Genomic DNA, 576,716 nt, shown 5'->3' with positions numbered 1-576,716 from the left:
GCCGGAGGTCTTGCGTTGGATTCGGGGAACGATGGCGAGGGAGAGGTTGGCAGAGCGGAGTTGGCGGGAGGGGACGTAGAAGTTGAGTCTGTTGTTCAGGTAGGCGGGTCCGGTGTCGTGTAGTGCTTTGTGCGCGTGGGTGAGAAGTTTAAAGGTGATCCTCTTGTCCACGGGGAGCCAGCGGAGGTCCTTCAGGTGGTGGGAGATGTGGCATCGGCGGGGTATGTCGAGGATCAGGCGGGCGGGTGCGTTCTGGATGCGTTGGAGTCGTTGGATGTCTTTTGCTGGGATGCCTGTGTAGAGTGCGTTGCCGTAGTCGAGTCTGCTACTGACGAGGGCTTGGGTCACAGTTTTTCTGGTTTCCGTCGGGATCCACTTGTAGATTCTACGGAGCATGCGGAGGGTGTTGAAGCATGAGGAGGAGACTGCGTTGACCTGTTTGGACATGGTGAGAGCGGAGTCGAGGATGAAGCCGAGGTTGCGTGCGTGGTTGGCTGGAGTGGGTGGGGGTCCCAGCGCGGTGGGCCACCAGGAGTCATCCCAGGCAGAGGGGGAGCGTCCGAGGATGAGGACTTCTGTTTTATCGGAGTTTAATTTCAGGCGGCTGTTTCTCATCCATTCGGCGATGGATTTCAGTCCCTCGTGGAGGTTGGCTTTGGCGGTGTGTGGGTCTTTAGTAAGGGAGAGGATGAGCTGGGTGTTGTCGGCGTAGGAGAGGATGCTGAGGTTGTGCTGACGGGCCAGTTGTGCGCGGGGTGCCATGTAGACGTTGAACAGCGTCGGGCTTAGCGAGGAGCCTTGGGGGACGCCGCAGATGAGGTTGGTGGCTTCGGAGCGGAAGGGTGAGAGCCGGACTCTCTGGGTTCTGCCGGAGAGAAAAGAGGAGATCCAGTTGAGGGCTTTGTCTTGAATTCCGGCTTCGTGGACACGAGTTAGTAGGGTGCGGTGACAGACCGTATCGAAGGAGGCAGATAGGTCTAGGAGGATGAGGGCTGAAGTTTTGCCGATGTCCATTTGTTGTCTGATGTCGTCTGTGGTGGCGAGGAGTGCGGTCTCGGTGCTGTGATTGCGTCTGAATCCGGATTGGGAGGGGTCCAGGATGGAGTTGTCTTCGAGGTAGTGGGTGAGCTGTGCGTTGACGATCTTCTCGATGACCTTCGCTGGGAAGGGGAGGAGGGAGATCGGGCGGAAGTTTTTGAGATCGTTGAGGTCAGCCTTGGTTTTTTTGAGGAGGGCTTGGATATCGGCGTGCTTCCAGCTGTCCGGAAAGGTTGCGGTGTCGAAGGATAGGTTGATGATCTTACGAAGTTGGGGGGCGATGGTGGAGTCGGCTTTGTTGTAGACGTGGTGTGGGCAGGGGTCTGAGGGGGATCCTGAGTGGATGGAGTTCATGGTCTTTCGGGTTTCGGCGTCATCTACGTGGGTCCAGTTTGTGAGGTGGTCGGCGTGGGAGGAGTTGTTGGGGTGGGGTCTGGCGGAGGAGTGGTGTTGAGGCTGTCGTGGATGGCGGCGATTTTCTGGTAGAAAAAGGTGGAGAGTGCGTCGCAGAGTTTCTGGGATGGTGGGACGTCGTTGATGTTGGCGTTGGGGTGGGAGAGCTCCTTCACGGTGCATAAGAGTTCCTTGCTGTCGTGTGCGTTGTTGTTTAGGCGTTCAGTGAAGTGGGAGCGTTTGGTGAGTCGGATAAGTTGGTGGTGCTTGCGGGTGGCTTCCTTGTGGGTTGCTAGGCTGTCGGGTGTGCGCTCGAGAAGCCATTTTTTCTTGAGTTTCTGGCAGGTGCGTTTGCAGGTGATCAGTTTGTCTGTGAACCAGGCTGCTTTTTTCTTTTTTTGGTTGACGGTTGGCCTCTTGAGTGGTGCGAGGGTGTTGGCGCAGTTGAGGATCCACTGTTGGAGGTTTATGGCGGCGGAGTCTGGGTCGGTGGGGTCGGGCGGTGGGTTCTTGGAGAGGGTGCTGGTTAGTTGGTCTTCGGTGACTTTTCACCAGCGGCGGTGTGGCGGTAGTGGGGGGCGGTGGTGTTCGGTGTTTTCTTGAATGTGAAGTGGACGCAGTGGTGGTCGGTCCAGTGGAGTTCGGTGGTGTGGCTGAATGAGATGTGGTTGCTTGCAGTGAAGAGTGGGTCTAGGGTGTGACCGGCGATGTGGGTGGGTGTGTTGACCAGTTGTCTGAGTCCGAGGTTGGAGAGGTTGGTGGTCAGTGATGCAGTGTTGGCGTCGTTGTTGTTCTCCAGGTGGAAGTTGAGGTCTCCAAGGAGGATGTAGTCCGTTGAGGCGAGGGCGTGGGTGCTTGCGAGGTCGGAGATGGTGTCACTGAAGGGGGATCTTGGTCCTGGAGGTCGGTATATGAGGGTTCCTCTGAGGGTAGTGTTGGGGTCCGTGTGGATCTGGAAGTGAAGGTGTTCCGCTGTCTTGAGGGTGTCGTCCATGTGGGTGTGGATCTTGAGGGTGGATTTGTGGACGATGGCTATTCCTCCTCCGATTCCGTTGGTGCGATCTCTTCTGGTGATCTTGTAGCCATCAGGGATGGCGATGGCGATGTCTGGGGCCGAGGAGTCGTTCCACCAGGTTTCGGTCAGGAAGGCTACGTCTGGGGCGGTGGAGTCGAGCAGGTCCCAGAGCTCGATGGCGTGCTTTCGTGCAGAGCGTGTGTTGAGGAGGATGCAGTGCAGGTGTTTGGTGTTGGTTGTTGCAGGCTTCGTTGTTCTGTTGCAGGTGAAGTTGCAGGTGCGGCAGGAGAAAGGTCCTTTGGTGTGCTTCGGAGTGGCCTGGAAGCAGGCTGTGGAGGAGCCAGGGTTAAGGGCGAGGAGGTCGCTGCACGAGTAGCGAAGGCTGGTGGTGCGGGGGCGTGTGGACAAGGGGGGGTGGCGATGGGCGCGTTCCAGGCGCGGACGGGCGCAACAATGTAATTAATCCATAAAACCAAAAAATGAGACTGAAATGAGACTAAAGGCATTCTGCTCTGACAATATCGTTCAAGTTTAGTTATTTAAAATGTTCTCTTCGTCATACATAAAACATATAATATTCAGGGTGAAAGACACAATTTGAAATTATTAATGCAACAACACTGTCGCAACCCACATGATCAAGAAAGCAATCATTGAATAAATCTAAACATAGGATCACTGGGATGTGTAAAAGCCTCCTAACCACGTGTTTACAAATCCTTAGTCCTGTTAGAGTTCCTTTTTGCTCCAACAATGATACAGACCGATAAACAAAATACTACTGTGAATGATATTAGAGAGGAGGAATCATCAACATTCCGGTCTCTTATGGTCACAGGGTCTACAAGAACATCATCAGGACACAGTGTTGATATGCCCAACCCAGGACAGTCCTTGAATAATCTTGTAGGTGTGCCAAATAGATATTTTTCACCTACAATTTGACCACCAAACATAGGTAGATTAATGATTTCTCCTGCAGGGTAAATTAATTTTTCACAAACAAACATCCGCCTTGAACATGTCGGAATCACATCAAGAGACGTAATCCTCTTGATGTGATTCCGGATTCTGGATTTGGTTCCTCCTCACTTGCCCAGTGCCTCATATTTTTGAAACTGTATTTTCATGCTCTCAGGTTGCCCGGATTCAAATAAGTCCATAAGAAAGCTGTTTATATGTCTGTCACCCGAGGGGTGTTGGACACCTGCAAAGGGTTAGGAGTAGGCATAAAGGCTCGTAGGGACTGATCATCTCCTTGCAGTTCTGAGATGGTGCTGCATGGCAGCAGACCTGCAAGCACTTTCTCTGTGTAGTGACAGTTTGCATTACAAACTGCTTCTCGAACATAGAAGGTGTTTGGGCTCACAAACAACTTATTTCATGTTTGGGGAAGACCTCCATTCCCTTTCATCACTGTAGCATCACAAATAGTTTGCAATAACTTATTACAAGTGGCTGAGTACATCCTGTTCATTTTAGGGTGGTGTCTGGTGATCCAATAATGAAAGTGGACATACATATCTGGAACCATCAGTTTTGCAAACAATTTAACTACAATGGCTCTTCAATTCCGTTCATAGCCTCTAAAATTGTAACTGCCCAGGAATAACTCTTGCTATTAAAAAGCATTAAGGGTTTCACTTGATGTAAAAATAATCATATGCATCACCCTGCAAACCTTTACTCCAACTAAATTTACAATTGTCGTTTAGAGAAAGTGTATCTTAAGCTGAGAATTGATGTCATTGAGCTATTACACTGTGGTCCAGATTTACTAGACTCTCATGCAGGGCAGCAGCCCAAAAGCCTGTGCTGCACTATGTGAGAAGGAGAGAGCAGGAGAGCACCATATTTACAAAAATATGGCACTCTCCTCCCCTCTCCCTAGTGCCAGTGCAGAAATCTCCTGCTGTGTGCCCCACACACACCTTTGCACCACAGTGCAAGTGTGTGTGCGCCAAGATTTTTACTGTATTATCCTTCCAGTACAAAATATTATGTGTAGAGACACTTTAAAACGTTTCCTACATTGTGTGTGTTCTGCACAGTGCAGCATGCATGCAAAGTCAGAAAAGAAAGGAGTAATAAAAATGTTTAATGCCTGCTTTCACTTGGCAATAACGTTTGGCGCAAAACCCTGTCTACTATTGTTTGTAGATAGGGTTTTGCGTCAAAAGGCATGGATGACTGCATGAAAACGCACAGGTACCACCCACTTAACAACCCCTTGGTGTTAACTAATGTGAAAAAGTGCTTTGCACTGCATTACAAGGTTTGCACTGGAAAGTACATAGGCAAAAAATATTTTGAGTTGATTTGCATCACTTTTGTACCACAAAACACAGTGTAACATCTTAGTACAAATACCACTGTGTTTACAAATGTGCCTGCTTCCCAATTAATGTACATTATTGGACGACACTGGGGTTATAGCAATCGTGATTGTCAATTACTTTATCAAAACGCTACATACAGACATTCCCAAGAAGAATAGCTTAAATACTGTTAACTGAGTTTGTCTGGCTGTTACTACCATGTGCCTGCCCTCACAGCTGTTTATGCCATATGAGTTATCAAACTCAGCACACTTCAAATTGTCGATGGGTTTGTTTTGCTGACTACTGAAACATTTTACACTGATAAGAATTCTTACCGACGCTCACCAACACACACAAGAGCTTTACAGCACAGATGGTACCAAGGACAGCACAACTCAATTATTTGTCTCTTTTCCTTATGTGGACTCCTCCTGACATCATACCTCCAGCTGTATTTATGTGCTCTCAATGGCAATGGAAAGGCAAAATAGCCACATAAATTCCTTCACATTATCCTCGTTGGTAGCTGTTCGTAAGGGTCCTTATAGGATTATAGGGTGGAATAGCTCCTTCGAAATGAGAAAAGTCTGAATTAGGGTCTCCTGAAACTATGAAGCGAATGTTAAGCGCAATAAAATGGCTCAGAGACACAACATCGTGCACTACTGGGAAACACACGTAGGTAAACAGAACAGCCATTCACCTTAAATTACAGATCCCTCAACAGCTATGCAATTTCCTATCAGGCGGAAAGAAAGCACACTTTGTTTGTCCTTCAGGCAGATAGGAGAAAAGAAAGAAGTACACGGGAGCAGAGTAATCAGATGAAACACAAACAAGAACACCCACGGCAATTCAGTTGAACAAAATAAATGACGGACCCCCTAGCAACATGTTTGGAATCTTTTTAAACGCTACAATTTGAACAATTACTGCTACCTTTTAGCCTAAATCTTATCCTATACGGTACTAATTTTGTATCGGGGCTTCTTTTACAAGACCTGTTCTTCCTATCTTTTCTGGAAAGTTCTCCTGGAACCTCACAAGTGCAGACCTGCCAAAGAGAAACTACACATCTGAGAATGACTTGATGGACCTTTACTTTTTTTTAGTAAAAAGAGAACCGCGCAAACAAGCCTGTCTAGGTATTATTCCACAAATTGTTTGTAATTTAGCAAAAATGCAATAGTACAACCTGGACCCCTGGCTAGACACAACGTATACTGTTAGCCCTCACTAAACGATAATGATTATTGGCACACATCTAAAAATAAGTACACTACGGCAATGAAGTTAAAGAACAATTTGGTGAGGTTTAACGATGTTCACAATCGTATAATAAGTGGTGTAATCAAAATATTACAATTAATAAGCTGTGGAATTAAGAAGCGCCATCTTTCTGCCAAAGTCGAGCTTTTATGATCTCAAAAAAGTTCAACGCAGGCGGCATAGTGTGATTTAACAAACAATTCATTAACGACTGCATTTCAGTGGCAATTCATCTACAGTGTTCCTTGTAAATGACAGAAGTAGGATAGTGTGTCAGAGTTATGAAAAGTGCATTTATTGCAACCAGGGAGACAATCCTTTCTCCTAGATGTAGCCTGCTGTTGTTGGCCATCCAAAATTCGAATTTCTTGCTACTTGGTGGGGAGGTGGGGATCTAAAAGCAAGCTCCAGCTCAGTGGCTCCTTGCTCAGGGTCTGACAGATCTGACGATATTGTGATACAGAAATGGGCCAAAGCACATAGGCACAAAGCTCTTACATCAGGCAACAAATGTCTCTATCAGTCTCAGAAGCTGACAAGCCAACCTGTTGCTGGAGTAGCACAAACATAGTAGAATAAGAATTAAGAAAATATGTTTCTATGAAGGGTGTAATATCCAGGTGAAAGTCGACATTATTCTCACCTGAACTTGAAGTGGTAGTTTTTCTAGGCAGCTCTGCCTTCCCTCAGTCAACTGTCAAATCATCTGGACGTCAAGTCTGTCAGGAAACCCCTATTGGTAAAGGATAACAGGGAGTGAGAGACATAGATAACTTTCAGCATTAGACACCTAAGGAGCTTCAGAAGTCTTGGTCTCCCAATCACAAATGTGGAATCCAGAAATCCAGAAGGACTCGGAGAAAAAGAGAGCAAGGCTGAGTACAGTAATTACAGGCATTCTTATGGAAGCAACAATTATCAATAAATATCCAGGTATTACTTGCAAATGTATAAAATGTTGCTGTAACAAGACCCACACCTATCTCGAATCTATCTGCAAGAACACGAGGAAGGTAATGGTAGACCCAGTTGAATGACACATTGGATCAGGGGAAGAACCAACATTTCCAGCACTGAAGCCAAAGAGCCAGAACCTGAAAGGAAAGTAAATAGATTTACTAACTGCAGCAATGCCTAAGGAGCAAAACAAAACAAAAAGAATTGGGATGCAAATTTGGCTGCACATTTTATGCAGCAATGGAAAACCCACCAACTGTGGTTGTCAGGCACTAAATACGACTGGGTTGAGTCTTCTTAACCTGTCTCTGCATCTCCCATCTTAGAAGCTTTCCTACATCTAACTGCTTTCCGTCTCCTGCCCCAGAAATACCTTAGTTTAACTCATTGTGACCTAATCCAATACAAAATGTCAGCCTCTTTTTTTCAATTGCCTCCATGACTGTCTTCTGTTCAGTTTCGAGACATATCCCCCCATTGAACTACCTATTTCCTTAACACTCATAAGGGTACCTTTCCGCAAGGGTGACAGATCTTTGGACACCTGACAGGAAGAAACAATTTATTTGCCAAAATTCAGACAATTGGCCAATGGCTCATTTATACTCAGAGTTAGTACATCTGCTCATGCAACTAGTCTAGTCAAGCAGGTTGATGCAGAATTCCTGTAAGCACATGGGTTATGAGCTCAGGAGGATATGAGTCCTTCCCAAATAATAAGTCCAAAAATCTTTTCAGGTCCAACCCACATATTCCATAAAGAGCCACTGATAGCTGCAGCTCAGAGCAGAAAGGCTCAGATTAAAGAAAAGTGTTTAAAGTAGTAATCAGTACCAAAACAGTTAAGAAAAACAAAAAACACAACACAATACAAAATGCTGACCAGAACATAGGCTCAATTTCATGCTAAACATAATGGAATAGAGGTAGGAAACACAACATAGGTTGTCCCAGTCAAAGATTTTACCTTCTGAATATAGGTGTAATTTAGAGTTGTGCCTGAGGGGGGTTACTCTGTCACTAATGTGATGGATAATCCATCTGCCATATTACGGTCCCATATTAGCCTATGTAGATCTTAATATGCAGATGGGATATCCGTCACATATGTGACAGAGTAACCCATCTGCTAAACTCTAAATCTGGCCCTTAGTCTCTGAAATGAAATTTGAAATCCTGTAAGGGGGTAAGATTGGAGGCTGTATAAGGCAAAGTCCTTCTAATGTCTCGTCGATATTGGACAGTAAATGCTGAAGCTGCTGATTATGATGAGGAAAGTTGAGAATGGGAAAATTCTAATTTTGTGATTGCCAAAGTCCTTTTGTGGAGATAATATTTTTCATGTTTTCTCCCAGGTAAGATTTCTACCTTTCAACTTAGGGTCTGATTAGGAGTTTGGCAGATGGGTTACTCTATCACAAACAAGATGGATGTAGTTTCCTTTCTTATTACAAATGCATTATTCTCTATGGCACATTGTAATAAGGTGGGCAGGATATCTGTTTTATTAATGAGAGAGTAATCCATCAGCCAGAATCAAAATTAGGCCCATTATCTGTTTTTGGAGCCTGAAATCCTCCAACAAGCCAAACTTGCAATTGAAATCCGATGAAGTCCTTTTGAAATTGGGCACCGTTGCCACAAACTTCCTCTGAAGCTGCAGAGATCTTGGAAGTCCCAAGGTTTTCTAAGTCCCAACCTTTTCGATTTTCTAGAGCAATTCTTTCTTCTTGGTATCTGGTAATGCTCCTAGGACCTCATGGGCAGCACAGTTTAGCAGGGATCACTCCAGTAGAAGCCATTAGCATTGTCATGAACAGTTGCTACTGGTCAGCAGGTCACCTCTGGAAAAAGTACTTTTATAGATCATTGTGCCACTTTCGCAACACAGGAGGTCAGTTTAGTGACCATTGGGGTCCACTTCTCAGTCCTTGGATCATGTAGTAGCAGATCTCCACACAAGTAACAGACAGCAGGTCCAGTCCTCTTCAGTTGCTCCACAGGTCCAGATGTGTTCTGATGCACTCAGGGTGAGGGGTTACGTTTGTTGGATTCACTAGCCAGTGGGAGGTGACTTCTACCCAATGAGAAATAAAGTTCCCAATGGCAAATATGTTCACTTATGCAGCATATCCTGTTCCCTTACTGTAAACGTGCCCACAATGCATTCTATTAAAGCAGAACTCTTCTGCCCATGGAGGTGGCTGGTGTTCCAGTCAGGGATATGCCCAGGGAAATAGGCAATCCCCTTCTCCTCAATAACATCAAACTACATCTGGGACCACATCCTTTCCCACTGAAAGGTACCAGGCTGGTTGCACTGCACACTGGGAACAAGGGCTTCTCTTCCTTGGGTCTTTCTTTATACTTTACTATGAAATACTCTAGTCCCTTTAAGCCAATTAAGTTCCTTAACCCTCTCCAACTGCCCTTTCTGGGCAAAGATAGGTCACATACCTCACCCTTCAAAGTACCTAAGTCATTGTGCCTGCTCTAAGCTGTTTTAACTTCTCATTAAGGGGAAAGCACTGACCTGGGCAGCCGGCAGCCTAATGTATATTAGCCTGCTAGAGATCAAGCAGGCAAAGTCAAAAATTTAAAAGTTACTTTTCCTATACATTTATCACAAATCAAATTTCACAATTGAACTGGGTTTTTAATAAACAATAAAACAGTAGATGAATGATGTCTAAAGCTTATCCCAAATCAGATTCAGCAAAAATAGAGTTCTAATTGCAGCTACAGCCATCGACAGAGAGACAAATAGCTTTTGGGGCTGTAGGGTCATGCCAACATGAATTTTTGCATGTTCCACTTTCACATACTAGAAGACCCAATCTTGTGAGCTTCAAGGCCTAGGGCTGCTTCTTGTAAAAAAGGTTTATCTTGAGGAGGGTTAAATCTGCAGATGTTAGGTTAAGCAAGTAGGCCTAAAGCCACGTTTTCCTTGTCAGACTAGTGGATTTTACAGTAGCTGCTGCAGCCCACAGGTGACATTTCATTTTTCATGCCGTTTGTCGATGTTCCTGCACCATATACTATGGCTTTTCAGTGAAGGTAATTGGGGCTTAGGCAATTATAACAAATATTTGTGGTCAGAACACATCGATGGGGACTGGACAGTGGTGACCCAGTGTACAATGGTAGAAAAACAATACCAATAAGTAACACATTGGGTTCATCATGAAAAAATGGGTATTTTCTAATAATTTCCCTCCTCAGAGAACCTTCTGTTAAACTCCTTTTTCCAGGGTGAATTACAAAGGGTAGTGGTTTCATGCAAATGGCACACTACACTTTCTAAGGTGAATCTTGGTCTGGAAATCAAGCATATTCCTTCCAAACTACTATGGAAGCAAAACATCCGCAGCGGAAGTAGTGAGGAAATGGGTGAGCATCCATTACTTTTCTTACAATGGCAATTCTTACAAAAATAAATATTAGTGAATAACTACTGATAAGGTCACCTGTAGACAGTGACATTTCCGGTCTGACATTTACTGTGCGTACTCATTTTCTGATAACGTAGATTATTATTATTGCAAACAAATATGCTGCTGATGTTATTTAACATCCCAAAGACGAAAAACGATAAATACCACCCCAAACTCTCTTCTATTAGGCATCTGGTACAGCTCTGGCACCCCAAAAACTGCTACAGCTAAGGCTTATGTCGAGGGGGTTTGGATGCACTACACTTTTGAGGTAGTTACACTCGAATTATAACTAATTAGCATTCATTTTTATGTTTCTACCTTTTACTCTCTGCAATTTTTAGAAAGTGAGAAAACAATTTATTTCACAATTTTACTAGAAATACCACGGCAGTAGTTACCAAAGCAAGGTAAAGTTGAGTAACTTCAAAACGATTTATTTTACATAAGTAAAGCCCAATGTGCATCCTGTACCTATAGCTGCTTGTCAAATACACCGTTTTTTTGTTTGTGGAATGGCAGTCAATGCATCGAACATCTGCACTAGATGCCAGATGATTGTTTTGGTGTGCCCCGCTACATGTCTAATACCTTGTACAGGCCCAAGATAGGTTAAAATGTTTCCATGAAAGGGAACTTTAAGAGGAAATAAATATGACGGTAAAGTAGAACTGTCTTTGGAAGCTTTGGAAGATTGGGAGGCATATAGCAAACTCAGCAACCAGTTAGACCTCCAGCAAGAGCCGGATCACAATCACCACACTGTTAAAACCGTATGCAGACAAATAGTCTGATTACTCCGGCACAGATTGTTGTGCCGCATTCATTCAATGCAATTCTTCATCCATCTAGTTGCATCGTTTGCATTCCACAGACATCAAAGGTGCGGAACAAGGTACACTTTCATTGCTATTGGAAATGACGTAAGTTCAAATTTTAAAGGTAATATGGTGGTTTCACACACACGATTGGGCTACTCAGCAGTTTTTGACACTGCTCAGGGTGCATACTCGTCTACAGGGTGGATCAAATGGACTTTCAATGAAAGTTTGTTTACAAGATTATCTTTTTTGTGGGGTAAATTAAGATTGCCTACCTTCCATGAAAGTCATATTAACAAATACCATTTCTGTAGGTGTTTCACTGGGCTTCACGATAGCATTTCTGCTGTAAAGTGATTGCAGACAAATCATCCTAAATCTAGAGAAAAGCTTTGACATTATATTTTAAGACTGCCTAACTGCAACTGAAAACTAGAAGCACCACAGCCACCTCACACTCACTGCCACCAAACGTGAAACCTTAAATCTGGGGAAATGTCTCTGTAGAAATCTATACATTTGCTTCACAAGCCAGAGAAAACGCCAATGCCTGTCAGCATTGTTGGGAACCTAAGAGTTAATTTGACGTCCGTTTTCTAAAAAGGGCAGCTCACAAAAACTAATTTGTCAAATATTCTCTCCACAACTGACACTTTGAAGATAAAATGGATTTTTAGAGCTTGCAGGCAATACACTTGAATATTACAGTCTTGACTATGCCAGTGGGTTGTATATTGGGGCATCTGATAATCTCTTTCATATCTCCATTGGATACATAAAGATAAAAAAAAGCTGAAGCAGCATTCAAGACCCTACTATCAATTCACTCTACTTTTTTAAAGTTCTTCTCTTGCTTTCAATTACTAGACATGTCTGGAATCTTTCTTTTCATGTTCTGTGCTATCGTCAATATAGACATTTTCTTCATGTGGAACAAAGGTCACATGTACCAACATAAATGGACCTGCACATCAGAGATCATGCTTCATGTTCATATCTGTAAATATTGCAAATCCTATTTACAAAACGATAGAGCCTTCAGAACAGCCAATAAAACATGTTACTTTCTCCACTCTAATAAAAAGGTTAATCTAGACCCCAGTCTAGTGTAAGTATCTTTGTGATATGAATAAGGTCTTAAACTAGCTTCAGCTTCCTCTGTCAGATCACTATTGAAACATAACATTGTATTCTAGCCAGTTCTATCTGCTGGCATGCACCTCAAACACCAATACTGGGTTCATCATTGTTTAAACACCAGACCTCAAAGAATCATGTTTAACAGTCACTTTGAACAGTCTCCAAACTCTTCAGGCCAGTGAAGAACATAAACAACATACTAAGGGGCAGATTTATGAAAAGTGACACATCACCTAGTGTAGCACCACTTTTCTTGCCCCCTTTAGTGCCCCCCTAATGCCAACAGGTGTGTGCTGTATTTAAAATATGGCGCACCATGGCGGTAGTCAGAGGGACTAGCATCATATTCTTTTTCGCTAGTCTGGCATAAAAAATAATGACACTAATTCTGCAAAGCACCCAGAGTCCCATTGAGCACAATGAGAGCCTCTTTTTAACAACTGCTCTTAGCAGGTGTTAAAAAATGCCAACAAAAATTATGCAAAGAAATCTCTTTGTGCCATTTTATCACGCTAATGTGGCATTGGAGTGGCGCTAGGCCCACATAAATCTGGGCCTAAGTTCTTACATGAGGAACATATGAGGCCAAGGACACCTTCACCACAAAATACTGATGAAACTAGAAGTATCCAAAATGTCATTCATCCCTTTCAATCAAGGACACATCTCTCTTCTTCATTCTTCTTATCCATTCAAAATGAAGTAAACCAATTCCTGTCATGATTCAGAATGTTGAGTAGAATATGTTCCAGAGGCCGGTACTTAGCCTGTTTAGGAATCCAAATTGTTACTTCTCTATAGCAGACCTACTTCACTTTTCAATACATTAGATTCAACGTAGACCACAGATGCCTCTGGAAAAAAACAACATTTTATTCTACTACCTTCTGGACACAACTTAAATCAAATTAGAGTTTTGGATGCAGCATATTGCGGTCAAAAAAATTGTACGCCATGTACGCCTGGCAATGTATAAGTCCAAAAGTGCTTATATGGAGACCTGGAGTTGAAGCATTAACAGACCCTCCCTTAGGGTCAGATGATGCATGTCTGGTCTAATAAATTGACAATAATTGGAAAACACATACCTTTAGATTCCTTGAATGGGATGCAAAAAAGGCAGTTATAAGGGATGCCTTCCTCAGAAAATTACTTGGTGTAACTATGTACTAACAGATAGACATAGACAAAATCAAACAAGGGATAACAACCCTACAGGGTGACATAGCATAAAGGTCAGACCTGGAATTAAACTATGGGTGAAAAAACAACAGCAGAGAGAGGACTGGTTACATTCATAAATACATTTGTTAGGCAAACTTTTTAGAGGGAAGGGAAAAGGACAAGAAGAATTTTGCCCTGACTCTTTAATGAGAACCAAAGAGACATCCCGTTCTGCACTCCAGGATTATACTGGAAAACTGTCCCAATCCCAAACCAGAATTATCAAAATATTCTATGATTATTTACTGTGGCTATAAAGACTATAATGAATACCCACAAGCTATGCATATATAGTAATCTAAAGTACAACTGCTACACTCACTACTGATCGTTAAGAAAGTTTAGACTCTCCCCTCTCTAGGGATGAATTGGTTGAAACCGTAAAAGACATGAAAAGAGGGGAGACCCCAGGCATACTTGGGCTTCCAACATAATTTTACATGGAATATTCACAGACCATGATGGAAAGGTTCCTTTGGGTATGTAATGAGGCAATGGACAGGGGAATTGTACCTGGCACTGTGCGAGAAGCATGATTTCAAAACTGAAAAATAATGCAAGAGACCATAGATTATATATACCCCTATTGATGATGAAGGCGACCCCAGAAACGCTTAAGTGGACAATAGCAAGAAGAATGCTAAGGTAATCCACTCCGCTCCCAGGATCTAGGATCAGTCAGGGTTTAGCCTCAAATGCAGCACCATAAATACCCTGTGCATACTGGCACATGTGCAATATTTGTTGTAGCTGCTTTAGATGTTGAGAAAGCATTTGACATAAAGGGGTTGGGAGTTTCTCTGTAAGGCATTGGAAGAGTACATTTCTCCCCTCTACATAATGCAATGAATTGATCTCAATTTATTACAGTCATGAGCCCAAAATACAGCTGGAAAATGTATGTCAAACAGATGGACATTTTGAGTGGGGTACCTGGAAAGGTTGCCCAGTATCACCAATACTCTTTGCACTAACAGTAGAACCTCAGGCACAAATATGTAGGGAGACATTAAGAGATTTAAGAATCACTACAGAAGATACCTTGCATGTGATTTTACAATATGAAGACAAAACATTGCTATAGCTAAAGGAACCTGTGTCAGTGCTGGAAGCACCATAAATGCTAAATACATTTGAAATATCATCAGGTTTGCATACAAGTTGTAATAAGTCCAACTTATTTCTGCTGTGGTGATGTGCACACAATGCAGGTAAAAACTACCTAATTCTGGGAATAAAAAAGAGTGGTGCCGATCAGGGATATCTAGGAATAATAGTGACCCATAAACTAAAAAGAAGTATAAACAAAAAAGTAAATGGAGTTTGTAATGTGATTGCCCCTCTCTATGATAGACAGAGTTGCATGAACAAAAATGATTATTTGCCTAGATGTTTGTATGCATTTCAGGGAGTACTCATGTTTCTGTCAGAATAATCAGTGGCTTATTAGTATATTTTCAACACTACTTTGGGCAGGCTAGAGTCCTAGAATTAAGCATAGTACTCTACAGCTGCCAAATGGGAGTAATGAGGTCTTAGACATGGAGGAATACTATTTGGCTTTCCTGTTGCAGCATTTACCACAACGGTAGGCCGTAACAGAAAAGAGAGAAAAAAGGCTGCTGTGGAAAGACATGGTAATGCTGAACAGCAATATATGACCCTCTCAATACCCCCAATCTAGAGTGCTCCACACTTGCTTGTGCTAATATCAGGGGTCTGGGACTGGCTCACTGGGTGGGTGATATGAGAAAGCATGTTTTCTGAGCAAGCCCCATTACTGGACCTCTTAGATTTCAGGCAATTGCTCCCAGGAATCAAAACTATAAGGTCTCTCATGCTATACCTGCAGCAAATGGGAGATATATATGAAGGTGAACAGCTGTGTAAGTTTGATGAGGCAAGAACACATCTTGACATTCACATATGTCCCATGTGCAACATTGAACGAACAAACTTTACTTATATGAGCTGCACATCTGCTGCACTGGCTTGAGGGATCATATTGAAACAACTTAAACACCTGGTGAGTCTTATTTATGCTCAGACCTTAAACAATGTATGCTGGGAGGACATCAAACCTATTAAGGACTAATAAGCAGTAATACATTCGTAGCCCTTTGGTTGATTTTATCATGTAGGCCAATAGTAATTCATTGGAAGTGGGTGGAGAACGGGCTAAATACTCTTTCTGGAAAAAACTACTTCCTTAAATGGACAATCACTGAAAAACTGACTGAAAGTTTATGTGCCGAACTAAACACAAGAGATGATATAGTAACATGGAGACAAGTGACTGATTCTGTGAGCTCACAAGACGAAATGGAACAAGTAAACTAAAACAGAAAAAGGATAAATAGATAACTATTTGATTATATAATCAACAATAGAAACTGCTAGAGAATGACTATCAAGTGTATCTATAATGAGGAAAGAACCCTGCCTTTGATAGGAATTAATAATACAATTCTAAATATAAGTATTATTGAAAATGTAAACAGAATGTAGTGTGTGCACACTGCAAGTGGATGTGAAATGTAAAAGCTAAATCACAAGTATTCAAAAACAATCATATTGGCTAACAAAAATATCTGAAATGCTCAACTCTATCTGCAGTAAAAACCTCGAGGGAATTAAATATTGGTTGTTCACACACATTCATAACCCCCAAAACAGCTAGAGTCAACTCCAAACCAGCCTCCAGGGATTATCCGTATCTAAGGTCCAGTGGTTCTTCAAGATCAGACAGTCAAACTCCATCTCTAATTGCAGTGTTGTCAATCAACTAACTAACAACAGGCAGAATCAACTATGTTGACTCAGCACCTGGCAAATTTCAAGCAATTTCTTCAGATGTCTATTGAAGGTGAGATAGAGTCCCTGCAGTATTTGGCATCCTGGGCTTATGTTGCACATCCACTGTATTTGCATCACCTGTTTGCCATCTCGCAGTTCTTCCTGCTCCACCAGTGGATGGCTCTTTACCACAGAACCTCTGCAGATTGTCAGACTGGGAAATGTAATGTGTACATCCTGACACCATACAAAAACTATTACTGCTTAAAGCCAGTTGAGTCCTACTGCATCAGCGTCTTAAGACTTTCTCTAACCTACTTTCTCGACAACCAAGCACGGACTGGATCACCACTCATTAATTCAGTGCACTAATTGGAAGTTCTCCGGTACTGATGTGATTCATATTGCGAATCTTGGGACAAAGCTCTCAATTTCATCAATAACAAATGTCATCAGAAGAAATGATTGGTTCTTTAGCTACTGCTTTAACCTAGCATTATATCTTGGCTCAATCCTCATATCTGTGGACATGACTTGTGACTCTCAAACTGGAACTGAAACCCACTAAACACCATCTGTATTCCCCAAATGGTCTGATGCTACCATTTTGCAACAGACAGACCCAACTCTTGACAATTAGTAAAACCATTACTTTCTCAGGCAACCTAAATGCTACTGCACTTGCAGACCACAACATCCTGCCCTCACAATACTAACTCTGGCCATAACAGTGTTTCACCCACCTACAGCCCTTCATCCACTATCAATGGACTTTTCAATACACTATGGAAAACCCACAAATTGAATAACGGAGATGTAGGCTTTATATCTTAGCCTCATTGAATAGCTGGCATCAAGAGCAATTGTTCCAAATGTTAAACCGCTCCTGCTCAAATGTGCTTGAGTGGTGCTACACAGGTGGCTTAGGACAGCAGCATGTCAAGTTATACATCATATGAATCCATAACGTTCGTTGACTTATCCTGTGGTACTCAAGCGAATATCACTGAAATACTCTTATATTTTAAGAGTTACTGTTTCTTTGTACTCAACTTTGACCTGTACCACATCAGGCGACATCATTGTTTATCAAGATAAGTGCCTCAATAAACGTCTTGTAATAGAAAGCTTGACCAAAACAAGTCACCCTGCCTGCACACATTTCCAACGAAGCCTGTGTGCTACAGTGCAGCCTGCAATATAATAAAGATGGTCGAACAATTCAGGAACACACAAGTTGCAGCAGATGATAATAGCAAAAGTTTCTTCCTGTTTTCTTAACAATTCTTTTAAAGACATGCTAACAAACAAAGTAGTTCCTTGGCACTTTAAGAAATGAGATTGAGATTAAGCTAGGAAAATATGTGAATGTTGGAGTGAGAAAAAGCTAGTCTTTTTATGAAATGAGAGAAATTTTCTGAATAGAAGGACGGACAGAGTTCTAAAGAGTATGAGTGGAACATAGATGCAGGAGCGGCTCGCGGTGCTTTGTACCTGCATCGTCGCAGCCACCGCTGCTGCAACCATCACCGCACCACTCCTCTGCCGCAGGCTGCATGCACAGGCTCTCAGCCTGCCCTGCGGCCAATCCTGATGCTGCTCAGAGCAGCATTAGGATTGGCTGTGAGCACCCAGGCAGGGTGCTCCCAGGTAGACTGGGAGCCTGGGCCTGCACTCTCCAGCCCGGCAACACAGTGCTGGGCTGGAGAGAGCACAGTGTGCATGTGTGTTTGGCGGGCCAAAGACGGCTGGCTGAACATACATGCACAGTGAGGAGGAGTGCTGTGCACTACCACTCAGTGCTCGTCACAGCCCGTGGCCGTCCCCTTTGACTTTAAATCGATAATAAACATAGTTTATTATTATTTTGTGGTAAAAGGTTTCAGGCTGCTGCTGCTGGCGGGGGGCGACGCTCCTCCACCGTAGCGGAAGAGCCGGTACTGCATAGATGGGACCTCACTCACCCTCCATCGACAGTAACAAGAAACCCTAAGTTGTTCTATAACATGGAATGGAGAGAGAAGCAGTCACAGCATCGTCCATATTGTAACTGTCCAAAAGCACTTAAGCTGCATTGCCACATGGGTTTCCACAAGATCAGAGGGATGGGTCAATTCTTCACAGAAGAGAAATGCCATTCTTGTTTAAAAGATGTTATTACAGTGGCTTTCTCAGTCAGAAATATTCTGTCTTCACTGATGCAATGTTTCTGACTATCCACTACTTTGATGGATACGATTTCCATTAGCCTGGTCCTAGTTTGAAATGAATAGTCTAGTTTACTTCAATATTGTAACAATTTTCTTACTCATGTCGTTTTCATTTTACTTTAAGTTGCTTTGTCATTTGATTATTATCCAATAAATTAATTAATTGAACTCCATTGTTTGGTGGATTTATTTTACATCACTCCTCTAACATGTCTTTGAGGATGGCATTGTTGTTCAGGCCAAATTACCAAAGGTCAATCAAGATTATACTTAGTCAGATCATGCACAGTTCATATTAGGATTAATGATGTTTTTCCAGTGGGCACATTGTATTGCTAAGTGATTGCAGATCAGGTAACTAGACATACCCCAAGCTACAGTATTTTCCCTTATTTTCCTTTCTTTCTGCTTTCCCCATCTCAGAATGGAGAATAACACACTATTACCAAGATGGACCATTTTAAGCATCAAAACTCAAATGCATATTGTTGGAAAGTGGATTATTGGTTATGGCAGGTAAGAACCTACACTTAACAATAGGTCACAAACACACACTAGGCCCAGTCAGGGTCTCATAAATGTATCCCAGCTCAATCCTTGGTAGCTTGGCAACAAGCAGTTAGGCTTAACTTACAGGTGTGTAAAGCATTTAAAAATCACAACACAGTAAATAAGTGAAACACAAAATACAATAAAAATCCAACACCAATTTATCAAAATGGATAATATTTTTGTGTTTAACCCTTTGGGTGCCATGGACGAGCTGGTCTTGCCCTCGGCGACGGTCGCCGTGCTCCAAGGATGAGACCAGCTTGTCCTGCACCCGGCCCACTGGGGAGCGCTAGCGCTCCCACCATGGGCCACCCACCCACACCCCTCCGGTCAGGGGTGTCAGGGGCAGGGGAAGCACTTCCCCTGCCACCCGACCCCACCCTCGGTGATCTCATGATGTTGGCGTGCTCACAGTGTGCCAAGCACACTGACATCATCAGATGCTGCAGGGGACGTACTGGAAGTCATTTGCTTCCAGCGCAGCAAGCGGAGAGGATGCACATAGGTAAGTCCTTCTCCTGGAGTTTTTTGTTGGGGGGGAAACAGACACAGGCTGAAAGGACAGAGTTTTTCCTTTCCTCCTGTGCCTGTTTTGAATGGATTCCTGTTCCATGATCACGGGTGAGGCCCATGATCTTGGAGCAAGAATCCATCCACTAGACACAAGGAGATATTTTTAACTTATTTTGGGAAGCAACTCCTTAGGCAAGGGTCGCTCTCTGCAGGCAATAATCGATCCGTGTTTCGGCACCCCGCTGGGGGCTAGATCGGACATTTTTTCAGCCGATCTGCCTCCCAGGGGAGTGGACATCTACTAGGACCAGGGATTCATAAACATATATGTTTAGGGCAGCGACCCCTTGGGCAAGGGTCGCTGCCCTGGGGGCAATATATTTTGCTATGTTTTGGCCCCCAGGGACTATATCGGCCATTTTTTCAGCCAATCTAGCCCCTAGGGGGTTGAAACCCACTAGGCACCAGGGATTGTTGTGTGTGTGTGTGTGTGAGTGCGTGTTTTTTGTTTGTTTGGGGAGACCCCTTGGGCAAGAGTCGCCCCCTCCAAAAGGGGGCACATGACTATTGGCCATTTCTGCCTTCCTTGGGTGCAGATCAGCCTATTATTTTTATGGCCATCTGCCCCAAGAGGGGCAGAAACCACAAAGGCACCGTTTTTTTTTTTAGTTAGTTTTGTTGTGCGGGGGCGACTCCTTCGGCAAAGGTCACTCCCCAAAGGGGGCACACAAATGTTAGTCATTTCTGCCCCCCTTGGGGGCAGATCGGGCTATTTTATTTTTGGCCCATCTGCCCCAAAGGGGGCAGAATCGACTAAGGTGCCAGGGATTGTTTTTGTTTCTGTTTTTTTGTTTGTGGGGGGCAATCGCTTGGCCATGGTTTGCCCCCCCAAAGGGGACACATGACTGTTCGCCATTTTTGTCCCCCTTGTAGGCAAACCGGCCCATCTGCCCGTAAGAGGGGCAGAAGCCACAAAGATGCCAAGGTTGTTTTCTTTGTTTTTTTGTGTGGGGGTGGCTCCTTGGGCAAGGTTCGTCCCCAAAGGGGGCACATAACTGTTGGCCATTTCTGCCCCCCTTGGGGGCAGATAAGCCTATTTTTTTTAGGCTCATCTGCCCCGAGGGGGACAGAAACCACTAGACACCTGGGAAAAAATGTCAAATATGTGGTGGCAGGGTGTTTGTCACCTGGCGAAGTATTTGCATTTGTGATTATAACGGTTTATATCTCCTTTTTGTTCTAGTTCAAAGCTTTTGCTTCAGTTCCTATGACTCCTTGAGGTTTTGGCAGTGGTTGACCTGCAGTTTACGTAGTTGCATGTTTTGGGTAAGCAAAAACAATTTACTCCAAATGAGTTTTGTTGCCATGCATGAATGACATTTTTGTAAATGGTGTACTAAATGCTTGATTGTTTGTAAAATTGTCCTTAGATTTGTGCATGATGATATTTGTGTTGTCTTATGTGTAATTTTCTCTTCTTTTTCCTTTTTAGTGGGATTTCATTGGTGATTGCTGTGTCTGTGCAGAGTAGTTGCTGGTGAGTCTAGCTTTTTCAGGCAAGTGAGTGGTATCGTTTTTTTAGTACAAATTCTTTGGGATAAGGCTACACTTTATGTATTACTTATTTTGCACAGTGCTGGTTGTTGGTGGCGCACTTGTCAAGTTACATTTTGTAGGAAGGATCATAGCTAGCCGCAGGGTGACTGCTCAGCAGGTTGTTGGTATGCTTTTTGAGTCATCTTCTGAGCATGATTATGAGACTGACTCTGCATCTGAGGCAGAGGAGGAAGTTCTAGATTCTGGCAGTGATATATCTGTCAGAGAGGAATCATCTAATGATGAAGCCAGTCTGAGTGCAGATTAAGTGCCTGTTGTAGAGGAAGACTCTGATGTGCCAATCGTGCGGCAGCATTGCGCTGAAAGGCTTCCCATTGGAAGACCTGACCTCTGGGTTGCCCCAAACATGGAGCAGCCAGAGTTGTCTGTCTTTTCTAGTCTCCCAGGGTGTAGAGTGAATACAGAAAACCTTTTGCCTATCAATTTCTTTCAGTTGTTTATGGATGATGTATTTTGGAAGAGCTTGTTGAGCAGACTAATTTGTATGCTGAGCAGTACTTGAGGGACAACAGTGCTAGACTTAGGCCACACTCTAGAGCTACCCAGTGGATTCCCACAAATCTGGAAGAGTTGAAAAAGTTCTTGGGGTTTAACTTTTTTGATGGGATTGATAAGGAAGCCGTCCCTGTCTTCATATTGGTTTATGACTTCCTTGATGGCGACAGCTATATTTCCTGCAACCATGAGTCATAATCGGTATATGCTTCTTCTTCAGATGCTGCATTTTGTAGATCATGCTTTAGCCTTGCCACGAGATCACCCTGATTCTGACCGTCTTTTTAAGATTAGGCCTGTCCTTGATCATTTTGTAGATCGGTTTCTAGAGGTCTATGTTCCAGGGAAAGAAATAGCCATGGACAAGTCTTTGGTCCTGTTTTTAGGCAGTACATTCCTAGCAAGAGGGTACGGTATGGAATTATTATGTATATGCAGTCTGAAAGTAGTACAGGGTATGTTTATAATTTCTTGGTCTACACTGGTAGGGATTCCACCCACTTTTGGAGTTAGTGAGAAAATTGAGTGGGACCTTGGTAGACGACTGTTTAACCCCTTCGCTGCCAGGCCCTTTCCCCCTCAGGTGCCAGGCCTTTTTTGGGCTATTTGGGGCAGGGCGCGCTTAGGCCCTCATAACTTTTTGTCCACATAAGCTACCCACGCCAAATGTGCGTGCTTTTTTTCCAATGTCCTAGGGATTCTGGAGGTACCCAGACTTTGTGGGTTCCCCTGAGGGAGTCCAAGAAATTAGCCAAAATACAGTAAAAATTTTGTTTTTTACAAACAAATTGGAAAAAAGGGCTGCAGAAGAAGGCTTTTCCCTGAAATTAGCATGCAGTGCTAAAATCACCACCTTCCCAGCTTTCAGGAACAGGCAGACTTCAATCAGAAAACCCAATTTTTCAACACAATTTTGGCATTTTACTAGGACATACCCCATATTTACGATTTTTTGTGCTTTCAGCCTCCTTCCAGTCAGTGACAGTAATGGGTGTGAAACCAATGCTGGATCCCAAAAACCTAAACATTTCTGAAAAGTAGACAAAATTCTGAATTCAGCAATGGGTAATTTATTTCTGTAGCTCCTACAAGGGGTTCCTACAGAAAATAACAACTGAAATAAAAAATATTGAAATTGAGGTGAAAAAACAGCCATTTTTCTCTACGTTTTACTCTGTAACTTTTTCCTGCAATGTCAGATTTTTGAAAGCAATATACCGTTACGTCTGTTCGACTCTTTTGGTTGCGGGATATATAAGGCTTGTAGGTTCATCAAGAACCCTAGGTACCCAGAGCCAATACATGAGCTGCACCTTGCAGTGGGTTTTCACTCTATACCGGGTATACAGCAATTCATTTGCTGAAATATAAAGAGTTAAAAATAGGTATCAAGAAAACCTTTGTATTTCCAAAATGAGCACAAGATAAGGTGTTGAGGACCAGTGGTTATTTGCACATCTATGAATTCTGGGGTGCCCATACTAGCTTGTGAATTACAGGGCAGTTCTCAAATAGACGTCTTTTTTACACACTGTCTTATATTTGGAAGGAAAAAATGTAGAGAAAGACAAGGGGCAATAACACTTGTTTTGGTATTCTATGTTCCCCCAAGTCTCCCGATAAATATGGTACCTCACTTGTGTGGGTAGGCCTTGTGCCCGCAACAGGAAATGCTCCAAAACATAAAGTTGACATATCACATTTTCTCAAAGAAAACAGAGGTGTTTCTTGCAAAGTGCCTACCTGTGGATTTTGGCCTCTAGCTCAGCTGCCACCTAGAGAAACCTACGAAACCTGTGCATTTTTGAAAACTAGAGACCTAGGGGAATCCAAGATGGGGTGACTTGTGGGGCTTTCACCAGGTTCTGTTACCCAGAATCCTTTGCAAACCTCAAAATGTGGCTGAAAAAACACTTTTTCCTCACATTTCGGTGACAGAAAGTTCTCGAATCTGAGAGGAGCCACAAATTTCCTTCCACCCAGCGTTCCCCCAAGTCTCCCGATAACAATGGTACCTCACTTGTGTGGGTAGGCCTAGTGCCCGCAACAGGAAATGCCCCAAAACACAAAGTGGACACATCATATTTTCTCAAAGAAAACAGAGGTGTTTTTTGCAAAGTGCCTACCTGTGGATTTTGGCCTCTAGCTCAGCCAGCACCTAGGGAAACCTACCAAACCTGTGCATTTTTAAAAACCAGAGACCTAGGGGAATCCAAGACGGGGTGACTTGTCGGGCGCTCACCAGGTTCTGTTACTCAGAATCCTTTGCAAACCTCAAAATGTGGCTAAAAAAACACTTTTTCCTCACATTTCGGTGACTGAAAGTTCTAGATTCTGACAGGAGCCACACATTTCCTTCCACCCAGCGTTCCCCCAAGCCTTCTGATAAAAATTGTACCTCACTTGTGTGGGTAGGCCTAGTGACCAAGACAGGAAATGCCCCAAAACACAACGTGGACACATCACATTTTCTCAAAGAAAACAGAGGTGCTTTTTGCAAAGTGCCTACCTGTGGATTTTGGCCTCTTGCTCAGCCGCCACCTAGGGAAACCTACCAAACCTGTGCATTTTTTTAAACTAGAGACCTAGGGGAATCCAAGATGGGGTGACTTGTCGGGCTCTCCCCAGGTTCTGTTACCCAGAATCCTTTGCAAACCTCAAAATGTGACTAAAAAACACTTTTTCCTCACATTTCGGTGACAGAAAGTTTTGGAATCTGAGAGGAGCCACAAATTTCCTTCCACCCAGCGTTCCCCCAAGTCTCCCGATAAAAATGGTACCTCACTTGTATGGGTGGGCCAAGTGTTTGTGACAGGGAAGAGACAAAAATACGTTGAAATTGAGGGGGAACCAAAGTGGGTCCAAAAGGGCAGTTTGAAAAAAAAAAAAATTTAGGCTGACAAGTGCAGCAGAATTTTTATCGGTATAGATGAGACAATCCTAGGTGGTAGGAATTTTGTGGATTCATGCAGATTCCGGAAGGTTCCATCACAAAAATGTCGGAAAAATTTGTGCTTTCCAGCAAAGTTGAAGGTTTGCAAGGCATTTTGGGTAAGGAAATGGTGCGGGGTGCATGTGAAGCACACCACCCTGGGGTCAACTAGATGTTTAGTTTTCAGATGTGTCTAGGTCTTGTGGATTTTTCTACATGACAGCTTCCCAAAGTAAAAAGAAATGCAGCCCTCACCATTCCAAGAGGGACGATTTTGAGAGTTATCAAGCTCTCATGGCCCAAATGTGAAATAAAAACCCAAAATAATCAAATGTCCTCTTGCTTGCCATGGGATAAGATGTTTTCATGTGCTGGGGAGAGCTGAATGACTGTTAGCCCCTTAAGTTCGGTGGGGACACAACCAGATCCATACTGGTAGGTAGCCACCACCCCACTATTTTCTTTTATTGTTTTTATTCCCTGGCATCTAGTAGACTTTCTGTCCCCCGGGGTGTGGATCGGGGGTAATTGCCCAATCTGCCCACTGGTGGGCAGAACAACTTTGGCCCCATTTATTTGGGTTGGAGGAATGGCCATACCCCCAACCTCTTATTTTGAAAAAAAAATCTGCCCTAGTCTCTGGTGGCCTGTCTGCCCCCCTTGGGGGCAGATGGGCCTTTAAAATATAGGCCAATCTGCCCCCAAGGGGGGGAGTTATGGCCAACAGTAAGGTGCCCCCATGGGGAGCAACCCTTGCCCAAGGGGCTGCCCCCCAAAACAAAACACACACATACACACACACCAATCCATGGTGTCTAGAGGTGTCTGCCTCCTTTGGGGGCAGAAATGGCCTAATAATAATTTGCCTCCCTCCCCCCGGAGTGACCCTTGCCCAAGGGGTCACTCCCCAAACATAAAAAAATAAAAATAAAGAAAAAATAAATTATCCCTGGTGTCTAGTGGTTTTCTGCCGCCCCTGGGGGCAGATTGGTCTAATAATCTTAGGCTGATCTGCCCCCAGGGTGGGCAGAAATGTCCTAAAAATCATTTGCCCCCCCTGGGGAGCGGCCCTTGCCCAAGGGGCGCGTCTCCTTATGTGCAAGCACAAAAAAAAAAAAAAATCCATGGTGTGTAATGGTTTCTGCCCCCCTGGGGGCAGATCGCAGGGCCGATCTGCCCTCAGGGCGGGCAGAAATGGCCTAATTATAATTTGTCTCCCCCAGGAGTGACCCTTGCCCAAGGGGTCGCTCCCCAAACATAAAAAAATAAAAATAAACAAAAAATATATATCTCTGGTGTCTAGTGGTTTTCTGCCCACCCTGGGGGAGATTGGCCTAATAATTTTAGGCTGATCCTCCCCCAGAGGGAGCAGAAATGGCCTAAAAGTAATTTGCCCCCCTGGGGAGTGGCCCTTGCCCAAGGGGCCACTCCCCTTATGCACAAGTACAAAAAAAAAAATCCCAGATGTCGAGTGGTTTCTGCCTCCCCGGGGGCAGACATGGCCTAATAATAATTGACCCCCCCCCCCCCCGGAGCGACTCTTGTCCGAGGGGTCGCTCCCCCAAACAAAACAAAAATAAAAAATGGTCCCTGTGTCTAGTGGATTTCTGGCCCATGCCCCCCCGGGGGGCAGATCGGCCTATAATTTTAGGCCGATCAGCCCCCAGGGGAGGCAGAAATGGCCTACAAATAATTTGGTCCCCGAGGAGCGGTACTTGCCCAAGCGGCCGCTCCCCTTATTTCAAATAAAAACAAATATTCCCTGATGTCTAGTGGCATTTCTGCATCGCGATCGGGCAGCAGAAATGCTCAGAGAGACAAAAGCCTTTCTTCTCCTTTCATGCCTCTCTGCCCCCTCCACGTGATTGGAGGAGAAATGCTTTTGCATTTCTCCTTCGATCGGGCGCTGGAAGCTGAGCTTCCAGCCCCGGGGGGAAGGCCTCTGATGAGGTCAGCGTGTGAAAGCGCGCTTATGTCATCAGATGCCACCGCGGGGTCACGGGGGCAGGGGTGGAAGGGGAAGCGATTCCCCTTCCATCTCTGCCCAGGTGAGGGGGGTGCTCGGCCATCGGGGTGAGTGCTAGCGCTCCCCCCGGGGGCCCATAGCCGGGTGAGGTGGTCTAGTCCTCGGCACCAAGGACGAGACCACCTCGTCCGGGGCACAGAAGCAGTTAACAAAGGTCACCATTTTTTCCTAGATAACTTCTACACTGGAGTGCAATTGTTCAGGGAATGGTTCAGAGTGGACATTGTTGCTTGTGGTACAATCCACTCAGACCGGAAAGGCTATCTAAGGGAGCTTGTCTATAAAAAACCTGAGAGGGGACAGTGCAGTGTCCTGCGTAATGATGAGCTGCTAGCTCTGAAATTTGCAGACAAGAACGATGTGTACATGCTGACTACCATCCATGATGAGTGCACTTCCCCTGTGACTGTTTGTGGTCAGGTTGCTAAAATGTGCAAACCTGTGTGCAACATGGGTGGTGTAGACAGAGTTGGTCAGAGGTTGGAACCTTACACTGCTGATCATAAGGCTTACGTTTGGTATAAAACGTCAGCTGTACATCTCTTCCATTTAGCAAATTTTATTGTGCTCAAGGATTGTTCCCCTGAGTCAAAGATAACATTTGTTAAATTTCAGGAGTCATTGATAGCCTTGTTTTGGGAGAACAGGCAGGAGTTCCTAGAGTAGTAGTGGTGGATAAGGTTACTAGATTGAAAGATCGCCACTTTCCTCATCACATTCCTCGCACTCCCAAAAAAGACTTTCCCTAAGAAATGCAGAGTCTGTGCCAAAAGAGGTATCCGGAGGGAGACTCGCATGTACTGCCCTGATTGTCTTTCTAAGCCTGGGCTGTGTGTGGCCGGCTGTTTCAGAAGTTATAACACCCAAAAGAATTATTGGAAACTACTGTGAGTGTAACCTGCCTGTTCTGTGTTGTTATATATGTTTTGTTTAGTTTCACGGTTGGCATTATTGTCCTGTATTAAGTTGGAGCTTTTGTGTTTGTAGTTTTGAACTTACTTAAGATTAGTCAGTGTTGTCTTTTTTGTTAAGATAAAAGTTGTGGCGGTGTGCGTGAGTGGAGCTTGGCTGGCGGTGTGCTTGGAGTAGAGTGTGGCTGGCGGTGTGCGTGGAGAGGCCCGTGGCTGGCGGTGTGCATGAATTGGCACTTGGCTTGCGGTGTGGAGTGGAGCGTGGCATCCGGTGTAAATAGTGACTTGCTGCTGGACACAACAACACACTGCTAGCCAAATGCTAGTCCAAAAACTCCATCAGCTAGTGTGATTGCTGTGTCAGGCATGAGGGCATATGACAGGATGGGCCTTTGAATGGCACTGTCTGTTGATGTGAGTGTTGTAATGTGCTGGGCCCGCAGCCGGCGGCGTGAATGGTCTTGTGCGTGTCACGTATGAAAGGTGTGTGAATGGACTGTAAAGGGGATGGAGCCTTGACGTGGCTTACCAGCTCACGAGTTGTGAGTCGTTGGTTCATTTTTTCAGCCTTTGAGTTATTAATAGTGCATTTCATTTTTGTGAGATCTCTTGTTAATAAAATTTGATCTATTGAACCATCACTCACCCTCGTCCCAAATCCAACCAGTATGTGTGGTAAAATAAAAAATAAAAATAAATCTGCTCTGCTGTAATCAGGCGTTGAAGCACACCTGAGACATGCTAGGTGTTTAGGCTTGACCCCAATGATGAAGCATGCCACCAATTATGTTGGTGGGTGAGGGGTCTTTTTAGCATAACCCTAGTGTGTTTTTTTCCGCAATTTAAGCGGCTGGTACATCACAGAAGTAAGAGTCTTGGTAGTTGTGCTTCCTTCTTCTCTAGGGAAAAAGTACCAACTCTAGATGAGTTCGAAAACTGCACTCCCAGTGGAGTCCAGGGAGCTGTGGCTTGCGTGGATCCTCCAACATTTTCTTCCCCAGAATCCCTTGCAAACTTCAAATTTAGCTAAAAAATCATATTTTCCTCACATTTCTGTGTGGGAACACCGCACCAGGACAAATTTCCTACCACCCAAAGTTCTCCTCAGTCTGCCATTTAAACGGTACCTCACTTGTGAGGGTGGCCCAGGTGTCTGCAACAGGGAAGGGCCAAAAACGTTGAGGAGATAGCACAGTGAGTTGATAAGCAATAATCTTTTTTTTTATACATTTTTAGGCTGACTCGGCTTTGGGGACCCACCCAAGTGAGTTATCATTTTACTTGTGGGAAGAATGGAGAACACTCAGTGGTAGGAAATGTGTGCCAGGGTAGTGATCCTACAAAGAAAAGTGAGGAAAATGTGTTTTTTTAGCTAAATTTGAGGTTTGCTGAGGATTCTGGGTAAGAAAACACTGACGTATCAACGCAAGTCACACCTCTCTGGACTTCCTTGGGTGTCTAGTTTTTAGAAATGTTTGGGTTTAGTAGGTTCCCTTAGATGGCAGCTGAGCCCAGGAGCAAAAACGCAGGTGCCCCCCCCTTGCAAAAACTGGTAGTTTTGTGATAATTTTGATGTGTCCACATTGTGTTTTGGGGCATTTCCAGTCACAGCACTAGGCCTACCATCATGAGTGAGGTACCATTTTCATCGAGAGAATTGAGGGAATGCTGTGTGGAAGCAAGTTTGTGGCCCTCCTCATATTTTAGAACTGTCCATCACCGAAATGTGAGGAAAAAGTGTTCTATTGCCAAGTTTTGAGGTTTGCATAGGGTTCTGGGTGCCAGAACCTGATGGGAACCCCACAAGTCACCCAATTCTGGATTCCCCTAGGTGTCTAGTTTTTATAAATGCACAGGTTTGCTTGGTTTCCCTTGATTGCGGCTGAGCTAGAGGCCAAAATCCACAGTTAGGCACTTTCCAAAAAACACATCAGATTTCAATGTAAAAAGGTGATGTGTTCATGTTTTGGAGAGTTTCCTTCCACAGGCACTAGGCCCACCCACACAAGCGAGGTACCATTTTTATAGGGAGACTTGGGGGAACACAGAATAGAAGAACAAGCGTTATTGCCCATTATTTTTCTCTAAATTGTGTAAAAAAGATGTGTATTTGAGAAATGCCCTGTAATTCACATGCTATTATGAGGACCCCAAATTCAGAGATGTGCAAATAGCCACTGCTTCTTAACACCTTATCTTGTGCATATTTTGGGAATACAAAGGTTTCCTTGATACCTATTTTTGACTCTTTACATTTTACCAAATGAATTGCCGTATACCCGGTATACAATTACAAGTTGCAGCTCATTTATTGGCTCTGGGTACCTTGGGTTCCTGATAAACCCACAAGCCCCATATATCTCCGCAATCAGAAGAGTCCAGCAGACGTAACAGTATATGGCTTTTGGAAATTTGACTTATCAGGAAAAAGTTACAGAGTAAAACGTGGACAGAAATGGCTGTATTTTTTACCTCTATTTCAATATATTTTATTTCAGCTGTTATTTTCTGTAGAAAAACCTGGCAGGATCTTCACAAATAACCCCATGCTGAATTCATAATTTTGTCTGCTTTCCAGAAATGTTTAGTTGTCTGGCATCCACCATTGATTTCATACCCCTTTCTGTCACTAACTGGAAGAAGGCTGACAGCACAAAAAATAGTAAAAATGGGGTATGTCCCAGTAAAATTCCAAAATTGTGTTAAAAAATATGGTTTTATGATTCAAGTCTGTCTGTTCCTAAAAGCTGGTAAGATGGTGATTTTAGCACCACAAACCCTTTGTTAATGCCATTTGCAGGGAAAAAAGACATGCTTTTCTTCTGCAGCCCTTTTTTCCCATTTTTCAAAAAAAAAGTTTTAGCTGTATTTTGGCTAATTTCTTGGTCTCCTCCAGGGGAACCCACAAACTCTTTAAAATCCCTAGGATGTTAAAAAAAAGGAGGCAAATGTGGGGTGGATAGCTTGTGTGAACAAAAAGTTATGAGGGCATAAGTGCCAACTACCCCAAATAGCCCAAAAAAGGCTTGGCACTTGAGGGGAAAAGGCCTGGCAGCGAAAGGGTTTAAAATGACACTAAAAAACAAAAATCCAATAAAGGGAATAGGAGATCTGAATTTTTAAAGATTAAGGTGGTCATTACAACCCTGCCGGACGGTGTTAAAGGTGCGGTAATACCGCAAACAGGCCGGCAGACAAAAAAAGGGAATTATGACCCTGGCGGAAACCGCCAACAAAGACAGCCACTTTAACACACCACCCGCCACGGCGGTACAGACAAGCAGCGCGGCGGTTACCGCCAACAGATAGGCGGCAGACAATGTACTGCCCACACTATTACAACCTGCCAATCTGCCACCTTTTCCGGGGCGGATTCACCGTGGATAAAAACACGGCGGAAACAGTTACTGCAATGGGAAAACGCTCACCTTAGCACATCCCACGAGGAAGGAGGACACCGTGGAGCCGGAATTACAAATCCTACCTGCCCTTGTTTTTCTTCTCCTTTACGACCAACAGCTACGTAGGCGCAGAAGATACCGGTGAGTACTGCATCTACGACACGGGGAGGGTGGAGGCAAAAGTCAGGGGGACACCCACCAAACACCCCCACCCCCACCCTTGCATTATACAACATACACACCAATGCAGTCACAAAAATCACAGTAACAACCCACAATCCCCCCGGAAGAATGCAAAGACAATACGAAATTCGGCCAAACATTGTAATGTGCCAATATACATGTCATACAAAAATATACAGATAAATATCTCAAAATCACTCTTATTTACACATACAATCCGAGAAGTAGTGCAGATATGTACACAACAATGTCCGTGCACCAACAGTCCAAAAAAGCATGGGCGAGGCCCACAATAGATACCTGACCGAAATCGGAGAGAACACTGCCGGGGCATCAGATAGAAACACTGCAGGCACCTCAGGGGGAAGGGAAGGGGGGGCACCTCAGCCAGATGAATGCGAAGCCAGATCCACGACGGGGCTCCATGCCCATTGATGTATCCTGGGGAGTGCAAAGCCACAGTATCTCAAGTCTCTACAGTGGGTGGGTTGCCCACTGTGCCATCCTGGGGAGTGCAAAGCCACAGTCTCTCAAGTCTCTACAGTGGGTGGCTTGCCCACTGTTCAATCCTGGGGAGTGCAAAGCCACAGTCTCTCAAGTCTCTACAGTGGGTGGCTTGCCCACTGTTCAATCCTGGGGAGTGCAAAGCCACAGTCTCTCAAGTCTCTACAGTGGGTGGCTTGCCCACTGTTCAATCCTGGGGAGTGCAAAGCCACAGTCTCTCAAGTAGATGCAGGACTCCACTGGTTCTGGAGGGGGACTGGTGCCCAGACTGGATGAGTCTCCCCGTGAATGTACCTGTCCTGTGACTGTCCCAGCTGCACATGGGATAAGGATGCCTGATGTGGCGGTCCATTCAGTCCTACACGGTGCATGCCCTGTTCAGCGGTGCTTTGCCATGGCGGTCTTTACCCTGTTCAGCGGTGCTTGCCTTTTTTCTGTCTGACCTGTTCAGCGGTGCTTTGCCATGGCGATTCTGATACGGACATTGGTGTGTGGCATGACGATCTCTACACTGGGCATTGGTGTGTGGCATGACGATCTCTACACTGGGCATTGGTGTGTGGCATGACGTTCCATCATTGCCCAGAGGGGCTGTGGCATCCTGGCCCCTCATGGGCTGTGACTCCGGCGGTGGTTTCTGGACCAGTGACGATACTTGTACCCTCCTGGGCTGTGACTCCGGCGGTGGTCTCCTGACCAGTGACGATACTTGTGCCCTCCTGGGCTGTGACTCCGGCTGTGGTCTCCTGACCAGTGACGATACTTGTGCCCTCCTGGGCTGTGATTCCGGCGGTGGTCTCCTGACCAGTGACGATACTTGTGCCCTCCTGGGCTGTGACTCCGGCGGTGGTCTCTGGACCAGTGACGATACTTGTGCCCTCCTGGGCTGTGACTCTGGCGGCGGTCTCTGGACCAGTGACGACGGTGCTGGCGGTTGTGTCTGGACCGCCGGTAATAATGGCGCACTTCTCCGCCGTGACACTCACAACAGGCTGGGCAGAGTTCCTCTGGACCTTCCCCACCTTTGTTGGAGTTACAGCTGACTCACCAATCCCCTTCGATCCCATGTCACTTGTTGTCCCACCAGGAGTCTTAAGACGGTCCCGTCGTCCACTCTCCAATCTTAGAGCCTTTACAGGGGGTGGGCTGCCAGTGCCTTGGCTCCGGGTCCTACTGCCTGCCCTGGTGGCCGGTGCACTCCAAAAACCTGGAACACGCACCACTGGTACTGGAGGCTTTTTGGCTGAGGCACTACAACGGGACTGATGAATTGGGGGGGGCAAAAAGGTCAATTTGACATAGGGACAGTTTCTGATGAACACTGGGATGGGTAGCTGGAGGGGGTCTGGGAGTGGAGGAGGAGGAGGTGGTTGTAGGAGGTGTCACTTTAAGTGTTTTGGGTGCAGGTGCAGGTACTGGAGGCTGTCGTGAGGTGGATGGATGATGAGTGAGTGATTGCCGGCGTTTGTGTACTTTGGGAGGGGGCGTCACAGAAACACTGGGAGAGGACACAGGGGACGTGTAAATGGCAGTGGAGGTGGAGAGTGCAGGTGAGCGGCTTGTGGTGCTGGGTGTCCTGGTGCGAGTCCTAGTGCCTGTAGATGTGGTGCATGCAGGTGTGTGTGTAGACGAGACTGGGAGGGAGGAGGGAGACGAAGAGGAGGGGGACACAGTGGAGACAGTGGATGTTGCTGTGTCTGTATGTGGGTGAGGCTTGCATGAGTGCCTGTGGTGTGTGTGGTGCCTATGTTTGCTTGAGCTACTTCTGTGTGCTGACTTGTGTGCATGCTGGTCTGTAGGTGTGCTTGGGATGGGCTGGGGTACAGGAGATTGGGTCTGGGTGGAGGAAGTTGGAGGGGGGAGGCTAGACACAGGGACAATGGCTGCCATCAGTGCTGAGGCCAGAGATTGCAAGGTTCGCTGAAGGACAGCCTGACCAGAATGAATGCCCTCCAGGAATGCATTACCGTGTTGCAACTCCCTTTCTACACCCTGGATGGCATTCACAATGGTAGACTGCCCAACAGTGAGTTACCTGAGGAGGTCAATGGCCTCCTCACTGAGGGCAGCAGAGGTGACTGGGGCAGGGCCTGAGGTGCCTGGGGCGAAGGTGATGCCCACCCTCCTGGGTGAGCGGGCACGGGGCGAAGGCTGAGGGGCTGCTGGGAGGGCGGTGCTGGTAGGGGAGGTGGCGGCTGTACCTGTAGAAGTGGGGCGCACAGATGGTGCCGCCACCACAGGGGAGCTCCCATCGGCGGGTGAGTCCGTGTCGCTGGTTGGTGATCCGGTGGCCGACGTGAAGCTCCCCTCGCCCTCCGTCCCACTGGTGCATTCAGAGTCTGTGGTGTGGCCCTCCATGGCCATGTGGGATGCAGCTCCCTCGTGCTCCGGTGCCACTGTACCTCCGCCTGATGATGCTGATGTACAAAAGGACAGGTAGAGCAGGAAAAGGTGGGGAGGCAGAACAAAGAGAGTTTTAGTGCATGGCATGCCGCTACCGTTGGCGTACAAGACAGACACAGCAGCCCCCTGTCTTACGCCGTGCTCCTGACCTCTGCACATGCAATTTCTGGGAAATGGCCTACATGGCAATGGTGGACATCTGCGCACATGGATGCCACAGGGGCAACTATGCCTCAACTTGGCACTCTGCTGAGGTGGGGTTGAGTGCCACATGGCCTACATTACGGAGGGGCCTTGCCCACCTAAGTCGCCCTGGCCTAGGGACACCCACAGCCCACCTCCCCCACCCAGACCCCTCCACTGCACGCAAAGTCCGCAGAATGAGGTTGTACTCACCCCCTTGTGTCTGCAGTGATGTCCTCAAGCGCCCATCAAACTCCAGGTAGGCCACCGCCAGGATCCGGAACATCAGGGGGGTCATGGTGCGACGGGCACCCCTCCCACATTGGGAGGCCATCCCCAGCTGAGCCTCCGCCGTCTTCTTGCTGCAGCGGCGAATGTCCTCCCATCTCTTACGGCAGTGGGTGCCCCGTCTCTGGTGGGCCCCCAGGGTCAGGACCTCCTTGGCGATGGCACGCCAAATGTCCCTCTTCTGGTGGGCGCTGACCTACATGACATGCACAAGGGAAGAGGAACAGTCATTACCAACTGCACCGTCAATGTGAGTGGCCCCCTCCCTACTCTGGCCATGTGGCCCATTCATTCCCATGCATTAATGTTCCCTGAACTCTGCCCCCTTCCCTCTTCCATCCAGCCCTCTCCACCCAGGCCTAGCCCATACAACGTGCTCCCTGTGTACTAACCTGTTGGTCTGGAGGACCGTAGAGTAGCATGTACTGGGGGAGGACCCCATCCACAAGTTTCTCCAACTCCTGTGCAGTGAAGGCAGGGGCCCTTTCCCCAGACGCAGCAGCCATCGTCGCTTCTAGACCGAGGTCACAGCAGCACTAGCAGTGTAGGTCCTCTCCTGTCGAAGGTCAGGTATCTAGTGATTGAACAGATAGAAAATGGCGGTGACGTCCGTGGCCGTGACGTCCGCGGCGGGGCGCATCATCACCGCCGGCGCACCTGTTTATTGGCTCCTGGGACCCATAGGGTCCAATGTTAACCAATGCAGCATTGCGCCGCGGTCTATGACCGCCTACCGCGACGGTGTGCAACGCCAGCTCAGTTACCCCACAATCCCATTGTCCCAGTTTAGAGGTCAGGCAGCCGCCATTTCAGGGGCCCACATGGCTTCATTTACTACTGCGTCACACATAGCTAGGCCTATACTCAACACACATACAGGAAGGGTTTATTGTCTGGTGTAGTCTTGTGTGTAACTGTGGGTACATACCTGGAGGAATAGTGACTGGTTCTTCGCTGTTGTCCTTCGTAGGCACCGTCAGCTGGGACATATGAGAAGATGGCGGAATCCTCCGGTGTACTGACCGCTGGTGGACCTGTTGACAATGGAAGAAAGACATGTCATCGTCACCTACAGGTTTGACCGTGCCACAATCCAGGAACTATGTACCCAGTTGGAGTCAAACCTGATGTCACCAATCCGCCATCCGACTGGAATCCCCCCTGACGTGCAGGTGCTGTCAGTGCTCCATTTCCTTGCAAGTGGGTCTTTTCAGACAACAGTGGCCATGGCATCAGGGATGTCCCAGCCTATGTTTTCCAACATGCTGTCCAGAGTGTTGGCTGCCCTGCTGAAACACGTAAGGAGATACATCATATTCCCTCAGATGGAGTATTTGCCTACAGTGAAAGGTGACTTCTATGCCCTTGGACATATCCCCAACGTCATAGGTGCCATTGATGGGACCCATGTAGCTCCGGTCCCCCCCCCACAGAAGTGAAGAGGTGTACAGGAACAGGAAGAATTATCATTCGATGAATGTCCAGATGGTCTGTTTGGCAGACAAGTACATCTAGCAGGTAAATGCAATGTTCCCTGGCTCAGTGCATGACGCCTACATCCTGCGGAATAGCAGCATCCCTGATATGATGGGTCAACTCCAGAGGCACCGTGTATGGCTATTGGGGGACTCTGGTTACCCCAACCTGTCCTGGCTATTGACCCCAGTGAGGAATCCCTGGACCAGGGCAGAGGAACGGTACAATGAGGCCCATGGGGCGGAGTAGGAGGGTTATCGAACGCACCTTCGGCCTTCTTAAGGCCAGGTTCAGGTGCCTCCATATGACAGGTGGATCCCGATTCTACTCACCGAAGAAGGTGTGCGACATCATCGTCGCCTGCTCCATGCTCCATAATTTGGCATTGCGACACCAGGTGCCTTTTCTGCAGGAGGATGATCCAGATGACGGTGTTGTGGCTGCTGTGGAGCCTGTGGAGCCTGTGGACAGTGATGAGGATGAAGCTGAGGAAGAAGAAAACGACAACAGGGATTCAGTCATACAGCAATATTTCCAGTGACACACAGGTGAGAAAATTTTCAGGTTTAACATTACATTAACTTTCACACGTCTACCTCTATCCTGTACCTACATTTCACTCACTATTTGTTAATTGAGTTGTACCCTTCCATTTCAGTTTCACAAGTGTGGTAACCTACGTGTCAACTGCTTGCATCCTTGAAGGGCTTGTGATGTGTGACGTTGGTATGTTAGCCTTACAATGGGTAACCCATAATGACACTGTCATTGATAATACAAAGTTCCAAATAATAGACTGACTCCAGAATGTTTTGTGTTTCAAGGGTGTTTATTTAAGTGCTCAAAAAAGTGAAGGGGGGTTGTAAACTGGGGATGGGTGATGGTGGAGGAATGTCCATGGCAGAGTCCAGTCTATTAGTCTCACAGGTGCACTGCCCATCTGGGCATTGGAAGTGGAGCTGGGGCAGTTCAAGTATGGACAGGGTGACAAAGTGGGACAGTGGGGGGACAATCAGGGTGGTCTCATTTCCTGGCGGGGGTCTTGCCATCTTGCTCTGTCCTGTTCCTGGATCTCAGGGCCCGCTTGCGTGGTGGTTGTCCGTCTGCAGGGGGTGATGTGCTGGTGTGGTAGTCCTGTGGCGGGACGTCCTGTCCACTAGCGCCGGTGGAGGTGGTGGGCAGTTCGTCGTCCTGGCTAGTGTCAGGAGCCCCTTGGAGTGCCACGGTGTCCCTCAAAGTCTTTTGAATGTCCGTCAGCACCCCTACGATGGTGCCCAGGGTGGAGCCAATGGTCCTGAGCTCCTCCCTGAACCCCAAATACTGCTCCTCCTGCAGACGCAGGGTCTCCTGCAACTTGTCCAGTACCGTCGCCATCGTCTCCTGGGAGTGGTGGTATGCTCCCATGATGGAGGAGAGGGCCTCGTGGAGAGTTGGTTCCCTTGGCCTGTCCTCCCTCTGTCGCACAGCAGCCCTCCCAGTTCCCCGGGGTTCGTGTGCCTCCGTCCCCTGGACCGGGTGCCCACTACCACTGCCCCCAGGTCCCTGTTGTTGTTTGGGTGGTGGGTTACCCTGGGTGCCCTGTAGTGGTGAACACACCGCTGATTGACCTGTCCTGGGTAGGGAGGTTTGGGCCCGCTGGGTGGGTGCTGTGCTGGTGTTACCAGAGGGTGGCAGCTCGGTGTTGGGCTGTGGCTGGGCAAGGGGAACCGACTGTCCTGAGGACCACGATGGTCGGGGCTGGTCATCAAGATCCAGTGGGGCAGAGCTGCTGTCGTCACTGTGGGCCTCTTCTGGGGGTGGAGTGGTGTTGTCTGGACCCTCTGGTGTGGTGAAGTTCCTTCGGGTTCCTGCAGGGGTATAGGAACATGATTATTGCATGTGTGTGTTTCATGGTGTGCAATGGGTGGGTGTTTGTGTACCCCAGTGCAAGCATTCCTGTGTGGGGGCTTGTGTGATGATGGTTGGGGGGGTGTTCTGGTTATGTGCAGTGAGCATGCTTTGGTGAGGGGTGACCATGCTTAGTTGTGTCATGCAGGGCTTGGTGTTGGGATGGGTGGATTAGTGAGGATTTGGGGTGATAGGGGAGGGTGTGAGGGTGTGTGATAGCACGCAGGTAGGGTGGGGGATGTGATAGTTGAGATTTGACTTACCAGTGTCCCATCCTCCACCGACTCCTCCGAGGCCCTCAGGATGCATAATGGTCAAGACTTGCTCCTCCCATGTTGTTAGTTGTGGGGGAGGAGGTGGGGGTCCGCCGCCAGTCCGCTGTACCACGATGTTGTGCCTGGAGACCGTGGAACGCACCTTCCTCTGTAGGTCGTTCCACCTCTTCCTGATGTCCTCCCTATTTCTTGGGTGCTGCCCCACGGCGTTCACCCTGTCGACTATTCTGCGCCATAACTCCATCTTCCTGGCTATTGATGTGTGCTGTACCTGTGAGCCAAATAGCTGTGGCTCTACTCGTACGATTTCCTCCACCATGACCCTGAGCTCCTCCTCGGAGAAGCGGGGGTGTCCTTGGCGTGACATGGGGTGGTGTGTGTGATGTGTGGGGTGGTGTATATGTTGATGAGTGTGGTGAGTGTAGTGGTGTGTGGTGTTTTGTGTGTGGATGTTGTGTGGGTGATGGTGTTGTGTGCCTCTGTGTGATGGGGTTGTCAATAGCTGTGCTCTCTCTCTGGCCTTCTCTCAGAATTTGTGGTTGTAGGGGTTTGTGGGTGCTGTGGGTGTGTATTTTATATTGTGTTGGGTGTGTGGGAGTGGTGTGTGTTTGTGTATCAGGTGTGTTTATTTGGAATTGTCCAATGTGGCGGTGTTTTGGAGATGTGTGTGTATTTTAAGCGTGGCAGTGTGTACCGCCAATGGAATACCGCGGTTGAATGACCGCCGCGTGGATTCGTGAGTCGTAATTGCATGGGCGTGTTTCTGTTGGCGTGGAGGTGGAGGATTTGTTTCTGCATGTTTATCGCTGACCTTTGTTGTGGCGGAGTTGTGTGGGTGTCTGAATTTCGGCGGATTCCGTGATGTGTGTCATAATAGCTGTGGCGGTCTACCGCGGCCGCGGCGGTGTATTGGCGGTCTTCTGCACGGCGGTAAGCGCCTTATACCGCCAATGTTGTAATGACCCCCTAAATGTTTTTAGTGCACAGAAACTGAAAGTGTCAATCTGGACATCTGGTCGCAATCAAAAAGCTCGGCAACAGTGAGCGGGAGGCCTGGGTCAAAGGTTTACATTCTGACTTAACCTTTTTCTTGAATATATTCTGGACCAGGATGATGTCACAAGTCGAATCCAACCTCCCTGGAGCCCTCCTCGGATATGGATCACAGTAGACCTTGGTCAAGGATTCTACGTTCGTTCTTAGGCGATTTTTCATGACGGAAATCTTCATCTGGTACCAACTTGAAATTGAAGCCAACCTCTCTGAAGCCCTTCTCGGATCCACTGCATGGAAAGCCTCGGTCAACTTTTTACATTCGGACTTAGAAACCCTCTGCAGCAAGCCGATTTCGACTCAACATCGTCGGATTGCCTTTCCAAGAGCCCCCGGTGAAATTCTGGAAGTCTGGGGCTTCAGAGCATTTCAGTGGGTCACGGTCGATGTAATCTGGTGTGACTCACGATGTCGGTTCAGTCCACTTATGGAGTATTTTTCCAAAGTTGCTCCAAATTTCTGGATCTTCTTCCAGAAGGTCTTTGAATGCCCTTTAGGAGTCCCTAGCTCACCCAGTGCTTAATTTGTAAATAAAAAGGCGCCGGTGCCCACTGCCATCCTCAAACACCCGGCTGCTGCAATTAAATGTGTGAACACGGAATCCTCAGGCAGCGTAATCCTTACGCCATCTCGGGCCTCTTCAATCCATATAAAGCCACTCCCTGTCCCTTTAGCTCACTCCTGCTGCTTCCTGCTTTCTCTGTTTGTGACGCTTTTTCGTTTTTCCCTTAATCCGTCTTTCCCATATGTGTCTTTTTCTCGCAGCAAATGCTTGAGGCAGAAGAATAAGCGCCAGCCCTCAAAAATAAGTGTTGGTGCTGAGCACTGGAAATAACAAGCACAAATTAAGCACTGAGCTCACCCCAAGTTTCCAGAAGCTCTGAGTTGCTCCTTGAGGGTTAGGACTCCAACTTCCAGAATGCACCTGGGTCGAATCCCAAAATGACCACGGTCACCGGTCAGTTTCATCCGGACTTGATTCAAAGGATTCTGGTCAGCTATTATCTACCTGTTGCAAATAGGGAGTCCATTCTTGAAGCAGTAGAAGACAGACAAAGTCCTTTTAGTGGTGAAGCTCAAGTGTGCAGCTGGTGCAGTCCTTCAGAGTGCAAGGTCCAGGTGCAGTTCAGGGGTCCAGCAGGGCAGTCCTTCTTCTTCTTATCTTGTTACTTGTAGGGATCTGAGGTAGGGTGCAGCTCTGCCAGATTTATCCTTCATCCTGAGTGTGCAAAATAGGGGAGGCCTTTGTCCAATCACGTGCCAGCCACCACCCTCTTGAGTGACCACTTCCTCGGAAGTGTGGTAAACATCCATTTCAGGGAGCAACATTCTCCAAAAATCCTATATGGCCCTTGAAACACCCCTTTCTAGCCCTTTTCTAATCTAATCAGGGGGCACCTGGCTGTCTGGTTTTGCAGGAAACGGGGGAGGTACACTTGCTGGCCCAAATGTCCATCCATCCTTTGAAGTACAGTTTGTCTGCTCTCCCCATCATCCTGTTTCACCATCTGCTGAGGCCGTTCTCCTCCCCAGGCACTTTCTTTGTGTTCAGCCCAGGCCAATTCACACCTCATCAAGGCAGCCTGACCAGGCTGCCAGAGGCTGGCCAATCAGAGAAGGGCACTACATAGCTGAAACTGGTAACTTTTACAAAGAGTTCTAAAACTCTTTCTAGGTTCAAGTTACATTAAATTCAACAGTGGCAAGTTGTTGGATTTATTATATCTTTTAATTTGGTACTAAACATGCCACATTTAGCTTCTTCCTATGGAAAATAAGACTTTATTATTTTGTATTAAAGTCTCCCCATGTTAGCCTACGGAGCCCATTCACTACAATGTGGGAAAACAAATGTAGCTATTTTCCCCTCACCAGGGCATATACAATATATTTTATAAGGTCCCTGCTTATAGTTACACTGCACCCAACCCTGGGGGTACCTAGGGCACACCTTAGAGGTGACATATGTAAAAATAAGGTAGCTTAAGACTTTGGAAGTACTTTTAATTCCAAAGTCGAATTTGGGGTTAGCTTTAACTTAGAAGCAGCCAGCAAGGCACGCCTACCTTTAAAATGACACGAGGCATCTCAAGAATGCACCTATGCGTGTATTACCTATGGTGGGGCCCCTAAGCGTACATGCACTACCATATATTAGGGACTTATAGTAAATTCACATAGCCAATTATAAGCAGCCTAATTTGCATAATCATTTTAATCAGAGCACGGGCACTGGAAATGTTCAGCAGTGCCCAGGGCAGCACCAGAGTCAGAAAAACACCAGCATAAGTTCAAAATGGGGGCAAAAATGTAGGGAGCTTCTGCAACCAGCCCAGTTTTCCCACACATATGATAATTATTTTTCCCAAGTTTGTGTAATATTTCCACAGCTGCTGTAATCCCAATTTTAGGCACACTCTGTTGCACCCAGAGGGGATTAGCATTGCACTCATCTTGAGTGCCTATGACTTCTCTATTCGGTGCCCACCAGCAGCATACCCTATAGCAAGCTACTCTCAATGGTTCTGGCTGAAAACAACTTGTGTTATACTTGCCACAAATGGCCTGCTTCAAATTGCTATTGATTTTATTAGGTGTTGAAATACAAATGTGTAGCACTGTAGAAAACAAGGGCACAGCAAAAAATTGTGACCAGAAGCACATACATATCAAAACAAACTCAATATTATTGATGACATTCTAGATTATGGACTATAATCTTTAGCTGTTTAAGGGCCTAAAATCAGATGGGTCATAAGGTAGACAAGGACTATCCAGAAGAACATGTCCCACAGTACAAAGAATACAAGCTGGCCGATGCAGACTGATCTCCCGCTAGTCATTTATCTCTCCCTCTAGTGGAATGAAATACCTTCATATAACATTATGAATTGTGCTTGTTTGTCTTCAAAATTACAATTTATCAATTTTAAGTAACTATAACTCGAGCCCTAAGGTAACTATAACTCGTGCCCTTGCCATGCATAGTTTTTTATCAATATTTTTATTGCAAATGTTGCAGTGATAATATCAAATATGCCATACAAGATTTCATCAATTATAATTAGCTGTCCATGGTGAAGGCGCAAGTTAAAGTTACCTTAGGGCGCAAGTTATAGTTACTTAAAAGAACTCTAACTATAACTGCTGAATTTCTATGGTTTTGTACGAGTAAATTCAGAACCTAACTATAATGTTCCTGTAACCTTTGTGTTTTCAGTGTATTTCTATGTTTTTTCTTGTAAAGCAATTGTAATTACTATATGTGCTCTCTAGTTGTACCAATTCAAGGCTGTTATATGTTTAAGGCCAAAGCCAAAAAGGTCCTCTTGACATCCAAAATCTCGTGACACCTAACAACCCACTTCACACTTTTAGGTCCTCGAACCTTCCTCCCTTCACTGTACCTAGGTTTCGTCTGGCTCAGATGAGAAGATGCACAGTTGCAGTACTGTTCCCAAACCTATGGAATTCCCTCCCCAAATCTCTTAAGGACTGCGCCTCTATGCTGGATTTTCACAAATACTTGAAGACATGGTTATTCTGAATTGACAACTTCGCTGTAAGTTATGCTTAGTGCCAGAAAACCCTCTGTGGGTAGCTGTGCATTTTACAAGATTATAAATAAATAAAAATAAAAAAATGCTCACAACTGTAGGTGCTTTCTCGGGCTGACTATTAAAGAAGTCATGCATACTTCTCTGTCCTGTCACTAAGATAGTGGTAGTAGTAATATCAGTGAGTTAGTGTTTTCTTTTTATGTAGCTAGTACAGTCCCTAGAAATCTCCCAGTGTTGGGATGTGATGTGTACTATGCATCTATGCATTGAAGACTGACCGAGTTTACCCAACAAAGGGGCTTGCGATTCAGCAAAGATCCTTCATTGCAATGCATTAGTAGTTCCAAATGTAGTTTAGGAAATTAGGAATAGATCAACTCCAATTTAGGAATATAGGCAATCTGATTTAGAAAAGTACACTGTCAATATGTTACTGCGTTTGTCTGTCAAAACACTTTCTAGGAGATTAACTGTAATCAAATTTTGTTATCTTCTTTATTTCTTACAGCAGCACCCAAAGGCAAGAAGAAGAGGGCCTTGGAGGGTCAGGTCAAGGCTGCCACTACCAGTGCCACGGCAGGGGGAAGTACCACAGCTACCACCAGTGCCACAGCTGTGGCTGGTGGCTCTGCCGGCCACACTAAATTCCAGTTAATATTATTTATTTCTCTAACTTTTATCTCTCCCCATTTAGAATAATGTTCCTTGTTTCTCTTATATTTTGACTGTTTTTTCAAATCTTCCTTGTTCTATTTATTATTTGGTAATTCTTGTTATCCCCTGCATGATCTTGTTTCTGTAGCTGACTTGCTTCTGTCTGTAATAATCTGTAGCTTTCTTCTGCTTGGTTATAAAGCTTTCCCTCTTCCCTACCTTATAAATCCTGTGGACTGGTACTATATGAGTAATAGGATAGATTAGACAGTCTGCAGTGAAGATTGCAGAGTTTGCAGACTCAAGCAATCGATTGCACGCTTGTTTGCTGAGAGGACTTTCTTTGTCTTGCTCATGCTCAAACAGTAAAATGACAAGAGAATGGCCATGGGAATGGTGACCCACTCCCCCAATGTTGTGTTGTATGTATTATTCCGTATCCCAACAGGTTTGATGTCAGTGCAGCATGGAAGGAAAGTAGTATGAGGACAACTTTGTATTTGCCAACCAAAACATATGTCCTCCATTGACCAATGTATTCTACCCCTTCATTATGTTTCAAATGACTCACAGTCATCATTATATCTCTGCCCCTCCATTACAAAACATTTTAGTTGGCTTGACTACCTGTTTCTTCTTAAATTGTCAACCAACAAAATACCCAAAGTGATATGTTCGATAGATGAGAAATTATTACAAACCGCACTGTAGTGACGTACTGTTGTTGTATTTTGTTACAAAATAGATAAAAAGGGGAGTTCGTATCAAGGCATCTAAAATGTGTAATGTTTTTTCTAGCTGCACAGACTACCAGTGCGGGGCCAGAGCCATTGACCCAGACAATGCCACAGTTGAAGAGTGAGTCCCTGCAGCTGCAGGGACGGGTGGTGGTAAGTCATATTGCTTGATTATTGACAATTACTAGTATACCCACTGTATTTGGCAGATCTCACTATCATCATTCATGACCTCATTGGGCCATGACCTAACTGCAGCATGGTTCAATTCATCACTACAGTGTTAGCTGTACAATGTGTGTCTGCTTCAGTTAATGCAGCTTTTACAAAGGTTTCAATAAATTGCAAACTGATACCAAAACAAGGTGCCTTCCGATCCCCTCCCAGTGCCCATTCAGTCACCTCCTAGCACTTCACTTCTCTTTATTCTTTCTTAAGTTCTTCCCCAGCCTACCAAAAAAAGCTAAATATATTATTGCCATGCTATTATTGGCATGTGCTACACTTTTCTGGATAAGTGATTCATATATTTAATGGCTTCCATAATGGGCTTATATCTGATCAAATTTTTCCCTTTTGACATTCATCAACTACAGTGACAGATTAAGCCAAAGTTTAGGCACATGATGATGAGCGGAGACACCCTACTATAGCAAAAGCTCTACCTACCCTACCTAATCTTTCTAAATTTCCCTGAAGTAGATAAAGTTACGTTTTCTTCCTTACTTCGAAGCAAATGTATTTGTTGGAGATAATTTGTGTTGGTGGGTGAGGCCATGAAGTGAAGTGGGATTATGTGCCTGATTTCTTGTTTTTCAGATGGAATACTCTGTGACAAACATGTCAAATAAAATCCTTTCCCTGTACTGCAGTGCACCATTTTTCCAGGGTCTCCGTATGGCAGACAGGATATCAGCATGTTATACCTGACGTGTGTGACATAGTATTATTATTCATCTGCCTCTTTGGAGTCAGGATAAAATGGAAAGGCATTTGGAGAAGAGCAGGGCCATTGGAATTAAAGTAAGATAATTGCCCATAACAGCCGCCCCAGCTGTAGACAGCAGAGAGTGGCATAGAAGTACCCAATGTGCTAGCTCGCATGCCTCCATTTATTTAGCACAACAAAAATACTTGTACTCCATAGATGCTGATGCCTTGCTCATTAATAAAAATAATTTATTTTTATTTTGTACTTTTCCCCACAAAGTGCCTGTTTAGTTTATTAGGAAATCCTTTAAAAGAGAAATAAATCACTTTATTTTTTAATCTGGTGTTTTCCTGCCTTAATTCCTTACAGCTAGTCAGTACTTTTATGGATGGCATGTGTGGTAAAGTAGTCTTCGACTCTTCTAATCACATCAAATTCCAATGACCCTAGGGGGGCAGCGATGTACTGCTACTGTGTCACTATATAATTTTAAACAAGTGTTTACACAGAAAATTGCTTACAATTTGTCTTTTTTAATTTTTAATTTTTTGATTTGTTACTACTGCTGGGCCACCACCGTCACTGAAATGACAGGAGATATCAGCCCTGGTGCAGCACAGAGGTTGGAGGCAACCTGGGCATTGCCAGTGCCGCCAGGAGGTGGCAGCTGCCCACACTACCATTGCTGTCCCCCTTCCACTCAGACCGCCTGTTCCAACGCCACGTGCTGCCTGAGTTGGTTCAGTTGGCCCATCATATGGCATGCCTTGATGCCCAGCATGCAGAACTGTGGACCTACCTCGAAGACACCCTCCTCTAAGCCCTTTTTTATTTTTTGTTTTGGTGGGAGCGAATTCTGTTGTGGGTGGAGAGGGTGGGAATTGGGAAGGCCAATTACTTTTGGACTTTGTTTTGGACTTTTCATTAGACATTTGCTTTTGGAAATTGGTTAGGGCGATATTGTTTGAGGAGAGTGGTGGGCCTTTTGTGGGTGGTGGGGGTGGGTTTACTTTTGTTGTTGTTAAGTAAAGGGAAACATTTCTATCATCAAAATAAAATGTAATTTCCAATCAGGATAAAAACATCCAGATGTAACTCTTTGCTTTATGTGCAACTGTTCTAAGGAAGACACCTGTGGCGCTCAGGGATGTGGATGGGAAAATGGAATAGTCCTTAAACAAAATGAAGGCTGGAGTGCGCCTATGACAGGCAAGGGGGAAATTGAATAATCCTTAAAAAATGAATGATGCTGGTGGGTGTGAACCTACTACAGCAGGCAAGGGGCACAGGGGAAATGAAAAAATACTTGAACAAAATAATATTGCTGTGAAGCTGTGCATCTATGGCGGTCAGGGGATGAATGGAATAAAAATGCAAAAACATTATTAAAGAAATTAAAAACATTACAGGTAAAAAAATTACAATTACAATTAAAATAAAAAATAATAAATAAACAAAATAAATTGCTAATGTACTACAGGAGAAAGCCATTGGAAGGCAAGGAGGTGCTGGAGAAAAAAATGGCCACCAGCCACATTGTCAACCAACAACAACAGTAAGCAAGGAACCGTGCAGAACAAAGAACACATGCAGCATAAGGCAAAGCACGCTAGCTGGCTATACAAAATGGCCTTCAGACATATGGTCAGAAAAACAACAGCAAGCAAAGAGACACGGAGAACAATGAGCACATGCAGGCCTATGGCAAAAGCACACTGACTGGCTGCACAAAATGGCCACCGGCCACATGGTCAAGCAACAACAGCAAGCAAGGAGGCACAGCTACAGCAAAGAACACATGCAGTCCTATGGCAAAAGCACACTGGCTGCCTGCACACAAAGCCACGAGCCATATGGTCAACCAACAAGCAAGGAGGGATGGAAAACAAAAGACAAATTTAGGCCTATGGACACTGATTACACAAAATGACCCCTGTCCACATGGCAAGGAGAACAAAGACAAATGGAGGCCTACGACAAATACACTCACACACAAACACTGGCCAGACAAAGGAGGTATTTTGGCACTGAAGAAAACACTACCGTTAATTAAGCAATGCTAAGAACTAAAATTAACTGAGACATAAACATTTTACAACAACAAACATCCACTCAAATATTACCCCACCTATATGCATTTTGCAGAAAAAAACATGAATTACAATAAATAAAAAAACGATTATAATTTAATCTAATGCCATTCCTGCCTTAAATTATTATGTTTTCCATTACAACCACATATACCACAGAAACAGCTCTTTCGTGCACTAATGACTAGTGCTGAGCCTACTGGCTGGATGGGGAATTGGCAGAGTAGGCCACATAGTAAAATAAATAAATATTGCAAATGTAATAAACAAGGAGAACATATACTGAACTGTGTACTATTTTCCTTCACAAAATAGGAACAATGAAATGGAAAAAACATAACTAGACTCCTACTGAAACTCCATGCCACCTACCACTATCAAATTTAAAACTAAAATAAAAGTACTAAGAAATACTGGTACATTCTCTATCAAACAAACAACAGCACCCTTATACAATATTTTTTTAACTTACTTGTGATATGACAAAAACTAATGGACATATATACATTGAATTGGCATAGGGCAGCACCACAAGTCATTTTGCTGTGCTGGCCTATGCCAATTAGAAGGGGCAGGAATGCACTGTATTTACAAAATACAGTATATTCTTATCCTTTCAGACAGAAATAGTGCACAATTTGGTGCCTACCGCCAACGTAGGCACCCATGCAACATGATGCAAGGGTGTCTGCATTGTTGGCAGGAGTGTTTTGTGCAGGAAGAGATAACTTCCTGCACAAAAACAATCCCTGGAGGATTTTTCCTCTTTCTATGTTCTATGTGTGCTTCAGAAAATAAAGAATGAAGAGGAGAAATCAAGATATTTCACCTTGTTACGCCTCGCCTGGGGTGGTGTACAGTTTTGACGCATTCCCATGGTTTACAGATCCTTGTACATCTGGGAATGAATCAAAACCTATCCGTGTTGTGTGGGAAAAACCATGGCAATGCGTATGGAACACCACCCTGACACAGTGTAAGGCAACACAGCGACTTGTGCTGCATTGCCCTACACCATATTTATGAGGCCATGAAAAGCCACCCAAAGTGACTTTGCGTGGCCTTGCAGATATGCGTCTGCAATCTGCGACACTGGATCATCATAAAAAGTGATGCATCAGCACCAGATGGGGCTTGCAAAGAAGCCCCAAAGTCCTTAAATCCAATGGCATATACGCAGCAGACAAAGAGAGTGATCCTTCCATCTCAAAACTCAACTGAAAAGTGACCAGGAGATGGACAAAGCACTGGGAGGAGCCTGTGGGACAGGAACAAGAAGTAGGAGTCTCTGGGGTAGTATTCATTCAAAAATGTATTTTTAAGCACATTTACCTGCTTTGCGAGTAAAAATTCCCCTTGAGGTGCAGCTGCGGTTGCTCAGGGTCACTTGTGCTCACCAGTGGTACGCAAAAGGCACCGGAAGAAGGCACTATCACTGCAGGAACCCACACTAGCAGCCGTGAAACCTTGCACGTGCTCACAAGTGGCCGAAAAGCATTGTGGCACTCACCAGCGTGCACCTAAATAAGTCTCTTGCACCCTAATGGTGCATAAAAAATATGCTGCATCATGCGGCATAATTAGTCTTTTCTTGCTGTATAATTTACTCAATACTGCCACATACCTTGCCCCTCCCCTGCCTCATAATTCCAGTGACAGGTCATAGTTAGAATCATGTTTCCAAAGGAAATGCATTTTTTTGTTGCTAATAACATTAGAGACGTTTCTGTGAAATTTTCCAAAAAAGTGCAACTTTTAGACTAGTTTACATATGGAAAATTTCAAGATGATCCGTCAAGTGGGAGGCCAAAGCAAAAGGGGGTCTCAAAACATGGTTTCCCCATTCATTTTCCCATAGTAACTTAAAACACAGCTGCAGCCTAAACCGCTGAATGGATTTACACCACATTTGGCAGAAAGCTCTATCCATGTCCAGACAGAGATCTTTCTGTGTCTTGGTGTACATCTCTTCAGGAGGTATTAAGCAACTAATGCTCAAAACCTTTGTGTACATAGAGACACAGAGGCTCTGTGGATCCTGGCAGATCTCAAGCTGAGATCTGATTGGCTGCAGTACCTCAACCAGGAAGGGCGCAAGACATAGTTGCCTCAGGGAACAAGCTGTAGTCACTTTAGATAACTATAACTGGTGAATTCAAGTAGTTTTAAGATTTTTAAATGTTCTGTAGCGCTTGAGTCTTTCAGGGTAGTACAACAGAGTAGTCCATGGCCTACTCAGGGGTATAGGCCAGTAATCACCATTGCTTGGCATGCTATAATATCACACAATAAATGATTGTCTAGTCAGTACTTTTTCTTCAGATAAATAACTACATTTATTACACACACTACTAAATACTATACAAGAACTTACAAATGTGTACTTTGGTAGATGGGAAATACCATATATGACATTGTATAGTCACGTTTGACCCCTTAAAAGGGTCACACAAACGTATCAAGTGAGTCTATTGCCTTTGTCAAGGTTCAAGAACAACAATCAGCATTGTGTACCTCACTGTAATTATCAAAAATAATACTTCAGCATCAATGCACTCATTATGGATGACAAAACATATATACTATGAGCAGTAATCATTGACATCATTATGGGAACCAATAAAGCATTTGATATTATTATGGTGAACCAATAAAGCATTTGAGATCATTATGGTGAACCAATAAAACATTTAAAATGACTACAACCTTGGGTTTGTGTAATTTGTATACATTCTTAGCCATTGAACTACACTTATGAAAGCAGTCTATTGAGGGCACTGCATTATAATGACATTGTATTACAGCCATACCCTTGGACCCAGAGAATGCTTCAATACATGTACTGCCTTTAATCACCTTTAGGCCTTTCGGGTCATAATGCTGGCAACCATATATGTAGCCCCTAGAAGATGCAGCACTCCCAGCTGTAGCACAAAAGTTAAGCCTTGGGAGAGCTTGAGAATGCAATGAAAATCCAGGGGTGGTGAGTGTTTTGAATTCCCCCAACGTAGGGTGGGGACTCCTCAAAGTTGTCCTGGAGAAAGGCTGCACCTTCCTGAACTCATTTGTGGTGACCCTATAATCCTAGAGCCGCCATAAGGTGAGAAATAGCCAAAACTGTAGTCAAAAAGATGCAGCTTTGCACTCCTCTGAGAGTGCAGTGAATAACATAATATTGGCTCTTCCATTGAGTCAGGACAGCGTGATGCTTTTTCTTTTGTTTTTGACTTGTGACCTCATGCCAAGTTTTTTTATGTCTGGGTGCCTGGTCCTACCCAGGCACCCCAAGTGCATAATCTCCAATTTGGGGGGGCAGCTTGGAAAGCCCACAACAGCTGTCCCAATGGCTCCTTGCACCAGCAGCACTACAGTGTGCTGTCATGGGAGTCAGCATCAGTTTTCTGGGTGGCCTGCTCCTGCGGGCAGGTATGTCGCTGGCCTTACTTGATATCAGGGCAAAGGGATGGGGTCCTGGGCCCCGTTCTGCTTCTCATGAAGGAGCGTGATGGTGCCCCCTTACCATCCTTGTTTGTTGTCCTGCCTCGAGAGGCATCGGGATGGGGTTCTCGCCCCTAAGGTAGAAATACTCCCAATAGAATGGGCTCCCCACTCAAAAGAGGAAATTGGAGAGTGGGCCCCATGCACGCACCCTTCCAGCGGTGCTTTATTTTATATTTGCTCTGCTCCATCCCCCAAACCCTGGCCCTTCCCACAGGAATTTACTAGACCTGCTGCAGAGCCCCACTCACTCAGTGGCAGAAAAGGTCAAAGGGTGCAAAACTTCAAAATGCCATAACTATGGCCTTAGTAGGCTGACGTGGACGATCCTGGGTTAATTTACTGTTGGTGGTAAGCTCTAGCCACCAGGGGAAGTTGCAGCAACCCTTCTCATCTCCAAAGTGGTGCAGTCCACAAAAGAACTGGTCCACCCAGTTCCCTGTGATCCTCTTGATCTTTTTTCTTGGACACAGAAAAGTCCAGGGCCTTCTCCCAGCTAGTCCTCAGAAGTGGAAAGGGGGCCAGCCTCTTGGGGAGACCCACTGGTCCTGGGGTTAACTCTGCAGGGATGCGCATGGAGGAGGCGCAAGTTATAGCTACCTTAGGGCACAAGTTATAACTACTTGAAATAACTCTAACAGGTGAATTTCTATGGTTTAGTAGGTTTAAAAAGTGAGCCTAACTATAACATCCCTGTGGATTGTTTTCTCACTTTGCCCACTACTCCACTGCTACTAAGGATGTCACCCTTGAGTGTCATCCTGAAATCATCATGTTTTCATTCTATGCTAATGAAGCACCATTCTGAAGCCATCATGGGATAATACTAGAGCAATAACAGTTCCATACCAAAGTCCTCATTACATTATCTTGGCAGAATACAGTCTCATCCTGAAGTTCTCATGGTATCATCCGGGAGTAATAAAGCCATCATGTTATCATCCTCGATCTACACAATTCCTCCCTGAAGTCGTCATGAGCTCAACCGACAGTAGTGAAAGATCATCACGTTTTCCTTTGGAATAATCAGATTAGAAAATAACTGACCCGGGGCAATATGGTGTCGGCGTAGTGAGGCCCATTAGCCACACCCACCGGAAACCAAGCGCCACGGCGACGGCAGTCAGCGCGAAGAGGAAATTGACCGCGGAGACGCCGCACGGTCACAGCACCGGCCGTTGCACCGGCCGCTCTTGGCCGAGCTCGTATTGAGCCGCTACCGCCCTTTCCTGCACGGCCGGCAGCTGCCTCACTAGGCTTTGGGATTCAGAAGCGGATTTTGCGGGATCGCGAGGCACGACAGCTACCGCGGCTGGAGGACAGCGGCCCAACCACAACAAGGACCCCCTCCCCCTCGCAGCAAAAGAGTGGTAACTTTGGGGTAAGGGGGAGGAGGAGGCTTCATAATCAACTATTAATAACTGCGAAGGAAAAAAAAAAAAAAAGAAAAACTTTGTTTGCTTGGCACAAGGACGCTATCCTGATTTAGCGAACTGTAGCCCTTGTGGCTGTATAGGAAGCAACGAAATAAGATTTACTCTGACTTCTTATCCGGGAATTAAGAAGTTGAGGGACCTGGGGCTAAAATGCAGGCATCATATCCAGATTAAAACCCCTCGAAATGAAAAGAGGGTCTTAATGGCTTTTTGAAAAGGCGAGATTGGCAGTAGCAGCAGAGGCGTTTAGCAGATGGTGGCCGCATTATTTGAAGTGGTTTAATCCAGATGAAGGGCGAGTATCATTGAACTCTATAGCCGGCCAGGACCAATAATGACTAAAGTGAAGTAGCAACATGATATGACTTGCTTACTGCTAATGGGGGAAAGCACAGACCGTTTTTTGCAGTGTGTCTATACATGACTTTTGTACTACGTCTGGATACCTTAGAAGTCTGCGTTAAGCCGCAGTAACTATAAAGCTAGCTAGCTACAGCCGCATGGATTGACGCTCTACACACTATGTTCCGCAGTAATAACTGCGCAAAACAGATGTAATCATAAAGAGGATTCCCCTTAGGATATCAATATTTCCTGATAATTCTCCGCGCATCTTACATGAGTTTGGGCTGTCATTTTTGTTAACATAAAAATAGAAGGTGCGGTAGGAAGAGAGAGGAGAAACAATTCGGAACAGGGGGTAGAAAAAGATTCTTGCTTCCTAGGAAGGAAGGTGTAGTATCCTAGGAAGCGTCAAATGCTCGTAGCCACATACAGAAATGCACTATGGCATATGCCTACTCCTGCACGGTCATTAAGGAGCGTGATTAAGCAAACAATAATAGAGGTATTTGTGGCAGCAGTGGGCATAACGAGAGCCATTAGATCATTATCTCAGGCCATTATAATAAATATGGCACCTAAAGCTAATCGGCATCTGGGAGATAAAAACGAAGGTGTCAAGACTGTGCGCTCTGGCAGAGGAAAAGGAGAACCACTGGGCTCTAATAAACGTCTAGCGTCTACAACCGGAAAAGCGGTTGGGGAGAATGCCTCTATCCTAGGACAGATGATAGACGCAAAGATGAGTACTAAGGCAAGTGATAGTACTACCCCCCTGCTGGAGGACAAAGTGAAAGGTAAAAATCAATCTACTATAACTGCCTTTCTGGCTGGAGGGATGCAAAGAACCTCTGTTGTTATGGCAACCTCTTTCTCTGAAACTGACTGTCTAGTAAAAGGATCCTCTTCATTAGACTCAAGTACTAGAAACCCAGACTACGGTGATAATCCTACAGCAAACATGTCAGAAAATCAAGATATCAGTCGGGAAGCAACTATAAAAGTGCTCAGTCTTTGCGAAAATGGGCAGTCACAAACCCAACAGGTGGAGCAATGTGAACAGGCGGACCTTCAAAATAAGGGGAAACCTGGCGGCCTATTAGGGCACACAGCAGAGGAGAATGAACCTGCCAATCCTCCCGGCAGTCCTAAGATAAGGGATCAAATTATGGGGGGGGGGGGAACTCTCCAACTAAACGACTGGGGCAGAGAAAGTAGTGATAAGTTTTATTCCTTGACAGAGGAGTCCGACCTTGGTAGCGCTGATTGTAGTTTTAGTGAAACTGACGAGAGCGAGATATCTGAAACAGGCAACAAATCTGCAAGTGGGGAGTGCACAGTACGTAAGGCTCGCCAAAGGAAATCTGTTAAATCACGCTCTGGTTTACAAGAGGGCTCTGAAAGTATGGCATCTAGGAATGGTAGGTCCTTAAGGTGGGACTATACAGGGATTAACTTGGCTGACACTTCTACAGGTGGCAACCAAAGCTCCGCTAAAGATAAAAATGGAAGTGATCCGGGACCTGCAGCCGGAGAGATATGTGCCACTGGTAGAAACTATGAAATAGGCACCGATGTGGGGATCCTGCAGTCAATTTATAGCTCAATCAAAGAGCTTCAAACGGAGACGCGGATCGATAGCCATCGGGCAAGGGTTGCCACAAAGAGACTGCAAGGATCAGTCCGCAAGGTAGCTAAATCTTGCAAGGAAATCGAAGCGAAGCTATGCTCCATGGAAGATCGGATAGTGGCAGTCGAGGATGATATGGACACTCTTAAAGAACAGAATGCCACCCGAGATGGACAGCTAACGGATGTGATGTGGAAGCTAGAAGATTTGGAAAACAGACAAAGAAGGAACAATCTTCGCTTTCTGGGTATACCAGAAGGACTAGAAGGGGACAATATGCAGACATACATGGTTACTCTTCTGCGCGGGTCTTTTCCAGAATTAGGGAATCGGGACTGGGACAATGAGGTACAGAGGGCTCACAGGTTCCCGCTAAATACACGGGAGGGTAGTCAACGGGCAGACGCTAAATACCCAAGAGCGGTCCTGGTATATCTAGGGAGCTATCTGGTACGTCAAGAAATTGCTGATAAAACCCCTCCCAGAAATCCGCGTACTTATAATGGGGTTACATTTTTTACCCGCCCAGACTTCTGCCATGCTACAGTTGAGCGGAGATGGCGGCTGCGGCAGCTTATCAAGCCATTTTTTGAGAAAGGAGGTGAGGCCTATCTGCTGGCCCCCGCTAGGCTAAAAACCATAATGAGTGGGAAAATAAGAGTTTTTACGTCAGAAATCAAAGCAAAAGAATATCTGACGGGGGTAAGTGTATAGAGTATAAAGGGGGAGGGAAATAGGGAAGACATAGGCGCTTGGGGTACCGGTGGGCTGGGACAGGCTGACATACGCACGACATCAACATTCAGGCCATTAGGGGTCTGATTGCTCTACAGAATGGGGGGCCAGTGTCAGTGGGGGGGGGTGGCAGGGGTGGTGTAGGGGGCGACTGGCCTGGGGGGAGGGCAAAGGAGAGGGGAAAGGGAAGGGGATGGGGAAAGGGAAAGTAAGAAGGGTGGAGGGAGGATCCATAATGGTAAAACTGGGGAAAAATGTGGAAAGGGAACAGTTAATGGAGACGAGAGATATCGGGGAAAGAAATGGAAAAGGAAGGAAAGGAAACCTAAGGGATGGTGTAGCTAGATATGGAAATTTGAGTGACCCCAAAAAAAAGAGATCCGAAAGTATAAAAAAAAAAAGGGGGTATGGCTAGATTCAGAATTGCATCAATTAATATATGTGGTCTGAACGATCCTCATAAAAGAAGGAGAGTTGCTGAAGAATTGAAAACCTTTAAGGCAGATATTTACTGCCTGCAAGAAACGCACATAGAATATAAAAACTCCGGGATTTTTGGCTCACTGGGCCTAAAGGCAATTGTTTGGTCCAAACAAGAAGCTAAAACTAAAGGAGTGGCGATTTTAGACCGGACCAACAAATTACAATTTACTCGGCAAAAGGCTGATGCTGGTGGAAGATGGGCAATCTTAGAATGTAGATATGGACATAGCAGCTTCACTTTATGTTCCATATATGGGGCGGTCACGGACGATCCGATTGTAATTGATACCTTAGCCATTGAGCTCACAGGATGGGTACCTCCCTATATCATATGTGGTGATTTTAACTTTAATGGCTCGTGGGAGGGATTACAGGATGTGTTAGCACTCACAACTAAAAAGTATCAAGGGCGCAAACCTCGGGTGTATAAGGCCATGGGTGCTCTGCAACAAGAATTAGGGCTAGTGGATGCTTGGGTGAAGCTGCGCAAACCTGATCCCGGTTATACCTATTACTCGGCTCCGCATAAGAAATTAGCACGTCTTGACTATTTTTTAATCTCCCCGGTTTTCTTAAAGCAGGCTAGGATCGAATTATATCCCCGGATGGTTTCAGATCATAACCCTATAGTGCTAGATTTGGAGTTGGAGGGGCTAGAATTAAAGAGTAGTAGATGGACCTTTGAAAGGGGTCTTTTAAAAAATCCAGAATACCGTGAACATATGACCAAATGGATAACCGAATTTTTGGGGTTCAATAGGGGATCCGCTTCAGTAGAAATGGTTTGGGATACTCTGAAAGCTGGTATTCGTGGAGAAACATTAAGCTTTAGTATTAATAGGCAAAAGGAGGTTCAAGGGAGAATAATAGAGTTTCAATTAAAGTTGCAGTGTGCAGAGAGACAGCTAGCCATGGCTATAGAAGCTGGAGCAGATATAACGAAAGTACAGGAAGAGGTTGCCATAATCAAAGCAGCAGCAAATGAGACTACAGCTCAAAAAATAGCGGAGAAATATTTAGCGCAGCGGGCACAAAGGCTTGAGTTTGGGGAAAAAGCCGGGCGGCTATTAGCGGCTCGGGCAGTACAGAAAACAGCAGCTGGGGTAATCAGGGAGATCATAGATCGACAAGGACAGCTAATATCAGAGGTGGATAAAATAAGAAAGGTGTTTCATGGGTATTATCAGGAACTATATGATGATACAGTGGCTTATTCGGATGAAGAAGCCTTAGAGTTTTTGTATCCTATCACGACAGGAAAACTAGATAAGAGCGACCAGCTATTCCTTGGAGAACAGATAGACATTACAGCAATAGAAATGGCAATCAACAATCTGCTCACAGGGAAGGCTACTGGCCCTTATGCTATCCCCTTAGAATTTTATAAAGTTTTTAAGTCACCTTTGCTTCCGGTAATGTTGGAGCTGTATGTTCAGGTACAAAAAGGAGGGAAAATCCCCCCGTCTTGGGACCTAGCTAACATAGTCATATTCCAGAAGAAGGGCAAATCCCCATTAAATCCTGCCTCATATCGCCCGATCACATTAATAAATAGTGATGCCAAGATATATTCAAAGATCTTGGCCGCCCGATTGTCATTGGTGATCAAAAGCTGGTTTCTCCGTGGCAGCACGGGTTTATTCCAGGGAGAGACACGACTAATCATATTCAGAGAGTCTTAGCACTCTTTGACTCCACGGAAGCTGTTAAAGAACCTATGGCGGCTATCTTTCTGGATGCAGAGAAAGCTTTTGATCGGGTAAAGTGGAAGTACTTGTGGTTTGTAATGGAACAGCTTGGGCTAGGGAGGCAATTCATTATAGCAATTAGGGCCTTATACAGATCCCCAGCGGCGAAAATACAACTAATGGGAGGACAATCTGAGACTATATTGATTAGGAGAGGAACCAGGCAGGGGTGCCCCTGCTCTCCTCTTTGCTCTGTATATAGACCCTTTGCTGAGACAATTGGAAGCGAATAATAAGATACCACCAATTCACAGGCAGGGATGGGATACCAAAGTTCTAGCATACGCAGATGATATAGCCATACTAACCCCATCCCCTGATTCAGCACTAAAAGAAATAGAAGTGGTGGCGAAAAAATTTGGTCGGTTTTCTGGATATTCGTTAAATGGAGCCAAGACACAACTGTTGGCTAATCAATATACAAATATTAAAGATACACGGAGGGTGGATCATGCAGTATACCTAGGTATTAATATCACACCGAATATAGATAAAGTAGTAAATTTAAATATAGATCCTATACTTGCTAAATTTAGAGAAGATGCACGTAGATGGGATAATCTACATTTAACTATTGTAGGACGATGCAATATGATAAAGATGATTTTCCTTCCGAAGCTGTTGTATTTATTTCGCACTATCCCATTGTATTTCTCCAATCTAAAATTTAAAGAGATTGACAGAATGATCATGAGGTTTATATGGGCATATGTAAAGTGCAGGAGAGCGAGTAAATATATGTCTCTTCCACGGGAAAGGGGTGGATGGTCCTTACCGAATATAAAATTGTATCAATTGGCAGCAGCCTTTCAATACATGCGTCCACTATTCGGATTTGATATGGAAGGTACTACAATTGTTGACAGCCCCAACATATCTGAGCTGCAGATAGGAGAAGCTGCCAAAGGGTGTCTAGTAACATACCATGAGCCTGGATATTACAAAAAAACTAGGTATAAAGTGTTAGAAGCCGCTCACAAGTGGTGGCGATTTTGGTGTAAAAAAAAAGGACTAGGTAGATATAATTATTATACTATGATCAAGAAGAATCCACTACTCCCAGAAATATTTCACGATAAATATATGGCGAAGTGGTGTACATTAGGTGTAACTCGGTTAGGAAATTTTTTTGATAACTCGGGGGTCAAGACATTTCGAGACCTACAGGAACAGTATGGGCTACAGAAAAGGGATTTGTTCAAATACTTACAGATAAGGGATTTTTTAGGGAAAAAAACAGGGGGGGCTCAGGGATTCAAAAGTATCCAATTGCTGGACGACATGTTGGCAAAACCCAGCTTAGCCATTAGGTCAACCTACCCTATCTTTTTAGTAGAACAAGCTGACGATTTAGAAAAACACAAGGAGAGGTGGAGTAAGAAAATGGCAGAGGGTAGTAGCAATTTCCTGAGTTCATTGGAGTTGGGATGCACTACTTTATTATCATCTTCCCTACAAGCGCAGCATTATAAGACTATATTTGATCTGTATTATTCACCAGCCCATCTTGTCAAATGGGGATGTACGACAGGAACAAGCTGTCCGAGATGTGGGATGTACGGAACAGATATTATCCATATGATGGCTACCTGTGGGGAATTAAAAGCTTTAAGGGAAGGGATCCAATCTGTTTTGAAGGAAGTAGTGGGCTATGATATAGACCTTACACCTGAAATTATGGTCTTTGGGACAGATGGCGAAATCGCTGGACCTTGTAGGGCATTTATATTCATAGCCATGGCGGTGGCTCGAATTTGTATAGCATCGGCATGGCTGGATCCACGACCCCCGTCCTGGCAACAATGGTTGGCTAGGTTGCTTTCCTCTTACTACTTGGAAAAATCATTGTATGAACGGAAGGGGAGACAGGCCAGGAGGAAGGGGAAGACAATATGGGGTCTGTTTCAGGCCTGGGTACAGGCCCATACCGGCTGGGGTCACCCATCTTCGAATTAAGGGGTACCATTCCCAAGTTAGTATTTGTGGGGTGGTTAGGCTCTGTATTTGATATGAATGATTGAATTTGGTGATGGTTTTTTCCCCTTTTTTTTTTTTTTTTTTTTTATTATTCTCTACCTTATCTTTTATCCCCCTTTTTCGTTTATCTTTTCTCGTTACCCCCATAGATTATCTTACTGTAAGTTTTCAGTTTATAATGATTTAAAGATGTTTATGTAATATGTTTTCTTCCACCAATAAAAAAAATAAATAAAAAAAAAGGAATAATCAGATTAATACTGTACACTAATAAATGATCATTACATTAAAGCTATTTAAACACCACCCTAGAATAGTTTTTATAATAACTCTAGAGCCATTCAATTTAAATACTTCGTCCTTTACACATACTTCAGAATTTGTTAGGATGATTTCACCAGTTAGTTACAGTGCCTTGAGGCGCTATGGCAGCACCTTGAGACCCTGTGGGTGATTAGCTGCGCTTTACAAATACTTGATTGAATAATTGACTACAGTAATGGCCCAATTGATTCCAACAAGTGACTTCAGAATGACGCCGGGAATTTTTTCCTTTTTAACTTGGGAATTTTCCTACAGTATCAAGGTATCGAGACAGGCATCTCCCTATTCTGTGTTTGGTCCCAGATAAGAGCATCCTCTCCACACCATGACAGTGTACGAGGTCTAGCCAGGAACAAAGGCCCATATTTTTACTTTTTTAGCACTGCATTTGCATCATTTTTTTATTCAAAAGTGGCGCAAACTTACAAAATACAATTATATTTTGTAAGCTAGCGCCTCTTCTGCATCAAAGAATGACGCAAATGCGGCACTAAAAAAGTATAAATATGGGTCAGAGTGAGCCTGGACAGTGGCTGCCGGGCACGTTTCTTGTCTTTCAAATCAATTTCTATCCAATTACCACAGGACCAGACAGCAGAGCAGTGATATTTGTGAAGTGGACGCATTCCCGCACATCAGCTTTTGGGAATAGGTAACAGGTATTTCCCCTTTAAATCACACTTTGTAATTTTTCGAAGTAGAAATAAGGAAAAATAAAAGCTTTTTTTTTTTTTAAATCGAGACTCTCTTAACGAAATTGGAATTGTCGGCATACATGAATGTCCGAGAATGCACTGTCTCTCTCTGGAGGGACTGAAAAGCAAGTTACCCTGCTCCCATGCCACCTACCTATAGAGGCACACATGTAACAGCAGACGTACACATCCTTTGTCGTTTCCTTAGGTGCATGAAACGCTACATGACTTCAATAGAATATACACGCAGACTTTGACAATGTCCCTAGCAATGTGTAATATGGACTATCTTGTGCTGGGAGCTGGTCCATTAGCTCCACCCTCTGCATCTAACACAATTCTCCCTGATTCCTCACTCATAGAATCACTGGCCTTGTCTGTCCATCCATAAATTCTCGGCTTCCCTAAGGAGAAACTTGTAATTGTGCAACTCTACATTCACACAATCATTTATCTTTCTCCTTTGGTTAACTTTTGTGAGCGGTATTTTTGAACCACCCGCATTCCAGGATGTGGTGGAGGTCGCCTTCTGCTCTCTCCGAAGAAAAAGGCAAAAAGGTCTGTGAGGTGATGACTTCTCAATCACCCTTGGAGAAAACAAAAACAAGAGGACAGTGGCGGCTGTTTACTGACAGACTCCACTGCCACGAAATGAATCCAACCCACAGATTTCAGCGTTTAGACACAATCGAAAAGAGTTTTGTTCCCCCACTCATACCTACTTGGTTGCCTGTGGCCTTCTTTAACTTTGGAAAGCTTAAAGGGCTACTCACGTGGAATAGAAGAAGAGAGACACCCCACCCCCTTCCAAGCCTCAGATATGATTGATTGACTGAGTACAATTCTTCATCCATTCCACTTACGAAATTGTGAAACACTGGAAAACGGGACCATGCTTAGCATAGACGAGATCGGCACCAAAATAACTAGCTTTTAACCCATACATCTACATTGCAGGAAGGAGTGCATTTCATCTGTTCTAATAGACTACGAATGGAAATCGGAACATTTTCCTGTAACTTGGACCACAGCAGTGTATCTCGGCCACAGTGGGCTCAAAAAGCGCTGCATTCAGACCTTGGAAACTGAAGAGGAGGTTCCCAGCGCTTGGTTCTCTTGGTGGCCGAGTGGAGGCCTGGTCCCAGGGAAACTCTCCCTCCTCCAATGACTGTCACTACCTTCCTGCTCCAGTGCCGAAATCTATCCATTATTGCTCATCTTCCCACTCCCTAAAAGTGTCTGTGAGCCTCTGACTGTGGCTCTTGCAGCTTTGCTTGATAATTTCACTGCAGAGTTTCTGAGGAAGCCAAAGGATTTTGGGCCATATTTATGGCCACGTTACACAATGTAGCGCAGAGCAGCAAGTCACCCTGCTGTATTGCACTGCTTTACAGGGAAAGGGCAGGAATGCACTGTATTTAAGGCACTACGATGTGTTCCCGTCCTTTCCTCTGCGCTTGTGCCGAATGGGCTGGATAACGCCAATGCAAGCACCCTTACACCATGATGCAAGGGAGCCTGCACTGTATGCAGGATTGTTTTTGTACAGGAGGAGCTCCTTCCTGCACAAAAGCAATCTCTCAAGGCTGGCAAGAAACAGAAGAAAAACAAGGAGAAATAAGGATATTTCTCCTTGTTACGCCTCACCTGCGAGGCGTAGGTTTTTGGCGCATTTCCAGGTTTACCTGTTCTTGTAGGCCTTGTGTGGCTTCATAAACTCATTTTTAATTATTGTTTCTCTCTTACACCACGTTGTGCGGTGCAAGAGTGATGCAAAGGCGCATATAAACACGCCCCTTTGTGTACAGGTATGGCGGTGGCCTTAAGACTGTCCTGGTCTTACCATTGGCACAAAATAAGCGATGTGATACCTACTCTTGAGTTTCCGGCACCCACAAGACAAACTGAACAGTCCATTGGGCAAAAATAAGTGACTCTAGAACTGGCAACCATCTGCACAAATTAAGTACTGCTTTTCAGTTTTCATTGTTACTATATTGTTTGATAACTACACAATTCACTCTATTTGTACCCAGTTTTATTACACATAAACCTTTTGTCCTCATAGCAATATAATCATCATTATACTTTTACTGAACTCTAAAAGCGAAGAGTAGTCACCAACTTTCATAAGGGTAGCAACTTTGCTTGATGTTCTGATGCTTTTCAGTTTCACTGTGCACATTGTCATTATCCTTTCCTTGACCTCATTATGAAGTGCAATTGTACCTCCTCAATATGTTCAGCTTCAATTCAAGTAAAGGCAAATTAGTGTTCAGGCTGTTCTTAGTAAGTGAATATCAGACTCGTTGTTATTTTTACCTATATGCTCACAAACTAAACTAACCGTTTTAAATTATCTCCTTAAGACTAATTGTTTTTCTGAGTTCTTTAGTAGTTCTTAAGTGTATTTTTTTAGTAAAAGATGTGTAGGCATTATCACCTCCTATTCCTATAGCTTGCCGGATTTCTTAAATTAAAAAAACGCTTGCTACCACAATTTAGACTATGTATAGCACAGTTAACAGTGTACACTATTGGTGAGAGGCGATACACTCTAAAATGTTCTGCTATTTGAATTCATATGTGGCTTTTCATTTTATTGTGCATAAGAAATAAACGAAGAAGACTTGTCCAGCATCTAACATTCACAGACATTCCTTTTTCACTTCTGGAGTGCGAAAATGACACACACTTAAATCACCACTAAAATAAAAAACAGCATTTTAATGAATGAATATGAAAGCACCATTATCACTTTTTTTAATAAAATGCATTAATTACGCTCTGTGTTAAAGGGGTCTGTCTGTGTTCATCCATAATAATGTTACATATGAACTAGTATTTTGATTCAGGTTAAAATCGCACGTTTAGATGAGATGGAGGGGGTCAAATTGCTAAAGAAATTGCATCACGGGATTAGGGAGGAATAGATGTAAACTTTAGGTCTCGATTTATATATGCTACATTGTAAAATTTTGGGATTACAGTAATGTACACAGTTTCTCAAGAACGGTTTCACAGTTCTTTAATAATTCGTGCATTAGGATTAGTGGACTGTGCGTGTGGAGGTGCAACAAATAACATAAATGACTTGGTGGTGAAGCTAGTAAAACAGGAAAACAAGATAAGAAAGATTTCCACCCATTGTAAAACCTAAATTAGTTAATGGTGCTGTCATCATATAGTCCTGGTCCCTTGATAAACCTCCGTGAAAAAATTGTTGTCCAGAGATTTTCATTTTCAGTTTGTGTATTTGTGTCATAAAAAAAATAATTTAGGTTGGTTAGACATTGTTAAACTGGGCCGATTTTTTCTGGATGACATTTAAAAAAATGGTGGATGAGTTGCAGTGATGATGTAATATTTCAGGAACCATGGGGCCTATGTACTTAATTTTAGTGTCAAAACATAGGTTTTGGGCGGTCAAGTAGTCTTATAGAAACAGAAAATAACTCCTCAGAGCACCCCTTCCACCATTTTCCAAAACAGCAGCTCTATCATGATGTGTTTTAGCCATCCTATTGGTAATATATTTTCATATTGTTTTAGTTTCAGGTTTTTGATTAATTGGTAAACATTGGCGAAGCAGGTGGTAGCAGATAACCTTTACCTTCTGACAGAACACTGCTAACTACAAACTCTGAGGACTCCTTAAACCAGGAAAAATTTGTCATTTGCAAAACATAATGTGAAAAAAGTAAACATCAGCTGCAGCTGAACAGAAGAGAGTTTGAGAGATGCTGCAGAAATATGGCAAGACGAAGTTCACAAAAGATCGAAACTGATGGGCGAAAAGGAGCAAATATTTTATCAGGTGCTAGAAGTTGTATACAATGGAAAAAAGCAACACAAAAGGATGATGGATGGAGTGCTGAACAATGCAAACACTCACCCCCAGCCACAAACCTGAGTTTAATCCATTGTTCTTTTGCTCACCATGCCACTCCAGTTTTGACACAGCCATGTGCAAATCAGTCTTAACCCTGTTCCTCCTGGGAACAGTCCAGCCCGAACTGCCAAGCCAGGTCCTCCCTGGACCAGAAACAAGTATCCAGGGACTGGTTCAGGGTATCATCCTTCATCAGCCAGACTAGCTTGAATCCAGTGGCACAGTGAGCAAGGGACCCACGTCTGGGCATACCCTTCCCACATAGAGCAACTTTAGCAAAACAAAAGGATGATGGACGGAGTGATGAACAATACAAACACTCACCCCCAGTCACAGATATGGGTTTAATCAATCGTTCTTTTGCTCACCATGCCATCCCAGTTTGGACCCAGACATATGCAAATCAGTCTTGACTCTGTTCTTCATGGGAACAGTCCAGCCCAAACTGCCAAGCCAGGTCCTCCCTGGACCGGAAACAAGCATCCTGGGACCGGTTTCGGGGTATCACCCTTCATCAGCCAGGCTACCTTGAATCCAGTGGCACAGTGAGCAAGGGACCCACGTCTGGGCATACCCTTCCAACATAGGGCAACTTTAGCAACACAAAAAGATGACGGGCTGAGTGCTGAAGAATGCAAACACTCACCCCCAGTCACAGATCTGGGTTTAATCAATCGTTCTTTTGCTCACTTAACCACCCCAGTTTGGACCCAGCCATATGCAAATCAGTCTTGACCCTGTTTCTCATGGGAACAGTCCAGCCCGAACTGCCAAGCCAGGTCCCCCCTGGACCGGAAAAAAGCATCCTGGGACCGGTTTCAGGGTATCACCTTTCATCAGCCAGGCTAGCTTGAACACAGTGGCACTGTGAGTAAGGAACTCACGTCTGGGAATACCCTTCCCACATAGGGCAACTTTAGCAACACAAAAGGATGATGGACGGAGTGCTGAATAATGCAAACACTCACCCTCAGGCACAGATATGGGTTTAATCAATCGTTCTTTTGCTCACCATGCCACCCCAGTTTGGACCCAGCCATATGCAAATCAGTCTTAACCCTGTTCCTCATGGGAACAGTCCAGCCCGAACTGCCAAGCCAGGTCCTCCCTGGACTGGAAACAAGCATCCTGGGACTGGTTTCAGAATATCATCCTTCATCAGCAGGCTAGCGTGAATCCAATGGCACAGTGAGCAAGGGACCCACGTCTGGGCATACCCTTCCCACATAGGGCAACTTTAGCAACACAAAAGGATGATGGACGGAGTACTGAACAATGCAAACACTCACCCCCAGTCACAGATCTGGGTTTAATCCATCGTTCTTTTGCTCACCATGCCACCCCAGTTTGAACCCAGCTATATGCAAATCAGTCTTGACCCTGATCCTCATGGGAACAGTCCAGCCCGAACTGCCAAGCCAGGTCCTCCGTGGACCGGAAACAAGCATCCTGGGACCGGTTTCAGGGTATCACCCTTGATCAGTCAGGCTAGCTTTAATCCAGTGGCACAGTGAGCAAGGGACCACGTCTGGGCATACCCTTCCCACATAGGGCAACTTTAGCAACAAAAAAGAATGACGGGCGGAGTGCTGAACAATGCAAACACTCACCCCCAGTCACAGATCTAGGTTTAATCAATAGTTCTTTTGCTCACCATGTCACCCCAGTTTGGACCCAGCCATATGCAAATCAGTCTTGGCCCTGTTCCTCATGGGAACGGTCCAGCCCAAACTGCCACGCCAGGTCCTCCCTGGACAGGAAACAAGCATCCTGGGCCCGGTTTCAGGGTATCACCCTTCATCAGCCAGGCTAGCTTGAATTCACTGGCACAGTGAGCAAGAGACCCACGACAGGGCATACCCTTTCCAAATAGGGCAACTTTAGCAACACAAAAGGATGATGGACGGAGTGCTGAACAATGCAAACATTCACCCCCAGTCACAGAAATGGGTTTAATCTATCGTTCTTTAGCTCACCTCACCACTCCAGTTTGGACCCAGCCATATGCAAATCAGTCTTGACCCTGTTTCTCATGGGAACAGTCCAGCCCAAACTGCCAAGCCAGGTCCTCCCTGGACTGGAAACAAGCATCCTGGGACCAGTTTCAGGGTATCACCCTTTATCAGCCAGGCTAGCTTGAATCCAGTGGCACAGTGAGCAAGGGACCCACGACTGGGCATACACTTTCCACATAGGGCAACTTTAGCAACACAAATGGATGAGGGACGGAGTGCTGAACAATGCAAATATTCACCCCCAGTCACAGATCTGGGTTTAATCTATCGTTCTTTAGCTCACCACGCCACCCCAGTTTGGACCCAGCCATATGCAAATTAGTCTTGACCCTGTTCCTCATGGGAACAGTCCAGCTCGAACTGGCAAGTCAGGTCCTCCCTGAACTGGAAACAAGCATCCTGGGACTGGTTTCAGGGTATCACCCTTCATTAGCCAGGCTAGCTTGAATCCAGTGGCACAGTGAGCAAGGGACCCATGTCTGGGAATACCCTTCCCATATAGGGCAACTTTAGCAACACAAAAGAATGGTGGACGGAGTGCTGAACGATGGAAATACTCACCCCCAGTCACAGATCTGGGTTTAATCCATCGCTCTTTTGCTCACCATGCCACCCCAGTTTGGACCCAGCCATATGCAAATCAGTCTTGACCCTGTTCCTCATTGGAACGGTTCAGTCCAAACTGCCAAGCCAGGTCCTCCCTGGACAGGAAACAAGCATCCTGGGCCCGGTTTCAGGGTATCACCCTTCATCAGCCAGGCTAGCTTGAATCCACTGGCACAGTGAGCAAGAGACCCACGACAGGGCATACCCTTTCCAAATAGGGCAACTTTAGCAACACAAAAGGATGATGGACGGAGTGCTGAACAATGCAAACATTCACCCCCAGTCACAGAAATGGGTTTAATCTATTGTTCTTTAGCTCACCTCACCACCCCAGTTTGGACCCAGCCATATGCAAATCAGTCTTGGCCCTGTTTCTCATGGGAACAGTCCAGCCCAAACTGCCAAGCCAGGTCCTCCCTGGACTGGAACCAAGCATCCTGGGACCAGTTTCAGGGTATCACCCTTTATCAGCCAGGCTAGCTTGAATCCAGTGGCACAGTGAGCAAGGGACCCACGACTGGGCATACACTTTCCACATAGGGCAACTTTAGCAACACAAATGGATGATGGACGGAGTGCTGAACAATGCAAATATTCACCCCCAGTCACAGATCTGGGTTTAATCTATCGTTCTTTAGCTCACCACGCCACCCCAGTTTGGACCCAGCCATATGCAAATTAGTCTTGACCCTGTTCCTCATAGGAACAGTCCAGCTCGAACTGCCAAGCCAGGTCCTCCCTGAACTGGAAACAAGCATCCTGGGACCGGTTTCAGGGTATCACCCTTCATTAGTCAGGCTAGCTTGAATCCAGTGGCACAGTGAGCAAGGGACCCATGTCTTGGAATACCCTTCCCATATAGGGCAACTTTAGCAACACAAAAGAATGGTGGACGGAGTGCTGAACAATGCAAATACTCACCCCCAGTCACAGATCTGGGTTTAATCCATCGCTCTTTTGCTCACCATGCCACCCCAGTTTGGACCCAGCCATATGCAAATCAGTCTTGACCCTGTTCCTCATGGGAACAGTCCAGTCCAAACTGCCACGCCAGGTCCTCCCTGGACAGGAAACAAGCATCCTGGGCCCGGTTTCAGGGTATCACCCTTCATCAGCCAGGCTAGCTTGAATCCACTGGCACAGTGAGCAAGAGACCCACGACAGGGCATACCCTTTCCAAATAGGGCAACTTTAGCAACACAAAAGGATGATGGACGGAGTGCTGAACAATGCAAACATTCACCCCCAGTCACAGAAATGGGTTTAATCTATTGTTCTTTAGCTCACCTCACCACCCCAGTTTGGACCCAGCCATATGCAAATCAGTCTTGACCCTGTTTCTCATGGGAACAGTCCAGCCCAAACTGCCAAGCCAGGTCCTCCCTGGACTGGAAACAAGCATCCTGGGACCAGTTTCAGGGTATCACCCTTTATCAGCCAGGCTAGCTTGAATCCAGTGGCACAGTGAGCAAGGGACCCACGACTGGGCATACACTTTCCACATAGGGCAACTTTAGCAACACAAATGGATGATGGACGGAGTGCTGAACAATGCAAATATTCACCCCCAGTCACAGATCTGGGTTTAATCTATCGTTCTTTAGCTCACCACCCCACCCCAGTTTGGACCCAGCCATATGCAAATTAGTCTTGACCCTGTTCCTCATGGGGACAGTCCAGCTCGAACTGCCAAGCCAGGTCCTCCCTGAACTGGAAACAAGCATCCTGGGACCGGTTTCAGGGTATCACCCTTCATTAGCCAGGCTAGCTTGAATCCAGTGGCACAGTGAGCAAGGGACCCATGTCTGGGAATACCCTTCCCATATAGGGCAACTTTAGCAACACAAAAGAATGGTGGACGGAGTGCTGAACAATGCAAATACTCATCCCCAGTCACAGATCTGGGTTTAATCCATCATTCGTTTGCTCAACATGCCACCCTAGTTTGGACTAAGCAATATGCAAATCAGTCTTGACCCTGTTCTTCATGGGAACAGTCCAGCCCAAACAGCCAAGCCAGGTCCTCCCTGGACTGGAAACAAGCATCCTGGGACCGGTTTCAGGGTATCACACTTCATCAGCCAGGCTACCTTGAATCCAGTGGCACAGTGAGCAAGGCACCTACGTCTGGGCATACCCTTCCCACATAGGGCAACTTTAGCAACACAAAAGGATGATGGACAAAGTGCTGAACAATGCAAACATTCACCTTCAGTCACAGATCTGGGTTTCAATCTATTATTCTTTAGCTCACCATGCCACCCCAGTTTGGACCCAGCCATATGCAAATCCGTCTTGACCCTGTTCCTCATGGGAACAGTCCAGCCCAAACTGTCAAGCCAGTTCCTCCCTGGACCGGAAACAAGCATCCTGGGACTGGTTTCAGGGTATCACCCTTCATCAGCCTGGCTACCTTGAATCCAGTGGCACAGTGAGCAAGGGAACCACGTCTGGGCCTACCCTTCCAACAGGGGGCAACTTTAGCAACACAAAAGGATGATGGACGGGGTGCTGAACAATGCAAACTCTCACCCCCAGTCACAGATCTCAGTTTAATCAGTCGTTCTTTTGCTCACCATGCCACCCCAGTTTGGACCCACCTATATGCAAATCAGTCTTGACCCTGTTCCTCATGGGAACAGTCCACCCTGAACTGCCAAGCCAGGTCCTCACTGGACCGGAAACAAGCAACCTGAGACCAGTTTCAGAGTATCATCCTTCATCAGCCAGGATAGCTTCAATCCAGTGACACAGTGAGCAAGGGACCCACGTCTGGGCATACCCTTCCCACATAGGGCAACTTTAGGAGCACAAAAGGATGATGGACAGAGTACTGAACAATGCAAACACTCACCCACAGTCACAGATCTGGGTTTAATCCATCGATCTTTTGCTCACCATGCCACCCCAATTTCGACCCAGCCATATGCACATCAGTCTTGATCCTGTTCCTCATGGGAGCAGTCCAGCCCGAACTGCCAAGCCAGGTCCTCCCTGGACCGGATACAAGCATCCTGGGACCGGTTTCAGGGTATCATCCTTCATCAGCCAGGCTAGCTTGAATGGCGGTCCGATCTTGCCGCCCGCCAAGGTCGTAATGAGGGCCTATAACTCTGACAATCCTTGACTTATGAATATTGCAACAAATCTAAGTAGCACAATAATAACATCAGTGTCATTGGACAGTACAATTACTTGATTAGAACCATTTCGAACAGCCCACTCAACATGTGACACAACACGAAGGTCAGCTTCCTCCAATTTGCCGTTAAGTTCTTGAGCAATATGGCCGGACCTTTTGAATACATCTCTGCAGGCACCAACTCCTCATTGACAATCATCCCACTTGCAAGAATTGTAAATTCAATGTTCAGTGAAGCATCAGCAATGTTTTGGCAAGATAACATCTCCAAGTTCATCTTGTTCGATGCTAATGACCAGATTTCATCAAGCTGCACAAGTATGAGTGTCAAATTGTTGATGGAGGCAAGGTCAGTTGTTCCACTTGTAAACATTTGTCTAATTCTCTCACGTTCCTTACAGATAGATAACTGTCAAAGATAATGTGCATTTCTTGCAAGGTGCACACTGAGTTTGATATCTGTAGAACAGTCTGAACAACCTCTCCGACGTTTTGCATGGATGAAATCTTGACCATTCGCAATTGTAACAAATAGTCCACAACATCCGCAGTTTTCAATGAGGGTTCATTTTCAAATTGAAATTTTTAAGATGAAAGTTTTTTGAGCTCTTGTAAGAGTTTGTGCTTCACTGGTTTGGTTGCAGCATCTCCATCGAACAATACATTTCTTGGAAGAAGATCATGTGGCAGAATGTCCTTGAGAAATTCACCCCTTTTTTCTGCTACATCCACCTCTCCATGTGCTTTCAAAAGTTGTTTTTTTGTAACCTTTTTTGTAGTGGTCGGGTGGACAAAATACTTACTATGGCAATGAAAGCATGGAAGTTTAGCTTTAGTGATTATGTCAAAGAGCTTTTTCTCTTTCAGTACAAATCTCTCCTGCTTCAGTTCTGCGTATAGTTTTGTTCCATGTTCCAGGACATCTCGTAGACGTATTTATATCGTAATCCACATATTGTTTTGTCACGAACTTGTGTAGGCACACAGGCTCATTCATTGCAAAGGGGTTTCCTTGCTGCTGCATGAAATGAAGAAAGCTGTCAACATGTTAATTAAAATAGTCCCTTCTCTTTCCCACAAATTTGTGGTGAGGAACAGTTTCACGAGGGTCCATTAATTTTGAATTTGTCATCTCTCTGAAAATGTTGCATATAGAGAGGACTTCATGGTAAACTAACTGAATTTGTGCAACATATTCACCTTTACGTGTTTGCATGTCTGACCAACAATTCCTTTGGAGCTTTTCTGTGATCTCTGGATCGTCTGTTCCAGTTTTATATGGTACCACAGCATTGAACCTTCCCTATTTGTCTTTCACCACAAAATGTCTTTGGATACATTTTCTGTAGAGGTATAGTTTTTCCACTTATAGCTTCTTCACTCTTTTCAAATACCAGGACCCTTCGCAGGTAGTTTTTGCAATCAAATTTGTGAAACACAGTTATCAGTGACTCATCAGACTCCACATGTAGCTCCTAATCACCTTCTCTATCAGCATGTGCCAAGCTTTTCACTAGAGCTATCATTTGTAAAATATTTTCCCAGTACTTGCAAAGTTTAGATTTTTCTTCACATTCTTTGACAAAATCTATGAAAAAAGTTTTTGGGTTTTCTGTATTGAACATTGCCTGACATCGCATTATGTCTTTTGAATGAAGTGCACCATGTGCCTTTTTCACTACTGAGATAAGACATCCAAAACCTAATTTGTCATTCTTGTTTCAGAAAGCATTCAAAAGCAATATTTCTATAATGTCAGATATGATGAGCATACCTTGAAACAAACAAACATAATGTGTTCTTCTCAATACTGACCAGGCAGTTTGGTTATCAAAGATCTCAGCCCCAATTAGTGCATCTTTTATGCCACATTCACTGAGATAACTTACTGCACACTGCAACACAACTTTCTCATGTGGAAAATGCCCATCATTGTATAAATATCATCAAATTCTACTGGATTGCTCATGAAGATGTCAGCTACAATACAGAAAACAATTTCATCGCAGAAAATCGGCCGGATAGGCTGGTCTTCAAGCTGAGCACGCACATTTTGGAATTTTTTTAGAACTATGTATACTGTTCCATAGTTTGTGACTGGAGATGGTATTACTGGTAAACACCCAACCTTCTTCAGTGGGACGGTATTCTGGGAGATCAGAGTATGAATTCCAGCCCACAAGGAACTTGCTTTTCTTCACCCTTCAGTCCACACCGACTAACCAATATGATAAATTCAGTTAAATCAGCTTTGCGGACTGTAGCATCAGGTAAAAGAAGATCCATATCCATGGCCACTTTATCCCTTTCTGGGAGACTGGGCTATGTTGATGGATTGTAGTGATTTTGTACACCTTGGCAAAGCAGTTATGTTATAAGTTTGTAGCTTCATTTCTTTATGCCTACAGCTGACACAGCTTGTTTTCCAGCTGATAACTTCATTGGTACAGTCTTGATAAAGCACCATGGCAATATCATGTGTGCTGGATGTTCTACACAAAGAAGAACTGCCTTCAAAATCTAAATTATAAAGAGCAGCAATTATAAATCCTTTCCTAGTAAAGTGACTTGGAAGTGGTGTGGTGTCTGATTTACAAGATTTTACACCATGAGCTGCTAACAAGTTCCTGCTCCGTACTATGTGATTATAACTTGTTGATACACCAATCCTCTTCATTGAAGTGATTAGCTCTCTACTTTTGAACTTGTCATAGATTGCCTGGGCAGTCATCATGTGTAGTGAAGTTTTCGTTCTGCTGTGATGTAATTCATAATACATGGTTTGGAAAAGACAGTACATTTCCACAGCATAAGCGTGCCAGTTCATGGGATTGTCTTCCACTTCTTCACTTATATCTTTAATGCCAACATCCATGTTGACGGCCTCTGTTCCGAGCTCAAGAACTTTAGGTTGTAACAGTTTTGCTCTGCTGATATTAAACTATGATGTAAAACATCTTAAGGAAACATTAGGCATTCTTGTTGACTCCCATGATTTGCGGAGCTCTGTGGCATCACAAAATTTGTCATTAAGTCCAGAATTTAAATTTTTCAGGACATTTCTTAAAATAGTTCCTGCTGATTTTACTGCATCCTGTAATCCTATTTTGGCAGCAAGAACTTTAGGAGTCAAATTAGCTGAGAACACCATAAGTGGCTCATTCTTTTTGTTAGACTGACAAAAAGGAATTCTGGGGGTGATTCTGAGCTTGGCGGGCGGCGGGAGCCGCCCGCCAAGCGGGAACCGCCAGAAGACCGTACCGCGGTCAAAAGACCGTGGCGGTCATTCTGGGTTTCCCACTGGGCTGGCGGGCGACCGCCAAAAGGCCGCCCGCCAGCCCAGCGGGAAACACCCTTCCACGAGGAAGCCGGCTCCGGAGTGGAAGGGGTGCGACGGGTGCAGTAGCACCCGTCGCGAATTTCAGTGTCTGCTAAGCAGACACTGAAATTCTAAGTGGGGCCCTCTTACGGGGGCCCCTGCAGTGCCCATGCCTTTGGCATGGGCACTGCAGGGGCCCCCAGGGGCTCCACGACACCCCATACCGCCATCCTGTTCCTGGCGGCCGAAACTGTCAGGAACAGGATGGCGGTATGGGGGTCGGAATCCCCATGGCGGCGCAGCAAGCTGTGCCGCCATGGAGGATTCCCCTGGGCAACGGAAAGCCGGCGGGAGACCGCCGACTTTCCGTTTCTGGCCGCGGCTGTACCGCCGCGGTCAGAATGCCCAAAGGAGCACCGCCAGCATGTTGGCGGTGCTCCCGCGGACCACGGCCCTGGCGGTTTTTACCGCCAGGGTCAGAATGACCGCCTCTGTCATTACACATTCTCACCAGAACAATCTTAATTTCATTATTATGGATCAATACAGTTTCATCAATGTTGACCATTGTTTCTCTGATATCACTGAGTGTGAACCCTTAGCCTGCACTCAAGAGTGGCTTCAAAACTTAATTTGCTTTTTCAAAGAGTGCAAACTTAACTGAAGGCTGTCAGTTACTTTGCTGATGGGAGCTAATTGTACGTTCATATTTCAGAATGTATGCATGCATGTAGTTTGGATGGGCATCTGTTGCAAATACATTCACCTCACTGTTTAGAAACTACCTGCAGATAAAAACATGTTTGCCCTTTGAGACTCACGTACTCTCTACTTTGTTATTTTGTTAGTCCCTTTCGCCCTAGTTTAGGCGAAACCACAGATAACACATTGAAGGTCCTCTGCTGTCTGATCAGTTGTTGGAGGTGGACGAGGGGTAGCCATTGATCTTCTAAGTGGATGGGCATTGGGTTTGATTATCATCGCTTTCTCAGAAGGCTTGGTTTCTGCTATTTTATGATGATTTTTTTCCAGGCTTTTTTCCATTGTAACATCACAAAACAAAATAAAATGATGGACGGAGTGTTGAAACTTTCAAACACTCACCCTGAATTACAGATCTGGGTTTAATCCATCCTTATTATGCTCACCACGTCACCCCAGTTTGGACCCAGCCATATGCAAATCAGTCTTGACCTTGTTCCCCATGGGATCAGTCCAGCCCAAGCTGCTAGGGCCATTTTGGATCGCCATTTGGAGATCCCCGCTGGGCCGGTGGGCGGAAACCTAGTTTGCCTCCGCCGGCCCAGCGGGGATCTCGGCTGCAACACAGGAGGCGGCTCCAAATGGAGCCGGCGGTGTTGCGGCCGTGTGACGGGTGCAGTTCCGGCCGTGTGACGGGTGCAGTTGCACCCGTCGTGCTTTTCACTGTCTGCATAGCAGCGCTGCCCTGGCGGATTACTACCGCTGTGGTCAAAATCCCCTCTGAAGCCTGTTGGCGGTGCTTCAGCCAAAACAGCCCTGGTGGTCTTGTACCGCCAGGGTTGTAATGAGGGCCATAGATACATATAAGAAAAGATACATAACCCCACTTTGTATTCTGTACAAGAAACTTGACCCAGAGATGCCCAGTGTTTTTATCAAGGCTCATATTCTTATGGGTGATGACAATATGAGCAAAACTGGAACAAAGCTTTTGGCTTTAACCGCTGAACCTGTGAAGTTTCTAAAAGTATTTGCTGAGAAAGAAGAAAAATTTGACTTTAAATACTTTAATGTACATTTAAATCATTATAAAAGTTTTAGTACATTAATTTAAATGAAAATTAAATAGTGAAATAATTAAATTGTAGTTATGTAAGTTTAAACAACAAAAGATCTCTTGTACTGTAATATGTTTCTTTTTATTTATTTTTTAATTAAATTCATTACATGCTATGTACATAGAATTAATTTAAATTGTTGCTATTTTTTTACATTTTTAAAAGTTTAATTTGATTGTAATGATGCAATAAGTCCATGTTCACATTATATGAATATATAATATATATTTTTAAATTATATATGTGTGTGTTTTATCAATAAAAGTTGAAATCATTTCATTAATTTAACATAAATGCTTATGGGATGATATTACTAGTCCTTGAGTGCAATAATTTGTATGGCAGTGTGTTGCAGTACCTATAAGTAGCCATGTGCGTTGAACTTATTCCAAAGCTTAGTACTACTGTTTTGTGCTTTTTCTTGGGTGTAATAACTTTAGAAGTGCAATTTGTTAACAACAATTTGTTTACTCTTTTATGAGCATTTTGTTTGTAATGGCACGTCCCTCTCCAAACACCTCCTTTTAGGTAAAACATAAACCTATGTGTGCATCTATCTATCTATCTATCTATCTATCTATCTATCTATCTATCTATCTATCTATCTATCTATCTTACCTAGTGGTGGTCGACACTACATAGTTATAGTTAGAACATTTTTACCATAGGCAGAGCTTTTTTTTTTTTGCCAATAACTGTGGCACTGCTTGAGGAATCTTCACAAATGTTTTAAAACTTATACTTAATTCAATTCTGCTACTTTCTATGAAGTTTCAGGGTGATCTGTTAAGCGGGGGCCAAAAAAAAGGTGGGGTCCCAAAACACTTTTTCAAAATTTTGAACATGACAAAAAAAAGGGGGTTAAAAAAAAGTGCATTTCCCATAGAAGCTTTGAATATGACTACAGCCTGAAACACAGGAAGGAATTACAAGAGATTTGGCAGAAAGGTAGCTTTCAGTACACAGATTACGCTTTTTATTATTTGGTGTAAATCCGTTCAGTAGCTTAGGAGCAATTAAAGGAAAACCAAATTTATATATCTAGAGGCGCGAAGGCTCTGTAAATCCTTCTGATCTCGTGCTGAGATCTGATTGGCTGCCAACACTTTAACCAGGAAGTGTTGGCAGCCATCTTTTGACTCGCCTTCAGCCAAGTCCCAGAAACAAGATAAAAAATTAGAAATGGGCCAGGGTAGGGTCTCTCCAACTCCTTAGCTCGGAGGGACCCCATACAGGGCAAAACGCACGTTAACAAAAAGATCTTGGCACAAATCTGTGACGGGGTCACAGATTCACAGCAACAAATGTTTTAAAAAACATGTGCGTTCTCCCACTCTTCTTTTAGTAAAGCTCCCGGATGGGCCAGGTCCCGAGGTATGGAGGCCATACGCCCCCATCGTGTGCCCGAGGGACCACTACCTCCCCGGGTAAAAATGTTTAATTATAGTAGGGGGTGTCTTGTGGATCTCCCCGGAGCTAACAATCATTTATATGCAGGGGGCCATATGGCCCTCTGCAGCCCCAGGGACACCATCTCCCCTGGGCAATTGTACCAAAATAAGGGGGGCCATGATAATGAATAGGGTCTGTTACTGACCCCTGGGGAACCCCCCCTTGTGGAGCCAATAATGGCCCTGGGAACTGCAACCCCCAAGGCCAGCTCCTGCTATGTCCTGGGGTGCCAACCCATAAGCATGCACATAAGCAGATAGTTGTTTCCTGCAACACCACCAGATGATGTGTCAGGACCTCTCAAACTTCACTCAACTCATCTCACATTACTAATTTGCAACTACACATTTTACAACCATCATTGCTCTGGATAGTTAGTGTGTCATGATGCCACACCAATGGAAGCTGAGTGGTATACAAGTAGCAGATAGCATAACACAACACAACATAATATTCTATTAATGTGCACTGTCTTATGTCAGGTTGTTTTACGTTTAACAATTTTCTTTAAATTAACTTTTTTGTTGGTGATATGGTTTTGAGAGTCCCTAATCCATTTCTCCATTAGGATGATAGTTGTTTATTTTAAAGCATCATTTAGAATTGATAGGACTGAAACATACGAGCCACTGGTAATGCTTTTGTGAGCATTCCATTATTTATTTACAGGTTTTACCAATATGCTTGCTGCATATCTATCCATATAAACAATTCAAATATTTTAGAAACTTAAGTAGTAATCGGAGGGGCAAATTCTCATGATGAAGAAACCCTTCTGAATAAGCTATCCTTGAGCATTGTCTACAATAATGGTTTCAAAATACTCTCACTGGAGGGATAACTCCTCAAAGATTATATATGGGGTTGTAAGTGATGCAGGGCAACTGTATTTTATGTATTTTTTAAAATAGAAATCCCACATTGTCAAGGTATGTTGCCACAAAGTACAGCAATTTATCAGCTAATTTAATATTTACATTTTTATTGCATGTGTTTTGTAATGAATTCTGCGACCCTTGCAGTAGTCCTTTTTATCTAGATACAAGATTTGGACAGTTCAGTTCCTGGGGTTTGAAATATGTGTATCTTCCAATTACTCTAGGATATACACTATCCGCTCTAGTTTCTTAATACACATTCCTGTTCCCATAGCAACTTTCAGGAAGCAGAGTGTCCAGTTCAAACTTTGAATTTGTAAGGCTGTTATTAAACCAAACTGATGATCTGCAGAGATACTCAGATCTCTTCATTCTCATTAGGCATTAACAGAGTAGGTGAATGTGTTTCTGAGTGCAAACAAGATCAGATATAATGGGCTCTTAGTGGTGAATGTGACATTCTGAAACCAAACATCCTGCTGAGCATGACAGCAACACAAAAATTCCACAAGCCTTGATTTTCAAAGAAATATTATGCAAAGAAAGTGAATTATTAATTAGGCAGATGTAAGTCCACCACAAGTAATTAAGGGCCAGATGTAGCATTTTCCGATTTTGAGAATCGGAAATTGCGAGTCAGTGCGACTCGCAATTTCCGATTCGCAAAATCGGATGCAGTACGGTGTCTCAGACACCGACTGCGAGTCGCTATGGGGTCGCAAAGACCCACCTCATTAATATTAATGAGGTGGGTCGCATTTTGCCACCCCATAGTGAGTCCCTGCACTCACAGGGATGGTGGCCTGCTGAAGTCAGCAGACCTCCATGTCTGTGACTGCTTTTTAAATAAAGCAGTTTTTAAATTTTATTTTGCAGCCCGTTTTCCTTAAAGGAAAACGAGTTGCAAAATAAAAAAAATAACAAAACCATTTGGTTTCGGTTTTTCAGAGTAGGCAGTGGTGCATTGGACCACTGCCTGCTCTGAAAGACCCTTTTTGGCAACATTCACAAAGGGGAAGGGGTCCCATGGGGACCCCTTCCCTTTTGCGAATGGATTACCACCAGTGTGACACTGGTGGTAACTGCGAATTGCTTTGCGACCGCATTCGCGGTCACAAAGCAATTTAGCATAGTGATGCGAGTCGCAAATAGGAAGGGGACACCCCTTCCTATTTGCGAGTCGCATTCACAAATTGCGAGTCGGTACCAACTCGCAAATTGTGAATGAGCATCCCAAACGGCATTTTGCATGGCGCAAACTGCGATTTTCGCAGTTTGCACCGTGCTAAATTTTTGCTGCTTCTGGCCCTAAGTCACTAACCTGTTACATCCAGTCAAAGGTTTTAGTAATTTAAATCTGAGCACAACTCCTTGTAGCTATGTCACAGAGCAGACAGGACTTACAGAAAAAGTGCAATTCTTTTAAAAGTTCCAAAACAGTTACAAAGTCACAAATAAAGCACAATGAAAATCTCAGTCTAGTTTAGAAAAATAGAATAGAACTTAATATACAAAATGATAAGAAAAAATCAAAGTCAAAACAGGGAACTGGAGAGATGAATTCTAGATTTAAGGGAAATAGTCCAGACAGCATTAAAAGCGCCATGATAATCTATGGTTGAATTAGACCATGTCCTGAGTGCAAATTTAGACTGACACCAGCTAGGTTTGTCTTGGTCAAATATTTTACTGTGGTACTTAGTCTTTGAAATGGAAGTCAAAATGCTTCTGTGGGGGAAGATTGCTAGTTGTGTTCAAGGAAGTGTCCTCAAAATTGTATAGCCATTGGTCTAGGGCCTGCTGAAACTGTTGCTCGGAGAGGGGAAATTCAAATTTTGCACCTAGGGATGTCCTCTGGACAGCCATAGCCTTTTGGCATCTTTGCCCAGTCAAGATTCCAATGTTCAGCTTTAGGGCCTGGGTTAGACTTTGATGGATGGGATACTCCGTTACCAATGTGAATAAGTAGCCTTTTTAGCACTTGAATCTTCGCATTGCAAATCTCAGGACAGTAGAAGGTTTACTCAGGGAGGTGATGTGGTAAGAAACACAGAGGGCTATTCAATAGTACTAACAACTATTCTTCAGAAACCGTGGTGGGGTGACCTATGCATCTGCTACCCCTAACATTTCCTTACATAGGACTCCACCATATGCACACCTAGGTTTATATTTTAGTTGTAAATGTAGGAGGGACAGGGAAAGTCGTTTGGAAATGGGGAATGCTTATACCCAAAAGGAGGGGTAAGAAGGAGTTTGGGGAGGACTAATGAATTCAACCACCCAGCCACAGAAGACTACACAACAACTACATTTCCAAATTTACTGCAGTCAAAACAGCACCCAAACCACTTGTAAATGTACTCCATCTAAGCCTTTGAGTAAGTCCATCACCACCTATAGGTACTGCAACACATTCCCATAGACAATTATATCACCAATAGGTAATCATACTTAGGATCATGTTTCAAGAGGAAAATCATTTTATTTTATTTTATACCTTTTGGTACCATTTGATGAATCACCACAAACCTTTCTACACTCCAGATCCTTCCTGGAAAGTTTTAGGGTGATCAGTCAAGTGCAGGCTGAAAAAAGAGGTGGTCCAATAAAAGTGTTTTTCATATTCATTCAAATTGAACAGCGAAACCACAAAAACTGCTCAATGGAATTACATCACATTTGGCAGAATGATCCAGAAAGTGTGCTTTTTGTAGTTTGCTGTTAATCCCTTCAGTTGTTATTGAAAATTAAAGCTCTAAATTTCTGGATATGTCACGCGTGGAGGATCCATGATGCCCACAGATCTTGAGATAAGTTCTGATTGGCTGCCGCCACATCAACAACAATGTCATGGCAGCCAGTTTAGGACTCTGTTGCTCTGGTCCTAGGATGCTTGTTTCCGGTCCCGGGAGGACCTAGCTTGGCAGTTCGGGCTGGACTGTTCCCATGAGGAACAGGGTCAAGACTGATTTGCATATGACTGGGATCAACCTGGGGTAGCGTGGTGAGCAAAAAAATGATGGATTAAAACCAGATCTTTGTGACTGGGGGTGAATGTTTGATTTGCTCTGCATTCCATCCATCATCTGTTCTTTTCCCATTTGGGAGCCTAGTCATCCAGTTTACAAAACAAAATCGCAAAAATTGAATAATAAATTAGGGGAAGGAGACACTCATTTATTATTCACTGCTCTATTGAAGGTGCACACCTTCATTCCCTAAGGTTTTTATATAAATATTTTGTATTCCTAGTGCTGCCCCTAGAGGGGTCAGTGGCACCACCAATGTTATTTTACATTGTGGGGGGCTGTAAGGAGTGCAGCCATCCCCAGCAACATTGAATAAAACATACACAAGGTGTCTCCTGGGTTGTGAATTCATGTCACCAGAAGAGCTTGCAATATTTTTTTAAAGCAGACCTTTTTAGCATTATGTGCTCTTTAGGTGAAGTACAGAGCCCCTTGTGGTTGTTGTATGACTGCACTTTATAGCTTCAAAAATGTTAAAAGAAGACTCAACACCCGTTTATTAGTTTTTTAATGAAAAATGCTCCATTAAAATGACTTTGAGACAATCAATATTATTAAACTGTGCAATGTGTAAGTTTATGAAATATACATTTGATTATAGTTATTTATGACTTCTTGACAAACCTAATAGGTCTGTTTTAGATATGTTGCTGTTCTGACCCTCTGATAAAGCCAGTATGCATGCCACTTTTTTTTATTTGATCTTTTGACCAAGCTAGTAGGTCTGCCTTTCTTAAAATGGCAACCTTTTTCTTACATGACATAGTCAGGTGTGCGTGGCAGTGGGTGTTTGGTCCTGCCAGGCACTGTGGGGGTGGTTGGGTGCCAAGGGCCATGCCTTGCACTCAACCCTACACCACGGATGGCAATCAGTATCTTACTTTATATTTAATAAAGCATATAAATTCACTGCAAAAAATAAAAAGGAAGTTAGAATTAGGTTACAGATAGGAATTGTAATAACATTGCTTTAGATTAAAACCTTTGACATTTACTGGAAAAAATTGTTAAAGGTACATTATATTTAGGTGAAAATGTAATTTAACACATATTTTTGTAATGAACCAAAACCACTAAGATTCATCAGTTATAGTTATTTCATGAAACTATACCTTGGCCCTAAAGTAACTATAACTGGCACCCTCGAAATGCACTTCTAGTTACGTGACATATCACTCATGAGATCAATGGTAACATTAACGTAACACCTGAAATTACGTAACTGAAAACCACACTCAGCATGCAATGGTTGAGCTACAGTTACTTTAGGTAGATATCTACTGCTGTGCTACTCCTGCACAACTCCCACAGGAAAAAACCCATCAAAAACAAGTGTACAGATTTGCTAGCCCCACAGGCCTCCTGTTGGACACCAGTACGACTTAGAATTGTGATTGACATCTTCAAAATGAATAAAAATGTTGCAGCCGCCACTACAGAGTTCCTGAAAAATAAAATGAAAAAATTTAATGGGGGCTGGGTAGGGAAACACACACCCTTACCCTTGTGGGGATGGGTCCAAGAGAGACCCTTCCTGGGTACAAAAATAACAAAAATACATTTTGTCACAGTCCTGTGGAACTCCTGTGGAAGTAAGCTCAGTCCTCCATGTGATCCGAAGGGTCTCCATCTGGAAGAAAAAATAATAATAAATACAATGACCTGGGTAAGGGTCTTTGGGCCATTGGCTGCTGGAGACCAGTGAGTTACTTGCCGGGGTTGGACAAAAGCCTAGCCACAGATCAGGCCCCATTGTCCCCCCTGCTCTTCATGGCCAAAGGCCATCTGCGACAAGGGACTGGCAACCCACGTGAGTTGGCTGCAGATTTATCATAACGAGATATTTGTTTACATAAAAAAATAGATATTCACTAAAAAAACAAAGGTTAAAGAGGAGCTAAACATCGGTAAAAAAAAGTAAGATATAAACTTATGTTTAAAAATAAAACTTAGATATGAATTGCAAAAAATCATTAGTGTTTCAAATTCAAAGCTGTACTGAAATTCGTCAGCTCTACGTAAACGACATAAGTATATCTTGAACTTCTATGATGCACTGCTTATGAACTCACAATTTACCTCACTGGTGACGTCAGAAATCTACATTGTTGAAAGTTATACTTATGTAAGTTATACTGATATGGTCAATTCCAATGCATCTTTGAATTTAACACATTAGTGCAGGTTTTCTCATCCTTAAAACATCACAAAATTGGCTAACACCTAATCGGCAGATGTACTTTTCCTATAAAGCCATAAGACATGGTGTCCAATATATACCATTGCCATAAAAAGTTAAATGTAAGGGTGGGTGGAACTCATGGATTTGAACTCTGTGGAATTTGGTGGAGTTATGTAAAAAGTCTGCAACATTCGGTGGAGTTCCGTCCACCAATATTGTCCTGATAAAGCTCCTCAGTGAACTACAGAAAGGCATTTTGGATGTTTATTAAAGATTTGAAGACTTCATATGTTCATAGTTTGCGGCAAGGTTGAAGTTCATAAACAGGCCATTAATGTCTTGTAGGAATGTATGTTTTCGCCAACCTGTATTAACAACACCTCGTTCCTGCCACTACAGTGTTACCAATAGTGACAGGTCAAGGCTTCACTCCCCGTGGACCGAAATAGCGTATTTTACACACTGGGCAGAACCCTGTTGCCTGTAGCATATTATTAACAGAGAAACTGGGGGGTTGTAGAAGATGGGGAAGCTGGAGGGTTATAGGAACTGCTCCTTCCTCTCACACACACATCCATTTTTATCTGAACATAATGGTGCATGTGCACTTGTTTTTTGTGGAGATGATGCAGACGTTAAAGCGCAACCTGACAGCAAACCAATATTTTCAGTGGAGTACACAAAAGTTTAGCTCTAACCATGGCTACCCAACATAGACAGTGGACCATACAAACAATTCATTTTAGCTGTGGGCTGCACCAGAGGTGGTAGTGAATTGTGCACTCGATAAACGGTGGCACTCTAGTAAGGCTTGCCAGAGCTCAGCGAATGAGTTCCCTTGCCTTTCTCGCCTTTCCTGTGTATTTGGTGCCCTTGTTGCACTAGCCCTGGGTTCAGCATCGTGTCCCCAACCCTTCCCTGGACTCTTGCCCCACTCACTTTCAGTGTAAACTCTTCCGCTGCCTGTGCATACTGGGTAATCTATCCTTTAAGGGCTCTAAACATGCAATACCATCAGAACAGACAGAGGGCACGTGTTTTAAACTAGCCATACATTTCTATGATTGGTAAACAACACGCTGTTATGTTTTTATTAACTAGTGCAGCGCACTCCCAGAAACCAAGCGCGCAAACATCCACATGTAACCAAAATGCTCATTTTTTTACACACACCCTCCACACTTCTCTCTCCTGCGCCCTTGACATGCAGTGGCAGGAACACGTACAGATGTGTGTGTTTTATACTGTTTGGCTGTACGCTGAACTTACTGAAATGTCACTCAGTGCATTCTAGAAGAGCGTACTGCACTTTGCACCTCCCTTCCTACCAAACTTGTAAATTAGAACAGTTTTTGAGAGTCAAATGACTTTCATGTCTGTGTCCTCCTGTCACGGTTTTCATTTATAGAAATGTGGTCATCCTAACCACAATCTCTATTTCCCAGACACACCTTCCTTCTCTCTCACACCCCATCATGACCACAAAGTTCTCTTACCTTACGACTGCATTCCTGAGCCTGATTGCATCTTCTGACACCTCTGCAAATGCCTCCTTTGAGCCACTGCCATTCCCCCACTCCTGCCATCCCACCTCCCATCCTGGCCCGTACCACGTCCCAGGACACATAATGGAGCCTGCAGCTGCCTGCAGAGCAGCCGTGCATAGCAGTCATGCCAAAGGCAAGCCCGTCTGCTCCCATCCGTGCCTGTACCGGGCCCAGCGCCAGGACTTCTGGGCCTCTCAACCCGCCCCTGCTACACCACCAAGGAGCTCCAGATTTGAACATCAGACATCCAATCAATAGCTGCCTCACACCCTCCCCACGCACAAACAAAAGGACCTTCAGCTGCCTACACTACCGTTTCTCCTGCAATGCTGTCCACCTGCCCACACTAATGCTCACACTGCACCCACACAGAAGACTGCAAACAACCAAGCACCACTCCAGAGCACCCTGCTAAATGCCCTATCCTGATGCAAACCCACCCATGACCGGGACGTCGTCTTCATCACTGAAACATGGCTAACACCCTCAAATCCCGACATCGCCACGGCCTCCCCTAATGGATACAAGATGATACACCAAGACTGCACCAACAATCATGGTGAGGGAATCACCATCATCTTCAAGAAACCATCCAAAGCACCATTATCGATAACGACCCCACGCCCCACATTGAGCACCTCAACATCTGACTCCAGAAGATTGCCAACACCACAATGTGAGGCACCCTCACATACAGACCATCGGGACCACTCCCAGCCTTCTGAAATGCCATTGCCAACTTCATCACCCCCCTTGCCATCCACTACATCCTACTCAGCAATCTCAATTTCCACTTGAACAATCCCAGTGGCACCAACTCTACTTCCCTCTTAGAGAACCTCAGCAACATTGGCCTCACAAAGCCAGACTCACACTGGACGCCATCTTCACTTCTAGCGACAGAATCAATTTCACCCATGTGACTCAACTCACCTGGACCGATCATGTCATTATCCACTTTACCATCTCCAATTCTCAGCACACTTACTCCAAGCCCCTCAGCACCCCGAACTGCAGATGAAGCAAGGTAACTGAGACACTATGGGCACAGGCCCTAGGCATCACTCAACCCGAGCCCATGGGAGACCTCAGCCAGGCAGTCCAAAACGTCAGCACCTGGCTCACCAAATCTGCCGACAGAGTAACCCTGCTGAAACCAGCTAAAACCAGCTAAAACCAACAACACCTACAAAACAGCAAGATGGTACACTCTAGAGCTCAGAAACTCCAAACACGATTGTGACCGACCCGAGAAACAATGGCGCATGACCAAAGCCCCCTCTGACAGAGCCTCCTACAAGGCAGCCCTCAACAACTACCACCACCACATCACAGTAGCAAAAAGAGCAGCAATCATTGCCCTCATCGACTCCATAGCCAACCACACAAAATAACTCGTCAGAATCATCAAGGAATTATCTAACCAGATAGCTACAGAGACCACCTTCTACCCATCCCAGGAACTCTGTGGCACCCTCTCAGACTACCTCCACAGCAAGATCACCACCATATGCAACAATTTCAACCCCTAACCCTCCACCTCCAGCCTAGACAGCATGTCTCAAGCAGCAAACACTAGCCGCACAATAACCTCCCTGTCCCTGATTACCACACAGACCGCCGCAGCCATCATGTCACCCATCCACTCAGGGGCACCCACCGACTCTTGCACCCACTGGCTTTTCAACCTCAAAGCCAACACTATCAGCACAGAACTAACGCCTCAACACCTCCATCTTACCTGCAACCTTCTTGTATGAATGGAAGCACCCAGAGGTCAGACTTCTCCTAAAAAAAACCTCTGCCGACCCCAGTGACCTCAAATACTACAGACCAATCTCCCTGCTCCCCTTCCTGGCCAAAGTGCTTGAGAAAGCAATCAACCAACAGCTCACCAACTACTTTGAACGAAACCACCTTCTTGATACCTCACAATCAGGATTCTGAGCTAAACACAGCACAGAGACTGCACTGATCGCTGCCATGGATTACATAAGGACCATCTTTGAGTGGGTAGATTTGGCAGCTGTGATCCTTCTGGACCTCTCCGAAGCCTTTGATGCAGTCTCCCACTGCACTCTGCTCAACAGGCTGCACAACATAGGCATTCAACAAAACATCCTTAAGTGGGTCGCTTCTTTCCTCTCAGGCCGCACTCAGAAAACCCGCCTTCCTCCCTTCACCTGTACAACCAAGAACATCTCCTGCGTCATACCCGGAGTATCAGCCCCCAGCCCAACCCTGCTCAACAGCTACATGACCCCCCCCCACAGACATTGTCAGATCCTAAGGACTCAATATAGTCTCATATGTTGATGACACTCAACTAATCCTCTCACACAGCAATGACCCGCACAACGCCAAAGTCAACTTCCGCAATGCCATGACCAATGTAGCAACATGGATGAAAAACAGCTGCCTCAAACTAAAGACCAAAAAAATTGAAATCCTGATCTTCAGGAAGAACACCCCTGTATGGGACCACAGCTGATGATCAGCAGAATTGGATCAACACCCTATCCATCAGACCATGCATGAAGCGTCAGCATCATCCGTGACTGCCAACTATCCATGAATCGACAAGTAAGCTCAGTCACCTCCTCCTACTTCTATGTCCTCCGTATCCTCCACTGAATCGAACAGATCCCTACAGGCACCAGAAAACAGTCATGCATGCCCTGGTCACTAGCCACCTCAACTATAGCAATGCTCTCTACATCAGAGTGTCCTCTCAGCTACTTAAAAGATTCCAGACTCTACAGAACACTGCAGCCAGGGTCATCCTCAACCTCCCCAAATGCTCAAGCATCACCCCAAACCTCAGGAACCTCAACTGGCTCCCTGTCCAGAAGAGATGCCAATTCAAAATCCTCACAATCACATACAAGGCTCTCTACAACCTACAGCCATCCTACATCAACCACCGACTGGGTTTGTGCATCCCAGTAAGACAACTACGCTCTGCCTTGCTAAACCTTGCACAAACCCCCCACATCCATCACAGCCACAGTGGAGGCCTTTCCTTCTCCTAAACAGCAGCCAAGTCCTGGAACAGCCTCCTCGCTAGCAGACAAAACAAGACTCAAGAGGCACCTTTTTGACAAAGACACAGCACCCTCAGCTCCCAGATACCGTTAGGGGTGACAGTGCTGCGCTTAACAAATGCTATGATTGATTGATTGATTATTGAGAAACCAGTGGTACTGCCTTAAGGCACTCATGACATGATCTGAAATCCTTGACAGCAATGAATGTATCACTGATTTATTGCCATGCAAAATCTTCTGTAGTGACTGTCAAAGGCAAGTATATTCTATCTTGTCATCTCCTGGTCTGAGAGCAGAGTCCACGCTTCTTTCTTTTAGTTGCTTCTGAGTATGTAAAGGCACTAAACCTCCTACAAGCTCTGCCTGTTTGCCCGTCCCCTTCCACATTAGTGGTAATCAACGGTTTTCCTGCCATTTTTCAAGCAGATGGACAGTGTGTTGTCTTTACCATTCGACATTGAAAAACAATCTGAAATCCTTAATAGAGGTGAATGAATTGTTGATTTATTGGAGTACAATGCCTTCTGTAGTGACTTATGAGATGAATGGGTTCTTTCTTGTCGTCTCCTGGTTTAAGACCAGATTCCATGGTTCTCCTTTTTAATTGCAGCTGATTATACAAAGGGGCCAAATCACCTTCAAGCAATGCCTGTTTGGCCCTGCCCCTTCCACAGTAGTAGTGAGTAACTGTGTGGGCTCCAAGTAGGTTGGCCACAGGTCCTGGTCACAGGCCAGCCCCTGATGCCACCTCCCCGCTGTTCATGGCCAAGGGCCATGCGCTGTGTGGGATTAGCTGTCTGTGGGGAATTTGCTGCAGGACCTGACTGCAGGTCAGGCCCTCAGGACAAAACATTTGCTTTACGTGTGGTGATAAAATATTACTTTACATTAAATTCATTGAAAACAAATGAAGGTTAAAGTAATAGTATAGTTTGGTGTGGTAAAAGATCTGTTTTGATTTTTTTTTTTTTATAATTCAATGAAAAAAACAAAGGTTAAAGTAACGTTATAGTTAGATAAATTTGTAAGTGACAACATTAACATTTTAAACTAAAAAAGTCACAGAAATTCACCAGTTATAGTTAGCATCACTGACTATAAACTGCGCTCCCGTTATGCAGTGCTTATGACAGCACATATTACAACACTGAAGACATGTTCTATGCATCATTTATGGCTTCACTGGTGACATCTCAAATTGCTTCAAGGATGATATAAATATAACTACCCAGAGGTGCCACCAGATATATATTGTGGTTGGGTCTACGTTTCCATGGGGAATGTCTTTTTTTGTTTGCTAATAACGTTGGTGCCATTTGACAAACCTTCATAAAACTTTCTTTTTTGATTAGCTTGATCAATAAAGTGTTTTTGTGATTTGGTGTAACTAAATTTAGTAGTTTATGAGAATGAAGTTTCCAAAATATATTTATATCTGGATGGTTGGGTTTGACGGACTCTTGCGGGAGTCCCTCTACCACAACTTCAAAAAATAGAGTGTTCTGATTAGCCTAAGGGGCCTTTTTTTCCCTTGGGCTACCACACTCCTTCAGGAACAAGAGCTCAGATCGGCTGGTTTCAACATGAAAGAAAATGTTGATGCTGACATTACAGTAACATGGGGATTTAGTCCCCTCTCCTGGAAGTAAAATATAGATATCTCATAGCAGGCGTTAAAATGGGGCACACCATTTATAATGGGTCCCTATGTACTATTCAGGGTTAGCTTAAAAACTTTGGTGCTAACCCTGAAAGGTACATCAATAGCATTAAAAATGCTGCGTACACACTGGTGGCGGTATTATTAGGCCATATGCCTAAAGTGGTACAAGAAAAGTGGCGCTGCCCCTAAGTCTTTCTGAGTGCAATCAAGACCTACAAGACAAGCTGCATGCTGCGTGCTGCACATGACAGAAGGCTGTGTGCTGCAGGAGGTAGGGTGCTTGTAAAGGGTTAGGCATAGGTTGTGTGGCCAGGTCTTGTGTCCAAGCCTATGCTATACATGGCCGAAAGTCATGCACTACTGGGGATAGGGAACTCACAGGGGGGTTGGACAACTGCCAAACCCTGTCCCCAACCATACACTATGTAGCACGGTGGGGTCATGCTTGGCCACGAGGGTTGAACTCAGAGTCTGGCCGCATGCTTCATGTATCGTAATAAAATATTACTTTATGTTAAAAAAAAACGCATGAAAAACAGTGAAAAAAAGCAAAGGTCAGAGTGATGCTTTAGTTAGGAATAGTATTTATATCTAACTTTACATTTAAAAAACCTTAGTAATTAATTGAAAAAAACAAAGGTAAAGGAACTTTACAGTTAGGTGAAAATTTCTGTGACAACATAATGTTTTAAACTAAAACAAAATGGTGAACTGCACCAGTTATGGTCATCTCAAGTAACTATAACTGATGCCCAAAAGTAACCATAATTTGTGCCTCAAAGTAACTATAGATCCTGCCCCCACCCTGGACAGTGTTGTCATTAATGATGTCTGTTTAGTTGTCATCAGTAATTCTATCAATGATGTCACTGAACACGTCATGAGTGTTGCAAGATGTAAATTCATAAGCAGGGCATGGCAAGGTGGTGAGTTGTAGCTGCTTTTGGGCATGAGTTTAAAATGATACAACACTGACATTTCTGCGTGCCATCACTTGTCATTCAGAACAATGGCTACAGCGCATCGTGTTTTGGCCCCTATTTAATTTATTGTGCATATACATTTTCTGAACCCCTTTTTGATCAGTTCTGTACAGTAGTGGGTAATAGGTTAAACCTTCTGTTAAGTGATCGACTCTGTATTATTAGCCCATACGCCTAAAGGGTTAAAAACTCTGGTCAACGCATTTGAAACTTTCTTGACTTAAAGGCTAACTTTACGAAATCCTATGTGCTCCTCCAACAATACCAAATCGTGCACACTGTTTCAGTGCTTAATTTATAACTAAAAATGTGCCGTTGCCCAAAGCTCTGTTGTGAAACACGAGGCTGCTGCAATTCTGTGCGAGCACAGAATACCGATGCAGTGTAATCCTAAAGCCATCTCGGGCTTGTTTAATCCAATTACAGCCACTCCCTGCCCCTTCAGCTCACTCTTGCAGCTTTCCGCTTTCTCCCTTTGTGACGCTTTTTCGTATGCCTCTTCTTCTGTCTTTCCCATATGTGTATGTTGCTCTCAGTAAATGCATGATTCAGAAAAATACGTACAGCACCTCAAAAGTAAGTGCCTGTGTCCCCCACTGAAAACCACTGGCTCAAATTAAGCACTGCTATCTGCTGAGGGCAACGTATTAGCAAAAGTGGAACAATTCCACTATCTTGAGGTTATATCTGATGATGCCAATTCATGGCCTCCATGTATGGTGGTTAGACAACTAAAGTTCTCACATTGAGTAGATGCAATGTTTAACGTTTCTTACGAAGTTGGTGGTAGATCTGTTGAACCATTATTGTAAATGTACAATATGCAACATATTCCGACACTAACTGATGATGCAGGGACTTGGGGTTACACAAGTGCTGCTTGTTTGCAGGTTGAGGAGAAACGCTTCTTTCTGCGTTTCCTCTGTCGCCCAGTGCCCTTTTTAGGTCAAGCGTTAGCGTTCCGCCTGCTGTATACTTTTAAGGTTACTATCGAGTGAGTTCCAGCATTTTCATTTGTTAGTTGCAGTGCCCTTCAAAAATCCTTGCCTGCTAGTGGTCAGTTCTGCCTCTTTGTCCTGCCTTTTTTCACTTTGGGAGCAGCACTAAGTACTGTGTAATTACGTAATGTCCTGTTTATCTCTTCTGTAAGAGACTTTTTTTTGGCATTTGCCTGTTTCACCTCAACAGTGTGGGTGCTTGTTCAGTCCCTCCTCCCCACCAGCTCCCTCTGCAAACATAATAAAAACAGAGTTTTTTTTTTTTCCAGGGCCAGCTCACTCTCACTCTCTTCCTAATTTACAACGCTAAGAGCTCTAACTCGAGCAAACACGACACCATTGCATTCCAAATGCTTGTTATTTTGTGCCCTCACAGCAGAGCATTTTTTCCAACAGGAACTGTAAACACTGCTCCTCCTTCCCGCCCCCCCACACACCACGTTCCCACTACCACCCTTGCCCCTGCGCTTTAACCATTTTCTTAGTAAGCGCTCATATTTCTCAGCTGGTCTCGCATTTGCTGGAGTTAGAGCTATTAGCTCTGTAAACTCCTAACCGGACTTTTCTTGCCACACAAATGAAAAAAAACAATACAGCACGATCGCTCTATGTAAACCCCAGCGCGATCACGCTGTTTTTTTTTTCTTTTCATTTGTGTGGAAAGAAAAGTCCAGTTGGGAGTTTACAATGCTAATAGCTCTAACTCGTGCAAATGCGAGACCCATTGCATTGAAAATGCTTGTTTATTTTTGTGATGAGGAACTGGGGCTTAAATAAGCTTAAAATACCATCAAATCAGCTCCCTTGTTGCCTTGGGTCTCCATTTGGAGAAATGCACGTATTTTTTTAATAACACTGTTACCATTCACCTTCTGAAATGTTAGAATATACCTTAGTTGTCTTATCTAAGCAAATCAGCAAAAAAAACTTGAGAGTCTCCAATTATTTTTAAATGCGCCTTCTTTAACCCCTTCTGTGCCATGGACGTAATGGTTACGTCCTACGGCACAGTGCTCATGTGCCGAGGACGTAACCATTACGTCCTGGGCACTGAGCTCAGAGGGAGCACTAGCTCTCCCTCTGTGGGCTTCCCTCCCACCACCCCAAGGCAGGGATGATAGGGGAAGCCCTTCCACTTCCACCCCGACCCCCCCTGACCCCCCCAGTGACGTCTGATGACATCAGCGCGCAGATAGAGGCCACTTCCCAAATGCAAAGCATTTCTCTTCCAATCATGTGATGGGGACCTGAGAGGCTTCAAAGGGACGGAAAGGAATTTCTTTCCCTTTGAAGTCTCTCAGAGCATTTCAAAAGCCAGATCGTAAAGCGATCCGGCTTTTGAAATGCCCACTAGACACCATGGATTTATTTAGGTAGGGAAATTGGCATAAGCGGAGCGACCCCTTGGGCAAGGGTCGCTCCCCAGGGGGACAATTTTTTTCAAGGCCTTTTCTGCCCCCTGGGGGCAGATCGGCCTATTGTTGTTAGGCTGATCTGCGTCCGGGGGGCAGAAACCACTAGGCGGCAGGATAATTTTGTTTTGTACCGATTTCATGCAAGGGGAGCAACCCCTTAGACAAGGGTCGCTCCGGGGGGGGGGGCACATTTATTTTAGGCCATTTCTGCCCCCCCCGGGGGCAGATTGGCCTATTGTTATTAGGCCCATCTGTCCCCGGAGGGGCAAAAATCACAGATGCCAGGGATCATTTTTTTTTCTTTTTGGTGTTTTTTTTGTTTTTTTAGAGTTGGGGAGCGATCCCTTAAGCGAGGGTCGCTCCCTAGGGGGCAAATTATATTTAGGCCATTTCTGTCCCCCTTGGGGGCAGATCGGCCATTTTTTGTTAGGCCAGTGTGCCCCCAAGGGGGGCAGAAACCACTAGACACCGGGGATTTTTTAATGGTGAATTCATGGAAGGAGAGTGACCCCTTAGGCAACGGTCGCTCCCTAGGGGGCAAATTAAATTTAGGCCATTTCTTCCCCCCTTTGGGGCAGATTGGCCAATTTTTGTTAGGCCAATCTGCCCCCCTTCACTAGGCACCGGGGATCTTTTTTTTGCGCCAATTTCACACAAGGGGAGCAACCCCTTAGACAAGGGTCGCTCCCTGGGGGGGCAAATTTATGTTAGGCCATTTCTGCCTCCCGGGGGCAGATCGGCCTATTGTCATTAGGCCAATCTGTCCCCGGGGGGCAGAAACCACTAGACACCAGGGATCTTTTTTTTGGAGGGTATTTTTTTCGTTTTTTAGAGTTGGGGAGCGACCCCTTAGACAAGGGTCGCTCCCTAGGGGGCAAATTATATTTAGGCCATTTCGGCCCCCCTTGGGGGCAGATCGGCCAATATTTGTTAGGCCAATCTGCCCCCAACGGGGGCAGAGACCACTAGGCACCGGGGATCTTTTTTTTGCGCCAATATCATGCAAGGGGAGCGACCCCTTAGACAAGGGTCGCTCCCCGGGGGGAATTTATTTTAGGCCATTTCTGCCCACCGGGGGCAGATCGACCTATTGTTATTAGGCCAATCTGTCCCCGGGGGGGCAGAAACCACTAGACGCCGGGGATCATTTTTTTTGGGGGGGTGTTTTTTTAGAGTTGGAGAGCGACCCCTTAGGCAAGGGTTGCTCCCTAGTAGGCAAATTATATTTAGGCCATTTCTGTCCCCCTTGGGGGCAGATCGGACGATTTCTGTTAGGCCAGTCTGCCCCTGAGGGGGCAGAAACCACTAGGCACCAGGGATCTTTTTTTTTGAGCCAATTTCACCCAAGGGGAGCGACCCCTTAGACAAGGGTCGCTCCCCGGGGGGAGCTATTTTATTTTAGGCCATTTCTGCCCCTGGGGCCAAACTGGCTTATTGTTATTAGGCCGATCTGCCCCACGGGGGGGACAAACAAAAAGGCACCAGGAATCATTTTTTTGTTTGTTTTTTTTTGTTTTTTTAGGGCTGGGGAGTGACCCCTTAGGCAAAGGTCACTCCCTAGGGGGCAAATTATATTTAGGCCATTTCTGCCCCCTTGGGAGCAGATTGGCCTAACAAAAAGCGGGGACCACTAGGCACCGGGGATGTTTTCTTTGCATCGATTTCACTCAAGGGGAGCGACCCCTTAGACAAGGGTCGCTCCCCGGGTGGGAATTTATTTTAGGCCATTTCTGCCTCCCCTGGGGGCAGATCAGCCTATTGTTATTAGGCCGATCTGCCCCCAGGGGGGCAGAAACCACTAGGTGCCAGGGGTCATTTTTTTTTTTTTTTTTTAGTTTTTTTAGATGTGGGGAGCAACCCCTTAGGCAAGGGTCGCTCCCCTGGGGGGGCAAATTTATTTTTGGCAATTCTGCTCCGCTTGGGGGCAGATTGGCATATTTCCATTAGGCCGATCTGCTCCCGGGGGGGGGGAGAAACCACTTAGGCATCAGGGATTGGTGTGTGTGTGTGTATTCTTTATGGGGCAGCCCCTTGGGTAAGGTTTTACATTTGGGCCATGAGAGCTTGGCTAACTCTCAAAATCGTCCCACTTGGAATGGTGAGGGCTGCACTTTATTGACTTTGGGACGCTGCCATGTAGAAAAATCCACAAGACCTAGACACATCTGAAAACTAATCGTCTGGGTGATTCCAGGGTGGTGTATTTCACATGCAACCCGCACCATTTTCATACCCACAATGCCCTGCAAACCTCCAACTTTGCTGGAAATCACACATTTTACCCACGTTTTTGTGATGGAACCTTCCGGAATCTGCAGGAATCCACAAAATTCCTACCACCCAGCATTGTCTCATCTATACCGATAAAAATTCTGCTGCACTTGTCAGCCTAAAAAAGGTTTTTTGCAAACTGCCCTTTTGAACTCCCTTTGATTCTCCCTCAATATCAACATCTTCCCTTTCACAAGCACTTGGCCCACCTACTCAAATGAGGTATCATTTTTACCGGGAGACTGAGGGGAAAGTTGGATGGTATGAAATGTGTCCCAGTGCGGTGATCCCACACAGAAATTTTGAAAATTTCGATTTTTTATCTAAATTTGAGCTTTACTAAGGATTCTGGATAAGAAAACATTGGGGGATCCATGCAAGTCACATCTCCCTGGAATCCCTTGGGTGTCTAGGGTTTGGTAGGTTTCCCTAGATGGCTGCTGAGCCCAGGACCAAAAACGCAGGTGCCCCCTGCAAAAACAGGTCGTTTTTTTAAAAATAATTTTGATGATTCCAGATAGTGTTTTGGGGCATTTTCTTTCGCGGGCAGTAGGCCTACCCACAAAAGTGAGGTACCATTTTTATCAGGAGTCTTGGGGGAATGCTGGACGGAAGGAAATTTATGGCTCCTCTCTGATTCCAGAACTTTCTGTCACCGAAATGAGAGGAAAAAGTGTTTTTGGGCCAAATATTGGGGTTTGTAAAGGATTCTGGGTAGCAGAACCTGGTCAGAGTCCTACAAGTCACCCCAGCTTGGATTCCACTAGGTGTCTAGTTTTCAAAACTGCGCAGGTTTGCTAGGTTTCTCTGGGTGCCGGCTGAGCTAGAGACCAAAATCCACAGCTAGGCACTTTGCAAAAAACAGCTCTGTTTTCTTTGTGAAAATGTGATGTGTCCACGTTGTGTTTTGGGGCATTTCCTGTTGCGAGCGCTAGGCTTATCCCCACAAGTGAGGTACCATTTTTATAGGGAGACATGGGGGAATGCTGGGTGGAAGGAAATGTGAGGCTCCTCTCTGATTGCAGAACTTTCTGTCACCGAAATGAGAGAAAAAAGTGTTTTTTTGGCAAAATATTTAGGCTTGCAAAGGATTCTGGGTAACAGAACCTGGTCAGAGCCCCACAAGTCACCCCATCTTGGATTCCCTTAGATGACTAGTTTTCAAAACTGCACAGGTTTGCTAGGTTTCCCTTGGTGCCGGCTGAGTTAGAGGGCAAAATCCACAGCTAGGCACTTTGCAAAAAGCAGCTCTGTTTTCTTTGTGAAAATGTGATGTGTCCACGTTGTGTTTTGGGGCAGTTCCTGTTGTGGGCGCTAGGTCTATCCATGCAAGTAAGGTACCATTTTTATCGGGAGACATGGGGGTAGACCGAATAGCAAAACAAGTGTTATTGCCCCTTGTTTTTCTCTACATTTTTCCTTCCAAATGTAAGACAGTGTGTAAAAAAGACGTCTATTTGAGAAATGCCCTGTAATTCACATGCTAGTATGGGTGCCCCGAGATTCAGAGATGTGCAAATAACCACTGCTTCTCAACACCTTATATTGTGGCCATTTTGGAAGTACAAAGGTTTTCTTGATACCTACTTTTCACTTTTTATATTTCAGAAAATTAATTGCTGTATCCCCTGTATAGAATGAAAACCCATTGCAAGGTGCAGCTCATTTATTAGCTCTGGGTACCTAGGGTTCTTGATGAACCTACAAGCCCTATATATCCCCACAACCAGAGGAGTCCAGCTGAGGTAACGGTATATTGATTTTAAAAATCTGACATCGTGGGAAAAAGTTACAGAGTAAAACGTGGAGAAAAATGGCTGCTTTTTTCACCTCAATTTCAATATTTTTTTATTTCAGCTGTTATTTTCTGTAGGAAACACTTGTAGGATCTACACAAATGACCCCTTGCTGATTCAGAATTTTGTCTATGTTTCAGAAATGTTTTGCTTTCTGGGATCCAGCATTGGTTTCTCACCCATTTTGGTCACTAACTGGAAGGAGGCTGAAAGCACAAAAAATAGTAAAAATGGGGTATGTCCCAGTAAAATGCCAAAATTGTGTTTAAAAATGGGGTTTTATAGTTCAAGTATGCCTGTTCCTGAAATCTGGGAAGATGGTGATCTTACCACCACAAACCCTTTGTTGGTGCCATTTTCAGGGAAAAAACCACAAGCCTTCTTCTGCAGCTCTTTTTTCCTATTTCTTTGAAAAAAACGAATTTGTCACTGTATTTTGACTAATTTCTTGGTCTCCTTCAGGGGAACCCACAAGGTCTGGGTACCTCTAGAGTCCCGAGGTTGTTGGAAAAAAAGGATGCAAATTTGGCTTGGGTAGTTTATGTGAACAAAAAGTTATGAGGGCCTAGGCGCGAACTGCCCCAAATAGCCAAAAAAAAGGCTTGGCACAGTTGGGGAAAAGGCCTGGCAGCGAAGGGGTTAAGCAAAGTGGATAAAGCTGGATTCAAAAATCTTTTATGGACAGAAGACTGTTTTGAGCGAGAAATAGAACTTAAAAAACCTTCTGCTTCGACTCATTCCAAACAACCTTGCACATCGAACTCTGGATTTTGTTTTATAGAGAGAGGTCTCTTGTTGCGATTTGGACTCAGGACTACACATTATTTATTGTCCTTTCCATGAGATCAATATTGTACTGTTACACTGTGTGTTCTCTCCTTGGTGATTAATTTGTGTACCAACATTTGATTTTCGTCGCTGCAGAATTGCAATGTATTTTGTACAAATGTTGTCCAATTTTGAACCCTGCATTGCGGATGCGGCCTTTTTAAAAATGCCTGTCTAAAATGGTAATACTATAAAGTTTTATTATTTCTGTATGTATTTGCTGGATTGTAACTTTATGATTATATATTAGAATGTTCAGATATCAGACTTTAAGCAATTCCACACTATCTGACACTGCTACATACTGAAAATGTATGAATGTAGAATATTAGGACTAGGTACTGCTGATGAGCAGATGTCTGTCATTATCATCAATAGATTTATATGTGGGAAATTTGACCATCAGAATATTTGGAAGAGAAGCCAACATCTTGATGTAGGCTCTAGCTAACCGTTATGGAATCTTTTGACGTTCTATCTTGTGATGCAAGTTCAAAAGTATTCCCTTTGGTTCAAGACCTCTGTGAGTCTTTTCAGTGCCCGACTTTGGCATTGGTTTGTTGTTTTGGAAAGATGGAGAAAACAAAAGTGATGGGTGGATTGCTTGAATTAACCAAGACCACTGGTGAGTACTCTCAGCTGCATTCCAATCAATTTTTTGCCTCCAATGCCACTTCAGAGACACACCATCCTAATGTAAAACAGCAGCGGTCCTGCTCCAATAGGAACAGTCCAGCCAAAACGTCTAGTCTGGATGCCCTCTGAACAGGAACTGAAGTAACCTCAGGTTAGGTTTGGCCTTCTTGGACCTCATTAGTAGTGTGCAGTTTGCATCCCATGGCAGTATGAGCACGGGCCCTTCACCTGGGTATAGTGGTCCCACGTTAGGCACTGCTTTGAGCAAAACAAAAAAAGAATGGTCGGATTTCTTGAATTGATCTCAGCCACTAATAATTGATTTGTCTTTCCAAACCCATCTATGAGATACTGTGCTGTTGCAAAAAGGAAACATATCCTATACGACGGAACATTTAAACCAAATCAGATTTTTTTTACGCCAGACTGTGATTTGCATGCCAACAAAACAGCCAATAACTTGCAGGTGCAGTACGTTTATCTCCCCACTTAAATAATTGTACAAATTAAACATTCTCAAGCGTAATGCCAAGTATAAAGCTAATGAGAGGCTAAGGTCTTGCATCACTGTTATGTTGATATAAGTGTGTTTACAACACGCAGAAGCATGCACCAGCCACTGCCCATCGGCTTGTAGAGCTTGGATTGTTAGAAGGATGGGTGTAAGGCACGGTGTGAGGTAGGGAGACAACAGGCTCCGTCTCCCCCACTTTCAAATGACCCTTTGAAAAACATCTTCAATCTCCCATATCAACGACTTAATTAGAGGGCAAAAGTGCTGAAACTTCTGACAAAAGTGCTGGTGTAGATTCAAAAACTCTTTGATCAGGCAAGCTGCCAGATAAATAATGTTTAGCTCTTCACAAGGAGTCTTGAATGACAGGAGAGTGGGCATGAAGTGGGACATGAGGGTGGAGACCCACTAGGGAGAGAAGACCCTCCTAAGCGTTGCTGTTCTTCTAAAGTCAAATGTCCCTGTGAAACACATTCTCATCCCTCTGTATGAACCAGTAAATGTCATAGTTAAAGTGTTTATTCTTCTTTCAGCGCTGCTGCCGATTCACAAACTCAACAATTAGTGATCTTCACAAACAAACTTTACATACATTTATCAGTTCACCTCATAATTTGATTAATGTATGCACTGCACCCTATCTATTCATGTAGTCACTGTTTAATTCATTCCAACATTAGCACATATTGGTTGATAGGCATGTAAACCGCTGAAGTGTCATGCAGGGCTAACCTTTACCATGTGCAAGCTGGGCATACTCTCAGTGCATAGATCTTTATAGGGGCACGTGAGCTACCTGCAGTAGTCCTTTCACCAGTTCTTGGTTTTTCTTTTATGTGTAGCTGGGTGTGCATACATGCTTGCATGTCTGTGTACATTAGTGCCTTTAAATATTTTGTCATGTGTACATCTATAGGGTCATGTTTTTCCGTAGGCGTCTCTGTGTGTTTCATTTTGTTAGAGCACATGTAGTATACAAAAGTAGAACATCCCGTGTTTGCTTATGTTTCTTACAATGATATTGGGGCAAATGCTTTCACACCTGTACACATTTTACATTAGTGAAGGCACACAAAGTCATTTAGGTATCTATTTCTACCATACAGTGGAATCAGAGCGTTGTCTATCTTTCCTACTAATCTACATGTGTATTCTAGGTTACCTGCAATGCTGTATTATGCCTACAGAGGCGAATAGCTGGGATTGTTTAACTATATGTTTTGTATTAACATAAAATATTAGGACTGTGGAGCCACTGATGTGTATAACTGGATTCAAATGCAATAACTCACTGCTACGATGTAGCAACAGTTAACAACAGCTGTAAGCCACTGTTGCTATGTTATAAAGGAATTTAGTTACAAGACCGGAGGCTAACATTATACAGGAAACTTTTACTGCTGCCTCAACATGCAGCTATTTAAAGAACAATACTGCATCTTAAAGTATTAGAATGTCCAGTCAATATAAATATCCAGTGCACACAGTCATCATCCTCCGTTTACAGGCTGTTCCATTCCAGATAAGTTTTTTTCTGATAGTGTTATGCTTCTTGTTTTTTATATGACTATTGCTATTATCATGTTTCTAGCTCTTTATTATTGAAAGGAAATGTCCTTCCAATTTATGGTTGTATCTTGTAAGTATGGGTATCTGTCAACTGTTTCTTCTCTTTAGAAAAGACTGTTTGATGAAGAAATTTCACTTTGCTTTAAATACTCCCCTTCCCCGCTTGTCTTTCTCTCAGACCAATCGGCCCCTTGCTGATAATCAGACCATCTTGTTTCTCAGGAAAGGCCTTCTACTTCAAGCAGGATTCCCTTTCCTTCAAGCGGGGCCTCCCGTTTTGTTCGTGCGTGCTTCGTCCCTCAGCGTTGCACCAGCTTCAGGCAGCGCACAGCAGCGGTGCTCTTTACTGTGGGGGCAGAGGGTGCGATTTCAGAAGCGGTGGTTCAGTGACCACATGCCTACTAGCAAAGTGAGAAGAGGACTAGGAGTCCTCCATCAAAATTGGTACGTGTTGCCTGGCAATGTTGTGTCACGGAGAGCATGTTGACAGGCAAATTTACTGCCGTTTGAATCAGGCTTCAGAAAGTGTGCTCGAGTAGGGCGTCGCTAGGCAACTATATATGTAGTGTGGATACTTTGTAACGGCAAACAGGTGTTTCTCATCTGGTTGAGTTTAGTCTTTTCAAAAGCTTGCCTTTTTTATTCAATCAGAGCCTTTTACTGGTCTCTGAGTTCTCTCTAGTGGCCTATTTAAGGTACTATGGCATAAACCGGGTAGAGATCCTGACTATCCTTTGGTCTGACTGAGATATAATTCAATAAGTATTGACTGATTTATATGATTCAATTAGAACTGATTGAATTTCTGATATTACCTAGCAAAACATTTCAGTTATTCTTGCTCTTAGGGGTACAATGTTGCCTTTTTTTCTCAAACCTCTCTGTTACACTATAATGGAGTCTACCAAACCTCAGGTTCATCCCATGGTTGATGTGGTGGGAGATTCATTTAAGAAAATTTTGGAGGAGGAACTTAGGTCCTCAATGAGAGAGGCGGAGGACACCGCCCTACCAAAGACAATAAGGGATACTCTCTGGTAGGAAAATTATTTTTTCTTAATTGAGGGGCACTCCCCTTCTACCTCGGATGCCTGAAAAAGGGGTAAGGTTTCCAAAAAGAGCATGCATATTGAGAAGGTGCATAAACCTCGTCTACTATCCTGGTAGCCTGTGCACTACATTAGAGAATAGTGCTCATTGCAGCATAAGCAGAAGAGGCCTCCTTGATGGGGCACAGAGAAAGGTTTCCCATGACGGCATGCTTAGAAAGAGTGACGTTGATAACACAAAGGAGCCGCAGGAAAATCTGAATGCCTCGGTAGAAGAGGAATCACTGGAAATTATGATATAGAGTGGGACAAATATGTCTTTGCCCCATAGGAAAGGTCTGATCTTTTGGAGAACTTAGATGATGATTTGGAACAAGCACCTACCTCTGCTGACTTGAAGGACCCCTTTGTGAGGCACATGTTTAATTCTACCATGTTAAAACATCTGCCAAGTGTGGAATGATGGCCCATGGACCACGTAACCAAATTCTCAAAAGCTATGGGTCAGAAAGTCTTTGGACAAGGTTACCTATAATTTGTTGCAGGCTGGGTGCTTTAGGCTATCTATTGGTGACAAGACCTGTCCTACTCCCAACCTAGACCCTGAGCTTCTAATCTTTTTGTTTAAGTTTGGCAAGGAGCACAGGAAAGGGATTCAGAGGTGCCTGAAACAATGTCAGGACAAGGTCCTTGATATGGTGGGTCCTTTGTCTCGCATACTCAATATGACCGAAGAGGCCAGGAGCAAACATATCAGGGTCAATGTCGACCTGTTGAGAAGTTGGGCACAATGTGCCATTCATATGCTGGGAAACGCCAATGCAAACCTGATTGCAGGGAGGAGAAAAGCAGTCCTAATGGGGATGAACTTCATGTTGGCCTATTTGTCCACCAGAGAGGACATGGAAGCTTCAAAGGTTATACTGTTTGGGGAGAGCTTTGTCATGTCCCTTGGAAAATATGTTTCAACCTTTACTGCCCCAGCAAGTCTCAAAGAGAAAAGTCTTCCGCTCAAGGGCTGTTTTGAATGGGCTGACAGGAGGGGACTGGCTGTCAGCTGCGGTTCCCTCGGGTCCCAATGTGGTAGCCAGAATGCAAGAAGCTACTGCAGTTACAGTAGGGGTTACTGTCTCAACACAAGATTCTACCCTCGGAGAGGGAAGAATTCAAGATCCCATGGGGGAAGATCAAGATCTTAGGGCACCACATCTAAAGGTGAGCGCTATTTGTTCTTCGCATGTAAGAGTTGGGGAAAGGTTGAGATTCTTCATCTACAATTGGGAGAGAATAACAGGAAATGGTTGGGTTTTAGAAACTGTGGCTAGTTTCAGAATAGAATACTGGGAAACACTAGTAAAAGTCAACTAGCCAAAGGAATTGTCATTAGATACTGAGGAAAAGGATCTGATAGACAAAGAGGTGGCCCAGATGTTAGAGAAAGGGGCTTTAATTTGAGGTATAGGTTCAGAGGCGATCAAGTGTTTTGTGAGTACAGTTTTCCTAGTAAAAAAGACAAAAGTTGGTGAGGTTAGACCTAGAGCATGCATACTTCACAATACCTATGATGAAAGACAGTCAGAGATACTTGTGCTTCAGATGGAAGGTGACCTCTACCAGTTCCTCTGTTTCCCTTTCAATCTGTCCTCAGCTCAGTGGCGTTTCACCAGGGTGATAGCCCCAGTGATGGCCTTTCTCAGAGAAAGATATGTCCAGTTAGTAATGAACTTGGATGATATGTTAATCATTTTCCACGACAGGTTAGAGTTTCTGGAAACACTTGTCTTGGACAATCAAACTTCTGGAGAGTTTTGGTTTTATAGTAAATGCAGAAACATCAGTTGTGGTCCCCACCTAGAAGCTAGAATTCCTGGTACTTCAGGTGGATACTCTTATATCCCAATGGATTCTTCCACAGAAGAAAGTGACAAAGATAAGAGCAGTTTTGCCAAAGGATGAAATCATCTTAATGGACCTTGCAAGAGTTTTGGGACTACTTCATTCTCCATTCAGGCCATCTCTCCAGTTACTTTACATTAGAGGAACCTTCAGAGACTGAAAGCTTTGGGTCTGAGGAAAGGCTTGTGGAATGGGGACTCTCTTGTCCTGTCAGTGGATGTTTGTGAGGATCTGGAATGTTGGTTGAAAACTTTAGAGGTTTGGAATTGCAGGGCCATCTTTGGCAATGTTCAAGATCTGGTGCTGGAAACAGATGCTAGCCATTTGGGCTGGGGAGCATGTTTGAACAGCTTAGAAACAGGTGGAAGATGTTGGCAGGCCTGATTTGCCTTGATGATCTTCAAAGATTAATTGACAAACACAGTGACACTCATTTGATAATTTTACAACAGTATCACATATAAAGTACTTGGGCGGATCAAGATAAAAGCCTCTGACTGACCTGGTGAAAAAAAATCTGTATTTTTCTTCGGAATCACAAGATTCTGCTGAGAGCTGAATATATTCTGGGCCTTCGAAATGTAAGGGTGGATTGAAATTCCAGGTACTTCCATTACTTCAGCAATTGGAAATTGAATCAAGAGGTTTCGGGTCTGATACAGAAGATATGGAGTCCTGTTCAAGTAGACTTCTTTCTGAGCAGGCTGCCTTACCAGGTACCCAGGCATTACAGTTTGAGGCCAGATCCGGTGGCAACAGTGGTAGATGCTTTTTGGCAGGATTGGAGAAAAGAGGTAGGCCATACCTTCCCCCCGTCTCCATGACCCAGAGAGTGTTGATAAAATTAAAGTCGGAATTTACAGCATATTCTGGTGACTCCCTTTTGAAAGTCACAAGTTTGGTTCCCAGCAGTGATTGAACTTAGAGTATCTATATCCTAGCTGGTTCCGGTGTCTTTGAGTCTTCTGATTGATTCAGAGGGAGGAGAGCACCCATTGGTATTCGAAGGGAAAAATACCTTTCTTGTTTGGGAGATTACAAAGATACTAGTAGATATTCAGGCCTTTCAGGAAAGGCTAAAGATCTATTGGATGAATGTTGGGCCCGGGACCTAGGAACAGATACAAAGGTGAATGAAGGGTGCACGATTAATGAGACCTCCAAGAGCACATTGTGAGTCTTTATGGAATATCAGTTTAATTTTCAAGCTATTTACTTCATGGCCAGGTAATACCTACCTCTCTCTTAGACAAAACTCCCTGAAGCTAGCTACTTTGCTTTTCTTGATTTCCTTTAGAAGGGTTTCTCATGTTAAAGCTCTGGAAATTTCTAAGAGATTCTATTCACTTAAGGGGTAAACTTTCACATTTGGGAAAAGACAAAAACTATGGGCCTGATTTAGATCTTGATGGTCTTACTGCCAAGCTGCGGTGGACCTGAAAAGACCATCAAGTCAACGGTGTTCTGCCCGCCATATTTAGATGTATTGTGGCTGAGTGAAAGACAGTCATGATGGAGTGTACTCCGTCACACCAGCTGCATCTGGCAGCCAATGCAGCGGACTCCAGTGCTGACGAATACACCACTGGCACCATCTTAATGGCGGGATCCCACAGAGCATATTTAGATAATACATATGTGCTGGCAGTGTATCACTGGAGGGCCCATGACAGTGGGAGACTTTTGCGAAACACGTTCAGTGTAGTAGTATGGCTGTGGCCATTTGTTTGGTGCTAGCAGCCCACACCTATTGTATATTGGACAATGGTGAACACCTGCTCAGTACAATATAAAGCACACTTCTTATCAGCCCATGATGCTTTGCCATCACACTGCAGCAGACCATTTGGATGCACGAATTGCCGCACAAGAACTCATTTCTATCTCTTTGTTTCTCTCCCCCTGTGTTGTGTGATAATATTACCTTTTTGGATTATCCTTCATCTTTTTGGGCACTCGTTTTTTCAGAATTATTCACTATGGCACGGGGGTGAAATCCACATTTTACAGAGGGATAGTTGTCTTCATAGTGGATGAAATCATTCGAGTAGATCCACAATTGTTTGGAGCACAAGTACAAATACAACCATATCTATGAAAAGGCAAATGTGGTCCAGAAAGTAGACAGAGTGAATGCTGCACCTGACAACCTGCACATACAAAGACGATTAGGGAGTATTGGAATGGCCTGCGTGGGAGAGTTAGTTCCCTGGCCTATAGGGGTCACACGAAGTCCCAGAGGACTGGTGGTGGTTCTCCTATCCTACCACTACAACTCCTGGGAGGAAAAGGTCTTGTAGATCCTAAATCTCAAAGGCCTCACAGGAACACCTGGTGGAGTGGAGAGCGGTAAGTTTCACTTAGAAAAGTCTCAGCAATCACAAATGTAGTTAAGCCCTTATATTAGATGTTTAGAATGATCCAAACCCCTTATCAAAACAGATATACCTAAACCTGACTCCACAGAATCTCTTGTTTTGTACCAATTACTAGGAAAATTGTTATATCTCTCATTTTAACAATGTGCAATATGTGTAATCAGAATGTGTGTTGGTCCCCATGGATCATCTCTTGCATTTACCTAGTCTCTTGTTCTCTATCAATTTATGTTGAAGTTCTCCAAAAAAACTGCTCTCAAACTCCAACCATTTGCACAGAAAGGTACACTGCTTGTAAGTGGTATTTTCACCTATTCACATTGTTGGACCTGGCCTTTTTACAGGGTCATCCCCAAACTTTTTGCCTCCTTCCTCCTATTTTTTCTGGCCTGTTGTTGTTGGCTTTTGAACTCTGGGCACTTTACCACTGCTAACCAGTGCTAAAGTGCATATGCTCTCTGTGTAAATTGTACTGTTGATTGGTTTATCCATGATTGGCTATTTGATTTACTTGTAAGACCCAAGTAGAGTGCACTATATGTGCCTAGGGCTTGTAGATTAAATGCTACTAGTGGGCCTGCAGCACTGGTTGTGCCCCCACTTAAGTAGCCCCTTAACCTTGTCTCAGGGCTGCCATTGCAAGGCCTGTGTGTGCAGTTTCACTGCCACTTCGACTTGGCATTTAAAAGTACTTGCCAAGCCTGAAACTCCCCTTTTTCTACATATAAGTCACCCCTAATGTGTGCCCTAGGTAACCCCTAGAGGAGGGTGCTGTGTGGGTAAAATGCAGGACATGTACCTGTGTAGTTTATTTGTCCTGGTAGTGTAAACCTCCTAAATTCGTGTTTACACCATTGTGAGGCCTGCTCCCTTCATAGGCTAACATTGGGGCTGCCCTCATACCTTGTTGAAGTGGTGTTAGAAATTGGGTTTTTGGTTGGCAGTCAGGTTACCCTCTGTCCAAGCAAGAACCCTCACTCTAGTCAGGGTAAGTCACACACAATCCAAATTATCCTGTGCCCACCCTCTGATAGCTTGGCACGAACAGTCAGGCTTAACTTAGAAGGCAATGTGTAAAGTATTTGTGCAATAAATCATACAATAACACCAAATAGCACCACAAAAATACACCACACAGTGTTTAGAAAAATATAGAATATTTATCTGGATATTTGTAGATCAACACAATAAAAGATGCAATAAGAATTTGTAGAAGTATCACTGAAAAATGATATAAAGTGTCTTAAGTCTTTAAAAAGCAAACAAAGGGGGTCATTCTGACCCTGGCGGCCGGTGGCCGCCAGGGCCACCGACCACGGGAGCACCGCCAACAGGCTGGCGGTGCTCCCACGAGCATTCTGACCGCGGCGGTTCAGCCGCGGTCAGAAGCGGAAAGTCGGCGGTCTCCCGCCGACTTCCCGCTGCTCGGGGGAATCCTCCATGGCGGCAGAGCGCGCTCCGCCGCCATGGGGATTCTAACACCCCCTACTGCCATCCTGTTCCTGGCGGGTCTCCCGCCAGGAACAGGATGGTGGTAGGGGGTGCCGCGGGGCCCCTGGGGGCCCCTGCAGTGCCCATGCCAATGGCTTGGGCACTGCAGGGGCCCCCGTAAGAGGGCCCCACTGTGTATTTCAGTGTCTGCAATGTAGACACTGAAATACGCGACGGGTGCAAACTGCACCCGTCGCACCCCTGCAACTACGCCGGCTCAATTCTGAGCCGGCGTCCTCATTGCAGGGGCATTTCCTCTGGGCCGGCGGGCGCTCTTTTGGAGAGCGCCCGCCGGCCCAGAGGAAATGTCTGAATGGCCGCCACGGTCTTTTGACCGCGGTGCGGTCATTTGGCGGCGGTACCTTGGCGGTAACTTGGCGGTACCTTGGCGGACGGCCTCCGCCGTCCGCCAAGGTCATAATCACCCCCAAAGTCTCTTTCAAGCACAAAGTACCTGGTTTGGAGTGGAAAATCTCCGTAGAGGGCCGCAGAGGAGGAGATGTGTGGAAAAATGGTGTGTGCGTTATTTTTCACGCGGGGAGAAAAATGGTGTGTGCGTCGGTTTCGCCCCTTCACACACGGACTTGCGCAGTTGTTTTTCACTCGGGGAAGACGTGCGTTGTTTTCCGGCACGCGGGCCTACTCCTTCTATGGTTCGTGGGATTACCAGATGTCCCAGGGTCTGTGCGTGGATTCCTCGGCTTGTTATCCGGCTGCGCGTCATTCTGGGAGACTGTGCGTGGAATTTTCTTTCTCACGGCAGGCGTCGCGTCGATTTCCTTTCTGGAAGCCGGGCAGCGTTGTCCATGCGAGGCCGTGCATCGAAGTTCCAGTCGCCCCGTAGGGGTCGTGTCGGGCAGCGTCGGCGTGCAGCGATTTTCTCACTGCGGAGCAAGCTGTGCGTCGAATTTTTCAGCGCACGAGGAGTCCAAATGAAAAAGAGAAGTCTTTTTGGTCCTGAGACTTCAGGGAACAGGAGGCAAGCTCTATCCAAGCCCTTGGAGAGCACTTTGGCAGCCAGACAAGAGTTCAGCAAGGCAGCAGGCCAACAGTAAGGCAGCAGTCCTTTGTAGAAAGCAGACAGGTGAGTCCTTTGAGCAGCCAGGCAGTTCATCTTGGCAGGATGCAGGTTCTGGTTCAGGTTTCTTCTCCAGACAGTGTCTGAGGTGGTAGGGCAGAGGCCCTGTTTCATACCCAAATGTGCCTTTGAAGTGGGGGAGACTTCAAAGAGTGGTTTAGAAGTGCACCAGGTCCCCTTTCAGTTCAATCCTGTCTGCCAGGGTCCCAGTAGGGGGTGTGGCAGTCCTTTGTGTCAGAGCAGGCCCTCCACCCTCCCAGCCCAGGAAGACCCATTCAAAATTCAGATGTATGCAAGTGAGGCTGAGTACCCTGTGTTTGGGGTGTGTCTGAGTGAATGTGCAAGGAGCTGTCAACTAAACCTAGCCAGATTTAAGTGCAGAGAAATGCTCACTTTCTAAAAGTGGCATTTCTAAAATAGTAATAGTAAATCCAACTTCATCAGTCAGCAGGATTTTGTATTACCATTCTGGCCATACTAAATATGACCTTCCTACTCCCTTCAGATCAGCAGCTGCCACTTCAACAATGTATGAGGACAGCCCCAATGTTAGCCTATGAAGGGAGCAGGCCTCACAGTAGTGTAAAAACAAATTTAGGAGTTTTACACTACCAGGACATGTAAACTACACAGGTACATGTCCTGCCTTTTACCCACACAGCACCCTGCTCTAGGGGTTACCTAGGGCACATATTAGAGGTGACTTATGTGTAGAAAAAGGGGAGCTTTAGGCTTGGCAAGTACTTTTAAATGCCAAGTCGAAGTGGCAGTGAAACTGCACACACAGGCCTTGCCCTGGCAGGCCTGGGACAAGGTAAAGGGGCTACTTGAGTGGGTGGCACAACCAGTGCTGCAGGCCGGCTAGTAGCATTTAATCTACAGGCCCTAGGCACATACAGTGCACATTACTAGGGACTTATAAGTATATTAAATAGTCCAATTGGGCATGATCCAAAGTTGCCATGTTTAAAGGGAGAGAGCATATGCACTTTAGCACTTGTTAGCAGTGGTAAAGTGCGCAGAGTCTAAAAGCCAGCAAAACAGAGTCCATAAAGTGGAGGGAGGCAGCCAAAAAGTTAGGGGTGACCACCCTAAGGCATGTCAGGTCTAACACGTAGTAGGGGGAGGAGCTAAAATGGCATCCGGGACGGTCGCTTGAACTGAGCGCTCCGTCCCGGGCTTCACCTAAACCATCCTGAAAGGCGCCCCTCGGGGCCTCGCGGCCGCGCTCGAGGCGGGGGTCAGCCCGGGACGGTCCAGCGCTCTCGCTGGGGGCCGGGCTCGGGCCCGTCAGGAGTTCGGAGCCGGAGACCGGCCAGGAAGGACTCGCCCTGAGCAAGGCGATCGGGTGGAGTCGCTACGGCGGCTCTACCCGCGCCTTCATTTTGCGCGGCCGGCTCCGCCCTGCTTCTGGAGCGATCGCGGGTGCCGTAGCACCGCGGTCGCGTTTATTGACTTCGGGCCGACCGGGCCCGGTACATTGCTGGCCGGGACCCGGGGGCGGCGCCTTGATCCCTCGCGGCGGTCGGCCGGCGCGGGGTGGGAGCAGGAGCTGTGGGATCAGGGCAACAGGTCATTGAGGCGGCATTTAAGGAATCCCTGCGGCGTCCCAGGAGGGGCTCATCTCGTTGGGCAGTAAGGGCACTCCTGCCCTGGATTAATAAAAAAAAAAAAAAAAATTTTTAAAAAGAGAAAAAAGAAAAAACGCAACGGCTGGAGGACTGCAGGGAAGTGAAGGAGCACATCTACAGGACAGTGTATTGCGGTAAGGGGGGGTGAGCTGGACGGGGTAGCTTCATCTACGTGGCCGGGTCATTATTGAACCTCTGGGCACTCCCTCCCCCCCCGAATTGTCGGCCCCACAACAGTCCTGTGCCCCTTATATTGGAGGCAAGCAGCGCCGGAGGGCTTATGCCCAGTGTGTGCCGCAGACCTTTGCAGACTCTGCCTAAGTAACTCGCACGGCGCCGTCGGCCGGTGCACGCCTGGGCCCCACGGACTGTACATGAACAGCAAGCATCTAACTCGCCGGCGCAGTGGCTGCCCGTGGTCCCGGGCATCGGCTCCCCTTGTCGAGCTTACCGGGTTGCGCTGCCCTGTGTGGCTCGGCGGAGGTGGCGTCTACCACTGACCACGCCGCCACAGACACCGCTCATGCAATGACAGAAATATCTCTTTCTCGCTCCTGTCGGATACTCTCACACTCCCAGCGCCAACGCTCACACCATATCGGGGACACAAATCAAAAGGCTAAGTAGTTAATCGAAGCGCCCAACAGTGTGAAACAATTGCACGCAAGGTAATCCAGGGACAGCCAAAATGGCCGGCAGAGCCAAGTCAGCTAAGAACCAGGACTGTAGCACCCATGGATCAACACCTATAGACCAGCAGCCGAGCCCGTCCCTACAGTCACTGGAAAACACCCTCATATTGCACTCTGCTCAGTTTGAGAAAGTATTACAGGCGATTATGGACACTAAATCATCGCTAGAACACAGAATTGACGCAGTTACACAATACTTAAATCTCCTGCGCGTAGACCATCGTAATTTAGCTGAGCGAGTGAAAACAACTGAGGACGAAATATCCGAATTAACCCCAATGGCCCAAGGTAACCAAAAACAGATTCAGCGCATGGATGCGGAACTGAAAGTGCTCTGGAGGAGATCGGAAGAAATGGAGAGCAGGGCGCGCCGCAATAACGTACGATTTTTGGGTTTCCCAGAAAGCATGCGGCAAACAGAATCGGAAATCCCCCTGGAGCAGTGGCTAATCAAGAATGTGTTAAATGGGGCTCCATCCAAGTTCTTCTCCGTGGAAAGGGCATATAGAATTCCGGGCAGACCCCCGGCTCCTGGTCAGCCAGCCAGACCGCTGATCGCCAGATTCCTGAATCATAGAGACCGGGATGCAATACTTCAACAATTTCGCAATAAAGGCCCTTTCAAGTACGAAGACTCGACTATTAACGCATACCCAGACTACACTCAGGAGGTGCAGAACCAACGCAACTCCTACGTTAAAATCAAACAACGCTTGCGAGAACACAACATAAAATATGCCTTGCTCTTCCCGGCGAAACTACGGGTAGTGACGGAGGACCGCATCCATATATTCACCAATCCTGAAGATGCTTGGACATCGCTGCATGCCAAGGGCCTAGCTCGCCCGCGGGAAGAGGCGGAAGTGGATGAGGAATGGCAAACTTCTGCTTCAAGGAAGCGATCCAAGAGACGCGCTAGGGGCCAGCCCAATGACTGGCAGGCGGCAGAAGGAAGAGCAAGAGTGCTGAAAGAGACGCCTCTACACATGCAAAGCAACCTTGCAACTGTCAGGACACCTCCAGAGCAGGGCTCGGAATCGGACACGGCCAGTTCCACATCTACATTAACCGGAGAGCTGGACGGGCCAAGGGTCACCCCCAGGTCCGCAGACGAACTTTAAGTCGCATATGCCTACTCCGCTGGCCTAGGGCCTGATTTTGACCCTGGCGGACGGCTGAATGACCACGGTCAAAAGACCGCGGCGGCCATTTAGACATTTCCTCTGGGCCGGCGGGCGCTCTCCAAAAGAGCGCCCGCCGGCCCAGAGGAAATGCCCCTGCAACGAGGACGCCGGCTCAGAATTGAGCCGGCGGAGTTGCAGGGGTGCGACGGGTGCAGTTGCACCCGTCGCGTATTTCAGTGTCTGCTTAGCAGACACTGAAATACTTTGCGGGGCCCTCTTACGGGGGCCCCTGCCGTGCCCATGCCCAGGGGCCCCGCGGCACCCCCTACCGCCATCCTGTTCCTGGCGGGCGAACCGCCAGGAACAGGATGGCGGTAGGGGGTGTCAGAATCCCCCATGGCGGCGCAGCAAGCTGCGCCGCCATGGGGGATTCTAAGGGCAGCGGTAAACCGGCGGGAAACCGCCGGTTTGCCTCTTCTGACCGCGGCCGAACCGCCGCGGTCAGAATGCCCTGCGGGGCACCGCCGGCCTGTCGGCGGTGCTCCCGCCGACCCTGGCCCCGGCGGTCTTAGACCGCCGGGGTCAGAATGACCCCCTAAGTCTGCAGAAAGATGTGTGCCCCTTGTAAGAGCCACATCTGGAAGTTATGAGAATCCCAATATGCAAATCCAACCGGATATGGGTTAGTTTATGTGTGTTTAGGTTTAGTAGTGTTACGCTAGTTGTAGGTAGCATTGGGGTTCTAGCGTGGGGAGTTGGGGATTGTAGTTTAGCAGTAATGCATGTATCGGAATCACTCAAAACACAAAATAAACAGCTGCACTTGCTATATCTAATAAATAGCAGCTGTAGAAGGGTAGTGGCCAGGTGGGCCAACACCAAAGTCCAGATCTTAAGCGCAAAGACTTATCCCCTAAACTACGTAGGATGCCTCCCGGGATTAACAATAAAAACCAGTATATCATAGTGACATGGAATGTTAGGGGACTGGGGGCACTGAGCAAGCGGACCAGAGTATATGCACGGCTAAAGCGACTAGGAGTGCACATTGCCATATTACAAGAGACACATATGCTAGAAGGGGACTTACGCGACTTGCGCACAAAATGGGGAGGCCTACTGATAGGCACAACGTACTCGGCCTATGCCAGAGGGGTGCTGGTCTGGATAGCGGCGGGAGTCCCATTCTTATTAACAGCACATAAAATAGACCAAGGCGGAAGGTACATAGTAGTGGAGGGCAGACTAGATGGCAGGCAAATAGCAGTGGTTGGCATATACGCTCCAAACAGTGGTACTACGGGATTTCTCAGCACCCTCACTCCAACATTATTGTCTCACCCCATGGCCCTGGCCCTCTGGGGCGGTGACTTCAACAGCACACCATCTACAATATTGGATAGATCCCGTACCCAAGCGAGCACACCAGTAAATAGGAAACCCACAGGCCCCCTACAAGACTGGGCAAGCGTAATGAGTCTACACGACATATGGCGACTAGGTCACCCAAAGCAAAGGGAATACTCATTCTACTCAGCACCACACAACACCCACACTAGAATAGATATAATATGGGGCACCCGAGATATAGGGACACTGGTCAGCGAGTCGGAATATTTAGCAAAAACTCTGTCAGATCACGCACCACTGAGAATAACACTGAACTGGGGTAGATCACGTCAGGCGATTCCCACCTGGCGGTTCCAAGCGGAAGCACTTCAGGACCAGGCATTCGCCGAAACATTGAAAGAATCTATAAGCCAATATTGGGATATTAATGCCATGTCTGCAACAACGCGTGCGACAGAGTGGGACGCCCATAAAGTGGTAGTACGCGGAGTATGCATATCCTCCACGTGGGGAGTGAGACACTCCTTGCAGGCGGAGATCGGCAAACTAGAGAAGGAACTCAGAGCAGCAGAAATAGCGGTAGCACTAGGAGAAATCCCTCATGCTGTCCTAAAAGAGAGGCGCTCAAAATATAAAGACGCCGATAGCAAACTCCGTTGTCATGACTATAACTATCACTTAATGAGGCTGCAAACAGAAGGGGACAGATCAAGCAGATTGTTAGCTTGGCTGCTCCGCGAGGACAGACAGCAATCTCCAATAGGGGCCATACGTGTGGGTGCTCAAGCTATGGCCACCACGCAGGCAGAGATAAACGAGGCATTTAGGAAATACTATTCAAACCTATACACCAAACGCACCTCATGCACTACTTCACAACTTGAGGCCTTTCTCGCTGACTCCCTAATGCCGCAATTATCACAAATAGACAGAGAAAAAATAGAAGCCCCCATGACAATGGATGAAATAGAATTAGCCCTTGCACAGCTGCCTAGAAATAAAGCGCCTGGCGCAGATGGCCTCCCGTCGGAATATTACAAAGCCCATCTAGCTTGCCTGAAACCTCATCTTTTAAGGGTGTTTGCAGAGGCGTGGACTAATGAATGCCTGCCCGCATCCCAAAGAGAAGCTATGATAGTGGTACTCCCTAAAAAAGACCGTGATCCCACTGATGTCAAATCCTATAGACCACTATCACTTCTAAATGTAGACTGTAAAATACTAGGCAAAATACTAGCCAACAGATTAGCCCCCCTCATGCACTCACTGATACATACAGACCAAAATGGCTTCATTCCGAGGCGCAACACTTTTCTAAATATTCGCAGACTACTGGGCATAATGGGGGATACTCCCTGTGACAAACAAGAGGAAATAGTGCTTTCATTAGATATCGAAAAAGCCTTCGATACGCTCGAGTGGGATTACCTCTTGGCTACAATGGCCCGCATGGGATTTGGTCCCAACTATATCCGCTGTGTCCGGACATTGTACTCCAGCCCAAGCGCAAGGGTGAAGACGGGTGGGGTGATTTCCGACAGCTTTTCGATTTTCCGGGGTACGAGGCAGGGCTGCCCCTTATCCCCGCTACTGTTTGCTATGGCAATGGAACCTCTAGCGTCAAGAGTACGCCTTATGGAACACGAATACGGAATAACCAGGAACGGGCTCTATCACACGATCTCGCTATACGCAGACGATGCCTTAATATATATCCGAAATGGCCGTGCACTCGTTCCCTCTGTGATATCCTTACTGGCTGAGTTTGGAGACCTGTCAGGCCTAGTGGTAAATTGGGAAAAGTCATGCGCGTTTCCTCTGGCAGGGCGGTCACCCACGAATCAGGATGCTCCTCAGATAGGGCGTTTAAAGTTGTGCCCGGAAACGTTCAAATACCTCGGGATAAACATATACCACAACACAGAAGACTTGAGAGATGGAAACCTGGGGAGGGCGTTGACCTCCATAAAAGGCTCACTGCAGTTCTGGAACAAACTCCCGCTCTCGCCGCCTGGCAAGGTGGCGATCGCAAACATGTTGATCCTACCCAGACTCCTATACTATTTTGCGGCCCTACCGATAACCGTTCCCAAAAGCTTTTTCCGAAACTTAAACACAGCGCTGTTGCAGCTCATTTGGGGAGGAGGCAGAGCACGTGTGGCCCTAGCCACGCTACAACGGCCGGTAGACGCGGGCGGGCTGGGAGCCCCCAACTTCGAACGTTATTATGCAGCTGCACAGCTGCAATGGGTCCAAAACTGGATCCACAGGCCAGCGCAGGCAGAATCTACAGGCTTGGAGTCCTGGCTGAAGGGGACCCCCTTGATAGGATGGCTGACATCTAAACACCCTAAGTCGGAACACGTCAGCCCACTGCTCGCGGTGGCACACACGTGCTGGGCTAAATACGTGCAAAGTGGAGCGGACACGCTCCCCTATTCCCCACACATACCATTGGACTACCTAATGGGGGGGATTACAGCTGCAATGCGGGCGCCTCGGGCATGGATGGAGGTGGGAATACAGACATTGGGCGACTGCTTTGAGGATGGCAAGCTTATGTTGTTTGAGGCTCTTCAGGCCCTCACGGAGATAGGCCCCGGCCAGTTCCTGACATACCACGCCATATGCCACGCAATAAAAAAGATGTGGGGGGAAGGCACCTCGGAACCAGCGGTCTCCCCCGTGATACACCATCTTTTACAATATAATGACCAAGTAAAAATAGTATCCAATCTGTACAAAATCCTAAACAAATCTCCTGAGCCACAAGCGGAGAAAGCCCGGGAGAGATGGAACGCTGTACTTCCCGCCCCAATCCTACAGGCGGACTGGCCAAAAGCCTTGTATCACGCCCGGGGCGTCTCAAGAAATCCAAGATTCAGGTACACTCAATTTAATTACACGCACCAAACATACTTATCCCCAGCCAGGTTAAAGCGAATGTTCCCTGGCTCTGAGCCAGTATGCCCCAGATGCAAAGCAGCGTCAGCATCCTTCTACCACATGGTATGGGACTGCCCCAACATACAAACAGCCTGGTTGGAGGTGGTACAGGAGATCTCCGAGTTAACGGGGCTTGTGCTGATAGCAGACCCAGGGTCTTGTTTACTGGGATTAAGGGAGAGACCTAAAAAACAAAAACACTTGTACAAATTCGTTGACCTTGCCTGTTTAATGTATAAGAGATTGATAGCGATGCATTGGAAAGCCTCCAGTGCTCCTGATCGTAAATCTTGGTACATCCTAATACTGCGGTGGGCCCGCACTGAATACCAGGTACTAAAGAAACTGACGCGCGAGGGGCGGTATCACACAGGTTGTTCCACCTGGGACACCCTGGTATCTAAACTTGAAGCCAAAAACGACGATATGCCCCCATGAATCAGTGAATACACACCTGCAACACACACAATAGAAATCTCCCCACGTCTCCCATAATAGAGGCGCAGCCCGCAGGGTAGTCAGCCACAACGGCTCCAATATCTCCCTCCCCCCCTTCCCCCTGTATTCATGCCCCATCAGCTCTCTAATGTAAGATCACCAACAATGCACAGGGCGTGGTATCACTCTTGGGGCCTCCCACGCCCACTAGCCTAAACTGGGCCCCTGGCAGAAGGCAAAATAAATTATACTGTAGGATTGGTAGGATTCCGAGATGTATTCAATGGGGGGGGGGTTTGTGGTTGTTGTTAAACGGTTAAACACTGTATAATGCTTTAAGTGATCCTGCTATTGATAATCGTAGTTTGTATTGCATACTTGAAACATAAAACCCATAAAAATATTTAAAAATAAATAGGTCTAGCTGCTGATCTGAAAGGAGTAGGAAGGTCATATTTAGTATGGCCAGAATAGTAATACAAAATCCTGCTGATTGGTGAAGTTGGATTTAATATTACTATTCTAGAAATGCCACTTTTAGAAAGTGAGCATTTCTTTGCACTTAAATCTTTTTGTGCCTTACAATCCACGTCTGGCTGGGTTTAGTTGACAGCTCCTTCTGCATTCACTCAGACACACCCCAAACACAGGTACTCAGCCTCACTTGCATACATCTGCATTTTGAATGGGTCTTCCTGGGCTGGGAGGGTGGAGGGCCTGCTTTCACACAAAGAACTGCCACACCCCCTACTGGGACCCTGGCAGACAGGATTGAACTGAAAGAGGACCTGGTGCACTCCTAGGCCCCTCTTTGAAGTCTCCCCCACTTCAAAGGCACATTTGGGTATAAAACAGGGCCTCTGTCCTACCACCTCAGACACTTGCTGGAGAAGAAACCTGAACCAGAACCTGTAGAAGAAGAAGAACTGCCTGGCTGCTCAAAGGACTCACCTGACTGCTTTCTACAAATGACTGCTGCCTTGCTGTTGGCCTGCTGCCTTGCTGAACTCTTGTCTTCTGCAAAAGTGCTCTCCAAGGGTTTGGATAGAGCTTGCCTCCTGTTCCCTGAAGTCTCAGGACCAAAAAGACTTCTTTCTTTCAACTGGACTCCTTGTCCGCCGAAAAATTAGCCGCACAGCTTGCTCCGTGGTGAAAAATTCACTGCACGCCGATCCGGAAAGATGCCGCTCGACCCGCAAGGAAAAGATCGTAGCGATGCCTGCGGTGCAACCGGAACTTCGACCCACGGCCCGCCTGGACAACGCTGCCCGACTTCCAGAGAGGAAATTGACGCGACGCTTACCGTGAGGGAGACGCACAGCCCACCGGAACGACGCGCAGCCGGACAACAAGCCCAGGAATCCACGCACAAACCCCGGGACATCTGGGAATCCCGCGAACCACAGGGGAGACCGGCCCGCGCGCCGGAAAACGACGCACGTCTTCCCCGAGTGAAAAATAACGACGCAAGTCCGTGTGTGAAGGGGCGAAACTGACGCACACACCATTTTTCTTCCCGGAAAACGACGCACATCTCCCTGCGTGGAAAATAACGACGCAAGTCCGGGTGTGAAGGGGCGAAACCGACGCACACACCATTTTTCCACGCATCTCCTCCTCTGCGGCCCTCTGCGGAGATTTTCCACTCCAAACCAGGTACTTTGTGCTTGAAAAAGACTTTGTTTGCTTTTTAAAGATTTAAGACACTTCATATCACTTTTCAGTGATATCTCTAAAATCTCACATGGCATCTTTTATCGTTTTGACCTGCAAATATCCTGATAAATATTATATATTTTTCTAAACGCTGTGTGGTGTATTTTTGTGGTGCTATATTGTGTTATTGTATGATTTATTGCACAAATACTTTACACATTGCCTTCCAAGTTAAGCCTGACTGCTCAGTGCCAAGCTACCAGAGGGTGGGCACAGGATAATTTGGATTGTGTGTGACTTACCCTGACTAGAGTGAGGGTTCTTGCTTGGACAGGGGGTAACCTGACTGCCAACCAAAAACCCCATTTCTAACACACATCATATACACATGTTTGTACATGTTGTAAATGTGTGTTCATCTCCACTATTGTTATTGAAATAAATATGTGTAACCCACTGTTTAACAACTATTGTCTATGGTATCAACAGATTCTTACAACTACTATGATGCCCTGTTGTTGTATCTGCAAAACAATAGTGCATTGTAATGTTGCTCTACCTTCCTTTTCTTCCATATGTGCACACATCTGAAAAACATGCTTTTGACAGTCAACATGTCATTCTATGGATGAAAATGTCAGTTGTTGTGTAGCCCAAGAATGTTGTCACCTTTTCATAGCTATATTGAAGTGAGGTAAATGCTCACATAAGTCATAGGCTGTTGAATCCAAGATTAACTACCATTTGATGTGGCATGCTGAATAGAAGTAGTATATACACTCAATTTACTTTGCACTGTCCATATGATGACCAATGACAGTTTTATTATTAAGTTGAACCACAGTTTGTCTAATGTTTTGTAGCCTGCTAGGCCTTAGAATGGTCAGGTATTCCAAATTACTCACCACTGTGTTGGGTGGAATGTCTGGTACATGTAGTGTACAAATAATGAAATAACATTTTGTATTTCAGGGCATGTCTACAACATCATCACTGAAGTTTGCATCTGTGTAAATCTCCCTGCATGTGTAAAGCAATGACAATCACACAAAGGCCTAATCTTTCTATCAGTCTGATCTTACTTGTTTAGGTGGCTATGATCAGGAGCAGCCTGGCCCATCTGGTCTGTCCGGCCAGACAGCTCCAGCGAGTTGCACTTGGCCCACACCTACAGGTCCCACTCTATCTGCAACAACACTTCAGCTAATGGATACCTCCACTTACGTTTGCTTTTTGATATCTACCACCACATGTGCAGGGCTTTTCCCATACAATCTGCACTCGTCAATGATCCTTCTACACCTAGACTAAGTACACCACTGTCAGCCGCAGACAGGAAGGCCCTGCCACAGGAGGAGCCTGTTTCTCCTACCCCAGTCCCTGCACTTGTGCCCTCCCTCCTCCCCGGAGGGGGCCTTCATACGGACCACCAGGGAGGATGGTAAGTCCCTCACTATCACCTCCAAGAGACACAATTCCTAATTTCCTCCGGTTGGTGTGCACCATTTACTCTGTGGACTACTTCAAGAACAAATGTAACTTTTTGAGGACTTTGGACTCCAATCTGTTTTTGATTACAATACTTTCATCCACCACAATAGACTTTTATTTTTAGTTAATTTTGCTCATTATTTGAAACACCTTTCTATTACATTGTGTTATGCAAAAAAAATGATTTGGACATAAACTGTAAGACGGTTTTAGCATTTATTGTGGCATTTCATTTTTCATGTATGTCTTCCACCATCATTTTGTCAAATTTTTTGAACATCCTTTGAACTATTATTTACAAAGGAAAAATAGAAATGACAAAGAGGTAATGCGTTACCCATTTGTTTTCAAACAAAACAAATCAAAATCATAATGTAGTGGTAACATATGTATGTAGGTAACAAGTCTTAGATGAAATCAGAACTGAGTTTCACAAACCATGCATAACCTCAAAAGGCTGTGCCATTCAGGGGTGGGAGCTCCACAACCTTGACACCATGACAAAAGGGAATATTGCATGGGATCAAAATACACAAACTATCATTGAGGCTTGACATCAGTTGGAGCTATACATCTTGCCCCCACAATAGGAATCCTACACCAATAACTTCAATACTCTACATCATGGCAAGAACACAATTTGAGGCCACATGACCATTACAGAACACTATGACAGTATCTGGTGCAATGTTACAACCATCATTCAGTGGTGTGCTAAAATGCTAAAAAAGTTCTAGCAACTATGAGGAGACACATCAACAGGTACCTTCAGTGAACACAAATGGAAGATTTAGTCAACGGAAGGAAGAACCGTATGCTATGGCTTGACATACACATGTGGTTTGAGCAAGTTAAGTGGCATATATTGCCTTGATTGTACCATAACATGGAAAACAGGTCTGATACAATCTACTGAACTTCCATTCAATCATAATGCAAGTTGTCTCTGTACAAAGTCTGTCCATCACAAGTGGGTGTCTGTCCCAGGATCAACACATGTTCACTGTGTACTTTCCAACAGCAACATATCAATGCAAATGCAAACTTTGAAATATCAAAATGAAGATGACATGGAAAGCACCCTGAAACAAAAGAACCAGAGATAAAAAATGATTTCACATATTAATTTTGACTCAAATGACAAGATAGGAGGATGCACATACTTAACAGAAGCAAAGTTAATCTATGTCAATAACCACAATAGTCAATGTAGGGAAACTCTAATCCACTAACATCTTCCTGAATGTTCCTGAACTGACCATTCCTATCAAATTACCATTGCTGACTGAAATGTACCCTATGACATTGGAGGTTACAATATGTATAGGTAAACTTACACTCAGGTGAAGAAGTGATCAATAACATCTTGACGTAGGTCAATTCCTTCTTCTTGATCACTGTCATCTTCATTGGGCATTTCAACATCCTCACCCAGTGGCTCTTTGCGGTCTCCCTCCTCTGTGATTATAGGGATGTTCCATCGCAGGGCAATGTTGTAGACCATGCAGCAGGCAACCATGATTTGGAACACTTTATTGGCTGATTAGAGGAAGGCTCTAATGGTCTTGTTCAGGTTCCTAAGCCCAAAGGCCCGCTCCCCTGGCCTCTGTGTTTTTTCGAGCTGAAGCGGACCTCCCTTGGAGATGTTGGATTCCTCAGTGGCATTAACAATCATGGTCCGTTATGATAAGCTGAGCCTCCTACATGGAAGCAACATATCAATAGATTAATGTCAAATCAAGCCACTGTACCTTCCTAAACTTGGATTCAAGCAGAATATCCTCAAGTCATATTGTACTTATCAATGAGCCAGGCCCTCTCCAGTCCAGGGTGTGACATCTGCAGGGTATGGTGCTGTTCCATTATACAAATGAATCATGTGTTGACCCAGGAAACTGGGCACACACTTGAGATTTATAAATCTGGTAAGCAGACAACTTTCACATTGATGGAATGGAAGTTCTTCTACTTGATGTAGAGCTGTTTACTTGGTGTTTGGTGGCACCAAGGCAATATGTGTGCCATCTTTTGCTCCTACCACATGTAGTAGTTCAACCAAAGCATAAAATGATTCCTTCATGGTGGCCAAATCCTTTTGTTGTGGGAACTGGCTGTAGCTGTAGATGTGTCCCATCAATGCAGCAAGGACTTCTTGTAGCTCATCACTGAACGTCGGTTGGGATATGCCCCAGATACTGCCACAGTGTATTGAAAAGAGCCCGTGGCCACAAGATGAAGTACTGCCATGAGTTTCACTATTGGTTTTATTGCTGTTACATTCCTATTGTGAGGCAGGAGATCAGGCTCCAGCTGCTGACACAAATCCAGGATACTTGGTCTATTTGGTCGAAAAAAAAATTATATCATCCCTTTCCTCTATGGTGGCATGGTCTGGAAATGGCTGGAACACCTAAGACTGTCGTCTCCTACCCATGCCTTGGTTCAAATGTCTGCATGTATGGAAAAGAAAGTATCTTACTTTAAGTATCAAACTTTGATGATCAACACACATTTTAAGTCTTGGTAACATTAGGAATGTCATTGTGTGATACATGTACACACATTGTTATCAAATGTTTTGAACTTCAAACCTCATTTTTTTATTTTCATTTTTTTTAAATATGTGCAAATAATACATTTGAAATGTATTAAATGCACTTTAATATTTTTTTCAAATTCTTTAGATACCATCAACAGAGTTATTACGTCCCCTGCGACACTAGTAATATCAAAAACAGTCATGATTAACTTTTTGTCATATTTTGCCAAAAACATTGTTGTTCATATCTAAAATTCATATATACACTAGCCTCCATTCTGGTGACTCACTACCAATTAAAAAATTACCCGGCTTTGCAACCTAAAATGGTGGCTGACTGACCTTGCCATCGGGACATTGGTTAGCCAACATGTGTCAGTGAAAGTTGACCTTGTAGTAGCTGGAACACTCCACAACCAACCCTGACACAGGCTAACATGTATAACGACTATGCAGAAAGTCAATGGCTGTCTCTGTCTCCAACACAGATCGCGTCCGCAATGTACTTATAGGCAGTGTATTGAAATAAAAGCTCACTTGCCTCCTAACTCTGCAGCCAACAAGACCTACCTTGTTTTTGCTACTGTTACTCACCTCTGGGAGCTAGGATGCTGGGCAAAGCCAGTGACAGGGCACCTACCTTCAGCATGGAAGAGCTGGATCTCCTTGCCAGGGAGATCCTGTCCCTTTACAGCCAGCTCTATGGGACCCCTGCGGAAGAGGTACAGGTCTGATTGGGAAATGTTTGACTACGTAACAGGTTCCTTTATTGTACACAGGCTAAATTGTCCCTTTTTGTTCATGGGTGAAGTGTTGTGATTGGAGTGTAGTGAACTGAATGATTTTGCTAGGAACAGAATTTTGTTTGCCACTGTTAGAAATGTCTGTGCATGGAAATGTAAAGTCACCTAAAAGGATAAGCTGTGATATATGTGAATGTAACTCACAATTCCAGTTTCATCAGACAAACTGCAGGCCCCTTACTATCAATGGCCAGTGGACAATGTACCAGTAGTATGAGTGACAACATACAGCCAATGTCAAATGCATAGTGATGTTAATTGGAAAAAATATTTTAAAGTAATGGAGTTGTCTGATGCTGTATTGTCAAGTGGGATTACAGGCCATATTGTAGAATATGATGCTCTATATGGTTTAAACATGTCATGGTCCCACATACGGGGACAGTTAAATTCCTGTACTGCAAGTTGCAATGCCACAGGCTCTCAATCATCCATACAAGTTTGTCCGATTACTATACACACTTGTTCATACATTCCCCCAAATCCCTGTTCTTGCTGACACATAGATGCCCTTAGTCACTGTATGTGATGCAAACCATGGGTTCTCACTCTTAGGAGTTTAGGCATGAAGCCAATCTAGCTGTGCATGGGGTTATGTGCACGGATTGTTCAGCTTGTTTAGCCTTTAGAAGCTCACAATGATTGTGAGTAATCAGGAGAGGGTCCCACAACAGAAAATGTTTCATATGCCTTGCTAGATAATGTTTTGGGCCAGGATTGGTAACATGAAGAGTTAGAGTGTTGAGGGTGCTCAATCAAGTCTTTCCTAGGAACGTCTAAATGTTTAAGGAAAAGATGAATTTACTCTTTGGCGAGTGCATAAGAGTGATGCATCATAATTGTGTCACAGCACTACAAACAAACCAAATCACTCAAAACTTCTTTTCTTGTTCTTCTCTATCATCCATATAGGTCAACGCCCATCAAAAAAAGGAAATCTGGAATGCCATCACTAAGAACGTGCGGACCCTGGGGTCCATAGGTGGAGCGGTATGTATTTCTGGAAGAGGTGAGAGGACCGCCGATGGTCATCGTGTAAGTCCGTAGAAGGCCAGCTCGGTCAGGTCTCCCAGTGATCCAAGTGGGTGAGCTGCACTCTAACCCCCTAATGGCCTGCATTCATGCGTTGGTCTACCCGGAGCATGGTGGGCAGTTGAGTGCCCAATAGGAACATCAAGGAGATAAGTTATAGTTTGTAATTATTTTTGTTGTTTAACCTTTTTAATTTCCAGCAGTGTTGCATGGCATCAACATGACAGTTGCCACACATCCAACGCACATGAGGATTTCTGGAAGCGTAAGTTAATCAGCCAGTGTTTGATGCTGTGTCTGGTGTGTTGCTTGTGTTGAAGGTTGCCACTAGATTCCTCATCACAAACAAAGTTCTCTTTTGAGCATAGACATAGCTGCATGTGAGCAAAGGGGTACTTGTATTTCCTCTATGTCATTAGGGACAGTTGGACCAAACATGCCCCATTTTAATTTAAGGTCAGGTGAGATACTCAGTCACAAATATGAGAAGGTAATGGATGCCCTATTACTGGTGACATTGCAAACTGTGCACTTAAGATGCAGTTGATGTTTCAGACTTGACATTGGTAAGTTCGTGCTATGACAATATGACAAAAAGCATCTGCTCCAAAAAGACTGGAAATGTGTACAGTGGCATCAATTCTTATTTGGGACATGCTTGACACCTGTTTGCACAGCAAAGTTCTAGTCAGTTCATGTGGGCAGTAGGAGGTTGGTATGATGCCTTAGCCCTTCACAAATGAGCATATAATCTAGTCTGTGATGAACAATGTTATATTGTTTGCCAAACTGCACTGATTGCAAAAGACAGGAATGTGCCTACATTTGTGAGAGAGTTACACATCCCTCAAAAACATTTTGGTGTCTTTATTTCTGTCCAGATTTTTTTCTAAACAGCAATTTTGAAGAGAAATGTGATACTGAAAGGGACATTTGCAGATGAAAGGTTACATAACAGAGATGTTGTAGTCTCCCATCTTCAGAAGTTAATTTCCAGCCCAACACATGGCTCTTTTGGAAATTTGAATGTATTTGAGCTCGTATACTACAGTGGGTTAGAAACATCTCAAGGTCTATGGGCCAGTTGTTTCAAACTTTTTTTATTCGCAATCTGTGCGAATCGCAAAAAACATCCGTTTACGAATGCAAAAATGGCCCCTGCGATGCATGAAAGGCATTCACAGTGTGAAAATACAGAATCGCAAAAAATTTGCATTTTTGCAAGTATGACATGGTTTTGCATGTTGCAATCTGCGTATTGCAAATAGGGACATGAAATACCGAATTGCTATTTGCGAGACGCAAACTGCGACACAGTTTAGCGAATCGCAGATAGTGATCTGCAAAATCCTGGTGCAATTTGCGATACGCAGATTGCGACACGCAAAACCATGTCGCAATGTGATGCATCAAAAAAACTGCAAATTTGCTAAAATTTGCAGAATGGCCTTTTGCACATGCAATTTACCACAAATTGAAATCAGGTGGTAACCAGTGCAACCTATATAAAGAGGCCCAGAATGACTCAGCCGCTTTCCCACAATGGCTGCATTCTACATGATGGCAAGGAGAATGAGGATCTTGGCAGGTTTGAGGAGAGGACACAAGCACATTTTCAGAATTTTTAACCAGACAGAGGAGGAAATCAATGAGAAGTACAGGTTAAGCTTCACCATTATACTTTACCTGATAGCAGATCTACAACCCATACTGCAGAGCACCACACACAGGACCAATAGTATACCCACCCATGTGCAGGTATTATGCTCCCTTCACCTATTAGCCTCAGGGAGCTATCAATGGGTCATAGCAGCAGCTGGAGGGGTCTCACAGAGTGCTCTCTCACACTTCTTCAATGCATTTCTCAATGCCATGCTGAGCAAAATACAAGAGCACATAAGATTCCCCAACACCCCACAGGAATTGCAAAAAACTAAAATCAATTTTTATCAGATTGCACAATTCCTACATGTCATAGGTGCCATCGATGGGACACATGTAGCTATCTGTCCACCATCAGCCACAGAGTATGTTTATCGCAACCGTAAAATCCATCATTCCATGAGCATACAGGTGATTAGCAATGCCTCTAACATAATAACTGATCTTGTGGCCAGATACCCAGGTAGCACACATGACTCTTACATATTTCGCCACAGCGGGGTTCACACAAGACTGGTAGCTGGGGAGTTTGATGAAGGATATCTACTGGGTAATGTAATAGATGACTATGTTGCTTTGAAATTATAGTGACTGCAGATTCCAAAAGTGCTAATTTTACCCTCTGTTCATTCCAGGAGACAGTGCTTGCGCAGTGTGCACCTATATATTGACGCCCCACCTGAACCCTGCAACGCCTGAAGAGAGAAAGTACAATTCTGCACACAGGGCAACCCACAGTCTGGTGGAGCGGATCTTCGGACTTCTGAAGAGCCGCTTCAGGTGCATCCATAAAAGGGGAGGTGCACTACAGTACAGCCCAGAGATGACCTGCAAAATTGTGGCCACATGTGCAATGTTCCACAACATTGAAACGAAAAGGGGCATACCAGTTAAACCAATAGAGCCTGATTCAGATGAAGATGGTGATCCCTTACCACCCCATCACCCAGTAGACAGGACCAGTGCAGCAGAGGGCAGGCAAAGACATGCTGATATCACGCAAAACCATTTCTAATGTAAGTAATGACAACACCACTTCAATTTTATGTATTTCTGTAGTTAGCAACTTTATTACCTTGACTTCAGGTAATGTATGTGTCAATAGGACATAGCCATGAACCATATGCTACCATGTGCAAATAACAGTGTCACACCATTAGAATCATAGTAGAACTGTACAGCTACATGTTACGGTTGTCCCCTGTAGGCCTTAACATTACTTTCTATGTCCACTCACTCCACTTGAGTGCTCAGTGGACTCATTGGCACCTCTAGTAGCAGGTTAACTGGCAGTACTGTGTCTGGTACTGCAACACCTAGGATCCATTACAGGAGCAGTAAGACTGCTGAGGCTAGAGAACTCCTCACTATCCGTACCACCAAGTTTGCTGTTTGTAGCACTGCTTACTGTCTGCATTGCATCCAGGATATTGGTTATTTGCACTAATCCCTGTGCAACGTACCGACTGTAGTGTGCCATCTCCACCTGTATGCCCACAGCACGTCGTGAAATCAAGGCAGTGGAGCTAGCAAGCCGATTGACTGATCTGCAGAACCCATCAAACCTTCCAATAAATTGGTGATGGGGCCTACGGTGGCTGACACGCTCCTGCCGAATCTCAGTGCAGAGGTCCCTAATGACATTTGTCAAGTCCTTTCTGGTTTTGGCTGCTGTTTGCTGTCACTCATTCAGAGACTTCAACTGCTTGTTCATTGCACCCATGTTCTGATTGATTGACACCAACTGCCTGTGCATTGACCTCAAGTATTGCAGGCGCTGAACTTTCAGCATGGAAGCTTCAAGGCCGCCAAAGATTGATGGGCCTTCTCCTTCCTCTGTGCACTGTCTGCCTGCATTGTGACACCTGCTGAGGGGAGTTGACTGACGCTGGGGCAGGGACTGATGTGTTCCTGTGGATATATCCTCTGGGGATGGTGTCGGACTTTATCCGCCATCTCATCTGAGTCCAGGTTGTACTCTGGGAGAGTCAACACCCTTGCCCTTCATCTGGTTGGTGAAATACTGAAAGACTCACTTTTGTCGGAGTCGGACTGTGGCTGTGTTTCAACATCCCCCACATTTCCACCTTCTGCTGCAGCAGGGCCCAGGACATGTGCAACAACAATGTGCAGCATGTCATTGATGTATATATCACAATAAGTTGCACAATAGTAAATATTGTACTCTGACATCGTATCAATGTGACTTGTGTGTGTTGTTTCTCTATGTGGCTGTACACCAAGTTAATTTTAAAGTGGTTAATTTACCTTAGGATTGTGGACTATCACTCCCATGAGGCATTTCTGCATTGTATGTAAGATGTGGCATGGACTACTTATCATGCAGCATCAATCTAATAGCGAATTTCTAGGGTGCATTTATACATGCACATATGGAGAAACACATCATTGCTGGCCTTACCTTTGGTGGTGCTGGGGGTCCCTGAGGTGTCCGGGTGGGTGGTCCTCCTCCGGTGCTCCTTGCCTCCTTTAGTCTGCTGGCTACCCTTTCTTTGGCACGGGAACGCAGATCATACCATTTATTGCATATCTCCTCCACAGAGTACTGCGCAACACCCACTGCACAGATTTGTGTCTGGATTTCCAACCACAGTTTACTTTTCTCACTTTCACATACCTGTAGTGAGTTCTTCCCATACAGTTTGTCATGGTTCCTGACAACCTCCTCAGTGAGCACCTCCAATTCCTGCTCACTGAATTTGAGCTTGCGCTTTCTGTCTCATTTGTCCTTCACCTTCCCACCATTGGCCATGTTGCATTTTGGTCCTGGAAGGCCCACAAAGCTGTGTCTCCCTCCCTGCTCCTGTGGGTGTGGCTCCTTGTAACAGAATGGGATGTCTTACTTCCTGGTTGTGATGTAAACAGGCTGTTCCGGTTTGCCGTTTTCACAATTTGTGATCTTCAAATAGCAAATAGCAATTGATTTGCGATTCGGTATTTGCTAATCGCAAATTGCGTTTACAAATTTTAAGAAATCGCAATTACCGACACGCAATTTTGATACATCCCATTTTGCATTTCTAAAATAGCAATTTCTTAAAATTCGCTGTTTAAGAAATGCAAACCGGGAACTTGATGCATCTGGCCCTATGTGTTTGCTCATGTTGTTGAAGCCTTTTGTCATGGAGAGAAGTTACCCTCAAACTGTTGTATGTGTCTTTTCTTCATCATCTGGGCAAGGCGAAGGTGACAGCAGGCATGTCTTCAGGGAGGAAGCTGGCAGTTGTTGCTCGGGTATGGACACCACAGACACTGAGGGACTCAGTGGCACAGAGGGTGAGCAGACTGGCACAGAGGCCACAAGTGACTCTACATCTTCTTTGGAGGCCTCCAAAGAAGATCAGTTCCTAGTGGTAGTGAACCCTAGAGTGACTGTTACACCTGCCACTCACATTCTAATCTCCACCCTACCTCTTGCTTCCTCCCCAGTTGGCCATAGCCACCTCCTTAAAAGGGTTGGCACTTCCCCCCGCCCAGGTATCTCAGGCTTTGCTCAATCAGGAGGCTGTAGATCTTTTAAGGACTATCACAATAGTCCAGACCACAGTACTGAATGCCATCCAGGGGCTGTCCAGACAGAACACCCAGATGCTTACTTACCTGGATGACATTCACAGTGCCCTGGCTAGCCTACAGCAGTCATTCCAGGATCTAGCCTCTTCACTGGGCACAGACTCCCACCCACACCCAGACCTCATGCCCAGACTCCCACTCCTTCCCCATCCAAAATCCCTCCACCTAATCCTATCCCAAGTACTCTCAAACATTTGCATGTGCCTACTATAATGACCTGAAGCAGCACATGCTCACATATTATACCAAGAAACACAGACACACACATGCAGACACCACACAACCCACCACCACCACCACAAGCATACCAACAGTCACCACACCCACCACAATACAAACCACATACCCACCAACAGCGCACCTGCAGATACCACACTCACCACAAAACAGACTTCCACACTCACCACCAGCACACCAGCGTACACCACACCCACCACTACACCAACACACACATACTACCAGCACATCCACAGTCAGCACACCCACCATGACAGACACATACACCAGTACACCCACAGACACTACAACAACACACTGCCTCAACAACTGACACATCCACACACACATACTGAACACAATCAATCAATCAATCAAAGAGACTTATATAGCGCGCTACTCACCTGTGAGGGTCTCAAGGTGCTGGGGGGTGGGGGGAGAGGGGACGGGAGATCATTGTTCGAAAAGCCAGGTTTTAAGGCTCTTCCTGAAGAGTAGGAGGTCCTGGGTCCACACACACCCGCCCAACAGACACTCAGTAAGAAACAAAAAGCAAAACATATAGCACATACACGAAACTCTCAGGCACCCACACCTTCAACAGACACAGCACATCAGACACTTCACTCCCTCTACCTCCCAACCCAAACTTCCTGCAACCACCCTACTTATTTTCCCAAGGAAGACTTACATTTTTCTCTGGCCTTCACCCCTTCCACATCCTAACCCACCCCTCCCAAATGTAAATCCACCCCTCCCAAACATCTTTCCACCTCTTTCACACCCCAACCCATACCTTCCACATCCCAACCCACCTGTTCAAAATAACATCCCCCCTCCTAAACCCAAATCCACCCCTCCCAAATCCACCCCTACCATAACCCACACCTCCCAACCCCAAACCCCCCTCCCAAACCCAAGGACCTCTTCCAGTAAAATTGTTGAGGTACCTGCACTCTGCCCCGGAGACATCTCTTCCAGAGGTTTATTCTGGCAGTGGATTTAGGAGGTAAGTGATGGTCCTGAAAGCCATTGTGGCCCGCATGGGCTAACACCTCATTGTTTTTCTTCTGAAGGACTTTTCAAAATTATTATTGAGAGACGTGTCTCATCCATATGTAAAGAGGTTTATTTTGAAACTACCTTTGCCCTAGCCTTATTTTTTTATTGCTGCTAATTGGTTGTTGATGATGCTATTTCTGCTAATCTGTGGGCCGTGCACTTACTCTCATTTGTGACACTGACAAACACTGGTTTTGATATTTTAGTTGTTTTTTTAAACGCATACAATAGTGTTGTACATTAGCGATGGACATATCAATTTTGGTGCAAGCATTCCACATGTTACTGGGTACTCATACCAAAATTATATGTGTTCCTGATATTGTGACTGGAGAAGGCATATGTGTTTATGTTGGCATGCTGTGTCAATAATATGCATGTATATATAACACAGGGACCCAGCCACTTTGGGGTTAAATGTCATCTACTCTTTGTAAACAATTGCATACACCAAGGGGACGTGTGACCCTCATAGATCTCTGACATGTTTGAAGTTTAGAGGTAAGATTGGCTGTACATTCTGTTTACAACCCCTTGTAGCATTTTGTATTTCAATTGCTACAGTATCATGAAATTAAGTAGTTCCTTTAGGAATACTATTTATGTTTTGATATGTTAGTTAGACAAACATCTTGCACACCCCTGTAGGGGCACCTCTTTATGTTGGATTGCTGTGACGGATGGTACCATGAAGGCAGTCAGTGTCAAATTGGTGCGTTCTACAGATATTTGTATACAGTAGTAGAGCTGTTCAGTGAGCTCTACAAAGCTGACACTGTGGCCTGTGGTACAGTTCATTGTACGAGCAAAGAATTCCCACAGGAGCTTGTTTGCAAGACGCTCCAGAAATCTCAGAGTACTTTGCTGCATTTCAATGAACTGCTCCAAGTCAAGTTCTTGGATAGGCATGATGTATATGTGCTCACTACAATTTATGATGTGAGCATTTCCCCCATCATGGTTTGGGGTCGATGACTGAAGTCCACAAGCCCACCTGTATACCTGATTACAATAAGTACATGGGTGGAGTGGTCAAGAATGACCAGTTTCTTGAACCATATAATGTGTGTCATAAAACTAGAAAGTGGTACAAGAAACTGTTTACCCAGAGGATCCAGATGGCAACATAAATGCGTGTGTTATTTATCATCAGACAACCACAGGAAGACTCGTGACTTTCCTTGACTCCAGTTGTCTGCAATTGAAAGCCTCACTTCTGTCACAGAAGCAGCAGCCTCCACCTCATATGTTCTGAAGGATGTGGCAAGGCTGCTGGAGCGACACTTTGCTGATCGCATTCCTAAAACACTTAAAAAGGATCGTCCATATCATTGCTGTAAAGTAAGCTCAAACCTTTAAAAGTGGCAGGAGAGTCGGTATTACTGTCCCAGGCACCCATCTCAGCCAGGCCTCTGTGTCCCTACTTGCTTTACGTTGTATCATACTACATCAAAGTTCTGGGAAATCGACTGTTGTTGGGTAAACCTTTCAGTGACTGTGTGTAGATACCAAACACCCATGGGACAATGTTTCTTTAAGGAAGCAGCCACAGAATTTTACTTCATCAACTTCAGGAAACCATGGACCTCCTTTTTGCCTGCTCGACACCTAGATCCACCGTCAGAACGTGGCAGGTGTTCTGATCTATTACCATGCATTATAGTCCCCACACTGCACTTATTAGTGCACAGAATGTATGCCACATTGTCATGGAGTAACCTGCATGGCAAAATGTTAAAGGCAAGACTGAATTTTGAAATGCTTGTTAGGGAACTTATGTATGCCACACTAGGACTACCATGATTGCCAATGAGAACCAAAGTAAGTGTAATAAGTCAAACAAATGTCCTGTTGGACATATTCCCCAACATTTCTACTTGTTTGAAAGTATACAAACTCAATTTACAGTTTCATTTTCAAAGCAAAAGTAGGAGTGTTGGTGAATGAGTCCCACAGGATATTTGGTTAACCTTTTACTTTAGAGAACTTAGGATGTATTCACTGGCATGTCTGCCTTAGTTTTAACAGTAGATATCCTTGCTCAGTATGAGGAATAGGACTCCCATGGCATACTTGGACACCTGCACCTTGCATCCACAAACTGGAAGGGGTTAGATTTAGCACAGTAAGTGCACTAATGGCACATTAAAGACATGTTTTCTTGAGCTTCAAGTAGCTAATGGTGGAAGGCATTAGTATAGGTTTACTTGGCAGCTATACAGTAGTAGTCAGGACTCTGATGAGGCAGAGACATGAACGGTAAGGAAAGCTTATGGTAAGTGTGCTTTTACAGGGACATTCCACAGGTAGAAGGCAGAGTGTAAAAGTATTACACATGCACATCACCTACACCTATGGATTCAATACCATTGGTGCCACCCCAGCACTGAAGGAAATTGACACATATAGGTCAGTGTTTGACCTGCTTGTCATGTTTGTCCTCCATCAGAACTTAGTAGTTGTTAGTAGATGTTCAATTTGCTGTATGATAACTGCATAACCGTCACAGAACTGCACATAATGTTGGCTGGGACATATGCTACATTCTCACAGACTACACTGTGTGGCAAACACTACCCTAATTCACAGTCTATACCCTTCTCTTTACGGAACATCGCAAAAATTCCCCAGCATGTCTACCTAAGTTTCAAAGATGGATATGCTTGCTCAGTTCGAGGAATAGGCCTCCCAAGGCATACTCAGACACCTGCAACTTGCATCCACAAACTGGAAGGAGTTGAATTTAGCAGAGTGAGTGCACTAAAGGTGCATGAAAAACATGTCTTCCTGAGCCTTAAGTGGCTGTCATCGAAGTCATTAGTAAAGGTTCCTTATGTATGCCTTCGGTAATGTTCAGGAAGAAGGATTTGGTTACTTGACAGGTGGTAAAATGTAGTCAAACTTATTCCGTCCTGTGGCGTATGAATGTGATAGGCCCTTGTTTGGCAGCAGTAAGTTAATGTGAGTGCAGTGGTTGGTTGGACTGGGCCCATAGCCGGCGGTATGAAAGTGTTGTTTATTGTGCATGAATGGTGTGTGGATGGACCACAAAGAAGTTGGTGCCTTGGAGTGGCTTTATGACTCACTTTCAGAAGGCTTGGGGCCAGATGTATCATCTAACCCTTTTACGATTCAGTAATGGCGATTTTTAAGAAATCACTATTTCTGACTCGCAAAATGGTATGTATCGTATTTGCCATTTGGTAATAGCGATTTCTTAAAAATCACAAATGCTATTACCAAATCACAAATTGCGATACAGAACCCATTTGCACCTATGGGCCTGTAGGCCCATATTTGCGAATTCTTTGCATTTCCCAAATTGCGAATTCCTAAATGGAATTCACAATTTAGGAAATGCAAAACCCCTCTGCTGCACCGCAAAAAAATATTTTTGGACATGTAAGGCACACACATGCCAAAGAGGCGTGTGTGCTTTACATGTCAATTTTAAAAATGCATTTTTAATGCATCTTTAAAATTTGCACATGGTTACCACCAAGTTTTACTTGGTGGTAATTGCGATTCCTTAATGCCCAATTCGCATTAAGGAAAAGCTTCATACATGTGCTTAAGAAATCGCAAATAAGGGTTCCTTATTTGTGATTTCTTATTTAGAGAATCGCAATTTGCGATTCTGTAAATGGGCTCGCAATTTTAAGGTATCATTATTTTAGCGATTCCTTAAAATTGCATTGCCAATGCATTTCATACATACTGAAAGGCAATTTTGCAGTCGCAAACGGGCATTCGCACCGTTTGCGAATGCAAAAAGGCTTGATACATGTGGCCCTTGGCATCATTATTCAGATACTTTGATAAGTATTCATGCTTTGAAACCATCATTTATGGAGGTGCTAAAACCAATCAGTGTGAGTGGTGGATTAACTTTAACATACTAGTACCAGGAGAGACCAAGGGTGTAGGACTTGCGTGGCTCTCACCAATTTTCCTTTGCCCAGAATCTCCTTGAAATCACAAACTTTGCTAAAAAAAACATTTGCCTTGTATTTCAATGAGAAGAAGTCCTGGAATCTGCAGGCAGCCACAAATGTTCTACTACCCAGTGTTCAACTAAGTCTCCAGAGAAAAAAGTTGCCTTAATTGTGTGGGTGGGCAAGTGACCATGACAGGGAAGTGCCCAAAATGGAATGTGGAGACATCAAAATCACCTACCACAAAAAAGCCTGGTTATGTAAGACAGTCAGCTGTGTATTTGGTCCTGGGCTCGGCGGCCATATGGAGAAACCTACTAAACCCAGACTTTTCTGAAAACTAGACGTGAGGCAGTCCACAGAAGTGTGGCATGTTTGAATTCAACAAAGTTTTCTTACCCATAATACACTGCAAAGGTGAAACATTGATCAAAAACACTATTTTTCCTTGCTTTTTTGTCACATAAACTACAGGAATTTGCAGGGATCCACAAAATTCCTGCCAGCCAATGTTTCCCCACTTATGTGCCTGTGCCTATTGCCTGCGTCAGAATGGATCACTACAGGGTTAACAGTAGCTCTCATGCAAGGACTACCATTGACCCTTGTGTCATCCATTCCTGTCACGGGCACTAGGCCAACCCACACAAGTGAGGTACTATTTTTATCAAGAGACTTGGGAGAATACTGGATGGAAGGAAGTTTGTGGTTCCCCTTAGATCCCTGAACTTTGCAGCACCGAAATGTGAGGGAAAAGTGTTTTTTAGCTAAATGTTCACTTTTTCAAAGGATTCTGGGAGACAGAACCAGTGAAACCCCCACAAATTACCACATCCTGGATTCCCCTAGGTGCTTAGTTTTAAAAAACGCACAGGTTTGGTAGGTTTCCATGGGTGCCAGCTGAGCTAGATGGCAAATCCACAGCTAGGCACTTTGCAGAAAAAAAGTGAGTTTTCAGTTGAAAAATGTGATGTGCCCATGTTGCGTTTCGGGACGTTTCCTGTTGCAGGCACTAGGCCTATCCACACAAATGAGGTACCATTTTTACCAAAAGACTTGCAAGAACACAGAATAGAAGAATAAGTGCTATTGCGAACTGTCTTTCTCTACATTTTTGCCTTCCAAATGTAAGACATTGTGTAAGAAAGAAGTCCTTTTGAGAAATGCCCTGTAATTCAAATGCAAGTATAGGGACTTCTGAATTCAGAGATTTGCAAATAACCACTGTTTTGAAACTCCTTATCTTGTGCCTATTTCAGAAATACACAGGTTTCCTTGATACCTATTTTTCACTCTTTATATTTTAGCAAATTAATTGCTGTATAACCAGGATACAATGAAAACCCATTGCAAGGTGCAGCCCATTTATTGGCTCTGAGTATCTTGGGTTCTTGATGAACCTACAAGACTTATATATCCCCACAACCATGTGGGTCCAGCAAACATAACAGTACATTGATTTCAAAAATCTATCATAGATGGAAAAACTTACAAAAGAAAATATAGTCAGAAAGGGCTGTTTTTTCAACTCAATTTTGATATTTTCTTATTTCAACGGTTACTTTCTGTAGGAAAATCTTGGAGGATCTACACAAATGACCCTTTGCTGAATTCAGAATTTTGTCAACTTTTCAGACATATTTAGCTGTCTGGTATTCACCATTGGTTTCACACCCATTTCTGTCACTCGCTGGAAGGAGGCGGGAAGCATAACAATAGTAAAAATGTGGTATGTCCCAGTAAAATGCCAAAACTGTGTTGAAAATGTACGTTTTCTGATTCAAGTCTGCCTGTTCCTGAAAGCTGGGAAGATGGTAATTTTAGCACCGCAAACCCTTTGTTGATGCCATTTGCAGGGAAAAAATAATATGCTTACTTCTGCAGCACTTTGTTCCCATTTCACCCCCCGCCCCCAAAAAAAGCTGTATTTTGGCTAATTTCTTTGTCCCCTCCAGGGGAACCCACAAACTCTGGAGACCTTTACAATCCCCAGAATGTTGGACAAAAAGGGACCCAAATTTGGCGTGGTTAGCTTATGTGCACAAAACGTTATGGAGGCCTAAGCACAAACTACCCCAAATAGCCAAAAAGGGGCTCAGCACTGGAGGAAAAAGGCTCAGCAGCTAAGAGGTAAATGAAATCAAGATTCTCTCTGCATGTTAATACGAGAATTACCATTCTAGGCTTCCCTGGTTGGGCTCTTTAAGGGCCTCTCAGATCAGCCCTAGAAACCAGGGAACACAGCTTCTGGAGGAGAGGGCACAGAGAATGGAGGAGGTGAGTGGTAGCAGGCCAGGTATTTTTTACACTTTGCACAAGACAGAGATGATATGTTATGTATGGATCCCCTATTACTACTCTGCCCCTTCGTAGTAGTTAAAAGTAGTTGATTTTGGGAGCCATACATAATAACATTTATAGATGGGTAAAAAGTGCTATTTTGGGGCGTTTTTCACAGAGGGGTTCCTAGTGACATCCAAGACAGCTCGATCTTTATCATTGTCTTTTTGATGTCACTTAGAATACCTTGGTGAAGAATATCCCTGTAATTCACTGTTATTCATCTGTAATGCTATATATCTTCCTATAAAGCAAATAACATCAAAGTGAAGTGTGTTCCCTAACTCAGGACCTCATTTTGTTGCTGCAAATACGTATACACAAATACACACACATCATGTGTACAGACACACACACACCATATGGACACACACCAACACACACACCATCACGCACCCTAACTCTGTGTATGGTGATGGGCTGTATGTCTGTCATTATAATGAATAATTATTTAATTTAAAATGCATGCCTATAAATATGCACTTTTATGTAGGTATTTAAATTCAGGCATACATTTTGGACAGTGTCAGCTAGCAATATCTTTGGAATAATAAGCGAACCTCATCCAGTGTGCACAATCAAAACAGAAAATGGCAGTATTTGAAAGGGGCATCCAAACAAAACCACACATGCTGAGGATGCTTTTCTCCGGTGATAATGTTCTAACAAAAACAAGAACACCATGATCATTAATCACTGGCGGTGACACATGCAGAGCAGCTGTGAATGTCAAGCCGACAATTTGCCTTTGATGGCGCACAGTACTGTAAATTCTGAGGAATGAGCTGGGCACATTCCGCTTTTATTAATGCAGGAAGAGGGCCAATGATTATTCATTGTACAAGTCGTTCATGATGACATATGGTGCAAATTGATAGTTGCTAAGCAGACGCTCTTTTCAGTGTCTTAGGAGGGACAAGTGGTGATTGGAATGCTGAGGCTGTATTTATGAGGCCCACAAAGAAAAACCTTGTTTGCCAGGAAGTTTATTTAATGTTACCTTTGCAAGAATGTGTCACCTGCTAAACAGCTTTAATTGAAACAAGAAACAGTAATAGAAAGCTTAAATCATTCAGCAGGAATATTTTCTAAAATGAACACAAATGCAACTGATAAGGGTATGCATGGAAATAAATGTCATAGGCACAGAGTAGAATTAAATCTTCCTCGAGGTTGCAGGGTCTTTTGGCTCTTAATATACTGTCTTTACTAAGTTGTATCAAAAGGCATTCAAAAGAAATAATGAAATACATATTTGACATAATAACAACATCTGCTGTGATAACGAAAATATACAGCAAATCAGGCAGAGGATAGGGTCATTTTGCTCCGAGATGCCCATTGGTTTCAAGATACAAAAGCCAGAACTGATAGAGGAGTAAATACATACAGTAATGCATATAGCCTATGCAGAATAAGTCCAGTTAAAGTTGTTTTTAATACTTTAAATGTAAAATTGAGACTGTCTAGCAGGGAAAATGAAGGCCCATATTTCTACTTTTTAGCGCCGCTTTTGTGTCGTTATTTCATGCAAAATCTTTTTTCGCCGATTTTGCGTCAAAAAACGACGCAATAGCGGCGCTAAAAAAGTATAAATATGGGCCTAAGTAAGTAGAAATAATCACGCAGGAACTGAACACTGGTTCTGGTGTTTATTTCCTTCAGCAGATGTACACAGTCAACCCAGGCTTCTCCCAGTCAGCACCCAACTGTGTCCCTCACCAACATTCCTAGAATCCTCCTAACATAGAGGGAACAGGGAAAACAAGAAATGGCCTCAAGGGCCACTAGTACTTCAATAACCGTTACTCACACAGTTATCATAATGAAATATTACAGAAAAGCTCATGAGTTTCTTTTTCTTACTCAATAATTTTGCAATAGCATTGCTTCCATACTAAGGAAACTCCAGTCTTCCCGACACTTTTACTGACAATTCTTTATATGCCGATTTTTGACGAACAGCATCACTGAAAGACTTAAATAATTTAAGAAGCAAATGTCATAAATTGCTGAATATGTCATCTGAGGAGCACACCGACTGAGGACGATGGAACAGTGAGTTGAACGTTTACCAGTGGCAACTGCTCTCACAGGTAGATTCCGAGATGGAATCCAGTTCCGCTTTCCTTTCTCCCGAGGCTGGTAAAGAGGGTTCCACATACTTTTACAATACAGCAAAAGTGCTGATAAATAATTATGACTTACTAACTTAATTGTCACATTGTTTATTTGAAGAAAAATAATCTTTCGGAATCACTGTTGTGTTTTCTCAAACTATGTTGTGTTCTCAAAATAAAGTATGACTATTTGACAATTAACTTACAAATGGTTATTGGTTTAAAAAATAGTACAAGTGGACATGCGTCCAAAACATTTTAATTGAAATAGAAAAATATATCTAAGTCTTTTAATAGGTTAACATCAAAAGTTATTTATAAAGAAAACATGAACATATGAATGTTATTCTATTTCATGAATAACGGCTCTGATTTAGAGTTTGGCTAGCAAGGTCCTCCATCACAAATGTTAAGGAGTATCCTGTTCGCCAACCACTTAATCCACCAGCCATATTTATAGTTGGGTTTACCATCATCTTTTCATCAGCAGTGTCCCCGCCGACTCCTTCCCAGGGGGCTGTCTGAAGAGTAGGGGCATCACAGCACTGAGACTGTATTTTTGTTTCTGTATGTCACAGCCAAGAAAAACCTGGCAGCAATTAACTGAATTTTTTTTTTAATTGACCACATACCCAGTGCAAAAAACCTCTGGGTGTGTGCATGGTCATTAGTTATTTGATAAAAAAAAAAACAAAAAAAAACATTTTTGAGCATGTTTTTGAAAACAAAATGTTTAGTGAGCTGCCTTCACTACTTACTGTTGGTCACCATCCACCTAACTGTTGTTACCTTCAGAGGAACTGACTCTAAAGGGACAGAGCTCACCGCTGGGCTGAGTGTGGTCTCCATATATATGGTTAACGTCTGCCTAGCAGAGTAGTGGGTGTAATGTCCTCCGCCATCCTGAAGGACAGAGTAAAGACCACCATACAATAGATCAGGCCCAAAGTGTTTTGTAAAAGGCTTGAACTCCTACTGACATCATTAAATCAACACTTTGAAAGTTGAATATGTATTTTGTTAGACTTTGGCCACCTATTCAGATTCATGATTAAGGGTGACATTTCAGAAAATGTTAAATCGTCATAACGAGTCCAACACTTTTTACAAGTGGGAAATATGAATAATATTTGGATAACCATTAAGTACGTCTTAATTAGCCAAGATCAGTGTATGCTGAGGGATCATGTGACTCTGCATATACTATTATTCAGTATTTATTCATGGCCTCTTTTGAATGTTAAAGGTCTCCACGGTGGTGAAGATGTGGCACATAGAGGTGGCGAGTTCATTATCAATATAGAACAAACCTGCAGCAATGTAAGGAAGAGTTTTCAGTCAGGTGGCCTCAAGTAATGAGAGCTCTTTGAGCGCTAGTGTGGCATGGAGTGTGGGCACTGGCATGTCATGACCAGAGCACTTGTGGTCAATGACACTAGATGAAGTGCACAGAGGTGATTGGGCCTCAGCTCTAGGTGCCTCTTTAGCGGGCTGCCCATGTTGCCTTTATAGGTAATCGAGATATGGAGTGTGCCAGCTTCATGCTCCCTCCGCATTCAGATGTTCCATTGGTAATGGGCCACCACTCAGAGCGCTGTGTCACTGACACATATTGGCCTCATACCTGCAAAGACAATGTATAAACCTGTGTTTATTAGTAAACTTGTTACAAATAACGTGCTATCGTACCACATTTATTTTGTTACTCTTGCATTTCAAAATCTTTCAATAAAGCTTTGCATACACAAACCCATTCTTCACTACTATGTCACCGCAACTTAAGGTCTATCAACTCTTTCTATGGCTCCGACAGCAAATCAGGTAACTATCTTTACGAAGTGGTTATTAGTATTTGTTTTTTAATGGTTACTAAAACCTCCAAATATAAAAAATAAATATGTCCATCTTGAAACCCCCTGCTGAGAAAAGAAATGTTTTTGCTCAAGTTTGTTTGCAAGGTATAAATAAAGACATGCCCCCAATATCTTTGAAAACTAATTTTCATTATTTAAGATTAGCACCTAATCTATGCCTCTCTGAACTACATGGCTTGCTCTATCCGACCCTGAGAAAGAGTGACTAGTGCAAAGACTGAAGTCATAGGGAAAGCCTAAGGCCCTGCCAGGGCTAGAACACAAAACTTGCCAGGCCCTATATATGCAGCTAACAAAAGCTTAGCTGACTACACAATTTTTATGAAAGGGGTGTCTTGGCACTGAAAGAATTTGAACATCTGAGCAGTAATTCATGCACATTTGGGTGGTGAGTGCATAAGAATTAACACAACTCATCCCGCAGCCTGTATAAAGGACGGCACCTATGCATAAGTGAAGGGCAATCAGTCACAAATGTAGACTTGCATTATAAAGAATCTGTGCACTCTTTGAATGCACATATTCCTCTATCAGCATCCACTTAAGTATTTGTTACTGGTAAGTCATTCTACTTTAGCAGCTAACATATCATGTCTGACCCTCGGTGGTTATATACAAAGCTGACAGCTACATTGTTTGTGTGCTGCCAACAGCAAAATCCTAAAACAAGCAACTTCTACGGTATTACAAGGTACATCAAGGTGTAGATGTTGAAATCCAAATGATAACTGCAGCACATCCAGGTTCGATAACTGGCCAGATGTACAAAGCCATTTTGTGATCGCAAAACATGTGATTCACAAAATCAGGATTTGTCATCCCAACTTGTTTTTTGGTATGTATTAAACAGTTTTGGCAAGTTCAAAGAGCCTTTTTGACTCGCGAAATAGGGATAAAGGGCCAGATGTAGCAAGCAGTTTGCATGTCGCAAACTGCGAAAAACGCAGTTTTCGCCATGCAAACGGCCTCCCGCAATGCTCATTCCCAAATTGGGAGTCGGTACCGACTCGCAATTTGGGAATGCGACTCACAAATAGGAAGGGGTGTTCCCTTCCTATTTGCGACTCGCATCGCAATTCAGACTTGCTTTGTGACCGCGAATGCGGTCGCAAAGCAACTCGCAGTTACCACCAGTGTCACACTGGTGGTAACTCATTCGCAAAAGGGAAGGGGTCCCCATGGGACCCCTTCCCCTTTGTGAATCTCGAAAAAAATATTTTTTCAGAGCAGTCAGTGGTCCTATGGACCACTGCCTACTCTGGAAAAACGAAACCAAATGGTTTCGGTATTTTTTTCATTTTGCAACTCGTTTTCCTTTAAGGAAAACGGGCTGCAAAATGAAAAAAAAACTGCTTTATTTAAAAAGCAGTCACAGACATGGAGGTCTGCTGACTTCAGCAGGCCACCTTCCCTGTGAGTGCAGGGACTCGCTATGGGGTCGCAAAAAGCGACCCACCTCATTAATATTAATGAGGTTGGTCTTTGCGACCCCATAGCGAGTCGCAGAAGGTGTCTGAGACACCATTCTGCATATGCTTTTGCGAGTCTGAAATTGCGAGTCGCACCGACTCGCAATTTCAGACTCGCAAAAGCATATCTTGCTACATCTGGCCCTAAGTGACCTGTCAATTACGATGGGTCGTGAAAGGGACAACGTTGGAGGTTGTCTCTACCCGCCATGCTTGTAATGTACTGAATATTACAAATGTAAAGAGATTACACCGAAAGATTCAGCAGTGAAAAAGCTCGTATTGGAACATTGAAACAATAGGGCACACAATAGTACTGGCAAAAAGGTGTTAGACAAGTGAATACTTGTCACAGAAGCATTTGGAGTGGATTAGTTTGTCACAAATCTGTCAGAAAGAGAGCTCGGGCACACTGGACGGGTGAAGAAGGGATTTAAATGAGAGTGGTCCAAGTGAATATACGGAGAGAAAGGTACGAACAGAGTGAAAGGGGGCCATTGAAATAGAAGGAAAGCTTAATATTAGAAAAAGACTACCAACGAATTACAAAATAGTAGTTGTAAAACGTAAATAATTTCGACTTTTGTAGACTGTCCATGTTTTTTCATCTGATAACTTCTCTTTGCAACAAACGTTTCATTGCAAAGCAGACCTTGGATTTAGTACTGCAAGTATATGATATTTGAACTGGCTTATGTTGTGCTTTCATTCTTTAAAATGGACTGCCACACAGGATTTAGGGCCAGATGTAGCAAAAATGCAATTTGCGACTTGCAAATTGCGAGTCCCTACGACTCGCAATTTGCAAGTCGCAAATTGCTATGCAGTACGGTGTCTCAGACACCGACTGCAACTCGCAATGGGGTCGCAATGACCCACCTCATGAATATTCATGAGGTGGGTCGCAAATTGCGGCCCCATTGCGAGTATAGGCACTCGCTAACATGGAGGCCTGCTGACGTCAGCAGGCCTCCATGTTAGCGACCTGCTGTTCAATAAAGCAGGTTTTTTTTTTTTTAAGTGTAGCCCGTTTTCCCTAAGGGAAAACGAGCTGCACTACAAAAAAAAAACGAAACCTTTAGTTTCGGATTTTTCAGGGCAGGCAGTGGTCCCTTGGACCACTCCCTGCCCTGAAAAAATAATATGGGGTCCAGTCACAAAGGGGAAGGGGTCCCATGGGGACCCCTTCCCGTTTGCGAGTGGGTTACCATCCACTTCAAGTGGATGGTAACTGCGACTCCATTTGCGACCGCGTACGCGGTCGCAAATGGAGTTGCATACCACTCCGACTCGCAAATAGGAAGGGAACACCCCTTCCTATTTGCGAGTCGCAAATGCATATTGCGAGTCGGTAACGACTCGCAATATGCATTTGTGAATTGCAAACCCACGTTTGCGAGTCGCAAACGGCGATTTTCGTCGTTTGCGACTCGCAAAAGGGTTGCTACATCTGGCCCTTACTGTTTCTAGATTTGATATTGCGTTTGTGTTCAGCGAGCCTGATTTTCCTTTTGAGTTCAGTATTTCAAACGTATTGTAACCCAGGTAAGCATTTCAGTCCGTACTTGGTTTCCCAATGAGTTTGCCACTTTTTGTGAGTGTGTGGTATATTCTCATTTGCATGTTATTGCAATGAAGACAATTAAGGCAAGGATGGGTGCCTTTCAGTTTATCATTCTCATATTTTCTTTTCACAGTGCTATTAGTTGCTACCATCTCCTGTCTGTTCGTGGAAACGTTGTTAAGCAAAAAGTGATTTGTCAGAAAATATCCTCTTGTTATAAGATTCTAGTCTTAGCCTTTCCAAGTGACTGTAGACAATTTTTTAAATTATTTTCTGACCTTAGACTTTTAGATACAAAAACAATGCTCTGGACGTCTTGGATTTCTTGGAGTTAATAGATAGTTCTCACTTTTTTTGTGTTAGCTGGTTTATTGGCTTTGTTTAAAGCTTTCTAACAGTATCCTCGTTTGCATCTTTTGCAGGATATTACTTTTTCTGTTGAGGTTTTATTCTTTTCAGTCTTAAGATGGGTGAATGAAAGATGTTTCTGTTGGGTAGTTTTCAGGACAAACTTGGTTTGAGTTCATTGTTGGTGATTTCTATCTGTACATACAAAAGACAGTATTCTTTGATTGATCACACAGTGACTTACATTTTTTTGTTAGTTTTTCTGATTAAGATCTGGAATTTTTAGTTCAAAGTTTTCTTTTTTTTCTTTACTAAGTATAAAGATATCATCTATGTACCTAATGTATGTGATGAGTCTGTAGTGCCATTCATGAGTTTTGTAAATTAATTTCTCTTCACATTTGCTCATAAAAATATTTTCGCAGCTCACAGTCCATGGGCTCCTGCCTGATCAGCACAATGATATTCTCCTAAGTGGCCCCTTCTAGTGTACGGGTTGACATCGTGCTACTGCACAAGGCTATTCCTCTCACCCCACTGCAGTCTTTACCATGGTGTTCCTTCCTTACATAGGGAGCTGCTGCTATCCTACTGTACAAGGTCATGCCCCTTACCATGTGGTTGTCTGTGCCATTGCAGCCTTTTCTGCCATACAGGGTCAATGACTCACTGCTGGGCATGGGTTCTGGCCTGATCGGTGTAGCACAACTTCCTGGTGGCCCTCTCCTAGCATAGGGGGGTTGCCAAATCTGTCCTGCACAACAGAAACACCTGATCAGTGAAACAGACATTTCATTACACCTTGTACAGTGAGTCTACTCAACAGGGCTCCCCACTCTACCTCGCTATCTCCGAAACGTCCCTCTCCTTCACAGGATGCACAAGCATGCAGGTACTAGTGCTCCAGTCTCCAGGGCAGCTGGACATGGATTTCTTGAGTGATTTACCCTAACCCTTCAGGGAGACTAGCAGACCTCGCCCCTCAGCCCTGGTCATGGGCAGAAATCTTGAAGAGCTTCCTCTCCTCTTACCTCATCTGGCAGCTTGGGAAATGACAATTTTTGGGGTCTCAACTTCCTCTTCTTCTAGTCAATTTCCTGACACCATATGTGATTTAGGATCTGTGTCTTGACCTTTTATGTTGGGGTTCTCCTTCTTTTGAAGAGCAGTCTCCCACAGCAGTAGTATCTCCACAGTTGATAGTCCCACAACACAAGCCATGGGAGTGACTTAAATTCACACTTGGATGCCAGACACAGTTAAAAAGGTGTTCCCAGTGCCTCCAGCCATACTACCTATGATTCTGTTATCACCCCCATCTCCTTCCTGAGATGTACACCCCCCCTTCCTTGTTAGCCCTCCCTGAATGAAAGAGCAAAATTTGAAGCATACAGGGTGGCCTCACTCACCCCTCCCAAATGTGTGTCCCATTCAGCTTACTGGGATGCAGAAATACACACATTTGCCTGGGTGGATTTCTCTATCTCCTCTCAATGTTTCACCATACAGGCCTGGATGTCCAAAAATGTAACCTACTGTCCTCCATTTATTGTACCATCCACAGGCACACATACATTCTGATCTTGACTCACAAAGGGAAATGTACACTTTTGTAAAGGTTTACAATCATTTGCAATTCGCACATGTATTTTACTAGTAGAATTTTTACGACTGTCGAATCTCCATCCATAAAAAGATAGGAAAATCCTATCTTTTTTATGTGTGAAGAATCCGCAGTCAAAAAGATACTACTAGTAAAATACCTTTGTGGAAAGCAAACTATAGTAAACTTACACAACTTACAGAAAGGTGTTAGTTTCCCTATGTGACTCATGCCCATAGTTCATGTATACAGCATACATGCACTGCACAGCACTGTACCCTCCATGTTCTATACATTTATAGGCACACATCCATCCAACACTTGCATTCAACATGCATGCACTACCCAGCAGTGTATTCTTTATGTATTGGACTACTGATATGCACACATTTATCCAGCATGTGCATTTAGCATGCTCACACTGCACCCTTCTTGTTTTGTAGCTCTCATTAGCACACATACATACAGCATATGCATGTAATACATGCAAGCACTGCACACTTCCTGTATTGTACCTCTCATAGACACACATATATACATCAGATGCATTTAACATGCACAAACTTCATCCTTCATGTATTGTACAACTCCCAGGTACACACACGTTCGGCACATGTGTTTGTCCTGCATGCACTGCACTACATCCTTCAGTTACTGTACCACTCATAGGCACATGTACATCCAGCACATGCATTCACTATGCATGCACTGCTCAGTATCACATTATCCCTGTATTGTACCCTTACCAGGCACAGATACACCCAACACAGATACCCCACCTCCGCACCATGCAGGACTTCACTAATCTGAGTTAAGGACACATTCGATGAACTTTAAAAGTGAGTGAGCCTGTAGGCTTCACACCAATGACAGGTTTAAAAAAGGATGTGTTAACTCCTACGTATCGCTACACAGTATGCTGCCTCCATGCTCTCATGCTGCGTAACTCCTGGTGAAAACAATAGCCTTCTACCACTATGAGTGTAGCACTTTCTGGTACCCCTCCTGGTCTAACAAGACCACAATCCATGAGACAGGTCTATGATGTAATACACACACATAATCTTTGTTTGCATATCATTAAAAAAAATCAACATTAGGGATCCGGACATCAGTACAGTTGGGCATTCAGGGCAGGACTTTTCACCTGTTACCATGCAGAGGACTCTTGCATTTCAACATATTCCTAGGGGTTAGTCTTGCTTGTGGAAACAAAGCCTAAGGCCCTTATTACAAACCTGGCGGTCTTATGACCGCCAGGTTCGCTGTGACGGTCGGACCACCCCTAATGCAGCTGTCCAAGTGCCATATTACAACTGCGTCACTTGTGCTGCGGTCAGACTGCCAACACCACCATAATTGGTCATCTGCCAAAATCGTAATGAGGTCCCGTATCCCTTGTATTTATAGTTAGGCCATATGGCTCATATACTTGTTCACAGCACTATTATAGATGAATAGAGAAATAGGAATTTGTGAACATTTGTCATGTGGGGTGGCTATTGCACCCATTGAAATTGAGCTGCAGCAGTGATTTATATTTTCAGGTATTGGCAGGTACTCATTATGTGCGCTGTATTAATCTGACAAGGAGGGTGTCATCACTTCTCAGCAAAGGTCCATTTCTCATAATGGGAGAGTACCTGCACTTTTCAGCAGCAGATATTTTCTCTGTGATGACCAGTACCTGCACTTTTTGTCTGAACTTCGAGCATTGAGTTTCAGGTTGAACTGTATGGATACCATTCAAAGCACACATCTGAGTCATTGAGGCACAGGGACCTGTTGGTCTCGGTTGGAATGGAATAGGCCATATTTGGGGTGGAGATATGTCTCACTTTCGGAATTGTCATGGAACACGTCAACTGGCTAGGTAGGTGTTTTTGTTCTGAATTCACATGAATATATCAGATCCTCCTGCATTTCCAGCCAGGTTAATGTGGTGACTGGTGGTTGTTGAGACTGTGAATAAATACATTGCTCAGTTTCACTCTAGATAGGACCTCATTTTAACCAGCAGTCTTTCCAAGCACATATATCAGATTGACCCCTTCAATCAAACAATCAATCAAATACATTTCTTAAGCGCACTACTCACCAGGTAGGGTCTCAAAGCGCTGGGGGGTGGGGTTACTGCTCGAAAAGCCATGTTTTCAGTTGCATTCTGAAGGTTAGGAGGTCCTGGATCATGCGTAGGTTGGTGGGGACAGAATTCCAGGTTTTGGTGGCGAGGTGGGAGAAGGATCTGCCGCCGGAGGTGGTGCATTGGATGCGGGGGACTGTAGCGAGGCCGAAGTTGGCGGAGCGGAGCTGCCGAGTTGGTTTGTGGAAGTTGATTCATTCGTTGAGGTAGGCCGGTCCGGTGTCGTGGAGGGCTTTGTGAGCGTGGACAAGGATTTTTAAAATGATCCTTTTGTTGATGGGCAGCCACTGTAGAGATCTGAGGTGGGCGGAGACGTGTTCGTGCAGCTGCATTCTGGATGCACTGGAGTTTTCTCTGAAGCTTGGCTGTAGTCCCAGCGTAGAGGGCATTGCCATAGTCCAGTCTGCTGCTTATGAGGGCATGAGAGACCGTTCTTCTTTTTTCTAATGGAATCCATTTGAAAGTCTTGCGTAGCATGTGAAGGGTGTTGAAGCAGGAGGATGATATGGCGTTGATTTGCTGAGTCATGGAGAGAGATGAGTCCAGTATGATGCAGAGATTGCGTGTGTGGGTGGTGGGTGTTGGGGGTGGTCCAAGGGTGGTGGGCCACCAACAGTCATTCCTTGCTGTCTTGTTGGGACCGAAGATGATCATCTCGTTTTTTTCTGAGTTCAATTTGAGGTGGCTTGCTGTCATCCAGTTAGCGATGGCGAGGAGTCCGGCATGTAGGTTATTCTTGGCGGTAGATGGGTTCCTCGTGAGAGAGATGATGAGCTGGGTGACCCCTTGTGATAATTATTCAGATTATTTGCCATGCTGTACCACAATCAGAGCATGAAATGTATTTCCTTGATTTATACAATCTTTCTCATAACCGAGAGGCAGTCTCTGTCCCCACAACGTGGTAGTGAAATAATTTAAAACTTTATGTTTTATTAAATATTCTCTTTATTTGAATTTGCTACTTACATAGAACAAGAAACAGCCATATGGAGGCAACGATAAATATTGCACGCAAATCAAGGGACTTTTATGACTTTTCAAAAACTCTTGTCCTCATCAAGTTAACTATCCATGTATTTCTAGAAGTAATGATTCTGCACAAATATTCAGAAATGTTTTGGGATAATGTACAGATATCTGCATTATTATGATAACTTGAGTCACTTAGAGGTTTAGTGAATAAAAGAGTCACTTTATAATGTCACAGGACTCCGAGTTCCGTAACAGTTGTAACTGGAATAACTGAGCTTTTGCATGACTCTATAGATCTCCCAAGCTACTCTAGGGCAAGCTTGAGTAACTTAGCCATTTTCTGTTTTGCTTTCCATTACAGACCTGCATTTTCTATTTTACTATTTGAAATACACATTGCTTAATGCAGTGAAAAAAAATAACTGCATTCGCTGCTATTGCCCGACGTAGGGAAAACTGAAAGCCGACTAGCTAAAGACAAGGCTTAAGGCTAGGCACTGTAGAGGGAATAAAAAAATATAGCACAACTTTAAATATGTGACCTATTTGATGTTCTTTCCCCACTGAATAATTCTTCATGGGAAGGCGTAAGCACTGGGGAAGAGGATCTCGATCTGCGAATGCAATTTTTTTGTTTTTCACTCTTTTTTCATTGGATAAAGCCCTCCCCCTAGCGTATATTGACACAAAATTTGGAGGTGATCTTTTTATATTTGTGTCTTAGACTTGTTCTAGCCCTCTGATGGAGTGAATCTCAGACCATTTGAAGTGTGATAGCGGGTCGAATTGCTAAATAAGATGTATTAATAAAGATTATTAATGAGTGTTCATGTATTCTGAACAATGGGTTTGTGTACAAAATATAATAAAGTAGAAAAATAATGCACACATTTGAAAATGTGATTATGATGATTGGCCACCAGTGTTCACAAAGTGTACTTATTAATAGTCTAATGCTGTGAAATGTTGAATATATGTTTGATTAATGTTGTTATATGTCATATTAAAGGTTATGCATTATGTCCTAGCTTTATTAATTGTAGGCCTTAACTTAGCGAAGGTCTTGGCCTACTTGCCAGGCCATATCTCCAAGCTATATTTCTTAACGTTTAATAAATGGCTGTCCTAGCGAGTTAAACTGTGAGTTTCCATTTGCATTGTTTAATTGTGCTCATAACTGAAAGTTTCTCATGAGAACCAACTGCTAGAAAATGCTGTTCTTGTTAATGTAACATTATGTGTGTAATGTGTGTGAGACTGACTTTCTCAAGAGGAGAACAGTGGGGATACTGACTGGAGTAGAAGCTACAACTATATTGTTACCTGACTAGCCAAATGATGAGGGCATTGCAGGACAACCAATCAGTGACATGTGAACGGAGTAATGGTAGATTTGGAGTTTCCGTTTTATTCAACAAAGTGTGAACATGCGAATAATTGACCAATGGGAATTTGTGAAACAGTTTTAGTAGTTTTAATTTAACGGGACTGCACTGGGAAGAAAGCAGCATTTTTAGCATGTAGCGCAGCATTCTGCATTTTGCATTTTGCATTTTCTCGTTAAGCATTTGCCATACCGTCTGTCATTGCCCATTTTCTTGCTGACCGAAACGTCAACATTTCCTGACAAGAGACGTGTTTAACTTTACTGCTTAAAGACTTTGCCTTTTCTGAACTTTGATGCTGAATACTGATGCCTTGCTGATCGACTGATGTCCTGAGGATGAAGACTGACTCTGCTTGCTGATCCACATTGAGGATAGGTATTATGAATTAGACTATTGAATATTATTCATATTTGCTTTTCCTTTCTAGGTACCATCTGCACTGTTTTGATAGAGCCATAGTTAGATGTTTTTTCCAAATTGATGTTGCTAAATAGTTTTGCATGAAGCCCAACATGCTGATTCTAATCTGGTGTTAGTTAAGGATCCTCACTAACGAAATTATGCTAAAAGGGAAAAATTCTTGATGTATTTCCCTGCTGTACTCAATGTATGTAATCACTCTGACTCAGTAGACTTTGCTATTCATTTGCACCGTAACTTTAGAATGTGTTTTAGTTCAAGCTTTGATTAGATTACGTTTCTTCCGCCGCTTTGGACAGCCAGTAGTGTTTCTGTATGTGTTTCATTTGATTTTGAGATTGATCTACATGACCTTAGCATTGTTAATATAGGGAAATAAATATTCTAACTTTTACTAAAAGGTGTGGTTAATCATGACTTAAAGGTCATGGTGAGTGATAATTACTGACTCTATTGATTATTACTGTTGTTGATTGCTGATGATCATTGACTATTGTGTATTGGTTATTGATTATGTACTGGAGCTATGGTAAGAACATCTTAATTATGAGCCAAAAGGTTCGTCGACCTATTCACGTCCCCTTGCAAGTTTACTTATGAAGGTCAGGTGCATTAACAGAATCGAAATACGAAAGTGCCCAAGAATCTACAAATTGGTGGACATTTGGCATACTTCCAAAGCTATCCCTCCATTGTGTGGAAGCTTCTTCTGTGATTTCTCAGTATTTGTGGTAGAGAAATATGCATTTGTCATTGTATGAAAGCCAGGATTATTTGCAAGTATTCATGGGTCAAGCCAATGAAGGCAATTAAAGCATTTTCTGCCAAAAAAGTACATTAATGGCTGAAAATGCCTTCCGAAATCGGAGTATTTTTTTAAGCCCCGCTATCTTGCTTCATGTAGATTTACATGAGGCAGACAGCAGCATTTGTGTTTGGTACCTCTGTCCTGGTTGGTTTGCAGGCAACTTCTGCCACTGTTCAATTCTGACTTCAAAAAGAGCTTTTTAAAAGCAAGTATCTGAACTCTTTGCTTGGAACATTTCATGCTCCAACTACTCATAAAATAAATTATTGTCAATCTCCAGGACTTCCTAGGAAATCCATTAAGCAACTTATCAATGCCAAAAAGGGTCATAAATAAGAAGGTGTGCACATAGCATTAGTGAGCAAAGTAAATGTTTTGGCTCAACAAAGTATAATAAATTCAACGTTTTTGGGGGAATGTGTCACTATTATCATAGAAGGACCAACCAAACCTTATTCTATAAAATCGATTTATGATTTACTTCGTACATTGCTTATACATCCATATTAAACTCTGTTTATATGCTACCTTTGTTGCATTGGATGTGTATGTAAATGCTGGGACACATACCTAATTCCAGGAAAGCCAGGCTATATAGTCAAGGACGTCATTTAGGGGTTGCAGCTGAGTCCCTTAGCTTGCCCCTTGCGTCCCCTAACACTGCCTTTGTGACCCCTACCCTCAGAGGTGGCAAAATCAGCATCAGGCACACAGGGGCAGCTCCAAGTTCCTTGTCTTTTGTCAATTTATTCTTACACTAATCGTGAACAATCTTTAATTATTCACAATTCGAATATTAAAGAATAAATTACAATTCTCTGGCACACACCCTCTCCCCCCATTACCCCCCATACTAACTCTCTTTCCATCCATCAGTTCTATCGCTATCACTCGCTGTGTTCTCACTATTAGATCTCTTTATCTCCACCTTCATCCATCCTTCCCACTCTCTTTTTCTCTCATTCTCAAGGCTTCCATGTGCCGTTTGCATTTGATCATGGGATTCTGGGGAAAGTGGTGGGGGCACGAGGAGCAGCCCTGGGCTTCAATGTCAGCCTTCAATGTCTCCAGCCCACCAGGGAAAAGGCTGATGAGATAAAAGTTCTGTCTGTACATTGTCTGCACCTAGCGTGGGAAGAATTTGGTGGTCTTGAGGGACCTGTCCGTGGGTTGGTGGTTCCAAACTAGTCTGATGTCAAAATTGTGAGGCTATCAAAAACCACCCAAAAAAACCTCTGCATAAGTGACGTAAAAATCTTTACATTGACACAGTTAGTCCCAGATTGAAGAAAAGTGGCCTTTCATTACATGAAATGGCACCTTTATTGCGCCCCATTGTGCCCCCCCAACGCCACCATTGTGCACCGTAATAAAGATACAGTGCACCATGGCACACGCTAGGATCAATAGCATCATCATTTCTGACGCTTTTGTGGTAATTGCAGGATTGGCACCAAAACTGTTTGCACTAATCCTGCAAAGTACATAGAGGCCCATCATAAACAATGGTGTGCCTCAATTTAATGCCTGCTCTGAGTAGGTGCTAGAAATAACGCAAAAAGTGATTCAATGGAATCTCATAAATTCCACTGCGCCATTTTTCTGGGCCTGCTAACGGAAGATCACCCCCATTACATACATTATGACTGGCGCAGGCATAATGTGGCACAAGTGTTTACAAAGTAGTGCAATGCTTGAAAACTGTAATGGTGGTGCACCCCTTGTTAGAACTTATCAATTCACATATAAAGAAAGTCCAGTTCTCTATTTATATGGATACAACAAATCTCTTTATTTTCTTCCATTCGGGTTGCCTTGCTCCACTTTGTAATTTTGGCATTGCGATTTTGCCAACTTAACGCTGCATTCGCATTTAAAAAAATGACGCTAATGTGGCACTAGGTGGTGTTAGGCCCTTCTTAAATTTGGGACTAGGTGTATTGGTATACACTTATTGCCTTTGTTTAACTACCATGTAGTTTTATAAAAGAAATTCCAATGTTTTCTTTTTTTCTTTTTTTTTGTTTTAAAATTATATCACTTCTGGTTTGCAGAGGAATCTTGGGTGGCTGTCGGGTTTACAAAACAGAGAACGAAAGTATTTTGAGCATAAAAGTTTTGGACTGTTCTCTTGCAACGTACTTCAGTATTTCACTGACAAAATCTTAATAACAGTAATTTAAAAAAATGATATAGCTTCAAAAGTGAGCAATAGAAAATGCAAGAGGGGACAAAGATAAGATTACATTCTAGAATGTGGCAGTAAGATATAGGGTGGATCGCAGAAAGAGGTCTGTATCAGGTTGTAGGTGCAGTATTACCCATGTCTTCTGAAAATCAGATTGAAAACGTCTGCTAATATTGCCTTTAATCAACTGAAGCTGTTCTGGTTTATATTACAGGATAGACGGCCATTCTAGTGTAGCATTACCATGATGCCTTTTTACTAAAAAGGAAGACATTTGCTCACCATAACTCATCAGTTACATTCTTTTTGTGGCCTAGTCTTCAGACTTTTTTGTTGCTTTGAGGACATTGTTGCACTGCATTTTGATCATGGAGTTAGAAAAATCGTGATTCTTTTTCGGTTGTTAGGAATCATTGGGGTTTTATAATTTCCTCAAGTATATACTTTCTTTCTCATCGAATTTAATGAGTGAGGTGTCTAAGTAAGAGCATATGCCAAGCATACAACTTGTTTTGCCTCACCAGAGTGGATATTTATGAAATTAATTTGGCCCTCGTTTTCTTTCTGGGCTTTTAAAAACATTGAATCATCTTTGTCCTTCAAAGTAGTATTTTTGAAAAAGTCTGTTTTGAGGGATTTTAGACACTGAAGGACCTTATTGAATGTAATGTTTCATACTATTGACATTTAGAGTAACTATTCTTAGACCTGACATGGTGATCTATTGTAGGTGGTTTTTGCACTCCTTAATTATGTGTATCGGTAGAAAGTCATGATTGCTGTATGGATACAGAAATGCCTAACTGTTGTCAGAGACCAACTGCTCCAACATATATGTGTTTTGTCTATGACTAATGAAACATACAATGCAGAAACTTCTCAAAACCACAACTGATTACTGCATCTTCCATCTCCACACTATATTGCAATGTTATATTGTGTGTTAGTGTGATTAATTGGGAATGCATTTTGTCTGTTAAAGATGTGAACTCCATCCCTGCATTGACATCTTCTCCTCTCTACGCCAATATCAAACAAATGGATCCTAAACTGGATGGTAAAATTAACTTAAATATGCAGATTTCATGAGTAAAAGGAGTGGGTGGATGACATATTGTTGAATTTTCCTCACAAAACGACAAGTATCAGAAGAATAATTAAATGATTATATCCAATTGTTGTTTGTCACTTATGTCTGTGACATATGGTATTAGAACCTATTATATATATGTTCCTTTCTAAGCATAGTCTTACTTCTTGGTGTCCTGCACTGTAATGTCTCAGAAATTCCTTAAAACCTTTGTGGCCTGCACTGTCTTGTGTGGTGCTGAGCATTGTTGTTGGTTTCAGTGGGCCAAATAGTTTTCTTTTCTGTATTGCATCCATTGTTATGTCATGTTATCTTATGTTGACCTAATCACTTGTAGGGGGAAATCAGGCATTTGAGCAGGTGTGTAGGTTTGTAGTGCCCACTGAATTATTTAAGTCCCAGGTCTTCAGCCTCTTCAGAAACTCTAGAAGTGAGGAGGAAGCTCTGATGTGTTGAGTGAGGTTGTTCCATGCTTGGGGTGCGATGTAGGAGAATGAGCAACTTCATGCTCTGCTTTTCTGAATGCCAGGTTGTGTGAGTGTGAAGTATTTCGTAGCTGTCTGGCAGGCTGGTGAAAGTGTATCTGACTTTTCAGGTGTGCTGGTCTATTTGTGTGGTCAGTATTCATATCTCTGATGGCCCCCAGGTGGAGGCTTATGGCGAGTTGGTCATGCAGTTGACGACGTTGGTTCTGCTGGTGATTGTCTCTGGGAGAGGATGAGTTTGTGTCATTGGTGTGAGAGAAGATAGTGATGTCTTGGGATCTGATGAAGTCAGTGAATGGTGTCATGTTGACATTTAACAGGGTGGGGCTGAGGGATGATCCTGGGGGACCCCGCAGACATGGTTTTTGCTCTCTGACATGAAGGGGGGGTGCAATCTGATCCTTTACGTTCTTCCTGAGAGAAAAGAGCAGATCCAGTTGAGTGTGGATCTTTGTATGCCAATCGTGTGGAGTCTTCTGATAAGAGTACTGTGGGAGAGAGTGCTGAAAGCTTCATAGAGGATGATGAGGGATGCTGTTTCTCCTTGGTCCAGGGCGGGCTGAATGTCATTCGTACCTTCGATGAATGCTCTTTTGGTGCTGTGGTTCTTTCTGAATCCTGATTAGATATTGTGCAGCTGGTGGTGCACCTCAGATTGGGTACAGAGTTGCTTGTTGATGCCCTTCTCTATCACTTTAGCCAAGCAGGAGGACAGGGAGATGGGGCAGACATTGTTCAGTTGGTTTGAGTCCACTGATAGTTTCTTGAGGAGGGTGTTGACTTCTGCATGGTTCTAGTCATCAGGGAACATAGTGGATGTGATGGAGGTGTTGATGATGTGGGTGAGAGCGGTGATGATTGGTGGTGTCTCAAGGTTACGGATGTGATGGGGGCATAGATCCATTGGGACCCTGGGTGGATGGTCTGTCCACATGATTGTTGCTATGTCATCTCTGGTGATGGTTGTCCATTCCGACACATGGCTGTCTCAGTTGGTGATGGGAAGGCCAGCGATGAGTTTGTTAGGGTCTATTGGTGTGCTAAGTTGCTGTAGATGCTTGCAATTAAGCTGTGGAAGACGTTTCATAGGTCGTTGCAGAGTTCTTGGGAGGGGTGATGTTGTTGATGGAGGCTGAGAGTGTGGTGAAGTCCTTGACTATTAAGAAGATCTTCTTGCAGCTGCTGGAGCTTCCATCAATGCACTCAGATAGCACCCTTTCCTTGGTGTCTCTTAGCTGCTGGTGGTTCCATCTGGGTGTAGTCTTGTAGGTCGTTCTGTCAGTAGTTTCACGGCTGGCTGCCCACTTTCTCTGCCTTGGTGCCTTGAAGGTCCTCTGTGTACCAGATGGCAAGCTCATTGGATCTTCTTTGTTTGTTAGATTTGATTATATTAATCATGCAAATGTTGGCTTGAATTAACAAAACATTCAACAACACAGCTGAACCCAAAGTTGCTGTGCCACTCTGTGAAAGCAAGAGGGTGTAGGTAAGTGCCACATCAACAAAGATATGGCACTATCTCGTGCTCCTCCAATGTTGGCACACAATTAGGCTGCAAAGTGCCACTCAGACACCTTGGCATCACTGTGCAAAGTGCCTGCTTGAGTCTAGCAGATATTTTGTACTGGAAGGGTGCCTTTTTATTACAAAATACTATGCCTACAAACTTTAAACTTTTTCCACTTCAGAGGTGTGCTGTACAGTGCAGCACACAGAAACTGGGAAAAGCTGGGATAAATAAAAACATTTATTCTTTTTAATTCCTTTTTTTAAGTGATGTAAATTTTTGACACAAAACCCTGTCTACTGTTAATAATATTTAGGGTTTTACCTCTAAAACCATGGGTGATTGAGTGGCAACACCCATGTACCACCCATAGAATGCCCCCTTTGACACAAAGTAATTGAAAGCAATGCTTTGCATTACTTTCAGGCAAATACATTAAAAAAAAAAACATTTTGGACAGGTTTGTGTTTCTTTTTGTGATGCAAACTCAGCTCAAAATATTTGTAAATCTGGGAAGCTATCTTTTAATTGTCTCTCTTAAAAAGCTTTCTGCTGTAAAATGTGTTGTGCCCTTCAATATCTCTGGTGCCGATGCCTAGAAGATCCATATAATATTTTTTTTGTGCATTTTGGCAACTCTGCAAGCAAACCCTGAGTGATCTTAATCCTTCCAAACATCAGCAACAGGTTTGCTTGGGCTAGACTTTTGTGCTTTATGTTTCTCTCACTATAGGAATGAATTTTGGGTAAGAATTTTAGAACTATCAATTTTAGCCTAATAAAATTTGGGATTCAGTGCTGAAATGTGTAGACTTCTTTCATTGTTGCCAAATGTGGCACCCCTTCTATTCAAGTCCTCCTGGTGATATTAGTCTCTGCTAAATCGTAGACTCTTTTATCAAGTAAATAATGTATGATTTTCTAGATATATATTTTTTGCAATGCATCATCAATTTATGCTGAAAGCTATGTTATTTTGTATCTCACACCTCTAAGCATTTCATGTAAGCTTCTGTGTCATTTTGAATACCACCCTGCGGCAGTCTTGTAGGAGTAATTTCTTTTAGCATAGTACTTATTTCTCAATGCTGCTGTTCTGGCTGCATGGAGTCTGTTGTAATAGCTGTAATTTTCTAATTCTCCATAAAATATATATTGCATTTTATTTCAGAGCCTATATGTTATGAAGCGGAGATGTGAGTTATACACAGAAGCTTTTATTTGGTTACCAACCCAAAGCAGCACATCTTGACAGCTCCACCAACCGCCGCAGAATGCCCATACTCTCAGACCTCCAGGTTCTCTGTGCTGGAACACAAGTGCAGACCAGGTTCCAGGCTCATAGGCATTCTCAGCACGACACAACACTATACCCCATTAATTATGATTGAACCTTCAATGAAAGTGAACATTTGATGCTTTTTTGGTAGGGGAATCTCTTTTGCCTCATGGATGTCTCAGTTGTATTAACTATTGAGTTTCTACAAAACAGGCTCTGTGCAGCAGAGAGAGACAGCAAAAAATTCCAGTTGTGAATTTTGTTTGGATAAATAATTTAGAAGTCTATTCAAGCCCTTTCCCTCAGAGTCCTTAATATTACGTGATATTTAGAGCTGTATTTATGTTGCTGACTGTAAACTGTATCTGAAATTGATATTTTTATAGAAATAAATCACTTCATTTTATTTGAATGGAATATCATAATAGATGTTGCTACCTACTTTCAACTATGCATTACTGTGTAACCTCCTTTTCCAACTTGCATCTCTCGCTTTCAGTGATATTGTAAAAGATACACTTGCTGATATCCACCTTGGCTCTAATGGAATATTTGTCATGTTTATCCTGCACAATATCACAATCCTGCACAATATCAGGTATGTATCTTTGCAGAGTGCATCTGTTGGACCTGTCCCTTTTTGTGGGTTCATCCCCAGACTTTTTGCCTCCTTCCTCTTATTTTTTCTGGCCTCTTGTGTTGGCTGTAAGACTGTGAGCACTTTATCACTGCTAATCAGTGCTAAAGTGCAGGTGCTCTCCCCTCTAAAGCTGGCATGATTGGCTTATACCTAATTGGCACCTTTTTTTTTTACCTGTAAGTCCCTTGCACAGTGTTATCTCTATGCCCAGGGCCTGTAAATGAAATGCTACTAGTGGGCCTGCAGCGCTGCTTGCGCCACCCACTGAAGTCATGTTTCAAACCTTTCTCAGGCCTGCCATCACAGGGCCTGCATGTGCAGTTTTCTGCCACAGGGACCTGGCATCTAAATTTAGTTGATAGGCCCAGAACTCCACTTTTACTACATATAAGTCACCCTAGGGTAGGCCCCAGCTAGCCCTATGGGCAGGGTGCTATATATGTAGAATGGAGGATATGTGCTTGGCTGCGTGGCCTGTCCTGTTAGTGGCAAACAGCCTATTTGGTTTCTCACTGCTGTGAGAGATGCCTTGCTCATAGGATGACATCGCAAATGCCCTGCCTTATGACTAGGGGGTATTGTCTGATTTATGAGGGGTGGCGTAGGCATGTTTGGCATGGTTGTAATGGTAGTGAGAAATGCTGCTTACTGGTGTAGGTGGATTTTTTATTACCATTATAGAAATGCCACTTCTAGAAAGTGAGCATTTCTCTGTGCTTATGACTCTGGTGTTTTGCAGCTTATCTCCAATCCACATCTGGGCATAGTGACTACTGGGCTTTGTGCGTACTTTTCAGACAGCCTGTACACAGGGAGGGTGGAGGTGTCACAGAGGTGCATCTATATATTGAATGGGCTACCTGGGCTGAGAGAAGGGGAAACGGGGCATCCGTAAAGGCTGTGCCTAGGCCTCATGCAAAGGACTTGTTTACCCCCAACTGATGTTTGGAGCCTGTGCTGAAGGAGAGAGGGGACACTCCTGGAACCAGTTGTAACTGGTTGGAACCTCCTCTCCCCCTCTTTGTTAAACCTTATGCAAAACTGACTATAAGTACAGGGAATCTTCCCCATGAAAAGGAGACACCTTACACTTTTTAACATGCTTGTAACTGGACACAGAATGCTGCTGGTGGGACTCACCAGAAACTGCGTTGGACTGCTGCTGCTGTGCAGACCTGTGACCTGCTGGGTCACTTGGAGGAATGGCCACTCTCTGCATCCCCTTTGCGCTGGCCTGTTGCTGGGTCCTGCCACCATGTGCTCCACTTTTGTGTCCCCAGGGGCTGGATGCTGTGGCCCCTGACCCCTGCACTTGCCTGCATAGCGCCTGGAGAAGTGCTTCCTTTTTATGGATACAACACCCTGAGACCGCCTTCCTTTAGTTGCTGAAGCACCTAGAGAGCACCTGTGTTTGCATGTAAATCGCACCTTGAGAGCGCCGTGACCCAGGCATTCCTCGTGTTGAAGCGTATCGGAAGTGTGCTGTGTCTTCGTTGTGTCTATGCCCCCGGGGCACAAGAAGAACTGAAGCCTGGAGTGAGCGCACTCCTAGCGGTCCCCTAGGACAAAGCACGCTGCAGGAAGCACCCCTGGGACACCAGCCAGTCCCATCTTTCTCCAAGATCACTGCCGCGGTCTGGGACTACCGGGACAATCGTGCACCAGATCGAGTGCAGGTGAGTGTGTCAGAGCAGCCCAGGAGAGAGGGAGGCCTCATTGGAGGTCCCTCCCTACTCTCTGAGCCACTCCAGGGTCGGCAGCATGGGTTGTGTGCATTCAGGGGGAAGTTGCAGGGTCCCCTGAGGCGCGAGAGGCTGTCAGTGCTTCCCTTCTCTCACTGGGTGGTCGGAAGACCTTATCAGAGGTCCCGCCCGGTGGAGAGAGTGAGTGCAGTGCCCCCAGGAAGCAGGGGACACCCGAGTAGTAGGACACTGTGGAGACTGGAGTAAGTCCCTCTTTCCCCGGTCGCTGCCAAAGGAGCATGAAGCTCAAATTGTTGCATAGTGCTTTTCCTGGGTCCTCCTGTCCCCACAAGGGCCGATCATGGTTCCATGGTTTCCCGGGGTCCATTGACTCCCCAGATTGGGCAGTAGGCCCCAGGAGAGGCCCCTACAAAGGAACAGAGTAATGCACACCACCCCCCACCCCTGCACCCCTGCACCATTAGGCAGCAGATTGTTTGGCACCAAGGAGCACTGGGGCCCCCTTACCCTCGCTTTTACTCGAGGTGCATTTGTGAAGTGGCAACATGTGTTTGCTAATGTTCCTGGTATGGACATTAGGTTGCTTCCTTGATACATATGATATGTCTTAAGAATGATTTGCCATGTGCTCTCCTCTGCACCATATATTATCTGATGTGTTTTCTAATGTACCTGTTTTGGGCATTTATGCTAATATGTTCTTATGGCTGGCTATGTGTTCCTGATGTTACCAGTATGGGGATTTATGAGGATCTTGCGATATGTGCATTATTGTAGTAATAGTTTTCCTGTTTATGTTGCAGAATAATTAGTAACCTGTGCGTTATATGTGACCTGTGCTGATTTTTGCAGAGTAACTGTACTGTGGGATGTTCTGACAACTGCTAGAGTAGTAGGGTACTACTGACTTGTTGTTTTCGGTCTAATAATGTTGAGGACAATGCAGTTTATTTTTATATAACTTGGTGTTGTGTTTCCTTTGTGGTGGGGCTAGTGTGTCACATGTGTTATGTGTGTTGTACAAACGCTTTCCACATTGCCTCTGGGATAGGCCTGACTGCTCGTGCCAAGCTACCAAGGGGATGAGCAAGGGTTTTCTTGGGTGTGTAGCTCCCTCGCCCTGACTAGTGTGGGTGGGTTCTGCCTATCTTAGGTGCAAACCCTATCCAACCAGAATCCCCATTTCAAACAGAATCTAATATTTGCTTTTGTGGACCCGCTTATATTAATAAATCAAAATTAATTATGTTTAAATCAACTTTAAGTAGTGTCATACTAATCACACTTTTCTCCTAAAGTTTTAATTATACATGTTTACAGCTTTACTGTACTCATTGAAGATGCATGAAATGCTAGATGATTTCTTAAAAACAATATATTCCACTATAGAAGAAGCATGTTTTTGCACTGCACTCACAATCATTTGCGATTGCCACACACTGGTATATTATGAGTTTGTCACACCCACACATACCACCCAAGGCTTCCAGATTTGTCACATCTAAGTGCCCATGTAATACCTTTTAATGAGGAACTTCACTGTGTAGCTTCCCATTTATGAAGAAAGATGTGTCTGAAATTTTATTTATGTTTTCAAAAAGCTTCATTAGTAGAATATAGGGAACATCATAACAATACATAATTGGAACATTAAGGGAATTTGTAAGTATGATGAGCATTATATAAATGTAACAGTTGCAAAGAAACAGATCAGCCAAACAAAATTGCATGTAAAGCAATAATCAATTGAACATAAACTACAAGCAAAGTATCAGAAAAATGAACACATGAAATGTTGTTAAAACAGAGAATTCAATATTGATCAGGGAGGTTTGAAAGTGTGATATGGCAAATATTGAGAAGTGTAAGATGTAGCTTTAGTAGTGTTTAAAAAAGTAGTAAGGGATAACCAAAGTATTTAACTTCTGTGGGTTAAAAAATGTGCTCTTTATAATGTCTATCCAGCTTGTGGTGATGACATACTGCATACCACCAGGCTTTGTAAAATATATTAGCTGTGCATTTCCAGTAAATAGTACTGTGCTGAAAAGCAATGGTGAATGAAAGTTTCAGCAATTTAATAGTACAGAAATCTGATTTCCAATCTTCATTGGGGCTACCAAGAAAAAGAGTGATAAAGGAGTAAGGGGTGAAAACACAAAAAATGCAATTCATTTGTTTCCAAACCTTGACCAAGAAAGGCAAGGTGTTAGGGCATAAACACATATTTGATTTAGGTCACTTACCGGAGATGAGCATGACCAACATTTGAGGTCATTTATACAAGCATAATGAGGCAGAGATTGTGGAATAAGGTAAAGTATGTGATAATTGCAAAATAGTGTCTTAGATACTGTGTGAATTTTAAGCCAAAGTTTGTCCCAAAAGGAGAAGGAGCATTTGTGACGGTAATCCACCTCCTAAAAGGATTCCAGAAAGAGTGTAGGTCTTAGGGGTGCAGCAGAAACCAGCAATAAGAAGAAAGCCTTAGGACTACAAGAGAAAATCTGAAGTAGAAAATGAGTATGGGGAATCTAAGGAGAGATGTCAGGTCAATTTTGTAGAATGTCTAAGAAAAATGTCAAAATAATAGAGAATCTAGATTTAAAGAAGGTGGAACAATTACATATTACTTGAAATTGTGGAAAGAGAACAGATTATCATTGTCAAATAGATCACTGTTTAATGTCTTTTTGTTTCCATGTGTTGCAGAATAAAGGCCTGTTATTGTGTTAGACCAACTTGTTGTAGTATATGGGTAATTGGTGAAAGGAGATATGATGTAATGCAATTTAATGAAGTACTAGGGGGTTGGGAGGGGAACACTCAACACAAATGTTGGAAGATTGGAGAAGAAGAACATGGAGGGTGAGAGGATTAGGCAAGATATTCCTGAAAAGAAAAAGGAGAAATAATAGATTGGTCTGCCGATAACCAAAGTAGTGTAAAGTGGATGAGCCTTGCAATAACCAAAGAGGGGATTGATGAAGGGGAAATGACTTATGATATTGTTGTAAGTCAGGGAAATTCACAATTCCGTTACTTTTAAGGCATCTAAGTTTAGAAAGAAAGATACAATATTTCATAAGTTTCCATATTCCATGAGAAATGAGACAAAAGTGAGTTGATTTTCTTAAAATATATGAAACGATTATTAACTGGAATCAGTGCTAACATATAATGAATAATGGGTGAGATAATCATTTTAATGGACTCTATATGGCCCTACCAAGATAAGAAAAGAGGCCTCAGTTTGGAACAACGAAAGTCAATTTTAGAAAGAAGGCCTGTAAGAGTGATTGAAATAGAAGAAGAGATAGAGTTGATGAACCAAAGTCCTAAATATTTTATTTTAGTAGTAGCCCAGGCAAATCAAGAAGAGCTGAAACGGTGTTTATTATAGTATTTTCAGTTTTATCAAAGTTCACTTTATAATCAGAGATGTGAGGGAAGGAAGAGACATCCTTTCAGGATCATAAATGAAAAAGAGATTACCACTGGCATATGCAGCTAATTTTAAATGGTCAAAAACACACTAAAAACTGGAGATCAGCAAATTTTGACAAACTTTTAAAAGAACCATTGCCAAGATAAATAAAATAGATGATGGGGTCAACCTTCTCGGACACCTCTTTGAAGTGTGAAATATGAAGAGGGTAAACCATTCACCATAACTGAATCCTTTTAAGAATTATACAGTGTGGATATGTAGGAGAGAAGTTTATGTCCATAGCCACAGCATTCTAAAACTCTTTTCTGCATCTATAGTAATGGCAGCCAGAGGGGAGTGAAGGGTAGAGGCTTTAGTTAAGGCATTAATTAATAGTCTAGTATTATCAGAGCCTTGTGTCCCTTTAATAAAACTAACTTGCTTTGGTCAGATCAATTTGGGTAGAATGAATTCTAATCGCAGAGCAAAGAGTTTAGCAGATATCTTATAATCCACATTAACTGCGGAGATAGGGTGCTCATTTTCACATAAAGTGGGATCTTTACCTTCTTTTGGGGTAAGGCAGATAAATGCATCTAAAAGGGTGCCTTTAGGACTGTTGGGTTATAAGGAAGAACGTAAAACAATTTAGGGAGTAAGGTGGAGGCAAATTTGGAATACAATTCTACAATGAAACCATCAGGCCCGGGAGTTTTGCTTTTCTTTAAGAGATGAAGAGCAGAGAATATGTCAGATAGGGTGATATAATATTATTCTTGACAGGATAAATTAGGAGGAGAAATGGAAGGTGTGTGAATAGTTTGAAGATAAGAATCAGTATTATAATCAGTAGGTTGGTTTGCTGGGCTATAAAGAGAGTAATAAAAATATGTGAATGTATGTAAAATATCATTGGCTTTAGAGATCTGAGAACCTGAGCTGGAATGTAAAGTTTACACTTTTGAACAATCTATTCTTATTTTGAGATAATTGGTGAGAAGTTTACCTGATTTGTCATGACCACCATTATAGCAAGTGCAGCTCTTAAGTAGATATGTAGAAGTGTTTCAGAGGAAATGCTATTAAAGTGAAGTTTGGCTGCCACCAAATCATGTAAGGCATTTAGGCCCTCATTACAACCCTGGCGGTAAATCCTGCTTACCGCCGTGCTGACGTCCGTCAAGATACCGTGGCTGCGGCGCAAATCCTCTACAGGTATTACGACCCACAGCTCGTAATCCGCCACAATACAGACACCCACACAAGTCCGCCACACCAAAGGTCAGTGATAAACTGGCGATAGGAAAACCTAAACCTTCACACCAACAGATCTACGCCCACACTATCACGACCCATGAATCAACGTGGCGGTCATTCAACCGTGGTAATCCATTGGCGGTACACACCGCCGCGCTCATAATACACACACATTTACAATACACAATCACATTGGACAATTCAAAATACACACACCTCACACACATACACATACTACACACACATAACCACAACACTATAAAACACGCACCCACATTACCCACAATTCACATTGGACAATTCAAAATACACACACCTGATACACATACACACACCACACACACATACCCATAACACTATAAAACACACACCCACATTACCCACAACCCCTTACAACGATTTTTGTAAGAAGCAGAGGGAGAGAAAGAATAGCAAACACAAGCCCAGCATCCACAGGCACACAACACCATCACTTATACAACAACCACGCACCTCATACAACACACACCAACACAACACATCACACAGCACAACAAACAGCACCTCACACATCACCCACACCACATCATGGCACCTCAAAGACACCCCAGGTTTTCTGAGGAGAAGCTCAGGGTCATGGTGGAGGAAATCATCCAGGTAGAGCCACAGCTATTCGGATCACAGGTGCAGCAGACATCCATTGCAAGGAAGATGGAGCTATGGCGGAGAATTGGCAACAGGGTCAACGCAGTGGGAAAGCATTCAAGAGCACGGGATGACATCAAGAAGAGGTGGAAAGACCAATGGGGGAAGGTGCGTTCTGTGGTATCTAGACACCAGGTAGCAGTACAGAGGACTGGTGGTGAACCCACACTTCCTCCCCGATAACTAACAACATGGGAGGAGCAAGTCTTGGCGATCATGCATCCTGAGGGCCTCACAGGAATAGCAGGAGGACTGGACTCTGGTAAGGCAAATCTTTACTACTATATCCCACCCCACCCTACCTGCATGCTATTACAAACTCTTAGCCCAACCCTCACACCCATCACCCCAACACCCCACAGATACCCCAATATCACAATCCACACATCCCATTACCAAGCCCGGCGTGTTACACAAATGCATGGAACCCCATCACCAAAGCATGTCCAGTACAGATACTCACCCAGGCCCCAAAATTAACAAACACACAAGGCCAAAGACAATAAGGCAAGCACAGGAGTAGAGGGAAACTCACACATTGGACAAGATGGCACACACAGATACAATAACTATGCATTTACCCCCCAACAGGACCCCTACCCAACGTCACCAGACAGGAGGTACCAGACATACCCAGTCCCCCCAGAGAAGAGGCCCACAGTGACGACAGCAGCTCTGCACGCCTGGATAAAGATGACCAGCCCGGCCCATCAGGGACCTCTGGACAGACAGTTCCCCTGCCACTGTCACAAACAACCACTGAACCTGCCCCCCCAGGAAACACCACCACAGCACCCACCCAGCTGGCCCATCCTTCTGTACCCAGGACACGTCGATCAGCAGTGTTTCCACCACTACAGGGACCCCAGGTGAACCCACCAACCCAAGACAACCAGGGACCTGTGGTCAGTGGCAGTGGGCACATGGCTCAGGGGACAGAGGCACAGGATAACAGGGAAGCTGGGAGGACTTCTGTGCAACAGGGGGAGGAGAGGCCCAGGGAACCCACTCTCCACGAGGTACTCTCCAACATCATGGGAGCATACCATCATTCCCAGGAGACCATGGGCACAGTACTGGCCAAGTTTCAGGAGACCCAGTAGCTGCAGGAGGAACACTACCTGGGGATCAGGGAGGACTTGAAGTCCATTAACAACACCCTGGTCAACATTGCAGGGGTGCTGGCAGACATGGCCACCACAAAGAAGGACACAGTGGCACACAAACGGGCCCCTGACACTAGCCTGAATAATGAACAGCCCTCCACCTCCACCGGCGCTAGTGGACAGGAGGTCCCGCCACAGGACCAACAGGCCACCAGCACCCCACCCACTGCAGAAGGAGAACCACCATGCAAACGGTCCCTGAGATCCAGGAACAAGACAGAGAACATTGCCAAGACCCCCGCCAGGAAATAAGACTCTCCTGATTGTCACCCTTCTGTCCCACTCTATTACTCTGTCCACCTTGAACTGCCATTACTCCACTTCCTATGCCCCCTTGGTCAATGCACCTGTTATGCCAATAGACTGGCCTCCACCATGGACATTCTTTCACCATCACCCCAACCCATTTGACAGCCCCCTCCACTTATTAGCACAGAAATAAACACCCTTGAATCACAAATCAATCTGGAGTCAGTCTATACTTTCACAAATGTGTAATTGCAACCCATCTAAAAAATAGCAATGTCAATGTTCATTTCCACATACCAATGTTAGACAGTTGTTGGGCAGCAGTAAACATAGCAGAAGGCAGAAAGTGGTACACAGATCTGTAAAATGGAAAGCCAAAGTGAACTGTCAGGGTCATTACACAGAGGTAAAAAGGCAGAATCATGCAATGTCCTAAAGTAGTATGATATGAGAGGAGCAGTGCCAGTCTCTTATCTGTGTCTCACTGGAAGTATTGCATGATGATGTTGTTTCAGTTGTCTATATCTTCTTCATCTGCTTCCTCTTCTTCACTGTCCACAGGCTCCACAGCTGCCACAAGACCAATATCAGGCCCATCCTTCTGCAGCAAAGGCACCTGGCGTCGCAAAGCCAGGTTGTGCAACATACAGCATGCCATGATTATGTGGCACACCTTCTTCGGTGAGTAGTATAGGGAGCCACCTGTCAGATGGAGGAAGCGGAACCTGGCCTTCAGGAGGCAGAAAGTAAGCTAAATTACCCTCCTAGTTTGCCCATGTGCCTCATTGTAGCGTTCCTCTGCCCTTGTCCTGGGATTCCTTACTGGGGTCTGTAGCCATGACAAGTTGGGATAACCAGAGTCACCTGAAAATATCGAAGGACAACTGTGAGACATACACCAACCCTTAGGGACTCTACCATACCCAGACACCTACGTAAACTGTGTTGGGACCTTGGGCTCACCTATTAGCCACAGCCAGTGCCTCTGGAGTTGGCCCATCACATAAGGGATGCTGCTATTCCTCAAAATGTAAGCGTCATTCACAGAGCCAGGATACTTGGCATACACATGGGAAATGTACTGGTCTGCCAAACACACCATCTGCACATTCATAGATTGGTAGCTTTTACCGTTTCTGTCCACCTGTTCATTCCTGCGGGGGGGGGGGGACAAATGCCACATGTGTACCATCAATTGCCCCAATGATGTTGGGGATATGTCCCAGGGCATAGAAGTCACCTTTCACTGTGGGAAAATCCTCCACCTGGGGGAAAACAATGTAGCTGCGCATGTGTTTCAGCAGGGCAGACAACACTCTGGACAACACGTTAAAGTACATTGGCTGTTACATCCCTGATGCCATGGCCACTGTTGTTTGAAAGGACCCACTGGCCAGGAAATGGAGTACTGACAGGACCGGCAGTAGAGTGGGCATTCCTGTGGGATGGCAGATAGCTGACATCAGGTCTGGCTCCAATTGGGCACACAGTTCATGGATTGTGGCACGATCAAGTCTGTAGGTGATAATGATGTGTCTGTCTTCCATTGTCGACAGATCCACCAGGGGTATGTATACCGGAGGATGGCGCCATCTCATCATTTGCCCCAGCAGACGTGCTCTATGGAGGAGAAGGGGGAGCAGAGGGTCATACACCATATAGCTTGCACAAGGATGTTTTGAACAAACGTGATGTAATCAGTGTTTTGCGCTGTATGTCTGTATTCCTGCTCAAAAGTGCTGTGACACAGTTAGTTGCCCTGCCATGTGGCCCCCTAAAATGGCGGCTGCCTGACCTGTAAGGAGGGACAAGGAGAAATGAGTTAACTGTGCTGGTGTTGTGCAGCGTCGTGGTAGGCGGACGAAGACTGCAGTGCAATTTAGCATTGGTTATCATTGGGCCCTATGGGTTCCAGCAGCCAATGACGATGTACGCTGGTGGTGACGGTACGCACTGCTGCAGACATGACCGCCATTTTCTATCTGTTCACTCACTTTCTACCTGACCTTCAACAGGAGAGGACCCACACGGCAAGTGCTACTGTGACCTGAGTCTGTAAGCGACAATGGCTACAGTGTCTGGGGAAAGAGCCACTGCCTTCATGCAGAGGAGTTGGAGAAACTGGTGGATTTGATCCTCCTCCAGTACACGCAACTCTACGGTCCATCAGAGAAACACGTGAGTATACTGTGAGCATTATGGATGTAACATGAATGTATGGAGGGGCGTCAATGGAAGATAGAGGTGGGGGGTGGGCAGAGGCCAGCATGTGAGGATGGTCAGCGTATGTGTTTGTGGGCCAGGGTGGGAGTTTGTGGCCAATGAGTAAGAATAACCAGACAGGTGAGTAAAATCCATTCTTACTTTACTTTTCCTCTAGGTCAGCGCCCACCAGAAGAAGGGTATTTGGCGTGCCATCGCTGAGGAAGTGCGGACCCTGGGGGTCTACCATAGACGGAGCACCCACTGCTGCAAAAGATGGGAGGACCTGCGCTGCTGGAGCAAGAAAATGGCAGAGGCCCAGCTGAGGATTACCTCCAACTTGGAAGGGGTGCCCGTCGCACCATGACCCCCCTGATGTACCGGATCCTGGCAGTGGCATATCCGGAGTTGGATGGGCACTTGAGGGCATCACAGCAGCCACAAGGGGGTGAGTACAGTCTCATGTAGCTGACTCTCCGCGCTTTAGGAGGTGTCTGGGTGTGAGAAGTGGGCTGTGGGTTCCCCTAGGCCAGGGCAAACGTGCCAGGGCAGATCCTTTGTTAGGCAGGCTCAGTGCCAGTCCAAACCCAAAAGTGGTAGTGGCCCTCTTCACCTAGTCAGGCTCCTGTGGGCTCCAGGTGTGCATCAAATGGATCTAGGCACAGTCCCCCATGGGAATGTGATTTTCCCCTGAACTGTTGGCCGAGTGCATAGGGCTGCTCCCTGTGTGTTGTCTCTGCCAACGGTGTTGTTGTTGCAGGCATTGACCATGTGTCTCCTCTGGCGGAGGAGCTGTGGCACCGGAGCAGGAGGGAGCTGCAACCCACATGGCCCTGGAGGGTGAATGTACGGAGTCTGAAGGCACCAGTGGGACGGAGGGCGAGGGGAGCTCCATGAGGAGACACCAGCGCTAGCGACTCCTCCTCTGATGGAAGCTCTCTTGGGGTGGCGGGCGCCTCTGTGCCCACCGCATCAACAAGTACAGCTGCCACCCCCTTTCCAGCACTGCCCTCCCAGCAGCCCCTCATCGAGTTTCTTGTGCCCGCTCACCCAGGAGGGTGGGCATCTCCTTCGCCCCAGCACCTCAGGCCCTGCCCAAGTCAGCCCTGCTGCCCTCAGTGAGGTGGCTATTGACCTCCTGAGATCCCTCATCGTTGGGCAATCAACCATTTTGAATGCCATCCAGGGTGTCGCAGCCCAACAGAGAGCGTTTCAGGCTCGGGCCTCAGCACTGATGGCAGCCATTGTCCCTGTGTCCAGCCTCCCCCCTCCAACTTCCACTACCCAGACCCAATCCCCTGTACCTCAGCCTATCCCAAGCACACCATCAGACCAGCATGCACATTCATCAACACACAAGTGTGTACATGGCAAACATAAGCACCACACATCCCACAGGCACTCACACAAGCACCATCCCCATGCAGACACACCAACATTCACTGCCTCCACTGTGTCCCCCTCCTCCACGTCCTCCTCCTCCCTCCCAGTCTCGTCTCCACTCACACCTGCATGCACTACATCCTCAGCCACTACCTCCATCACCACCACCCCCATCCCCACACACCGCTCATGTGCAATCACCACCCCCACTACCATGCACACATCCCCTGTGTCCTCTCCCTGTGTGTGTGTGTGTGTGTGTCTGTGAGCCCTCCTCCCAAAGTACACAAAAGCCGACACACACACACTCAACAGCCATCCACCTCACAACAGCCTCCAGCCCACCCATGCACCCTCATCCAAACTCAGCAGACGTACACCTCCTACAACCACTACATCTTCCTCCACCCCCAAACCCCCTCTATCGTCCAGTCCCAGTGTGTCTAAAAAGCTTTTCCTGGTTAACATTGACCTCTTCCCTACACCTCCCCACCGTCCTTTCCCTAGGGCCAGGATGTCCAGATCGCAGCCCAGCAACTCAGCCACGAAATCCTCGAGCACTCTGGTCCCCGCAAGTCCAGTAACATCGCGGGCTGCACCCATCAGGGCTGCCAGTGTGCCACCTAGTGAGGCCAAGGATCACCCTATTCCGCCACCTGCCAAGGTGAAGAAGGGGACAACATGCCATAGGGAAAAGCCGCACCAACCACCCAGCAAGGCCGCCTCCAAGACAAAAGAGGACAGTGCCAAGGTCCCAGCAGCGACCTCCGAGGTGGCGAAGGGACACAAGGCTAAAGGGAAGTCAGCTCAGGGCACAGAGCCTCCAGGTGAGGGACTGGTGACACCCTTTCTGCAAGATAGAACAGCAACCTGTGCGGCAGTGGCCCCAGCCGCAACCACCGCCACCTGCACCGCCACCTGCATGCCCACCTGCACGTCTGCTACCTCTGCTACGGTCCCCAGCATTATCCCCAGTTGGCAGCCATCAGAGGCTGCAGGAGATGTCCTAGTGTCTCTCTCCACAGGTGCTGACACATGCACCCCCGCCAGCATTGCCACCGCTGACACCGCTGCAACCACCGCCACCTGCTCCGCGACATGCTCAGACAGTGCCACCACAGCCGACATGACCATCGTTGGGTGTCGAGAGGTGAGTGGTTTCCTTTCTGTGTACTTTTTCCGCAGTGCTTTTAATGGCATTGGTACCGCCCTGGAAAAGCTGGCGGATTGGTGTCATGTAAACCAGTGGGCAGTACTTTGTCTTCTGCCTGTCTGTTGACGGTTACCGCCACGGTGTTTGTTTCTACCGCCGTGGCGGTCGGAGTGTTAATGTGGCTGTCTGTGTTGGTGGTTTCCGCCATGGTCATGATTCCCTTTTTTTTACCGCCGACCTGTTGGCGGTATTACTGCCGCTTTAACACCACCCGCCAGGGTTTTAATGAGGGCCTTAGTGCTTTGGAAGAGTAATTTTGCAGTTCCTGCTGTTTAATAGAAGCCAGTAATTGAGTATGCTTACTCTGCTTACTTAAGGATTCCGATTTTCTTAGAAATGTAATCGATAATGAAGGCCTCTGAAGTAGCCTCAAATTTGTCCCACATCAATTGTGGTGAGAGAAGAGGGTCTTCATGAATTGCTAAGAATTCAAAAGAGTATGCAAGGAAAGGAGAGAAATGGGTTATTATTAAATCGCCATCTATAAGGTGGTTTATGAGGGGCCAGCAAGTCAAGGTCAACTATCAAAGGGGCAAGATCTGAAATTACTATTGGAGCAATTTCTGCATGAGCAGATGTTGAGAAAGGTGTTTCCCAAGAATATAGGGGCAGATTTAGGAAAAGTGGTGCTGCACCTAGTAAGAGGCTATATTGAAGTCCATAGGGGATAACATCAACAGTGGAGAGTAAGTCAAAGGACAGTGCTAGACTGCAATAAGCCCTGACACAACTGCAAGCACAGGACCAAGGAGAAACTGGCCAGCAACATGAAGACCTTAGATCCAGGAGGAGCTGATATCCTTGGAGGAGCACATGGAATCTGTCATCCCAACCCAGTTGATGGTAGGAGTGGAAGGATATGATAGTGCAGCCAATGAAGACCAACAAGGCCACAAGGTAAGTGGCAACAAGGGACAATATCACTAAATATGTCAAGTTCCTCAGTGCAGCATGCTATGTTTCTGCACTGCACTGCACAGAGTGTAAGGGGAAGGGATAGAAATTACCATATGTCCAGTCACACATCATAGAAATGTGACTTATTTATGTTGCACAGCCCAGTATAACATCGGTGTCCAGTACTACAAGTCCCACAATACCAAACAAAAGATCTGAACTGGTAAAACACAACACAGCGGGACACCGGAACCCTGACCACCCCGATTGGATACCTTGCACCATGAGGCTAGTGGGTTACTCTTGGGGCCATGCATCTAAATCTGGACTGCAGAGCAATAGAATAGAATGTGGATGTCGGAGGATCACTTCTCCACCTGAGAGGGGAGTCAGGTGATGGGCATGTGAAGTAACATCACATAGGACCATGTGCAGAGCCAAGTCCAGAGGAGCATAATTACAACAATAGTGGGGGAAATTGCTGAAATTCAGAGCATTTTAAAAAGTCGTGCACTCCTGAACCTTACCTCAGTGCTGGTGCCCTTATAGCTGCCTAGCTCTTTGCAGGGACACTTGCAACATAATGTAAGGGTGCCTGTATTACTTGCAGGTTTGTCTATGTGCAGGAAGGCACACCTTCCTGTACAGTAACAATCCATGGAGGCATTTACCTTTTCCCATCTGTGCAGCAGAATGCAGCATACATGGAAAGGAGAAAAAAGAATGAGAAATTAAGTTATTTCTCTTTGCTATGCCTGCTTTGGGGAGGCATATGATTTTTACGCATTTCAGATTTACCCACCTTGTAAATCTGGGAATGAGTGAAAACCCATGGAGGTTGCATTGGAAAACCCACCACAACATCCATGGAATGCCCCCTGATGCAGACTACTCCATAGCTATGAGGCCATTTAAAAGCATGCATATAGCCTTTGTATGGCCCCACAGATATGGGTCTGGTGGTGCGTGGGGCTAGCAAATATGCCCCTTAGTTCCTAGCATTAAACTACATTTCACACAACTGCACTGATGAGTAGGATGTAAGCACACATGTGTAACCTACCATAGTATCTAACAACCGAAATCCTGGAAAGTAAAAAGGTGAAGCAACTGTTTCATAAAATAGTAAGGTTTGTGTTTTGTCAAACAATGGGTAGTGTGTGAGACAGGTTGTCCCCTGTTAGTGCTGTTTAATGTAGGTGTGGCTGAGCACATTGAACTGTCACTGTGCTTTAATGGGGGCACATTGCACAGCAAGGAGGTCAGAGGTAGAGTGTGTACTGCACGGTAGCCTGAGCTATACACATGGACTGATGAGTTACATACCTGTTGCAGCTGGGAACCGATGCCATAGACGAGGATATTGGTGTACTGCACCCTACATGCGATGAGCACCAGGAGAAAGATGTGGCATGTGTCAGGAGGGAGATGGAAGAAGAAATCTCATACCTGGCTACATACATTTACACAGATACCACACCCATGGTAAATAATACACTTATACATTCCTGCAGTTTAGCAGGTTGCTAGCTGTATAGAGTAATGTGGATGCATGACCAATTTGAACCATGGTAACATGAATGCATAATGTGTATGCCAGAGAGCACAACAATGCAGATTGTTATTATGTAGTGTTTATGAGGCTAACAGCAGGATCACATTGTATATATTAACAAACCCTGTTCACTTTCACAGGAGCTGTGGCCTGAGTAGTGGCCTTAGGGAATGCTTGGCACACTGGTGACTTGGGACAATGTTGGTGCAATGTGTACAGTAGTGCTGTAAATACATGAACAAAATATTAGGCATAGCCATCATGAAAAGAAGTGTCAATCTCCAAGTTTGATCTGTACCTTAGCTCAACATATTTGCAGTGGAAGGGCAGGCCAGGAAGCTATGTAACTATGTGGCAATGTGTAGTAGTGAACAATGCACAGATACTACCATTTGAAAGGTAACTACAATGCCATTTCCCTTCAATACATACATGCCACATATGTCAGCCAAATAACTACTGCAAACATCTACCATTGATCAACATTGACATATCCATTTGACAGCAGAGAGAGAAACAACTGACATTGTGCCCCACATGAATGAAGAAATATTTCAGCGAATTCTGGACTACATTACCTCACATTCTCCAGGAAAGGGATGGGCTGACAGCATCATCGGGTCTCCGGAGGAACCCCCTACAATCCAAACTACCCCATCAGTAAGACCTAGGCCAGCTCTGAGGATTGCAGGTTGTATTTCAACACCAAGCAGTAGATTTCTAGTGACAGATGTTGGTTTAGGTGCAGGTGAGGATGGAGACAATTGCGGTCACCCTAGAGGGAGTCCGCAGGTGCTTCAGTACCAATAATGACACCTCTGATGCAATTATAGGCACCCACACTCCAGTCCACTGACTGGAACAGTCCCTGGTTGGCATTGCTGGTGTCATGAAGCAGAGTTAAAAAACAGCCCTTCCAATGTAACACCAGTGTAGTTGCCACCCAGCTGGGAGCTATATGCACCATCTGTCAGTCCATGGAATGGACTCCACTGTGACATTGTTGCTATGCTGACAAACCAGCTGGCCCTTCTCAGCATTGTGCTACCTTCCTTGTTGGCATAGGCAAATGTTGCTGGGGACAGGGGTGCCACGTCTTCCGCCCCTGATGTGTGGGCGCCTCAGATGCCTCCTGCTCAAACACAGCCACCCAAAGGGGAGGCCCGCCACACATCAGGGGAGGAAAAGGTGGATTTCTCCACTTTCAGGTAAAGAACTTCACAGTAACCTTTGTCCGTGGCCCTTAGCCAGTTTCCCAGTGAACCTGTGTTGACTAAAGTGCCATCATCCTTGTCATCCGGTACTGTCTACTTTGTGTTTGCCCACCTGTTGCTCTTATACATTTGTGGACTGTCTCTGTGGCCTGCCTCTTCTAATGGCAATTTGGATCTCCTCTGTACTGGAATACTCCTCCACATGTCTTATTACTCCCCTGTGGACCTCGTCTGGACATCCTTTACCAACATAAACTACACCTATACACAAACTACCTAAACGTTGAAACCTAAAAAATATACATTTTTTGTACTTTTTATTTCTTGTGTGTTTTGTTTTTTGTAGAAACATTCTAAACATCAACCCACACCCACTTAATACCCTACCCTCCCGTATCCCAACCTAACAAAACAAATCGCTTTTAAATTGTTACAGTTACCTACAATAAACTAACCGCTCCCAGTGCTACTACCTGTCCTAACCTATGCTGTAAAACCAATATATAACAAACAGGAAAAGGGCAGAAAGTCTAAGGGAGTCTAGCCAGCAATCCGATCCAGCGACTGTTGAAAAGTGTTCACCAAATTCATTAGACTGGCTATCTGTGGTTCCATGCCAGCCACATATTCTATGGCTAATAACCTATGTGAAATGAGCAATGTCTAACAAGTACATGTATTATGCCTCAGTCTTGAGTAACTCACATGACAAATACACAATTTGCAGCATAGACTGGCTCTGTGCCAGGTAGTTGAAACACAGATGGAGGGTGGCTAGCTTCCTCCAATAAAACTGGCCTGTTGGACACTTCTCCAATATAGATTATTGGAAATACCTGGTACCCTATTACATAGTTCATGTAATGAAATTGAAGGAATACCATGTGGCCCTTTACATATCCTAGTGTCTGTCCATACATGTCAGTTCATAATGTTACTTTGAGGCATATAAACTCCAATCATATCCATGTGAAGAGTGTGTGCATGAATGCTGTAGTTCTCATATGTATGAGTATCTTGTGCTGTACCTAACAGGTTTTGCAAAAAATAAATCAAGGGTGACAGTTTTTTTTTTGGGTGAGAGACAGTATGGATAAGGCCATCACTAGGTGGACTGTGTAATGGGCTATATTCTGACAACAGAGTGCAGACATGCATGTGCTACTTTACACATTGGCCTTTTTCGTCAGAAAATGCTAAAAAGGAATGATCACCCATTTCACATGTGACTGATATACAGCACTCTGAAGGATGCTCACACAAGTTTATTGGATTCCAAACTTTGGCCAGACGCCTACCTACAAGTACATGTATGGATCCTAAAACATTTTGCTATTTGAATGACGTGCATGCCTGCACATGCCTTGAATCCTTCACACTGTACCAATTATGGTAGCGATGGAAAACATATTCTGCATGTATGGGCATTGTATGATATGAAGAGACAAAAGGAGAACTATTACATTTGAAAAGATGCTTACTGTGTATTGTTTCCCATAAAAATGTATTGTTGACTTTTAGTAATGTTGTGTGGGATATGTATTAACCCCCATACTCAACTGTGTCCTGCACAGATTTTGACTTGGGCAAATGTACCTGTGTCTTGAAAATCTCATCCTATCTCATGAATTTTTTCTGTCACCTAATTTGGGAAAAATTGTGTTACTTTCTGTTCATGTTATGGGTGAGAGACATTTAAACTTATCTCTTGGTCTTGGAGCTGGTGATGGTTAGGGCTGGGCTAGCTCATGGAGTTCTACTCTGTGAAATTCTGCTGAGTTAGCTAATAAATTTGTGAAATTCCGCAGAGTTCCACCTGCGGCAGAAAGCCGCCTGCTTTACCACCCGTTCTCCATACGTTCACTGTAGAATGCACCCGTTCTCGGAAGTGCTAAGCAGGATCAGGCGGCCCGACTCTGCTAAGCACTTCCAATATCTGGTGCATTCAGGCTAGTGTGGTATGCCGTAGGCAGTGAAAGCTGGTGTTTCAGTCCTCTTGTGCTGACACAGTCCCCTGGCCTGGAGCATGCTGCTCTCAACCACACCTGCACGCTTCCCTTCACCAACTGCTCTCCTTTACAAACTTGCTACGGAGGGCTAAGCACACCGCCTGTCTTACACCAGCCTTGCAATCGCTTCCTCTGCACTTACAAACAGCCTCAGATCGCCCTTTCTTTACAGCTGAGCACTAGCAGCAGCAAACAAGTTCACCACCAGCAGCCTGGTATTTTGTCAGTGTCTAGCCCTGCTTGCTACTGGACTCTAATGCACTCTCTCAGGCCATATACCTCTATATGGTGGGAGATGCTGGACTACTAATCTGCAGCTGATGTTCCCCAGGTCTCCAGTGCCCCCTGCTGGCCTCAGAACCATACTGCATAGCACCACTTCCTTTCTCAGGGACTCTGGGGAGATAGGTTCTTTCCAGGTAGAGCTCTGACTGTAAGTTCCATTTTGCCATAGGCATAGGCAAATACTTTACATGCCCAGTGCCGGACCGCATGTGCACATAGAAGAGAAAGCAAAACAAGGGTCTTACCCAAATTCAGGGTCTCCATTGCAAGTGGCCTGGCTCTCTGCCCCCTGCTCTCTACCTACTGAGGACAGTGAAAGGAGGAAGGCCTTGATCCAGAGCTGGTGCCGCCCCTCAAGAGCAGCTTCCTGCAGCTCAATGCTGCTGACCGGCAGAAAGCTAAGACTTATCTAGGGGTCTCCTTGCCTGTCGTAGGGCAAATGTCTTCATTTTGAGCCCAGTTTAAAGTTTCAGTGTGGCCCTGTTATGGGCCACACAGCACAAGTGCAGACTGTGCTTGCGCTGTGTGGCCCATAACTGTGCTACAGCGCACACGCAAGCAGGTGAGCTTCACTCTGCTGCCAGGATAGAAGAGTTTTGGCCGAACTCCATCCTCCCAGCAGAGTACTGAGTCCCAAAAACTCTGTTAACACCGCCAGCAAAGAAGAGCTCACCGCCCACCTCTAGTGATGGTGCATGTGCCATAAGCCTCCACACGATAGCTAACCAAACATTACCACAGCAGATTCTTAGCCATCCATCCTGTGTGCCTGCATGCTTTGCCAATATATGCACATTGAGATTTGTCCCTATCCATAGCACATGCAACTTTGCCCTACTTCCTTTCTGATTTAACAAGTAATGAACGTTGTTTTCATGTGAATGATGAAACCCTTACACATCTCAAAGCAACTAATATCAGAGATCACACCCAATACTTACAGAGCACAGTAAACATTCAGATGACGCTCACTGGTAGCATTGGGATCCCTGAAGATGTCCACCTCAGCATTTGGGTATGTGCTGGTCTACTTACAAGACAAAAACATGGTACATTTCTCTGGGAAGTTTGAACAGGTACACTGTGCATATGAAAAACAGCACATTGAGTTCACAAATGTCTATTATTGTGTTCATGTTGGATAAGTAGCTGAAGGTAAAGTTGACATGGCTTAGTCATGAAAATATGTATGCCATGTTTCAGTGTTTATGAATAATATCAGATGCATCACGTTTCAGGTGCAGAGAGTACAGACAAAGTACCCAACAATCGTTCCTTGCTACATGGTGCTAGAGTACCTGGCTTTAATGGATATGTGAACAGAATAAATTGACAGACCACACTCTGCATGGTATTAATTTTGGTGGGGCTCCCTCAAATCAATATGTGTTCTGAACAATGCTGCACATGTTCAGATAGTAACCATGCTTGTTTTTTTTCTTCACTTATGGCCAGATGTATCAAAAGATTTTGCATTCGCAAACAGTAGAAATGAGTACATTTCACTGTTTGGGAATGCAACATAGCCTTTCACAATGTATGAAAGGCATTGCAGTCCTATTTTAGGGACACTAAGCCCCATATTTATTCTTTTTGACGCAAACCAGCGAGGGCGCTGGTTTGCGTAAAAATATTTACCGCCGGTTTACGCCATTCCTACGTGCCAGATGGCCGCCTCATTTAAGGATTGACATTTGCCGGTGCTGTGGGCTGGTCAAAGTAAAAAAAAAATGACTCAAACCAGGCAGTGCTGGCGTAGGGAAAAATGGGGGTGGTGAGTCAATAAATGGTGCAAGTCAGGTTAGAGTAAAAAATCATGGCTCAAACCAGACTTTCGACATTTTTTGATGCACAACCCCCATTGAAATGACTCCTGTCTTAGCAAAGACAGGAGTCATGCCCCCTTGCCCAATGGCCATGCCCAGGGGACTTTTCTGTCCCCTGGGCATGACAATTGGGCACAGTGGTATGTAGGGGGGCCCAAGTTAGGTCCCCCATGCCAATTTTAAAAAAATAGTACTTACCTCTACTTACCTGGATGAGCCCCCCATCCATGGGTGTCCTCCAGGGGTGGGCAAGGGTGGCAGGGGGCGTACCTGGGATCAGGGAAGGGTACCTCTGACTTGCTTCCATGATCAGAGACCATGGAAGTGAGCCCACAGGCCCCTTAACACCTGCCCTCACCCAGGTGCTAAAAAACAGCACACATCAGGCTGTGCACCGTTTTTTAAGGCCCGCCCCCTCCTACGCATCAAAATGACGCAGGAGTATAAATAAGGCGCACAGGCCTTAAAGTCATTTTTTGGCTGGGAACGCCTACCATGCATGTCATAATCGCAAGGCGGTTTCCCGCATCCAGAAAATGACGCACACAGAGGAATTTTGACATTCACGGGGTCGGGAGTCATAGAATGAATATGGTCTTAGGTTTGCACCAAATGTGCGTCAAAATGTTTGACACACATTCGGCGCAAACAGAGTATAAATATGCCCCTACATTTTTGGGTGAATCCCTAAAATTGAGACTCCAAATGGGGAATCACAATTTGTGATTCTGTAAATGGAACATCACAAATAGGGAATTTCTATTTGCAATGCTCTATGCACATGTAACAAGCATTTCCTAAATGCGAACTGGGCATTTAGGAAATGCTATTGCCATCAACATTAAGTTGATGGTAATCATGTGCAATTTTTAAAAATGCATTAAAAATGCAAGGGCATGTGTGCGCTTTACAGGTGCACAATAGTTTTTGGGGTGCATTGGCAGGGACCTTAGGCCCCTGGCACCCTTGGTTTTCTCTAGGGTATGGTAACCCTGGCTCACCCTATCCACTGTTGTGATCATATTGAGCAGATAGTGGACCAAGAGTCTAAACAGGCCCCTAAAATCCCTCTCTGAAAGATTCTTTGCTTTGTCCATATCCAACATATCCCTAGCAAAGCTAAACACCCTTGCCTACAACTAAACTTAAACTCACCCTTCCACCTATGTCTAAAACTACAAAAATAGACGAACACCGAACAATACAGTGGACAAAACAATGCAAAATGCAAACACAATACACAAAGAACACTTTGGCACACAACAGGGACAGCTTAGACACCAACAAGACCGAACAAATTGCTAGCAACCAACTGAGTACATACCAAACACCTCCACCAGCCAGACCAGACTAAAAGACTGTAAGTGAAAGTGAAAGTAACTTCACATTTCCTGGTTTGCAGCACAAGAGAGTAATTGCATCATTTCCTGGGTGGATGTGACACATTTACTACAAATGGGTCATTTTTCTGACACATTGCTGGAGAACTACCAATGCATGCTTTACACACAACACATGCCAATGCAAAATGCTGTCTTTTTTATGCATTGGCATGGATGTGTGGCTTCTGAGCAACACCCTGGGTGCAAGGGCTCACACACAAGGATAATGCATATGTTTGATTAATGCAACTAGCCTTTTGTGAGTGGTACAATGTAGGGAATTGTTCAATGTCTGTGCGTACTCCCAGGGCTTAGCTGTCATGGTCAAATTTTCTTGGCTGACATGCTTGAAGACTTGGGAAGTGTGTCATGTGTGTGTTTGTTAACAGCGCTCTTATGTGTGACTCATTCCAATATTGGTGTGGACATTAGGTCATGCAATATATTAGTGTGAAATACACAGACATATTGTGAATTGCTGAGACCTTGACATTATGTCTATGTCTTACAGTTTGTATAGTGCTTGGCTGGATATACATAGCTGCGTAGTAGTTTTTTTTTATCACACAGATATTGCAGTGCTATACAAATGTTATACACATTGTAAGACATGATTATACTCAAACTTGAAGAACATATCAGCTGTCTGCATTCCTGCCATAGGATGTGTTACAGACGCAATACTGATTCAGCCAGTCTACAGTTTATGCGGCATCCAGGCCACAGATTAACTGTCTAATGTGGCTAAGCCTTTAGAACACATGCTAAAATGTGTGAGACATCATTCACTAGATGGAAATACCCAACAACCACCATATAATGTTGTGGTGCACACACATCTGCTGACTGGGCTTGGTGTCTTGATCAATATGTGTGGTGCTTGGTGTCTTGATCAACACCACTGCAGAAAAGTGTTTGCCTAAAATGTTAGCCTATATTGTCATAATGACAAGGCCCGCTTGAGTATTCAAAACAAGTGTGATGACTACCAAGTAGGAATACGCTTACTATTACCCTGCATCACATTATTTGGTAACAGAGACAGGCTTATGTGAACTTGGGATGTGGGTAAGCATTCACACCAGAAGGTCATATGTGCATTTACTGACAGATTACACCACTCTAAACCTAGTGTGAGTGCATGTTACCTTGACAGGAATTACATTGCATGTGGTTATACCTTGACATAAATTTTTTTTTTTTACTTTTTGATTTTCTTTGTGTCCTGTTTTCATTAGCACACATAGATGGGGCAGTAGGAGTGACAGTATTGTTTGTTTCAGAGTAAGACACACCAACACAGACACATCCATTTCTGCATGGAATAGTTGCATTCTTGCCTACTGGGACAAGTGTGCCAGCATTAGGCCCAGGTAGCCAAGCCACCAACGGCACAGCTAGGGACTCAACATTTACATGTGTTCTGCTAGTTACCACTCTGATTTTCTACATGCCTGCAAACAATGATATATCATACAGTGGCTTTTTGGGTTGCACTGTGTACCCATGCACCTCATATGGGCCTCTGTTGACAACTGTCGAACTATGAGGTCACTATACTGGTCTCTACGTGTGTAAGGCAGTAAAAATGTCTAGATGTACAACATACAGACAGTCACTGTACACTGTTTACATTTACACTCCCTTTGGATTGTGGTAGGATGTCTGGTGGTCAGTACACTGTAGCAGCAAACATTCTCACAAAATGAGCACAATGTTCCACAATAGTACCTTTGTTTGGTGTGTGTCTTCCCCAAGCACATGCATTTGATACTCGTTGTTGATATGTACACATATTTTGATCCACATGATGTTGTTCTGCTGTGATTGTGACACCTAGTTACATACCTTTGTGATGGGCCAAAAATAATAGGTGAGATGTAAGTGTCTTGATGTGGACAGTGACTGTGGACTGAAATTGCGTACCCAAAGTGTTCAGTCATTTCTTCACATTTATGAACACACTTTGTAAACCAAAAAAATATTTATGATCATCAAGCTACTGCAAGCTGCACTGAAAAAGTTCTGAACAGTTTGGTTTCTTTCCTGGGTTCCGGCGATTGAGGCTATATTTTTCCCTCTGTCCTCATCATGATCCTCATTTTTGTTCGGTGCTTCCTGGTCCTCATGGCCCATGTCCCATGTGACATTTGACCACACATATATGTTGTGCAATATACAGCCCACTAAGATCATTTTAGCAGACAATGGGATGGAGGTTTAGTATTCCCAACCGGACATGTCCAGGAAGCAGAATAAAGACTTCGGTATCCCAAAAGGCCACTCCGCGATCCCCCTGGTCTTGGCCAGTGCATTGTTGTATGTGCACTCTGCCTTTCTATGGAGATGTGCAAATGGGGCCATGTCTTACGGCTGCAGACCATATCCTTGGTTAGCTGAAAATCAAAAGAAAGAAAGGTCACTCAAAGATCATGTTGATCAGTCAACCCACATTCAAGACCTGTCTGTTATGTATACTGATACACATTTCTACTTGTTTTGGACACTATTTGATACACTTAGATTAACACTTTTAATTCCACATGTCTGTTCCTGTTCTCTGTGTCATATCGAAACATGTGCAAGACCTGCTATCTTTTGACAGTACCACAATCCGACAATCACACTTGGCCAGGAGCTAAGTGTGATAGGTGTTTTGTAGGTCCACTGACACCGTAAGTGACAATATGTTGCTCACAAAATGGGGATTTTTGTCATCCCAAGGTAGGCTGTACCAGTATTAACCAGTTTTACACTCAGACATACATTTGTCACTTTGGAACCACTGATTTTGTTGCTGCACTACCTGCCAATGACTGAGCCTTTGAATCATTCAGTTCCTTTAGTGAGTGATATCTGGTCAGTATATGTGGTGCATTCAACACATTTTCCCTGGATAGTTGTATGATTTCTTGTCAGCCTTCAGCAGCTGCTTTTCATCAGTCAATATGTCATGGTACACTGGAATTGACATTACATTTAAAGATTTCTCTTAGTCCCAATTGAGACCAGCCAGAATTTTTTTTTAAACCATTTCACTGCCTTAGGACCTCTAGCATTAGCAATGGGTAGCTTACTTTCATATATATGTCACAGGTGGTTGCCCACCACTCAGCCACCTTTGGATGGAGAGAGAATATCAATGACCTAGCTATACAGAACCTAGTCAAGATACTAATAAACAACATCAAGGAGCTAGAACTGGTATTATACATAGATTTGTACCCTGACGTGATCGTTCTAGCAGATAGCTCAAAGTTCCTACCTGAGCGATCTATTACAAACTGAACCACACCTGCCCAAAGTTCACATAGTGCAGGGCACTCTACAAACATATGTACTATAATAGCTGCCTGACAGCCACACTTTTGCCATTGAGTTTTATTTGAACAATGGTTCGTACAGTGCTTAATTTGTAAATAAAAACATGCCGTTGCCCAAAACCCTCCTCTTAAACATCTGGCTGCTGCAATTAAATGTGCAAACACGAAATACTGAAACAGCGTAATCCTGAAGCCATCTCGGGCCTCTTCAATCCATTTAAAGTCACTCCCTGACCTTTCTGGTCACCCTCAGAGCTTTCTTCTTTCTCCCATTGTGATGTTTTTTCATTTTTCTCTTCCTCCGTCTTTCCCATATGTGTCTTTTGCTTGCAGTAAATGCTTGAAGGAGAAAAATAAGTGTCGGCCCTCAAAAATAAGTGCTTCCGCTCCTCACCGGAAACAACAAGCACAAATTAAGGATAAAACTGGCAGACCTGCACCCACACCTCAGATCCCCTCCAGAATTCAACAAGAAAGGAACTAAAGAAGAAGAAGGACTGCCCTGCTGGACCCCTGGCCTGCACCTGGACCCTGCACTCAGAAGGACTGCACCAGCTGCACACTTGGGCTTCACCACAAGAAGGACTTTGCCTGGCTTCAACTGGTTCAAGGAGGGACTCCCTGTTTGCTACAGGTGAAAAATTGCTAAACCAGAGTCCCCTGCACCAACTCCTGAAGAAAGCGACCAGCTGACCACTGTCCAGTGGCCAAAAAGGAGTTTGCGCCAGGTACATTCTGGGAGTTGAAGTCCGCACCCCCCAAGGACCATCACAGAACTTCTGGACCCTTGGGGTGAGCTGTGGACCCCAAAAGAACCTTAAAAGAACATCTGGGTGAAGCCCCAGAAGTTTGGAAAAGATTTGAGAATTTTTGGAAAAAAGCTCCAGAGAGGGACTGACCCGCCGCGGAAGTCCTAGCCGGCTTGCCTCAACCGCGACCCGGCCTGACTTCGTGGTTCGTCCCGGTAAAGAAAAACATCCAAAAAAGAGACTAAGTCCGAACGTAAAAAGTTGACCGGGACCTCCCAGCCATCGTGTCCAAGAAGGGCTCCATGGACGTCGGATCAAGATCCAGGTTTACCCCGGTTGAAGGATTTTCATCTCGAAAAAACGACTAAGTCCGAAGGTAAAAGTCTCGACCGAGGAAACCCACATCGCGTATCCGGACAAGGGCTCCAGGAGGTCGGATTCAACTGGCAGGTTCGTCCCGATGAAGAAAAACTTCAAAATAAAGACTAAGTCAGAAGGTAACTTTTTAACCGAGGCCTCCCGCAACCTGTAGCCGAGCAGGGCTCCATCGCGGTCGGCCTGAAAGTTTGACTTTGCCCCGGTCGAGGTGCAACCAGATGACCCGATTGGCGCTTTTTGTTTCTAAGCGCTAGAAAAGTAATAATTCTTTAAAAATTCATATCTCCGGTTCCCCTGAACCGATTTTAATCGTTTTTGTGTCATTTTAAAGATAAAAATATAAACTACTTTTATAAATTGGTTTTGGATTTTTAAACTGTTTCCTGTGTTTTATTTAATTACTGTTTTGTGATATTTGAATGCTTTACACTTTGTCTCCTAAGTTAAGCCTTGACGCTCGTTGCCAAGCTACCAAGGGTTGAGCTGGGATTAATTTACTGAGACCTAACTGTACCTACGTGGAGGTTAGTGGCTTGTTGCTATGTGTAGGTACCTACCTGCCCTTACCAATAACCCATTTTCCAACACCGCCCAGCAGGCAGGTTACATATGCATCCAGCAAAGGTTGTCCAGAAATATAATTTAAAATTGGATCGCTGGAGCCACCCCTAGTTTGTACAACAGTTTCAGAAGTCAAATAGCCCGCTTTGCTGCCTATACCCCTACATCAAACTATATCAAACTGTCAATGACACTCTCAAGATGCCTAAAAAAAAGAATCCTGACCTAAAATTGGGATGGTTTGAAATACGTACAGACATTTTGGGAGAATATTAATTTTGATGATATTACAGCAGCCTATTATGCTGGTAGAAGGACAAATCCTAAGACATAATTTGGCAGTGACTGTGTGCAGTAAAGGTTCATAGTTCAGTTTAAAAATATTATCAACCGACTGCTGATCCTGACTCTCAAATCAGTAGAAGTTGGGACCACCATGGAATTGCATCCTCTGCTTGAAATTAAGCAGTACTTACATTTTAGACAGGTTTAGTAGTGTTACAAATCTATTGGCCTCGTCTGTTGCATGATTGATAGCTGACAATGGATCAGTTGAGAAAACGGCAACATCATCAGCATAGGCAATGATTTTATGCTTGAAGCCATATCCTTTGATTTAAGAAGAGGGACTTCAGGTAGAGCTCAATGTACGGAGCAAACAAGGGGGAGGAGTGGGCACCCCTGTCGAGTGTCTCTTAATATCTTATATGGTGGAAAGCACCTCTCACAATAAACTGGTTTAACTATAGGGCTCTGTAAAAGGATTGTATCAACCTAATGAATAGGCCCTCAAAACCAAGGACCCCTATTGTTACCCATAGGCATTCCCACACAACCTGGTCAAAAGCCTTCTCGGCATCTAATAGGTTGATGCCGATCCTTATGCCTATCCTCTCAGCAACATCAAACATTGCAACTGCTGAGTTAGTATGACTAGTAGTGTCTCTTCTCTGGACGAAACCATGCAGTTGAGGTGAGACCAAATTCTGCATTGGCTGAGCCAGCCAAATAATATCTTGCAAATATCTTTGTGACCGAGTTGATTAAGGAGATAGGTTGATAGGAACCCCTATCTTCCAGTGGTTTGTCTTTCTTCAGAAAGAGAGTAATGTTGGTATAATTCTATGTGGTGCGCTATGTCTCCTCCATATCTATATGCCCAAGCAGTTTCATGAATTCCAACACCATAATAACCATCTATGTTTAAAATTTCAGCGGGATAGTGTGCTCTCTGGTAGCTTTCCCAGATAGCATGGCCTTAATGGCATTGTCTAATTCAAACTCTAATATATCTCTTGGCAAGGGTATTACCCGAGAATCGTCTAGGTGGAGCAGCCTACAACCCTGTAAGTATTCCACCAGCTTGGACCAAATGAATGATTTGAAATGGCTATAAAGTTACTGATTAAAAAGTGTAAACTTCTCTGCAATGGCTTGGGCTAATATGCAAGCACTCAACCAACAGTCTTGCCACATTCATTCTACAGTACTTTATTGTTATGGTAGCTAGTTGCCACCTTTTCACTGAACCCTTTTTCTAGAAGACATTGGTTCTTAATTAACTCAGCATGCTCCCCCGGGTCTCCAACCGAAACCACCCAGGCATGCCAATGTTTTTATTCTCATACCTACGGACACAGATGATTTATGCCCTCCTGCATTGCTCTGGTCTTATTAGGAATAAATTGCAGTATGACCCATGTATATATATGCTTATATAGCATCCCAGGCCACCTGTTGTGGGACTTTTATGCCCTTATGAACTTCTTTAGTAGCCCTGACACATAACTTCGACAGTCTGGATTTACAAGAATGTGATGGGTGAACATAAAGTGGCAGCTTTCCCTTGAGCCTGCAGGTACCCTGAGAATAAGAAGAACTGGATTATGGTTAGAAGTCACCCTAGGGCAGACTTCCATTTCAGTACCTTGAATCACCTGTTTCCTTCTAAAATCATATCTATCCTTGAATATTGTTTGTGGGGGAGAGTAAAAGGTGTACCCTGGGCTTAAAGGATGTAGAGCCCTCCACCGCACATCGATCAGACTATGTAAGCGGGCAACTTCCATAAAGGATGCTATTGTTTAAGCCATATGACAGAGTGCGTGATGATTAGTACAGTCAGTCCCTTAACCAATCATACAGTCAAAGTTGCCCATCAAAATCCTCCACCCACTCTAATTGTTCCAAACAGAGAGATCTAAACTCCCCGGGTCATTAGAGTGTGGACCATGCACTACACAGATGACATACTTTCGGCCATGTACTAAAGTCTGGGCAATCGCCCACCTTTCCCTTATATCAGCTGATGTTTTAAGTACCTAACTCACTACATACCTGGCTGACCATTATAGCAACCCCCCAAATAGAGACAGATTGTGGAATACTTTTAAGAGTATTGTAACCCAGATGTTTCAACAGTGAGAGGTCCCTATATGCTAAGTGAGCATTTTGTGGTTTATACAACATTATCTCTTCTCACACTAATTGCTGCTTGACAGGGAGGGTGATTCAGACCAGCCACATTCCAACACATAAATCTTAACCCATCCATTGTCCTAAATTAGTGCAGCCACACCAAAAAAATCACCTTCTGGATACTGACAAAAAGCAAAACTAACTGTGATCATTGTGACTCTTTTTACCCCTATAACCGCCATTCCCCCCAAACATAGCACCAACCAGCAAGCAGCTTTTGAACAGCATGCCCCAAACCCTGAGACCCCATCCCACCTGTGTCCACAGAAGGGAATCATTCCTCCCCTAAACTGTCAGGTGTAATGACAACACTATGAGATCTCTTATTCGGGACCCCCGCCCACCTCTTCCCACCTCCTGCCCCCTCATACCCATGTAAGGAAAAGAATAATAGGAAAATGAAAAAAGAGAGAGGGGAAACATTAGTATAACCAAGCAGAAACCAGACATATATCAAACAGTCATCAGAGTCTCAACAGTAACATCATTCATACCATCATTATTTCAGATCAAGTGTGCAAGGATGATCTCTTCCATTGACTTAGAATATGTGCTGCGTCTGACTCAGAGAAGCAGAATTGACCTGGCTGGTTCCTGAAGGAATACCCATGTCCTAGCAGCTTTTAAAGGATCAATAATTTGTTGCAGATTCCACTGGTGGTCCTTAGTATGTTTATGTAAGTCACATCAGACAAACATAGCCACTGAGTCAACAGTGACCTGTGCTATAGGTAGGGCTTGAAGGGAAACTGTCAGACTCAGCAGAAAGTTGCCCACATACAAAAAAAACAGCCAAGGATATATTAAATTAGTGTTAGCATAGTTCCCGGTTGTTTTCAGGTGATGTACAAGTTGAATTTGGAAATCAATTTCCTAGTCGGCCAGGTTCAGAAATTACTTTTCAAATAGTCTGATGATAAAGTGTTGTGGGTTGTCCCCTTCTCTTCCTTCAGGCTCCCCAAAGACCCTCAAAATATTTTGGCGCTGGTGGTTCTCCAGGTCTTTGATCATAGATTGGACCAGCGTCAAGTGACTTTCCTGACTCCTAATACTCCTAACTACAGCTGTTCCCACTTCCTGAACCACCATCACCTACTGTTGAAGCTCAGCAACTTCTGTGGTAAGTTTTGTTACCTTCCCAGCCACTCCCAACATGGACAGCTGCAGTGCTTGATTATCTGCTCTGACCTGGGCATAATGCTGCAGCTCCTCTGAGCGCTGGATCTACATAAGCTGTAGTATTTCAGCCAGTGGTGGCTCTGGTGCTGCTGCCAGCACAGGGCTATTAGCGGATGCCCCGGGCATAGAGTGCCCTTATAAATTACAGCCAGAGGAATCCTGAATTTGTCCCTGATTCGGACTCCTATCAACCATGAAAGTAGTACTAGTATGGGGGTGCTGATGTCCACATGGTCACAGTGGGAACTAGTTGAGTCTCTGCCTTCCTTGAAGGCAGTTCCGTGGGGCATGTAATGGATGGCAGTGAAGCCTAGGTTTTTATTCCCCCTTAGGAGTAGCCCAGTTCTGCAAACCCTTAGAAATATTTTTGGTGCCTGCGGGGGACGAGTTATAGTGCATAGTGTTGCCTTTGATACTCCTACTCTTCTTCACACTCTTCTTCATGTTGCCTCTGTCTTTCTGAGCTGGCAGCTTGCACCATCCCCCCTGTGACCCTTTTGTTGGAGAGAGTGTCCCACTGGACATGTCTCTAGGTTTCTGAGCTCCAGCCTGAGCCACTTCTTCATTTACCATATTGTTGTCAAACTCTGGCTTGTTTCTCCCATGGTGACACAATGGCGGCTCAGCCTGCTGATTCCCAATTCTACCTGAGCGATCTCAACAGGACTAGCACAGAGACGCCCCGGGGGAAAGGGAATTGGATGAGCGAGAGAGAGATGGTGGTCCATCACTGGCACTCAGATGGTATGCGCTGGGGTGCTCTACAAGGTGATTGGAATTAGCTGGGAACATCCTGTAAGAAGAGCGAGTGGTTATCAACTCTACTGGTGCTGCAGATACCTACTGCTGGATTGATGAGTATTTATGTCAGTGCCTTTGGAATCCCACTTCCCGTGTTTGGTGCTCCCCCTCTATCTAAATGTTCTTTGGAAACTCGTTAGGTAGGATCCTGCAACAGAAGACAATGTTACCTAACTAAATCTGCCTAGTGCTTATCCCAAACGCCTTCCCCTGTGTTCCAACACCTACCTACTGTGTTGGTGAGGAGAGGTCCTTTTGGCGTTCTACTTATGTGATTGGCTAGTTCGACAAGCTTGACAAGGTTAGCTTGACAAGAACTCATGTGACCAACATATTACAACTACATAATACAGCATTAGTATCAACCCCAACAATATTGGGAGTTTGGTGTTAACAGTACACCAGCATTAGGTTATGAAGGTAAGCACTGTTAAAAAGTTAAACACTGTTAGAGACTCAGGGGGTCATTATGAGTTTGATGGATGGAAAAGGCCGTCCACCAAACACCCGCGGTCAGGTTGCCACCAGTGTGGATGCCTTCCCGAGGGCTCCTTTACGAGTTCCCCGCTGGCCAAGTGGGGAGCAGCCTACAACATTGATGCCGGCTCATGATTGAGCCGCCGGAAATGCTGCAGTGCATAGAGTATGGCTGCAACCATCGCGCTGTGAACAGCATGACAGGATGGCCATGTGGGCTCCCTACACCCCTTCTCCACCAGCCTTTCCATGGTGGTGCTACTTCCATGAAAAAGTTGGCACAGAGGGGTGTTGTAATCCCCAGGGCGGCACTGCTTGCAGCGCTGCCCTGACATATTAGGACAGCCAGCACCGCCAGTCCCTCCTGCGGAGGCAAACTGGCAGTGCTAGCGGTCGGACCATGGCGCAACCACCACGGTCATAATGTGGTGGTCAGACCACTGCCAAAGCGATCTGACCACTACTTTGGCTGTGGTCAGACCGCCACCAGAACCCTGGCGCGCAATGACCCCCTCAGTATTAAAGCATACCAACAACCCAGTGATGTTAAATAAGCTTAACCATGCACATATATAAATCATGAATCAGAGGGGTTAATAAGCCTTCATAATGTTCCTTATTTCATATGTCACACTCTGCACCACAAGCATTATTAACAAAATGTGCTATCACTAAATGCACTTTGAACTCAAGGAATTAGGCCAACTGCATCACTAGTTATAGTCATCATAAAGGGTTTACTGGAGGACAATTTTAGGCTAGGTACAGCTATGAAATATGAGCAACAATATATGACGTGCACAAGAATAATGTGGGCAATGCAAAGGCACTGTTTGCAAGGAACTTTTCCAGAGCAATCAAGATTGACAACCAAACAGGTGAGTATTAAAAGTTTGTCTATGCATGTGTGGTGCCTTACCACTTTTACAAGTGTTGTCTTTATTGTTGTCTTTTCCAGGGAGTGGTGACATGGGAACTAGAAGGAGAAATGAAGAATTTAACTACCACCACCGTTCAAGACAGCACTGGAAGTTTCAGGAACTCAGGAGCTCGGGAGACTTAGATGAGCTGCTGAACTCAGAAGATTCTCCTGATAGCGAGCAGTGAATTCAAGAATGGTCGTGGCTTAAATAGCTAACCTTGCCTGCTAAGACAATGCAAGAGCAGCCAGGCTTCCCCAGCCTATTCAAAAACAAGCAAAGACAAGGCCCAGCAATGAACAGAAGCTGGGCATCCTGAAATAACCTAAAGAGGCATAATATAAGCATTGGGTTAAACAAGAAGGTCACAAATAAAAATATTGGGCAGACAGTAATGACCCCATGAAGCATTGGGAAACGTACATACAATCAGTGGGGGGGCATCACTGTGTGTGTACTAGTTTATTTAATGGTTAAGCCTCCGCAGGCCCACAAGCTTGAGAACTGCACACACTCACTGCTGTGTTCTGAATCCACTGCCTGTTTAGCTATTATATTAGGAAAAACCAAGACAGTCATAAGGTACCCCACATACTCTCTCTCCACCTCGCCAGCCCCATACTCATTGTGCCCAGCCCTATTATAATTAGGTCCTACGTTAGTCTTGTTGATATCTGTGAGGGGCTCTGGCACCAAACCCTCCACTTGCCTGCTTCACTAACCAGAGTGCAGATGTTACAGAAGGAACAGCACATGTATGAGACACCTCTACAATATTACCTTGCTTTACAGTCAGGAATTCGTCTGCAACATTGTTGCTGAGTGCCATCGCAAGCCAAGTGGGAAAATTGTCCCCTGCACAGACTGCTACTAGTGGCGTAATACCCAGTGGTTCTCTGTCCACTTCCAGTCAGTCCTTACCCACACCTGGAACAGGTTTGCTGCCATTTCTGACATGAGGAACTTAATTATCTGGTGGCCAACACAGAAAACAGGGCCCTTAAGAGCTGTCAATTGAGGCTAGCTACATTGTACGGGACATGTCCCACACATCTCCTTAGGCCGATGCGGAAGCTTATCGGGACACCACCCTCCATGGAGTACACCTGGCCAAGTCGGTACCATGCAGCAAGTGTGAGCTGCAAGTATCCCAACAGCCTTAAGATGCTGAAAACAACCATAGGGAGATGAGACCACCTTGTAGCCCGGGCGAAGAAGCTGGCCTGGCACATCAAAGTTCCCTGTGTGTGTGTGCCCCGCCCATATGCCAACATCGATTGCTCAAGGTGGGTAGCAAGCAGCGGTGATATAGGCAGTCAGACGCTAGAAGAGAGAATGCCCACAGTGGCAGCATCAACACACCATCTTTCTTTCCCGTAATTTATATCTGTCTACCACAGACCTGTACACAATACATTGGTCTTCACACAAATGTGTTGTATTGTAAATTTATGTAAATTATGTGGCTAGTTGCAATGGTTATGTCATCACTGCTGTATCAAAGTAGTGTTGAGATTGGTATCAAGAGTATACTGTGGTGCCTTGTCCAGGTTGCAGTACAATCTATGTTGATGATTGTTGAATGCCGTACTTGACTATGTTGTTTTAATGTTTGTGACTTGCATATTACCTATTTACTATGGGGTTTCTTTGGTCAATTTACCACGAGAACGTTGTACCCACACATTGTTTGCTTCTGTCATGGTGGACCTGTGCCTGAGTGTATGTCTATGTGTGTACTGTCAGTATGGTTGAGAGATATGTTGTTTTTGGACTGTTAATGTCACTTTGTAAACCTTTATAGACATTTACCCATGTCTGGGGCCTAAACTGACATTGGATGGCACTATGACATTTTAAAAAATTATTATTCCTGACACTTTGAAAAACAAACATGTATACTAGCATTTTTCACACACTACTGATTCACAAAATATGCTTTTCACACTAACCTGAAAATTAGTCTTAACTGACAGAGAGAATAGGTACGTCAATGAAGAGACAAGTATCACTCACGTCTCTTTTGTGCTGGTGGAGAAAAGGTCTATTTTGACATGGTAGCCCCCCACATTTTGCTTGGAAAAGATGTGGTTTAAAACTGTCAGTGCCCTGGGCCCCTGCTAAACAGATTCCTCAGGCCAGATCTCTTTCCCCTAAACTGTACTATGTTTTTCACGTAAGCCACCTTTTTAAGTCTCTAGAAAATGGTAACACCCTGGTACCTAGGCATGAGTACTGAAAAGGGAACCCCAGAGCTACAGCACCAGTTGCGCAACTCTGAGAGGCCCCACACCAGCATCATGCAGACTGCCATTGCAAGTGCAAGACAAGATGTATTTAAACTTTACAAACTCAACATGTGTAGGAGGCTGGACTGGCTTGTAGTGAGTACCTAGGGGTACTTGCACCTTGCACCAGGCCCAGTTATCCCTTATTAGTGTATAGGGTGTCTAGCAGCATAGGCTGATAGATAATGGTAGCTTAGCAGAGCAGCTTAGGCTGAACTAGGAGACGAGTGAAGCTCCTACAGTACCACTAGTGTCATATGCACAATATCATAAGAAAACACAATGCACAGATATACTAAAAATAAAGGTACTTTATTTTTATGACAATATGCCAAAGTATCTCAGAGTGTACCCTCAGTATGAGGATAGCAAATATACACAAGATATATGTACACAATACCAAAATATGCAGTAATAGTATTAGAAAACAGTGCAAACAATGTATAGTTACAATAGGATGCAATGGGGACACATAGGGATAGGGGCAACACAACCCATATACTCCAAAAGTGGAATGCGAACCACGAATGGACCCCAAACCTATGTGACCTTGTAGAGGGTCGCTGGGACTATTAGAAAATAGTAAGGGTTAGAAAAATAGCCCACCCCAAGAACCTGAAAAGTGAGTGCAAAGTGCACTAAAGTTCCCCAAAGGACATAGAAGTCGTGATAGGGGAATTCTGTAGGAAAGAAACAAACCAACAATGCAACAACGATGGATTTCCAGTCGAGGGTACCTGTGGAACAAGGGGACCAAGTCCAAAAGTCACAAGCAAGTCGGAGATGGGCAGATGCCCAGGAAATGCCAGCTGTGGGAACAAAGAAGCTGCTACTGGACAGTAGAAGCTTAGGTTTCTGCAGTAACGACAAGGGCTAGAGACTTCCCCTTTGGAGGACGGATCCCTCACGCTGTGGAGAGTTGTGCAGAAGTATTTTCCCGCCAAAAGACCGCCAACAAGCCTTGCTAGCTGCAAATTGTGCGGTTAGTGTTTTTGGATGCTGCTGTGGCCCAGGAGGGACCAGGATGTCGCCAATTGCGTCTGGGGACAGAGGGGGTGTCAAGCAAGACAAGGAGCCCTCTCAGCAGCAGTCAGCACTTGCAGAAGTGCCAGAAACAGGCACTACGAGGATGCTTCGCTACTATGTTGCAGTTTTGCAGGCTTCCAGCACGGTCAGCAGTCGATTCCTTGGCAGAAGGTGAAGAGAGAGATGCAGAGGAACTCGGATGAGCTCTTGCATTCGTTATCTAAGGAATCCCAAGAGACAGAGACCCTAAATAGCCAGAAAAGAGGGTTTGGCTACCTAGGAGAGAGGATAGGCTAGCAACACCTGAAGGAGCCTATCAGAAGGAGTCTCTGACGTCACCTGATGGCACTGGCCACTCAGAGCAGTCCAGTGTGCCAGCAGCACCTCTGTTTCCAAGATGGCAAAGGTCTGGAGCACACTGGAGGAGCTCTGGGCACCTCCCAGGGGAGGTGCAGGTCAGTGGAGTGGTCACTCCCCTTTCCTTTGTCCAGTTTCGCGCCAGAGCAGGGCTGAGGGGTCCCTGAACCGGTGTAGACTGGCTTATGCAGAAATGGGCACCATGTGTCCCCATGAAAGCATTTCCAGAGGCTGGGGGAGGCTACTCCTCCCCTGCCTTCACTCCATTTTCCAAAGGGAGAGGGTGTAACACCCTCTCTCTGAGGAAGTCCTTTGTTCTGCCTTCCTGGGCCAAGCCTGGCTGGACCCCAGGAGGGCAGAAACCTGTCTGAGGGGTTGGCAGCAGCAGCAGCTGCAGTGAAACCCCTGAAAAGGCAGTTTGGCAGTACCCGGGTCTGAGCTACAGACCTGTGGGATCATGGGATTGTGCCAACTATGCCAGGATGGCATAGAGGGGGCAATTCCATGATCATAGACATGTTACATGGCCATATTCGGAGTTACCATTGTGAAGCTACATATAGGTAGTGACCTATGTGTAGTGCATGCGTGTAATGGTGTCCCCGCACTCACAAAGTCCGGGGAATTGGCCCTGAACAATGTGGGGGCACCTTGGCTAGTGCCAGGGTACCCACACACTAAGTAACTTAGCACCCAACCTTTACCAGGTAAAGGTTAGACATATAGGTGACTTATAAGTTACTTAAGTGCAGTGTAAAATGGCTGTGAAATAACGTGGACGTTATTTCACTCAGGCTGCAGTGGCAGGCCTGTGTAAGAATTGTCAGAGCTCCCTATGGGTGGCAAAAGAAATGCTGCAGCCCATAAGGATCTCCTGGAACCCCAATACCCTGGGTACCTCTGTACCATATACTAGGGAATTATAAGGGTGTTCCAGTATGCCAATGTAAATTGGTAAAATTGGTCACTAGCCTGTTAGTGACAATTTGTAAATAGAGAGCATAACCACTGAGGTTCTGGTTAGCAGAGCCTCAGTGAGACAGTTAGGCATCACACAGGGAACACATACCTATAGGTCACAAAGTTATGAGAACTGGGGTCCTGACTAGCAGGGTCCCAGTGACACATAACAAACATACTGAAACATAGGGTTTTCACTATGAGCACTGGGCCCTGGCAAGCAGGATACCAGTGAGACAGTGAAAACACCCTGACATACACTCACAAACAGGCCAAAAGTGGGGGTAACAAGGCTAGAAAGAGGCAACTTTCTCACAACATGGCACTCACCAAGAGTGCCATGCCTACTAACACTGCATGCAATATAAGTAAGTCACCCCTCTGGCAGGCCTTGCAGCCCCAAGTGAGGGTGCACTATAATGTATGGGATGGTATTTGCGTGCATGAGCAAATATACCCCTACTGCGTCTTTGCAAAGCCTTAAAAAATAGTAAGTGTACAGGGAAGGCATAACAAATACATGTGCTGGACACTGGACAGCTCAGGTTCCCCAGCGACATGATGGCTTCTCTGAATACTGGGTTGTTTGCTATCAAATAACCCAGAATAATAAACCCACACTGATGCCAATGTTGGATTTGGCCAGGTTGCGGACTGGCCTTAGCCAGCGTGCCACCACTAGACAGAAGTCTGAAGTCCTGGGGAGAAAGCCTCTGCTCTCAGGAGCCAAAACACACAGCCTTTCCTGGGTGGAGGTGTTACACCTCCTCCCCCCAAGTAGGCACCCTACACCAGTGCTCAGCTTTAAAGGCTTTACCTCCTTTGAAATCTGACCTCTGTTGCTAGCAGCAGATGGCTGCCCAACTATTTTCCCCCACTTTGAGCAAGAAAACTGTTGAGAAAACCTAGCCAGACTGAGAGGCATGGCCACCCCAGCCTGCAGCACCCCTCAGGTGTGGCAGGCAAGGTGACAATTCCATTTCATTTTCTTCCATCTTGGATAGAGGAAAATAGCCAATCAGGGTCAGGGATGTGACCCCTTTCCACAGGAAGTGGTCACTTAGTGGGTGTAGCCACCATAAGGTAGGTGTCCCATTGGCCACTACCAGGTACGTCCCTGAACACCCACTAAAGGCAGTATTTAGTGGGCATCCCTAGACCCACAGATCAGATTTGATGGACACAAGAAAATCAGGAACAAAGAAAACCTAAGGCATATGAACTGATGTCTTGTTGCAAGAAGAAAAAGGGACCAAACCCTGCCTGCTGCTGCTAGGACTCAACAATCGCTGCAGAGGTGTCGCCTGGAAACCTGAAGGTCTCTAAAATCCCTCAGAGCCCCTCCAGCCTTCTGAAAATTGCCAAGAACCTCCCTCAGAGTGAAAGTATCACACTCCTGCAACCTTCAAGCAAAAAAACAGTGAAGTCTAGTTCATTGACCAGCTGCTGACCAATGGACCAGACCAAGCAGCCTGACCAAATTCCATCCAACAGACACGAAGGACAAAGCCTACCAGTGTGCAGAATTTGGTGGCACTGCATCTTTCAGGGCCCTAAAAGTACCACTGCCCAGGGAACTGGACCCCCAGCGTTTGACACCAAGAAGAAAAGTCAACTCCACACTGTCAAAGCCTAGAAGCAAGCACCAGACAAGGGATTTCAGGTCAATCTTACAATGGCTGGTGCGATGGCTAAATGGGCTAAATGTAGCGGAGACAACATTGGACAGCAAAGCTGGGCAAGGGGAGAAACTCATAGTATGAATGCTCAGGGGGAAACCAGCACAGCCCAGACCAAAAAAAATTAGTATCCACAGCTCTAGCAGCATGGTGTAAAGCCCTTTGGAGAAAAGATACAGCTAATCCCTATGCGCCTGCGCTACCCCCCCTGGCACTCCCAAGAGACGCAGCTGGGCCCGCCATCACCTCCAGACAACTCAAATACTGGACAGAGGCAGGGATCACTACATTGGGCAACTGCTATCAAGGAGGGATCCTGATCCCCTTCGAGGACCTAACGGACCAAAAGGGCCTGCCGGTCGGCCAATTCCTGACTTATGAGGCAGTGGCACGGGCCTCGAGGGCACTCTGGGGAGACGGTAGCGATGAACCACCCACTGCGTCAGCCTGCCAGACTGTGCTGGTTGTGGGTGAAGGTTCGCACCTGGTCATCTAGATATATAAGGATCTAAATGGGATGATTGAGAGACCACTAGATGGACTGCAACTCAAACGGGATGCCGATATAGACAGAACCATGACAGATGCTGAATGGCATAAGATTCTAACCTATATAAGATTTCACGTAATACTCGTCTGAAGTTTATACAATATAACTATGTTCACAGGACCTGTCTCACCCGCGCAGAATTAACTGGATCTATCAGGTGGGGGGGAGCATGCCCCGATGTCAGTTGGCTGATGTGGGTCTTCACCACATGACCTGGGACTGTCCAACGCTAAGGCCCTACTGGAAAAAGGTGATTGCCCATCTCAACACAGTTTTACATAGACAACTAGATGATGGGCCAGTGGTGTGCCTGTTGGGCCTTTTTGACAAGCCCTTAGCTAAAAAAGTGGGGAATAGATTTGCAGACTTGGCATTAGTACTTGCGTGTAGGAGAGTGGCAATGGCCTGGAAAAGCAAGTGTGGATCCCGGCTGGACACATGGGTGGTGGATGTTACTCACTGGGCAAGGGCCGAGGAGAGATTATTGTGGAGAGAAGAGATGAGGGGACTGAGGCGCCAACCGATTGTCCCTTTGCGGGTGGAAGTAGTGGACGCATGGGAGACGCTAGACGTCACTGAGGATGATGGCACGGGTGGTGGCCTGACTCTAAATGGCTCGGGGATGACTGAGAACTAGCACTGACCGGACCACTGTCGGTCTGCGCTCTGAGTGGGATCTCCCTCTCGATCCGCCCCTTCATGTCTCTCCCAACCCTGCTCGCCCCCCCTCATCCAGACCTCTGGGGATCAGGGGCCGACATGGACAACCGCACACCACACACATGACTTTTGAAACTCTGGGCAAGTTACTGGGTTAACTAAGTATAATATTTGGTTTCTTTCTATTTTGTTTTTGGCTTAACCATGCAGGGAGGACAGGCATGCATGCTAGTGATGTTGATCGGAGTGATTACCATCTCCCTATTTTGCAAATGTGCAACTGAGAACTTGAGAAAACTTAAGACTTTGCCAATTTGATTTTGTATGCCAAGGTACCGATAAGATATTGGATACTCTGTGATTGTGCCTCTGCAAAGTATGTCATGGATACCCACAGGCTGTATAACAATGTGATATAGTACCCTGAGTATTCAGTTCTGGCAAAATGAACAAACAGATTTGTACTATTTGAAATTACAATAAACAAAATCCTAAAAAAAAGAGGACACTTGTGAAAGCATTGCCTGATATTATATGCATTTTTTTTCTCCATTTATTCCTAGGGTGCGCAATTACACACAAAAAGCATATATTTTCCAAGCTTTTGAAAATCATAACAAAATAATTACTGACCATATATTGTTGATCTTGTTCTTAAAAACATTGAAAAAATCTTAAGTATTTTTCTAACTTGGCCTTGGGTTATTTATTGATAGTGTTAGTACAAGAACTGCTCAGCACAACTCCAAGATAAGCCTAACTTCTTTCCCACAGAACCACAAAAACAGGGCATTTGGTGATCTGCTTTTTACCTCTGGATACCAAATTGGGGTTCCCAGGACTCTCTGCACTGTGCATATCTTTTTTGTACACTATATATAGAGCCAGCCTCCGACACTTGGTATAGAACTCATAGTGGCTTTTCTGCCTACAACATGTTTTATTTTACAACTGTTACACATTTCAGATGATGTGGTCTCAATTATTCACAGAGATTGAAATGTAACAGTAGTAGTCACTTGTGTTCAGTAGCTACTGCCATTGATAAAGTAGTGAGTGCATTTCAATTTGGAACATCATTGTCTATACTTTGCAGTGCACTGTGCAGCTATGTGAACAGGTGACATGGGGCCAGATAAATAGAAATTGGACACTGTACAGTACAGCAAGCAAATTATCAGTGCATCACTGACAAAGGACAGTGTAGGACATATTTGACACCAGACAGCACAGTCTTGAGTTTTCAAGCAGCACGGGCACACAATGGGCTCTGTAGCACCACAACAGCCATATTTGCGATATGGGGATTAAGTGGCTGCATTTCATTTGAGATTTACTTTGTGCCTAGGGGGCCAACTTCATGCACTACAAGAATGATTGGAGGCAATATTGTCTATGCCTGTGTGCCACAGACTGCACCACACATAGGTGGCTAGTGTGTGTTGAAAGACTTAAGTATTTTTGCAGTTGGACACATGAACTGGGGAGGGCACTTGATGTGACAGATTTCACAATTTATTTGGCGTGGGGTTCTTGACATGCCTCATGAACCATGGGAGTTACATGTGCACACATAGACAATAACCATGGAAGCCCTTCCTAGCACACAGTGATACAACACAGCATTTTTGCTACTGTTGCATTGCTCAGGTTCCTCCCACTACTGATAGGCACACACAGGGTCATGGTTACTAAGAATTGGTGTAGGACAGCACCACAAGCCTTTCTGCTACACTGCCATATGCCAGTTTCAAAGGCAGAAATTCACCATATTTACAAGATATGGTGCATTTCTTTTCTCAACCCCCTGTACTGGGGCACAAATTGCTGCCTAGCTCCAGTGTACGCACCCTTGCACCATGGTGCAAGGGTTTCTGTGTTGTTGGCAGGATTGTTTTTATGCTGGTAGGGACAACGTCCCGGAAAAAATCAATACAGAGGGGCATTTTCTGTTTTCTATGTGTGCTGCACAATGCAGCACACACAGAAAGAAAAAGCAATGAGGAGAAATGAAGATATTTCTCCTAGTTGCACCTGCATGGGGGGGGCAGTTCTGACATAGTCTAAGGTTTACAGATTCTTGTAAACCTGGAAATGCATCCAAACCCATGGGTGTTGCCTGGATACTCCACCACAACACCCATGGTACACCTCCCTGTTGCAATGTAAGGCGACACAGCAACTTGTGCAGCATTGCTTTACACCAAATGTACAAGGCCATTAAAAGACATGAAAAATGGCTTTGAAATGGCCTTGCAGATAAAGGTCTTCTCTATGAGTAGCAAGTGTGTCCCAAAAAGTGAGAGAGACCGGTGGGGCATGGAACTTGTAAATATGCCCCACAGTGGCTTGCAGGTTTGCATTGCACATGTGCCATGAAGGATGGTTCCAGTATGAGGCACACCCCTCCAACATATGCACTATCCCAGGTAGGAAACACAGAGATGGCTATTTTGTCATACATTATTTACTGTTCTTAGGTAAGTCATATACTTCAGACATACATAACAACCAGTAGGTTGTTCCATTCTGGAAGCGCTAATTGATGATGGAATGCTTGAAGATGTAAACATCATCTGCACTCCCAGGGTACTTGGCCATCGCATTGATGAGCATTCCCAGATGACCCACTATTGCCTGCACCTTTATTGAAAAGGTGTGCCTCATACTGGGGTACAGGTGTGATGTTGCAGGGGGGGTACCAGTTGCATATGTGTGCAATCCATTGCCTCCATTTCATGTGGGAAGTTAGCTATGGCATAAACTTCTTGCTTGGTGTCCAGTTATTGCTGCTGTGCCTTGGGAAACATGAGGCACTGTGGTTTCAAGCTGATTATGGCATCCAGGATGGTGAGTAAGAAGGCTAAAAATGATGGCTGTGAGATTCCTGTCACTATGGCTGTGCAAATCTGGAATGACCTAGATGCCAGCATGCAGAGGACTGCCATCAGCTTGACCTTTGGAGGGGTGTTGGTGCACCTCTGTGATGTTAGCTGCAGCCTTGGTGCAATCTGGTTCAGAAGTTGTACAATAGACTCCCTCCGGAGCCTGTAATAGGTGATGACCTCCTCCTGCCTGAGGTCAATGAGGGTAGTCCTTTGGCAGTATATGCGCTCCCTTCTCCTGAGCTGCCTCCGTGGTGGTATTGGAGGAGGAGGTGGCAGTCTTCCTGATGCTCTTAGCTGAAGTATTAGCATCTCCATGTCGTAGTTGAGCTTGTGACAGTGCTTTGGGTGAGTCCTGATTATATACCAGTTCCAATTGATAATTTCTTATGCGTGGGTTTTCAATGCATATGAATTGCGATGCATTTCAGGCTCTGCATGCACTTGCTGACAATGCGTCACTTTTTACTGAACTCGTAAATATCCCACTGTCGCTTTTACATTGGATTTTATGAAAGAACACCTACCTAGCACCTACCTAGCATATATTTCAACTTGCTTGACTCAGCTGGTTGAGGTGCAGATAAATTCCGACACAATCCTCCTAAAAGTGACGCATTGGACTAGATGTGTTACCTTGTAAATGTGGAGTATTGGCTGCACCACTGAAGCATCAAAACAAAATTTGCAACGGCAATGCAAGCTCTTTGTAAATATCCCCCCCCCCAGAGTCTACTAATGACCTACTGGAGATGATGGAACATAATTATTTGTGCATTTCATGAGGGACGAATTTAACTGGGGATTGTCAATCTGAAAAAGGATCAATAATTTGATTAGTTATCAGCTAAAAGAACAAAATCACCATGAAATTGAAGACACTTTTTTTTAATATCAGGCCAAAACCAATAGTTGTTCTGCATAGGACCACTGATATTAAATACAGTTAAAAGAATTGTATTAACAAGGAGCTTAGTAACAATATATTTACCCTAGTTATCCATTTCTTGTGAAAGAACAAAAAATATCAACATGCTTATTACAAAGAATTATAACACCAGTTTTCTTTGTTATAGTGAGGGAGACAAGCACAATAGTCACCCATGACCTCTTCAGTTTATGTGCTTCTAAATCGGTGAGGTGAGTTTCTTGGGAGTATATTTCACTAGATGGAAGATAATTCTCTTTCGCTTTATACAAATATCTAAACCATTATTATTCACACATTAAAGCATTTAAATACAAAAACACGGAACCACAATAAATATTTAGATGGGGTGGATATGAAAAGAAAGGGAAAGAGAAAGTGAAAGTGAAAAAACAAGGAGGGAGTATGTAAGGACATATAAGTGCAACAGAAGACAGTACAAGCCATAAATATGGCAACTGAGGAGAGTAGTTGTTTGGGATGATAAATGAGAACTGGGGTGGTGACACCACATCACAAGTACAGTCAGGAGGGAACACGAATGGCACACCACCATGAACAACAGGATGGTGACAATAGGGCAATAAACATTCTGTGACAAGAAAAATATTAAATTAAAGACAAAGACAAAAAGGTGAAAAAAAATATAAAGGTATAATACAAGGTATGAGGAAACAATATATAAAATCAACACACATATGGCAGCAACATCTAGAAGTGACTGAAAATTCCATGGAAGTGGGTACGTGATTCTGAAGAAAGTGCTTGAATTTCACTGGATCTGCAAAGGTAAATGAATTATCCTTATATGTAACCTTGAAAGTACAAGAATAAAGCATACCAAAATTAGCTCCCATACTCCTCAAGCTTGACTGAAGAGAGAGAAATGTTTTCAGTCTATCAATAGTAGCTTTGGCAACATCTTGTATAAGAAATAACTCATGAACAGACCAAATAAGCTGTTTAATAGTTTCGCTAGCTCGTACGACTTTGAGAAGATTCATGCATACCAAGAAAAGGATGATCATTTCTCTAGGTTCGGATGAAGGCGATAGTTTACGTCTACGTCAATGAGCATACTGTATGTTGAGTTTGGAAAAAAGGGGGGATGTCTAAAATTTGTGGCAAGAAAGCAGTGAAGAAAGAAACCAGGTTGTTACACTCAACCACCCTGGGAAGACCGTTAATACAAAAGATGATGCACATGTTTCTATTTTCAAGGTCTTCAGCATGTTACTTAAGGTAGTAATTTATGGCTGCATGCCAGTAATATTAGAAGCCTCATTATACAGGTCACTAATCCTTTGTTCTGCTTCCTTAAGTCTAGATTACATGGAGGACCATTTTGCATCCAACTTCTATATCCTGACGTTAGTTTCTCGTACAGATAGGCTTAAAGCACGTGTTTCTTCTAGCTGAATTTTCATAGATACGGAAGAGGATAATTTGTCAGGTGAGGGAGGGTCATGTTTAAGGCGCTCGGTAGACCTTGTCTGTTTGCCATTTGAGTGAGCTTCAGGAGAGGTAATAGGCATATTGTCTGATGATGTAGAAGTTGCCATTGTTTAATGGTTTGCTTTGAAAGGCAGCCGAAAGGAGGGATAATGTGTGGCTTTGTAGTGAATTTAAATTTCCTCAGTCTTACCTTCCAAAAGGGAAGAACACAGTACAAGAAGAAAGTGCACTAAACTTATATTCCTAATATAGGTCCTCATTATGACACTGGTGGTAAATCCCACTTTCCGTCACGCTGACTGCCGCCAACTTACCACCACGGCGGCAGATATCCGTTCACCGTATTATGACACACACACACCAATCCGTCACTATTCAGCCACACACACAAATTCACCACCACAAAGGTCAGTGATAACCTGGCGGTATCAAAACCTGCACTGTTACGCCAACAGAACAACACCCACCACATTATGACCCACGAATCACCACTGCAGACTTTCAATGGCAATAAACCATTGGCAGTACATACCGCTGTGCTCAAAATGGACACACACAAACAAAACAACACCACATTGGACAATTCAAACAACACACACCTGACACCCATACACACACCACACCCACACACCCACACAACTATAAAACACACACCCACATTACCCACAACCCTTTACCATTACAAACAATTGCCAGCAGAGAGACATCAAAACCACAGACACAACCAGAGCCACATACTACACACACCTATACACCACTCACGCACCCCACATCACACACCCCAACACTTTACCCAACACACCATCACCTACACACCTCACACAACAACCATGGCACCACAAAGACACCCCCCCCCCTTCACAAAGGAAGAGCTAAGAGTCATGGTGGGGGAAATTATCAGGGTAGAGCCACAGTTCTTTGGAGCACAGATGCAGCAGATATCGATAGCTAGGAAGATGGAGCTATGGTGGAGAATCGTGGACAGTGTCAACGCCGTAGGATAGCACCCAAGAACTAGGGATGATATCAGGAAGAGGTGGAACAACCTACGGGGGAAGGTACCTTCCATTGCAGCAAGACATCTGGTCGCTGTAAAGAGGACTGGCGGTGGACCCTCACCTCTTCCCCCACATCTAACAGCATGGGAGGAGCATGTCTTGGCAATCCTGCATCCTGAGGGCCTGGCCGGAGTACGAGGAGTACTGGACTCTCATAAGTCAACTTTCAACAATTATCATCCCCCTACCTGCATGCCATCACATATCCTCACTCTGACTCTCAACACTTCACCACCTCCCACACACACCCCACCATCACATCTCACCTACCCCAAAGCCAAGCACTGTATGCTCTACTAATGCATGGCCACCACTCACAGCCCTGCCTGGACACTTATCTCTAAAGCATGCACACCAAAGAGAACTAACATTTCCACCATACACCAACAAACACAAGTGAAAGCTGCCATGGCAAATCCTACCAAAGAGGGCAAGCCACGGATGCACAATATGTCAGACACAGAAACCATAACACATCATTTACATCCCCACAGGTGTCCCAAACAATGCCAGCAGTAAGGAGGTGCTAGCAATATCCAGTCCCCGAACTGAAGAGGCCCACAGTGATGATAGCACTTCTTATCTTCAGAATCTGGATGATTCCTGTCCCATCAGGGACCTCTGGACAGCCGGTTACCCAGGCCCAGTCACACACCACCACAGAGCCTCCCCTATCAGGAAACACCACCACAGCACCCACCCAGCGTATCCACACCTCTGTCCCCAGAACACGTCAATAAGCAGTGTGTCCACCTCTACAGGGACCACAGGGCACACTTCGTACCCAAGACAACCAGGGACCTGGGGTCAGTGTCAGTGGGCACAAGGTTCAGGGGACAGAGGCACAGGCCAACAGGGAAACTGGAAGGAGTGCTGTGCACCAGGGGGAGGACAGGCCCAGGGAACCGACTCTCCGGGAGGCACTTGCAGAGATCCTGGGAGCCTATCAACATTCCCAGGACACGATGGACCGGATCCTGGACAACTGCAGGAGAACATGCAAAGGCAGGAGGGACAGTACCAGGGGACCAGGGAGGACTTGTAGTCCATCAACAACACCCTGATCTCCATAGCAGGGGTGCTGGCAGACATGGCCAACATTATGAGGGAGGCAGTCACACAACAGGGGGACCCTGCCACTAGCCAGACATCTGAACAGCCTTCCATCTCCGCTGCTGCTAGTGGCCAGGAGGCCCCACCACAGGACTCACAGGCCACCAGCACCCCTCCCCCTGCAGAAGGAGAACCACCCCACAAATGTTCCCTGTGATCCAGACAGAAGCCAGAGACACTTGTCAAGACCCCGGCCAAAAAAAATTAGACTCTCCTGATTGTTTCTTGTGACCCACTCTGTCACCCTGTCCTCTCTGAACTACCATTGCTCCCCTTCCTATGTCCCCTTGGACAATGCACCTGTGCTACAAACAGACTGGAACAATACCCTGGACTTTCTCCATAATCACCCCAACCCCTTGCCCCTCTATTTCTTAGTACTTCAGTAAACATCCTTGAAAAAAAAAGAAGTCTAGATTATGTCATATTATCAATTATGTGTTCATTGAAACAGGTACAAACATTGCAATTCAACTGTACTGAAAATGAGCATAGATTAATGACCTGTAGCTGGCTGCAGTGATCACACCAGGAGTGTGTGTGAGGTCACCAACATCTGCAAAATGAATTGCCAGAGTGAACAGTAAGTGGGCATAGAAGTGGGAAATATCAGCATGCCAGTGCCACACAAATTCAAACAAAGGTAATTGAAATGTGTGTCATTGGAAGTATTGTCTGATCACTGATGTTGTGTTATCCTCATCCTCATCCTCCACCTCCTCATCCCCACTGTCCACAGGGTCCACTGCTGGCACACAGGCATCTCCAGCCTCCTCCTTCTACAGAAAATGCACATAGTGTCTCAGGGCCAGGTTGTGCAGCATGCCACTACCATCTGGCAGACCTTCTTCAATGAGTAGCACAGGGATCCACCTGTTAGATGGAGGCACCGGAACCTGGCCTTCAGGATGCCAAAGGTTTTTTCAATTATCCTTTTGGTTCGCCGATGTGCCTCTTTATAACGTTCTTCTGCCCTTGACCTGCCATTCCTCACAGGGGTCAGCAGCCATGGTAGGTTTGGGTAACCAGAGTCATCTGCAATTATTGCGGGACAACATTTAGCCACACACTATCCTATATGGCCCACACCATACCCATACACCAACATATGGGTGGGAAGCAGGGCTCATCTATTAGCCACACCCTGTGTCTCTGTAGCTGGCCCATCACATTTGGAATGCTGCTATTCCGTTGGACAAAGGCATCATGCACTGACCCAGGATACTTAGCATTGATGTGGGAGATGTTCTGGCCACAAGGCACACCATCTGTACATTCACAGAGTGGAAACTCTACCGATTTCTGAACACCTGTTCATTCTGAAGGGGGGACGAATGCAATATGTGTTCTATTAATCGCCCCAATTATGTTGGGGTTATGTCCCATTGCATAGAAGTCAGCCTTCACTGTGGCTAAATCTTTGACCTGGGGAAATACAATGTAGCTGCACATGTGTTTAATAAGGGCAGACAACACTCTTGTCAGCACTATAGAGAATATTGGATGTGACATTCCTGCTGCCAAGCCCACTGTCACTTGGAAAGAACCAGTTGCCAGCACTTTCACAAGAGGGGGGGATCCCAGTGGGGTGACGGATAGCAGATATCAGGTCAGGCTCCAACTGGGCACACAGCTCTGATTGTGGCCCTGTCCAGTCTATAGGTGAGGATAATGTGCCTGTCCTCTAGTGTTGCCAAGTCCACCAGGGGTCTGTACACGGCGGCATGTCTCCATCTCCTAGACATCCGCAGTGGAAGCAATCTATAGGGCAAAAGAGTGAGGACCCAGTCACAAACTAAACGATGGAGCTACAATAGAACTTTGCATACTCTTGACTTGTATTGGGTAAGTGTGATTTGTCCATTATGTCCTAATGTCACCAGTGACGCAACAATTTTCAAGGGCCTGCCCCCCCTGAAATGGCTTCAGCTTGTCCTGTGTGGAGGGACAGTTGGAAGTGAGGTAATTCCGCTTATGGTGTGCACAGTTGTGGGAGGGGGTCGGGAACCACCGTGCGATACCTCATTGGTTGACATTGGGCCCTATGGGGTACAGTGGCCAATGGTGAGGTACGCCGGTGGTGACTGTATTTACCGCCGCAGACGTGACTGCCATTTTCTAACTGATCCCTCACTTGCTACCTGATCATCCACAGGAGAGGGCCTACAATGCATGTGCTGCTGTGACCTGTGTCTGGAACCTACCATGACCCATGTGACTGTGGAAAGGGCCCCAGCCTTTACTTCGGAGGAGTTGGAGAGACTGGGGCATGGGGTCCTACCCCAGTACGGACTGCTGTATGGGCCTCCAGACCAACAGATGACTACACTGTGGGCATGATGCATGTGGCATGAATGCATGGAGTGGTGTATGCGTAGGCCTCGTGTAAGGGGGTGTGTGAATATCCTCTTAGCGGCATATAGGTTGTGTGCTGAGCCATGTGCGTGTAAATGGCGATGTGAAGGGGAATGGTGTGTCATAATTGTAACAGGCAGGACTGTTTGCTTGTGTGTATTGCCTCTGCTGGTCAGCACCCATCAAAAGAAGGGTATTTAGCGGGCCGTCGCCAAGGAGGTGTGGACCCTGGGGGTCTATGGCAGGCAGAGCACCCACTGTCGCAAACGGTGGGAGGACCTGGAACTCTGGGCATGGAAGACGGCTGAGGCCCAGCTGGGGATGGCCTCCCAACGAGGAAGGGGTGCCCGTCGAACCCTGACCCCCTTGATGGCCAGCATACTGGCAGTGTCCTATCCTGAGCTGGATGGGCACTTGAGGGCATCACAGCAGCCACACGGGGGTGAGTACAGAGCCCATCATTACAGCGTACGGCTGGTGGGGTGGTATCTGGGTTGGGGATGTGGGTTTGTGGGTGCCCCTTGGCCAGGCCTGACATTGCAGCATAGGTCCCCTGGTGGCGAGTGTTCAGAAGGGCAAATCTTGCTACCTAGCTCATAGGCACCTACTACTGGTCAGGGCTACATGGGTCCCAGGTGTGGTGCAGTTGGTGGTGTGTGCCCCTACCCATGCGTTGGCTGCTAACTATTTCTCTGGTAGTGCTATGGCATATTGCGTAGAACTGTTCCCTGTGTGTGAGTGTGCGTGTACGCCAACGGTGGTGTTGATGCACCCATTGACCAAGTGTACCCTTTGTCTCTTCCCCCCCTTTTTGTTTTGTCATCCTGCTCTTATGTGCATTAGCATCATCTGGCGGAGGAGCAGAGGCACCGGCGACAGAGGGAGCTGCATCCCACAGGACCCAGGTGTCAGAGTCCACTGACGCTGAGGGCAGCAGTCTGATGGAGGGCGATGGGAGCATCACGGCATAGACTGGAGGGGACAGTTCAGACACAGATACCTCCTCCGATGGAAGCTTCCTGGTGGTGGCAGGCACTTCTGTGACCACCCCAGCTACAGGTACCACCGCCACCCCCTGTACCACCACTGCCCTCCCAGCATCCCCTCAGCGAGTTGCCCATGCCAGTGCCCACTCACCCAGGAGGGTGGGCATCTTCTTCTCCCCATGCAACTCAGGCCCTGCCCCAGTTAGCCCTGCTGCCCTGAGTGAGGAGGCTATTGACCTCCTGAGATCCATCTCTGTAGGGCAGTCAACCATTGCGAATGCCATCCAGGGGCTAGCTGCCCAGCTGCAACAGACTAATGCATTCCAGGAGAGAATTCACACTGGATTGGCAGCCCAACAGAGATCAATCCATGCTCTGGCCTCCTCTCTGATGGCAGCCATTGTCCCTGTTTCTACCCTCCCCCCTCCAACTTCCTCTTCCCAGTCCCATTCTCCTCAACCCCAACCCATCACAAGCACACAAGCAGATGAGCATGCACACAAGACAACACTCTGGAGTGGTACAGGCAAACACAAGCACCACACTTCATCCCACAGTGACTCACAGAAACATCATCCAGATGCAGACACAGCAGCATCCACTAATTCCACTGTCTCCCTCCCCTCCTCCTCCACCTCCCCCTCAGTTATGTCCACACTCACACCTGCATGCACCACATCATCATCCACTACCAGCATCACCGCCACACCAAGCAGAACACACACCTCACTGGCAGACACCCCCACAACAGCCATGCACACATCCCCTGTGTCCTCTCCCACTGTGTCTGTCCCCCCTCCTAAGGTACACAAATGCAAGCACTCAGACACCCAACAGCCATCCACCTCACACCAGCATACAGCCCATGCACCTTCACCCAAAAGCAGCAGACAGACACCTCCAACACTCCCTCTTCCTCCACTTCCATTCCTTCTCCCTCTTCCCACCCCAATGTCCCTAAAAAACTGTTCCTATCCACCAATGACCTCTTTCCTACCCCCTCCCGTCCTGCACGTATGGGCAGAGTAGAAAGAACCCAGCCAAGCACCTCAGCCACCCAGTCCACAGGCACAGTCGTCACCACACCCACTGGTGGTTTAAAAGGATCCAGACCACATGTCCTAAAGGTGAAGAAGCCTGCACAAGGCAGCCTCAAGGGAAAGGAGCCTTCCCCAGCAGTCAAGAAGGGAAAGGAGCCTTCCCCAGCTGCCAGGAAGAGCAAGGAGCCTGCCCCAGCAGGCAAGAAGGGAAAGGAGCCTGCCCCAGCTGCCAGGAAGACCAAGGGGCCTGGGCAGGAACTGTGACAGAGGCCCCACCACCAACCATGGTTGTGCAGCCACCCCAGGTTGCAGAAGATGGGCATGAGCCTCCCCCCCAGCACCACCACCACCTCCACTGAGGAGCCATCCGAGGTTGCAGGGGATGGGCAGGAGCTTCTCCCCCCAACAGCACCACCACCTCCACTGAGCAGCCGTCCGACGTTGCAGGGGATAGGCAGGAGCCTGCCCCCCCACTAGCAGCACCACCACCCGTGAGCAGCCATCACCGCCAGCAGACGGCAAGTAATCCTGCCTCCATGGGCTGCTGTGCGGCCTGCCTCCTGCAAATCCTGTAGGTATGACAGCCACCTGAGAGACTGTGACTTTGCGCTCCCCAGGATCAAGAGCACAGGGCATGATGCCCGCTCCAGAACCAGTGAGTAAGACACCCAGATGCCCAACACTCTCCAGGATCAAGAGCACAGGGCACGAGCCCCCCCCCAGAACCAGTGGGTAAGACACCCACATGCCCAACACTCCCCAGGATCAAGAGCACAGGGCACGTGGCCCCCTCCAGAACCATTGGGCACGACACCCACTCCAGAGACTGTGGCCTTGCACTCCCCAGGACCAAGCACAGGGCATGTTGTCCCCTCCAGAGCACGTGGGCCACTCACCCACTTGAGAGACTGTGGCCTTGCTCTTCCCAGGACCAAGCACAGGGCATGTTGCCCCCTCCAGAGCAAGTGGGCAACTCACCCACTGGAGAGACTGTGGCCTTCTACTCCTCAGGACCAGGCACAGGCCATGTTGCCCCCTCCAGGAACCAGTGGTCTTGTTCCATCTCCCGGCTGAGGTGCCCCCGTCCCCCTGAGGTGCCTGCCTATTTACCAGTTGGTGCCCCTGCAGTGCTCTCTCCGTGTTAATGCAGGTGACATGTGTGGCCTTGGACTTTGGCCTGTGCCCATGTGGCCTATGAACATTGTGAACTTGGCTGTGTCCGTTTTTGTGTACGTATGTATATATCTATTTTTCATGCTGTGTTGATCTCTTTACATTCACTTTTTCAAAATTGTTTTGTCCTTGCATTATTCATCCGAGTTACCGGGTCAAATTGTTTATCATCCGACAGAAACATATTGAGAATATCTCAAAAGAAAGAGAAGAGAAGCTCTGCCACATGGCCAACTGGGGGTAGAAATGGCACTGTTGAGATGAACTCAAGATGGTCACTGCTATCCTAAGGAGAAGCACGGGTGGCCAGAAGCCAACTATTCTCCCTAGAGTGCAGTGGTAAGCTGTATCCAAAACTGCACTTCAGACCACCTATGACATTGCATCAATTTCCTGGTGGTAGGGAGCAGACTTGCAGTGAAGTGGGAGTCCGAAAATGTTGTGAGCGACTTGGATCTCCCTCAACATGCAACCATCCACCTTGGTGTCATAGCCACACCCCAACACTATTTTATTTTGATAGCAGTAATTTTTATTTTTTGTTTGATGGTGCTTTCTATGAGGAGAGACTAGGGTGACTTGCTTCTAAGTAAACAGCCAAAAATCCCACAGGAAATGAACAGGACCATTCCACCACGAGCCCTACAGTGCTAGATTGTCATATTTTGGGTTTTTGTGGGTTTTTATGAACCATGACCTCACATGCACTGCAACCTTCCTAACCTTCTTCCCTAAGTTCGTAATAAGCAAATATTCTATGCCTTTGCTCTTGTACTCACCATGTTCATTTGTATCAGTCGTGGCAAGTATTTTATGACTCCGACTGCAACCATCCTGTAATTTGGCTGGTGGATTAAGGAGGATTAGTGGTATTTCTGAAATGTTAAAATAAAATTCCACTTCCATACTTAACATTGCTTGGTTGACATTGATATTTGGCAGTATTTGAACAGATCTATTGTGTTGTAATTTAGAAGAGAATCATCTGTGTATGGCCTTATCAATGGAGTCATTTAGGGTTCTCTGGGTTTTTCTAAAATGGTGGATCAGTTTCCTCCATAGTAAAAGCCCATTGGCAAGAAAGGACATTTTAGGTTTTGTGAAATTAGTCCTTTTGTCATTACTCTTTTGGGTCTTTCTGTTTCCTTTCGTGGGAACCGTCAGTTGTAAGCTTGTCAATGTGTTACTGGAAATAATGTATTTTCAGTGACTGTCATAGATCTTGCATCAATATGTGTATCTTCATTTGCTGTGGTGTGCCTTTCTTCAGGTAAATGCTGATGGTATACTAAATCTTAGCAGATCTCCTTGTGTTCTGATCAGTGGCATGTGAAAACTATTGCTTTTCATGCTTGTGTCTGTTACCTATTTATTTGAAAGTTTTAATAATTGGCTGGTCATTAATTTGGCGTGTATGTTGCATGCAACAGAGGTAAAGGTTTCTAGCATGTTTTGATTATGTGTCATATTTGATATGATGCACTCTATAGCAGTTTCAAATTAGAAACAGGTTGTGTGGTGGCCTGAGCCGCATGGTTTCAACATTGACGTGATTTCATTATGAATATCACCGTACTTTGTAGCAGGTGCAGGGTCACTACAAAGCATCTTGGTAAATTCCGAGTGATTTTGATTGGATTCACATCTATGTTCCTTCTTCTTGAATTGATAGATTCATTTCACAGTGTGGAGTTTTGCTTTTTAGTATTTGATTCTCCATATCTTGTCCCAGCATATTTTAATATATGGGTGGAAGTGGACATTTCCAGGCATCATTGACATGTTGCTCATTCCTACTGACAATCTTGTGTCGAAAATATTATGGTCAGGTGTGAGTATGAAGAAGGCAGGTGTATTACTATTGTGGTTTGGATCTGTAGTGTGTTCTTTTATAGGATTGGGTGTGTAAATTTAACTGCAGTTTCTCGATGGAATAGTGGAATAGAAAAATTAGTATATTACTGCTACTGATGGACTGTCTCCTTCCATTTTGACTGACAGTGTGCAGTAATGATACTTCTTGGATTGCTTGTTCCCTGTACTATTGTGTATGCTAACTCCAAGTAGTGCTAGCATTCACTGGCAGACTATACATGGCAGGACTGCCATCCATTGTCTTGTGAGCATTAACTTGGTAAAAGGATAGTTAGGTTGGTTCCACATATTATGGTGGTCATTATAACCCTGACGGACGGTGTTAAAGTGACGGTAAGACCGCCAACAAGCCGGCGGTAAAAATATTGGAAGTACGACCATGGTGGAAATCGCCAACAAAGACAGCCACTTTAACACTCCGACCGCCACGGCGGTACAAACAAACAGCGCAGCGGTTACTGCCAACAGACAGGCGGGAGACAATGTACCGCCCACACTATTATGACAGGCCAATCCGCCACCTTTTCCGGGGCGGATTCACTGCGGATAAAAACACGGCGGAAACAGGAACTTCGAAGGGAAAATGCGCACCTCTACACACCCCACGAGGAACGAGGACACCATGGAACCGGAACTCCAAATTCTACCTGCGATAGTCTTCCTGCTCCTCTACCAGGAGCACGAACGCCGGCGGCGAAGACCACGGTGAGTACTGCACCTACGACACAGGGGAGGTGGGAGGGAAAATAGAGTGACACACACACGCAACACCCCCCCACCCTCACCCACTACAACACACACACTAATACATGTTGATACATTACAGTTACACCCCCCCAAGCCCCCCGGAAGAATGGAAAGACAAAAGGAAATGATTGTAACAATTGTAATCCATTAACATCCAGTACTCCAAAATATATATACACTATAAACAAATATATACACCAATAATAGAAGTCCAGGTATTGCACCATTTATAGTCCGTGGACCTCTGGGCCCAAAATACATGGGCGAGGCCCACACTCGATAGCCGATCAAAACAGAGAGAACACTGCAGGGGCATCAGATAGAAATACAACAGGCACCTCAGGGGGAAGGGAAGGGGGTGCACCTCAGCCGGATGAGTGCACAACGCCAGATCCATGAGGGGGCTCAATGCCCACTGTTCAATCCTGGGGAGTGCAAAGCCACAGTCTCTCAAGTCTCTACAGTGGGTATGTTGCCCACTGTTCAATCCTGGGGAATGCAAAGCCACAGTCTCTCAAGTCTCTGCAGTGGGTGGGTTGCCCACTGTTCAATCCTGGGGAGTGCTAAGCCACAGTCTCTCAAGTCTCTACAGTGGGTGGCTTGCCCACTGTTCAATCCTGGGGAGTGCAAAGCCACAGTCTCTCAAGTGGATAACAGTCTCCACTGGTTCTGGAGGGGGACTGGAGCCCAGAGTGCTTCATCCTGTGAAGGACAGAGGTAGTGGATGGATCTCTCCACTGGTTCTGGAGGGGGACTGGTGCCCAGAGTGCTTCATCCTGTGAAGGACAGAGGTAGTGGATGGATCTCTCCACTGGTTCTGGAGGGGGACTGGTGCCCAGAGTGCATCACTCACCCCGTGAAGTACCCAGTTGCGTCAGTGCCCCTGACGCTCATGGGCTAGCGGTGCTTGAGTTGGCGGTGCCCTGTTCAGCAGTGCTTGAGTTGGAGGTGCCCGGCCCAGCGGTGCTTGAGTTGGCGGTGCCCGGCCCAGCGGTGCTTGAGTTGGTGGTGCCCTGTTCAGCGGTGCTTGAGTTGGCGGTGCCCTGTTCAGCGGTGCTTGAGTTGGCGGTGCCCGGCCCAGCGGTGCTTGAGTTGGCGGTGCCCTGTTCAGCGGTGATTGAGTTGGCGGTGCCCAGCCTAGCGGTGCTTGAGTTGGCGGTGCCCTGTTCAGCGGTGCTTGAGTTGGCGGTGCCCTGTTCAGCAGTGCTTGAGTTGGCGGTGCTCTGTTCAGTGGTGCTTGAACTGGCGGTGTCCGGCCCAGCGGTGCTTGAGTTGGCGGTGCCCTGTTCAGCGATGCTTGAGTTGGCGGTGCCCTGTTCAGCGGTGCTTGAGTTGGCGGTGTCCTGTTCAGCGGTGCTTGAGTTGGCGGTGCCTGGCCCAGCGGTGCTTGAGTTGGCGGTGCCCTGTTCAGCGGTGCTTGAGTTTGTGGTCCTTCATGGCCCAGCGGGGCTTGTGCTGGCGGTCCTTCATGGCCCAGCGGGGCTTGTGCTGGCGGTCCTTCATGGATCAGCGAGGCTGGGGCTGGCGGGGCCCTCCTGGGCAGCTGAGCTGGGGATGGCGGGGCCCTCCTGGACAGCGGGGATGATGGCGGTCTTCTCCGCCTTGCAGCTCTTCCCAGACTTGCCGGGTTTCTTGTGGCCCTTCCCCACCTTGGGAGGTGTCACAGCTGACTCCACACTCCCACCGGGACCCCTGGGAGCCGCTTTGGTGGCTGGTGTCTTCCCCCTCTCCCGCCGGGCACTGGCCAACTTCTGATGCTTCACAGGTGGGGGACTGGCTGTGCTGTGGCTCCGTGCCACACTGGCTGTCCTTGTGGCCGGTGCACTCCACATACCCGTGACTACAGGCACCACTGGTCCCGGAGATGTTGTGGCTGAGGTGCTAGTTCCAGACCTATGAGATGGACGGGGTGAAGGAGGTGTTGGAAAAAGGTCAAGGCTGGACATGAAATATTTTTTGGAAAGACTGGGACAAGTAGCTGGAGGGGGGTTGGGAGTGGAGGAAGAGGTAGTGGTAGTAGGAGGTGTACGTTTGGTGACTTTGGGTGCAGGTGCATGCACTGGAGGCTGTCGTGAGGTGGATGGCTGTTGGGTGGGTGTGTGGCTCCGTTTGTGTATCTTGGGAGGGGGCGCCACATACACACTGGAAGAGGACACAGGGGACGTGTGAATGGTAGTGGGGGTGGTGAGTGCACGTGTGCGGGGTGTGCTGGTGGGTGTGCTGGTGAGGGACGTAGTGGCTGTAGAGGTAGTGCATGCAGGTGTGAGTGTAGATGAGACTGGGAGGGAGGAGGGAGACGATGAGGAGGGGGACACAGTGGAGGCAGTGGATGTTGGTGTGTCTGCATGTGTGTGTTGCTTGGGTGAGTGCCTGTGGGATGTGTGGTGCTTATGTTTGCCTGAGCTTCCCTTTTGTGTTGACGTGTGTGCATGCTGGTCTGTAGGTGTGCTTGGGATAGGCAGAGGTACAGGGGATTGGGTCTGGGTGGAGGAAGTTGGAGGGGGTAGGCTAGAGACGGGGACAATGGCTGCCATCAGATCTGAGGCCAGAGTTTGAAAAGCTCGGTGAAGGGCCCCCTGACCAGAATGAATGCCCTCCAGGAATGCATTAGTTTGTTGCAACTGCCTTTCTACACCCTGGATGGCATTCAAAATGGTAGACTGCCCAACAGTGAGGGACCTGAGGAGGTCAATGGCCTCCTCACTGAGGGCAGCAGGGGTGACTGTGGCAGGGCCTGAGGTGCCAGGGGCGAAGGTGATGCCCATCCTCCTGGGTGAGCGGGCCCGGTGCGAAGGCAGAGGGGCTGCTGGGAGGGCGGTGCTGGTAGGGGGGGTGGCTGCTGTACCTGTAGATGCGGGGGGCACAGATGTTGCCGCCACCACAAGGGAGCTCCCATCAGAGGATGTGTCCGTGTCGCTGGTGTCAGCTCCTGTCCCCGCCGTGAAGCTCCCCTCGCCCTCCGTCCCACTGGTGAATTCCAAGTCCGTAGTCTCGCCCTCCAGGGCCATTATGTGATGCAGCTCCGTCATGCTTCATTGCCACTGCTCCTCCGCCTGATGATGCTAATGCACACAAGAACAGGGAGACCACAAAAAGGGGGGGGGAACGACAGAAGAAAGACATGTTGAGTGCATGGATTACCGCTACCATTGGCGGACAAGACAGACACAGAAGCCCCCTGCACTACGCCGCGCTCTTGGGCTCCACTGTTCAATTTCTGGGAAATGGCCTACAAGGCTGTGGATGACATCTGCACACATAGATGACACTGGGGTATGAATATCTGTACTTGGCACTCTACAGAGGTGGGCTGGAGTGCCACATGGCCTGCCTTACGGAGGGGCCTTGCCTACGGAACTAGCCCTGGCCTAGGGAAACCCACAGCCCTCCTCCCCCACCCAGACAACTCCACTGCGCGCAAAGTCAGCAGAATGAGAGTGTACTCACCCCCTTGTGTCTGCTGTGATGCCCTCAAGCGCCCATCCAACTCCGGGTAGGCCACCAATAGGATCCTGAACATCAGGGAGGTCATGGTGCGACGGGCACCCCTCCCACGTTGGGAGGCCATCCCCAGCTGAGCCTCCGCCGTCTTCTTGCTCCAGCAGCGAATGTCCTCCCATCTTTTCTGGCAGTGGGTGCTCCGTCTGTGGTAGACCCCCAGCGTCCGGACGTCCTTGGCGATGGCACGCCAAATATCTTTCTTCTGGTGGGCGTTGACCTACATGAAATGTACAGGGGAAGAAAATAAGTCATTACCAACTGCACCGTCAAAGTGATTGGCCACCATCCCTACCCTTGCCATGTGGCACATGCATTCACCGCCTTTCATGCACGCAGCACTCTGCCCCCTTCCTTCTTACATCCAGCCCTCTCCACACAGGCATAGCCCATACAACATGCTCCCTGTGTACTTACCTGTTTGTCTGGAGGACCGTAGTGTAGCGTGTACTGGGGGAGAACCCCATTCACGAGCTTCTCCAACTCCTCCGATGTGAAGGCAGGAGCCCTTTCCCCAGACACTCGAGCCATTGTCTCTTCCAGACCGAGGTCACAGCAGCACTTGCAGTGTAGGTCCTCTCCTGTCGAAGGTCAGGTATTGAGTGATTGAACAGATAGAAAATTTCGGTCACGTCCGCGGCGGTGCGTACCGTCACCGCCGGCGTACATCGTCATTGGCTCCTGGGACCCATAGGGTCCAATGTTAACCAATGCAGCATTGCGCCGCGGTCTTCGACCGCCTACCGCGATGGTGTACAACGCCAGCGCAGTTACCTCACATCCCATTGTCCCACTTTACAGGTCAGGCAGCCGCCATTTCAGGGGCCCACATGGTTTCATTTTCAACTGCGTCACACATACCTAGGCATAGTCTCAACCCACATACAGGCCACCTTTTGTGTATGATTGGTGTTCTGGGAAAACTGTGGTTATGTACCTCTGAGTTGTTTGACTCTGTGCTTGCTGTTGTCCTTCATAGACACTGTCTGCTGGGACATGTGAGGAGATGGCGGCATCCTCCGGTGTACCGACCGTTGGTGGACCTGTCGACAATGGAGGAGCGACATTTGATAATCACCTACAGGCTTGACCGTGCCACAATCCAGGAACTGTGTACCCAATTGGAGCCATACCTGATGTCAGCAATCTGCCATCCCACAGGAATCCCCCCTCAAGTGCAGGTGCTGTCGGTGCTCCATTTCCTTGCAAGTGGCTCTTTTCAAACAACTGTGGCCATGGCATCAGGGATGTCCCAGCCTATGTTTTCCAATGTATTGTCCAAAGTGTTGTCTGCCCTTCTGAACACACATGCGGAGCTACATCGTTTTCCCTCAGGTGGAGGATTTGCCTACAGTGAAAGATGATTTCTATGCCCAGGGACATATCCCCAACATCATAGGTGCCATTGATGGGACCCATGCGGCTTTGCCCCCCCCCCCACAGGACTGAACAGGTATACAGAAACCGGAAGAGTTATCATTCTATGAATGAACAGATGGTATGTTTGGCAGACCAGTACATCTCCCATGTGAATGCCATGTTCCCTGGCTCAGTGCTTGACGCCTACATCCTGTGGAATAGCAGCATCCCTTATGTGATGGGTCAACTCCAGAGGCACCGTGTGTGGCTATTAAGTGAGCACCTGGAAGCAAGTCAGTGGGAATGGTTGTCTGGGTCTGGGGTTATCCCTCCATGTTAGTGTGTGTCTAACAGTTGCCCCTCAACATTTGCAGGTGACTCTGGTTTCCCCAACCTGTCATGGCTACTGACCCCAGTGAGGAATCCCAGGACCAGGGCAGAGGAACGCTACAATGAGGCCCATGGGCGAACTAGGAGGATGATCGAGCGGACCTTCGGCCTCCTGAAGGCCAGGTTCAGGTGGCTCCATATGATAGGTGGATCCCTATTCTACTCACCAAAGAAGGTGTGCCATATCATCGTGGCCTGCTGTATGCTTCACAACTTGGCTTTGCGATGCTAGGTGCCTTTTCTGCAGGAGGATGGTCCAGATGGCGGTGTTGTGGTAGCTGTGGAGCCTGTGGACAGTGATGAGGAGGAAGCAGAGGAAGAAGACATGCAGAACAGGGACTCAGTGATCCAGAAATATTTCCAGTGAAACACAGGTAAGAATACAATCCTGCCTACTACATGTACTTTTATACTACTACCTCTCTCCTGTCTATCGTTTTCACCCAGTGTATGGTCACTGAGTTGTCACTTTTCCTTACGGTTTCACAGATGTGGGTCCCACTGTGTGACATCTGCTTAGATTCCTCATGGACTAGAGCTGTGTGACATAGGTATGTTGACATTACTATTTAAAAAACATGTTGTCACTGTAATTGCTAATACACTATTTTGAAATCACAGACAGACTTTAGATAATTTTGTGCTTTAGGTGTGTTTATTTAAATGCAAAATATTGGAGGGGGTAGTGAAATGGTGAGGGTGGAGGAGTGTCCATGGCAGAGTCCAGTCTATTAGTCTCACAGGTGCATTGCCCATATGGGCATAGGAAGTGGAGCTGGGGCAGTTTAATTATGGACAGGGTGACAAAGTGGGACAGTAGGATGACAATCATGGTGGTCTCATTTTTTGGCAGGGGTCTTGGCATCGTTCTCTGTCTTGTTCCTGGATCTCTTAGGGACCGTTTGCGGGGTGGTTCTCTGTCTGCAGGGGGTGGGGTGCTGGTGTGGTGGTCCTGTGGCGGGGCGTCCTGTCCACTAGCGCTGGCGGAGGTGGTCAAATCAAATCATTAACATTTATAAAGCGCGCTACTCACCCGTGCGGGTCTCAAGGCGCTAGGGGAAAAAAGGGGGGGTTAACGCTGCTCGAACAGCCAGGTCTTTAGGAGTCTCCGGAAAGCGGAGTGGTCCTGAGGCTGGTGGGGAGGGAGTTCCAGGTCTTGGCCGCCAGGAAGGAGAAAGATCTCCCACCCGCCGTGGAGCGGCGGATGCGAGGGACAGCAGCAAGTGCGAGGCCAGAGGAGCGCAGGTGGCGGGTGGGGACGTAGAAGCTGAGGCGTCTGTTGAGGTAGTCCGGTCCCTTGTCGTGGAGGGCTTTGTGTGCGTGGGTGAGAAGTCGGAAGGTGATCCTTTTGCTGACTGGGAGCCAATGCAGGTGTCTCAGGTGTGCGGAGATGTGGCTGCTGCGGGGTACGTCTAGGATGAGGCGGGCCGAGGCGTTTTGAATGCGTTGCAGGCGATTTTGGAGTTTGGCTGTGGTCCCGGCGTAGAGGGTGTTGCCGTAGTCCAGGCGGCTCGTGACGAGGGCGTGGGTCACGGTTTTTCTGGTGTCGGCGGGGATCCAGCGGAAGATCTTACGGAGCATGGGGAGGGTGAGGAAGCAGGCGGAGGACACGGCGTTGACTTGCTTAGTCATGGTGAGAAGAGGGTCCAAGATGAAGCCGAGGTTGCGGGCGTGGTCTGTGGGGGTCGGTGCGGTGCCGAGGGCCGTGGGCCACCAGGAGTCGTCCTAGGCGGACGGGGTGTTGCCGAGGATGAGGACTTCCGTTTTTTCAGAGTTCAGCTTTAGGCGGTGAGCCTCATCCAATCTGCGACGTCCTTCATACCCTCTTGTAGGTTGGTCTTGGCGCTGGCGGGGTCCTTGGTGAGGGAGAGTATAAGTTGGGTGTCGTTGGCGTAGGAGCTGATGATGATGTCGTGCTTGCGTACGATGTTGGCGAGGGGGCTCATGTAGACATTGAAGAGTGTCGGGCTGAGTGATGAGCCTTGAGGTACGCCGCAGATGATCTCGGTGGCTTCTGAGCGAAACGGAGGGAGGTAAACTCTTTGTGAACGGTTTGCGAGGAAGGAGGCGATCCAGTCCAGGGCCTGGCCTTGGATCCCGGTGGAGCGGAGGCGGGTGATTAGGGTGCGGTGACAGACAGTGTCAAAGGCAGCCGAGAGGTCGAGGAGAATGAGGGCGACTGTTTCACCGTTGTCCATCAGGGTTCTGATGTCGTCTGTGACTGAGATGAGGGCGGTTTCAGTGCTGTGGTTGGTTCGGAATCCGGTTTGTGAGGGGTCGAGCAGGTTGTTGTCTTCCAGGAAGGTGGTCAGCTGTTTGTTGACGGTCTTCTCTATTACTTTGGCTGGGAAAGGCAGAAGAGAGATGGGGCGGAAGTTTTTCAGGTCGCTCGGGTCAGCCGTAGGTTTCTTTAGTAGGGCGTTGACTTCGGCGTGTTTCCAGCATTCGGGGAAGGTAGCAGAAGAAAAAGAAGAGTTGATGACGGTCTGGAGGTGCGGGCGATGATGTCGTCGGCTTTGTTAAAGATGAAGTGCGGGCAAGGGTCCGAAGGGGCGCCGGAGTGGATAGAGTTCATGATGGATTTGGTTTCTTCCGTGTTGATGTGGGTCCAGTTGTTGAGGGTGATGGCCGGGGGTGCGGGTTCGGTGGTGTTTGGTTGGGTCTGGTGTCCGAAGCTGTTGTGGAGGTCTCTGATCTTGCGATGGAAGAAAGTGGCGATTCGCACAGATCCTGTGAGGGTGTGACGGCATTGGCATTGGCGCTGGGGTTGGAGAACTCCTTGACGATGCTGAAGAGTTCTCTGCTGTTGTGGCTATTTTTGTCCAGTCTGTCGGTGAAGAAGTTCCTTTTGGCAGCGCGGATCAGGTGGTGGTGTTCGCGGGTAGCGTTCTTGAGGGCGTTCATGTTGTCAGCGGTGTGGTCCTTGCGCCAGGCTTTCTCAAGGGCGCAACAAGTTTTCTTTGAATCTTTGAGGGTGTCAGACAACCAGAGAGGTTTTTTGGTGTTGGTCTGTCAATGCGTGCGTTTGAGGGGAGCAAGGTTGTCTGCGCAGTTGGAGATCCAGTTTGTGAGTTTGAGGGCTGCGTCGTTGGGGTCGGTGGTGAGGGTGGGTTGGTTGGCGGCTAGTGCGGAGAAGAGTTGCTCTTCAGGGATCTTGTTCCACTGTCGACGAGGGATGGGTTGAGTGCGGAGGTGGCGGGTCTCGCGTCGGAATGTGAAGTGGACGCAGCTGTGGTCGGTCCAGTGTAGGGCGGAGGTGTGGCTGAAGAAGACGTGTTTGCTGGCGGAGAAGATAGGGTCGAGCGTGTGTTGGCGGTGTGGGTGGCGGTGTTCACCAGTTGTTTGAGGCCGAGGTTGGCGAGGTTGTCGAGCAGGGTGGTGGTGTTGGGGTCGTTGTTTTGTTCCAGATGGAAGTTGAGGTCGCCTAGGAGGATGTAGTCCGGTGAGGCGAGGGCGTGCAGGGAGATGAAGTCGGCGATGGCGTCGCTGAAAGGGGCGCGTGGTCCAGGAGGACGGTAGACGAGGGATCCTCTGAGGGTGGTCCTCGGGTCGGTGTGAATCTGAAAATGCAGGTGTTCAGCGGCGAGAGGGTTGTCTTCGGTGGAGGTGGTGACGCTGATGGAGTCTTTGAAGACGATGGCGATACCTCCTCCTGCTTGGTTGGTGCGGTCTTTCCTGGAGATCTTGTAGCCTTCGGGGATGGCGGTGGCGATGTCTGGCGCAGAGGAGGCGTTCATCCAGGTCTCCGTGATGAAGGCGACGTCCGGTGCTGTGGAATCCAGGAGGTCCCAGAGTTCGACGGCGTGTTTGTGGACGGAGCGAGCGTTGACTAGGATGCACTTGAGGTGGTTGATGGCGCGTGGGCTTGTGGTCGTGGTAGTAGCGTGGTGGAAGATGCGTTTGCAGGAGTTGCAGGCGAAGGGTCCATGGGTGCGTTTGGGGTGAGCTTGGAAGCAGGTGTTGGAGCGTCCTGGGTTGAGGGCATGGAGGGTGGTGGGGTCGTAGCGGATCAGCGGGGCTTGGGAGAGCTTGGGACCAGGGGTCGTGGCGCTGGGCGTGGGCCAGGCACGGACGGGCGCAGACGGGCTTGTCTCTGGCGCGCCAGCGGCGCGGTCGCGCAGCGGCCGCCATATGAGGTAGGAGGGGGGGGAGGGGTCAGCTGGGGGCCAATGGGAGCTGGGGGGCGGGGGCGTGCAGGAGGTCGCGGCGGGAAAGCGCGAGGGAGGGGGGACAGGTAGAGTGAGAAGCGCTGGGGGAGGGGGGTTTAAGGGTGGAGGGGGTGAGTGTTAGGAGGTTTAGGAGATTAGGGAGAAAGATAGGAGTAGGGTTGTGAAGATAGGGGAGGGGGGGTTGTAGAGGTGGGTGAGGGTGAGAGGTAGAGTGAGAGGATAGGAAGATAGGTAATAGAGGGGGTGGCGGGAAGGGGGAAAGATAGAGAAGTAGATAGAGAAAATAGATAGATAGAGAAATTGATAGATAGGGAAATAGATAGAGAGATAGGAAGATAGGAGGAGGTGGAGAGTGAGGGAGATTAGATAGTGGGATAGAGAGATAGAGAGATAGGTAGATAGGAGGAGTGAGGGAGGTAGATAGTGAACGGGTTAGATAGGGGAGATAGAGAGGGGGATGCGAGTAAGGGAGGGGGATGAGGTAGGAGCAGGAGGGCAGGCGCGGGGAGAAGAAGACGGAGGACGCAGAAGAGCCAAAGGCAGAAGATAGAAGACCAGAGGACCGGAAGAACAGAAGAACAGAAGAACAGAAGAACAGAAGACCGGAAGAACAGGGAACAGAAGACCGGAAAAACACAGAAGAACACAGAAGAACACAGAAGAACACAGAAGAAGATACAGAAAACGAAGAACAGAAGGCAGAAGACCACAGAAGAAGATGAAGAAGAAGAGAAGAAGAGAGAAGACGGGGAAAAGAAGAGTACAGCAGAAGATTACAGACGAGGAGCGAGGAGGAAGAGCAGAGAAGAAGAAAAGAAGAAAAGAAGCAGGAGCAGGAGAGAGGGTGAGTAGCGCGGGGCAGAGCGAGGGGCTGGGAGGTGGGGGGTACTTACTGTTAGGTGGGTCTCAGGAACTCAGGAACCTGGAGGAGCTGGAGGAGCTGCAGCAGCAGGGGGAGCGACCTACCCTTGGGTCAAGGGTCGCTACCACTGTCGCGCAGCGGCCGCCATATGAGGTAGGAGGGGGGGGAAGGGGTCAGCTGGGGGCGAATGGGAGCTGGGGGGCGGGGGACGTGCAGGAGGTCACAGCGGGAAAGCGCGAGGGAGGGGGAGACAGGTAGAGTGAGAAGAGCTGGGGGAGGGGGGTTTAAGGGTGGAGTGGGGTGAGTGTTAGGAGGTTTAGGAGATTAGGGAGAAAGATAGGAGTAGGGTTGTGAAGATAGGGGAGGGGGGGTTGTAGAGGTGGGTGAGGGTGAGAGGTAGAGTTAGAGGATAGGAAGATAGGTAATAGAGGGGGTGGCGGGAAAGGGGGGAAAGATAGAGAAGTAGATAGAGAAAATAGATAGATAGAGAAATCGATAGATAGGGAAATAGATAGAGAGATAGGAAGATAGGAGGAGGTGGAGAGTGAGGGAGATTAGATAGTGGGATAGAGAGATAGAGAGATAGGTAGATAGGAGGAGTGAGGGAGGTAGATAGTGAACGGGTTAGATAGGGGAGATAGAGAGGGGGATGCGAGTGAGGGAGGGGGATGAGGTAGGAGCAGGAGGGCAGGCGCGGGTAGAAGAAGACGGAGGAGGCAGAAGAGCCGAAGGCAGAAGATAGAAGACCAGAGGACCGGAAGAACAGAAGAACAGAAGAACAGAAGAACAGAAGAACAGAAGAACAGAAGAACGGAAGAACAGAAGACCGGAAGAACACAGAAGAACACAGAAGAACACAGAAGAACACAGAAGAAGATACAGAAAACGAAGAACAGAAGGCAGAAGACCACAGAAGAAGATGAGGAAGAAGAGAAGAAGAGAGAAGACGGGGAAAAGAAGAGTACAGCAGAAGATTACAGACGAGGAGTGAGGAGGAAGAGCAGAGAAGAAGAAAAGAAGAAAAGAAGCAGGAGCAGGAGAGAGGGTGAGTAGCGTGGGGCAGAGTGAGGGGCTGGGAGGTGGGGGGTACTTACTGTTAGGTGGATCTCAGGAACCTGGAGGAGCTGGAGGAGCTGCAGCGGCAGGGGGAGCGACCTACCCTTCGGTCAAGGGTCGCTACCACTGTCGCGCAGCGGGCGCCATATGAGGTAGGAGGGGGGGGAGGCGTCAGCGGGGGGCGAATGGGAGCTGGGGGGCGGGGGCGTGCAGGAGGTCGCGGCGGGAAAGCACGAGGGAGGGGGGGACAGGTAGAGTGAGAAGAGCTGGGGGAGGGGGGTTTAAGGGTGGAGGGGGGTGAGTGTTAGGAGGTTTAGGAGATTAGGGAGAAAGATAGGAGTAGGGTTGTGAAGATAGGGGAGGGGGGTTGTAGAGGTGGGTGAGGGTGAGAGGTAGAGTGAGAGGATAGGAAGATAGGTAATAGAGGGGGTGGCGGGAAGGGGGAAAGATAGAGAAGTAGATAGAGAAAATAGATAGATAGAGAAATCGATAGATAGGGAAATAGATAGAGAGATAGGAAGATAGGAGGAGGTGGAGAGTGAGGGAGATTAGATAGTGGGATAGAGAGATAGAGAGATAGGTAGATAGGAGGAGTGAGGGAGGTAGATAGTGAACGGGTTAGATAGGGGAGATAGAGAGGGGGATGCGAGTGAGGGAGGGGGATGAGGTAGGAGCAGGAGGGCAGGCGCGGGGAGAAGAAGACGGAGGAGGCAGTAGAGCCGAAGGCAGAAGATAGAAGACCAGAGGACCGGAAGAACAGAAGAACAGAAGAACAGAAGACCGGAAGAACAGGGAACACAAGAACACAGAAGAACACAGAAGAACACAGAAGAAGATACAGAAAACGAAGAACAGAAGGCAGAAGACCACAGAAGAAGATGAGGAAGAAGAGAAGAAGAGAGAAGACGGGGAAAAGAAGAGTACAGCAGAAGATTACAGACGAGGAGCGAGGAGGAAGAGCAGAGAAGAAGAAAAGAAAAAAAGAAGCAGGAGCAGGAGAGAGGGTGAGTAGCGCGGGGCAGAGCGAGGGGCTGGGAGGTGGGGTTACTTACTGTTAGGTGGGTCTCAGGAACTCAGGAACCTGGAGGAGCTGGGGGAGCTGCAGTAGCAGGGGGAGCGACCTGGTGGTGGTGGGCAGTTCATCGTCCATGCTAGTGTCAGGGGCCCCTAGTAGTGCCACAGTGTCCCTCCTGGGGTTGAGTACTTCCTTCAGCACCTCTACGATGGTGCCCAGGGTGGAGCTGATGGTTCTGAGTTAATCTCTGAAGCCCATCTACTGTTCCTCCTGCATGCGCTGGGTCTCCTGAAACTTGGCCAGTACTGTTGCCATCGTTTCCTGGGAGTGGTGGTATGCTCCCATGATGGAGGAGAGGGCCTCGTGGAGAGTGGGTTCCCTTGGCCTGTCCGCCCCCTGTCGCATGGCAGCCCTCCCAGTTCCCCTGTGTTCCAGTGCCTCCCTCCCCTGGACCGTGTGCCCACTGCACTGCCCCCAGGTCCCTGTTGTTGTTGGGGTGGTGGGTTATCCTGGGTTCCCTGTAGTGGTGGCCACACAGCTGTTTGACGTGTCCTGGGGACGAAGGTATGGGCCCACTGGGTGGGTGCTGTGCTGGTGTTTCCAGAGGGGTGGAAGGTCTGTGGTGGCCTGTGCCTGTGTGAGGGGAACCGACTGTCCAGAGGTCCCCGATGGTCCGGGCTGGTCATCTAGATCCAGTTGGACAGAGGTGCTCTCATCACTGTGGGCCTCTTCTGTTGGTGGTGTGGACATGTGCGGACCCTCCTTTCCGGGACGTTGGGTAGGGGTTCTGCAGGGGTATAAAAGGATGTTTGTTAAATCTGTGTGTGTAATGGTGTGCAATGGGTGGGTGAGCGTGTACCCCAGTGCTAGCATTCCTGTGTGGGAGCTTGTGTGATGGTGGTTTAGGGGGGTGTATGGGTATGTGCAGTGGGCATGCTTTAGTGATGGGTGTCCATGCTTTGTTGTTGCATGCAAGGCTTGGTGTTAGGGTGTGTGGTTTGTGATGTTGGGACATTTGTGAGGAGTTAGAGTGATGGGGTGAGGGGGGGGGTATGTGCTGGCATTCAGGTAGGGTGCAGGATGCAATAGTTAAGATTTGACTTACCAGAGTCCATTCCACCACCTACTCCTGCGAGGCCCTCAGGATGCAGAATCGCCAAGACCTCCTCCTCCCATGTTGTTAGTTGTGGGGGAGGAGGTGGGGGTCTGCCGCCAGTCTGCTGAACCGCCAGGTGGTGTCTTGAGACCACGGAACGCACTTTCCCCCGTAGATCGTTCCACCTTTTCCTGATGTCCTCCCGATTTCTTGGGTGTTGTCCCACTGCATTGACCCTGTCCACTGTTCTTCGCCATTGCTTCCTTGCAATTGAGGTGTGCTGCACCTGTGCTCCAAATAGCTGTGGCTCTACCTGGACGATTTCCTCCACCATGACCCTGAGCTCCTCCTCTGAGAACCTGGGGTGTCTTTGCCGTGCCATAGGGTGGTGTAGGTGATGTGTGGGGTGGAGTGTGTGGTGATAAGTGTGGTGATATGTAGTGGTGTGTTGTGTGAGGTGCGTGGAAGTTGTGTGGGTTATGGTGTTGTGTGCCTGTGGATGCTGTTGTTCTTGCTGGTGGTGTCTCTCTCTGGCCTTCTTTCTGAATTTTTGGTAGTGAGGGTTTGTGGGTGATGTGGGTGTGTGTTTTATATTGTAATGGGTGTATGGGAGTGGTGGGTGTATGTGTCTCAGGTGTGTGTATTTTGGATTGTCTAATGTGGATGTGTTTTGTAAGAGTGTGTGTATTTTGAGTGCGGCGGTGTGTACCGCCAATGGAATACCGCGGATGAAAGACCGCCGCGTGGATTCGTGTGTCGTGATAGTGTGGGCGTATTTCTGTTGCCGTGACGGCGGAGGATTTGTTTTCGCCAGTTTATCACTGACCTTTGGTGTGGCGGACTTGTGTGGGTGTCTGAATTTTGGCGGATTCCGAGATGTGGGTCATAATTGCTGTGTCTTCTGCATGGCGGTAAGCGGCTTTTACCGCCAATATTGTAATGACCGCCCATATGTGCTACAGTTGATCATGGTGCTCACATCACCTTTGGTAATTTGACTATTGTACATAATTCACAATTTAGTTCTAGTGTTACCATATGTTGTCATGTCATTGCAAAATCGCTCATATTTGGTGGTTATTTCTACTTCAAAGAGTTTAATGTTTATTTAGGGCCTGATTTAGACATTGGCTGATCTGGTCCTGCTGTAATTTTTCAGTCGGATAATCCATCCACCAAGTAGGCGGTACACCTGCTTTATTTAGATGCTGATGGGCCCGTGGACGAAAGTCCGTCAGCGTACCATGTTCCCCTCCAAAACTTTACACCCGCATCAACAGCACTAGAGGCAAAAGCAGCTGGGTACGACAGGCAGTTTTACTGCTGGGCCAATCATGATGTGCCTTCTCGCTGTTGTGACTGTGGCAGGTAAACCTCCAAACCTGAGTTGGTGCATTGGAAGGCATATAATGTAAGAACATACCTTTTTTCTGCTTTTCACTTCCCTTGTTTCGCCATGAACCCAGTCGTACAAGTCTTTCCGTTGCTGCTGCTGCTACTTGACCACGATGCAAATCAACCCCATTGTCGCTGGAACTGAAGATATCTTTGTATAACTGTTGTCATAAAAATTGTTTGCAACAGTACCTCTGAACTTGTGCATTTGAACATTTTAATCAATACTTACAAGCAATATAATAATGTTCAATACACATGTTTAATGCAGTACTTTAAAAACATTTAAAGAAACACACCAGTATATTTTATTTACATTTACCAATTTGGCCCAAGCTACCTTCATACTAATGGACACCTACAAAAAAGTCACATTAATCCCAAATTCAAAATGTGACCATACAGGTGTATAAAATCATTTTCCCTAAACAATTAAATTGGATACATCTGCATTGCACATTACTTAAACAACATAAATCTAATGAAATGTAGTAGTTGCACTAGACAATGTAATAAGTTGGTTTACAAGAATTGTACTTTCAATGTCACTTCTAAAGTTAAAACAACATCTCATATAAGTGTGAATGTCACATTTCCTCTTGACTAGTGCATTTTCTTTATTCTATTAAATTCCATTTAACTCTAAAGTATTTTTTATGCTATGCATTTGTGTTTATTATTAACCTGTATTGTGTAAAATTGAAAAACGTGTAAACATTTAATTGTGGTGTGAGTGTCAATTATCATGATGAATGCTTACACCAAAATTGCCATGCTCATTACAAATGTTGATCACTTATGTATGCACAGTGAAAATATGTCATAAAACTGTTTTGTTCACTGTCATGTATGAAATTAAGTTCATGTTACTCACATTTTCATAATTAACATTGTTATTAATCAACAACTTTGAAGGAAAAATAATGTGAGGACAAACTTTGTGAAAATAATGTATTTTATTTTCAAATGAGACTTGTCTCTCAAAAAGTTGATTATTAAGAAATTAAGAAATCATAAATGTCCAACAAACAGGATACACAGCAGCAGTGATTGGGTTTTTGCCCAAGAACTTGCATGCTAATTACACTGCCAAGGAATAACCTCCTGAGAAAGAAACTTCTAGTGAGCAAAGAGCAGGCACCTCAAGTATTCATCTTAGGAGGGGTTGGTTTGAGCTTCACAGGGGTCAGGGACAGGTATGATATTAAATCTGGTGGAGGGGTATGGGTAGGAGGGGTGGGACAGGATTGGGATTGGGGTAGATGGAGTGGGATTGAGTGATGTGTGTTTTTCTCTATTTTGCAGTTGAATGTGGGTCTGGTGTATGTGGTGTGTGTTTGGACGTGTGTTTCTTGGAAGGTGTTTGGTTTTTGGGTGAGTATGTGTGCTTGGGTTTGGTTGGTGTTGTTGTGGGTCTGCTTTCATGTGAGTGAGTTTGTTTGGATGAATGTGCTGTTTAGGTGGTTGGTGTGGTTGTGGTGCATGTGCAGTATGTTTTGCAGATGCATGTATCTGCTATGTGTGTGACCTTGCAGGTTTTTTGTATTCCGGAGACTGAGCATTTGTGTCTGGTGGGTATTGTTTTGCTTGTACGTATGCAAGTGTGTGAGTGTGTTTTTTTGGATGAGTGTACTGTTGAGGTGGATGTTGTTCTGGTGGCTGTGGGTATGCTGGTGGTTGTGGCTGTGTTGGTGTGCTGGTGGTTGTGAGTGTGGTGGTCAGTCTGGTGCTTGTGGCTGTGATTGTGGGTGTGATGAGTGTGGGTGTGTTAGTGGTTGTAGTGTTTGTGGCTGTGGGGGTGGGCGCAGTGGTAGTGGTATCACTTGTTGTGCCTGTGGGTATTGTGTCAGTAGTGTGTGTGTATATTGGATTAGAGTTTGTTTGTGTTTCTGTTTATGTGTGGGTTTGTGTATGCATGCTGCCTGTGTCTGTTGAAGTGGCTTCCTGCAAAGAAATGAGAGTGCTTGGGATTGGGGCGGGAGTTAGGTTGTGGAATGAGGAAGGGACAGGAGTTGGGACACAAGGTTGGGATGGTTGGGGGGCTGCGGTCAGTTCGGAGGCTATTTTTACAAGCAAATTCTCTGCATGTTAGCCACTGAACTATGCATAGCATCCAGAAATGAAACCATTTGTTGCATGTGGCAACTAAGGCCCTGGATGTCATTCACAATTGCAGTCTAGCCTACAGAGATACTGCGTGAGAGGTCAATAGACTCTTCACTGAGCACAGCCACAGAGACGTGGCAGTGAGGGAGGTGCCTGTGGCAAAGAAGACCCCAGCCCTTTTAGGCGGGCTGGCACGGTCAACTGGGTGAGAGCAAGATGGAGGTTAGATATGGGAATCCGGGTGGTGGACAAGGCTGCAGATGGTAAAGGTCCTGCGGGGTCCGCCATCACTAGCGACTGATCATTTGTAGAGGCTTCAGAGAAGATGATGAGCTGGTAGCCTCCGTTCCAGTTCCTTAACCCTCATGCTACTGTGTCCATCAGTGTCTGAGGTCTCACCACCCGATTCAAAGTGGCTAGCTTTCTCCCCACCTACATGGCCAATATCCCCTTCTTTTGATCCTGAGGATGCTGAAAAAACACATACAATTTTTTTCTTGTGTCTATGTAAATAAAACTGATCATGGCGTTTTTTCTAAAACATTTTCTATTTTGCAAATCTCACCTGCCTCTAGGCTTTCAAATTTAAGCATAGTTTACCTTATCTCTTGCAGGTAGGGAACATTTTCAAGACATATTTGCTCACAGTTTTGTCATTTCACATCATTATTCTCATTTAAATTTTTGATCATTTCTTTTAATCATTTTCAAATTCTTCCAAATATTGTTTAACACCTACTAATGGAATAGATTGATTGTTTTGAATAGAGAACTCACGTCACAAAATTCAACTTTTCGCAAAAATTACTTTGTACATTCTACATTGTACATCCGCAATAGATCCTTACACTCACCTCTTTTTTTCAATATTGATTTATCACCTGGTCATAACAAAGGGCATTAAAAGTTGTTTTTGGGGTATTTGTTACCCTGTCACCAATGTGTACCCATTCCAGTCTGTATTTCACAAAAATATATGCCTAACAACCTCATGTTGGAAAAATACAGACTGGCTTACATGCACATATGTAAAGGAGTAAGGCATCATCGCAAACAGCAAATTTGAAAATAAATTGATGTTTAAACAATTTGTTGTGAAAACATGTGCAACATGTCTCAACTAAAAATGTTGCCATTGTTCACTAGTTACTAGTCATTTTGGCTCATATGCTCACTATTATATTACTTTGATACCAAGGGGCACATGCACGTACCATTTTCCTGTCGCAAACGGCCCGATTCACAGAATCGGACCGTTTGCGACGTGAAAAAAACATTTTGGTATTTACAGACCCTATTTTGCGATTCGGTAATCTATTTACCGAATCGCAAAATAGGTTTGTGAGTCACAATTAGGAAGGGGTGTTCCCTTCCTAATTGCGAGTCGCAGCGCAATGTGGCAATGTTTTTTGACCGTGAATGCTGTCACAAAACAATTGCAGGTAGCACCAGTTTTGAACTGGTGCTAACCCATTTGCAAACGGGAAAGGGTCCTCACAGGACCCCTTCCCCTTTGTGAATGGCAACAAAAATATTTTTTTAGGGCAGGCAGTGGTCCCACAGACCACTGCCTGCTCTGAAAAAATGAAAAGAAAACTTTTCATTTTTGTTTTTGAAATGCATCTTGGTTTCCTTTAAGGAAACCGGGCTGAATTAAAACAAAAAAAACTGTTTTATTTAAAGCAGTCACAGACATAGTGGTCTGCTGTCTCCAGCAGGCCACCATCACTGTGGGTGCGGCCATTCCCAATGGGGCCGCAAATTGTGACCTACCTGTAGAATATTCATGAGGTAGGTCATTTGCGACCCCATTGCGAATCGCAAACAGTGTAAAGTACAATGTTGTACATAAGGTTTTGCAGCTCGCAATTTGTGACTCGCAAATGAGTCGCAAATTGCAAGCCGCAAAACTCTGGGTCGTACATCTGGCCCCAAGCCACTGTATCTTAAGTCCACTTTATGCTATATCACCTGTAATTGGGCCAACACAACCTCATTCACAATTATGATGGTGCATCACACCTGAGACAATCATAAATTGTGGCCTGTTTGGTACAACTGCCCCTCATAACATTAAAATAACTAAATTACCTCTTGTTGTATAATGCTGCCATATGTGTGTGGTTTTTTTCAGTAATAAGAAGAATAGTGATATCATGTTGAGAATCAAAAATTACAAAACACATCATCATGTGTTGTGCAAAACATACACCTTCCAAAACCCTCCTTTTGCATTGGATGTGTTTCAACCTTTATGTTGATGTCATAGTTTGTTGCTGTAACAAAACTTTCATATTTAACAATAAGAACCTAAATAATAACTTGCCGCCTTGATGCTACTGTTGGGCTCTCAACAGACCATCAAGCTGGGGATAGACCACCGCAACTATGTAACCCATTGGCGGGGGAAGTCAGGATGATTGACTGACTGAGCTGGACTTCTAATGACTTTTTGGTCCAGCACCATCGGTCCTCCAACTTCTTCCTGAAGTAAGTGCTGCGCCGCTTCTAGGCCCCAGGGTCCGTACCTTCACCTTCTTTGTGATGGCCTTCCATATGATCACTTTGTGATGGGCTTTGGCCTGTATGTACGTTAAAAAGGAAAGAAAACATTGTATGTGAGTTTTTTTTTGTTTGTATTGATGTAACACACTTTTGATAAATCTATCACAAGAATTTCTAAAACATTAGTACAGCATATTTTCAAAATTGTACATTTTCAGTGAAAATGCAAATTTGTTTTGACCTGTTCAGGACCCTCATCACTTTTCGTGTCCTTTTTTTTTTACAAATCCAGGCCACTAACATCATTTAGATCTAGTTCAGGGTTCTGACACATTTCCTGTAGTGACACCTACTTCTGATCAGAGCAAAATGTTGTGAGCTACTGAAGATTAAATAACTTGTGCATTGTTACCACACACCCTCATATCCAGCTGCATTGGCCCAATGCCTATTGTCCATAGAGCCATATACTATGGTTTGAACCATATACTATGACTAAAGGCACTATGGAAAGGGCTCCCATGTGTGTCAGTGAGAGTGTGGTCTTTGGTTATGTATGAACATGTGTGTGTAGGAATGGGATATATTTGTATGGGTGACTAAGAGCCTGTGATGCATGTACCTGCAGCACAGCACATGCCTTTTGCCATGTATGGCACCATTACAAATATATCACAGACACTCATATTTTTTAAAATGGGAAAAATTTAAAGAGCTGAAAATAATTATGCAGACAGGTTTTCAGCACTTCACATTTCTCTTGTTTCAACACATGGCTGTTTTTTTCACTGAGACTTATGGTACAGTGTCTACTGGCCACTGGGTGTAAGGGGCCTGCCGTTCATATGTGAGTAAATAGAAATGAGGAATTAACTTTATCTTCAAGTAACTTTTCATTCACATTTTCTGATATTTTAAAGCATTCTTAAACAATATTTTGTTCACAGCTTCAATATTAAGTTGACTTTGCTCCATTCACTACACTTCACTCTGGAAATAAAAACAACATTCTATCCTGTGTGTATTGCATTTTCATTTTAAACATGTATCTACTCCTCTGGTGGGCCACACCACTGGCTGTACAGGAACAGGATCTCTGTGGCCAGCAAATCTAGCTCCTCAACTGAGAAGTTAAGTTCCCGTCACCTGCTCCTTCTCACAACGTGGCTCTCAGAGTCCAATAACAGCAGCAAAAGTGGAGGAGGGCATTGTTGGCTGCAGTCTTAGGAAGCAAGTAATTTTTTTTATAAACACTGTGTAGATGTACATGACATACGCGATCGTCAACGTAGATGGATACATCCATGGGCTGTCATACATTGCTGTCACACACATTAGCCTGTAGATGTGTCGATCACAGAGTTTATACCCACTACGTTGTTAGCTTCCTCCAACGGCTGTATGTTTGCAAATATCCGAGTGGCAAGATCAGGTGGCTGCAACTTTAGATTGTGATACAGAGTATATTTTTGAACGTTGTGTGTTGTCAACACTAAAAATGGTGGCTAGTTTGTTTACATATACAAAATGTGAACTGTACTCATGTTTGTTAAATTAAAACAGTATTATGGACTCCATTACTGTGTTTAAATGCAGTGGTTTTGTGGTTTAGCTTATACTTGTGTTTCAGATTTTTTTAGAAAAAAATAGAATTAAAAATATATGTACATTTACACATATTTCTAATTATCAAACCTGTAAAAAATGTTCTTTTAGTTTCCAATATCACAAAAAAATGTTGTGTATAGATATGTTACAAAAACGTAAAGAAGTTTCTAAAGACATGCGATTTATGTTGAATATCAAAAAAATGATTGCACATATAAAGAAATGTTTTTCTTTTTTCTTAAATGCAGACATATGAATGCAGGGAGAGGTAGAAAAGAACAGCCTCAAGTTTTTAGACCTATTTCAGACCTTGCCTCCATGGAAGAACAGGATATTATCAATAAATTCAGATTGAATAGGCAAACTGTTCTTGATTTATGGCATCAGCTGGAGTCGTATCTTCTGGCTCACAATAAGAATCCTACATTAGTAACAGCAATAGTGAAAAATATGGCAGTACTCCATTGTATGGCCACAAGATCATTCCAATACACTGCGGCAGTATCTGGTGGCATGTCACAACCAAGTTTCAGTGGTGTGCTACAAGAGGGTCTTTCTTCAGTGATGAGACACATCAATAGATTCCTACAGTTTCCACAAAATGAGGATGTTGCCAATGTGAAGGGAGATAGTTGTGCTTTGGGTGGCCTACCACATGTGGTTGTAGCAATTGTTGGCACATATATTGCCTTAGTGCCACCAGACAACAAAGAACAGGTGTATTGCAATCAGAACTGCCATTTAATCAATGTGCAAGTTACCTGCTTACCTGATTTGTCTATCACAAGTGTGTGTGTGTGTGTTTCCCTTTCCCATGATCAACACATGATTCCTTTGTACTACAGAACAATAGCATACCACTCCAAATGTCTCAACTTGGACCTGAGAGGGCCTAGCTTCCTGGTAAATTCAATCTGTCAATATAATTATTTGATTATTTTCTAGTTTAAGGGTCTACAATGGGAATGTATATATTGACTCGTTTTATTTTTTAATTCATATAGGAGACTCAAGTTATCCTACCAAACCATGGTTGTTAACAACAAGGAGGAATGCAACAACACCAGGGGACGTCAGCTTCAATGAGGTCCATGGAAGAACATGGTCCGAGGGGAGCATCCTTTAGGGCTCCAAAAGGCCAAATTTAGATGTGTGGATAAGACTGGTGGAGCCCTCCTCTACTCACCCGATAAGGTGTGCAAAATCATCATCTCATGCTGCATGTAACTCAACATCACCCTGTGACAGAACATCTCATACATTGCATAGGATGGTGACCAATGATCCACTGGGTGAGGGTGTTGAAAAGCGAACTGAAGTTGTTAGTGGTTGACAGGAAGGAGTTGACACATGTCAAGATGTTGTTGACACCTTCTTCACATGAGTGTAAGTATATCCTTGCATAATGTTACATTACATGTTAAAAAAACTTTTAAACTTTTAATTTAATTAGTACATAAGTCTGTGCAGGACATTTTTTATGAATGGGAAGGTAAGGGCAGCAAATTTTGATGATCAAAGTTTTGATACATTGACTACTGTGTTCATTTACATTGATTATCTTTGATTGTTCTTAGTAAATGTGTCCACATCATTTATTATTTGTAATGTGTCTATTTTGTCATGTAAGTTGATTCATTTTTGTTATTTTGTTTTAGGTTCCTTCTCTATGTCATCTTCATTTGGGACATTTGCAGTTCTATGCAGCTGTTGCAAAGAACAAAGGGGACATGATTTGATCCTGTGAAAGACACGTAAACTTTGGATATACATAACTTGTACAAATACAACTTGCACAGTGATTGATTAGAAGTTTTTTGAGGTTGCATTAGACTTGTTTCTTGATGAATGTTGCACTCAAGCCAATACGTGCTGCTTAAATTGCCCTAACCACATGTGTAAGTCAACCCAAGGAATACTCATCTCCCTTCACACTGCCAAAATCTTCCTTTTTATTAAGTATATGCAGCTTTTCATATGTCTCATTGTAGAAAAAAAAAATTGAAGCACACCACTTAAAGTTGCTTATGACATTCAACCAGAAACTATAACATGTATTGGAATGATCACATGGCCACAAAATGTAGTACTTCAGTGATTTTGACTAGGGATTCTAATTGTGAGGCAGGAGTTCTGGCTCCAGCTTATTACATGAATCAATAATGGTTTGCCTACTGAATCTGATTTTTGTGACTATATCACATTCTTCCATGGTGTCAAGGTCTGGAACAGGAACTATAAAATGGCATAGAGTATTTGTGTAATGCATGTTTTTTTTTTTTTAAGTTTACAAACATTTCTTTCTTACTATTTTATGGAAATAGGACAATTCAATTTGTTGTGTTTGGTCTATTTTTACATTTTAGAATATAGGAAAAAAGAATGAAACAATTAGTACAGGAAATAAACAATAGTCTTGGACTTTGTTGGTTTTAAATTAAATTTACAGACATAACTAAACTGAAACATGACAATAATCAGATATCAAAGGAAAAAATAAATAAAATAGTCAATCTTGGTGAATGATGACCATTATTATAAAGTCAAAATTGTTCGAAATACAGCTAGCATCAAAAAGGTGCATGTGTCCAGAAAATAGTCCACAGGGTGACTGGTAGTCACACACTGGAGGACATTATGTTCTGAGTCTCTTGCTGGTGGTGGTGGAGGGCTTGCCATCCTCTCCTGGTGGTCCAGATGAACGTCCCCCCCTGAGAAGGTGTGAAGATCCACAGATGCATGGGCTGAGTTGGTCTCATGTGTTTTTTCTTGTGGCACGGCTCTCTTTCCGTGGGTGAGGCAGGTAAAGTGAGCCCAAAGTTGATGGGCCACAGAAAGGGCTAGATATTGCTGGGAAAGCCCTGCACGTAATGTGGTAAATTAGCACCTCAGTCAGCGAGTTCAAATTAGAGTTTAGATTTTGCACCCCTACATTGTGCCCCCTCAGCACCTGCTTCATGTCCCTAGAGCTCTGTAAAGATAAGCCATTATGTCCTGGGACTGATGGAGGGATCCCAATAGTGGCCTGGGTGACAGTGAACCCAGAAGCCTCGCTTTGCTGGCCTACAGGTTCCCTCCCACAAACCCTACCCCCACTACCCTGACCCCTTGAGCCAGTGTGCCCCATCCCACTAGGTCCTGGCTGAACTGGGGGCGGTGGTGGTGTTGGCTCAACAGTAGCTAGGATTGGGGTGATTGGGGCAAAAGACTGGACACATGAAGTGAATGTATCCATAGACTCAGGTACAGTAACAGCTGGAGGAAGAAGTGTAAGCGCGGGCCAAGTGAGACTCACTGGAGCTGTCTGCTGAACCAGACAAGATGGACCAGGCAGCTCCTCATTACCTGGAAATGCAGAAGTGGTGTCCTCACTGTAAAGTTGAACCTGGTCTGGAGTGGAAGCATCCTCAGAGGCAGATGATTGTGCACATACTCTGGGAGTTGGACCTAATATGGATTATATGAAAACCAAAATGTGAAAGCCTGGATTATACATCATAAGAGTTTTGAGTGCCATGTGAAGCAACCTAGGAGTACAAGGATAATCAATACTATGATGAGACACGTCAATGGTATTGGTAATTCCACAAACAGTTTAAATTACACACATGCAATCTTCAAGAAAAGCAGGCAAAGAAATATCCTGAAAAGAAAAAGATTACTTAGAATGTGTACATTATACTTACCACACTTTAAGCCCAACACAGTAGTTAGGAAAAATCACTCTGTCAAAGTGGACGGAGGTTCAGTGGACAGATATCCAATTACAATGGACAAAGTTTTGTCAGCTTGAAGGGGTACTTGAAACCACCACCACAGAGGGATGACTGAACTTCCGTCAAGATCTTACTCAGGCCCTTAATCTTTTATTGTGGATGTGTAATGAAGGGGACTTAGTTGTTACAGCTCAATTTCTTTTAAATTGAGTCTTCACATATGACTTACATACCTTGCCTGAAATGATGTTTTGTAATTCACTGATATTTGTTGACTCTTTTGTATGTTCAATTTGGATATGGAGATTAGCTGCTTTAATGTGCATATTGTTGCTCTTATGTAAATTAGCACGCTGCATCGCTGAAAGGGTAATTCTTTCCAGTTTCTGTTAGATCTGAAAGCTGCATGGAAATCAGAGAAGTGGAGAATTAAACATTTCATTCTGAATCCAAAGGATATAAGATATTGTGCTCAAAGCACATCTCACCTGGATGGTGTTCATTGTGAATTATGAGTTTCTGCCGGGTACATGGAAAAACAGTTTTTGAAATTATGTGTGCAATTGTCCCCAACAAATGACAGTTTCGCATATTCTTTTGTAGAAAGCAGATTTTTTCTTTTTTCTACCACAGGAGGATTATTTAAATAGTCATTGTGAACAAATGGATATTTGTTGGGGTGGATAGTAATCCCTTACAAGGAATAACTCTTCTTAGGTCCACTCAAGGTTTCAGTAATTTTAACCTGAGCTCAACACCTGGACAGAGCAGACAGGCTTAACTTACGGAAATATATAAAGAATGTGTAATAGTCATAAGCGGGCCAATTTAGATCTTAGAAGAGGGAATCACTCCATCACAAATGTAACAGACATCCCAACAGCCATATTACGATCCTATAATATCCTATGGTGATTGCTATGTGACGGACTGGATATCGGTCACATTTGTGACAGAGTCTTCCCTCCACCAGGATCTAAATCTGGTCCAAAGTCAAAAACAACATATAATAAAAATCCAATATAAAACTAGAGAATAATTTATAAACATTAAAGAAATCTAATAAGGAGAACCAGAGATATGATTTTTTAATGTTTTAAATAAAAATAGTTCCTAAAAGTATTAAGAGTCTTCTGATTGCCCTTGATCAGTACCTCAGGAAATTTCAGGTGACGATGATGGTGTGCAATTTAGATACAGAAAACAGGTTAGAGACAGTCAAACGTTTTACCTGAGTTTCTCAGCAGGGAAAGACAGCAGGTGTGTCTGATTAGAATTCCACAAGGTTAGAAAGCCATTTAACGAGGTCATGGTCATCCACTGACTTTTGGTGTCAAAGCTTGAGCAGGAGAAACTCAAATTAATTCTCCAAAAAGTTGTCAGCTGCATGCTTTTTCCATCTTAGCATAGTGAGGATTTCCAAATTCAGATTTTGTGACTTCTGCATCTTAAAAGGGCAAGGCTTCAAGCCAGTGCTTAATCTAAGCCAGTGGTTGTGGGTGGGGGCCAGCAGCACTTATACATGGGAACTGGCACTTATGTTTTCACTGAAGGAATGATGAATCCCCTCAACACTCAATCACATGCCCAAGACAAATCATTTACTACAAAAATACATTTTCATTTCACTGCTCTTCACGAAGTCTACAAATAAGAACACCCTCTTAAACAATACCAGTTGCCACCCTAAATCTCAGAGGGATAACATTCCCTTTGGCCAATTCTTGAGGCTCTGTAGAAATTGTACAATGCATGGGGACTTCTATAAACACTCAGAGATCCTACAAACTAAAATGGAAGTGAGAGGATACCCAAATAGATTGACCAACCAATGTTGTTTGACCGTGATAGTCAATTGGAACCCAGAAATAGGACCAATAAGAATAGAATTGTGTTTGTGAGACAATTCTCATCAGTGAGCAATCATATAAAAAATGTCAACTATAGTAACTAGGATAGCCTCAATTAAGATGAGAACATGAAACTAGCAAAACAGTTATATGCCTTTAGACGAAATTAGAATTTGAGGAATCTCCTGGTTCATACATATAGGGAAGGAGGTGAGCAAGCCCAAATCCATTTAGAAAGACTTAGATTAGTGGGGAATTATAATTGCAGTAAATGCAGTGTTTGCAAACTTTGTTTAGTGACCAAGACAGTTGAGTGGCAAGGTATCAAGCATATGATTATTTTTTTTAGTTTTTGTAGAAGTAACAATGTAGAACACCTGCTTATGTGTCCCTGTGGTTTAAGTTATAAAGGTGAGACCGCTAGGGAGATAAGAACAAGGATTGTGGGGCATAAATCAGCTATTAAGATTAAGAAATTAAATGCACCCCTAGTTCAGCACTTCACTGAAAAGGGCCACACTAATGCGGATTTGAGATGGTTTATTTTAGAGAAAATCAAATAGAAAAAGAGAAGAGGAAATATGGAGACACATAGGAAGATGCGAGAACAATGGTTCATGATATGGTTCAACACAGTTAGGCAATGTTTCAACAGTAGAGAGGATTGGGACAGAATAGTGCAAAGGGAATGGCTTTTATTGTGAGCTAAGTACTGATTTAATGTATTGTGTGTAGGATTGCAATGTGGCATGTAGGATGTCACAGTTTTTTGTGTGGGTATGATTAGGAGTGAGCCCTATTAGCGGTGCAGATTTAATGGTTGTATACGGTACTTTAATATTTAATAGTAAAATATGTTTTTCTTTTTAAGAAAAAATATCTGATGAGTGGATAAAAAAATAGTATGTGTGCAATTATTGGCAATTGGTGGAAAGGCAAAGGTTCCCTCGTAGACGCAGCATTTGTTGATCTGAGTGAATTACCATAGCGTAATGTATATGTAAGGAGTCAATGAGATGGCTCAATGAATATAAGGCTTGTCACGGGTGAAAATGCAACAATCCATTGGTTGAAATGGGCCAGTTGAATTTGAGCAGACTGGTGTTCGAGTGCAAGCGGGAAATTAGTCTGGATTTTGCCTGATTGATCAACACCAGCGGCACCGGTATTCTCGTTAACAGAGGGTGGTAGTTTTAATAGCAGGATTATATGTTATATGTCATGGTTTACATGGTGCCGAGTGGCTGAAAGGAGACTATGCAGAGCTATATATGTGTTGGGCTTTGTTTATATTTTGATTAGGTGTACAATAGAGTGAGTGGTTTTGGCCAGAATAAGGCCGTTCAAAGAAAAGAAGGTTTCCTAATAGACGTGAATGTTCGTAGACGTGATATATGTGATAAGCAAGTTAAATGGATATTTTGTGGTTTTGGTGTGCTAATGAAGAGAATTACTGACCTACTTTTATTGGAGGACTTTTGTACAAGGCGGTTATTATGGGAGTTACGTCAATGAGGGATACATTTTGAAGTAACCTATGTGAAAGAAAACATGATCAAATGTTCATGTATTAGTTTTATTTTATTTTGTTTTAAATAGAAACCCCAGAAAAGTAAACGAATTGGTAGTTTAAGATTGGTTGTATTTAGCAATATTGTTTTTAAGATCCCGTCAATATTAATATTATATATGCATGGAGGAGATGATTAATGATTGCATTAATTGATTTAAAGGAGAATAACCCAGGGTTGAAACAGGATTGATGAAGTCCTTGGTGAGTTTGAATTTTTTTTGTGTAGATTGAAGGATGTTTTAAAGTGAATGATGTCATTTGTTAACTGATAGAGGGGTTTGTGTATGCACGTTTGGCTGATTAATTACAGTACCACCACAGTATGGGAGAATTAGTTTTTAATTTGTGTATATCATATGGGGACAAGAATATACATTTGTATTTGTATTACAGGGATATAATTTGACTTACTTTTGTTTTTTAACAGAAAACTTTTATTGTGACTGGGAGAATTCTTCTGTTGTGTCCTGAAGAAGGTGGTGACTACCATCGAATACCATTGAAACACTTTGATATAATAATTACACTGAATTTGTTTTGTAGCACGTTACTGTAGATAGAAAAATGTTTCTTCCAGTAATGTGCGTAACAATTAGACTTATCAGTGACATCTAACATACATTTTGTTGTTTATGTCCTGTCAAGGTTGGTTTTATTAGTTTAGTAGGTATAAAAAAGGGGGTATTGTGATGTTTTTGTACGTACAAAAGGTTTTTAATAGGGTGGGTTTAAAACAAGGTTTTATGATATACTATGTCAAGTAGTATATCAAGTGATATACATTCTGGAAAATTATCAGATACATTTGGTTTTTATATTTAATAATAGAGTTGTGAGCCTTATAGTGTCGTGGCACTCAAATGAAAACATATTTTTGTAGTAAATGATTTGTATTGGCCATGTGATTGAGTGTGAGTGTTGAGGGAATTTGTTTTTTCTTTGGTTGATGTGGGTGCACTATCCCCTGGAAGAAAGGGGCCCTCTCACTCTCTTTTATCTTGATTTATATTTCCACTTCAGATATATCCCAATAGGAAAAGAGGGGAAAAACACAAAGTGGAAAGACAGAGAAGGAGAAAAATGGAAAAAGCGTCAAAGAGGGAGAAGGCAGAAACCTGAAAGCGAGAGATAGAGGGACAGGGGTTGTCTGGTAGTCGATTAAAAAGTGATGACGTGAATTTAGGACTACAGAGCATTTGTATTTAAAGCAATTACATTTAATAAAACTGGCCACAGGCTCCAGAGCATGACTTTGGGTCCTGTCACTTATTCACTTACAAACTAAGCAGTGCTGCAAGCTGTAACCAAACAAGGCTGCAAGCTACTCTCTCTATGACATCCTGCTGAAACAGATTTTTTGCTTAGGAAATACTGTGAGCAGGAGCAGCCTGAATCTCTTGCACCCTTGTTTGATTTACCTGGCTGGCCTGTCCTAGTTCCCTGGCCTCTTTGGAGCCAAAATGTTTCTAGGTCACAGATGTTCCAAGAGGTTAGGAGATGTTTGATACAGCCATGGGTCCCAGAACTAAGAAACAGCACTTGGGCATCATGTCTCACTTCAGCAAGAGCCACCAGCAAGGTCCAGAGCTGGTCCACTTGAAACCGGCTCATTTAAGCACATTTTTGTGTCCCTTTGATTGTTTTTACAAGTATTTTGTGCTTTCAAGAATAATCAAAAGGGATACCTAAATTGTGTTTTGGTTAGCAAGATCAGCATAACAAATAGTGGATGGGACAAGTACTGAGGTACTGAAGCAATGCAGTACTGAATGCAATGCTCAATGTGTCTTTCATAATGATGCTTTCAATTTTAGAGTTCACTATTATAATGTCAAAGTGGGAGATCTAAACTTGCAATTAGTGAGGGGTACATGCGCAGTGACTCAAGTGTATTCTTATTGCTGGGGTCACTGATTCTAATCTGTGTTGACCTCTGCCCCTGCTTTACTGGAGCTGTAAAACACCCCAGGTTGGAGCCGTCACAGAGGACAATCTCTGCGGACCAAAAGTCCCACAAGCCCTTACTGGGGTCTCACCTGCAGCCACTTGCCTTCACTACTAAAGCGCCCCGGCTGTCCACGCCCATCGGAGCATGGAGGAGGCTGGGCCACCCCTCTAACATCTATCTAGCTTTATGTCCCTGAAGGTACTGTGTTAGCTTTTTACTACTTGCACAAATATTTGCGAGTCAGACAGTTCAAGCAGATAATTTTATGCCATCCTGCATTGGTTCTTATAACTGTGAGCAACTGTTGGTTGTGCCCTGCTTTTCTACTTTCAAGTTTGTAGCATCGTAGACTTTGTCTTTGGTTTGTAATGGGTTAAAAGAAGGCAACCGAAGGGGGAAGAGGGAGGGGACGTTGAGAAAGAAAAGTAAAAAGGGTACGAGGCACGTGAGAGGAAATAGTGTGCTCGATAGCATAGACAATCTGTTGGTTGACCGTGAGGTGATTTTAGCTCCAGTGGCTGTTGACTTGTGTCCTCACTGTAGGAGTCCCTCAGCCTGTTTAGTTGCAAGCAAGCAAGACAGCATCCTTAACATGTTTAAGAGATCTAATAAATGGGTCCAAGTTCCTGGCTTTTCAATGTCATGTAGTTTAAAAGATGCAGGGATAGACGTCCTGCCTGTAATTGACCTGCCAGATTTGGCCATTTCTTGCAATAATTGTTTTTTGTCACTCCAAAGAACATCTGACATTCCTTGTCCTGTAAGGAGCGTGAGGGTGGGGGAGTCCTCCTGTACAGGCAGGTAGATCTGCTTCTCTGCAAGTAGAGTTGCCTGAGTGCATTCGTGAACTAAAGGTGGAAATCGGGGCCCTCAGGTCCATGGTAGGAGACCTCATGGGTGTAGTGAACGATTTACTGGAGGACAGGTGGGGGCTTGAAGGAAGCATAGTACTGTGCCCTCTCAGCCTAACAACTATGCTAACAAAATCATAGAGTCCACTGATCGCTAGTTGCACTGGATTGCCCTCAAGAACATCATATAATGAAGGCAGCAAAGGATTCGTCACTGAGGCTCCCTTGGAGGGATCTAAAGGAACCCATGCTGAGATGAGTGGAGCAAACTCCTGCCTCTTATTGTGCAGAGGATCTGAAAACCCTATGATATCAACATCCAAAAGTGTCTCACTGTACCAGTTAACAACACAAGAGTGTGCTGCTACTTCCTCTCCCCATAAAATATTCATGATTAATGTGCCAAAGATCTCCTTGCACATATGGTTAGAGGGGGAGGATTCACTGAAGACTAAAGTAATTCACTGGATTTGCCATATGAGAGGTTGTAGATCTGTAATAAGGGGTGATATCTTGAGGGCTATGCAATTCCTATAATAGTTCCACTAATTGTGTTGAACTTCTTATGGCAGATGGATGCTTAGCGCTTAGTTTAGAGGTCTTGGAGGTAAGGACCAGTCCTCCTGTAGGGTCCAATATCCAATTTGAGCACTAACCAGTAGCTAGCAGACCTGCACCCCTCCCCTTCGACCTTCTTCCCATTGAGGTGGTGGTTTGGTTTTGGGCGAGAATGATTGATTCCACAATAAGAAGAATCAGACCAGTAGTCTCTTAACCTTTTTAGATCTATCTGCCTACATGAATGTTTCAAGGCCAGGGGGCTATCTTAGTAGGGACCATAAGACAGGGAATAGTTATATTAGTGATATGGGTACCCAGTGCTCATTGGGGTTTCATTCTGATTTGTTAGTAGAGGATATTTTGGTCCTTGGTAATGGTAACGGTTCCCTGGCAGATCCATTCAGTACTGCATCTTCCCTCTTCAGCAACCTTCTCAAAAGTACTTTCCAAAATCTCTCTTGTTTAATGGAATGTGATTGGGCTGAAGTCCAAACTGCCTCTGCCCCATTGGAAGGCTTTTATGGATGCCTCTGATATTTGTATTTTGCAGTAAACACGGAATACCAAGCCACTATTTAGGTGTGGGTATCTAAGTTACTATCTTTCTGCCACTTTGAATAACTCAGGGCACCCACCTGGGCGTTTACTGATCTGGGTGAACATTGCCTTCAGATGCACTGTTAGCCAGCTGAATGTTGATAGTTTGAATATCTTGGGATTTTGTCTTAGGGAACTCTCCAGCATTACAATTGATAGCTTCAATATTTATGCAAGAGGCACCAGGGGAGGTAAGCAATCTACAAAAGTGAGAGAAATATCTGGATAAGAGAGACCCTAACCATTTTCTCATTGTAGGCGTGGACTTTAATGTCACCTTCGAAGCCCTAGATAGGAGTGATGTGTGAGAAGCATTGGAGAAGGACAAAATGTGGTTAGTTCCTAGGTTAGAATGAACTTCAGTGAAAAAGTGGTCCCAAGCTGCACTTCCAGTGAAAGCCTGACGCTTGAGTTAGGGCTAAGGGCTGCAAATGGAAGAACAAAATCTGATAACCTGGGAGCCTTTACATTCAATAGATTAAATGGGATGAGCCGTACATCCGGATAGCTTGGCATTTGGTGGATGACATGGTTGTTAGAGCCAGTTCTGAAAGCGAATATAATACACTTTGCCTCATCCTGAAGTCACCTTGAGGTAGTTTGCAAAACATGCTCCATTTATGCCAAATTACTAGGGATATGCTACATCTGATGAAAATTTTTGCCTAAAGTGGTGCCATGTTGCCCTGTAAGAGGACAAACTCCAACTTATCACTGAGGAACTGTTAGATTGTACGTCATCATTTGCTGCTCTGAATGAGAAGGTTGGGGTGTTCTTTGCAGTCCCAGCCGCCCCTTCTTGTTTTTTGCGTGTCTGGTGTTGCATTTACGATGCCTGCACCCTCTCTCGTTTCCAGAATGAAGCACAGGGAGGCTAACCAGAAGTTTAATCAGGATTGTAGACAAGCACGAGTTCAACTTTCCGTTAAGATTGGGTCCAAAGATATAGTTTGTATCAGAACATGCAGAAGGGCTCTTAAGTGGGCACAGTACAAGGCAAAGCAAGATTGGAAAGTGATGAGATGGCGATTAATTAAGGAAGCTTGTGATTGCAAAGACTCTAACAAATTGTTGGCTTCCCCTCTTGAAAACAATATATTGGCACCTGATTGGTTTCACCCTTTCAATTTTTTTATTGTGATGATAGCCAGTCTATTGCACAACCTGTCTCCTTTGTACCCATCCAGCCAGAAAGTACAGACTTTTTTGATTTGGAGGAAAAGCAGCCTTTCGTCGATTTAATCGTACGATTCAAAACTCCGTAATACAATAGAATCGCTGGGGACATTTTTCTGTATGACAGAAATATTGCTACTCTTTATTACTATTGAAGGGAGTGCCTCGATTCTTGGGTCCTGGAAGGGAGATGAGGTTATAACCGTATTTGAGAAGGGTGATAGGTCTTTACCCAGCAACAATAGGCCTATTAGCCTTATCGATTCCATCCAGAACGTGTTTTGTTGTGTTCTGTCCAAGATCCAGGATTGGATTAATGACAATTTCTTTCGTACACCCTATAATGCTGGTTTTAGATAAAAGGCCAGTACAATTAATCAGGTATTATTTTCACCCCTTGTTCTGGAAAACAGTTTTAATTGGCAAGGGAAGCTTTTATCTTGTTTTTATTGATCTAAAGTCAGCTTTAGACTTGGTGCCTAGAGCCAAGCTGTGGCAAGTGCTGTATGAAATGAGATTTTATCACTAATTATTTGCCTCCATGAGGCCACTCCTGCCAGAGTATGTTGGGGGAGCAAAGTCAGCTTACTGATTCAATTACTGTAAATAGGGAAGTTCATCAAGAGTGTGTGTTGGTACCAACCCCCTTTTCACTTACTGTGAAGAATGTTGTCCACGTTCTCTATTTACAGCCCGCTGATGCTCCTCTGCTTAGGAAGGATAAAAAAGTAACTCTATTATTTGCAGATGACACTTTACTTGTGTTGAAAACCCTGGGGATCTCCGGTTATTATTAAATTGTTTGAGGATTTTTGTGTATTCCAAGGCCTTGGGAGGTCCTGAGATCAATACATCGAAGACCAAACTTATGGCAATTAACCCCCAGGGGAGCCCTACTCAGAGTGTGGTAATGCTAGAGAGGGTCGGCACCTCAGAATGCTTGGGTATTAGGTTGTCAGATAGAATGTCCTAGAAACCTCACATGAACAAAATGCCTCTAATGCATAAGTAACTATTTGGCGTGCTCTTGAAGTAACACCACATCTCATATAATAAACCAGTAGCCAATGCTTCACAGATCTATGATTCAAAAGCTGTAGATTCATCCCTCTATGGGGTTGAACTTTGGGGATTTGACAAGCCTGATGACCTGTCTAGAACTGAGCATAAGGTTTTGAGGAAGCTGGTGCTTTTCCTCCTGAGCACCCTGAGCACTCTGCTTCATCCCTTTAAGTTGGACATGGGCAGGAAATCAATTGGCAATATAGACGAGTTGTAACATCACTATTTTGGTGGAGAATTATATCCACCCTGAACTGTCCTCCTATGTAAATGCGTTCATGGAAGTTTGTAATCTGGAGAAGTCTAACTAGATTTCTTGGCTAAATAATGTGAAGAGACTGTTGTCTGAAATTGGGCTACAAGAGATTTTGGATTATACTTTATCAGAGTCCCTGCCGTCTACAGACCTTGTGAAATCCCGTTATTGGGAATGGGTAGCACTGACCAAACTATTTCTTTTTCCAACAGTCGACTTACAAGAGTGTTTCTGGATTTTCTATTAGGTTACTGCTACCTTACTTAGATATAATTTTGGTGCCGAACGACAGAAAGCTCTATATTCAGTTTAGGCTTGGTTCCCTTCCACTCAATACATTTACCAGTAGTTTGCAAGACAGGCCATCATCTACCTCGCTCGGTCCTAATTGCAACGCTGGGAAAGAATCAGTAGCCTATGTATACTTTGCTTGCCCAACTTATGGGCATCTTTGTGTTAAGTGGTTAAAACCAAGTGGCTGACGATTGGGTATCTGCAATGATGCCTTTGCTCTGAGAATATTGAGATCAGACACAAGCACTTTTTTTGCCTGTGCAGTTGCTAAATTTCTAGGGCATCTGTGGAGTATCAAGCGAAAGTTACTGAAGCTTAACTCTTTCTAAAGTTTTACCCCCTAGTCATTAGATGTGCACACGTTTTAACATATTGAGCATATCCATGTCTTTGTATGTGTACTTTATAGCCAAAATGTTGTTGTTTATTATTATGTCTATTAAGAGGCACTATCAAAACTGAAATATTGAAAGGTAAGTAAGTATAGATTTTCTGTAAATACCTTGACTATGTATACATATATATATATATATATATATATATATATATATATATATACAGACATACAAAACCATAGAAGTTCAGCTGCTATAGTTAGATTTTTTTCAAGTAACTATAACTCGTGCCCTAAAGTAACTATAACTCGCAACCCCGCCATGCACAGTTCTCTCATCTGTAATTTGACTGCTAATGTTACATTGATATTTTTAAAGATGTTATAAAAGATGTTATGATTGCTGTAATATCAGGGGTAATTAGCAATGCATAGCAAGGGTGTAAGTTATAGTTACCTTAGGAAATGAATTCAAGTTACCTGAAATAACTCTAATTACTAAAGCTGAATTTCTATGGTTTGAACGTTTGAAATGTGAGCTTAACTGCAACGTCCCTATATCCTTTGATTTTTTAAGTGAATTTCTATGGTTTCCTTAATTCTATTTCCTAACTACAATGTCCCTGTACCCTTTGTTTTTTTCAAGTGAATTGTTATGGTTTTTGTTGGAAGTAGCCCTTTTTGCAGAGTTCTCCCCCGGTTCTTTCTGCCTCTGACCTCCTGTTTTTGACTGTGTGCTGCATTTCATTTTTGCTGGCTTTAGGACTCTGGACACTTTACCACTCCTGACCAGTGCTAATGTGCAGGTGCTTTCTCTCTAAATTGTATTACTGATTGGTTTATCCATGATTGGCATGCTGGATTTACTAAGTCTCTCGTATATTGCAGCAGGTGTGACCAGGTCCTGTTAAAAAAATTCTACTAGCAGGCCTGTAGCACTGATTGTGCCACCCACGTGTAGCCTTGCAAGCATGTTTCAGACCTGCCACTGCAGTGTCTGTGTGGGCAGTTTTAAGCTGCCATTTTAGTGGGTACATTTGCCAGGCCTAAAACGTCCTTTTTGCTACATGTAAGTCACCCGTAAGTTGGTCCAAGGCAGGCCCATGGGCAGCGTGCAATGTATTTAAAAGTTCAGACATGTACTAGGGGTGTTTTACATTTCCTGATAGTGAAGTACTGCTAAATTTGTTTTCCACTATGACAAGGCCTATCTCTTTCATTGGGGTAACATGGAGATTGACTTGAAATGTTTTAAGTGTAATTTGTCATTGGGAGCTGATAGAGACTTGGAAGGGGGTCTCTGAACTCAAAATATAAAAACTCATCATTTGGTGAAGTTGATTTTTAAATTGTAAGATGAAAATGTCACTGTTAGAACGTGGGCATTTCTTGCTTAACCATTCTGTGCCTCGGCCTGTCTCGGGAATACACGTCTGGGTCAGGATGACAGTTTGGCTGTTTGTGAATTCACTCTAGATAGTCACACAGAGGGAGATGAGGTGTGCCCTGCTCATCCTGATGGGTCTTCCTGAGCTTGAGTGGTAGTGGGACACTTGCACCTGAATAGGACTGTGCCTGTCCTTACACAAAGAAGTTTACAACCCCCTGGATTGTGTCTGAGTCCAGGTCAAGAAACTCAGGGTCTTGTCCCCAAAAAGGCCTTTCTATGAAGTTTGCCTATTTCAAAGGCAGGAATGGGTATAAGTACTGGACCTCTGACCCCACAAACCTCTGGACTGAGGACATTCTTCTAAGAACAAGATGGATGCTGTGTGAGCAACTGCCACTCCGCTTGTTTCTTTGCTCTGCAGGCCTGCTGCTTGCTGCTTCTATCCTGGGAGTAAAAGGACTGGCTTCGTTTTCTGCATCCTGTTTCCAAGGTCTCGGACTGAACTTGCCTCAAGTTAGAAGTCTAAGGGACATCAAAGTCTTTAGCTGCCAGCACCTGGGCTCTCTTGCTGAGAGCCTGGACTCACCAACTGGTACCAAATACCGTTCCTGAACCCTTGGGAGTGAGTTCTTGTGTAACCAAGAAGAAATCAAGTACATAGACTCCAGAGTGACTTCAGAACTGGTACTGCTGTCCGACTCCACACAGCTGCCTGCACTGGAGTTATAGTCCCCGCTCAGTACAACCACTGCGACCAACGGTAAGGGCCCAATGTTGCTGCAGCACCGCCGAAGGTCTGCCACAGCATGAGTCCCAAGACCCTTGTTACCGATATCCATGACAACCGACTCCGGCACAGCACCTATCGCCTCACTTCTTGACCTGCTGGATTTATTGACCCTGCTGGATCATAAGGAACTGACACCTCACCATTGACGCCACATCACCTCCCCTGCAACTGTCAGGAACTGATGCCTTACCTCCCCTGCCTAGCAATGAGGAACTGATGCCTCACCTCACCAGTAGCTGTAAGGAACCAACGCCACACCAGCATTTTCCAAAGGTACTGTACTTGGGGTGCATGCGTCTCCATGACTAGCCTGCACTCCCTCCCAAATGGTGTGGGACTGTTAGGAACAGCTTTTTCAAGAAATTGTAATAGCCCCAGTTAGAGCGTAGCATTTCTAAGTGCTTTACCGAGATGCAGGGGCTTATTACGAGTTTGGCAGTCTCAGGACCACCATGGTGGCGGTTGTACCACTAACAAGCTGGCAGAGAAGACTGCAAAATTATGACCATGGCGGAATTCCAAAAGGAATACAGCAAAGCACCGCCAGCACCACCACTGCTGTCAGACCACACGGACATCAGAAGGCACCTGCAGGGTGGCAGAGACCATGTTTCGAGCAGACACATTATGAGGTGCCACACTGCCAACGTTTCTGCCGTTGTCGCACCACCACAGAAACCCAGGCGGAAGCAAACTGCATAAAAAGAGACACTCACCTTCAGGAAGCCATACTCGTCCGGAACAGCCATGAAACCAGAACTAGACGTCATGCTGCTGCTCCTGCTCGCCAAAAGACTTTGTAATCTTCACCTACGACAACAACCGTAAGTACAAACACTTATCTGTTTCTGCTGTATATTGTCAATGTTTGGACACTCACACAACATACCATCGGGAAGAGGGTGCAAGGGTGAAACACCAAACTGACACGCACACCTCCACACAGACACACACATACCTGCACATTCTCAGTACACACACTACGGCCAACACACACACATGTCAAATACACACACACACACGGAAACACAGCACAGGCCCAGTCACACACAATACCACACAACAGCATAACACATCACAACAACACCGCAGCAGCACCATCATCCATAAGTTGGCATGCACTCACAATAGACACTACCTACAACCAACAGGCAATGAACACACACAATCACACAACCTTACAACTTACAATTTGACATACACATTACATACAGAACATTGTATCTATCATACCATGCACCAAACATGAACACGCACACAGTCAAAGCACACAAAGCCACACAACACAGCAACAAACACATCAACACAAACCCAAGTCAATATAATGACAACAAAATGGTTTGAATAGACACATGACCATCACACAACACACATCCCATTAAACCCTTTCACTGTGGGACAAAAGCACTGCACACAATCTCACATACTGCCCAAACAACACAGGTAGCTCAAGCACCACACACACAAAAACTGACACACAAACAATGTCTTTGTGCACACAATGCACATATGGGTGCCCCAACTTGGCTGCTGACTGCCATGTAACCTCCACAGGTAGGAACATCAAGGGGGCAAGCAGACAGGCACCCCAGGGATTATCTGGGTGGGTGGGTGTGGGAGGTTGGGTTTAGGCTTGGGAGGGGGTCCTTTGGGAGTTGGCTTAGTAGCGAGGTTTAGGTTTAGACTTAGGATAGGGTTTGGTTTTCTTGGGAGGGGTAGAACTCTTGGTGGGAGGGAGGGCATGGGTTCTTGCAGGTGGGATAGGGGAGGTCTTGGAGGTAGAAGGACGGACTTGGGTAAGGACACTGAACGTTTAGGGGTGTCACAAGGGGGAGAGGAGTAGGGAAAAGGGCAAACTCCAAAAGGAAAGGTTTCTTAGAAACACAGGACAGTCATAGCAAAAGGGTTTAGGTGTGGAGGGAGAGGAAGTGGTTTCTGAGGTGTGGGTGTCTTTGGTGTATGTTTGTTGGAGGTATGCTTGTGGGTGACAAGTGTCTGTTGGGTGGGTGAGTGAGGGTGTTTATGTGTCTTGGGATGAGGGGGTGGAGGTGCTATGGGATGCTGTCGTTTTCGGGTGACTGTCTGTTGGGTGGTGACTGCAGGTGTGGTAGATGTGCTGCATGGAGGAGTGTCAGTGGTGGTGATGTCTGCAGGCGTAGTGACTGGGGTGGATGTCTGAGGGTCATCTGTGATGCTGTCTGTGGGTAGGACAGGTGTAGTGGCTGGATCTGTGAATGTTGGTGTGGTGTCTGCAGGTGTGTTATGTGTGCTGCCTGTGATGCTGTGGGGGTGTCAGGGCAGGTTGTGACTGTTGTTGTGTGTGCATCTGAATGTTGCTTGTGTGCATGCCGGTGGTGTGTCTTGTGGTGCTTATGTTTGTCTAAGGTACCCTTGGATGTTGAGGTGGATGCATGGCTGTCTGTTTGTGTGCTTTGTGTGGGTCTCGGAAGAGGGGTTTGGAATTGGGAAGAGGAAGGTGGAGGGGGGATGGAAGACAAAAGGTGACTGGCTGCCGTCAGTGGAGACTGGAACCTGAAAGGATCCCTGTAAGCCAGCTAGTGTACAGTGAATGCCTTCCGAGAATGCATTACTATGGTGGATCTCAGTTGCCAGTCCCTGGATGACATTCAAGATGGTTGACTGATCCACAGAGATGGACCTCAGGAGGTCAATAGCCTCCTCACTGAGGGCAGCTGGGCTAACAGGGGCTGGGGGAGAGGTGCCTGTGGTAAAAGAGATGCCCACTCTCTTGGGTGATCAAGCATGGCCAACTGGGTGGGGTGAGACATTGAGGGCAGTGGCAGACAGAGATGGTGCTGGGGTGTTCCCAGATGGGTCCACCAACACCAGGGAATGTCAACTGGAGGAGAATTCCAAAGATGATGACGTGAATCCTGTTTCACCCATGGCCCTCCCCACCCCCTCCAGGCTACTGGCTTCCTCAGTGTCAGTGACCTAATGGCTGGCAGTCCAGTGGCCAGCAGCTTCTCCACTCAGCTGTGCCCCGTCTCCTTCACCTGCTGCTGCTCGAAAACAGAGGTAGGGTCATCACATTCTTTTTACACACAGTAACCTATGCATGTCATGAACATTACATCTAGGTGCACTACACCCCCAGGTAGAACCAGGTTGGTCTCAACATCATGGCACGAAAACATGCATTCCACCCCCCTATGGAATAACTATGTCACACACAACACAAGCCACCTATCTCACAACAACAATATCATCCTATCAGTACAGCAATCACACTAACCAGTCCATCACAAGCTGACTTGACAACATGTGCATGGGTCCCTATCCACAGCAACATTGTAAAACAGAAACCAAGCTATGTGAAATAGTGGAACATTGGATCCCATATAACACAGACACCAAATCTACACATACCCATATCATGACCTGATGTAACGTTCCAGGAAAGGAACCTCATCAAATACTAAACACAAGACAGCATGTTGCTACAAGCACAAAACATTTCATGTCACAGCGTTCACAACCTTCACAATGTAAATTGCTCACATGCGCCTCCTGTATGTGCTATATTCAAATTTGGAGTGTGATAGAGACCAAAGCCATGTCACCAACACAATTATAAATAGTGTTGCACAAAATGATTATGCAAACTATGTGGACCTACTTATCTTAGTCATTCTCCACCTGAAAACAAAGTCATGTACACTGATAGGGGCCTACTTAGCCCACAGGATTTACCCACAAACATCCACAGGTGCATGAATGTCACATATAGTTCAACTAATCATGATGAGTGGCAAAATCAATAGACCATTATTTCACTGGCAACATCACTATCCACACTTCATACATGAGTAATCTTACATCTGTATATACAGGTTTAATGCCTTAAATCACTTTTGAGGTTACCATGATTGAGACATACACCCTGAGGTATGCCAAATGACTAACTATACATTCCATTCCTCCTACATGTGAAGGTGAACTACACCACCTGCAACACAATTAAGTCAGTATGTACAATAGGATTCCAGACAAAAATACTTCAACACATATCCACAATAGCAAAGGTAAGTATGTCTAAGTTGCATCACAATGTCCTCTCCAGGATCTGAGAAAAGTAAATGACATTGTGGTCATATGTTGTCCCGTGGTGCCAAATCCAGCTGTGATAAAGTTTCAGATTCCATGTAATGCTGAGTGGTTCACTGTCATTGACTTGTCACAAGCCTTTTTTTCTGTGCCTCTTCATGAGGACAGACGGTTTCTCTTTTGTTTGAAATTTTTGGACCAAGTTTACTGTTGGTGTTGAATTCCTCAAGGGTTTTCAGAGTCACCTTCCATATTCAATCAGACCTTGAAAAAGAATTTGGAGTCACTGGAATTGCCTGTCCCATCGAGCTTGGCACAGTACATTAATAACTTGCTGATTGTGTCCAAAACAAGGGACGAGGGCAAGTATGACACGATTGCTTTGCTGAACCAAGTGGGAAAGAGTGGTCATAAAGTGTCTCAGCTTAAATTTCAATACTGTCAGAAAGAAGTGAAATACTTGGGTCATCAGACTGAGAAGGGATCGAGAAAGATATCTGGAGAAAGAGTTACTAGCACATTGCAGATGAATACCCCGACCACACAGAGAGATGTCAGGATGTTTCTTGGGTTGGTAGGCTATTGTTGTCCATGGATTCACAATTTTTCAGTCATTTCAAGACCACTGCAGAAGCTGACTCATAAAGAAGTCACTGATCCCATAATGTTAGATGAGGTTGGAATGAAAGCGTTTACTGAATTGAGAGAGAGTCTTTGCAAAGCTCCGGTTTTGGGTATGCCTGACTACACAAAACCTTTCACATTGTTTTGTCATGAGCATGATGCATGTTCTTTGTCTGTCTTGACGCAGGTCCATGGAGGTGTAAACCACCCAGTAGCATATTTTTCAGCTACTTTGGACCCTGGTGCAGCAGCCTTACCAGGTTGTTTGTGTGCAGCTGTTCCGGTTGGACAAAGCCTTACACTGGGAAACATCCTTTTTTACAACTTTTTTTTTCCGAAAGTCGTGGTTAACGAAAGCGCAACAACGCTCTTTTTAACCAAGACTCAGGTTTTTTGTGCCTTAACTACGTATGTTCTGAACAACGAACATGCGTGGTTAAGGTACAAAGAAGGGAGTTGGCAAAGGTAAGTGGTGGGTTTAGGTTTTGGGGAGGGGGTGGGGGTCAGGGGGTTTTAGGTTTTGGGGTGGGGTTGGGGCATTTTTGGTTTTGGGGAGGGGGTGGGAGGTCAGGGGGTTTTAGGTTTTGGGGTGGGGTTGGGGGGTGTGGCATTTTTGGTTTTGGGGAGGGGGTGGGGGGTCAGGGGGTTTTAGGTTTTGGGGTGGGGTTGGGGGTGTGTGGCGTTTTTGGTTTTGGGGAGGGTGGGTCAGGGGGTTTTAGGTTCTGGGGTGGGGTTGGGGGGTGGGGCGTTTTTGGTTTTGGGGAGTGGGTGGGGGGTCAGGGGGTTTTAGGTTTTGGGGTGGGGCGTTTTTGGTTTTGGGGAGGGGGTGGGGGGTCAGGGGGTTTTAGGTTTTGGGGTGGGGTTGGGGGGTGTGGCGTTTTTGGTTTGGGGGAGGGGTGGGGGTCAGGGGGTTTTAGGTTTTGGGGTGGGGTTGGGGGTGTGGCGTTTTTGGTTTTGGGGAGGGGGTGGGGGGTCAGGGGGTTTTAGGTTTTGGGGTGGGGTTGGGGGGTGGGGCATTTTTGATTTTGGGGAGTGGGTGGGGGGGTCAGGGGGTTTTAGGTTTTGGGGTGGGGTTGGGGGTGTGGCGTTTTTGGTTTTGGGTAGTGGGTGGGGGGTCAGGGGGTTTTAGGTTTTGGGGTGGGGTTGGGGGGGTGGGGCGTTTTTGGGGAGTGGGTGGGGGGTCAGGGGGTTTTAGGTTTTGGGGGGTGGGGCGTTTTTGGTTTTGGGGAGTGGGTGGGGGGTCAGGGGGTTTTAGGTTTTGGGGTGGGGTTGGGGGTGTGTGGCATTTTTGGTTTTGGGGAGGGGGTGGGGGGTCAGGGGGTTTTAGGTTTTGGGGTGGGGTTGGGGGGTGTTGCGTTTTTGGTTTTGGGGAGGGGGTGGAGGGTGGGGGGTCAGGGGGTTTTAGGTTTTGGGGTGGGGTTGGGGGGGTGGCATTTTTGGTTTTGGGGAGTGGTTGGGGGTCAGGGGGTTTTAGGTTTTGGGGTGGGGTTGGGGGGGTGGGGCCGTTTTTGGTTTTGGGGGTTGGTTGGAGGGTCAGGCGGTTTTAGGTTTTGGGGTGGGGTTGGGGGGGTGGGGCGTTTTTGGTTTTGGGGAGGGGGTGGGGAGTCAGGGGGTTTTAGGTTTTGGGGTGGGGTTGGGGGTGGGGTGAGGGATGTAGGGTGAATGGTGCCTATTACTAATGCTTTTATCAGGAATGCCTTTACAAAGAAATATCGTTGTTAAGGCATTCGTGGTAAAATCATTAGTAGTAGCAACAAGGTTGGTGTTCCGACCTCGTTGTTAAGGCAGTAGTTGTTTTTGAAGTTGTTGTTTCGTCGTACAATCCCTTACACTGTGTGAGGGCATTGTGATGGGATATCCCTTGACTATAATCGTCCCTCACTCTATTGAGGTGCTACTTACAAAGGTGAAAACCCAATATTTGACTGGTGCAAGATTGACCAGATATGAAACGAGTATTCTAGGGTCACCAAATGTGTCATGGAAAAGATGTACAATGCTGAACCCGGCAACCTTACTTTCAAATGAAAATGTTGAAATTGAAAGATTGGAGGACACTGAGCATGATTGTCTTGAAATAATTGAATTGTGCACAGAACCAAGACCTGACATTAGAGACACTCAATTGGAAGAGAATGACCTAATTATCTTTGTTGATGGTTCTTGTCTAAAAGACAATACAGGGACACTGAGAGCAGGATGTGTCGTGTGCACAATTACTGGTATCCTGGAAGCTTCTTGTCTTCGAGGAGTGTATTCTGCCCAAGTAGTGGAACTTGTAGTCCTTAAATAGAAAATGACAGAGTTTTTATGTAACGCATGGTTTTAAAAAAAAGTTTGACAAACATTTCTTTATTACAATTTTATGGAAATTGTTGTGTTTGGTATATTTTTACATTTTTTAATATATGAAAAACACTACCCACATGGAACATTATTTAAAAAATATATATATATTTTATTATTTGCATTATTTGCATTGAAAAATTAATAATGGAAGGAAAAAAGAATAAAACAATTAGTACAGGAAACACAACACCATTCTCGGACTTTGTTGGTTTTAATTTAATTTCACTGATGCAGATAAACTGAAATAGGACGATAATCAAAAATCAAAGGAAAAAAATAAATAAAATAGTCGATCTTGGTGAATGAAGACTGTTATTGTAAAGTCAAAATTGTTCGAAATCCAAGGCACAAAATACAAAATACAACTAGCATCAAAAAGGTACATGTGTCCAGAAAATAGTCGACAGAGTGACTGGTAGTCACACACTGGAGGAAATTAGGTTCTGAGTCTCTTGCTGGTGGTGGTGGAGGGCTTGCAATTCTCTCCTGGTGGTCCAGATGAACGTCTCCTCCTGAAGGGGTGGGAGGATCCACAGTTGCATGGACTGAGTTGGTTTCATGTCTTTTTTCTTGTGGCACAGCTCCCTTTCCATGGGTGAGGCAGGTAAAGTGGGCCCAAATGTTGTTGGGCACAGAAAGGGCTAGATGTTGATGGGAAAGCCCTACACATAATGTGGTAAACTAGCACCCCAGCCAGGGAGCTCAAATTAGAGTTTAGATTCTGCACCCCTACATTGTGACCCCTCTGTACCTGCTTCATGTCTCTGGAACTCTGTAAGGACATGAGCCATCATGTCTTGGGACTGATGGAGGGATCCCAATAGTGGCCTGGGTGACATTGAACCCAGTATTCTCACTTTGCTGGCCTATAGATTCCCTCCCACAAACCCTACCCCCACTACCCTTGAGCCAGTGTGCCCCATCCCACAGGGTCCTGGCTGAACTGGAACTGGTGGTGGTGTTGGCTCAACAGTAGCCAGGATTGGGGTGATTGGTGCAATAGACTGGATACATGAAGTGAATGTATCCATAGACTCAGCTGGAGGTGGAAGTGTAGGTGTCGGCCCAGTAAGAGTCACTGGAGCAGTCTGACAAACCAGACGAGATGGACCAGGCAGCTCATCACTACCCAGAAATGCAGGAGTGGAATCCTCACTGAAAACTTGATCCTGGTCTGGAGTGGAAGCATCCTCAGAGGCAGATGGTTGTCCACATACTCTGGGAGTTAGATCTAGTATGGATTCTATGAAAACCAAAATGTGAAAGCCTGGATTATGCATCATAAGAGTTTTGAGTTACATGTGAAACAACCTAGGAGTACAAAGATAATCAATACTATGATAAGACATTTCAATGGTTTTGGTAATTCCACATACAGTTTAAATTACACACATGCAATCTTCAAGAAAAGCAGGCAAAGAAATGTCCTGAAAAGAAAAAGATTACTTAGAAAGTGTACATGATATTTACCACACTTTCAGCCCAACACAGTAGAGAGGAAAAATCACTCTGTCAAAGTGGGCAGAGGTTCAGCAGACAGATATCCAAATACAATAGGCGAAGTTTTATCAGCTTGAACGGGTACCTGAAACCACCCAAACAAAGGGATGACTGAACTTCAGTCAAGATCTAAATCAGGCCCTTAATCTTTTATTGTGAATGTGTAATGAATGGGTCTTAGTTGTACAAAAAGTCGATTTGCTTACACGTAAAACTGACTTTAACTTCTTGTTATGAGGATTTTCCTTGATTGAAAGTAATGACTTTGGATTTGTGTTTTGTCATGTTACAGCTCAATTTCTTTTGAATTGAGTCTTCGCATATGACTTACATACCTTGCCTGAAATTATGTTTTGTAATTCACTGACATTTGTTGACTCTTTTGTATGTGCAATTTGGACATGGAGACTAGCTGCTTCATTGTGCACACTGTTGCTCATATGTAAATCAGCACACTGCATCACTGAAAGGGTACTTCTTTCCTGTTTCTGTTAGATCTGAAAGCCACATTGAAATCAGAGAAGTGGAGAATTAAAAATTACATTCTGAATCCAAAGGGTATAAGATATTGTCCTCAAAGCACATCTCACCTTGATGGTGTCCATTGTGAATTATGAGTTTCTGCCAGGTGCATGGAAAAACAGTTTTTGAAAATATGTGTGCAAGTTGTCTCCAACAAATTACCATTTCACATTTTCTTTTGTTGAAAGCAGATTATTTCCTTTTTTCTACCACAGGAAGATTATTTCAATAGTCATTGTGAACAAATGGATATTTTCTTACAAGGAATAACTCTTCTTAGGTCCACTAAAGGTTTCAGTAATTTTTACCTGAGCTCAACACCTGCACAGAGCAGGCAGGCTTAACTTACGGAAATGTGTAAAGCATGTACAATAGTTATAAGCAGCCTAATTTAGATCTTAGCAGAGGGAATCACTCCATCACAAATGTAACAGACATCCCAACCCCCATATTACGATCCTATAACATCCTATGCTGATTGCAATGTGGCGGACTGGATATCAGTCACATTTGTGACAGAGTCTTCCTCCGCCAGGATCTAAATCTGGCCCAAAGTCAAAAACAAAATATAATAAAAATCCAATTAATAAAAATAGAGAATAATTTATAAACAACATGAAAGAAATCCAATAAAGAGAACCAGAGTTATGAATTTTCAATGTTTTAAATATAAATAGTAGCAAAATGTGTTAAGATTCGCCTGATTGCCCACAATCAGTATATCAGGAAATTTCAGGTGACATTGATGGTGTGCAATTTGGATACAGAAAACAGGTTAGAGACAGTCAAAAGTTTTACCTGAGTTTCTCAGCAGGGCAAGACAGCAGGTGTGCCTGAGTAGAGTTCCACAAGGACAGAAAGCTATTTAACGAGGTCCTGGTTATCCACTGACTTTTGGTGTGAAAGCTTGAGCAGGAGAAACTCAAATTAACTCCCCAAAAAGTTGTCAGCTGCATGCTTTTGCCATCTTAGCCCAGTGAGGATTTCCAAAATCGGATTTTGTGTTTTTTGCATCTTAAAAGGGCAGGGTTTCCAGCCAGTGCTTAGTCTAAGCCAGTGGTTGTGGGGGGGGTCCAACATCACTTATATATGGGACCTGGCACTTATGTTTCCACCGAATAAAAGACAAATCCCCTCAACACTCAATCACATGCCCAAGACAAATCATTTACTACAAAAATACATTTTCATTTCAGTACTCCTAAACTATATTAGTTGCCACCCTAAATCTCAAAGGGATAACATTCCCTTTGGCAATTCTTGAGGCTCTGTAGAAATTGTACAACACTTGGGGAATACTATAAACACTCAGACATCCTAAAAACTAAAGAGAGAGGATACACAAATAGATTGACCTACCACTCTTTTAAAAGGGCACTGTTATATAACTGTGACAGTATATTGGAACCCAGAAATAGGACCAATAAGATGGATAGAATTGTGTTTGTGAGCCAATTCTCATCAGTGAGCAATCATATAAAAATGTCAACTAAAGTATGTGGGATAGTCTCAATGAGGACAAGAACATGAAACTAGCAAAACCTTTATATGCCTTTAGATGGCATTAGAATTTGAGGACTCTCATTGATCATACATATAGGGAAGGAGGTGAGCAAGCCCAAATAAATTTAGAAAGACAGTAATTGCAGTGTTTGCAAACTTTGATTAGTGACAAAGTCAGTTAGGTGGCAAGGTATCAAACATATGATTCTTTTTTTTTGTATTTGTAGAAGTAACAATTTAGTATACCTGTATATGTGTCCCCGATGTTTAAGTTATATAGGTAAGACAGCTAGGGAGATAAGAACAAGGACTGTGGAGCATAAACCAGCTATTAAGACTAAGAAATTAAATGCACCCCTAGTTGAGCACTTCACTGAAAAGGGCCACACTAATGCGGATTTGAGATGGTTTATTTGAGAGAAAATTCAAATAGAAAAAGAGAGGAGGAAGTATGGAGTCACTTAGGAAGATGCGAGAACAATGGTTCATGATGCGGTTCAACACAGTTAGGCAATGTTTCAACAGTATCGAGGATTAGTGGAACAAATCTGTTTATTGACTTTTCAATTATAAAACATTGCATATGCAACACATCAAAGTAATACCCTTTGGTTAAAAAACAACTTACTCCATGCGCAACGAAAAATAAAATCTTAAATACAATATACAACTTTGTTTCCCCACATCTGGTCGACAATACAAGAATCAAACAGCTCCAGGCTCCTTTACAATGTAGTCCTGGTCCTATGAATACATCCCCCCTAAAGGGAGCTCCCCTCACTCAGTTCAAATTCAGAACCAGCAAGTAAGTCGGACATGTCAATTCTGAGAACTCCCCAGATAAAATTCGTAAGAATGGTTGCCAAAGTTCTTTAAAGTCCCCGCTCCGCTGCTGAGAGGTCAGGGTGAGCTTTTCCATAGCGAGGATAAACCAGAGTTTGTGTAGCCATGAAACTGTTGTCGGGATCTGCTCGGTCCCCCAGGCGGATAGCAACAGCTGTTTTGTGGCATTTAAAGCTAAGGCCATCTGCCGTCCCTTCAGTGATCTCAGGGGAAAAGTGAGAGGGTTGGGAAGGCCCAACATGATATACGCAGGAAGTCTAGGGATCTTATTGTCAAAAGCCTTGTTAATAGTATCTATTATGTTCTTCCAGTACCGATATAATTTGGGACAGTGCCACAATAAATGCACAAGCGACCCCCCTCCACTGCACCCCCTCCAGCAAAGACTAGATTTATTATGATCCCCTGCGTGGATCCTTGCTGGGGTGTAATACCAGGAGGAGGCCACTTTGTAGGCTGTCTCTGTGCCTGCAGCACTGTAAGCTGTGTGGTGCGCCCTATAGATGATACTCTCCCACTCGTCATCCGATAGCTCTCTCTCCAGTTCCCTCTCCCATCTCAACTGACCCTAAGACTTGGGTGGGCGGGCGGGCCTCCCCGCAAAAGAGCATAGAGCTCAGAAACCATGCGCTTATCGCCCTTTTTCATAGAATCCATTTTTCAAACGGTGTTAACGGCCTGTCTATTAATGTCCTGTTGGCTGGAAGCAGGGCCCAATGTCGTATTTGATAATACATCATCCTATCGGCCTCAGTTAGGCCGTATGACTCCCTCAGCTGTTCAAAAGGGATAACCCCCTGCTCATCGAATAAATATCCCACCCTTTTACAGCCCCCCTCATACCATCGACGCAATGCATCCAACTGCAGTCCTGGACCAAAATCAGGGTTCGCACCCAAGGGAGTCATTGGGGATGGGAAGGTCGTCAAGCCTGCCCTGGAAGCCACCCGATCCCACACTCGCATCAAAATCTCAGTGACCGGGGAAACATACAGCCCTCGCGCTCTGTGTCGGCGCCCAAGCCAGGGTTCCTTCCATATGTGGGAGCCAGCCACTGCCTGGTCCATGAAGCACCATTGCTTCTCAGAAGACGGCCGGCTCCATTCCAAGAGGAAACGCAATTGTGCTGCTTGGAAGTATCGAAGGAGGCAGGGGACCGCCAGCCCGCCCCTCTGCTTAGGGCGATACAGCACTTGTCATGGTAGCCGCGCCGCCTTCCCTTCCCAAATAAATTTTAGGACCGTCGTTTGGAGGGTCGCTATTGTTCGCGGCAGGGGCTCCAGCGGGAGCGCCTGAAATAGATACAGTATCCGTTGTAAAATGGTCATCTTCACTGCCGCCACCCTACCCAACCAAGAGAGTTTGAGTCTCCCCCAAGTCTCTAAGTCACACTGCACCTCCCGGATTAGTTTTGCGTAATTCAGCGATGCCGTGCGGGCTACCATGGAGCCCAGTCTGATCCCCAAGTACGGAAGCCCCGAAGAAGACCACATGAAATGGAATCGGGCCTTCAGGTCCCGTTCATGCTCAGCACTGATGATCTTGCCCATAGCCTGCGATTTTAGCATATTCATCCAGAATCCCAAGACCCGTCCAAACTCCTCTAATACACCCATTAATGCTGGCAAAGAGGTGGTAGGCTCCGCCAAGGTAAGGATGACGTCATCCGCATATAACGATATGAGATGTTCATCCCCCTCAAACATCACGCCTCTGATCTGAGGGTTGTCCCGGAGCTTCTGCGCCATAGGTTCCATGTAAAGCACGAACAAGAGGGGCGAAAGCGGGCACCCCTGCCTGGTCCCTCTTTGGACCGTGAAAGGTAAAGAGAGCGTCCCATTGACTCGAACCGCCGCCTGAGGCGCCTGATAAATGCAGCGGATCCATGCCATGAAACCAGGACCCGGCCCGAAGCGCTCTAGCACCTTAAACAGGTATGGCCAGTGAACCCTATCAAACGCCTTTTCAGCATAGATGGATAGGAACAGCGCTTCCCTACGAGAGCGTTTGGTTCTATCCAGCAGATGGAGCAGTCGCTTGGTATTATCACTACACTGCCTATGCAGTATAAATCCCGCTTGGTCGGGATCCACAAGCCCCGGCAAATAATAGTTGAGACGATGTGCAAGAATGCCAGTAAATAGTTTGGCATCAATATTGAGGAGGGAGATCGGCCTGTATGAGGCGCATTCATCGGGGTTCTTCCCCGGCTTCGGGATAACCACGATAGTAGCGTCTAACATGCTAGGCGTGAGGGTGCCGGTTTGACGAAAGGAATTAAAGAGTCGCACCAGGACTGGTACATGTTCCGTACAGAAGGATTTATAAAAGAGCGCCGAATAACCATCGGGCCAGGTGACTTCCCGGTCTGCAGCCGTGCAATTGCTGATATGACCTCCTCTGCCCTTATAGGTTGATCTAGCGAGGTTGCATCCCCTTCAATCAAGGGAGTAATTGCTATACCCTCTAAGAAAGATTCTGGAGCTACAGAGCCAGGCTCCTCGGCCCGATAGAGACCTCGATAGAATTCTGCAAAAGCCTCCGCTATTTGATCGCTCGTATGTGCTTCTGCTCCCGAGGATGAGTGAACCATTTTTATCAGTGACGCTGTGCGCTGCGCTCTCAACCTGTGCGCCAATAGCTTCCCGCACTTGTTACTTAGTGCATAATACTTTTGTTTAAGGCGAACCACTGCATACTCTGCCCTGTCCCAGTCCAACCTCCTCAGCTGCTTCCTCACTTTCTGAAGCTCTCGCTAAGTTCTAGGGGCACCGGTGTGCTTATGCAAACGCTCCAAGACCCTCACTCGCTGCTCTAAGTCGTGAGTAGGCTCTGAGTAGGCTCTTTGCCTTATTGTCCCTATCGGAAAGCGACATCACCTCGCCCCTCAGCACAGCCTTCAGTGCCTCCCACAGCGTTGCAACGCTTATTATCCCATCATCTTTAAAGCTGAGATAATCTATTATTGCCCTTCGGATCGCCTCTAACGTTGCCCCATTCTGGAGCATCAAGTCCCTAAATTGCCACCCCGATGCGCCTACCCGCACCATGTTCACGTGAATTTCAACTGTGACCGGGGCGTGATCGGACAAGGCTCGCGGCTCAATCGCTGAGTCTCCAACCCGGGGGAGAAACTCCTGTGTTGCCAGAAAAAGGTCCAACCTAGCATATGTTTTAGTTGCTGCTGAGTAAAAGGAATAATCCCTTAATGTGGGGTGCGCACTCCTCCACACATCCACCAGTCCACACTCACTCAGCCACTGTTGACCAGCATCCGACAAAGACCCCGTCTGCCCATACCGATGGCCTGAGCGATCCAGGTCCCCGTTCATCACCAGATTAAAATCACACCCCCAACAGGACAGCACCATCAGGAGATTGGAGTCAAAGCCTGTCTTAGGAAGATTTCCTGCTGGGAGTTGGGCGCATATAGGGAAGCAATAGTGAAGGAAAAGCCCCCAAGTCTGAACCTCATTGCTAGAAGCCTCCCTGGATCCTCCTGCAATTTTGATATCACTTCCCCAGGGAATGAATGTGAGAGAAGTATCCCCACCCCTGCATGCTTTGATGGTAGCGAAGACCAGAACTGTCTGGGGAACCACTTAGAGCGCATACAATAAGTATCTTTGAAAACAAGGTGCGTCTCCTGCAGGAGACAAATATGACTCCCCAATCTCTCTAAGGCAGATAGGATGGCTAACCTCTTGGTTGGGTTATTGAGTCCCCGAACATTTAAACTTATACATTTAATGATCATGTCCTATACGGAGGGGAACACGCAAGGGAGAAGAGAGCACAACAGAGGGCCACCCCCCACATAAAGATCCAGACCATCTGGAGCACCCTGACCTAAGGGTGTCACTACAAGGAGCCAGTATCGCAGGGAAACCCAACAACAAGCAACTAACACGCACAACAGGTGCATAGAAAACAGAAGTCCTCGATCGATTGCGAGGTGAAGTCTCCACAGGACATTATATCCAACCATGTTGAGTAACCAAGTCCATCGCCCCCGCCGCCCTGACTCACTTCCAAGATCAGCATGCTGTTAGCAACGCAGCCAGAAGCAATCCCGGGCACCCCCGGCGGCCCTCACTAGGCTGAAGTTCCGGCAGCCACACTGTTCAAAACAGATTCTCTCTCCGACCTCAGCTCCGAGGCCTTGGGCATTGCAGCTTCCTTCCTTTCTCTTTCCTCCGCCAACGGGGAGGACCCCCCTACTGGTCGGATCGCCTCCTCGTTCGCCTCTCTGCCCAAATCCTCCAGACCCAAGATACGGCTGGCTTCCAAAACAGACTTCACTTGCCAGAGCTGCTCCTCCCAGCGGAAGACCAAGCGGAACGGGTGGCCCCACTTATAGGACACATTGTGCGCACGGAAGTGATCCGTGATCGGTCTAAATTCTCTCCGCCTCTGCAAAGTCCGCACAGATAAATCGTGAAATGGTTGAAGTTCATGACCTCAAAAGAGTACCTGCTGAAGACTGCGGGCCCACTGTAGGATCCTTTCATTGAGAACAAAATTATGGAGACAGGCTAGAATGTCCGGAGGGCGATCTCCAGGGCCACCCGCACGCCCGATACGATGCACTCGGTCCAGTACCACCTCCTGAGTCTTGTCCGTGCCGAGTATAGAGTGAAAAAGGTCCGCCACGTAGTCCCCAATGTTCTTCTTTTCAACACCAAGCGGAGCACCTTTAATACAGATATTTTGTCGCCGGGAGTGGTTTTCCAAATCCTCAACCATTATCTGGAGGAGGTCCTGCTGCTCTCAGAGGCGTACTACCTCCTGTTGCAGGGCCGCCACTTCTTCACCTCGTGGGACCACACCATCTTCTAGATGCGAAACTCGTTCACCCAAGGAGGTAACCTCTCCTCGCAACTCCCTCACCTCCTGAGAGATGTCCCTATGCAGCTCTTGGATATCGCCCCGAAGCGAATCAAACAGGGAAGTCAGAAAGCCCTTCGTCACTGGACAACTCTCATCCGGGTCCGACTCCAACCGATTCTCCAGGGCCCTCGCCGCAGGTAAGTCCTCCGCGGTACTCCCAGATGGCAGGCGCGGCCCAGCGAGCATGTCCCGCACTGAGCACTCTCGTTTGGGTTTAGACGTCGCCATATCGCGCCAGCCTACTCACGATTCACCGATTCAGCCCTGCACGTCCTCCAAAATCTCCGTCTGAGACCGACCACCAAGTACCACCGCGCCAGGGTCCGCTCCCGATTCCAACACCCAGCTGCCACCACCTCCAAAGGTCCTCTTCCGCTGCCTTTTCCGCCTTGCGCGTGGGCCCTCTCTTAATTACTGTTTGGGTGGTGAAGTGCAGCAGCACCGGGTCCAGTCAGCAGGGCTCCTTGTCATCTGTCGGGGCCTCAAACTTCTACTCAGCCCGCCTCATGGGCACCCAGGTGGAGAGCGCCGGCCCGCAGCCCCCGGACCAATTGCACGAGTGAGAGCACCCTTCTCCCTCAGGGCTCTCCGGCGTCCAAGGGCCGGGACCCCCTCCGCGGTACAGCCACTCCCGTGGCCCAGAGGGAACCCCCTAGGCCCCACAACCCACCGGCGCCAAGCTCACCAGTCCACCAGCGGAAAGCTCTTCTCCCAGCCCAGGCCGCCTCTCGCGCCACTCCGTGGCCCTGCCCCGATCCAGGGCCGATCTCCGTTTCCCCGTGGGAGCGGCGCGGCTCAGGTCAGGGCCACTGCCGCGTGGCCAGGTACCCCCAGGGGTGCTTCACAGTTCGGGGGGAGCCTCCAGGCTTCCCCCCACTGGGCTGAAAGACACTTTTGAAGGCCGAGGCGGTGGAGCGCGGACGGGAACGTCCTAGCTCGCCGCCATCTTGGACACGCCCCCAAGGCAATGGTTTTAATGTGAGCTAGGTACTGATTTAATGTATTGTGTGTAGGATTGGAATGTGGCATGTAGGATGTCACAGTTTTTTGTGTGGCTATGAATAGGGGTGAGCCCTATTAGTAATTTGAGGAAGTTTAGCGGTACAGACTTAATGGTTGTATACGGTACTTTAATATTTTACAGTAAAATATTTTTTTCTTTAAAAAAAAAAAACTGATGAGTGGATAAAAAAAAATTATGTGTGCAATTATTAGCATTTGGTGGAAAGGCAATTGTTCCCTCATAGACCGTATTGGTTGTTGATCCGAGTGAATTACCATAATGTTATGTATATGTAAGGAGTTAATAAGATGGCTGAATGAATGTAAGGCTTGTCAAGGGTAAAAACGCAACAGTACATTGGTTGAAATGGGCCAGTTGAATTTGAGCAGTATGGTATTCAAGTTCAAGTGGGAAATGAGTCTGGATTTTGCCTAGTTGATCAGCACCAGCGTCAGCGGTATTCTAGGTAAGAGAGGGTGGCAGTTTTAATAGCAGAATTATAAAGTTATATGTCCTGGTTTACGTGGTGCCAAGTGGCTGAAATGAGACTATGCAGAGCTAATACATGAGTTGGGCTTTGTTTATATTTTGATTAGGTGTACGATAGAGTGAGTGGTTTTGGCCAGAATAAGGCCGTACAAAGAAAAGAAGGTTTCCTAATAGACGTGGATGTTCGTAGAATTGATAAATGTGGTAAGCAAGTTAAATGGATAATATTATGTGGTTTTGGTGTGGTAATGAAGAGAATTACTGACCTACTTTTATTGGAGTACTTTTGTACAGGGCGGTTATTATGTGACTTAAGCCAATGAGGGACACATTTTGAAGTAACCTATGTGAAAGAAAACATGATTAAATGTTCATGTATTAGTTAGTTTTATTTTATTTTGTTTTAAATGGAAACCCCAGAAAAGTAAAAGAACTGGTAATTTAAGATTGGTTGTATTTAGCTATATTGTTTTTTAAGATCCTGTAAATTTTAATATTATATATGAATGGAGGAAATGATTAGTGATTGCATTAATTGATTTAAAGGAGAATACCCCAGGGTTGAAACAGGATGGATGAAGTCCTTGGTGAGTTTGATTTTTTTTGTATAGATTGAAGGATATTTTAAAGTGAATGAGGTAATTTGTTGTCTGCTAGAGGGGATGTCTGTATGTACGTTTGGCAGATTGATTAATTACTGTACCACCACACTACGGGAGAAGGAGGTTTTACTTAGTGTATCTCATGTGGGGACAAGAATATAAATTTGTATTTGTATTACGGGGAATAGTTTGACTTTTTTTTTTTTTTTTTTACAGAAAACCTTTATTATGACTGGGAAAATTCTTCTGTTGTGTCCTGAAGAAGGTGGTAACTACCATCGAATACCACCAAAACGAGGTGATGTAATAATTACACTGAATTTGTTTTCTAGCATGTTACTGTAGATAGGGTGGGTTTAAAACAAGGTCTTTTGATGTACTATTTCAAGTATTATGTCAAGGGATATAAATTCTGGAAAATTATCAAACACATTTGATTTTTATATTTATGTAATAGAGTTGTGAGCCTTATAGTGTTGTGGTACTGAAATGAAAAAATATTTTTGAAGTAAATGATTTGTATTGGCTATGTGATTGAGTGTGAGTGTTGAGGGAATTCGTTTTGTCTTTGGTTGAAGTGGGTGCTCTATCCAATGGAAGAAAGGGGCCCTCTCTCTCTATTTTATCTTGATTTATGTTTCCACTTCAGACATATCCCAATAGGGAAAGAGGGAAAAACACACAAAGTGGAAAGTCAGAGGAGGAGAAAAATGGAAAAAGAGGGAGAAAGCAGAAACTTGAAAGTGAGAGGTAAAGGGACAGGGATTGTCTGTTAGTCGATTAAAAAGTGATGACGTGGATTTAGGACTACAGAGCCTTTGTATTTAAAGCAATTACATTTAATAAAACTGGCCACAGGCTTCAGAGCATACATTTGGGTCCTGTTGCTTATTCACTTACAAATTAAGCACTGCTGCAAGCTGTAATGAAACAAGGCTGCAAGATACTCTCTTTGTGACATCCTGCTGAAACAGATTTGCTGCTTGGGAAATAATATGAGCAGGAGCAGCCTGAATCTCTTGCCCAGCTGTAATGCACCCTCTATCTAGCTTTTTGTCCCTGAAGGTACTGTGTTAGCTTTTTGTGAGTCAGGTAGTTCAAGCAGATAATTTTATGCCATCCTGTGTTGGTACTTATAAATGTGAGCAACTGTTGGTTGTGCCCCGCTTTTCTACTTTCAAGTTTGTAGCGACGTAGGGTTGGTCTTTGGTTTGTGATGGGTAAAAAGAAGGCAACTGAGGGAGGGAGCGGGGATGTTGAGAAAGAAAAGTAAAAAGGGTATGAGGCACGTAGAAGGTAATAGTGTGCTCGATAGCATAGACAATCGGTTGGTTGACTGTGAGGAGACTTTAGCTCCACTGGCTGTCGAATTGCCTCCACACTTTAGGAGTCCCCCAGCCTGTTTAGTTGCAAGCAAGCAAGACAGCATCCTTAACATGTTTAAGAGATCTAATAAATGGGCCCAGGATTTTGGCTTTTCAACGTCATGTAGTTTAAAAGATGCAAGGATAGACGTCCTGCCTGTAATTGACCTGCCAGATTTGGCCATTTCTTGCAATCATTGTTTTTTTCCACTCCAAAGAATATCTGACAATTCCTTGTCCTGTAAGTAGCATGATGGTAGGGGAGTCCTCCTGTACAGGCAGGTAGATCTGCCTCTCCGCAAGTAGAGTTGCCTGAGTGCATTTGTGAACTAAAGGTGGAAATCGGGGCCCTTAAGTCCATGGTAGGAGACCTCATGGGTATGGTGAACTATTTACTAGAGGAGAGGGGCATGTCCTGTTGGAATGGTAGTAATGTGCCCTCTCAGCCTAGCAACTATGCTAACAAAATCCTAGAGCTGAGTCCACTGATCGCTAGTTGCACTGGCTTGCCCCCAAGAACATCATATAATGATGCTAGCAAAGGATTCACCACTGAAGCTCCCTTGGGGGGATATAAGGGAACACATGTTGAGATGAGTTAAGCCAACTCCTGCCTCTTATTGTGCAGAGGATCTGATAACCCTATGATATCAACATCCAGAAGTGTTCCACTGTACCAGCTAGCAGCACAAGAGTGTGCTGTGACTTCCTCTCCCCATAAAATATTGATGGTTAATGTGCCAAATATCTCCTTGCACATAGGGTTGGAGGGGGAGGATTCACTGAAGACTAAGGTAATTTGCTGGATTTGCCATGTGAGAGGCTGTAGATCTGTACTAAGAGGTGATATATCGAAGGTTAGAAGATGCAATTCCTCTAATAGTTCCACCAATTGTGTTGAACTTCGCATGGTGGATGGGTGCTTAATTCTCAGCGTAGTGGTCTTGGAGGTAAGGGCCAGTCCTCCTGTAGGGTCCAATATCCAATTTGAGTACTAACCAGTTGCTAGCAGACCTGCACCCCTCCCCTTCGACCTTCTTCCCATTGAGGTGGTGGTTGGGCCTTGGGCGAGAATGATTGATTCCACAGTCAGAAAAATCAAGCCATTATTCTCTTAACCTTTTCTGATCTATCTGCCTGCATGGGTGTTCCAAGGTCAGGGGGCTATCCTAGTAGGGACCGTAAGACAGGGAATAGTTATATCAGTAATATGGGTGCCCGGTTCTCATTGGGGTTTCACTCCGATTTGTTAGTAGAGGATATTTCAGTCCTTGGAGTTGGGAACGGTTCCCCGGCAGATCCATTCAGTACTGCATCTTCCCTCTTCATCAACCTCCTCAAAAGTACTTTCCAAAATCTCTCGTGTTCTATGGAATGTGGTTGGGCTGAAGTCCAAACTGCCTCTGCCCCATTGTAAGGCTTTTTTGGATTCCTCTGATATTTGTATTTTGCTGTAAACACGGGATACTGAGCCACTATCCAGGTCTGGGTATCTAAGTTAATATCTTTCGTCCACTTCTTTTGAACCAGGGCACCCAGCTGGGCGTTTATTGATCTGGGTGAACCTTGCCCTCAGATGCACTGATAGCCAGCTGAATATTGATAGTTTTGATATCTTGGAATTTCGTCTTGGGGGCTGTCCAGCATTACAGTTGATAGCTTCAATATTTATGCAAGAGGCACCAGGGGAGGTAAGCAATCTGCCACCCTGCAAAAGTGAGAGAAATATCTGGATGAGAGAGACCCTAACCATTTTCTCATTGTGGACGTGGACTTCAATGTCACATTCGAAGCCCTAGATAGGACTGATGTGTGTGAATCATTGGAGAAGGACAAAATGTGGTCAGTTCCTAGGTTCAAACTAATTCCAGTGAAAAAGTGGTCCCAAGCTGCACTTCCAATAAAAACCTTGATGTTTGAGTTAGGGCTAAGGGCTGCAAATGGAAGAACAAAATCTGATAACCTGGGAGCCTTTACATTCAACAGATTAAATGGGATTAGCCATACAGACTACATCCTGATAGCTTGGCATTAGGTGGATGACATGGTTGTTAGAGCCAGTTCTGAAATCGATCATAATACACTCTGCCTCAGTCTGTAGTCACCTTGAGGTAGTTTGCAAAACATGCTCCATTTATGCCAACTTACCGGGGATACGCTACATCTAACGACAATCGACGCTTAAAGTGGTGCCATGTTACCCTGTAGGAGGACAAACTCCAACTTATCACTTTGAAACTGTTAGATTGTACATAATCGTTTTCTTCTCTGAATGAAAAGGTTGGGGCGTTCTTTGCAGTCCCAGCCGCCCATTCTTGTTTTGTGAGTGTCTGTACCCTCGTCCAGTTCCAGAATGAAGCACAAGGAGGCTAACCAGTATTTTAATTGGGATTGTAGGCAAGCATGAGTTCAACTTTCCTTGGACATTGGTTCCAAAGATATAGTTTGTATCAGAACATGCAGAAGGGCTCATATGTGGGCACAGTACTAGGCAAAGCAAGATTGATGAGATGGTGATTAATTAAGGAAGTGTGCGAATGCAAAGCCTCTAAAACATATTGGTCCCTTGTTGCGAGAGGGGGACGCATAGAGGCTTTCCCTCTTGATAAAAATATATTGGCACCTGATTGGTTTCACCTTTTCAATTCTTTTTATTGTAATGATAGCCAGTTTTTTGCACAGCCTGTCTCCATCCAGACAGAAAATACAGGCTTATTTTATTTGGGTGCTATGCAGCCTTTCATCGATTCAATCGTACGATTCAAAGCTCCGGACCACGATGGTGTCGCCAGGGACATTTTTCTGTATGACAGAAGTATTGCTACTCTTTATTACTATTTATGGGGGTTCCTGGATTCTTGGGTCCTGGATGGGAGATGAGGTCATACCTATATTTAAGAAGGGTGATAGGTCTTTACCCAGCAACTATAGGCATATTAGCTTTAGCGATTCCATCCAGAATGTGTTTTGTTGTGGTCTCCTGTCCAAGATCCAGGATTGGATTAATGACAATTACATTCTTACACCCTGTCATGCTGGTTTTAGATAAAAGGCCATTACAATTGATCAAGTATTATGTTTTCTCCCTTTTTTCTAGAAAACAGTTCTAATTGGCAAGGGAAGCTTTTATCTTGTTTTTATTGATCTAAAGTCAGCTTTTGACTTGGTTCCTAGAGCCAACCTTTGGCAAGTGCTGCATGAAATGAGATTTTATCACTAATTATTCGCCTCCATGAGGCCAACTCTGCCTGAGTATGTTGGGGGAGCAAGGTCAGCTTACTGATTCAATTACTGTAAATAGGGGAGTACATCAAGATGTGTGTTGGCACAAACCTCCTTTTCCCTTACTTTGAATAATGTGGTCCACTTTCTCTTTTTACAGCCCGCTGATGCTCCTCTGCTTGGGAAGGACAAAAAAGTAACTTTATCATTTGCAGATGACAATTTGCTTGTGTAGAAAACCCTGAGGGATCTCCAGTTATTATTAAATCATTTGAGGACTTTTGTGTATTCCGCAGCCTTGGGAGGCCTTGAGATCAATACATCGAAGACCACATTTATGGCAATTAACCCCCAGGGGAGCCCTACTCAGAGTGGGGTAACACTAGAGAGGGTCAACACCTTTGAGTACTTGGGTATTAGGTTATCAGATAGAATGTCCTGGAAACCTTACATGAACAAGATGTCTCTAAAACATAAGCAACTATGTGGCGTGCACTTGAAGTAACACCACATGTCCTACAGTAAACCAGTAGCCACTGCTTTACAGACCTATGATTCAAAAGCTGTAGATTTATCCCTCTACAGGGTTGAACTTTGGGGATTTGACAAGCTTGATGACCTGTCTAGAACTGAGCTTAGGTTTTTGAGGAAGCTTGTGCTTTTACCCCTGAGCACCCCAAGCACTTCACTTCATCCCTTTAAGTTGGACCTGGGCAGGAAATGAATTGCCAATATAGCCAAGTTGTGACCTTTGTATTTTGGTGGATAATTATCTCCACCCCTGACCTGTCCTCCTATGTAAATGTGTTCATGGAAGTTGGTAATCTGGATAAATCCAACTAGATTTCTTGGAGAAATAATGTGAAGAGACTATCAAGTATTATCTGAAATTGGGCTACAAGAGATTTGGGATTATACTTTATCAGAGTCCCTGCCGTCTACAGACCTTGTGAAATCACGTTATTGGGAATGGGTAGCACTGACAGAGACTATTTATTTTTACAACAGTCGACTTGCAAGAGTGGTTCTGGATTTTCTGTTAGGTTACCTGAACCTTACTTAGATATCTGTGCTGAACGACAGAAAGCTCTATATTCAGTTTAGGCTTGTTCATTTTCCACTCAATACATTTACCAGTAGTTAGCAAGACAGGCCATCGTCCACCTTGCTCTGTATTAAATGCAGCGCTGGAAAAGAATCAGTAGCCTATGTATACTTTGCTTGCCCAACTTATTTGCATCTTCGTGCTAAGTGGTTAAAACCAATTGGCTGATGATTGGGTATCTAGAAATCATGCCTCTGCTTTGAGAATATTAAGGTCACACGCCAGTCCTTTTTTTGGCTGTGCAGTTGCTAAATTTATAGGGCATATGTGGAGTATCAATATGAGGTATTTTGGGTTATGTATATGAAACAATGTTGTCAACATACTATTGACAATCTGAAGGTAGTACAGGTGCAAGAAATATGTGTTACATGCCAACTAAGTTGATGTAACGTTTACTGTCAGTGAAATGTATCTCCATTGAAAGAACAAGCGAGTGTTAAGCAGATCTGAGTACAGTACATTTACATATTTTGCCCAGCTACGTACTGCATACCACATAAACACTGTTTCATGTGACATGATTTAGAAATATTTGTGATGTTGATGTGATCATACTTATGAGGTATAGTTTGAATCATTCACATACATTCTGGTGTTTTCTCACATAGTTACCTTTGTATGAGCAAGACAACCTCCAGTGTACAGCCCACTAGCAGACCTTGGAGGAGTGACACGTAATCCAGGTATATCACCTGGATAGGCATACAACATGGATCTATGTTGTCAGTTGGAGCCAGATCTGACACCTGCCATTTGCAATCCCAATAGCATACCTCCTATCATTCAAGCCATGTTATGTCAGTGCTGCACTTCCTGGCCACTGGGTCCCTTCAGAATACAATGGCCCTGTTAACGCGTCCGTCTATGTTAATTTATACACATCAGGACTCGTTTTAGGCCAATGAATCTTTGGGCCCAGTGGTGAGACACCGTAGGACGAGATAACTGATCAAAATATCAATCAGTATGTCAATAACATTGTCAAAGTTTAACACCAAAATATCTCTTACTTTAGACATTAATAAACATTCGGCACAACCATGACCTTTTAGTCATGAATAACCACACCTTAATGAAGTTTATAAGTTTTATTCCCTATTGATTACAATCTAGTAGCAAAGGCATTAATCTCAAAGTCAATAAGCATATAAGCACGATTACAAGATGACAACCACAATAAACTTTCGATAATGCAAAGATCAGTAGCATAGACAATCAGATAGATATAAGCAGTTTATAACCCATCTTACTTTCTAAGATACTAGTTCAGCATAGCACCATGTCAGTCACGTCAGTTTGTCAGTCAGAATGAATACCTCATCTAACCTCTAATTAGCATTAGCATGTTGGGCGTCATGCAAAACAATTTTGAACACCAATTTGGAAAACATCTAACTAAGGTCTCTAATAAAACATACAGAGATTGGTACCTAGAAAGAAAGGCAAAATGAATTTTTCATTAGTAATTTTATAATTACCCTCCTCTGATTAAGTCAGCATTCAGGATCAGTCTTCGTCTTCAGGACATCAGTCAGATCGCCGTCAGTCTATCTAAGTTAAAGGCAAGATATTCTCCTCCTAAGGAGAAGAGTGTAAGGGGCAGTAATATGGGCAAGGATGGTTTGTCTAAGTCTCAAATCACAAAATAGTGTGACAGAGTTTCGGGATACAATCAATGTCATTCCCTACCTAATTGGCATTGTTTGTTCCTTGTCATGGGTTTTTATCCCTTTCTAGTAATTCATTCCCCCAAAATTCTATTGGTTAGTCAATACACCCCATCATTGTTAACCTATCAAATTATTCATTAAGTGATGCATTTGTCATCCCTCGATATTGTTTTGTCTTCTGATTGGTCTTCATAATCGGCTTTCCGTAGGTGGCATATCCGGGGTTACTTCATCATCTTGGCACACGTCTCAGGTTAAAAGTTCTCTTTCCCTCGTCTCATTGTCCTTGGAAGTATCTACAAATGTTTCGAAGCACATCATTTTATACTAAAAGATGCTAGCATGCGGATGGGAAAATGTCCCCATGTTTCAAACTAATACAGAAAGAACAATAGCTGGGTCATGGTCGTTTGCAAGTCCGCACACTGAAGAGACAGGAAAAATACGCTTTTAATATGAGAGCTACACAGCTTCTGCTTGGCTCATGCTAACTTAAGATATACGAGTTCTAATGAATGCAGTTTTATACGTTTTAATGTACTCAGTTAGGCAAACTATAAACGATTATTTCTTACAGCTGACATTAGTTTATACATATGAACGATTCTCCATATTTATGAATACGCTTTAATTAATGTTTTATTTAGTACAGCATTGTTAGACATAAGCATTTCACGTCTATAATATGTAATATTAAATATGCTCTCTCAGTCCTAACTGCAGGGATGTCTCCGCCCATGTTCAGTCTAGTTTTGAAGGCTGTACTGTCTGCCTTGTTAAAACACCTTGACAGCTACATCAGATTTCTAAAATGTGAGGATTTGGCCCATGTGAAGGCAGATTTCTATGTTTGGGGCACATTCCACTTGTGGTTGAAGCCATAGATGGTAACTGTGTTGCCTTGATTTCTCCAAGTGCTAATGAACGAGTATATAGGAACAGGAAAAACTTCCACTCCATAAACGTTCAACTTGTCTGCCTGGCTGACCTATACATTTCTCACATTTGCACAAGTTATCCTTTATCAGTCCATGGCTCATTCATCATGAGGAATAGCAATATCCCACTGCTGATGACACGATTATACACAGAGAGGGCCTGGCTGGTTGGTAAGTCATATTTCCCATATGTGTCTGTACCTTTTTTTCTATTACCATATATGTGGATGTCCAAGATTAAAGTTTGAATTGGTGTAACTATACCTTACAGGTGACTCTGGCTCCTCAAACTGTTATGGACACCAGTGATGTACCCAGCCACACCAGGCGAAGTCTGCTTCAATGAGTCCCAAAGAAGGACAAGGCGTGTTGTGGAGTGGACTTTTGGGCTCCTGAGGGCATGATTGCACAACATAGGCTAATCTGGAGGATCCCTCCTCTACTCACCCTACAAGGTATGTCAGATAATTGTTGCCTGCTGCATCTCCACAACCTTGCCCTGAGACATCAGACCATTCATACCAGATGAGGGGGAGTCAGCAGATCCTGTGGGTGGAAATACAGATTTTCCATGTAAGGATGAGCATGATGAGGATGAAGCTGGAGACATCAGGGCAGAAATCATCAATCAGTATTTCAACTAACTCCAGGTATGTGATGTGATGTCACAAAATAGATTTCATGGGGTATTGTTTAGGTTATGCATACCATGTAATGTTCTATTTACCACCATCAATAAGCTCTTAAGTGGCTCCAAAGCCCAGACTGTCAAGACAGTAGGATGGAAGTGTCCTTTTCCATGAAATACCTGTTTGGTATTGGAGGTTGCTCAGAGGGTGGCATGTGTATGTCCATTTGTGTCTAACACATAATGCTGTGTCCAAACCCCCTACCATAATTTTGGTTTGTGTTGTATGTGAACTAATGTGTGCAAAGCTGTCAGTGTGTTTCCTCATTGCAGACCAATGTGCATGTGTCTGAAGACTGACATAGGAGGGTGGCAAGCCTACAGATACCTGACTATGGTACATGGAAGGTTCATTGACTGGGGAAATTAGTACTGACCTCTGTTTGTTTCATGGGGTATGGGCATTTAGAAGGTAAGGGATGGGTATGTGATAAGGCTTTAGCTGATGATACATTGAACAAATCTGTCTGCCTCCTGAGATGATGAAAAATACAGGTGATTTGAGTCATGTCTATGTTACAATTCCAATGCAATATTTGTCCTGGTTATCCAGTACATGTTTGATGACCATAACAAAAGTTTAACATTGAAGAGGAACAATTTGCTACAATAATTGTCAAACATGACAGTGGCATATGACTGATATATCAACCTTGCACAGGATATGTGGTTAAGTGGTATGTATTGGGGAGTGCACAACAAGATGAGTGAATTGAAACAGAAATGACACAAGTTAACAGTGAAGGGTTCAGTCATGGTGGATGAAATCATCAGCGTAGCTGCCGCACCATTTGGAAACACAAGTCCATTGTCCTTGCACCATGGGAAAATGGATTTAGCTTTTAGAACAGTCAACAGGGTGTATCCATGACATACAAGGGGAACCAATCAGGAGAGTGGGTTTGGTCTTGGCATCTGCTCCTCCTGGATGTCTGTGTGGATGTCTACCTTTGCTGGGGGACCCTCTGTTACACAGGGAGGGGTGTCTGAGGCATTCCTTTTCCCAGAAAAGGCCTCCATTCCAATAACAGCCATAGATGTAGAAGGGCCTGATGTCTCATTGCTAGTGGAAGAGGCCTGATGTTGGGTGTAAAACCTACTCATGGTAGTGTTCATGTCCCTCAGCACCCCAGCAATGGAAGCCAGGATGGCATTTTGGGCCTACCACTGCTGCATGGTTTCTTGGTGGTTTCCCCTCTGCAGCTGTTGGATCTCCCCATCATGGTCAGTACCTGGCCCATCATATCTTGGGTATTTTGGGTGGCTCCCACAACTTAGGAGATGGTTTCCTGGTCAGTTGTGTCCCTTGACCCACACCATGCCTCTCACACACCCTACCCCTATGTACCAGTGCCCCTGGCACAGTGTAAAAACTCCCACAGGTACCAGACCATCATTGTCAGGGGTGACATGATGAGACTCAGGTACCCGTACCGGGGGGCACACAATGGAAGAGACTGTCATTAGGGCACATGTTTGGGGGTAAATGGTTGCCTTTGAAGTAACTTCAACAGGTCTGGGAGGAATAGTTGTGGCCATGATGAGGCTGACAGTTGTTGACTGACCAGGTATCCCTGATGGGCCAACCTGCTCGTCAGTGTCCAAACATCCAGGGCTGTTTTCCTCACTGTGGCATTCATCAAGAGGGGTAGTGTTTGTGTCTGGTGTCCTCTCCATGTTGGGAATGGCAAGGTTACCTATAGGAGAGGTGGAACACACAGTTGCTGTAAGTGATGCAACAAGTGATGTATGAATTAGTCAACTAAACACGTTATGTGAGATGCACAATGCTTTTACATGATTCCCTGAAATGACAATGGCAGCTGCTACTACATCTGAGTTAGTTCAAGGTGGGACCCAGAGATTTTCAATTGGAGTATGTTGGTGTTTAGATGGCTGTTGATTCCCTCATATTTTGTCTGAATTAAGACATGACAATGTACATTTCACTCCTAGTATGATGCATGGTATCATTGTGTCAACTAAAATCTGAACAATGTATAATGGTGTCAGAGCTGGCACACAATATAAGAGTTACAAATTGACCTGGGCCTCTGTCTGGATGAACGATTTACTCTCTGTCCATCCAGTTTGCAATTTTGTTGCCCCCCCTAGGTGAGTATATGACATTAATAGGAAGATTTTCTCAGAGGTCAGATTGGTATGGTACATAGATCTAGATGAGATTTGCTTGTAATGGTACTGGTATTGGGACATTACATAGATGTCATTGCCATGAACTGTTAAGTAGTGGACCATTCAAGATGGGTTACTTTGATTGTTAGTTTGACATGCAGGACATTTAAAATTTGTTGTACTCTTCAGGTTGTCTTAATGCTGGAACAGTGCCTTCTGAGTGTTGCAGTGTGGTCACTTCCCAGCACTTCACATGCCCTTCCCAAACACCGTGGCCCAAGATGAGTTTACTTGACATGTGGCATGGCACAGAGGGGTATTTGGAGATTTGGACTGAGGGGTAGTGGGTGGTTTGGTCTTTGGGATGTGGAAATGTGACCAGTAAGCATGCAAGACAAAACTGTTTGGTAACATGGATGCTGTGGTGACTTACCCGACTCCACTCCCCCGGGTATTCCTGTCAGGCCCTCAGGATGCAGGCTGTCCAAGACCTTCTCCTCACATTATGTGAAAGTAGTGGAAGGATGTGGGGTCCCACCGCCTGTCTCGAGGACTGCCAGCTGGTTCCTGGATGCCATGGAATGTACTTTCCCCATGAGGTTGTTTCACCTCTTTTTGATGTTCTCCCTTGTGCGCGGGTAACTTCCTACAGCAGTTACCCTCTCGACTACCCTTTGCCTCAACTCCATTTTCCTGTCTATGGATGTTTGCTAGACCTGTGATCCGAATGGATATGGCTCTTGCCTGGCAATTTCGGCCACTATGACTCTTATCTCATCATCTGTGAAACATGGATGTTTTTTGGGGACATGGTAGTGGTGGAAAGAAGGAGAGGTAATGAAAAAAAGATGACAAATGTGTTAGTGTTGTGGTGTGGAAGCTGTAATGTGAGTGGATGACAGTTGCTGTGTATTGTGTGTGGTAGTAACATTTGTGTTGTGTATATTCTGCAGGTGTGGGATGTGTATGTAGTGAATTGGGTATGGGACCTATTCTGTGTATGCCTCTAGGATGTTGCATGTCTGTGGCTGTGTGTGGTGTTCTGGTTGCAAAGAAATGTGGGTTGTGTAGGGTTGTGTTATACAGTGCAGTATGTAGGTGTGTCAGGTGTGTGAGAGTGTGTCAGGTGTGAAGTATTCAATTTATCCAATGTGGTGTAGTGTTCTGACTGATACTGATGTGAGTTCAGACTGCCGCGGTTTGCACCCCCAGTGGTTTTCCGCCATGGAAGAACCATTCTCGTGATTTGTGGATTGTAATTGGATCAGATGATTTTTGTCAGCCTGGCGGTGCTGGTGGTCAAATCACCTTTTTTCCGTCCTCCAGTGTCTTGGCGGTTTTGGTAAATTGGCTTTTTTTTTAGCTGTGGCGGTCTTTGAGGCATCCGCCACCATGGCATTCTAACCATCAAACCGCCAAACTCTTAATGAGGCCCATAATCTTTAAAAATGTGTATCTGCACTTGTGTATGTTGGATTTTTGTCGTTTTGGTCTTTTTTTTTAATCAGTTAAATATTTGGCTATATTCCTGAACTGGTGTGGAGTACTTTTGTGATGTTCTTAAAATAAAATAAAATGGGGATCGAGGTGAATTGAAACCGAACCTTCTTCCTTTATTATATATATGAAATTTATGGCACTTTTCGGTGCACGTGTCGTGAGGGCCAACCCCCTAGACCTCAAATAGCCATGGGCTCATAACATTGAAAAGGAGACCCAGCACATCGAAGTGTCCATTGATATCCAAAAAATTATCACATTTCTTCAAAAATCACATAATTTAATAGAGTTCTTATGAAAACTTTTTGTTCTTTATTTATCCACAATGACAATATCTAATCCATCATAGCCAACGCGTTTCGTTGTCAGGAGATCGGATGGCGTTCTGCCGCGGAGCGCGTTACATACTGCAATTATGAACCCCGAAGAAGTCTGTGAGGACGAAACGCGTTGGCTATGATGGATTAGATATAATACAAAATAGACCAGAGTGATACTATTACCTTGAGACTGATCACTAAATATGAGCTACATGAGCTGGAGCGTAAGGGTGCCAGGACTGAGGAAAAACTGCAGCTGAAACTGCATTTTGCCACCTGCGATCCAGTGGCAGTGCAGGAATATCATGGAAAGATGAGAGGTCAACAAGTGGAGTGGTGGTGGGAGATTCATTGTGTAAGGACGCCTCTGGAAGACTAAACTCACAGCTGGAAACAGGATAAGGTCGAGGGTACGTCAAATGCAGAGTCAAAATACAAGAACAAGAGACCCTAATCTGCTCTGAGTGAAAGCAACTACTTAGACGACCCTTTACAGCTTGAGGAACTATTAGAAGACCAGAAGCTACATACGTTCCATTGGCCCTCCCCACTTCCCTAACCTCCTTTTTCTTCCTCATTCTTGCATCCTCCAATAGCCTTTCCTTCCAATTTCCAATCATAAGCCTTGGTTACCATAATACTTCTTAAAAGTCGGGAACATTGAGAACTAACATTAAGGCATATAGGGGCACATTAATACTTGTTTTTCACTGAATTTGCGTCATTGTTTTTTTTACACAATATAGGTGCAAAACTAACTCCATATTTATACTTTGATGCTAGACCCGTCTAGTGCCAAATTTATGGAGTTAAAGTTATTTTCTAAAACGTGGAAACCTACTTTGCATCAATGAGATGCAAGGTAGGCATTCATGTGCAAAAAAATGACTCTATGGCCTTAGCGCCATATTTATTCCCCCGTGCTAAAATCACGCACTGGGGGGAGAAGGGGTCAAATAATGGCGTAAAGCTTGCTTTGTACCATTATTTAACGCCTGGGTTAGGGTAGGCTTTAGGGGACCAGGTGCCCTCCCAAGGCCCCAGGGACACCCCCATCCACACCAGAGGGACAGCAGAGGATGGGGGACCCATCCCAGGTAAATATAGGTAAGTACAGGTAAGTATTCTTTTTTAAAGTGCCATTGGGGGCCCTGAAATGGCCCCCTACATGGCACTGTATGCAATGGCCATGCCCAGGGGACCCTGGTCCCTGTGCTTGCCATTGTGGTGGTGGGCATGACTCCTGTCTTTCCTAAGACAGGAGTCATGTGGTATGGATGGTTTTGCATTAGAAAATGCGCTAGGCTGGTTACAGTCATTTTTTGGTATTACTCTAACCTACCTAACGTCATTTTTTGGTGCAAAACTCCCTTCTCCCATACCACCAGCCCCACCCAACTAACATCATTTTTTTTTTTTTTACGCTAGCCTACCGTTTGCACCAGCTTGCACCATTCCATAAATATGGTGCCTGGCTGGTGCTCAGAAATGGGGCAAGCCGGTGCTAAACTTTTTGGGTGCAAAACTGCGTTAGTGCAATTTGCACCAAAAAGTATAAATATGCCCCATAATTCTGCCTCGTGTGAGAGAGCCTAAATGACCATGATCCTATCGCTCAGTTTAAAAAGTTATCTCAAGATTGTTCACAATTTGAGTTGCAACACATTGGAGCCGGGCACTAAGACTTCAAACTTTCCTCCGTATATTATGTACTTCATAATGCTAATTAAAATAACGTTAAAAAGCTGTATATATTTTAACGTTTACATAGTATTACCATTTAAAAATGCACTGTCAGTCATAATCCACGTAAGAGAATTAGAAAGATAGAGAGATATAGCATTGTATATATTTTCCAATCTATGGATACTGGACTGGCCACTAATGTGAAACCAGCTGTAAATTTTGCAAAACCGTGCACCCTCTCATCGGTGCAAGCCTCCAGTGGCCTGCACTGCTGATATGTCCGGAAGACCAGAGCAATCTGATATTCTGGGGTAACAATTTTTTTCAACCACATGATTTGGACTTCCTCTATGAATGCTATGATCTCATTTTGACAGAGTTTCAAAATGAATTCTCTTTTCAACCACGAGCACATGTAGTTCATTTCCAGCTTTAGGCACAGTGGTGAATTTTCTTAGGCCTCTTGACAGTCGAACCTCTGTATTTGTGACAACTATAGTTTTACCTGTTAGCCTCTGAATAATGCAACATGTAGGGGGTTAGCATATATAGCATTCGCAATTGGTCGCAATGTAGGTAGGACATCAATCAGAAGGTCTCACCTACATATTTTTACGACAGTAGACCCATATCTTGGATGCTAGTAATATATGTTTAATGTATACACTAAAAAAACAAGGAGGTAAGAGTTAATGAATTCTTCAGAAGGCCACCCTTCTTAAAGATTTTGATTTTATATGGAAATAATACCATCTATGTCTAGGTCAATATTTTTACAATTATTCGAGCCAGTGCAAAGAGAACCCATTTACATCAGTCAAGTGTGTCTAATAAAACAGCAAAGTTTATGGTCTCATTCAATGCCTAGAGGGCCAACAAGATTATCATTCTTACATGTCCCATGAAAGTTACAATTTTGATTTCATTCGTATTGCCCATTAATGGTATCTCTATGACATGCAATAGGTGAAAATAGATTCAGATATATCTAATCCTGATCCAATTGTGTGTAGGTGATATCCTCATTCTCAATCATTTTACTCAAAGAAGGCACATCAGCTATGTGTTTGTGATCACTAGGAATGGCAGGATTATTTTTTTAAAGAAATTATTAGAAATATGGCAACAGACTTAAGAAATTTTGTGAATGCGTGTTGTTAAAAAGGAGGAATTAATCAAGTTGGCCTTTACTGAGGGGAACCTATATAACACTGTAAACTCGGGCAAAAAGCTCTGTTACGCTTGCATAATTTGTGCAATCTGTGCCCTTTCCTATGATATAAATCATGCAACATGTGAAAAATTATGCCAGCATGACTTTTTATTTTTTTTGCTGCTGAGCACACTTTGAACCGGTACATTTCTCGGAGGAGACAAGGGAGAAGTAGAAATTGTGTCGCAAGTGGCATTTTCTAAGCGACCTAATCCCCTTGTCAGAATCTCGAATGACATTAGAATGCAAGGCATGTCGCCTCGTTCAATTTTCACTTCAAATGTGCACTTCATGTAATATATTCACAATTTCACATAGTTTTCCTGACATTTCACATTATTTCAAGAATTAATTATGCTGCTTTGCACACCGTTTAGAAGCTATCCAAGTGGAATCGTAGGGGAGGTCAATGAGATTGACTTTCTCTAACAGTTGAGTTATATCTTCTGTACTCTCTGGTTTGAGGCTTGCATATGGCTTGTTTCTACGTTCATCGAATTTAAGTAGCATGGTGTGTATCATATGGCACCTTGACATTGTTGTAAGAATGCCTGCCCTCTGAAGTGTGTGGTAATGTCTTTTCAGTGTTTTTAAATGTAGGGAAAGATGTTTTGCACTGTTGGGATAATGTTTTCAAAGAATTCTCAGCAGAGTAGATTTTGCTTTTATAGTATAACATCTTGGCAGTGGCACCTTTTATCCTCCATCTGCCATGAGTCGTTTTAGTTCCTTATTAAACAAAGGGGCGTGATTTGATGGTCAATCGGAAGAAGTAAGGAATGCCTACACCCCTACTAGCATGGTCGCATGTTAGTCTACCAGCCATTCTTGTTTGCCCGTGAAGACCTTCAGCTATTTTTAAGAATCGTATGCTCTTTCTGGTAGCATGGAACACAGACAGACCAAAGCATAAAATTACATACAGTTAAAGCAAAATGGTCTACTTGAATTCCTGATTTTCTATATGGTTGCAAAAGTCTCCAGCCTGGACGACTTCATTATTATTATTGATGAGCTAGCTCAGAAGTTTAAAGAACCCATGGATGGAAAAAGCTTCCATCATAAGCAAGAGGTCTGTAAACTGTCATAAAGACCACAACTATCAAACACATGACAATTTTCCCAAAAGCATTTTTTAAACCCAAGGCAAAATTGTGAGTTCAGCAAGACTGAGTTATGTAGCTTGTCAAGTTTCCTAAACCCACAAAATGTAATGGAATTATTAAATTACTTAAAAATAAAATAAATCAAATAGAAGTCTCTTTTGACAATCTGTAACTCCATTTAGCAAAGGGTTTCATATTAAGTAAAATGAGGCAGCTTTCCCCAGACTCCTTTAACAAATGAGATATAGGAGGTTCACGACGTGTCTGATGACTACACTTAGGGCCTGACTATGACTTTGGTTAACCACTGTCAGACTGCCAAAGCAAGGGAAATGAGCCCACTGTCAAGCCAGTGCACCCCCATTGTAATACGATGTTTCAGTTGGTCAGCCCTGTAGAAACAGTGAAGCAGCATTGGCCTCAGCTCCAATGCCGTCGTACACCAGCACCCTCGGTGCAGACAGTGCGCAATCTGAGGGTGCAGGCAGGAGGGCCCCTACACTGCCCACGACATGGTCATGGGTAGTGCTGGGCCCCCAGAGGCACCCAGCACTGGCTTTCCAGCCAGCCTTTCCATGGCAGTGAAACCACCATGGAAAGGCTGGTGGCAAGTGGAGTTGTGACCAGCACGGAGGTGCTGAACTCTGCACTACCATGGCTGACCACTACTCTGATCGCTGCCAACCTGTTGGAATCCCAACAGCGGTCTCATGGCGGTCTGACTGCCAGGATCATAATGTGGCAGTTGGGGTGCCAGGAGTGTGGTGGTCCGACTGCCACCATGAGTTTGAAGGTACTCAGACCGCCAAACTCGTAATCGGGCCCTTAGTCTATACATGAAATGGTGGCAGGATTTAATTTGTAATAGAATGAGTGCAACACCCAAGGTTGTGGCCAAGAGCCCACAGCCAGTGCTATTAAATATCAGCACACTGAATGCCTTAATTGCATAGTCTTCAATACACATCATGCCTCCTTAATCTGCTACCAGATGTCCCATTGACCCATTGTTTCACTATCGCAGGTGCCTGATTTCCCTCGTTGTGAAGGGTCTTCAGTCTTTCCCTTCCTCGTTCTTTCCCTTTTGTGTGTTTTTAAATCTCAGATCAAGAAAAATAAGTGCTGGTGCCAAAAAATAAGTGCTGATGGCCCCACCGGCAACCACCGTCTCAGAGCAAGCACTGAATGTTTGATAGACAACTAAATGAAAGGACTTTCACCAGTGGACCCATCTTTAAGATTTAATGCATTTAACAAACAAAATATTCTGATAGCTTTCTGAGGCAGTAATGATGTATGTCATGGAGGAGGTAAGTTCAAAGCTACTCATACAACCAACATGCACCTCACAAGTTTAGTGGCACACAAAGAATGAGAATAATAGCATAATGCCTAGTGTCAAGTTTACACAGTGTGATCATTTTGTTTTTTTATAACTCTTTTACTGTTTTTTACTTTAAACCATTGAAAATCAATCCAGTGTAACACAAAAACAAACATTGCAGCTCACTTACAATGTTTATACTATTGTCATGGCAGTTTCCTTATCATAATACAATCTTCCACATGATTGGTACAACTGTTTTTGACCCATATCATCCACATTCTCAACAGTGGGCTCATACCATTGGTCATAACGATTGGAAGTCATCCCTCCACAACCTCCATATCTTGACGTGTTTCTGTGGACATTGTCTTGCGTTGTATATTATCTCCTGCACCACAACACAGATGTTGAACTCTCGAAGCCATTTGTTGATGGATGGAGCTTCTATCAACCTCCAATAATGAGCAATTACTTTTTTGGTTGGTACCAGGCCTAGAATCACTAGCCTTTGTGTCCCCAACACTGATCCCATTCTGACATTTTTTCCAATCATGGGCGTCATTTAGGGGTCTACAGGGGTCACAGCTGCAACCCCTGGCTTTCCCCTTGTGACTGCTAAGTCAGCCTTTGTGACCCCTGGCCTCAGAGGTGGTAAAATCAGTGCCATGAACACAAGCAATTTCTTTATTACACTAATAGTGAATAATATTACTTTATTCGCCATTAATTTAATAAACAATGAAGTACATTTATCTGGAATATAGCCTAATAGGCAGAGCAAGCTTACTCCTTGTCCCCATTCTTGCTTTGATTTTTTTTTATATCAGGGTGATGTTTTGTTCCCAGCACACCTGCAGGTCCAGATATTGAGGTGCTGTCACATTGGATTTGCTTGCCACATCAACAAACCAGTTCTACCTCTCCATGCGGCAGAACTGACATGATTTTGCCTTGTTTGCTCATTCCTGACGCTTCGCCATAGAGCTTAAGCATGTGCATTAGATATGGGATAGATTGCCACAGTAATTGTGCATGCAGCAGGAAATCTTCTGCATAGAGCACAATATGATCTTCATACCCATACGGCAATTTCTTGCTCCAGACTTGCTCCAGACTAGTTCATCTTGCATCACCCATTCTACCGAGGGCATTTATGGACAGCGCAAAAGGAAGAGGGAAAAGGGGACAGTCCTGTCACCTGTCCTTCTGTATATGGAATGAATCATTGGCACTCCATTACCTTGTACTCAAGCCCACAACAATAGGTAAAGCAATTTCAGGTTGATCTAAAAAGGGGGGTAAAGGGTTTTGCCTCTAAGGCCCTGGGGATAAATTTAATGATTTTTCAAAGCCTAACAAGTGGAGAGATGCCATGTCTTGAACCTTCTCCACATGAGACGATGCTACTTGGACCCAGCAGATGCCATATCTGGTCTCTCTGTCCAACACAAATCCATTTTGGCCCCGTTGAATTAGGGATCTAATTACTTTGACTAGTCTATTCAGCAGCACTTTGCTAATATTTTGACCTTTGTGTTTATAAGTGAAACAGACTTATAAGAGGCGCTGTCTGAAATTAGCCCCACCTTGGCCCTGTGTAGATTGTGTGGCAGTGTTCCACTCTGGAGGGCCTTGTTAACCTTGTCTTTGATATGAAGGACATGGTCAAAGGTGATACATTTAAAGAATTTGTGGGGAACGCTATTAGGACCTGGTGTCTTCCCAGAAGGCATATCTTTCATGGTCTCTGCAATCTTCTCCCTCATAATGGACCTACTTATCATCATTCTGGTACATAACTATTAGAAAATCTTGCAGTATAGGCCTCTCTACTTCTAAATGGTGCAGTTCTTCTCTGGAGTATAAGGTTTTATAGGAGTTGGTAGATGTGTTTGTGTCTTGGGAGTTAGAGATCAGTTCGAACTGTGGGGCTTGAATTCTGGAGATGAGTCTTGATTCTGTATTCCTATTTGAGAGCCATGAGATGTTGTCAGACTTATCATCATCCTCATATAACCTGGGCTGTGATGCTACTCAAGCCAGTTTAGCTGAGTCACATAGCTCAGCCTTATGTGTTCCTCTTAATGTTGGTATTTGACAGAGTGTTTCTCACCAGCAGACTGCTCAAGTTCCTTCTCAAGCATGGTTATTTTCTGGTTTATCTATGTACTCTCCCCGCTGTCTCTCACGTCCTTCTAGAGGTGGAGAAGATAACCCCATCTTGTATAACAGCCTTAAAGGTCTCCCCTACTATTTTCTCAGAGGAGACAAATTCTCTGTTGAATTCAAAGGAAAGCTCTATCTCATCCTTCAAGAACTCAATAAATGTCTTAAGAGACAACCACCAGGCATTCAGTCGCCTTTGGGGATACCATTACCACTGTAAGTGCAGGTCATCTTTATCAGATGAGCATTTTGGGAAAGATACATGAGCCATGGCATCAAGCAAATTTGGGGTTCGTACAAATAAGAGAGTTCAGCCTAGATTACAATTGGTGCAGATTTTAAATATTTCAATTTATCCAGGAATTGCACTTATGAGAAGCCGAGCCTGCCATTTACATGGCAGACATCGTTAAAGCTCTCTAGACAGAAGCTCAGCCTACAGTGACTGTAAGAACCCCACACATAGATCAGACCACACAACAGGCATTCTCCGCTCTGTTATTGTACTTAAGAAGGTGATCTCAGCTTCAATGCATGAAAACTTTAATGCACAAACTAGCTAAGGAGGACTCTTTTGTCTGAGGACTTAGATGTAAAAGGGCAGAATGCGGTCATTGAAAGTGAAGGTAACCAATGACTATAGTGGACTAACCCACAGTTCCAGTTTGCTATAGCCGGGATGGGGGGGGGGGGGGGAGAATATGAATGATACAAAAACAGACCAGTGACTGAAAAGGGCTTGCTGAATGCCTCTACAAGTAAGTATATATTATACATGCATCATAATTATGATAAAATAAAAAAGTCTTAGCATTCCTAAAAACAGGGAATTGTGGTGTATATTGCCTTTCACTACAAAGTTTTTTAGAAAGCTCCACAACCAACCGTCCCAGGTGTAAAGATCATGCTTCTTTAGGAGCAACTCTCACTATTCCCTATAGTAACATACCAAAGACCTTTACACATGTTCACTGGGGAACACTGCCGATTTACAGTTACTCATTGTGCTTGTAAGGGCCACCATAAGTGGACAATGCTCTAAGGTTTGCACTTATGGATGCTTATGCTATATTTTTCACCATCCTCAAGGGTTGTACAAGTATATATTTACACATCATACGAAAATGGGTTGATTCCGAAACCTTACCTTTTCAACACAAATTCTAGACAATATTGTTGCTTACAATACGATTCTACAGGTTTAGAAAAATCTTTGTGCTGTGAAAAATATTTTGTCTGGTTGAAGGAGTCTAAAAATGTCACTGTCATAGCATATCTTCAGATCAAAGTTCAATCACAATTCTCTTCATTTTTTCTAGTATCACCATCTTTTTAAAAAAGTTTTATATAGCACAAACACAACCCAAATATATTGGTGTGCTTTACATAAGCACCAGTTACAATACACAAGCTCATATTCATTTTTTAGGAACAAGGAGATGAAGTGATTGATCATAATCACTAGATGTTGCTCAGCGCCAAGACTCAAACTTAAACAAAGTTGCCAGCTCTGGCAGTAAGGCCACATAATCTCCAAAGTGTAGCTAAGTTGAGTGCAGATAAACGTTGATGGTTTTCAGTTTGGAGACTATTATAAATTGAAGAGACATAAACAAGAAACTCCTCGGTGCCCTTGATTGTTTGATACATAAGGAAAAATAAAAGAGCAGCCACTAACCTTTGTGAAGAATTACAGAAGTTAAAAGGCATACAAAGTGAAAGAAGACAACATGATGATGCACTCATCAGAAAGTAAGGCAAGTATGTGTATCTTTTTCTTTGCAAATGGGGACAGCATGAGCCCAAAATGGACAGCCCAAGGTCTTGTGAGATTCTGGCTTTTTTGCTGATCTTGCATAATTTTGTAGCAGCCACCTTGGACCCCTCCTGTAAAATGGTGCTATAGCATGGCTAGAAGAACACTTTAAAATTCTCAAGAGAAAAAAAAAATTGACTGAGAATGAAGCAACTTTACCTCAACTCTCAACTATGGATCAAAGTTGAACTTTACCAATTGGGACAGCCTGACCCCGAGACAAATACTCAGAGCCTGTTAAGACTGTGGCTTATTTTCTGATCCTCTCAGAAACATGTTCCTCTCCCTGTATGAGGGCTCTGCTCAAGCCAAGAGGAATTTCCACCACAGGATGGGAGCAGTCACCGCCGCGATGGAGGCCCAACTCAGACAAGACATAGGTCCTCGTGATCGGCTCCACGCCTTCTGCCTGGAACGACTCCTGGGGTCCCACCGCTCTGGGAAACGACCCCACCCCCACTGACCATGTGCGCAACCTGGACATCATCCTGGATGCCTCTCCATCGATGACTCGCCAAGTTAACGCTGTCTGTTCATCAAGCTTCGACACCCTCCATCTCCTGCGGAATATTTTCATATGGATTCCCCCTGACACGAGGAAGACAGTCACCCATGCACTCATCACCACCACACTTTATGCCGGCATCACCAACCAACTTCAATCAAGACTACAAAGAGTGCACAATGCAGCAACCAGACTCATCCTGGACATCCCCCAACACAGACAAATCTCCTCTCACCTCAGAGACTTACATTGGCTACCAGTCAACAAGTGCATCACTTACAAACTCTTGATCCACACCTTCAAGGTACTGCACAACATAGGACATGCATACCTCAACCACAGCCTCACCTTCTACGTACTTAACAGACATCTCCGTTCCTCCCAGCTCTCCTTTGCAGCTGTCCCAAAGATCCGAAAAAGTACAGCAGGGGGTGGAGGAGATCATTCTCCTACATAGCAGCCCGGACATGGAACACACTACCCCTCAAGCTCAGGCAGACCGCATCACTGAAGCAGTTAAGGAGGGACCTTAAGACCTGGCTCTTCTACTGAGCAGCAAAACTACATCCAGCGCCTTGAGAAACTATAGGTGATTAGCCTCACTTTACACATCCATGACTGATTGATTGATTGATGTTTCTTGTTCTGCAGGATTACATGAAGCCATTTTGTAGTCAGTTCACACCGCTCTGTGAGAAGAAAATCAAATAAATTGTGCCCATTTTAGATTCAGACAAATACTGCAAAAATGCTGCAATCTAATATTCTGCACGAAAAAAAGACTGCTTTGAGTTTAGTATCCATGAGTGGGATAAAGTTTTAACTGTAACGAAAAGTGTGATGATGCAATGTAGTTAGAGAAGGAAAATAATCCTGCAAGAATTGCAAAAACAGCACTCCCTCTGTGAAAAATGGTACACCTAAGAGCCAATATGGTCAGAGAGAAATATACCTCTAAAGCCCCTTTCATAAAGGTTTAGAACAGCTCTGGCTGGTAAAACTATCTGTACCCAGAAGTAAACTAGCATTGGCAAAGGCAATACTCTCACTGTTGAACTGGCTTTGTCATTTTATTTAAATTATTTTTACATGTCTGGCCAGCGTGAACCAGCATTTGCTACACAAATGGCTGGTGGAAGCATTGACAAAGCTAATGGTGCGACAGGCAGATGTTTGAAATACCATTATTTAATAATTTTACCATCACAAGATGGCTGTCATGTTGTGTGGACATCACATGGTAAAATGGAACTTCACAGTTAGTTTGGTATGGTACAAGTACTGTATATACCAGTTATAATCTCAAGATGGTGAAAGACATATTTACGCACAATGTGAATGGAATGAAGCAATTCAAAACAAAAAAAGTTTCATGATGGCCACCCACCACTATTTGTCATTCCAAATGCTTATGCACTACCAGTGAGAGTTATAAGGCATGTGGTGGAAAAGCACCAAACCATGAGGTGTGGGCAAAGAGGGTTCTTAGATCAATGCCTGGTGAGGTAGAAATGGGTGGCTCAGATCAAGGGGCAGGAAGAAGAGGTGACAGTCACAGGGAGCTGTCTCATAAATTGGGCAGTGAGCGAAAGGTGTGGGGAAACAGTAGGATAGAAAGGGAGAGAGCACAACAAGGAGAGGTGCAGGAAAGCATTGGTAAGATGCTAATAGAAAGTGAAAAAGAAAGAATAATCTGTCTTGCACTGCAATGCAATCACATGCTACGAGCCAGTAGGACATAGAAAGCAAGAAGAGAGAAATCCAATTACCAGTGGGCTGGTCTAAAACATGACTAAACATTTCAATCCAATGGCTGAAACAGCAGGAACAAAAGATATATATATTCACTTAACAAACAAAGGTTACAGGGACATTATAGTTAGGCTCACATTTTAAATTTACTAAAGGTAACTATAACTTGCACGCCGCCTTGCACAGTTTTTTCATGAAACATTTTACCACAAATAATACATTGATATTATCACTTCTGTTATCAAAGATGTCATGAGTGTCGTAATTTGTGGGGTCCCCCAGAACTTGACCCAACTGAGGCTTAAAAAAGACTAGTTTTGTTTTTTTGTTTTTTTAATTTATGGCAGATCCCTTGTTCCACCGTGACTCCCACTGTAATTTTCTTCAGCCCTGGGGGATCCCTCTGGGACCCCACAACCAGAGCTAAGGGGTCAGGGTGACTCTCCCCTGCCCCTTTTCTTTATTTTTAACCTTTTTTGTGGGACCTGGCTGAAGCCAAGTCCCAGCATGGCTAACAACACTTCATTGTTGAACTGTTGTCAGACAATCAAATGTCAGCAAGGGATTGTGAGGGGTTGCAAATTCTTCACACCCCTATCTATATATATATATATATATATATATATATATATATATATATATATGTATTAACATTTCCTTTAATTTCTCTAAAACTACTGAACTAATTTACACCAAATAACAAAAAGGCCACTTTCTGGACCAAGAGCTACCTTGCTGCCACATTTGGGGGGTCATTACAACCCTGGCGGTCCAAGACCGCCAAGGCTGATATGATGGAAGCACCGCCAACAGGCTGGCGGTGCTTCCCAGGTCATTACGACCGCAGCGAAAGCGCCGCGGTCGCACCGGCAAGGCCGGCGGTTTCCCGCCACAATGGCCCCGGCGGTAGTAATCCACCAGGGCAGAGCTGCTAGCAGCGCTGCCCAGGGGATTACGAGTCCCCCTACCACCAGCCTTTTCCTGGCGGTTTGAACCACCAGGAAAAGGCTGGCGGTATGGGGAGTCGAGGGGCCCCTGGGGGCCCCTGCAATGCCCATGCCACTGGCATGGGCAGTGCAGAGACCCCCTGACAGGGCCCTGTGCAGCTTTTCACTGTCTTCTGTGCAGACAGTGAAAAGCGCAACAGATGCAACTGCACCCGTTGCACGCCCGCAACACCGCCAGCTCCATTTGGAGCCAGCTCTTGTGTTGCGGCTGAGATCCCCGCTGGGCCGGCGGGCGGAAACTAGGTTTCCACCCGCCGGCCCAGCGGGGATCTCCAAATGGTTGCGGCGGGGGTGCGGCCGCACCAAGGTCATAATGAGGGCCTCAGTGTAATTCCGTCCAGCGGTATCACTGATCAAAATCCTGCTGGAAAAATTAATTGGGAAAACGTGTTTTAGGACCACTCCTTTTTCTCAGCCCCCGCTTGACGGATCACCCTGAAACTTTCCAGACAGCACCTGAAATGACATTTGTTGTTTTTTAGTTAAGTTTCATGAAGATTCATCAACTATGCCAAAGTTCTTAGCAAAACAAAAAAAGCTTTTTCTATAGAAACTAGGTCCTAACTATTACTACCTAGTGGTAACCACCACTAGGATAGATAGATAGATAGATAGATAGATAGATAGATAGATAGATAGATAGATAGATAGATAGATAGATAGATAGATAGATAGATAGATCCTGTCAATGAAAGACAGGGAAAGGTGTCTGTAAAAACAGATGCAAGATTTTCTGCTAAAGCTTAGAACGTCACAAATGCCGACATGGTTGCACTACAATGCCATTGTTTTATATGGATATTGGAACACGAAATACATGTATACGTAAATTCTGATAAAGTGAGCAAAGATTTGGAGTGGTAAAGTTGAAAATGTAAAAACAAATAACATAAAACTGGGTAAAATTGTGGGTTTTGTTAAGAGTAGTATATAAGAAGAAGTAATAAAACATGCAATAAAATCAATAGTAAAAAAATCATAGCCATGCATCATTGTGGCACTTAAGAATAAGTCTGTAGTTTTGCAGTTACTACCCTTGACAACGCTCAACACGCAATTATAAAAGGCAATTCATTGTACCTTTTTCTGCTTAAAATGCAGTTGGCGTAAAGTAATTCCATCGGTTTAGCAAGCGAAATGCACTTTTCAATAAACTCGAAGAGAATACTACATCCGGAAGTGAACAGGGCACGAGGTGGCTGATGTTGTTATATCTAACGACACGGTGACAAGATGAGGAATGGCCATGACCGCCATTGAGACTTAGTAATTAAAAAAACAATACCAGGTGACACCCCTCCACACTTCCAAAGAAAATCCGGCTCTCTAGAGATTGACCATGGGTGGGAAGCAACTGCAAGCTTTTAAGTCATTTATTTTGCATTTTAATGCATGCTCCACTAACATGATTTTCAATAGAGGATCTATTAGTGAGTATGTCAAGCGTGTGGGGATAAATTATATATTTAATCAATTGGCCCATTAAACAATGCATGCAGCATTTTAAATGTTTAGATTGTTTCTTTTGTTTAAATGTACTCCACAAATGAAAACACAATATGGTGCAGGGCTCTCAAAGTGGACTGCCCAGGGAGTTCTTGAGTGTAATTCGATTTTTCTAACTGAAAAGGCTCTGGAACTACAATCTGTATTAAAAGCAATTTGTGATCAGCTGGGTTTAAAAAGATCAATGGGCGGAGCGAGGTTGACAATTTTTTTCAGTGTGGTTATATTTAAAGATCTCTCTGCTTTTTGTTGTACATATCACATATTATTGCATAAAACATCATGTTAATGTGTGAAAGATTTGGAAATTGGTGTCAGTAGCAATGATTCATTTGTTTTGGTATAGTACATCATTGAACACCAAAACACGTATTAACAGGGATGCCTATCATTACCATTCTCTGTTGAGGGCCCACTAAAATAAATTAAAAAAGCAAATAATTAACTAAACATAGGCCCTGATTCGGAATTTATTGGAATCAAGTAATTATTTATTGCACCTCATAAATAACGATACATCACAGTATCTTATTTATCAGGCACGATAAATAGTGCCTAGTCTCTCTTGCTTGGGGGTTTTCTGGGGATAACATATGGATGTTGGTGTTTAATACACCAAAAATGCATGATACAATATATACCATACACTTCCCCTGTTAAATTTCGACAGGCATGACCTGTCGAAATTTAATGGAGGATGAGGTATTCAAAGCACCCAGTGCGCTACAAACCACCCAACTCAGAATTCTGACTCACTGTAAAAATGTCAATACAACCTCAATTTCCAGAAATCATATAGTTTTGAAAAATGTCATGATACTAGCCTGTTAATTCCCCCTTCATCTCCTAACTTATGGCTCCCATACGGATTCAAGGGATTCAAGAGAAGACTGTCACAACTCCAAATATAAACCAATCTTTCTGCACCAACTCAAATCTACCTGCTAGACAGGCGATTAAAAATCAGCCCTCTTTTGTATGCCTAAAATAATCTGAATAAAGTTGTAACCGCAGCTCCTTATCCACCTCTATTTGCTCTATATATTGACTACGCAACCATGCAGTCTCTAACAATACTTGACAGATGATGGAGAGCAAAGGACAGCATTTGTACCATGCGAAATCATGCAAAATCATGGTGCAGATCTTCCGACTTCAGCTGCACCCCAGGAATGGATCTTTGTCCAACAATGATTCTTGACATTAACAATTCAATAACATGTCAATAACTGTGATGCATAGTTTGCCCAACAGTAATGACAGAGAGTAGTACATTTGCAAACCATGAAGGTTTTACTAGCAGCTTAGTAAAGAAGAAACTTAAAGCAATCAGCTTAATTATAAATCAATAATCACATGATTAAAGCACAATAAAATAAACAGGTCAAACTGTAAATGCGAAGCCAAGACATTTAAAGACAGAGTAGGCAAATAGTAAAAGCTTTTAGGAGTTCCCTAAAGCTAAACTAAAGTTTACGGTAAAGTTGGGGAAAATAAGCAGCAATTGGCAAATATCCTCTAAGGCAGAAAGAATAAAGTTTCCAAACAAGGAAAGAAGAAATTTGTTTGCTGTAGGGATGAACTCTATGAACAGAAATAAAAGAAGAATCAGGTCTAGAGAGGAAGCAGGATGTCCACCTCTAAAGGCAGACAGGACCGAATGTAACTGATTTAAAGCAGTGATAGACACATTAAACAAAAAATTCAGCAAGACAATTCTCTGCACAGTTCCCACAGAGAAAGAACCAATCAAGAATAAGGGGCTCATTATGTGTTTGGCGGTTGGACCACCAGACCGCCATTGTGATGGCCGCCTAAAGACCGCCATCTTGGTCGTCACACAGGCCACTGTATTACGGTTCATACAGGCAGGACCGACAAAAGTCTGTCACATATCGAACACAGTGAGTACTTTGGAGTGTGGGAAATAGGCGGTCCGACCACCAGCACTGACAATCCGCCAACCAACCACCTATTGCAAGTACAAAGTTGCAGTGGCGGACAGTTACGGCGGTCCGCCGATGCTGGTCCGAACCAAGGCAGTTCACACTCACCAAAGTAAACCACATTGGATGGATTTGAAAACAACACAACTGACACACATTGCCACATTCCACACACCAGCAAAGCATACTATAAAATGCACCACTTCACAAACCACAATCCTTTGCATCTACACCCCCAAACACCCAAGCTAGAGCACATAAAAAAAAACAACAAACAACAGATTAGTCATACCCACAAATTTTCTTAAGGACTTATTCCACATTCTCAACATAGTCCCATTTCCAACCAAATCCATTTGCACTACCCAAACCAACCAACTCACCGTCACCTGTTCATTTCCCAATGTCTTAATTTTTTAATCCCCACCATGTCACCCCAGGAAAATCCCTGTTTCAGTGAAGAGGAGTTAAGAGTCATGGTGGATGAAATCATGAGAATAGAGCCACATCTATTGGGAGCCCAAGTTGAGCACACTACTATCGCCAGGAAAATGGAAATGTGGCAAAGGATAGTCGACAGAGTGAATGCTGTAGGCCTCAGCCCACGCACAAGGGACGACATCAGAAAGAGTTCGAATGACCCCAAGGGGAAGGTCCGTTCCATGGCATCCAGGCACCAGCTGCATGTCCGGAAGACTGGCGGTAGGCCCCCCCCTCCTGCCTTACAACTCACATCATGGGAAGAGAAGGTCTTGGCCATCCTGCATCTAGAAAGCCTGACAGGAATATCTGGGAGATTGGAGTCAGGTAAGTCACAACACTACAAATGTCACCAAAATGTATTGTTATGAATGCTCACTGCTCAGCTTTTGCCTACTTCACTGTCAAACCACTCACGGGCCCAGAGTCCACCAATCCATAGACCTCTGTCTTGCCTCCAACATCTGAACTTGACTCACCTGGGGCAACAACAACTCTGTATAGTGTGTGTACTACAAGGATTGATAGCATTACAATTCCCAGGAGGCACTGTTTCACCATTACAAAAACATGAACTGTGTAACCTACCCAAAATTACCTTGATTGTCACTTTCACATTAGAATTTACACACCTGAGAGGATGACATCTGTTCACTGTGTGGGTAGAAATGATAAGAGAAGAAACAGGGAGATTACTGGTCCAGTGCATGTTCTCCAGAATATAACCAATAACAATAATCAAGTACACTGTTCCACAAAGAAATAAACAAGGTAGAACAATTACTACACAGGGCAACTTGATAGTAAGGAGCAGAAAACCCCTCACACATCCAATAGGATGTCAAGCTTCATCACTGGGCAAGCTCCACGTCAGACCAGCGTTGCAGTGCCTGACGGGCCACCACTTTGGAAAAGGAGGTAGCTCTAAACCAGAGATGTGGTTGGCAAAGGAGGTTGTGCCTGTAATAAACACAAACTAAAGGTGTGTGCAGAAGAGAAAAGAAGATGGAGTATAGAATTGACAATACTCAGCTGCACTCACATTCCATATGTGTGGGGAAGATGAACACTGTCCAAATTCCTACAATATTAGGTTGATATGTTTTGCGTCTGAATGGCCACAAAGGATCCAGTGACGCTTCTTCAGGACCAATAATATAACTTCTCCTGTTAGTATTACCTAGACCCCATTAGGATACAATAAAGCAAATAATGCCCTGTCACTTACTCATACCAACTGCGCGTGATGACATGTATCACATATACAACAAGCGTCTGGGTCTGCCTGCATAATAATCAACTGGGTCTTAAAATGACCTCAACCACATCCTGCCCAGCCACTGTTTCACCTGCTCTGCTGGTAATAAATGAGTCTACGACCATCCTACCAAGTGCTAATAAAGTCAGATCTTCTGAAACTACTTGACTAAAATAGATTTAGTATGTTACTCAAATGTCAGGGCAATACAACAGATAGCATATGTACCTGTCACATAAGTGAAATCTGGAAATACAATGTGTACGTGGCCTTAGCCAAATGTCACTATTTTCTATTGGAAAAAGATGTCACAATACAACGTCAACAAGTGTGGCTACCACTGCAAATATTGAGCCCACTGAAGAGACTGCCACTACCCCCATGGATAAAGCCCTCTGTGTGGACACCACTCTTGGATGTCTGAATGTTGAGAATGGTTCAGGCCCATCTGGGCAGCATGGTCAGACAACACCAGTGAGCCTTACAGTGACCACATTGACTCCTTCCAGACCCGTTGCTTCAACATCTCAGGCAGCCAGTTGCCCCCAAACCTATTTCCAGAGGACTGTGACTACCATCTCGTGCCCCCCAGTCCAGGATTCTGAGTCACAGCAACACACCTCCAACAATGATTGATGGTCCTGGAACCAGTGGTAGGGGGCAAGCTGTGCTAAGGGTGCAGGCACGTGGGGGTAGGGTGCATGCAAGGGATGATGTGGGCCTGGGGCATGAGGCTGCTGGGGATGGTCCTGGCCAGGACACCATCAGCCAAGTCTTGGGAGCCTACTGACAAGCCCAATGTGGGATAGGTGAATGCAGAAAGATGAAGCAGATGCAGTGGGACTTCCATTGTGAGTCTCTGGAAAAGTGGGAGGCCACAAACACCATCCTGGCCTCCCTAACAGGGGTGTTCAGGGAGATCAGTAGTACCCTGATCAGAGACTGTGAGCAACACCACATCCCTTCCTTTGGTCAAGCAACACCAGCCTTTTCAGCGTCTGTGGTAGCCACTAAAATGGAGGCCCTGTCAGGGGAAGCACCCACCTCGAACACCCCTGCCTCTGTAGCAGCTGATAACACCCGCAAACCGGGATGGCCACCCAAGACTCCAGGAGGTGCGAATGGCAAGACATCAACCACTGCCAGCAAGTGACCTCTTCCTGATTCCTGGTCTTTGGACTACAAATGATGTTGCATCTAGTAATTTGATCCCTTCACTTTGCTTCTTTTTTGATAAGTCCCACAATTATTTCCTGTACATCTGTAAATAAACACACCAATCACAAAAACACTGTCTACCACCATTTCTCTACATATTGAGAGGTTGAATGGTAAACCCATGTGATGCACATGAAGAATACATAAGATGGTAATAGAAGGAGGGATGTCTCTCAGGTAGCATCATGCTGAGGAGAAATACCAACACAATGATGCAAGTGTATGGTCACAACAACCATTATATTGCACTGTACAGCACAAAGGCTGTTAAAATGTCTGGACTGTTATAACCAAGAATGGCAGGCCAGATGTTAGAAATGGGGTCTTTCGATTGGCTACCCCCTGTCCAAGCAAGGACCCTCACTCTAGTCAGGGTAAGTCACACACAGTCTAAATTATCCTGTGCCCACCCTCTGGTAGCTTGGCACTGAGCAGCCAGACATAACTTAGAAGGCGTCGTTCTGGTTCAGCGTGCAGTGATTTTCTCACCACAATGCAGGCTGTGCGTCATTTCTAGCAGGCTGTGCGTGGATTGTCGCCGCACAGGGAGTTCTTTTTGCAGGAATTAAGGGCCTCATTCCGACCCTGGCGGTCATAGACCGCCAGGGCCGGGGACGGAGGAAGCACCGCCAACAGGCTGGCGGTGCTTCATGGGCAATTCTGAAAAGGGCAACCGGCGGTTTCCCGCCGGTTTACCCCTGCCCCAAAGAATCCTCCATGGCGGCGCTGCTCGCAGCACCGCCATGGGGATTCCGACCCCCTTCCTGCCATCCTGGTCCTGGCGGTAAAAACCGCCAGGAACAGGATGGCGGGAACGGGTGTCGTGGGGCCCCTGGGGGCCCCTGCACTGCCCATGCCACAGGCATGGGCAGTGCAGGGGCCCCCTAACAGGGCCCCATAATGATTTTCAGTGTCGGCCTAGCAGACACTGAAAATCGCGACGGGTGCCACTGCACCCGTCGCACCCCTTCAACTCCATTCGGAGCCGGCTTCATTGTTGAAGGGGCTTTCCCGCTGGGCCGGCGGACGGCCTTCTGGCGGTCGCCCGCCGGCCCAGCGGGAAAGTCAGAATGACCGCCGCGGTCATTTGACCGCGGTACGGTCTTCTGGCGGTTCCCGCCGGGGTCGGAATGACCCCCTAAGTCTTTTTGGTCCTGAGTCTTCAGGGAACAGGAGGCAAGCTCTATCCAAGCCCTTGGAAAGCACTTCCCAGCACAGCCAGAGAGCAGCAAGGCAGCAGGGCAACAGCAAGTCAGCAGTCCTTCTCAGAAAAAGAGTCAGGTGAGTCCTTTGGGCAGCCAGGCAGGTCTTGGCAGGTTGCAGGTTCTGGTTCAGGTTCTCTTCTCCAGGAAGTGTCTTGATGAAGTAGAGTGTCTGCCTCAGAAGTGTCCGAGTTGGTAGGGGCAGAGGCCCTGTTTAAATACCCAAATGTGCCTTTGAGTGGGGGAGGCTTCAAAGAGTGGCTTAGAAGTACACAAGGTCCCCTTTCAGTTCCATTCTGTCTGTCAGGGTCCCAGTACAGGGTGTGGCAGTCCTTTGTGTGAGGGCAGGCTACTGTCCTTTGACATGCAAGGGTCAGCCCCTCCACCCTACCAGCCCAGGAAGACCCACTCAATGCTCAGATATATGCAAGTTTGACTGAGCATCCTGTGTTTGGGGTTGTCTGAGTGAATGCACAAGGGAGCTGTCAACTAAACCTAGCCAGATATGAATTGGAAGGCACAGAAGGATTTAAGTGTAGAGAAATGCTCACTTTCTAAAAGTAGCATTTTTAAAATAGTAATATAAAACCCAACTTCACCATTAAGCAGGCTTTTGTATCACCATTCTGGCTATACTAAATATGACCTGGCTACTACTTCCAGATCAGTATCTACCACACAGACAGTATATGAGGACAGCCCTAATGCAATCCTATGAAAGGAGCAGGCCTCACAGCAGTGTAAAAACAAATTTAGGAGTTTTACACTACCAGGACATATAGAACAGACAGGTTCCCCTGCCCTACGGGGTACCTACGGTCTACCTTAGGGGTGACCTATATGTAGAAAAAGGGGAGTTTAAGGCTTGGCAAGTACTCTTAAATGCCAAGTCGAAGTGGCAGTGAAACTGCACACACAGGCACTGCAGAGGCAGGCCTGAGACATGGTTAGGGGGCTACTTATGTGGGTGGTGCAACCAGTGCTGTATCCCAATAGTAGCATTTAATTTACAGGCCCTGGGCTCATACACCCCCTATCTGTGACCAACATTACCTGAATCAATCCATGCCCACTTGATATGTCAGACACCAACAGCTACCTGCCAATGCCAACTCTGAAATGCCCACGTGAGGATGGCATGGTGAAGAGACCTGGAGAAAACACAAACCAAGAAATCTAGGCATGAGAAATCATACAGATGCCTTATACCATATTACAAACTTTAGCAGATCCACTCACATTGCAAGGAGACTGACACAAACACAGCAGATCATCAGGGTTGCAAAATTTCCAAGTCTGAGTCAACAAGCAAACTTTGGCTGCATACTGCCTAGCCCCACATCTCCTGTTAATAGGAAACGAATCACCTACTCAACACATCCTGACCCTTACAGTTCACTAAGCAGCCACAATAATCACATAACATGACATACTTACACTCAAGAGAAGTAGTGAGTGATGAGATCTGCCCACAAGTCTTCACCTTCCTTTTAATCACTGACATCCTCACTTGGCATTTTAGGATTCTCATCCGGTGGTACTGCTAGCTCCCCCTCATCTGGAATATATGAGATATCTCTCCTCGGGGAAATGTTCTGGGGCATGCAGCAGACCACAATGATCTTACAAACATTTTCAAGTGAATAGAGGAGGGTTCCACCTGTCTTGTCCAGACTGTGATATCTGGGTTTCAGGAGCCCAAAAGCCCGCTCCACTACTACACAACATGTTCTTCCATGGGCATCGTTGAAGCAGACTTCCCCTGGCGTAGCTGGGTTTCTCACTGGTGTGAATAACCATGGATGGTTTGGGTATGCAGAGTCCCCTGTGGTCGAATGGGACAAATATGCAACTATAAGTCCCTATCATCTGAATTGTTACTGCAGACATTGCATACAGACAAACAGGGCATATGTGACTTACCAACCAGCCAGGCCCTCTCTGGGTACAGTTGTGACATAGGCTGTGGTATTGCACTGTTCTGCATGATGAAGGCATCCATGGACAGAACCAGGATAATAGGCACAGACCTGTGAAATGTAGAGGTCCGCCACACAAACAACTTGGACATTGATCGAATGGAAAATGTTCCTGTTATAATAGACTTGTTCATTGCCATGCAGTGGAACCAAGGCAGCATGTGTATCATCAATTCCTCCCACAACATGTGGGATGTGTGCCAAACCATATAACTCAGACTTCACAAGGAAAAAAATCCTCACGTTTTGGAAACCGGAAGTAGCTTTCCCGCTTTTTCAACATTCCTGAGACTACATCCTTCAATAATAAACTGAACATAGGCTGGGACATCCTACAAGATAGGGCCACTGTATTTTGTAAGGACTTGTGGCCAGGAAGTGCAACACTGCCATGACTTGTTTAATGGGTGGTATGCTGTATGGATGTTGAATGGCAGGCATCATGTCTGGCTGCAACTGATGACAGAGATCCATGATTGTCTGCCAGTGGACAATAGACAAGAGGATGTCTGATTCTTTCCCTCCCTGGCTACATATGTAGGACAAATAAAAAGTTTAGCTAGCTCTCTATTTGTCCCTTGCAACATACATTAGGCATGTCAATGACAAACTGTGACAAGGCATGTCATAAGTTTTGGACATGATACACAGTACACATCAACACTGCTAATTACACAAAATCAACAGGTCTCCCCCTTGCCTTCTCACAAATGTATACACAACAACTAATTTGACATCAAGGATTTGTACATGATAATTGCCACTTGAACTGTGACTTGATGTCACAAAACATGACTATTTCCAGGGTGGGGCCCTGTGTCATAAAGCAAGATGCCACATGTGTCAGACAATGTACAAAAATGGTGTCCAAATCAAGATCCTACATTACATGACAGGGCATACACATATCATTGGTACTAATAACATTTTCGGAGTTGTGCTGCATTTTAATTAGCCAAATAATGCATTTCATGCCTTTAAATTGGTGGCTGCCTGACATACTCCACTGGACATTATGAATCGACCGCAGGTGGAAGTCATCATAGCGGTAGGCGGTTGCTACCGCGGCAGACACAGCCATAGGCTAATGTTGTGGCCAGTGGTGGTCACAGGCCAATGGATGTGCCCACTGGCGGAGATGGGTGTGTACGTGGCAGACATGACAGCCATGTTCTGAAATCTCTCTCACTTGACTCCTGACACTGCTGCCAGCAAGTCCTCCATGACCTGAGCTGCTGTGTACTGCCTCTGGGAGCAATCATGCCACATCCTATAGGTGGTAGGGCCCCTGCCTTCTCCCCAGAGGAGTTTGAGATGCTGGTGGACGAGCTACAACCCCTGTATGAACAGCTCTATGGTGCACCAGAGGAGCAGGTAAGTACCTTATGTCCACTTCTTAACAATGTTCTTCACCATATTTTTCATGTGTGTCAGGATGAAAGGTCAAGGCCATGCAGGTTTAATTGAAGTGGCATCAATGGGAGAGTCAATGTTCATGTAACTGTGATCAGTGGCAGAAGTTGCGTCCTTAGACTTTGGTGTGTGTGTCAGTTTAGAGTGTATCTGGTTCTACCTGATGTTGGAGGCACAAAACTAGGTGAGGTGGCATCACAGTCATCTCCATACATCCCTTGTTACATGGATGTGTCAATGTGAAACAACATGTATTTGCATGACAGCATGAGCTGTGTATGCATGTTGTGTGTGTCAGGTGTGTATCAAGTGAGCTATGTGTATGTTGCCTGTGAGATTTCAAACCATATCTGACCCTACTAAACTGTTATTCTGAAGGCATATCATGACTGACTTTAACCTTCAGGTTACCACATACACACCACATGCCAAAATGTTGTTGGCTACATCAGTCCACATGTCCACCCATGGACAAGGTGGACACCTTCTATAGCCACAATGCCAGTCCCTTCATTGTCACCTATGCGTAATGTTTGAGTTTGTAGTCTGGCAGTAGCCTGTACGAACTGTATGCATGGAATGTTTCTCACAGAGTGTGAGTGTTTTAATGCCTTCATGCCTAAGGAGTGTACCGTTCAGATGCCATGGAGGTGTGATGTGTCCCATGATTCCTCAGCTCTCTGTCAGCTTGCTAGAGCATGTACCAAAAGATGTCAGTTGGCCCACCTAGTCAGTGGAGTGTCTGAGCAGGGGAATATTGGAAAGTGTTTGTAGTCATGTGCCTGTACTCAGTGGCTGGCATGTGGCACACTTGGGAAGTTTGGCCTAAAAGGGGATGTTCATAGCTTTATGTACTGACATGTGTGTGACTCAGCCATCTTGGATGGGACTTCTGGACATAGGCCCTCATTACAACCCTTGCAGTAAATCCTGCTTACCTCTGTGCTGAAGACCGCCAACATACTGTGGCCACGGCAGACATCAGCTACAGGTACTACGACCCACATCTCGGAATCCACCACAATACAGACACCCACACAAGTCCGATAAACTGACGATACCAAAACCTACACCGTCATGCCAACAAGAATACGCCCACACTATCATGACCCACGAATCAACGCAGCGGTCTTTCAACCGTGGTAATCCATTGGCGTTACACACTGCTGCGCTCAAAATACACACACATTTACAAAACACAACAACATTGAACAATTCGAAATATGCACACCTGTTACACATACACACCACACCCACACACTCACAACACTATAAAACACACACCCACATTACCCACAAACCCTTATAATGAATTTTTTTTGAAAAAGCGGAGAGAGAGAGAGAGAATACCAAACACAACACCAGCATCCACAGGCACACCACAACATAACTAATAAAACCTCCACGCACCTCAAACAACACACCCCAACACAACACAGCACAACAAACATCACCGCACACATCACCCACACCACACTATGGCACCTCAAAGACACTCCAGGTTTTCAGAGGAGGAGCTCAGGGTCATGGTGGAGGAAATTATCCATGTAGAGCCACAGCTATTCGTATAACAGGTGCAGCACACCTCCATAGCCAGGAAGATAGAGCTATGGCGGTGAATCGTCGACAGGGTCAACGCAGTGGAACAGCATCCAAGAGCACGGGATGACATCAGGAAGAGGTGGAATGACCTACGGGGGAAGGTGCATTCAGTGGTATCCAAACACCAGATTTCTGTACAGAGGACTGGCGGTGGACCCCCACCTCCTCCCCCAGAACTAACAACATGGGAGGAGCAAGTCTTGGCAATACCGCATCCTGAGGGCCTGGCAGGAGTAGCAGGAGGACTGGACTCTGGTAAGTCAAATCTGTACTACTATATCCCCACACCCTACCTGCATGCCATCACATATCCCTACCCACCCCCTCTCCCCATCACTCCAACACCTCACATATGCCCCACTATCACAACCCACACATCCCAATAACAAGCCCTGCATGCAACACCAAAGCATGGACACCCATTGGTGAAGCATGTCCAGTACGGATACCCACACAGACACCAAAACACTGTTCACACAAGGGCAAACACAATAATGCAAGCACAGGAGTAGAGGGTAACTCACCCAGTGCACAAGATGGCACACACAGATACTAAAACTCTGCATTTACACCCCAACAGGACCCATACCCAACGTCACCGGACAGGAGGTGCCAGACATATCCAGACCCCCCACAGAAGAGGCCCACAGTGATGACAGCAGCTCTGCACGCCTGGATCAAGATGACCAGCCCGACCCATCAGGGACCTCTGGACAGTCGGTTCCCCTGCCACAGTCACAAGCCACCACAGGCCCTCCCCCCTCAGGAAACACCACCACAGCACCCAACCCAGCGGGCCCATGCCACTGTCCCCAGGACATGTCAATTAGCAGTGTGTCCACCACTACAGGACCCCAGGCAAACCCTCCAACTCAAGACAATCAGGGACCTGGGTTAATAGCAGTGGGCACACGGTTCAGGGGACAGAGGCAATGGACAACAGGGAAGCTGGGAGGACTGCTGTGCGACAGGGGGAGGACAGGCCCAGGGAACGCACTCTCCACGAGGCACTCTCCAACATCATGGGAGCATACCACCATTCCCAGGAGACCATGGGCACGGTACTGGCCAACTTTCAGGAGACCCAGCGGCTGCAGGAGGAACAGTACCTTGGGATCAGGGAGGACTTGAAGTCCATTAACACCACCCTGGTCACCATTGCAGGGGTTCTGGCAGACCTGGCCAACACCATGAGGGACACAACACAAATAACAAAGGTGGTGAATGCCAATGCGCTCGCACATCCAAAAAACATGCCAAAACAATGTTATAGAGAGAAGTCCTTAGTCACAAGAGTGACAGCATTATGGTGGGTGCCAACCTAGTGGGACACCTGACCACCAAAGGTATCCCAAATTACTGACCGAAGGACAGTGTGGGACACAAACGGCCCCTGACACTAGCCCGGACGATGATCAGCCCTCCACCTCTGCCGGCGCTAGTGGACAGGAGGCACCACCAAAGGAACAACAGGCCACCTGAACCCCATCCCCCGCAGAAGGAGAACCACCACGCAAACGGTCCCTGAAATCCAGGAACAAGACAGAGAACATTGCCAAGACCCCCACCAGGAAATAAGACCCTCTTGATTGTCACCCTTCTGTCCCACTTTGTCACCCTGTCCACCTTAAACTGCCTTTGCTCCACTTCCTATGCCCCCATGGACAATGCATCTGTGAGACCAAGAAACTGAACTCTACCATGGACATTCCTCCACCATCACCCCAGCCCATTTCACACACCCCTCCACTTATTAGCACTGAAATAAACACCCTTGAATCACAAATCACTCTGGAGTCAGTCTGTACTTTCACAAATGTGTAATTGCAACGTCTCTGAAATATAGCAATGACAATGTCATGTTCACATACCAATATTACACAGTTGTTGGGCAGCAGTAAACATAGCAGAGGGCACAAAGTGGGACCCAGATCTGTGAAATGGAAAGGCAAAGTGACATGGCAGTGTCCATACACAGAGGTAAAAAGGCAGATTTATGATATGTCCTACAGTAGTATGAGATGTGTGAAGCAGTGCCATCCTCTTACCTGTGTCTCACTGGAAGTATTGCATGATGATGTTTTTTCGGTTGTCTATATCTTCTTCTTCTGCCTCCTCTTCTTCACTGTCCACAGGCTCCACAGCTGCCACAATACCAGCATCAGGCCCATCCTCCTGCAGAAAAGGCACCTGGCGTTGCAAAGCCAGGTTGTTCAATATACAGCATGCCACAATTATCTGGCACACCTTCTTCGGTGAGTAGTACAGGGAGCCACCTGTCAGATGGAGGCACTGGAATCTGGCCTTCAGGAGGCCGAAGGTGCGCTCTATTATCCTCCTAGTTCACCAATGTGCCTCATTGTAGCGTTCCTCTGCCCTTCTCCTGGGATTCCTCACTGGGGTCAGTAGCCATGACAGGTTGGGGTAACCAGAGTCACCTGCAAATGTCGAGGGACAACTGTTAGACATCCTCCAAACAGTATGGAATCTCCCATACCCAGACACCTTTTTAAACTGTGTGGGGACCTTGTGCTCGCCTATTAGCCACACACGGTGCCTCTGGAGTTGCCCCATCACATAGGGGATGCTGCTATTCCTCAAAATGTAAGCATCATGGACTGAGTCAAGATACTTGGCAGTCACATGGAAGATGTATTGGTCTGCCAAACACACCTCTGCACATTCATTGAATGGTAGTTTTTCCGGTTTCTGTACACCTGTTCATTCCTGCAGGGGGTGGGGACAAATGCGACATGTGTACCATCAATGGCACCAATGATGTTGGGGATATGTCCCAAGGCATAAACGCCACCTTTCACTGTGGGCATATCCTCCACCTGAGGGAAAACAATGTAGCTGCGCATGTGTTTCAGCAGGGCAGATAACACTCTGGACAACACGTTAGAGAATATTGGGTGTGACATCTCTGATGCCATGGCCACTGTTGTTTGAAATGACCCACTTGCCAGGAAATGGAGCACTGACAGGACCTGCACTAGAGGGGGTATTCCTGTGGGATGGCGGGTAGCTGACATCAGGTCTGGCTCCAACTGGGCACACAGTTCATGGATTGTGGTACGGTCAAGTCTGTAAGTGATAATGATGTGCCTATTTTCCATTGTCGATAGGTCCACCAGGGGTCTGTACACCGGAGGATGCCGCCATCTCATCACCTGCCCCAGTGGACGTGCCCTATGGAGGAGAAGGGTGAGCAGAGGTTCATACACCACATAGCTTGCACAAGGCTGTTTAGCACAATCGTGAAATAATCTTTATGTGCCTTTGTCTGTCCGTATTCCTGGCCAAAATAGCTGTGACGCAGTTAGTTGGCCTGCCATGTGGCCCCCTGAAATGGCGGCTGCCTGACCTGTAAGGAGGGACAAGGGGAAATGAGGTAACTGCACTGGCGTTGTGTGGTAGGCGGTCGAAGCCTGCTGCGCAATTCAGCATTGGTTATCATTGGGCCCTAGGGTTCCAGGAGCCAATGATGATGTACGCAGGCGGTGACGGTACGCACCGCCGCGGACGTGACCGCCATTTTGTATCTGTTCCCTCACTTGATACCTGACCTTCAACAGGAGAGGACCTACACTGCAAATGCTGCTGTGACCTGCGTGACCTGTGTCTGGAAGCGACAATGGCTACAGTGTCTGGGGAAAGGGCCCCTGCCTTCACTGCAGAGGAGTTGGAGAAACTGGTGGATAGGGTCCTCCCCCAGTACACGCTACTCTATGGTCCTCCAGACAAACAGATGAGTGAACCGTGTGCATTGTGGATGGGACATGATAGTATGGAGTGTTGTGAATGGAAGAGAGGGGGGGAACAGGCCAGCATGTGAGGATGGTGAGTGTATGTTTTTCTGGGACAGGGTGGGAGGTTTGTGGCCAATGTGTGAGAAGAACTGTACACAGGAGTAACATCCATTTTTACTTCACTATTCCTCTTGGTCAGCGCCCACCAGAAGAAGGCTATTTGGCGTGCCATCGCCAAGGAAGTGTGGACCCTGGGGGTCTACCATAGACGGAGCACCCACTGCCGTAAAAGGTGGGAGGACCTGCGCAGCTGGAGCAAGAAGACGGCGGAGGCCCAGCTGGGTATGGCCTCCCAACGTGGAAGGGGTGCCCGTCGCGCCATGACCCCCCTGATGTACCGGATTCCGGCTGTGTCATATCCTGAGTTGGATGGGCGCTTGAGGGCATCACAGCAGCCACAAGGGGGTGAGTGCACTCTCATTCAGCTGACTCTGCGTGCTTGGCCAGGTGTCTGGGTGGGGGAGGTGAGCTGTGGGTTCCCCTAGGCCAAGGCAGACGCGCAAAGTTAGATCCATTGATTTGCTGGCTCAGTCCCACTCCAACCCTGAGGGTGGTAGTTGCCCTCTACACTTAGTCAGGCTCCTACGGCTTCCAGCTGTGCATGAAATGGGTCTAGACAAAGTCCCCCATGGGCATGTGCTTTTCCCCTGCACTGTTAGTGCATGTGCTAGTGCATAGGGCTGCTCCCTGTGTGTTGTGTCCGCCAATGGCAGTGGTGTTGCAGGCATTGACCATGTGTCTCCTCTGTCTTTCCTCCCCCTTTTTGTTTTGTCACCCTGTCCTTGTGTGCATTAGCATCATCTGGCGGAGGAGCATTGGCACCGGAGCAGGAGAGAGCTGCAACCCACATGGCCCTGGAGGGTGAATTCACAGAGTCTGAAGGTACCAGTGGGACGGAGGGCGAGGGGAGCTCCACAACGGGGACAGGAGCAGACACCAGCGACTCCTCCTCTGATGGGAGCTCCCTTGCGGTGGCGAGCACCTCTGTGCCCACCGCAACAACAGGTACAGCCGCCACCCCCCCACCAGCACCGCCCTCCCAGCAGCCCCTCATCGAGTTTCCCGTGCCCGCTCACCCAGGAGGGTGGGCATCTTCTTCGCCCCAGGCACCTCAGGTCCTGCCCCAGTCAGCCCTGCTACACTAGGCAAGGAGGCTATTGACCTCCTCAGATAACCTCACTGTTGGGCAATGAACCATTTTGAATGCCATCCAGGGTGTAGAGAGGCATTTGCAGCAAACAAATGCATACCTGCAGGGCATTCATTCTGCCGTGGCAGCCCAACAGAGAGCACTTCTAGCTCTGACCTCAGCACTGATAGCAGCCATTGTCTCTGTGTCCAGCCCCCCCCTCCAACTTCCTCTACCCAGAGTCTATCCCAAGCACACCATCAGACCCGCATGCACACTCATCAACACAAAAGTGTGGACATGGCAAACATAAGCACCACACATCCCACAGGCACTCACACAAGCACCATCCCCATGCAGACACACCAACATCCACTGCCTCCACTGTGTCCCCCTCCTCCACATCCTCCTCCTCCCTCCCTGTCTCGTCTTCACTCACATCTGCATGTACAACATCTTCATCCACTACCTCCATCACCAGCACGCCCATCACCACACACCGCTCATGTGCAATCACCACCCCCACTACTATTCACACATCCCCTGTGTCCCCTCCCAGTGTGTCTGTGAGCCCTCCTCCCAAAGTACACAAATGCAGGCACACACCCACCCAAAAGCCATCCACCTCACAACAGCCTCCAGCCCATGCACCTTCACCCAAATTCAGCAGACGTACACCTCCTACAACCACTACCTCTTCCTCCCCTCTCAAACCCCTTCCAGCTTCCAGTCCCAGTGTGTCTAAAATTCCTGGCTAACATTGACCCGTACCCTACACCTCCCTCCGCAAGGGCCAGGATGTCCAGGTCCCAGCCCAGCACTTCAGCCACCAAATCCTCCAGCACTGTGGTCTCAGCAAGTCCTGTCACATCGCAGGCGGCACCCATCAGGGCTGCAAGTGTGTCACCTAGAGAGGCCAAAGACCAACCCATTCCGCCACCTGCCAAGCTGAAGAAGGTGTCCACATGCCGTAGGGAGAAGCTACACCAACCACCCAGCAAGGGCTCCTCCAAGCCAAAAGGGGACAGTGTCAAGGGACCAGCAGCGACATCAAAGGTGGGGAAGGGACACAAGACGAAGGGCAAGTCAGGACAGGGCTCGGAGCCTCCGGTTGAGGGACCAGAATCACCCCTTCTGGCAACCAGAACAGTAACCTGTATGGCTGTGGACACCGCCAACTGCACTGCCACCTGCACGTCTGCTGCCTCAGCAACAGTCCCCAGGATCATCCCCAGTGGACAGCCATCCGAGGCTGCAGGAGACGTCCTGCTGTGTCCCTCCACAGGTGCTGACACATTCACCATCACCAGCATCTCCGCCACAGATACCGCCACAACCACCGCCACCAGCCCATCGATGCGCCCAGACAGTGCCACCACAGCTGACATGGCTATCATCCCCAGTGGCCAGCCGTCAGAGGCTGCAGGAGATGTCCTGGACCCTGCACAGCATACATGAGGCACGACACCCAGCACTGTTTGTACCTGCAGGTGGCAGGCGAAGTCTCAGCAGGGCTGGAGTGTGCCTCTGCCTCCATGGAGTATCATGCTACCTGTTCCCAGGCATTCTCGTGGCACACACACCCAGGTAAGGGAATGGGACCTGCCACACTGCATGTGATGCACTCTGGGCACAAGGCCCCCTCCAGAACCAGTGGAGAAAAGCATCTACTACCCCAGTCTTTGGCAGGATGAAGCACTCTGGGCACAAAGCCCCTTCCAGAACCAGTGGAAAAAAGTATCCATTCACACAGTCCTTGGCAGGATGAAGCACAAAGCCCCCTCCAGAACCAGTGGAGAAAAGCATCCACTCACACAGTCCTTGGTAGGATGAAGCACTCTGGGCACAAAGCCACCTCCAGAACCAGTGGAGAAAGGCATCCACTTGAGAGACTGTGGCTTTGCACTCCCCATGATAAAGCAGTGGGCAAACCACCCACTGGAGATACTTGAGAGACTGTGGCTTTGCACTCCCCAAGATAAAGCAGTGGGCAAACCACCCACTTGAGAGACTTGAGAGACTGTGGCTTTGCACTTCCCAGGATAAAGCAGTGGGCAAACCACCCACTGGAGAGACTTGAGAGACTGTGGCTTTGCACTCCCCAGGATAAAGCAGTGGGCATACCACCCACTGGAGATACTTGAGAGACTGTGGCTTTGCACTCCCCAAGATAAAGCAGTGGGCAAACCACCCACTTGAGAGACTTGAGAGACTGTGGCTTTGCACTCCCCAGGATAAAGCAGTGGGCAAACCACCCACTGGAGAGACTTGAGAGACTGTGGCTTTGCACTCCTCAGGATAAAGCAGTGGGCAAACCACCCACTGGAGAGACTTGAGAGACTGTGGCTTTGCACTCCCCAGGATAAAGCAGTAAGCAACCCACCCACTGGAGAGACTTGTGAGACTTTAGCTTTGCACTCCCCAAGACCAAACTGTGGGCATGGAGCCCCCTCGTGGAGCAGTGGCAGCATCCGTTCATCTGGCTGAGGTGCCCCCCCCCTCACCCTGAGGTGCCTGTTTATTTTTGATCTGATGCCCCAGCAGTGTTCTCTCCCTTTCGAGTCAGGTATCATGTGTGGGCTTTGCCCATACATTTTGGGACCACTGGTCCACGGACAATGATTTCATTACTGTCCGGACTTGTGTAGTTTGTGTACATATTTTATATACTGATGATTTTAATTTTGGCCTATCAGATTTTTTGATGATTACACTTGTTACAATCATTTCATTTTGTCCTTGCGTTATTCCAGGAGGTGACGGGGTGTAAATGTAATGTTGATGCATGTATTTGTGTGTATGGTTGCGTGTGTGTGTCACTCTCTTTTTCCTCCCCCCTCCTCTGTGTGCTAGGTGCAGTACACACCGTGGTCGTCGCCGGCGTGTTTGTTGCTCCTGATAGAAGAGGAGGTAAAGCAACATGGCCAGGACCTGTAACTCGGACTCCATGGCGTCCTGGTTCCTCGTTGGGTGTTGAGAGGTGAGTGGTTTCTGTTCCACAGACTGTTTCCGCCGTGCTTTTGATGGAGTTGTTACCGCCCCGGAAAACCTGGCGGATTGTTGCCTTGTAATACGGTGGGTGGTACATTGAGTTCTGCCTGTCTATTGGCAGTTACCGCCACAGTGTTTGTTTCTACCGCCGTGGCGGTTGGAGTGTTTAAGTGGCTGTCTATGTTGGCGGTTTCCGCCATTGTCGTGATTCCATTTTTTTTACCGCCGGCCTGTTGGCCGTCTTATCGCCGCTTTAACACCGACCACCGGGGTTGTAATGAGGGCCATAATGTCTTGTCTTCTCTTTTGGACCCATGCAGGTCAACGCCCATCAGAAGAAAGAGATTAGGAGAGCCATCGCCAAGAAGGTGCAGACCCTGGGCGTCCACATCCGGCAGAGCACCTACTACAGAAAGAGGTGGAAGGACCTGAGACACTTGGCCCAGAAGATTGTGGATGCCCAGCGGGGCTGTCCTCCTAATGTGGGTGGGGTGCCCATCTGACAATGACCCCCCTGATGGCCTGTATTCCAGTGGTGGCCTACCCACCGCTGGATGGGCATTTCAGAGCAGCACAACAGCCACAAGGAGGTGAGTAGAATGCAAATTTCTGCCTATCACTTTGACAGGTGATTTGATGGGCTACTGAATGCTCCCCCTGACAATTAGGGATAAGTCATGTGTCAAACGGTCAGTGGTTTGTGTTGAAATGTCATGCATATTAAAATGGTCTACCTTGCCTTCTGAACAAGGAATCATGTACAAACCTGGGAGGACTCCTCAAACAACTTTCTCTGCAGGGACCAGAACTGGCTGTGCACAGTGATCTTTAATGTACTGATTGTTGTTGTAGTGGGTGTTATTTCTGACCCACCGATCACTTCCTCTGAAAGTCACAGACACTAGGTAAGTGGGTTATGGATCACTGTCCTCTGCCATGTGTCTGGGCATATATGTATGTAGACGTCTCCCACCCAGAAAAAAATTATCTTCAGTCTATGATGTGTGCTGGTGCCTGACTGCAATCTGTGATTTGTTGTGTGCCAAACATAGATGTGACATGGCTCACTTGGTTAATGTTTAGCAGCTGTAGTAAACTACTTTCCCTTGGTAAGTAGGGAATGTCCATTGAGTAGAATTATGTCCCATGTCTATAGCCAACCTTCCTTGTGCATACATGTCAGCATGTGCTGTTTTCTCTCCTGGAAGCAGCATCCTTAACCTGCAATTAATGCATGTTCTACTCATGTTGATGGGATGATGTCTGTATTCCCTCACATACATGTGCATGGAAAACTGTTTGTGAAATATCACATTTACAAAGCTGATCCAGTGTGTCAGCATTGTCCGTTGTTTGACAGATACCTTCATGAGGCGTAGTATGTCATTTCTCATGTAGGACTGAAATAGCAAAGAGGGACATGGCATTTAGGCCCAGATTGTGGAACCATTCTGTATTTGACTATGCCCTTCATGTGGAATTTTGTTGAAAAGTTCACTGCACATCTCGATTGATTGAGGATTGTTCCCTGACTGTTGTCATGCATCATGGAGTGACTAGCAGTGATGCTGACATCACCTGTATATGGGTTCAGGCACTCATCAACAGACAGATACCAGGGTAGGCATGTCTGAGATGTGGATAGTGATGCTGCTTCTCATTGGACAACAGGTTTGGGTCAATCTAATTCCATGGCAGTTCTGTGTCTCTCTAACATGCACGGTGTAGATGGTACCACAGACACACTCAGATGGTGGCCTTGTTATGGATCTCAGACATTAGGGGTGGCATTCCTGGGGCTGACTGATTCATTGTTGTGTGAATTCATGAGACATCTCTCCCTGACATATTGGACCTGAGGTCAATGTTGTTCCCTACAATGACAAATGTGAGGCCTATCAGAGTGACATTGACACTAACTCCTTGACTCTATTGGGACAGGTGTCACTTTGTGAGCTTTACATTTTGAAATGTGTCCATTGTTACATGGGTATTTCCATGTCAGCTACTCCAGGATGTTGAACATTTGCATCTGTGACAGCTGGTTTCATTGGCATCATCTCAAATTGTTGGTACCTCATGTATGTGCAAAATAGAAGAGTGCATAAACTTGTGTGTGAAATATGGAAAGTTACTTTACCAAGGGATTGCATTGTTGGCTGCGAGTGAACTGAGGTCGGCTGTATGTGCCACAGCTGTGGGGATGGAGAGTTCATCTAGTTGTTGTATTTTTATTGTGGTTGGAAGACTTCAGCCATGAACTTGTAGTTGTCTGGGATCCGGATTAGTCTGTGGATAAATTTGGTAAGTCCAGATGGCATGCTGCATATGGTATGGCACATGAAAGTGCCACTTCGATTAAATAATTTTATGGAGTCCACTTGACATGATGGTATTGTTTGTAAATCATAGTTGTGATTGAGGTGTTCTCATCAATATCTTATGGCCCGATTTCCTAATCTTTTTGCAGTGTTAGCACAGGCAGGCCAAGGAGATGGGGCCGAGCCAAGTGGGAAAGTATCTGGCCACGGGACCTCGGGTCAAGATACCACCGACCCAGAAAGACCCAATGGCTTGGAGGGGGAGGGGAGTGCCACAGGAGAGACGGGATCAACATCCTCATCATCGGATTCCTCCTCCATTGGCCACTCACTAGTGTTGGTGGACCCATTAGGGACGTTCCCCAGTACCATCCTTGTCTGCCACCCCCATTCTATCTCCATCCTCCCTGTTGCTCCCCACCCAGTTGGCCGTGACCACTCACCCGAGAGGGCAGGTGTCTCCTTTGCTGCAGGCACCTCCACACCTGCCCCTGTTACTCCTTCTGCTCTCAGTGAGGAGGAAATTGACCTCCTGAGAAAGATCTCTGTGGGTTAGACTGCCATCGTGAATGACATCCAGGAATTGGCAACAGACTAATGCATTCCTGGAATGCATTCATGGTGCAATGTCTGACCTACGGAGATCTTTTACACTGACAGCAGCCAGTCACCCCCCAGCGTCTGTCGCTCCCCAACCTTCCTCTTCCCAATCCAAATCCCCCTTCCCCTACCTACCCAAAGCACACAAACAGAACCTCATTCATCAACCTCAACAGACAAACTCAGCACACACAAGACACACCAGCACACACACAATCAACATCCACCCATAGACACAGCAACACTCACAACTGGACCTCACAACCCCACCACCCCCAGCATCACACACACAACATGAAGTCTACCTACAGACACCACTACAAACCACTACAACAGTCACTGACACAGCCACCACACCCATCCTACCGGCAGACACCACCCCAGTAGACCCTCAGACGTCCACCACAAGAATCACACCTACAGACACCACAACTACCAGCACACCTACATTCACAACATCCACCATACCTACAGTCACCACCCCACAGACATCCAACCATGGCATTCCCCAGCACCTCCACCACCCTAAACTCAAAACACTTAAACACCCTCACTCACCCACCCAACAGACATACACAAGCATACCTCTCAGAAGAATGCACCCAAGACATCCACCCCTACACAGCTTATAACCACTCCCTCATCCTCCAAATCCCAACCCCCTTCTGATGACTGTCCCTGTGTTTCCAAAAAACTCTTCCAATGTGACCTTGGCCTTACCTATTCTGTGCCCCCACTCGAACCGCACCCAGAAGGACCCCACCCAGCTTCCTTCCACCTCCAAAGCACCCTTGGCCCACTGCAAGTAGCCATTCCTCCCCACTGAAGAAGCCTACCCCACCGAAAGAGAAGCCCCCTCCCAAGCCCAAGCCAAACTCCATCCCCCACTAAATCATATCCCCCAGGATAATCCCTGAGGTGCCTGTCTGCCCCCTTGATGCCTTTTCCTGTGGACGTTACATCGCAATAAGAAGTCAAGTTGGGGCACTACAGTGTGCCATTATTGGCATTTGTATTGGAATAGCCAATGGCCTTTGGACAATATTGAGAGTTCTCATTAACTCCTTTGCTGCCAGGCCTTTTCCCCCTCCTCTGCCAAGCCCTTTTTTTAAATCTATTTGGCACAGTTTACGTTTATGCCCCCATAACGTTTTGTCCACATAAGCTATCCCCACCAAATTTGCGTCCTTTTTTTCAACATACTGGGAATTCTATTGGTACCCAGACTTTGTGGGTTCCTCTGGTGGAGACCAAAAAATTAACCAAACTAAAGCTAACATTTAGGATTAAGGGGAAAAAGTTCAGCAGAAGCATCTGGTTTTGATCCCTGCAAATGGCATCAACAAAGGGTTTGTGGTGCTAAAATCAATCATCATCCTCCTGGCTTTAAGGAACACAGAATTGTTTGCAAATCTCAAAACTTTTATCTCACTTTTTGGGGATGGAAACTTCTGGAATCTGAAGTGAGCCACAAACTTCCTTCCACTCAGTATTCCAAAAAGTCTCCCAATATAAATGGTAACTCACTTGTGTGGGTTGGCCTAGTCCCCACAACAGGAAATGCCCAGAAACACCACATGGACACATCACATTTGTACATAGAAAACAAACACATTTTTAGCAATTTGCCTAGCTGTGGATTTTGGCCTCTAGATCAGCCTCCACTTAGGGAAACCTAGCAAACCTATACATTTTTTTAAACTAGACACCTAGGCAAATGCAGAATGGGGTGACTTGTGGGGCTCTTGCCAGGTTCTGTCACCCAGAATCGTTTGCAAACCTTAAAATCTGGCTAAAAAAGCGCTTTTTCTCACATTTTAGTGATGGAAACTTCTGGAATCTGAAGGGAGCCACAAACTTCCTTCCACCCAGCATTCCCCATGTCTTCCAATAAAAATGGTGCCTCACTTGTGTGGGTTGCCTTGTCCCCACGACAGGAAACGCCCAAAAATGCAATGTGGACACATTATTTGTTTACACTGAAAACTCACATGTTTTTTGCAAAGAGGCTAGCTGTGGATTTTGGCCTCTAGCTAAGCCGCCACGTAGGGAAACCTAGCAAACCTGTTCATTTTTCAAAACTAGACACCTAGGGGAACGCAAAATGGGGTGACTTGTGGTGCTCTCATCAGGTTCTGTCATCCAGAATCCTTTGCAAATCTAAAAATAAATACTTTTTCCTCACTTTTAGGGGATGGAAACTTCTGGAATCTGAAGTGATCCACAAACTTCCTTCCACCCAGTATTCCAAAAAGTCTCCCAATATAAATGGTAACTCACTTGTGTGGGTTGGCCTAGTCCCCACGACAGGAAACGCCCAGCAACACCACATGGACACATCACATTTTTACACGGAAAACAAACACATTTGTTACAGTTTGCCTAGCTGTGGATTTTGACCTTTAGCTCAGCCGCCACTTAGGGAAACCTAGCAAACCTATAAATTGTTTTAAACTAGACACCTAGGAAAATGCAGAATGGGGTGACTTGTAGCACTCTCACCAGTTTCTGTCACCTAGAATACTTTGCACTCCTCAAAATCTGGCTAAAAAACACTTTTATGTCACATTTTGGTGATGGAAACTTCTGGAAGCTGAGCGGAGCCACAAACTTCCTTCCATCCAGCATTCCCTCAAGTATCCCGATAAAAATGGTACCTTACTTGTGCGGGTGGGCAAAGTGGCCGCAACAGGGAAGGGTCCAAAACACACTGTGAACTTATCAAAATTATATATTACAAAACTTCCTGTATTTGCATGGGTGGCACCTGCTTTTTTTTGTCTCAGGCTTCGCGGTCATCTAGGGAAAGCTACCAAAACAAGACATTTTGAAAACTAGACATCCGGGTGAGGCCAGGGAGGTGTGGCTTGTGTGTATTCCCCATCGTCTTTTAACCCAGAATACCCTGCAACCCTCAAATGTAGCTAAGAAAAAGCACATTTTTCTCACATTTCTCCATAGGATCACCACGATCAGAAAAGTGGTGATCTTTCAATCTAGCCACATCCTCCATCACTGCTTCTGTAGGAACTCTTGTCTGTTCCACTGCAACAAGGCTGTCTGTTGCAGAATCCTGAAACTTATCGTTGACTCAGGAGAACAATCGTTGAACACAACAAAAGCATTAAAAGTTGCAAAATAAAAGAGATGTATAGTCAACTTATTATACCAAATGTAAGCCTTACGACCACAGTGTAAGATTCCAGCCTCAGATCTACTCCATCTACACCACCCATGTGCTTATTGTAGTCTGAAAGGCAAGCAGGTTTGTGCACTTCAGCAACCTGACCCCAACCACTCACAGGTGAAATACTTTCATCATGGGTGGTAGTCAGCATGTAGACATCCCTCCTGTCTGCAAATTTCACAGCTAGCAGCTCATCACTACGCAAGGCACTGCATTGTCCCTGCTCAAGTTTTTTATGCACACTCTCCCTTGGATAACCTTTATGGTTAGAGTGGACTGTGCCACAAGCAACAGTGCCTACTTTGAACAATTCCCTGAACAATTGCTCACCAGAGTAGAAGTTATCTAGGTACAAATGGTGACCTTTGTTAAATAGTTGTTTACCAAACTCCCACACAATTTTCTCACTAACTCCAAAAGTGGATGGACAGTCGGGGGGTCATTACTGGAATCCCTACCAGTGTAGACCTGGAAATTATAGACTTATGCTGTACTACTCTCAGACAGCATATGCATCTTAATTCAATAACGTGCCCTCTTACTTGGAATGTACTACTTAAAAACCAAACAGCCCTTGAACAGAGCCAAAGGTTAATCCACAGATATTTATTTCCCTGGAACATAGATCTCTGAAAACAGATCTACAAAGTGATCAAGAATAGGCCGAATATTAAAAAGATGATCACTATCAGGGTGATCTTGTGACAATGCTAAAGAATTATCAACAAAATGTAGCATCCGAAAAAGAAGAAAATACTGATTGCAACTCGTGGTTGCAGGAAATATAGCCGATGCCATTAAGTGACATGTAGACCAATATGAAGACAGTGACAGCTTCCTTATCGCCTCCATAAAAAAAGAGAAACTAAGAACTTCCTCAACTCTTCCAGATTTGTGGGAGTCCAATGGGTAGCTGGAGAGAGTGGCCTAAGTCTGACACTGTTGTCCCTCAAATACGTTTCAGCATACAAATTAGTTTGCACAGCAATCTCACCCAAAATATATCGTCCATAAACAGCTCAAAGAAATTTATAGGCAAAACGTTTTCTGTGTTCACTCTGCACCCTGAGAGAGCAGCAAAGGCAAGCAATGCCAGCTGCACCATGGTTGGGGGAACACAGAGTTCAGGTCTTCCAATGGGAAGCCTTTCAGACCAAGGCTGTTCACTCTTGACACATCAGTGTCCTTCTCTAAAACAGGCACTTTATCCGCACTGAGCGTGGCTTCATCATCAGATGATTCCTCTCAGAGAGAAAATTCCCTGCCAGAATCTTGCACTTCCTTCTCTGCCTCAGATGCGGAATCAGTCTCATAATCATGGTCAGAAGAAGTCTCAAAAAGCATGCTAAAAACCTGTTGAAAGGTCATCCTGCGACTAACCATGATCCTTCCTAATAAAAGTAACTTGACAAATACATCAACAACAACCAACACTATGTAAAATAAGTAATAAACAAAATGTGACTTTATCACAAAGACCTAAGTACTCAAAAATGATACCACTCACTTGCCTGAGACAGCTAGACACACCAGCACCTACTCTGCACAGACACAGCAAGCACCAATGATATCCAACTATAAAGGAAAAAGAAAAGAAAATTACACATAAGACAACAAAATACACATGGTACACAAACAACTACGCAAACTGCAGGTCTACCACAGCCGGTGCACGCTGATGTCATCAGATCTCTGGGGGGGGGGGGTCAGGGGTTAGCGCTAATGCTCCTCCCATGGTTCATTCCCTGGACATACTGGTTGCGTTCTCGGCCCAGCAGTGCTGCAGGCAAGGACTTAAGCATTACGTCCACGGCACCAAAGAGGTTAAATAAACACAACAGTTGTTTTGTTTTGGGTACACCTTTGTCCTGAACTTCCTTTCCTATCTTTCTGTTGTGCCTGAGTGACTTTAGTTGTGTGCGTGCAGTTGTGTGTGTTTGAGCCTGCTTGCTGCTCCAGTTGCTGGGGTCAGCAGTATGTGAGTTTGTATGTAGAGCTGTTGTCCTCCATATGGAGGGTATATGTTGTGTGTATATGTATGTGTGTGTGAATACATTGGTGGTGTAATTACATTGTGAACTGTTCGACATGGTAAGTATTTCTTATTGTGATGTCCAATGTGAGCATGTATGGTGTGAGACTTGTCCCCCTGATCTGGCTTTTTTATTCATGAGATGTGTATTATCTGGAGTGGAGTTGTGTACGTGCAGACATGGAGTGTGTTTATTTGTGCTACCTTTGTTTGCATTTACCTGTGTGCATTTAGGTGTGTGTTCCTTGCAAATGGTTCCTGTAGAGGTTTGTCCCAAGCAGTGGGAGTTTTATGTGCTTTGTTGATTTTCCCTTCCTTATTGTGCAGATATGCCTGACAATTGACTTTGGCATTGTTTGTCCCGGAGACCCATGTAGGGCCATTTACTGTGAGGGCCCTGTTCAAAGTGTTCTATGTCCCATTGCAGCCTCCTTTTTTGTGTATCCCAATGGCCCCATCCCAATTGTGTAGCAATGGTTGTAATGTCGTTCCTGGTGTATTTGTGACTCTGTGTTTTGTGCATGCCATTGTGCTCTCAATTGTGCTGTGATGTGTGTAATGTGTGTGTCCATTGCAGTGCTGTTTACCTGTGGTGTTGTTTGTGTTGCATGCCATAATGATAGGTATGTGTATTGTATGTGTGGGCAGTCCCTGGCCAGTGTGGAATGTGGTAGTTTGAGCTGTAGTTGTATATGTGCTGCAGGTGTGTTGTTGTTGATAATTGTGAGACAATGTTGTGTAGCCTTATCGGTCCCTGGGCTGTGTGGTGTGTTGTATTTTTGCAGAGTTGCAATGCAGTGTGAGTGTGCTTGCCAAAGTGAGAGTATTGTGTGTGTCTAGGTGTTGTGTTGCTGAATGTCTGAGTGTGTATTGTATGAGATGTGTGCCTGCTGCTCGTGGTGCCCCCCCCCCAAAGTGTTTGCCAGTACTACAAGCTGGTTTTAAATGTTGATGATACAGGTAGGTGTGTGTGTACTTATGGTTGGTGGCCTCCAGGTCTATGTTGATTTTGTGGTTTCTCAATGAGCAGCAGCAGCAACATGATGTTTGTGAATGGCTCCATGGTGGCCCCAGATGTTTCAAGCTGTCTGCAGGTGAGTGTCTCTCTTTATACTGTCCGTTTCCGCAAGCTTGTAGCTGGTGGTTGGACTGCTGCGGTCACATTGGCGGTTTGCAACCCTGTAATGGGTCTGATGGAAACACTGTCTCAGCTGACCGGTTTATGTTTCCTCTGCACTGTGAGGGTCTGTGCTGCCCGGCGGTGCCGGCATAACACTAGTGGTCATCTGTTTCAGCAACTGCCAAACTTGTAATACGACGGTCTGCTCCGCCAGACCGCTGGTGGTCAGATTGCCAACATGGCGGTCACAGGACCGCCAAACTTGTAATGAGGCCCAAAACATTTACAAAGTGCTTAGCACCACCCTTCTTCTCATGACGCATGCAATGGTATATTTCAGTTCCATGGCCTTCAGAAATATTGTCTAGGGGAAGGTTTTTTTTCCACCGACCACTCTTATGCGCAGGTTGTAAGATTTACTGTCTAGCTCATTAAAAAGGTACTTTAGATCGCCTACACACAGATGTCAGCAAGAACATTACAATTTAACACATTTCATTTAATATTGAGCCTCTCAAATTGGGGCCTACAGTGAATATGGCTAACTTAAAGTGAATACTCTATGGTTAACTGTTAAAGTAAAATGGCACACATTATGGTCAATTTATGAAAGACATGATTATACGTGTTATGCATTTGCATGTCATTAAAAATAATTAAGAAATAGTGGCACAGCGTCACCACAGACTCACATTTCTGGCCAGTGTTCTAACCAGCCAAACTTCTCATTTCTCTATTGCTATTTAAATAGCTGTATTTTCATGCATCCTCTGAAATTCAGAGGAGATCCAAAGAAATATCCTACATATTTTGAGAAGAGGGTGATTTACTATGCTAGGTCTTTTCTTCAAATTTTTCGGATAAGCGTGTGCTTTTGAGCCATTCCATACTATCTGCAAACAAGAGTGTAAAAATACTAGCATGTTAGTATGCATGTGTGAAATACTACAGCATGCACATCAAAGGGGCATTGACCAACAGGTAGTTCAAACATAGCTCTTCAAGTGTTTATCCAAATATTCGACATATACCTAAAAGACGTAAAGTATTTCTATGATTTCTCTCATGTGCCTGTGGAAGACCTGGATGTACGTTGTAAACTGACAAGAACCAGTTATATTGTGCCTAAGCTGGCAAAATAATTTTTGGGCAATAATCAAACCGGTAAATTTAGATGACGAAAATACAACTTTTTCTTTATTAGAACATACACCATTGCTTTTTTACTATTGAATTTATTTAGCACTATAGTGAAATAATTCATTGTTAGACTTGGCATCTTTGGCGTGGTCTCCCCTAACTTTTTTACTCTGTTCCCCAGGTTGTTGATGTATGCTGGACTCTTGTTTTGCTATATTTGCTGTTTTTGTTACTCTGGGCACTTTACCACTGCTATCCAGTTCTAAAGTGCAAATACTTCTGTGTAAAATGTATGTGTAATAGGATTTCCATGATTGGCATATTTGATTTACTGGTAAGTCCAGAGTACAGTGCACTAGAGGTGCCCAGGGTCTGTAAATCAAATGCTACTAATGGGCCTACCCCACTGGTTCTGCCACCCACATTAGTAGCTCTGTAAACATGGCTCAGACCTGCCACTGCAGTGTCTGTGTGTGCAGTTTTAAACTGCCAATTCGACTTGGCAAGTGTACCCACTTGAAGGCCTAAACCTTCCTGTTAGAAATGGGGTCTTTGGTTGACAGTCAGGTTACCCCCTGTTCAAGCAAGGACCCTCACTCTAGTCAGGGTAAAAGAGAATCACCCTCAGCTAACCCCTGCTTACCCCCTTGGTAGCTTGGCAGAGCAGTAGGCTTAACTTCAGAGCGCTAGGTGTAAAGTATTTGTACCAACACACACAGTAACTTCATGAAAACACTACAAAATGACACAACACCGGTTTAGAAGAATAGGAAATATTTATCTAAACAAAACAAGACCAAAACGACAAAAATCCAACATACACAAGTCAAGTTATGAATTTTTAAAGATTAAACTCAAAAAAAGCGATTAGAAGCAAAAATGCTTCGATGAGATGTTAACACAGCATCGTGACGGAGTCGTTCCCAACAAGCTGACACCAGCGGCGCCGGACGCGGAGTCGTGTAGACCCCCAAGTACAGTACCTTTGGTGAAGAGTGAAAACAAGCCGAGGCGCGAAGTCGGGGATCGCGGCGTCTGTGCGAAACGTTTAAATCCACGCGCTTTGAGCGGCGTCAGTCACAACGGGGTGCGGCGACTTCCACGGAGTCGCGGACTTCAGCGGGGATGCAGCAGCGTCAAGCCTGCGAAGAGCGTAGCATTCCAGCGAAGGTCACGGCGTCAGGTGCAGGCGGCGTTACGGGATTCAGCAGCGGCATCGGTCCGGAGTCATCCGAAGTCGATTTTCTTGGATCTCCACCAGCTTTTCTTTCAAAGGCCCAGGGACTGGATAGGGCACCACTTGTCAGAGAAGGAGTCTCTCCTGAGACTCCAGGTGCTGGCAGAGTGAAGTCTTTGCTGTCCCTGAGACTTCAAACAACAGGAGGCAAGCTCTAACTCAGCCCTTGGAGATGTCTTCACAAGATGGAAGGCACACAAAGTCCAGTCTTTGCCCTCTTACTCTGGCAGAAGCAGCACTGCAGGAAAGCTCAGCTCCACAAAGCACAGTCACAGGCAGGGCATCACTTCTTCCTCAGCTATCAGCTCTTCTCCAGGCAGAGGTTCCTCTTGGTTCCAGAAGTGTTTCTAAAGTCTGTAGATTTGGGTGCCCTTCTTATACCCATTTTAGTCTTTGAAGTCACCTTTCTTCAAAGGGGACTCACACCTACTTGTGAAATCCTACCTTGCCCAGGCAAGGCCTTAGACACACAGCAGGGGATTGGAGCCGGCATTGTCAGAGGCAGGCACAGTCCTTTCAGATGAGAGTGACCACTCCACCCCTCCCTCCTAGAAGAGATGGCTAATCAGGAAATGCAGGTTACACCCCAGCCCCCTTTGTGTCACTGTCTAGTGCGAGGTGAAAAACAACCCAACTGTCAAACTGACCCAGACAGGGAATCCACAAACAAGGCAGAGTCACAGAATGGTTTAAGCAAGAAAATGCTCACTTTCTAAAAGTGGCATTTTCAAACGCACAATCTTAAAATCAACTTTACTAAAAGATGTATTTTTTAATTGTGAGTTCAGGGACCCCAAACTCCACATGTCCATCTACTCTCTAGGGGAATCTACACTTTAATCATATTTAAAGGTAGCCCCTATATTATCCTATGAGAGAGACAGGCCTTGCAACAGTGAAAAACGAAATTGGCAGTATTTCACTGTCAGGACATATAAACCACATTACTATATGTCCTACCTTATCCATACACTGCACCCTGCTCTTGGGGCTACCTATGGCCTACCCTAGGGGTGCCTTACATGTAAGAAAAGGGAAGGTTTAGGCCTGGCAAGTGGGTACACTTGCCAAGTCGAATTTACAGTGTAAAAATATACACACAGACACTGCAGTGGCAGGTCTGAGACATGATTACAGAGCTATTTATGTGGGTGGCACAACCAGTGCTGCAGGCCCACTAGTAGCATTTGATTTACAGGCCCTGGCACCTCTAGTGCACCTTACTAGGGACTTACTAGTAAATCAAATATGCCAATCATGGATAAACCAATTATATACAATTTACACAGAGAGCATATGCACTTTAGCAGTGGTTAGCAGTGGTAAAGTGCCCAGAGTTGAAAAGCCAACAGCAACAGGTCAGAAAAAAATAGGAGGCAGGAGGCAAAAAGACTGGGGATGACCCTGCATAAGCAAAAGTCCAACACTTCCCTTTTCTTACATGTAAGACACCCCTAAGGTAGGCCCTAGGTAGCCAAATGGGCAGGGTGCAGAATGTGTTTAAGGTAGGACATATACTAATGTGTTTTATATGTCCTGACAGTGAAATACGGCCACATTAGATTTTCACTGTTGCAAGTCCTATCTCTCTCATAGGTTAACATGGGGGCTGCCTTTAAATATAAAGCATAGATTCCCTTTGGAAGCAGATAGACATTTGGTGTTTAGTGTCTCTGAACTCACAATTTAAAAATACATCTTTTAGTAAAGTTTGTTTTGAGATTACGTTTGTGAAAATGCCATTTTTAGAAATTAGGCATTTTCTTGCTTAAACCATTCTGTGACTCTGCCTGTTTGTGGATTCCCTCTCTGGGTTACTTTGACAGTTGGGCGGTTTGCACCTCTCTCCAGACAGTGACACAAAGGGAGCTGGGGTGTAGCCTTCATATCCTGATGAGCCACCTGTGCTAGGAGGGAGGGGAGGAGTGGTCACTCACACCTGAAAGGGCTGTGCCTGCCCTCACACAATGCAGTCCCCCTCAAGTGTGTCTGGGGCCTGGCCTGGGCAAGAATGAATATCACAAACAAGAGAGACTTTCCTTTGAAGTAGGCCTACTTCAAAGGCAGAAAGGGGCATAAGAAGAGCACCCAAACCCCTGAAAATTAGATCACTTCTGGAATCAAGAGGAACCTTCGCCAAGGAGAAGAGCTGAAGAGCTTAGGAGAAGTGCTGCCCTGTCTCTGAGTGTGCTTTGTGGAGCTGTCCTGCAGTTGATGCTTCTGCCTGTGAAAGGGGTCAAAGACTGGACTTTGTTTTGCATTCCTGCTTATGAAGATTCTCCAAGGGCTTGAAATGAGCTTGCCTCCTGTTGTTGGAATCTGAGGGCCATCAAAGACATCCCATGACAGCGACGTGACTCTCTGCTGAGACTCCTGCCCTGCCAAGTGGTGTTCTATCCAGTTCCTGGGCCCTTGAAAGATGAAGCTAACAGTCCAAGACTGAAAATCCACTCACAGATCGCCGTGCAGGGAAATTTTCGACTGCGGCTTACAAACGACACGCCGCCAGCTTTGTGGCCTAAATCTATGCTCCACCGGCATCACAGCTGGAAGATCGACACAACACGGCCGGAGATACAGCACCCAACACCCGCAAACGGAGGCTGATAAGGACGCAAACCCCATACAGCGCAGTTTTGTGATAACGTGCAACTGGATTTTCAAAGCAACATCGCTGGGCACAGAAAAGCAATGCACGGCAACCCGACCCGAGGAGGAACGATGCAGGTCTCTCTTGCGAGTGAGAAATCGATGCATTGTTGGCCTTTGTTTAGATAAATATTACCTAGTTTTCTAAACCTGTGTTGTGTCATTTTGTAGTGTTTTCACTGAGTTACTGTCTGTGTTAGTACAAATACTTTACACCTTGCTTCTGAAGTTAAGCCTGTCTGCTTGTGCCTAGCTACCAAGCGGGTGAGTGGGGGATAACTGAGGGTGATTCTCCTTGACCCTGATTAGACTGAGGTTCCTTGCTTGGACAGGGGTAACCTGACTGCCAACCAAGGAACCCATTTCTAACATTCAATATGTGTATAATTGATGACTGTATTTACTGTTTATATGAATGTATTATTGAAGCATGCAATTGTTTATTCATTATTGTAAAGTTTGTAAACTATGCAATACATTGCTTTAAAGTAACACTAGGAAAATAAAACTCTGAATCCCTGGCATTCACCAAGGTATTCAGGCTCATATTTCTACTCGGTTTGCACTTAATTAGCGACATTTTTTTATGCTAATTCAGCGCAAACCTAACTCCATATTTATATGTTATGGAGTTTACGTCATTTTCTGTACGTGAAAACCTACCTTGCGGCAATGAGATGCACTGTAGGCAATCCCGTCCAGAAAATGATGATATGGCCTTAGTGCCATATTTATCCCCCATGCTAAAATCTAGCACGGGGGATGGGGGCCTTAAATAATGGCGCTAAGCTTGCTTAGCGCCATTATTTAACGCCTGGGTCAGGGCAGGCGTTAGGGGACCTGTGGGCCTTTTTCCATGGTCAGAGACCATATAAAGAGCCCAAGGGGTCCTTCCCTGGCCCCAGGGACACACCCACCCACATCAGAGGGACACCACAGGATGGAGGACCCATCCCAGATAAGTCCCAATAAGTATAAATTTGTTTTCTTTTTTCACCTGCTCGGGGGTCCTGACTTAGGGCTCCCTGCATGGCGATGGCCCCAATGCCCATGCCCAGGGGACATTCGTCCCCTGGGCGTGACCACTGGGGTGATGGGCATGGCTCCTGTCTTTACTAAGACAGGAGCCATGTCCATGGTGGTTGTGCGCCAGGAAATTGAGTTACACTGCTTAGAGGCATTTTTTTGCCTCTAAACAGTGTAGCGCCATTATTCGGCGCACAAGATCTGGTTTCCCCTACGCCTCCCCCACCAGGTTAGCTTCCTTTACAAGGACATTTACAGAGCATTAGCGTCAGCTAGCGCCATCTCATAATTATGGCACCCAGCCGGAGATATACTTTTACACGCAAAACTGCACTAACACAGGTTTGCGTGTAGAAGTATAAATATGAGCCTCAGTTCTTTATTTGTTGAATATGTTCCAGAGAAAAATAAAAACAAGATATGCACTGAAGATACTACCTTACATTCTAAAATAGTGACCCAATCCTCCTTTTCCAGTTGACGAAACAGTCACACATATGGCATGAAACATTAAGGTAAAAGGACATGTTTACTATTTGCTAGCATCCTCAACTTCTCAGGTCACTTCTAATGATTGGTAATGTCGATTCTGCACTTTCTTCCTCATGTGCTGATTAAAATATTTAGTGGGTAAATTGACTAAATAATCTACGTTGCAAACTCAGTCTTGAATACTTTTTTTGGCTCCCAATACAAGAAAGCTCAGCCAATGAAATATCACCCTGGCCTGCAAAACAATCAACCATTAACGGACATGATACACACTTTTGTGAGGCCTTATTCATCAGATTGAAGTGGTGCCCTCATACAAGAAGAACTTTCTTAAAGTTTAAAAATATGTCCAGTAGGAAAAGAGAAAACAGCATATCCAGCATCTGGCACCATTTGGTGGTGTTAGTTGCATTATGCTCCTCATCATTAATAAAGAGGGTATATTTCGTTTATATTGTATTAAAAAAAGTTGCAGAATGTCAAAAATAAGCAAAAAAGGCAGTGATAGAACAGTGTAAGAAGAGAAAAGAACATTTTGACAGACTTAGCATAGGGAACACTGTATTGAAGAGGTGGTCCGATAGGATATGAATCTTGGTTTTGTAGGGCAGGTGTTTAGTTAATGAGATGGTAGAACACAATTGGCTGCTGCACACTAAGGGTCATATTTAAGAAAGGTGGTGCTGCACACAGTACAGCGCCACTTCTCTTGGGCCCTTTAGCGCCGCTGTACTGTCACCATGTGTGCGCCACATTTAAAATACAGCACACCATGGTGCAGGGTTAGGGGCAATAGTATCATTTTTTTACACTATTGATGTACTCTGAAAGAGTAGCACCAAAATCTTGGTGCTACTCCTGCCAAGTACACAGGGGCCCCTTGTATTCAATGGCATGCCCCCTTCTAATGCCTGCGCAGAGCAGGTGTTAAAAGTGATGAAACAAATGGCCCAAGAAAATATGTTAGATTTCCTTGCACCATTTTTTCAGAACCCCTAATTGGGGAACGCCACCTTTGCATACATTATGACTGGCTCAGGCATAATGTTGTGCAAAGGGTTACAAAGTGGCACAATGTATGAATTGCACCAATTTGTAAATATGGTGTGGCATTTTTGACCTTTTAACCCCACATTAACATTACCATTAAAAATGTATGCTAATGTGGCATTAGAACAGTGAGTGCTCTCTTTAAAAGTTATTTTATGGATTAGAAGTGGAGACAGGTATAGTGTGAAATTAGACCTTCTGATTCAGTTTATGCTCAACACTAATGATGAGAAGAAATATGAGAACACAGATGTCATGATTGGTGGTGATGTAATGAGAAGGGTGATGAGGCACAGATGTATCAGCAGGATGCATTATCACTCATCTAAGTGATGTGAACCAGTTAAAGAAAGATAAGTTGGGGCCATCAAGTGAGGATAGAATAATGTTTTGTTTTTGCTGCCTCTCCGTGATATTTAGAAACTCATGTAACAAGCTCATTATTATGCCAGCAGTCCTCAACATGAGCTCCCAGCCATCCTAAATACAGAGGTGGGCTATAATACATTGTAGATCACAGTTTAAGGTTCACCTATAAATATTGATCCTTTCTTCAGCCTCACCTCCATCATAATTGGGATGTTGATTGTGCTACCACAGAATTAATGGATACAATTCAATTATAGATTCATACCGTTTTTTAAAACAAGAGCTGGATGTAATTTACTTCAGATTCAGGAGATATGTTCCAAGCAGACCCTTAAGATCTTCTGAAGCACTTATGTTGGACATTCCTTGTGTCCAACATGCTTGAAAGGTGGCAGGTATTTTTCCTAATTGGCTTCCAAACTTTGCAACACCATCTTCTTACATCTGTGTGCTGAACCACACCACACCAAGGGCCACATGTAGCAAAGGTTTTTCCCCATTCTGTGTCTACGGGAAAAAGTGTTCGTACATATGGCCCCAAATTTCAGTAAGATGTGTTTTCCCTTTGTGCCAAGACACCATATTTAGGTATTTGTTGCACTTCATAAATAGTCATCATCAACATCATCATCACAGTTGTAGGCTTTTACAAGCAACCCTTAGTCTTGAATGAGAGTGAGAGATACAAATTGTCTTGCTAACAGGAAGCTGTGTGATTATGTTTTCTGAGAAGCACCAAGACTTGGTTTTAATTGTCAAAGCCATTTTTGACAATGTTGTATTAGTATGGGCCAGACAGCTTCTGTCACTTAATGGCTCTCTGGCATTATGCCTGTCCTTTACAGTACTCTGCTGCCTCCTTTTAGCAATGGCAAAGCTCAAATTGTGTCAACAGCTCCATGAGATACAAGCTTCTTCATCTACTCCATCAAAATCTCAAGAGTTTGACAGTAAGCTCCTCCTTGCACTTGAAGGGCCTGGAAAGGATGTGGAGTCTTTATCATTATAGATAGTCACCAGTTGAGCCACACCTTGACCTGTATGTCTCTTTTAATGCAGAATAAAACATTTTTTCCCCACCATTTCCACCAAAGTTGAAATTCTGGTTGTAATGGTAATTCTCCTTGTAAGGTAAAGTTCATCAGGTAAAACATTGTCAGCCCTCTTTAGAAAAATCACTTTGTCTTAAATGTAGGTAATCTTTGCTAAGAGTCCATTCAAACTCTTGGCATACAATTCCTCATGGATTGGCAATGTCAGATGATGTTGGATAAATAAGGGATCATCCAAAGACCTTCAATTTTTCTTTGCCTCAATCCCATGGGGATTAAAAGTTCTGAAGAATGGCCCAATGCTCTTCTGATTTTCACTGACTTCAATTCCCACTTATGATTTTCACGGTCACCCAGCCATCACTATGGTCAGCTCTGACATGAGTAGTGCAAATCGAAAAGTATGTGCAGGCCAACATAACCATATAACTTCCCTGTGCCCCCCAAAACTGGAGGAAGACATTGCCATACAGCTGACTGGCAGTGTTGCCCCTTGTTTAAATTATGAAGCTTTAGAAGAGTTGTTTGGTTGTATGCTGTGTAGAGTAAGTATGGTGAAATGGCTTTCAGCATGCACTTTAACACTTATTTATCAGTCATTTTTAACAAAACAAAACGGAAATTATTAGCAATGTTGAGATCGGGTAGGCACATTTCATTCTGTCATTGATCTGTGACCTAATGGAGCTTTAAAGAAATTTGTTTTTTCCGAATATGCATTTCCCATGTGTTCTCTTTTTAGACCTGGACTTAAGACAGCTCTGTTTGTCTTTGTCTTATCAGACAATTGTTTTCCAAAAACATAATAAATAATATACATATATAGAGGGGTGTATGGTCAGCTGGCTTCATCCACTATTTTTTTGAATTGTCATTCACACTGTTCTTCTGTCAATTGCTAAAATAATTATCTGTATGCTGTTTGCACAGGGCTTGCTATGATTTGTGGTCCAGTTATCTCAAGTGTAAATTTAGCCACTACTCTCCTGGAAGAAAGTTTAGATCCAGGGAAACCTCCTTATTGGTGAGCACAAGATTTCGAGTGAGAATGCCTTAAAGGTTGGTCGTTTTCCTTTTACCGCTGTTTAGAAACTCACTCCTAGCTACATTGTGAAAATTATGGGATCACGTACGCTTTTGCAAGGAGTTAATAACTTGGCCCTAGTCACAAGATTCCTTTTCATTGATTTTTGTAAAGGTTAAATCCCACACGCAAGAATAGTGTTAAAAATCCTGGTAACACAACATAACATATTTTGCCCATAAAAGCAAACAGCACGGGGCAGTGGTTCAGTACACTTTGACCACTAGATCCCATCACTTTGAGTAATTGCACAAAGCTTGCACACATCTGCTAAAGATGGTTAGCTTCTGTTCAGTGCTAAAGCTTTTTCAAAGTGTGTTTTTTAGTATAATGTTGTCTCATCCAAAAAAAGTCTTTTTAATTTGCCAACACTTCAGGTGACTAGTTTGATTGGTGTTTATTGCATGTCTCCATTTTCAAATGTCTGTTATAAAGAGTTTAAGTGGCATAATAGTTCCCTATAATAAACATCACCAGTAAAACAGCCACATTCATGAATGTTTTTATTTTGTAAATTTAGGAATTGTAATACAATACCATGGTATCACAATTATGTTCAGTCTGTTTTCTTATTTTTCCTTTTTGTGGCATTTGTTTGCAATACAAATGTAAAAAAGAATCATTATGCCAGCCTGCCGAGCCCATAAACATTTGGGGGCTGATATAAGAAAAGTGGTGCTGCACCCAGCGCAGCGCCACTTTCCTCACTCGCCTTAGCGCCCCCCCACCACCACCACCATGTGTGCTCTGTATTTAAAATATGGCGCACCATGGCGCAGGGTAGGGGCATTAACGTCAGAATTCCTGACCTACTGATGTACTCTGCAGGAGCGTTTGGCACTACTCCTGCAGAATACATAGGGGCATGACCTCTTTTAATGCCAGCTCTGAGCAGGAGTTAAAAGTGCAGTAACAATTGGCACAAGGATATCGCTTAGATTTCCTTCTGCCATTTTTTCAGCCCCCCTAATGGGGGAACGCCCCTCCTGCATACATGATGGCTGGTGCAGACATAATGTGGCGCAAGGGTTTAAAAAGTGGCACAATGCATGCATTTCGCGAGTAAAAGCCACTTTAGCACCACCTCAGCGTCAAAAAAATGATGCTATGGCAGCACTAAGGTGCCTTTAGGGCTTCTTAAATTAGGCCCGACATTCGTCTCCTCAGCCGATGGGCGTAGAGCAGGCTTTGCTAAAATAATAATAACGAAGAGAGTCCTGCTCACCGCTTTTATTAGATTAAAACCCTGCTCTACAATCGTATGCAGCTTGGTATTTTTCTAGTATTCACAATATAAAATGAAAATGCAGTAACTTGTGATGGTTGCAAATAGACAGCCAATAATGCTTAAGAAGTCTCATCTATAGAATGACAGGGTACCTTCACGATAGGTATGAAAACTGGAGTGGATCACATTGGACAGAACAGTAATGATTCTATTTCACAATGAAAGCAAATCTCACACAATGACACGCCATTGGTATCATTAAATAGGATAGAAATGTCAATCATGCATTGACATTTTTCTGGCGACTGGCCATCAATTCATCAGATATTCTGACAAAAGGAATCCATATGCCTCTGCTGAAGACCAGGAGATGATTTCGAAAGGCAGAGTTTAGATTATGTTTCAGGCTTCGCTATTACTGGCTCAATTTTACCTCTGCGATTTCGCAGACAGTGTTATGAATGCAAGCAGATAACCGGTGAAGAGCATTGTCATTTTCCTGAAATTTATATTCCAGGCATGGGATTTCCACTGTATAATGGATACTTTTAGCGTCAAGAGCATTCACAGAACAGCTGGCCATGTCAGGATAAAATGGATAAGGTTGTCATACCAAACTACTGCACTTATCCGTCCTCAAATCCTAGTTACTGTGTTCCTGGTTCTTATGCCACTTTTACCACCACCAACCGCGTGAGTAAAAAGTTATTAAGCATGCAAGCATGAGACGCGCATGTCTTTTCCATGAATAAGGATGTGGTCGACCACATTAATGTAAAATGAACAGTTTTTTTGTGAGGCAGAGCATGCCTATATTTAGCTTGTCTCCAAGCTTTCATACTTTTGTTTGATTTGGAAAAGGAAGAAGAAGGAGCAATTCCCAATTCATCCCTGGTTAACACAATGTGGATAAAAGATGGAGTCAAATATCGAAAGCAGGTGTTGGATAATCACCAGGGATGCCCGTTGCATTTGCTATCCCTCATATCGTTGCAGGAGAAGTGTTACAGAACGTGCCAAAGATGCTTGCCCTGCGCTTTATATAATATTAATAGAGCGAGTCCATGGTTCAAAGATGCACAGTTGGATGAGACACTTTTATAATTACATTAAGGCCAGGCCCCATGAAAACCAAAGTCATTGCAGATTGCACGTTGCACACTGCAGATGGGGAAAACAAAAAAAAGGATGGGTGGAACACTTGACTAAATTTCACTCACAGGTAATTATTTAGGGCCGTGATCCACTCTAATGTGTTTTTGCCCACCTAGCACCTCAGGCAAGAATCAGCCATATTCAAATTAGATTGAGGGCCTGATTTAGATTTCAGCAGATGGGTTGCTCTGTCACAAACGGTAACTGATATCCCGTCTCCTGAAATGTAGATCCCATTATTTACTATGGGATCTACAGTTCGGCAGAGGGGATATCCGTCACAATTATGACGGAGTAACCCATTTGCCAAAATCTAATTCAGACCCTTAGTCTTGCTTCAGGAGGAACAGTTCAGCCCAAACTATCAGGGCAACACTAGCAAAGTTTCAGCCAGCCCAAACTATTAAGGTAGATCCCCTCTGAACTAGAACACAAGGCAACCTACGCTGATTTTGCCCTATTTGGGCCTTGTCATCAGGGAATAGCTTGGCTCCAGTGCACAGTGTGTGCAGGATTCCTATCTGAGTATGCCTGTCCCATCTAGTGCTTCACACTGATGAACATGACTTCAGAGGTGCTGTTCAAGTTCTCTCATCTGGATGGTTGTAATGCCTTAACACATGAACTCCCCGACTTCATACTGGCATCCCTTAGGGGCACCCTACATGCTGCAGCACATATCATCCAGGGCCTGTAAAAATATGCCCTCATATCCCCATCCTGATGGTACTCCATTAGCTCTCTTTGCTGGCCAGTGCCATCTTCAAAACTAACAGTAACATTTACTAAACTACCATGAGCTCCACCCAGCTTATTTTGCAGATAAACTCACCATATCTGGTGGTTCTCAGCGATGACAACATCAGATTACAGACTAAGAGTAAAAAAGAAAACACAAGAATGTACACCTTTTTTATCTATGCACCCATGATTTGGAACAACATCCCTGCATCCAACAGGACTGTCTTAATTTAGGAAAGAGTTGAAGGCTCACCTCTTTGAAGATCACTGTATTACAATACCTTAACCATCCACCCCCTAGCTTCCTCTCTTCTCTCCTCTTACTCATTGATGTTATGTATGGCTTTGACCATGCCCAGTGAGTACTCCACTGCCTTTACGTACATGCATACTTACATACATATACTTACATACATATACATACATATATACATAATAACAAAGATGTGATGGGTGGAATGTTTGAATTAATCTCAGTCACTGGTAATTACTTGGGCTGTTTTGCAGTCCATCATTTTTGTTTTGCTCACCTTGCCACCTAAAAAAGGAACCAGATATATGCAAATCAGTCTTGGTCCTGTTCCAGTAGGAACAATTGGTGCCAAAGTGCCAAGTCCTGTCCACTATGAATCGCACCACATGCAATGTCAGAAATGTTATGGGCTATTTGGGCCTGCAGCTTGAATCTACAACAGACTCAATATCCCAATACTTCCAAATGTTGAAAAAGTTGGCAGGATCTTCCAGCAGGTAGGATGAAGTGTGTGATGGTTTTTGCCTGGAAATGGTCTCTGGAACACTACTGCCCCCTCCAAAAGGACACTGTTGGTGTGTCACTAACTATACAGTACTTTCTATGTTTTGCATAGTCACTCTGCCTCCTGAGAGCCTCTTTTTTTCAATGCGCTTGTTGCAGGGATGGGGGCAAAGGCTCTGCATGAAATCACACACCATTTATCCGAAGGAATGCCGTCTTGTGAGCACATGGGTGCTAACTGTACACTTGTGTGATTTGTGTTATAAAAGGGGCTGCATAAGCATCTGTGGTCCCTTCTGTAATACAGAAGTTCCCAGAGGTGCAATAATTGAGGCACATGCTTGTGGAATCCTCAGTATTTCCTGTAGTAAATCCACTGATGTGCATATTCAAATACCTCTTGTGCATGTTGTTAGTGGAACCTTTTCAACTTTTCCATACGATTGAAATTAATCTTTTAAATCTGTGCAGCATATTTTATTTAATGAACCTTGCGCTTATGGTAAAACATTTTATGAAATTTACAATCTAAATACTGAGTGCAGATGTAAAATACTAAGAACTAAATAGAAATTTTGCTCAAGGGTTTGAAATGCAAATGTTGTTGTTGGACATGTGCAAAAGTAACCTGCACAGAAAAACCTTTGCCCAATATGGCCTATGGTTACAAATGTATGAGTCAACCTGTATTTTTGTTGGTACATAATTCACAGCTGAATGAGTTTTTGTATACATTATTTTGTTGCATTGTTCTGATTAAACGTGTTTGATATTTTATGCAGTTGATAGCTGGACAGTTAGCAGCGTGGGACTACAATGCCTTAGTAATGGCTTTATCAAACGAAAGATACAACTGCACGTCTGTGCACTATCAAGATTTGTGAGTATTAGAAGTACCCATTATGGCTCTTGCATTAAGGTTATGCTTTTTTAATAAATACATTTGTCAATCCTTTTGGGGAGCAGCTTCCTCAAAGTAATTATAACAAAATACTGTGTATTGCCTGAGTAAAACATACTTTGGCAAAGTCAACAGGTCTGGCTTTAAAACACCAACACTTTTAAACACAGCCATTCACAAATGCTGCAATCATAAGCTGCTTAACAAATGCTGTTTATCACATTCAGGCATGCCCAGTGAGTTCTGCGTACACTTAGAAAAAGTAGCAAAAGTTTCGGGTTCCTCTATAGAATGCTTACAGGAGATGACAAATTCAGTGTGACAAACAGGTTAAAGATGGAGTGTACATTTCAATTTCAAAGTAGTCCCTTTTGATTTCTAATTAAAAGGTGTCCTGCATAACTGAATAATACACCATAGTATGTTGGGAGAGAGGGGTGCAGCACATAACACAGACTACCTTGTTGTGTTAAAAAGGCTGCCTTATTGAAACAGATGCACATCACAAACTTTCACCTGGCAAACCGCCTTACAAAACTAAGCCACGCTAAACATTGAGTGTAACTAGCATAAGTCTGCCACCCCACCCCTACGATTGTCACCACAACCCATCCCTTAGCTATCTTATTTAACTGGAGTACATTTCAACATTTAACTTTACGTGTCCCCCTACAGCCTATGACTACATGTCTGACACCTTTAAGCAACCAAACCCACCTAAATTGAACCCTGAATAACCTGCCTACCCTCCCTTTTTACCAAAGACCTGCAGAACTTTGCATAACCTCGCAAGCACCTGTTCCCGAATGGCAACCCTACATTCTTACAAAACCCTGAGCTCTGTTCTCAACAAGGAAGCTGCTAACACCCTGAACTACCTGACCACCAGATCACCGCAACTAAAACAGGGGCGAAGCACGAGCAATACCCCCATTTATATACTTTGGGCTGTCTACATACGTAGCCCAAATCAAAAATGGCAGCTCATGGGCTGCACCACTCTCTTAATCTGCCGGGGGGGCAGGCCTCCCCATGGTCAGCTGCCCCCCAAATCCCTCTTGTACAAGTAATACTTCTCTGGGTGGAGCCAAAGCATTCTCTTTATATATTTCTAAGCATTGTTAACAGTATGTCTTGCAGACTTTTGCACGGTCAAGCCAGACTAAAAAAATGATGCTAAGCAAATCAAATACACAGCTTTATTATGCGCTAAGGATAGTTTTCTTTTTGTAACACAGACATGTCCCATGGTAGTGCCTTACTGGAATACTCAAGCCCTCTCTATCCGAGCACACTTTGCGTATCATTTATATCTCTGGTAATGTTATAAATGCACCATATTTACCACACGCTCTAGTTGCATTTTTACACACTCTTTGATAGTTCAGAAAAACTGAAAAGAAGATGGCTGGATGTTAAAAGTGATGTGGTGTTATTCGCTCATTTCTTTGCATACTTTGAAAATTTCCGAGTTGTGTTTGAGCTGATGGTGTTCAGCTTATATTCAAGAATGAATTGACTACCTCCACTCGGAGAATCGCTTTGTATGCCTTCCTAGGTAAGACAAATACCGATCCATACTGCTGTATGAATAAAAAATGGAAGTGTTTTAGAGTTGCTGTGTGTCATGCTGTGAGGCTGCCAGAGAAGGTCCTTTGGTAACAGATTGGAATATTAATGATTACAATAATTACCATTTATTGAGTTCAAACCAAAAATTTACTTCTCTCTAGAACCCTATAGCAGAAACGTTAAAAACTCAAGTCAAAAGTAGTCAATTTATCAACATTACAAGATTTAAACATTGAGTTGTGTTGGAATTTAAGACTGAATCAGCAGTGGCATAACAAGAGATCCTTGGGACATAATGCAAGCAAGGAAAATGGCCTCCTTGAAGAGTGGCTGAGTAGTAAAAAAAAGATTTTTGGGTGCAGTGCACCCATCAACCTGGGCCCAAGTGCCACTGCACCAGCTGCACTATTCATAACTATGCTGCTGCATTTTGCTCTGCAGGTGTTCTAGCTATCTGGGCACTATTCCAGTAGGGCACACGTTTCCCCCAGGCCAGAGCATTCAAGATTAAAGTTATGTGTTTTTCTGTACAAGCGACAACCTGTCTGCACTTTCAATAGGGGAGAGAGATCTCCTTGCAGGCGGGTGCAGTGAGTTAGGGGATGTCTAGGGCAGTGTCAATGTGACTTCCCTTCAGAGAGCTGCCTTTAGGAGGTGGACTGAAAATGCGATGACTTTTTGTGATTCCGTGCCAACATCAGTAATATGATGAGGAGCAGAGATAAAGAGATTTCCTCATCTGCATGGGGCCATGTCCCCATGCAAATGAGGGAACAATCTCTTGAAATAGCGCTGGTACTACATGTGCGTCAGCACTATTTTATTACAAAAGGTGTCGCACAAGTGTCTGCAGCCCCTTCTGTAATACCAAAGTGCCCTGGGGCCACACTAAGCAGGTGCAAATGCCTGTTCCACCCCTGTGCAACGTCTTTAATATGGGCCCTGGTCTACCTTGTCAGCAAATAAAACTTCTAACTCCACTGTTGGTGCACATAGGTTGGGTGTGCCACCTGAATATCTATAGCTATAAAGAACGTCTTAGCATATGTCTTAGAGAAGTGGATGCCCAATTGTCATTTGAAAGTGCCAACATGCAAAGGCAAAATGTGAATCAGTGCAAACATTTTGCCTATAGCAATCAGACAGGACAGGATACGAAATGCTCAGAAGTAACTAACGCAAAATATATACACCGAGAACCCATGACAAAAGATGAGCATGGTAAGCACTTCCCCCAAAAATTGTAACAAGGTGTCAGCAGGACAAGATTCCAGAATACTCACAATCAAATCTTAGCAAGGAATGTACTGTCATACAAAGTGCTGGAGAATTACTTGCACTATCTAATAGTCTTATGACAAAACAACCAGAATGTAGATGTGACAAGGTGGGAAACTTCTCGAGCTATAGGTGGGCTCATTAACTAGGAACTCCACAAAGCTAATGCAAAATTAGGAGTTGAACCACTACAACTCCAATATGGCGGTGGTGAGGCGGCCATCAAGCCGACGTCCTCACCATTACCATATCACGTTGTTTCCACCAGGCTGACGGGCAAAAAATTGCATATTACGATGTTTCCACTGGTCAGCCTGGTGGAAACAGTGCTGTGGCATTGATCTCATCTCCCCTGTGGAGCCAATGCCATTGCAGACAGCATCCTCAGAATGCACACTGTCTGTCAAGCATGGGGAGTACACGGCCACTACGTGGCCCCCAGCACTGCCTTTCCACCAGCCTCCTTTTCATGGTGGGGACCCCTCCATGAAAAGGCTGATGGAAAGGGAAGTCCTGAATAGCATGGAGGTGCCAACCTCGGCACTGCTGTGGCTGACCATGACTTTGACTACCACCTACCCATGGGGATCCATGATCCCAGCAGAGGCGGCAGTCTCCTGGCGGTCTTACCACCAGGATCATAATCTGGCACTCAGACCACCAGGAGTGTGGCAGTCTGATCTCCCTTGCGAGCTTGCCTGCCTCAAGACCGCTAAACTCGTAATTAGGCCTTAAGTTTGTGTGTTAAAGACTTTGTGCAGACCTGCAAATTTACATGCTACTACTTCTTTCTTTTAGTTAGCTAAGACAATATTGATCTGGTAAAACATTTATACTTTCAAAAATCCTATGACCCTTTCTTGATCCACTTACAATTTTCAGGGTACAGTATTTGCTGTGACATTGGTGTGGTTATCAATTTATAATATATGGGAGCCGACAATCCCCAGTCTGTGATTTCTTTATTACAGACAACTTGTGACTCATCTTGTCATCTGTAACAAAGAAATGAAGTCACAGCCCAACCATGAAAAGGTTTTAAGGCTGAGTTCCGAATCACAATTACTCCTGCCGGAGCTAGTAGCTATTAGAGAGGATAAAAGGCATGTCACACAGCTGCATTTGAAACAAGGAAAATAGAAACTTGTTTTTTCTTTTCAGTTTTTTTCTCTAAAAAATGTTATCAGTAGAAAGAAGATATTAACGGCAGCATGTTTATTTCTTCCATGTTATAGGTCAATACAGGAAATGAAAAATATCTTTAGGATTCTGACCCACAGTATTTTTAATCTGATTTCATTAAACTGATTCAGATATCTATTTTGCTAAAGTTACTAATTGCTTTTTTGGTGTGTTTTAATATGCAGTACACATTTTTCCATTATTCTCCTGTCTGCATTGTGCATGAAAATGCAAAACACCAAGGATATAAGCAATTGGTGTTTAGGGTGATAATATGTGCCAGGACCAGGAAAACTCCAACCCGACTTGTTCCAGGAGTCTGCAGGAGCCAAGCTGGGACCACAAATCCCCATGAAGGCTGGAACCATGGACACTGAGAGGGCAACTGTGCTCAGGGAGAAGCCCTCAAAGAAAACAGGGGAGGGAAAGAGAAAAATAAGAGATTCATACAACTTCTTCTACAAACTGGGTGGGTGTTGTCTGACTTCCTTTGTTGTTGATCTTCAAAGTTGCACCTTTAGTGGAGCTGAGAATCCCGTCTGTTAAAAGGAAGTAGAGAAAAGGTTATGCTCCCTAACTATTACCCAGTCCCACCAGATTACACCCAATCCCCACTTCCCAGTTGTGATGCCTGTGGTTTTGTTATTCCCTAAAGACACAAAGGGCTTCATTCCAAGTTTGGTGGTCTGTGGACAGCCATAGTAGCAGTGACATTACTACCCCACAACTTTGATTGTCCGACTGCCAGAATATGAGCTTGGTGGTCATACCACAAGAAGACAGTCAGTGCGTTTGGAGTGCAGCGATCCTGACCAGGGTGGCCAATCTTGGAGATTCCAGCATTGTGACAACCTTGGACATTACAACCTGCAGGACCACCAAGTTTTCAACGGCGATCCCACTGCTTTGGAAAGCTTGGCAGTGAGGCAGGTAAGGGGCCAAAACGGGGATAGCCCCAGGAATTACGGATCCATGGAGGGTGAGGCGAGAGTCAATGTGGGCCACCCAAAAAAATTGAAGTTCAGGAGCTCACTGTGTCCCATGCATGATGTGGTGGATTGGCACAGTCCGCCCATCGTGCCGACAGGAAGGGATGCACGGCCAGAAGAATCTCCATTATACTGCCCCTGCCTCCCTTACCAGTCACACCAGCCCTGTGGAGAACTCATAACCTGGCGGTCTTGGGACAGTCGGCCTGGCACCATTTAAATGACTGTCACCAATGCAGTTTGGCGGTCCAACCACCAACTTCATAATGAGGCTCAAAGGGTAAGTTAGCCTTAGGGTTATTTACACAAACCACAAAAGTTTGTGTTCCCTTTAAATCTGTTACTGCTTTTGTATGCTCCTCACCATGTCCTGCTAGTTCTTAAAGTTCAGAGGAGCACCTTGTATTCAGGGTCCTCTTAGTTATTTTGTTGTAAAATGTGAGCTCACACAATTATGTGTGGAGAGAGTTGAAAAATCACTGAATTAATCTCAATAGGGGAAACGCTGGCATTACACTCCCAGTGCAAATGTGTGTTCTACACCAATTCTGAACTCTAGGTGAGTGTGAGTTGGGTGCAAAAGTCTTAGTGCTCTTGGAAACAGTGCAACGACATTGACCTTGGCGCTCTCAGGGAGCCGAGGCCAATACGGCTGTACAGGAGCACCCTCGGAATGTGCACTGTCTGCCACAGCATTGCCCACGGCAAGGTTGTGGGCAGTGCAGCCCCCCCGTGGCAACAACTCTGCCTTTCACAAAGTCTTCTCATGGCTGTGACACCGTCATGACAAGGCTAGTGGAAAGTCGTGATGAGCCCTGTGGGGCCGAACTCAACACAGCAGTCGCTGACCACGACTTTCTCCGTCACCAACCCATCGGGATCTGTGATCCTGGTGGTGGCAGCGGGATGCTTGTGATCTGACTGCCAGCATTGTAATGTTGTGGTCAGACCACCAAGGTTGCAGCAGTCTGACTGTGACCCCAAGTATGGTGGTTCATGGACCACTGTACTTGTAATGAGGCCCTTAAACTCTCAAAGTTTCAAAAATAACTGCTCTGATGTTTAAATCATATGAAGTGGAGGGTATCTCAACATAATGCTAGTAAATAGCAGGAAAAATAAATGTGCAGGGATAAAAAAACAAAAGTGTGCACTGGAAATAGAGAGGTGTTGAGTGGGGCATTCTGCTACTTTTTGTGAACTGTATTATCCTGACATACTCCAACTTAGGAATTGGATTAATTCAGTCACTGCATGCGAGCAAACATGGATGTAGAAGGCCTTAACTGTCTGAGTAAAAAATGGTACAAAGCTATAGTACTCATTGCCTTCTAAACAAAATAAGCAACAAGTAAGATTGATAAAAATTGTAAGTACTAATAAACATAGGGGGTCATTTTGACCTCGGCGGTCTTTTTGAAAGACCGCGAGGGACTGCCGTGCGGAAGACCGCCAGTGGTGGTGGTTTTCCGCTCGGCCAATTATGACCGTTGGCAGCTCTCTGTCCTTTTTCGGACAGAGAGCCGCCAACAGCCATACTGGTGGGAGGCGGGGAAGTGGAGGTTGCTCCACCTCCACTGCCACGGCAACAGAACACCGCCCAGCGAATCACGTCCTGTGATTCGCCGTGGCGGTGTTCTGTAAGCGGTGTGGTGTCGGAGGAGCTGCCCCATAGCTCCCGTCCCCTTCCGGAGGATCGTCGGACCAGGTAAGTCGATCGTCCGTGAGGGGAGGGGGGTGGGGGGGATGTTGGGTGTTGTGTGCGTGCATGGGGGTGTGCGTGTGTGTATGTGAAGGGGGGTGTGAGTGCGTGCATGCTTGCTGGGGTGTTGTGTGTATGGGAATGAGTGCGTGTATGTCTGTGGGTATGTCAGTATGGATGTGTGCGTGAATGTTTGAATGTGGGTGTGCGTGTCTGCCTGTGTGTGTGTGTATGTAGGGATGTATGTTGGCGTGTGTGCGTGTGAGGGTGTAGGTGGTGCCTGCGTGCGTGTCGTGTGGGAATGGGTGATGTGATGTTGGGGGTCGGGGTGGGGAGGGGGGCCCTGCCACCTTTAGGGGGGTGGCAGGGGTGGTGGGGGGGTAGGGGAGGGAGTTGGGGCAGGGGAGACCCCTATCAGTGCCAGGGAAGGAATTCCCTGGCACTGATAGTGCTTACCGCCATGGATTTCATGGCGGTTCAAACCACAGGAAATCCATGGCGGTAAGCCGGGTCAAAATACCGCCGGTGGTATAGTGACTGCCACCGGGCTGGAGACCCAGGTGTCCAGCCCGGCGGGCGGAACGGAGAACCGGCGGATGACCATGGCGGTAACCGCCATGGTCATAATTCCATGAAGGGAGACTGGCAGACTGTTGGCGGTCTTACCGCCGGTTCTCCGCCTTCCGCCAGGGTCGTAATGACCCCCATAATCTTCATATTACAGCTATCATGAAGAATTGTTTGCCTTTTATCTGCAGATAATTCGCTGATTTCCCTACCCTGATAACTCCAAATTTAATGAATGAAAGAGGGTGAGATACTCAGAAAGCGAGCGCCATCAAGTGACTGGCAGAGTAGGACTGAAAACAAAATAAACCTTCTACAGCAGACTTAATGGCTGATTATGTGTTTAGGAGTCAGACCTCCAGACTGCCATGTTGGCGGTCCTAAAAAAACACCTCATTGGCAGACCCCAAATTGGCCGTGTTACACTTTATACAGGCAGGACCGCCGTCAGCCAAGCAAAAAAGGGAGACCGGCAGAGGAGCAACAGTTGGATTTAGGTGGTCCGACTTCCATTGCCATCAGCAAAGTGGCCAACCAAGGAGCATATTACAAACACACAGTCGCTGTGGCAGTCCCCTTGCGGCTGTCAGCCAATGGTGGTAGACCACTGTGGTCCACGTTCAGCAAAGTAACAGACAAGGCAACCTCGATAACCTAGTCAGAAGGCAACAGTCCACAACACCACCTCCCAGCCCTGTTCCATCCACATCATAGAAAACCAATCACCCCCCCAACCTGTGTACCTACCACAGTGTCTAACATCTTGTGCACAACAGGCCTGGATCCTAAGTTGCAGCGCAACACTTTGGAAAAGGAGGGTCCAGGAACAAGTTGGAGACGGCACCATGTGGCAATGGCACAGACCCGTGGGGGTAGTGTGTGTGGGAGGGATTCTATGTGCCAGAGGGCTGAGGCTACTGGGCTTCACTAGGCCAGGACACCATCCTCTTAGTCTTGGGGGTCTATCAGGAGTCCTAAGGCATGATGGGCCAGGTGTTGACTAAACTACAGAAAATCAAGCAGCTACAGAGGGACATGCATAGGAACATGTGTGAACAGATGGAAGCCCACAATTCCAACATGGCCTCCCTAACAGGGGTGTTGAAGGACATACACACAACCCTGAGAAGGGCTTTTCAAAACCAATCTACTCCTTCCTTTGAGTTAACAACAGCAAGCCCATCAACATCGGTGGCAGCCCCAGGACGGGGGACCCTGACAGAGGAACAACCAACCACAGACACCCCTGCCTATTTAGCAGCTTCTCCCCCCCCACAAACCAGGACATTCGGCAAATAATCCAGGAGGTGTGGATAGCTAGACACCCACCACTTCTTGCAATAACCCTCTTCCTTAAGGACCTCCTTTGTGTGTTACACATTCACTTTATGGACTGATCCTGAACCACCTTCCGTTTCCAATGAGAGGACTTCCAATGGTGTGGGATGCACTCCAATGAATTAATTCACCATGACTGACCTCTTCACATATTTGTGTGGTTGATTCATATCACTTATATTTTCTGTGAGTCATAGCTTCACAATAAAATCATCAATTACTAACTCATTGTCTGCTGATTTTGCTCTTATATTTAGACATGTAGATATGTCAGAGCTTGTGAACCATAAGATGATTGTGATACAAGGTATTCGTTGAAGATGGGATATGTTGCATGTACACATCTTCCAGCTCAGGACTACAACCATCCCACACAAGCACATACATACAAGTGTTTGGTCAAAAAAACAAAAAATATTAGTGTTCAGCACATAGGCTGTCCATATGTCGGGAACTATTGAAAATCATAAATGATTGACTCATACTTAGTAAATGAACATATTTACAGATACAGACCTCTCGACCACAGAAGGAACAGATTTGTCAGACATTGTCCTGTAGAATAGGCAAACATTGAAGTGGTTGATGTCATCAGCTTGAGCCTTTTCAAATACCATACCAAAGTAATGCAACAGCACATTAGCCAGGATTCATACAGATGGCAGTACAAAAGTTTCTGATAACAGAGCCAATAAAATCCAATGGTCATGCTTCTAGTGCTATGACACAAACATATGTTAGTGTTTTGGCACAGACGCTGTGGCCTACAATGATGAAACACATCTACAGATATACACAAGTCATACAACTATAACTATATATTTTATGACTACATGATAACAAACATGATGCATCAGGCCCACCACAAGACACAAAACAAGTCCAATGGGCACTTCTGAACTTCCACCCAAACACTGTGCAAGCTGACTTGGCACAGGTCTCAAACACCAAAATTGTGTGACTTACATTATCTGGAACAATCCATATCCACTTCATAGTCAAGAACAGCATAACATACCATACAAAGTCACAACTCTGAAATGCCCACATAAATATATGTCATGGTGAAGGTATCTGTGCAAAGAACAAAACAATAAGTGTAGGCTTGAAACCATACATATGACACGTCATGTAACAGGCGTCTGGAAAACAAAGTACATTGGAATAGTTCTGGCACAAACAAAGCAACATCATCAAGGTGGGCATGTGTCAAAATCTATCCTATCAATAAACCTTTAGCTGATTTTTGGAGAGTATCAGCTCCCTACCTGTTTTGAAAACAACACTCCACACATTCTCACAACTACAGTTCATTGTACAGTCACAGTCATAACATCACATGACATACAGTCATGAGAAGTAGCTGTGAATGAAATCTTGTTGCAAGTCAGCTCCTTCCTCTTCGCCACTGTCATCTTCAGTTGGCGTTTGAGAATTCTCAACCGGTGACACAGCAGACTCCCCCTCCTCTGGGATAAATGGGATTTCCCACCACAGGGAGATGTTGTGGAGCATGTCGTATGCCACAGTGATCTGCCATACTTTTCCAGATGAGTAGAGGAAGGCTCCTCCAGTCCTGTCCATACAGAGAAAAATGGTCTTCAGGAGCCCAAAAGACTGATCCATTGTCCACTGTGTTCTTCATTGGGTCTCATTGAAGTGGACTTCCCCTGACGCAGTTGGATTCATCACTGGTGTCAATAGCCAAGGACTGTTTGGATATGCTGAGTCTCCTGTTAAGGAATGGGACATAAGTGCAACAATGAGTCACTCACTTCATGATTGTAGCTCTGACATTGCTCACACACAATCAGGACAGATGTGACTTACCAACCAGCCAGGACCTCTCTGGCTGCAGTTGTGTCATCAGTTGAGGTATGGTGCTGTTCTGTATTATAAAGGAATCATAGGCTAATCCTAGAAAATGAGCACACACCTTTGAGGTCTGCCAACCAGACAACCTGCATATTGATGGAACGGAAGTTTTTTGTTGTGATAGACTTGTTCAGTGGCATGTGGTGGCACCAAGCCAACATGTGTGCCATCAATGGCCCGAACACAAGTGGGAGACGGGCAAAACCATAGAAGCCATCTTTCGCATTGGCTAAATCATCACGTTGGGGTACCCTGACATAACCATCAATGTGTTTCAACATTGCTTATAGGTAATCTTTCAACACCAGACTGAACATGGGTTGAGATATATCACCAGATAGGGCCACTGTATGTTGGAAGGACCCCGAGCCAGGAAGTGCAAAACTGACATTACTTGTACAATGGTTGGTATGCATTATTACAGTAATACTGTTAGCTGGCCTCAGATCTGGCTCCAACTGATGGCATAAATGAACTATTGTTTTCCTATTCAGATGGTAAAGTTGGATGATGTGGCGTTCCTCCATGGTCTGAAGGTCTGGCAATGGATGATAGGTAGGAGGTTGTAGCAGGGTACCTATGTGTGAAATTACATGATTTGAAACATTAGTCACTGTGTCCACATTAACATACAGAATGCATGCCAACAATATCATTTGGCAAAACATTTCTGACTGGATATACATGACACTTAGTACACATCACAGCTGGCAACTACACAAGGTTCAAATGTGACTCCCATGGTTGTGAATACATGTCCACAACATGGATTCAGGCAGCACCCAGCTATCTGCTACACAACTGCCCCTCAAAATGTGACTGCATTTTATGACTTCCAAAATTACCATAAGCGGTGGTGTCCCATGCACCGCCGTCATGTGCCATCTGTGCCCTGCAACACACTACACTGGTGGTTGTGTAGTCAGACCTACACAAGACAGATTGAGGATGTTTATGGTGATATTAAGCTTATGTTGTTTTTGTGACGTATATAACAGGGCCACATACAGTCTTTCAAGCCACCAAAATGGTGGATGCTTTACCTACTCCACTGGACATCAGGAACTGCTGCTGGCCGGTGGCGGAAGTCGTCTGCACAGTAGGCAGTTCCAACTTCGGCAGACACAGCCATAGGCTAACATTGTTGCCTGTGGTGGTTGCGGCCCAATGGTTGTGTCCGTCTGCGGTGATTACCACGTGAGTGGCGTATGTGTACTCTAGATTGTGCAGAATCAGTCACTTGACTCCTGACACTGCTGCCAGCAACACCTCCACCACTTCAGCTGCTGTGAGCCGCATCTGGGAGCACTCATGCTACGTCCAGCAGATGAAAGGGCCCCTGCCTGGCCTCCAAAGGAACTGGAGAGGCTTGTGAGTGAGGTCCTTCTCCTGTATGGTCAGCTCCATGGTTCACCAGAGGAGCAGGTAAGTACCTTCTAGGCATAATTGACTCTTTTCAACACTATCCTTTCACTCCTCAAAGGCTACAATGTGCCCCTGTGTGCCAGTTCGATGTCTTGTGTGCCTTTTGTTGCAGTCTATGTGGCATCAATTGGATGTACATGGTGCAGGTATTGGAGACCAGTACCATATGTTGTGTTCATTCACTTTGCGTTGTGTGATGTTTTTTGGTGTCCCAAATCATCCTTGTGATGGATGCACATAACTAGGCAAGGAGACTTCACTGCGATCCAATAACATTTCTTTGTTTATGATGTTTGTAAAAGTTAGAGAACATGTATGTGCATGCCACCATGAGCTTTGCATGCATCTTGTCTGAGTCATTTGAAGATCTTGTAAGTAATGTGTATTGTGTCACAAATCTTTGACCCCACATCTGGCCTTGCCAAGCTGTTTTCTGAAAGGCATATCTTGACCCACTGTGCCCTTCATTTTGCCACCCAAGCTACATTGCTGATGGCCACATGATGTACTGTCATGCATGGATGTGATGGAAATGTGAGTGTCATGTAGGTTCTGTATGGTCAGCCTGCAGAGACCTGGGCCTGTCAAATGTATCTCCCACTATGGGACATAGTCCATGCTGTGGGAGAGTCACTGTGGCTATGTATCTTTGGCTCTGTGCCCACTCCCTGTAGACCTGCAGATCCTGTCAGGTGGCCAATTTGAGACTCTAGTGGCAAAGCCTGACCTGCAGGCCTCAGTCCATTGACTATATTAGGAATGGGTACTGAGGTAAATCCCAGAACTAGTCCTTATGCACATTTTGCATCATTGTCAATGTGTGTCTTTGACTCATGACAGGTCCTTTACTACCACAGCTTTGTTGTCACCTACACAGAAGACATATTTGCCCTGTATAGGCTAATTGCACTGATGACAGCCCCACAGTGCAGACTGTGTGTTGATGCATGGGAGGCCATGACATGTGACTCAGTAACTTGGTCTCATAGAAGGAATTGTACGGTACCTTTGTGTGTTGGATGCCATCTCTGTTGGTTAGAAACATATGTTCAAAGGAGTGTTTTGTGGTACTTTGACACATACCACAAAAACGCACCCTGAAGTGGCATGAGTTTGCATTTGATAGGCCACATGTCCACACATGCACAGGGAAAACACTTTCGGTACACACCATGCCAGCCCTTTCATTGTCACTCAAGTGTAAGGGTGAAAACTGTGCTATAGTAGTTGCCTGAAGGGACTGGATGCAGTGAGTCAGTCTTGCAGAGGGTAAATGTGTTTGTCCAGTCAAGCCTAAGGAGTTTTCTCTTCAGATGCCACAATGGTGTATAGTGTTTCATTGTGGGTCACATCACAGTACATGCTGCTTGAGCATGGGCTACCTGATGTCAGTAAGCTTAGTTAGTCATTGTGGGCCATGAGCCGCGTAGTGTGTTGGTCTGTAGACAAATCCAAAAGTGTGTAGTCATGTTCCTGCACGTATTGGCTGGTGTGCTTTACACCTGGGGTGTGTTGACAAATTGTCCTTTTGTGCTTGGTGTTTCTGACGTGTGTGTGACACAACCATTTGGGGAAAAATTTGTGTTTGTAATCGCTGTATTTGCCAATTGCATCCATACAGGTAAATGCCCTTCACAAGTCAGCAGAAGAGACTTGGACTTTGAGAGCCATCAACCAGAAGGTACAGATCCTAGGGGTCCCTCCCTGCCGTCGGAGCGCCCACTGTTGCAAGAGGTGGGAGGACCTGAGACACTGGACCCGGAAAAACACTGGAGTCCAGCTGAGGCTGTCCTCCCAACATGTTGGAGCATTACCCCCCTAATGGCCCGCATTCTGGCGGTGGTATCTGGACCTTGATGGGCACTTGAGGGGAGCACAGAAGCTACAAAGGGGTGAGCACAGGGCATATTCCTGCCTGTCACATGGCCAAATTGATGAGTTAGGGTCTGCCATCTCCCCCTGATGATTGGGGATGGGCCATTTGTGACACTCAAGATGAGCAACTCTTTGTGTATACATGTAATGCGGTGCATACTGATGTGCCTTGCCTATTAGCCCAGGGACCTAGGACGCAACTGAGTAACAACAATAAATATGATCTCCAGGGATAACACATGGCTGTGTACATTGATCAATCAAGTAGTGTCTGTTGTTGTAGTGAGTCTAAATTCTACACAACAGACCACTACTCCTCTGTGTTATAGCCTAAAGAAAAACAAGTGATGGATCACTGTCCTCAGCCATGTGTCTGGTCAAGTAAGTAAATTGGCATCGGCCTCCCAGAGGCCACTTGTCTTTCATGTGACGAGTGCTGATGCCTCAGTACTGTCTGTCCTGTGAAGGTGGCAATCATGCATGGTCTACCTGTGTTCACAGGATGGTTTCTGTTTTCCCTCACATATATGTGCATGCTAACCTGTGTTTGGAATTGGACATATGCAATGGGGCTCCATTTCATGTAGTGCCACAGACAGGAGTGTGTCAACATTGATTGTTGACTCACACATACCCTCATTCATCATTGCATGTCATTTGGTATGTACAACTGCAGTAGGAATGAGGGACTTGACAGTTAGGACTAGAGTTTTTATACCCAATGTGCATTTCCATGCCATTTTTGTGGCATCATGTGGCAAAGTGCACTGCACATGTGAAATGGGGAAGGTTCATTGCCTGACTGCTGGCATGCATCATGAGGTGAACCGCAGTTATGTTGGAATCACATCAGGTTGGATACAACCACTCATCCACAAACATATGGGTTTGCAGCAGCAAAATGGAGATAGTGATGTAGCTTTCCATTAGGCAACATGTTGAGGGCCTTCCACAAGTACTTGCAAATCCCTTGGCCTCTACAACATACAAAAGACGAATGGCTTCTGGTGATGCAATCAGAGTATGTCATTGTAAGGGGTACCAGACAGTTGTGGTGATTTTCCTGGGGGTAGCTGATTCATTATGTTGTGGATTTTAGAGACACGTCCCCCTGTCAATTTGCACATTTTGTCAACAGTGTACATTTCCATGCCAAATGTGTAGTATATCTGAGCAACATTAGTACTATCTCGATGACTCCAATAGGACAAATTACACATGATGAGATATACATTGCTGACATGTTGCCAGTGTGCCATGAGTATTTCCATGCCACCTTCTTCAGGCTACTCTACTGCTGTCAGCAACACAGCAGGATTTTGGGGCAACATTTCATTCTTATTGTTGCGTTAAAGTGTATGTGACAAATAGATGTATTCATGTCATTGTGTGGGATCTGTGGGAATTAACTTGGCATTGCCCACTATTGTAGGACAAAAGGTAACTGAGGTATGAGGTATCCATGGGGGAAAAGCATTGAAGGTGATGTGATCACCTACTTGTTCAATGGTTACTGTGATTCAACATCTTCACCCATGCAATTGTAGTTGTTTAAGATCCTGATTTTCCTGTGGGCAACTGTTGACAGTTCATGCGACATGTGTACATATAGTATGGTAAATGTAAGAGCCGCTTTGATTTAGTTTGTTGCTGGGGCCTACTTGACGTCGAGGTAATGTTTATTAATCACAGCTGTTGTTCAAGTGTGATCAGGAACATGTGGTGACCCTTTACCTTTTTGTATCTGAAGCATCATACCAGGAAAGCAAAGGAGACAGGGCGCAACCATGTGGGGAAGCATCTGGCCACGTTACTTCCAGTCATGCCACCACCGATACAGAGGGACCCAGTGGCCCATAAGGTAAGGGAAGTACCACAGTGGACACAGAGTCAATCTTGTCATCATCAGATTCTACATCCAGTGGACACTCCCTAGTGGTGGCGGACCCATCTGGACCTGCTCCTCTCCATCCTTGTCTGCCACCCCCAGTTCTATTCCCACCCTCCCTGGTGCTTCCCACCCAGATGGTCAAGTGATGAGATGAACTTGTGTGGACTGGCTAATGGTCTTTGCTCTTCCTCAGTTGAATTCAACGAATCCAAGTTGTTGTTTTGTTGGGTATGCATTTGTCCTTCAATTACTTTTCTACCTTTATGCTGTTCCTGAGTAACATGTGTTGTATGCCTACAGTTGTGTGTGTTTCACCCTGATTGCTGATCCATATGCTTTTGTTTGCAATATCCAACATTGTGGACAGTGCTGGTGTCACCCAAGACAAGGGTGGATGTTCACTGTATAGATATCTGTTTGTTAATCCAAGTGGGTGCCACTGCATTGTCTTATGTTTGCCATCATAAGTATTCCATCTTGTGCTGGCCAATGTCAGCATGAATGGTGTTAGAATTGTACCCCTGATATGGATTGTAAATTTGTCTCTTGTGTGCAAGCTAGAGTGTTGTTTGTCCACACATGGAGGGTTTCCATTGGTTCTAGCTTGCTTTGCATTTGATTGATCATGTGCCATTTTGATGTGTGTACCTTGCAGCTACTTCATCTAGATTTATGGCCACGCTGTTGCTGATTAATGTGCTTTCTTGAGTTACATTGATATATTTGGCAGATAGGCATGTCACTTGGCTCAAATATTATTTGTCCCTGAGATATGTGAAGGGCCAGTTCATGTGCAAATGGTGTTTAAATGAGTTCCAGGGCAACATCCTTCCATGAGTGCTCATGATGCCACCATCCCTGTTATGCAGGTATTGTTTGCATTGTGAGCATTGGATGTTTGTCTCACAAACTATTGTGCATCCCATTGTGTTGCAATGTGGGTGATGTGTGGGTCCATTACAGGGATGTTTCATGGAAGGGGTATTTGTGTTCCATGTCACATCCATACATATGTGTCTTCTATCTGACGACAGGCCAAGGCATTTGAAGAGTGTGAGGTGTCAGTTGAATTGGTAGATGTTATGTTGCTGTGTTATTGCGGTTGTATGATATGATGTTCTGTACACATCACTGTCCCTAATCCTGAGATGGGCAGACGTGTGCTTTAGTAGAGTGTGGAGGTGCAGTGTCAGTGACCTCCCCAAAGGGGGCGTTTGATAGCTGTGAATGTGTCATTTGTTGTGAATGACTCCAACTGTGGACCCAATGACAAGTGTAATTGATGCCCATAGCATGATCCCCATATCATGTGGATGGTGGAGCAATAATCTGTTATGGAGCTTAATGATACAGGTAGGTGTGTGTTGTTACCGTTGGTTGTAACCACTGTGGCATGGATTTTGTGCTCCATTAATGAGCAGCAGCAGAGGCAGGATGTGTGTGATGGGCTCCATGGCAGCACAGGGCATGTAACACTGCCTGTAGGTGAGTTGCGTTCTTCAAGCTCTCCTTTTCCACCTTCTGGGACGTGGTGGCTGCACCGCCACATTCACTTTGGTGGTGTGCAACATCATAATATCCCTGATGGACACACTGGCTCTGTCGGCCTGTTTGGTCTCCCTCGCTACTGCAGTGGTCTGTGCTGCCTGTCAGTGTCCGCGGGACCGCATCAGTCTTTCCTCTATGAACCCACCAGCATCATAATAGGGTGGTCAGACCACCAAGCCGATGGTGTTAGGACAGTCGCCATGGCAGTTCACGGACCACCAAACTGGTAATGAGGCCCTAAATCTAGGTTGTGTCTGATTGCTTCTTGAGAAAACATCGGCTTTACCTCTAAAGAGTTTTGCCAAATCCAAGTTTACTGCAAGCAGATTTCCAATTAGCAATCACAAAGTACCTTGATCATGAGACCAAAAACTAATGGTCAAAACAAAGAGAGACAAATGTGAATAAACAAAATCTCACCTTTTTACAAGATGTGTCTAAAGGACCTTGTATTATATGCTGTCAACAAAGGCCCCTTCATACCTTCAATAATAGAAATGTTCAGAAGCTCTTCTAAATTTCCTAAGGATATTTTTCTGCAGGAATGTGATTGAGGGCAGTTGGGTCATTAAAAAAAAATGTGGTCAACCTGTAGATAGAGATGTATTCTGTGGATAAAGTCATCTCATTATGATGTTCGCTTTACTTCTCCTGGACCTTGTTGCATGTGTTCTCAGAAGCAGGTTTCATGAAAGCATTTTTGTAGAATGCTTGCAATGGTATAAAGTAGTAGATGGAGGACCACTTTTCTGGAAGTCAAAGCAAGATCTGTATGCGGAGGATCCATGTGGTATTCCTCTCCTGATTGATTATTAGAGTTTGTGGGAGAGATGCCAGAATTTTGATTAATTTGATTATTTTTTAAAGGTGGTGCACACACTTCAGTCCACCCAACTTTCCGTCCTAGCTGACATTAGACTTTTGATTGAAGGGGCAGCATGGCAGTTTTGATCCTCACAGCAGCTTTTGAGACAGGAGCACATGACATGCTGCTATCCTGCTTTCAGGAGATTTGGTGTCATTAGCCATGCCCTGGATTGTATTGTCTCCTATTTGAACTGTGCTCAAGCTATCCCGCTGCCCCATTTACATCTTCCTATAAATAAGTCTTCTATAGAGTTCTGCAAGGCTCTTCTCTTAGCCCAACATTTCAATGTACATATAACCCCTCTGGCCACTCTCATCCATTCATTTGGTTTTACCCTTATGACAAATGCAGAAAATACACAGATTCTTATTCATCTTGATTCACCGTCAGCCAGTACCTGCATGAATTTTAATTCCTGTGTATTAGCAGTAGTCTCTTGGATAAGAATCAAGGTTCTCAACATCAACACTGACAAAACAGAAGTATCATAGATAGGCAAAGTTCGCTCTTCTTCTGATTAAGAACATTTCTTTTTGCTTGTATTATTTGTGGCTGCTCTAAAATATCACTCTTTTTCTGCTTTGTCTGCCGGTCACACAGTAGTCCAGGTGGTGATTCACTCCAGCTTGAATTATTGTAATTTAATGTACCCCGATTTGCTTCCCTTTTCACTCTCCTAGGATTATCCAATCCAGAAGGCTGTTGCAGGTATCATTAATTAGCTTTTTGGGCACACCCATGTTTCTCCTATTCTTATGTCTCTAATTGGCTCCCTATTCCTTGTTGGACCTAGTACAAACACCTCTGCCTAGTGCATAGAGCACTTTATTACTCTGACATCAGGCATCATCAAAGAAAAACAAAGTAAATTCAATTTTAACACCAATACCCATTCTCTCAGCTCTGCTTCTCCCCCTCTTCTGTCCATTCCCCCAAATCAGATGCTTATTAAAAGGCTGATGTTCTTTTTCTTACCTTGCTGCATATCTTGGATATCTTTACTTCTCTGTATTATGCAAATTGACAGTCCCCTTACATTTAAGTAAGGGACTGAACATTGACCTATACACCTCTGCCTACTAATTCCCCTTAGAGCTCTGTTAGTCCATCATTCAGTGTCAGGGTGCCTTTTGGGTGACAGCATGCTTTACAAAGCTGAAAGACCTACCACATTATTTTAGGATCTGAGCCAAGCATTGAAAAAGTTAAAACTGACCAAACTGGGCTGATGACAAGTTGCTAGTGCTGGCTTGGAACTTCATGAGAAGTCATACGACAGCACTGCGACCCCTGCCCTTTATAGAGTCAAAGACCGCAATGTTACCACATTATTTCATGTGGTGGGTTTGAGGCCCCGGCTGTCTGGTAAAGTCCTCTGACTCAGCATTTGCAATTTGTCACTAGTCGTTGATGCCTCATTTAGTAGTCTTTGCAAAAAAGCCCCTTTGTTAGGTAGGGGTCTGTCAGCCAACTTTAAAGTTTTTTTTTTTTTTAATCTTTCGTAACAAATGTGTGTAAATATGTAGTGTGTGATTCCTGCTACATTCAATTTCATGTTGGTATTAATGTCTTTTGGTGACCACAACTGTGGAAGACAGCTCCCAACCAAGCTCTGACTAAAGTAGTGCGCCGTAAACACCTAATATTTGCCGTGGATTCAAAGTAAATTTTTTCATCAGAATGGTCTGAAATACTACCACAGCATTCCACATCTGCTTGAAACTGATGTTCAATTAACATGGGTTAGAATTCAAAGTTTTACCTGGGCAAGTGACTGAGGCAATCTTTAACAACAGTGGTCTTACATTTAATATTGCCAATAGTGTGACTAGTTCTTCCTTCAGTCTTATGCTTCCTTTTGCAATTTGCTTTAAAGAGAAGTTGGCAATACATCCCAACCATTCTCATATACTTCATCCAAGTGTTTAGGAATTAGATCAGACACAACTACTGAACAGATTTCCACAAATGTTGACTTCAAGATATTTGTGCAAAAGAGACGAGTTCACTATCAACAGTCCACATTACTTGGAGATGTGTAACTAAGTAATGACAAACCTTGTGATAGATTTAAGACAGATGTCATACAAAAGAATGGTCTTAATTTGAAATATTGGGAAAGTCACAAACACCTATTGTTAGACCTGACATGCCTTAGGGTGGTCACCCCTAACTTTTTGCCTGCCTCCCTCCACTTTTTGGACCCTGTTTTGCTGGCTTTTAGACTCTGAGCACTTTACCACTGCTAACCAGTGCTAAAGTGAATATGCTCTCTCCCTTTTAAACATGGTAACCTTGGATCATACCTGATTGGACTATTTATTTTTCTTATAAGTCCCTAGTAATGTGCATTATATGTGCCTAGGGCCTGTAGATTAAATGCTACTAGTGGGCCTGCAGCACTGGTTGTGCCACCCACTTAAGTAGCCCCTTTACCTTGTCCCAGGCCTGCCATTGCAAGGCCTGTGTGTGCAAGTTTCACTGTCACCTCGACTTGGCATTTAAAAGTACTTGCCAAACCTAAACCTCCCCTTTCTCCACATGTAAGTCACCTCTAATGTGTGCCCTAGCTAACCCCTAGAGCAGGGTGCTGTGTGGGTGAAAGGCAGGGCATGTACCAGTGTAGTTTACATGCCCTGGTAGTGTAAAGCTCCTAAATTTGTTTTTGCACTACTGTGAGGCCTGCTCCCTTCATAGGCTAACATTGGGGCTGCCCTCATACAGTATTGAAGTGGTAGCTGCTGATCTGAAAGGAGTAGGAAGGTCATATTTAGTATGGCCAGAATGGTAATACCAAACCCTGCTGACTGGTGAAGTTGGATTTGATACTACTATTCTAGAAATGCCACTTTTAGAAAGTGAGCACTTCTTTGCACTTAAATCTTTCTGTGCCTTACAATCCACGTCTGGCTGGGCTTGGTTGACAGCTCCTTGTGCATTCACTCAGACACACCCCAAACACAGGGTACTCAGCCTCACTTACATACATCTGCATTTTGAATGGGTCTTCCTGGGCTGGGAGGGTGGAGGGCCTGCTCTCACACAAAGGACTGCCACACCCCCTACTGGGACCCTGGCAGACAGGATTGAACTGAAAGGGGACCTGGTGCACTTCTTAGCCACTCTTTGAAGTCTCCCCCACTTCAAAGGCACATTTGGGTATAAAACAGGGCCTCTGCCCTACCTCATCAGACACTTGCTGGAGAAGAAACCTGAACCAGAACCTGCATCCTGCAAAGAAGAACTGCCTGGCTGCCAAAAGGACTCACCTGACTGCTTTCTACAAAGGACTGCTGCCTTGCTGTTGCCCTGCTGCCTTGCTGAACTCTTGTCTGGCTGTAAATGTGCTCTCCAAGGGCTTGGATCGAGCTTGCCTCCTGTTCCCTGAAGTCTCAGGACCAAAAAGACTTCTCTTTTTCATTTGGACTCTTCGTGTGCCAAATATTTCGACGCACAGCTTGCTCCGCGGCGAGAAAAACGCAGCACACCAACGCTGATCGACGCAACGGTTTCGGGACAACCGGAACTTCGAAGCACAGCCTCGCAAGGACAACGCCGCCCGACTTCCAGAGGATAAATCGACGCGACGCCTGCCGTGAGAGCGAAACTTCGACGCGCAACCCTGCAGAACGACGCATAGCCGGAAAACAAGCAGGAGAATCCACGCACAGACCCCGGTACATCTGGTAATCCCACGACCCACAGAAAGAGACTGTCCGCGTGCCGGAAAACGACGCACGACTTCCCCGCGTGAAAAATAACGACGCAAGTCCGTGTGTGCAGGGGAGAAATCGACGCATGCACCATTTTTCCACGTATCTCTTCTTCTGCAGCCCTTTGCGGAGATTTTCCACGTTAAACCAGGTACTTTGTGCTTGAAAGAGACTTTGTTTGCTTTTTAATGACTTAAGACACTTTATATCACTTTTCAGTGATATCTCTACAATTTCACATTGCATCTTTATTCGTTTTGAGCTACAAGTATCCAGATAAATATTATATATTTTTCGAAACACTGTGTGGTGTATTTTTGTGGTTCTGTATGGTGTTATTGTATGATTGATTGCACAAATACTTTACACATTGCCTTCTAAGTTAAGCCTGACTGCTTGTGCCAAGCTACCAGAGGGTGGGCACAGTCTGATTTTGGGTTGTGTGTGACTTACCCTGACTAGAGTGAGGGTTCTTGCTTGGACAGAGGGTAACCTGACTGCCAACCAAAAACCCCATTTCTAACACCTTTCATCTACTTGAGCGGTAAAAAGAAGTAGCACCCTCTTGCGCTGTGCATTGTGCGTCGTGCAGGGGAGGTTTTCTTTTCTTCGCGGACTTCTGCATAGTAGAACTCCACCCAGTCCATTATATCCTGCGGGAATCAGAATACAGCAGTCAAGATATTAGTCATGCTTGTGGCAGAATAACCTATCCGCAAAACTCTAAATCAGGCCCTAACAGAGTAAACTAATACAACTAATATCATAGACCCCATCCAATTGCTTTTTGATAGTAGTCTTATAGAACAGGCTGCAAGTTGCAAGTTGCACTACAGATAATGGAGCAGGACTGTATAATGTTTTTACAATATATTTTGCTGTGCTGATGCTATATTTAGTTTCACTCCCAGACCTTATGTTTCACAAGATGCAGTCTGTTGCAGTCTGCTGCCATCTGGCCCCACAACCTGACTGTAGTTTTGCCAGTTATGCATTTATTCAGCAGGAAGAGGGGGCAAGACAGTAGGTAGTAAGAGGAATGGGCTCAGGGCATAGCCCTCATGTAGCTCTCCTGGTCCTTGTTCCTCGGTCAGCTGTGGCGGTTGTGCGAATATGGCAGATTAGACAGCACCTACAGGGGTGAAGGGAAGAGAAGGGAGGGGGCAGAGCACCGTCCCCTTACCCATACAGTCATCCACTCCACTGGGGCCCCGTCAGCTATCTTCCACCAACCACAGACCGCTGGTTCCTTTTCCCCCAGGAGCGACAAGCCCAGCCAGCTCTGCTGCAAACTCCTGTGCACCAAGTTCCTCCTCCTATGCACGACGTGATGTGTGCGTCTCAGGAGGATAATGATTTAATATCTGTGGTTGTTCATGTAATCACACTTAAGTAAGGCTGCACATTTATTGGTAAGATAACCTTGGAAATATGGAAGTTTCAGCCACATATTTTCACAAAACTCTATAGTATATATATATATAAATATATATATATATATATATATATATATATATATTTATATATAAATACAGATAACATTTGCAAAAAATAAATATGGATAAGTACAGACGGAAATGAAAAAAGTACCATAAAACAGCGAGCCTTACCCATCATTAGCTAAATCAGATCACTCCATTTAATTTGGCTATTTACTCCTATGTCGCATTGTCCATTTTCTGCGTGTCTTAAGGACACCTGAATTTCTAGTCCTGGAATTTACCTTGATAACTAATCCCTTCTTTGTGCTGTAGTCTTCATCAGCTTCTACTGAACCAGTTGTATTAACACATGGTTCACTCCGAGTAAGAACAACAACTAGCCCGACACAACACGATGTGTTCACCCCTCTAGCCCTCGCATACAATACTGCAACTATTCTCAGATAGGCCATGTTATAAACCCTCACTGCACCAAACGAGCACAATGAGTGGGGAGGCCTCTTTCTCTTTCCTCTTCCACCTTTCAACTGTTTGTATCCTAGTGATGGGTAGGAGGTGCTACATAAATCCAATCTGTATTGTCTTACATTTAACACTTAAATACGTCCCACGAGTAATCATTTGCCACACCAGGGCTGTGTGAGTGCCTGGCTAACTTGCATGTGTTCCACATGGTACACCATCATGCATGAACGTAAATTCACTAAAATGCCACGGGTAGAGGGGAGACGTCACTCACCCTTTTCGACCTTCCATTCTACTCACACACACTTACACAAACACACATTCACACTTGCACACACTCGCTCATCTAAACACACTCAAGCACGCACACAACATATACTTAAAAGCATTCTTTTTGCTTACCTCAGCTGTGAGCTAGGGTCTAATCCAGCTAATTGTACTTCATTTCTGTGTTACACTAATAGTGAATACTTAAACATCATTTACTAGCAGTGTGATAAAAATAATGAGAAACCAAAGAGAAAGAAGCCCCAACCAACGTCCATAACGATGTGCTGCCACCGCGTTTCTAGCACTTCTTTTGTCACCTCTGAAGCCAGGGGTCGCAAAGACAGTGCCAGGGGTCGCAAGGGGAAAGCCATGGGTCGCAACTGCGACCCCTAAATGACGTCTACGCCATTATGTTTTGTAAAGGATGGGCGTGCTTCTCGCTTGCTTTATATTTCCTGAAGTGTAGTTGGAGTAACGTGTTCCTGACTGTACCCACATATTTAGCAATTAAGAATTGTATAGCTCAGTCAGAAAGCTTATGTGATTTATATGATATTGCCCCGAACAGCGTCATGTTATCCCTTAGTCTTATCCGAATTATAAGAGGGCATACTAATATTTCCCACGTCATTCATTGAGTGTAATATCCACATGGATCATTTCATTTACTTAGTGTAACATACTTGATGCTGCTTTTCAACATTAAAAAATATTACTGATATGATGATGCTTGCCCTATGCCTGTACTTTTTAGCATTGTTTTAACATGTCTCATTGAAAGGAATCATTGGCACTTAGTGCTTCATTATATGTAATTGTTTTTACAATAACTTGCTAATGTAGGGCCAGTGCACATCATTATGTTGATTGGGCAAAGGCTGCATTGCTAATGGCCTGCATCAGCTGGCTATTACAGACAGCAAGCTGTGCGCCTGGGCTCTGTGACAGTGTGTGATTGCTCTGAAACCAGTTTGGCAGGACTTGTGGTGATGCAAATCTGTGCAGGCACCACAGAGCAGTAGTGACTTTCAGAGCACAACCTTGGAATTAAAGGTCTATTACTTGAACACACATTAGTTCTAAATCCGGGACCAGGCTCCTGCCAAAGCAGCAAAACCTCCAAGCCCTTTCTTTGCTGTTTACAAAACAGAAGTCCTTTTATTGTGTGCGGGTCAGTGATACAATGTTCCCAAATCTGTTTGAAAGGTGTAAGGGCAAATATGGCACAATGCCATCATCGTCACGCTGGAAGTGCCCCTGTGCCCTTCTGATGCTAACTCAGCTGCACTTTTGTGAGCCTGTCCTTTCCCAATGTCTTTTTCATTACCTTGTTTCATTACGAACGGAATGGAATGGAGCACAGAGAGAGCCAGGGCCGGACTGAGGAACTAAAAGAAGCCCTGACAAAAGTATAGAAACTAGCACCGCTCCCTTCCTATCCTCGCTCTGAGCCTGATTCAGGAAACTAAACTTCCAGGATTGTGCACATTTACAATTGTTTGCCTTTCACATAGGTACTATACAAATGGCATCTTCACAACTGCGGATTCTCCGCACATAAAAATATGTCAGTCTTTGTTTTATGTGCGGAACCTTCTCCGTCACAAACACCTAAAATGCCTTTATGAATAGAAGAAAATCGTAATCTTACCCAAAAGTGTGAGTTTACCTTTGTGATTCAGGTACTCGAGGTCTCTCTTTCCATTCATCCATTCTCTCCCTTTCTTTCTCTCATCTTTCTCTTCTCCATCTCTGATCTTTCCCACTCCCTTACCTCTCTCTCTTGAAGTTCCCCTGTGCCTTCTGTGATTAACCTCAGGGAGCTGAGGAAAGTGGCAGATGCACCAGCAGTGACCTGGGCTTTTGACACCGGACTCCAAAGGGTCCAGCCCATCAGGGAAATGCCTGATGGAAGAATGCCTGATGGAATAAAAGATCAGTCCCGCCATGGGTTCTACATTTGTGTTTCTTCCTTAAAATTATTTTGTATTAATTAATAGATACTTAGAAATGTCATAATGGAAAAGTTCATAACACTGTTCAAAGAAGATGATGGCCAATTAAATGTTCCCATTTTGATTAATGTACATGCTTTCCCTGAGTGTGTATGCCCCTAACTTCACACCACTAAACAATACTGACAGAGGCTAGTAAGTTGGGTAATGAGTACATTATTTACGTGCCTGTAAGGTAGGTGAAACTGCAGAAATAAAGTGCCATATAAAAACGCACACTATGTAAAGTTGTTTATTGTATTATTAATCATGCATTTGCAGCTAGGGCACTAGTAATGCTTTCTAACCCAGTCGTTCTGTTTTCATCTAGAGCTACCAGTTTTTGTTTAATCATTTTGATATGTTCTGTTGCAGGCACTGAACCTTGAGCATAGAGGTTTCTAAACCTCCAAAGAGTTGTTGGCTTTCAGAACCTATCACATTTGGAACAGGTGACTGTGCTTGAGTGTGCTGAGGACAAGAGTGCCAAGTCGATATCGTCCCCGTAGTTGGCGTGGCCTCAATACAGGTTCCTGTGTAACTGTTTGTGTGATGTCCTTATTTCCTACTTCAACTGTATCTATGTGCTCTGCAACTGCAGGACTTGCATTTGCAGCATGTGTTCGACTGGCGCCCACTATCATTGTGGTCAGGTACATGCATATGCCTTCTGGCCATTCCTTTCTGAGTGGTCTCATTCTGGAGGTAGATTGTAGGGGTAAACATGTATTGAGAAGACCTTAGTGATTTCTACGTTGGCTACACTTATGACCTTTACTATTAACTATGTTTGCCCTTCTAATTGTTGAATTTTTTGAACACTACATATTACATAATGCACTTTGAAAGTACATAGATTACTACTATTGTATAGTTAAGATTTGGAATTTAGGTTTTTGATTTCACAACAATTTTGAGGGTTATCGATATGTCTACCTGTCTTAATGACACTACTTAATACTGAACGTCTATATTTGACTTATCTTGTGAGGAGCCAAGAAGGTCTGAGGTATCAATTGCACCCACAACACTGATGACGTCTGGGTCAACTGTGTTTTGCACAACCTCCTCAATGGCAGTTGGTGTTAGGACAGTTGGGGGGGGCCTCCTCAACTGGGTTTTGCACAACCTCCTCAATGGCAGTTGGTGGTAGGAAAGTTGGGGGGGGGCTCCTCCAGTTACTACTGTTGCTTGTGACTCAAGCAAATTACCTGCCATCTTCTCCTTCGTTCTAGATCTGAGACCATGCCGTTTCTTCCTCAACTCCTCAATTGATCTCTGGGTGACTTCAACTGTGTTCGATCTTCTCCTGCATCCCCTTCCATATATTTTTCTTCTGGGGCTCAGGCATTGTCAAGGATGACTTGCCAAACAGTTGGTTGTTTCTCTGTGACGATTTCAAGATCTTTTTCTGAAAACTTCAGGTTTCTCTTCATGCTGGCAGCGTCCTTCTCAATATCCTTATGTGACATATTCCTTTCCTAAAAGAACGAATGGCAAACAAACACTGGAATGCAAAATGGAGTCACCTAAGGAGCAGTTGCACCCAATCTCTCCAGATTTAAAGTGAGGCCTACTTCTTGGTTCTGATGTCATCATTGTATGCCAAAAAGCAACTCTCGCTGTTTGCGACTCCAATCACTCTTTAGGAAATCGCTAAATGCAGTTTCCTAAATACCAAACTGACTACCTAATGCATTGCTTTTTATTGTGCAATTCTTTTTGTGCATACATGTTAGCAATTACCAAATAGCAAATCACGAGGATTCACTTTTAGCTAATCACTATTTGTTATTATTGTAGATATGTCTCAAAGTTCTTTGGACAGACAAGTGTATATTATGTCGGGAGTGGTCTGGCCATGCAGGAATATGGGCGATTGATCGAACGGCTCCATGTGCCACGATGGCTCAGCAGAGACCAATGGAGCAAAGTCGGCCATGGGGGGATTGGCACTCATCGCCTCTGTAGCGCCGGTGTAGCAGGGGCAGAACCACAGCATAATCTCTGGCATGATGCCTTGAGTCACTAAACGCCCACCTGCTCTCACTGCTGCAGGTGCCACTGCAGCAGGCAACACAGACTAGGCCAGATGCAGCAGCCTAAAGTGATGAAACTGCCTGCCCATGTCCACCCTGACAGAGGCACCCGCCCCCATGCTGAGCACCATCTAGGGGCCGCAACTTCTCGCTCCAGAAGCCCTTCTTACAGCACATGACTTACCAGCTACATAGCATGCCACAAGGCACCAGGCCTTTACTTCCCCATCCTTGCACAGCCTGCAGCGGGTGCAAGGTGCCCGCCAATTGCCTGTCTAACCCCATAGACCGGACTACTGTGACCTGTACTGCTGCCCCCCACTCACCTCACACCACGGCAAGACGGTTAGTAGAGGGGTGTAGCAATGAGTCACGTGGGGTCACTGCGGCTCCCCAGGCCTGCGGCCAACTCTTTGGGCCTCCTTGAGGGAACCTGGAAAGACCAAGACGGGAGAGCCTGAAACCACAGCAGCCATGTAACACAGTGGCCTACCAGGCAGCTGCCTTTTCCCATCTCTGACCAGGTCAGCATTCTTACCCCAGAAGAACCCACCCTGCCTGTGATACTACATCCCCCACCAGCCCCTAGGATACAGATCTGGCCCATGCACGACCAGGGGATACTCAACCTGCTGCACACCCATTGTCAGCCCCAGAGGCCTTCCCCCTCAAACCTACCCTATTAGGGAGCCTAGCTTTGCCCTCAGCCACTGACTGAAAGCTGCAGGGCCCCAACGATGGCCCTGACTCCAGGGCTGACCCCACATGGGATCCTCTCTCACTGGTCCCCCTCTGAAGTGTCAGGGACCTCAATATGCCACCCCTGGGCCTGCTTCCCACATCCAGCTGATCTACTTGCTGCCCTTCCTTGAGCAAACAGAGAGACCACCACTGACAATCTGACCCTCCCCGGCACCCTCGGGAGGAGTACGGCAGACCTAGAACTTACCTACCTATACTGCTCACAAACTGCTGGACGGACCGTCCTCCACCCAAAGGAACCTGTTATTGTCAGATTCTCTGCACAGAGGACATCCCGGGCCCACTCCTGTAACCTTACAGGGATGTGCAGTGGAGCTCTCCCCCTCTGCCTTGCATCTCCCCTTCTTTTACCTCTGCCTTGGAGATGCCCTCCGGTAGACATGCAGGCAAACTGGCCTGCCAACTGCTTTTCTCAGACGCAGTCTCCCAGCACCACACTATAGTTGTCCCATAATCCACCACTGGACATGTAGTGATGCTGGGCAGAGGTGGCAGATGTCAAGGACTACCTAAAGAGTACCCTACATATGCTCATGGGCCTCCCCCCCCCCCAGAGATCCAAACATGCACATCACATGGGCCCAACAAGACAAGAAACATCGGGGTGACCACATCCTTTGATAGCCTGCTTACTCCACCATAGACAGGCACACAGCTCCTCACTTCAGCGTGGTCCTACAACTCATACTATTAAAGGGGACACGAGATCCGCATCGCTGCAGAATTTTTGTGGGGGACCAACGATGAGAGGAAGGCATTTCTGGCTCTCCGGTCCCAACTCCAGAAACTGGACATCAATTCAGCCTGTTAGAGCCTGCCCAGATGTGGATCACAAAGGGTGGCAGATCCAGGGTCTTCCTTGACCCAGTATGCACTTCTTGGATCATGCCACCCAGATCACCACCCGATGGCCCTCCCTTACCACCACGCCCGGTGGCAGCTGGCAAACTGAGGGAAGCCACAATAAGAGCCGAGCCATGGAGCGACTGCCTCGCTCTCAGGATAACAGGGATTTGGCCCTCAAAGTGGTGGCACCTATCTCCCGGGACCAGGGCAGAGACAAATCCTGATCCCCATTGAAGCCTCCGCAGTCTGCAGGCTAAGTCACACCTCCTGGTATTGTCATGCCAGCTCCCCTAACTGCCATGCACTGAACGGTGCTGAACTGGACACAATCCTCTGCAACTTCTGGCTTCTAGTTGGTGGACAAATGAGTTTACTACTTGCATTTACATGTTATTCTCTGAGGCTGCCTTTGTTGTCAACTGATACTGCATATCGAACAATGGCCGCAATGTATCACAAATGTTACAAATGCTGCATGTTAGAAATGGGGTCTTTGATTGGCAGTCAGGTTACCCCCTGTCCAAGCAAGGACCCTCTCCCTAGTCAGGGTAAATCACACACAATCCAAATTATGCTGTGCCCACCCTCTGGTAGCTTGGCACTGAGCAGTCAGGCTTAAATTAGAAGGCAATGTGTAAAGTATTTGCGCAATAAACCATACAATACCACCATATAGCACCACAAAAATACACCACAGAGTGTTTAGAAAAATATATAATGTTTATCTGATAAGATGCAGATCAAAACGATTAAAATGCAACAAGTAACTGCTGAGATATCACTGAAAAGTGATGTAAAATGTCTTAAGTTTCTTAAAAGCAAACAAAGTCTCTTTCAAGCACAAAGTACCTGGTTCACGTGAAAAATCTCTGCAAAGAGCCACAGAGGAGGAGAAGCATGGAAACAAAGGGGTGTGCATCGATTTCTCAGGCCGCAAACGGCAATGCATCGTTTAGTTTCCATGCAGGGATGGCTGTGCGTCGATTTCCGGCGCTCGGTCGTGGATCCTCTTCGGGTTGGGTCATTGGGTGGTTTTCAGACGCTCTGGGGACGGTGCATGGATTTCTTGCGCTGGCAGGGCGAAGTCACAGGAGCTGGTCGATCCGGTGGGTGTTGCGTCCAATTTTCTATCGCACAGCGAGCATTGCGTCGATTCCTCTCTGGCAGTCGGACTGTGTCATTCCGGCTCGGCTGTGCATCGATAGGATGGCCCATGCGGCGAAGTTCCTGTTGCTACGCTGACGCTGCGTCGATCTTCTCATTGCAAAGTCGGGCTGCAACGAGAAGGCAGGACATGTACCTGTGCACTTTACATGTCCTGGTAGTGTAAAAATCCTAAATTCGTTTTTACACTGCTGTGATGCCTGCTCTATACATGGGCTATTATTGGGGCTTCCCTCATACATTGTTTGAGTGGTAGATTCTGATCTAAAAGGAGTAGGAAGGTCATATTTGGTATGGCCAGAATGGTGATACAAAATCCTGCTGACTGGAGGTACACCCCTCTTACAGGAATGGAATTATCTCCAACTCTAGCACTGCCTCTGGCACTGCCTGAGTCCCCAGAAGTGACCTGTCCTAGTGCGTGGAGCCACTCCCGTGAAGTCATGCCTGGGTTTTACAGTTTAATAAGCCAGCACCTCTTCTCCTGCCCCCTCCTTGCTAAATTCCCACCCGAAGGGCAGTCCCAGCTGTTAACGGACTATGAGGAGGAAGACTGGACAGAACTCCTAGAAGCGCTTGACTGTAGGACAACGGAGGCTTGCCTGAAGTTCTGCCTCTTCAAGACGCTACATGACTGGCATTGGACAACCATGTGGCTGCGAGAGGTGGGAGCGCTACCCTGCTTGTCTTGCTCTGAGGGCCACTGCAATCTATTGCATATACTCTGCGACGGTCAATCAATCCAGCCACTCTGGAAGGTGGTGGGGTCAACACTGCACGAGACGCTCCCAATCAGGACACGCCTTCCCTGCACCCTGCTCTTTCTACATGACACACAGGACAATCCAGACCTCTTCCATCCTCCACACCTCCTCCTGTACATAGCCCTCATCACTGCAAAAATATGCAACCCCCACCAATGGCACTGCCCCACACTCCCTACCCTTGAGGAATGGCTAGCAGCAATGTACCAGATGGTCTCCCATAACAGAATCATCTCTGCTCTCCAAGACTGAGCAGAAGCCTTTTCCAGACATTAACACCCTTCCTCCAGGCCCTTGCCCCAGTTCCTTCCTGTTAGTCATGTTAGCACTATATCCTGGAACATGAGCATGATACCCCTCCCCCTGGGAATTGTGATGGCCAATACATTCTCAAAACATCCCCAGGCCAGGACAAAACCCTACCCCACTTGCTCCACCAGCACTACCACCCACTCACCTTCTTCTCTCTATCCCATCCACAGTGACATCCTCTCCCAGATCCTTTATGAAGGCCCCTTAGACAAATGTGTACCCAGTACAATTCGCATTGCACATGCCAGGAAGACTCAAATCTCTTACTTTGTTTCCCCTGTTTTTTGTATTGAATTGAACTAATCTACTCTGACTTTTCAATGAAGAAATGTAAAACAAAAAGAGTATGTTATGTCTATCCCAAATGAAGGGAAATAAATAAAATGACGTTTTCAGTGAGCACTGATGGACATAAGTGCACATTCAAGCAGCAGGCAGTTTAATCTGTGGCACACATGGGCCATTTAATGGCTCAGAGCAAGAGAAGCTGTTTCATTGTGATATTACTAAATGTGTGTGACGACTTACTCTTGCCCTGATGACATGAATAAGGGTGTGGTATCAGAATATAATGATCTAAATTTCTTCTGAGAAAATATTGTTTCCTAATCAGAGTTAGTAGCGGAAAAGCTAAATCCAATTGAGTTGTGTTTTGGTGAATGAATTTTAGCTCTGATGTTTGTTTTAGATTATATTTATGTTATTAATATTCTCACATAATACCAAGCATTTTTCTTATATTCACATTTAGTGTCCCTGTATGGAAGTGCTCCTTTTTCAGATGAATGTATGTAACGAGTGAACTATTTCCTTGGTCTTGTTTGAGCCTGGAGGTTCTGGTGCACATATGTTGCTTTTCCGAGTCATCATACAACTTATGAATGTCAATCAAGTAAAGTGATTGACACCTACACCTATAGATGTATGACATTGAATTTATTTTGTATAGTAGAAATACCTGAATTTGTCGGCTGAAGTTTTTTTGTTATACCTGCACTCATGATCATACTAGTGTTACACGTTCATTATAGGTAAGTATAATGGGTGAATATAATTCTTAATAGTGTTAAGTATGTAATGTAAAAGCAAACATGATAAGAAGATACTTACCACATTGATGTAATGATCATAAATATATTGGAGGCGATATATTTGGAAGTTAATATTATTGTTCTTGATATAATGTCATATAATGAATCTTTTCCTTTCTTCAAACTCACTGCATTATTCCTATATTAAGGTTCCCTTTTCTTCTTCTTCCATTATTGTCTTCTCATCCTCCATTGACCTCTACCCAGTGGAGGAGCTAATAGGGGAGCAAGGGGTGCCAGGACCTCCCCATCTTGCTGTTTACTGCCAATGGGCCACCTTGTGCAGGAGTGACGGGGTTGGTATTTCAAAATGTCATGCTTTTAAAATTAAAATGCATTAAGTGCATGGCAAGTATTGTATATGGATGTGTGTCTCAGGGCTGGAATGTGAGGGCTGCAGCAGGTCAGGGTTTAGGGGCATTTCACAAAATAAGTGCACCTAAATACTGGAGTAACTGGGGTGCAGCAGATAGGTTCTGATGTGTGTTGAAGCTGTGTTTCTGGGAGGATGAGATACGCTTGCACCATGGGAATATTATAGTGAATGGAAATACCGGCAGTAGAAAAATGATGAAATTAACAGTTTACCCCCAGCTTACGTATATATATATATTGGAGCAGAAATACAGATTCCGTGAAGGGCTTGGTACAGCAAAGCAATGCTCTAATATGCACCTGCTGATTAATAAATAAACAATCGCTAATCAGGGATCCCTTGACCTGGCCTTCATGGATCTGTCCTGCGCATTCCACAGCTTGATGAGGTCCAAAGTCAGGGAGATAATGATAGACAAAAGGATCAATGGTGACCTGGTCCAGTTTCTGAAAGCCCTCTACTTTGACATTCCTGCGTTGGTCCCATATGGCCCTTCAGGCAAGAATACAGAAGGTTTTAAATTAAAATAGGACGTGAGGTAAAACAGGTATGCGTTCTAGCCCCACGCTGTTCCTGTTGTACATAAAAGGTCAGGTACTTCCCTCTCTGCGAAGATCTCTAATGCCCCTTCCAGTGGCAGCAAAAAGGTTACTGTGTTAATCTACACAGATTATGCCATTTCGTTGTCAAGAATCCCCAACAACATGAAGATACTATTCCATGAATTTGTTGCCTTTATGAACTCCCAATGTTTGGCCACTAATTGTTCCAAAACCTTTATAATGACATGCAACTTAAAGCAGAATAAGATGCAGGGTATTAAGTTACAAGGTCACCCTGTGGCTCTCACCCAGGATTTCCCCTACTTGGGAGTAGTTTTTGATGCAAAGGAGAACTGTGGACCTTGTATTTCTGCAGTCCAAAGAACATTTTCAAGTTTGGTTGTGTTTTCAACCTGGTCAGGCGAATTGGGAAAAAAAAGTGGACCCCTTATTGGAGGTAAATAGAAAAAAGTGTCTCCCTGTCTTAATGTACAGTGCTGGTATCTGGGGATATAATAACCCCAAGTAACTTCATGATGTGCATTTTTGTTCCACCTTTATTCTGCCCCAGGTTTTAAGGGTGGAACATGTGGAGGACTTCATTAAGCTAGCCCCATTGTTGTTGTGATGCTCAATATGGATCAACTCGCAGGCTGCTTTTAACAGAGAAATTGTTGATCATGTGACAGAGGGCTGAATATTCCCCGGACAAGGTGTGGGCATTCTGCTCTGTTGGACCTATGGAAGGTGCAGCTTTTTCCTAATCTTAAAACTTTGTCCGAGCAAGATATGGCCCAGGTACATTTTTTGTACAGAACGAAAACACATAGGGCCTGATTTAGAACTTGGCAAAAGGGTTACTCCGTCACAATGGTGATGGCTATCCTGTCCACATGTATCTAAATCCCATTATGTTCTGTGAGATTTCGATTTTGGCAGAGAGGCTATCCGCCCTATTGTGATGGAGTAACCGGTCCACTGAGTTATAAATCAGGCCTATAATCTGAGAGAAGCAAATGAGTCCTCAAAGATTACTGTCAGAGAGCTTGCCACCCTACACAATACCCTTGGCATGGCACCTTAACCGGAATGGATAGACTCCTGTTGCTTACATGCTTTCGCCTAGGGTTTGTGAGATGGCACCTGGGTTTTCCTTTGGGGCACTTTGATGAGTCTAATATTATGACATGTCCATGTGATAAAGTTTCACTCCAGAGTTTGTTACATTTTACCTCCTTTCACAACTTTCATCAGGATTTTAGTAAGATGTATCTATTCCGCATTATTAGCAAATGGGGCATGCCAACCTCGGAGGCAAGCTTGGAATATCTCCGAAGGCTGGAGTCTCCTGCAAAGTGTGTCAGTTTATTCTTCTTCTTAAGATGTGCCATTAATAGGAGGAATGTTGCTATTCAAATTTGCTCTACCTTTGTATTAGAAAAACTATTAAGTGCTGACAGTAATGTTATGCTGTCATTGATTCTCTCTCCAATGAATTGGTGGCCGTTTTTCATTTTGGCTTCCCAGGGATGGGTTCACCAAGTGGGATGATTCACCTGTATAAGCGAACTGTTCGTAATGCTTTGGTGTTTTCAAATGTTTGCATTTTTTAGTGATGTATGCACTTTTATGGTGATAAACGTTATCAATCACTTCAATTATGTAATGTATTTTTTATTTGTTGTACTTTTATGGCCATGTTGGTTTTCGAGATAAAGGTTTTAAACTAAAGCTAATTAGATGTATCAAAATGGAAAGAATGTGCTGTGATGCAGAAGTCCTGAGTTTATGTTCAGACGCCTTTTGCTGTTCATAACACACCTGCACAGGAAAGTATTTTCTACTTCCGCCTACTGGATTAAGTATTATTGTGATCTGGGTCCTGAGGAGATTATAAACATATAAAAGAGCCTATAGTGGGGACAGGGTTAACAGGGTTATTTCTTCTATAATCTCAAATGCACAAAGTGTGTGTTATCACATTGGAGAGACCCCCTGGGGTCTGGAAAATCAGGGCTATCTACTCCTTAATCTGACCATGTAGACATATGTTATTACTGGACACTACAGAGGTGTCAAAAGACACGGGGTTTCTGTGTGCTATGACAGCAGCGGTGATATATTTGGGAAACAATTCTGGGCTCAGGAGACTGATGCACTCTGTGCTATGAACTCCACTCCATAGGGATATTGTTGCTGTTCCTGTGAGAGTTTGTTTGAGAGAACCTTTAGCTGTTTATACTATTGTCCTGCAATGCACAGCAGCACAGTTATTGTACAAAGAAGGCAGCCTTGAGTTCAGGACACCTCGAATGAAGGGAGCAATCAGCCATGGGGTTGATCCATGATGCTGTATTTCAAGATTTCTTGGATTGAATCTAGGCATTTGTTATGAAATGCTGGTATCTATGGACAACAGTTCGGCGATAGTCAGGACTTACAGATGCTACACTTAACACGCCCTTTGGTTACCACCTGCACAGTCCTTGCTACACCCAGTCTCAGGGATCGAAAGCCAGCAACAGGTACAGAAAGCAAACAGGACTCTATAACAAATATATTTTAAGTCATGGGCAAAATGGGCAGATGTCCAGGTCCCCCACATTCCAAGGCCCCTCCCAGGAAAGTGAACTTTCTTTCTAGTGACCTCTGTCTATTCCATTTACCTAACCCTTTCTCCTTACCTTTACTTCTGACTATGTCACTCTATCCAGTTTCATTTTAGGAATGTTTGGTATTCCAGTCAATTCAAACAGTTCAATAAATCTTAACGTCATGTTGGCTTGAAATGTCAGGAAATTGATCATAAAATTCATTTTTTTTCTGAACAGGCCCCAAAAGTATGCCTTGCCTGGACCCATATAATCTTTAAGATGGCACTGCTCTAAAAGCCCACACTTGACTTTTAGCCGTGGATGCTGTGCAGTGTATGTTACACTATTTTAGATGAGTGCTTGCAGCGCTGCCCTGGCAGATTGCTTTTTCCACCACCGCCAGACCGCCTGGGTCCAGGATCCTGGTGGAGCTGGTGGTTCGCTAGGGTTGTAATGTAGCAGTAGGAACGCCGCATCTGTGGCTGTCCTAACCACCACAGCGAGTGTGGCATTCTTAAGACCACCACACACGGAATGGTCCCCACTCCGGGGCTTTTTTGCATTTAATCATTTATTTCCAGGTGTTGTGTAGGACCATCCTAATGAGAAACTGCTTTACGTCTCTTAGATTCTAGTTAGCACTCATTTCCTATTTCTTGTCTCAATCTCCATCTATGTCAGAGTCTATTCAGTTGAAGAGAAAATCCTCAGTTTTACCTTAAAAAGCAAGTATCATAAAGATGCTTTCATGAGGTTCCTTCAGTCAAAGACCTTAAAGCAACAGGAGTATAATAAACGTTACATTATCCGCTTTTCAGTGCAGAGCAACAGTTGTAGCAAGCACATTTTAAAACCATAGCGGCTTGATCGAAAATACAAGTGTAAACCTTTGTATAAAAACCTACAGATGATTTTATAAAATAAAATTCATTGGTATTTTAAAACATAAGAATCAGGCTAAAAGAATGTGTCCTACTTTGTAATGAAATTAGGTGTAGACAGAACAGTAGGTAAACTGAAATTAGCACCAAGGTGTCAGTAGTAATTCTCCCAAAGTATTGAGACAATGAAAGGGTGCTTTACATACGAATACTAATGCACAAGCTTCTCAACATGGAAATATATTCAACATTTTAACCCAGAGGTCTGACTAAACTTCAGGTACAATGCATTTGGGTGCCGCTTGATTTGTAATCTTGGTGCTAATGGGCCATGCAGATTCGAGAAATTTGGCAACAGAAAAAACTATGTACAGCCTAGTATCTGAGCTACAGAGCCTCAGGGCCAATTTATACTGTTGAATTCCCAAGTATCAGTAAAGGGGTACCTACCTTTGCCTGCATTGTCCTGTGTACACTGGGCAAAAAAACAAAAAGTGATTGTCAGTTTCATCAGTTTCCCTGCATGTTGGACAAAGTGCACTGTCCTCAATGGAACATCTCCTTGTGTTGGTTTAGGATGCAAGTGGTAGGGATCCCAGCCTGAACCTTATATAGAGGGATCAGGTAAATGGTGAATGAATCTTATCAAGGAACATATCAAATTTTGAATCAGACTTTAGGTCTAAGAATTACTTTGTCAGTCTACTGTGGCATGAAGATTGAAGCAATTTTCACTTTTCATTACCCCAAAAAGCAAGTTTCAAACGTTTATGAAAAGAGAATTAATAGATGTACGGTGTTGCCAAATGTCAGACAGTTCGAAGGTATAGAGGGTATGTTTGAAGTACTACTGCCATGGTAGTATGACAACACTCCCCGGTATGCTGAGAATATCCTTCAGCCTGACCTGTAGGGGTCCAGCTCATTGGTTGTCCGTAGCCTCAGCCAGTACATCATGGATGTAAATTTGAGTATGACAGTATTTGGTTGCATATCCAGGTCCATTTTAAAGAAAACTCGGGGCATACTTTGTGGACTTTTTAGTGCAGCTCTTCAAAATGTATTTTCAGCAACCCCCACGGGCTCTACATTGCAGTAGCGCTAAAGTTCAGAACAATAAGTAACAGCAGCCACTGCTTTATCTCTCTAGATTTCCAAGAAGGGAGACATTGAATGGAAAGAGATGCTTTTTACAAAGTTCAACGTGGCCGCAGCCCTATGTTTAAGGAGTATCACAATCTTAGTGATCTAGTAAGGTCCAAGTACTTGTACTGGATAGATGGAAACCAAAATGTCTGTGAGGATGTATTGCCATGAATTTGGTTTTGTAGGCATTGAAGGCGAGACCTTTAATGGTACAGAAGAGACTGAATTTATCGAGGAGGGTCCAGAGGCTCTTGGGAGTTTCTTACACCAAAAGAGTGTAGCCCGCAAACAATGAGGCAGGGACCTTAGTGCCACCCAGGACCAGAGAATCATTTTCACAACCTGAGATTGTTTCTCAGTATGTACAAAAAGTTTTAAACAAAGGAGGTCTTCAAGGTTTATCAAGAATTCGACTTCCACACAACAGTATGGGCTTTCACAATCATTTTGCATGTCAGTGTCACCTGGAGGTACCTTTCCTGCACATATATTGTCACTAGAGAGGAAACCTTTGGCAAGCTGTACCCACCTCTAAATGGTTTAAAGCTATTGGCAAGATGGTGTGTTAGAATATTTGAGAGAACATGCCTTATCCATTTTTATCACCCTCTAGCACTTGAGAGAAAAATAACGCTCTGGCTTAGGCAAAGGGAACATGGGAAATTCCAAGAACTATATCAAGGCCAATGATTGGAGACTATGCAAAACTTAGTTCCTGTATTTAAAACATTGCCCATCCCTACTAAATACCAGGTCAGCAGGGACTCACTTCAAAAGATAGCCTAAAGCCCATAGAACAGGCATCACAGTGCTGCCATTGCAAGGGCCACCCTATTGGCCGGGATGTAGGCAATACAATAGAAGGCCAAGAAGGGCAACAAGGATTGTAACTACTTTTAGCACACCAAGGGATATCAACCAGATTAAACACATCCACCTTTAGTAATTGAATGGTACTAATGGATATCGCATACTCTAAGGTTGGAAGAGATCTCTTATAATGTAGCAGGGAAGAGTTTTGTAAACAAAGCAGAATCCATCAACTGCAAAAGGAATCTCAAGGCTTTATAGAATTGTCTACAAGATCCAACCAGAAGCAAACCCAGACAACTCTGGTAGCATGAGAAGAGAACTTCCAGTTTTTGCTGCCCCATAATATACTGTATAATCCTGACGGGGATGTGTGTCGGTCGGAGACTAGGTGGTTTATTGAAAGCTTTTCTTTAACTCTTTGAGGAGCATTTCTTCACACAAGCAAAAAAATCAATGGAACTATACAGGATTACCAGAAAGCTGTGATGAATGGTTACATTTCTGAAAGACTATGAAGGAAGTGCAAGTTGATCGAAGTGAACTTGGAGCTGACCCGATTCCCAACAAGAACAGGATTTTAAAAGGCTGTCCTCCAGGATGGCTTATTAGTACACTCTCTTTTCTTTTCTACATTTGACCATACTGGAAAAAATGAATATGAGATTCCACCCACCTATTCACAGAGTGTTTCTAATTTCTAAAAGGGATTTACATGTTTCATGCAATTTCTTATAGGGCTAGATTCTATACTTTACAATGCTTTGTAGTGGGCTACGACAATCTGCCAGACTAGCCTGATGTTCATATCGTAGGCAGCACTCATGGAAGTTCACTTGGCATTCCTCTCTGCACCTATCTCCATTGCATATCAGGCATCCATGCCACGTATGACTGCTGAACAGTGAAGGAATGAACACTACTTTAGTGTCCAGTCTTCACAGAACTAAAAGTATATGAGGATCATGGTTGGGCCTGCATCTTCAAAAAAGCAAAAGCTGTATGTTGCAGCAAGATGAGGAGTGCTCAATAAAGTAAAAGCTACTAGAGCAGCTAGACATTCACAAAACATTTGGTCTGCTTTCAAGCTCCCTGGAAAAGTCCAGATGAAGAAGAGGTAGCCCAACACTGTGATGTCTATTCATAATGAAGTGTTAACACCCTTGCTGTCCTTTACATTTGCATGAGTCTTTTAATCTTCATTCTAGGGCACTGAAAGAGGAGCTTTGTGATGCAGACTCAACTCATCTATTTATAATAAAGGTCTGCCTATCAAGCCAGCTATTTCCAATGTCTTTGATTCCATAAATGACAAATTGTTTCTTTCAACCCACCGAAGCCTGGTATATTTGATATACTACTTCTGATTGCCTTGAAAATAGCAGCACTAGAGTTACACAGTGTCTTCCAGACAGAGACCGTGAAAATTGGCAATCATAGTGACCGTGTGCAAAGGAAAATGATGCCTGATATGGAGTTACACTACTCAACAGACCATGGCCCTCATTACAACCCTGGCGGTAAATGCCGCCTGCCGCCGTGCTGACGGCCGCCAACATACCATGACCACGGCAAAAATCCACCACGGGTATTATGACCCACACATAGAAATTCGCCACTATACAGACACCCACACAAGTCCGCCAGACCAAAGGTCAGTGATAAACTGGCGGTATCAAAACCCACACCGTTCTGCCAAGAGTAATAAGCCCACAGTATCACGACCCACGAGTCACCGCAGCGGTCTTTCAATCGCAGTAAACCATTGGCGGTACACACCGCAGCGCTCAAAATACACACACACTTACAAAACCACACCACATTGGACAATTCAAAATACACACACCTGACACACGTACACACATCACACCCACACACTCACACCACTATAAAATACACAGCCACATTATCCACACCCCCTCCATGAAATAAAAGACTGCAAACAGAGACAAGCAAGGATCACCCACTCATTCAAAGGCACAGAACACCAGCACCCATACACCATTCATGCACATCACAGAATATATCACAACACATCACCCCACACATCCTCCCACATATCGCTCGCACCACATCCATGGCACCCCAAAGACACCCCAGGTTTTCTACGGAGGAGCTAAGAGTAATGGTGGAGGACATCGTCCGGGTAGAGCCTCAGCTATTCGGATCACAGGTGCAGCAGACGTCCATTGCAAGGAAGATGGAGATATGGCAGAGAATAGTGGACACCCCAGTCCCTTGCACATACACCTATAGTTATTAGTACCTAAATAAACACCATTGAAACAAATATCAATCTGGAGTCAGTCCAATGATTCACAAATGTGTTAGTAAAACATTATCAAAACATTGCAACATACATGTACAGTGAAATCTACTACAGGATGACCTTTGGTAGGCAGCAGTACATATAGCAGGAGCGAGAATGGGACACAGAGATCTGAAAATAGAGACTCCAAAGGGAACAGTCAGTGGCCATAGACATAGGGTAAGAGGCTCCCTTGTACAATGTCCAAAAGATTACTGAAATGTTAATTGGAGTTACAGTCTCTTACCTGTGTGTCACTGGAAGTACTGCTGTTTGATATTTGTTCTGTTGTCAACATCTTCTTCCTCTGCCTCCTCTTCCTCACTGTCCACAGGCTCCACTGCTGCCACAAGACCATCTCCAGGCACATCCTACTGCAGAAAAGGCATTTGGCTTCTCAAGGCCAGGTTGTGCAACATGCAGCATGCAACGATGATCTAGCACACCTTCTTGGGTGAGTAGTACAGGGAGCCACCTGTCAGATGGAGGCACCGGAACCTGGCCTTCAGGAGGCCAAAGGTTCTTTCTATAATCCTCCTTGTATGCCCATGTGCCCCATTGTAACGTTCCTCTGCCCTTGTCCTGGCATTCCTCACTGGGGTCAGTAGCCAGGAGAGGCTGGGGTAACCAGAGTCACCTGTAAATATACGGTGACAACTGTTAGACACACACTAACCCTTAGGGGCAATCCCATACCCAGAAATCAACATATACTGTGTGTGGACCTTTGGCTCACCTATTAGCCACACCCGGTGCCTCTGGAGTTGGCCCATCACATATGGGATGCTGCTATTCCTCAAGATAAAGGCGTCATGCACAGAGCCAGGATATTTGGCATTCACATGGGAGATGTACTGGTCCGCCAAATCACACTATCTGCCATTCATCGAGTGATAGCTTTTTCTATTCCTGTAAATCTGTTCATTTCTCCGGGGGGACACAAATGCTACATGTGTACCATCAATGGCACCAATGATGTTGGGGATATGTCCCAGGGCATAAAAGCCAGCCTTCACTGTGGCCAAATCCTCCACCTGGGGGAACACGATGTAGCTGCACATCTGTTTCAGCAGGGCAGACAACACTCTGGTCAACACTCTGGTCAACACGTTGGAGAACATTGGCTGAGACATCCCTGATGCCATGGCCACTGTTGTTTGGAAGGAACCACTTACCAGGAAATGGAGCACTGACAGAACCTGCACTAGAGGGGATATTCCTGTGGGCTGATGGATAGCTGACATCAGGTCTGGCTCCAATTAGGCACACAGTTCTTGGATTGTGGCACGATCAAGAATGTATTTGATGATAATGTGTCTGTCCTCCATTGTCGCAAGGTCCACCAAGGGTCTGTACACTGGAGGATGCCGCCATCTCATATGCTACCTCAGCGGTTGAAGCCTATGGAAGAGAACGGTGAGCAGAGGGTCATATTTACACATCTTTTGCACTAGTGTTTAATAATTTACTTTACAGAAGCAGCATGTGAACTCGAAAGTCAGTTGATGTGCCAATGTCTGCTGTGACGCAGTTAGGTGCCATGCTCTGTGCCCCCCTGAAATGGCAGCTGCCTGACCTGTGAGGAGGGACAAGTGGAAATTAGGTTTTTGCGCTGGTGTTGTGTGCCGTCGGGGTAGGCGGTCGATGACCGCCGCGCATCTTCGCATTGGTTATCATTGGGTCCTATGGGTTCCAGGAGCCAATGGCGATGTACGCCGGCGGTGACGGTACGCACAGCCGCAGACGTCACTGCCATTTTCTAACTATTTACTCACTTGCTACCTGACCTTCAACAGGAGAGGACCTACACTGCAAGTGCTGCTGTGACCTGTGTCTGGAACGGACCATGGCCCATGTGTCTGGGGAAAGGGCCCTTCCTTCTCTGAGGAGGAGTTGGAGAAACTGGTGGATGGGGTCCTACCCCAGTACACATTACTCTACGGTCCTCCAGACAAACAGGTGAGTACACTGTAAGCATGATGCGTGGGCCATGAATGTATGGAGTGCTGTGGATGTAAGCCACATGTTGGGGGTGCTGAGGTGCCGTGGCCAGAGTGCAGCATGTAAGGCGGTCAGTGTATGTGTTGTCAGGTCATGGGTGGGAACTGGTGGGCAATGAGTATGATGGTCCGGACGGGTGAGTGATTTCCTTTTCTGCTGTCTTTTCCCTCCAGGTCAGCACCCACCAGAAAAAGGGTATTTGGCGTGCCATCGCCTAAGAGGTGCGGATCCTGGGGGTCTTTCACAGGCGGAGCACCCGGTGCCGCAAGAGATGGGAGGACCTGCGCTGCTGGTCAAAGAAGACGGCGGAGGCCCGATGGGGCTGGCCTCCCAGCGTGGAAGGGGTGCCCGTTTCACTATGACCCCCCTAATGTTCTGCATCCTGGTGCTTGCCTATCCTGAGTTGGATGGGCGATTGAGGGCATCACAGAAGCCACAAGGGGATGAGTACAGATTCAGAATCATGACTTTGTGCTACATGGGTGGGGGATGTGGGCTGTGGGTGCCCCTAGGCCAGGGCGAACAAGGCAGGGTAGGTCCCTTGTTGGGCAGGCTCTGGAGCACTCCTACCCCAATAGTGTAAGTGACCATCTACTACTGGGCAGGGTCCTGTGGGTTTCTGGTGTGCAGATGCTGGCGTTAGGCTTTGTACCTCATGGGCTGGTGACTAGCTGTGTAACTTGTAGTGCATGGCCTAGTGCATGGGCAGCTCCCTGTGTGTAGTGTACACCAACGGTGGTGTTGTTGCTGGCATTGACCAAGTGTATCCTCTGTCTGTTCCCTCCCCCTTTTATTTTGTCACCTGGTCCTTGTATGCATTAGCATCATCTGGTGGAGGAGCAAGCACCGGCGACGGAGGGAGCAGCATCCCACATGGCCCCTGAGGGCGAATTCACCAAGGGTGAAGGCACCAGTGGGACGGAGGGCGAGGGGAGCACCACCACGGGGACAGAAGTGGAGACCATTGACAGCGACTCCTCCTCCAATGGCAGCTCCCTGACAGTGGCGGACACCTCCGTGCCCACCCCAACAACAGGTGCAGCCGCTCCCCCATTACCAGCACCGCACTCCCAGCAGCCCCTCAGCGTGTTTCCAGTGCCTGCTCACCCAGGAGAGTGGCATCTCCTTCACCCTAGGCCCCTCAGGCCCTGCCCCAGTCAGCCCTGCTGCCCTCAGTGAGGAGGCTAGTGACCTCCTGAGATCCCTCTCTGTTGGGCAGTCAACCATTCTGAATGCCATCCAGGGTGTTGAGAGGCATTTGCAACAAACAAATGCATACCTGGAGGGCATTCACTTTGGCCTCAGCACTGATGGCAGCCATTGTCCCTGTGTCCAGCCTCCCCCTCTAACTTCCTCTACCCAGTCCCAATCCCCTCAACCCTGGCCTATCACAAGCACACCTTCAGACCAGCATTCACCCAAATCACCACACAAAAGTGGCTCAAAGAAACATAAGCACCACACTTCATCTCACAGGCACTCACACAAGCACCATGCCTAGGCACACACAGCACCATCCACTGCCTCCACTGTCCCCCTCCTACTCATTATCCACCTCACTCACAATATCGTCTCCACTCACACCTGCATGCACTACATCCTCATCCACTACCTCCATCACCAGCACGCCCATCACGACACACCCCTCACTGGCAGTCAGCACCCCCACAACCATGCACACGTCCCCTGTGTCCTCTCCCAGTGTGTCTGTGACCCTTCCTCCCAAAGTACACAAACGCAAGCACCCACCCACCCAACAGGCATCCACCTCACAAAAGCATCCACCCCATGCACCTTCACCCAAACTCAGCAAACAGACACCTCCTACAACCACTTCCTCTTCCTCCACTCCAAAACCCTCTCCATCTTCCCGTCCCAGTGTGTCAGAAAAACTTTTCCTGGCTAACATTGACCTCTTCCCTACGCCCCCCGTCCTTCCGCTCAGACCAGGGTGTCCAGATCCCAGGCCAGCACCTCAGCCACCAAGTCAGCGTCCCCTGTGGCACCTGCAACAGCATGCAGCACGGCCAAGGAGCACGACCAACCCAGCAAGGCCTCCTCCAAAACTCAAGCTGCCATAGCCAAGGTCCCAGCAGCATCTGCCAAGGTGAGGAAAGGGCAGAAAAGCCAAGGAAAGGCACTTCAGACCTCGGAGGCTCCAGGTGAGGGCCTGGGACCCACCATCAGCACCGACAGCCCTGCCACCTGTACCACGCCAAGCACCGCCACAAGCACCACCACCTTCACCGCCACCTGCAAAACCACCTGCCCCGCCACTGCCACAACAACTGTCAGCAGCAGCAGCATACAGGTGACGGCCTGGAGCCTCCCACCACCATTGGAAGCACCCCCACCAGCACTAACACCAGTATGCAGCCTTATTTGCCGCAGGATGGAGTTTGGCCCTGCCTCCATGGAGTATCATGCTACCTGTTCCCTGCAAATTTTGTGCCTCAGACACCCAGGTGAGGGACTGTGACCTGGCACCCCCCAAGTGCAGCATCACTGGGCACAAAGCCCCCTCCAGAACCAGTGGAGAAATGCATCCCCTCCCCCAATCCTAGGCAGGATGAAGCACACTGGGCACAAAGCCCCCTCCAGAACCAGTGGAGAAAGGCATCTACTCCCCCTATCCTTGGCAGGATGAAGCACGCTGGGCACAAAGCACCCTCCAGAACCAGTGGAGAAAGTCATCCACTCCCCCAATCCTTGGCAGGATGAAGCAGACTGGGCACAAAGCCCTATCCAGAACCAGTGGAGAAATGCATCCACTCCCCCTATCCTTGGCAGGATGAAGCACACTGGGCACAAGGCCCCTCCAGAACCAGAGGAGATGCCACCCCTTTGAGAGACTGTGGGCTTGCACTCCCCAGGACCAAGCAGCGGGCAACCCAGCCACTATAGAGACTGTGGCTTTGCACTACCCAGGACCAAGCAGTGGGCAACCCCCCCCCCCACTATAGAGACTGTGGCTTTGCACTCCCCAGGAACAAGCAGTGGGCAAGTCACCCACTAGAGAGACTGTGGCCTTGCACTCCCCAGGACCAAGCAGTGGTAAATTCATCCATTATAGAGACTGTGGCCTTGCACTCCCCAGGACCAAGCAGTGGGCATGTCACCCACTTGAGAGACTGTGGCTTTGCACTCCCCAGGACATCGCTGTGGGCATGGAGCCCCCTCGAGGAGCAGTGGCGTAGTACCATCTTCCGGCTGAGGTGCCCCCTCTTCCACGTCCTCCTGAGGTGCCTGTGTGTTCGCGACCTGATGCCCCTGCAGTATTCTCTCCCTATTGAGGCAGGAGTCAAGTGTGGTCTTGGCCCATGAATTTTGGCCCAGTGGGCCACGGACATTTGTGAAGGACAGTGTACGGCATTCTGTACATATTGTGAATATTTGTATATTCTGTTTTTCTGTTCGTTAAGTATATCTGCCTATTTGAAAAATATCACTGATTTAACTAAATTCCTTTTGTCCTGGCGTTCTTACAGGGGGTAATGGGGTGTAAATGTAATGTCGAGGCATGTGTTTGTGTGTATGGTGTTGTGGGTGGGTAGGGGTTGTTGCGTGTTGCATGTGTGTGTCACTCTCTTCCCCTCCCTGTGTGCTAGGTGCAGTACTCACCATCGTCATCGCCACCTCCTCCTGTGATATTCCTCGTGTATGAGGAGGAGGACCAGCATGGGAGGACCTGCAGCTCGGGCTCCATGGCGTCCTGGTTCTCCGTTGATTGTTGGAAGGTGAGTGATTTCCCTTCGAGTAGTGTTTCCGCTGTGCTTCTGATGGCGTTGGTACCTCCCCGGAAAAGCTGGCGGATTGGCGGGTTGTAATGGGGTGGGTGGTACATTGTCCTCTGCCTGTCTGTTGGCGGTGACCGCCGCAGTGTTTGTTGCTACCACCATGGTGGTCGGAGTGTTAAAGTGGCTGTATGTGTTGGCTGTTTCTGCCGTGGTCATGATTCCATTTTTTTTACCGCCGGCTTGTTGGCGGTATTACCTCTGCTTTAACACTGACCGCCAGGGTTGTAATGAGGGCCCACGTCTCTTTAAAGCAGAGCAATGAGCACAGCCTTAATTTGTGCACTCCTAGAAGCATACCAGTGTCAAAAAAGGATGGGCAAAACAAATCTTATGCCACAAATAAGAGACGATTTAGCACTAATCAATCTATGAAGAAAGCTGTACGGGGTTGTTCCATGGAAAAACAGCTGTTGATCTTTTCTCCTACATGTATTTGCCTTTTCTATTTTACATGCTTGTTATTTTCAGATAGAAGCAAAGAGCACTTTGATAAAACTTGGGTTGGTCCAAATTGCAGAAGTTCAAAACAGGAAAAAAAGATGATAGCTCAAAAACAACTACCCATAACAAAATATAGAATTGACCAGGATAAAACTGCTGTTAGTCATCTTTTAAAAGATGAAAGGTAGCAGACAGAATAAATAACTATCCTAAGTCAGCTGCTTGATGCTTACAAATGCAGTTTTTTAGACTTGCAAAGGATGGCCAAGTATGACAGTGCTCTTCAAAGTAATCATGGTCAAAATTTGGGCACCAAGTCCTCCCCTTTCTACTGGAAGCTGCAACTTGAATAGTGCAATTATATGCCTTCCCTTATTCCATAAGAATCCCACCTGCGTTACATGTAGGGTAACAGTGCTACAAGGAAGATTCACCAGAAGATGATGACAATAATGCAAAAGGCATTTTGACAGGAGCGCTCTACCCTGCACCTAGAGCAGGAGGGACATCAGAATACAACCTGTGGTTGGAGGCAGGAATCAGGCCAGTGGCTTATTCTGAATGGCCCATAGTAGTTTTCAGTGGAGTTCACGGCTCATGTCGAATATGCATCAATATGCACCTGGAATTTGTTTAGGTTCAATTAAACAACCATTTATAGAAGTGCTTGGAGGGGGGGATATGATGCAGTGGAAGGTGGCAGAGGTGGGAACCCTGGGAGATCTGCTCCAGGTTGGAGCACGAGTCCGTTTTGCACATCTGAGAGATGGCAAGATTGTCCCAGAGGGGCACTTCCTGGCATATGTCTGGCTGGTAGCTGAACTTGGACAACTATGGTACTTCACTGGCACAGAAACCAACCAGCACCCATTCATACCAATGATGCAAACTATGGGTAAAGGCTGTGACTTGATTACATGGCTTACACGTGCCCTTTAACATATACCACAGGATCCCTCAGTAACACTTTGCAGGTCCTGGGAGGCAAGCATAGGCCAGGAATTGAGACAGAAGGAATGAGACAGGGCCCGTCTACACCTATGACAGGTCTTCCATAATGACTATTCCAGTACATACAACTCAACATTCTGCACAGGGCTTACCTCACTCCAGCGAGACTCAACACAATATTTCCTGGATTCGCATTGACCTGCCCAAGGTGCATGGAGCCTTGGACGGGCATGCTGCTCATTGTCTGGAATTACCTAATGTTCAAGAGTTCTATGGCTAGAGGTCACAGACAAACTCACCAAAATAACGGATTATACTGATCTATATGGTGTGGCGAATGGCATGCTGGGTCTAAATAAACACAGACATGCCTGGGGCACCACATACCACTTTACCAGATTTGGTCGCAATGTATAACAAAGGCTGGAGTATTGACTGGGGTGGGGCATTAGATTGTGGCGATGCTTAAGTGAGGTAGAGCCAAGGCAGTCATATTGCGGTTGGAGAAAGTGCAGGGCGGCAAAAGAGAGCTATTGCAACAGATTGGGAAGGTTTACAAAATGTCTTACAGCCACCACCGGCGGGCCATGGCTTTCAGGAATGAGAACATTACTTTGTTAACATGACATGTCCCCTTCATTCTTACTAGCCTCCCTCAGTTCCTCTGATGTGCTGAGCAAATAGTGGGGCAGAGAGCGTAAAAAGGTTGCTGATCACGTTTATATCAATAAGGTGATGGGACTTACCATTCCAGGGTAGTGGTTGTGAAGGGCTATTGAGCTCAGGGCTTAGAGGGACTTTTCCACCACCTCCAGTGGTTCTTGGTATGACTGCTGCTAATTGAGATTTTCCTAGCCTTGGTGTCTGAAAGGCTAGATTTTATTAAAGACACGGAGGCGAGTATTATGCAGTCTTTTCTTGCTTTAATTTTAACAGCAGCCAAGAAGAAAAACTACATTTCCCAACAAAAACTACAAAGTGACATCATAAGGTAACCATCCAATAGGACGTCGTAATGCACTACTAGTATCCTGACTGCGAACAACAAATCCTCTTTTCTTGATGCAAGCCACTAAAGAGGAGAAGAAACCAGAAAAATGATATAAAGAATAGAAACCAAAGTCACCAAGTCTGTAAGGCAATCTTGAAGATGGCGAGTGGAGAGAGGAAACCGGGAAGGATGTCCAACGATGACGGAGTCCAGTGTTGAACGAAGGTCGTTGCGCAAATCATGAAGAGCCAACGTTGGGAGCAGGAGTTGGCACTGAAATAAAGGAGCAGGGAGGGTTAAACCAGTGGTGGGATAATACTCGCCTCCGTGTCTTTAATAAAATCTAGCCTTTCAGAAACCAAGGCTAGGAAAATCTCAATTTTATTACAAGACCGGAGGCTCATATTATGCATGTTTAAAGCATAGCAATAACAGAATCTGAAACATGCAAAACTGGTTTACAGTAAAAGGTTCTAAAGGTACTTTCATTCGACCAGTCTGCAGATTTGAGGATATCCTGTAATGAGGATCCCGCCCAAAAAGCACGAGAAGCCATAGCGCCTCTGGCAGAATGGGCTCCAAAACAGTTTATATCAATCCCAGCTAGAGACATGATCCATTTAACCCAACGAGCTAGGGTAGGAGCAGAGACAGGTTTATGGGGTTTCTGGAAGGAAATAAGTAATTGGGAGGAAGAAGATGACCTCAATTCTGCAGTACGGGTCACATAGGCTTTAAGACAGTTGCCAACACACAACCTGGGTTGAGAGGGAAAAAATGGGTAGTTAACCGATGCCAAATTAGTCTTAGTACGTCGTCTGACTTGAAAAGAAACACCAAGCGGAGAAAAGAAAAAGGAAGTAACATCTAGGGCTTTAATATCCGAAACACGTTTAAGTGAGATTAGACACAAAAGCATAGTTAATTTTGCAAACAGTTGCTTGAGGGAAAGAAATTCATTATCTGGCCAAGCTGTAATAAATTTCAACACTAAATTGACATCCCACATAACATTATATTTAGGAGCTGGAGGAAAAACAGATCTTACTCCCTTTAAGAGTTGACAGATGAGAGGGTGCTCACCAATTGGTCTGCCATTAACTCTATGATGCTCAGCGGAAATGGCAGATCTGTAGGTATTGATAGTACGATAAGCCTTACCTTGGGAGGCTAAAGAAGCCAAGAAATTCACAACCATCACTACATCAGCTAAAAAGGGATCTGAATTCCGGTCCAGACACCAGCTGGACCAAATGGCCCATGCGGATTTGTAAGCCTTCGAGGTACCAGGGGCCCTGGCCTGATGGATGAGTCTGAGAGCATCCTCCGAAATTCCTGGGGTTCTCCAGGACGACCCGAAATCTTCCAGGCAATGAGAAACAGAGAGTTGTTGAGAACTAGTTGGTGTTGTCGACCTTGGGGATCCAAGAGAAGATCGGGGAAATGAGGAAGCCATACAGGATGATCGGTTGTTAACTCTAATAGAGTTGGATACTGTTGGACTTTTGCATATGCAGGGTCATCCCCAGTCTTTTTCGCCTCCTGCCTCCTATTTTTTTCTGACATGTTGCTGTTGGCTTTTCAACTCTGAGCACTTTACCACTGCTAACCAGTGCTAAAGTGCATATGCTCTCCTGTTTAAATTGTATGTAAGTGGTTTATCCATGATTGGCATATTTGATTTACTAGTAAGTCCCTAGTAAGGTGCACTAGAGGTGCCAGGGCCTGTAAATCAAATGCTACTAGTGGGCCTGCAGCACTGGTTGTGCCACCCACATAAGTAGCTCTGTAATCATGTCTCAGACCTGCCACTGCAGTGTCTGTGTGTGTATTCTTACACTGTAAATTCGACTTGGCAAGTGTACCCACTTGCCAGGCCTAAACCTTCCCTTTTCTTACATGTAAGGCACCCCTAAGGTAGGCCCTAGGTAGCCCCAAGGGCAGGGTGCAGTGTATGGATAAGGTAGGACATATAGTAATGTGGTTTATATGTCCTGACAGTGAAATACTGCCAATTTCGTTTTCACTGTTGCAAGGTCTGTCTCTCTCTCATAGGATAAAATGGGGGCTACCTTTAAATATGATTAAAGTGTAGATTCCCCTAGAGAGTAGATGGACATGTGGAGTTTGGGATCCCTGAACTCACAATTTAAAAATACATCTTTTAGTAAAGTTGATTTTAAGATTGTGCGTTTGGAAATGCCACTTTTAGAAAGTGAGCATTTTCTTGCTTAAACCATTCTGTGACTCTGCCTGGTTTGTGGATTCCCTGTCTGGGTCAGTTTGACAGTTGGGTTGTTTTTCACCTAACACCAGACAGTGACACAAAGGGAGCTGGGGGGTGATCTGCATTTCCTGATTAGCCATCTCTGCTAGGAGGGAGGGGTGGAGTGGTCACTCTCATCTGAAAGGACTGTGCCTGCCTCTGACAATGCTGTCTCCAGCCCCCTGGTGTGTGTCTGAGGCCTTGCCTGGGCAAGGCAGGATTTCACAAGAAGGTGTGAGTCCCCTTTGAAGAAAGGTGACTTCAAAGACTAAAATGGGTATAAGAAGGGCACCCAAACTTACAAACTTTAGAAACACTTCTGGAATCAAGAGGAACCTCTGCCTGGAGAAGAGCTGATCGCTGAGGAACAAGTGCTGCCCTGCCTGTGACTGTGCTTTGTGGAGCTTTCCTGCAGTGCTGCTTCTGCCTGAGTAAGAGGGCAAAGACTGGACTTTGTGTGCCTTCCATCTTGAAGAAGAAATCTCCAAGGGCTTGATGTAGAGCTTGCCTCCTGTTATTGAAGTCTCAGGGATAGCAAAGACTTCTTCCTGCCAGCACCTGGAGTCTCTGGAGAGACCCCTACTCTGCTCTGTGGTGCCCTTCCAGTTCCTGGGACCCTGAAAGGAGAGGCTGGCAGCCTCAGGACAAAAATACACGCACCGAGCGCCGTGCGGAGAAAAGATCGACGCGAATCCGATCGCGGCTGAGAAAACGACGCGACGCCGGTTCCGCAGCTGAGAAACGACGCCGCAGGAAACGCGACCGAAAAACCGACGCCCGGAGCAGGAGAAACGACGCGCAGCATCGCTGACGGAGGCTGAGAGATCGCACCCTGCGCCGCGGGACTTTCGGATCGTCGTGTGGCTGACTTTTTCAACGCGCACCGCCGTGCCGAGTTGTTTTCGACGCACACAGCCGTGCAGGGTTACTTTCGACGCACACCGCCCGTGCGGGGTTATTTTTGACGCAAACCAGGTACATTTTCACGCTAGCAGCGCTAGTGTGGTGTTACAACTACCTAAAGACTCTTTTTATTTTAAACCTTTAAAAAATCATAACTTGACTTGTGTATGTTGGATTTTTGTCGTTTTGGTCTTGTTTTGTCTAGATAAATATTTCCTATTTTTCTAAACTGGTGTTGTGTCATTTTGTAGTGTTTTCATTAAGTTACTGTGTGTGTTGGTACAAATACTTTACGCCCAGCACTCTGAGGTTAAGCCTACTGCTCTGCCAAACTACCAAGGGGGTAAGCAGGGGTTAGCTGAGGGTGATTCTCTTTTATCCTAACTAGAGTGAGGGTCCTTGCTTGAACAGGGGGTAACCTGACTGTCAACCAAAGACCCCATTTCTAACATTGGTGACCAGCGGTCGGGATTGGACTTGTATTTGTACTTGACATACAGTGATTAAGTGTACACTACTGTTTTGAGCTCAGACCACTACGTGACCACATACTACTTGTCTTGTGATTCTGCTTTTTGTTCTCTGATGTCCTCCTGGAAGTATTGCTAATATTTTTGGACTTTGTTTTTTGGTTGTGAAGCCTTTGCAGAATGGAAGTCAATTTCTGGCACCTATTTATGTATAAAAAGTGGCAGCTTAAAGCATTCTGCATGGAAAGGGGACTGGCTGTGAACAAGAAATCCAGAAGGGAGGATCTTGAGTCAGCCCTGTTTCAGTATGAATTGAAACGTTGTCAGGCAACACCACCAAATGAGTCTGAGGAGGATAACTACTCTGAGGAGGAGGACTACTCCAAAGAGGAGGGCAGTGGCCCTGAGGAGGGAACAGAAAGAGATGATTGGCTCCTAGCTCGAATCCGGAGGCTGGAAGAGCTAGATGCAGAGCTTAAGAGGGCTGAGGAGAAGAGAGCCTTAGTCCTGGAAGAAAGGAGGAGGGACTTAGAGATTAAAAAAATGATTTATGCTTACGAGCTTAAATTGAAAGAGCTGGAAGTCATGAGGGCTGAGTCCAGCTGGAATGGTGGCAGCAACAATTGTATATCCAGTGATGCTGCAGAAGTGCACATGCCCAGAGAGTTGGTGCCCTACTTGAAGGAGGGAGTTAACACACGCCAGGAGGTTCAGGGGTATGAGGTAGCTCCAGTGATGCACAGGGTCCCTGAGGTGGATTGGGGAACTGGCATGGGGAGTCATACTCCTACTGGTGGGAGGGACACTCTACTGACTCTAAGTGAGAGTGACAGGGAGAGGGGTTCCCCCCAGGTAGAAGTCCTGGTTATGGAGTGTGAAAACATCCCAGAAGAGTGTGGGTTGAGTGTCAGGGACAGTCAGGTACTGTCTCACCAGTCTCAGGAGGGTGATGTGGGGTGCTTTTTCAAAGCAGAGTCACTGGATGGTTGGGTGAAGGGTACTTTGGTTAATTCATGTGAGGGGCTGAGTGATGTAATTGCTGGAGAGCATATGTCTAGTCCTTATTTTCCAGAGCTATGCCAACACCAGGTGGAGTGTGAGTTCTCTGACCCCAGGGAGCTTACAATAGAGGCAGACTTCTGGGTGAGTACCAGAGAGTCTGAAGAGGCATTTGGGGGTGCTCCTGAGAGGAGTGGTCTAGGTAGTTCCCAACCAGGTGAGGTAGGGAAGGATTGTAGTGTCCCAGGTAGGTCCCAGTGTAGTGGGATGGGTGAGGGACCCCATGTCCAGTCTCAGAGGAGAGGGAATGGGGATGGGTTGAGGCCCAAGGTGCCCGAGATCCGGTCCCAGGTCCTGGAGGGTTCCCTGCGGGAACACCAGGAGGGGAGCCTAGCCTGTACCATAGGGCCATCTGTTGAGGGAGACCCCACAGTGTCAGGAGAACTTGGGGGGGCCGCTGTAGCCAGCGTCCCACCAGTTCTGGTGTCTGGCAGTACCACTCCTAGTGAGGGGGTGCAGAAGTCCAGACAGAGGGTTGAGAGGGGGTTGCGGACCCCAGTGGAGAACCTGGAGGGTCAGGGGTCAGCTCTGAGAGCAGAGCCCCCCATGAATGACCTTGGTGAGACCATTTCTAGGTTGGGGGGAATCCAGACTCTGTCAGATGGGCAGAGGTCAGGAGACCTGCACCAGCCAGACTCTTGTGTGGCCCTTCGGGACAGTGTGTCCCTTGAGGGGGGTAAGTGTGCCCCCCTGGAAGTCCTGGTGTGCCAGGCAATGGTTCAACCGCAGGGTGGTGACTCTGGGTTGAATGATCAGGTTCAGGGGGTAAACTCTGACCTGATAGGGGGTAGGTGTGCTCCCAAGGAAGTCCTGGTGTGCCAGGCAGTGGTTCAACCGCAGGGTGGTGACCCTGGGTTGGATGACCAGGTTCAGAGGGTAAACTCTGACCTGGTAGGGGGTAGGTATGCCCCCCAGGAAGTCCTGGGTTGCCAGGCAGTGATCCAGTATGTGGGTACAGACCCTGGATTGGGAGGCCAGGTTCAGGGTGTCCCCCCTGACCTGGAGGAAGGGGCTACTGCTAACAGTGCCCCTACCATGTTGTCTTCTGGGGGGGCCGCTCCTAGTTGGGTGGTTCAGGACCCCAGAAGAGAGGGCAGGGGGAGGGAAGCCTCACCCCTGGCCCTGGTCCAACCTGAAGGTACAGACCCCAGGTTGGAGGATCAGTTGCAGGTTAACATCCCTGCACTGATGGAAGAATTGTGCAGGACTGCTTCTACAAGCACCCTGACAGTTTTTGACTCTGGGGGTGCCGCTTCTGCAGGGAGGGTACAGAGCCCCAGAGGGGAGGACCAGGGTCAGGTTGTCATCCCTGACCTGGTGGAAGAGAGAGTGGTCAAAGGGTGCCAGGCACCTGGGGCTACCACCCCCCACTCTCCACAGTCACAGTGGTTAGAGAGGCCTGAGGTCGGGCTCTCATCCCTGACAGTTGTCTGGGGCCACTGTGGCTTGCTGTCCTGGTGGACAGAGTTGCCCCTGGGGGGGGGAGGACGAGAGTCACACCCCGGGGGTGGAGTGGGCAACACCACTGTGTTGGCCCTGGTGGTACTATCTGCCCATTGCAATACATCTGTGAGCAAAGTAAAGTTAGGTGTTGCACAGATGGTGTCTGTAGATGTGGAGAAGGGTTCCCCATGGGTTAGCTTAGTGGGCCCTGAGAGTATGGACAGAGGGATCCAACTGGAGTCAGGAAGGCGTAGAACTGGAACATGCCCCTGCTGTTGTGGGCCTGGGTCCCTGTTCTATCGCCCCAATCAGGGAAGTACATCAAGGTATTGATTGTTCTCCCCTGGCTTTAGGCTGGTAGGGGGTCGTGTTGGACTTTTGCATATGCAGGGTCATCCCCAGTCTTTTTCGCCTCCTGCCTCCTATTTTTTTCTGACATGTTGCTGTTGGCTTTTCAACTCTGAGCACTTTACCACTGCTAACCAGTGCTAAAGTGCATATGCTCTCCTGTTTAAATTGTATGTAAGTGGTTTATCCATGATTGGCATATTTGATTTACTAGTAAGTCCCTAGTAAGGTGCACTAGAGGTGCCAGGGCCTGTAAATCAAATGCTACTAGTGGGCCTGCAGCACTGGTTGTGCCACCCACATAAGTAGCTCTGTAATCATGTCTCAGACCTGCCACTGCAGTGTCTGTGTGTGTATTCTTACACTGTAAATTCGACTTGGCAAGTGTACCCACTTGCCAGGCCTAAACCTTCCCTTTTCTTACATGTAAGGCACCCCTAAGGTAGGCCCTAGGTAGCCCCAAGGGCAGGGTGCAGTGTATGGATAAGGTAGGACATATAGTAATGTGGTTTATATGTCCTGACAGTGAAATACTGCCAATTTCGTTTTCACTGTTGCAAGGTCTGTCTCTCTCTCATAGGATAAAATGGGGGCTACCTTTAAATATGATTAAAGTGTAGATTCCCCTAGAGAGTAGATGGACATGTGGAGTTTGGGATCCCTGAACTCACAATTTAAAAATACATCTTTTAGTAAAGTTGATTTTAAGATTGTGCGTTTGGAAATGCCACTTTTAGAAAGTGAGCATTTTCTTGCTTAAACCATTCTGTGACTCTGCCTGGTTTGTGGATTCCCTGTCTGGGTCAGTTTGACAGTTGGGTTGTTTTTCACCTCACACCAGACAGTGACACAAAGGGAGCTGGGGGGTGATCTGCATTTCCTGATTAGCCATCTCTGCTAGGAGGGAGGGGTGGAGTGGTCACTCTCATCTGAAAGGACTGTGCCTGCCTCTGACAATGCTGTCTCCAGCCCCCTGGTGTGTGTCTGAGGCCTTGCCTGGGCAAGGCAGGATTTCACAAGAAGGTGTGAGTCCCCTTTGAAGAAAGGTGACTTCAAAGACTAAAATGGGTATAAGAAGGGCACCCAAACTTACAAACTTTAGAAACACTTCTGGAATCAAGAGGAACCTCTGCCTGGAGAAGAGCTGATCGCTGAGGAACAAGTGCTGCCCTGCCTGTGACTGTGCTTTGTGGAGCTTTCCTGCAGTGCTGCTTCTGCCTGAGTAAGAGGGCAAAGACTGGACTTTGTGTGCCTTCCATCTTGAAGAAGAAATCTCCAAGGGCTTGATGTAGAGCTTGCCTCCTGTTGTTGAAAGTCTCAGGGATAGCAAAGACTTCTTCCTGCCAGCACCTGGAGTCTCTGGAGAGACCCCTACTCTGCTCTGTGGTGCCCTTCCAGTTCCTGGGACCCTGAAAGGAGAGGCTGGCAGCCTAAGGACAAAAATACACGCACCGAGTGCCGTGCGGAGAAAAGATCGACGCGAATCCGATCGTGGCTGAGAAAACGACGCGACGCCGGCTCCGCAGCTGAGAAACGACGCCGCAGGAAACGCGACCGGAGAATCGACGCCCGGAGCAGGAGAAACGACGCGCAGCATCGCTGACGAAGGCTGAGAGATCGCAACCAGCGCCGCGGGACTTTCGGACCGTCGCGTGGCTGGCTTTTTCGACGCGCCTCGCCGTGCCGAGCTGTTTTCGACGCATATAACCGTGCAGGGTTATTTTCGACGCACACCGCCCGTGCGGGGTTATTTTTGACGCAAACCAGGTACATTTACACGCTAGCAGCGCTAGTGTGTTGTTACAACTACCTAAAGACTCTTTTTATTTTAAACCTTTAAAAAATCATAACTTGACTTGTGTATGTTGGATTTTTGTCGTTTTGGTCTTGTTTTGTCTAGATAAATATTTCCTATTTTTCTAAACTGGTGTTGTGTCATTTTGTAGTGTTTTCATTAAGTTACTGGGTGTGTTGGTACAAATACTTTACGCCCAGCACTCTGAGGTTAAGCCTACTGCTCTGCCAAGCTACCAAGGGGGTAAGCAGGGGTTAGCTGAGGGTGATTCTCTTTTATCCTAACTAGAGTGAGGGTCCTTGCTTGAACAGGGGGTAACCTGACTGTCAACCAAAGACCCCATTTCTAACAGATACCAAGGTTGAGCTTGCCAAAATGGGGTTATCAGGACAAGTATGGATCATCTGCATACTGAATGGGTCTTCCTGGGCTGGAAGGGTGGAGGGCCTGGCACTTACATGTCAAAGTATAGTGGCCTGCCCTCACACAATGGACTGCCAAACCCTCTACTGGGACCCTGGCAGACAGGATGGAACTGAAAGGGGACCTTGTGCAGTTCTAAGCAACTATTTGAAGCCCCCCCACTTCAAAGGCACATTTGGGTATTTAAACAGGGCCTCTGACCCTACCAACTCAGACACTTCTGGACAAGATACCACTAGGGAAGAAACTCTGAACCAGAACCTGCAATCTGCAAAGAGAAGCTGCCTGGCTGCCCAAAGGACTCACCTGACTGCTTTGCTAAAAAGGATTGCTGCCTTGTTGATGCCCTGCTGCCTTGCTGCCCTCTGGCACTGCTGAGAAGTGCTCTCCAAGGGCTTGGATTAAGCTTGCCTCCTCTTTTCTGAAGTCTCAGGGCCAAGAAGACTTAGGCCCTCATTCCGACTCTGGCGGTTTGAAACCGCCAGGGTGGAGGGCAACGGAAGCACCGCCAACAGGCTGGCGGTGCTTCCAGGGCTATTCTGACCGCGGCGGTAAAGCCGCGGTCAGAAAAGGGGAACCGGCGGTTTCCCGCCGGTTTTCCCCTGGCCCAGGGAATCCTCCATGGCGGCGCTGCTTGCAGCGCCGCCATGGGGATTCCGACCCCCTTCCCGCCAGCCTGTTCCTGGCGGTAAAACCCGTCAGGAACAGGATGGCGGAACGGGTGTCGTGGGGCCCCTGGGGGCCCCTCCACTGCCCATGTCACTGGCATGGGCAGTGCAGGGGCCCCCTAACAGGGCCCCACCATGATTTTCACTGTCTGCTATGCAGACAGTGAAAATCGCGACGGGTGCTACTGCACCCGTCGCACCCCTGCAACTCCGCCGGCTCCATTCGGAGCCGGCTTCCTCGTTGCAGGGGCTTTCCCACTGGGCCGGCGGGCGATCTTCTGGAGATCGCCCGCCGGCCCAGCATGAAAGTCAAAATGACCCCCGCGGTCATTTGACGGCGGTGCAGTCTTTGGGCGGTTTCCGCCAGGCGGGCGGTGCCCGCTGCCCGCCGGACTCGGAATGAGCCCTTTAATCTCTGCAAAGAACTCCTTGTGCGGCAACCTTTCTGCCAGAAACGACGCCCACCTGCATTGCAGTGAGAAAATCACTGCATGCCGAACCGGAATGATGTAGCCCGGCTCCCCGAGTGGAGATTGACACAGTGCCAGCGTTGCGACCGGAACTTTGACGCACGTCCCACTAGATCCAAGCATAGCCGAGCCAGAACGACGCAGACTGACTTCCTGCGAGAAGAATCAACACAGCACCTGCCGTATGACAGAAATTTCCCTGCATCGCCCACCGGATTGACACAGCTCCTGTGACTTTGTCCTGCATGCCCAGGATATCTCCACATCGACCCCGGGGTGTCCAAATACCCCTCAACCTGAAGAGGATCCAAGTCCGAGTGATGGAAATTGGCGCAAAATTTGATGCATCATCTGTGTGCACCCGAAGAAACTGATACACACCTTCCTGTTTTCCACGCATCTCCTCCTCTGCGGTCCCTAGAGGATAATTTAGAAGCAAACCAGGTACTTTGTGCTTGCAAGAGACATTTATTGATTTTAAGAACTTAAGACTCTTTTTATCATTCTCTAAAGTGATATTTCAACATTTACTTATCAAATCTTGATCGTTTTTGACCTTATTCTACTCAGATAAATATTGTATATTTTTTTAAACCTGTGTGGTGTATTTTGTTGTTGTTTATACTGTGTTATTGCATGATTTATTGCACAAATACTTTACACAGTGCCTTGAAAGTTAAGCCTGAGTGCTCAGTGCCAAGCTGTGTGATTTACTCTGACTAGAGTGAGGGTCCTTGCTTGGACAGGGGGTAACCTGACTGCCAACCAAAGAACCCATTTCTAACAATGAGTCTTCCTCTTTTTGAGAGGTGCACATGACATATTCGGGGCTGCTAATCAATTAACAATAAAAGAAGTGTTGAGTTTACTAAGCACAAATGATATGCGGAAAGTTTCCCGATCTTTCTTGACTTTGCTTGTAAGTAGTGCTGCTGCTGAAAGAAGTTTTAGTAGTCTGCCACTGATCAAAAGCTACTTAAAGTTGTCCATGTGCTAAGACAGAATTTCAAATCTTGCATTTCTTAGCATAAAAAAGAGAGTTGGCTAACACAGCAGACTTTGATAGTCATGCATACATTTTCAACCATGAAACCCCTAAGAAAATCTTTGTAGTTGACTTCTTTGCATAGTTTTTTTGCTTTTTTTCAACATAAGCATCAGCACTTCATTTATAACTTGTTATTTCTATTTTATGGATGTTCATATGTGTCCTACTGTCGACGAAAAAGCAGTGATGAAAATCTAGTTATTTTAACAAGTAGACAGAGTTGTACCGAGTTTGCTCAAAAGGTTTACATTGAAATGAGGCATGTACACTTTGAAAACACAAACATGGCGATTCTATAACAAAGTGTTTTTCCATTTGACTTTGAAATGTTGTCTTACTTGCCTTGTTTATTTGTAATAGTTTAGTGCAGAAGTCCTACATTTATGAATGCCTGCTAGTTGTGAAAGCAAGACATTATTAGGCTTATTTTAGTTTAAATTATGCTGGCGTTAGTGCCATAATTTTGGTAATTTCATGGTATGAAAATTGCACATTATTACCAAGGTTACGCTGTGACCCACATCACGCGATGAGACACTCGTTTGGAGAGTAATCATACCATAAGATGTAGAGATAGAACGACGGCAGCATCTTCCCAACGCAAGTGTCAGTTTCTTAACACAAGGGGTCCACACAATCTTTTCATGTAGATTTGTTTAACCAAGTGTCCCATTCGAGGTATTTCTGAGTGCCAAATTACAAATCCAAACGAACGAAGCATCAATCTAATCAGGAGCAGTATTTCCTTTAAAGCGGATGATCAACAAACATTTTTCTGACGGACTTTTTTATTCAACCAAACCGTTTGGCTAATTGTTTAGCAACAAACTGCATTGTCAAATGCAAGCGGTAGTACTTTGAATTAGAGTGACCAGGAAATCAAATAAAAATTACATTTACTGAGCATTTAGGAGAATTGGAGTGTGAAAGTATTTTTCAACAGGGACACAGTGCCATAGAGACTGTGGGGCATAATTACAAAGCCCCTGCAGCACAATAATGCCGCTGAAGTGTCACTTTTGTGATGCTCCACTGGCGCAGTGTGCCCTCACACATTTACAAGGGCACGTAAAGCCACCCTGTGTGGCTGTTCATGGCCTTGTAAACATGGCCCCCTTTCATGCATAACCATGCAACACCCATGGAATCTGATGCATTCCCAGATATACAAGGCTGGAAATGCATCAGATTCCTATGCCATCCTAGGAGTGGCACAAAAGTGGTGGAACCAGGAGAGATAACATTATTGTCCCTCATTTTTAGCTCTTTCTATGTGTGTTGCATTCTGCAGCACACATAAAAGGAGCAAAACACCATTAAAAAATTGTTTATGCGCAGGAAGCTGTCCCTTTCCACACATAAACAATAATCCCTGCAATGTTGCAAAGGTGCCTGCATTGGCGTTAGACAGCAAATTGTCCACCAGCACAGAGGAAAGTACAGGGATGCGTCGTATTGCTGTAAATATGATTCACCTTTGCACTTTCCTAATGATGGGGTGTGGCACAGCAATCTGGCTTGCAGTGCCATGTTGAGTAATGTTTTTGTTAAATATGGGCCTGAAATTGTATAGTACATACAGTAGAAACTTCCTTTTGTTATCTTGAAGATGCCATCCTCTACTTTGTTCAGCCCGTGGGTATTTTGGATTTGGATTTTGGGGAGAAAGCATCGGTCTTTTTTTCTGTTATCTCTGCTGCACCCACACACTTGTAATCTTAACTTTTTGGGAAACATAACGTAAATTAATTGCAGCCCTTTGAAAAACGTTTCTTGATTTGTGGGAGGGCATGCATCATTATGTGTGTATTTCTTTTATATCGTTGTTGGTGGGTAGAGGACCATTTGGGATTAACTTTCTTTAGAATAATGCTTGCACATTTTTTAATGGTGGAAGCCTGTGGTTGAAAATACTTTTCACCATTTTCATGAGTGTTTTTCTGTGAATTTTGTATTGATGTGTTTATTGTTTCACTGCAAGGTTTATGTTTTACTGTTTGGGGCATAGTGTGCACTAGAATATGCCTTCAATGTATTTGTGATATATTTCTCACAATTCATACATTTTTAAAACATTTAGAGGCTTGTGGACAGCCTTGTATTAAACGCAAAATGTGGATTATTTTTTGTCTGCATGTGCCTGATAGTGGCTGTGGTCAGAGGGCTTCTAGAATCTAGGCTGATATAGCCAGACATCTTCCTATGTTATGAGCTGCCTTCTTCCCTATGTGCTTACCCACCATTTCTTTCACATTTTGTGCATGTGTGACGTAGTTGATTTATTACATTTTACTTTCTTGGTAGTATGTACAATTATTTTGGTGGGATAATTGATGTTGCCTTAGGTTGTTTGAGGTTAGGGAATTTTTTAAGTTAGTTTAATTTTTATTTTTGCCATTGCTTATTTAATGATGGCGGATAAGGGCAATTCCATATCTTTGCCTAGACACGTATGAGGTGAATGTTATGTCTTAGCAAATCTTTCCCTATTATTTTTTAGGAGAAAATTCTGCAGGCAGGACAGCACAACTGTGTTCTTTGTTACCCAAGTCTCCTTCTTCGATGGTCATGTGAGGTGGCAATTTTGTGTAGCCAGTGTATTTATTTGCCTTAGCCAGACATGTGTTCTCTATGCTTCCTTCTTTGCTTGTCATGCAGTAGCGACTATTTTGAGTAGCCATTGTGTGTTTGTGCTATAGGCGGACATGCATGCGTGTGTATGTGTTTGGTGGCCATTTTTCTTTGATCTCCATGCCTTAATTTTCAATGATCATGTGATTGTTGATCTAGATTTCATTTTCTAGGAACATTTATGAAGGACCTCCATAATATTTTAAATATTTTTTTTTGGGGGGGGTTCCAGATATTTTTATTTTTATTTGTAGCTGATTCTCATAGTGTTACCTTATTTCATTTATTCATTTTTTGCCTGCTCCCCCTCATGACTCTAGCTTACTGTAGAGTCCCCATGGCCTCACACGGACAACAGCAAATACTTAATTAATGTATTCAATGTTTTCCTGCACTTCCTGGGCCCTGCATTGGCATCAGTAAGCATTTTCTTCATTTGTTTGATTTTTCACTGCACTTCTGCCCCTCCTTGAGTTACCAAGGGACTTGGAGGGACAGCAGCAATTATTTATTTAATTAATTTGATTTTTACTTGTACCCCTTGCCTCCCATAGAGCCCCTTTGGGCCCAGAATGGGCAGCTAATTACTTATTCAATGTATTTGAAGTCTTTCCTTCACCCCCTTGCCTCCTATGGAGTCTCTATGGGTCCTGCATGGACACCAGCAATCATTTAATTAATATATTTGATCTTTCCACACACCACTGCCTTGCATAGGGATTCCCTGGGACCTTGAGGGATACCAGACATTATTTATTTATTGTTATTTTGCAATGCATTCCCTGCCTTCAATCGGGTTACCAAGGTCCCTAGAGGGACACCTGCAATTAATGTGTTTGTCATTAATTTCCCCCCATACACCCTTGTCTCCCATAGATACCCCATGGGCCCTGAATAGACACCACCAATTATTTCATTTATTTATACAATTTTCCATGCACCACCTTGCCGGCCATAGGTGTCTCATGGCCATGCAGGTGCAAAAACTAACCTTTGTATGTGTAATTTCATGACAAAAAATATTTAGTTTATAGATGGTTTGGGTACACTGAAGCATTTCTGATGATGATGATAAGGATGACTCCACTTATATTACATCGTCTTAATTCATATTGTCAATGTTTCATTGATGTCCTGCAGGTGCATAATTCATCACACACTGTACTATGACAGAGCAAATCTGTGACTTAGCTGACAGTGACATTTGAGTCCTCCTCTTCTAAGCGATTTTGATTTGTGCTCAGTCTTAACTAACAATGCTAAGAAGATGGCCCCAAAAAAGGAAGTTCCTGCAAAAAAAGTGACCAGTGAGGAGACGAAGAAGCCTGTTGCCATCACTGGCATCGATCCGTCATCTTTTTTCAGGAAACGTGACGTACCTGCTGCACCCTCTTCTGGGCAGGATGAGGCTGGGAGGAGGCTCACTCCTGCAATAAACGGACCATCACCAAAACCTAAGCTAAATTCTCTTCACAGTGAATGAGAAATAGAAATGCTACAGCAGCAATCCGAATTATAGCAGGAAAGTTAAAAGCAAGATCCAAAACCAACAACAGGTCATTCAGAATTAGTGCCAGAATAGGATATAGAGCATCTAGCTGAGCAAGATGTTATCAAGACTGTTTCATGATCTCCAGCAAGGAAAAGAAAGAGCACTCCGCCATTTTTTCCAAGCCCCCGACGGACGACCTGAACATGGATTGGACCCTGAATGAGTTCAAGGGGATAAGGAGTGTTCTCAAAAGCCTTGTGAGTGAGAAAGGTGATGACAAGCCAGTGATCGTCAGTGTGGAGAGCGTCACAGAGGATGTACAGCTGACGTCTATTCAACCTGCCCAGGAATATGGTTCATCAGCACCTCCTGATTCCATTTCTGAAAGAATCCAGTAACCTGCTGCCACCACCACTACCACCCCTCTGACATTCACATCATGCCCTAAGAATGGTAAACAACAAAACCACCTAGCTTCACTTCCTGTTCCCTAGGCTTTGACACAGTAAGAAAGGTCTCCTTTCTTGTTTGAAGCTTCTTTACATTTAGCCGGCATTACCACCACATCACAGAATACTCAATTTGCCACATGAAACGTTGTCATGTTAAATCTGGTGGGGGTTACAATACTGGAGGGAAAGCTCTCCCATCTGAAAACATAATGTGGGAAGAACACCCCTGAACACCCCTGAAAACATGCAGTAGGTGGTGGGAGAGAAGCAGCAGCTGAAGTGATAGAAGGGGGTGAGGAGCATGAACAGGATGTCAGCAGCATTATCCAAATCAGCACAAGAGTTTCCTCCTTAGTGTGCAATAATTACCCATAGTAAAGTCTTAATGGCACTATGGATAGTGGGATAACATTTATGTCACTTCAAAATGCGCAGGCAGCCTATTCGTTGCTGCTACCCATAGGTCACTTGTAGCAGTAGGAGCACACCAAAAACAGACTAGTATTAAAGCTATGTTTATCAAGGAGACAACATACCACGAAAACATTGAAAAAGTATTTTTGTATGATGAAAGGCTGGCACAAATGTTAGCTCTTGACCTCCTTTTTTGTTTGTGAAGAGCAAATGGCTTTCTTCAATTCATGGAGGCCCTCTACCCAAAATTGAAGGCTCCTAGCCAGACTTAGGGCCTCACTTACAAGCCCTGTGGTGCAGAGCAGCACAGCAAGTGACTTCCTGCACTGGCCTGCGCCACCAAGAAAAGGCAGAAATGTGCTGAATCTACAAGATATGGCACATTTCTTTCCTCTCACCCTGAGCTGATGAACAAATTGCTACCATGAACCATGGTGCAGGGGTACCTGCATTGTGGAGATGATTGTTTTTGTGTAGGAAGGGACATCGTCCTGCACAAAAACTATCACAAGAGGTGTTTTCCTCTCTCTACATGTGTGCTGCATTTCATCACTTTTAGTGACGTAAATTTAATGTATACAAGGTGGGTGTACATACACAAATACTAATGCAAGGCTAACACATTGGTATTTACAAAGCAGAAGCTGCAAGATGCACCTTCACACAGTGTATTGCAGTGATCAAAATGAGTCTGAATGCTGCATGTATGGCCCTGGCTAATGCAAATAGTCACACAAATATGTCTTATAAAAAGGCATTGGACACACATCACATTCCCCATACATCTGTCCATGGAGATTGCGATTATTCAAGTGAGTCAACATTTTCATCAACGGCTGCAACACACGGAGGAGGAATGGAAGGCTATTTCAACAGAGGATAAGCCTCATTGATCGGAGTGAGGAGGAGGTGATTCAAATGAACTCTTTGAAGGAGAATTCTTTGGATTTGCTGCAAAAGATTTATTCAAGTCTAAAACTATCAACTGCTCATTTATATGTCATTCCACCCTGTGTGAATTTACTGGCAGCACCACATCTGTAATCTTCTGTCTCATGTTATAGCACTTTTGCCAGGTGGCAGGTATTTATTGGTATGCTTTTTCTTTCTTCATAGCACAAAGCGTACCTGCAATAGCCAGTATCTATATTGATTTGGGGAGCACACAAATCATACCCATATGAGATGCTATGTAGCCAGACAGCATTTATTTTGAGGGAACCAATTCTCTCACCCACAGACCTTGGGCCATGGCCATTACTTTTTGAGAGGGTCTTGGCATAATCATCAGACTCTTTCCCTCTGTCTTGACTTTTGCCAAAGTTCATAGGGTTCCCAGTGGAGCTCTGCTTTCCGATCGTACGTTGCTTTATGCAGCCTGTATGTATAATAAACAGCAATTAGCCACTCTTTTACCACTGGAGGATCAGCTTGTAACCATCGTCTGCATAGTTCCCTTCTGGGCAAAATAGAAAAGAAACACTCTTTGCTGGGAGTCTTGCCCATGCTTGTCGATCCCAAATAATATCATGGTGGGGGCTACCTGCAGGGCACGGCTAACAATGGAATTTTACACCTTGTCCACATTCTGCCAGTAGGTGACCAAGCCTGGCCATTCCACTAATATGTCCACAAATGCCCCCTTGACTCCACATCTTGCACATCTGCACTCATTTGTATTCTTAAATTTTTCCATCTTCGAAGAAGACCAAATACAGCTATAAAGACTGAAGAGATGACTCCTTCCTAATGGAGCAGATTTCACAGTAGCATATAACAATTGTAAAGATACTTGACAAATCTCCTCCATCTGCTCATTGGGCAGGTCGAGCTCCCACAATCCACACAACAGTTTGATCCTTCTATCTAAAACTGTCACCAATCTCCAATACCACAAAGTGATTTCCTTCTTTTCTGGTTCAGTGTCCTGCAGGTTCTACTCCATCCAAGAAATCTCAGCACCATGAAGCAAACACTTCTTAACCAACTTGGCTATCTGAATGCACTCAAACCATGAAAGGTGGCCAGATGTTCTTACCCCCATTGCTCCCACGACAATAGTTTCCCTTCACATAACAGGTCTCCCCAGGTTTTTTAAAAACCTTCCATTTTAATAGCACTGCACATCTTTTCAGAAATACACTTACCAGTCCTTAGTGTGTCCCATATTGGGGTTCCAGCTATAATATGGGATACCCAAGAATTATCTTATGTCATACCACAATTTGGCAGCTGCTTGCGGGAGCTTAAGTCTGATTCTTTAAAAACTTTGGTGACTTGAATTTATACATGAACCCAGTTTCTGTTATGTGTGGCAAACGATTCTTCCATATTTTCCTTGTTGGGCATAAGTCAATTGTTCCGATCAGCCCTCTGCAGTTCTTCAGCTGGAAAGCCCAACAGTATAGCTGTAGATCAGGTTCAGCCAAACCACCTTTAAGCAGTTTCCGTTGCAGCTTTCTCCAGGCAATCCTAACCCCTATAGAGCTCCAAATGAAGCTACTAATCTCCTCTGGAACTTCTGCAACATCTTCCTGTCAAAGATTAGAGGCATTTTATTGAACAGGAAATTTAATAGAGGTTGGATCATCATCTTAACCACATTTACGCAGCCATAAAATGTCACAGCTAATCTTTTTCATCTGGATGGCAAGATTTTACCCTCTTTAATGGGCCTACCTAAATTAATCTCTGCTACAGCCTCATATTCTTTCACCACAATAATGCCTAGATGTTCAATAGACTGCTTCCCCTCACTTTCATCCCAGTTGAGATCCCATGTAATTACCTCCATTTTGTCTTTATTCACCTGATACCCTGGAAAACAACCAAAGCCTGCTACCTCCTTTTGTATATCAGGGTATGATTTGTTGGTGTCTGGTGTAAATAGGGTCAGATCATCAGTGTACAAAGCTAAGTTGTCGGTGACCCGCTCAAGACCACTAAAGGAGACAATACCAGTGTTTGACCTGAGACTTTGTGCAAAGGGTTCCATGTACATGGTAAAAAGAAGTGGTGGGTGGCAATGGGCATCCTTGTCTTGTCCCTCTCTCAATCTTCACGAAGTCTGATAAACTCTCATTAACTAATATCCTGGCCCTAAGGGGGCAATACAAGGCCTTTATTACCCTACAGAATGTATCTCCCAACCCTAGATTATCTAGTACTTTTGCTGGATATGTCGTGGTTGAATACTTTTACACTGTCTAAGGGAATCACAGCTAAGTGTGAGTGGTTAGAAGTGGCCAAAAACATTGTTCCCAAAAGGGAATGCATGAGTTCATGAAGGAATCTACCAGGCATAAAAAAGTTCTGGTCCTCATGGACCAACTTCTCAACTACCTTGCCCAATATTTTTGGTAATATTGCTGCAACAATCTTGTAATCACAATTTAAGAGTGATATTGGCCTCTATAACTCAGATCTGTTGCCACCATGCTAGGTTTCAAGTAAATGGTAGCATCCTGCCAAGATGCAGTCCTCACAACTAAAACACTGTTGAATTGGGACGTCCATACTTGGTTCATTACTTCCTTTAATGTCACATACAGCTCTTAGGGAAGGCCACCCGGCCCTGGTGCTTTTGCTTTCTTGCAAATATTTGTTGCCCCTTCTATTTCTTCCACTTGTATCATGCTATTTAACACTGCCCAGTCTTCCTCATTTAAGGTACTCAGTTCTTTGCTTCCTATCCAGCATTTCAGTTCTGCAATGTCAGGACTTTTACCCTCCCAGTACCAATCACTAAAGAAATGGGGAATTCCTTCTCAATGTCCTTACACGGATTCAGAATCCTATTCATAGGACTCTCCATATTTTCAGTTATCAAATTCCTACTTCGGTCTGCCCTGCATTTCCAAGCCAGCATCTTCCTGCAGTTCTCTCTAGATTGATAAATGCAAACTTTGCTAGCTTCCCACCTCCTCCTCAAATGGATTTCCTGGTGGGCTTCCAATGCCTCTTTCTCCCTCTGCATATTCTGGCATTTAACCCTTTTAACATCTTGCTTCAATCTGTGGTTACTCAAATCCCTTTGAAGAGCAAGGATTCTGCTCTCCTTCTCCCTAATTACTTCCTTATTATTCCTGATGTCCTGAAAATTCAGACTTATCAGTTGCCCCCTTAGAAATGCCTCATACTTCTCATATACTACCTGAGCCCAGATTTAGAGACAAGAATTCAGCAGGCCACTTTTTTAATTCTAATATTATTTCTACATTAATCAACAATTTAGAGAGAAGAGTTCCGCAGGCCACTTTATCAATTCTAATATTATTTCTACATTAATCAACAGTTTCCTGTCTAACGTCCACCAATGCTTCATTTTCTGTCTGCTTCACTCAAACTCTAAATATACCACAGCATGGTTGGATATGTGAATAGGGAAGTGTACTATCCTCCTTGCATTCTTTATCTCCCTCCTATCTAAACAAATTTATCAATCCTTGGAAGTGGCCAGGGGCCAGATGTATGTAGGTCTGGCTTTGCGATTTCCTAATAGTGAATATTAGTGATTCACAATTACTAAATTGCAAACTGGGATGTAGAACAGTGTATTTAACACTGTTTGTGATTCCCAATGGGGTCACAAATGACCTACCTCATCAATATTCATGAAGTAGGTCGCAACTTGAATTTGGTGGTAATTGTGATTGTTTTGCGATTGCATTCATGGTCTCAAAACATTCAGACACCCCCCTGCGACTCGCTATGAGGAAGGGACGACCTTGGCACACCCCTTCCTAATAGTGACTCACAAACCTATTTTACGAGTCGGCAACAGATGAGAGACTCGCAAAATAGGATTGTTACATGGGGGAAAGCTTTTTCTGGGTCGCAAATGGCCCTTCAGGTTTTCATACATCTGGACCCATGTTTCATACAGTGGATGGTTTATTACCTCTGTCTCCCCCGCTGTCTCCCCCAGACATCATACAATCCTAATTCAAACAATCAATCAATCAGCATTTTCATGGCACAGCACTATCTCTCTGAAGGTATCTGGGTGCTCAGAATGCAGGGTCTCACTCGAAAAACAAGGTCTTGAGCTTGTTCCTGAAGTTTGTCCCAGAAAGTGATGTTTGCAGGTGGAGGGGCAGGTTGTTCCAGGTCTTGGGGCTGATGTAGGAGAAGGTGCCACCTCCACTTTGGTTGAGACAGGCGTGAGGGACGTGTGCTAGGGCTAGGGAGGTGGAGCACAGGCATCTAGAGGGCTTGTGGAAGTTCACAGAGCTGTTGATATAAGTTGATCCCTGGTTGTGCAAGGCTTTGTAGGCATGCATCATAATCTTGAACTAGCATCTCTTCTGGTTGGGGAGCTAGTGGAGGTTCCTGAGGTGGGGAGTGATGTGGGATCATTTGGAGAGGTCCAGGATGAGTCTGGTGGCTGTGTTCTGTATGACCTGGAGTCTCTTGTTGAGTTGGGTGGAGATGTTGCTTACAGTGCGTTTCCATAATCGAGTCAGCTGGTAACGAGGGCCTAAGTGACAGCCTTCCTGGTTTCAGTTGGGGCCTATCTGAAGTGGAGCATGCAGAGGGTGTGGAAGCAGAATGAAGAGACTGCATTGATTTGGTGTTTAAAGATAAGTTCACTGTTTAGGATGAAGTCAAGTTTGCAAGTGTGGTCTGTTAGGGTGTGTGTAGGACCTAGCTCAGATGGCCACCAGCTGTTGTCCCAGATAGGGGTGTTTTTCCTGAAGATAAGCATTTCTGTTCTGTCTATGTTTAGCTTGAGGCAGTTGGTTTTCATCCAGTTGGCAACATTTGTCATTGGGTTGCAGAATTTTGCTTAGTGGAGGGAGTCTTCAGTGTCTTCGGTGACTGAGAGGATGAACTGTGTGTCACCTGCGTAGGAAATGATGCTGAGTCCATGTGATGTGATGATGTCAGCAGGGTCATGTAGGTGTTCAATAGTGTTGGGCTGAGGGAGGATCCTTGACGTACCCAGCAAATTATATTTTTAGGTTCTAAGGTGTAGGATGGCAGGCGGACTCCACTTGAGGGTGTTGTCCTGGATGCCGATGCTGTTAAGCGTGTTGACGTTGGTGTTGTGGGATAATGTGTGGAACGCTGCTGATAAGTCAAGGAGGATCAAGACTAATGTCTCCCTGCAGTGGAGGTGGGATCTGATAACATAAATAGTCGCTATCAAGGCTGTTTCTGTGTTGTGGATTTGTGTGGAAGCCGGATTGCAAGGCATTGAATAAGCCATTTCTTTTCAGGTTTTCTGTGGGCTGAATGCTGATGGCCTTCTCCAGGACTTTGGCAGGGTACATGAGCAGAGAAATAGGGCAGTAATTTTTTAGATTGCTGGGATCGGCTGAGGGTTTCTTCAGGAGTGGTCTGACCTCTGTGTGTTTCCATTCATTGGGGAAGTTTGTCATGGTGATGGAGGCGTTGAGGATGTTGGTGAGTTCTATGCTTATTTCCTTTGTTCCCAGGTTGAAGAGGTGGTGGGAGCAGGGGTCCCTGGGCACCTTAGAGCAGAGAATGACATGATGATGGTGGTGGCCAGTGTGGTGAGAGGTCTCCAGGAAGTGATGGATTCGGATGGTGTGAACGGGGATGAATAGGTTGTTGAGGTTGACTTTGGTGGGTTAGGGGTTGAAGTTGTTGTAGACTATCCTGCTGTGGAAATAGTCCAAAGTGTGTCACAGAGTTCTTTGGAGGAGCGCATGGTGTTTTTCATGGCTGACGGGCTGGAAAATTCTTTGACTATGTTGAAGAGTTCTCTTATGCTGTTGGTGCTTTTTTCAATGTGGTTAGTGAGGGCTGATTTCTCAGCGTCCTTGATGTGTTGGTGGTAGTGATTGAGGCCAGTTTTGTAGGTAGTTCTTTGTTGGTGGTGGTGCACTATAATTTCTATAGATGTTTTCAGTGGAGTTTGGTGGTTCTGAGTTCGGGGGTGTACGAGCTGGCTTGTCTTGATGATTTGTTGATTCTGGTTGGCTTCACAAGGGCGACTCTGTCAGTGCATTTCGTGAGTCAGGTGGAGAAGTTCCAGAGGGCCCGTTCTAGATTTGATGCAGCTTCTTGTTGTATAGTGCTGTGGATCTGTGTCCACGGGGTCTCCTTCACTTTGCCCCTGCTGTGTTTTGGGGTGTTTTTATGGTTAAGTGGATGATGGTGTGTTCGTACGAGGTGATCTCCATGGTGTGGCTGTCTCTGACTGTTGCTGAATGTGAAGATTGAGTTCAATGTGTGTCCTGGTTTGTGTGTCGGTTCGGTGGCCAGTTGGGTAAGGCCAATGTTGTTCATGTTTTCCATGAGGGTGGTGGTGTTGGTGTTGTTGGGGTCATCGAGGTGGAAGCTACAGTCACCGTGTAGGATGTAGTTTGGAGTCGATGTCTATGGGAGTCATGAAGTTGTAGATGAAGTCGCAAAAGGTGGGCTGAGGTACCAAGGGTCGATATGGGAGGGTTTCTCTGTTGGTGGTCTTGGTGTTGGTTAGAAGTTGAGGTGTTCCATGATGGTTGTGGGGTCATCTTTGGTGATGGTGCATCGGACGGTTTCCTTGTTGATGATGGCAATGCCTCCCCTGTGCTTGTTGGTGCAGTCCTGGGGTATCATCTTGTAGCACTTCCGCGTTGCAGTGGCTATGTCGGGGTTTGAGGAGGAGTTGAGCTGTGTCTCTGTAATGAAAATAACGTTAGGGTGATGGTGTTCCAGATTTATGTGGTGTGGTTTCCGAGGGATCAGGTGTTGAGACAAATGAACTGCAGAGATTCTGGAGCATTTGCTTTCTTCTGGTGGGGTGTGGCGATAGGTCAATTGTGGGCAGGCAGTCCTGTGTTGCACGAACAGTGGTATGTGTCAGTCCTCTGTTTTGCTGGGGGAGGAGGTGCAGCAATTTTGTCTTGTCTAGGATCCAGGACTCAAAGTTTTGTGGAGGAGTAGCAATGGGTATCAAACAGACAGGGTTTCTGGCACTGGGCATGGTACACACACGGATGGACTTGCCTTTGGCATGCCTTCAGGGGCACCCCTGGCAGGCCCACTGCACACACCTGCTGTGCTGCCACCCTCTGGTCTCCATTAAGTAGCTCCTGGAGATTGAGGGATGCAGGGGGCAGTAGGTGGCACCAGCAAGAAGGGTCGTGAAAGGGAGAGGTGGGATTAAGGTGCAGCAGGAGAAGCTGCAGCACGGGCAAGCACACATAAATTAAATACACTAAAAACAGTGGATGACAAGGAAAACCAGAGAGACGAGCACAGCACAGAGGGTACAAAACTGAATGACAGAGTACAACACAGAGGGCACAAAACTGGATGACAGAGTACAACACAGATGGCAAAAAACTGGATGACAGAGTACAACACAGAGGGCACAAGACTGATAGACAGAGCACAACACAGAGGATGACAAAAGAGGATGGCAGAGGGGGAGACAAGTAGAGGATCACATGTAGTGTGAGCAGCGCATTGGGTGGACCATGAGTCAGAAGAGGAAGTGCACTTGCAGCTGAACCAGAGACAGTGCAGGTGAGAGCTGGCACATGGACCTGCTCATTCATCACAAAATGTAAATATGGGAGAGGTTTAAGAGAACTCACTAATAAACTGGTAGTAGACCACTAGTGTCAGCTGTATAATCCACAACCTCTACTCCTGCTTTCTTTCTTATCAAGAAGGCAACTACCTTGGTGCAACATGTCTGACTAGTACCAACACCTTGGCTGATCCACCTTGTTCCCCTACTGGTTGACAGGTGCTCCTCCTTTAGTAGATGTGTCTCTTGAAGCACAATTATAGATGTCTCATGATCTTTAAGATACTGTCCTACTAAACATTGTTTCCTTCTTCCTCTTAACCCATTAACATTCCAGGTCATTACTGAAATCAACCTGGCCAGGTTATCCTCCTCACCTATCGTTGCCTTTATTTTGAAACACATCCGCCACCCTGTTTCATGCTCCCCCTTTCTCTTTGCTTGCTTATGTCATGAGGAGTTTTATTTTTCTCCCAATTGTGCCCCTCAACTTCCCCTAAATCCCACTCTACCCCCATACTGGAGAACCCTCACAACTTTCCCTCTGTCAATGTCAGGTTTGAGCCTACTCTGCAGGTCTTCCCTTCAGATGCTCATTTTCCTAAATCAGCCTAACCTAGTGATGAGTCTCCCCCTTTATCCATGCAATAAATTGATCCACATTTTCTGCTGCCCTGAAGTTGTGCAGTGCATTATTATGCATAACCTTGAGTAGGGCAGGGAATTTCACTCTAAGAGTTGCCCCAAGAGCCTTTAACTTATCAATCAATATCCTCATCTCCCATTGCCTATCTTGAGTGGATTTAGAGACGTTTGACCTGGTGGTAAAAGAACACCCTTTCATATTCAAAACTCCTGTTTTAAGAGCCACTCCAAGTATCTGATCTTTCACTGAATATGTCAGAAAATTCACAAGGATCTTTCTCAGTCTCTTCCAGGCTGAGTTAACCTTAAAGTGATCCCTATGGGCCCTCTGGATCTTCTTCATTAAATCTATGCCAGAATCAGTCAGGACCCCACACCCCTCCAGTAGACTCACAACAAAAGACTTGACATCCTGCCCCTGTGCTCCCTCCGTAATGTTGATGATGCTTCAATAGTTGCTCCCTGTGTTGTTTCCAGTGTTGTAGTGAATCCTAGTTTGTTTTAATGGGATACCATGAGTTAGCTTAGCCTCCAGCTTGCAGGCTCGTGCCCTCGTCACCTAGTGACTTTTAACCTACTTAGCTTGCTCTGTCTTAGCCCATTTAATTATCCATGAATGTATTTGTTCTTTAAAATTTTTACATTGATGTAAATGTTATGCTATTTTTGGAAAACGATCTGGAATCATCTGGGGGTTTTGCAACATAGGAAGTTAAGCATAGTTTCTGAGCCCTGTTGTGTGAGAGGGAGAGAGCAAAAGTGCACCATACCTACTAAGACATGGTGCACTTCTAGTCCCTCCAAGTGCCGGGGCATACCTACTCCTTTGTACAAGTGTGGCTGCATTGTGGGCATGATTGTTTTTATGTAGATAGCAAAATCATCTTTCCAAGCGTGATGCAGATTGTATCACACATAGATAAAGGAAGTAATTAGATTTATTTTTCTTTTTGTTATATCTCTCTGTGTCAGGTCCAGTATATTGACATAATGCACGGTCTTTGGTAAATCTTGGGATGTGGCAAATTTCATGGGTAGATGCTCAGGAACAGTCATGCTCCATCCATAGTATGCCCACCACTAAGAAAAGAAACGAAAAATAGTGCAAGCTACAGTATTGCATTACATTTCGATACAAAGTCACACAAGCTAGTGTAAATTACTCCTTGTATGGCTTTTTTCATTTTTAAATTATTCTAACCCAAAAGGTACACAGCTCTGATGTTAAATCATTAATAAATATGTGCCTGGACGATTTCGCTAACAATGGATTATAACAAAACGATGTACAAGGCTCAGTACGCACCGCTGATGCCAAACCAGGCTTCAGAGTGAACAAAAACACATTTTTAAGCAGGCAAGACACGCAGGGGCTGCAATCACAGAAAAGGAAGGAATGATACTCAGAATTCAGATGAAACATTAGTTGTTAACATCTGATCAACAATACCAACGGCCTTACAGAAGGCAGTTCTGAAGAAAGGCACAACCTTTTTACCCATATTTCTGACTAACTGTATGAGTCAAACCTACTGGAAACAGAAGTATAATTTTTCAAGTTCAAGCGTAAATTGCAGTAATGCTAAATTTCTGATAATTTGGAACCTTAGGTTTCCAGTGGAGATGAGTCTGATTACTTGGAGTTCAAACCAAAGAGTACATATTGTGCTCCTACATCACATACAACTCTTGATATGTTTCAATCATTGATCAAAAAGGACTTACAGCGAGTTCACTTCAATCACTCCCACGTTACTAATTTGTCTACATGTGAAAGGGATGCTCTACTATTGAAGGCCCATAATAAGGATTTAACATTCCAACCGGCAGACAAAGGAGATGCGTTAGTGATTTTGGACTGTATCTACTATGACATCCGTGTCAGCGCATGTTTCTGATGTGAACACATACATACCACTCGAGCATGACACCACAACTGAATTTGCCAGTACTTTATAGATGATATTGGAAAATGCTTTTGAGCATGGGTGGATTAACCACAACACACATCGCCTTCTATTCACTGATTTTCCCAGAAGACCGGGTCTCTACATGTTACCTAAGATTCATAAAAGGATCACTGACCCTCCATTTAGACCCATAGAGGCTGATTTAAGAGCCCCTTGCCCCACATTAGCATCATATTTATGCTAATGTAGCCCAACGAGGCAAAAATCACTGTACTAAATTTACAAAGTGGCAGAATGCATACATTGTGTCACTTTGTAACTCTTTGCGCTATATTGTGTATGCGCCAGGCATAATATATTAGAAGGGAGCATTCCCCCATCAGGAGGGGCATAATAAATGACGCAAAGAAATCTAAAAGATTTATTTGCGCTATTTATTTTTGGCACTTTTAAAGCCTGCTCAGAGCAGGCATTAAAAGGAGGCATCCATTGTTTTCAATGGGCCTCAATGGATTTTGCAGGATTAGCATCAACATTTTTTATGCTAATCCTGAAAAGTGCTGCAAAGTGCTGAACTAGCGTAAAAAATGTTGACGCTAGTTCCCCTAACTAACTCCATTGTGCGCCTTATCTTAGAAACGGCGCACACATGTTGGCGTTAGAGGGGCGCTAGAGGAGGCAGGAAAAGTGGCGCTGCACTGGATGCAGCACCAATTTTCTTAAATCAGGGCCATAATGTCTGGTCCTGGTTCCATTCAAGAAGGTCTTGGTAATATTTAGATTCATTTATACTACCTTTTGTTCTGAATTGGAGCTCCTATGTTCAAGATAACATGGATTTTTTCTAACATTTGTCATCGCTTCAATTCATTGATATGGATGATTGCTGGCTTTGTACCAATTACGTCACCTCATTATATACCTCCATACCTCATAATGAGTACATCAAATCTGTGGAATTGCCACTTATCAATCAAGATGAGGTATGGGCCAACAAGGTTTTCTTGTTAGAAGTGTTCCATTTTTTGTTTGTTCCACAGTTTTTTTGTTTGGAAAGATACTTACTCTTTACAGAACCATGGCACGTCCACGGGTTTTTCTGGGGTTCCCAGTTATGCTAACATCTTCATGGTAAAGTTTGAGGCTAGTTTCATTTACAACTCTGAGACCTGCAGATTCATTTGATTAAGTGCCTAAGGTACATTGACAACATTTTTGTGATTTGGAAATACTCAATGGGTTATCCAGAACAACAGGTTTCTGAACTGAATGAAAAGACCCCCAAGATTCAATTCACTCATTGTATCCACAAGACAAATATTACTTATTTACATTTTCAGCTTGTACTCACACCGTCTGAAATTTCTACCACAGTATTTAGAAGTAGAATACTCTTTATTCAATCTTATAAATATAGATCATAAAAGAATTAGATTACAATACAATACATAAAAAACACATCGTAAATACAGATTAAAATTCTTCCATAAAAAAACAGACATAAAATCCCACTAAAAAAGAAAAACATAATCTTATTATCAAAAAGCTAAAACAGCAACAACTTATGCCAGGCCACAGTACCTTTTAGAAAATGACCAACATAACTGCATGCATTGTAATCATTCAACTGTTGAAGGAAGAGCAAGGCTACCCTTCAATTAGTCAAATTATTTTGTTGTAAGAGTGTTACCAGATACAGGGGCATATTTATACTCTGTTTGCACTGGATATGCAGCATTTCTTTTTACGCAAATCCGGCCCAACCCTAACTTCATATTGATACTTATCTAGCATCAAAGTTATGGAGTTAGCGTAATTTTTTGCTTGTGAAAAACTACTTTCCTTTAATGAGATGCAAGGTAGGCATTCCCGGGCAAAAAATTACTTTAAGGCCTTTGCGCCTTATTTATCCTCTAGTGCAAAAATGACGCATGGGAGGAGGAGGGCCTTAAATAATGGCGCTAAGCCTGTTTAATGCTATTATTTAACGCCTGGGTCAGAGCAGGTGTTAGGTGACCTGTGGGATCATTTCCATGGTCACAGACCATGGTAGCAGTCCACAGGTGCCCTTCTCTGCACCCAGGGAACACCCCCACCCACACCTGGAGGACAACCTAGGATTTAGGGACCCATCCAAGGTAAGTCCAGGTAAGTTGTTTTTTTTAATAGTGCCATAGGGGTCCTAACTTGCCCCCTCCCACATGGCACTGTGCCCAAGGGCCATGCCCAGGGTACAGAAGTCCCCTGGGCATAGCCATTGGTCAGTGGGGCATGACTCTTGTATTTGCTAAGACAGGAGTTATGTACATGCGGGTTGTGCGTCAAAAATTACACTAGTCAGGTTAGAGTCAATATTTTTGACACTAACCTGACTAGTGCCATTCTTTGATGCACAATCTCCAGTCTCCCCTATGCCTCCCCTACCCGGTTAGTGTAATTTATTTTGATGCTAACCAGGCCTTAGCGCCAGCTAGCATCATTCCTTAAATATGACGCCCGGCTGGCGTCAAGGAATGACGGTAGCCGGCGGTAAACTTTTTGACGCAAACCTGCGCTCGCAAAGGCAATTGAGGGTGGGGCAGGGGTGGTGTTAAAAACTAAGCAGAAGAGACATAAGCATGTAGCCAATAACTGTGTATGGACAGAATAGACAACCTTCCTGACGAATGTGAAGGAATCTTAACTTCCTCCCCGGACAGTGGCCCCAATGGAACTGGGGGAGAGTGCTCCCCTGTCAGAAAGGGCACTGGTCACAAGAAAATTGCTGACATATTTGTAAAACGGGCCAACAGGCTATAGCCCCCACAGGGCAGGGGGAGGGTAGGGATGTCATCACCCATACTCCCCCATTATCAGCGGATAAGCCTCCAACTGATCCCAGCAACCCTATTAGGTTATCAACCGCTTTACCCCTTTAATAAATATCTCAGACTCACAGGACGACCCTGACCCATGCATCAGGGTGGGTGGGTCAGTAGATGTAGATGTAAATGAGCACTCAGCCCTGTCAAATGCACAGCATATGTTATGTATACAAGATTTAAAGAGGGAGGTGTCAGAACTTAAGTCTATGGTTGATTCTTTCATTGCAATAGTCAATCAGCTCATTTCTCCAGACACAACGACTCCCATGAATCCTTACCGCAATCCAATGCCAAACCATTTAGGTACCATGATGAAATTGCCAACAACGCTAGCAAATAGTTGTGCTGACCAATCTCTAGCTCATGCTAAGATCAAGAAATCCAATCAGCCCCCCCACCCAATAGCTTAGGCGCAGAGAAGGCATTTGATGCCTGCTATCAAACTACAAAATCCACAAGCAATACTGTCCCTAAATACACTACACAACCCATCATTGACCGACTCCAATCTACAAAGACTGTTCAAATGGTCAATGTTCCTAAGCTACACCCACTAGCACAAAGGGAAGGGGGAGATTACATTAGAAATAAGGCAGTTCATTGGATTCGCTACGTAAGAGGCTGTTACTCTGTAATACTTGAGGATATAATTGATGCAGTAAGAAGCCCGACACTTTGACATTCTACAGTTGACATTTAGGGATAGGAGTATGGTGGACAACCTGGTGGCCCCAGACGCAAGGACAAGTGCTCCTGGGCAATCCTGTATCCAGTTCAAATATCCTAGTCCACCTCTATACTGTAGGGCTCGTCCCATCCACTGCCCATCAGTCCATCTGCTCTTAGCAAGAATGAATGACTTAAAGCATCATCTGAAATACATGTTGAACTTCCCCCTGACTTACATGAAACAACTGTCTCTGGTCTGGCTGTAGCCCCCAATATTGCCTCCGCAAGCACTCACATTTCTTCTCCTTACAGATCCCACCAGACCACTCGTGATCCATTGCATAGCCGTGATAACATTGTACATTCTTTCACCCGTGAATCTCACTTATTACAGATAGCAAAGGATGAGAATACCGCACCTAGGACCAGGTCAGGTCCCCCAGATGGTTATCATTACTCCATATAGGATTCGCTGGACAATACCACCCTCTGGTAACCAAACTCTCAAATATGTCAGTGGACAGGGTTGTCCATTCAACCACCAGGGTACGACTTGTCTCATGGAATGTGGCAGGTCTGAGATCTATCCTCCCCTCCCGTCCTTCATCTCCTTTATTGAGGAACACGACATATGTCTTCTTCAAGAGACATGGTTGATCGACCCACTCTTTCGAACTGGCTATTCCAACTTTTATATTCCTGCTCTGCCCAGTACCCCTCTGGGGTTCTAGGCATTTGGACTAGAGCATCACTACACTGCTGTATGTCACAGCTATCCATTGATTCCCCCGACCTGCTAGGTCTTCGCCTATAATTTGGGGTTGATGCAGTTGTGATTATTTTTAACATCTATACCAGAGGGGTTGGGGGGGGGTCGGGTTTCCAAAACCCTCTGCATTCCACAGGCATTTTTGCAAAACTGTCCCCGGCATTACAAAATTATTGTGGCAGGTGAATTTAAGTCACATTTGAACCTCTTGACTGGGATGATCTTGGGTCCACCCACGAGGAGGCTCAGGTATGGTCTATCCCTGCCCTGGATATCCCGCCCATTAAAAGGTGGTCACAAGTTGCTGTTCAAGGAAAATCATTGACTATGGAATATGGACTTAGAGCACTCAATAGCAGGACCAAATCAGACTTACAGGGTTGTCACACGTATAACAAAGCTAACCACACCAGTAGAATTGATTATTGTCTAGTCGACATAACATTGTGGCCTTTAGCCATTGACATAGTGGTTATTGAGAGATCTGAAAGTGACCATAATCCTCTCTCAGTCCACTTGTCAGCTTTGAGCAACCACTTGTCCATGATCAACACCTCAGTTAAAGCACCAAGGGGAATCAGTCTGGTTAATGACAAACGCCACCTAAAGTGGAACCAGGTTCTTGCTCAACCTAAACTCATCGACACTGCTAACAAGACCTTGAGGACCACATTGAGGGGCTTAGAGATGGGCTCCACAATCCCCAACAAGGAAAGCATAACTCACACCTCATGTTTCAAGGGTATTGCGGCCCTCTTCTCGGCTGACATAGCCTCTGATAGTAAGAGGCTCAAGGGTAGGCATCGCTGGTTTAACAAAGAGTGCCGCCCCTCAAGCAAGCATTTAATCCAAGCTACCAAATCTAAGGATATAAATGCAATTAGCTTAGCCAGAAAGTCTTACAAATCAACTATTGACAAAGCTAAATGTGAACAAGACGACAAGTGGTGGGCTGCACTTAGTGACGCTGCACAAGAGAGGAACTGCAGCACATTTTGGTCCCTGGCACCGCACGGCCCTGCAAACAGCGAATTGAACATTACAACTAATGTTGCACCAAAGGACTGGGTAGACCACTTTAGTGGGTTGTACTCTTACAACCATGATAGTTCTACCTCTCTACATAAGGACACTTGTCCAAATATTACCCTAACACCCACCCCTCCAGTGTTGCAACTATTTTCCCAAGCGGACATAGCATACTCTTTAGGCTATCTAAAGCGTGGTAGGGCACCTGGTGCAGATGTGTTCCAGCAGACCTATTTTAAACTGATATAGCAATCTGGTCAAGATATATCACCATCAAAGAGAATGCAATAGCATCTGGGGCACAAATCCCTGAGTCTTGGAAGTGGGCCATTGTTGTCCCAATTTTCAAAAAGGACGACAGAAGCCTCCCCAGTAATTACAGGCCAATTAGCTTAATAGACTGTGTGCAGAAAGTGTTCTGTCATTGCTCTCTGGGCAAGATTCAAGACTGGATGACGGAATGCAGCATCCTTAGTCCCCTCCAGGCAGGTTTTCGCAAAACAATATCTACCATTGAGCAATACCCTAGGTTTCTGCTCTTATACTGGAAAACCATTTTATTGGTAAAGGAAACCTGTGTGTTGCTTTTGTGGACTTGAAATCCGCATTTGATTTAGTACCCCGTAACAAGCTGTGGGAAGTTCTTTCCCTAATGGGAATCCCCGAGCACATTCTTGTATTACTAACTCGGCTCCATGAGGGTAACTATGCACGTGTCAGGTGGGACAAGAGGGGGCAGCTAACTGACAGAATTCAGGTGTCAAGGGGTGTGCGGCAAGGGTGTGTCCTTGCCCCCACCCTGTTCTCCCTGTACATAAATGATATCGTCCACTCTTTGCTCAGACTGGAGGCTGACGCACCATCGCTAGGCACACAGAAAATTCCATCCTGCTCTTTGCAGACGATACACTCCTGATATCCAAGACCCCAAGTGGATTACGTAAACTCCTTGTGTGTTTTGAGGAATTTTGCTCCACACGGGGACTTGAAATCAATGCCTTTAAAACGAACTTTCTGACACTTAATCCACACAGATCATTTAGAGGAAAGTTCACTCTTGAGGGAACTCCACTTGAAAAGGTTGGCACTTTTAGTTACCTGGGCATAATGTTTACTAAAAAAAATTCTTGGAAATCACATATTGCAAAGCAAGCACTGAAGTTAAAGCAAACAACGGAGGTCTTAATAAAGGACTTTAACCTCTCACATACTAAACCAATATGCCCGCAATCCGGATATGTGAAACCAAGGCAGTAAGTTCAGCCCTCTATGGGGCTGAACTTTGGGGCTCTGCCAAAGCCCAAGAAATGAAGGTTTCTGAAAACAATTTCTTAAGAAATCTAGTGTCCCTCCCGCCAAGTACTCCACTGTTTCCCCTTTTAAAAGACCTATGCATAAAAAGCATTGACCATAAAGCCCGCCTATGTCCCCTCTTGTATTGGCGGCATCTTTGGACCACCCGGGAACTTGCCTCCTTTACTATAGCCCTGCAGATCAGAAGCTGACCACTCTCATAGTATCCCCTGGTTCAGACACATCAAGGAGCTACTTTACTCTCTTGGGCTTAGAGAACTTTGGGATTCCCCAACCACTACTTCCTTCCCTTCAAAAAGTGATCTGAAAAAATTGTACTGGCATATGGTAGACTCTGAAGACATGAGGGTTGCTTTTCACTCTACACTATCATGTGACTTCACCAACATAAAAGAGACGTGCAAATATGAGGCTTTCTGGGACATAATCACGGTGCCAAGAAAGAAGAATCTATACTTTCAGTTCAGTATTGGCACCCTGCCATTAAGACTATTTACTAGTCGCTGGTCACATGACAAAACATCCATCTGCCCAGCTTGTAAAGCACCCAACGAAAACCTCCCTCACGTCCTATTTGTCTGTCCTGCATACACTGCCTCACGCAGGATATGGCTGGCCCTGGCTTGTAGACTGCTGGGAGCTCGCAGCTCTGACTTAGCTCTCCGAATTCTTAGATCAGACACTTGCCCTATGCTAGTGATTGCTGTTGCCAAATTCCTTGGGGCAAGTTGGATTGTCAGAGGGAAACATCTATCTGTATAATGGTTTTAGCAAGAATGTATAAACTTACTCTGGGAGTGTATTTAATTTTATTTAATTTTATTATTTTATCTAATCACATGTACTGTATATATTTTGTTTAATTCTGTATAATAATTTATAGTTGTTGTGTTTTTGTGGATCTTGTAGCCGAAATGCCGATTCACACATTCTTGAGCCATGGAACAGGTTTGCCTGTGTAGTGCTTTAGATAATTTTTGCGCATGAAAGAATACCTTCTAGCACAAAAATATATTTTTCTGATATTTGCTTTTTGTAAATGTGCTCCAGAATGCAGAACACATGCAAACAGACATTAATGATGATAAATAAGTATACTTTACCTTGTTACACCACCCTCAGGTTGGCACACCTTTTTGTCCAAAACACGTTCACATTTGTTTGCCATTATGGGTTTGTGATAAAAGCAATGGTTGCTTGCACATGTGTGGCCATGCACCACCTATTGAATGCCTCAAAGATGCAAGGAAATGCTAGTTGACCCTATGCATTGAGCTGCGTTATTTTAAATTAATAGGACCATGCAAAATCAGGCAAAGTAGCTTTTTGTGGCACTCTAAATCATAAAATGGCATTTGCATTGTGGACACTCAAAAAAAGTTATGCAACACTGTAGCTAAATCTTGGTATATCTTAGGACATTTTCCTTTTAACATTCATCTGAATTTGTCCCCTTGCATATGAATTCCTGCTGATGACTACTCTAGTTTTTTTCCCCTTGGACAGTGTAATTTTCTTAAAGTGGCATTTAACTGACCTTCACTCTGACAAACATATTTACATCTAATGTGGCCACATGCATCAACATAGATTATACAATGAATAGTGTCAAAATACTCAAAACATACTTTAATGTTTTTACAAATATAGATCCTTGTGCTGCATAATGCAGAACCAAGACATTAATAAAAATAAAAATGAATAAAGTTACATTTGACTGCAATCATTGACTAGGTGGACACGTTGGGGCAAATTTATGAAAAATGGCGCATTATGTCATGATGCGACATTTTTTCTGCTCCCCATTACGTCCCCATAAAGCCATCATGTGCTTGCTGTATCTTCATGTGGTGCACCATGGTATACGTTAGGAGACTAGCGTCATACGTTTTGATGCTAGTATGGTGCTTTGCAGGATTAGCACCAAAACTATTGACGCTAGTCCTGCAAAGTGACAGGAGGCCCATTGAAAACAATGGGAGCCTCATTTTAATGCCTACCTTAGGCAGGCAATAAAATGTATGCTAGAAATGGTGCAGTGGAATCCCATTGATTCCACTATGTCATTTTTCTGGGCCTCCTAATTCTCGAATGTCCCCCCTTGCACACATTATGCATAGCCAGGAATCGTGTGGGGCAAGGTTTTCAAAGTGACGCAATGCATGCATTGCGCAACTTTGTAAATATGGCGCAGCGTTTTTGCCAACCTAATGCCAGATTGGCACAAAAAAAATGGCGCTAATGTGCCGCAAGGTGGCGTTAAGAGCTTCTAAATCTGTCCCTTTATTTCATACACGTTTGGTGAGGTTATTCTGTTTAACAGTTATTAACTAGATGAAAATGGGATGGATGCAAAGATACATACTCATCACGTGGTATCTTAACCACTCAAAACATGATGATAGGCATCACTATTAGATGTGTGGTAGTATCTTTACTTAAAAAAGGTTTATCAAAATTTGGAAATCAATATTCAAAAGGCTCCACAAATATTGACATCCATTTATTGTTGTAGCTGTAAGTCAAAAGTAGCATATGCACAATGTTAAGCGATTACATACTTTGGAACATAGGAGAAATTTTAAAGACTAAAATTAGAAAAATGTTTGATTGACATGGGCTATTATAATTATTTATGGATGCATATGTATGCATAATGGCAGATCAAACCACATTATCATTCAACATAAACATCATTCAAACATTCAAAGCATAGCAAACTTTTTATTACTTAAGAAACCATTGTGTTATTTAAATATTTTAATAAAAACAAAGGTGATAGTGAAAATGTGCCAACTCTCAAATCTAAAATATAAAGGTCGTAACAACTGTTTAGGTAATTCTAAAACCTACTGTACTACTAAATTACACTAAATACTATCTAATATCACACTATATCTAGCCCTTAACAGCAACATAATTCATATTCTATTGTATATATTAAGACCAACACACATATATAGACTAAAAGTTATGTAACATTTGCTAAAATGTATTGCGAATTACAAAAATACAACATTAACTCCTTGCCCTCTTATCAAAATCACTATTCCTAAATACTGTCTTCTAAAATACAATATATCTAAGCATACTTCAACTTACAACTAAAACTATGCAAGTTATAACTATCAAACTAAAATATCTAGTCTTCATTATTAAATCAAAAATGCTACATAATTTGAATTTATTTTAAATAACACATTAAGATAACATTTGCTATTGGATAGTATCCAGAGCCTGCTAACACCACCTCTATGTGCTTAAAATGTCAACTAAATGTATATTTGTTGATTTATTGGATTGATATATCATACACAATAAGGAATTATTTTGCTTTAAAATTAACATTACGTTTTAATGTATTTTCATTTTTTTCATTGTTTCTTTGCCCTAATCCTGTTTTTTCGACATTGTTTTTCTTTGCCATGTTGCTGGAGATGATGATGTGCTTGGTCCTTCTAAAGCTGTGGCTGCATGTTTTAACAGGCTCTGGAAGCTCGTAATTTAGACTCAGATCGCCCCTAGTATTTGCCCATTTTTATAAATTCCAAAGCAATCTTTTCTAGTCTATGGAAACATCCTTTCCTAATGATAAACTTCTTATTTTGTTACACAGTTATCTGAGCTACAAAATGTAAATAATAAAGTAGTGTAACTTTACACCTCCAACATTAATGTTGTGTACCAATAACAAAAATAAAACTTTATTTATAAATCTTGGGGCAGTCTTTTAACTATTTGGCGCAACATAGCACAACAAATCAACTTGATGTGCCAAGTGAAATGGAGAATGTTGAGCAGGGCCATATTCACTAAAATATGATGCAGTTCAGCTCCCTCCTTTCACTGGCACACTGTGCAGCCTAGTGCCAACACAGTCACCCTTGTTTCAAGGTGCATTGATGCATGAATGTTTTTATGCAGTAAGGGACACTCTCCTGCCCAAAAATAATCCCAGCAGCCATATTCATGTTCCTATGTGTGCTGCTGAATGTAGCTCATATGGAAAAAGGAAGTAAGAAGGATAAACAAAGAAATGTCTCCTTGTTGTATCAGCCTTGAGGATGCTCACCATTTTGGCACAAACCCAGATTTACTGCCTTTAGATAATCTGGCTTTCAGTCAAAATACATAGGTGGATTCATGCAGCACACATATAGCACCTTTCCGACGCAGTGTAATCAGCACACAGCACTGTTTATCTTTTTTTTTAGCAAACTATGAAAAGCCACTCAAATTGGACCTTGTGTAGCTTTGCACATCAAAAATATGCCATTGTGTTGTTTGTCTTGCATTTTACGATGCAAGGGTAATGCAGAGGTTCAGTAAACTTGAGCCATAATAAGCTGGTAGGATTAGGATAGTCATTGTGGCACATATTAACTCTGAATTTACTGTTCCTTAGTAACATTTTAGTTGTGCTTGGGCAGCGTAAGAATCTACAGGCAAAATCTGCTATGCACTGATATAAAAATACTATTTGAAAATATAAACATATATTTTTTACTTTAAAGCTTTTGAAGGCCAAAAAAACCTATCAACAAATTTTCAGTTTATGAAACAAAAGTAAGTTCTGAGTATCTCCCAATTCCAAATAACTCATGAAGATTATTAAGTTATTTGGCAATTTGTAAATCCACTAGGAATCACAGCCATCACAGGTGCGTTTGCCTGCTAGGGTCACCAGAACACCATGTTAGTGACTGCTTTTCATATAAGCAGTTTATGAATTTTTAAAGACAGCACATATTTATTAAAGAAGAATCGGATGTGTTTACAAAAATCGATTCTAAATGTATAAATTAACTATTTGAGTAGGCATTAATCCATGGGACCACTGCCTACTCTTAAAAACATTTTGATTCGACATTCACAAAGGGCATGGTGTTTCTTTGGGATCTATTCCCATTTGCAAATGGGCAAGCGCCTCCTTTGTTGAGGAAATACATATTATATGTTTTTATCAAAATGTGTGATGAAAACAATAGTAACACCACTGTGATTGTTGCTTGGATGGAATGCCCTTAACATGCATCTTCAACATAATAATTCATACTTTTTTACACTTCAAAATAGAAATTTTATAACTTGTAAAGAAACCACAATTTGGGGTTTGTGAATAGGAAAGGCATTTCAGGAATGTCAAACTGCATGAATCTGCAAATCGGGCTGTTTGTGATTGCAAACATGTTTAGTACACCTGTGACAATATTTCGTAAAGAAAGGCAAACAGATCTAAGTTTGTTTGCCTGTGTGTCAATAATTTTATTTTTTTAGCAAAAAAAAGTAGAGCATAAGGTTGCCTTGGGCAAGCTTGCAGTCATTTACCCTTACATGGATGTAGCTCAGACAGCCACATTTCTTCCCACAAGAAAGTATAATCAAACTCATATGTACAAATTTTAATGTATTTTCTTTCTAAAAATAGGTTGCACCTGCGCAGCTGGGATCTGAGATCGTGACGTTCATTAATTTGTCCTTGCGTTTTTTTTACTGTACATGTCTGCTCTCTTCTTGTAGCTAGGCTTCACACAATGAGCCTACACAATGTCAAACCATAATTTTACCAGCTTGTTGGCACTAGTTACCATTTAAACTCTCTAGCGTTTAGCAAAACTAATTTAATTGTTACATTGTGTTACCTGCATGTGTATCACATATGTACATACTTCAAAAAAATATTTTATAAATGTTTTACTTTAGAATCATATTAAGAATAACATCCTAAAAAGCTTACCTAGTAGATCAGCAACTTCTATTGCCAGGTGGTTCAGCAAGTCTTCCTCATGAGACATTACAGCAGCTCACTGATGGTGAACCTACTGAACTGTGCCCTCTGTGGATGTTAAGGCAACATGATTGCAATGCACCTCCTTATAGTACTCAGTTTGGGCCACATTTACAAGGCCCTAGTGCCTCCTTGAGCACACTAGTGCCAGTTGTTTATGCTAATGTGACTCATGGAGGAAGTTTTCAACGCACCATATTTACAAAGGGTGCAATGATTGCATTGTGCTCTTTTGCGACCCCTTGCACCACATTATGCCTGCGTGAAGCATTAAGAGCATTAAGAGGCCAGCTAAAATGGCGCTGTGAAATCTACAAGATTTCCGTGTGCCATTTTTGTGTCATTTTTGATGCCACTTAAAACAGCCACTGAATTGACGCACCCATCTTAATCAATAGGCCACCTTGCACTTTGCTGCACTAATGTCAACATTTCTGATGTTAGTGCAGAAAAGTGCCACTATCACGTCAAAAATATTGATGCTATTGGCCTAATGTGCACCATGGTATGCCATATTGTAAATACGGTGCACCCATGGTGTTGTTAAGTGGTGCTGGGGTGATGCGAGAAAAATGGTGTATCAGCACTGATGCACCAGTTTCTTGTAACTATACCCCTTTGTTCCTCATATAAGTATCATTGGCCCACTCCTCCACAGGCTGTTAGCATCTTAGGGAAGTAGTGTACTATCAGCCACACCAGTGCTTTTATGTCCCTCTCACCAAAGTTCTCTTTTCAGACCTTCCCAGATATACCTATCACTTGACAGAAATGCAAACTCTAAAATCACCCCTAAATAAGCCAAAATACCCCCACAAGCAAACAAAGGCTCCCCAGCAATACAGTGACAAAACAATACAAAGACAGACTATACATATTTATTATACAAGGAATGAAATATCCAAAACTAAAACAAATTTGACAATTACAGTGGCGTACAAAATGACACACAACACAGTGACATCAGCAAACACTATTCTCAAACTCATGCATTATGATTTGAACAATATTGCATGTTTTATTCTGCACAACCCCTTACAATCAGTAGATGTGTGTTGATGAGTTATACAAAGCTAAGTATAACCATGCAAATCTGCTGAAAATAATGTAAAACATGGATTATACTTATCTTACATTTTTTATAAGTGAATTAGTTACAAATAAACACATATTTTAAATGTGAATAGAAAAAAATGAAACCCATGTTATTTAAATACAAAGACAAACACATATCACATGTACATATTTAATAGTTAATAGCTTAATATCATACACACAAGCAATCCTTGTATACATTTTCATCTGTCTGTGTGTGCTGGAGAATGCAGCACACATGCAAAGAAGAGATAACAATGAGAAATCCTTATATGCGTGTGCCAGGGCCATATGTTTAAGCCTCATGATTTTGGTTGCGTTCCGTGGTATACTAGCATAATTATTGTAGTACTAAATCACGTTCCTTGGGAGGATTGACAGCAACAACCATTCTCCACCTATAAAACACATACCTTCACAAAATGAAACAAAGCACAGCACAAGCTGCTGCGTTGCCCTACATGCCTTTACAAAGTTAAACATGCCAGCACTATTGTACACATAAAACTGATGGATGGATTGCTTGAATTCATCCACTCTGTGCCACATCCCAGTCCATCATTATTATACGTACACTGCCAAGTCAGTTGGGATCTAGTCATATGCAAATTAATCTTGACCCTGCTCTAAAGAGAACAGTCCAGCTTGAACTGCCAGGCCATGTTGCTTAAGGTGGCATTTTCAAAATAGTAATTTAAAATCCAACTTCACCATTAAAGAGGATTACCATTAAAATGTGAGTGACAGAAATGTTTATTTTAAATTATTAAGAGTAATAAGGTAAACCATAGTTAGTCTATGGGAGGCACGTCTTGCCACGGTGAGAAATGATTTTGTATATTTTTCACTGCCTAGACATGTAAAACTTTCTATACATGCCCTGATTTTTAAATACCATGCACTGTGCCCTATAGGCATTTAGGGCCTAACTTAATGGTTACGCAGTATTAAAAATAAAAACTTAGGCCTGGTTAAAGACTTATTTTGGCAAGTCAAATTACAGCTTAAAACTGCACTATAGGCTGCCGTGGCATCCCAGAGAAATGTTTTACAATGCTACTTTAGTGGATGGCACAATGAGGGCTACAGCCTCATAGCAGCATTTAATTTACATGCCCTGGGAACATGGGGTACCCTGTACTGGAAACATATACATAAGTTAAATGTACCAATCATGTATTTAGCAATTTTACCATGTTTGAACGGAGCGCAAGTGCTTTACCACTGGTTAGCAGGAGTGAATTGTGCTGAGTCCTAAAGGCAGCAAAAATGAGTTCAGATAAAACAAGGTAGTGAAAGACAAAATCTAGGGTGATTCTGAAAAAAGGACAAATTTCCAACAGTCAGCAACATAGAATGTCTTATTTTGTGTGTTTTTTAATTGAGAGTATCTTTAAACTCAAAAAGGTGTTTTTTTGATGGTGAGGGACACGTGTACATTCCTGGTAACATTCTGACATGATACACACATATTGATTCTAATTTTTTGTATTTCGTTTTTTTTTATATAAAGGGTTCATTGAACATTCAATATTTGAGCCCACACTTTCACCTCCCCCACAGTCAACGTAATTTCTTCCACCCATTCCTGCTTGTTTTAATTTTCCTGAAAGTGGGAGAATGGTATAACTATGCAGCCCAGGATGGCCTAGAGGGATAAATATCATAGATAAGTGCAGAAGCATGAGGAAATCCTCACTGGCACCAGAAGCATCACAGGCCTTTTACAAAGAAAGCCCTCGAGCGAAAGATCACCTCATAACACAGAATGGTTAAATCCATTTTGCTGGGCGGGGCCCCAGAATGGCAGAGAATACCCCAGAAGTACTCAATTGTATTTTGCGGGCAACCATGAGAAAAGTAGGACCCCACAAAAATCCTCTGCTGCAATTTTAATAGTATAGAATACTAGGTCTCCAGTGGCCCAGACGCAGTGACCCGACGATAGGTTTGCATGAATTAAAGGCATTCTTAGGCTTGTGATTTGAAAGTTACTAGTACTGTCTGGAATTCTTGACTTGTAGGTTTATTTGTAGTTGTTAGGCACCCTTCTTCAGTAGCAGAAAACAGGTTTGTTTTGCCAAAATAAACTATTTTCTATAGTCAAATTCACTTCAAAAGCCTTATGAATGGTTTAGTGTATATGTTTAATAACTGTGTATGGACCATAAAATTAAAGAATGTTTTATATTGCACTGTTTGTTATATGGTAAAACCCATCGCATAAAGCCATCTGGACACTTTTTATTAATGCATCCCATATGCTTGTTTTAGGCACATATGGGGGATTTGTGTTTTTTAGGAGTTAATGTCTGCTGGAGCAAAAACTGTTTAGAGGTGACTCCAGCACAGGCATGTTAGTTGACCGTTATTTGACCTTTTCAACCCTCCTTTCTGTGTGCCAATTGTACTTTTTGAAGCCCGTTAAAATCTGACTCCATTTTGTATTTAAACTTGTCACTGCGGACATATTTGTAATTTGGTGTACATTATTTATTTTTTGTGAGTTGAACTCATTTCCCTTTTTAAAAGGAAAAGCAGGGATTATGTATTGATTTATTAACTATTGGCACAGCACACAACACTTATCTCTACATACACATAGGTACAGACAGGCCTTTTGTATAGCCACTTTCAGCTACTGGGTGTTCAGACGGCTTTAGAATTGTCCATAAGAGATGCGAACAGCCCAAGCCATTTTGATCTACTTAAAAAAAGTGTACCACAACCCTTGGCATGCATTCATTTTTCACTAGTGTTTTTAATACACTCACATTTTCCATCACACTGCCTAAAGCCCCATCCTCATCCCCATCCCCCTCCCCCAATACCTTGGTCATTATGCATTTTACAAATGTGTTTCACACGGTGTTCAAATAACATATTTGTTGCTTTTTACGAACTCCTCTTTTCCTCTTTGCGGTCTGAACTAAAAACAGCTTTAACTGTCTTATCAGCATCATGTATTAAAAAAAAAAAGACCTTAAGAAAAATACACATATACATACTTACAGTGGCTTTCGTTCAGCCCTCTTCATAAATTGGCCTGCTCAAGAGTCATTCAAATTTTACTTCCGTCCACCACAGTTGAAGGATGGGACATGGGTCAGCCCCCTGCAGTTATTGGCCATCTTGACTGTGACTGATGGATCTGTATCTGATTTCATGCACTCAGCGGCCTGAAAAAAATGAACTTCAGTGGCAGGAATGATGTGCGTGAGCTGGCCTTTAGTTTTACGTTCCCCTAACGTATTGTTATTATTTATTCATTTGTAAGTGCCCGCCAACTTTAAATTTCTACCGAGCAGCGCATTTCATTAATTTCATACCTATTTCACAAAGCTATTGACCAGGCATTATATTGCCCAGAACTATTGGCTTTGTTAATGCGTGTTTTTATTCATTGACATGCACCCATTGGCTTTGTATTGTTATAGGTTTTTTCTGAAATGAATTATATGCATTTTACTATAAAATGCCGTGACGCCGAACGAAGTACACCTCACTGAAAAATAAACTGAACATCAGTGAACTGCAGCCACAAACCTGGCACCTTCACAGCATTTAAATGAAAAACTAATTAAAACGTGTCCGAGGAAAGCAGAAAGAAAATTCCCTCACCCAAATCTGACCCCGAGTACATGGACACGGCATCATGCATTTTACCAGCAAATATTTCTGACCCATGCCCAGCTGTGAGTTTGCTGCACGAATCCTCTGCAGACTAATTTAAACACTTAATGTACCATAGCCTTTGCAATGTCTGTAGCATTACATTGACCTTTCGCTCGATTCTGCTGATGCAACAGTATGTCCACCTGAAGGTAGACATGTCAGGGAGGTACTGTCTGTCTCTGCAATTACCCAGCTGATGCCCTGTCTGCATGCAAATTCAAGCTCTGACCTTATTGACAAACATCTCTGTGAAGAACCATTAGGAAAGTCGCTTTTGTTAATAATCTGCCACCCACTATGTTTATGAATTATTTATATTCCATCTATTAAAAGCTTTTTATTACATCCTACCCGAAATACTGTCTTCTGCATTTGATAGACACAAAAGGTAAGGAGAAAATATAAACTGCACAAACTGACAGTAATTAATTATTCATGTTTTGGACTTTCTGCAAGGATTTCCTCGGCAATTTTTGTAAAACAAGTGGGTGCATTCTGGAACAACGTACTCCTTTTTTTTAATTTGTAAATCGTTGTATTGCGTGAGGGAAGAGGAGGCACTGAACAAGGGCAGAGAAGCTGTAAGCCAGACTGACCTAACACAAATTTGGGGCCGTATTTATACTCTGGTTGCGCCGAATTTGCGTCGTTTTTTTCGACGCAAATTCGACGCTAAACTAACGCCAACTAACGCCATATTTATACTATGGCGTTAGACGCTTCGGGCGCCAAAGTGCCCGGAGTGAGCGTCATTTTTTAGCGTGAACCCCTTCCTTGCGTTAATGAGATGCAAGGGAGGCGTTCCCGTCTTAAAAAATGACTCCCAGGCCTTTACGTGGTATTTATACTCCCGGGCAAAAATGACGCCCGGGAGTGGGCGTGGCCAAAAACGGCGCATTTGCGCCGCTTTTTAACGCCTGGGTCAGGGATGGCGTTAAGGGACAAGTGGGCTCAAAATGAGCCCACAGTGCCCTCCCCTGCCCCCAGGGACCCCCCCTGCCACCCCTGCCCACCCCAGGAGGACACCCAAGGATGGAGGGACCCATCCCAGTGAAGTACAGGTAAGTTCAGGTAAGTATAATTTTTGTTATTTTTCAATTTTTTTTTGTGGCATAGGGGGGCCTGATTTGTGCCCCCCTACATGCCACTATGCCCAATGACCATGCCCAGGGGACATAAGTCCCCTGGGCATGGCCATTGGGCAAGGGGGCATGACTCCTATCTTTACAATGATAGGAGTCATGTTGATGGGGGATGGGCGTCGAAAAAAAAATGGCGCAAGTCGAGTTACGACGATTTTTTCGACGTAACCTGACTTGCCCCATTTTAAGACACCCATACGCCATTTTCCCCCTACGCCGGCGCTGTCTGGTGTACGTGTTTTTTTTCCACGCAAACCAGGCAGCGCCGGTCTGCTTGCTCCGGCTAACGCCATTCCATAAATACGGCGCCCGCATGGCGCTTCAGAATGGCGTTAGACGGCGCAAAAATTTTTGACGCTAAACTGCGTTAGCGCAGTTTAGCGTCAAAAAGTATAAATATGGGCCTTGATGTCTGCCTACGCTTGGAAGGAAAAAAAAAACACTGTATAACATTTTAGAAGTGAAAGACAAACTGATGCACTGGACACCTATACCTTCCAGCGCCCTGAACATGTTAATCTCGTTTGCAGCACGCACCTCCAATTACAGTGAAGGTAGGGCAGCACCATTTAATTGGATCCTGTGTACTGGCATGCTGCTGACTGCCTCGACAAAGGAACTCCTGTAAAATCAAAGCGAATGGAGACAACTGATCAAGTGTGTTATAGTTATTTCTTTAAAGTAGTTCATTAGTGGCCTTGTTCTGTTATCATGTCAAATTTCAAATCAAGAGCACAGAATAAATGTCAAGAAATAATCAGAAATGCAAAGGCATATTCACTGCACAAACACTACCTCAAATTGTAAAGATCAATATCAAGCACCAAGACATGACTTCAAGTTTCCAGACAGAGCTTTAAGTAACCACCTACCCCTACCCCACCCCCCAAATGATTAGGCACAACTACAAATGACTAGTTACTAATTACCGTAAAAAGGGCTTCGATCCTTGCAGAGAAGTGGCTGGGGCAGAGAAGAGTTGTGCAGCCACAAAGTTTGACATTTTCTTTAATAGGAGCAAGGGTTTGTTTCACTGCTGCTCTCAATGGTGGGTCTGTATCATCTTGAATTTCCCCCATTGTGAGTTTCAACCACCTGCGACGATGTGCGAAGCGAATGAGAGATATCCTCAGCAAAATGCTTCCATTTCTTTCCAACTTTGCAGTGCCAGTAGTCAAGGATATTGCCTCAGCTATCTCATTTGGTGGGCTATTCCTGCCTGTTAGAAATTGGGTTTTTGGTTGGCAGTCAGGTTGCCCTCTGTCCAAGCAAGAACCCTCACTCTAGTCAGGGTAAGTCACACACAATCCAAAATCAGCCTGTGCTCACCCTCCGGTAGCTTGGCACGAGCAGTCAGGCTTAACTTAGAAGGCAATGTGTAAAGCATTTGTGCAATAAATCATACAACACCATAGCATAACACCACAAAAATACACCACACAGGGTTTAGAAAAATATATAATATTTATCTGGGTATCTTCAGGTCAAAATGATCAAAGTTGCAATATGAATTTGTAAAGATATCACTGAAAAGTTATATAAAGCGTCTTAAGTCTTTAGAAAGTAAACAGAGTCTCTTTCAAACCTCTAAGGTGCCCTCTGGGGTGTATTTTGCAATAAAATGTACACTGGCATCAGTGTGCATTTATTGTGCTGAGAAGTTTGATACCAAACTTCTCAGTTTTCAGTGTAGCCATTATGGTGCTGTGGAGTTCGTGCAAAACAGACTCCCAGACCATATACTCTTATGGCTACCCTGCACTTACAATGTCTAAGGTTTTGGTTAGACACTGTAGGGGTACCATGCTCATGCACTGGTACGCTCACCTATGGTATAGTGCACCCTGCCTTAGGGCTGTAAGGCCTGCTAGAGGGGTGGCTGACCTATACTTGCATAGGCAGTGAGAGGCTGGCATGGCACCCTGAGGGGAGTGCCATGTCGACTTACTCGTTTTGTTCTCACTAGCACACACAAGCTGGCAAGCAGTGTGTCTGTGCTGAGTGAGAGGTCTCCAGGGTGGCATAAGACATGCTGCAGCCCTTAGAGACCTTCCTTGGCATCAGGGCCCTTGGTACTAGAAGTACCAGTTACAAGGGACTTATCTGGATGCCAGGGTCTGCCAATTGTGGATACAAAAGTACAGGTTAGGGAAAGAACACTGGTGCTGGGGCCTGGTTAGCAGGCCTCAGCACACTTTCAATTGTAAACATAGCATCAGCAAAGGCAAAAAGTCAGGGGGCAACCATGCCAAGGAGGCATTTCCTTACACAACCCCCCCCCCCAAACGAAAGAGGATGAGACTAACCTTTCCCAAGAGAGTCTTCATTTTCTAAGTGGAAGAACCTGGAAAGGCCATCTGCATTGGCATGGGCAGTCCCAGGTCTGTGTTCCACTATAAAGTCCATTCCCTGTAGGGAGATGGACCACCTCAACAGTTTTGGATTTTCACCTTTCATTTGCATCAGCCATTTGAGAGGTCTGTGGTCAGTTTGAACTAGGAAGTGAGTCCCAAAGAGGTATGGTCTCAGCTTCTTCAGGGACCAAACCACAGCAAAGGCCTCCCTCTCAATGGCACTCCAACGCTGCTCCCTGGGGAGTAACCTCCTGCTAATGAAAGCAACAGGCTGGTCAAGGCCATCATCATTTGTTTGGGACAAAACTGCCCCTATCCCATGTTCAGAGGCATCTGTCTGCACAATGAACTGCTTAGAATAATCTGGAGCTTTTAGAACTGGTGCTGAGCCCTGACTTGAGTCTGGGTTTTTGGAGCTACCCAGTCCAGAATAGTCTGGATCTTGGGTTGGAGTGGCTGAACTTGGCCTCCACCTACAAGGTGGCCCAAGTAAACCACAGTTCCCTGCCCTATCTGGCATTTGGATGCCTTGATAGAGAGGCCTGCAGATTGCAGAGCCTTCAAAACCTTCTTCAGGTGGACCAGGTGATCCTGCCAGGTGGAGCTAAAGACAGCAATATCATCAAGATAAGCTGTGCTAAAGGACTCCAAACCAGCAAGGACTTGATTCACCAACCTTTGGAAGGTGGCAGGGGCATTCTTTAGACCAAAGGGCATAACAGTAAACTGATAATGCCCATCAGGTGTGGAGAATGCTGTTTTCTCTTTTGCTCCAGGTGCCATTTTTATTTGCCAGTACCCTGCTGTCAAGTCAAAGGTACTTAAGAATTTGGCAGCACCTAATTTGTCTATGAGCTCATCAGCTCTAGGAATTGGATGGGCGTCTGTCTTGGTGACAGAGTTGAGCCCTCTGTAGTCCACACAAAACCTCATCTCTTTCTTTCCATCCTTGGTGTGAGGTTTGGGGACTAAGACCACTGGGCTAGCCCAGGGGCTGTCAGAGCGCTCAATTACTCCCAATTCCAGCATCTTGTGGACTTCCACCTTGATGCTTTCCTTAACATGGTCAGACTGTCTAAAAATTTTGTTTTTGACAGGCATGCTGTCTCCTGTGTCCACATCATGGGTACACAGGTGTGTCTGACCAGGGGTTAGGGAGAAGAGTTCAGGAAACTGTTGTAGGACTCTCCTACAATCAGCTTGCTGTTGGCCAGAGAGGGTGTCTGAGTAGATCACTCCATCTACTGAGCCATCTTTTGGGTCTGATGACAGAAGATCAGGGAGAGGTTCACTCTCTGCCTCCTGATCCTCATCTGTTACCATCAACAGATTTACATCAGCCCTGTCATGGAAGAGCTTAAGGCGGTTCACATGGATCACCCTCTTGGGGCTCCTGCTTGTGCCCAGGTCCACCAGGTAGGTGACCTGACTCTTCCTTTCTAGCACTGGGTAAGGGCCACTCCATTTGTCCTGAAGTGCCCTGGGAGCCACAGGCTCCAGAACCCAGACTTTCTGCCCTGGTTGGAACTCAACCATTGCAGCCTTTTGGTCATACCAAAACTTCTGGAGCTGTTGGCTGGCCTCAAGGTTTTTGCTTGCCTTTTCCATGTACTCTGCCATTCTAGAGCGAAGGCCAAGTACATAGTCCACTATGTCCTGTTTAGGCTCATGAAGAGGTCTCTCCCAGCCTTCTTTAACAAGAGCAAGTGGTCCCCTTACAGGGTGACCAAACAGAAGTTCAAAGGGTGAGAATCCTACTCCCTTCTGCAGCACCTCTCTGTAAGCGAAAAGCAGACATGGCAAGAGGACATCCCATCTCCTTTTGAGCTTTTCTGGGAGCCCCATGATCATGCCTTTTAATGTCTTGTTGAATCTCTCAACTAAGCCATTAGTTTGTGGATGGTATGGTGTAGTGAATTTGTAAGTCACTCCACACTCATTCCACATGTGTTTTAGGTATGCTGACATGAAGTTGGTACCTCTGTCAGACACCACCTCCTTAGGAAAACCCACTCTGGTAAAGATACCAATGAGGGCCTTGGCTACTGCAGGGGCAGTAGTCGACCTAAGGGGAATAGCTTCAGGATACCTAGTAGCATGATCCACTACTACTAGGATGTACATATTTCCTGAGGCTGTGGGAGGTTCTAGTGGACCAACTATGTCCACACCCAGTCTTTCAAAGGGGACCCCCACCACTGGAAGTGGAATGAGGGGGGCCTTTGGGTGCCCACCTGTCTTACCACTGGCTTGACAGGTGGGGCAGGAGAGGCAAAACTCCTTAACCTTGTGGGACATATTGGGCCAGTAGAAGTGGTTGACTAACCTCTCCCACGTCTTGGTTTGTCCCAAATGCCCAGCAAGGGGAATATCATGGGCTAAGGTCAGAATAAACTCTCTGAACGACTGAGGCACTACCACTCTCCTAGTGGCACCAGGTTTGGGGTCTCTGGCCTCAGTGTACAGGAGTCCATCTTCCCAATAGACCCTATGTGTTCCATTTTTCTTGCCCTTGGACTCTTCAGCAGCTTGCTGCCTAAGGCCTTCAAGAGAGGGACAGGTTTCTTGTCCCTTACACAGCTCCTCCCTTGAGGGTCCCCCTGGGCCTAAGAGCTCAACCTGATAAGGTTCAAGCTCCAAAGGCTCAGTTCCCTCAGAGGGCAGAACTTCTTCCTGAGAAGAGAGGTTCTCTTTTTCTGACTGTGTTGCAGTTGGTTTCCCAACTGACTTTCCTTTTCTCTTGGTAGGCTGGGCCTTTCTTCCAGACTCCAGCTCTACTTTTTCACCCTGTGCCTTGCATTGTGCTCTTGTTTTTACACACACCAGTTCAGGGATACCCAGCATGGCTGCATGGGTTTTTAGTTCTACCTCAGCCCATGCTGAGGACTCCAGGTCATTTCCAAGCAGACAGTCTACTGGGATGTTTGAGGAGACCACCACCTGTTTCAGGCCATTGACCCCTCCCCATTCTAAAGTTACCATTGCCATGGGATGTGCTTTAGTCTGATTGTCAGCGTTGTTGACTGTATAGGTTTTTCCAGTCAGGTATTGGCCAGGGGAAACCAGTTTCTCTGTCACCATGGTGACACTGGCACCTGTATCCCTCAGGCCCTCTACACTTGTCCCATTAATGAAGAGCTGCTGCCTGTATTTTTGCATGTTAGGCGGCCAGGCAGCTAGTGTGGCTAAATCCACCCCACCCTCAGAGACTAGAGTAGCTTCAGTGTGGACCCTGATTTGCTCTGGGCACACTGTTGATCCCACTTGGAGACTAGCCATTCCAGTGTTACCTGGATTGGAGTTTGGAGTGGAACCTTTCTTGGGACAGGCCTTGTCTCCAGTTTGGTGTCCAGGCTGATTACAGCTACGACACCAGGCCTTTTTGGGATCAAAGTTTTTACCCTTGTACCCAGGATTGTTTTGTGAAGAGGCTCTGGGCCCACCCTCCTGTGCAGGTTTTTGGGGGCCTGTAGAAGACTCTTTACTATTTTTATTTTTGGCTGTCTCACCACCTTTCCCCTGGGGAGGTTTTGTGGCCCCTTTCTTTTGGTCACCCCCTGTGGAAGTTTTGGACACCCTTGTCTTGACCCAATGGTCCGCCTTCTTTCCCAATTCTTGGGGAGAAATTGGTCCTAGGTCTACCAGATGCTGATGCAGTTTGTCATTGAAACAATTACTTAACAGGTGTTCTTTCACAAATAAATTGTACAGCCCATCATAATTACTTACACCACTGCCTTGAATCCAACCATCTAGTGTTTTTACTGAGTAGTCTACAAAGTCAACCCAGGTCTGGCTCGAGGATTTTTGAGCCCCCCTGAATCTAATCCTATACTCCTCAGTGGAGAATCCAAAGCCCTCAATCAAGGTACCCTTCATGAGGTCATAAGATTCTGCATCCTTTCCAGAGAGTGTGAGGAGTCTATCCCTACACTTTCCTGTGAACATTTCCCAAAGGAGAGCACCCCAGTGAGATCTGTTCACTTTTCTGGTTACACAAGCCCTCTCAAAAGCTGTGAACCATTTGGTGATGTCATCACCATCTTCATATTTAGTTACAATCCCTTTAGGGATTTTCAACATGTCAGGAGAATCTCTGACCCTATTTATGTTGCTGCCACCATTGATGGGTCCTAGGCCCATCTCTTGCCTTTCCCTTTCTATGGCTAGGATCTGTCTTTCCAAAGCCAATCTTTTGGCCATCCTGGCTAGCTGGATGTCCTCTTCACTGGAGTTATCTTCAGTGATTTCAGAGTTGTTGGCCCCTCCTGTGAGGGGACCAGCATCTCTGACTATTATTTGTGGAGTCAGGGCTTGAGAGGCCCTGTTCTCCCTAAATAGGACTGGTAGGGGGGAATTTTCCTCCAAGTCACTATCTTCATCCTCTGTGTTGCCATCCTCAGAGGGGTTGGCCTTTTCAAACTCTGCCAACAGCTCCTGGAGCTGTAGTTTGGAAGATCTGGGGCCCATTACTATTTTCTTTATTTTACAGAGTGACCTTAGCTCCCTCATCTTAAGATGGAGGTAAGGTGTGGTGTCGAGTTCCACCACATTCATCTCTGCACTAGACATTATGCTTCTAAAAGTTGGAATACTTTTTAAGAATCTAAAACTAGTTCTAGGTTCTAATTCAAACTTTTACCAAACTTTTAAACTCTAAAAGAAATGCTAACAGGGACTAACACAAGGCCCTAGCAGGACTTTAAAGAATTTAGAAAACTTTTCAAATTGCAAAAATCAATTTCTAATGACAATTTTGGAATTTGTCGTGTGATCAGGTATTGGCTGAGTAGTCCAGCAAATGCAAAGTCTTGTACCCCACCGCTGATCCACCAATGTAGGAAGTTGGCTCTGTATGTGCTATTTCAAAGTAAGGAATAGCATGCACAGAGTCCAAGGGTTCCCCTTAGAGGTAAAATAGTGGTAAAAATAGATAATACTAATGCTCTATTTTGTGGTAGTGTGGTCGAGCAGTAGGCTTATCCAAGGAGTAGTGTTAAGCATTTGTTGTACATACACATAGACAATAAATGAGGTACACACACTCAGAGACAAATCCAGCCAATAGGTTTTGTATAGAAAAATATCTTTTCTTAGTTTATTTTAAGAACCACAGGTTCAAATTTAACATGTAATATCTTGTTTGAAAGGTATTGCAGGTAAGTACATTAGGAACTTTGAATCATTTCAATTGCATGTATACTTTTTAAGTTATTCACAAATAGCTATTTCAAAAGTGGACACAGTGCAATTTTCACAGTTCCTGGGGGAGGTAAGTTTTTGTTAGTTTTACCAGGTAAGTAAGACACTTACAGGGTTCAGTTCTTGGTCCAAGGTAGCCCACCGTTGGGGGTTCAGAGCAACCCCAAAGTTACCACACCAGCAGCTCAGGGCCGGTCAGGTGCAGAGTTCAAAGTGGTGCCCAAAACGCATAGGCTTCAATGGAGAGAAGGGGGTGCCCCGGTTCCAGTCTGCCAGCAGGTAAGTACCCGCGTCCTCGGGGGGCAGACCAGGGGGGTTTTGTAGGGCACCGGGGGGGACACAAGCCCACACAGAAATTTCACCCTCAGCGGCGCTGGGGCGGCCGGGTGCAGTGTTAGAACAAGCGTCGGGTTCGCAATGGAAGTCAATGAGAGATCAAGGGATCTCTTCAGCGCTGCAGGCAGGCAAGGGGGGGCTTCCTCGGGGAAACCTCCACTTGGGCAAGGGAGAGGGACTCCTGGGGGTCACTTCTGCAGTGAAAGTCCGGTCCTTCGGGTCCTGGGGGCTGCGGGTGCAGGGTCTTTTCCAGGCGTCGGGACTTAGGTTTCAGAGAGTCGCGGTCAGGGGAAGCCTCGGGATTCCCTCTGCAGGCGGCGCTGTGGGGGCTCAGGGGGGACAGGTTTTGGTACTCACAGTCGTAGAGTAGTCCGGGGGTCCTCCCTGAGGTGTTGGTTCTCCACCAGCCGAGTCGGGGTCGCCGGGTGCAGTGTTGCAAGTCTCACGCTTCTTGCGGGGAGATTGCAGGGTTCTTTAAAGCTGCTTCTTTGGATAAAGTTGCAGTCTTTTTGGAGCAGGTCCGCTGTCCTCGGGAGTTTCTTGTCGTCGTCGAAGCAGGGCAGTCCTCCGAGGATTCAGAGGTCGCTGGTCCCTTTGGAAGGCGTTGCTGGAGCAGAGTTCTTTGGAAGGCAGGAGACAGGCCGGTGAGTTTCTGGAGCCAAGGCAGTTGTTGTCTTCTGGTCTTCCTCTGCAGGGGTTTTCAGCTAGGCAGTCCTTCTTCTTGTTGTTGCAGGGATCTAATTTTCTAGGGTTCAGAGTAGCCCTTAAATACTAAATTTAAGGGTGTGTTTAGGTCTGGGGGGTTAGTAGCCAATGGCTACTAGCCCTGTGGGTGGGTACACCCTCTTTGTGCCTCCTCCCAAGGGGAGGGGGTCACAATCCTAACCCTATTGGGGGAATCCTCCATCTGCAAGATGAAGGATTTCTAAAAGTTAGAGTCACCTCAGCTCAGGACACCTTAGGGGCTGTCCTGACTGGCCAGTGACTCCTCCTTGTTATTCTCATTATTTTCTCCGGCCTTGCCGCCAAAAGTGGGGGCCGGGGCCGGAGGGGGCGGGCAACTCCACTAGCTGGAGTGTCCTGCGGTGCTGTGACAAAGGGGTGAGCCTTTGAGGCTCACCGCCAGGTGTTACAGCTCCTGCCTGGGGGAGGTGTTAGCATCTCCACCCAGTGCAGGCTTTGTTACTGGCCTCAGAGTGACAAAGGCACTCTCCCCATGGGGCCAGCAACATGTCTCTAGTGTGGCAGGCTGCTGGAACTAGTCAGCCTACACAGACAGTCGGTTAAGTTTCAGGGGGCACCTCTAAGGTGCCCTCTGGGGTGTATTTTGCAATAAAATGTACACTGGCATCAGTGTGCATTTATTGTGCTGAGAAGTTTGATACCAAACTTCTCAGTTTTCAGTGTAGCCATTATGGTGCTGTGGAGTTCGAGCAAAACAGACTCCCAGACCAAATACTCTTATGGCTACCCTGCACTTACAATGTCTAAGGTTTTGGCTAGACACTGTAGGGGTACCATGCTCATGCACTGGTACCCTCACCTATGGTATAGTGCACCCTGCCTTAGGGCTGTAAGGCCTGCTAGAGGGGTGGCTGACCTATACTTGCATAGGCAGTGAGAGGCTGGCATGGCACCCTGAGGGGAGTGCCATGTCGACTTACTCGTTTTGTTCTCACTAGCACACACAAGCTGGCAAGCAGTGTGTCTGTGCTGAGTGAGAGGTCTCCAGGGTGGCATAAGACATGCTGCAGCCCTTAGAGACCTTCCTTGGCATCAGGGCCCTTGGTACTAGAAGTACCAGTTACAAGGGACTTATCTGGATGCCAGGGTCTGCCAATTGTGGATACAAAAGTACAGGTTAGGGAAAGAACACTGGTGCTGGGGCCTGGTTAGCAGGCCTCAGCACACTTTCAATTGTAAACATAGCATCAGCAAAGGCAAAAAGTCAGGGGGCAACCATGCCAAGGAGGCATTTCCTTACACAAAGTACCTGGTTTCTGGTGGAAAATCTCCTCAGAGGGCCACAAAGGAAGAGGTGCGTGGAAAAAGGGTGTGTGCGTCGATTTCTCCCCAGCACACACGGACTTGCGTCGTTATTTTCCACGCGGGGAAGTCGGCGTCGTTTTCCGGCACGCGGACAGTCTCTTTCTGTGGATCGCGGGGATTACCAGATGTCCCGGGTCTGTGCGTGGATTTTCCTGCTTGTTCTCCGGCTGCGCGTCGGTCTGCGGGGCTGTGTGTCGAAATTACGATCTCACGGCAGGCGTTGCGTCGATTTCTCCTCTAGAGGTCGGGTGGCGTTGTCCTTGCGAGGCCGTGCGTCGGATCTTCGATCGTCCCAAGAGCGTCGCGTCGATCAGCGTCGGAGTGCCGCGAAACAAGCTGTGCGTCGAAATTTTCGGCGCACGGAGCGTCCAAGTAAAAGAGAGAAGTCTTTTTGGTCCTGAGACTTCAAGGAACAGGAGGCAAGCTCTATCCAAGCCCTTGGAGAGCACTTTCACAGCCAGACAAGAGTTCAGCAAGGCAGCAGGGCAACAGCAAGGCAGCAGTCCTTTGTAGAAAGCAGACTGGTGAGTCCTTTGAGCAGCCAGGCAGTTCTTCTTGCAGGATGTAGTTTCTGGTTCAGGTTTCTTCTCCAGCAAGTGTCTGATGAGGTAGGGCAGAGGCCCTGTTTTATACTAAGTTGTGCCTTTGAAGTGGGGGTGACTTCAAAGAGTCTCTAAGAAATGCACCAAGTTCCCTTTCATCTCAATCCTGTCTGCCAGAGTCCCAGTAGGGGGTGTGGCAGTCCTTTGTGTGAGGGCAGGCCCTCCACCCTCCCAGCCCAGGAAGACCCATTCAAAATGCAGATGTATGCAAGTGAAGCTGAGTACCCTGTGTTTGGGGTGTGTCTGAGTGAATGCACAAGGAGCTGTCAACTAAACCTAGCCAGAAGTGGATTGAAGGGCACAACAAGATTTTAGTGCAAAGAAATGCTCACTTTCTAAAAGTGGCATTTCTAGAATAGTAATATTAAATCCGACTTCACCAGTCAGCAGGATTTTGTATTACCATTCTGGCCATACTAAATATGACCTTCCTGCTCCTTTCAGATCAGCAGCTGCCACTTCAACAGTGTATGAGGGCAGCCCCAATGTTAGCCTATGAAAGGAGCAGGCCTCACAGTAGTGTAAAAACGAATTTAGGAGTTTCACACTACCAGGACATATAACTACACAGGTACATGTCCTGCCTTTTACCTACACAGCACCCTGCTCTAGGGGTTACCTAGGGCACACATTAGGGATGACTTATATGTAGTAAAAGGGGAGTTCTAGGCTTGGCAAGTACTTTTAAATGTCAAGTCGAAGTGGCAGTTAAACTGCACACACAGGCCTTGCAATGGCAGGCCTGAGAAAGGGTTAAGGGGCTACTGAGGTGGGTGGCACAACCAGGGCTGCAGGCCCACTAGTAGCATTTAATCTACCTGCCCAAGGCACATGTAGTGCACTCTACCAGGGACTTACAAGTAAATTAAATAGTCAATCATAGATAAACCAATCAGTAGTACAATTTACCCAGAAAGCATATGCACTTTAGCACTGGTTAGCAGTGGTAAAGAGCCCAGAGGTCAAAAGCCAACAACAACAGGTCAGAAAAAATAGGAGGAAGGAGGCGAAAAGTTTGGGGATGTCCCTGTCAAAAAGCCAGGTCCAACATGACCCCCTACCAGCCTAAAGCCAGGGGAGAACAATCACTATCCTGATGTACTTCCCTGTTTGAGGCGACAGAACAAGGACCCAGGCCCACAACAGCAGGGGCATGCTCCAGTTCTTCGCCTTCCTGACTCCAATTGGATTACTCTGTCCATATTCTCAGGGTCCACTAAGCCAACCCATGGGGAACCTTTCTCCTTACCTGCTGATCCCATCTGTGCAGCACCTAACCTTACTTCGCTCACAGATGTATCCCAGGAGCCGGATAGTACCACCATGACCAACACAGTGGTGTTACCCCCGGGGTGTGACACTTGTCCCCTCCCCAGGGATAACTCTGTCCACCCGGACAGCAAGCCACAGTGATTACTGACAGCTGTCAGGGATGAGAGCCAGGCCCCAGGCCTCTGAAAGCTCTCCAACCACTGTGGCTGTGGAGAGTTGGGGGGCGGTAGCCCCAGGTGCTGGGCACCCTTTAACCAATCTCCCTTCCACCAGGTCAGGGATGACAGCCTGAACCTGGTCCTCCCCTCTGGGGTTCTGTACCCTCCCTCCTGGAGCGGTACCCCCAGAGTCCAACATGGTCAGGGTGCTTACAGAAGTCGCCCTGTACCATTCCTCCACCAGTGCAGGGCTGTTAACCTGCAACTGGCCCTCCAACCTGGGGTCTGTACCTTCAGGTTGGACTAGGGCCCGGGGTGAGGCTTCCCCCCCTCTGCCCTCCCTTCTGGGGTCCAGCACCCTCCAACTAGGAGTGGCCTCCTCAGAAGACAACATGGGAGGGGCACTGTTATCAGTAGCCCCTCCCTCCAGGTCCGGGCGGACACCCTGAACCTGGTCTTCCACCCCATTGTCTGTACCCTCAGACTGGATCCCTGCCTGGCAAACCAGGACTTTCTGGGAGGCACACCTACCCCCCACCAGGTCAGAGTTTAACCTCTGCACCTGACCATTCAACTCAGAGTCACCACCCTGAAGTTGAACAATTGCCTGGCACGCCAGGACTTCCTGGAGGGCACACTGACCCTCCACCAGGTCGGAGTTTAACCTCTGAACTGGGCCATTCAACTCAGAGTCACCACCCTGAAGTTGAACAATTGCCTGGCACGCCAGGACTTCCTGGAGGGCACACTGACCCTCCACCAGGTCAGAGTTTAACCTCTGAACTGGGCCATTCAACTCAGAGTCACCACCCTGAAGTTGAACAATTGCCTGGCGCACCAGGACTTCCTGGGAGGCACACCTACCTCCCACCAGGTCAGAGTTTAACCTCTGAGCCTGGTTCCCCAACCCAGGGTCACCACCCTGAGGTTGGGCAATTGCCTGGCACGCCAGGACTTTCTGGGGGGCACACCTACCCCCCACCAGGTCAGAGTTTAACCTCTGAACCTGGTCATCCAACCCAGAGTCAACACCCTGAGGTTGGACAATTGCCTGGCACAGCAGGACTTCTTGGGAGGCACACCTACCTCCCACCAGGTCAGAGTTTAACCTCTGAACCTGGGTATCCAACCCAGAGTCACCACCCTGAGGTTGAACAATTGCCTGGCACGCCAGGACTTTCTGGGGGGCACACCTACCCCCCACCAGGTCAGAGTTTAACCTCTGAACCCGGTTATCCAACCCAGAGTCAGCACTCTGAGGTTGGACCACTGCCTGGTACACCAGGACTTCCTGGGGGGCACATCTACCCCCCAACAGGTCAAAGTTTATCCCCTGAACCTGGTTAGCCAACCCAGAGTCACCACCCTGAGGTTGAACCATTGCCTGGCAGGCCAGGACTTCCAGGGAGGCACACCTACCTCCCACCAGGTCAGAGTTTAACCTCTGAGCCTGGTTCCCCAACCCAGGGTCACCACCCTGAGGTTGGGCAATTGCCTGGCACGCCAGGACTTTCTGGGGGGTACACCTACCCCCCACCAGGTCAGAGTTTAACCTCTGAACCTAGTCATCCAACCCAGAGTCAACACCCTGAGGTTGGACAATTGCCTGGCACAGCAGGACTTCTTGGGAGGCACATCTACCTCCCACCAGGTCAGAGTTTAACCTCTGAACCTGGGTATCCAAACCAGAGTCACCACCCTGAGGTTGAATCTTTGCCTGGCATGCCAGGACTTCCTGGGGGGCACTCTCACCCCCCACAAGGGACACACCGTCCCCAAGGGCCACACAAGAGTCTGGTTGGCGCAGGTCTCCCGACCTCTGCCCATCCGGCAGAGTCTGGGTTTCCCCCAAACCAGAAACGGTTTCACCTGGGTCATTCCTGGGGGGCTCTGCTCTCAGAGCTGTCCCCTGACTCTCAAGGTCCTCCACTGGGGTCTGCAACCCCCTCTCAACCCTATGTCTGGACTTCTGCACCCCCTCACTAGGAGGGGTACTGCCAGACACCAGAACTGTTGGGATGCTGGCTACAGTCACCCCCCAAGTTCTTCTGACACTGCGGGGCTTCCCTCAAAAGGTGGCCCTACGGTACAGGCTAGGCTTCCCTCCTGGTGTTCCCTCATGGAACCCTCTAGGACCTGGGACCTACCTGGGACACTACAATCCTTTCCCACCCCACTCGGTTGGGAACCACCTAGACCACTCCCTTCAGGAGCACCCCCAAATGCCTCTTCAGACTCTCTGGTACTCACCCAGAAGTCTGCCTCCATTGTAAGTTCCCTGGGGTCAGAAAACTCACACTTCACCTGGTGTTGGCGTAGCTCTGGAAAATAAGGACCAGACATATGCTCTCCAGCAATTACATCACTCTGCCCTTCACATGTATTAACCACAGTACCCTTCACCCAACCATCCAGTAACTCAACCTTGGAAAAGCACTCTACTTCACCCTCCTGAGACTGGTGAGACAGTATCTGTCTGTCCCTGACACTCAACCCATACTCTTCTGGGATGTCTCTACACTCTATATCCAGGACGTCCACCAGGGGGGAACCCTTTTCTCTGTCACTCTCTGCTAGAGTCAGTAAAGTGTCCCTCCCCCCAGTAGGAATATGACTCCCTGTGCCAGTTCCCCAATCCTTCTCAGGGACCCTGTGCATAACGGGAACTACCTCATACCCTTGAACTGCCTGGGGTGTGTCAACTCCCTTCTTCAAGTTGGGCACCAAATCTCTGGGCTTGTGCCCTTCTTCAGCAGTACTAGATGCAAGATTTTTGCTGCCACCATCTGAACTGGACTCAGCCCTTCCGGCATCCAGTTTCAGCTCTTTACAGCTCAGCTTTTGAGCTGCAATCTTTTCTTCTTCCAGGGCTAAGAGACTTGCTGCCTCAGCCCTTTCAAGCTGCTCATCTAGCTCTTCCATACACCGCTGTAGAGCTAGGAGCCCTTCATCTCCCACTAGTTCTCTTTCCTCATCTGAGTAGTCTTCCTCCTCGTGTGAGTAGTCCTCCTCCTCATCTGAGGGGTACTTAGTCATTTGGTTTCTTGCTGCCTCTCTCTCTGCCCATCTTTCTTCCCCCCACACTATGTAGGCATGTAGCATCTCCGCCTTAGTAGATCTCCTTGCTACAGGAAGGCCCCATTTTCTGCAAAGCTTCCTTAGGTCAGCCTTAGTGAGGTGGTCAGTAGGCACAAAGAATGAGTAGGTAAGCAATCTCATTGCTGACAAAGTCTTACTGGCAAGAACCAAAATCCAAAGTCCAAAATATCAATAGTATATCCAGGAGGACATCAGAGAACCAAAAGCGAAAAAGATGAAAAATCAAGTTGACCTTCAACTGTGGGTAGGTAGTGAAATACTTAGCTACTGTATGTCACTTCACAAACACAAGTCCTATCCTCACCGCTGATCACCAATGTTAGAAATTGGGTTTTTGGTTGGCAGTCAGGTTGCCCTCTGTCCAAGCAAGAACCCTCACTCTAGTCAGGGTAAGTCACACACAATCCAAAATCAGCCTGTGCTCACCCTCCGGTAGCCTGGCACGAGCAGTCAGGCTTAACTTAGAAGGCAATGTGTAAAGCATTTGTGCAATAAATCATACAACACCATAGCATAACACCACAAAAATACACCACACAGGGTTTAGAAAAATATATAATATTTATCTGGGTATCTTCAGGTCAAAACGATCAAAGTTGCAATATGAATTTGTAAAGATATCACTGAAAAGTGATATAAAGCTTCTTAAGTCTTTAGAAAGTAAACAGAGTCTCTTTCAAACACAAAGTACCTGGTTTCTGGTGGAAAATCTCCTCATAGGGCCACAAAGGAAGAGGTGCGTGGAAAAAAGGTGTGTGCGTCGATTTCTCCCCAGCACACACAGACTTGCGTCGTTATTTTCCACGCGGGGAAGTCGGCGTCGTTTTCCGGCGCGCGGACAGTCTCTTTCTGTGGATTGCGGGGATTACCAGATGTCCAGGGTCTGTGTGTGGATTTTCCTGCTTGTTCTCCGGCTGCGCGTCGGTCTGCGGGGCTGTGCGTCGAAATTACGATCTCACGGCAGGCGTCGCGTCGATTTCTCCTCTAGACTTCGATCTGCGGGGCTGCGCGTTGAAATTACGATCTCACAGCAGGCGTCGCGTCGATTTCTCCTCTAGAGGTCAGGCGGCGTTGTCCATGCGAGGCCGTGCGTCGGATCTTCGATCGTCCCAAGAGCGTCGCGTCGATCAGCGTCGGAGTGCGGCGTTTTTCTCGCCGCGAAACAAGCTGTGCGTCGAAATTTTCGGCGTACGGAGCGTACAAGTAAAAGAGAGAAGTCTTTTTGGTCCTGAGACTTCAAGGAACAGGAGGCAAGCTCTATCCAAGCCCTTGGAGAGCACTTTCACAGCCAGACAAGAGTTCAGCAAGGCAGCAGGGCAACAGCAAGGCAGCAGTCCTTTGTAGAAAGCAGACAGGTGAGTCCTTTGAGCAGCCAGGCAGTTCTTCTTGGCAGGATGTAGTTTCTGGTCAGGTTTCTTCTCCAGCAAGTGTCTGATGAGGTAGGGCAGAGGCCCTGTTTTATACTAAGTTGTGCCTTTGAAGTGGGGGTGACTTCAAAGAGTCTAAGAAATGCACCAAGTTCCCTTTCAGCTCAATCCTGTCTGCCAGAGTCCCAGTAGGGGGTGTGGCAGTCCTTTGTGTGAGGGCAGGCCCTCCACCCTCCCAGCCCAGGAAGACCCATTCAAAATGCAGATGTATGCAAGTGAGGCTGAGTACCCTGTGTTTGGGGTGTGTCTGAGTGAATGAACAAGGAGCTGTCAACTAAACCTAGCCAGACGTGGATTGAAGGGCACAACAAGATTTTAGTGCAAAGAAATGCTCACTTTCTAAAAGTGGCATTTCTAGAATAGTAATATTAAATCCGACTTCACCAGTCAGCAGGATTTTGTATTACTTTTCTGGCCATACTAAATATGACCTTCCTGCTCCTTTCAGATCAGCAGCTGCCACTTCAACAGTGTATGAGGGCAGCCCCAATGTTAGCCTATGAAAGGAGCAGGCCTCACAGTAGTGTAAAAACGAATTTAGGAGTTTCACACTACCAGGACATATAACTACACAGGTACATGTCATGCCTTTTACCTACACAGCACCCTGCTCTAGGGGTTACCTAGGGCACACATTAGGGATGACTTATATGTAGTAAAAGGGGAGTTCTAGGCTTGGCAAGTACTTTTAAATGCCAAGTCGAAGTGGCAGTGAAACTGCACACACAGGCCTTGCAATGGCAGGCCTGAGACAGGGTTAAGGGGCTACTGAGGTGGGTGGCACAACCAGTGCTGCAGGCCCAGTAGTAGCATTTAATCTACCTGCCCTAGGCACATGTAGTGCACTCTACCAGGGACTTACAAGTAAATTAAATAGTCAATCATGGATAAACCAATCAGTAGTACAATTTACCCAGAGAGCATATGCACTTTAGCACTGGTTAGCAGTGGTAAAGTGCCCAGAGGTCAAAAGCCAACAACAACAGGTCAGAACAAATAGGAGGAAGGAGGCAAAAAGTTTGGGGATGTCCCTGTCAAAAAGCCAGGTCCAACACTGCCTCATACCCGATTAACGAGAAGAGGACAGCTCCACATCACTAGTCTTGCCCACCAGCCGTTCATTGGCAAACAGATATTTTTGGCAAAAGAAAAAACTTGGGGAAAGGGCATCTTGGATAAGAATGTGCCCCTTATTATTATTTGGGACCAATGGTCACTGAAGTATGTAGTTTGTAATAAAACTAGTAAAGGTTTAGAATTCAAAGCATCTCTTTTGCATTTACCCTGAGGAGGCATGATCTGAAACTCTTAGCATTTCAGCCCTACCAATTTTAAGTGTCAAAGGTATGAAACTGTTAGAAATTGGGTCTTTGGTTGGCAGTCAGGTTACCCCCTGTCCAAGCAAGGACCCTCACTCTAGTCAGGACAAAGGAGGAAGACACCTGGTTAACCCCCACTCACCCCTTTGGTAGCTTGGCACGAGCAGGCAGGCTTATCTCAGAAGCAATGTGTAAAGTGTTTGTACCAACACCCACAGTAATACTGTGATCCACTACAAAATGACACAACACACGTTTAGAAAAATACAAATCCACATTACACACTTAAAAATGTGATTTTAGCACTTAAAAACACAAAAATAGTGCCTAAAGGCACAAATGCTGCAAGCTGGTATTAAGCAGCGTTGTAACGGAGTCGTTTCCCACAATGCGATGCCACTGCCGCCGTTTAAGGAGTTGTACGGACCCCCAGGTACAGTACCTTTGTAACAAGTAGAAAACAGGCCAGTGCACAGAGTCGGTGAGCGAGGCGTCGCTGAATCTGATGTGCCATCAGTTCTGGTGCTACGGGGCAGAGGAGCAGAGGCATCACAAAGAGGGTGGGGTCCTTACTACAGAGTGGTGATGGTGAGGCGGCGTCGGTTGTGAGGTGTCAATCTTTTGGTTCCTGTGAAGTCACGATGCTGCGGGGTGACATCGCAATGATATCATCACAGGGCCGCAGGCGCTGCAATGGCATCTGATGTCATGGACGTTAGACTTACGACACTCCAATGTCTGTCACTGTTTCCGTGTAGCTGCGTCCTTACCGAAGTCGCACAGCGTCGTCCAGAGTTTTAGACAGGATTTCACCAGAAATTCACTTCCAGGGGCCCAGGAACTGGAATGGCACCCTCTGGCAAGCTAGATTCCACAGCATGTAGACTCAAAACTGGATAGTGAAGACTTTGCTGTCCCTGAGGCTTCAAAACAGGAGGCAAGCTCTACTCCAAGCCGCTGGAGATACCCCTCAAGCAGGAATGGACAACATAGGGCAGTCTTTGTCCTCTTTAACAGGCAGAAACAGAAACTGCAGGATAACCCAACAAAGCACAGTTACATGCAGGGGCAGCACTTCTCCTCAGCTCTTCAGCTCTTATCTTTGGCAGAGGTTCCTCTTGATTCCAGAAGTGATCTAATTTTCAGGGGTTTTGGGTACAATACTGTTAGACCTGACATGCCTTAGTGTGGTCACCCCTAACTTTTTGCCTGCCTCCCTCCACTTTTTGGACCCTGTTTTGCTGGCTTTTAGACTCTGCGCACTTTACCACTGCTAACCAATGCTAAAGTGCATATGCTCTCTCCCTTTTTAAACATGGTAACTTTGGATCATACCTAATTGGACTATTTAATTAACTTATAAGTCCCTAGTAATGTGCACTATATGTGCCTAGGGCCTGTAGATTAGATGCTACTAGTGGGCCTGCAGAAATGGTTGTGCCACCCACTTAAGTAGCCCCCTTAACCTTGTCTCAGGCTTGCCATTACAAGGCCTGTGTGTGCAGTTTAACTGCCACTTCGACTTGGCATTTAAAAGTACTTGCCAAGCATAGAACTCCCCTTTTTCTACATATAAGTCACCCCTAATGTGTGCCCTAGGTAACCCCTAGGGCAGGGTGCTGTGTGGGTAAAAGGCAGGACATGTACCTGTGTAGTTATATGTCCTGGTAGTGTAAAACTCCTAAATTCGTTTTTACACTACTGTGAGGCCTGCTCCCTTCATAGGCTAACATTGGGTCTGCCCTCATACAGTGTTGAAGTGGCAGCTGCTGATCTGAAAGGAGCAGGAAGGTCATATTTAGTATGGCCAGAATGGTAATACAAAATCCTGCTGACTGGTGAAGTCGGATTTAATACTACTATTCTAGAAATGCCACTTTTAGAAAGTGAGCATTTCTTTGCACTTAAATCTTTCTGTGCCTTACAATCCACGTCTGGCTGGGCTTGGTTGACAGCTCCTTGTGCATTCACTCAGACACACCCCAAACACAGGGTACTCAGCCTCACTTGCATACATCTGCATTTTGAATGGGTCTTCCTGGGCTGGGAGGGTGGAGGCCTGCTCTCACACAAAGGACTGCCACACCCTACTGGGACCCTGGCAGACAGGATTGAACTGAAAGGGGACCTGGTGCACTTCTTAGCCACTCTTTGAAGTCTCCCCCACTTCAAAGGCACATTTGGGTATAAAACAGGGCCTCTGCCTACCTCATCAGACACTTTCTGGAGAAGAAACCTGAACCAGAAACTACATCCTGCCAAGAAGAACTGCCTGGCTGCTCAAAGGACTCAAATGTCTGCTTTCTACAAAGGACTGCTGCCTTGCTGTTGGCCTGCTGCCTTGCTGAACTCTTGTCTGGCTGTGAAAGTGCTCTCCAAGGGCTTGGATAGAGCTTGCCTCCTGTTCCCTGAAGTCTCAGGACCAAAAAGACTTCTCTTTTTCACTTGGACGCTTCGTGCGCCGAACTTTTCGATGCACAGCTTGTTCCGCAGCGAGAAAAACGCTGCACACTGACGCTGATCGACGCAACGCCTTCAGGACGACCGGAACATCGACGCACGGCCTTGCAAGGACAACGCCGCCCGACCTCCAGAGGAGAAATCGACGCAACGCCTGCCGTGAGAGCGAAATTTCAACGCACAGCCCAGCAGAATGACGCGCAGCCGGAAAACAAGCAGGAGACTCCACGCACAGATCCGGGACATCTGGTAATTCCCCCGACCCATAGAAAGAGACTGTCCGCGCGCCGGAAAACGACGCACGACTTCCCCGCGTGAAAAATAACGACGCAAGTCCGTGTGTACTGGGGAGAAATCGACGCACACACTATTTTTGCCACGTATCTCCTCTTCTGCGGCCCTTTGCGCAGATTTTCCACTCCAAACCAGGTACTTTGTGCTTGAAAGAGACTTTGTTTACTTTTTAAAGACTTAAGACACTTTGGGGGTTATTCTAACTTTGGAGGAGGTGTTAATCCGTCCCAAAAGTGACGGAAAAGTGACGGATCTACCACCAGCCGTATTACGAGTCCATTATATCCTATGGAACTCGTAATACGGCTGGTGGTATATCCGTCACTTTACCGTCACTTTTGGGACGGATTAACACTCCTCCAAAGTTAGAATAACCCCCTTTATATCACTTTTCAGTGATATCTTCACAAATTCACATTGCAACTTTATTCGGTTTCACCTACAAGTATCCTGATAAATATTATATATTTTTCTAAACACTGTGTGGTGTATATTTGTGGTGCTATATGGTGGTATTGTATGATTTATTGCACAAATACTTTACGCATTGCCTTCTAAGTTAAGCCTGACTGCTCGTGCCAAGCTACCAGAGGGTGGGCACAGGCTAATTTTGGATTGTGTGTGACTTACCCTGACTAGAGTGAGGGTTCTTGCTTGGACAGAGGGTAACCGGACTGCCAATTAAAAAAAACATTTCTAACATTGGTGATCAGCGGTGAGGATAGGACTTGTATTTGTGCAGTGACATAAAGTAGCTAAGTATTTTCACTACCTACCCACGGTTGAAGGTCAACTTGATTTTTGTCTCTTTTTGCAAATTCGTTTTTTTTTCCTGACAATCTTCAAAAACTAAATCCTCACTCAACATGTCTCTGACTGGGTCTCAAATAGGAGACTTTGACCTAGTCCTGTTGGATACATATACGGTCAAACAGCTAAGAGGGTTCTGCAGGGCAATGAGGGTACCCAGCCAAGGGGCCTCCAAAAAGGAGGACTTTCAAGTGGCGCTGAGGGCCTGGGCAGAAGCCCATTTAGAAGAGGATGATGAGGAAGAGGAGCCAAAAAATGGCCCCTCAGAGGATTTTTTGCCATCTGTGGATGATATTACCACTGCAATTGTGCCCCCTTCCAGACCAGGGAGCAGTGTCTCTGTGCAAAGCCTGACCGCAGAGGAAAGGAGAGAAGAAAGGGAGTTCTAATTGCAAATGGCAAAACTGAAAATTGAGGCTCAACAGGAGGAAAGAAGGGCAGAGAGAGAAGCCAAGCAAGCTGAGGCTGAAAGAGCAGCCAAACAAGCTGAAGCTGAAAGAGCAGCCAAAAAGGTGGAAGCTGAAAGAGCTTTGGCTGAAAAGAAATTATTGTTGGCTCCTGAACTGAGTCTCAAGGAGCTGGAGATCAAGGCGAGACAGTCTGAATCCAGCAATAATGGTGGCAGCATACAGACAGGACCTGCTGGAGAAAAGAAGGTTCGTATACCCAAAAATGTGGTGCCCAGTTTTGTGGTGGGAGATGACATAGATAAATGGTTAGCTGCTTATGAAGTTGCAATAAGGGCTCATGAGGTTCCTGAAGGGCAATGGGGGGTACCTATGTGGGGTTATGTGCCGCCATTGGGGAGGGACACACTTCTCACAATGGATCAACCTGATCAAAACACATACCCACTTCAGAAAGCCACTTTACTTGCCAAGTTTGGGTTTACACCTGAGGGATACCGTCAGAGGTTCAGGGACAGCACCAAACAAACCACACAAACATGGGTAGATTTCTTTGACTTTTCCAGTAAGGCACTGAATGGATGGGTGCGGGGCAACAAAGTAGAGAATTATAAAGGGCTATATGACTTGATTCTGAGAGAGCATATACTCAATGTTACCTATACAGAGTTGCGCCAGCACTTGGTAGATAGTAAGCTGACTGATCCCAGGAAGCTTGCGGAGGAGGCGGACCTCTGGGTTAGCACCAGAGTGTCCAAAAAGGTACCTGGGGCGGACACCCACAAAGATGGTCAGGGTTCCCAACAGAAGAAAGAGGGGGAAGATAAACTTACAGATAAGGAACTCTCAAAAGGCCCCCAAAAGAATTCCCAGGGAGGGGGTAGCAACCATTCCTTTTCCAGATTTGGGAAAAAGCCAGGGACATATGATAAGTCAGGGAAATCCAACCCCAAATGCATGGAGTGTTACCAGTATGGTCACTATAAAGGCGACCCCCAGTGCTCCAAGAGGGCACCGTCCACTACCGGACAGACACCTGGGTTGACTAGTGTAGCGCTTGGAGGGGAGATGGACCCAGATAGCTTTGGGGAGCAGGTGGAGATTTCCCTAGTATGCCTGGGAGAAAGAGAAATGGTGCCCAAAGCCCACATGCCCCGAAATACTTCCAAGTACAGGCAGTGGGTCACCATTAATGGGCAGAAGGTGGAGGCTCTGCGTGACACAGGAGCCAGTATGACTACTATCCAGAGTCAGCTGGTGTCAACAGAGCAGATAGTACCTAATACATTCCACCAGGTCTTAGTCGCTGACAATCGTGAGAGTCACCTACCGGTGGCTCTGGTTCCCTTTGAGTGGGGGGGGGACTCTGGTACTCTGAAAGTAGCTGTGAGTCCTGCCATGCCTGTAGATTGTCTGTGAGGCCATGATCTTGAGCATACTGCTTGGAAAGAAGTAGAGCTCGGATCTCACCTGGAGATGTTAGGGTTACCTGAGTGGGTCTGCATGACCACATGGTCCATGGCTACCCGGGAAGGGAGTCAAGGGTGTCTGGAGCCTGGAAAAATGGCCCAGACAGCTGCCAGAAGGGAGGGCCAGGGGCGCGGGAAACCCGCCTCCAATGTTCCCACGGTGGTAGACGAGGCCCCTGAGGAGGAGGAGGCCCCTGAGCCAACTGGGGAGGACATAGCTGCCCTGGGTAACCTACCTGAACTTACTGGCTGGCAAGTAGAAGCGGGGTCAACCAGGGAAGCATTCTGCAAGGCGCAGAAAGAATGTCCAACCCTTGAGGGTCTGAGGAAGCAGGACACAGACCACGCAGCAGGTGACACCTCTGGTGCTCACGATATTTACTGGGAGAATGATCTCCTTTACAGTGAGCGTAGGATTCAAGGTCCTGGGGCACACCGTGTGCTGGTGGTCCCCCAGTGTTACCGGAAATTCCTACTAGGCCTGGCTCACGACATTCCTCTGGCAGGACACCTGGGCTAAGACAAGACCTTTAACAGGCTTGACACCCACTTTCATTGGCCCAGAATGAGGAAAGCCTCAGATAACTTCTGCAGAGCTTGCCCCACCTGCCAGGCTAGTGGGAAGGCAGGGAAACGGCTTAAAGCTCCCCTGCTCCCACTCCCAGTCATTGGTACCCCCTTTGAAAGGGTGGGCATCGACATTGTTGGTCCCTTGGACCCCAAAACTGCCTTGGGCAACAGGTTTATCCTGGTTTGGTGGACCATGCCACCCGCTATCCAGAGGCAATCCCTCTGAGAACAGTGACTGCAAAGGTGGTGACGAGAGCCCTGTTGGGAATATTTACCCGTGTGGGATTCCCTAAGGAGGTTGTGTCTGACAGGGGCACAAACTTCATGTCTGCATACATGAAGACCCTGTGGGATGAGTGTGGGGTGACCTACCGGTTTACCAACCCTTATCATCCTCAAACCAATGGGCTTGTTGAGAGATTCAACCAGACCCTGAAAGGCATGATTGGTGGCCTGACTGAGGCCATGAGGCATAAGTGGGACGTCTTCTTACCCTGCCTGCTGTTTGCTTATAGAGAGGTGCCCCAGAAAGGGGTGGGGTTCAGCCCCTTTGAGCTTCTCTATGGTTACCCTGTCAGGGGACCCCTAAGCATTGTTAAGGAGGGCTGGGAGAAAGCTCCCAGGCCCCTCCCCAGGATGTGGTCAGCTACATGCTGGCCCTCCCCAAACAAACCCAACGCTTCTGTAAGCAGGCCCAGAGTAACCTCGAGGCCAGTCAAGAGGTGATGAAGGAGTGGTATGACCAGAAGGCCACTCTAGTTGAGTTCTCACCTGGAGACAAAGTTTGGGTGATGGAGCCAGTAGAGCCTAGGGCTCTCCAGGACCGCTGGACTGGCCCCTTTGAGATCAAGGAGCGTAAAGGGGAGGCCACTTACCTAGTGGACCTCAAGACCCCTAGGCACCCCCTAAGGGTCCTCCATCACAACCGGCTCACACCTCACTTGGAGAGGTCTGAGGTCAGTATGCTCCTAGTCACAGATGAAGGCATGGAAGAGGAGAGTGAACCTCTCCCGACCTCCTCGCTGTCAAAGAAGGGAATGGGTCAGTAGGTGGTGTCATTCTCTCTGATGCCCTGACTCCAACCGAGAGAGGGGACTGCTATGAGCTGTTAGAGCAGTTCTCCCCCCTGTTCTCCCTTACTCCTGGACTAACCCACCTCTGTGTGCATGACATTGACACAGGTGACAGTTCCCCTGTAAAGAACAAAATTTACAGGTTGTTAGATAAGGTGAAGGCCAGCATCAAGGAGGAGGTCTCCAAGATGTTGACTTTGGGGGTTATTGAGAAATCCAGTAGTCCCTGGGCCAGCCCTGTGGTATTGGTTCCCAAGGCTACTGCCCCAGGTGCGAAGCCAGAACTCCGGTTCTGTGTGGACTACCGGGGTCTCACCCCCCAAGCTGACGACTTAGTTGACAGGCAAGGCGCTGCCAAGTTCCTGAGTACGTTCGATCTTACTTCCGGGTACTGGCAGATTGGCCTGACTGAGGGGGCTAAGGAAAGATCCGCTTTTTCCACCCCTGATGGCCATTACCAATTCCGGGTGATGCCATTTGGGCTGAAAAATGCCCCCGCTACCTTCCAACGGTTGGTTAACGGGGTCCTAGCTGGTAAAGATGCCTTCTGTGCAGCTTACCTGGACGACATAGCTGTCTACAGTTCCAGTTGGGAGGAACACCTGCTCCACCTCAAGGAGGTGCTTCAGGCTCTGCAACAGGCAGGCCTGACTATCAAGGCTAGTAAGTGCCAGATTGGGCAGGGTTCCGTGGTGTACTTGGGACACCTAGTAGGTGGTGGCAGGGTACAGCCTCTCCAGGACAAGATTGAAACTATCAAGGCCTGGCAACCACCTAGAACACAGACTGAGGTGAGAGCCTTTTTGGGCCTCACTGGATACTACCGCAGGTTCGTCAAGGGCTATGGTACCATTGTGTCCCCCTTGACAGAACTCACTTCAAAGAAACAACCTACGTTGGTGAATTGGACAGAGGCCTGTCAGAAAGCCTTTGATTCTCTGAAGGAAGCCATGTGCACAGCTCCGTGCTCAAGGCCCCTGACTACTCCCGGGAATTTATTGTGCAGACGGACGCTTCAGAGCATGGAATAGGGGCTGTTCTAGCACAGCTGAATGAGGAGGGCTCAGACCAACCTGTAGTCTTTATCAGCAGAAGACTATTACCACAGGAACAAAGGTGGAGTGCTATTGAGAGAGAAGCATTTGCTGTGGTCTGGGCACTGAAGAAGCTAAGACCCTACCTGTTTGGGACTCACTTCCGGGTTCAGACAGACCACAGGCCCCTCAGATGGCTCAAGCAGATGAGGGGTGAGAATTCAAACTCTTGAGATGGTCTACAAAGGACTGCTGCCTTGCTGTTGGCCTGCTGCCTTGCTGAACCCTTGTCTGGTTGTGAAAGTGCTCTCCAAGGGCTTGGATAGAGCTTGCCTCCTGTTCCCTGAAGTCTCAGGACCAAAACAACTTCTCTTTTTCACTTGGACGCTTCGTGCGGCGAAATTTTCGACGCACAGCTTGTTCCGCGGCGAGAAAAACGCTGCACACCGACGCTGATCGACGCAACGCCTTCGGGACGACCGGAACTTCGACGCACGGCCTCGCAAGGACAACGCCGCCCGACCTCCAGAGGAGAAATCGTCGCGACGCCTGCCGTGAGAGCGAAACTTCGACGCACAGCCCAGCAGAACGACGCGCAGCCGGAAAACAAGCAGGAGACTCCACGCACAGACCCGGGACATCTGGTAATCCCCACGACCCATAGAAAGAGACTGTCCGCGCGCTGGAAAACAACTCACGACTTCCCCGCGTGAAAAATAACGACGCAAGTCCATGTGTACTGGGGAGAAATCGACGCACACCCTATTTTTGCCACGTATCTCCTCTTCTGCGGCCCTTTGCAGAGATTTTCCACTCCAAACCATGTACTTTGTGCTTGAAAGAGACTTTGTTTACTTTTTAAAGACTTAAGACACTTTATATCACTTTTCAGTGATATCTTCACAAATTCACATTGCAACTTTATTCGGTTTGACCTACAAGTATCCTGATAAATATTATATTTTTTTCTAAACACTGTGTGGTGTATTTTTGTGGTGCTATATGGTGGTATTGCATGATTTATTGCACAAATACTTTACACATTGCCTTCTAAGTTAAGCCTGACTGCTCAGTGCCAAGCTACCAGAGGGTGGGCACAGGCTAATTTTGGGTTGTGTGTGAGGGTTACTAGAGTGAGGGTTCTTGCTTGGACAGAGGGTAACCTGACTGCCAACCAAAAACCCCATTTCTAACAAATACCTATACCCCTTTCTACCTTTGAAGTTGGTAAACTTCAAAGTGAAGCCTTTCTTGTTTGCAAGATCCTACCTTGCCCAGGCCAGGCTGCAGACACACACCAGGAGGTTGGAGACTGCATTGTGAGAAGGCAGGCGTAGCCCATTCAGGTGCAAGTGACCACTCCTCCCTCCACACTAGCACAGATGGCTCATCAGGATATGCAGGCTACACCCCAGCTCTCTTTGATTCACTGTCTAGGGGGGATTCACAAACAGCTCAATTGTCAAACTGACCAACAGGGAATCCACAAACAGGCAGAGTCACAGAATGGTTTAATCAAGAAAATGTCTACTTTCCAAAAGTAGCATTTTCAAACTACCAATCTAAAAACCAACTTCACAAAAAGATGTATTTTTAAACTGTGAAGTCAGAGACACCAAACTCCAAATTTCTATCTACTCTCAAAGGGAATCTGAACTTTAATCATATTTAAAGGCAGCCCCCATATTCACCTATGAGAGAGAATGGCCTTGCAACAGTGAAAACTGAATTTAGTAGTATTTCAGTGTTAGGACAGGTAACAAACATCAGTACATGTCCCACCTTTAATATACACTGCACCCTGCCCATGGGGCTACCTAGGGCCTACCTTAGGGGTGCCTTACATGTATAAAAAGGGAATGTTGAGGCCTGGCAAGTGGGTACACTGGCCAGGTCGAATTGGCAAGTTAAAACTGCACACACAGACACTGCAGTGGCAGGTCTGAGACATGTTTACAGGGCTACTAATGTGGGTGGTACAACCAGTGCTGAAGGCCTACTATTAGCCTTTGATTTACAGGCCCTGTGCACCTCTAGTGCACTTTACTAGGAATTTACTAGTAAATCAAATATGCCCATCATGGATAGCCAATTACAAATAAATTTTACACAGGAGCACCAGCACTATAGCACTAGTTAGTAGTGGTAAAGTGCTCAGAGTATCAAAAACAGCAAACACAGAGTCCAGCACACATCAACAACCTGTGAAGCAGAGGAAAAAAGTTAGGGGAGACCACGCAAAGGATGCAAAGTCTAACAGAAACTTTATCCATCTCTGACTTATTAGAAACTGATTTGATAAGGGAAAAAAGTGTGAACATTTGAATTGATACACTGTGCAGCATTTAAGAGCTTTCTCGGTTTAACAAAATCCATTAGTTAAAAACAAATAAGACTCAAATTTGCACATGGAGAGACTTTGATGCCACCAGTTTCATCAAATATGCCCATAAATTAAGACCTGCCCTAGTGGAACTCTAAATAATCAATTTTGGAGAAGGAAGGGAGCCTTGGAACCAAATGTAAATCCAGTTACACAATATATATTTCTTATGTGTTGCTTTAAATGGGAAGCCCTACGTACATTCATTTATGTAATTTGTCCCTTTTTCTGTTGCTCTCTCCATCAAATAGTGACATGATGACTATATATATATATATATATATATATATGTATATATATATATATATATATATATGTATTCACTGACAAAATCATAGGTTAGAGGGACGTTATTGTTAGGTTGACATTCTACCCATGCAAAACCATAGAAATTGAGCAGTTATAGTTATACTTATGCTATACTTATGTTAAGAAACTAAAACTAGTTGTCCAAAATTACTGAATAGCACAAGTTATAGTTTCTTCAGATAAATATAACTACAGCTATCACTCCCGAATTTCTATAGATTTGTAGGGTTAAAATGTCTACCTAACATGAGTTATAGTTACCTTAGAGCACAGGTTATAGTTACTGGAAATAACTCTCATAACTCTAACTATACCTGCTCAATTTCTATGGTTTTGTGCATGTAAAATCTGAACATAAGTATAACGTCCCTGTAAATTTTGATTTTTTTAGTGAATTTCTAGGGATAGTTTTTCCTCTGTCTCCTAACAATAACATCCCTGTAACATTTGTTTTTTAATGAATTTCTAGGTTTTTTTTTAAGGTTAAGTAGGATGCCCATCACAATGCATGGTGGGATGGGGTTGGGTTCAGTGCCTAGCCATTGTCCAAGTCCATGCCCCTGATCCCTCATTACAGCCCTTTGTGGCCATTGTTCTGCCACTGCCCTTCCCACCTGCCTTGAACAGTTAGCTTTCTGTCCTAGCCACCCTCCGCCACCCTTTGTTGTCCAAGTCCATGCACCAGACCCTCCCTCCTGTGCTGCATTTCCGATTTCCTGCCACTGCCGGCCATTTAGCCTGATGTCCTTGCCCACTCCTTCTGCTGTCCATTGCCCAATTCTATGTCCCATCATTGCCCTTCTCCAGAGCCTCTGTGCTTAGCTTGCTGACCCTACCCTCTTTTCCCTTGCCCTCCGATGTCTGTGTGCATGTCCCTGCTCCCTCCTTGTTCCATTGATCTGCCACTTATCCTCCTATCTACACTGATGCCCTCATTACGAGTCTGGCAGTGCATGACCGCCAGACGTGCGGTGGTGATCCCACCGCCAACAGACTGGCAGTGGGACTGCCACATTATGACCATGGCGGAGCTGCCACGATTGGACCACTGACACCACCAGGCTGTCGCAAGCCGACAAACTGGCGGTCCCAGTGGTTTTCATCATCCAGGGCAGTAATGCTTGCAGCGCCGCCCTGGGGATTACGAGTCCCCATCCGACAGCCTTTCCATGGCGGTGTGGAAAGGCAGGCAGAATAGGGGTGTCGGGGGGGCCCCCATGCACAGCCACATCACGCATTTTACTGCCCGTATTATGAGTAGTGGAATGCGTGACGGGTGCTGCTGCACCCGCCGCACTGCCACATTGGCCCCGGCTCCATTAGGAGCTGGCGTCAATCTTAAGACTCTGTTCACGGCCGGCACTGCAGTGAATTCCTATTATGGCCTGCAGGGTTCATGCCACACAGGCGGTCTGAAGGTGGAAAGAGTTTGGTGGTTGGCCTCTGCCTCATGGCAAACTCTGAATGAGGGCCTGAGTGTCTGTTGAGTTGCCACTGGCCTCCCACCTCCTTGGCATGGTCAGATAGCTGCCATCTGCCCCTCCACCATGCCTGTTCAAGTACCATTCCCCATCCCCCTCTTGTCCTCCATGGTCCACTTTGCTGTCATTCCCTTCAGCCCTCCATGCTCTGTTGAGCTGCAACTGCTCCTCCTGCCTGCCCGCATGATCTGTTGAGAAGCCTCTTCCCCTTCCCTCTCTTGTCTGTATCCATCCCTTACCCCACCTTTCTTTCATCCATGGTCCTTTGTGCATGCACCTTCCCTCTTGCCCCTCATGGCTATTGTGCAGCCACTAACCTTCCCACTTGCAATGCATGGTCTTCCCACCTTCCCTATGTAGTCAGCCTGCTGTCCCTGATCCCCTCCCACAATCCCATTGTTGTCTGTGTGTATGCCATAATAGATTCACTGTTTCCCTCCATGGTGTGTTGTGCTTCCAGTGCCCATTTTGCCTGCCCTTGATGGTCAGCTTGCTGCTCCCGCCCTGCCCCCTTGCTCCCTTACCCCTGCTTTCTGCTTTCCATGTGCTGGCCCATAGCCCCTCCCTCCTGCCTTGTCTGGTCTGTTGTTGTGCCCCTGCCCCCTCCCTCCTACCCTTCATGGTCCATTATGCTGCAACTGTCCCTACGGTCTGTCTGGTATCATCAGCTAGCTGCCCTTGCCTCTTCCCCTCTGCTACCTGTTGTCCATGTGCATGCCCTTTCCATTCCCTATTGCTTTCCATGGTCTGTTGTGCTGCATGCTGCCCCACTTGCCCTGTGTGGTGTATAATTGCAGGGCTGGCAACCCCTGTCGCCAGCCCTGTAAAGTCAGTTTGGTGCCCCTGCCCATCTCCCTCCTGCCCTCTGTTATCCAAGTCCATGTCCCTAACCTATTTCTCCTGTTCCCCCCCATGATTCAATGTACCATACTTGCAAACGTTTTGAATTTGGTAAGGGGGAGAGTTTGAAAAAAATGCTGGGGAACTGATTTTCTCAATTGACATACATTGAAAAAGAAGAGATTTTAGGCAGGAGATAATTAAAATAAAGCATTTTGGGGTTTAAAAACATTGTCTCCTGCCTGAATCGGGTCTGTTGGCATGTTTGGTTGTACTGCTACTGCCTCTTCTGTCTGCCCACAATGGTCTGTTATATCTGCACAGCCTCTCTTGCTTGGCACGCATGGTTGGTTTGTTGTTACTTCCCCCCTTTCTTCTGTACTCCATGGTCCATTGTGCAGTCACTGCCCCTGGGGCCTGAAGAGAGTGGTCAACTTGCTGCCTCTGCACTCTCCTCCTTGCCCTCAGTTATCCAAGTACATGCCCCTGGCTCCTACCTCCCTACAGTATTCTATTGAACATCTAGATTGCTAACATTCTATATTTTTTACAAAAATGTGGCACGTCTGACATCATCTTGATGTAATCAAAACTGTAATACCTACTGCATTTCCTTTAGAAATTATAAAAATGAGAGGGTCTTATTCCCATCAAAATGATGGTTAGTGCTCTAAAAACTTAAATGAGGACATATTTTCTGAGTTCTCAAATAGCAACAAAGCACTTATAAATAATTTGCTGTCTTCATGATTTTTTATCCAGTTGACCACTTTAATATTTTTTACTCTTAGGGGAGCGAATATGGTATTATGGCCAGAGCTACAGACTTTGCAACTGGGGAACAAGGTCTGAGCTTCAGTGTCAGCTCAAGATCCTGTGATTCTAGACAAATCACTTAACCTCCCCATACCTAAAACCAGAATGAATGTTTCCTTGTGTAATGTAACTGATACTCATCTGCAGCACCCCAATACCTTGCAGTCAAGTCTGCACCATATAAAACTGCAAAGAAACAAAAAGAATACGTGTCGTCAACTCTTCTCTCATTGGGCTACACTTGGGCTACCTTTGAGTAATATTTGTTTCACTTTTGGACTAATTTTTCTCGGGTGGCCTTCTTGGGAAACATATTTGTTATGAGGCTCCCTAATTACCTCATTTACTGCAGTATCCTCAGTAGAAAATTCTTTCAGTTTTCCACTTCGATTTCATCAAGATGAAGTTCAGGTGTGCCACACGTTTGGCATAGTTTCAAAATGTTAGCAGTTGTGGTGCTCATTAGATTACTGTAGTAAAGCTGCTGATCACCAAGGAGTTAACTGCAGTCTGCTGCTGGTGTTAAGAGTGCATTTTACAGTCTGCATGTCAGAATGTTTTAATGAAATAGAAGAGGAAGATATTTGAGGACTCACTTAAAACATGTCCTAATATTTCTTTCTAAGTCACTAACCATAATTTCTATGACAAAATGAACCCCTTCATTCTGGTCCTTTCTAAATTAAATGTTTTAAATTGTACCAGTTTGATACAAACAAGATGGTTTCAGGAGTGCCACAATTTTGTCATAGGTAAAACTGGTAAAGCTCTAGTTGTTCCGTAGAACATTCTGGGAGGTTGCAGTAGAGTACAAAGGAATCAACTGACAAGCTGATCCTGTTGGAACTATATGTTTAACTAAGAAGGACAGTCATCATTCTCATGCGACTGAGAAAGACAGTGTGAATTTACAGAATATATGCTCACATTTTAGGTTCTACAACTCCACAAAGAGGCAGAAGAATGCTCGCCCACCCATTTGTGCTGCTTTATCAGGCCTTTGGTACGTCCCACACTGAAAAATTAGCGTGAACCGCACCACACGGTCTGCAAGGGTGCGGCCATTTTGTTTTACCTGCTTTTTGTTCTGTGAATGGTGCTGGGCCTGATTTTTCTAGCTGTTCTAATCCCCCCATCTAGATCATCCACCTCTTATTAACTTTTTTATGTGTGCCTTTGTCAATGCCACCGCCAAGGGGGGGCATCTCCCCCCATTTTTTCAGAGGCAGAGGTGGCTGTACTTGTTTTTTATGTGCAGCACCACCTCCCCTCCATGCTGACAACAGGCAAAAAGTCTGGGAAGGTGTGCGCCCTGTGGGAGCATTGGTTGGTGTTGAGGGACAGGTGCATGCACCGTAGCACTGTGGTGCAGCACACAACACTGCAGTTGATGCACCACTGGCTGGACATAATTGGCTGCAAACAGGACCTTCTCGACCTGCTTGGTGTCAAGGTTGTGGGGCTATATGATTAATTATTTATTTTTATAAAAATTGTAATATTTTTTCCAGAGGTAAGTTGAGTTTGCATTATCAATATTTGATCCAGCTTGAGCTTACCAGATGCTCGGCTTTACCTAATCATACTCACTGGCGCTCGCTTGGGCTGATTAGTTAATTTAAGATGTCATCCAGACTCCTCTAACCTGCAACTAAGATAGTGGTAGTATATCAGTGAGTTAGCTCTCTCTTCTTTATGCAGCTCAGACAGTCCAAATCTCCAAGTGATGTGGAGTATGCATCTATGTATTGAAAAGGGAGACTGAACTGGCCCAACAAAGGGGGTTGAGAAGCAAACATCATTTGTTGCTGTAATGCATTAGTAATTCCAAAAGTAGTTTAGGAAATCAGGAATAAGGCTTGGGTTTTGAAAATCAGGATTAGGTCACCTCAATACTAGTACGATAGGCAATCTGATTTAGAAAAGTACAATGCTACTGAGTTTGCCTGTCAACATTCTTTTTGGGAGATTAACTGCACCACTAAACCATTGATTTTTATTTTATCTTCTTTATTTGTTACATCAGCACCCATGGGCAAGAGGGCTTCTAAGGAGGGTGAAGGAGGTGAAGGGGCTGCCACCATCACTACCACAGCAGGTGGAACTACCACCAACAGAGACACAGCCACGGCTGATGGTTCTGCTGGTCCCAGAAAGTCCTGTTACTATTTCTCAAACTTTTACCTCGCCCCACTATTAGAATAATTATGCCTTGTTTATTTTTTTCATAAGGTCTCCATGTGTTCAACGTCTCTATCTAATGTTTATTAAATTCTTGTTATCCCAGCTTTATCCTTATTTTGTATATTTCATGTTTCTGTAGCTGACTTCCTCCTGTATTACTAGTCTTTACTAGTCCTTAGCTTTCTTCTGCTTTGTTATCAAGATTTTCCTTTCCCCTTCTTTATCTTGTGTTACTGTACGACTAAGAGAACATGGGCCAGGTGTACCAAAGGATTTTACCCATTCTGTGTCTATAGGAAAAAGCTTTCGTACATATGGCCCCATGTTACTGTGAAGATTGCAGGCCCAAGTAAGCTATTATTCACCACACATGTTGGTTGAGAAGGCTTTCTTTTTCTTGCTAAAACAATTAAAAGGAGGGTGGCCATGGTGGACCCACCCCAATGTTGTGTTATCATACATTTATACAGTATGCAATCAGTTTCCATAACATTGCAGCATGGCAGGAAAGCATGAGGTCCCATTGCATTTGCCAACCAACACCATATGCCCTTCATTGTTCATTATTCCAACCCTTCATTGAGATTCAATGACTCAGAGCCATCATAGCTTTGCTACTCCATTACAAAATGTTTATGGTTGGCTTGAGTACCTGTCTTTTCTAACATTGTCACCCAACAAACCCCCCTATTTATGGTTTTGATAGCAGGGGAGGCTCCTCCATTAGGGTGGAGGCCATCGTCCCCTCCAGCAGCAACAGCTGCTCAACTTTTACTATAAAACGACAATAAATAATGTTTATTATCGTTTTATAGTAAAAGGGGTGGGGCCTTGGGGCTGTGACGGGGACGAGTATGCATGTACGTTTGGCCGGCCGCTCTGGCCGGCCAAACACACATGCGCACCGGGCTCTCTCCCACACAGCAAAACAGGCACTGTGTTGATGGGTTGGAGACAGCAGGCCGAGACGTTCACGGAGCGCCCTGCAGCATCATAAAAGCAGCATTAGGATTGGACGCAGGGCAGGCAGTGGAGGAGCGGATGGTTGCGGAGAGGCACGGTATTGCACAAAAAGGCAATTTTAAAAAAAATTACATTTATTTTTTCTATCCCCCTATTGTATGTCTGCTTGAGTTAATGCAGCATTTGCAAAGTTTTTGATGCATTACAATTACAGAATGAAAACAAGGTGTGCTTCCCAGAGGTCATCTTCTTGTACTTCACTCCTCCATACTTTCCTAAGTTCTGTCACAGCCTACCAAAAACATTGAAAAAATAATTTGTGGCATGTGTCACATCTTTCTGGCTAAGTGATTTATGTATTAATATTTCATGGCTTACATAACGGATTTACGCCTGTTCAAATTCTTCTCTTTTGTCCTTTGTCAACTACAGTGAATGACTAAGCCAAAGCTCAGCACATGATGATCTGTAACTTATCCTGCAGTAGAGTAAGTTTTCTTACTGCCAAGAGAAGGTATTTAGTGGAAATAGTTAGTGAAAAAATTTGTTGTGGAAGGCGAGGCCAGGGAGGTAAGTGGGACTAAGGGGGTCAATAGGAGTTCGGTGGACGGTTTTCACCGTCTGCCGAACTTCCAACAGGGAGGTTGCCACCACAAACTCTACCTCCCTGCCGGCCCCATTAAGAGTTTCCCACTAGGCTGATGGGCAGAAACCTCAGTTTCTGCCTACCAGCCGACTGGGAAACAGGCTACAGCATTGTCACCGGCTCAAAATCAAGCCAGAGGCAATGTGTTACTGCCATGAAAAGGCTGGCAGAGAACGAGGTCGTAATCCCGAGGGCAGCACTGCTTGCAGCGCTGCCCTGGCGAATTAGGATCTCTGCCACTTCCAGATCGCCGGGATCCAAGATCCTGGTGGAGCTTGTGGTTTCCTGGCAGTCCGACTACCAGGGTTTTATGGGGACAGTCGGACCACCACATTGGCAGCGGTCCAGACCGCCACTTCTATAGACTGCCACACTCATAATTACCCCCTAAGTGCCTGAATTATAATTTGATGGATGGGATACTCTGTGACAACCATGCCAAATAAAATCTATATTCCATTCCTTTTCCTGCACTACAGGGCGTCATTTTCCCCACTGTCTACTTACAGCAGTCAGGATGTCCAAGTTTTATACCTGATGTGTGTGACATAGTACTATAATTATTCACCTTCCTCTTTGAGTCAGAGTAGAATTGAAAGGCAGCCGGAGAAGGGCATGACCACTGGAACTAAAGTAAGATAACATGTTCTCAATTACAGCTGCCCTAGCTGCAGACTGCAGAGAGTAGCAAAGTACCAGATGCACTAGTATGTCTCCATTAAATTAGCACAACAAGAATACATATGCTGCATAATGTCTTACTCGTTAATGAGAGGTCCTTTATTTTAGTTTTTACACACAAAGGGGGTCATTCTGACCCTGGCGGTCATGGACCGCCAGGGCCAACGACCGCGGAAGCACCGCCAACAGGCTGGCGGTGCTTCCATGGGCATTCTGACCGCGGCGGTACAGCCGCGGTCAGAAACGGGAAACCGGCGGTGTCTGAGGAAATTCGATTTTTAATACGATCGTATCGACCCGCCATTTTGTGGCCCGCCGCCATTTTATGTTGCCTTCACTCAGGCAGCACAGCGAACGAAGTCCATTCTGCCTTTTCTGCTTATTCTGCAACATGGTGTTCAAAACAGCCTTCTGCCTCTATCTTTACAAGGCTGGTATTAAGGTCTGACCGAGCACACTAATCCCTGTCTGGTTTTCTAATCCTTGTTTCAACTATCTGTAGGCTCACACTATTCTCCGCCGATCTTATCTTATCGTCTGGCCTTCGCTGTCCTTTGCTAGTATTCTCTCATTTCACAACTGTCCTCCAAACGCACACAAACTTATCGCACCACATGCAACTTCGTTGTGGATCGGTTAATGAATTAGTTCAAGGGAGGGGTGACAAACACAGCTGGAGGGGAGGCAACCTTAAGTCACTTGATACTTTGTTTTCCAATTCCTTCTATTGGTGCTGTCTTGTTTTCCGACATTTCTATTGGCTCTGTTCTATCTTTACATTATTCTTACTGGCTCCTTTCTATGTGTTCTGGGAGTGTATGTAGTTAATAAATGGTTTTTATACGGTATATAAGATTGTGCGCCACAAAGTAAAGTGGCAGTCTCCTGAGAACATACCTTGTGTACTTCTTGGACAACTGTACTAGCTGCAGCTAATAAAATCTGATCTTTTACGCCTGACAGAGTGTCCCGTGTCTCTGTTAGTTGAGGCAGGTGAATCCAAGGAGATTTCAGGCGTACCCTGCGCCGCCAGGCCCATAAGGTTCTGGTTCTTCAACTGGCGCCCAACGTGGGGCGACTTCAGCGGTACCGGTTCTGCCTGAAGGTCGTGAGGAACCCCGCAAGAAAATTCTGGAGGAATCGCGAGCCACGTCAAGCGACCCCTGTATGTCGAAGTGGTCCGAAGGTCTTTTTCAGCGCGGTTACTCCTTCCTGACGGCCACTGACGACTGCTGCCCTGACTGCCGCCCTGCCTTGGCCCTTTCTTTGATGATGTATGGTAAAGCGAGACGATAGACGGGCCTCTGTTGGTGTAAGAAGACATCCTTAGTTAAGTATTTGGTGGGTCGCGCCCACAAATTTTGGTCTTTGTTTTGTCCTTAGGTCCTTTAGATTTGGCCATTGCAGTGGCCAAAGCCGAGGGGTAAGTGCATTTGTGCTGTGTAAACTGAAAGTTTTACCCCCTTGATGTTTGTGAACAGCCAGTAAAAATCGTGAGATGTCTGGTCTGACTAAGTTTGGAAAACTTTGTTGCTTTGGTTGTAATAGGGACTCCCAGCTTGAGGACTCCTGTCCGATTCCTTCGGTTGGAACTCCCACATATGAGCTCTATTCTAAACATGGTGTTGGTCCTATTGCCTTTAATAAGACATGGACCCGATATACAAAGAAAGATGGTGTTTTAAAATGGCCAGAAAATGGTAGTTTCGAAACTGATGTGCTAGATAATTTAGAAGCAACGTTATTTAAAAGAAAAGCCCGGCCGGCAATGTTTGACTCTTTTCGCCTTTGGCGTAAGGAAGCCAAACAGAGAGAAATTAAACAAGCGAAACGAGATAGGAAAACACAGGGAATGACGATTATACAGGCTGCTCAGCAATTCAAAGATGATGAAATAGATAATGCAATGGAAATTTCAGACAGACAGCGTCGAATGGCAATAGATAAATGCTATCCGACGTTGCCTATCTCTTCCCTTGATAAGAGAAAAGATTTTGAGGAAGATTCCTTAATGTCCCACTTATTGAAATTGCCTCCGCCCTATGTACAAGGTGCTAATGCACCCCCGATGTTACAGCCTGTTCAGCCGCCAGTTGTGCTTCCGCCTGCTCCAGCTTTTCCACATTTGCCTCCTCAAGTATTGCCTATGCCAGCTTTCCCTTTAACTCCTTTGCCTTCTGCTCCTTTGGCAATTCCTAATGCTCCTTTAGTTAATTCACCTAATACCTTGTCCCCTATCCTTATGTCAAATTCTCCATCTATGCGTAAGCGATTTGCAGATACTGTCTCTGGTCTCTTATCACCTTTCTTTGAAGCTTTAAATGTGTCTCCAGCTTTTTCTCGAAGACAGTCTCGTAGTCAATTCCCAGACTCCGAAGAGCGAGAAAAATTGGACTCACTTGCTTGTAGATGGATCAAGAAGGGTCCCCAATATAGTACGTCTGATATTATGTCCACCTTTCTGCAATGGAATGCACCTACGCAGAGATATGTTTTTAAAGTTATGTGCGATACTCTCGCTAAAGAATGGGAGGATATGAATTTGGGTTTGGTCCCACAGGATCTGTTAGATGTTCAGGCTGACTTTGACAAAGGACTTATTGTGGGTCCTAAGGTTGAAAACGCTGTCAGAACACTTATTTCTTTCAGATCCCTATTGTTCTCACAGACTTTTCCTGATTCTGATCCTTCAGTTAGGACAGCACTGAAAAACTATCCCATGAGAGAGGTTTCTCCAATATGGAAGGAAGAAGTTGCAGCAGCAGGTGCTAATCCAGCTATTCCTGCGCATTTTCAGCGCATATGGATACATGTCCCCTGGAAAAGGTCTGAAGTTTTAGCACTTAAACAGTCACTACCAGATTCACGCAAAAATCCTGCTGGTTACTATAAAGAGTTGTCGCAAACAGTTGATGCATGTACTATGAATCTAGCAGATATTGACATGTTGATGGGAAATGTAGTTCCACAGACAATATGGGCTAAAATTCGTAGAGAGGATCACGCTCAAGAATTAGGCGGCGATTGGAACGCTATTATTGCCGCAGATAGAGGTCAAGTAGGTGGTGCAAAGCCCGACGCTTTGATCTCAGAACTCCCTGGTAGGATTATTACATTAATGAAAACAATGATGCCTGCTTTGAGAGTTAATTGGGATAAGCTAGCAGCATGTAAACAAAAGAAAGATGAAAGTGTTTCCGATTTCTTTACCCGATTCGAGGAGACATTCATTGATCACAGTGGTCAAGATATGGCTACAGAAGGGGGGCAGCGATTATTTGTGGATAAGTTCGTATATAACTTGCTTCCTGAACTATCACACAAGCTAAAAGACTCCGAGAGTTCATGGGCAGTTTCTTCTTCCGCCCAGATATTGGCTACTGCACAATATTATGAAAATAGAGACAAAGAAGAAAGGGAAAAACAAGAGAAAAAGACGAAAGAATTAAAAACTAAAGTTCTCTTGCAACAGGCTTATCCTCCTCGTTATGTTCAGCCTCAGTTTCAACAGCCTCCGCAGTTTCAGAGGTTGTATCAAAAGCCTGAACCATTCATTCCAAGACCTTTGCTAGGTCCCAATCAATGTGCTTATTGTAGGGAGGAAGGTCATTTTAAGAACAGTTGTCCGGCATTGTTGCAGCGTAATGGAGCAACATCTGCTTCACGAGGTCGTGGTGGTCCTCAGTCAGCAAATAGAGGTAGAGGTCGAGGTGTGTTAACCCAAGAGCAGCGTTCTTTTGTTCCTCCAAATTCCGGAAATTACTTTGACCAGCAAAATGTTAGGTCTACACAGTATTACAGTGAGGATCAGTATATTGAAGGAGGGAATGAAAGTCTTCATTTTGAATAGGACAGCCATGGACAAAGTAAGGGGGTTACGTCAATTCCAGTGGATCAGAATGGACCTTATGTTAATGTCACTACAATGGGTGTTTCAGAGCCATTTCTTTTAGATACTGGTGCCATGAGAAGCTCTATCATTCATTCTAAACTCCCTGGCGCACCTTTGTCTGGCTTAATGAATGTATCTGCAGGATTTTCTGGCGCCCCTGTTCGCAATCCAGTTTCTTGCCCTTTGCCTGTTTCAATAGGCCCTTATGATTTAGAAGCTCCGCTTCTTCTGACGAATGGTTGTGGTGAAAATCTGTTGGGTTTAGATCTATTAAAAAGAATGCATGCTACGATATATTGTTCACCTTCTGGTGTATACCTCACTCTAGGACAGAAAATGACTAGTCCAATGTACTTATCAAAAGATCAATTCCCACCTGAATTGCTTTCTCTTCCCGAAACGCTTTGGGCTACGGGTCCGAATGACGTTGGTTGTCTTGAGATCCCACCTTATGTTGTTACTCTTAAGCCCAATGCTGAAATGCCACGTATTCCGCAATACAGAATCTCTACTGAAGGTGAGAAAGCACTTCTGGAAATTGTCCATGATTTGATTCAGAAGGGTGTGGTTGAGGAAACGAGAGGAAATACATGTAACAGTCCTGTTCTTCCGGTTCTTAAACGCACTGATCCTTCTCAGCCTCCTGTTTATCGTTTTGTAATTGATCTTCGGGAGGTAAACAAGATTGTCGTACCGCAGTTTCCTGTAGTCCCAGATATCACTGCTCTGTTGACGATGATACCTTCTACAGCGACTTGGTTTTCAGTTATTGATCTAAAGAATGCTTTCTTTAGTATTCCCATCGCCGAAGAGAGTAGAGATATTTTTGGTTTTTCCCTCGGAGGCCGAAGCTTCCGGTTTAAACGCGCACCTCAAGGTTATTGTGAAAGTCCCTCTATTTACAGTCAAGCTCTAAAATGTCATCTTGATGCCTTTTCCTTACCGTCCGGTGCCGCTCTCATTCAGTACATGGATGACTTATTAGTTGCAGCTGATTCAGAGGAGATTTGCAAAAACGTGACCGTTGCACTGTTGCGTCATTTGTTTGATCTGAATCACAAGGTTTCTCCTTCTAAATTACAATATGTCTGTCGCGAGGTGACTTATTTGGGTCATCTCTTGTCAAAGGAGGGACGACGATTGACCCCCGAACGAATTCAGGCAATTGCACAAATGTCAGTGCCATCCACACAAAGAGAGGTACGTGCCTTTTTGGGTATTACTTCTTATTGTAGACAGTGGATTCCGAGTTTCTCTTTATTGGCTAAACCGCTGTTGGCGCTAACTTTAAAAGATACGCCTCAGCCTCTTCCGTGGACTGACGAGTGTCAGAAGAGTTTTACTGATTTGCGTATTGCTTTGTGTTCTGCTCCTGTATTGGGTACTCCTGATTACAGTAAGCCCTTTACGCTCTATGTCCACGAAAGAGAGGGTTGTGCATTGTCAGTCTTAACGCAGCGTTTTGGAGATCAACAGCGACCATGCGCATATTTCTCAGCTACGTTAGATCCAGTAGCTAAAGCATTGCCTAGTTGTCTTAAGGCAACAGCGGCAGCAGCAATTTCTATTCGACAGTCTGCTGGAGTAGTGCTACATAATACTCTCATTGTTATGGTGCCACATGCAGTGGATACTTTACTAAATAGGACAAAAACGCAGCATCTTACGAGTGCTCGGTTGTCCGGATATGAGCTGACGCTTTTGGCTAGTCACATACACATCAAACGATGTAATACCCTGAATCCAGCTACTTTGTTGCCTCTTCCAGAAGAGAGAGATGTCTCTGAACAGCATGATTGTTTTCTCCGTACTGAAGAAGAGACTAAGGGTAGAATTGACCTAAAAGACACGCCATTAGTGAATCCAGATGGAACACTATGGGTAGATGGTTCTTGTTTCAAGCTCCCGAATGGAGATACAGTTTCAGCCTACGCTATTACTACTTTGCATACGATTGTGGAGACAGCACGCATTAGACATAATTCAGCTCAGGCAGCTGAATTGATAGCCTTAACTAGAGCGTGTGTGTTATCCAAAGGAAAAAGAGTAAACGTGTACACTGATAGCCAATACGCTTTTGGTGTAGCGTTTAACTTTGGGCGCTTATGGAAGGAAAGAGGATTCTTTACTTCCCATGGTACTAAGATACAACATGGTCAATTAGTGACTGAACTTCTTGAGTCACTTACAATGCCTACTCAGATAGCGATCGTGAAGTGTAGTGCACACAAAAAGATTGTGGACGATGTTGGTCGAGGAAATGCATTTGCAGATGAGGTAGCGAAAAAGACAGCCCAAGACAACACAAGTCGAATGTATGTTGCAGGTCCCGCAAACTGCGTAAGAGAAAAGGGAATGTGTGAAGATACAGTAGAGAGTGTGAAATCAATTCAAGGAGAGGCTACGGAGAATGAGTTGAGAAAGTGGAAGGAAAGTACAGGAATGTTAGATGAGATGGGATGTTGGGTTGAATTATCAGAACATCAACGTTGGCTGTTACCAGATGCTTATGTACTACCTGTAGTTACTATGGCACATGGTCCAGCTCACCTAAGTGCAAAAGGAATATGTAAACTTCTGGCTCCAGTGTGGCAAAATGAGGGGATCCCAAAGTGTGCAAATAATGTAGTAAAACATTGTATTGTTTGCTTGATGTACAATCCGGGAAAGGGAACCCCAACTCCAGCAGGTCATTTTGCTCCTCCAACATATCCATTTGAGGTGTTGCAGATCGATTATATTCACATGGAACGATGCAACAACCTCAAATATGTTCTGGTGGTAGTATGTGCTTTTTCTAGATGGGTAGAAGCCTACCCTCTGAAGGACAATACTGCTTTATCAACTGCCAAAATACTTTTGAAAGAATTCTTCCCTAGGTTTGGTTTGCCGCGCATTGTCTGGAGTGACAATGGGAGCGAATTTGTGGGTCAAGTCATGCAAAAAGTTTGTGCAGGTCTTGGCATAAAACAGAAGTTCCACGCGGCGAATCACCCACAGTCGGCTGGTTTAGTAGAATGCTACAATGGAACCTTGAAGCTTAAAATTGCTAAGGTGCAAGCTAGCACAGGACTTAATTGGCCTGATGCTTTACCATTGGCTCTTCTGTCCACCAGAACAGCAGTACACTCTCGTTTAGGGCTTAGCCCTTACGAAGTGATATTTGGTCGCCCAGCTAATGTATGGGGAGTTCCTCGCCCTAAGAAATATTCAGACTTGCCATACCCGATGTTGATTGACTACTTGCATGACCTTACAACTAAATTGCGTGTTCTTCATCAACAGGTTCAGAGTGCTCTACCAGAGGCTTCCACAGACCCAGGTCATTCCATCCGACCAGGTGACTGGGTCTGCACGAAAAATTTCCAACGACAGAGAAATTTGGAGCCCAGATGGAGAGAGCCACGCCTGGTTCTTTTGACCACAAGAACAGCAGTTAAAGTCGAAGGAAAGAAAAACTGGGTGCATGCCGTGCACTGCAAGAAAGTGCCTTTGCCCTTGCCTTTCGATCAGTGGGTCCGTAGAGGCATCAGTGACTCTGAAAGTGAGAAAGTTCCGCAATTTGTACCATTCAGTGATGCGCGTCTAATTGGAACACTTTCTGAGAAAGAGGACGACGACATCCTTCAAGAAGCAATACCATCGCATCGTCGCTTGAACACGACAAATCCAGGAACATTGTTTCAAAACCAGACTGCCTCTGGACAGGAACGCTATAATTTGAGACCAAGACCAAAGAACTTGTAAATTTCTCTCCTATGTAGTACTCTATCCCGGTTGCAGGGTCACGGTAGGAGTCTTAGTTACGACCTGAGTAAGTGGCAATAGGCCTGCAGGACCTCACAGTGTCATAGGACGGTAGATAATCGTGACTACAGTGATTGAGGAAGATTGCCGTGAGCATCCACTTAGAAAGATGGAGGCTACATTAGATAAAAGAGAAAGTAAAAATGTAAAGAATAATTGTAAAGAAATATGTAGTCGTTGTAGTATTGCTCTATGCGTCATTATATTGTCGTGTATTCTTTTGGCATCTGTAAACTGGATCATTATTACTCTGCAGCAAAAAGTTGTCTCTTCTCCTACCTCTACATCTTCTTCTACTATCTCTCCGCACCTATTTCACACTCTTCCCCAGCATGAACTCATCAGAAGAACTGAATACTTTAACAATTCCTTCGTCCAGTTGTTACATCAACATCAGTTAGTGATCAATACAACTGACTGTTGGGTGTGTGGACTCATACCACATACGGTAGAAAAAGGAATGCCATATTTAGTTCTTCCATTCTCCTATGAAGGTTCCGCTTGGGCTTATTTTGTCATTTTCAATAATGCATATCAAAGTAAAATTAAACAACCTGTCAGTTCACATAGTGTTGGTTCAAATTTCAGTCATAGTTTATTGATAAAGGGAATGGTAGCTATGGCTAAAATCATGGAAAAAAGTGAAGCTTCCATAGATGAAAGAAAAGCATATACCAATTGGAACATAACTAATTACATTTCCAGCCTCAATGATAAGGTTAAGCAAGGAAAATCTCCTCCGATACGGGTCATACCCCAACAAGGAAATTTCTGTCTGCAAATAAATGGTAGAACTCCAAACACCGGACAAAGAGAAAGTTTATGTTCCCATACATATGTTTATTCAGCCCTGAATTCACTGCCGTTAGTACCATCTCAAGGTACATACTTCGTTTGCCACGATAGGGCTTATACATGGTTGCCAGCTGATTTCTCTGGTACTTGTTATATAGCTTTTCTTCTTCCCCCTACATACACCGCTCCTGCGAACCATCATAAAAATAGATATGGCAGAGGGATTGTGGATTCGAAAGACACAGCAGGACAAGAGGGAGGAGATTTCCTCAAAGGATTTCTTCCCTTCTGGGGTCCAATGGCCAACAGCAGAAATATAAGGCAATTGGTTCGTGTCGTAGAAACCACCATAGACATCACTGTAGGAGCTTTAAGTAACATTACAGCTGAACTACAGGCTGATCGTCTTATGACCTTGCAGAACCGTGTTGCCTTAGACTTTGTTCTTGCGGACCGTGGTGGAGTATGCAAATTGATCGGATCAAGTTGCTGTATTTTCATACCTAATGACGCTCCGACAGTATACCAAGCTATCTCTAAGTTACACATAATCTCCGAGTCGATTCATCAGGACGAAGGAGATTGGTCCTTTTCAGAGTGGTTTTGGGGATTACTGTCCAAATGGGGTTGGAAGGTATTGACATTCTTTGGAGTAATTTTAGCTTTTATATTCTCTTGTTGTCTTTGTATGCACTGCGGTCCTGCCATCTGCAACCTATGTGCTACTGCATGTATTCCCAAACCCAAGTCACAAAGAGCAGAGAATATCAAAATGATGGTACAGCAACAGCTTGATGACCTCATGGCCATAGACATCGACTCAGATTAACATGAGTTTGTGTATCTTGCCTGAGTTCTGGCAAAAGGAGGGTCTGAGGAAATTCGATTTTTAATACGATCGTATCGACCCGCCATTTTGTGGCCCGCCGCCATTTTATGTTGCCTTCACTCAGGCAGCACAGTGAACGAAGTCCATTCTGCCTTTTCTGCTTATTCTGCAACATGGTGTTCAAAACAGCCTTCTGCCTCTATCTTTACAAGGCTGGTATTAAGGTCTGACCGAGTACACTAATCCCTGTCTGGTTTTCTAATCCTTGTTTCAACTATCTGTAGGCTCACACTATTCTCCGCCGATCTTATCTTATCGTCTGGCCTTCGCTGTCCTTTGCTAGTATTCTCTCATTTCACAACTGTCCTCCAAACGCACACAAACTTATCGCACCACATGCAACTTCGTTGTGGATCGGTTAATGAATTAGTTCAAGGGAGGGGTGACAAACACAGCTGGAGGGGAGGCAACCTTAAGTCACTTGATGCTTTGTTTTCCAATTCCTTCTATTGGTGCTGTCTTGTTTTCCGACATTTCTATTGGCTCTGTTCTATCTTTACATTATTCTTACTGGCTCCTTTCTATGTGTTCTGGGAGTGTATGTAGTTAATAAATGGTTTTTATACGGTATATAAGATTGTGCGCCACAAAGTAAAGTGGGAGTCTCCTGAGAACATACCTTGTGTACTTCTTGGACAACTGTACTAGCTGCAGCTAATAAAATCTGATCTTTTACGCCTGACAGAGTGTCCCGTGTCTCTGTTAGTTGAGGCAGGTGAATCCAAGGAGATTTCAGGCGTACCCTGCGCCGCCAGGCCCATAAGGTTCTGGTTCTTCATGTCCCGCCGGTTTCCCGCTGCCCCTGGGAATCCTCCACGGCGGCGCTGCAAGCAGCGCCGCCATGGGGATTCCGACCCCCTTCCCGCCAGCCTGGTTCTGGCGGTTTCCACCGCCAGAACCTGGCTGGCGGGAACGGGTGTCGTGGGGCCCCTAGGGGCCCCTGCAGTGCTCATGCCATTGGCATGGGCACTGCAGGGGCCCCCTAACAGGGCCCCACATAGATTTTCAGTGTCTGCGTGGCAGACACTGAAAATCGCAACGGGTGCAACTGTACCCGTCGCACCCCGTCCACTCCGCCGGCTCCATTCGGAGCCGGCATCCTCGTGGAAGGGGGTTTCCCGCTGGGCGGGCGGCCTTCTGGTGGTCGCCTGCCAGCCCAGCGGGAAACTCAGAATGACCGCCGCGGTCTTTCGACCGCGATACGGTCTTCTGGCGGTTCCCGCCAGGCCGGCGGCATCCGCCGCCGGCGGGGGTCAGAATGACCCCCAAAGTGTCTGTTTAGTTTTTTACTAGGAAATCCTTTAAAACAAAAAAAATCACTTTATATTTAATCTGGTGGTATTTTGTCTTAATAGTAGGCCTGGGCACAGTTTGCAGAGTTCTGCTATGCGGAACTCTGCGAAGTGCTGGAAAAACTCAGACGTGCTGCGTGGAGTTTTGTGAGCAGTGGAGTGCAGTAAGCCACACTGCTTGTGCTGATGTTTAGCAGCTGGAGTTAGCCACGCACTGTAAAATCAGCATGGGTGGCACAACACGCAGCACAAGGGAGTACTGCGATGTTCCAGTAGATTTTCTACTCAAGCGGCAGCTTACTAAATGTGAGTGGCAGGTTTCTCACTGTGAGGGGTAGCGACAGGCACATGTTTCCTGAAAAAGGTTTTGGATGACACACCAGAGGTAGAAATCTGTTTTTTCATCTTCTCCTCACTTGCCATGTTCTTTGCAGCACCTTTCTATGGGGCCATCTCCAAGCTCTGTCAGTTGGCGGTGGCACTTAAACTGTGCAAATAGAACTGACTGGAGGACCCAAGGACTCACATGCAGTGGCTTATGTCTCTTGTTCACCAAAAAGCAGACAAGCTAGAAAAATAATTAGTGAAACATGGCATTTTTGCAGCAGTTTTATTATTCATAGTACAGACAATATATTTTAGTGTGGCTAGTGTACCCATTCCAAAGTCAAACCACACCACCATAACAAATATATATCATTCTCAATCAGGATAACAACATAGCGATGTAACTGTTTCTTTAGGTGCATCTAAGGGGAGACACCTGTTGAAGGTGGGGGGGCCATGGCAAAATAGAAAAGTCCTCAAAAAATGAAAGCTGGTGTGCACCTATGGCAGGCAGCAGGTATGGTAAAATGGAATAATCCTTAAGAAATAAATGCTGGTGTGCCCTTATAGAGCCAGGGTGGTCCTCGTAAAAATAGAACATCCTTAAAAAATGAATGTTGGTGTGTGTGCAGATGTGTACCTATGGTAGGCAGGTAGTCCAGACGAAAATCAATAATGACAATCCGTAAAAAATGAATGCTGGAGTGTGGCAGAAGCCTATGGAAGGAAAATGTTGGGAAAATATTTTTTTTAAATGTAAATTTGTAAAAAAAATATAAGAAAAGATTAAAAAAGATTAAATAATAAAAACAGTAAAATGAATAAATAAATAAAATTTGGAAGGCAAGTAGATACAGGTGAAAAATGTAAAAACATAATATGCTTGTAATAAAGCACATAATATGCAAATAGTATATAATAATCATATAATCATATAATATTAAACCTTGTTCACACATATACTACAATGATCCTCAAGTACATAAAATGATATCAGATAAAAGTAGAAAAATGAACAAATTAAAAAGACAGCCCTCTCCGATCAATCTCCCTAGAAAATGGTTTTGAAAACTGGAAATAAGTGCTACAAAGGCTGCCTGCACAAAATGCCATCTGGCAACATGGTCAACCAACAACAACAGGCAAGGAGGCATGGCCACAACAAAGAAAACATGCAGGTTAATGGCAGAACCACACTTACTGCCACACAAGATGGCGACCAGCCCTATAGTCAAACGGCAAGCAAGGAGGCATGGACAAAAAAACAAACACATGCGTGCCTATGGCAAAAGCACACTGGCTGCACAAAATGCCTGCCAGCTAATTGATCAAACAATGACAATAGCATACAAGGAGGCATGGAGAACAAAGAACACATGCATGCCTATGGAAAAAGCACACTGACAGCCAATACAAAATCGCGGCCTGCCACATGGTCAAAAAACAACAAGCAAGGAGGTGTGGAAAACAAAGAACACATGCAGGCCTGTGGAAAAAGCATACTGGCTGACTGCACAGAATGGCCATAGGACACATGATCAACAACTGCAAGCAAGGAGGCATCAGAGAGCAAAAACACATGCAGCCCTACGGCAGAAAACACACAGACTGCCTAAACAATATGGCTGCAGGCCACATGATCAAACAACAACAGAAATCAAGGAGGCATTGTAGAATGAAGAACACATGCAGATCCATGGGAAAAGCACACTGGTTCCATAAAAAAAGGCTACCAGCCATATTGTCAGCGAGACCGGATCCTCGGTGTTTGCGCCTGTTCCCAATATGTCCACCTCTTGGCAGCTCCAAACTCTACTAGCTATCATAGCACAGAGTTAAAGAATGGCCAAGCAGGGATGGGGTTTAGTTTGGGAACAGCAGGGAAGGAGACCTGCGGAAGCAATAGCAAGATCATTCACATTAATATTCATGAACTTTGTTTTAATTCTTTATGGTATAATAACATGAGAGATCAAGAACTTTTCAATAACGTGACCTTTTTATAATCATATAATCTGAACATTGAACTCTCTCAAGTTAATCCTTAGAATAGCAATTACATCACAACAAGAGTCAATGAGTACATTTGTTCCCAAAGAATTAACTGCTATAGAATTCATGAATGATACTGTAGAATTGGCAAACTGACTAAACTTGTTTTGTCTAGAAAGATCACACTCTGTTTTATCTAAGTTTCAAGATTCAGTTGCCTAGAAGTGATTGCGCACCTTATTGCCAGACTGCGCATCAAGACTCAAGTACCTGGAATGATCGCGCACTCTGCCGATCTGAACTGCAAGGGTTAATTGCTAAGAATGAATCGAATACACTGTTGCCGATTCAGCCATCAAGATTCAAATTCCTTGAAATGATCGACACTCTGCCGATCCGAACTGCAAGGTTTAATTGCCAAGAATGAATCGCGCACACTGCTGCCGATTCAACCATCAAGATTCAAATGCCTCGAAATGATCACGCACTCTGCCGATCCGAACTGCAAGGATTAAGTGCCAAGAGTAAATCACCCACAATGTAAATCACAAAGCCAAAAACTCAAATGTTTCTAGAAAACGGAGTTGAGGCCTATCCTGAACTACGCCTTACCGCCCTGCTTGAAGATCAGCAAGATAATGAGGACAAGGCCAGGAAATGTCCAAGTAGGCCTCCGGAACAGGAGCCTGGGAAAGTGCTGCTGCTCTAAACCGGGACCTCTGAATAGTGAGCACGTGGAGCTGGGCTGGGTTCCTTAAATAGACCCAAGCCCCGCCCACATGCCACACCCAGCCAGGCTGCAGGAAAGGCTTGAAAATTAACAAGCTTGAAAATAAACAATACATTATAAACATCATTAATGACATTTCAAGATAAATACCTGCAATGCAAAAAGTTAAAATGCAATATCAACACACAATGCATGAATTATTACATTGCATAAGGTTTGTCAATTTGCATTATGTTGCCCATAGAGCGCGCACTGTCCTGGTGTTGACACATATGGTCAAACAACAAGCAAGGAGGCATGGACAACAAAGAAAGGCACATGCAGGCCTATGGCACAAGCACACTGGCTGGTTACACAAAATGGCCGTCGGCCACATGGTCAATCCACAACAGAAAGCAAGGACGAATTGTAGAGCAAACAACCCATACAGACAAATGGGCAAAGCACACTGACTGGCTAGACAAAATGGCTATCGGTCACAGGGTCGAACAACAAGCAAGGAGGCATGGACAACAAAGAACAGCACATGTAGGCCTATCGCAAAAGCACACTGGCTGGTTACACAAAATGGCCACTGGCCACATGGTCAAACAATAAGCAAGGTGGCGTGGATAAAAAAGAACATATGCAGTCCTGTGGACACTGACTACACAAAATGGCCCCCGGCTACATTACATGGAGAACAAACAAAGACAAATGGTGGCCTATGGCAAACACACACACACTGGCCAGACAAAGGAGGCATGATAACAATGAAGAAAACACTATCATCAATTCAGCAATGTCAAAAATCTAAATTATGTGAGTTATAAACATCTTACAACAGCACACATATTCCAAAGCCATCAACTATTACCCCAACAACATACACTTTTTGCAGTAAAAAAAGTGAAATACAAAAACACACATTTTTAATTAAATCCAGTGCCATCCGTGGCCTAATGATGATTTAAAACAACATATACCTCAGAAACAATTGTTTTCTGTACCCATCAATAGTAATGGCTGGATGGCCAATGGGCAGACTAGTTAACAAAGTAAAATAAATGAATAGTGAAAGATTAACAAACATGGAGAAAATGTACAGAACTATGCAGCCTTTTTTCCTCACAAAAGATAAGAAATTAAATGCTAAATTACAACTAGGCCCCCACTGAAACTCCAGGCCATCTACCACAACTACAATCAAATTTAAAAATCAACTAAATGTACAAATAAATACCCAAGCATGCCTGCTGAACAGGAAGAGTAAATGGGAGTCTCTGAGGTCCTTTCTTCCTGTTGAAAACAAAAGTGAAATAAAAAAAAATGCTTTTTGCACTAAAAAAGAAGCTGAACGGTCCATTGTGTGACTCCTATTCAAATAGTTTTAGATGCTTCTTAAGCAGAAAATCTGCTCGAGAAGCAGCTGACCACCAGCATTACAAAAATGGTGAAGGAAGGCTCTGCAGTGACCAGAAGCCATGGGAGTGGGTAGCAAATCTTGTGTGCACCCGCAAGCGGCCTGCAAATCTCATCGCACTCACCAGTGTGCGCTAAAACAAGTCTTGCACACGCTAAAGCAAGTCACACGTGAAAAGAAAAATAATTTTGCCAGATGATAGAATTTAGCAGGAACTTCATGTTATACGTGTAGCGTGGAGTTCCCAAATTCTGCCAACTCCACATGTGGAATCATATTTCCACCCTGACCTACTCAAGGCCAAATGCCTGATTAATTACAGGTAATTTTCATTACTCCGACTCCAGGTCTTCCTCGTCACAGTCCTTAAGTCTGAGTTTATCACTTAACCATGCAGAGAATAATCACCAAACTTGAATTTACTTTCCCAGTCCAAAATGTCTGCTATCAAAAGGATGGTACATATATGTAATTCCCTACACAGGACTGCCTGTAAAAAGTAAACCCAGAAAATAAATCAGTTGCACGTCCGGGAGAGGTGGGTGAGTATTCAAGACTGTGACTAGGAAGACATGGACTTGAAGGAATTAAAAGTACTGGTAAGTAACCAGGCATTACCTCCTCCTTTGTGTTTCTCTCACAGCCCTTATGTCTGACTATGTACCCAAGCCAAAGAACTGATTTCTACAAAAACAAACACAGCATATGTACAGTTAAAAGTACATTTAATACAATGTCCCAAACAAATTATACCAAGGGAGGACCCTCAGAACTCATACTAGCATAACCAAAATTAGAGGATACATCTCCCTGCAGTTGTAAACGATCATCGGTCATAAAAGTGTGAGGGAGAGCCCAAGGGGCAGCAAAGCAAATGTCACGAATGGAAGCACCCTTAAATACTGCCCAAAAAGCAGAAACACCCCTAGTAGACCCTCCAGGGGGGCGCCAGAACAGACTGTCCAGCTAAAGAATGGGAAAATCTAACAGGATAAGGTAGAAAGATAAGTTTTAATATCTCTGTTGGCTAAGCCAGGCATAAAAAATAATACATCAGACCAGTGAAACAGAGCAGTGTGCTGCAAATAAGTGGACATGAAGAGTATGCAATCTCACCACAGCATCTGACACAGGAAATGTACAAAAAGTAGGTAAGCCAATATTCAAATCTATATGAAAAGAGGAAACCACCCCAGGAGAAAATCCATACTAGGCCGTGGCACTACCTTGTCTGGAAAGAACCGAAGGGATGAAGGGGAGGACAAGAAAGCCCCAATCTAACCCACACCTCTCCCTGAAGAAATGGCCACAAGAAACATAACCTTGGTCAAAAGAAACTTGAACTCAGAGGAATTCAAGGGTTCAAAAGGAGCACCCTGCATCCCCAGTAGAACAACAGGCAAGTCCCAAAGAGGCATAGGGGAATGAACAATGAGACATCTGAAAAAACAATTCCACAGCAAATGAGCCACCAGCAGGACAATAGAAAGAACCCCAGCCCCACAAAAAGCCTAAATAGCCACTAACAGACTAGGGAGGGTAGACACAGCCAAACTCAGCAGAAAACCATCCCGAAGGAGCTCCAACAACACAGCTGGACCACTAGAGGAAGATGACAAACTTCTTTCCTGACACCAGACAGACAAATTCTGCCAGTGATGGCCAAACATTTTAAGAGTAGGTGGCCGCTGGGACTGCTGAAACAACTCAGAAACTTCTGAAGATCACCCTTGCTCTAAGAGGGACTACTTTTTAAGTGCCAGACAGCAAGAGTCATCTTGTGTAGGGTGTCCAGTGGAAGAGGAATCTGACTTTGTGGTGACGGATGAATCGGCAGAAACCAATGGGGACAGACCAACAGATGAAGAATACAAGGGAACCAAGGGCACATCGTCAATCAACAAAATCTACACCTGGTCCTGCACTACCTTCTGAACACAAGGAAGATGAGGTATGGATGGAAAACACTAAAGGAGACCCCTGGCCAGTGAACAGCCAGAGCATCCATGAGCACACCTTTGAGGAAGGGACCACACTGCAAAAGAAGGGAAGCAGAGCATTGTCCTCTGTCATGAACAAATCCAGCCATGGGTGACTGAACTTGAAAAGAATAGACTAAAAAAGTGTCAGATACAGACACAGTCATAGAGGACATGAGCCTCTGACTCAGAGCATCTGCAGGCCCATTCTCTCTCCTCAGAAAGTAGACTGCAGAGAGTGGCAGGAGATGTGATTCTGCCCAAATCCACAAGGAAAAGAGACACATGCCGCCCTGGTAATTCAAATAGGAGGGGACAATCTCATTGTCTGCCTGTCTGTACACACTCTGCTTTGTGCAGCAACAGGGGATGGAAAAACAGGAAGGCCTTTAGTACCACAGCCAACTCTTCCAGTTTGAAGAATGAGGATTCTCTACCCAATTCCACTTCCTTCCTGTAGCGGAATGTCCCAGGGTTGCATCCCAGTCCATCTCAATGCCATTGGTCATGAGAACGAGAAAAAGGAAGAGGAGTCAAAGAGAAACCTCTGTTCAGATGATCGGGAATCAACCAAACCACCAATGGAGATCCCTGTGTATCTGAAGGGGTCACTGGAGCCACTGACTCCTACTCCTGAGATAATGGGTTCCAATGACTTAGGAGATGGTGAACCAAGGGATACAGGTATAACCTCCCCCAAGAGAGAAGGGCCAGAGTAGATGCATCTCCCCCTGACTGCGGAGCCATGCCTTCACAGATGCCAAAGGATGTAGAAGGAGAGAAGACAAATGGGAGCAGAGTTGAACATAAAACATTTCTGACACAAAGACCTTCCCCAAGTCCGTCCTGAAGTGAGCCCAGATGAAGAGAATATCCTGTGATGGCTGAACATGGGATTTCTTCCAGTTTACCAAGAAGCTCTACTCCTGCAACAGGGTGGTTACCTGGTGAACCTCCAACTTGGCCTTGGAAAACGAACAAGAGGCAATTAGCCAGTAGTGAACCTCCAACTGTGCAGTAGAAAAAGAATAAGAAGCAGTTAACCAGTAGTTCAAGTAAGGGTAGAGTATGATACCGTCAGAATTGAAAACATCCACCAACGGCGCTAACAGTTTCATGAACACCCTTGGTGCAGAAGCCAGCCCGAAGGGCAGAACCCGAAACTGATAGTGTGTGCCGTGGACAGTGAACTGGAGGAATGTCTAGTGAGATGGAGGCACAGGAACATGGAAGTAGGTATCCATGAGGTTGATGGAAGCCAGGAAATCGCCCGCTTGCAGCAGAGACAGAATCAGCTGGAGAGACACCATTTTGAATGACACATGAAGAATGTACTGATTGCTTGAGGTCCAGCACAGGGTGGAAATCCCCCAGTGCCCTTTGAACCAGAAAAATCAGGGAGTAAAAGCCATAGAAAACCTCCTGAGGAGGAACTTGACTTCTGGAGAAGCATATGGATCCCCTGATTTAGGGAAGACAACTCCTCCAGTGAACAAGGAGCAGGAGTCCTGAAAAAGTAGTGAGGTGGAGTGTCACTGAAATTTCACTTGCAACCATCTAAGACCACTTGGACAGCCCTAGCACCTAGAATGGTATGATCCCAAAGGTCCTGAAAATACAGCAGATGACCCACCCCCCCCACCCACTGGATGTAACCTGGAGCAGTTATACCTTTGGAGGGGTGGGGGTAGAAGTTGGCTGGAACTGGGACCTATCAGTGACAGGTGCACCAGGGCCATGACCCTTGCCTTGAAAGGGCTGGTGTTGAGGGGCCTTACACCCAGGGTTAAAAGCCAGTTGGAAGTAAAATCTGTGCCTTTGGAGACCAGCCAAACATAAGTAACAATCTCCTTATTCTCCACTGATTTTTGTAAGCAGCTCTTCCAATTCACTGCCAAAAACATAGCCACCAGTAAAAGGAAGTTTCAAGAGGACTGCCTTCTGAGCTGTATCCTCCTTCCAGGAGTGCTTCCAGATGTTGCATCGGGCTGCAACGGTAGTGCTTGAATCAGATGCTGCAGAACACAGGTTTTCAAATGTGATGCTCTAAAGAAAACAAACCTGCAGCTTGCATCAATGCCAAGAGAGCTGAGAAATCTGCACCTTCCTGTACCTTCTCTGCATCAGAAGGGAAGTCCATTAGGAGTGACTGTCTGGCATAGGTGGAGTAGGTATTTGTTTGGGTTGCAACATTTGAAGCCACATATGCACATTTCATCGCCTCTTCTACCTTCTTGTCTAACTCATCAGATGGCAAGTAATCCTCTGACACCACATTACTCTCTGTGGACAACCCAGCCATGATGTTGTCAATTTTCACATTGCCTGGAAACTCCTCCCCAAGCTTGTTCAGAGGATAACATTTCAAAGGGAAGCAATAAAAAGAGTGTTTCTTAACATCCTTCCAGTCATTAATTAGCACACGGCTAATGGAAGTGTGAAAAGACAAAGATTCCGTTTTTGCATGCTGACTCTGTGAAAAATGGTCATCATTAGCGAGAGACCCTGATCAGAGGAAGCAAACCCCAGATTTTCACACACATGCTGCATGATTTCGGCCAAATCTGAGCTTTGCACAAAACACCCTTTGAGGTTCTCATCATCACCATCTTCAACAGAAGTATCGATCCTGGTAGGGTCCAGGTAGGAATCCAAAGAGGCTGTGTCAGTTTCAACAACCAGTCCGGCAAAAGGAAAAATATCTTGATAAAGCTGAGTGTCAAGGCCACGCTGTCCTCCTGTGATGTGCTACCCACGGATACCATAACAGGCAGAAGCGCAGGGAGAAGCAATATCAACCAAGCCTGGTGCCATGTTGAAAACAGGCTGATGCCACAGGACTGCCTGTTTCAATGCCAACAAATGCCATGAAAGATGAAAGGAGTGCCTTGGACCCCATCCAAACCACAAAACGAGGGTAAATAAACATAAAAATATCCCCGAGACTTTCATAGGCCACCTTGCAAGGCCAGACCGAACCTTGATCATGTATACCCATCACACGAACATCAATCACATAAAATAGACAATAAGATTGCTACAGCAGATATTAAATAAAAATAAGAGTAAGTACAAGAAAATACAGGAAAACCTGTATCCAAGATGGAAATCGATTGACTGCAGAAAAGAAAACAGGAAGTCCTGGGCGGGAAATGACATCTTTGTACACTCCATTTGATGGGGGCCATATTGGATTAGGAAAGTAAATTCAAGTGTGGTGATCATTATGCGCATGGCTGTCGTACGTGAGTTAACGCACGAGGCCGGAGGGACAGAGCTAGTCTGTCTTCTATGTTTAGACGCCTCATGACGCCACGACCAATCTGTAACGAGGACGGTCGTGACGTCAGGGGGCGGCGCAGCGGAAAGGCAGAGGCGCGAACAAAGCGCGGTGTTGCGGCCGGCCGGCTGCTCGTGGGCCTTATTTCTTGTGGCAAGAATAAAAGATATTAACATGAAATCTGCCTCCCTCGCATCCTTCATACTTGCCACTACAAATGGCGACGAGGGTCACAGCTTCTACCAAGGCCCACGAGTGTAGCCCACCTTACCTGGTGTTTCGGGAGGCCAGTGGAAAGCACTGATATCTCTTCACTGGGGACTACGTGCAACCCCTAAGGCGCTGATGCTGCGGTCTCCACACGATTGACTTTGACGACTCCTACCATTCTGCGCAGCCCAGTAGCCTCCCGCTTTCCGGCCATGTCGCAGACAGGTCATATCTGCGTACCTCCTCTCTTCCTGGACTCTCCCGGTAAGCCATGCATGAAGTGGAAAGGATGGCTGCGCGCATTTGAGAACTATATTATCTCAATTGATGGTCAGGGGTATAGCCCCGAACGGAAAAAGTCTTTGCTATTCGGACTGTTGGGGAAGGCTGGACAAGAGGTTTTCGATAGCCTGCCGGTATATGTGAATCCCCATGGAGCCACAGCTCCGCTGAATGAGTACCAGGAGGCTGTACGGCGGCTTGAGTTGCAGTATGCAGAGGAGTGCAACATCATGGTGGGGCGCCATAAATTCGCACTGCGGAAACAAGAGGAAGGAGAGACTATCGAGGAGTATATTGCATGTCTACGTGTCCTAGCTCAAGATTGTGAATTTGCAGTGATGACTGATACGTACATTGGAGACCAGGTGGTGTTCTACTGCCATTCAAAGAAAGTGCAGGAACGTTTGCTTTCATGCAGGAATCCTTCGCTGAAGGACGTAATTGCCATTGCAAAGGCAGTGGAACGCCCCATGGTATCTTCCAAGGGACTGGCGAACACTAGTCAGGCTTCAAATGTGTTCTATGTACAGGACAGCCGTAAACATGTGCCCGGAAATTCAGAAAGGGCAGCGAGTGATAGAGGGGGAGGCAGGAGGCAGCTCGTCTGTTATAGATGTGGGTCAAAAGATCACTTAGCGGATAGCAGGGCCTGCCCTGCCGTGCACAAAAGCTGTTCTAAATGCAGGAAGTTGGGCCACTTTGCGGCAGTATGCAAAGCAAAAAAATATAATACGGGCATGAAAGTGAGCTCGGTAAGCGAGAATGATACTGATGCGGATGCGGACATGGTGTTGTCCATTGATGGTGAGGACGGTAGAGTGAAGGGTCCCATTGGCTCCGTCATGATTGGTGTGATAAAATTGCCATTTACGGCTGATTCTGGTTCCCCCCTTACCCTGATCTCTGATAGGACATTTGATTCGAAGTGGCAAGATGTACGACTGCACGAGACGGATGTGAGTCCAAAGGCCTTCGGGGAACACGACATAGTGATGAAAGGTTACTTCTGGGACTCCCTCACCTTTCGAGGGCGCACTGTGAGAACAAAGATATATGTGGCTGAAAATGGGAGGAGCCTTGTAGGATGGAAGGACCTGGCGAAGCTAGGTGTGATGCTAGTCCCTGGGGCGGAAGATCCCATAGTTCTGAGAGATAACTGGGTCAATTATGTGCAGCCTGATGATTTACATGATGGTTTAGCTGAGGTCCTCGAAATGTTTGACTCCGTTTTTGAAAACAAGGTAGGGTGCGTAAGAGGATTTGTGCATGCTATACGGCTAAAAAAGGGTGCCCTACCCATAAAACACAAAGTCAGAACAATTCCTCTTTCAGTAAGGGGGGAGCTTAAGGCTGTTCTTGATAAGCTGAAAAGGGAAGGAGTAATAGAGGAAGCAGGTGCATCAGAATGGGTGTCCGCAATCGTGGTGTCCAAGAAGAAGAGGACAGGGGACATTCGGTTGTGTGTAGACCTGCGATCACTGAACAGAAATATCCTGGTGAACTGCCATCCACTGCCCAACATTCAGGAGATATTGTCGGCCACAGCAGGATCGAAGTTTTTCACCCTGATAGACCTGAAGTCTGCATACCACCAAGTATGTCTCACGGAGGAATCCAAGGAACTTACCACCTTTATTACCCCGTTTGGAGCATACAGGTACATCCGTCTTCCATTCGGCCTTGCATCGGCCTCGGGCGTCTTTCAAAAGCTAATGGACCTCCTCTTCTGCGATATGAAGGGGGTTGAAGCATTTCAGGACGACATTCTGATACACACGGAAGACGAGAAGGGGCACTTAGAACTGCTGCGCAGAGTGTTGGAGGTGCTACAAAAAAGGGGGATGACAGTCTCCAAAGACAAGTGCAAATTCATGAAAAACAAGATAGAATACTTAGGGCACGTGCTTACCCCAAATGGCATCGCGCCGAAAGATGATTTAGTGAGGGCCGTACGAGATGCCCCTTGCCCAGGAGACAAAGACACCTTGCGATCGTTCCTGGGACTCAGCGAATACTATTCCAAGTTCATGCAAGGATACGCAACCACTGTGGAGCCTCTAAGGAAACTGCTACGGAAGAACGAAAAGTATACGTGGACACAAGAACAAAGCGCTGCCTTCGAATCCGTCAAACAGGCAATCGCCGCGGCCCCAGTATTACGACCGTACAACAAGGACCTCCGGAATGTAATCACGGTTGACGCCAGTGCCAAGGGAATCGGTGCAGTATTTTGCCAATTCCAAGGGAAGAAGGAGAACACTGTTGCATTCATATCGCGGTCATTGAGCGAAGCAGAGAAGCACTACAGCACCATCGAGCGGGAGACGCTCGCGTGCGTCTGGGCCGTGGAGAAACTGAGAAATTATTTGTGGGGCAGGGAGTTCGAATTAGTCACCGACCACAAACCCTTGATATACATGATGGACGGTGAAGGACGTGGCAATGGCAAAGCCAGCTCTAGGCTCCTACGTCTACTGTCTAAGTTGCAAGAATATCACTTCACCGTCAGACACATCAAAGGGGGCCTCAACTGCAGGGCGGATTGCCTATCTCGCATACCGATCCCGGACGAGGAGAATGATTCCCTGGACGACACGGAGTGCGTTGTGGCAATGGTTGACGCAACAGCCATGTGCGAGGGATCCATATCAGAGGAAGAATGGTTGACGGCTCAGGAGAAGGACGGGACTATGCGGAGGGTGATGGACCACATGAAGGCTCATTGGCCCCCTATCCGGAACTTGCACGGGGCACTCAGAAGTTTCCAACAGATTAGTCCCGAACTCACCATCGAAGGCGGCTTTGTGAAGAGACACGAGCTGTTTGTACCTCCGGAAAGTTTAAGAGACAAGCTAATCAGGATTGCCCATAAAGGCCACCCGGGCAATACCGCTACAAAGAATCTCCTCAAGCAGTACTACTGGTGGCCAGGGATGTGCAGCGATGTCAGCAGATTCATTGATCGGTGTGGACCGTGCTTAAGGGCCGATAAGCACTGGAAGACGACAAAAGGAGAGTTGCAGCTGGTGGACATACCTGCCGGCCCGTGGAACAAGATTGCCATTGATTTTGCGGGCCCATTTACAAGGCTACCTGACGAGTGTAGACATCTCATCGTCCTTACGGATTACTTCTCCAAATGGATTCACTACAAGTTCGTCAGGGAAGTTACCACTGAACGAGTGATCAAGGCATTGACGAAAATTTTCGCGATTGAGGGACAGCCGAAGATCATGGTGTCGGACAACGGCACCCAGTTAGTGTCCAGGCGGATGACGGATTTTCTGTCCAGGTTGGGGATTAAGCAGGAGAAAACCCCGCTGTACAGCCCGAAGAGCAATGGGCAGGTTGAGCGTATGAATAGATTCCTCAAAGAGGGCGTGCAACAGGCGATCGCTTCCAACATGAATGTGAAAGCGTTTCTGGCGGACAAGGTGAACACTTTCCACAACACGCCCAGTGAGGTTACTGGACACACTCCGTTTTATTTGATGAGAGGGAGAAGATGCATGAGTGAGCTTACCCCCAAATTCAATAAGTGGTATGACATGAACCGGGAAATTGAGGCAGAATCTGATGAGAGATTGAGAGTCAAAGCAAGAATAGTGGCCAAACAGGAAAACAATAAGAGGTACGCTGACATGGTGAATAGAGCCAAAACTAAAAATATAGCGCAAGGGGATTGGGTATTGGTGAAGAAACCCAACAGGGTGATGAAGGGGGAGTCTGTGTTTCAAACCCCGGTGCGTGTGCAAGGAGTGACAAGAGGGGCAGTCTGCCTGGAAGGAGCGGGGTGGCGGAGCAAGGACGACATAGTTAGGCTCAAGGCTGGGCAAGAGAAAATCATCATGAAAGATGTCCGTGTGGATGGGGCCGAAGGCACGGATGATGTTGACGAGTGGCAAACTCACGAAGCCAGGGATGTAGTCATTGATGAGGAGGAATGTGTGAATACGCCTTCCAGGCCAGGAATAAGTGGACAGGGGAGTGCGGAGCGATGCGAGAAGGCATGGCGTGGCTTGACGGCTGCCTCAGGACAGAATGGCTGCAGGCCCGAATCTGTGGAGAGCGACAGTCACAATGTAATGGGGTCAAGCCTAGAGGATGCGTGCGCCGTCAAGGCGAATTCACTTCAGTATGTTACTCCGAGCAGGCCAATTAGGCGTATCCGAGCACCCAAGAGGTTCGAAGATTTTGTTATGAGGTGAAGTTCCTTAAGTTTCTTGTTCTGTTGAAAAGGGAGATGTCGTACGTGAGTTAACGCACGAGGCCAGAGGGACAGAGCTAGTCTGTCTTCTATGTTTAGACGCCTCATGACGCCACAACCAATCTGTAACGAGGACGGTCGTGACATCAGGGGGCGGCGCGGCGGAAAGGCAGAGGCGCGAACAAAGCGCGGTGTTGCGGCCGGCCGGCTGCTCGTGGGCCTTATTTCTTGTGGCAAGAATAAAAGATATTAACATGAAATCTGCCTCCCTCGCATCCTTCATACTTGCCACTACAATGGCTAAAAGATAAACTCCTATGTAAGGACTGCGAGAGGAAGACAGATGAAGAAGTAATGTTAATTTACCATATACTCGATATAGGTCCGTGATTCATATCCTTCCTTCTTCCCTTTGCTTTGCATTCTGGGTAAATGCTACTGTTGCCTATGGCGTGTACTATTGGTGCACACAAAGTATGTATTTTCAGTCTTGGGATAATGCAATTTGGAGGATGAAATAACAGTCTTGATAGTATTCTACATGTGAAGTTTTATATAGCGCACTTGGCCAGAATGTGAGGTAATTTATAAAGTATTCACTAATAAATTTAGATGAGGTATAATATATGTCAATTTGTTAATTTAAATAAACTGCGAGGAAACACAGGATTTGATAAGAAAATCAATGAATATTGTATTTATATAGTTTACTTATAATCCAGGAATTATATCAAGTCATTTTTCTTGAAAAGGATTTGTATAAGTAGTCTTGACAGGATGACTAACAATTACGAATTGATTTGCAAGCCTTTGTTGTACATTGCATGACAAAAAGTCCTCAATCAAGTGTGGAGAATGGAAAAATAAAAGCACTTTTAAACACAATTTGTACATAGTAGAAGTAGAAGCTCCAAGAAGCGTTCTATTTATGAACATTTCACACAATCTATTTTGTCAAATGATAATCTTGCTTCAAAAATATCAAAAAAGCTTAACCTTTGCAGATTGTTACTAGACTGAAAAACAGAATTCCAAAATAAACATGTTTTATTCAAATTTAGCCATTAAAGTTGTATCTAGCTTTCTATAAAAAGGCAAGAAAACAATTTCAGTGACAGTGGTATTTGTTCCTTGTTTTTCTTCATCTATTTTCTTTGTAATGCTGTTTTCGAATCCTGTTCAGTTTGCCCTCTGAATACTAAAGACGTTTATATAATCAGTGAAGGACTTTTTAATGCGATGTCGCTTCTTTTTTTATAATCTTTTCTTAGGACTATCTTGCGAGTTTCTCAACACAAATGACTTGGATACCTTCAATCAATCAATCAGGTAGTATTTGTATAGCAGGACTGCCGGTCTCATTTGAAGAGCCAGGCCTTGAGCCCCTTTCTGAAGTCTGTCAGTGAGAACGAGGTGCAGAGGTGAGGGGGAAAGTTGTTCCAGGCTTTGGCAGTGAGATGGGAGAAAGAGCGTCGTCCTGTGCAGCAGTATCATGCGTGGAGGATCTGTGCAAGGGTAAGGTGTGTTGAGTGGGGCTTCCTAGACGGGTGGTGGAAGTGTAGCTGATGGTTCAGGTAGGTGGGTCCCTGGTAGTGAAAGGCTTTGTAGGTATGGGTCAGGATCTTGAATTGGCGCCTCTTCAGAACAAGGAGTCAATGGAGGTCTTTCAGGTCCTGGGTGATGTGGACTCTTTTGTGTAGGTTGTGGATAAGTCTGGCAGCTGCATTCTGTATTGACTGGAGTCTTTGCATGCGTTCAGTGGAGGTGCCTGCATAGAGTGTGCTGCCATAGTCCCGTCGGCTGGTGATGAGGGCATGCGTCACTGTCTTCCTGGTGTTGATGGGGAGCCACGTGAAGATATTGCGGAGCATGCGGATCATGTGGCAGCAGGCCGAGGTTCGGCGTTGACCTGTCTAGTATGATGCCGAGGTTGCATGTGTGGTATTTCAGTGTGGGTGTGGGTCTGAGTTCTGATGGCCACCAGCATTCTTTCCAAAGGGCTGTGTTTGCAGAAGATGAGGAATTCCATTTTGTCGGTGTTGAGTTTTAGGCAGTTGTCCCTCAACCATGCTGAGACATCCTTCATGCAGTTGTGGAAGTTAACCTTCATTGTGAAGGGGTCGTCGGAGAGCGAAAGGACCAGCTGGGTGTCATTGGCATAGGAGATGATGTTGATGTGCGCTCTGATGATGTCTGGGGAGTCATGGAGATGTTGAAGAGTGTGGTGCCAATGGATGAGCCTTGGGGGGAACTACATATGATGTGATGGAGGGATGTAGATCTTCTGGGTGCATCCTGTGAGGAAGGATGCCATCTATCTTAGCTCATCCTCTGTTATTCCAGTATGGCATAGGAGATTGATGAGAGTATGGTGGGAGGCCGTGTCGAAGGCAGAGGAGAAGTCGAGGAGGACCAGTGTGGCTGATTCTCCTCTGTCAAGTAAGAAACGGATGTTGTCGGTTGCGGCGATCGAGGCAGTCTCTGTACTGAGATTGGTTCTGAATCCTGACTGGGAGAGGTCAAGCAAGTTGTTTCTTGATACCTAACTTAACACCCAAAAACACCAATACCATGCAGAAACAGAAACACCTCACCAGTAAATGCAATCATGAGTTAATCCGCAAGGTGAGGAATAACTGTGTTACCCTTGTTTTCCATGTGGAAATCAGCATGGAATTTCCAATTCTGTGCGCAGTTTAGGTGATAAAAGGTAAGGAGAGGGCATGTGCTAGGGGCATGAGAGTCAGTGTTGTGAGAATGGCAGGGGTTAGAGAAAGATATGGACCAGGAGTGGGGCATTACATTCTCCTCCTTTGCAGGAGGAGAGGATTGAGGGCAATGTAGAAGAATGCGCAGCTCACATGGCCACTACTTAGGCAATTTCATCAGCCAATGTTTCTAGTTAGTTTATTTGGGTCTGGCAATTCTGCACCAAGAAAATCAAATCAACAGTCCACTGACTATGTGGAGCAGAGGTCCACCCGGGATCACGCTCTCCTTATGTCTCAATCAGCACTTAATTTTGAACTTTCTGTTGTGAGTTGTGATACATTTATACTATTGAGGTGCTAAAATTCTCCCAGCAAGTGCCTGCCTTCTTTCCAGGACCAGTGTGCCCTTTGAAGAACAGAAGAAGCCATAGAGGGAACGTGTACCAGTGGGGAATCCTGGTGAGTGAATCTCTGTAGCAAGGTCTAAGGAGACAGCTGCTGCACTGATTGGGTTGTTTCCTATGTGCAGGTTCAAACTGGTGACCTCTTATGCTAGAGGGGCTGCCATGAAGTTAACTTTGGTTGGCATCACTGTTGTGCCAACCATAGTCCATTTGCAGAGTAGAGTCAGCAACCCTGTATGCCAGAAGGGGCAGCTGTGAAGATTAATGCTGTGCCCATTGGACCGTAGCCCCGGTGCAGAATGAAGCCAGCCACCCCGTATTTCAGAAGGGCCCGCCATGAAGAGGAAATTACTGCTTTTCTGATCGGGGGCCTATGCGTGGACTAAGGTCGATGACCTCATATGTCCATTTAAAAGGACACAGATTGTTGCATAGTTCAAGACATCATCAAGAAAATAGGCTAATGTCATGACCTGTTTGGGCCCAAATCCCTGACTGAGGAGCAGAACCGGAGTGATCAACCCCCCACCAGTGGAAAGGATCAGAGGAATTTACTATCCCAACAGAGGAAGTGCTGCGGACGCCCAGCTGTTGGCCCAACAAAGCCACAAGTTCTACCCACCAACAGCAGCTTTTGTAGCTCTCTGGAATGTCTGTGGGTGAAATGCTCCTGGAGACTCTGGTTGTACAAATCCTGCAAGAGTGAGTAAGACTGATCATAGGACTGGAATTTTACTCTGCCGTATACCACTTCCGGTGCTAGAACACTTGGGGCTCTTGCGACTCAGACTATAGTGGGGCTTAAAATGTATGTCACCTATAGTGATCAGGGATTAACCACTAGTGTTAATGAGAGAGAAGTGGTACTCTAAGATCTGTCTATTGAACACTAGAGCCCTGAACTCAGTAGGCTCCATGTATTGTTAGTGTATTTACTTTGTGTTCATATATAAGTACTACTTTTACATATTTCACTGGACAATCACGTATTGCGGCAATTAAGCATATTTTGAGTTTTGAGCTGTTATAATCCTCCTGCATCTACTTCTCCCTGTGGAGCCTTGGACTGCACAACCCATGCTTCTACTGAGAGTGAAGTGCTGAAGGGGTACATGGCCCAGCAGCTCAGGATCAGTAATAAATTGGGCTCCCAGACATCTGGAGTAAAGGGTCTCAACCCCATGATTTGGTCCTGTAGCTCCTGCTTCCACTTAGCCCTATGAAAGGAGTTCTATATACAGTATATTCAGAACTTTTTTGGAGGAGAGAAGGGGTATCTATATAGCACACAAATAACACTGGGAAGTGATGGAGCTCTTAAAACAAGGGGAAATACATGCCGTCCAATTCTGATCACAAAGACAGGAGGAAACTTTTATAAAAGTAAGTTGGCTCTTCACATGAATATCTAATCCACATCACCTGAAGAATGTATATAACATGCTTGAGCTGTGGATTTGCCTAATTCGCCTAATGTGTTAAACCTGCCTGCCTGAGTGTCTGTCTCTTTAGGAGGAGAGACTTTCTCCAAGAAGAAACCTGGCTGTATTCCTGGTGTGTGGAGTACTTAGAAGTGCCGTTTGGCACAGGGTTAGTACCAGGGTTGACTGCAGTTGTGGAGAGTCTCCCTGGCTCCCTTCATGCTTCATGTAGTTAACTTTTCAGATTTTCTGCAGCAGTTCCTCTGTCTTTCTAAATTTCTCAGGATGTCAGAGACAGCATTTAAGGGTGAGCACTCAGCCCAGAAAAGGCCACTGGCAGGGTCCAGTACAGGTCCAGTCGCTACTTATTAGATGTCAACTCCATAAAAAAAGCCAGCTGGGAGCTTGTTTTGTCCCTGTAGCCACACAGGAGATAAGTCAAATGACCCATGGAGTACACTTTCAGTCCTTGGTACAACTGAAAACAGGCCAAGCCCTTCTGTTCTCACCACACATCACAGGCAGTAATTCCAGTCCTCTTTACTTCATTTACAGACCCAGATGTGCTATGATGAGCTAGGGGTGAGGAGTAACGTTGTAGGTTTCAGTTGCCAGTGGGTGAGGTGGCTCATGGACGTTCCCTAACCACTGTGAAAAACATACCCAAACGCAAACCTTCTCAGTTTTGCATCACATTCTGTTTGCCTTACTACAACCAAAACAACCCAGTATTTTACTATTCTGAGTTAAATCCAACATGGCATGTCCTAGCCAGGGGCTTCGTCTAGGAAAATGATCAGTTTTTTCCTCGTCAACCACAACAAACTGATTCTGAGAATAGCTCTCACTCCCACTCAGATGGCACCAAGCTGGGTACACTGTACCCTGGGATCTATAGGCTTTTCTTCTCCAGATCTCTGTTTGTTTGACTACGAAGACTGCTCATTTCCCTAGACACACCCCTGGATGGAACACCTCTTCCCAGAATTTCAACTCGAAACTCCAGCTTCTTTCAGCAGGGGTACTCGCTGGACGAAAGACCACAGAACTGCAGAGTTACGATGGATCCCATAATCATGATGAGGGTGGTACCTTCTATTGCAGACTACCTTGAAAATGGGTCCTAGTTCAGTTGCATACCAGTTTTTGCTTTTTTCAAAAGAAATTGTACTCCTTGTGCAGATTAAAACAAAGGGCCAAATTTACAGCATTTGCTTTTCAGCAAGCAATTTTGCCTAATTATAATTAAGATCCAGTTCAAACACAAATAATCCTCTGAAGCATCCATCTAGAGGATCATTCTTGTGATTCTGCTCACTTTAGGAATAAAAGTACCAGACAGAGGCTTGGAACCAACATTGAGGAAAATCTGCTTGTATAGTACAGCTTTTGTTTCCAGTCACATTGTAAAGGATGACAGGGGAAGAATGTAATTTCTTTAATTGTGCAATTACCAGTAATAACAGTAGTTAATTTCACTCTTTGTTTTATATTGTAATTTCAATGTCATGCATTTTTAGGCACTTTACAGTACACAGTATGCATTTTTACTATCTTTTTAAACACATATTGAAATCCAATCAACATGATGCAGGAGGATAATTCAAAGGTTTTCTGTATTTGCAACTATGTTGGCTACATTAACTACTCTAGAGTTCCAAATGACTTAAACGTACATGTACCCTAGTCACCAACCAGCATCTTAACAAATAACAATGGATCTGATATAATAATGATTTTAATGGTTGCAAGCAGTTCAGTTCTATGTTTACATTCATTAAAATGCTGTTTCTTACGTCCTAATCACATTTGAAGAGTCTGTGGGTATCTCCTCCAAACACTAAATCAGTAGCTAATGTATAAATGTTTTGCAACCAAAATTCAGTAGCAAATCATTGTTACTTTACCAACACTTCAAAGGATGCATTTGCTAAAGGGCCCCTTCCCATTTGTGAATGAAACAAAATGTTTTCTGATGAGTAGACAGTGATCCAGGTAACACATCCAACGTGTAAACAGACAAAAAACTAAGGCCCATATTTATACTTTTTTAGCGCTGCATTTGTGCTGCTTTTTGATGCAAAAACGTCCGCAAACCTCCAAAATACAACTGTATTTTGCAAGTTTGCGCCGTTTTTGCGTTAAAAAATGACGCAAATGCGGCGCTAAAAAGGTATAAATATGGGCCTAAAACTTTTCTTTCTGAATGCAGTCATGTTGCCTACATGAAGAATGGACTGCATTTTAGAAAACATAGAGTTTACACTATTGAAAGGTAATCACTGACATGGTTGTCTGCTAGCCCCCAAAAGGCTACTATCCCTGTGACTGCCCCATTCATTGTGAGTCACAATTTACAACTTATCCCATCAATATTCATAAAATTGGGACCCACTATGTTTTGGATTTTTAAGAACTGACCTATTTACTAACAGTAGTTTGCTACCACAAATTGGTGTCCACGTATTCATACATTTGACCTCTAGTTACTGCAGTTTCTGTTGCCGCAAAAGTCAGCCATCTCCTGATTGTAAGAAGCAAAAAAAGAAAAATGAAAAAGATCTTCAAATGGAGTGTCTTCTCTGGCTTTAAAATGAGAAAGGGATCTTCAGTTGATGTCTGTAATGACAATTTCTTTGATTCGAGTCCTTGATACCCTAATAATCTACTCAAATTGGCAGCAATATTGGTGATATCCGAAAACTTCACCTTCAGTCAAATGTAGGCAATAAATGTGTACCATAAATGAAAAAGGCATGTTACAAGAGAATCAGAGTTCGAGATACAAGCCCTTTCAGGAACTCCCATAGTCTCCATTCATCTCTTCCTGACATGCCACACCAAGTTGGTCCTCTTGCCCCTCTTCACCACAAACGCTGTCAACCTCATCTGCAGGGTTCCACAAGGATCGTCGCTCAGCCCCCCTCTGTTCAACAACTGGTTCACCCCACTCATCAGCATCATCCATGCCCACAGAGCCAACATCATATCCTATATTGTCAACAGTCCGCTCATACTCTTCCTTTCTGACAAGGCACTAAACACCATGACCAATTTCTCCTCCTGCATGACCAAAGTCATCAGATGGATGAAAAACAACTCTCCAAAGCTCAACACATGCATGATAGAATTATTAATCATCCTCAAAGAAACCTTGCTTTGGTACTACACCAGGTGGCCTGCCAAATATGGACACAGACTCCTCGCAGTAACTCATTCAATAACATCCGAGTTAGTAATCGACAACCAAATCACCATGATGTTCCAAGTGAATGCAGCCTCTCTCTCCTTCTTCCACATGCTCAAAATGGTCAAAAATATCTTCAAACGGCTCCCATCAACACTCACAGAACTGTAACCCCAGGCACCAACACCAGCAAGCTGGACTACTGCATTGCACTCTATGCTGGTATCAACACTTAACTGACCAGAAGTCTCCATACCCTACAAATCTCAGCCACCAGGCTCAACCTCCCAACCTGCACTCTCATCACAACTCTCCTTAAAGAGGCTCACTGGCTACCAATCCAAAAAAGGTCCCTCTTCAAATGCCTCACACACACATACAAATACTTACACACTATTGACCCCACATAACTCATCAACCACATATATTTATACAAACCTAATAGACACCTCTGCTTAGTTGCACTCCTACTCACACACACCTCCCACACACATCAGGCATACACAGAACCAGTTCCTATGGTCATGCCTTCTCCTACCTTGCTCCTAAAGCCTGTAACGACCTGCCCATGAACCTCAGAGCTTCTCTCTCATACTTGAATTCTTGAAGTCTGCAAGAAACTGAAGACCTGACTCTTCACCTAGCCCTGATCCTGGCTTGACTGATACAGTTCCTGATTCAGTGCCAGGATGTCTTCCTGAGTGAGTTGTGCGCTAAAGAAAAACACATATTATAACATAACAAAGCCCAATTCATACCCTAGGGTGGACTAGAGAGAAAGGTTGGGCCTTTATGGAATCCCACAAAGATAACAAAATGTCCATAGCTGCAAAATGCAACATAGGGGGAGAAGAAGATTCTAATCTACAATCAGAATGCCTTCATTCATAAACTGAAGAGTGAATCGTTATAGAGAACAGAAAAAATTGGAATTCTGAATACTTTGAAATAGGCCATCAGTTACACATGTGACCGAGACAAGTTTCTGTAAAAGTCCTTCTGTTATACAAAGGAATGGAAAGGGCTGCCAAGCTGCCTCTATCTCACTCCAGGTCTTGAATGGAGGACAGAGAGACTGATGAAAAGCAAAATAAGTCCAGAGGAACAGGAAGAAAAAACAAAATACTCTAGGGCAAGGAGCTAAAGTAGCAAGCCCCTGAGACATCTTTAAAGGACTTCAGTAGTATACTGTGGATAAACAGGGATCTAAAAAGGTGGTCATCATAAAATATATTCATGAACCTTAATTGAAATCTTGGGCATTGCAAGCTTAGCTTTACCACCTCTTCAAAAAAGGGGTAATCCCTTCAGTCTGCTGGGTAGCTTAAACTTCCTGTCCCATGAGCTGAACGACATATAGATACTGGGCCAAAATAAAACATTATTGCCCTCATCACAACCCTGGCAGTCAGTGATATAGTGGCGGTAATACTGCAAACAGGCCGGCGGTAATAACTATGAAATTATGACCACAGTGGAAATTGCTCAGACAGCCACTTTAACACACCGACCATCAGGGCGAAATCAACAGGCACCACATCGGTAACTGCCTACAGCCAGGTGGAAGACAATGTTCCCCCCACTGTATAATGACACACTGTAGGAGGCTGGCCTGGCTTGTAGTGGGTACCAGAGTTACTTACACCTTGTGCCAGGTCCAGTTATCCCTTATTAGTGTAGAAGAGGCGTTTCTAGCAGCTTAGACTGATAGAAGGTAGCTATGGCAAAGCAGCTTAGGCTGAACTAGGAGACATGTAAAGCTCCTACTATACCACTTGTGTCATATGCACAATATCATAAGAAAACACGATGCACAGATATACTAAAAATAAAGGTACTTTATTTTTATGACAATATGCCAAAAGTATCTCAGTGAGTACCCTCAGTATGAGGATGAGAAATATACACAAGATATATGTACACAATACCAAAATTATGCATTAATAGCAAAGGAAGTAATGCAAGTAGTGTAAAGTTACAATAGATTGCAATAGGAGCACATAGGTATAGGGGCAACACAAACCATATACTCCAAAAGTGGAATGCGAACCACGAATGGACCCCAAACCTATGTGAGCTTGTAGAGGGTCGCTGGGACTGTAAGAAAACAGTGAGGGTTAGAAAAATCGCCCACCCCAAGACCCGGTAAGGTAGGTGTAAAGTGCACCTACAACCCCCAGAGAGCACAGAAGTCGTAATAGGGGGATTCTGCAAGGAAAACCAACACCAGCAATGCAACAACAGTGGATTTCAGGACCTGAGTACCTGTAAGACAAGGGGACCAAGCCCAAGAGTCGCGACAGTGTCGAGAGTGGGGAGGAGCCCAGGAAATGCCAGCTGAGGGTGCAAGGGAGCTGCCACTGGATGGAAGAAGCTTGGTGTTTTGCAAGAACGAAGAGGACTAGAAACTTCCCCTTTGGAGGATGTATGTCCCACATCGTGAAGAAGCTTGCAGAGGTGTTCCCACTCAGAAAGACCGCAAACAAGCCTTGCTAGCTGCAAGGGTTGCGGTTAGGGTTTTTGGATGCTGCTTTGGCCCAGGAGGGACCAGGATGTCGCCACTTGGAAGAGGAGACAGAGGGGATGCCCAGCAAGTCAGGGAGCCCTCACAGAAGCAGACAGCACCCGAAGAAGTACTGGAACAGGCACTTGGAAGAAGAGTGAACCGGAGTCCACGTGAAGTCACAAAAGGGAGTCCCACGACGCCGGAGGACAACTCAGAAGGTTGTGCACTGCAGGTTAGAGTGTCGGGGACCCAGGCTTGGCTGTGCACAAAGGAAATCCTGGAAGAGTGCACAGCAGCCGGAGCAGCTGCAAATCACGCGGTGCCCAGCAATTCAGTCTAGCGTGGGGAGGCAAGGACTTACCTCCACCAAACTTGGACTGAAGAGTCACAGGACTATGGGAGTCACTTGGACAGAGTTTCTGAGTTCCAGGGACCACTCTCGTCGTGCTGAGAGGGGACCCAGAGGACCGGTGATGCAGTCTTTTGTTGCCTGCGGTTGCAGGGGGAAGATTCCATCGACCCACAGGAGATTTCTTCAGAGCTCCTGGTGCAAGAAGGAGGCAGGCTACCCCCAGAGCATGCACCACCTGGAAACAGTCGAGAAAGCCAGCAGGATGGAGCGATACAAGGTTGCTAGTAGTCGTCTTGCTACTTTGTTGCGGTTTTGCAGGGGTCCTGAGCAGTCAGCGGTCGGTCCTTTGGTGGAAGGTGAAGAGGGAGATGCAGAGGAACTCTGGTGAGCTCTTGCATTCGTTATCTAAAGAATTCCCCAAAGCAGAGACCCTAAATAGCCAGAAAAGGAGGTTTGGCTACTTAGGAAGGAGGATTGGCTACTAAGAGAGGTAAGAGCCTATCAGAAGGAGTCTCTGACGTCACCTGCTGGCCCTGGCCACTCAGAGCAGTCCAGTGTGCCAGCACACCTCTGAATCCAAGATAGCAGAGGTCTGGGACACACTGGAGGAGCTCTGGGCACCTCCCCTGGGAGGTCCAGGTCAGGGGAGTGGTCACTCCCCTTTCCTTTGTCCAGGTTCGTGCCAGAGCAGGGCTGGGGGATCCCTGAACCGGTGTAGACTGGCTTATGCAGAGATGGGCACCATCTGTGCCCATCAAAGCATTTCCAGAGGCTGGGGGAGGCTACTCCTCCCCAGTCCTAACACCTATTTGAAAAGGGAGAGGGTGTAACACCCTCTCTCAGAGGAAGTCCTTTGTTCTGCCTTCCTGGGCCAGGCTTGCCTGGACCCCAGGAGGGCAGAAACCTGTCTGAGGGGTTGGCAGCAGCTGCAGTGAAAACCCTGGAAAGGCAGTTTGGCAGTACCCGGGTTCTGTGCTAGAGACCCGGGGGATCATGGAATTGTCCCCCCAATGCCAGGATGGCATTGGGGGGACAATTCCATGATCTTAGACATATTACATGGCCATGTTCGGAGTTACCATTGTGACGCTGTACATAGGTAGTGACCTATGTGCAGTGCACACGTGTAATGGTGTCCCCGCACTCTCAAAGTCCGGGGAATTTGCCCTGAACGATGTGGGGGCACCTTAACTAGTGCCAGGGTACCCTCACACTAAGTAACTTTGCACCCAACCTTCACCAGGTAAAGGTTAGACATGTAGGTGACTTATAAGTTACTTAAGTGCAGTGGTAAATGGCTGTGAAAGAACGTGGACGTTATTTCACTCAGGCTGCACTGGCAGGCCTGTGTAAGATTTGTCAGATCTCCCTATGGGTGGCAGAAGAAATGCTGCAGCCCATAGGGATCTCCTGGAACCCCAATACCCTGGGTACATCAGTACCAAATACGAGGGAATTATATGGGTGTACCAGTATGCCAATGTGAATTGGTGAAATTGGTCACTAGCATGTTAGTGACAATTTGGAAAGCAGAGAGAGCATAACCACTGAGGTTCTGGTTAGCAGAGCCTCAGTGAGACAGTTAGTCATCACACAGGGAACACATACAGGGCACATACTTATGAGCACTGGGGCTCTGCCTGGCAGGGTCCCAGTGACACATAGACTAAAACAACATATATACAGTGAAATATGGGGGTAACTTGCCAGGCAAGATGGTACTTTCCTACACACACTAATCCGCCACTTTTTCCGAGGCGGTACCATCAACATCAAAAGCCTGGCAGAAACACTGCACAGAAGGGAAACCACTCACCTCTGGAGACTCAAGGAAGAACCACACCGCCATGGACCCAGAGTTGCATGTGTTCCCCAAGCTGTTCTATGTTCTGCTCCACTACAAACACCAACGCCGGCGAAGAGGACCACGGTGAGTACTGCCGCCTAGCACACAGGGTAGGGGGTAGGAAAAAGAGAGTGACACACACACTCAACACGCAACCCCCAACACCATACACACAAGCAGATGCAGTAACATTACATATTCACCCTGTACCCCTCAGGAATAGTGCAAGGGCAACTACAATAGAGTAAAACAAGTGTAATAAGATAAATATAGTAGTAATACGTGCATCCAAATAAAAAAGTATATACATATTCACAAATCAAGGGACACTGCCCAGTCCTCAATGTTCGTGGGCCACAGGGCCATATCACAAAGTCCAAGGCCCCACCTCACTCCTGCAACAACACGGAGAGAACACTGAAGGGGCATCAGGTCGAGTATAGCCAGGCACCTCAGGTGGACGGGGAATGGGAGGGCACCTCAGCCAGAAGGTACAACGCCACTGGTCCTGGAGGGGGCAACATGCCCATCACTATGTCCTGGGGAGTGCAAGGCCACAGTCTCTCAAGTGGGTGACTTGCCCACTGACTTGTCCTGGGGAGTGCAAGGCCACAGTCTCTCAAGTGGGTGACTTACCCACATGCTCTGGAGGGGGCAACATGCCCTGTGCTTGGACCTGGGGAGTGCAAGGCCACAGTCTCTCAAGTGGGTGACTTGCCTACTGGTTCTGGAGGGGGCATTGTGCCCTGTGAGCTCCATCCTGGGGAGGATGGGGTGAGTAGATGATTTCTCCACTGGTTCTGGAAGGAGGATGGGGTGAGTAGATGGCTTCTCCACTGGTTCTGGAGGGAGCATCGTGCCCTGTGAGCTTCATCCTGGGGAGGATGGGGTGAGTGGATGGCTTCTTCACTGGTTCTGGAGGGAGCATCGTGCCCTGTGAGCTTCATCCTGGGGAGGATGGGGTGAGTGGATGGCTTCTCCACTGGTTCTGGAGGGGGCATTGTGCCCTGTGAGCTTCATCCTGGGGAGGATGGGGAGAGTGGATGGCTTCCCCACTGGTTCTGGGGGGGGCATTGTGCCCTGTGATACAGATCTTGGGGAGTGCAAGGTCACAGTTTCTCACCTGGGTGTCATACCCACAGGATTTGCAGGGCCCAAGCCGCACAACAGCCAATGGACGCAGGACTACACACTGTCTGTTGGCACTACTGTGCCCCTTGACTTTGTGGCTGAGGTGCTTGCCTGGGTTTTGACCACCCTGGCCTGATGTGAGGGACGGGGGAGGGCTAGGGAAGAGGTCAATGTTGGTGAGGAAAAGCTTCTTAGGGACATTGGGGTGGGAAGAGGGAGATGGTTTGGGAGTGGAGGAAGAGGTGGTGGTGGTAGGATGTGTCAGTCTGCTGTGTTTGGGTACAGTTGCAAGGGCTGGATGCTGTTGGTAGGTGGATGGCTGTCGGGTGTCTGAGTAGTTGTGTTTGGGTACTTTGTTAGAGGGGGCACAGACACAGTGAGAAAGGACACAGGGGACATGTGCATGGATGTGGGGGTGGTGACTGCCAGTGAGGGGTGTGTACTGATAGGTGTGCTGGTGATGGTGGTAATGGCTGAGGATGTGGTGCATGCAGGTGTGAGTGTAGACACAACTGGGAAGGAGGTTGAGGACGAGGAGGAGGGGGACACAGTGGAGGGAGTGGTTGTTGGTATGTCTGATTGTGGATGTTGTTTGTGTGAGTGCCTATGGGATGAAGTGTGGTGCTTGTGTTTGCCATGTCTACTCTTGTGTGTTGTCTTGGGTGCCTGCTCGTCTGCCTGTGTGCTTGGGATAGTTTGGGGTTGAGGGGAATGGGATTGGGTGGAGGAAGTTGGAGGGGGATGGTGGAAACAGGGACAATGGCTGCCATCAGAGAGGAGGCCAGAGCCTGGATTGATCTCTGTTGAGTTGCCAAGCCAGTGTGAATGCCCGCCAGAAATGCAATGGACTGTTGCATTTGGGCTGCCAGCCCCTGGATGGCATTCACAATGGTTGACTGTGCAAAAGAAATGGATCGCATTAGGTCAATAGCCTCCTCACTCAGGGCTAACTGGGGCAGGGCCTGAGGTGCCTGGGGCGAAGTAGATGCCCACTCTCTTGGGTGAGCGGGCACGGGAAACTTGCTGAGTGGCTGTTGGGAGGGCGGTGCTGGTATGGGGGTGGCAGCTGTACCTGTAGCTGGGGTGGGCACAGAGGTGCCAGCAACCACCAGGGAGCTTCCATTGGAGGAAGAATCCGTGTCTGAACTGTTCCCTCCAGTCTCCGCCGTGGTGCTCTCCTCGCCCTCCGTCCCATTGGTGCCCTCACCATCGGTGGATTCGGCATCTTGGGTCCTGTGGGATGCAGCTCCTTCCATTGCCGGTGCCTCTGCTCCTCCACCAGATGATACTAATGCACATAAGAACAGGGTGACAAAACTAAAAAGGGGGGGGGAGAGACAAAGGGTACACTTGGTCAGTGGCGGCAACAAAACCACCGTTGGCGTACACAACACACTAATGCACAGGGAACAGCCCTGCGCATTAGGCAATGCACTACCAGTCACAATGCTAGTCTCCAGCCCATGGATAAGGACATCTAATGCAAATTGCAGAATACCTGAGACCCACAGACCCCTGCCCATTAGTGGATGCCTACTAGCTTGGTTGGAGGACTTTCACATCAGAATCCTGCACAGCATGGGACCTACTCTGTAATCACAGACCAGGCCTAGGGGCACCCACAGGGCCCCCACCCCCTACCCGGATACCACCCCACCAACCCAAAGTTTTAAATAGGGCACTGTACTCACCCTCTTGTGGCTGCTGTGATGCCCCCAAGCACCCATCTAGCTCCGGATAGGCCACCGCCAGTATGCGGGCCATCAGGGGGTCAGGGTTCGATGGGCACCCCTTCCTCGTTGGGAGGCCATCCCCAGCTGGGCTTCCACCGTCTTCCGTGCCCAGTGTCTCAGATCCTCCCACTGTTTCCGACAGTGGGTGCTCTGCCTGCCGTAGACCTCCAGGGTCCGTACGTCCTTGGCGATATGCCCTTCTTTTGATGGGCGTTGACCTGCAGGGAAATAGACACAGGGAAAGGTAGTAGTCTGACCGTCCTGCCTGTTACACTCATGGCCCACTTTCCCATCCCATTAGCACAGAAATGGCCCACCATACATGCTCTACGCTGTCCAGGGCCCATCCACCAACCCCTCACACATGAGGCCTTCACACACAGCACTCCATGCATTCATGCCCCATGCATCGCTCTCACGGTGCACTCACATGTTGATCTGGAGGCCTATACATCAGTCGGTACTGGGTTAGGACCCCATCCACCAGTCGATCCAACCCGGCTGAGGTGAAGGCAGGGGCCCTTTCCCCAGTAACACGAGCCATAGTCGGTTCCAGACACAGGTCACAGCAGCACTTGCAGTGTAGGTCCTCTCCTGTTGAAGGTCAGGTAGCAAGTGAGTGCACAGATAGAAAATGGCGGTCACATCCGTGGCGGTGCGTACTGTCAATGCCGGCTGTCATCACTGTGAGCCTCTTCTGTGGGGGGACTGGATGTTGCTGGCACCTCTTCGCCGGTGACATTGGCTGAGTTTCTTTGTGTGACATATTGTGCATGGGTGTGTTGCCCTCTTTGGTTGAATTTGCCCTGGCAGCTTTTCCTTGTGTGAGTTGTTATTTGGTGGGCTAGGTGATTCTCTCTAGTGTGCATGCTGTGGTGATAAGTGTCCATGCAGGTCTGTGAGGGGTGTCCATGCATTGGTGTTGCATGCAGGGCATTGGGATGAGTGGGTTGTGATGGTGGGGTGTGTGGGAGGTGGTGGAGTGATGGGAGTGAGAGTGAGGGTGGGATATGTGATGGCATGCTGGTAGGGAGGTGGTAGTAATAAGGAATTGACTTACCATAGTCTAGTCCTCCTGCTACTCCTGACAGGCCCTCAGGATGCCTGATTTCCAAGACTTGCTCCTTCCATGTTGTTAGTTGTGGGCGAGGAGGTGGGAGTCCACCGCCAGTCCTCTGTACAGCGAGTTGGTGTCTTGCTGCTATGGAATGTACCCTTCCCCGTAGGTCGTTCCACCTCTTCCTGATGTCATCCCTTGTTCTGGGGTGCTGTCCCAAGGCGTTGACCCTGTCCACGATCCTCTGTCATAACTCCATCTTCCTAGCAATGGATATCTGCTTCACCTGTGATCCAAATAGCTGTGGCTCTACCCGGATGATTTCCTCCACCATGATCCTTAGCTCCTCCTCAGAGAACTTGGGGTGTTTCTGTGGTGCCATGAGTGTGGTGTGAGTGGTGTGGGTGAGGGTGTGTAGGGTGATGTGTTGGGGTGTGTGTTGTGAGGTGCGTGGGTGGTGTATAGGTGATGGTGGTATGTGGCTCTTGTTGTGTGGATGCTCTTGCTGTCTCTCTCTTTGTTGGCAATGATTTGTAGTTGTAAAGGGTTCTGGGTAATGTGTGTGTGTGTTTTATAGTGCTGTGGATGTGTGGGTGTAGTGTGTGTATAGGTCTCAGGTGTGTGTTATTTAAATTGACCAATGTGGTGTTGTTTTGTATGTGTGTGTGTTTACCGCCATTGAATGTCCGCCGCAGTGATTTGTGGGTCATAATGTTGTGGGCGTTGTTCTGTTGGTGTAACTGTGTGGGTTTGGATAGCACCAGTTTATCACTGACCTTTGGGCTGGCGGACTTATGTTTGTGTGGCTCTATAGTGACGGATTGGTATGTGTGTGTCATAATATGGTTGGCGGATATCCGCGGCCTCAGCGGTATGTTGGCGGCAGTTGGCATGGCGGTAAGTGGAATTTACCCCTAATGTCATAATGAGGGCCTATGTGATGTAACCCTCAAACATTTATCCCATACAACACTGCTGCACACATTTAAAGTGATTCTGATATCCAAAATGAGAAGTGAATCATAAATATTCTTGCTGAGCCCACATACTCACTTTACCTTCACTTTTTATCTTTTCTATTGATCTAGCCATTGAGCCTTGACTCTTGTAGTCAGTTTTGTGCTTTATGTTTCATTCTACTGATTGGTAGCTCTTGTCTGTGTGCACAAAAGGATAAACTCCAAAAGAGTGCTAATGCAGCATAAACATAAACTCTTTAAAGGAGCATGCTATGAATACCATATACGTTAACCAAGACCTAATAAAATGAGTTTACTGAGGCATAACACCATATGTGTCTGAATGCTCATTAGATAAAAAATTGATTAGAGCAATAATCTTCATGTCTCACAACCATATGTTATACATTAAAGGCAAGTTAAAATCAATTTCAATAGTTATTAGAAAATGTTAATTAATTTAGTTAATTAAGACCATTGTGTTGCCATGACAATATTATATAATGGAGAAGGGATAGTTTGCAGTCATAACTACTTACCATACAGATTAGTTGGCCTTGTTGTTGTGATTTGTGTTTTGAAAATTGTTTGGATAAAAAGCATGAAGAAAAATTTAATAGAAGTACAAATAAATTAGTATATGTGTTTAGCAACCCCTGGATCGAGTGAACTCATGTGAGACCATATGCATGACAATGAGAAAAAGGATGCTATGTCATAAATTCCTGATTTTAAATCGGTAGTCATTTAGTGGATGAGTTACAAACTTTATAAACAAACAGTCATTCTCATAAAAAATCATGTTTAAGCTCAATTTGAATTTTTTTTTTAGAAACCCAATGGCAAGAATTAATATTTGTCTTTTAAATTATTACTTTTGCCTGGTTTAAATTTTTTTGTAATTATTAAACAGTGAACCGTGTAGGCTTAAAGCCCTGAGTATAAGCAAACCAGTAGTTCAGATGAGGCCAGCAACAGGATGTACCATAATCACCAGCTGCATCTCAATTAAAGCTATTTGTACTTACACATAGATAATGGACATGCAATGGTCGCTAATTCTCCAATCACACCCCCAGGCATACTTGTAAGAAGGTCATGAATAAAAATCAAATATATCCTGTTGGATATACCGTGATGGGTAAATATGTGGGAGTTGTAGATAGGGCAGATAGGGATCACAATGTTCTCAAGTTACTGCTAACAGGCATTCCTATTGATGATATAGCAGTGAATGCTAATCAGTCAGCTCCCATATTTCAGTCCGGTAATAGAAGGACTATTTCTGTAGCATAAACGTTATAAATAAAGTTTTTTTAAATTGTGTGATGAAACTAAATGATAATAATGTGTGCTTTTAAAATTGAATACTGAAAACGTATGTTTTGGTAAATATGACCTCTCTGGTAGTAACCATAATCTAGTTCAACATAATAATAATAATTAGCTGACTAATGAAATTTGTATGTTTAGAATTAGAAGATTAATAGTTTAAAAGTTATGATTTGTTGTACATTGCACATTGTATAATTGCTTTAAAATGGACCACCCTACAAAAGAATGCAGCAATGTTTGAACTACTAACATTGTGAAATGTGTTTCTAAGCATCCTGTGGCATGATCTTTGCTTGCAGTAGGAAGGTTATGTTCTTATGTTGCAACATGTGTCTGACATCCTGAAGGTAACGTGTACCTGGGAACAAAAGTGTACTGAGTTTATGAATAGGTTTGTGTATAATTTGCAACATTTGTATTTTGCTGCTGAAACTAATAGTGAACGCAGAAAAATGAAAATGCTCCATCAATGTGCAGTGAACTCAATTGGCTTTTGACTCAAACCAACCCATAGACTGACCTATATAGTTTTGTCTAGTGGCTCTCTAGGAGTTTACTATTACAGAATTAGGTGATGTAAGTTTCAGACTTCTTCTGTTCCTGTGTGCCTTGCAGCACTTAGCTATGTTTAGATGTGCTTTAATTTCGGCTAGTGAATATTGTGCTATGTGATAGCTTTCTGCTATTGACAGTTCAGATGCATTAAGGCCAAACCTTACCAAACTGTTTTCTATATTGTCACTGACCAATGAAAATGACTAGAAGATGCTTCACTGATGAAGACTTCGCTGCCTGCTGATCCATTTAGGAGAGGTATAACCAAATGTGCAATTATTCTTCTTGTTGATATTTTTATGTTCTCTATTTTATAAATCAAACCACTATTTTTGATTAGTGCCATAGTAAGATGTTTTCCAAATTATTTGTTGTCTTCTTTTCTTTTTGCATGAAGCCCAAACATGCTTCTCTGATTAGAGTAATAGTTAGGGATGCCACATTCTAAATCTGACTGTTTCATAAATTGAATGCAAACAATTCATCTGCAATTACTAAATGTATTCTGTATCAATCATTTATTTGCCATGGTTGTTATTCTGCATGGTGGTTCTTGAATGCTTAATGATATATTTTGTCTTGACTGAGATACTTCCAAAGGTTTGGTCAGCCTGTTTTATTCATGTATTTTTGCCAGTTGGTCTTGTGCTTGGTTTACGTGATTTTAGAATTGTTAATCTATAGGGCAATAAATGTTTGAACTGTACTAAACTGGCATGGTGATTCATGGCCACATGGGTCATGGTGTGTGTAAGTAACTGACTCCAATATGAAAAGTAATGTTAATTGATTTTATTTTATTATTGATAACCATCTCACTCCTATCTGATTCCTAAGATCTGTGTTGACCTCTAAGGGTAATTGATGTTTACCCTATATGTGTCACCTTATAAATAAATTATCAAAAGAAATATAAGGCTAGACACTATTAGATGGCCATGTATTGAAGGCTGCCCTAAAAATATGGTGACATTTTTGGAACTGTTGCTGATTTATGAGAACCATATTCTAATATCTCTTACAATGTGATAGCCATTTTAACCATTCATGGTTGTATGGTAGATCACCCCAAAGATTAATTTCAAACTAGATTCATCGTATAAATGTTTAGCTCTTGGAACCAGACTCATGCAGAAAGACCGAGGAGCAGATTTAAGAGCCCCAAGCGCCTCCTTGCACCACATTAGCATACATTTTTGTATGTTAATGTGGCCCAATGAGGCCAAAATTGCCTCGCCAAATTTACAAAGTGGTGCAATACATGCATTACAACACTTTGTAACCCTTTGCACTACCTTATGCCTGCGCCAGGCATAATGTATGCAAAGTAGGCATTTCCCTGTTGGGTGGTGCGAATAAAGGGCTCAAAGAAATCTAAGAGATTTCTTTTCTTCATGTTTTCAGCACTTTTAACATCTGTTTAGAGAAGGTGTTAAAAAGAGGCACACCATTGTTTACAATGGGTCTCATTTGGCTATACAGGATTAGCATCAAAATTGTTGCAGCTAATCCTGCAAAGCTCCAAATTAGCATAAAAAATGTTGATACTGGTTCCCCTAACTACCACCATGGTGCGCCGTATATTAAATGTGACACATACATGGTGACATTAGGGGGGGACTAAGTAGCGCAACGAAAGTGGCGCTGCACTAGGTGCAGCACCACTTTTAATAAAATCTGCCCCCATTTCTGAGTTAATCAAGGAAATCAAGAGGGACATGAAAGATGTAATTTCAGCTGCTAGGAAGAAGTATACACTCTTAAGAGTCAGACTGGCCGTACAGGGCATTGGGCGTTTCCCCATGAGGCTGGAAAAGTGGGGAACACTTTTGTTACTGGGGGGGGCAGTTTTGTAGCAGCGCAGCAATTTTAAAAGCACTGCAGAGTTCCTTGTATATCCAACAGATTTCAGTCAAAAAACAAGTTGCAAACTACTCTGGTGATTATTGTACCTGCTGGAGAAATTGGTTTTGTCAAATGGCAGTTTTGACTAATCTAAGGTAGCACAGATGGTTAATATGTCTGCTGCCAAGAACACATAATATGCAGATCAGAGAACAGTATTTTATGTGCATAGCTCAGAGGGATACTGTTTTTGTTACAGAGCTCCTTTTGTTACTTTGTTGTTCATAAGTTACAATCATAATCTAGCACAGTGAGATATGACTTGCCATCAAAGCGCGGTATGCAAACTTTATAGTACAAACTGCATAATAGAAAGGTATGTTTTTTCCCAGTCTTGATTATACTAATTTTACTAAAAAAGGGTTTGTTTTGGTATGCATGGCATGTGAATCCTATACCTTGAAGTCCCCTTTGTCATCATTTTCTATACACTGATTTACACACATATGACTCATTGTCTTGGTATGTGTGGGTGATGTAAAGAGCTCCAAAAACCTAACCTGGTAAGAGAGGTGCTATAAAACAAATGACATACATGTTAGAGATGAGGTATGGTGAGATGCACTGTTAGAGGGTGGTATCACTGAAGGACCCCAATAAAGATTGCTGTATCCTGATGCACTGTGAGGTCATCATTTACTATGATTTAAAAACTAATACAATTGAATATATAATGAAAAATGTGTTGTAGAATGTGCTGTTTGGCCCATGTATTTCCCTAAAATATCTTGTGGGGGTGGGGGAGTACACCACGTCTGGTTCTGAAGCTCATCCAGATCACCAGTAAGAGGGAGTTGGAGGAGGTAAAATGGCACGATATAACCAACAATTTGAAAAATATAAAGAACAAGGAATTCTGGAACCTTTATGCACATGAACACAGTGATCTTATAAAAGGTAGATGAGTTTTATATCCAACAATAAATATGGTTCAAGCACTTTAAGAAGCTATATTCTTCAGACAACGCAGTGGCGTAATGAAAATGAAGGGGACCCCTCTGCAAAGAACATTGAGGGGGCCCCCTGTGGACTCACTAAGACCAGGTGCTGTGCTGAGGGGGCCTACTGAAGCTCTTGAGCCCCCTCGTACCACAGGGGCTGTGGGGGCCTTTGTTATACAACTGAGTCAACTGGGGTCCTGACCCTCATGATAATACCAATAGGCCCTTAAGCAGTACAGAGGCAGGCAACTTGGATCATACTGTTTTCACTTTAGATGAGACTGTGATGGCAATTAACTCAATGATGGAGGGTAAAGCAGCAGGACTAGATAAAATACTGGCTGAACTGTATCGCTTGGAACCAACTATCAGGAGTACATTTTTTAACCTACTTACAAATGCAATTATAGCATGCTCGGATATTCCTGCCACCTTGAGAGGGGCTGAAATCATCCCAATTTTTTAAAAGTCTTTAGGGACAATCTGGCTAATTATCAACCTATTAGCCTTATTGATAATGCCCAAGAAATCTTCAGCAGACGGATCCTAGTTAGAGTCAGGACTGAATGCAAGAAGCAAGGGTTCCTCTCCACTTGCATGTTGGGTTTAGGTAAAATACCAGTGCAATTGACCAAGACCTCCACTTCTCCCTTCTGGTTTGGAAGGCTGTTAGGTTGAGGTGTGAACACACCTTCATGTGGACTTCATTGATTTGAAGGTAGCTTTTGACCTTATCCCTAGGGGGCAGCTATGGTTGGTTCTCTATAAAAAAGGGCTTGCAGATTCATTGCTATCCCTGATTGTACAATTGTATAATAACAGTTATGCACAGGTCGGATGAGGTGAAAAGGGGAAGCTGACAGTTAAAATTGTAATCAAAAGGGAAGTTCACCTAGGCACCAACCTTGTGTACTCTTTATACTAAAGGAGTAATTAAGCATTTGTACAACTGTAACAATGAATGCCTCAAATTAGGAGGTGAGAAAATCCCTGCCCTTGTTTTTGCCAAAGATACCCTCATACTATCAAAATCCATGAGTGGCCTGTAAACTGTGCTAGGGAAATTATCTAGTTTTTGGAATTTGTTTTGGGTAGAAATGAAACAAAGTTTATAGTGTTTAACCCACCTAGGTCCTTCAATGGAAAAATATATATGGAAGGTGCCCCCTTAGAGGGACTGAGGGAGTTATATTATCTTAGATTTTGGTTAACAACTACTCTTTCATGGTCAGCTCAAACAATGAAAAGCAAGGCACTTCTGCAACATAGGGCTGGAAGTGTATCGCGGGCTTTAAAACCCTCTACTTTTGCCCCGTCTGACCAGTATTGGAGATCTGTCATTCAACAACAGTCAGTGCAACTCTTTATGGTTCTGTGGTGTGGGATTTTTGTAATGTATCCCATTTAACAACAATTGGAAATAGGTTTATTCGATCCCTTACTGACCTTGGATTTGGCCCAACAAAATATCTCACACATTGCAAACCTCAAACCTCTCTTGTATTGGATAAGGTTGTGATTGACTAAAGACCTGACATATTAACAACTAGCACTCAAGGTGCTAAAAGATATGGATGTTGGAGGTAGGACGCCCTGCCTAAAATCTGTCAAGACCTGGCTCTTCAACCTTGAGATCAGTGAGCTCTGGAATAATCCATCCATGTGTAATAAGGCGATGGTGGAACAATGAAGAGCAGATATTATGCATTTGTCAGTAATAAGTTTTATCTAAAGCCTTCTTTAGGTAGTCTCAGTCTGACAGAAGCATTTCTGGATGTAAAATGTGCACCACTATTTGAAGAGTTTCTTGATAAGCTTGAGCCTCCTGCAGCGAGAGTCTTATATTTGAAATTTTGATACAGCATCCTGTGAACACGGTTAGGAGCAGTTGGAGTGTGCAGTCCCGAATAGCCCCAAAATGTCCGACCTTTGTATCCACCCTTGCAACAGTACCAAATGTTATGTTTTTCTGACCAGCATATGCTGGTATTAGGAAATCTTGTTTGGTCCCTGTGTGCAGAAAATTGGGAGTGAGAAACTTTGCAAATGCCTTTAGGTTTTTAACAACAGATAGTACTGATATATATGTGTGTGTACTGTGGCCAAATATTTGTACAAAGCCTGGAGATTAAGAAACAAGTTTGGTGCAGTGCAACTGTGCTTATGAGATGATTGCAAAGAAATGCTGACTTCTATATACGATTATGCCATATTTTTACATGCTGAAGATGGTTAAAAAGTTGTTGATGGGAGATTGGTAAGGTCAAACTCATGTTGGTCAATTTGATTTGTAATAAGAGGGATTGAATCTACTGATGGACAAGCTGTACTCCCGGCTATGTAAGCCTTATTAGTTTTTATCTCCTTTTTATCACTGTTGCCAATGTAAGTATTGTATATTATCACTTGAATTGCAATATTTCAATTTTTTTTTCATTTATGTATGATGAATATTTTTTTTAACTGTGTTTTTATGATGTTCTTTTATGGACGTGATTGGCCAAAATAAAGATGTATTATTATTATTATGATGATGATGAGGGTGATGATGATGAATTTTATTATTATTATTAATATTATAATTACAGGGTAAACCTTATCCCATAAATAAATGATACTATGTTTTTAGGTCACAGTTTATAAACTATTCTAAACTATTGCAGTTCTTTTTCCTAAAATAAATTAGTTGCAGACTGTTATAAATTGGGTATTTGGTTGGCAGTCAGGTCACCCCCTGTCCAAGCAAGGACCCTCACGCTAGTCAGGGTAAAAGAGAATCACCCTCAGCTAACCCCTGCTTACCCCTTGGTAGCTTGGCATGAGCAGTAGGCTTAACTTCAGAGTGCTAGGTGTAAAGTATTTGTAACAACACACACAGTAACTTAAATAAAAAACTACAAAATGACACAACACAGGTTTAGAAAAATAGAGAATATTTATCTTAACAAAACAAGACCAAAACGACAAAAAAACCACAGTACACAAGTCAAGTTATCACAGAAAATGCAAAGTTAGTCTTCATGTAATTTTAAACACACACTAACAACTGTTAGCGTGAAAATGTACCTTGGGTGCGTCAAAAATAACCTCGCACGGGCGAGTGTACATCAAAAAGGGCTTGCAATGCATCGATATCACTCACAAGCGAGACTTTGCGGAGTTTCTCTTTTCATCAGATCAGGTCAGGGCACGTCGTTTCTTCTCTCCGCAGGAGAGCGATGCATCGATCCGGTCAGCACTCTCGAGTCCAGGCATGCCTTGCATTGTTTTTACACACCCAGCGGTGTTTGAGTCGGAAATCCAGCTGCACAATGATCCAAAAACCACGCTGCACGGGTTGCGTTCTCACCAGCCTCCATCAGTGATGCTGTGCTTTGTTTCTCCAGCCCCGGGCGTCGATCTTCGGGTCGTGTTGCAGGCGAGCATCGATTTTCAGCTGCAAAGCCAACGACGCGTTGATTATTCAGCCGCAGATCAGAGTTGCGTCGATCTTTTCTCCGCACGTGTGTGGATGTCTTCCTCTTAGGCTGCCAGCTTCTCCTTTCAGGGTCCCAGGAACTGGATGGGCACCACTTGGCAGAATAGGAGTCTCTCCAGAGACTCCAGGTGCTGGCAGAGGGAAGTCTTTGCTGTCCCTTAGACTTCAAACAACAGGAGGCAAGCTCTAAATCAATCCCTTGAAGATCTTCACAAGATGAAAGGAACACAAATTCCAATCTTTGCCTTCTTACTCTGGCAGAAGCAAGAACTGCAGGATAGCTCCACAAAGCACAGTCCCAGGCAGGTCAGCTCTTCTTCTTCATCTCTTCTCCAGGCAGAGATTCCTCTTGATTTCCAGAAGTGTTCTAAAATCTGTGGTTTTGGGTGCCCTTCTTATACCCATTTTCTCCTTTGAAGTAGGCCTACTTCAAAGCAAAGTCTCTCATGAAATCCTGCCTTTCCCAGGCCAGGCCCCAGACACTCACCGGGGGTTGGAGACTGCATTGTGTGAGGGCAGGCACAGCCCTTTCAGGTGTGAGTGACCACTCCTCCCCTCCCTACTAGCACAGATGGCTCATCAGGATATGTAGACTACATCCCAGCTCTGTCTAGTGTGAGGTGCAACCAGCCCAACTGTCAAACTGACCCAGACAGGGAATCCACAAACAGGGAGAGCCACAGAAATGGTATAAGCAAGAAAATGCTCACTTTCTAAAATTGGCATTTTCAAACCCACAATCTTAAAATCAAATTTACTAAAATATGTATTTTTAAATTGTGAGGTCAGAGACCCCCAAACTCCACATGTCCATCCGCTCCCAAAGGGAATCTACATTTTAATCATATTTAAATGTAGCCCCCATGTTAACCTATGAGAGGGACAGGCCTTGCAACAGTGAAAAACAAATTTAGCAATATTTCACTGTCAGGACATATAAAACACATTACTGTATGTCCTACCTTAACCATACACTGCACCCTGCTCTTGGGGCTACCTAGGGCCTACCTTAGGGGTGTCTTACATGTAAGAAAAGGGAAGGTTTAGGCCTGGCAAATGGGTACAGTTGCCAAGTCGAATTTACGGTTAAAACTGCACACACAGGCACTGCAGTGGCAGGTCTGAGACATGATTACAGAGCTACTTATGTGGGTGGCACAACCAGTGCTTCAGGCCCACTAGTAGCATTGGATTTACAGGCCCTGGGAACCTCTAGTGCACTGTACTAGGGACTTACTAGTAAATCAAATATGCCAATCAAGGATGAACCAATTAATATACATTCTGTATAGGAGCACTTGCACTTTAGCACTGATTAGGAGTGGTAAAGTTCCCAGAGTAACAAAAACAGCAAAAACAGAGTCCAGCACACATCAACAACCTGGGAAACAGAAGCAAAAAGTTAAGGGAGACCAAGCCAAGGATGAAAGTCTAACACAGACCAGTTAGCAAAATTGTCAAACCCCTAAACAATGTATTTGGAAAAGTTTACTATAGCTAAATAGGAGTCCCCAACTCACAATTAATGGGCAAAAAGAATTTGACAAAACTACCTGAAAAATAATTTGGTCAAATTGTTCTAGATTCAAATACCAGAACAACTAAACCGTCCTGGTAATAAGTAATAACAAGGGCCTTTGAATTATGTGATTGTGCGTCCACGGCGTTTATGCATGATTATAGATTTTCACACTTGCTGCATAATCCATCATCTCATGCATACATGCCAGATTTTAAGAAAACAATATTTTGCATTTAGCTTAAACAGTTTAAAAGTAACGAACATTCTGACACACTTTTTGTTGTGTAGCGCAGGTCACCTTTCAGTTGCTAATCTGGGGTATTTAGGTTTTGAAGTGATTCTTATGAGGGGACCCATTTCCCAGGAGATTTTTAATGTAAGAAAATAACAAAATAGTGAAGTAGTACTGTCAGAAAATCTGCCACATTATTCCACATAATGAGTCTGTTTCCTGCAAAATCTGGTTCTCTACTGCTGCATAATTTCAATGGTCCTGCTTATATAGTGACCACAAACAAGGACTTTAGTGGCATCATATACATATTGCATATCAGGGTGAACATTTCTCATTTACTGTAAAAAAAAGGCTTCCCCCTCAATGTAATTCAGTTGCTGCCATCCATATTGGATGAAGTCCGAACACAAGCTTTAAATTTGACCAAAGTTTGATGAAAATCATTCTGCTACTTAAGTTTCTTTCTGGTGAATAATATCTATCTAAAAAAAAACTACATTTCAAAAAATTCATAGACTACAAATGAAAAGGCAGTTAGGAAAATTTGATTTAGCAGGGATAAAAAATCAGGAAAGATCTATTTTGTTACACTTGAGTGATTCACTTCAAAAAGCTACACCCAAAACTCCAAGCTGGAGAAGAGTTGATGGGTGGAAGACCATTAGTCATGTTCCTTAAAGTAGATAGGTGTCAGAATATAAAATAAATTGATAGACGGTGTTGAGATGGAAACGTTTTTTGCATGGTAAAGACAGGTACTCCTGCTCTGAGTGCCCAACTGTACTGCTGTCTGGGTCCCTAATGCTGCTTTTTGTCATAGGGGACCAGGGATCATGCATGTGCACCATGATATAGGCCTGTTTCACAGATTGCAGTCTTGTTTGACCAGGAGGGTCGCTTCTGCCTTCACCTGGAGTTAAGCAGCACAAGCACGGTGGTGGCAGTATACAGTGTAGTAATCAGTAGTAGTGAACAGGACAATTTAACCTGTGTCACTTGAGTGAGGCCTTGAGGCTCACTCATCTATTTTAAAAAAAGCTCCTCTGCTCTGTGCTTAGCGCACCCTTGGCCTACATCAAGTAGATGTGGTGTGTTGTACTGTGCAGGAGTGGTGACTCAGGGTTGGGTGTATGTGTGCCTGAAAAGGGTACAGTAGAAGGATGGTCATTATTGTGCAGTAAATGTTTGATTAGTGCACACACAGGGTATATACGCTTGAAAGTATTACATTGTGTGAGAGATGTAGGGCCAGATGTAGGTAGTTTCGAATTTCCGAGTCGCAAATTCATATGCAGAATGGTGTCTCAGACACCTTCGGCGAATCGCAAGGGGGTCGCAAAGACCCACCTCATTAATATTAATAAGGTGGGTCGCAATTTGCGACCCCCTTGCGATTCCCTGCACTCACAGGGAGACAGCAGACCTCCATGTCTGTGACTGCTTTTTTAAGAAAGCAGTTTTTTTTTGTATTGCAGCCCGTTTTCCTTAAAGGAGAACGAGTTGCAATACAAAAGAAAAAATGAAAGAAATTTGGCCCTGCTCTGAAAAAATATTTTGGGCGACATTCACAAAAAGTAGAAGGGGTCCCATAGGGACGCCTTCCCTTTTGTGAATGAGTTAGCACCCACTTGACATGGGTGCTAACTGCGAATTGCTTTGCGACCACTGTCACAAAGCAATTCCGCATCGCGGTGCGAATCGCAAATAGGAAGGGAACACCCGTAATTAGCGTACATTTCATTACAGTGAAATAAAAATGTTTCATTATTGTATTAGGGATGACTTCACATGCATCCCTGTTTTATTAACTTAATGATGTGAATAATGAATGTACCAAAAGTAATACTCCAAAACACAGAGCAAAATGTATTCTTTTTAACCATTTTAAAGATTAAAGAGAAGTACTAATCTGCACCTAAGATTATTCCTTAAAGGGACCACCTAAAGCTATTCTTGATACGAAGCTCACATTTTGAAACTGATTCATAATAATGTTTAGGCAACTACCATGAGCTTACCTACATTCAGTTGTTTTTGTCAAGATAACTAACTTAGAACTCACAATATTTACCTTCTGTTACTGATTGCTTTAGATTTTAATTTATCTTTGGTGCAGCTGAAACATAATTATCTTGCATTAATATTCGGTGAGACCTAATGAGAACCACACATTTATCATGGACTACACAACACATGTTCCACATATGTACATCCATATTCATATACATATCATTAATCATATTCTTGATGCTAAATTCTTCCCTCTACCTATCGTGAAATCCCAAAATTCAAAATTGCAGCTCATCTTAAAATTATTACCTAAATCCAAATGCTCACACAATAGTTCAAAATCTGTTTCCCAACACAATTTGATTTCCAGAATACTTCTCTGTATTCAAAAGTTCCCTTCTGCAAGTTCTCAATAAATAAATGTGTTCCCAAAGTGAATCACAAACATAGAAAGCAAGGTCCTCACAGTAACAACATTCATGTTAACACCATTTTCTAATATTTATGCAGATGACTCCTTGAACAGCACCTGCCTTTCTATGCTTGAAAAAAAGAGCAAGCTGGTTTGCAGTATTAAACCGACATGCTGTTGAACCATTAGTGATAAGCCATGGCTGTCGATGTGCTTCCTAGCAGGTGTTTGGCATAATGTATGGAGTGCCTTAAGGTTGTGAATGATTGTTTTGACTGATACTGGGTGACCCTTTTTGTCTGAACAAACATATGCTTCTCTGATAAGCTCTATTGAAAGCAAAACACCTGTGAAGAGGTGTCTTTTTTATTTCAGTTTGCCGGGGGTGGTATACCAATTCAAAGATGGAATACTGTTCACTGGAATGGTTACTTGTCCTTGTCAGTTTCAGCTCTTTGAGAATATCACTAGCTAATCCAAAGGTTAAAGACTTCTCAGCAAAAGTGGCAAAAATCATTATCACTTTTCCAGCTTTGTATGGCTAGCACTCTGTTAATCCAATGTGTAAACGTCTTGTGGGAAAACAAAAACACAAGGGGGTAGATTTAGAGTATTGATAGTGTTAGCAACAATTTTGCACTGAATGTTTAAAAAATACATTCACTGTGAGTTCATCATGGCAAGTTTTGTGCAGCAATGTCAGATGAGAGCTTAGAAGTAGGAGGGGTGCTAAAATTACAGTTCCCATTTTAACCTCATAACATTTTTTCTTCTTAATACAGAAACAATAGCTGAAGGAATTACACCAGTCTTGGCATGTAAAATAACTTTACCTGTGGAATGTCTTTGCTTGGTTTGGTGTAATTCTGTTTAGGAATGATAAAAGAATTTGTATTTAAAAAGTGTTCTGGACATGAAGAGTTTAACATTTAGAGACATTTTAACTGTTAATTTGTGGATCCTTTGGGAACTCACACTTCTATGTGGAACTCACAAATCTAATTTAAAAACAAAAGCACACTATTGTACGAGAGAGCTTTTTTTCCCAGTGTAAATGTGGATCCACTAATCTGGCTGTAGATTTGTGAATCCACTGGAATAGAATTAGCTGCCCTTTACAGATTGTTGTGATCACTATTACCCAACACAGTTCATGGGTCGGTGTGTTGAGAAAATGAAAAAGAACCCAAGCTCCAGGGAAAAGTTACCCTGACCCCTAGGTCCAAGTGGGCAGTCCCCAAATGGGCTCTTAGAGTACTAACATTGTCAAATAATATTTTTATCACTGGATTCACAAAATCTATTGTAGATTCATGAATTCTTTGCTGTCCATGGGCCATGCAGACTTTCAATGGCATTAGGATTTCTGTTGAAAAAATGTAAATAAAAAATGATATAGTGCACTGCTGCTGTGCTTGGCCAGTGAAGCAGGGGTGTGTCCCATGGAGTAGTGTGAAACAGGAGGCTCTTGAATTTTGTATAATATAAATAAAAAGAATCACTGAAAAAAGGTTGAATTTAAATGATGGTTACTTCTCATAATAAGACCTCAACAAATGTTTTTTAAAGAAACTCAGAAACTAAACTAACTAAAAATACACAGCTGATCCTTACCTGATGAGCCGCCCCCCACCCCAGTGTCAAGCTTTTTTCTGACAATAGGGGCAATTTCCTCTTAAGCCTTCATAACATTTCTTTCACAAAAGTTGCCTCTACAAAATCTGTAACCTTTTTTCCATATCTCAGGAATTCAAAAGGTAGCAGTGTTTGTGGATTTTCCCAGGAAGAATCGAGAAAGTAGGCAAAATTTTGTATTTTGTTTGCTAAAGGAAAAAAAACTGCTGTGCAAGAATGCTTATATTTTTCTAGATATGTCAAGAACAAAATGCTTTTGTGCTAGGATCACCATCTTCTCAGCATTCTGGAACACCCAGACATGTGATGAGAAACATTCTTTTACCATTGTTTTTGTATTTTCTAAATGGAAATCAATTTTTTCTATTTTATGTGGTTTCTACTTATTGGTACTGTGTGAGGTAAACAGGTATGAAATCCATGGGTAAACTAAACATTTTTGAAAATTCTGAATTCAGCACAGGTCATTCTCATCATGCTCATCATTTTTAAAAAAAAACTAATCATTGAAATAAAAAAAAGAAATAATTAGGAAAACATAGCAATTGGAGTCAGCATATTCATCTGTAATTTTTTGCCACAAAGGCTGATTTGCAAAAGTAGTAACTCATTAGAACATTCTTGTTGCAGGAATTTATAGTGAATGATGGTTGTTCAAAACATTAAATACCCAGAGCCAACAACTCAGCTGCAGATTATATTTATATTTTCATTGTTTACCAATCCTGCTTCAAATAAAGTAAAATGGAATAAAAGAAAAATGTATATGAAGCAAACTAGGCATTTTTTAAATGTGCAGTAGATTCTATGTTTAGGAATAGTGGTTATTTGTACAACTTTAAATATGCGATTATCCATAATAGCATTCGATTCAGAAGACAATTAGCAAAATGAGTTATTAATTGCACACTGGATTACATTTAAAAACAAAAATGGAGAAACAAATCATATGATATTTACAAATGTTATACTATTTTAACATTCAATCTCATGAATATGGAGTAAATCACATTTCACATTGTGTTTAAACCACGTACTGCCTTGCTAATTAGACAGTGTGTTTGAAACCTAATTTAGCAGGAACTATTATGTTGGGTTGTCATGATTTTCAATCCAGAGTTCAGCACATTTGGCCAGTTCCCACTCAGCAGCTGTGATCTATTACCTGGTAGGGCCTTGTTACAAGCAGGCGGAGAAGACTGCCATATTGTGACCATCACGGTGTTCCCAACAGAACACAGCCAAAATATTGCCAGTACCACCAGTGTGTGTGGACCCCCATGAACAGCAGTAGGCATCTCCAGGCGGACTGATACCATGTCCCTGCCGACCATATTATGACCCAGCACACCGCCACGATTTCTGGGACGGTCTCACTGCCACGAAAAGCCTGGGGGAAGCAAGCAACATAAAAGGAGACACTCACCTTCAGGAATGCACAAAAGTCCTTAGCCGCCATTGAACCCGAACTGGAAGTCTTCCCACTACTCCTGCTGGCCATACAACTCCAGAACCAGAGACGGCAATGAAGACAACCCCTGTAAGTACACACACCTAGCAGCCCTGGAGGGAAGGCCATTAGTACACACTCACACACAACACAACCCCTGCATGACTAGCCATGCCCACACACACATACAAACATACATCCATAGCAACACACAAACACATCTACATACACACTCTACACAAACAACATACACATGCCATACACACACCACACGGCACACATACCACTGCCACTGTCAGACACATCCACAAATAACACCAATGAACCACACAACCACAACACCATCATAACCACACAAATGCATTGGCAGAGATGAACTATGCACACCACCACAGGAAAACACATACTGCCAGTAACCCGTAACAACAGCACACAACCAATACAAACAATAACACTACCAAACAACGTGTCATATCACACGCCATGTCCACCCAACAAACAAAGTACATCACAGATGCATTACAACACACACACCACTGCCACACAATGCCACAGAACAACAACACAACATTTCACAGCAAGTCCATAGCACAACTCACCCACACAACTCATGCTGCTACACAAACACATCACATACACAGAGGACACACACCAAATCTCACAGATACAACACAGACCTTTGGAAGTAAAGGCAGGACAAGGTTGATAACCTCGAACACAACGGGTGACTGGTGCAGACGTATTAAAATAAAGGTCCTGTTAGTAAAATCAACTATATACAGAGGCCTACTGGCCGGTCCAAAAGTGTCCATTGCCCTAGGCACACTGGGCAGAGTATCTGGACCCAACTTGACTCCTGACTGCAAAGTGGCCTCCATATGACAGGGGCATCAATGGGGCATGTAGGCACCTCAGTGGCGATGGGGGGGGTCGAGGTGCAGGTTTTGGTTTTGAGAGGGGGGGTCCTATGGTTTGGGTTTGGGAGGGGGGTTGTCAGATTCTGACTTGGAGGGGTTGGCTTTCCCCTTTGTATGGCCCTTTTGAGGAGGGCTCTTGTCCTTTGGTGGGGTAGTAGTCTTTGCTGGGGGAGGGGGAAGGGGAGGGGCAGTACCGGGGGGGCAAGGGAGGACTGCAAGGTGGAAGGACTGGGTTTGGGGAAGGCATGAGGACTCTTGGGGGGAACAGGGACAGGGTCAGCGGGAACAGGGCAAACTCATATAAGAATTGTTTTAGGGACACAAGGGCGGTCATGGAAAAAATGGGTGGGAGTGGAGGGAGAGGGATTGGTTGAGAGGTGTATCTTGGTAGGTTGCCTTGGGTGCAGGTGAGTGGGTGGATGCCATGAGTGTGCTGGGTGTCTGTTGGGTGGGTGGGTGAGTGCGGACGTTTCAGTGTCCTTGGAGGAGGGGGAGAAGATGCAGGGAGATTGTATGTGGGGGTGTCGCCAGTTAGTGGTGAGTGTGCATGTGGTGAGTGGGGTGATGTATGGGGGTCTGCTATTGTGGTGGCAGTGGGCATGAGGGGACTTGTGAATGGATCTGGGAGAGTTGATGTGGTTAAAGCAGGTGTGAGTGGTATAGTGTCTGTGAGAGAGGAGGTGGAGGGGAAGTCTGTGTAAGGAGTGGATGTTGTTGTGTCTGCATGTGTCTATTGTCTGTGTGCATGGCAGTGGTGGGACTTGTGGTCCTATCTTTGTCTTTGCGAACCGTGTCTGTTGACGTGGATGAATGCTGGTCTGACTGTGTGCTGTGGATGGGTTTGTAGATAGGGGTGTGGGATTGGTTACAGGTAGCTGGAGGGGGCACGAAATATGAAGGGACACTGGCTTCCATCAATGAGGAGGCCAGAGCCTGGAAGGATCTCTGCAGGCCCATCAGAGCACTGTGAATTCCTTCCAGGAAGGCATTGGTCTGCTGTATCTGTGATGCCAGACCCCGTATTGCATTCACAATGGTTGACTGTCCCACAGAGATGGACCTCAGGAGGTGAGCAGCACAGCACTGGGCAGGGGCAGAGGGGCCTGCGGCAAAGGAGACACCCACCCTCCTGGGTGAGCTGACACGGGTAACTAAGTGGGGAGATACAAGGAGGGCGATGCTGGTAAAGGGGGTAGCAGACAAGGATGAAGCTGGGCTTGTCCCAAATGCGTCAACCACCGCCAGGGAGCATCCATCGGAGGAGGAATCCGAAGGGGATGTTGTAGATCCAGTCTCCCCCATGGCACTCCCCTTGCCCTCCATCCTACTGGTCCCCTCGGCTACACTGGTATCAGCCTCCTGGGTCCCGTGGGCTGCTGCTTTCCCACTCACCGGTGCCCCTTCTCCTTCACCTGATGACGCTGATGCACACAAAGACAGAGGAGGAGAGGGAAGGAGGGAGGGAGGGATAGAAAGAAAGAGTGCAATGGGCCTATACCTAGAAATGTTAAGCTTTGGGAAATCAAAGGGGAGCAGGAGCTATGCACTCTAATCCAAATAATGTGGGAACATTGGCACTTTTGACTACTGAAGGGTCATACAATGCACAGTGGCACAGTACTTGGCACACACCCATTGTCGTAAACATAGACCTACCCTGTACTCCTTACTCTACCAATTCCTGCATGGCAATGTAGCATGAAAATAAATCCTAAAACAATGTGGCCAGTAACATTTCGTTCCCTGCAGCCATCTACACCTACAGTCTGAGGCAGCTGATTTAGATCAGACCTATTACCTCTGTCATAGTGACAGACTATCAGTGATGGCAATGCCCTGATACCTCAGGTACACTGCTGATGCTAATGGAAGGAGCTGGTCACCCAAAGATGACAAATGTCATGAGACAATATCCACAATTCATTTTCCTACCCTCATGAGTCACCGTTTGCATGCTACTGGCCATCATAACTTATACAATTCCTGCCAGAGTGGCTCATACCCATAGCCGATGTGCAACTACCAATGATCTACACAACATCTACAAACTTTTAGCCTACCCAAACCCATACATGCCTACCATTAGGGAGGTGTGAGTCTGTACTTACTCCCTTGTGGCTTCTGTGCTGCACTCAAGCACCCATTCACCTCAGGATAGGCCACCACCAAAATGCGGGCCATTAGGGGGGTCAGGGTCCGACAGGCACCCCTCCCTTTTTGGGGAGACTCCAGCTGTGTCTCTGTGATCTTCCGGGCCCAGCGTGTCAGGTCCTCCCACCGCTTTCTGCAGTGGATGCTCTGCCAGGCATGGACCCCCAGGCTCCTCACTTGCAATGGCATGCCAAATCCCCTTCTTCTGATGGGCGCTGACATGCATGGATGACACAGACAGAAGGACAAAGTCATATAGAGTGCCATCACAACAAGAGCAGTGGACTTCACACATCAGTCACATCTCATGACCACACAAACGTGTCTTCATGGCACTTCTGCACCCACTACTGTGCCATCTGCATGCATCTACTCCGTGTGCGTTGTCTCCATGCCATTCAACCCCACACACATCACCATCAGACAGGACAGGAACATTGTACTCACCTGTTGCTCTGGTGCCCCATACAACTGTCCATACAGGTGTAAGACCCCTCCATTAGCTTTTCCAATTCCTCCTGGGTGAAAGCAGGGGCCCTATCTCCTGAAGGATGTGGCATAATGGCTCCCAGAGACAGAACACAGAAGCTCACGCAGTGGAGGTGTTGCTTGCACTAGTGTCAGGAGTCAAGTGAGCTATGCAACAAGAAATATCATTTACGGGCCGCTGCGTACATGACCTCTACCACTGGTGGTGATCATCATTGGCCTGAGTGTTTAATAGGCAACAATGTTATCCAATGAGGAGTTGCACGCCAGTTGCAATCGCCTACCACCATGACAACTAACGGGGGCGGAATTAGGTCACTTCCATCTGTCCTTTGCTTGCAGGATAGGCGGCTGCCATTTTACATGTATCTAGTGTATGGTAAGTGAATGAAAAGTGTGTCATGTATGATCTTTAATGACATGTGCATGGATTAACCATGTTTTCACCTCATAGCAAAGTTCACACATGGACATTCATGGATAGTCAAGTGAGTGTACTGATAACTATGACCCAACATGTACAGTCACTTGCTGCCTCGTAGACAGCCTAACCAAATGTGTGTGTTACCAAGCTACATGTATAGTGTTAGGTGGCATGTGAACTGTCGACATCACCGTGTGGCTTTTCCTCTCTCTCATTTCTAGATACCATGCAATGGGGAGAATGAGACATGCACGGGTGCACCTGCCCCTAGTCGACCTTGCTATTTTGGAAGAGAGATACATCATTCAGACCTATTGTCTGAACCGTCAGAATATCTGTGTACCCTGTTGGAACCGGAGCTCTTGCCAGCCATCCGTAATCCCCATGCCATCCCGCCCACAGTACAGGTCTTATCTGTGCTACACTCCCTTGCCTTCGGCTCTTTCCAGATGACAGTGGGTTTGGCAGAAGGGATGTCACAGCCTATGTTCAGTAGAGTGGTGAAAGGTGTACAGTGTGCTTTACTGGAACACCTGGACAGCTGCATCAGGCTCAATCAATCAATCAGTTTTTGGAAAGTGCTGCTGCTCATCCATGAGGGTCTCAAGGCGCTGGGGGGAGGGGAGGGGCCTCATCCGAAGAGCCATGTCTTGAGGTTCTTTTTGAAGATGGTGAGCGATGGGCTTTGTCTGAGGTGCAGGGGGAGGTTGTTCCAGCTCTTTGCTGTGATGTAGTTGAAGGATTGTCATCCGGCGGTGGTTTTACGAATACGAGGGATGGTGGCCAACTGGGTGGAGCTGAGGGATCTGGAGGGGGTATGAAAGGAGACGCGGTGGTTCAGGTAGGTCCTGCGTTGTGTATGGCCTTGTGGGTGAGTAGCTAGAAGGTGATTCGATTCTCAACCAGGAGCCAGTGGAGGGTCCTTAGGTGTTGGGAGATGTGTTCTCGGTGTGGGAGGTCCAGGATGAGTCTGGCGGCAGCATTCTGGATAAGTTGTGGGTTTTTTATATTTCTAGTCGAGGTGCTGGCATAGAGGGCATTTCCATAGTCGAGCTTGCTCTCTGACCAGTATCTCTCACAAGTGACAGCCAAGTTTCCAGGATCTGTGCATGACTCCTACATCCTGAGGAACAGCAATGTCCTAAATATGATGGCACAACTAAAGAGAGAGAGGGCCTGGCTCCTTGGTGTGTATCCAATAGTATGTGTACATCTTTAATGACACCTTTCTTCACATTATACCCTATGTTTATGCAGGTATTGTGGTAGGTCAAACCTTTGTGCACACAGGTGACTCTGGCTATCCTACCCTTCCGTGGCTGCTGACGCCAGTGAAACAGATGGTGAAAATCTTTTCAATGAGGCCAACGGCAGGACGAGGCGAGGCTAAAGCCAGATTTAGGTGTCTACACATCTCAGGAGGTGTCGTGCTCTACAGATCACTGAAGGTCTGCCAGATTGTAGTTGCATGCTGCATGCTACACAATCTGGCTCTGAGGCATCACATACCATTACTGGATGTTTAGGAGGTGGCAGCTTCACCTGCGGATGATGATGGTGATATAGACACTGATGAGGAGGCAGATGATGAGGATGTAGCTGACCCCAGGACAGAGTTGATCCAACAATACCCCGATGATCTACAGGTAAGTGTTAAGTGTCTTTTTTTCTTTTTTTGTCCTCATACACCTCCGAACTTTGTCACACCTTCATTCCCCAAGTTTCTCACTTTCCATGACCAAAAGTGTAAAGGTGGACACGCAGCCCAAGGAGGCCCATCTCACCCACTCAGCCTTCCTGGGATCACCCTCGTGGTTGCCACAAATGAAAGAGAGGTTTTTAAATCATTAGACTGTACCCCAACAGTTGTCTTTCTTTTAGCGGCTCCTCATAATAACTATGTCCTAGCATTTTGATTTAAAAGGGTTGGGGGAGCCCACTCCAGAAGAGTAGCGCATAACTTATTTTTCTTCAGTCTCTGCTTGGGGCCACCCACCTTTAAATCTAGTTTCGCCGTATTCAGAAGACCTTCAAACCAACTCCTGTGGATGGGTGGCACCGTAACCCACTTCAAGCCGATCTCCCTTCTAGCCAAAAGAATAGCATAGAACAGCAAATTCCTCTTTCCCTAGACCAACCCTTCAGATCTTGTGGTTTCCCAAAAATAATGAGGTGAGGATTCACAACTATCCCCCTCCCTAAAACCTGCGACAATGTCCCCCCCACCTCAGTCCAAAAGGAAACAACTGCTGGACACTCCATAAACATATGGATATCAGTAGCATTTGGGGCACCACATTTAGCACAGTTCACCACCTACCCTTTCTTTATTTTAGGGAGCTTTGCCAGGGTAATATAAGCTCTATGTATCACATGCAAATGATTTTTCCTCAACAGGGCAGCTTTTACTACCTCAAAACACATTCTCATTGATTCTTTCCATCCTACCTGTGCCAATTCCCTCGTCATGGTGCCTCCCCATAGCTGCTCAGGCAATTTGAAGTCGCCATCAATTAGCTCCAGAATCTCCCAGTACCACATTGAGATTTATTACTAATAGAGGAGCCATTAAAGAGATCTTCTGCTAAGGGATTTTCCACCCGCCGACTTAATCAAATGAACTGTGCCCAAGCTTCCACTTGGATATATTTAAACCTGGCCAGAGCACCCCAGTTTTGTCCCTTAATTCTTCCCAGGAGAGTAACACTGCTTCCCGTAAAAGTTCACCCCAAAATTCCAGACTGGCTTCCCTCATTGGTTTGGCCAATGCATCATTCAAACATTCTGGTGTGCCCAGAGAGTCCCAAATCGGAGCCCGCTGGTCGTAGTAAGCTATCTTAGTGATCGTTTTAACCTGGTGCCAACACATTGCTGCATCCTTCAATACTTTTAGTCTTATTTTCTTGAAGAAATTGGATCGCCAAACTTAAAAAGAAAATGATTTGCAGCTCCATGAAGAGCCTTAAACATAATGCCAATCACTGTATTATCCGGTGAGGCAAATAACAACCTTGAATTCCTCAATAGGAAGGCCCATGCATATAGCTGTAGATCCAGCAATGATAGGCCTCCCTTCTCTCGCCTCCTCTGCAATGTTTTCCATGCAATTCTGGAATCCTTGCATGCCCAGATGAGTGAGTTTATAGCTTGTTGGAGCTTATTGAGGTACCTGCCATTCATTTGCAATGGGATAGCATTCTGAATGAAATTTCTTTTGGGCAAAATAATAATCTTGACCAAGTTTACCCTCCCCAATATCGTTGGTGGGAGATAAGCCCATACCTTAACTAAATTAATGCACTCCTCTAAAAGCTTTTCCTGATTTTTACTGCAAGTTTCTCAATGTCTTGTGTGATAACTAAATCTAAATAGCTCATTAGTGTCTTCCCCTGCCGTACCTCCCCTTCTTGATTCCATGCCATTATTTCAGTCTTTTCTGAGTTCACCTTATAGCCAGAAACAGAGTCAACATCCTCAACTAACCTTAATAAGGTTGGAAGTGCAGTGGACAAATTTGTGGTATACACCATTAAATCATCCGCATAAAGTGCTACTTTCCTCTCCCACTGCTCCCACTTAAAGGGGACTATTAGAGGATCCTGTTTTATTCTTCTAGCGAGAGGTTCAATATACAAATCAAACAACAGTGGAGATAGAGGGCAACCCTGTCTGGTACCCCTAGATATCCAAAAGGGCTTTGTTAGTTTCCCGTTAATCAAAATACTAGCAGAGGGAACATGATAGATCCCTCTTATGGCCCTTCAAAAGCTATCTCCTAAATTATGATTCCTCAGCATTAGAGTTAACTAGTCCCAATCGACCCTATCAAAGGCTTTCGTAGCATCCAGAGTTATGATTCCTAAAGGGATATTCTAGGCGGTTGCCAGATCTATTGCCCCAATTAAGGTATGGGTAAGCTCATGTAGGTGACTACCCTTAATAAAACCCTTCTGATCTACATTGATCAAATCTTTCACTTTGGCATTTAATCTATCCGCTAATATCTTTGCAAATAGCTTATAATCACAATTCAACAAAAATATGGGTCTATATGACTTGCACCTAATCGGATTTTACCTGGTTTCAGAATCAGTGAAATGATTGCCTCATTCCAGGAAGATGGAATAGGAGAGTCATTTCCAAAAACTTCAGAGAATAATTTTAACAAGAATGGTATTAGTGCCTCCTCCAGTACTTTATACAGTTCACCCGGGAGACCATCTGAGCCTGGGGCTTTTCCTCCTTCACTACTCCTTAAGACAGCTGTTATTTCAGATAACATAATAGGTCTATTTAACCAGAGCTGCTGCTCTGGTGATAAGGTAGGAAGAGTATCCTTCCCTAACCAAGTTTGAAACTCTGCTTCCCCACCCTTATCTCTTCAGTATAAAGTTGGGAAAAAAATTGCAAAAGGGCACTATTTATTTTTTCACTCTGTGTGGTCTTTTCCCCTCGATCTAACTCAACTTCCTTGATACAGTTTCTCACTTGATCCCTTTTTACTTTCCACGCTAATTACTTCCCTGGAATTTCCCAATATTTGAAATGTGCCAACTTGCTTGCCTCCCTTCGCTTTGCAACTCTTGATTGTGAAAGGCCTTCAAATTGCTGTTTGATAGTGTCCAGCTTTTGTTGCCCCACCAGCTTCTCCCTTTCATCCGTACTCTTCAATAACTGCTCTATACATCCCCTCATCTCTGTTTCTAAATACTCTAACGCCGCCCTATTTTGCTTGTTCTTGTAACTAGCAATATTCATAATTACCCCTCGTATCACTGCTTTACAAGCGCCCCAGACCACATTAAATGAGGCTGAACCTAGATTCTCCTTAAAAAACTCCTTAGTCTCTACACGCAGCTTGGTTACAACTTCTTCATCTAACTATAAAGTACGATCTAACGTCCACCGGTTCGCCTCTCTCTCCTTTAGTAGGTTCATTTTTAATACTACAGCTCCATGATCCGATAAGTGAGTGGGAAGGTACACTATGGGGGTCATTCTGACCTCGGCGGTAAAAGGCGCTTACCGCCGGTCAGAAGACCGCCATAACACCGCCGCGGTAAACCGCCACAGTCATTCTGACCCGCCACTTGAAAACCTCCAAAAACCCGACATCCACAAAAGTCCGCCCCACCAAAGGTCAGCGAAAAAATGGCGATGACCAAACCTCCACCGTCACGCCAACAGAAATACGCCCATGCCATTACGACCCACGAATCCAAGCGGCGGTCTTTCAACCGCGGTATTCTATTGGCGGTACACATCGCCGCTCTCAAAATACACACACATTTACAAAACATCCCCACATTGGTCAATTTGAAACACACACACCTGAGACACATATACACACCACTCCCACACACCCAATAAAAAATAAAACACACACCCACATCACCAACAAACCCCTACGACAACAATTGCGAATCAAGGACAGAGAGAGACAGCACTGCTTAGAGTAGACCATCACACAGAGGCAAATCACAACATCACCCACACAATTAGCACGCACAAAACACCATACACCACCACACACATTACACTCCACAACACATACACCACCCCTCACCTCATCCACACCACCCCATGGCACCCCAAAGACACCCCAGGTTCTCTGACGCAGAACTCAGGGTCATGGTGGAGGAAATAGTCTGTGTAGAGCCCCAGCTATTCGGGGCACAGGTGCAGCACACCACAATAGCTAGGAAGATGGAGCTATGGCAAAGGATAGTGGACAGGGTCAACGCGGTGGGACAGCATCCACGCAATCGGGATGACATCAGGAAGCGATGGAACGACCTACGGGGGAAGGTGCGTTCCATGGTATCAAGGCACAACATAGCGGTGCAGAAGACTGGCGGCGGACCCCCACCTACTCCCCCAGAATTTACAGCATGGGAGGAGGAAGTCTTGCACATCCTGCATCCTGAGGGCCTCGCAGGAGTATCTGGAGGAATGGACTCTGGTAAGTCAAATCTTAACTACTACTTCCCACCCCCACCCTACCTGCATGCCAGCACATACCCCCACCCCCATCACACCAACTCCTTGCAAAAGGCTCACCATCACAACCCACCCATCCCAACACCAAGCCCTGCATGCGACCACAAAGCATGGACACCCATCACCAAAGCATGCCCACTGCACACACACACATCACCCCCACAAGCCACCCTCACAAAAGCCCCCACAAGGGAATGCCTGCACTTGGGTACACGGACAAACACCCATCACACGAAATGCCACACACAGAAGCTATAACCATGCCTTAATACCCCTGCAGGACCAGAACGCCACCACAGCGCCACGGAGGGTCCAGAGATGTCCATCCCACCCCCAGATGAGGCCCCCAGGGATGACAGCAGCTCTGTCTCCCTGGACCCAGATGACCAGCCCGGCCCATCGGGGACCTCTGGACAGTCGGTTCCCCACAGACAGCCACAGGCTACAGCAGACCTAACTCCCTCTGGGAACACCAGCACAGCTCCCACCCAGCGGGCCCATGCCTCTGTCTCCAGGACACGTCAATCAGCGGTGTGTCCGCCACTACAGGGCACCCAGGTTGACCCACCACCTCAACAACCACAGGGACCTGGGGGCAGTGGTAGTGGGCACACCGTCCAGGGGACAGAGGCCCAGGGAAACAGGGGAACTGGGAGGGCTGCTGTGCGACAGGGGGGGGACAGGCCCAGGGAACCCACTCTCCAAGAGGCCCTCTCCTCCATCATGGGAGCATACCACCACTCCCAGGAGACGATGGCGACGGTACTTGCCAGGTTCCAGGAGATCCAGGCACAGCAGGAGGAACGGTACATGGGGTTCAGAGAGGAACTGAGGAACATCGGCTCCGCAATGGGGACAATCGTCCTGGCCCTTAACCAGATAGTCACCACATTGCGGGACCTTGTGGCACCACAAAGGGCCCCTGTCACTAGCCAGGAACAGGCTACCACATCCGCCGGCGCTAGTGGACAGGAGGCCCCCACAAAACGACAGTCCACCAGAACCCCACCTCCTGCTGAAGAAGAACCACCCCGCAAGCGGAACCTGAGATCTCACAAGAAGACAGAGTAGGATTGCAAGACCCCCGCCAGCATATGATACCCCCTGATGTCATCCCACTGTCCCACATTGTCACCCTGTCTAACCTTGAACTGCCCCTGCTCCATCCATCCACAGGCATATGGACAATGCACCTGTGCGACTGAGAACTGGACTCTGCCATGGACATTACTCCACCCCCACCCATCACCGTCTTACAATCATGTACCTATATGTAGCACTTGAAATAAATCACTCATTGCACTTAAAATAACACGAGTCTGCTTGTATTTTTCACAAATGTATTACACATAACGGTGCAATTCTGTTCAGTTACATTGTGATGACAACATACCAATGTCAATAAGCTTTAGTCCATGGGCAAACAAAGCAGTAGTCACGCAGTCGGTCATACAGCTCTGAAAAGGGAAGGGAAAGTCACAATTAACTTAAAAGGAACTGGGGGGAAACACAGACAGTAGAGACGCAGGAGGCCTTAAGTAAATGTGAAATGGCGTGGTTGATCCTTACCTGTGTGCTACTGAAAATATTGGTGTATCACTGTATCCCTGTTGTCTGTGTCGTTCCCGTCGTCTTTCTCCTCTTCACTCTCCACAGGCTCCACAGCTGCTACAACACCACCATCTGGACCATCCTGCTGCAGGAAAGGCACCTGGCATCGCAAAGCCAGGTTGTGAAGCATACAGCAGGCCACGATGATATGGCACACCTTCTTTGGTGAGTACATTAGGGATCCACCTGTCATATGTAGGCACCTAAACCTGGCTTTCAGGAGGCCGAAGGTCCTTTCTATGATCCTCCTAGTTCGCCCATGGGCCTCATTGTACCGTTCCTCTGCCCTGGTCCGGGGATTCCTCACTGGGGTCAATAGCCAGGAGAGGTTGGGGTAACCAGAGTCACCCAATAACCACACACGGTGTCTCTGTAGCTGTTCCATCATATAAGGGATGCTGCTATTTCTCATAACATACGCGTCATGCACTGACCCAGGGAACTTGGCATTTACATGGGAGATGTACTGGTCAGCCAAACAGACCACCTGGACATTCATCGAATGATAACTTTTTCTGTTTCTGTACACCTGCTCACTTCCACTGGGGGGAACCAAAGCCACATGGGTCCCATCAATGGCACCAATGATGTTGGGGATATGTCCAAGGGCATAGAAATCACCCTTCACTGTAGCCAAATCATCCTCCTCAGGGAAAACAATGTAGCTCCGCATGTATTTCATCAGGGCAGACAACACTCTGGACAAAACCTTAGAAAACATAGGCTGAGACATCCCTGATGACATGGCCACTGTTGTCTGAAAAGACCCACTTGCCAAAAAATGGAATACTGACAGAACCTGCACCAGAGGGGGAATCCCTGTGGGTTGGCGGATGGGGGACATCAGGTCTGGCTCCAGCTGGGCACACAGTTCATGTATAGTGGCTCTGTCAAGTCTGTATCTAAGTATAACATGTCGTTCTTCCATTGTCGACAGGTCCACCAGCGGTCGGTACACGGGAGGATTTATCCTTCTCCTCGCAAGTCCCAGCGGACGGTGCCTAGGAAGGACAACATGGAGCAGAAAGTCAAGCAAACCACAGGTTCGTTCACACAGCTTGCACAGTAAAAGAATCGCAATGCATTGAAAGGCTTGTATGAGTGGCAATGCATGGCCTAGGCCTGTGTGACGCAGTTGAAATTATGCCATGTGGGCCCTGGAAATGGCGGCTGCCTGACCTGTGAAGTGTGACAGTGGGATGTGAGGTCAATGTGCTGGCGTGGCACACCGTGGCGGTAGGCGGTCGAGAACCGCGGTGCGAAGCCGCATTGGTTAACATTGCACCCTATGGGTTTCATGAGCCAATGACGATGTGCGCCGGCGGTCGCGGTACGCACCGCCGCGGTACGCACCGCCGCGGGCGTGACCGCCATTTTCTATCTGATTAATCACTCAAGACCTGATCATCCACAGGAGAGGACCTATACTGCAAGTGCTGCTGTGACCTCGGTCTGGGAGATACTATGGCTGCTGCGACTGGGGAAAGGGCCCCTGCCTTCACATCTGAGGAATTGGAGAAACTTGTTGATGGGGTCCTCCCCCAGTATGCGCTACTCTACGGTCCTCCAGACCAACAGGTTAGTACACAGGGTGCACGCTGAATGGGCTATGCCTGTGTTGAGTGGGGTGGATGTAAGATGGTGGGGAGGGGAGCGAATGAGGAGTGCAACGCACGACAGATGGGAACATGTGCCACATGGCAAGGTTGGGGAGGGGGGGCCCCTCACATCGACCATGCAGAAAAGTGATGATATTTCCTTTCCCACCCTGTACATGTCAAATAGGTCAGCGCCCATCAGAAGATCGACATTTGGTGTGCCATCGCCAAGGACGTCCGGGCCCTGAGGGTCCACTACAGACGGGGCACCCACTGCCGAAAGAGGTGGGAGGACATCCGCCGCGGGACCAGAAAGACCGCCGAGTCTCTGCTGCGGATGGCCTCCCAACGTAGGAGGGGTGCCAGCCGCCAATTGACCCCCCCTGATGTCCCGGATCCTGGCGGTGGCCTACCCCGATTTGGATGGGCGCGTGAGGACATCACAGCAGACACAAGGGGTTGAGTATCAGCACATTCTGCTATCTTTGCGCGCAGTGGAGGTGTCTGGGTTGGGGAGGAGGGCTGTGGGTAACTCAAGGCCAGGGCGCTTTCTGTAGGCTAGTCCCCTCCGTTAGCCATGGCCCTGTGCCCCCGCCCCCCAACTCTGTAGGGTGCCAAGTACAGCTATCCATGGTCCTGCATCACCCATGTGTGCATTTGTCGTCCATAGACCTGTAGGCCTAGTCACAAGAACTGAGTAGTGTACCCCGATTGCGCAGCGTAGTGCAGGGGGCTTCTGTGTCTGTCCTCTCCGCCAACGGTGTTGCCAATGCATGCACTCAACCTGTCTTCATTTCTCCCCCCCACCCATTTTCTTTTTCTTCCTGTGCATGTGTGCATTAGCATCATCAGGTGGAGGAGAAGTGGCATCGGCGCACGAGGGAGCTGCATCTCACATGGCCCCGGAGGGCCATGCAACCGACTCCGAGTTCACCAGTGAGACGGAGGGCGAGGGGAGCTCCACAACGGGGACCCGTGGAGACGTCAGCGACACCGACACGTCCTCGGAAGGGAGCTCCCTTGCGGTGGCGGCAACATCCGTGCCCACCGCCACAACAGATACAGCCGCCACCCAGCGCACCAGCCCCGCCCTCCCAGCAGCCCCTCAGCCTTCGCTCCGTGCCCGCTCACCCAGGAAGGTGGGCATCTCCTTCACCCCAGGCACCTCAGGCCCTGCCCCAGGTAACCCTGCTGCCCTCAGTGAGGAGGTCATTGACCTCTTCCAGACCATCATTGTTGGGCAGTCTACCCTTTTGAATGCCATCCAGGGTGTAGAAAGGGAGGTGCATCGGAGCAATGCATACCTGGAGGGCATTCATTCGGGTCAGGCTGCCCATCAGCGATCGTTCAACACTCTGGCCTCAGCACTGACGGCAGCCATTGTCCCTGTCTCCAGCCTCCCTCTTCTAACTCCCTCCACCCAGTCCCAGTCTCCTGTTCCTCAGCCTATCCCATCCACACCATCAGACCAGCCTGCACACAACTCAACACCCAAGGGCAGCTCATCCAGACATAAGCACCACAGATCCCACAAGCATTCACACAAGCAACATCCAGATGCAGACATGCCAACAGTCACTACCACCTCTGTGTCCCCCTCCTCCTCGTCTCCCTCCTCCCTCCCTGTGACGTCTCCACTCACACCTGCATGCACACCACCATCAGCCAGTACTTCCATCACCAGCACACCCTCCATTACAGTCAGCACACGTGCAGTCACCACCCCCACTGCCATTTACACGTCCCCTGTGTCCTCTCCCACTGTGTCTGTCACCCCTCTTCCAAACCACACAAACGCAGGCAGCCACCCACCCAACAGCCATCCACCTCACGACAGCCTCCAGCCCAAGCACCTGCACCCAAAGACAGCACACTTGACTCTCCTACAACCACATCCTCTTCCTCCACACCCAAACCCACTGCACCTACCCTTCCCATTGCTCCTAAAAAACTTTTCCTCTCCAAAATTAACCTCTTTGCCTCACCTGACCCACCCCCTCCATCTGGTAAGAGTCCAAAGAGCACCTCAGCCACCACCAGCCCTGCATCTAGTATCACCATAGTGCAGGGCTATTGGAGTCCACCAGCTCCTAGGGAAGGAACATCGCCCAGCAGCAAGGGGACAGCCAGCCCACCCCCTGGGAAGAGGACAAGAAAAATTAAGGGCCGGCGCAAAAAGCCTGAGACGGCTGCCACCAAGGAGAGTGGCCTTGCCCCGTCACCTGCCACATCATCTAAGGGAGGCAAGGGCCAGAGAGCTGCAGCGAAGGAGGGCAAGGGCAGAAGGGCGGAGAAGACATGCAGCAGGCGAGCGCACCAGGAGGGCCCCACCAGCCCCATACCGGGTATGACGGACGACACCCACGGGCCCAAGACTCCATCACAGGAGGGCCCCGCTACCGCAAGGTCGGGGGGCGACTAAGCGGGGAGTCTTGGCCTGGTCTGGCTCCCTTGAAAGACAGGACAAGCACCGCTGAACACGGCCCCGCCAAGACAGGCACCGCAGAACAGGGCCCCGCCGTGAAGAGCACCGCTGAACAGGGCCCCGCCAAGACAGGCACCGCTGAACAGGGCACCGCCGTGAAGAGCACTGCAGAACAGGGCCCGCCGTGAAGAGCACCGCTGAACAGGGCCCGCCAAGACAGGCACCGCTGAACAGGGCCCCGCCGTGAAGAGCACCGCTGAACAGGGCCCCGCCAAGACAGGCACCGCTGAACAGGGCCCCGCCGTCTCAAGCACCGGTCCGCTGGACCCTTCCTGTCAAGCACCGCTCCGCTGGGCCCTTCCTGTCAAGCACCGCACCGCTGGGCCCTTCCTGTCAAGCACCGCTCCGCTGGGCCCTTCATCTCAAGCACCGCTCCGCTGGGCCCTTCATCTCAAGCACCGCTCCGCTGGACCCTTCCTGTCAAGCACCGCTCCGCTGGGCCCTTCCTGTCAAGCACCGCTCCGCTGGGCCCTTCCTGTCAAGCACCGCTCCGCTGGGCCCTTCATCTCAAGCACCGCTCCGCTGGGCCCTTCCTGTCAAGCACCGCTCCGCTGGGCCCTTCCTGTCAAGCACCGCTCCGCTGGGCCCTTCCTGTCAAGCACCGCTCCGCTGGGCCCTTCATCTCAAGCACTGCTCCGCTGGGCCCTTCATCACAAGCACCGCTCCGCTGGGCCCTTCCTGTCAAGCACCGCTCCGCTGGGCCCTTCATCTCAAGCACCGCTCCGCTGGGCCCTTCCTGTCAAGCATCGCTCTGCTGGGCCCTTCATCTCAAGCACCGCTCCGCTGGGCACCGCCGTCTCAAGCACCGCTCCGCTGGGCACCGCCGTCTCAAGCACCGCTCCGCTGGGCCCTTCATCTCAGGCACCGCTCCGCTGGGCACCGCCGTCTCAAGCACCGCTGGTCCATTGACAGTGCTGGTTCTGTGTCGAGCAGGTGTTCACGAAGCACTCTCGGCACCATGCCTCCTCCAATACCAGTGGAGTCGGTTATCCATCTGATGGACTGTGGCTTTGCACTCCCCAGGATTGAACAGTGGGCAACCCTCCCACTGTAGAGACTTGTGAGACTGTGGCTTTGCACTCCCCAGGATGGTACAGTGGGCATGGAGGCCTCTCGTGGATCTGGCGTCGTGGACTCATGTGGCTGAGGTGCCCCCCTTTCCCTTCCCCCTGAGGTGCCTGTTGTTTTATCATCTGATGCCCCTGCAGTGTTCTCTCCAATGGTATCCGGTCTCCTGTGTGGGCTTTGCCCATGTGTTTGTACACATTGGCCCACGGACTATGGCAATTTAACGAACTGTGCAGGACTTATTGACTATGTTTATGCTTTGCACTATGATCATTATTTCTTTTGTATATTTCATATGGCATATTTACCATGACTTCAATGAACCTATTTTATACATAAATTTAAAACTTCATTTTAATTATGTCTTTGCATTCTTCCGGGGGGTTTGGGGGGTGTCACTCTGACTTGTTGCTCTGCATTGGTGTGTAGGTATTGGGGGGGTGGGGTGGGGGGGTGGGTGTATGGCGTATGTGTGTGCCCGTAACCTTTCCTCCTCCCCCCTCCCCTGTGTCGTAGGTGCAGTACTCACCGTTGTCGTCTGCGCCGGCGTTCGTACTCGTGGTAGATGAGCAGGTAGACAATAGCTGCTAGGATGTTTAATTCGGGTTCCATGCTGTCCAGATTCCTCGTGGAGTGTGTGGAGGGGAGCGTTTTCCTGTTCGTAGTCTGTTTCCGCCTTGTTTTTATCGGCGGGGCTCCCGCCCCGGAAAAGGTGGCAGATTGGTGAGTTGTGATAGGGTGGGCGGTACATTGACTGCCGCCTGCCTGTTGGCGGTGACTGCCGCGCTGTTTGTCGGTCCCGCCGAGGCGGTCTGAGTGTTAAAGTGGCGGTTTGTGTTGGCGGTTCCCGCCAGGGTCAGAATTGCATTTTTTGGACCGCCTGCCTGTTGGCGGGTTGGCCGCCGCTTTATCACCGACCACCAGGGTTGGAATGACCCCCTATATCTTCTTCCACATAACACCATGCCTGGTCCACCAAAAAATAGTCAATACGTGAAGAATGACTGCATTTTTTATTATTATATGAAAAGACCTGCTGCAGACCTGCTATGTCCTTCCACCAATTGTACAACGCCCTTTCCTTCATCATCCTTTTAAAAAATTGCTTAGATTCAGAGTTAACTGCCGATCTGCTCTTTGTTGATACATCAAGCTTACTACTAAAATTACATTGAAATCTCCTGCCATTAATACTGGATCAGGAAAATCCAAAAGCTGACAAAACAGCTTCCTGAGTCATCACGGTTGGGGCCATAATTTCCAACCAACGTAATGAGTCTTCCGAATAGCCGTACTTTTGCTATTATTTATCTACCTGTGCTTTCTGTATTGACCTTTAATATTACTACATCAATCTGATGTTTAAACAATATTACCACCCCCTGTAGTATTCAAATCTTGTTCGGTACATACACAAAGACAGACCCATTTCTGTTTTCTAAACAACTCTTTACATTAATCCCCGGTGAAATGAGTTTCTTGCAGTATCAAAACCTGGGTGGGAGAATCTCTCAGGTACTGTAAGATCCTGTCTCTTCTACCTCTCTCCCTCAAGCTGTTCACATTCCAAGACAAAATTTAAAAACCTTGGTTACGACCTGTCCCTTGGGCTACCCCCTTCCTATCCATCTCTTGCGGTTTATTTAACGACTTCTGAGGTGCACAGGACTCTTTTTTCCAAAATTTTCTCCCATCTGCTCCTCACCCAGTGCTCCCCAAACCTCCCAACCCCACCGTGCCCCCTTCCCACCCTTGGAGAACCCTCCCTTCATACGGACCGATAATGGCCCAATTCTGAAGAACCTTGGGTCTTCCGCAGTGGGTGCAGTACCCTCGGCTATTTCTCGATATCTATGTCTTTATTAGTCTCCAATAGCTCATCCGCTGCTTTAACCTCTCTTATATTATACATTTTGTTATCATACATAATCCTGAGGGTTGCTGGAAATCTGAACTGTACAGATGCACCCAGTTTCTTGAACTCATCCATCCACCTCCCAAGCTCACAGTGCCTATTTATAGTCACGCTCTAAACAGATCTGACCTGACTTCAAATGTAAAATGATCTCCCTTTAGCTGTGTTAAGTGTCTTGTTTGTGAACTGTACTCCTGTCTGCCTTGTGACATAGCTCATCCTGGTGTGTGCCATCAGTGGAGATGTTAAGTGCAGCTATCCCTCTGTGTGGGTTTGTGGCAATTAGAATTTGCTCATCAGGGGAGGTGTTACAGTTCATATGGCAGTGCTATATTAACTCTGCAGTTGGCTGCCTTCTCATCTGCAAGGGATTGTCCATGTTGTATGGTCCCAGCAATACATTGTCAACTGCAAAAGGGCTGGCAACCAAGGTTGTCTCTACAGTATATCAATGTATCCTCACTATGCACAACAATGGACGGATATGGTAGCTAACTCATATTGACAGTGGAAATAGCCTTTCTTTGGGTACTGTGAGCTGTGAGGCATGGACCATTGGGAATGGATGTCATGAAAATGTTGATCTGCTATGGTATTTTGTGTCCACAGGCCACTTGGGTATATGCACTAGAGAGGATGACAATTTACTGCATGTGTGTTGGCTGGCCAACAAGGACTCCTATCATGATGGTTGCCCCTGTCTTGGTGTATTTGCAGGTAAGTTTGGTCATCCTACTCTGGTTCTTGCCTCGATTGGTAGCTCCATTCACACAGAATTTGAGGATGAGTCTGTTCTACTACCAATCTTGCTGAACAAGCCTCTCCCTGATGTCCACCTTACAGACCTTTGCTGATCAATGGTTTAAGTAAGCTGACATATTGTACAACAGTTAATTCATACATTTTGCACTAAAGAAACATAAGAAGTAGCTGTTCTCAGTGGTGTTTATTGTGATTTAGAAGTACAATGGGTGATGTGTGGGGTCATGGTGGATGAAATCGTCAGAGCAGTTGGCCCATCTGTAAGTAGTACAGGTCAAATATCCAAGAGCCATGGGAAAATGGAGAGATGACAGTGGACAGTCAAGAGGGTGTGTCAGTGGCACACAAGGGAGAATGTTCAGGAGAGTCTCACTTCCTAGCAGTGGTCTTGGTCTTGGCATCAGTTCCTGCAGGATGTCTGGATGGATTATCTTGTTTGTGTGGGGGTTCCTCAGCTACAGGGGAAGGGCTGTTAGTGGCCTGTGGGTCCTCTGGCAGGGCCTCTATTCCACTAGCTGAGGTGGAAGTGGATGGCTCAGATGGAATGTGGCTAGTGGAAGGGAACTGCCGGTGGGAGGAGGACACATGAGGGATGGATGTGAGTTCCTTTAGCACCCGTGCAATGGAGGACATGGTGGCACTGTGTGCCTGCCGCTGCTGCATGGCCTCCAAGTGGTAATTTCTCTGCAGCCTCTGGTTCTCCTGCAAGGTGAGGAGTATCCGGCCCATCTTGTCCTGGGATTGCTGATATGCTCCAGGGACTTGGGAGATGGCCTCCTGGCCAGTCCTTTCCCTTGGGTGCCCCATCCCTTGGCCCACAGGTGCCCTCCAACTGGCCCCCTGTGACTGTGCCCCAGGCACAGTTTGCCTACTCCCAGCTGCAACAGGACCTTCATCGTCTTGGGTGTGAGGGGTAGACTCAGGTCCCTGTATTGTGGGAAACACTGCTGATTGAACAGTCCTTGGGACATAGGTTTGGGGATGAGGGGCTGTCTGTATTGTTGTTGCCACACGTTTGGGGAGCTGAGATGTGGGCGGGGTGAGGCTGGTGGTGGTGGACTGACCAGATGTCCCAGATGAGCCAGGTAAGTCTTCAATGTCCAGACATCCAGAGCTGTAGTCCTCACTGGGGCCTTTATCCTGGGGAGGGCTGTCTTCCTCAAGCATCCTCTGCAGGGTGGCAGTGGCAGGGGTACCTGTGGATGGAGAGGGGGAGAGTTACATTGTGGATGTGTACTTGTTCGTATTATTGTCTGATGCATACAGTGGCTTGACTTGCTTCCCTTGACGGCGATAACAGATGCAGCACTGCAGACTTTGTTAGTGGGTGATGGATTGTGGAATTGGTTCCATGTTCCATGGAGGGTTGTGGATTGGGGATAGCATAGCTTTCATTGCCATGTAGTAGTACGCAATTGAAGCATTCAGTTATTGTAGCTGGTGCAATGGTTTTAGGTGCATGTGTTAAACTGTGAAGGGGTACTGGCCGATTTTCATGTGTGGGAGTCATGCATTGGGGAGTTGTTGTGCTTGCCATTGTGAGTGCTATCCGTGCAATAGGGTGGACTGTGCGGGAATGGTGGCAGTTAGGTGGCTGGCATGCAGGGGAGGGGCATTGGGTGATTGGGAGGGGGAGGAAGTGTGAGGTGTGTTGAATTATGGAGTGAAAGGGTAGTGGGGATGCATACTTTACAGGAGTCGTTGGTGGCAGGGGAGTGTTAGTGACTTGCTGGAATCCAGTCCTCCTATTATACTAGTCAGGCCTTCAGGCCTTCAGGATGCAGGATATCCAAGACCTTGAACTCTGGAGGAGGAGGTGGGGGCCCACCGCCAGTCTTGTTTATGGCAATGTAGTGTTGTGATGCCATGGAACGCACTTTCTCCTGTAGGTCGTTCCACCTCTTCCTGATATCCACCCTTGTTCGTGGATGGTTGCCCACTGAGTTCACCCTGTCGACGATCCTCCGCCATAATTCCATTTTCCTGGCTATGGATGTTTCCTGGACCTGTGCTCCAAACAGTTGTGGCTCTACCCTGACAATTTTATCGACTATGACCTCAACTCTTTGTCTGTGAATTGTAAGTGCTTTTGAGGGGGCATGGTGGAGATAAAGTGGATTGTGTGGGTGCTGTGCTCAAGGGTGGAGTTTTAGGTGCTTGATGGGGTGTGTGAGATGGTTCGGTTGATGTGGTGGTGAGTTGTGGTGTTTGTGTGCAATTGTGCTGTGTGTGACGTGTGAGTGTGCCAATGGTGTATATGTGCTATATATTGGGTATGGCAGTATCTCTGGGTCTGTGTGAATCATTCCTTTTGCAATGGATTGTGGGAAATGTGGGGGGTGTTTTATAGTGGTGTGTGTGGGTGTGTCTGTTGTGTGTTTGTGGCTCAGGTGTGGGGTATTCGTACTGTCCAATGTGGCTTTAGGTTCTTTTGGAGGTGTATTTTTGAGGGCCGTGGGTCACACCTCCAATGTTTTACCATCATGGAAGGACTGATGTGCTGATTTGTGGGTCATGATTTGGAGGATGGTAGGATGTCAGCGTGGCGGTTCTGGTGGTGGGACCGCCTCTCTCCCGCCCTCGGCCTGCCTGGCGATGTAGGATTCGTGGCTGTTTTTGCTAGGTCTTCAATTTGTGACTCGTAAAACGGAGGTCGGAATACCGCCAACACTAGGGGCCTTTTGGCAGCCGCCACCATGGCGGTCTTCTGAAAAGACTGCCAAACTCGAAATGAGGGCCTAAATGTCACCAAATTATGTATGGGAAACATAAAAGGTACGTAGGTAACTCTATGCACGCACAATTTCTGATCCGATCAATCAGTCCTGTTACTGCCCCACCTGGGAATTACAAGGGCCTCTTAATGGGACCAATAGTCAGATACACTCAGCTACTCTATTACTTCTTGAGGCAGAGGTACCTCAATCAAACTACCCTGAAGGCACCATCATTACATCCACTTATTCATAGCACAAAAACTAAATGAACCTGCCTCTCACTGTGCCTGTCAACAAAGATATATTTTATGCTTAGCAGTTTTTGTTTAAAATGCATTGACTTAATTACTAACTGAAAGAGTCATTTAGACACCGACTATCCTCACATTTAACATTCAAATTCTATTTTAATTCAGATGCAATGTGTCAAAATAAATAGTTTGTTGGCTAAAAGGACTAAGGATGTTTCCATGTGCTTTCAGTAATAACACAATGTCACATCTGGAACTACACTATTCTTTGAGATCTGACTAGTGGGAGTGGAATTCTTGTCCCTTTTCAATTTGGAGTTATAAGTAAGTAAAAAATGTTGTTGTTTGATTCATGAAAAAACTTTCAATAAGTGAGATCACCATAGACACTTGAGCATACCACCATGGCATCAGGTTATATCCATAACAGATGGAGGTAATGTGAATACTAAGTTTAAGGTGTGTATAACAAGATATTGGCACTGTTAAAACAGTTGAAAATGGATTAGAAAGTAGCTCTGTATTATTATAAAACACATGATACAAAAATTATTAGACAATGAAGACAACTAATCAATATATTTGCGTAAAAGAGAAATCTGAAACTTTGGGCCTGATTTAAGAATGGTGCTGCACCCAGTGCAGCGCCACTTTTCTTGCACCCCTTAGTACCCCTAACCCCACCTAAGATACGACGCACCATTGTGGTAGTTAGGGGAACTAGCATCAAAGTTTTTGATGCTAGTTCAGAGATTTGCAGGACTAGCGTAAAAAATGTTGACTCTAATCCTGCAATGCCCATTGAAAACAATGGTATACCTCCCTTTAACTCCTGATCTGAGCAGGCGTTAAAAGTGCCCATAAAAATGACGCAAAGAAATCTTTTAGATTTCTTTGCGCCATTTGTCCACCCCTCCCCCAACGGTGGAATGCCCCCTTTGCATACATCATGCCTGGCACAGGCATAATGTAGATCAAAGTGTTACAAAGTGGCGCAATGCATCCATTGCGCCACTTTGTACATTTGGCCCAGCGATTTTGCCTAATTGGGTCACATTAGCATAAAAAAATACGCTAATGTGGCGCAAGGAGACACTGGAGGCCCTTAAATCAGCCCCTTTATGTGCACAAGACAGTACAGATAAGTCAAGATCTTATTTAGCCCAAAGTGCATTGAGGTGGTAAATTACAGAGCGGATCTAAAATTTTAAAACAGAAAAGTGACATATCAAATGAGGTCATGTTTTAAACTGCACATGGAACATTGATCTCATCACATGAATGGCAAATTATCTACATTCAAGAGCATAAAGAATTTTGATAAATCGACAGGTCGATTGAATGTTTGAGCACTCCATCCCAATAATCATAACATGTTCGCAGGTTCTTATTTGCGGCACATTAAATAAGAGCTTTAGGAGGTGGATTCTCTCTTCCTTGAATTCCGGACATATGCCCAGCATATGCACAGCTGTCTCATGGTGGTAGTCACAATAGCCGTAAAGCTGCATGAAAGGTGACTGCTCTCATGGGGGAGCCTGGTCGTTTGAAGGCAAAGCACCAAGGGGCAGATTTATGGAAAGTGGTGCTGCACCAAGTGCAGCACCACTTTCCCTGCGCCCCTTAGTACCCCCTACCACCACCATGTTGTGTGTGCTGTATTTAAAATACAGTGCACAGTGGCACAGGGTAGGGGGCAATAGCATAATTTCTCATGATGCTATTGATGTACTCTGCTGGAGTAGTGCCAAAATATTGGTGCTACTCCTGCAGAGTACATAGGGCCCCATTCTAAAGAATGGAAGCCCCATTTTAACGCCTGCTCTTCAGAAGGTGTTAAAAGTTCTGTAAAAAATAGTGCAAGTAAATCTCATAGATTTCCTTCTGCCATTTTTCCAGCTCCCTTAATGGGGGAATGCCCCGTTGGCATACATTATGCCTTACACAGGCATAATGGAGAGCAAAGGGTTACAGAGTGGCGCAATGCATGCGTTGCGCCATTTTGTAAATACAGCACAGAGATTTTTGGCCTCGTTGAGCCACATTAATGTAAAAAATAATGACGTTAATGTGGCAGAAGGTGGCGCTATGGCATTATAAATATACCCCCAAATCCTTAAAGCAGAATTCTCTTATTTAGAGTTAGCAAAAATGAAGCACCTAGGTGTTGTTTTGGACTTACAACTTCTTAAGAATTGTTGATAGACCATACTTGAGATTGGCCATGTCATCCTCCATGAGTAATGCTTTTTTGGCCCTGGAGTTTGCAGTCTTTTTGAAAAGGTTGTGCCTTAATGGGATTTGCCAGATATCATGTAGCCTTAGCTGTCTAAGAGAACCTCTTAGTAGATTTAGCCGTTGCCTTACAATGCCCTAGGGATTGTAATCTCATTACACATGTGCTAATTTAGCACGTTTTGGTTTTCATCTTTAATGTTTATGCATTACTTTAATGAAAGCAAGTTTCCTTCCCGTGTGCATGTTGGGGAGCCAGAACTGTCGGCTGCTTTGAGTCTGAGCAGAGTGAGTGGGTAAGGGACACATTTTCCTGAAAGTGATTGCTATGATTGTTTTTAGGAATTACGTTATTCCTTTTGGAAGAACTGCAAGTCCTTAAATTAAAATTGGTTCTGATTTGCTTTGAACCACTTTCAGCAGTGGTTCAAGAGACTGACCCTGTAAGTTGCTGTATAACCTTTTAACGGCAACTGTTAAAGCTATAGCTTTTGATTTTATGCCCTTCGCTGCTAGGCCTTTTCCCCCTAGGTCTGAGCCTTTTTTTTGGCTATCAGTTGTAGTTTATGCATAGTATCCCATACTTTTTTGTCCACATAAGGTATTGTGTCAAATTTGTGTCCTTTTTTTCCAAAGTCCTGGCAATTTAAAAATTACCCAGGGTTTGTGAAGTCCCCTGGGGGGGGGCAAGAAATTAGCCAAAATATGGCTACATGTTTTTTTTTTTTAAATGGGAAATAGAGCTGCAGTTTTTTCCCCGTGCAAGGGCATCAATGAATGGTTTGTGGTGCTAAAACCACCATCTTCCACGTTTTCAGGAACAGGCAGACTTGAATCAGAAAATCAAAATTTTCAACACAATTTTGGCATTTTTCTTGAATATAGCCTATTTTTCCTGTTTTCGTGATTTCAATCTCCTTCCAGTTAGTGGTAGAAATGGGTGGGAAACCAATGATGGATCCCAGAAAGCTACACATTTCTGAAAAGTAGCCAAATTCTGAAATCAGCAATTGTTCATTTGTGTAGATACTTCAAGGTATTCCTCTAGAAAGTAATAGTTGAAATACAAATATATTGAAATTGAGTTGAAATGACAGCCATTGGTGTTTTCATCTGTAACATCTTCTAAGTATGGAAGATTTTCAAGAGCAATATACCGTTATGTCCATTGGAATCTTCTGGTTATGGGGATATATAGGGCTTGTAGGTTCACTAAGATCCCTAGGTACCCAGGGCCAATAACTGAGGTGCACCTTTTAATGGTTTTTCACTGTGTATCGGAAAATAGAAATTAATTTGGTAAAATATAAAGAGTGAAAAATAGGTATCAAGGAAACCTATATATTTATGAATTGGGAACAAGTTATGGAGTTTAGAAGCAGTGGTTATTTGCACACCTCTGAATTTGTTGATACCCATGTTAGCATGTGAATTTGAGGGCATTGCTCAAAGTGACTTCTTTCTTATACACTGTCTTACAATTGGAAGGCACAAATGCAGAGAAAGTCAATTGGTAATAACACTTGTTCTACTATTCTTTGTTACCCTAAGTCTCCCCAGAAAAAAGGTACCTCACTTGTGTGGGTAGGGCTAGTGCCTCTGGCAGAAAATGGCAACATGGACACAGCACATTTTTCCACTAGAAACCTGACCCTTTTTCTGAAATGTGCCTAGCTGTGGTTTTGGGCGCTAGCTCACCTTGCACTTAGGGAAACCTAGCAAACCTGTACATTTTTAAAAACTAGACACCTAGAGAAATCCAAGATGGGTGACCTGTATTGCTCTCACCAGGATCTCTTACCCAGAATCCCTTGTAAACCTCAGAATTTGTCTAAAAAACATATTTTCCTCACATTTCTGTGAAGAGAAGTTGTGGAATCTGAGGGGAGCCACAAACTTCCTTCCGCCCAGCACTACCCCAAGTCTTCTGATAAAAATGGTACACCACAGGAAATGGCTCAAAATCGCAACATGGACACATCACATCTCTCCACTGAAAACTGACCCTTTTTATGCAATGTGCCTAGCTGTGGATTTTGGGCCCTAGTGCAGCCAGTATCTTACCTAAGGAAATCTAGCAGGCCTGTGCATTTTTAAAAACTAGACACCCAGGGGAATCCAGGATGGAGTGACTTGTGTGGCTCTCGCCAGGTTCTGTTACCTTGAATTCCATGCAAATCTCAAAATGTGTCTAAAAAACACATTTTCCTCACATTTATGTGCTGGAAATGTCTGGAATCTGAGGGGAGCCACAAATGTCCTATCACCCACTGTTCCCCTAGGTCTCCAGATAAAAATGATACCTCACTTTTGTAGGTGGACCAAGTGTCTGCAACAGGGAAGGGCCAAAAACATGTAGGAACTGAGGGGGGACAAAAGCGGGCCCAAAAGCGCAGGTTTTTTTTCAAGCATTTTTAGGCTGACTGCGTTGGGAAGAGGTTTTTTTCAGTACAGATATGGCAATGCTGGCTGGTAGGAACTTAGTGAATTCCTGCAAATTCCGGAAGTTTGCATTATAGAAATGTAGGGAAAATGTGTTATTTCAGGCAAAATTGGAAGTTTGCAGGTCATTGTGGGTAAGAAAATGGTATGGGGTGCATTGTGATGTATACCATACTTGACTCCCTCAGATACTTAGGGCCCCATTATTAGTTTGGCAGATGGAAAACTCTGTCTGCCAAACTCCCGACAGCATGGCTGCCACCTATGTGTTGACTGCCACACCGGAGCAATTATGGGTTTCCTGCTAGGTTAGCTGGCGGAAACCTAATTTTCTGGCTACTGGCCTAGCCAGAAACATGCTACAGCATTGTTTCCAGCTTGTAATTGAGCCAGCTGCAATGCTGTTGCCTGCAGGTGGCTCCAGCACCCTTGCAATGTTCACTGCCTGTAAAGCAGACAGTGAACATTGTGATGGTGCTGGCCAAGGAGGCTCTGCACTGCCTATGCCAAGTGTATGTGAAGTGCAGGGCCCCCGTGTACCCCTGTGCCTGTTCTCCGCCAGCCTTTTCATGGCGAAGCTAAAGTAATGAAACCGTTGGCAGAGAACATGGTCATAATCTGGTAGATTAGGATGTCTACCACTGCCAGACCCCGGAGATCCAAGATCCTGGCAGAGCTGGCAGTTCTCTGATGGTCAGACCACCAGGGTTGTAATGTGACAGTCGGACCGCCAACACAAGTGTGGCAGTCTATAGACCGCCACACTCATAATAAGGCCCTTTGTTTTAAAAAGTATCTGGGTCTGGTAGGTTCTTCCAGATGGTAGCATACCCAAGTCCAAAAAGTGGAGCTGCTCACAATTAAAAGTGGGATGATATTGGGAGTTAGAAAATCTCTCTTGGTCCATATGTAAAATCGAAACCCTAAAGAGTCAAATGTCCTCTTGCTTGCCTTTGGGAGGAAATACTTTTGTCCACAGGGGCAAAAAGACTATTTCACCCTTCAGTTAGGGTGGGGGCATAACCATGCCCACGACTGTGGGCAGCCCCCACCCCTCTATTTTTTTTCTGGTATCTAGTGGCCTTTCTACCATCCCTGGAGCAGATCGGAATGAATTACCCTATCTGCCCTACAGGGGGCCAAAAAAACTTTTTTCCCCATTTATGTGGGGCGGTGGGATGACCATGCCATTGGTGGACAGCCCCCACCCTTTGTTTATTTAAAAAAATAAATCACTGGTGTCTTGTGCACTTTCTGCCCCCCCAGGGGTAGATTGGAGGTAATAACACCCAATTAGCCCCCAGTGGACCAAAATGGCTTCCTATTTTAGGGAGCGGTTGGAGGCATTGCCATGCCCATTCCAGGCAGCCCCACACTTAGAATAACAAAATAAAATCCCTGGTGCCTAGAGGGCTTTTTGACCCCTGGGAGGGCAGAATGACTATGCTGATTTTTTGGTAGGGGGGATTGAAGTGCCCATTCTGGGCAGCCCCCAACCGTAGATGTATGAAAAAAGATAATCTCTCATCCCTAGTGGCCTTTCTGGCCCCCTGGGGGGTACAGCTCAAGGGCTATTGCCCCGTCTGTCCCTCGGAGTCATAAGGACTGTGCTGATTTTTTGGGAGGAGTGGGGTCATTGCAGTGTCAATTTTGGACAGCCCACACCCATAGAATATGAAACAAATAATCCCTGTTACCTAGTGGGATTTCTGTCCCACAGGGGGGAAGATTGGGGGTTATTCTACCCATCTGCCCCCCGGAGGGGGGGCAAAAAGCCTGAATATGCCCCTCCAAAAAATAGGGGGAGCAAAGCCCTTGTCCAAGGGGCCGTTCCCCCCTCCCTGGTGTATAGTGGGTGGATGCCTGCTTGGCAATCACCCTGCCTGCGTGATCCTCAAGCAGGGATCCACTAGGGAAGGGTACCATTGGAAAGGGGAGATTCTCCCCTTCCCAATGATACCTCTTTTGTCTGCCTCAGAGGGGGCTGAGATAGCCCCTTGAGCACTGAGGCAGTGAAAGTGAAATGAGCTGATCAGCTCAATTTACTTTCATTTCCAGGTCTCTTTCTCAGCTCCTGAGGCTGTTTTTAGAAAAAGCAAATCCCTTTGCTGTAAACAGCAGAGGGATTTGCTGGTCATGGTCAGAGGAGGTAATGGGTACATCCTCAGCACATGGCCACCATGGCTGAGGAAATAACTGTTACATCCTCAGTACAGAAGTGGTTAAAGATGCTTTATGTTCTTTGACGTTTGCCTGGTTATCAAATCAGCTGTTTGAAGGGGTTAAAAGGTTTAACTTTCCCAGAGTTTACAAACCACTCCCCTTTTCTCCTGGATCTTGGCAGGTCCAATATCATACTCTTTGTTTTTTTTTCTAGATTAATTTCACTTTCGTTTGTTTGTCAGAATGATCCTAGAATATCCAGCAGGCATTGCAGGCCTATTGATGTCTTGCTCATCAAAAGTGTATTGTCTGCCTATTGTAAAATGGGAATGTGTAGCTAGCCAATTTTTGGAGCATCAACAATTACTGAGTCAGAAGCTTGTATCAGGTTGAAAAGAAAGGATCGGAATGTGGAATGCATTGATGTAGCTATTTTCTTTTAAATAGCTCCTTGATTCCCAATCTTGTTTCGAACCTGGTGTTACAATATAAAAGTTGGAATGTGTTCCAGATGTGTGGAGGGATTTAGAGTTTGGTAAGTTTACATCATAGGAGTGACTTTGAGATTTGGTAAGAAGCTGATTTGAGGTAGGCTTGGGCGGAACTTGTAGAGTTGTACTCAGCGGAATTCCTGTGAGTTGCCTAAAAACTCTGGGATTCTGTGGAGTTCCCTGTGCAATGGAATTCCAGTTCAAGAAGGCATTGCCCTATCAGCAGCTCTGTTACCCCATCCAGACAGTGCCCTCTTCAAACAGTGCTTCTTTCTGCTGACAAAATCATCTGCATCCACTGCCATTCCTCATCATGCAATGTGGCCTGCTTGCCAGGTAGAGCAGTACATACCTAGCCTCAGTGTAAATAGAAGCAATGACCCGCAGCACTTCCCAACTGACAGCCCCCAGCTTACCTCTCCCGACATCCTCCTTGTAGGTGAGGAACCCTATGTGGGACTCCTTGGCTTCCATGGCACTCTCATTCTATGATGGTGTGCTCTCTGTATCCCTGCTGCAGCTCCGTGTCTGTCATCTCCTGACATGAAATGTTACTTGCTCCTCTTCCTTCTCACCCTCCCAATGCCTTGATACTAGGTCATGTGGCAGAAGCAGTTTTTTTTCTCTCCCCTCGGTCACCTGGCAAATCTGCAAGGAAATTGGAGTATCAGCGATGCTAAAGGCCGCGCTCTCAGACATAAATCTTTGAAAAATGGACTACAAGATGAGTGGAAAGTTGCTGATGCGATTGTGTATCACCAAGGCACTCATATCTTACTAAAAGACTTTGGGGATCATTACGACCCTGGCGGACGGTGTTAAAGCAGCGGAAACACCGCAAACAGGCCGGCGGACAAATAAATGGAATTATGACCCTGGCGGAAACCGCCAACAAAAACAGCCACTTTAACACTTCGCCCGCCACGGCGGTTCAGACAAGCAGCGCAGCGGTCACTGCCAACAGACAGGCGGAAGACAATGTACCGCCCACAGTATTACAACCCGCCAATCCGCCACCTTTTCCGGGGCGGATTCACTGTGGATAAAAACACGGCGGAAACAGCTTTTGCTATGGGAAAACGCTCACCTTAACATATCCCACGGGGAACGAGGAATCCATGGAACCGGAACTCCAAATACTCCCTGCCCTTGTCTTTCTGCTCCTCTGCGACCAACAGCTACGTAGGCGCCGCAGACAACGGTGAGTACTGCACCTACGACATGGGGGAGGCAAAAGTTAGGGACACACACACCAAACACCCCCACCCTCGCATATTAAAACATACACACCAATGCATTCACAAAAACTCACAGTAACAACCCACAATCCCCCCGGAAGAATGAATACACAAAGCGAAAATCGGTCAAACAATGTAATGTGCCAATATACATGTCATACAAAAATATACAGATATATATTTGAAAATCAGTCATAATTATATACAAGACGAGAAGTAGTGCAGATATGTACATAACAATGTCCGTGCACCAACAGTCCAAAAATGCACGGGCGAGGCCCACAAACGATACCTGACCATAATTGGAGAGAACACTGCCGGGGCATCAGATAGAAATACTACAGGCACCTCAGGGGGAAGGGAAGGGGGGGCACCTCAGCCGGATGACTGCAAAGCCAGATCCACGACGGGGCTCCATGCCCATTTATGCCATCCTGGGGAGTGCTAAGCCACAGTCTCTCAAGTCTATACAGTGGATGGGTTGCCCACTGTGCCATCCTGGGGAGTGCAAAGCCACAGTCTCTCAAGTCTCTACAGTGGGTGGTTTGCCCACTGTGCCATCCTGGGGAGTGCAAAGCCACAGTTTCACAAGTCTCTGCAGTGGGTGGTTTGCCCACTGTGCCATCCTGGGGAGTGCAAAGCCACAGTCTCTCAAGTCTCTACAGTGGGTGGTTTGCCCACTGTGCCATCCTGGGGAGTGCAAAGCCACAGTCTCACAAGTCTTTGCAGTGGGTGGTTTGCCCACTGTGCCATCCTGGGGAGTGCAAAGCCACAGTCTCACAAGTCTTTGCAGTGGGTGGTTTGTCCACTGTGCCATCCTGGGGAGTGCAAAGCCACAGTCTCACAAGTCTTTGCAGTGGGTGGTTTGCCCACTGTGCCATCCTGGGGAGTGCAAAGCCACAGTCTCTCAAGTCTCTACAGTGGGTGGGTTGCCCACTGTGCCATCCTGGGGAGTGCAAAGCCACAGTCTCTCAAGTCTCTACAGTGGGTGGTTTGCCCACAGTGCCATCCTGGGGAGTGCAAAGCCACAGTCTCTCAAGTTGATGCAGGTCTCTACTGGTCTTAGCGGGGACTGGTGCCCAGACTGGATGTCCTGTCACTGTCCCAGCTGCACATGGGATAAGGATGCCTGATGTGGCGGTCCATTCATTCCTACCCGGTGCATTGCCCTGTTCAGCAGTGCTTTGCCATGGCGGTTCAAGACTGTTCAGCGGTGCTTTGCCATGGCGGTTCAGGAATGTTCAGCAGTGCTTTGCCATGGCGGTCTTTGGACTGTTCAGCGGTGCTTTGCCATGGCAGTCTTTGCCCTGCTCAGCGGTGCTTTTCCATGGCGGTCTTTGCCCTGTTCAGCGGTGCTTTGCCATGGCGGTCTTTGGACTCTTCAGCGGTGCTTTGCCATGGAGGTCTATGCCCTGTTCAGCGGTGCTCTGCCATGGCAGTCTTTGCCCTGTTCAGCGGTGCTTTGCCATGGCGGTTCAGGACTGTTCAGCGGTGCTTTGCCATGGCGGTTCAGGACTGTTCAGCGGTGCTTTGCCATGGCAGTCTTTGCCCTGTTCAGCGGTGCTTTGACATGGCGGTCTTTGCCCTGTTCAGCGGTGCTTTGCCATGGCGGTCTTTGGACTGTTCAGCGGTGCTTTGCCATGGCGGTCTTTGCCCTGTTCAGTGGTGCTTTGACATGGCGGTCTTTGCCCTGTTCAGCGGTGCTTTGCCATGGCGGTCTTTGCCCTGTTCAGCGGTGCTTTGCCATGGCGGTCTTTGCCCTGTTCAGCGGTGCTTTGACATGGCGGTTCTGATAAGGACATTGGTGTGTGGCATGACGTTCTATACACTGGACATTGGTGTGTGCCATGACGTTTCATCATTGCCCAGCGGGGCTGTGGCAGCCGGGTGTCAACACCAGGACAGTGCGCGCTCTACGGGCATCTAGAATGCAAAAACCCAACACTCGTAAGATAAAGTAATTTATGCATTGTGATGATATGTTATTGTTTAAACTTTTGCATTGCAGAATTCCATCCAAAAGATTCATTTTTAAGGTGCTTATAAATACTGAACATTTACAACGTATTGCTGCAGACATTCACAGTGTGTTAGGGTGTGGTCCCTTTCCAGAGCCTTCTGGAGACTTTCCCTGCAACATGCCTGGGCGTGGTTCTAGGCTGGGCCAAGGCTCTATAAAAGAGAGTCAGCCCAACTTCCAGTGCTCACTATTCAGAGGTCCTGGTGCAGAGCAGCAGCTTCTTCCTGAGCTCCTGTCCCGGCGGCCTATTTGGATTTTCCAGTCTTCTGCACTCATCTCTCATTGGTGATCACTGTTTCCAGGCGGTAAGACTGTGTTTGGACATTTCCCAACACCGTAATTGAGAATCTTCATATTTTTGATTTTAATTCTTAAATGAATAACAGATTACTTGTGCGCTGCCATTTTTTGACATTTGTATGGTGGTTTGCAAATAGGGAGGACGCGCAATTTATTCCATAAAGATTTGACTTCGTTATTACATTATTGTTCATTGCGCGCTGATATTTCTTGACATTTACATGATGTTTTACGAGTTGGCAAGACGTGCAACTCATTTCATGAGCATTTAACTTTGTTGTTCATTGCGCGCTACCTTTTCTTGACATTTACATGGTGGCATTCGAATCGGCGAAACGCGCGATTCACTTCTCGTGTGTAATTCATGCTGTTCATTGTGCGCTACAATTTTCTGGCATTTACATGGTGGCATTCGAATCGGCAACACGCGTGATTCTTTCCTTGAGTGTTTTTTCATGTTATTCATTGTGCGCTACCATTTCTTGGCTTTTGTATGGTGGCATTTGAATCGGCAAGACACGCAATTCTTTCCTCGTGTATAAATAATGTAAGTTACTGCGTGCTACCATTCTAAGACATTTTCTTGGTAGCATTTCAAGTTGACACGTCGCGTGATTTATTCCTTGAATCTACGTTGTGTGATTTCATGGTGCACAAACCTTTATGGTGTTTAATACTCATGTAAAAATCTGCATTGTGCGCAATTTACTTCCCAATGTTTTTTTTTCTGAGATGAACACAACAATACCATAGTTCTAGATGTAATGCTGTGTGTTCCTGATATGTATTCCTAAAAGGAGATTCATATGGTTGTTTAGAAATTGCTCAGAGTGTTTCCTGATTCTCATGCTAAAGAAAGTACTCGAATCTGAAAGTCCTATTTAACTTTTCCTGTTTCCTCCTCAGGTATTCGGTCATCTAAAGCCTAGTCAGTTTTAGGATTATTCTAGGGTTGTTCATGTTTTTTTCGGAAAAGACGTAGCTTAGAGTTGTAGCATTGTACTGATTTCATGAGATGTAATTTTGATGTTGTGTTTTAACCTTTTGCTTCCTACAGGTCTCCTTCCCAGCTGTTCCCGTCCTAATCCCCTTTTCCCCACTTGGACTCTCTTAGACTCTGTGATAAATCTAATCAGAGTATTGGAGCTGTCCTGTGGTGGAAGTGTTGGGAACGTGCACGGACCCCGAGGATCTGGTGACTCTGACAGAATAGTAAGCCCACAAATTATTATCCTCCTGGTTTGTGTATGTTCTCAGCATGGCCACACTGGACGAGCTAGTCAAGGTTATCACCCAGCTCCAGTCAGAAGTGGTATCATCAAAGGATTTGACAAATAGTCTAGCTGAGAGGGTGAGTCAGTTACAGAATAAGGTTGAGAAGAAAGAACAAAGTCCCATAGGTGTGTCTTGGCCAGGTACTTCTTCTCAGACTTCTGGAGGTAGTCCGACTAACATTTCCCTCAATGTTCCTTCAGCCATTCCTTTAGCTCCCCCAGAACGCTTCTCAGGTGATCCCTTGAAAGCGCAATCTTTTCTGGTTCAAGTGGAACTTCACTTCACCTGCAGACCACATACTTTCCCCGATGTCCAGTCTAAAGTAGCTTTCTTGTTGTCATATCTGTCTGGAGATGCAGCTACCTGGGCTATTCCTCTTGTGCGTAAAAATAGTCCCCTGTTGTACAGCTGGAAAAATTTTGTTCGTGAATTTGAGAGAGTTTCCGATCGTAGAACTGTAACACAGTCAGCAGATTGTGAATTATTAGACTTACGCCAAGGGAATCAGGACTTAGGGGGTTATTCCAACTTTGGAGGAGTGTTAATCCGTCCCAAAAGTGACGGTAAAGTGACCGATATACCACCAGCCGTATTATGAGTTCCATAGGATATAATGGACTCGTAATACGGCTGGTGGTAAATCCGTCACTTTTCCGTCACTTTTGGGACGGATTAACACCTCCTCCAAAGTTGGAATAACCCCCTTAGTGTCATATTTAGCCAACTTTAATCGGCTGGTCGCTGAGACATCCTGGCCTGAAGAAAAACAAGCGGCCTTGTTTTACAGGGGACTCAAAGAGGAGCTAAAAGACATCTTAGCGCAAATCGACCCACAACCTGCAAACTGTCAAGATTTAATAAACGTTGTCTTGAGGCTTGATCATCGTTTAAATGAACGAAAAGGAACGCGTAAAAAGACTGAAAAATATTCTTGGCATGCTCATGATAACAAAGACTCAAGAACTCCGAGAGAAAGAACACAGGAACCGATGGAAATTGGAACCATCAGGAGACCTTTGACCAAAGACGAAAAGGACCTATGCAGAAAAAAAGGGCAATGTCTCTATTGTGGGCGGAAAGGTAATTTCGCCAAAGAATGTCCAATCAAAACAAGAGCAAGCGAGGCCCAGTTCAGAAAGTTGCAACCAATGCATCAGTCGAGTTGGAAAATCTAAAGCACCCAAGTTGCAGAGAAGGGTTGCTCTTGGGTGTCACCGTGGATCCTTCACAATCCAAACATCTAAAATTGGGAATAAGAGCTCAGGTCAAGAAAAAGACCTATTTCAAGAAGGCTCTAGTCGACTCTGGGGCTACCGGAAACTTTGTTGACGCCCAATTGGTTCGTGCATGGGGGATCTCATGTATTGAAAAGAAGACTCCAGAAACCATCCAGGCAGTTGATGGAAAACTCTTGACTGGAGGTCCGATAACTCTTCAGACTGTCCCCTTGACAATAATTTGTGAAGGTAAAAATCAAAGAAAGAAACATAAAGAGGAACTCATCCTTGACGTGATCCATGCTCCCCAGTATGGGATCATCCTTGGCTTGCCATGGTTAACTCATCACAATCCAGAGATTAATTAGGCTGAACGAAAGATCGTGTTCTCATCAGTGCTATGTAAAGAACATTGCCTCCAAAGGACTCAAGAATCAGAAGTTCGCCATTCTTACATAGCTACCGCCGCAGAGAAAGAAGTTCAGTTGCCCAAACAGTATTCGTCTTATGAAGATGTATTTGATGAGAAGGAAGCAGAGAACTTACCTCCTCATAGATCTTATGACTGTCAAATTAATCTAGTTCCAGGGGGAATACTTCCCAACTGTCGTGTGTATGCCCTGTCAGAACATGAAAATCAACATTTACGAAAATACTTGGATAAATTCTTAGAGAATGGTTTCATCCGCCCCTCTAAGTCTCCCACAGCTTCTCCTTTGTTTTTTGTTCCAAAAGTGAACGGAGAGCTTCGAACTTTTATCGACTATAGGGGCTTGAATAAAATCACCATCAAGAACAAATATCCTTTGCCTCTAATTCCGGTCTTACTGGAACAAGTAAAGAAAGCAAAAATCTACACGAAGCTTGATCTTCGAGGTGCTTACCATTTGGTAAGAATGAGAGAGGGTGACGAATGGAAAACGGCATTCAAAACAAGATATGGCCTTTTTGAATACACCGTCATGCCTTTTGGTCTGTGCAATGCTCCAGCAGCATTTCAATTTTTCTTAAATGACATTCTTAGAGAGTACCTCAATATCTTTGCCATAGTTTACATTGATGACATTTTGATCTACTCAGACAATGAGAATGAACATGTTCAACATGTCAAGAAAATTTTGGCAGCCCTTCGTAAACACCATTTATATTGCAAGCTAACCAAGTGTGAGTTTCTTGTTACCACAGTTGAGTTTTTAGGGGTTATCCTTACCCCTCAAGGTATGGTGATGTCAGAAAGGAAAGTAAAAGCTGTATCTGAATGGCCCATCCCAAAGACTGTTCGTGATATACAATGTTTCCTGGGCTTTGCAAATTTTTACCGGAGGTTCATCAATCATTTCTCCCAGACAGTGGCTCCAATTACTAAGTTATTAAGAAAGAAAGAAAAATTTGTATGGTCCCCAGAAGCAGACCAAGCCTTTTCAACTTTGAAAGAAGCTTTCTCCACTGCCCCAAGTCTTGACTCATCCAGATGCGGATCGACCTTTCATAGTGGAAGCTGATGCTTCAGATGTGGCGATAGGAGCAGTCTTGTCACAACGAAACAAAGACACTGGTCAGCTTCATCCTGTAGCTTACATGTCTCGGAAGTTGAACGAAGCCGAACAGAACTATGTCATTGCTGAAAAAGAGCTTCTGGCGATTCGTGACGCCTTTAAAGAATGGAGACATCATTTGTTGGGAGCTAAATATACTGTCACAGTATATACTGATCATCGCAATCTTCAATTCATGAGTTCTGCCAGACTTTTGACTCCTCGGCAATTACGCTGGATGCTGTTTTTTGCCGAGTTTGATTTTGTGGTAACCTTCTGGCCTGGTAAAGTTAATCGCAAAGCGAGTGCCTTGTACCGCCAAGAGTCTACCACAATGCCTGCAGTTCAAACCTCCAGAGCTATCATTGCTCCTGACAAGGTCCTATGTATCATAAAAACAGAAGAGTTCTTTGAAGACATCCGCAATTCATTCACTGTTGAAAAATGGCAGGCGTGGGCCCAAGCAGATCCGAAAAGATCAATCAAGCAAGGATTACCCTTTTACGATGCTCGTTTGTTCGTGCCCTCTACCAAACTTCGCAAGATAGTGTTTCATTGGTTGCATGTTATACCTACAGCAGGTCACCCTGGTACTCCTAAAACTCTTGAATTAATCCAACGCTATTTTTGGTGGCCTACCTTAACAAAGGATGTAAAAACAATGGTAAACAACTGCAAAGTCTGTGCTCGCACTAAAACAAGTCATTCAAAACCGAAAGGGTTGTTACACCCACTCCCAACCCCAAGTCGTCCGTGGGAACACATCTCTTTAGACTTTATTACAGGTCTGCCAGCGGTTCAACAGCATTCAGTAATTCTGGTGGTAGTAGATAGTCTCACGAAATATGGCCATTTCATTGCCTGTAAGAAATAACCCACCTATAGTGAACTGGCAACTATCTTACTGAATAGAGTGGCTCGTTATCATGGCCTGCCAAAAGTGATCCTCTCCGATCGGGGATCGCAATTTGCCTCCAACTTCTGGAAGACATAGTGTAAAACACTCCAAGTGACATCTACCCTATCTACTAGCCACCATCCTCAAACAGATGGTCAAACGGAGAGACTAAATCAGACTTTGAAGCAATACCTACGTGCTTACGCTGAAAAAACACTTAATTCATGGACATCAATGCTCTGGTTAGCTGAGTTAGCCTACAACAACTCCTTCCACACTTCTACTAGCGTTACACCCTTCTTTGGTTTGTTTGGCTATCATCCTGACACCTTGCCCATCACAATTCCTCAAGAAAGCTCTCTCACTCCAGCTGTGTCAGAAAACATTCAACATTTGCATCAAACTCAGAAATCGATTCAACAACATTTAGAAAAAGCCAAACAAAAATACAAAAAGCATTATGACAAGAAACATTGTGAGGGACCGCAGTATCAACCTGGTGACAAAGTGTGGCTTTCCACAAAACATATGGACTTCAAGACGAAGCACATGTTCAACCCCAAATTTATAGGTCCTTACACTGTTCTTCAGCAAATCAATCCTGTGACCTATAAACTACAATTGCCAAAATCATTACGGATTCATCCAGTGTTCCATACTTCCCTCTTAGAAAAGGCAGTCCAAAAGGTCCGCCCTCATCCAGCTCCTGTTCTAGTACAGGGGGAAGAAGAATATGAAGTCAAGAAAGTGTTGGACTCTAAACTGAGAGGGCGTAACCTATGGTACTTAATCTCATGGAAAGGTTATGGCCCTGAAAGTAATTCATGGGTTTCCGCGTCTGATGTTCATGCTCCAGTACTTGTGAGATGCTTTCATCGTCTTAATCCAGATAAACCAGGCCCTAGAGCGCGCCTGGGAGAGGGGAGTACTGTCAACACCAGGACAGTGCGCGTTCTACGGGCATCAAGAATGCACAAACCCAACACTCGCAAGATAAAGTAATTTATGCATTGTGATGATATGTTATTGTTTAAACTTTTGCATTGCAGAATTCCATCCAAAAGATTCATTTTTAAGGTGCTTATAAATACTGAACATTTACAATGTATTGCTGCAGACATTCAGAGTGTGTTAGGGTGTGGTCCCTTTCCAGGGCCTTCTGGAGACTTTCCCTGCAACATGCCTGGGCGTGGTTCTAGGCTGGGCCAAGACTCTATAAAAGAGAGTCAGCCCAACTTCCAGTGCTCACTATTCAGAGGTCTTGGTGCAGAGCAGCAGCTTCTTCATGAGCTCCTGTCCCGGCGGCCTATTTGGATTTTCCAGTCTTCTGCACTCATCTCTCATTGGTGATCACTGTTTCCAGGTGGTAAGACTGTGTTTGGACATTTCCCAACACCGTAATTGAGAATCTTCATATTTGTGATTTTAATTCTTAAATGAATAACAGATCTTGTGCGCTGCCATTTTTTGACATTTGTATGGTGGTTTGCAAATAGGGAGGACGCGCAATTTATTCCATAAAGATTTGACTTTGTTATTACATTATTGTTCATTGCGCGCTGATATTTCTTGACATTTACATGATGCTTTACGAGTTGGCAAGACGTGCAACTAGTTTCATGAGCATTTAACTTTGTTGTTCATTGCGCGTTACCTTTTCTTGACATTTACATGGTGGCATTCGAATCGGCGAAACGCGCGATTCACTTCTCGTGTGTAATTCATGCTGATCATTGTGCGCTACCATTTTCTGGCATTTACATGGTGGCATTCGAATCGGCAACACGCGCGATTCCTTCCTTGAGTGTTTTTTCATGTTATTCATTGTGCGCTACCATTTCTTGGCTTTTGTATGGTGGCATTTGAATCGGCAAGACGCGCAATTCTTTCCTCGTGTATAAATAATGTAAGTTACTGTGCGCTACCATTCTAAGACATTTTCTTGGTAGCATTTCAAGTTGACACGTTGCGTGATTTATTCCTTGAATCTACGTTGTGTGATTTCATGGTGCACAAACCTTTATGGTGTTTAATACTCATGTAAAAATCTGCAATGTGCGCAATTTACTTCCCAATGTTTTTTTTTTCTGAGATGAACACAACAATACCATTGTTCTAGATGTAATGCTGTGTGTTCCTGATATCTATTCCTAAAAGGAGATTCATATGGTTGTTTAGAAATTGCTCAGAGTGTTTCCTGATTCTCATGCTAAAGAAAGTACTCGAATCTGAAAGTCCTATTTAACTTTTCCTGTTTCCTCCTCAGGTATTCGGTCATCTAAAGCCTAGTCAGTTTTAGGATTATTCTCGGGTTGTTCATGTTTTTTTCGGAAAAGACGAAGCTTAGAGTTGTAGCATGGTACTGATTTCATGAGATGTAATTTTGATGTTGTGTTTTAACCTTTTGCTTCCTACAGGTCTCCTTCCCAGCTGTTACCGTCCTAATCCCCTTTTCCCCACTTGGACTCTCTTAGACTCTGTGATAAATCTAATCAGAGTATTGGAGCTGTCTTGTGGTGGAAGTGTTGGGAACGTGCACGGACCCCGAGGATCTGGTGACTCTGACACTGGGGCCCTCTAGGGCACTGACTCCGGCTGTGGTCTCCTGACCAGTGACGATACTTGGGCCCTCCTGGGCTATGACTCTGGCGGTGGTCTCCTGACCAGTGACTATAATTGGGCCCTCCTGGGCTGTGACTCCGGCGGTGGTCTCCTGACCAGTGACGATAATTGGGCCCTCCTGGGCTGTGACTCCGGCGGTGGTCTCCTGACCAGTGACGATAATTGGGCCCTCCTGGGCTGAGACTCCGGCGGTAGTCTCCTGACCAGTGATGATAATTGGGCCCTCCTGGGCTGTGACTTCGGCGGTGGTCTCCTGACCAGTGACGATAATTGGGCCCTCCTGGGCTGTGACTCCGGCGGTGGTCTCCTGACCAGTGACGATACTTGGGCCCTCCTGGGCTGTGACTCCGGCGGTGGTCACCTGACCAGTGACGATAATTGGGCCCTCCTGGGCTGTGACTCCGGCGGTGGTCTCCTGACCAGTAACGACGGTGCTGGCGGTTGTGTCTCGACCGCCGGAAATGATGGCGCACTTCTCTGCCGTGACACTCACAACTGGCTGGGGAGACTTCCTCAAGCCCTTCCCCACCTTTGGTGGAGTCACAGCTGACTCTCCAATCCCCTTGGAACCCATGTCAGTTGTTTTCCCACCAGGAGTCTTAACACGGTCCCGTCGTCCACTCTCCAATTTTAGAGCCTTTACAGGGGGTGGGCTGCCAGTGCCTTGGCTCCGGGTCCTACTGCCTGCCCTGGTGGACGGTGCACTCCAAAAACCTTGAACAGGCACCACTGGTATTGGAGGCTTTTTGGCTGAGGCGCTATGACGGGACTGATGAATTGGAGGGGGGGCAAAAAGGTCAACTTTACAGAGGGACAGTTTCTGACGAACACTGGGATGGGTAGCTGGAGGGGGTCTGGGAGTGGAGGAAGAGGAGGTGGTTGTAGGAGGTGTCACTTTAGCTGTTTTGGGTGCAGGTACTGGAGGCTGTCGTGAGGTGGATGGATGTTGGGTGAGTGATTGCTGGCGTTTGGGTACTTTGAGAGGGGGCGTCACAGACACACTGGGAGAGGACACAGGGGACGTGTAAATGGCAGTGGAGGTGGTGAGTGCAGGTGAGCGGCTTGTGGTGCTGGGTGTCCTGGTGAGATTCATGGTGCCTGTAGATGTGGTGCATGCAGGTGTGTGTGTAGACGAGACTGGGTGGGAGGAGGAAGAAGAGGAGGAGGGGGACACAGTGGAGGCAGTGGATGTTGTTGTGTCTGTATGTGGCTGACACTTGCGTGAGTGCCTGTGATGTGTGTGGTGCCTATGTTTGCTTGAGCTACTTGGGTGTGTTGACTTGTGTGCATGATGGTCTGTAAGTGTGCTTGGGATGGGCTGGGGTACAGGAGATTGGGTCTGGGTGGAGGAAGTTGGAGAGGGGAGGCTAGACACAGGGACAATGGCTGCCATCAGTGCTGAGGCCAAAGATTGCAGGGTTCGCTGAAGGACAGCCTGACCAGAATGAATGCCCTCCAGGAATGCATTACCGTGTTGCAACTCTCGTTCTACACCCTGGATGGCATTCACAATGGTAGACTGCCCAACAGTGAGTGACCTGAGGAGGTCAATGGCCTCCTCACTGAGGGCAGCAGGGGTGACTGGGGCAGGGCCTGAGGTGCCTGGGGCGAAGGTGATGCCCACCCTCCTGGGTGAGCGGGCACGGGGCGAACACTGAGGGGCTGCTGGGAGGGCGGTGCTGGTAGGGGAGGTGGCGGCTGTATCTGTAGAGGTGGGGGGCACAGATGATGCCACCACCACAAAGGAGCCCACATCGTCGAACGAGTCCGTGTTGCTGCTTGGTGATCCGGTTGCCGACGTGAAGCTCCCTTCGCCCTCCGTCCCACTGGTGCATTCAGAGTCCGTGGTGTGGCCCTCCATGGCCATGTGGGATGCAGCTCCCTCGTGCTCCGGTGCCACTGTACCTCCGCCTGTTGATGCTGATGTACAAAAGGACAGGGTTTTAGTGCATGGCATACCGCTACCGTTGGCGGACAAGACAAACGCAGCTGCCCCCTGCATTACACCGTGCTCCTGCCCTCTGCACATGCTATTTCTGGGATCTGGCCTATATGGCAATGGTGGACATCTGCGCACATGGATGCCACAGGGGCAACTATACCTCGACTTGGCACTCTGCTGAGGTGGGGTAGAGTGCCACATGGCCTACATTACGGAGGGGCCTTGCCTACGGAACTCGCCCTGGCCTAGGTACACTCACAGCCCTCCTCCCTCACCCAGACAACTCCACTGCACGCAAAGTCCGCAGAATGAGGTTGTACTCACCCCCTTGTGTCTGCTGTGATGCCCTCAAGCGCCCATCCAACTCCGGGTAGGCCACCGCCAGGATCTGGAACATCAGGGGAGTCATGGTGTGACGGGCACCCCTCCCACGTTGGGAGGCCATCCCCAGCTGAGCCTCCGCCGTCGTCTTGCTGCAGCGGCGAATGTCCTCCCATCTCTTCCGGCAGTGGGTGCCCCGTCTCTGGTGGGCCCCCAGGGTCCGGACCTCCTTGGCGATGGCACGCCAAATGTCCCTCTTTTGGTGGGCGCTGACCTACATGACATGCACAAGGAAAGAGGAACAGTCATTATCAACTGCACCGTCATTGTGAGTGGCCCCCTCCCTACTCTGGCCATGTGGCCCATTCATTCACATGCATTAATGTTCTATGAACTCTGCCCCCTTCCCTCTTCCAACCAGCCCTCTCCACCCAGGCCTAGCCCATACAACGTGCTCCCTGTGTACTAACCTGTTGGTCTAGAGGACAGTAGAGTAGCGTGTACTGGGGGAGGACCCCGTCTACCAGTTTCTCCAACTCCTGTGCAGTGAAGGCAGGGGCCCTTTCCCCAGACGCAGCAGCCATCGTCGCTTCCAGACCGAGGTCACAGCAGCACTTGCAGTGTAGGTCCTCTCCTGTCGAAGGTCAGGTATCTAGTGATTGTACAGATAGAAAATGGCGGTGACGTCCGCGGCGGGGAGCATCATCACCGCCGGCGCACCTGTTCATTGGCTCATGGGACCCATAGGGTCCAATGTTAACCAATGCAGCATTGCGCCGCCGTCTACGACCGCCTACCGTGACGGTGTGCAACGCCAGCGCAGTTACCCCACAATCCCATTGTCCCACTTTAGAGGTCAGGCATCCGCCATTTCAGGGGCCCACATGGCTTCATTTACTACTGCGTCACTCATAGCTAGGCCTACACTCAACACACATCCAGGAAGGGTTTTGTGAGTGGTGTAGTCTTGTGTGTGACTGTGGGTACATACCTGGAGGAATAATGACTGGTTCTTCGCTGTTGTCCTTCGTAGGCACCGTCTGCTGGGACATATGAGAAGATGGCGGAATCCTCCCGTGTACCGACCGCTGGTGGACCTGTTGACAATGGAAGAGCGACATGTCATCGTAACCTACCGGTTTGACCGTGCCACAATCCAGGAACTATGTACCCAGTTGGAGCCAGACCTGATGTCACCAATCCGCCATCCGACTGGAATCCCCCCTGACGTGCAGGTGCTGTCAGTGCTCCAATTCCTTGCAAGTGGGTCTTTTCAGACAACTGTGGCCATGGCATCAGGGATGTCCCAACCTATGTTTTCCAACGTGTTGTCCAGAGTGTTGTCTGCCCTGCTGAAACACGTAAGGAGATACATCATTTTCCCTGAGGTGGAGGATTTGCCTACAGTTAAAGGTGACTTCTATGCCCTTGGACATATCCCCAACGTCATAGGTGCGATTGATGGGACCCATGTAGCTCTGTTCCCCCCCCCACAGGGGTGAACAGGTGTACAGGAACAGGAAGAGTTATCATTCCATGAATGTACAGATGGTATGTTTGTCAGACCAGTACATCTCGCAGGTAAATCCCTGGCTCTGTGCATGACGCCTACATCCTGCGGAATAGCAGCATCCCTGATATGATGGGTCAACTCCAGAGGCACCGTGTATGGCTATTGGGGGACTCTGGTTACCCCAACCTGTCCTGGCTTTTGACCCCAGTGAGGAATCCCAGGACCAGGGCAGAGGAACGCTACAATGAGGCCCATGGGCGGACTAGGAGGGTGATCAAACGCACCTTCGGCCTCCTGAAGGCCAGGTTCAGGCGCCTCTATATGACAGGTGGATCCCTATTCTACTCACCGAAGAAGGTGTGCGACATCATCATCGCCTGCTCCATGCTCCATAATTTGGCTTTGCGACGCCAGGTGCCTTTTCTGCAGGAGGATGATCCCGATGACGGTGTTGTAGCAGCTGTGGAGCCTGTGGAGCCTGTGGACAGAGATGAGGATGAAGCTGATGAAGAAGACAACGATAACAGGGAGTCAGTCATACAGCAATATTTCCAGTGAGACACAGGTGAGAACCTTTTCATTTTTTGCATTACATTAACTTTCACACGTCTACCTCTATCCTGTTTTTCGAATTCAATCACTATTTGGTAACTGAGTTGTACCCTCCCATAACGGTTTCACAGGTGTGGTTACCCTGGTGTCAACTGCTTGCATCCTTCAAGGGCTTGTGATGTGTGACATAGGTATGTTAGCTTTACAATGGTACACCCATTATGACACTGTCATTGATAATACATTTTTACTAAATCTCAGACTGACTCCAGATTGGTTTGTGTTTCAAGGGTGTTTATTGAAGTGCTCAGAAATGGGAGGGGGTTGTAAAATGGTGATGGGTGATGGCGGAGGAATGTCCATGGCAGAGTCCAGTCTATTAGTCTCACAGGGGCATTGCCCATCTGGGCATTGGAAGTGGAGCTGGGGCAGTTTAAGTATGGACAGGGTAACAAAGTGGGACAGTGGGGTGACAATCAGGGTGGTCTCATTTCCTGGCGGGGGTCTTCCCATCTTGCTCTGTCCTGTTCCTGGATCTCAGGGACCACTTGCTTGGTGGTTGTCCTTCTGCAGGGGGTGGGGTGCTGGTGTCTTGGTCCTGTGGCGGGGCGTCCTGTCCACTAGCGCCGGCAGAGGTGGTGGGCAGTTCATCGTCCATGCTAGTGTCAGGGGCCCCTTGGAGTTCCACGGTGTCCCTCTAGGTCTGCTGTATGTCCTTCAGCACCCCTACGATGGTGCCCAGGGCGGAGCTGATGGTCCTGAGCTCCTCCCTGAACCCCAAATACAGTTCGTCCTGCAGGCGCAGGGTCTCCTGCAACTTGTCCAGGACCGTGGCCATCATCTCCTGGGAGTGGTGGTAGGCTCCCATGATGGAGGAGAGGGCCTTGTGGAGAGTGGGTTCCCTTGGCCTGTCCGCCCCCTGTCGCACAGCAGCCCTCCAAGTTCCCCTGTGTTCCTGTGCCTCCGTCCCCTGGACTGTGTGCCCACTACCACTGCCCCCAGGTCCCTGTTGTTGTTGGGGTGGTGGGTTATCCTGGGTTCCCTGTAGTGGTGGACACACCACTGATTGACCTGTCCTGGGTAGGGAGGTTTGGGCCCGCTGGGTGGGTGCTGTGCTGGTGTTACCAGTAGGTGGAAGGTCGGTGTTGGGCTGTGCCTGTGCAGGGGGAACGGACTGTCCCGAGGCCCACGATGGTCCGGGCTGGTCATCAGGATCCAGTAGGGCAGAGCTGCTATCGTCACTGTGGGCCTCTTCTGGGAGTGGAGTGGTGTTGTCTGGACCCTCTGTTGTGGTGACGGTCCTTCGTGTTTCTGCTTGGGCATAAGAGCATGATTATTGCATGTGTGTGTGTAATGGTGTGCAATGGGTGGGTGTTTGTGTACCCCAGTGCAAGCATTCCTGTGTGTGGGGTTGTGTGGTGATGGTTGTGGGGGTGTACTGGGTATGTGCAGTGGGCATGCTTTAGTGCTGGGTGTCCATGCTTAGTTGTGTCATGTAGGACTTGGTGTTGGGATGGGTGGTTGGTGTCATGGGTACATTAGTGAGGAGTTGTAGTGATAGGGGAGGGGGTGAGGGAGGGGGTATGTGATAGCATGCAGGTAGGGTGGGGGATATGATAGTTAAGATTTGACTTACCAGTGTCCCATCCTCCACCGACTCCTGCGAGGCCCTCAGGATGCAAGATGGTCAAGACTTGCTCCTCCCATGTTCTTAGTTGTGGGGGAGGAGGTGGAGGTCCGCCGCCAGTCCGCTGTACCGCGATGTTGTGCCTGGAGACCGTTGAACGCACCTTCCCCCGTAGGT

This window comes from Pleurodeles waltl, chromosome 11 (genome assembly GCF_031143425.1).
Source record: "Pleurodeles waltl isolate 20211129_DDA chromosome 11, aPleWal1.hap1.20221129, whole genome shotgun sequence".
In the NCBI taxonomy this organism is placed as follows: domain Eukaryota; kingdom Metazoa; phylum Chordata; class Amphibia; order Caudata; family Salamandridae; genus Pleurodeles; species Pleurodeles waltl.
This window is presented reverse-complemented; position numbering follows the sequence as displayed.